Source organism: Schistocerca gregaria, chromosome 4 (assembly GCF_023897955.1).
Source record: "Schistocerca gregaria isolate iqSchGreg1 chromosome 4, iqSchGreg1.2, whole genome shotgun sequence".
Taxonomy (NCBI): Eukaryota; Metazoa; Arthropoda; class Insecta; order Orthoptera; family Acrididae; genus Schistocerca; species Schistocerca gregaria.
This window is the reverse complement of record NC_064923.1, coordinates 545,985,547-546,514,497: the sequence shown is the minus strand read 5'-3', so window position 1 is coordinate 546,514,497 and position 528,951 is coordinate 545,985,547. Positions and strand designations below refer to the sequence as shown.

General features: G+C 41.1%; 2 protein-coding genes and 14 non-coding genes across 32 annotated transcripts; 15 read left to right on the top strand and 1 right to left on the bottom strand.

The window, feature by feature from the left end:
* Positions 1–73,258: 73,258 nt before the first annotated feature.
* Positions 73,259–209,058, bottom strand: LOC126365755 (zinc finger protein 345-like). 11 transcript variants are annotated; one of them, XM_050008247.1, is made up of 5 exons: positions 208,966–209,051; positions 181,984–182,152; positions 137,932–138,128; positions 95,831–95,967; positions 73,259–76,481 (listed from the first exon to the last, which is right to left on the bottom strand). In XM_050008247.1, the coding sequence occupies exons 2-5, from the start codon at positions 181,991–181,993 to the stop codon at positions 74,054–74,056; spliced, it is 2,772 nt and encodes a 923-aa protein (XP_049864204.1). In that variant the 5' UTR covers positions 181,994–182,152; positions 208,966–209,051; the 3' UTR covers positions 73,259–74,053. The 11 variants fall into 11 exon arrangements, with proteins under 11 accessions (XP_049864204.1, XP_049864200.1, XP_049864198.1 ...); XM_050008243.1 differs by lacking the exon at positions 181,984–182,152 and adding an exon at positions 207,750–207,984 and having other exon boundaries at positions 208,966–209,047; XM_050008241.1 differs by lacking the exon at positions 181,984–182,152 and adding an exon at positions 207,750–208,784 and having other exon boundaries at positions 208,966–209,037.
* Positions 209,059–209,097: 39 nt separating this feature from the next.
* LOC126365754 (uncharacterized) lies at positions 209,098–476,235 on the top strand. 7 transcript variants are annotated; one of them, XM_050008233.1, is made up of 16 exons: positions 209,098–209,269; positions 229,415–229,565; positions 263,152–263,237; positions 284,087–284,220; positions 296,866–296,967; positions 315,143–315,262; positions 333,634–333,710; positions 348,600–349,520; positions 373,807–373,864; positions 408,880–408,937; positions 435,367–435,566; positions 436,228–436,285; positions 440,887–441,338; positions 445,301–445,470; positions 471,420–471,589; positions 475,576–476,235. In XM_050008233.1, the coding sequence occupies exons 2-16, from the start codon at positions 229,467–229,469 to the stop codon at positions 475,823–475,825; spliced, it is 2,955 nt and encodes a 984-aa protein (XP_049864190.1). In that variant the 5' UTR covers positions 209,098–209,269; positions 229,415–229,466; the 3' UTR covers positions 475,826–476,235. The 7 variants fall into 7 exon arrangements, with proteins under 7 accessions (XP_049864190.1, XP_049864192.1, XP_049864197.1 ...); XM_050008235.1 differs by having other exon boundaries at positions 209,105–209,269; positions 373,807–373,855; XM_050008234.1 differs by lacking the exon at positions 209,098–209,269 and adding an exon at positions 209,506–209,761.
* A 29,736-nt stretch (positions 476,236–505,971) lies between these two features.
* Trnas-cga (transfer RNA serine (anticodon CGA)) lies at positions 505,972–506,046 on the top strand. The gene has a single exon. It is a non-coding gene; the product is annotated as a tRNA-Ser (tRNA).
* Positions 506,047–506,571: 525 nt separating this feature from the next.
* On the top strand, positions 506,572–506,646 carry Trnas-uga (transfer RNA serine (anticodon UGA)). The gene has a single exon. It is a non-coding gene; the product is annotated as a tRNA-Ser (tRNA).
* A 1,725-nt stretch (positions 506,647–508,371) lies between these two features.
* Trnas-cga (transfer RNA serine (anticodon CGA)) lies at positions 508,372–508,446 on the top strand. Its single transcript has one exon. It is a non-coding gene; the product is annotated as a tRNA-Ser (tRNA).
* Positions 508,447–511,971: 3,525 nt separating this feature from the next.
* Positions 511,972–512,046, top strand: Trnas-cga (transfer RNA serine (anticodon CGA)). Its single transcript has one exon. It is a non-coding gene; the product is annotated as a tRNA-Ser (tRNA).
* An 825-nt stretch (positions 512,047–512,871) lies between these two features.
* Trnas-uga (transfer RNA serine (anticodon UGA)) lies at positions 512,872–512,946 on the top strand. Its single transcript has one exon. It is a non-coding gene; the product is annotated as a tRNA-Ser (tRNA).
* Positions 512,947–514,671: 1,725 nt separating this feature from the next.
* On the top strand, positions 514,672–514,746 carry Trnas-cga (transfer RNA serine (anticodon CGA)). Its single transcript has one exon. It is a non-coding gene; the product is annotated as a tRNA-Ser (tRNA).
* Positions 514,747–515,871: 1,125 nt separating this feature from the next.
* Trnas-cga (transfer RNA serine (anticodon CGA)) lies at positions 515,872–515,946 on the top strand. The gene has a single exon. It is a non-coding gene; the product is annotated as a tRNA-Ser (tRNA).
* A 225-nt stretch (positions 515,947–516,171) lies between these two features.
* Positions 516,172–516,246, top strand: Trnas-cga (transfer RNA serine (anticodon CGA)). The gene has a single exon. It is a non-coding gene; the product is annotated as a tRNA-Ser (tRNA).
* Positions 516,247–520,371: 4,125 nt separating this feature from the next.
* On the top strand, positions 520,372–520,446 carry Trnas-cga (transfer RNA serine (anticodon CGA)). The gene has a single exon. It is a non-coding gene; the product is annotated as a tRNA-Ser (tRNA).
* Positions 520,447–521,271: 825 nt separating this feature from the next.
* Positions 521,272–521,346, top strand: Trnas-uga (transfer RNA serine (anticodon UGA)). The gene has a single exon. It is a non-coding gene; the product is annotated as a tRNA-Ser (tRNA).
* A 1,425-nt stretch (positions 521,347–522,771) lies between these two features.
* On the top strand, positions 522,772–522,846 carry Trnas-cga (transfer RNA serine (anticodon CGA)). The gene has a single exon. It is a non-coding gene; the product is annotated as a tRNA-Ser (tRNA).
* A 1,125-nt stretch (positions 522,847–523,971) lies between these two features.
* Positions 523,972–524,046, top strand: Trnas-cga (transfer RNA serine (anticodon CGA)). The gene has a single exon. It is a non-coding gene; the product is annotated as a tRNA-Ser (tRNA).
* A 225-nt stretch (positions 524,047–524,271) lies between these two features.
* Positions 524,272–524,346, top strand: Trnas-cga (transfer RNA serine (anticodon CGA)). The gene has a single exon. It is a non-coding gene; the product is annotated as a tRNA-Ser (tRNA).
* A 1,425-nt stretch (positions 524,347–525,771) lies between these two features.
* Positions 525,772–525,846, top strand: Trnas-cga (transfer RNA serine (anticodon CGA)). Its single transcript has one exon. It is a non-coding gene; the product is annotated as a tRNA-Ser (tRNA).
* The last annotated feature ends 3,105 nt before the right edge of the window (positions 525,847–528,951 follow it).

Genomic DNA, 528,951 nt, shown 5'->3' with positions numbered 1-528,951 from the left:
TTTTTCACTATTGTGAAATCTTGTAAAAACGGAAGAGACAAATAAACTGAATAACCACCAACTTAAAATAGTAATTATGTAAAATGAAATTTATTGTACATTGCAGAATGAAGTAACTGTTGAGGAGTTGATTAGTATTACAGAACAAGAAACTGATTCGTTCTGAAACGATACACAATTTCCTTATAAACAGACAAATCTTTATGTGGACTATCCATGACCGCTTTTACATGAAAAATATTTTAATAATGATGTAACACCTTGAACCATATTTTTTAAATTCAAACTCAACTCATTTCGGAGCTACAAATCCCCTTTCAACAACTACACCAATGTATGTGACGATTGCAGTTGCTTCCGTTTTCCGGTTAGTGGTAAAAGAGTTATTAATTTTATGAAAACTGCTTTTCGCATGAAATTTAAATCATTGTGCCCTGAAGTGACAAATGTGTCGTCCCTTTATTGCTGAGTGGGAAATCGAAGCAGATGTAAATCTCGACAACATCAATGTAGTCCTTGAAAATGGAGTACATCTACATCTACGTGATTTCTCTGTTGTTCACAATAAAGTGCCTGGCAGAGGGTTCGATGAACCACCTTCAAGCTGTCTCTCTGCCATTCCACTCTCGAACGGCACACGGGAAAAACGAGCACTTAAATTTCTTTGTGCGAGCCCTGATTTCTCTTATTTTATCGTGATGATCATTTCTCCCTATGTACTTGGGTGCCAACAGAATGTTTTCGCAATCGGAGGAAAATCTGGTGATTGAAATTTCATGAGAAGATCCCGTCGCAACGAAAAACGCCTTTGTTTTAATGAGTGCCACTCCAATTCACGTATCATGTCTGTGGCACTATCTCTCCTGTTTCACGCTAATACAAAACGAGCCGCCCTTCTTTATACTCTTTTCGATGTCATCCGTCAGTCCCACTTGATGCGGATTCCACACCGCACTGCAATACTCCAAATAGGGCGGACAAGCTTGATGTAAGGAGTCTCTTTAGTAGACCCGTTGCACCTTCTAAGTGCTCTGCCAATGAATCACAGTCTTTGGTTTACTCTACCCACAACATTCAGAAACGCGTTAGACTTGGATAAGAAAACACACTACCGGAAAGAAAATTAGTACATCCTTTTAGAGGTCTATAATTCACTTAATATTTATTCTTGCAACATTGCGTGTGGAGTCCATGAGATGATTTCACTTACAGAACAAGCGGTTCTGAGGTAGGAGGTACCGACCCATGGTAAAACACTTGTTAGTACATGGTGTAGCCTCTACGGGCCGGAATGCAGGCGCTGACCCTGGCATCCAGTCGATAGTACAGATGGCGAATACTGTCCTGAGATAGGTTGTGACACGCCTGCTAGACCTGTTCACGTAGTTCTGTCAGAGTTGTTGGCTGGCGAGTGGCACGAGTCACTTTTCGTCCCATCATATCCAAGCACGTTCTCGACTGGAGACTAGTCCGGAAATCGTGCTGGCACGTTAAGTTTCATGGGGAGTTTGTGGACGAGCACTGCCCTTTGAGACAACACACCACCTTCCTGTTGCAAGAACGGCAAGAGAAGGGATGTGACAACGTTCTGCATGTACCGAGCGCAGGCTACCGTCTCCTCCAAAAACACCTAAGGTGATCAAGAGTCGTAGTTTATCAAACGCCAGAACGTAAGGCCATTGTATCTTAGGCGAATGGACTCTAAGAGATGAACTCAACAAGTGTATGCTGTTTGCACAAAACATCATCACTTGTGTGCAGACAGAATCTGCTTTCATCGTTGAAGACTATAGCGTGCTATTCCATCTTTCAAGTGATTCTCTGACTGCATCTGTCGAGCCGAGGACGTCGATGCTGTGGCGTGAGTTGTAGATGGGCTAGAGGTGTGCGTGCCCGTAGTCCCACAGCTAATAACCAGTTCGCAACATTTCCTGTCGACATGTCTGGGCTCAGAAGCCATCTTTTCTGTGCTGTGGCAGCTGTACAATCTGCCACTGTTGACCTTACGATTCAACGATCCTGGCGGGCGTCTGTGCTGCGTGGACGACCACAACCTCATCTACCCGTATGAGGATGTTCACGTGACCACTGATTCCAGCATCGCTGTACAACTGATGTAGCATGTTCTAACAACCCTACCACAACAAAGGTCAAAATTTAATTATGATTGTAGTGTTGCTCACGCTGCTAAATAATGCATTTTCGGGCAACAACAAAGTTATATTATGTGGCAGATGTTATTAGAGCACAGTTGAGCTGCTCGGGGGAACACAATGGTAAGCGCCATCGCCGTGTGTTTTGCGGTAGATGGCTAATGACACCACCTGTGGGATGCACAATGCAGTAAACTTACTAGTAGTTCCAAATTCACTCAACAGATGTCAGGGAGGAGCTGAATGGTAAGCGCCACTGTCCGTCTGTTGCGGAAACATAATGGTAAGTGACAGAGAGAATGGCAACAAGTAAAAACATCTCTGAGATGATGGCAACAGTCAACATGGCAGAAGACGAGGAATATACTGCCAATGATACTAATATCTTCGAGAGGCATCCAGAATACATTCCTAACGATTCAGATGACTCAGAGGTATGTTATTTTGTAAATATACTGTCTTTAGTACGTTTCACGAACATAATAGTAAGTGCATGTACATACCATTATGTTCCTGAAGTACAATTGAAAATTACGTTCGCCGACAAGTACAAGATGTGTACAGTCTAGATCAGTGGTGTGAGATCATCCAGAAGTCGCCTTTTATATGATATGAAAAGAGAGGATTTCTATCAAATACGACACTCTAAAGAAGCGATTGTCTTCAGAAAGAAGACATTTGATGATCGAGATGTCAACCTAAGGAAGTATGTAGGTGGAAGGTGACCTCCGAATATCCATCATCTTTATTTATCAGCGAGACTTTTTGTCATGACATTTGGCATGAAATAAACTTCAGGAAATGTAGAAGGCAAGGACCAGTTCCTACGCTTCGACTTAAATACAATGGACCAGGCTTATTGAAAAGGAGAAAGTTGCTGACGTCTTGTCGCTCCTAAATTACATGCCTCCTGTCCACAATGGATTTTTCCTGTCACTAAAGCCAACGGTTTTACATGCAAAAGACATTAGTAATGATAGTGATGAGTGATTTTGCAGTTTCAGTAAAGTATTGAAGACTTACTGTAAAATTTAATATGCAATGTTCTATCACTATGTGTTGTTAATGGTGTTTGGTAATGTAATAATTTTTGTATATTTCATTTGTTTTAGTCAGTTCTGAGTTTCATTTATGTCTGCATAGTAGAAGATAGATGCTAGAATCACCACAGAATAAAAGAACTGTTCAAAAAAATTATTCAGATTTGCAGATTAATTGAAACTTTAGATGTGCTGTATCCCGAAACTGTGATTTTGGCGCTTACCATTTTGTTCCCCCGAACAGCTCTTATTAAAGTCATTTCTTGAAATAATGAATAAACTAGGTACTCATTTCTTCGTGTTTCCCACGCTGGTCTCGTTGTGAACTCATGGCTCAATCGTCGAAAATCTAGGTAGTGATGATACCAACCTCGGATGCAAAGAGGCCTAGGTGTTATTCTGCGATATTCAAAAGTTTTATAGATGTGTTTCATAAACCATTCGTGAAGATTAAACTTTTGCAAGTTAAGACAATGGTGATGTAAAAAAGTAATCAGTACTCCGAATTTAAGTTACACTTCTTTTTTATTACTTTTGTTGGAACATCACTTCACAATATAAAACATACTTGAAAATATCTTCCTCACTGTTAAAGTTAACATTTCATAAACTCACTACAATTTGTGTCTTTTCAACATGACGACCAAGACTTGACTCTCTAATAACCGCTTACGCACCCAAAATTCAGAGTTACAAGTACGTCAAAGATCATAGTGTCAAAAGAAATTATACACATAAGAATAATATCATTGTAATACAAACATATCGATGTATCAAAGTAACTCTACATTAATGAAATCAAATCTGAATGTTGTCACATAAATATCTAAACTATTTTACAGAAACACAGTAGAATATTTGCTGGTATCGAGAGATTGAGGTGAGCTGCCGCAATGTTTACGTAATTCAAGTACCATTACAATGTCAAGTTGCGTAGCAATTCTCCGAAAGGACCATCCCGCCACTCGGAAGACCACAATTTGACCCCTTCCAAACCTGTAGGAAGCACGAGTGCGTCTCCGTGGCATGTTTGCCTGCTTCTTTCAGACGTCTGCACCACAAAGAGCCTTATGGCCGACAGTATTCCCTACTAAATGGCAGGTACAGAAGGCTCTCTAGTAGCTATGCTACGGCGCTACCTATTGGCGAAAGCATTATGAGTTAATATCACCTGCAGGTGGCGTATGCCGTCATCGGATCAAAATCGACGTCGTATTTCCTGGTGTACCATTTTTTCCGGCAATAAATTATTACTGTCTCAGAAAACATCATAGTGAATATTTGAGTATTTCTGATCTGGAAATTGGAAATTTGTAGTAAGGTCTTATGGGACCAAACTGCAGAGATCATCGGTCCCTAAGCCTACACACTACGTAATCTAACTTAAACTAACTTACACTATGGACAACACACACACACACACATGCCCGAGGGAGGACTCGAACCTTCGACGGGGGAAGCCGCACGTAAATTCTGATCTCTTACAAAATTCTACCGGAACACGATGCGAATGGTACACTTAGCTCACATTTAAATAGTAAGTTTTAAATACTGGCGCTGTGTTTGAGAAAGAGTAAAGCGCGATAAAAATAACGAAACAGAAGTTTTTGTGGAGCTACCGTGTTGGGTGCTATTCAGTAATGGTTTCTTGTTTGTGCACTACTCGTAAGTACTTGAACGGCCAACAGCTGCTGATAAACAGATTGTTTTCCATCATCTTTACGTATCACAGAACTATTTACAACAGCCTGTATGCTAACAATCTTACCATGGTGTCACATAAAACAAAAAGCGACATTTTTTCTTGATTTAATGGTATGCATGTGTTACGTCTAAACACAGGAATTGCTTATTAAATATTCACACTTTTGATGCATCATACTAATTTTTATTTCGTCGCCGGCCGCGGTGGCCTTGCGGTTCTAGGCGCTCAGTCTGGAACCGCGCGACTGCTACGGTCGCAGGTTCGAATCCTGCCTCGGGCATGGACGTGTGTGATGTCCTTAGGTTAGTTCGGTTTAAGTAGTTCTAAGTTCTAGGGGACTGATGACCACAGATGTTAAGTCCCATAGTGCTCAGAGCTATTTGAACCATTTTTTCTAATTTCGCCCTTTGATATGCTTGTATGCCATGCAAATCTGAATTTATAGGGTGTCCGGAGAGTCCCGCTATCACCTGTAAAAATTGTAATTTCGGCACTATTAGGGATGGAGCATCGTGATTTGTTGGAAAACATTTAGTAGCTCTGAAAATTTGTTTCCTTTGTCCTTTGTTGCATATTTCATTTGGAGTGCATCAAAATAGCGACAGACCATCCTCGATGCGGGCACCTCCCTGTGTCTCAAGCATTTTCTGACAGAGTGCAAGCATTTCATCGCTGTCCCCAGAATTCAACTCGTCCTGCCTTGCAAGAAGCAGAATCAGCTGTCCACAATGTGCAACTTACGCGATTAAATCTTTTGCGTGTCATTTAGGCAGTCCAATCTATGTAGATGGACCCAAGAAGATGTGTAACGGAATCCAAGGGGTAAGGACAGACCGAGACGACCTAGTGTGGAGTATTAGGTGAGATGACAAAACGTGGAACAACGTGGACGCGTGTGGCTGTAAACCTAATACATGGAAAACTGAAGCTCAGGCGTTAATCGAGCAGTGGCGTGAAATGGCTAATGGTGATGATGATGATGATAGGTTGAGATCCAAAGGTACTAGCTCTAGTCGACGACATAGGGCACAGTCATATTTTCAAGAACTACGCACCATCACGACTCTTCCCATTAGCCGATTACGTATGTTGGAACACGTGAGGCAATACTGACCCTACGACTTGTCCTAGAAGCTAGATTAAGGAAAGGCAAACCTACGTTTCTAGCATTTGTTGACTTAGAGAAAGCTTTTGGCAATATTGACTGGAATACGCTCTTTCACATTCTGAAGGTGGCAGGGGTAAAATACAGAGAGCGAAAGGCTATTTACGATTTGTACAGAAACCAGATGGCAGTTATAAGAGTCGAGGGACATGAAAGGGAAGCAGTGGTTGGGAAGGGAGTGAGACAGGGTTGTAGCCTGTCCCCGATGTTATTCAATCTGTATATTGAGCAAGCAGTGAAGGAGACAAAAGAAAAATTCGGAGTAGGTATTAAAATCCATGGAGAAGAAATAAAAACTTTGAGGTTCGCCGATGACATTGTAATTCTGTCAGAGACAGCAAAGGACTTGGAAGAGCAGTTGAACGAAATGGATAATGTCTTGAAAGGAGGGTATAAGATGAACATCAACAAAAGCAAAACGAGGATAATGGAATGTAGTCGAATTAAGTCGGGTGATGCTGAGGGAATTAGATGGTTAAAATGGCTCTGACCACTATGGGACTCAACTGCTGTGGTCATTAGTCCCCTAGAACTTAGAACTACTTAAACCTAACTAACCTAAGCACATCACACACATCCATGCCCGATGAGGGAATTAGATTAGGAAATGAGACACTTAAAGTAGTAAAGGAATTTTGCTATTTGGGGAGCAAAATAACTGATGATGGTCGAAGTAGAGATGATATAAAGTGCAGACTGGCAATGGCAAGGAAAGCGTTTCTGAAGAAGAGAAATTTGTTAACATTGAGTATAGATTTAGGTGTCAGGAAGTCATTTCTGAAAGTATTTGTATGGGGTGTAGTGTAGTATGGAAGCGAAACATGGACGATAAATAGTTTGGACAAGAAGAGAATAGAAGCTTTTGAAATGTGGTGCTATAGAAGAATGCTGAAGATTAGATGGGTACATCACATAACTAATGAGGAAGTATTGAATAGGATTGGGGAGAAGTTTGTGGCACAACTTGACTAGAAGAAGGGATCGATTGGTAGGACATGTTCTGAGGCATCAATGGATCATCAATTTAGCATTGGAGGGCAACGTGGAGGGTAAAAATCGTAGAGGGAGACCAAGAGATGAATATACTAAGCAGATACAGAAGGATGTAAGTTGTAGTAGGTACCGGGAGATGAAGAAGCTTGCATAGGATAGAGTAGCATGGAGAGCTGCATCAAACTAGTCTCAGGACTAAAGACCACAACAACAACATGGTGAAAATTTATTTCACGGGCGGGATTCGAGTGAGGTACCTTTGTGTGGATGGCACCACAGTTGAGAGAAGTCAGCCACGGAGGCGGCTGTTTTAAGTCGTGCAAACAACATTCCAAGCAAAGTCACTAAGCTGCGTCGCAGCGTAGACGCTAATGCAATTTTTGCAGCGTTAAAATTAGTTACTGCGCTCTCGTACGCGAGTGAGGCTGCGTGGGAGGACGGTGTCAATGAGGCAGATTCATTGTGCGCGGGGCTCCATTGCTTTTTACAGCGAGCGCGGGTCATTGCGTTTAGCGCTGCGAGTTTAGACGGGCACACAGTTTCTATGCGGCGGCGGCGGAGCTGAATGGTGTGTACAGTACACGCAGACGCTTTTTAATGAATGCGGCGCGGTGGCCTGCCGGTGCTTCTGCAGTACGGGGCGCTGCCTGCCGCGGGACCTGTGCACAGCCGAGGGCCGGCCACGGCGACGCCGCATTCGCCTTTAATTATTACCGCCGCTGGGCGCTAATTGCAACTCAGAAATGCCTGTGAGGCCGAACGCGCTGCTCTGCAATTGGCGACCGGGATTTCCTGTAGCTCAGAAAACGTTCACTTCTTTTCAAACACTCGCGTTGTACGTCAAACAGTTTCCGCTAGGGCACCGCTAGAATTCCAGTAATGAGGTCGACTGTTGCACCGGATTAAGAAGCAACTACACAACGAAAATGTTGTAACATACGTAATAAACACAAATGAGTCTTGTTATTAATTATCCCAAGTGGACATCGCGCTTTTATAAGATAAACTTCATTGTATTTCACTACATTCCCGGCATGTGTGCAGCATCTAGTCACACTAATATGTAATCCTCATAGAAGTAGCATCTACAGCACAAAGTTCACAAGCACTTTACCTGGTATACACTGATGAAGACTGCCGGAAGAAAATGCAACACCATCAATAACAAGAGCATATTATTGAAAACTGAGGTGACAGGTAGTTCATCATTGTAGCAGTATACTGTACAGGGTGTATCAAAACGAATCATCCGAGCTGGCCGGAGTGGCCGAGAGGTTCTAGGCGTTAAATTCTGGAACCACGCGACCGCTACGGTCGCAGGTTCGAATCCTGCCTCGGGCATGGATGTGTGTGATGTTCTTAGGTTAGTTAGGTTTAAGTAGTTCTAAGTTCTAGGGGACTGATGACCTCAGAAGTTATGTCCCATAGTGCTCAGAGCCACTTGAACCATTTTTTGAATCATCCGATTTAAAAAAAAATCATAACTATTATATTATCTGAAATATGTGCGTGAACAACGTACTGTTGGAAACAGCAAACTCTCGAGTTTTACATGGTTCCCGCTAGGTAGCAGCAGTGTGCGCCCACTTCAGTTCCAGTAAAAATGCTGTCGGGACAACAGAAACCGTTTTGTGTTTTACTTTATCCTCAGTGCGGGTCAGTAATAACCGTTCAGCGTGACTATCGTACTGGGTATGGTGTGGATCCTCCTACAGCAAAGAGCATTAGATGATGGTATGAACAATTCCGAGAAACAGGTTGTTTGTGTAAAGCTAAATCGCCTGGCCGTCCACGAGTGTCTGATGCCGACGTCGAACGCATCCGGCATAGTTTCACAAGGAGTCTGCAGAAATCAGCTCGACAACTCATCATGCCCCCGATGTCCGTCTGGCGTGTGTTGCGTCGACGTTTAAACATGAAACCATACAAAATTCAGCTACTACAAGCTCTTCGTGAAGGTGAGTGGAATCCTGTAATTTCGTTCTTGACAAGATGGAGGATGTTTAGTGATGAGGCAACATTCCATTTAAATAGAAAGGTGAACTGTCACAATATGAGAATATGGGGTACGGAACAAGCACATGAAGATGTACAATATGAGGGACTCTCCAAAATTTAATATTTTTTGTCCAGTTTCAGGGGAAAAGGTGTATCGTCCATTATTCTTTGCCGAGAACACCGTTACAGGAAGCACATATTTCGATAATATTCAGAACTTTCCTTTCCCACAATTGGGGACTGATTCGAACGATTTCATTTACCAACAGGATGGGGCATCGCCACACAGGCATCTGGAAGTGCGGGAATTTTTAAATCGAAGGATTACTGAACGATGCACCATCAGTCGCACTGGACCAAATGATTTAGCCTTACATTATTGGTTTCCAAGGTCACCGGACTTGACTGTATGTGATTATTTCTTCTTGTGGGGGCTTATAAAAACGCTGTTTACGTGCCTCCGTTACCAGCAACAATGAATGAACTGAGGCATCGCATAACAGCAGCTGTGGAAGTTAAAACTCAACCGCATTGACATATGCTGTGCATCTCAAGGGGGGCATAATGAGATTTTCACTCTACAGCGGAGTATGCGCTGATATGAAACTTCCTGGCAGATTAAAACTGTGTGCCGAAACGGGAGTCGAACTCAGGACCTTTGCCTTTCGCGGGCTAGTGCTCTATCCTCTGAGCGACCCAAGCACGACCCACGTCCCGTCCTCACAGCTCCACCCGAGTTCGCCAGCACCGCCATGACCTCCGCTGACTGTTGCAGCCACGCATGCAACTGTGCTGGTTGGCCGTTTATTCTTAGGTTTTTAGTGTTCCTGCTAATACACATCAATAAAACAAATATCGGAGTAGGCTAATTTGGCAGCGTCCTATCGAAGGGATATGTAAAAATTCCGATTTAAAAATAATTTTGTTTGTATTGGGAAACAAACAGACGCTTTCTATTGACTCTGGGCGTTGCATGAAAGACGTGACGAGCAGAAATTGTTTGGGCTGACTCCGGCTACACGCTGCAAAAACTAAATTACTCATATCTGCGGAAACACCACAGAAAATGCGCCTGACGGCTCTTGGGACAGACCCCCTGTAAGAAGACAAATCAATTACCAAGAGAATAACCGGAGCGTCTTACAAGGCAGCACGAAATAAGTTAATAAGTGAGGTAGTTTGATCTACATGGGATGCAACTAACCGGCAATTAATGATTTAAGCACATAAATAAATCAGGAAAAGATACTGCAAGATCAGACCTAATAATTTCCAAAAAAAACTCTTTCTTGCTCAACAGCTCTAGTTAAAAATTGTTTCAAAAGAAGAGGTCTTAAAAACTGTGAAAATTATAGCGGATTTAGCCTCATGAATATGGGATATAATATCTATATTGAAATTATAAGTACCAGATTAAAAACTATTGCAAGCTCCGAAAATATTCTTCTTCAGATGACGACGATAAGCATTCGACATTACAGGAAAAGAAGCGCCTGAGACGGCTAGCGCTCGAGCTGGTAGGCAGTCGATGATGAAGTAGGCGAGATTTCCTGTCACATTGCTATATCCACGGAGGATTTTCACATGTGGCGGCCTCGTCTCCATACAAGGTCGCCTCGCTAGGTTTTCAGTAATTTCCGCGACTAGGCGAGCGGGTCGTGTCCATGTACGGCGACTGGGAACAGCTACAGGGTGTTGTGGATCGACTTCATCCATTATAGGGCTGTGAGTTCCATCCCACAGGTTGACAATAATCGTCTGCTTTTCACCAGCAGGAAAGGACAGTGTAATGGTTGACTTCATGAGACGTAATAGTCGTCGAACACTCGTCTTTTTTCTCTGCAGTAGCACACAAGGTGTCAACAGTGACAATCGACCGGATTGTTGTCCTCTGACCTCCAAACATTTGTTCTTCGGTGGGGCGTTTTACTTGGTGGAGGAGTTGGCTGTACCTGCATTCGTCGGATGCTGGGTTGTCGTTTGATGGCGGAGGCATAGGCTCGAATTGGCCAAGTCCATTCTTCACAGTGCGTTCGACTGGTGGTGAAGATTGACAGCAGAGATCGGTGAATCTCTTCTTTAATGTTATCTATTTCCTCCTGAGGTATAGGTCGACATCCATGAATGCCATCTCTTGTGTACTCAGTCCGATACTTATGGCTGCCATACACTGCTGACGTCTTCTCTTAGTCTCTTGCGCATCAGAGAAAATGGTTCAAATGGCTCTGAGCACTATGGGACTTAACATCTGAGGTCATCAGTCCCCTAGACCTTAGAACTACTTAAACCTAATTAACCTAAGGACATCACACACATCCGTACCCGAGGCAGGATTCGAACCTGCGACCGTAGCAATCGCGCGGCTCCAGACTGAAGCGCCTAGAACTGCTCGTCCACAGCGGCCGGCCGCATGACAGAAGCGAGGTCATTCTGGTATTCCGCAACTGCCATAGGTACCACAGTTGAGAGTCGATCATACCTCTTATTTGCGACTCTTTTTCAGTTGCATTTCCTTGATGTGCTGGCACCCATTTGACGAATACTTCCATACTGGTCATATCTTTTACCAGACGTGTATATGTCTTCTGCTACTCCTTTCATCAAATGAGAATTTCGTCGGCTTCTGTCACATTCGGATACACAATGTTTCAAATAGCCAAAACATTCTGTATATATGACTGTGTCACTTCACCGTGACTTTGGGTCCTGTTCTTCAGTTCTCCTTTTGGCAAGCAGATTTGTCGTTGATTGTCACCAAATGTTTTCTTCAGTTCGGCCTGGAATTTGTCCCAGATATTGAGCTTCTCTTCGTTGTTCTCGAACCATTGCTGGCTTGTGTCGTCCAAGTAAAAGTATACATTTGCCAAACACGTCGTGTCATCCCAACTGTTGTATTTGGCGACTCGGTCGAATCCTTTCAGACATATCGTCGGGTCCTGATCAGCATCTCCGGTAAATAGTGATGGATACCTGATGTGCAGCTGACTTACTGCTGTCTTGGAATACATCTATTTCCTGGCTAAATGGATCTTAGGAACAATGTGCTGCTTCTGTTCAGGTTCCTGTCCGTGTAGGCCAGTGATCGTCAAACCCTCTTGCTCAAGAGCAAATTGTGAGTCGAAACTTCAAGCCGCATATGAACCAATCTTATTATCAACCAATAACCTATATAAATCAGTATGTCACGAGTCCCCAGTAGACTAGTTATAGCAAGGGCACGATGAACTGGCCACGGGCACCAAGTACTGATTATTAAAACACGGAACATTATGTCGACTGTTCTCTATTTGACTGCTGCCAGCTTAGCGACCTCGAAGTTGTGACTCCTTAACTACTGACGAAGTTATGTTGTTTTGTACGTGTGAGAGGATGATTAACTGATTAATAAGAGTAATTGCCCTTACGTTTAACTACATTACGCTATATGAGACATGATCACAAATCTCTGTAAATCCATGTTCATACAGATGGTTGTGGGACCTCACCCGCGCAGTATAAAATGTCGAATCAAAACACCTTCTAAATTTCCAGTTCTTATTTTATTGAGCAACATTACACCACTTTCAGGCCCCGTGACCGACATGTAGGAAGGGTTCCACCTCTGGTCCTGTCAAAATAAGGGTCATCATTTATTGACTGGTATCCGTAGATTTCTTCTTAACACACCGATACTTTCGATCATAACTTGCCAACTGTTAAAGAAAGACGAGAGGTGACGATCCGATGTTACACTCAGATACGACTAAGTGTAGCACCCCATGATCCAGACAGCCCGTACGAGGGGTAATCATAAAGTTTTGATTATCATCTCGAACAAATCGGGCTGTGCCCCGTGAACTACGTGCTGGTGTTAGCCTTCTCTACATACTCACCCCTCAATACGACCCATTTTACCCAACGTTTGATTACTTGACAGGGGGTTCGTACAAGTCTACCTTGTGACTGTTCAGGAAACGTTGCAATTTTAAATCACTTTCTCATTCTGAAATGCCTGCCGTTGAACCCTTTATTTATCCGAAGAAACAGGAAGAAGTTAGGGGTAGCCATGTCAGAGGAATACAAGAAAGTGGGATGAGGGTTAAGGGAAAAATTCGTAGCCCAAAGATGTGGCACGCATGGACGTGTCTTGTGCAGAATAAACCGCGGTTGGTCCAGTAAGCGCCAACCTTTGTCCTTTCCAAAATGTCGGGCAAGACGTTGTAAACCGACCCATGACTGATATACACTGTCGCCTGGATTGTGATAAGCCGGCCTTTGAGCACAAGAGAGTAAAAAAAAAAAAAAAAAAAGTTTCAAATGGCTCTGAGCACTATGGGACTCAACTGCTGTGGTCATTAGTCCCCTAGAACTTAGAACTACTTAAACCTAACTAACCTAAAGACATTACACACATCCATGCCCGAGGCAGGATTCGAACCTGCGACCGTAGCAGTCGCACGGTTCCGGACTGCGCGCCTAGAACCGCGAGACCACCGGGGGCGGCACAAGAGAGTCAACTGCTCTTGTGATTCCAGGCTCTCCACAGAGAGAGATGGTCTGCCACTTAGTCCTTCGTCATTCAGACTTGTTTGACCTCTTTGAAAGCATCTGCACCACATAAGCACAGTGTCGTACGATTGTGCGTTGTTACCGTGCACTTTCACTAACTTAGCGTGGAGTGTTGTAGCGTTGTTCTCCTTCAAATGCAGAAGATGAATCATCGCACGGTGCTCCACTTTATCAATGGCCTGCACCATCGTCTTTTGAATCATGTAGCGGGGTGCTGCGGTTCTGTGGCACGGGTATTATATTGTGTACCGAAACTGTAGACATTCACCTGCAAACAAACAAAACATTAATTACCGGTACGTAATTTTATTTTTTCCCGGCGACAGTTAAAATCTTATGACTACCCTCGTACTATCTGTATCGAATACCTAACGCTGACCCTTACATTTACGTCAATAATTACGCTGAGTGCTGCATGCCGTTGGGAGTGCCAACATTGAATACAAGCAAAGTGGCAAAATACCAGCACTTCGGTTTATTACAGAATTACTGCGGTATTATTTGTTCGTTCTTGTGTGACATTTCTGAGTAGACTGAACAGAGAGATACCGAAGAAGAGGGGAGGTATGTTAGAAACTAACGTCCCATCGACGTCGCGCTTTTACTGTTGCTTACATCGCCTAACCACTAACGATTTTCATGTTAACGAGTAGCAAAAAGGTATTTACTATTTTGTTTTCATATTATTACGTGTTCCTCAGAGGTCTACACAGATCCAGACTTTTCCAGAAAAAGAGTTGAGTCAACGACCACACTTGATGCTGTTTCATAAACCATTGGTGCGGTTTGCAAAAAGATGTGACGTACATTTCGAGGCTGTGGCGGTTTTCATGAGATATACTGGAAAATGATTCGAAACAGGGGTTCAGAGGAGAATTTTTTTTCCATACAGGGTAGCAGTCGTACGTAATTCGGGGTGTAGTGTAAGAGTAGACGAGTGGAACAGAAGTAAGTACACAAATAAAAAAAAAGTTTTGTATCACCTCGGTTCCGGAACCTGCACAGAAAATTGGAATAGAGATCAACATAAACATCATTCAGCCCTTTTTATTGCTCATGAAAACCGCACATTACATGTCGTACCACCATACAGCGAGACCTTCAGAGGTGGTGACCCAGATTGTTGTACACACCGGTACCTCTAACACCCAGCAGCATGTCCTCTTGCATTGATGCATGCCCGTATTCGTCGTGGCATACTGTCCACAGGTTCATCAAGGGTGGTCGAGATTGTCCTCAACGGCGATTCGGTTTAGATCCCTCAGAGTGGTTGGTGGGTCACGTCGTCCATAAACATCCCTTTTTAATCTATCCCAGGCATGTTCGATAGGATTCATGTCTGGAGAACATGCTGGCCACTCTAGTCGAGCGATGTCGTTATCCTGAAGGAAGTCATTCACAAGATGTGCACCATGGGGCCGCGAATTGTCATCCATGAAGACGAATTCCTCGCCAATATGCAGCCGATATGGTTGCACTATCGGTCGGAGGATGTTATTCACGTATCGTACAGCCGTTACGGCGCCTTCAAATGGTTCAAATAGCTCTGAGCACTATGGGACTTAACTTCTGAGATCATCAGTCCCCTAGAACTTAGAACTACTTAAACCTAACTAACCTAAGGACATCACACACATCCACGCCCGAGGCAGGATTCGAACCTGCGAGCGTAGCGGTCGCGCGGTTCCAGACTTTTGCTCCTAGAACCGCACGGCCACCCCGGCTGGCACGGCGCCTTTCATGACCACCAGCGGCGTACGTCTGCACAACATAATGCCATCCCAAAACATCAGGGAACCTCCATCTTGTTGCACTCGCTGGACAGTGTGTCTAAGGCGTTCAGCCTGACCCAGTTGCCTCCAAACACGTATCCGACGATTCTCTGGTTAAAAGCACATGCGACGCTCATCAGATGCCAGTCCTCAGCGGTCCATTCGGCATGTTGTTGGGCCCATCTGTACCGCGCTGCATGGTGTCTTGGTTGCAAAGCTTAACCTCGCCATGGACGTCGGAAGTGAAGTTGCGCATCATGCAGTCTATTGCGCACAGATTGAGTCATAACACGACGTCCTGTGGCTGCACGAAAAGCATTATTCAACATGGTGGCGTTGCTGCCTGGGTTTCTCCGAACCATAATCCGTAGATAGCTGTCATCCACTGCAGTAGCAGCCCTTGGACGGCCTGAGCGAGGCATGTCGTCGATAGTTCCTGTCTCTCTGTATCTCCTCCATGTCGGAACCACATCTCTTTGGTTCACTCATTGCTTACAGAGTAAATTTAACAGTGAACTAATTCAAATATTGGACAAATAAAAGTACTTGACAAGGTTTGTTAAAATGGAAATAAAATAGTACGAGGGACCCTGTTTTTTGTTTCCAATCCCCGATCGGTCGCGTAATGAAAGCGGCAATAAAAATCGGAAAGAAATATTTTGTTTTCAAAATTTAGCTACCTCTTCCATCTACTTCTCTACTAGTCCCCACTCCGACTTACGCATTTGTCGTAGCGTTGTAGCATTTTTCCAATACCATCGTCATACAAGAGCTAGGTTAATAGTTGGCTCCTTTTACTGACCTCCCGACTTAGCAGCATTAGGAGCAGAACAACTGAGAGAAAATTTGGAATACATTTCACATAAATTTTCTCAGCATGTTATAGTCTTAGGTGGAGATTTCAATTTAACAGATATAGACTGGGACACTCAGATGTATAGGACGGGTGGTAGGGACAGAGCATCGAGTGGCATTATACTGAGTGCACTATCCGAGAATTACCTCGAGCAATTAAACACAGAACCGACTCGTGGAGATAACATCTTGGATCTACTGATAGCAAACAGACCCGAACTTTTCGACTCTGTAAGTGCAGAACAGGGAATCAGTGATCATAAGGTCGTTGTAGCATCCCTGAATATGGAAGTTAATAGGAATATAAAAAAAGAGTAATAGAAGGCAGATTTCAGACTACCTAACAGATCAAAACGAAAATTTCGTTCCGACACTGACAATGTTGAGTGTTTATGAAAAAAGTTCAAGACAATCGTAAAATGCGCTTTAGACAGGTACGTACCAAGTAAAACTGTGAGGGACGGGAAAAACCCACCGTGGTTCAACAACAAGGTTAGGAAACTACTGCGGAAGCAAAGAGAGCTTCACTCCAAGTTTAAACGCAGCCATAACCTCTCAAACAACCTGAAGCTAAACGATGTCAAAGTTAGCGTAAGGAAGGCTATGCGTGAAGCGTTCAGTGAATTCGAAAGTAAAATTCTATGTACCGGCTTGACAGAAAATCCTAGGAAGTTCTGGTCTTACGTTAAATCAGTAAGTGGCTCGAAACAGCATATCCAGACACTCCGGGATGGTGATGGCATTGAAACAGAGGATGACACGCGTAAAGCTGAAATACTAAACACCTTTTTCCAAAGCTGTTTCACAGAGGAACACCGCACTGCAGTTCCTTCTCTAAATCCTCGCACAAACGAAAAAATGGCTGACATCGAAATAAGTGTCCAGGGAATAGAAAAGCAACTGGAATCACTCAACAGAGGAAAGTCCACTGGACCTGACGGGATACTAATTCGATTCTGCACAGAGTACGCGAAAGAACTTGCCCCCCTTCTAACAGCCGTGTACCGCAAGTCTCTAGAGGAATGGAAGGTTCCAAATGATTGGAAAAGAGCACAGGTAGTACCAGTCTTCAAGAAGGGTCATCGAGCAGATGCGCAAAACTATAGACCTATATCTCTGACGTCGCTCTGTTGTAGAATTTTAGAACATGTTTTTTGCTCGCGTATCATGTCGTTTTTGGAAACCCAGAATCTACTCTGTAGGAATCAACATGGATTCCGGAAACAGCGATCGTGTGAGACCCAACTCGCTTTATTTGTTCATGAGACCCAGAAAATATTAGATACAGGCTCCCAGGTAGATGCTATTTTCCTTGACTTCCGGAAGGCGTTCGATACAGTTCCGTACTGTCGCCTGATAAACAAAGTAAGAGCCTGCGGAATATCAGACCAGCTGTGTGGCTGGATTGAAGATTTTTTAGCAAACAGAACACAGCATGTTGTTCTCAATGGAGAGACGTCTACAGACGTTAAGGTAACCTCTGGTGTGCCACAGGGGAGTGTTATTGGACCATTGCTTTTCACAATATATATAAATGACCTAGTATATAGTGTCGGAAGTTCCATGCGGCTTTTCGCGGATGATGCTGTAGTATACAGAGACGTTGCAGCATTTGAAATTTGTAGCGAAATGCAGGAAGATCTGCAGCGGATAGGCACTTGGTGCAGGGAGTGGCAACTGACCCTTAACATAGATAAATGTAATGTATTGCGAATACATAGAAAGAAGGATCCTCTATTGTATGATTATATGATAGCGGAATAAACACTGGTAGCAGTTACTTCTGGAAAATATCTGGGAGTATGCGTGCTGAACGATCTGAAGTGGAGTGATCACATAAAATTAATTGTTGGTAAGGCGGGTACCAGGTTGAGATTCATTGGGAGAGTCCTTAGGAAATGTAGTCCATCAACAAAGGAGGTGGCTTACAAAACACTCGTTCGACCTATACTTGAGTATTGCTCATCAGTGTGGGATCCGTACCAGATCGGGTTGACGGAGGAGATAGAGAAGGGTTATTTAGTAACCGTTATAGCGTTACGGAGATGTTTAGCAAACTCAAGTGGCAGACTCTTCAAGAGAGGCGCTCTGCATCACAGTGTAGCTTGCTGTCCAGGTTTCGAGAGGGTGCGTTTTTGGATGAGGTATCGAATATATTGCTTCTCCCTACTTATAACTCCCGAGGAAATCACGAATGTAAAATTAGAGAGATTCGAGCGCGCACTGAGGCTTTCAGCGAACCATACGCGACTGGAACAGAAAAGGGAGGTAATGACAGTGGCACGTAAAGTGCCCTCCGCCACACACCGTTGGGTGGTTTGCGGAGTATAAATGTAGATGTAGATGTAGATAAAAGGCCTGTACTTTCATCTTTTCTCTACGCTGTTCTGCAGCTCGTTGTCTGTGCCAAAATGCTGTTCTCATAGCCAGCAATTCATGTGAGCGAAGTAATGAAAACCATAGAGGACTAAGTCCGGGCTGTGTGGTGGTTCAAATGGCTCTGAGCACTGTGGGACTTAACTTCTAAGGTCATCAGTCCCCTAGAACTTAGAACTACTTAAACCTAATTAACCAAGGACATCACACACATCCATGCCCGAGGCAGTATTCCAACCTGCGAACGTAGCGGTCGCGCCGTTCCAGACTGTAGCGCCTAGAACCGCTCGGCCTCCCCGGCCGGCCTATATGGTGGGTGATCAAACTTTGGTACACTCTTCGACAAATATCTAAGCCAAAGTGGCGAGCATGTAGAGAAGTAACTGGGATGTGTTGCTAAATGTTGCAAATAAAACATTTTATATCTTCTCTGCGATTTCAGTTTTGCTACCGATCAGACGTCGAAAAAAAATAGCCCTCATAAAAGTCTTGCAGGTAACTACACTCTTTCAGGAAAGACTACGAGGCCCGTTAACTCGACTGGAATATTTCCAAAGCTGACCGTTGATTCACTTCATCCGACTAGCTCCTAGAAACTCCGTCGACAATCACGACAATAAGACAGGAATATGGTTCAAAGTCAGTAGGGAAAGAGCCACACAAAGATATCATTATCAAATTTGCATGTAAACAGATGAAATTTTTTGGCATGGCATTATGTCTAACGAAGTCCGTCCTTTCTATTCGACACCCCTTCCAACTAAATAATGTCTCCATACCGTTTTTATCGAACAAGTCCACGCTCACTAACCCTAAACATTCTCCGAAAAAAAAAAAACAGGAAAGTGCTCAACTAGAATTCGATACCTGCGCGCAGGAACGCACTTTGAATGCTCTGGAAGCTCGTTGATCATGAAAGATCACGAAGTCGAAACTTACAAATTAATATTCAACATTCAAACTGCGGTCCAGATGGCCCACGATTTGACACCTCAACCCCATGAGGGCTGAAGCCCTGATTACTGAGTTCCTGACCGACCCTCGAAACATGCAATTCGGCCAAAATGAATCAGGCACGGGAATATATGTATTCTCATTGTCCATTTCCTACTCCTGCTTATCGAGCTCCTATAAGGCGCTGCCTCCTGGCAGGACATAAAGAATTTTTCTTGCAACGGATGTTGCCCTTAAAATCCGTCTTCAAGACTCCATTCACAATCCATTCAGGAGGACTAACGGAAAAAGCGGCCCATCAGCTCAGGGATGAAGCAAACATACTTCTCTGTCGTAGACAATGGCCAAATGGAGGACACACAAGCATGGCCAGAAGGTGAGACGTTACAGATGCATCGGTCACAGCGTATAGGAGTTTGCGGAAATATTAGGGTTTCCGATCAATTATTGTTTACACGAATAAACTGCTGCACGCGACGACCACAAGTGTCTGAGGATAGGCCGTCGCATCGCCTCCGTAGAGCCGCGTGGGGCAGTTGACGGTGCACTGTCAGTCGGATCGTCGATGATTTCAATGCTGGTCGTTAGGGATCCATTTCTGCCAGCACTGTTCGGAAATAAATGCACCACAAAGACTTCAGCAGCCGACAAGCCACTCGTGTCCAAGAGCCTTCCCTTGACTTTTGGCAACTCAGTGTGATACCTACTGAACAAAATTTAAGAAAGGAAGTATCTTTCGTATGGTGTATCACTGCCAACTAACGGAGCTCGATGAAACTTGGTCCATACACAGAAAGAACTGCTACAGTTTATTACAAAAGGTAATTGGCAGAAATACGTCATGAGACGAACAGAAATGATACTTCTATTCAAAGACAGTAATTGCACTGTAGTCACCGAGATACTCGATGGTCTCATAGACTTTTAAAAATGCGGAACATGGATATTAATAGGTCGTGTGATCAGCACGGACAGTAATAAATACTCAGTAACGAGCTACCGCACTCGCCAAAAGATTGTTGAGGAATTCTCGTTACTGCACCAGCGTGGTTGACAACTGCGGAATGGTTACTGGTTCATGTGGACGTGGTGTAATATGCCCCATGCTCGAGGCAGGATTCGAACCTGCGACCGTAGCGGTCGCTCGGTTCGATACTGTAGCGCCTAGGACCTCTCGGTCACGCCGGCCGGCCCTGCGGCCAGTCTTGAAGCACGTTCCGGAGCATGCACTGTCGTCCGTGACGATAGACACCCTATTAAGGACTATATCCCGCCTTTTGCAATGACCAGGGGACCAGCATGTGTCGCAGTGGTTCAAAATGGTTCAAATGGCTCTGAGCACTATGGGACTTAACATCTATGGTCATCAGTCCCCTAGAACTTAGAACTACTTAAACCTAACTAACCTAAGGACATCACATAACACCCAGCCATCACGAGGCAGAGAAAATCCCTGACCCCGCCGGGAATCGAACCCGGGAACCTAGGCGTGGGAAGCGAGAACGCTACCGCACACCACGAGATGCGGGCGAGTCGCAGTGACATCACTGTAAACTATTGTCTTTGAATATAAGTGCAATTTCTGTTCGTCTCATTATGCGTTCCTCATCATACAGTAGCAGTTCTTTCTATGTGTGGTGCATGTCCCATCGATCTACGTCAGTGACACATAATGTGAAAGTTACTCTCTTCCTTAAGTTTTGTACACGATAGGAAAATTCGGTTTTCGAGAGAGTGTAGTACATACTGATCTCGGTTCTAATCAGACGAAACTGCCGAAGCAGTAAGCGGACAAAGTGTAGAGAGAAGACAAGAGAGATACAAGATACGGTCTAGTGTTACGAGCGGCTACCTCTGTGGCTGCTATGGGTGTGCCAGACGGCTGACTGCAGCGCCTGGTTGCGGGCACAGCTGGCGCAGAGCGCGGGTCGCCCCCCTGCCGCAGCACAGCCAGCGTGTGTTGAGACGGCCGGCCTACTTACGGAGAGGCAGCTACGCCGCCGCAAACAGTGTTCTCACCTGCCGGCTGGCCAAACAGCGGACGCCGCTGTTGCAAGTCGCAACCAGCCAACTGTAGCCACCCTAGCGAACAGACGCGAAGTCTGCAACCGCGAAGACTTAGAGGAAGGGTCCACTAGTCCTCCCTACTCCGCAACTTGCTCTTTAGAGGAGCGCGTGAGTGGCATTTTTCGCTAAACAGATGCGTCTGGCAACGTAATCGTAGGTAGCTCGTACCTGACGGCAGGCAATAGTAATTCTGAATTCAGTGCCATCGATTCCAAAGACGGTAAGGGCAGATAAGCGCGAAAATTATCGCACCATCAGCTTAACGGTTCATGCATCTAAGCTGCTGACAAACGTAATACATACAATGGAAAAGAAAACTAGGTCTTGGCAAAGATAAGGGCACCAGAGAGGCAGTTCTCACGTCGCGCTTGATGATGAAAACGTCATTCAAGAAAAATCATGACAGGCTCAAAGCGTTCATCACCCTGACAAAAGCGTTCGACAGTGTAAAATGGGGCAAAAAATTAGAAATTCTGATAAGAGTGGGAGCAAGTTATAGGGAAAGACGGGTAACATACTGTACGTACGCCAACCATGAGGGAACAATATGACGCGAAGACAAAGAATGAAGAGTTACTATTAAAAAGGATTTAAGGCAGGGATACTGTCTTTCGCCAGTACTGTCCAATCTATACATAGGAGAAACAATGATGGAAATAAAAGTAAGGTTCATGAGTGGGACTGCAACTCAGAGTGGAAGGACATAAATGATAACTTTTGTTGGTGACATTGCTATCCTTAATAAGTGTGGAGAAGAATTACAGAATCTGCTGAATGGAATGAACAGTGTAGTGAGTACAAATTATGGGTTAAGAGTAAATCGAAGAAAGACGAAAGCAATGAGAAGTAGCAGAAATGACGACAGCAAGAATCTTAACATCAAAACTGGGGATCACAAAGTAGACGGAGGTAAGGAAGTCTTCTACCTTTAGGGATGACGGGCGAAATAAGGACACAAAGAGGAGACTAGCATCGGCAAAGAGGGCATTCTTGGCCAAGAGAAGTCTACTGGTATCAAACATATCCTAGTATCCATATTCCTTCACTTTGCACCCTTCCTGTAAGCACACAGCTGCTTGGGTATATGTTTTGGTTTAGACCTCGACGAACGCAAGAAGTCGGTGATTTTATTACTAAAGAAAGTGAATCAACAGGAAAAGTGGAGATATCGAGTAGTCTGCAGCATTTAATGTGTAAATAGGAAGACGCCTGGTCCTGGAATGATGGCAAATGGCGGGGGACAACAATAGTGAAAAAAGAAGAGTGCCAGACTTCTTGGCAGCTTTGCAGAAAAGGCAAAATATGATCAGATGAACTCAACGAGAGCCATGAAACATTTTCTGCCCTAACATGTCCATTCTCCTCTTAACTTCAAAGAATAAGAGGATAGTCAAAATATTTTTGGACTGCGGAGAAATGTAATCATCAAAACATTAAATACGGAAAGTCTATCAGACAGCAGAAGGAAAAGCTAAAAAACCAAGCTAAAACATTATTACACCCACCAACATAGCGTCAAACGATTGTAAGAAGAAGATGATAATTGCCATTTATTGGCCGATTGTCTACCGAAATAGTGACCTACTACGTAATAAAGACACTGAGAAAAATTTGTTCAACGATAAAGACAAACTGTCCCCAATAAACAAGAGTAGAGCCCACTTTTTCTTTCTCAATTTCTTCTTTCTTACTTTTGGACAAATAATTTCACAAAAATTTTGACCATATTTTTCTTTTCAATTTAATTTTTATTTTCAATGTTTGTACAGAGTGATGTTCTTAGAATGTTTTAAATTTAGTACTTAATTAGGAAGAAGCTCTTTTGAAAATCAAATATCAGGCCAATACAACATTTTTGTACGTAAAATAGATGCTCCGGTGTATTTGAAACGGCAATACAAACTAATCGAGCAGCGATAGAAATACACCGTTTGTTGCAATATGCTTGGGACAACAGTACATTTTCAGGTAGACAAACTTTCTAAATTACAGTAGTTACAATTGTTAACAACAGATGGCGCTGCGGTCTGGGAAACTCTATAGTACGATATTTTCCACATATCCATCATGCGTAGCAATAATATGGCGTAGTCTCTGAATGAAATTACCCGAAACCTTTGACAACGTGTCTGGCGGAATGGCTTCACATGCAGATGAGATGTACTGCTTCAGCTGTTCAATTGTTTCTGTATTCTGGCGGTACACCTGGTCTTTCAAGTGTCCCCACAGAAAGAAGTCACAGGGGTTCATGTCTGGCGAATAGGGAGGCCAATCCACGCCGCCTTCTGTATGTTTCGTATAGCCCAAAGCAGTCACACGATCATCGAAATATTCATTCAGGAAATTAAAGACGTCGGCCGTGCGATGTGGCCGGGCACCATCTTGCATAAACCACGAGGTGTTCGCAGTGTCGTCTAAGGCAGTTTGTACCGCCACAAATTCACGAAGAATGTCCAGATAGCGTGATGCAGTAATCGTTTCGGATCTGAAAAATGGGCCAATGATTCCTTTGGAAGAAATGGCGGCCCAGACCAGTACTTTTTGAGGATGCAGGGACGATGGGACTGCAACATGGGGCTTTTCGGTTCCCCATATGCGCCAGTTCTGTTTATTGACGAAGCCGTCCAGGTAAAAATAAGCTTCGTCAGTAAACCAAATGCTGCCCACATGCATATCGCCGTCATCAATCCTGTGCACTATATCGTTAGCGAATGTCTGTCGCGCAGCAATGGTAGCTGGCGCATGAGACGATACGTGGACGTTGGCGTTATTTGGACCACAGCTGCAACATGGCGAACGGAGACCCGAGGCCGCTGTTGGATCACCTGCTGCACTAGCTGCGCGTTGCCCTCTGTGATTACCGTACGCGGTCGCTCTACCTTTCCAGCACGTTCATCCGTCACGTTCCCAGTCAGTTGAAATTTTTCAAACAGATCCTTTATTGTATCGCTTTTCGGTCCTTTGGTTACATTAAACCTCCGTTGAAAACGTCGTCTTGTTGCAACAACACTGTGTTCTAGGCGGTGGAATTCCAACACCAGAAAAATCCTCTGTTCTAAGGAATAAACCATGTTGTCCACAGCACACTTGCACGTTGTGAACAGCACACGCTTACAGCAGAAAGACGACGTACAGAATGGCGCACCCACAGACTGCGTTGTCTTCTATATCTTTCACATCACTTGCAGCGCCATCTGTTGTTGAAAATTGTAACTACTGTAATTTCGAAAGTTTGTCCGCCTGAAAATGTACTGTTGTCCCAAGCATATTGCAACAAACGGTGTATTTCTACCGCTGCTCGTTTAGTTTTTATTGCCGTTTCAAATATACCGGTCATTTTTGAAACACCCTGTACATATATTGTACTTACTTTTCAATCAGTTCAATAAAAAAAGCAGTGCTCCGTAAGTTTATCGAAATATTTCTTACAACACAATAATTATAGTCTGTAACTTGGCATAATTTGTCTTTTCTACTCGTAGTTTTGTAGGTCTTGTTTTCACTCTTTCGCCGTTCCCTTACATTTCGTATAAATTTAATAAATTTTAAATCTTTCTGCTTTTGGCAGATGGAAAATCGATTGCTGTTTACACCTTCTTCGCTCGAAGTAATTTCTTCCCCGTCAGCAGGTTCATATAAATCGCTAGACCCAGAATCAAATAGTTCTTCGTCTTACGAATCTATTATTACCCTTCCAACTATATACACGATTATGTTTATTAGAACGATTGAAAAATACTACGCCCTGTTAATAACGCTGCTGAGTAATAGTCCTGTTAACAGCCAAATAGTTTGACACAATAAAAATGTAACCCAGGAGCCACTTGGCTCTTGCAACAAGCAGGAAGCTCCAACTCTTGAGTAATAGGACGGGCGGTAGTTTAATATTGTGAAGGCAAACCAAAGTTTGAATAGCAGCAGGTTCAGATGCATGAAGGATGCGATAAATTATGGAAAGATGAAGAGACTTGCACAGGATAGACAACCATGGAGAGTTGCCTCAAATCACTCTTCGGACTGAAGACCACAAGTACGACAGAGTAAGTCAAAATAAATGATGGCAGTGTTTAATCTAGAGGGCTGTGGGAGGCGAGGCCGTTGCCACTGTAAGTTGCAAGACAGAAGCGCGACGCCCGCGGCAGGTGATTCTGGCCGTGGTGGCTGGAATCGCCAACGTTAGCCCCTCAGTTAATGAGTGCGGCCGCGCGGGCACAAACAAACAGAACGGCGAGCGAAGCGGGCGCGCTGCCGTGCGTGGATCGCCTCATTCGGGATCCGGGCATAATTTCTGGCGCCGCTCTCATTGGCTGCGCCCTAAGAGTACAGAGGAGGAACATGGTCATATCGATTTTTAAATTATAATAATCGCGCTTGCGCAGAGCGCGCCGGGCGCAGCGGCGCGGCGCGGCAGCGCAACCCCGCCACCGACGCGGCCTCTGCAGGCGCGACAAAGGAACTCGCTGCGCGCTGCTTGCGGGCGTTTCCCTGACTCTCAAAGTGTGAAAAAAGACCCGATTGTTGTTCAGTGCACAGTGCGAATAGCCGCCACATACGAGACACAATCGTAACGTTTTACATTATAAATGAAAACACGCACAACACTGGCTTATTTCACAAAGTGGTTTTCGGCCGTTACTCTACCATCAAGTACAAAGATTGTTATGTTTTGCAGTTAAATTTCTCGCATCAAAGATTTTAAACTAGTGTATTGACAGAGTATCTCCATTTCCAGAGATGAAAAATGTTAACGTTGGGTGCAGGATTAAAGCAAGAGGGATTATTTCAGTGTAAATGCTATGTAAGATTATTTTCTACTACGATAAAATATATGGTGCATAATAATGAGCTACATAACAATTTCAACAGTTTTCATAGGAGAAGATAAATTGAACAATAAACTTCTGTCACATGTCGCAAAGGTGTGGTAGAACAAATTCATCTTGTCTTTAATATGTCCTAAATTGCAAACAGATAAAAACGATTGAGAGTAAGCAGGTAAGTAAAGCAGTAGTGATTATACAAAGCAAATTTATAACATAACAAGAGAATTACAATGAAATAAAGGAAAGTGGAAGATGCGCGTAAGAAAGGTAATTTACAACATGACCTAGATGGGATTATGGCATCTCCAGTTAGAAACGACGGGCAAGGGAACTGTGTCTGCTCATTCAGTACTAAGCTTGTGCTGATAGACATATGTTTCTTAATTTCAAGGTAGTTTATCTTCCTTCCTTTATGAACGTGGGGTAATACTTCCTGTTTCACGTTGTAACTATGGCCTTCTGTAGGCAGGTGGTCTGTAAAAGTAGTCTCCTAAGGTTCCAACTTCTGTGGTGTACCTCCAAGCGGATGCATATTGCCCTACCAGACTGACCAATGTGGAATATGCACCATTACTTGTAATTGTGGCAAATTCTACTTAGGTCAGTCTGGCAGGGTAATATGCACCCTCTTGAAGGGACACCACAGAAGTAGGAAACTTCGAAAAGGGGAATCTGATTTTGCAGACCATATGCTTAAGAAGGCTGTAGTGACTAGGTGAAACACGAAGCGTAACATCACAGCCACGAAGGAAGGCAATAACTATATTGAAATAATGGAAAATGATAAACATATGTCTGTCAGCCCAGGCTTAGTACTGAATGACCAGACACAGTTCCCTCACTCGCCACTTCTAACTGCAGGTACTACTCATGATTACATCCAAGCACTATTGTAAATTACCACTCTTTCTCAAATGCACCATTTCCCTTTATTTCAGTTACTGCAATGCTCTTGTTGTGTTAAAAAGTTTAGTTTCTATGACGACTCCTGTTTCATCTACCTGTTTAATCTCACTAGTACATCTTATCTGTTTCTAATTTAGGACCCATTAAAGACAAGATTATTTTGTTCAAGCACACCTTTGGAACATGTCACGAAAGTTTATTGTTCCACTTATTTTCGTCTATCAACAAGTGTTGTGATTTGTGTATAGCTCATTAGTCAATGTATCATATTTTTTAGCTTAATTACAAAAATTTTCACTGCATTTAGACTGAAATAAACTTAATGTTAACATTTTTCATTCCTGGAAATCGAGATATTCTGTAGATGCTCTGGTCCAACAAAATTTCTCTACACAAAAACATACTTATCTTTATACCTCAGGGTGGCATAACAGCCAAAAAACAATTTGTGAAATAAATAATAAATGTTGTAGAATATTACACCAGTGTTGTGTGTGTTTTCATTTACGATGTATAAAATATTCTACCAAGAGCCGACAGAACAGTAAATCAATGAATAACGTTTTAATTATCAACTCGAAAAAGTCAAGCCGCGATCATGAAACTTGCTGATGGCTCTTCTCTATATATCCACTGTATACTGTGACACGTTTTTACCAACAGTGGACGACTTGGTGGAGACCTTGCTCGTAGAAGTTTGTATCTTTGCTGTACAGGAAAGGTTCCACTTTGAAAATCACCTCGTTGTCATTCAAGAACTGCCTGTCCACAGTGACCGCCGTTAACTCCGTATTTGCAGTCACAGAGTATGTATGCCTCTCTGACTCTACATCTATACACTGAAAGCCACCGGGAAGTGCGTGGCACAGGGTATGTCCCATTGTACCAGTTGTTAGGGTTTCTTCCTCTTCCAGTCACGTGTGGAGCACGGGAAGTATGATTGTTTGAATGCCTCTGTGTGCGTTGCAATTACTCTAATCTTATCTCTACGATCCCTGTGAGAGCGATAAGTAGGGGGTTGTAGTATATTCCCATAGTCATCATTTAAAGCCGCTTCTTGGAACTTTGCTCGCAGACTTTTTCGGGACAGATTACGTCAGTCTTCAAGATTCTACCAGTTTAGTTCCTTCAGTACTCTATGACACTTCCCAACGGATCTAACAAACCTGTGACCATTCGTGCTGTCCTTCTGTGTATATGTTCAACATCCCCATTTAGTCCTATTTGGTATGGAACACACAAACTTGAGCAATATTCTAGGACCGGTCGCACGAGTGATTTGCAATCAGTCTCCTTTGTAGACTGATTGTACCTCCCCAGTATTCTTCTAATAAACCAGAGTCTATCACATGCCTTACCCACGACTGACCATATGTGATCATTTCTTTTCATATCTCTACAAACTTTTGCACCCAGGAATTTTCATGAGTTAATCGTTCCAAACAGTAACTCATTGATATTATAGTCACAGCATACTGTGATTTTTTGTTTTGTGAAGAGCACAATTTTACGTTTTTGAAGATTTAAAGCAAGTCGTTAATCTTCGCACCACTTTGAAATCTTATCAAGATCTGACTTAATATTTATACAGCTTCTTTCAGATAGTACTTCATTATAGGTAACTGCATCATTTGCAGAAAACCTCTGGTTACTATTAATAGTGTCTGGGAGGGCACTGATATACAACATGAACAGCGAGTTTCCAACACACTTCCCTGGGGCACACCAGAAATTACTTTTGCGTCTGACGATGACTCTTTGTCTAACATAACGTGATGCATCCTCAGTACCAAAAAGTCCACAGATTTCACTTTATAATCTTTATGATCTTACTTTTGAGAATGAGCATACGTGTGGTACTGAGTCAAACACTTTTCGGAAATCAAGAAATACTGCATCTACCTAACTGCCTTGATCCAAAGCTTTCAGTATACCATGTGAGAAAACTGCGAGCTGAGTTTCACATGATCGATGTTCTAGGAATCCACGCTGGTTGGTATGGGGGAGGTCATTCTGCTCGAGATACGTCATTATGTTTGAGCTCAGAATATGTTCTAAGATTCTACAATAAATCGACGTCAAGGATACTGGGCGGTAGTTTTGTGGAACATTTCTGCTACCCTTCTCGTAGACGGGTGTGACCTGAGCTTTTTTTCCAATAACTGGAGACGGTTTTTTGTTCGAGAGATCTAGGGTAGATTATAGTGAGATTATAGTTAGAAGAGGGGCTAACTCAGTCGCAAATTCGGTATAGAATCTAATAGGGATTCCATCGGGCCCTGGACCTTTGTTCAGTTTTAACGATTTGAGCTGTTTCTCAACATCACTGACACTAATACTCATTTCAGTCGGCTTTTCAATGGTACGAGTATTCTCCTAGGTTTTTATTTGTAAGAGAACATTTGAAAACGGAGTTCAGCATTTGAGCTTTTTTTTGCTACTCTCAATTTCATTTCCTGTCTCATTCCCTAGGGACTGGACACTTATTTTTGTGCCTTTACACATGAGTAGAATTTCTTTGGGTTTTGTGAAAGCTCATTTGATACGGTAGTCATTGAAGGCTTCATGCATTACTCTCTTGACAGCCAAATGCTTTTTATTCAGCAGCCCTCTATGTGTGGCGCTATGCTTTATTTTATTCCTATTAAGCAGTAACCTCTGTTTCTTTAGAAATTTCTTTATAATGACCGTATATCTTTGGGGGAGCATGGTCTACTTCGCATGTTCTCAACATCAAACCGGGCTACTCACGAGATTTTGGGACGATACTGCTTGTCTACGATTTCTTTGGGAGAGGTCTTTTTGTGTTTTGAATTAAACATACCATAAATATAAAGAATGACAAAAATTCTGATTGACGTGCGGTTCCATTGTCAGAGAAAAACAGGCAATTTGGAGGCACAATTGAGTTCTACTCCTGGTAAGTTTGAGTCATGAATTAATAAGGTTTCTGCGTTCATAGTACGTATAGGTTACGGTATACGATGTCTTGAGAGTCTCAGAGCTGCGCTCTTCCAAAACTACGGTTCGGTAGCTTTGGTACACTATAAAAATGACGTAGTGAATGGTAGGATTAACGATAGTACTGGGAGAAATGGAAGGGAAAGAAACTTAAATGAATGTATAAGAGAAAAACTAGGAGCGGACGACTATTCATTGTTTTTTGTTTGTTTTGCACATAATTAGAACCGAACATCTTTCAGTGTTAGTCCATTATGTATTTCATATCCATACAGAATAGGAATTGCATTTTAAACTAATAAAAATTATTTGATCACGTGATTTCTGTGCTTTTATGTACCAAAGGAACCACTTTGATGCAAGTACAGTTTACATGCATAAACATAAAAAAATCTATATAATTGTTGTTTTTCTTTTGTATTCAATGGAACGTTCTTCATCATGATACAAGGCAAGAATTTCCTGTTATTGATGATAAATATGAAAGCTGTTTACAAATAACAGAAATCTGTTTACGTATGTTCAATGAAGTACTGAAGCGATATTATATTTTTATTTTGCAGTTTTTTCTGTCGCTTTTTTGCTGACGAAATTACGTTTTCTAGCGCGCTATGATAAATCTGTACTTTTCCCTTCATTTCTACGACACCATCCCTCTGTTTCACGTTGCAAATCAACGATTTTCGAATAAAACCTGGGTAAACATTGACAATTTCAGTTTTGCTCTAAGTACTGTTTACTTTTAAGTAACAGGCAGAACGGTAACTATACAGAACAAAAATATTTCATGGCTTACGTGGCTCTTCATACAGGCTCACTCAGTTTCTAGACGATTATACATTTCTGGTTTTAAGGGGAATCTGATGACACTGATCGCATACGTAAAGAAAGCGATCGTTACGAGGTACGCCTGATAGGTCTGCAACACGCATAACGTACAGTTAACGTGGGTATGATCGTAACTGACCAACGCTGCCAGGAACTGCCGTAGTCTACGCTTAGTTATGAAAGTCTACGGCAGCCTACAGTAGTTTTACAACTCTAGTCTTAGTATGTCAAAGCGCGCTGCCATCTTACTACCGTACACTTACAAAACTCGGGTCATCTAAAGAAAACCTGGCGTGAGTTAAGGGCAAATTTAAACGTATAAGTTCGATCGAGGTCGGTGCACCAGAATTTCGCATTGAACAGATTTCAATGCCTACTTTACCGCTGTTGACTTTTAATCGAGGCTGGTGGGCTCGGCCGACTTATTAAGTCTGGAGTATACGATGAAGATGGGGAGGGGATAGCACAAAGAAGCAGCATGCGTCGCTGTGTGTTCTGCGTAGAACGTCGCTCAGCAGAAATATCCCTTTGGAAGGCGTCCCGCGACGCTTCTTCTTAACAGCCTCTCGTATTGTCGTCTGGAGGCTTCGGTAGTACGCTCCTTTGACAGTTTGCATCACACCACGGCAGTCCAAAAAACTGTCAGCAGCGTCTTGCGCGATAAAGGTTAGGTCTTCGATTTTTTTGGCGGTAGAGACTCGAAGTGTTTCTGTTGTTTGCTTTACTCCTTTATCTCAGTATCATAGTGATACATCCAGCGCTCGACATTGTGACCAGTCAGCTGAAGAAGTCCTCTGGATTGATCTGACACATCTGTAACATATTCACTGCTGTCTTGGTCCGGAGGGGGGGAGGGGCTTTTTGAGAGTGTGTGAGCAGTAGCGGAACCCAGCGCTCGGTGACATTTAACATGCTCAAAATGTCGTGCAAGATTTTGAAAACTGAGTTTCACTTTGTGCGCTATCGCTTCGATTGTGATACACTCGTCTTCGAGCACCAGGGCAAGCACGTCTCTTGCGGTTCCCTGTTCTCCACAGAGAGATGGTCTGCCACTTCGTCATTCGGACTTGTTTGATCACACTGGAAGAGTTTGCGCCATCTAACCACTTCCGTCATCCCAGCGCCACTCGACACTCTTCCACTCCTACGAAACATTTTTTTTTCCGTCTGTCATCAAACATGGTGGCAGATTATTATCCCTCTTTGGTAAGTTTATTAAATTATTAAAATTCTCTGAGAACTGTTAACAACCGAAACCCGGAGCCACCTGAACGAGGTTTAATCCATATTTCCTCATCTCAGATATCAGCACACGAAGAGACTAAGTCGATCTACATAAGGATATTTCAGAAGGAATAGCAAATATTTTAGGTAGTAGTGTAGAGTAATATGAATAAAACATTCCATGTAACTTGAGTCGTGGTTTTCTTGGTTATTAGTTTTCATTTCACATGTTGGTACTTATGTTGCTGTCCTGTTATTTGTCGACTTTCATTTTTGTTTTCAATTTGCACTTGAGTTTACATAACCGAATTTCTCAAGCGTGCCGTATGTGTTTACAAATGCTGATTACCATTTCCTAAAATATTTACTGTTCCTCTTGAAACACATTGTATACAGGGCGGTCAGAAGCGATATGAAAAGCTGGTAAGGGTTTTGCAGGATACGTTGTGCTGAGACATAAATGTTAAGAAAAAATTCCACACGTTGCACTGTTTCTGATTTAATTTGAATTGAAGGCAGCCAGTCAGGTCGTTGCGTGCGCAAATTCAAGCGGCCTGCCAGAGACGGTACTGCCAAACGTACTTTTCCTTTGATTTCCCTAAACCGAACAAGAGAGTGATACACAATTCTGACATGAGCCAACGGGTGAGCAGTGAGGTGCGGTATCATAGACGTTAATATTGTACCTAAGAGGCTGCTTCAATTTGTGCGTGCAACCATTTGGCTGACAACGGCCTTGCTGCAGTGGATACGCCGGTTCCCGTCAGATCACCGAAGTTAAGCGGTGTCGGGAGTGGCCGGAACTTGGATGGGTCACCATCCGGTCCGCCATGCGCTGTTGCCATTTTTCGGGATGCACTCAGCCTCGTGATGCCAATTGAGGAGCTATTCGACCGAATAGTAGCGGCTCCGGTCACAGAAAACCATCATAACGACCGGGAGAGTGGTGTGCTGACCACACGCCCCTCCTATCCACATCCTCAGCTGAGGATGACTCGGCGGTCGGATGGTCCCCATGGGCCACTTGTGGCCTAAAGACGCACTGCTAACCATTTGGCTGGCTAACTTTAATGCTAATTAAATCGGATAAGGCGTAAGACATCCAATTTTATTTCTTAACAATTACTTCCTACCACAATTTAGTCTGCAACACCCTCACAAGCTTTCCAGGCCGTCTCTGACACCCCCCCCCCCCTCCCCCCCGTATGCTCTTCAAGTCACTACACTGTGCCTGGCGCTGGATAAATCTTACTAATATGGCTTTTTTTTACTATTCCATGAGCGAGGGGGAAAAACTGTCTTTGTGTCTCTGTACACGTCCTAATTTCTGTTATGGCATGTACAGAGACAGATTTTTCCCTCTCTTATGGGCATCATCCGTACCTGAGAGACACTCGTACACCGTCTGAACAAATTGTCTGGGCGCCTGTTAGTAGACATTAATATGGGGTGTGTCCTCCCATCGGCTTTATGACATCTTCAGCTCTACTGGGCACAATTCCTATGAGGTGTCTGAATGTCAGTGGAGGAAGAGCAGCCCATTCTTTTTCGGGGTCCATAACCAGGTCATGTAGTGTTGTTGGATGCTGGGGTCTGAAGCGAAGTCGACGTTCTAACTCACCCCAACGGTGTTCTACTGGGTTCAGGTCGGGACTGTGGGCTGGCCAGTCCATTTCAGCAGTCTTGTTATCCACAAACCATTGCTTCAAACGTGCTCCTTTATGACAGGGTGTAGTGTCATGCTGACAATCAATCATCGTCTTCAAACTGTTCCTCTACCGTACCCAGTACACTACATTACAAAATGTGTTCGTGCCTACCGCATTTAGCGTTTCATTAAGCACAATAGGGCGACCACACCCTAATCACGAACAGCTTCCCCGTACCATAACACCTCTTCCTCCGTACTTTGTTGGCACTACACTTGATGGCAGGTAGCGTTTCCTCTGACGTTCGCCAAACCGAAATCCTTCCATCAAGCTCCCATAGAGTATAACGTGATTAATCACTACAAATCACTTTTTCCAGTCATCCATTATCCAGTGGCGTCGCTCTTTACAACACCTCAAGCTTCGCGTAGCACTGAGTACAGAAATCTGTGGCTTATGAGGAGCTGCTCTTTAAACTCCTGAAGCACAGTTATTGTGCTAACACGACTGTTGGTAGCACGTTTGACCTCACATGTGGTACTTGCCTTTGATTTCACACTATTTTTACAACCGTCCTCCGCAACGCTCGACGGTGCCTCTGCTTCAGTACGTGAGGTCTGCCTGTTCTTCGTTTGGCTGTGGTTTGCTCCTTCGCGTTTCCACTTCACAATCACATCATCAGCAGTCGACTTGTGTAGCTTTATAGAGCTTGGAACATCCTTGACGGATTTGTTACTCAGGTGACATACAGTTCGACTTTATACGCCACTCAGCTCTCCTGACAGACTCATTTTGCTGTTACTGCTTCTTTACTGACAACACAATACTCCCCGGCTCCTTCTGCACTGGCAGATCCACCCCACGTGACATCTAATGGTCAATTCCGCATTAGAAAGAGATGTTCCGATACTTGTGATCAGATAGTGTACGGTGGTGGCATCGTTATGGTCGAACAATCTTCTTCAAACACGAGTTCTCTAAATTTGCCGAACAGGGTTCCGTACGAACTTCCGAAGATTCCCATTTAATTTCTCAAAGCCTTTTTTCCCCAACTTTCACACACTGAAGAGTCAAAGAAATTGGTAAACTGACTAATATCGTGTAGGCTCCCCGCGAGCACGCAGAAGTGCCTAAACACGACGTAGCATGGACTCGACTAATGTCTGAGGAAACTGACACCACGAATCCTGCAGGGCTATTCATAAACTCGTAAGAGTACCACGGGATGGAGATCTCTTCTGAAGAGCGGGCTACAAGATATCCCAGATATGCACAATAATGTTCATGTCTGCTGACATCGGTGGCCAGCGGAACTGTTTAAACTCAGAAGAGTGTTCCTGGAGCCTCTCTGTAGCAATTCTGGAGTGTGAGGTGTCGCATTGTCCTGCTGGAATTGTCCAAGTTCATTGGAATGCACAACGGACATGAATGAATGCAAGTGAGACAGGAAACTTACCTACGTATCACCTGTCAGAATCGTAGCTAGACATATCAGGTGTCCCATATCACTCCAACTGCACACGCCCCACACCATTACAGAGCCTCCACCAGCTTGAACAGTACCCTGCTTAAATACAGAGTGCATGGATTCATCAGGATGTCTCCATACCCGTATGCGTCCACCCGCTCAGTACAATTTGAAACGAGACTCATCCGTTTATCTGCGTTCTGGAACGTAGTTTCCCTACAATTTCAGTCACTTTCACCTGCACTTGCTTCTTTTGATACTTTTACTGATGCTTTAATTCCTCAACACAAGCTTTTATTTTTACTTTTAGGCATTTTTCACTAAATTTCAGGTTTTTTACAGGTAGTTATCAGTCTACAGAATCTGTATTCATGTTCTTCTATGCATTTACGTGGTGTGCGACATAAACGAAAGTTGGATAGGCGTCTTTCTACACCTGAAGGATGACGTCTATTCAGATATCGCGCCAATGACGTAAGAGTGGCGCTAGTGAAGATGCAAATCAGATATGCTTTAAATACACGTTGTAACGTTTAGTTGCCTTTGAGACTGGATGTTGTGAATTGATGTTAGTCAAGAGTGCCTTTCAGGCGGCAAAAACGCCATTATCAACACCTCACCTCACTGAGTTTGATCGTGTAATAGGACTACGAGAAGCTGGATGTTTCTTCTGTGAAATTGCAGAAAGATTTGGCAGGAATGTAGCCACTGTACATGATTGCTGGAAGTGGTGGTCAGGAAAATGTGTAATCGAAAGAAGACCAGGCTCTGGACGGCCACGTGGCATTAGTTAGAGGGAAAACCATCGTGTTCGACGTATGGCTCTGGTGCATCGTACTGTATCTGCAGCAGCAATCTGAGCGGCAGTTGGTACCATAGTGACACGACGAACTGTTACAAATCGGATACTTCAAACACAGCTCCGAGTCAGACGCCCTCTCGTGTAAATTCCACTGACCCCAAGACACCTCCATTTACGACTTCAGTGATGTCAAGTGAGAGCTGTTTGGAGGACAAAGTGGAGGTCTATTGTATTCTCCGATGAAAGCTGGTTCTGTCTCGGTGTCAATTATGGCCGTCTGTTGGTTAGAAGGCGGCCAGATGAGGACCTGCAACCAACCTGTCTGTGTGCAACACATACTGGACCTACACCTGAGTTATGGTCTGAGGTGCGATCTCGTATGACAGCAGAAGCACTCTCGTTATTATCCCACGCATCCTGACTGCGAAACTGAATCTCAATCTGGTGATACGACCTGTTGTGATGCCGTTCACGAATAGCATTCCAGCGGACTTTTTCCAACAGGATAACGTTCGCCCAAATACCGCTGTTAGAACACAACATGTCAGACAGAGTATCGACGTGTTGCCTTGGCCTCCTCGGTCCCCAGATCTGTCTCCAATTCAGCACATATGGGGCATCATCGGATGACAACTCCAGTTTCACCCATAGGCAACATTAACCGTCCGTGTATTGGTCTACCAAGTGCAACAGGCATGGAACTCCGCCCCACAAAGTGATTTACGGCACCTGTACAACAGCATGCAAGCACGTTTGCTTGCTTGTGTTGAAAATTCTGGTGGTTGCACTGGTTATTTATGTATCAGCATTTCACATTTGCAATGGCTTACCTCGCGCTTACATTAACCTTTGATCTTGCAGTGTTGATCACTAAAATACGTTACCTGAACAAATTTATTCCAGAAATTTCATTATTCTACATTAATTATTTTTAGGTGTTGCGATTTTTTGCCGTCAGTAAATGTTATCTGGTTCCTCCAAGAGAGTAGGCTCACTGAATTTTAACAGCAAATATGTCCGTGATGCACAACGCTTCTATTATAGCATCTGCCACTAGAGTCTGTTGGATGCCTCCGACAGGCTCTCGCGCTTGCTAAACGAGCCCTTCACGAAGCGCACAGCACTTTCTTGGCTCTTTTTTATGTCTCCTGTTAACCTTCCCTGGTAAGAATCCCAGACGAACGATCAGTACTCAAGACGGTTTTCTAAAGTGCTTATTTCATGAATGTACTACATTACCTTAGGATTCTTCCAACGGATCTCAATCTGACACCTGCTTTTCCTACTACTGCTACTACTTTCACGTTGTCACTCCACTTTGTGTTGCTCCGTACGAATTCTTCTAGATAGGTTGTTTACTGTTTCCATTGCTTGATTGCCAATAGTGTAATAGATCAGTAATGGTCCTTTCCATTTACTTCTGTGCTATGCCCTAGACTTGTTCATTCTAACGGTCAACTGTCTGTCCCTGTGCCAATATTCCATCGTTTGCAGACTAACCATTGCAGTATTCTGATGTTGGGACTTTCTCATACACAACATTACCAACCGCGAGCCATCTAACAGAGCTTCCAACGTCATTCACCAGATTATTTATACATAAATCGTGAACATACTTGTATCACATTAACTACTATGAATGGCATACTGACGGGCACTATAGCTAAAATCTATAAATCAAACTTATACAGCTGATAAACACACAAACTCTTCAGTTAAATTTCTTGTGCGTATCTCTTTGCGTTGCGTTGCCTGTTCTGTGTCCAACTACTTGCTGCCGACGTCTGGCTAAGTGAGACAAGTGGGAGAGCTACACCCACAGATAACCTCTAGTTAAAATGTACCACAAATGTTGATTAATGCATGTCGACGCGTAAGAAAGATCTTATGTCTCTTAATCTCAACCACCTAGAACTACCCTCGTCAGTATCACGGCTCTGAAAATCCATTACTGTTCTGAGCGAAGGCTACTGCGATCTCTGCAGCACTATACTTCGCCGTAAAAGATATGTAAATTCATCTTCCATTGCCATTGAGTTAACTGATTTTGATGAAACCTGTTTCAGCGTAAGGAGACAGTTGGAAGGCGAGAAAACAGTCACGCATTAGGATTAATGCAATAGTTTCTTAGTAGTGCGAGCATACTTATTCCTTTTGTTTCGACCAAATTAAGCGTTAAGCGAAGAATAAGTATATGTACTGATGTCGTCATTCGATCAAACATTTTCGTTATGGAAACGGTACATACCTTGTCGTGTATACTTCAAGACCTCGTCATCCGTTTCTGTGTCTTTGCGCAGAAAAAGATACTTATGTTAATTCCTGTCTTCGTGGGTTTGGTTTTGAAACTCTGAGACTACTTAATACAATTTGGAAAGTAAGCATCAGTCATTGTAACATAAAACTTGCTACAAATTATATGTAAGAAATATATTCTAATACTTGTTCATAAATTATATGCTATAATTCACTTGTGACATTTCGCCTTGAGATGCGTGGCACTACCATTATTTCATCCAATAATACTTGCACTTAGGTTAGTTTACGATTGGCAGTAGGTAAAGTTTGAAAGGGACACACAGTCCCTTACTCAGAGATAATTATAATTCGCTCACACAGGACGCGAGCACGTATAAGATCGATTGCCGAGTGCCGTCAGTGAGACTGTTGTCTCTTAGGCAATTCTTTGGGATGACGTAGCGGGTGGTGGTGTGCTGGAAATATTATCGGCTGAGTGTCCCCCTCATCATCGTCGTTTGGCCCTCAATAAATCGTTATAATTTTATTAATTAGGGACAAAAATTATATGTTTTTCCCAAAAGTGGATATAAAATCACAGAGTGCCGATTGTACGTACAGTGGATTGCAGAGTGGATCACCTGTCCACATTACTATAATAGCATATGACGAACTTTCGATGTATTGGATGTGTGGAGATTAGACGTGAGTAAATGTGGAAGACAAAATCGTGACTGTCTCTCACTGTGTTTAACAAGATTATATTACATTAAGTAGAGTAAACTTACAATGACCTTGATTATTACAAAACCGGTTTTTCCTGAGTATAATGTTATTATGTAGTCAAAACTCGTTGTAGCATATCCCGTGCCAAAACCGATCCTCCTTAACCGTTAGGTCACCGTCAAACGGATCAAAGGTTAGGCTGCTAGATTATTCCGAACTTTAACAGTAAAAAAATTAAACGAGAATGTTACAAGTTGAAAACAAGAAGTATTCATCCAACTATCTCTCTCTCTCTCTCTCTCTCTCTCTCTCTCTCTCTCTCTCTCTCTCTCTCTCTCCCTCCCCCCTCCCTCTTTCTCCTTCACAAGTTGTTAGAAATCGATTTCGATTTCTGGTGTACATCTCAAATTTTTAAGAACTGCGAAAGTCTGAGAACATCTATATCTACATGACTACTCTGCAAATCACACTTAAGTACCCGACAGAGGGTTTATCGAACCAACTCGCCAATAATTCTCCGTTATCCCACTCTCGAACAGCGCACGGAGAAATCGAACACCTATATATATCCGTGCGAGCTCTGATTTCCCTTATTTTATTATGATGATCGTTCCTCCCTACGTAGGTCTCTTTGTCAACAAAGTTCTTTCTCATTCGGAGGAGAAAGTTGGTAATTGAAATTTCGTGAGAAGATCCCGCCGCAACGAGAAACGTGTTTGTTTTAATGATGTCCACCCTAAATCCTATATCGTCTCCGTGACACTGTCTCCCCTATTTCTCGATAATACAAAACGTGCTGCCCTTCTTCGAACTTTCTCGATATACACCTATCTACTAAGTATCCCATAACACCAGCAGTACTCCAAAAGAGGACGGAAAAGCGTAGTGTGCTGTGTGTTCATTCCCATTTAATTTGTTCGTAATTGTGATTCCTAGGGATGTAGTTGAATGTACGGTCTATAGATATGATTGATTTATTGCGTAACCGACATTTAACGCATTCCTTTTAGTGCTCATGTATGTGACCTCACACTTTTCGTTATTTAGGGTCACTTGCCAATTTTCGCAGCTTACAGATGTATTTTCTAAATCGTTTTGCAATTGCATTTGATCTTCTGGTGACTTTACTGGTCGATAAACGACAGCATCATCTGCAAACAACCTAAGACGGCTATTCAGATGGTCTCCTAAATCATTTATGCAGATAAGGAACAACAGAGGGCCAATAACGCTATCATTGGGAACGCTAGAAATCACTTCTGTTTTACTCGATGTCTTTCCTTCAATAACTACGAACTGTAACTTCTCTGACAGGAAATCACGAATGCAGTCGCGTAACTGAGACGATATTTCACAAGCACGCAATCTGATTACAAGCCGCCTGTGAGATACGGCGTCAAAAGCGTTCTGGAAGTCTAAAAATTCGGAATCTGTTTGAAATTCTTTGTCGACAGCTCTCAACACTTCACCTGAGTAACGAGCTAGTTGTGTTTCACAAGAACTGTGTTTTTTATGCATCACTAGACCGTTCTCTTCGAGGTAATTCATAACGTTCGAACACAGTATATATTCCAAGATCATACTGCATTTCGAAATTAATGATATGGTTCTATAATTTAGTGGGTTACACCTGTTGCGTTTCACGAGTACTGGTGACCTCTGGAACTTTCCAGTCTTTGGGTACGGATCTTTCGCCGAACGACAGGTTGTATATGAGTGTTATGTATGGGCTATTGTATCAGTATACTCTGTAAGGAACCTAGTTGATGCACAGTCTGACCCGGAAGACTTGATTTTATTAAGTGATTCAAGCTGCTTCACTGCTCCGACGATATCTACTTCTAGGTTACTCATGTTTGTAGCTGTTTTTGATACGAATTCTGGATTATTTACTTCCTCTTCTTTAGTGAAGGAATTTAGGAATACTGTGTTTAGATACGCTACTTTAGCAGCATTGTCATCGAAAGTATTTCCATTGCTACCGTGCAGAGATGGCATTGATTGTGTCTTGCCGCTAGCATACTTTAGGTACGGCCAGAATCTCGTTGGATTTTCTGTCAGGTTTCGAGACAAAGTTTCGTCGTGAAAACTATTATAAGCATCTCGCATTGAATTCCGCGCTAAATTTCGAGCTCCTGTAAAAGAAAGCCATTCAGCATGGTGGAGCCAAATGAGTAGCAGTTTGAAATAAGTAACCAAATTGACACGTAAAGCGACGAAGGGGCATCAGATGTTTGTATCCGACTGGAAACCACACGACATTAATTCGTTTGCTACTCAATTTATATTCATATCTGAAGGCAAATCTTATTCATGGCAACCTTTAAATCAAGACTAAATCCGGAAGGACGATGTGTGGCGCTAGTACTCTTCTGATCACTTCTTCTTGGTGATTAGTCAAACAATGGGAAAATAAAAGCGTAGAAGCTCACCCAGAGTTCTGTATGTATGAACTGTTCAACAAACGGCGGCCGCGCGAGGTAGCCGTGGGGAGGTTCGAGTCCTCCCTCGGGCATATATATATATATATATATATATATATATATATATATATATATATATATATATATATATATATATATGTGTGTGTGTGTGTGTGTGTGTGTGTTTGTGTTGTCCATAGCGTAATTAAGTTATATTAAGTAGTTTGTAGGCATAGGGACCCATGACCTCAGCAGTTTGGTCCCAAAAGACCTTACCAAAAATTTCCAACAAAAGATGTTTATTCCTGCCACTGAAAGGTACACTTTGGTTAGTCACCTTGTTGAATTTCGGAGCTCAGTCGGGGAATTTCGGTGCTCTGTCGGGGAACAGTTTTTCCTGTCATCCTGTAGGATTTTTTCGGTGTAAGTTAATTTTCCGGTGAATTTTGTCACTAGTAGGAATAAGTTACGTAGTCCCGAGTTTTGAATATCTCTGCAACCGAGTCGCTAAGTTCGGTAAACGCTCTTTTCCGTTGAGTGTGACGATCGCTTTCACTTGGTAACAGCAATAACTGTTACATCTACATCACAATAAAATAAACGTGGTAGCGCCTGCTGCCTTTTTTTCGTGTTTGCCAAATAAATAATGTTTCTAGACTGTTCACTGCAAAACACCAAATATTTTTCTTTGCTGTTTTAGCCATACCGTTTCAAGACCTATGTTCAAAATGGTTCAAATGGCTCTGAGCACTATGGGACTTAACATCTGAGGTCATCAGTCGCCTAGAACTCAGAACTACTTAAACCTAACTAACCTAAGGACATCACACACATCCATGCCCGAGGCAGGATTCGAACCTGCGACCGTAGCAGTCGCGCGGTTCCGGACTAAGCGCCTAGAACCGCTAGACCACCGCCGCCGGCCAATACCTATGTAGCACCATTAGTGTCTACCATATGTTCATAATTACATGATTCTTGTAAAGCCTGGCCATACCGAGTCTTCTGCGCCTTTGAAATTTTCCCAGAGAAAGACAACACGTATTTCCAGGGGAGATCAGCCATCGATACTAGAGTGCTATTGTACTCTGAAACGGTTTCCGTGATGGTTTTACTTCTCATATTGTAGACATTACAGCGTATGACAGTTTTAGTGAGAAGTGGGAGGAAATTTAAACAATGTAGTGCCATCTGCATTTCAGCAGTGGCGGCTAGTGCAAAATTTTACCAGTGTGCTGCAGTATTACAAAAATAGACAGAAAACACATTCACGAAACGAACATTAAAACAGAAAATGTTACTCACTCAGTGCCGAAGAATGAAGTCAATGCGTAGATTTTTCTGCTGCAGAATTTATCTATAACTTTGGAGTTGAAACTGTCAACATTAATTACCAAATTATTCTCAACAGACAGCAGTGAAATGGCAGTAAGCCGTTTCTCTTATGTGACATCCCACAGAAAGGTCTTGGTCCTCTTCAGAGAAGAAAAATATCTTTCAGGTCCAGTGTTTCTCACCGGTGTTATAACTACTACACACATCAAAAAAGTTTTGCGTCACCCCGGTTCCCAGAATTCCTGAAGACAGACGTTGACTGTGGATATTGTATCACACACACAGTCACTTTGACTGTTCAGAGATGTTACTAAACCTGCCCAAAGATGTAAACAACCATACATGAGCAGCGCCTATTAGACGGAGGGGGTCCGACAGCCGATCAGTTCCAGTTATTCCACCATGAAGGAGGTTCACGGCTCGTGTTGTCTGTAGTTCAACCGTGCCTAGACGGTCAATACCCCGGTTCGATCGCGTCCGCATTGTTACTTTGTGCCAGGAAGGGACAGCAGCATTCCTTCCCTGAAATGATTTTATTACTTGACAATTTGGTTTCTCGTTATCTCGGAGATAGCGATACAAAATATGTTTTCATCTGTTTTGTTTGCATACCAACATGCATTCGAATAGAATTTTAGTGCGATTTCCAGTTCGTAGTCGAAGAGAAAGGGGAAGTTTTTGTGGGATATTTACAGTGCTCTGTAGCACGTTAGGACGTGATTATCAGCTGCCACTGTATTTTACTTCGATCAATTCGTAGGAATGCAACTGCTCCTGCACTTTTTAAGAACTGAAACATGCCTTGTCTACACGTCACAATATAATACAAAAACCAGGTGAAGTACAGTACGAAATTTTGATGGACCTAATACGTCTAACGGACATTTCCATACATTTCTTAATCGATTTTGGTCAGGACAGTATCTCAGCCAATGAAACGAAGCATCAGAAACCAAAGAAAGATTGCACAACGGTGGTGATACTGAAGCGAAAATGTTATAAAAGTCTATAGTCAACAATTTCTAGGAAAGATGTTGATGTGCATTTGTTAGTATGTGGAGAGTCAAGTTTTACATGTGGCCATGCCGTGGCAGGTTGCAGTCTGGGGAATATGTACAGATTCATAATATGACGAATTTTTACACAGGCCGAGTATGTCAATATTGTTTCTTTTATAGCTCAAGATTTCAAAGCATAAACATTATATGGGCTGTATTTATGTCATTCACTATGATACTGGAAAAGTGTTTCAGATCTACTGCTCCACCATACTTTTTTTTACTACTTTCTGGCTGCTGAGCTTAAAAAATAGACAGCATTTAAAGGAGTATTCTTGAAATAATGCATGCAACACCAATTTTGTGCAAACACAGCATACGAAGGCTTGTATAGAACGAATACGAAATGCTCCTTTCTAGCAAAAGAAGACGAACGATCTCAACTTTTAATTTATAGGGAAGCAACTGAGATTTAATCATTCATCTCAAGTGAGTGCCTAATCGGTAACAAAAGAAAACGAGCGAAAAAAAAAGTAGGAACTAGATGGACTGTGTTATGTAGCAGGCGGGGAAGGCGGCATGTTTTAGAACACTTTGCTCAGTTTTCGTCTTTGAAGCGAATTCTTATTGATACGAGACGTAATTCTCCGCAGGACGCTCAGATATGCTTCACATACACTGTCACACATAAATACAAGTGTAGAGGAGATTTAGATCACTGCCGTTTGTCGCTGTCTCCTGATGGTTTTGATTTAGACGGAAGCAAATCTTAGGTACTAATCTGTCAAAAATTCATGCGTGTTATAGCGAAATTTTTATGGTGAACATTAACGCACGGTGTCGAAGGTGGCAAAACCAAGAAGGAGGATGTTCAGAAACATCGTTTGCCCACATCATCGAACTTCTAGACACCATAGTTGACGCCTGTCACTTGGAACTACAGGGTTGTCGCATAGGCTGCCAGCTACCGTTCGGTTAAGGTGACACACAAACAAGGCGTGTTACTGTTCAAATGCTTTTCATCTGAAACGCAATGTTGGAAGTCGCCGCCGCGATATACGACAGACAAGCGAGATGCTCTGTCGACTGCTGATTTTAAGTGACCAAAGACTGAACATGGGCAGACGACCTGTTTTGTAGCCCCGAATTTAAATTCATGTCCTAAGCGAACCACCATTTCGTAAAGTGCAACACACGCTTTGTTCACGGCGATTAAAAGTAAAATTTACGAGCAATATCAAGACAGAAAAAAAATCAATTTAAACGCTACAAGCAAACTGTAATTACTCGCACACACTGGTTACCAGAAACTAACCTCACACCGGCTACACGGGACGCCGCTGTACCAACCGACGAGCAGTCCTGCTTGGCCATTGGTTGCAGATTATAGGCGGCACAGACGAAAAGTTAATGATAGGAACAAAAATAAGACCGAATAAAAAGTCAATGCGGTGATGAAAAATGACGCTGCAAATCATTAGAAATAAAAATATTACATTTAAACCATTTAATTGAGTAAAATAATAATCAAACTCTTTTGGTCAGATTTAGAAATAAAAAATTTCGCTATATTTGACGAGATTCGAACCTATGTGTGATTAAATACGAAATAAAATTGCCGGATCCGTCATTCAGCATCCAAACACTTCAAGATTCGAACCTATGACTTCCTACACATCGGGTATATACGCTAACCATTGTGCTACGTCACATCACTGCAGAAAAGCAAGTATATCTACGACTCTGGTCGCCCAGTCCATCGATGAACTGCAGCCTAAAGAAATTCGGCTTCACGCAGTGTCGTGAAAAGTTTATCTAATGTAAGCGGATCACTATGATTGTAATAACTGTATACGTGACACCGAATCGAGTACTGTGAGGAAGTGTTCAGTAATGTTTGTGTATGAAACGTGTGTATTTCATTAGTGTGGTTTTTGTGTGGTTATCATGTGTGATGAAATACTAAATAAAATTGCTGGATCCATCATTCAGGATCCAAACACTTCAAGAAAGAACGCCGGACAGGGAATTGGAATAGAACTGACGAATAGTTGCGGCCCACTTGTCGGGATCCAAACACATCGAGTAAGAACGCCGGACAAGGAACTGGAAGTGAACTGACGAATTGTTGCGACGGTTTGGCAACGGCGAACGGTTCGGGCGTGACGCTGACCGCTCTGATTGGAGGAAAGCAGCTCCTATGTGTGAAGTGTCAACTATCAAGTAATTTTAATCAGACAATAGAGTCGTTAAATAGTAGGGAAGAACTGTCGATCACATGAGATGGGCCTAGCAGGACAGTGTCCCTTAGGAGAACTTGGCGGTTGTTCGCTCGCTTCCCAGGACGCGCGGAGCGCTGCACACGTGTCTGGCGACAGAACGAGCGACTAGGGTGGATGCGTCATAGCGCTGGCCTGCTCCCCCAGCCGGGCCACCCGTGCAGGGGAGGAAAGCGAGGCAAGGCCGGGCCGGGCTGGCGGCAGATGGCACGCGGGAAGCAGCAGGCGCCAGCCAGCTCTGCCTCTGCTGCTGGCCGCACGTCCACAACGAGCAACGCGGCCCGGCACGCACTACCGGCGTGCACCTTTTATTCCCAAGTTTTTGGGACAAGGCACCAAATATTTATCGGAAATCTGCTTAGCCATGGCGATAGTCGAAGAAAGACAACACTCCTCGAACGATATCCATTCTCTGTTCATTATTACGTCTATGTTAATGTTCCACTCAGGTAGAAGTAAAATTATTGACACTCTGCTTTCATTTCATGGTTTGTCTTCATCGATGGTTTTAGCTAACTCATCAACTGACCGCACCAAATTGGTTTCGGTTTCCCTCTCTCTATGTCATTGGTCCAGACGTGGTTTACCATGTGCTAAGGGCGCCGCTGCGAATGGTGCCATACTTGTAACGATTATATTCGCGACACCACGGGGACCAAGACGCGCCAAAATAAAAACTGGGTGTCATACTTGTGACCAAATTCTGCCTCTTTTGTAGCTATGCAGCAACCAACCAACGAGCCATACCTTGCAAGATGAGAGTTCACTCGTCGTCGTGAAAGTAATCACCTCCAATGGACACGGTGGGTTATCCAATTATCATGGCTTTTGGGAATTTTCCGGAGATTAAGAGACGCGCGGTTAGAGGCGCCATGTCACGGATTGCGCGGCTCCTCCTGTCGAAGGTTCGAGTCCTCCTTCGGGCATATATATATATGTGTGTGTTGTTCTGAGCATAACTTCAAGTTAGTTTAAGTAGTGTGTAAGTCTAGGGCCCGATGACCTTAGCAGTTTGGTCCTTTAGGAACACACACACACACACACACACACACACACACACACACACACACACACACAAAAGGGAACCAAGTTATGTCATGGTTTTGGTGGTGAAGAACACCGCCCAATTATTGGATTGGTGCATAGGTTCGTAGGATTTTTCAATATGTTTAAGAAACACAACTGGTACGCATAACAGAGACCTTAGTCATATGATGATGGTGATGATGTTTGGTTTGTCGGGCGCTCAACTGCGGTGTTATCAGCGCCCGTACAAATTCCCAACCTTTGCTCAGCCCAGTCTCGCCACTTTCATGAATTATGATTAAATGATGAGAACAACACAAATACTCAGTCATCTCGAGGCAGGTGAAAATCCCTGACCCCGCCGGGATAATCATCAATAATACATTCTCCTTCATTATTTACAACAGTCTGCAACCGCTGGAGTAGCTTTTCGAGTCCGCGACAGTAGAAATAACGTGTTTTTGAGGCGAACAACTCGTTGAGCCATGTTCGGAACGCATTTTCATCCGAGAAGGAAGTTCCTTGTTCGATAGAGAGCGGAAAAGTTGAAAATCTGAGGATGCAAGAACAGGTGATTAAAGCGGGTGGGCAATGACTTCGCAAACCAACTCCGGCATAGTGTTTTTTGTCAATCTAGCGGAATGCGGGTGGTTGTTTTCGTGGAGTAGCATCACTTCACGCAGTCTTCCTGGTCGTTGTTCTTGGACTTTGTCTGCAAGACATTTCAATTGTTGGCAATAAATGTCACCTCGGGGAACCAATTCGTAGTACACTGCACCGTCGCTGTTCCATCAGATGCATAACATTATCTTTTGTGGATGCACACAAATCTTTGTACGGGTAGTTGCTGCTTTGCTTGAGCTCAACCATTTCTTACTTTCCCTTATGTTAGCACACAAATAACCATTTCTCCTCACCAGTAACGATACGGCGTAGGTATTGTTCACGAGCCAGTTGATGGGGAGCAAGCAGAGGAGCACAAAACGACCATCTTTAAAACGTGAAAACCATTTTCTTGCCGTGCTCTGTCTAATGGCATTATCCTCACCCACGGTACAGATGTTTCCGACTGTCTCCGCTGCTGTTAACCCTATACTGAAGTCAAACCAACCAATATGTCGCAAATTTTCCGATTTCTCCACTTGACACTCCATTTTCTAGCGTCCACAACTACACTCTCTGTTTCCAAATGACAAAATGTAAAGTGAAATAGCAACAGTGAATTACAGATAAAAAAGACAATCGATAAATAAACCCATAGCAACTGTAATACCAACAAGCAAAACAAAAATGCTACGACCTTACGCAACAACTTAATATTATTAGTTCATTGTCCAAATGATCTCTTTGGACAACATTTAGTACACAGTTTTCAGACAGTTGCACAGACTTACAAAACAAAATATAAAGCAAACTTCATGACTGCTGTGCGACTGCCAATAAAAACAGCCTAGTGCAGCAGGAATGCCAACGAGAAACGCTGCGAAAAAAGTTGGCCCTGATCCATTCCATATCGATAGTGCGGACGGAAACTTTACGGAGCGACAAGTACAGTCCAATATCCTACGTTTTGATCAGTTAGTTCTGTTTCTAACGCGACAAAAATGTTTAACTTCATCGGAGAAAATCGCCCAGTGTGCCATTAGCCTCAGTGACGCCGCAGCCGCAAGGCAAAAGTACTCGGGAGAAAAATGGTTCAAATGGCTCTGAGCACTATGGGACTTGACATCTGAGGTCATCAGTCCCCTAGAACTTACAACTACTTAAACCTAACTAACCTAAAGACATCACACACATCCATGCCCGAAGCAGGTTCGAACCTGTGACCGTAGCGGTCGCGCGGTTCCAGACTGAAGCGCCTAGAACCGCTCGGCTACATTGGCCGGCACTCGGGAGAAAAATTAACAGCAAGTTACAATTGAAAATAGTAATGTAGTTCACGGTTATGTCCGCATGATTGCGCAGTGCTTTCAGATTACTATGAACATAGATCTTACACATTACAATTTGAACGTTTGAAGACTACAGTCATTGTGGCTCTAATTTATTAAATCACACTTGACGTATTACGAACCGGCACAAGAGTTTTGTTATCTAACCTTGACTGAAAACAATTTGTTGATCTACGCTCGCACGAAACGATGTCGGCCGCTGATCGAAACAGTCGAACAACCGGAATACTACCAAGTCAGACAGCTAAGCGCTTAAATTAAGGTTACCAATAATCTATTACAGGTCATTTGATGCTGTATTTGCGATCCCATTTTACCGTCCTTTCGCTGACTTCAGCCTCAGCGTAACTTTACATTCAGTTTGTCTAACATGTATAAGCGCATTCCTGCAAAGTTTTCATGTATACTTTAATGTGTAACGCATTCAGATACGCCACTGTGATAGACGTGATAGGTTTCCAGCTCCCGCTGCATAGCATTACATATATCAGACTTTTCTGAGCGATGTATCGCTATTTTTTACTGTGTAATATACTTCTTTGAAGTGTACCATGGAATTTTGTTTCAACTAGATCCAAACTTTATACAGGATGGGCTAACTCCTTATGAGAGCCCTGACAAACACGACACAGATTGCAGAGATGCATAATCCAATGGATTTCGCTCTTTTTCTGTATGAGTGCCTTCCGGTGCGTGACAGAATGACTAACGGATAAATCTGTAAGTATATCTATGACCGTTGAAATGTATTTTCTTATTACCGGTCTAATGTAGATGTGGATTTTTCATATGGTCTTCCTGCTTTGTTCGTATACAGAGCAGTCCAGACGTAAAGCTTATTTAGTTCACCACTGCCCAGATGAGCATTGCTAGCCGTCTGAAATCCACAGGAAGGCGGAAAAAAAAGTTCAAATGGCTCTGAGCACTATGGGACTTAACATCTGGGGTCATCAGTCCCCTAGAACTACTTAAACCTAACTAACCTAAGGACATCACGCACATCCATGCCCGAGGTAGGATTCGAACCTGCGACCGTAGCAGTCGCACGGTTCCGGACTGCAGCGCCTAGAACCGCGTGGCCACCGTGGCGGGCGCGGGGCAACAGAAGAGACTCAGAATGACCTGGGTTTGAATCGATGCAGTACTTACCTCCAGGATCTGATAACCATGGCACACCACTGAATAGCCCTCGGCGGGTTAACAATTTTCCTATGGCAAAGGTGCAGGAAACAAAGGCTGACATCTACTTACTTGTCTAAACAGTGATTTCTTCATACTAAGTGACTGACGCTTATAAAAGTTAACAGTGGTCTCCCGCCTCTTTCTTGACTAATGTTTATGGTCAGATAAGGATTCAAAAATTAAAGTGCATAGCATCTGTTAGTTCTTCGATTAGTGAAATAAAATTTTGTTAGATTAATTTCACAGACATGGGAATCAAATTAAACGTTTGAAAATATGAGTACATATTGCTAAATAGGAGCCCTCAGTTCATCAGTTACGAACCCTGCGCAATCTTAAACCTGCCCTGCACTAGCAGATTTCTTCATCTATAAAAGGCGATGCCTTTCGTACCACATATCATGACTTGTCATCATTGACGGGAGGTCGAACCGACCCTCGTCTAAGGAAATGAAGAATAGAGGCGCCAAGCACTTCAATTTGAAACCACAGACAGAGCTCAACAGGTGCACGTTTGTCGGGAATCTTTAGGTCTAAGTCAAGCACAACGGAATATCTTTTAATAAATACGCAGGCCCTTCTCAAAAATTTTCGCTACGACGATCTTTCCAATTCTTACTTCCGCAGGTACCTGCCATTGAAATTTTGTCTGCATTTTCTGTAAACTATCTTTCGCTTTAGCAACGTTTTTGTAGTTAGGAGTTGCTTCTTTACCTTTTGTTGGTTGGTTTATGTTATTACAAAATACCAAAGGGGTTTTCCGTAATTTGCCTACCTCGCATTATCATTCCGAGTTTTCTAATCAGTTTCACGCGAGATGTACGGAGTCTTTCTTCTACAAGCTAAAATTTCTCAATATTTTTGTTATACTCTCTCGACATTTAAAGAATCAGTGACCATTTGCAACACTCTTCTTTGTATACGATGGCTTCCCTTATATACGTCCTAGATACTTAAGCACTATTTGCGTGTTCTGTATGCAATCTCTTTTGTAGGTAATAAACTGCATTTTCGCAGTATCCTCCGAATGAATCGAAGCCTGCCATTTGATTTACCTGTAACAGAGCCTGCTGCGGTAATTCTACTTCGTATCAGGTAACGGTACGAAAAGGAACTTGCCTCCAGCCCCCCATCCTCCCCCCCCCCCCCCTCCACCCATCGGCTGGAATAGTATTTTTTTTTTTTTTCATTACTCAGTTCTCATGCGCTGGATGACATTTTGTTGAGATCTAACCGAATATAGCGATAATTTTTACCGGACAGAATTGCCTTACAAATAACTGCATCCTCTGCAAAAAGCCTGACGTTATAACTAATGCTATACGCTAAGTCATTAAAAAATAGCAGTAGTTGTTACGTCAGGGTTTTCGCAGAGGATGCAGTTATTTGTGAGGCAATTCTATCTAGTAAAAATTGTCGCTATCCAGCCATCCCGATTTAGGTGTTCCGTGATTTCCCTAAGTCGCCTCAGGAAAATGCTGAGATAGTTCCTATGAAAGGGCACGGCCGACTTCCTTCCCATTCCGATGGGACCGATGACCTCGCTGTTTGGCCCCCTCTCCCAAATAAACCAACCAACCACCCATTAACATATAACATAGACAATAACGGTACTATTACATTTCATTTCCTTAAGGCAAATAACACATTATTTTGGTGTCAGAAGAAGATGTTTTTCTATACTGGATAAAGCGCCTGGTTAGGCCACTTAGGAAATTTTTGAAAGAATCGAAAGAACTAGGTTTTTACAGAATTTAGAAACGCGAGGAAACAATCGAACAAACACGTTGTGTTCATGTTGATAGGATGACATTTATTATGGAGTAGAAAACGTTAGCCTAATATTTTTGAGTCATCGTTTGTTACTCTACTCGTTTCCAAGGATTTAAGATCCTGTTATGAGAGAGGTAATCGGTAACTGAGGCCCTTCTCGCGTTTAAATCCTCGTCCACACATGTAACTATGGAGACTGCAGTTGCACAAGTGAATGTCCAGTTTTCGGTGGCGTCACTGCGGCGCTGCCATACCACTAAAAGTTAAAAGTCCGTTATATTTTAGTGATGTCACTAACCTTCACCCCCCCCCCCCCCCCCCCCTCCGTCCCTCACTAAGTAGTACCATTCGACTGCTGCCTGACGATTGAACTTGAAAACACAAACATTCTGTCCGTTTGTGTTGAATAATTTCTTTTGCGGCCCGTTCTACTTCAGTTTGACCCTATTTATGGAACCAAAATAGGTAGATGTATGAAGAACAAGGTTCGAGTGACCAAGCATTGACAGAAGCTGTGAATTATATGCAGGATTTCCCCATCTAATGTGATGTGACAGTAGCGAACGCGAAATTGAGCTTTCGAAATGCCTACATTAATAAATACAATAAAATTCTTAAATATCGGAAGAGTGGTTCGTCTGCAGATGGTATCTGCAAGCCAACTATTGGCCTTAGCAAAAGGTTCCTGAAACATGTAGTTGGAACACTAGCAGCTTTACTTGAGCCACGAGTATCTGATTTTTGATTGGAGTTCAATACATGATTCGAAGTATTTACTCGAAAATTTGTTTTCGCCATTCGAAATGGTTTATGAATGAATCTTAATCTTCGGGTGTATGTGTGACTCTCTTCTTATTTTTGAGCGAAATCCATTTTCAGATCCGATAATTGAGTTTTCCTTTCCTTGTGTTTAATTCTTGGCTCAGTTCTAGTGCCATAACATTAATACTAGCCCATATGACTTTTGCTGACGCAACATGTAAAAACTTTCTTTTTTCCTTAAAGAATAGTATTCGCCGTTAATTTGAGAAGTTATTTATTTTGCAATTTCGGCCTTTGAGCCATTTTCAAGTGGTACTGCAAAATATTTAGAGTTTGACTTGCGCTAAAGCAAAAATCTTCAGACTTGTATAAATGTCAAAGTAAAATCAGATAAGTATTTCTACAGTGAAAATGCTTATTTTTTACGATGACGTATATACATGTTGGAGGATTTTAAAGTCTGACATGTGCAGAAGCAAAAACATTTGCAGTATCACTTGAGAAAGACCCAAAAGCCGAAACTGCAACTGTGAAATAAATGACTTCTACGATCAGCCGCGAATGTGATATTCTGAATCCTGAGCGTGAGAAGGTATTCATATTAAAAACTGTGCGACTACGTACAATTTAATTTGTGCGCCCTGTGTGAACGGTACTTCACGGTTATACTGAAGTTTTCCACGAGCTATGGTGGCACTCTAAAAATAGTTCTTGTGTGACTTTGGCATAACAGCAACCGAGAGTCGTGAGCTTCTTTAGGGAATTAATCAGATATCCGTCTGCGGTATTTCAGGAATTCCAAAGTTAAACGGGGTTGGCAGACGGAGATCCGAATAACTGCTCTTCTCAAGAGGAATATTTTTTTTTTATCTTGGGTCATATAACTTCGCGCAGAAAACGTTGTGCAAATAATAGTAGTGGGAACCTGAGGAGAGGGGAGGGAGGCCGTAGTATATGGTGGCAGAAAAAACACAGGCAACGCGAGAAATACACCTGGAGGAGTGCGAGGCGCGCGCTGGAGGGATCTCGGCGCGCGGTGCGCATTGCCGCCGTCAGCCGTGCCTGTAGTATGCAAGGTGAACCACTACCCACGCGGGAACCGGTTCCCAGCCACTGCCGGACGCACGGCCGGCCGGCCGCCTTCCTCGCGCTAGCCGACAACTCCTGCCGCGGGGCAACTATAATACGAAACTCAGACGTCTGTTTCCATATGTCGTCTCATATCGATTCTCTACAAAAACTGGTCCTAAACATGCCGAGGATCCTTGTATTTTATCTAACACACAAGTAACTAAAATTAAATGTAGTATACGCACTCTTCGGCAGCTCCTCTATCTTTAATGTAAACTGTTTGGCGACGCCAGTTGTATGAATGAAATTCATATTAACATGATTCATGCCACGATTAATTCGAGGGTGTCTTTCCTTCTCTCAAGTCGCAGATATTGACGAAACATTACTCAACAGTCACTCGATAAGCTGACTCATGCCAACAGCAGAACTAAACAAACGCTACCTCTAATTCAGGCTGGATGTCGAGTGTCCTGTCGACATCAAGAGCATTAGAGATGGCGCGATACATCCGACTGAGCAATGTTGAGGGAAGAAATCAGCTATGGCCTTGCTCGAGGGAGCTTACTGAGTTGGGGTGGTCAACCATGGAACTAAACTCCGCTCCTTTTAAATATGAGCCCAGTGTCTTAAAAAGCCTACACCAACTTCTCCATCTTCGATACAACAACAGGTCTGGAAGCGATATAATGTTGTCTTTATTTTTATACCAGATCATCTACGCTAATAGCCATCTCAAATGACGTAAAATAAATCCCATCCTCAAATTTGTCAATAAACAAGACAATAAAGGCTCATTTCTGTAAAAGTGTCCGAACAGCACTGAAATTCATAGTCAGTAGGTCACCTTCATGGAATGGCAAAGAACGTATCTGTATGGGACTTCTGGCAACACATGTAAGAGAAGCACTGCTCTTTGCTGGTAAAAAGGCATTTGGTACCTGTGATTACTAGTCAACTACTACTAAGTGAGAATAAATGGACATCACAGACTGCCAGGTTCGGATGTGTAGAAACCTTTGATTACAGTAAGCATATCCTAGAACAGTTCCTGTCGTTCTGACATTGCTTAATGTGGTGGTACCTTTTTATGTGATCCTACATCCTGGGGTGCAAAATTGCACAGATGCTGTGCTGTATAATCTCTTCACATTTTATGTACCACAGACTAACCAGATCATCATTTGTTGCTCACAATGGTTATTAAATATCATCCTGTCGATTCGACTGAATTCTATATGTACCAAATACAGAAAATGGTCCAAAATACTTAGCAATTTTCTGGCTAAAGTACACTACTGGCCATTAAAATTGCTACACCAAGAAGCTATGCAGATGATAAATGGGTATTCGTTGGAGAAATATATTATACTAGAACTGACATGTGATTACATTTTCACGCAGTTTGGGGGCATAGGTCCTGAGAAATCAGCATCCAGGACAACCACCTCTGGCCGTAATAACGGCCTTGATACACCTGGGCATTGAGTCAAACAGAGCTTGGATGGCGTGTACAGGTATAGTTGCCCATGCAGCTTCAACACGATACCACAGTTCGTCAAGAATAGTGACTGGCGTATTGTAACGAGCCAGTTGCTCGGCCACCATTGATTACAAGCTTTCAGTTGGTGAGAGATCTGGAGAATGTGCTGGCCAGGGCAGCAGTCGAACATTTTCTGTATCCAGAAAGGCCCGTACAGGAACTGCAACATGTGGTCGTGCATTATCCTGCTGAAATGTAGGGTTTTGCAGGGATCTAATTAAGGGTAGAGCCACGGGTCGTAAAACATTTGGAATGTAACGTGCACTGTTCAAAGTGACATAAGTGCGAAGAAGAGGTGACCGAGACGTGTAACCAATGGCACCCTATACCACCACGCTGGGTGATACGCCAGTATGGCGATGATGAATACATGTTTCCAATGTGCGTTCAACGCGATGTCACCAGGCACGGATGTGCCCATCTTGATGCTGTAAACAGAATCTGGACTCATCCGAAAAAATGACATATTACCATTCGTACACCCAGGTTTGTTGTTGAGTACACCATCGCAGGCACCCCTGTCTGTGATGCACTGTCAAGGGTAACTGTAGCCACGGTCTCTGAGCTGATAGTCAATGCTGCTGCAAACATCGTTGAACTGTTCATGCAATTGGTTGTTGTGTTGCAACCATCCCCATCTGTTGACTCAGGGATCGAGACATGGCTGCACGATCCGTTACAGCCATACGGATAAGATGCCTCTCATCTCGACTGCTATTGATACGAGGTCATTGGGATCCAGCACGGTGTTCCGTATTACCCTCCTGAACCCACCGATTCCATATTCTGCTAACAGTCATTGGATCTCAACCAACGCGAGTAGCAATGTCACGATACGATAAACCGCAATCGCGATAGGCTACAATCCGACCTTTATCAAAGTTGGAAACGTGATGGTACACATCACACGAGGCATCACAACATTTTACCAGGCAATGCCGGTCAACTGCTGTCTCTGTATGAGAAATCGGTTGGAAACTTTCTCTTGTCAGCATGTTGTAGGTGTCGCCACCGGCGCCAACCTTGTGTGAATGCTCTGAAAAGCTAATCATTTGCATATCACAGCATCTTCTTCCTGTCGGTTAAATTTCGTGTCTGTAGCACGTCATCTGCATGGTGTAGCAATTTTAATGGCCAGTAGTGTAATATGGAAGAAGGGAAAAATTTTTTTTGCTGTCTTGAGATGTCTAACTTATTGTTCATGCTCATAATGGTATAAAGGATAGGGATGAGGGAGACAGGGAGTGAGAAGGCCAACACTTATTCCTATTTGAATATTTGATAAAACCAAGTTTGAAGAATTCACTAAGTAAATGGATTCAGGAGGTAAAAACTAGAGCTACATCAAAGAAGGAGATGTTTTGAGTGCCACATCAACCTGTCTTTGCTCAAACCTGTCTTAACTAGGTGTAACTTTGAAACTTCTTGTGTTGCAAATACTAGTTTGCAAGGAACTGCCCCAATTTCCAATAATGTGTCTGTAGGCACATCATCGAAAGTAAAAAAAATCAAGTACTGTACAACATGAGAAATAAAAATCTATAAATCGGATGTATTTAGTTAATCCATTGGAATTTTCTGTGATATCCCTTCATTTGCAAGTGATACAATTGTTAAAGGCATAGTCACATAGATAGTAGGCATGTAGCTAAAAGCTGCAACCAGTAATTTGGACTTGTTTAGAAAATGCAAACTATTATTAAGTCTAAAATATTACATGTAGGGCATTAAAATTAATTGTTAAAAATTCTGAAAATACAATGTTACTGTAATTGTTACTTTTTTAGGTCTGTATGAGATGCATCTGTAGGTCATCATTTGTTATCCATTCTGATAGTATACAGTTTTTCACGGAATGGACATGATGTGCTGGAAGCTGTGACATTAACGACAGTGTCAGGATATGAAGTTATCTCCCCTATATTTATTGTGGATAGGAAACATATTATCAGAATATTCCACCATGTTCTTGCAAAGTAGTTATCTCTTCATTTCTGAATATAAAAATGGGAGAACATGAAAAGCAGATTCACTTTGTTGACTTCTAACCCTAGTCCAATGTTCCGAAAGTGTCACTAATTGTCTGAACTATTAAACCTAATGAATAAACTCTTCATTGTGATTTGAAATGCAGTGTCTCAAATGTTCTGACATGGAGTAATTCCCAAATGGAACAGAGTTCCCAGGATTCACCATCACTTCCATTAATGAGAACCTTTCGTTCTCCTTTCAATGCTCTCTAATTTACAAGTATATAGTACACTACACTTTTTTGCTCTACTCCTTATGATAGCTATTCCCACAGATGGAATACTTTCATGTCTCTTTGCTATTAACCACCTTAAGGCACTTTCAAATCCCTTTGCCTTGCAAAATGTAGCCTGTACTCTGTGATGGATATTGTAGGACTTGCTCAAAGAGGTTGTAACTGTCGTGATACATCATGTTTGCAACTGGGGTTTGCAGCTATTATAAAATAAAGAATTTTTGCATAGGTTGCACTCCTGAGTGCAATAACAATAAGAGAACAAAGCTAGTTAGTTAACTAATGGCTGTTATTTAGTAGCTGTTAATTCCTCGACAACAAAGTAAATGGTTTTCTGCAGAAAAAAGGTAACTTCATTCTGGGGGAGTTGGAGTTACACATACTATACGATATGCATGTGTGTTTTCTCCAAGAAAGAAGCAAATTCAATTATTAGTTCTCTTGTTACTTGAGAGATGGAGTTGATAGTCTCTTAGTTCGTTGTAAGATGATGTTTTTGACAGGAATGTTAAACAACAGCCTCGCCAACTGCTTTTTAGTCAAGTCTTATGTTTTGGCAAAATAAATATAATTGTGTATATTCTTAAAGGAATAAAAATTGATTTGAAAGAGGAAAGTGAACTCTGGGTTAGCAATTTATATGAGCCCACTGGTGGGAAATAAAACACTTATGGCAAAGGTGCTTTAACTGTGATCAAATTCCCACTCATAAATAATGGAAAGTTTTGAAAGCTAGTTGATGAAAATGAAATATAAGGCAATAGAGAATGACTGAAGGCACGATGTATGAAACTGTAACTGGAAAAGATAAATTATGCCCGTTTACTCACTGGGATTGTATATGTTAGTTACTACTGTGATGTTCGATCAGCAACATTTTTTCTATTTGTAATATAAACTTGGGAGTATCACTGTAGCCAGTTACTGAAGGCAATCTTACTGAAGATACTAAAGGCATTCATGGTCATATGTCATTCAGTTAGGCCCTATGGCTTCTGTCTCAACAACTAACATATGAGAACATATCTAATATTCACTATACCCCAAATGTGTCATTCACAAATATGCAGCATATAAGAAAACCTACAGAATAACAAATAAAAAACTGATGTGTTTGTATGTAAACAACAGTGAGTGCAGACATCTATGTAGTGCCATAAGCAGATGAACTTCAAAATAATGCTGCAGTGGATAGTAACTGCTGAGAGAAATTAGGCATACTATTCTGTGGAAATGTCTACAGGCTTGCTTGCTTTACTGAACTTCTGCATTACCATTTCATTTGACCACTATTCACTCAATATAGTCTGTACTATTCCAGGAGTTACCTCTGCATAAGAGAGAGAGAGAGAGAGAGAGAGAGAGAGAGAGAGAGAGAGAGAGAGAGAGAGAGAGGGGGGGGGGGGGGGGGGGGTGAAGGAGGGGTAAGAAAGTGTGGAGGGGATAAGGCTTGTTTACATGTGTCAGCATCAAGGTGCTGAACACCTTCCATGCTGCCAGGCCTAACAACACAAAAATGATGAATCTGTTGAATGGTTTTAAGGTGAGGGGCTATTGAACATGAAGTTGCCAAACTGACATTAAATCTCACACTTTCTTAAAGATAATTTCTTGTATTCCTTGTACATTAAAGGTGAAGGGCTATTGAACACAAAGTTGCCAAACTGACATTTAATCTCATACTATCTTAAAGATAATTTCTTGTATTCCACATACACAGGGAAAGAGCAGAATATAAATTATCCAGGATCATGGGGTGGTAGAAACACTAAGAGAAGAAAAATGAAGTTCAAAACCCTTGCCGCAAACAGCATTAGCTCTGTCTGTAAACCTGGAAGTGGTGGGTTTGATTTGCCCTAATATGGGCATATGTGTTGTAGAGGAGATACACAGTATATGCTGACTGTTGTTGGTGGTGCTACTAAGCTCACGTATGAATCTGAAACTTTCCGATGATGATGGTTATTTTTCCAGTGCTACTTCAGCTGGAAATAAACTCGTAAGAAGTCATGGCAGGAAGCAGCATGCATCAGAGGAGTAGGAGAAGGGATGAACAATAAGAATGTCTGCATTCTGCTCTCAATGTTGATTGGCTGAAAGACCTCAATTTTATGATAGTTACTGGTAGTGTTTGAAACTGAGAAGTTGGCCAGAAGCCTCCCTAACATAGGAGGCAAGTCACAGAGCTCCTGGGGCATTGTTCCTGGATTTTGTCTTCTGAAGTTAGTGGTACATTGTACTCAATAAAACTTTTAAAAAAATCCTTTGGAAAATTTACTAATGTGTTTTTGTCTGCAGGTTTGCTGTGCTAGTAAGTCACTCCCAATTTTGAAGGTGAAAAATTAATGACGTGCATGAGTTAGTGAGGAATAAGTTTTGTATTAAACAGTGGAGCTATTAGCTAGCTGGAGGTGGCGTTTGCTCACGAAGAAAGATTTGGTGAGGGTTCATTAAAGCTAATAAACTGTACAGAGTTCTGTAGAAACTTAGATTTTCTTATGGCTTTCAACCTGCATAGCTTTGAACTATTACACTGTTTTGCCTTGGTACAGATTTCTGCAGAGTTGCAAGGAACCTGCGAGGGCAGTATATGTTGTCCATTTCAGTGGTTGGGTTTTGGAATCTTTCTGAATATAGTTAAACTCCTTCAGGGCACTCACAATTGATGTTAAAGAAGTGACAATTTTAATTCTGTTCTGTAGGTCAAAGCCAGGATGGCGACCCTTATTCAGACAGTTTTGTAAGTGCAGCAGTGCTGAGGTTGATTTGCATCTGACGATAAACGGTTCCTGGTTAACTGGTGTCACAACAAATCACATAATTTAGCTTTGCGTACCACACATTACTTTCTCTCTCTCTCTCTCTCTCTCTGTATGTGTTTCAATTGAAGCTACAGCATCTCATATTAATGATGAATCTCTTGCCCCTTAATTTAAATGCAGTTCCTCAGAGCATAAGCAATTTTTGCTAGAGGACTGTGAAGAATAAGTTATTGACCAGTCACATCCAGATAGATTCAAAGGATGCTGCATCAGGTGCAAGTTGTGGTATATGTTCAGCTTTAAAGTATCGTAGCAACCTGTGGTGTGTGGGGCTGCTATGATGTAAAGGTGGTGGAGTGACAAGGTAGTTGATTGGTGGTACCATCCAGCGGTGCCTAGGAAAACTCAGCTGCATGGTAAAACATCTTTATTTAGCCTTACACTATAATGATTGAAGTGCTGCTCTGATGACACAGACATACCTCCTGCAGGTGTGTAGTCTGCCGGCTGTGCTATCAGTTGCTGAAGACCGTGGCAGCCTGCTGATGTGTGATGTCCACATCCTGTTTTGGTGGCACAGTTTGCTTCACTCAACAGCACATCGCCCTGTTAGCACTGTGCGGCCATGAGTGAGAAATGCTGGTGAAATGAATACCTACCTGGATTCTCATAGAGGAGACTACTACCAGAAACTTGCTCTGGTGCTAGTGGATGGCAGTGGTACTGCCATGGCCACCAAATGTTGCCCTGCAAGGCAGAAATTCAGCTGCAGCCTGGAGATGGCTCATCCGTTGAACTGCTCCAAGTCCATGGGTGTGGATTTAACCCTGTCAGGTGGTCTGGGGGAGATAGCTGCCCAGACTGGCATTAGCTGCTTGTTGGTCCATAAAATGGTGGAGACTTGCGTGGCACTAGTGTTGTGGAGAGTGCTGTCAGACTGTCCATAATTATGCTTGAATTAGAGAGTATTTATACTTGTCAATGGCAAATTTGTTGTGTTGATAAATTGCTTACAAGCACACACAGAACAGCACCTTCATGTCCCAGTGGTGTGGAAACTCCTCTCGGGCCAGTTTGTAATTGCACTGCTTTTCTACGTCGTCACCAAGATTGCACATCTTGGCCGGGCTCTCTGGTGGTAGGTAAACAGCCCCATTTATGAAATTGCATACTAATGCCTCTGTGCCTGCCTGCTTGCCTCACCTACTGCTGCAATGGAGTTGCTTTCCTCACAGTAACGTATGAAATTAGCGATAGTGTTTAAGTTTACTTTCAAATTCCTTGCCAAATTTTTCTGAGAACTGTCCTCCTGAAATATGCCCAGTCAAATTACATGAAGAATCGATAGTAAATTAGGTTCTAAAACTTCCTGTTGTAGCAGTTGCTGCACAGAAATCCATCAATACAATCAATATCACACATTGAATCCAATAGTGCCCCAAACCCATTGTGTTTGGAATTTGTCATGGCACCTCTCAGTTGTGTAGACTGCAGTCTGGGTCACTACAGTAGTGTCCAACATGTATGAAACCCCCACTGTTGAAGTGAAACTTTTTGAAAGAAACTATATTTTTGCCACTCAGCACATCAGTGATGGTGTTCACTTTCCTACTGTGATCCAGACAATGGAAACTGACACAATTGAATAGACACAAGCAAATAAACCCGCAACAGACAAGTTTGTACTCATTACATTGACTTAACGTTGAACCAACACTGTGGATGTGATCTCACTGCATGGCACAGCACCACTCATTATTGTGCATGGTCATTTTTTAAATATTGATTTCACATAGATGCTACAGTCTTAGCAGGACACCCGGTGTAGGTCTAAAGTTGGTTGAATATTTTCATATTCCATGGCTCATTCACACCATGAATTTATGCCTACTCTAAACTCGCCATTCCTATAATACATTCGAGCTCCTGTACATGCCTCTGCCGCCAGTGCTGCTGTGGTCAGTGCAACTGTGGTGCCTCCTAAACGAAGCAGCCTGCTGCAGAGTGACACCACCTGTACTCTTCTGCCATGAGCTTGGAATGGAACATGAAGACACCATAGACAAAATCTGCTCAACTGGAGTCATGGCCATACATATTTGTGTTGTTAGAGCTGTACCATCAATGGCAGTGTCTATCTTTGGTTGATCCAGTGTGCTAAAAGTCACCTGTTTGGTGTTGTGAACCCTGTTTTAACTAGCTGCATGCACAGGAGTGATGGGTGGCTTATTTTCTACCCAGAAAGTCTCTGATCATGATTCAAAAAACAACTGGTGTGGCTAGACTAAGGCAAGTTGGCTGTCTTAAGTTTATGACTGCTGTGGCTTCAGTCTTGTTGGTTGCCGTATTTAATCAGAGCTCAGTTTTGAAGCAAGTTATATTAAGTGTTATTAACCGTTTTCATAAATGTTGACAGTTGTTATACCTTACTGTGGTTTAATATCATTCATAAATTATTGTAGTTATATGTTGTAACTGCTCAGAAAGTTCTGGAGGTATATCCATTTCACTGTTTAAAATTGTTTTGAATATTGTACTTTTTTTAATGGGAGTTTTTGAAATAAACCTGTAATGAGTTTTGAAGAAAGTATCAATCTGACCTCAATCTAGCATCATTTATTTATTTTGAATCATGATCATAATGATGTGGAACGAGCCATTTGCCATTCTACAAAACCTTTTTTTTACCGAGCTTCGATCAGTCAAGAAATTAAAACAACAATGAAAAGTCTGCGAAGCTCTGTGCAGATGTGCTGTGCAGTGTCTCTAGTATGTCCATTTATCATGTCATGTTGCACTTTTCAGTTCTGAGAGCACAGTGAGTACATATGGATGCCTGCAACAATAATGTCTTCCTCCCAGTTGAAGAGCCTGCTGAGGGGTTTCTCCTGATTTCATGTAGCCTACATAACATAAATGCCATGCGTTTCCTTTTTCATGGCAATTTTTCAGTCCCACACTGTAGGAGCAACAAAGATGCTTCTGCAACGTTTTTGCTGGGGAGCATTTGATCACCCACCATAAGGCCTGGATTTGAGTCTCTCCAGTTTTCATCTCTTCACTCACATGAACTGCTAGCTATGAGGACAGGATTTTGGCACAGACAATAAGCTGCAGAGCAATGTAGTGAACTGGCAGAAATCACAGGAGGATATTGCTAAGTTGGTACCATGCTACGAAAAATGTTAAGTCTCAGTAGTAAATAAGTAAAGAAGTAGCTGGAAGGTGCAGCTAAATGTTGCAAATAAAACATTTTTGATTTTCACTAGGGTTTCCATTTTGCGGCCGACTGGAAGTTAAAAAAAAAAAAAAATGCCCTCGTACATACAAATTACACATTCATATGTAAATATGGCTACATGCTAACAAATTAAAAGCTTCCTTTTAATTTTTTACTTTTTTAAATACACTAGTGAGTTAGTAATTCCCACCAACCACCTCTTACACACTATAAAAATAGAAATTCTTCAACACAGCAGAAAGCACTGCAAGAAAGAACTTTTTCAGTTTGTTTCCAAATTTAGCTTTGCTGGGTCTGACATTTTACATCATTGGGTAGGCGAACAAAAATTTTGGTGGCGGCATTGAGCACCCCTATTTGTGAACTGCAAACAACACATTTCATGAGGGAATAAATAAACTGTGAAGCATTAGTCAAAATGCTAAACTCCTTAAATAGGTGTCTACAAAACAATTGTGGATGAACACCAAACATGTTTTCGTGAAATGAAGACTTTCTTTCTTAAAGTTAGTTACCACAGAACATTATTTCATATGACATTACTGAATGCAAATAAACAAAATATGACAATTTACTGATTTGTTTCTCTCCAAGATTTACAATGTTCAAAGTGCAAATGTGGCTGAACTAAAGTGTGGCATTATAAATTCATATTCCACAAACTGATAATTCTGCCCTCTTTCACATACTGATAATGTGTCCTTTGACAATGAGAAGGGACACTATCACTTGGTTTCACATTAACATTTCATCTGACCAATGTTCACTCAGTACATCACGAGGCACCTCAGTGTGTAGAGACAAAGACAGAGAAAGAAAAAGAGAGAGAGAGAGAGAGAGAGAGAGAGAGAGAGAGAGAGAGAGAGAGAGAGAGAGAGAGGTGGGGGGGGGAGATAAGGTGGGGAGGCAAGAGGGTAGGGGGCGGGGGGCAGCAGAGGGGTGTCAAAGACTTTTTTTTGCCATATTATGCTAGGCATGGTGAGGAGTCTTGATGCAGACTAAACCTTACTGGTTTCTGAATGATTCAAAACTTGGCTTCCTTCCAACAGGACATGTATTTATTGCTGAGTCTCTTCTCACATTTTTCAAGTTTGAGTTTGTTTGGGACATTCTTTTTGTATGTTAAAATTTTTCATGCTATTCCATGCAGCATCTACATCAAGTAATGCCACAACAGTTATTCAGACACATTAAACTCTTGACAAGAATTACTAGCAATGTTATTTAGAATGTAGAAAAAGCCAGATTGCTACTTACCATAAATAAGACGTGTCAAGTTGCAGACAGGCACAATTAAAAGGCACTTACATAAAGCTTTCAGCCACAAACTTCATGAGTAAAAGACAGACACACACCATTCACACACACAAGCAAGCACACCTCATGCACACGACTGCCAACACCAGCATCTCGGGCCGAGATGCTGGAGTTGACGGTCTTTTATGCGTAATGTGTGCTTGCTTAAGTGTGTGAAGTCTTTTATTGATGAAGGTTGTGGCTGAAAGCTTTATGTAACTGTCTTAATTGTGCCTGTCTGCAACTTAATGTGTCTCCTTTAGAGTATGTAGCAATCTGTTTTTTCCTGCATTATTGACATTCTTACCTCGAGCTTCTATTGCTTGATCTAGTAATGTTATTCAATGTAGTACTTGCATCAGTGACACTAAAAATGGCTGATAATGATGTAGTTAAGTCAAAACTAATAATGAATAATGAAGGGATGTGATATGAATATCTTTTAATAAATTGTTTTGTTTACAGCTCTCATTCTTCCAGCAAATGTGATACATATTTTTTTCAAAATAAAATCAGTTGTCACCTACACTATTGAAATACTTCAATAGTGCAGCTGATAACTGATCTAATTTTTAAAACATTAATAAATGGTTTTTTAGGAACATTTCATGCTTGTTTCAACAGGCACTGTTTAAAACTCCAAAAATGTATCAGGTTTGGCTCCAATATGTTTGCAGTACAGGGCACAAAACTACATTACACATGCTATTTTTGATTTTCCTCAAGTTTCTCCAGAGACAGTCCACCTATAAACACAGTCCTACCAATCCTATCTGATAAGTAATTTGGAGAGATGATGGATTTTGGTGTTCTAATTACGTCTCTCTGTGAAAAAAAATATTTTTAAAAATGAAGATTCACTATCTAAAAGGACTTACCCGGTTCTGACAACCAAAGAATCTTTGGTCAAGCATGAATCCTAGAGGATATTGCTTATGATAATACCACCACAGTAAATATGCAGTGAAGGAACAGACTAATTTTTAGAAAATTAAAGAATGGGTTGGTTGGTTGGTTGGTTTGGGAAAGGAGACCAGACAGCGAGGTCATCGGTCTCATCGGATTAGGGAAGGACGGGGAAGGAAGACGGCCGTGCCCTTTGAAAGGAACCATCCCGGCATTTGCCTGGAGCGATTTAGGGAAATCGCGGAAAACCTAAATCAGGATGGCTGGACATGGGATTGAACTGTCGTCCTCCCGAATGCGAGTCCAGTGTCTAACCACTGCGCCACCTCGCTTGGTTTTAAAGAACAGCAAGTTATCTGTGCACATAACACAACACATGTATGATTTTCTTGAATATTTCATGTGACTGAGATTTCAACATATGATTCACATTTCACAGACCAATTTTACTTCTCAAGAAGATAATTCTATAGTGTAGTCAATATTCAGATACATATTATACTGTAAGGTAATAGTACTTTATTGCTTCCCAAATATGCATATTTTTTGTCAACAATTTTAGCTGCTTCTCAGTACATTCTGTGCTAATTTGTTTTTGGCTCTGTTCTGTTTATGTGGCATCTTAGTTATGGATGTATATTACAAGTATTACATTAGTCTTGACTCCTTGTTGCCTCATTCTTACTGTTGTGGGAATTCAAGTACGAAGGGAACTCCAAAAGAAATGCACACTATTTTTTTAATATCCATCTTTTATTCTACATGTTTGAAAGCTTTACAGTGTGTAGATACATCCTTTAGGAACAATTTTTCATTTCTCCACATAATTTCCATCCCTCTCAACTGCCTTACACCATCTTGGAACGAGGCCTGTATACCCGCATGGTAAAATTCTGGACCAACCTGTTGGAGCCACTGTTTGGCAGCATGCACAAGGGAGTCATCATCTTCAAACTTTGTTCCATGAAGAGAGTCTTTCAGTTTCCTAAAGAGATGATAGTTACATGGAGCCAGGTCAGGACTGTAAGGCGGGTGCGTTAATGTTGTCCATCCGTGTTTTGTGATAATTTCCAGGGTTTTTTGACTGACATGTGGCCATGCAGTGTCGTGCAACAGCAAAACATCCTGCTTTTGCCAATGTGGTTGAACACGATTCAGTCGAGCTTGAAGTTTCTTCAGTGGCGTCACATATGCATCAGAATTTATGGTGGTTCCACTTGGCACGGTTCCACAACCAAGAGACCTACGGAATCGAAAAACACTGTAGCCATAACTTTTCCACCAGGTGTGGTTTTGAAATTTTTTTCCATGGGTGAATTTGTATGATGCCACTCCATTGATTGCCTCTTCTTCTTGGGTGAAAAATGATGGAGCCATGTTTCATCACCTGTCACAATTCTTCCAAGAAATCCATCTCCACCATTCTCGCACTGTTCCAAAAGTTCGCTGCATACTGTTTTTCTTGTTTCTTTGTGAGCCATTGCCAACATCCTGGGAACCTACCTGGGGCATACCTTTTTTAATGCCAACTCTTTCAGTATTCTGCAAACACTTCCTTCCCCTATCACAACGTAGCATGACAATTCGTTCACTGTGCTGCATTTGTCAGCAGTCAACAATTCGTTATCTCTCTGCACTTTGTCTGGAGTGTGTGCAGTACGAGGCCTGCTGCTGCGAGGACAATCCTCAATATTGCTGTGCCCGCTTTCATCATGTAACCTGCTTGCCTATCGACTAACTGTACTGCAATCAACAGCAGCATCTCCATACACCTTTTTCAACCTCTTGTGGATGTTTCCCACTGTCTCGTTTTCACAGCACAGGAATTCTATGACAGCACATTGCTTCTGACAAACGTCAAGTGTAGAAGCCATCTTGAAGACATGCTGTGATGGCGCCGCTCATGGGAACAGGTTGAACTAAGTTTGAAAACAAGCGGGAAGGATGTATCTACACACTGTAAAACTTTCACACATGCAGAATGAAAACTGTGTTTTTACAAAAATAGTGTGCATTTCTTTTGGAGTGACCCTCGAAATTTTGCAAGCATTTGGTTATGGATTTATTTGACAATTATAGAAAGACATAGACAGTGCTACATATGGAAGTTTGGGTTGATCCTGGAAAATGCATGGATAGCCAAAGTGGTTAAGGTGACTGCTTGCGGTAAGTGGAAAACCTGCGTTGCAGTCCTTGTCTGCACAAATCATCATAGGCCACCACATAACATAGATCTATGCATAACACAACTGATGTCAATGAACTCACAGTCAGCGAATTTATTTTGAAAGTATTTCGTGGATCATTACCTGTGTCTGTTCTTCGGATATGCATGGAAGTGCAGCATAAGAGGTTGTAAGTATGTATTTCTGTGGTTATATATTGGAAACTGTATGTATGATCCATTAGACTGTAGAAATCGTTAGTGTCTCTGATACAATTAACAGCTACTATATCTACTGTTACAAAGCCCAACTGAAAAACGGCAAGTCACTGTTAAAGGGACAAAATTCTCAATTTATACAAAAACTTCTGTGCTAATTTGTGCATCCATTATGATCATGCAGAAGAGTACAGATTATTTAGACACAAAACTTTCCAAGCTAGGCTTATTTCTAAATGAGAAAACTTGTGATAGAATGTTAATATATATATATATATATATATATATATATATATATATATATATATATATATATATATATATATAATGTTAGTATGTATATTATTCTGATGTGGGGAAATTCATTATTTCAATATCTGAGATAATGTCCACTTGCTGCTGGGTGTGAATAGCTCATTGATTAATGAGTTCATGTTACTTAGGACAAAAGGTATTGTGACATCATTCCAGGGTTGTAATATTTTAAATTGGGACTGGGGTCATAGATGTTGATAGCATATCATTTGTGGAAGAGAGTAGGCTTTTTATGATATAGTCATTGATATGACTGCCCTTTAAAAAACTAGTCACCCGCCATCCTCATATCTGGTGGGTCTCTCTCATTCTGCGGTCTGAGTGACCTGCTATTCCTTTTTAACAACTATCCCTCTCTGGTTCCCAAAGATAGAAATATTATTTCAGAAAGAGATGAAACTACTTGTACTTTTGTATGAACTGAAATTTTATCTCTTGACAGTAAGAAGCCATCAATTCTGTTGCAAAATGTAATTTTTTAAACTGGTGGTAGTTCCAGCGATAGGATGTGGTATGGACTCAGTCAGATTGGATAGTGTACCAACATATATCTGTAAACTGGGTTGAGCTACATGCTAAATCTAGCAATCAGGTACTCACAACTAGGTTCCTAGATAAATAACAAAAGTTGTTCGCCTCCTACAAGAGAAATACTACATAATAATTCTAGTGCATTTAGAATAACTTAGTGAACATATCACATATAGAAGAAAGCCATTCAGAGAATTAGTTATTAGAAATGTGCACTCTTTTTGTGACACTTGTGTTGCATTGGATATAAAACAATAGCAGCGGAGAGGATATAAAAACTGTAGCAATAAGCCACAGTGGGGCAATTCACATGGTGAACACACTCCTCATAACACAATGAAAGCACTGTTTAATCAGCTGTTTAATACAGGTAAGTTACATCAAAAACATGAATATCAGCAGCAGCACATTTGATAATAGCAGGCATTGGTTATTATGGCATTCCAAAGTGATGTCACGGAAAAATTAGTCATTGCAAAATTGTATTATTGTTATTTGTAGCCACTGACAAAAAGAATTCATTTTTATTTAATTCTATTTTAGGAACAACAACTTAAGTTTCTACATTCAGTTAAAATATTAGGCGAATATGTCCAAAGACTAGTTTGATACAGTACTCAAGCTTTGAGTTTTGGTCTCCACTTACAATTCCCCCCCCCCCCCCCCCCCCCAAAAAAACTACATTCCATTAGCAAACTGCCGATTTCTTAAAGCCCAGGACGAATCCTATCAACCAATCCCTTTTTTTTTTAGTCAGATTGTGCCGCCAATTTATATTTTCCCAGTTAGATTCAGTATCTCTCCATTGCTTATTCAATCAATGCATACAAGCTTCACAATTCTTCTATAGCGCCAAATTTCAAAAGAGCCTATTTTCTTCTTGTCTGGACAGTTTATTGTCTATACTTCACTTGCTTACAAGGCTGCACTCCAGACAAATATTTCAGATTGTCTTTATAACATTGAAGTATATATTCAGTTTTAACACATTTCTCTTCATCAGAAAGGCTTTTCTTGCTATTGCCAGTGTGTATTTTACATCTTCACCATTTTAGCTATTCTGCTGCTTGAACAGCAAAACTCATTGAATACTTTTTGTTTCTCATCTCCCCCGTTCAACTTATCATCAAAATCCTTTGACGTCTATGACAGAATTACATTACAAAGTATAACCAATTCTCAGAGTTGCTATTTTTCTTCCTGAACTAAATTTCTTGTTGATTTTCTTAGCTGCCTGCACAATGCACAGATTGAAGAACACTGGGGATAGGCTACTGCCCTTTCCCATTCCCCTCTCAACTTCTGATATACTTTCATGTCCTTCAACTCTTATAATTGTAATCTGATTTCTATACAATTTTAGGATAACCTTTCACTCCCTGCATGTATCCCTGCAACCTCCATAATTTCAGTGTGTGTTCCAACCAACATTGTCAAAACATTTATGTAGCCTAATCTACAAATGCTATAAACAGTGGTTTACCTTTCTTCAGCCTAACTTCTAATATATTTTGCAGGTGCAATATTACTGTGTGTGTGTGACTATATTTGAAACAAAAACTGATCCTGCCAACAGAATGACTTCCACCAGTTTTTCCATTCTTCTGTAAATAACTCATGTCAGTATTTGCAACAAGACTTTTAAAATGTTGTTTCTGTCATATTCACACCTGTCAGCACCTGTCTTCTTTGGAATAGGAACTATTATACTCATCAAGAAATTTTCTTTCAAATAGCACACTCAATTTGAGAAAAAACAGTCAGCTCAAAAAAAATGTAATTACGATTTTTAGTTTATTGGTATGCTATCATATGCAGTCCAGTCATTTTTGCTGATACATATTTTTTGCCTCCGTATTACATTCTGCTCTATGGAACTAATTCAGAAGTCTTATTACTTTTGGGATAATCTTGTCAATTCAAGAAAACAATTAATAATAATTTATGACTAAGGAAAAAGAAAAATGTCTGCATGGTATCATGGAACTCGTGCGGTCAACATCTTTGGCCAGGATGGCAGGTGCAACAAGGGCCACTTTATATTACGTAGTGGAGAAAACCCAGTTGTCTGTGGTGCTCCTTTACCTCACATGAGAAGAATCCTTGTGAAAGGAAATATTAAATATATTACATAGTTGTACATTAAACGAAGTGTAGTCAAATTAGACATTACCTGTAATTGCACCAGTAGTAGGAGTTCCATTACTAGTATCAAAAATGTTGTGACATTACTTTAGCTACAATAATTGGTCCACAATGGTGTTCATAGTAGTTTACCCTCATTCCTGTTTCTTGTTCATTATTAGACCCATTTCTTTGTTACCTCTATATGATTTTGTGTTGATACCCTGTACTCAGCTGTCAGAAACCTGTTCTTCCTGTCACTGCACTTCATAAATTATCATTATATGTAACTTCAATCGACCCATCTATCTTTTTAAATTCTCCAAACTATCTCTCCAGTTAAGGTATCTAACAATCCACACTCTGACTTGTAAAGCACCAGTTTTATTTCTCCTGATATCACACCCTCCTGAGTTGTCTGAGGTCCCAATTTGGGGACTATTTTACCTCTGAAATGTTTTACCCGAGGGGTTACCATTATCATTAAACCACACAGTAGAGCTACATGTCTCAGGAAATAAAACATCTGAAGTTTCCTCTCACTTTCAGCCATTTGCTGTACCAATATAGCTGCACAGAGTGGCCATGTGGTTTGAGGCGCCATGTCACGGATTGCGGGGACCCTCTCGCCAAAGGTTCGAGTCCTCCCTCAGACACGGGTGTGTGTGTGTTGTTCTTAGCATAAGATAGTTTAAAAGTTTAAGTAGTGTGTAAGTCTAGGAAATGATGACCTCAGCAGTTTGGTCCCTTAGGAATTCACACACATTTGAACGTTTGTAACAATATAGTACGGCCATGTTGGCTAACATTACCTAGCCAAAACAGTCTACCATCCAGACTGTTGCCCCTGCAACTACTTTCAGGTATCACGTTTTTATGGTATCTCCACTGACACCCCTCTGATATGGTTGCGCCTATGGTACAGTTATCTGTATCTCAGAGGCAAAAAAGCCACTCAAGATCCATGGTTCTTACAATAATCATTGTTCAGTGTTGAAAACAAAACTATCTGTGAGGAAGATGTTTTAAATTGCCGGTAACAGCAGCCAAACTTCCACATTTTGAAAGAAATACTCTACATTGGCCATAGAATACATTTTTTTTTTAAATTAAAAGTCATTACACGCCACTAGGGTATCCATCCTCAGGTTATAAAGATTCTTTTTAATAGGTCATTGCCGAAAGGTAACTGCCTCAGAGCTCCTCCCCATCATTTGCATAATAGTGTAAACAAACAGCATGCTAAAAGCAACTGATGCGGAGTGGCTCTAAGATGGTTACTTTTCGCCCATGATCTACTAAAAAGAACCTTCATCATCTGAGGATGTATCTTCCAATGCTGGGAAACCAATTGTGACTTTTGATAAGAAAGTATTCTGTGGCCAATGTGGAGTATTTCTTAAAAAAAAATCTGTGCCTGGAACTTCCTTTATTTCTGGTTATTCAAAACAATGTGAAGCAGAAACAGGATACAGCCCCTGTGTGCAAGTAATTGCTTAAAATCTTCAGACATACTGGTCAGTGTATCCATACAATCTCTAAGCTGAGTTCAGCCTATCTACCAAATCTAACAACTAAGTCCAAAACTCTTGGACACTCAGAAAACTCAACAAAAGTCCTGCAAAAGAAATACTGTGTAATTCCTGCTGCATATGTGATAGCAGAACTGCAACTAGTTTCTTATTCAGCTATGGATTACATGAAAGCATACAAAAACTATGAAATGAATAATCACTTTTATGGATTTATTTATTTTTTACTGTTACCAGCCCTCATGTTATCCTGAAAAGTATTCTTTATATTTTCCTTACAAGTGCACCTTCAGCTCCACCACCATTATCTCTCTCTCTCTCTCTCTCTCTCTCTCTCTCTCTCTCTCTCTCTCCCCCTCCCCCTCCCTATGTGTGTGCATGTTTTATACACCCAGCCTCTTCATGATTGTAACACTTGTCTTTACAACCTGATAATTGTTAGGATTTAATAATCTTATCAAACAAATATTTGGAATTCCATTTCTTCTTGATTACTGCATTATAATTTATTGTTTTATTCATTTTGTATTTCCATCAGTATTCTCAGCTACTCAAACATTTCAAAAGAAAGGAGTGTTGTTATTTTCCATAAAAATGACCACACCATTTCTTTAATGGTTCCAAGCTGTAATTACAGATGTGACATTTTTATTTTAAAAATCACAAAATCTTGTTGCAATTATTTATGCAGTACAATATTAAGTAGTAAAAAACCTCACTTGGATAACAGAGTAGAGTGCAGTACTATGAAAAAAATGCATAAATCGCTTTGTAAACATACTGCAAATATGGTTTCAATAATTTAGATATTATAAAATGTCAGTGCTGTCATACATAGAAGCAAGGCTCAGGAATGATAGCTTCTAAATCAACATTTACTATGATACAGACAAACATAAATACTAAATCCAATTGTTGTAGTTTATCACAAAATACTGTCTAAAGTTTTTACACTTCACACAAACACTTAAAGCGCGATGAGAGTTGTGGGAGTTGACTTTTCAGGTATTTGTGAATGCTGCAACAAATTCAGTGATTCAGAAAATCAAAAACTATTCTGCATAAGAATTCCACATCTTAACTTGAAAGACACTAACAATCATCATGATGGTTCAGCTGGAGTATGTATTGATCTATGTTTTCTCATGTCACTACGCTGTCGGAAACCTTTTCCACATATATCACATATATTAGGTTTTTCACCAGTGTGTATCCTTTTATGAACAACGAGGGTATGGGAACGTTTAAAGGCTTTTCCGCAGATATCACAAGGAAATCGACGTTCTCCTGTGTGAATCATGCGATGCTGATAGTACACTTGTCCAGTCCGAAACTGTTTGTTGCAGAATTCACATTTGTATGGTTTTTCTCCCGTGTGGGTACGACGGTGATTATCACGATCTGCTTTTATACGAAAAGCTTTACCACATAAGTCACACTGATGTGGTTTCTCACCTGTGTGGAGCAGAGCATGTGTGTATAGGGCAGATGTCTGTGTAAACCTCTTGTTGCACACAGTACATGCATAGGGTTTTTCTCCTGTGTGAAGTCTCATGTGAACTGTGAGTCTCTGATTATCTGCAAATTGCTTTCCACAAACTTTGCAATTATAAGATGCATGGGGCTTGTGTTCCCTGAGATGTTTTGTAAAAGTTCGTTTGTCAACAAAAATATTGCCACAGGCTTCACATACAAACATAACAGAATTATCTGAAGTTTCCTTGGTTTTCAGTTTCAATTCACTATCTGTATGTATTTTTCTATGAACTCGAGCTTCATAAAGTGTATGAGATGCTTCCTTGCAGACACTGCATACATAAGGTTTTTCATCTGGATGTTCTCGTTTTCGATGCCTTCCTAATGCACGAAGTACTGAAAAAGACTTTCCACAGTATTCACAAGCATGCTCCTGTGCACTTTCAGAAGTAGATTTTGTACCCCAGTGAGATGAACGATGATTCAGGACATCAGATGAACTAGTGAAAGTTTTGTTACAAGTCTTACAATGATAATGTATAAGAGAGGGTAAACGTTTGGATGTGCTACAGTCAGAATGATGTGCCTGAATGTGCTGTTTTAATATACTTAAGCGTCCACAACACATACCACAGTAGTCACACTGATACGGTTTTACAGACATGTGTGTCACATAGTGGCCTTTTAGAGTTTCCCTGTCATAAAATTTACGCCCACAAAATTCACATGCAAAAGGTCTTTCACCAGTGTGAACTCTCATATGTGCTGCTAATCTTGAGTTGGAGTACAATCTTTTATGACAAATTGGACATGCAAATGGTCTCTCACCATTATGAACCATACGAGTGTGATAGTATAAAGCACATTCATTATCAAATTCCCTTGCACACTTTTCACAAAAGTTAGCTCTGGCACCCTCATGGAATTTCATATGAAATGCTAGCCTTTCCTCTGAATTATACGACTTTGTACATTGCTTGCAATGAAACTGTTTTGTTTCAGGAGTAATACATGAATGTTGGAGGTATGTTTTTTCCCCATTAAATCTCCTATTGCAAGTAGGGCACACCAAACGCTTACCTCTTGATTTCAGTTTAACTTCCTCTATCTGGTGATCCTTAAAATGGTTGACAAGGTCAGCTTCAGTTTTAAAAAATGTACTGCACAAGCTACATGGATGCTTGTCAGTCTCACTGTGCTCCTTTGCATGGTTCAAGCAAAGATCAACACTTGGAAATGTATTATTGCAGATTATACAAGTGTAGTTAACCTCTGTGTCTACATCCTTTACATTATCAAAGTTTTTTATAAGAGTTTCTTGGTTGTCATGAGATTCGAAGCTATGATACACTTCACCTGCTTGTGGGTTTAACGTATCCACAATAATATCAGCATCCTCTAAAGCATTTTCCATATTCCACCAATCAGAATAATTTTCATCTGTTGTGTTACTATCATCATCAATTTTAGATAAAGCAAAGTTATCAAGTGAAGGATATACAAGATTTGATTCATCACTTATGTCATCTATTATATGTACATCTATATAATCAACATCATCATCTTCTTCTTCTTCATCATCGTCGTCTTCATCTTCCATATCAGAATAGGTTGAACTTTCCATAGGAGTACAGGTTTCAAGGTCTTTGACAATATTCTGAGCACTGACACTTCCTTGACAACAAAGAGGACAGCAATAAGAAATTTCTGTTGCATCTAAATCTTTTACAAAATCAGTTTCCAACTCAACTTGAGGATTGGCTTCCTGTGTATTATTTTTCTCCAACTGATTTTTGTGTTCATTAGCTTCTATTTTTACCAGTACATCATTCACTGCTTGTGGTGCACAATTTTTGTTTGAGTCATCTATGAGATCACCATTGACTTTAACACTCACATGAGATGCACTTGCAGCATATAAATTAAATTCATTTTCATCTGTTCTCTTGTCGTCCACATTCTTAGTTACTGATGAACATGAAGAATTTCTCTCTGTATTGTCTGCCACCATATGTTTATTCTTTAGTCCACACTTCTGTGTTCTTGAATGTGACCTAAAACAAAATTGTTTACTGGAATCACCTGGTTTTTAAACTGATAGGTGTACAACGTGCAGAAGATAACCACCACTTACAACAGTAGCTTGAAAGTTGATAACTATATTTGTGAGGTTGTTACTATCTGTGTATCAATTAGCTTTTCGGCAACTGGTGGCTTCCTTCTATATGACACCAATTACTTTCAGTACAACAAATAAGTGTTAATGTGTAAATTACAAGCTATCACATATTTTTAGAGAGATACAAAAGGTTAAAGTTAGCAATTGTGAAATATGTAGCTGTTTGAGGATTGTAAGGTGATACAATTCTAGGTCTTTTACCTCTTAACTTAAGAAGAAAGGAAACAGCAAAAGTAAAAATCTGTACAACAATAGCAGAGGCAGAAATTGAAAAGAGGAGAGTAAACCACTCACATCTTTGGCTAAAGGGAGATTTATTATGCATTGCAGCACGCGCGCACCCACACACACACACACACACACACACACACACACACACACACACACACACACACAAATGTAACAGCTGAGATTCACTCTCCTTAATTAACCTTGTGCTGGGAGCCACTGCTCAGAGATTAGTATTGATAAATTTATCCATGAAATAAGCAAACCACAGTGATATGTAAATACAAACACCACACATAACTAAAAATTAAAATATGAAACACATTTTTAAAAAGTTTTGGGAGAGGTCAGGAAGATAGGATGGATGCTGAGGGAAATCTTAAGGGTATCTCATCAATATTTACAATCTGACAACTGTGAATTGACTCAGTTTTAGTACTTTCTTGTTTAAAATATAAACACCAAGTAATCACTGCATTAAAGTGAATTGCATTTTTGAATCATGGCACCAATTTTGTTGATTCATTCATATACAGTTAGCATACAAACTAAAATCTGGCAGGATTGATTCCAACCATAAGGCCTGCAAACAAGACAAAAATACTTTCAAACCATTTAATACTGTAGTACAATTACATTAAGTGGTATTTCACTAAAGGCAAAAAGTTTCCTATACTGGGGATATCATATAGCTCTGTAATTTATTTGGTTCATCTATAATGAAAACTGACACATTACCCGGAAACCTACTATCTCTCTTGTTTAATGCAGTGTGTTCTTCAGCAGGAGGTAAAAAAAACCATGCTGCCATAAAATGTCTAATATTACCGTCCAAGGTAGTGACAGAAAAATTCATTTGTAAACTGCTTTCTTGAAAACAAAGTCAACATGTGTACATGTTGCGTAGTAACTGAGAAGTGGAATGTTTAATATGGACACTGTTACTTTCTTTGCCTCATAATTCTTGTTAGTAGTTGGGCAAATGTTGAAATCAACATGACGTGAGATCTAGTAGAAAGCATTTCTGCAGAACCTCTTTCTTAAATCACTGGAATCTATATTCCTTTCATTGCAGCCATTTCTTTACTATCCTGTAATGTTTTATTGCCATTCTTGGGAACTAAGTCATATGTATATCAGCAGATTATCTTCTCCACAGAATTTGCCAAATGATGTACCCCTTCCTGTACCTTTATCTCTGAGTTTCTGTACATTTCTTTGTATTACATTTTTAAGAAGGAACTATTATTTTCTAAGAAAGAAAAAAGAAAATAATTCTATTTCCTGAAAATCTTACAACTATTATCGCCATTTCTAAGCACCACAAAAAAAGAGAGTTCTCAAATATTTTTATGAGCAGAAGGGCTTACTTCTTACATTATTTAGACTGTAACATGTTGTAGTTATGTTGCAAAAAGCTCTGCATAACTGGTTTTAGCGAAGTATGAATGTCAGACGCAGGCAGTGCAAATCACTATGAGATAGGGAATTTGTAATTGTGTTATACGACTATTACTGGTATTTGACGACTTGAAAAACATGTCAAATACATCTGCAACAGCTACAAACCTTAATGATTATACAATAATGTGTCATGGGCTTTGAAAGCCCATTTAAAATTGAAGGATAAGAAAATACAAAGACCTATGTTTTCAAAGATCATAAAGAGAATGCAAACTGTGTAGATATCTTAACAGCCTGAAAATGGTGAGACAAAAGATAGAAACCCATATTTACTGCAAGCAAGAAGCATAACCTAAACTAGGTAATGTCATGAAGCATGTGGTGGCTTAATCACCATTCTTCACCAGATGCTTCTGCATAAAAGCACTTTACACAATATTATGAGCATTTCATACACAGCAAATAATTAATCACTACCTGGATATATTATTTCACACAAATTCTGTACTGGTCATTTTCCCTCTGCTACCAACTCTTCCAATGCTCTTCACACTGTGACTGTTCTGGAAATCATTAACAACATTTCAACATTTTACATGTCTTTATCAGAGGATTCACTCAATTAAAAAACAATGCTGAAATAGATTAACATTGTTTTTTGCATGTTAATAGTATTCACCTTTCTCTCTTGTAAACAAATATACACGAGCCAGGAACATATTCTTTGAAAGCGGAAACTTAATGGCAGCATCAACCAACAAGATCGAAGGACAGCTTGCGGTAATATTATCATCTTCATTCGTGTCAAAGATAGATAAAATGAAAAGACATGATTTGTTAGCATACTTTACATGTTTAAAAAAATCTCATATTATTCAACAAAGCAAACTACAGACCCGGCAGCCATTAGAACTAACTTTGATTATGTGGCTAGATACCGCCATGCTCCAGTTAAAGTGCAAGCTTGCCGTTACAAAACTGAATTTATTGGCAAGGAGAAGGAGAAAGCAATGACAATACAGGTGGAAAAGGAGACAGAACACACTAGCAAAACATTACAGTTGAGCAATTCAATGATGTGCAAATTACGAAGGAAGGGATTCGATGTTGGGATCAGTGGAACTGAATTATTTGCTCCAAAGCAAAAGCAGCAAAATGAAGACAATAAATACCACTATGCCATGACATGGATAAATGCATAATTTGGCAGCAATTTCTGCAATATTATGAACAAAAGAAAGAAACACCAACTTGGCGAGAAATTCTTGGTTAAGTCATTTAGAACTGAGCTTCAAAGCTAACAACAAAGTTCTAACTAGGAGAGGCTTTGGAGTTAGCAATGGGGTTGGAGAATGGACTGAATGCTGGTGTGGTTTAAAGTGCACAGTATTTCACCTTAAAACCAATCATACTGGTGATTCTTCATTCAAGAGATGTTGGCGACATGAATTTACTTACCAATCATTAAAACGGTCACAGTCTCTATAACAATGGGATAGTGTAGTGTGTAACATCACAAGCTAATATACTTAGCAACATGAATTCACTATAAAATGAATTTTGTTACTCTTCTCTCTTTCTTTACTCTTGCTTTTCTTTTACTTTTGATAACAGCTGATAATTTCCTTCATTATGTTAGTTGCAAAATAAACAGTAAACAGATAAAATGTAATTAATTTACATTTAATATGCAGCAAGTGCACACAAAAAATTTATATAGGGTGGTCCATTGATAGTGACCGGGCCAAATATCTCATGAAATAAGCATCAAATGAAAAAACTACAAAGAATGAAACTCATCTACCTTGAAGGGGGAAACCAGATGGTGCTAAGGTTAGCCCGCTAGATGGCACTGCCATAGGTCAAACGGATATAAACTGCATTTTTTAAAATAGGAACCCCCATTTTTTATTACTTATTCATGTAGTACATAAAGAAATATGAATGTTGAAGTTGGACCACTTTTTTCACTTTGTGGTAGATGGTGCTGTAATAGTCACAAACGTATAAGTATGTGGTATCACGTAACATTCTGCCAGTCTGCTTGGTATTTGCTTTGTGATATATTACCCACGTTAAAATGGACCGTTTACCAACTGTGGAAAAGGTCAATATCCTGTTGATGTATGGCTATTGTGATCAAAATGCCCAACAGGTGTGTTCTATGTATGCTGCTTGGTATCCTGGACGACATCATTCAAGGAAACATGAAGTGTTCAGCCACATGTGAAATGTCAACCACGACCTGCAACAAATGATGATGCCCAAGTAGGTGTTTTAGCTGCTGTCGCGGCTAATCCACACAACAGTAGCAGACAAATTGCGCGAGAATTGGGAATCTCAAAAACGTCAGTGTTGAGAATGCTACATCAACATCGATTGCACTCGTACCATATTTCTACGCACCAGGAATTGCATGGTGACGACTTTGAATGTCATGCACAGTTCTGCCACTGGGCACAAGAGAAATTACAGGACGATGACAAATTTTTTGCATGTGTTCTATTTAGCGACAAAGCATCATTCACCAACATCGGTAACATAAACCAGCATAATATGCACTACTGAACAACAAAAAATCCATGATGGCTGCGAGAAGTGGAACATCAGCAACCTTGGTGGGTTAATGTATGGTGCGGCATTATGGGAGGAAGGATAACTGGCCCCCATTTTATCAATGGCAATCTAAATGGTGCAATGTATGCTGATTTCCTACGTAATGTTCTACCAATGTTATTACAAGATGTTTCACTGCATGACAGAATGGTGAAGTACTTCCAATATGATGGATGTCCAGCACATAGCTCACGTGCGGTTGAAGCGGTACTGAATAGCATATTTCATGACAGGTGGATTGGTCGTCAAAGCACCATACCATGGCCCGCACGTTCACCAGATCTAACGCCCCAGATTTCTTTCTGTGGGAAAAGCTGAAGGATATCTGCTATCGTGATCCACTGACAATGCCTGACAACATGCGTTAGCACATTGTCAATGCATGTGCAAATATAACAGAAGGCGAACTACTCGCTGTTGAGAGAAATATCGTTTCATATATTGTCAAATATATGGTATTTACAGGTAACAGCATGCGTTCTCAGAAATTATAAGTTCATAAAGGTACATGTATCACATTGGAACAACCAAAATAAAATGTTCAAATGTACCTACACCCTGTCTTTTAATTTAAAAAAACCACCTGTTACCAACTGTTTGTCTAAAACTGTGAGCCATATGTTTGTGACTATTACAGCGCCATCTATCACAAAGCGAAAAAGTGGTCTAACTAAAAAATTCATATTTCTTTACGTATTACATGAATATGTTACAAAAAATGGGGGTTCCTATTTAAAAAAACGACTTTGATATCGGTTTGACCTAAGGCAGCGCCATCTAGCGGGCCAACCATAGCGCCATTTGGTTTCCCCCTTCAAGCTAGACAAGTTTCGTTCTTTGTAGTTTTTTCATTTGACGTTTATTTCGTGAGATATTTGGCCTGGTCATGATCAATGGACCACCCTGTATATCACATTATGATTTATAATTTTCAGACTAACTGTTTTCATAACAACACTGGTAACATAAATTGTTCTCATGCCACAAATGTTATATGAAGGACACCTTGACGTCACGGTATATGATTGTCAATAAACTTAATTGGAATTTATGTCATTAATGTTCTGTAATATAGTGTTTAAATTCAGTGGCCTTCTTCCTTACTTTAGATCACCAACAAATTTTTACTCTGATGACAATATCATATGACTGGCATCGAACCTGAAATCTACAGTGTGTCAATAAGGCACTATATACACCATTTATTACGCAGACACTGTTTTAATGGATCGGAGGTAAATTGATCTCAGCCAGTTATTGAGTATGATATCTCCAGTTGAAGACCCATAAGTGTAAACAGCTTTACTGTGACCTACGTGGCACCTTAAGCTTTAGTATCATTCAGTTTGTTTTCTGTTCTAAAATACTCATTCTCAACCTCATCCTATACAGGGGAGAAAAATTGTTCTCTCTACAACATTTTTTTTAATTGCCATAATAAATCATGAATGAACAGGATGTTATGCACACTAATGTATAAAGAGGAGATGCTGTGGAAACGTTGTTTCCAAAAATCTCATTAAATTCTTCACCGATTTATTTCAGATTTTCAAATGATAGAGGTACTCCGCAGAAATGATTACCATTTGAATAATGTCGGCCTACGGCTTCAAGGTCAACACCACCTGCCGATAAAATCTGCCTAAGGCTCTCATTGTTGCTATAAATCAAAGGTAATGGATCAGTGTGACTTGAGCAGACATGCAGGGGCTTAGCAGACATGCAGGGTGCTTTGCAGACGTATGCGCGCACCATGCCCTCAAATCAGTGAGTTATTGGCATTAACAGCATGAAAAAATGTGATGCATTAACCCAGGAAATTGCTGCTCATGTGAGACAAAGTGTTTCGGCAGTGCAACAAGTGTGTGCAGAATCATTCACAGAAGACTGTAGAACATGATGAGATGGGTCAGGTTGCACCACCCAGACCACTGCCTGAGAAGATCAACACCTCATCCAAATGGCATTGCAGGAGAGATCTGCATCCTCCTCAGCTCCGGCACAACAGTGGAACAGTATTACACATTGTACACTATCAGGGGTGACAGTCTGTCACCGTTTATTATGGCATAGAGTATGAGCACATTGTCCACTTTTCCTCCTACCTCCGATGAATGTTAAAAAGCATTCTAGATGGCAATGGTGTACGGAACAATGTCACTGGGGACAGGAATGGCATCAGATGGTGTTTTTGGACAAATCCAGGTTCTGTTTGTTTGAATTTGTTAGAAAATAATGGCCACATTTTGGTTCACTGCAGACGGGGAGTGACATCACAATGACTGCATTCGCATAAGATATACAGCACCAACTCAAGGCCTTATGGTGCAGGATGCTATTGGGTAGAATCACAAACTAGTTAGCAACATCTATGTATCTGTGTATTACACTAGTAATATACAAGAACAATTTTCTAATATTTTTTTCATTATTACTGTACTTACAAGCAGTGACTGGTAGGCTTCTCATAAAGAGAGACATTACTCATGTATATTATGGGTGAGGACTTTCTATTATGACAGTGATTATCAATGATGACACGGATACTGAAACAATGGAGATTGCCCAGCAGAAGATGGCATTGCTGCACTGTACATGTCATGTGGCAATGCCCCTGATGGTGACCTGCCCATAAAACATGCAACACAAACTGTATTCTACTCTATGGTGTGCTTCCTGCAAATCCCATGTTGTGTTACAATGGCCCCAGCCCAAATTTACTACAATTGTAAGCACTTTTAGAAGCACATATATCAGTGCCTTTAACAACCATCTGCCTTACCACAGGAATGAAATGGATTTTGCATTGATAGATTCATTTCACTGCACTACCACCATTATTTATATCTTACAATACTAGTTGCACACTACTAATAAACAACTCTTATAAACTTACAAAATGGCAGACAAGAATCAGAATCTTGTATGGAATGCAAAGTGATAGCAATTAGGAGCTGCAAAAGCAGCAGTTATTAGAACACCAGCAGCTGTTGAAACAACTGATAAAAACAGCAGAAAATGTTAGTGTTGAAATCAATGGCTCCACAACCTGTCTGAAATTTGGATCCCATTATAAACCACAGTACAGTATAATAACTTTTTTATTTTTGTCATACAATGGTATAATAAAAACTGAACTGTCACAGTTACTTCTGGAAACCTTTATTTTTGAACATGCTGATCTCTTAATGTAAAAGCAGCAAAACAATGTAGAACATAGGACTTTCAGTTTTCAGTAGAGTCATTTCTGAAAACTTTTATTCGTCACTGATGGTGTTCCACATCCATTATAGACTGTTGTTTGTTGTGGTCTTTCAGAAAAGACTTCCTAACACTTAAATCTGTATTCGATGTTAACAAATTTCTTTTTTTCAGAAATGCTTTTCTTGCCATTACCAGTCTACATTTTATATCCTCTCCACTTCAGCCATCATCAGTTATTTTGCTGCCCAAAAGCAAAACTCTTTTTCTATTTTAAGTGTCTCATTTCCTAATCTATTTCCCGAAGCATCACATGATTTAATTCAACTACAATCCATTATCCTTGCTTTCCTTTTGTTGTCTTCAAGAGACTGTTCATTCTGTTCAACTTTTCTTGCAAGTCCTTTGTTCCTTTCAAGCCCCTTAACTCTTGTAACAGCTATCTGGTTTCCATACAAGTTGTAAATAGCCTTCCACTCACTGTATTTTACTCGTGTTACTTTCAAGCTACAAAGAGGATATTCCAGTCAACATTGTCAAAAGCTTTCTCTAAGTCTACAAATGCTATAAACATACCAACAGATTTGCTTTTCCTTAACCCATCTTTTTCTACCTTGAGCATAGCCACATTGTTCCCTTATAATAGTTAAGATTATTTTTCAGTTTCAATATTGAGGTCCCCATTCTCGCTTCTAAGACGTTTCTATCAGCACAGAAAGCAACATGATGAACCAAATTTATATGTACAGCAAAGGAAAGAGAAAAGATTACTTGTAACTCAGAATTAGTTAGAAATCAGATAGAGGTATAGTAATGCACATCATATTTTTCACTGGGGCAGGGGATAGGGGAACCATGAAATGGGTCTACAAATGTAAACTTCACGAATGACGAAAATGGAGTACAACATTAAAATATATATATATATACAGTAGAAAATGTTAGTGTTGAAATCAATGGCTCCACAACCTGTCTGAAATTTGGATCCCATTATAAACCACAGTACAGTATAATAACTTTTTTATTTTTGTCATACAATGGTATAATAAAAACTGAACTGTCACAGTTACTTCTGGAAACCTTGACTCTTTGCCTTTAAATATGTCTGCTTGTGTCTGTGTATGTGCGGATGGATATGTGTGTGGGTGTGTGTGTGTGAGTGTACACCTGTCCCTTTTTTTCCCCTAAGGGAAGTCTTTCCGCTCCCGGGATTGGAATGACTCCTTACCCTCTCCCTTAAAACCCACATCCTTTCATTTTTCCCTCTCCTTCCCTCTTTCCTGACGAAGCAACTGCCAGTTGCGAAAGCTCGTAATTCTGTGTGTGTGTTTGTGTGTTTTGTTCATGTGCCTGTCTGCCGGCGCTTTCCCGCTTGGTAAGTCTTTGTTTTTAGTACACCTGTCCCTCCCCTCCCCCAAGGGAAGTCCCTCCGCCCCCGGGACCGGAACGACTCCCCACCCTCTCCCCCAAAACCCACATCCCTTCATTCCTCCCCCCCCCCCCCCCCGACGAAGCAAACGCCAGCCGCGAAAGCTCGCAATTCCGCGCGCGCGCCTGCGTGCCCCGCCCATGCGCCCGTCCGCCGGCGCCCCCCCGCCTGGCAAGTCCTGGAATCTTTGTTTTTAATATATATATATATATATATATATATATATATATATATATATATATATATATATATATATATATATATATATATATATATAAAAAGATTCCTAGACCCACCAAGCGGGAAAGCGCCGGCAGACAGGCACACGAACAAAACACACAAACACACACACAGAGTTACTAGCTTTCTTCAGGAAGGAGAGGGAAAGACGAAAGGATGTGGGCCCCAAGGGAGAGGGTAAGGAGCCACCCCAATCCCGGGAGCGGAAAGACCCCCCCTAGGAAAAAAAAGGACAGGGGCACACCCGCACACACACACACACACACACACACACACACACACACACACACACACACATCCACCCGCACACACACAGACACAAGCTTGTGTCCGTGCATGTGCGGATGGACACATGTGTGTGTGTATGCGAGTGTACACAGACACAAGCTTGTGTCTGTGTATGTGCGGATGGATATATGTGTGTGTGCGTGCGCGCGTATGCGAGTGCACACCCGTCCTCCCCTTCCCCAAGGGTCTGGTCTGCATTAAAGAAATCAGATAATTTGGCTTGTTTTACTTTTCACGCACTATGTATATACACTTCATTTTTCAAACTTATTAATGAATTCAGAGCTTTTTCACTACAACTTTTCACACTGATGTCATGCCTGCACACATCGACTGCACTTAACACTTCACTCAATTTAGGTACTTCAAGATTCAATTTGCCGTCTCTGTCCCCATCACAGTCACTTGCAACTGGTCCACTTTCTTGGTCATCAGCACCAATAATCTCTATCCTGTAGTTCTACACACATAGCAAGATTATCATCCAAAAGTACAAAATCGTCAAAATCTGCACTCTCCAGTAGAGATAGGTCATCACCACCACCACCACCACCATCATCATCATCATCATCAGTGGCAGTCTCTTCCAGTGAGGCACCAGCTTAACAGAAACATTTGTTCATTGTGGAGGATGCTACCAGCTGCCAGGCAGCTGAAATAAATTCAATCGCATGTAATAAGTTAATGGAGCGATTTTAATTTCCTGCATCAGTCAGTGCTATCAAATGTTGAATCAATTTTTTTTCTATAATGCACTTTTAAATTTGCAATGCTGCCAAATTAAGCAGCTGTAGAACACTAGTGCAATTTGGAGGAAAAAATTCCATTCGAACATTTTCCACAACTACTTGACGTGGATGTGCTGCACGTCGATTGATAAGAAGCAGGATATTCTTTTTTCTTTTTCATTATAATGTCCAGTTTTTTAATCACTCTTCTATTAAAATAATACTCATCCAATAATTTTGATTGGATTCATATTCTGCAGGTTTTGTTTTTTACACCTTTGAAACATTTTGGTTCCTTATATTTTCCTATCACAATTGAGGGAAGTTTGTCAGATTCATTTGCATTCGTGACAACAAGGACTGTCATGCTAATTTTACTTTTATTCCCTTGATAATATTTTACTGGGAAAAAAAAACTATAGACTGGTCTAATCAAAGTTGTACATGTTCTGAGGATGATAATCTCTTAAGATATCTGGCAGAATCGCATCAATTCAGTGTTGCACTGTGACACCATCCACAGCTATCAGTTCACTGGAAACTGTTCTCCCTGTGATTCTGTGTTGATCTGTAAACCCATGTAATCATCCTGATGAAGCCTTGAAATCAGCAACGTTGTTCACACTGCTAGCTAAATCTATTACCTATGCTTTCAGCATGTTGCTACTGATTGGTAGATCTACAGCCTATTTTTACTGGAACCATGTAAAAAGTGCCTTTTCCTAATCTACATACTGTACCTCCATTTTCATTGATGGTTGCATTTTGTTGATTTTTGCACCTAATTTTAAAAACATGTTCAAAATACTGTTTCTTTTGCTGATAACTGTACATTGAGTGATATATGCAATTCATAAGTCTGAAGCAATTTCAGATTTTGTTTTGTGTGGATCAGCATCCACATCTTGTATGGATTTTACTTTCTGATCTAGTGTGTAACATTGCCATTTTCTGCTCTTCATGACTGATCAAAAGTGGCAGCTTTTAACTTCTCAATTGTTACCACAAAAGAAATTCTCATATTGAAAACAACAGTGACAGGAGTGTCTTTGTTCCCATTCCACCCACTCTGGTTAATTGTGTCTTTGTTCCTTGTCTTTGTGGCACTGTCCACTTGCTGTTCTTGCAAATGTCAACCAAGTTAAGTGAAAAGGCTTCTTTTCAAACAACAATGCTCATGTAATTATGCAAAATTCAATTTACTTCATTGGAAGTTTTTATGAGTAACAGTGAATTACATAAAAAAAGCATTACATATATATATAAAGTTTAATTAACACTTTTTAAATTATATTTTGCTGGGACCAACAAAACTTTAAATGTAAGTAAGAATTACACAGAACAGAATTATGTATAAAACAGGTTAAACTGTATCACTAATTTTACTGAAACTTGATACAAGATCTCTGACAATTAAGCAAATTTGTCTGTTGTAAGTATGAAGAATTGTATACACATGAATTAATCTGCAATTGAGTACTCCACCTTCCTATATTTAAGGAGATAAAAAAGAGGAATTATAATTATATGAATAATCCTTAAGATGTATCAAATTTCTATCTAAATACACCTGCAAAAACAAATGAAACATTGAGTCTGTTTTGGCAAGCTACTTGTAACAAACATGGTGGTAAAATATGTGTGTCAAAGCAAAACCCAAGTTCAAGTTCCAACTCCTGACTCCTTACATGCGAACAGGGGTACAGTGACAATAAAATATTTCCAGGCTCTCAAGCCAGGGATGTAAAATATTTATCCATTTACACATTTTGGAATAGAAATCACATTTCACAATGATACAAACTTTAGCAATAAACAGAGGCATATTCAATTATAAGCTACAGATTCATTCAGCATCCAAAAGATTCTAATCATGAGTTAACTCATAACTGACACACAGTCAAAAGCATATGTCAGGATTATGGCACATTATTTGCACTGGAGTTTGGTTCTGCATCAAAGTTTAAAGCTATCACCACCCAATCTATTTCTACTACAAATTTCTTTTAACATGATTCATAATGTTTGTGATCAGAGAAAACTGCAAGAAAGAACTTGATTAGCTAAATAGCATGGGGGCCACCAAAGCCAGTGAATGGGCCATACTTACTGACAGATATAGCCAAACCAACAGTTCCTTGTGCAGCTATAATGATGTCAAAAAAGTAAAAGAAATGTGTACTCCACTAGTGATACATATTCCAAACTCCACCAATGCCGGTCCCAAGCCCAGGACCCCATCTCACAAGTCATGGGGAAGGAGGAGGGGGAGGAGTAACAACCTGGTAAAAAAACCTGGGTCCAACTGGCACCGGATGGTAGCACCCAGTAAGGGCCCCTACATAGGGTTACAGGTGAAACCTGGCCAACTGTCTCAAAGGCTGAAGAGGAATGTCACTTCCCAAGAGCAGAGAGATTGGAAGAGCCACTGAAACATATCAGGTAGCGGCTGTACTCCATGTTAGGGGCAGCTACCAAAGGCATCTGTCCCCCCATGTCAGGGGCGGCCTGAACTCATCTTCTGGGGCTAACAACTTCAGTCGTATAACTGGACAGACACGAGCTATCGCAACAAAAAATATTTTAAGCTCATGTAATGGATTGCACTATGGAACCAAGATTACCCCAAGGGGGACAATCCACCATTGACCAAGGTTGACGCATTCGAATTCTGGAGGACCTGCCACAAAATGCATAAGGGAAGAGTCGGAGCTCACAAAAACCTCAAAGAAGATTAAAACTAAAAAGACTTTCAGAATTGGAACCATAAATGTACAGATAATGATTAAGACTGGTAAACTTAAACAGGTAACAGATGAGATGAGACAGCGAAGCATTGGAATATCAGCGATGTAAGAAACAAGATACACTGACGAAGGTACAGTGGAGTCAGAAGGCTTCATAATACTGAAAGGGAAACCAGGTGTTAGAGTGGGAAAGGAAAGACATGCACCTAGATGCCTTGGTACAGGGTTCATAGTAGAGAAGAGATATGAGGCTGGCGTGACTGAAATGAAGAGCAGGTCAGAAAGGATATCAACACTGACATTTCAAGCAGTGAACAAAAATTATACAGTAGTAACTGGACATGCACCTACATATGACAAGAACAGGAAAGACAAGAAAGTTGCACACCGTTTCTGGGAGGAGCTAGATCATACACTGAAAAACATTCCATATAGACATGTAAAGATACTCGTAGGAGATTATAATGCACAGATTAGAAGAGAGAAGCAACATAAAGGAGTAGTGGGCGAGTACCCTGCACACCAGTGGACAAACAAAAATGGAGAAAGACTAATTGAACTGTGTCGAGAACACAAAATGTAATTGATGACAACACACTTCAGGGCCAATCTGAGTAAGAAAAAAGACATGGGGAAACCCATGCATGCACCTTGGGGAATTCCAAATTGGCTACATAGCAATCAGCTGGACAAACATTAAAGATATCACAAACACAAAAGTCAGGAAGAACACAAGAACAGAATCGGATCATTATCTTACAGAATATAAATGTCTCTGGATTCCAAACAGGGACAGACTGCCACAGATGAACAGAAGAACTGAAAACATAAAGGCAAACAAAGATAAATTAAGACAGAATAGATTCAGATATGAGGAAGGAATTGAATCATTCAATGAATGGGATGACATGAAGCAAAATATGGCAAAACAGGCTGAACTATGGGAAAAGGAAAAAAAAGAGATGGAAGCACTGGTGGTGGAACAAGGAATGTGAGGAAACAGTAGAGACTCACAGGAAAGCTTGGACAGACTGGAGCAGCAAGAAGGTCCCGAAAAAATGGTAAGTTTTCTTAGGAGCATGAAAGGAGGCAACCCGAACAATAAGATGGAACAGAAGGCAGAAGATGAAGCAGGAACTGGACGAGATTGAGACCAACTTCAGGAAAAACAACAGCAGACACTTTTTCGGGAAATTAAAAGAGCATCTGATTGGATACAAGGGTAGAGAACTGTTTATTTCTGCAGAGTACTTTCACAACCTGCTGAACTGTGAACCAACTGAAGACGAGCTAGAAATGAGGACTGACAAGGAAGAGAGAGAGCCATGCCATCCAACCACGGATGAAGTCACACATGCCATAAGCGACCTACAGAATAATAAGGCAACTGGAGAAGATGGTATAGCAGCCGAGATGAGAATTTGGGGAGTCAACAATAGACAACATGACCAACATACTCCACCAGATCTGGAGAACAAAGAAGTTACCAGAAGGATGGAAGAATGCAATTGTAGTACCAATACATAAAAAGGGGGCCAAGAGAGATGCAAACGACAGAAGAATATTGCTACTAGAGGTCGGATACAAGGTGCTGTTAAAACTATTGGTCTAGAGAGTTGAACAGGTAGAAAGTACAGATGGCGACTGGCAAGCAGGAAGGAAAGAGGATGTATAGAACAGTTATTTCTCCTGAAGCAACTGATAGAACATACGGCCTTAAAAGACAAAAAAGACAATAGTAACCTTCATGAACTTCATGAAGGCATATGACTCCACTGACAGACAGACTCTTGCTTGGATCCTGAACAACACAGGACTTGATGCAACTACACAAGAACTCATAAAAGAAATTCTGACAGACACAAAAGCAAGGGTGAGATTCAGAGGAGCTCTGTCAGAAGAATTTGAGATCAAGATTGGTGTTAAACAAGGAGATGGATTGTCACCATTGTTGTTCAGTATAGTACTGGACAAAGCGATCAGGCAGTGGAGAGCGATAAACGAGGAAACAGGAATACCAAAGACCCATGTGGGAGACAAAAAGGACAACAGGGCTCAAGTGGACTGCCTAGCCCTTGCAGACGACATAGCAATAGTAAGTGAGATGGAAGAAGATGCAAAGACACAACTCGATAACTTAAGTAAGGTAGCCAGGAAGGTGGGACTGAGGATCGCCTATAACAAGACAAAGACATTAAATACCAATGCAGACTGGGAAACACCGGAAGGCACTGTGCAAATGGTGGACAAATTTAAATACCTGGGAGAATTTATAACAGGAAGGAACAGGAGCAAGGAGGGAATAACAGAGAGGATAAAGAAGATGAGGTCAGCCTTCTGTATGACAAGAGAGATATACAATAAAAAGAATATATCCACAGAGACAAAGATAAACCACTACAAGGCAATGGTAAGGAATGCAGTATTATACGCTGCTGAGACGATTACACTAGGAAGAAATGTGGCAGAACAACTAGAGAAAGAAGAGAGAAAAATACTGAGAAAAATACTATGTCCCAAAAGAGGTGGAGACAGATGGATGCGAAGACCAAGGGAAGAACTGTACCGGAACACGAGAACAATATCCAGGGAAAAGACTCAAGGTTTGCTGGGCATGTAATTAGGATGAGTATGGACAGAATGATCAGAGTGTGGGACACAATTGAAGAAATGTTTGATGAAATAAAAGAAATTATCCAGATAGTGAAGGGAGACGAAAATTTAATAGTCATGGGTGACTGGAATTCGGTAGTAGGAAAAGGGAGAGAAGGAAACGTATTGGTGAATATGGATTGGGGATAAGAAATGAAAGAGGAAGCCACCTGGTAGAATTTTGCACACAGCACAACTTAATCATAGCTAACACTTGGTTCAAGAATCATAAAAGAAGGTTGTATACATGGAAGAACCCTGGAGATACTGATAGATTTCAGATAGATTATATAATGGTAAGACAGAGATTTAGGAATAAGGTTTTAAACTGCAAGACATTTCCAGGGTCAGATGTGGACTCTGACCACAATCTATTGGTTATGAACTGTGAATTAAAACTGAAGAAACTGCAAAAAGGTGGGAATTTAAGGAGATGAGACCTGGATAAACTGAAAGAACCAAAGGTTGTACAGGGTTTCAGGGACAGCGTAAGAGAAAAAATGGCAGGAATGGGGGAAAGAAATACAGTAGAAGAAGAATGGGTAGCTTTGACGGATAAAGTAGTGAAGGCAGCAGAGGATCAAGTAGGTAAAAAGACGAGGGCTAGTAGAAATCTTTGGGTAACAGAAAAAATATTGAATTTAATTGATGAAAGGAGAAAATATAAAAATGCAGTAAATGAAGCAGGCAAAAAGGAATACCAACGTCTCAAAAATGAGATTGACAAGAAGTGCAAAATGGCTAAGCAGGGATGGCTAGAGGATAAACGTAAGGATGTAGAGGCTTATCTCACTAGGGGGAAGATAGATACAGCCTACAGGAAAATTAGAGACCTTTGGAGAAAGGAGAGCCACTTGTATGAATATCAAGAGCTCAGATGGAAACCCAGATCTAAGCAAAGAAGGGAAGGCAGAAAGATGGAAGGAGCATATAGAGGGTCTATACAGGGGCAATGTACTTGAGGACAATATTATGGAAATGGAAGAGGACGTAGATGAAGATGAAATGGGAGATATGATACTGCGTGAAGAGTTCGACAGAGCACTGAAAGACCTAACTCAAAACAAAGCCCCGGGAGTAGACAACATTCCATTGGAACTACGGACAGCCTTGGGAAAGCAAGTCCTAACAAAACTCTACCATCTGGTGAGCAAGATGTATGAGACAGGTGAAATACCCTCAGACTTCAAGAAGAATATAATAATTCCAATGCCAAAGAAAGCAGGTGTTGACAGATGTGAAAATTACCAAACGAATGGAAAGACTAGTAGAAGCCGACCTTGGGGAAGATCAGTTTGGATTCCATAGAAATATTGGAACACGTGAGGCAATACTGACCCTACGACTTATCTTGGAAGCTAAACTAAGGAAAGGCAAACCTACGTTTCTAGCATTTGTAGACTTAGAGAAAGCTTTTGACAATGTTGACTGGAATACTCTCTTTCAGATTCTGAAGGTGGCAGGGGTAAAATATAGGGAGCGAAAGGCTATTTACAATTTGTATAGAAACCAAATGGCAGTTATAAGAGTTGAGGGGCATGAAAGGGAAGCAGTGGTTGGGAAGGGAGTGAGACAGAGTTGTAGCCTCTCCCCGATGTTATTCGATCTGTATATTGAGCGCAGTTTTGTCAGGGGCTGGCTCTTCCAAGGCCATCAGTAGTTCTAATGGAATGTTGTCTACCACTGGGGCCTTGTTTTGAGTTAGGTCTTTCAGTGCTCTGTCAAACTCTTCACGCAGTATCATATCTCCCATTTCATCTTCATCTACATCCTCTTCCATTTCCATAATATTGTCCCCAAGAACCTCGCCCTTGTATAGACCATCTATATACTTCTTCCACCTTTCTGCTTTCCCTTCTTTACTTAGAACTGGGTTTCCATATGAGCTCTTGATATTAATGCAAGTCTTTCTCTGTTCTCCAAAGGTCTCTTTAATTTTCCTGTAGGCAGTATCTATCTTACCCCTAGTGATATGCACCTCTACATCCTTACATTTGTCCACCAGCCATCCCTGTTTAGCCATTTTGCACTTCCTGTCAATCTCATTTTTGAAACATTTGAATTCCTTTTTGTCTGCTTCATTTACTGCATTTTTCTATTTTCTCCTTTCATCAATTAAATTCAGTTTCTCTTCTGTTACCCAAGAATTTCTATTAGTCCTAATCTTTTTACCTACTTGATCCTCTGTTGCCTTCACTATTTCATCTCTCAAAGCTACCCATTCAGCTTCTACTGTATTCCTTTCCCCCATTCTTGTCAATCATTCCCTAATGGGAACCTCTGGTTCTGTGAGTTTATCCACGTCCCAGCTCCTTAAATTCCCACCTTTTTTCAGTGTCTTCAGTTTTAATCTACATTTCATAACCAATAGATTGTGGTCAGAGTCCACATCTGCCCCTGGAAATGTCTTAAAATTTAAAACCTGGGTTCCTAAATCTCTCTCTTACCATTATATAATCTATCTGAAACCTTCCAGTATCTCCAGGCTTCTTCCATGTATACAATCTTTGTTCATGATTCTTGAACCAAGTGTTAGCTATGATTAAGTTATGCTCTGTGCAAAATTCTACCAGGCAGCTTCCTCTTTCATTCCTTACCACCACTCCATATTCAGCTCCTATTCACCTACTATGTTTCCTTCTCTTCCTTTTCCTACTATCAAATTCCAGTCACCCATGACGATTAAATTTTCATCTCCCTTCACTCTATGGATAATTTCTTTTATCTCACCATACTTTTCATCAATCTCTTCATCATCTGCAGAGCTAGTTGGCATATAAACTTGTACTACAGTGGTAGGTGTGGGCTTCGTATCTATCTTGGCCACAATAATGCATTCACTATGCTGTTTGTAGTAACTTACCTGCATTCCTATTTTAGTATTCATTATTAAACCTGCTCCTGCATTACCCCTATTTCATTTTGTATTTATAACCCTGTATTCACCTGACCAGAAGTCTTGTTGCTCCTGCCACCGTACTTCACTAATTCGCACTATATCTAACCTTAACCTATCCATATCTCTTTTTAACCTACCTGCCTGATTAAGGGATCTGACAATTCCACACTCCGACCTGTAGAATGCCAGTTTTCTTTCTCCTGATAACAACGTCCTCCTGAGTAGTCCCCGTCCAGAGATCAGAATGGGGGACTATTTTACCTCAGGAATATTATACCCACGAGGATGCCATCATAATTTAACCATACAGTAAAGCTGCATGCCCTCAGGAAAAATTACGGCTGTAGTTTCCCCTTGCTTTCAGCCATTTGCAGTTCCAGTACAGCAAGGCCATTTTGGTTAGTGTAAGAAGGCCAGATCATTCGTCCAGACTGTTGCCCCTGCAACTACTGATAAGGCTGCTGCCCCTCTTCAGGAGCCGCACGTTTGTCTGGTCTCTCAACAGATACCCCTCCCTTGTGGTTGCACCTATGCTACAGCTATCTGTATCACTGAGGCATACAAGCCTCCCCACCAAAGGCTGGATCCATGGTTCATGGGGCAGGGGGATATTAATTAACAATGACAAAAAAGGTTATGTGGACATTAAAAAATAAGGCCATAAAACAAACATTTAAAATAACAGATTCAACTAACCACAATAAAATGCATGCACCTTATGTATACAATTACAATTAAGAGCTTTGGATATATGCTATTCACAAGTTGCTAAAGTGAAACAATTAATTTTACCTGAAATGCATTAGTTTCATCATTGTTATTAACTTCCCTTCTGCTTCCACACATGTTTCAGCAAAATCATCAAACATGTTGACTTTATTGACACAATCCATGCACAGTTGTTTTGGAAGTGGATCTGTGATCTTAACCTGAAACAGTTTTCTATGAGAACAGTTTTAGTAATTCCATCAAAATAATTTTTTATTTTCTCTCATATTTGTTTACGAATCTTATAATATTCCTTTTTTACTGGTTAATGAAATACAAATTATATGGTACACTAATTAGGGCCAAGGCATCAAATAACCTGTCTGAGAAGCACATGCATTTTAGCTGTCATACAATTAAGAATGTCCTCATTCCTGCTGAAGAAACAATTATCTATGAGTACTCTTGTTGCTGGTACAGCAAAAGCACATGCGTTCAGTGTAATACTTATGGAATAACAATAAAAATATGAGGTATTGTACACTTCTCCAGAAGTACCACAAACTTAGTCTAAATGACTGCTAATATGATAATTTAGTGATCCTGTCACAATGAAATCACAACATGTGATTTTCAGGTATCAACCATTAAGGTACTACATTATGAAAAGATAATCATGTGAAACAACAAAAAATGAAATAATTTCCATAACCATTTGAAGATGAATACAAACACCACAAGATATATTACAAATACACATCATTACTACAACAAATAATTTAAAAAAGAAAACTCTATAAAATGTGTACCGGCACAGGATTCAACTACAAACGTTAGATTACGTCATCCTAACAGCTAGCTGAAGGCCAGAGGATATCCAGTCTAGCATGCTACACACACTTCTAAACATAAAATATGCTTAAAAATGTATCTGCTTCATCAATATTCATCTTCATACATATTTAGTGTGCAACAGCAGTGAAGGTATACACAGCTAATGTTTCGTTTATATCTTGCAGTGGTCTTTTTAAGATTGTTAATGGTGGACAAATACTTGGGCTAAAGAAAATCACTGTGTTGAGTAATTATTTATAAGACATACAGCTTCAAGATAAAATATTTAGTGGTGGTTAGGCAAAAGAAAAGTAATTATGAAGTCTAGGCATATAATTCTGAGTAACACTGATTACTGAAACCTCACCATATACAATATAGCCTCCCTGTCATCTCCTCATAGATTTTAGGAGATAAGTTTTCAACTCATTAACTGAAGATACCCAACACTACCTTCAATTAGCACTTAAGAAATGACTCCTACAAAAATTTCAGTTCTTTCTATGAATCACACATTCCGTTCCACGAGAGAGAGAGAGAGAGAGAGACCATTTCATACAGCCCACAGAGTCATCACTGTTTTGATCACAATAAATGGAACTAAACTACCATGGAGCACAGATGCATTGGTGGCCCTGCAGTCAGTTTTCTGAACAGACTGGAGTTAGTGTAAGGAGCATAGCAGCACCTTCATGGTCCACAAATCATCAGTGGCCTTTGTGTGTGTGCGGTGATGAAGAGCAAGACTATCTTTTAGAACGTAAGTTATCAGTAGCAAATTGTGTGTAAATCAAAGAATATTGTATAATAGGGACCAATCAAATAAGGCAGTGCTGCTCTTAAGAAACCAACCTAATATTCAAGAGGTGGGTACGGTCTGTCCAGCCATCTTAATCTGGGTTTTCTGTGGCTTTCGTAAATCACTTCAGGCAAATTCCAGGGTGGTTCCTTCATGAAAATCATGGTTAACCATCTATCCTACGTATCTATTCTATGTATCTCTTATATTTTGAGCTATTGATTTTTATTGTATTACCATGACAATTCCTGTATCACTATGAGATAATTATTATATGAATAAAAATATATATTATATGTGGTGTCTGTTCTGTCAGACATATCCAAAAGAACAGACACATTTTGAACCTGCAGTCACTATGAATGAAGACACAAAGGAATTAAAGATATTAGCTGCCAATGGACACTGACTGATAACAATAAGGCAAGCTGAAAATTTGTGACTGATCAGGATTCCAAGCCAGGTTGCCTGTTTACTAGTGAGACACACTGACCACTACACCATCCGGGCACAGTAAAATAATAAATAATTTTTTTGTGTTATTTGTACAACAAAATGGATCTCAAAACTCTCAGTCTGAAACCTGAACTTATAATATCAACTAGTACATCCCTGATGCTGTAAAGAATCAAACTCCCATCTATAAAACAGGTTCAAACATCTGATTACCTTACAAATGAGTTTATACATTAATTATTTGACATTAAGTGGGAAAAAAGTTTAAAAAAGGTTTGAAATTATGTGCAAAGTTTTTTGGAAGCTGCTGGTGCTCTCATTATAAAACATTGTGTGAATGTAGTCTGGGTACTTTGTGGCCCATTTTAAGCAACAGCCAGTATTTTGCACATCTCAATGTTTATGACGTCTTATCTCCTGAACTATGTGTCATCAAATAATATAAGTTTGCACGAACATTCAGTGATATATGTAGGTACTATCTGCAAAGAGTGTTGTGAATAAAACCAGTTTTAAAGAAATAATGAATCAAAACACACATCTGAGGCTGCAATTTTACTGGATGCCATTCTTAGCAGAAGCTAGTTTTACATGCATCTAAATGTCTACGACATATATCTCCTGAATTATGTGTCAGACAATGATAAAGTTTTGCAAGTACATTCAGCGGTATATGTGGATCATCATCATCAGTTTTCTGCAAGTCCTTTGCCTCTCCATTTTATGAGATCCATTGCTTTCTTCATAAGGCTGCTGTATGTTGTGCTGTCCATCACGTCATCCAGTATCTGAAATCTCTTCCTTCACCACCTCCTTTTCCCTTCTACATAACCTTCTCAAACTGTTTTTATCAGTCTGTCATTCATTCTTAATATATGCCCAATCCAATTTCTTTTTCTTCTTTTTATTGCATCTAGTAACTGTCTTTTCTCTCCCACTCTTCTCAGTACCTCTTAATTTGTTACTCTGCCCATCCAACTTATTCTTTCCATCCTCCGCCATGTCCACACCTCAAAAGCCTCTAGCCTTTCTCAGTCTTTCTTTCTCAAAGTCCATGTTTCAGCGCCATACAGAAGAACACTCCATAAAAGACATTTTAGGAGTCTCTTCCTGAGTTCTCTGTCCAGCCTGCTACAGAAAATTCTCCTTTTTTTATAAAATGGCTCTTTTGCCATTGCTAGCCTTGTTTTAATTTCTGTGGTGCACTTCTAATTGATGTCTAGCCTGCTTCCAAGATACTTAAAATTTTGCACCTGTTATAATATTTCTCCATTTACTACAATTTTTAGTTCTTTATTTCCTAGTGCCAATACTTTTGTTTTCTTCCTGGTAATTTTCATTCTATAATTTTTTCCGTTAGCTTCAATGGTGTCCACTAAATCCTGTAATTCTTTTTCCCCTGTGGCTAGAAGGACCATGTCATCAGCAAACCTCAAACACCCTATTCTTCTTCCTTCGATTTCTACTCCTTTGTCATCTAATGAGCATTGGTCAATCTTATTTTCCAAGTAGAGGTTGAAAAGGTTAGGTGATAGACAGCATCCTTGTCTTACTCCTTTTCCTACTCTGATCCAGTTTGTACTTTCTCCTCTCAGTTTAACTGAGGCTTTTTGATTAAGATATAATGAGTTTACGAGTCTTCTGGTTTTCCAGTCCACTCTCTTTTTCCCTCATTATAGTCGCCAGCTTGTCCCGAACCACATTGTCAAATGTGATGAAACACATATATAGGTCTCTTCCTTTTTTAATAAACCTTTCTCCCAAGATTTGTAGGAGCCCTATTGCACCTCTGGCGCCCGTATTCCGTCTAAAGCCAAACCGCTCCTCACCAAGATTCTCTTCCATTACTTTTTCAAGTCTCTTATTATTCTTAACATCACTTTGGCTGCATGTGAAATGAGGCTGATTGTCCTGTGCCCACTGTATTTCTTGATTCCTTTCTTTTTTTTTTTTTTTTTTTTTTTTTTTTTATAATGGTATCATTCCTATTCTCAGAAAGTCCTCAGGCCATTCATCACTGTCATATGTTTTATTATATAACCTCAATATTTCTCTTATTCCATCTTGGTTCAAGCATTTTAATATTTCTCCTGGTATCGTATCTGTACCTACCGCTTTGCCATTTTTCATTGCAGCTATGGCAGACTTTACTTCTTCCATTACGATGGTTGGTCCCTTCTCGTTATCATTTACACTCTTGAGTGATTTAAGTTCCAGAGTTTCTGGTTTGCGATCTGTGTCATATAGCTCTTTTACATATTCTTCCCCTCTCTGGAGGACACCATCATGATCTTTGTACACTACTTCTTTGTCTTTAATCAAAATTTCCATAGTAGCACTTCCTGCTCTGTTTTGATTCTATGTCATAGTCTTTACTCTGTTGTATAGTAAGTCATATCTTCCCTTCCTGTCCAGTTCTTCAATTGCATCACACTCCTCTTTTAGCCATTTTTTCCTAGCCTGCTCTGTTTCTCTTCGCAGTTCATTATTTAATCTTCGGTACATCTTTCTTGCATTTTCAGTGTTCCTGTTTTTAAATTTTCTTCTTTCCTCCACCTTGGAAATCCTTTCTTATGTGGATACTGTCTGTGAACTTAGAGTTGGTAGTAAGGAGTAATAAACTAGAACATCATGTCTAATGCTGAAATTTTACTGCATGGGCAGTGAAAATGTAGTAAGTATTAAATCTTTTTCCTTTTATCGCATTATGGTGGGTGTCAGAGAGAGAAAGTTTTTTAAAAATTTGAAATTATGTGTAAAGTTCGCTGGACATCACTAAGTGCTCTCATTCTCATATACAAGATGAATATAGGTCAGGTATTTGTGTGCTGTCTCTTATGCTACCTCAAGGCAAACACACAATTCCTAATTCCTGACTGAAATACTTGACATACTGTGTTAAACTGTTACCATAAGGTTATAACCCCCTAACAAGTAGATTATTATGGCATTGTAAATATTTATATTCAGCCAATAATTATGCAAATATTCAAAATCAAATTTCTGTCATCCCTGGAAGCTGTTAATAGGCAACCTGCGACTGATACTGGGTTTCACATTTTGTTCCAGGTTTCGGGTTAGTCACTTAGTATTATAGATGTGGTAAACATTTTTCAGTGTCAAGTACACATTTACACTCCATGAAGTTTCAGGATGATGTTGACATCTTGCCATGATATTTTGGCTAACAGCTATTCACATATCTTCACATGAAGTGGAGTTGCTGATGCACGTCACTAAGTTTATACCAAAAATAGGTGTGGGGGTGCGTGCGCTGAAGTTTCTGTGTTATAAGTGCCCTTATTGGATTTAGCACATTCTTCAAATATTGCTCCATTTGTGATTCGCATCTGCATGCGTAATGGTAATATTGCATACACTTTCCCTGTCAGAATGTGGGCTCATGGAGCTAAAATTCAGATGTCAAATTAATGCAATTAATTGTCACTAGACATTCATTAGGTGCACTGATATTAAAGAAATCACTGGGTCTCCATGCTTTATCCAGTTGGAAACAGCAATCATGATTAGTACGAGCTTCTGCCAAAGGTATTTCCACAGTGTCCTTATTAACTGAATCCCGCAAGGATCTCATTGCAGCCATTTCTTTTCCATGGTACAATACTCCATACAATGTCCAGTGGAGATACAATTCTTGGCTGTGTATGACTTACTGGGCTGCGAACGTGAGTATGGAGATGGTTTTCAACATATGCTTCATGTTCTGTGTCTATGGTCGGACCGATGTAGTCTTTGCATAGAGGCATGACATTCTGTAGACTCAAGCCTCTGGCAATCCCAGATACCCTTAAATGAACCAAGAACAGCACAGGTCCTTGTAAGTGCCTGGAAGATTACTGTAACATAATATCTTTTCCTCTAGCAATACACTGGTGATACATTTTGGATTGTGGCTCCATAGTACAGAAGAGTTGTCATGATTTTTGCAGCATCTGAATTCAGCCCACAAGAATACACAACTTATGATGGAAGTGGAGAAGGGCAGCTGTCTGCTGTGTCTATGTCTCATCTACATCTAAATGACTGATCTGCAACTCACAATTAAGAGCCTGGCAGAGGGTTCATCAAACCACCTTCAAACAATTTTTCAACATTCTATTCTTGAACAGACCACAGGAAAACTGAACACTTAAATCTTTCTGTGTGAGCTCTGCCTTCTCTTATTTTATTATCCTGATAATTTCTTCCTATGCAGATGGGAACCAACAGAATATTTATGAATTGAGAAGAAAGCTAGCGATTAAAATTTCATGAGGAGATCCTGTTGCAATGAAAAATGCCCTGGTTTTAATGATTGCCACCCCAATTCATGTATCATATCTGTGTCACTCCCCCCCCCCCCCTCCATTTCATAAGAATACAAAACAAGCTGCCCTTCTTTGAACTTTTTCGATGTCCTCCGTAATCACCCTTCTTTGAACTTTTTCGATGTCCTCTGTCAATCCCATCTGATGCACATCGCACATTGCACAGCAATACTGCAGAAGAGGATGGATAAGTGAAGCACAGGCAGCCAATAAATCACAGTCTTTGTTCCCTTTCTCACAACATTATCTATGTGATTGTTCCAATTTAATTTACTTGTAAGTACTTAACTGAATTCACAGCCTTTAGATTTGTTCCTTTTAGTACTCATATGGATTGCTTTACACTTTTCATTATTTGGAGTCAATTGCTACTTTCACACACACACACACACACACACACACACAGGTATCTTGCCTAAATCATTTAGCTATTGTTTTTAATCATCTGACGACTTTACTAGATGGCAGATGACAGCATCACCTAGAAACAATCTAAGAAGGCTGTTCAGATTGTCTCCTAAACAGTTTATGTTGATTAGGAACAGCAGAGAGCCTGTAACACTTTCCTGAGGAACAACATCAGATATTACTTCTGTTTTACATGATGACTTTCTGTGAATTACTATGACTTGTGACCTTTCCAGCACGAAATCATGAATCAGGTCACACAACTGAGATGATGCTCTGTAGGCACCCAATCATCTGGAAATCTAAAAATATGGAATCAATTCGACATCCCCTGTCAATAGCACTCATTACTTCATGACAATAAAGATCTACTTGTGTTCCACAAGAACATTATTTTCTGAATGTGTGTTATTTGTCAATAAACTGTTTTCTTTGATGTAATTCATAATCTTTGGAACACATTACAATCTTTGTAACACTCATTGGGGTCTGTAATTGTAGGGATTGCTATTTCCTTTCTTGAGTACCGATGTGACTTATCTAACTTTCCAGTCTTTATGTATGAATTTTTCAATTAGCAAGCTATTGTATATGACTGATAAGTATGGAGCTACGGGACATCTTGATCAGCTGGAAAGCAGACCAATCACTTTAGCTTTCTGTAAATCCACTCAACTCATACAGACCTTTTTTTGAAAGCATCTGGCTTCCACCACCCTCCATAACCCAATGGGGACTCCTTGAACATTGGTGCACCAAGTACATGTTGTCTGATGGAGGCAGCCTTGCAAAGCAGCTGGAACACTCACAATCTGGGTTTGAAAATAATGGATTTTCTCCACATCACATCAGTGGAACTTTAAAGTGGAAACGTGACCACTAGAAAGATCAAGAGGGGAAATAGCTGTTCAAGTCCAGAACGTTCCTTTCACATGCTGGCAATACTTTGTTGAAATTAGACAGAACCATAAAGAAACTTCATGTTAAAGTAATTTCCTGGCCACTTGCAAAGACCTGTGTTATTCTTAGTTCAGTGAGGTATGACTAGGACTGTGGAAGGCCAGAGTCTACAGAATACCATGCCAGTGTGGCAAAGCCTATTTTGTCAGACCACATGCATCATACATGAAAGATGCCGTGAACTTGATCATCACATCCACCTTTCACAGCCCAATAAGTCAGCCAAAGTCGAGCACTGTATCTACACAGGAACATTGTATGGATTATTGTGCCACAGAAATCTGGGCCCAGACAAGATCCTTCTGGAATACAATTATTAAAGAATCTGTGGAAATATGTGAGGCACAATATTTTATGATGGCTTTCAAATTGATGAGGTGTGGCACCCAGTGATTTCTTTAATATCTTCAGAAAGAAAACATATTTTGCCTAATGGCAGGTCTAGTGATAATTAATTACATTAATTTGACATATGAATTTCAGCTTTTCAAGCCTGTACTTATATGCACTATCACTGCTATGCATGTCTCTGCACACTACAGATGGAGTGATATTTAAAGAGTGTGCTAAACGTGACAGAGGGAATTCATCCAGTTCAATTCAATCAAATTCAATTCAATTTATTGCTCATAACATGTAATTTTACATGCATGTGCATTTTCAACTAAGAATAATTTTTTTTGTTTACACTATTTCTTATTACATTTTAATTCATGATAAATTCAAGTTATAAGGGCATTTTTGGATAAGCCATTGCTTGACTCGCTTTTTAAAAGTATCTCCTGTCACTATCTTAACTTCATCTGGTAACAAGTTATTAAAAACAGCTCCTTTGACATAGGTGCTAACCATATGAAAACCTTTTCTATTCCTTGTTTCAGGGTTGTGAATATCCATGTTTCTTTTTGTGATCTTAGTGTCTTCTTTCACTAACATTATAGTTTCTAGTATATACATGGCATAAACTGTGAGAGTATTGTGTCTAATGAATAGGGGTTTCCAAGAAGTTCCTGGTTTTACTTTTGCTATGATTCTCAAGGCTCACTTCTGCAGTATGAAAACTCTTTTCCTATTAGTTTGGCATGTCACACCCTACAGCACTATTCCATAAGACAAGAAAGGATGCACTACTCCATAATATACAGTCCTTAGGGTTTCAGAATTAAGATATGGTGATAATATTCTTAATACATATAGACTGGTTTTCATTTATTTATTTGTTTTTCTCCAGCCATAATCAGCTTGCTGCTTCCATGAAAGTCGATCATAATTGCATAAACTCAAGAACTTACAATCTGTACAGGTTTTGGTAGAATTTCATCAATCACAATACTTTGTTTATTGGGACCACTTAGTATGAAATGAGTAATATTAGTTTTTTCTATGTTTACTTTTCGGTTCTCTCTTTTAAAGTGAGCTCTTGCCCTTTCAATAAAGTTATGTATCTCTTCAAATAGTCTGGGCTCATTGTCTGCATAGCAGACACCAGATGCATCATCTGCATACATAGTGATCAACTGCTTATTGTCAAGAGAACTTGGAAAATCATAGCATATGAATAGGACTGGACCCATAATAGAGCCCTGAGGAACACCAAAATGTATATTTCTTATACTTGACCTTCTCCTCTCCAGTATTTCACCATTAGAGTACATAATCTCTGTGTACATAATCACATCAAGATGTACTCTATCAAAAGCCCTTGAGAGGTTCACGAATACTCCTGCTGTTTGGGATTTTTCATTTTTTTTCTCAAGTACATTATGGACAAATAGTACTGCTGCTGACATGGTACTTTGACCTCTTCCGAAACCATGCTGGAAATCACTTAATATGCTAGCATTGTTGTATGTTCCAAGATTTTTTTAAAATACATTATTTTCTCTATATGTCTGCTGAAAGTTAAGATTAGGGCAATGGGTCTGTAGTTCTGTACATGCTTTATTTACACCTTTTTGTGTATTGGTTTCACTACAGATGGTTTCAACTTGTCAGCGAACACACTGTCTTCGAGAACACCATTTATTAGATGAACTAGTGATTTCATTAGTTCATGTTTACATTTCTTCAGCAGATATAGATCAATTTCATCTAATACTGCTGATTTTTTGTTTCCGAGGTTATAAGTGAGCTGCAGAATGTCACATGCGCTTACTGTGGGTAGTGTACTGCAGTTCTGTTTGTTACAGGTCTCAAATGAGTGCTGTATATCCTGATTCATAGAAACATCATCTTTGACAGTATCTATGAAGTAATTATAAAAATATTGCTGACTAGAAGAGGATCAGAGATATCTTCATTATTCACAGTTAATTGTACATTATTAATTTTAGTTTCTGTTTCATTGTATCTGATTTTATTTACAATTGACCAGCAAATCTTTGAAATGTTATCTGAACCTTGTATCTGTTGACTGATTCTTTCTGCTATTAATCTCATGACTTCTTTGTGGTACTTATATCTGTACTGCTTGTAGAGATCTTTATGTAACTCTGAGTTAGTCAGTTTGTGTAAAATATACATGATTTCCATTTTTTCTTTCAGATCTTTTTTCGTTTTAAAGTCTAATGACACAGGTTTTGATTTTGACGGATGATTTTTCTGGATACTCAGTTTTTTTAATGGCATGGCTCTCTTTAATTTCTCAGTCATAATTTCTGTGAACATGTTCCATTTATTGTTGATCCCAATGGTAGTCATAACTGATTCCCATGATTCCTGGCTTAAAATGTGTCTTAGTGTAGCAATGTTGTTTGCAGATAATATTAGCCTGTGCTCATATATTTTTCTTGGTCTGAATTTGTTATTACATTTTAACATGAGTACCTGGCCTAAATAATCTGAGAAGTGACCATTTATTATTTCTGTTGAGATGAGGGGGTTATAATTTGTGATAACATGATCAATTGAACTACTATGTGTTAGCTAGTCTGGTGGGTACTAGTCCAAGAAGATCTTTAGCCCCCATAAGACAGGATATAATCTGTGAAACATTTGCTTTCCTGACCATAATATAAAGTGCTGATGTTCAGATCTCCCTGTATGACAAGACTTACACTTCTATAGCCTGGCATTAATTTACTTAAAACTCCATCAAGTGCTTCCAGAAAAACATCAAAGTTTACACAGGGGGATCTATACACACCTATGACATAGAAAGGAACAGTGGAAAATGTGATTTTAAGAATTGCAATTTCAATATCTTTGTCAACACAGAAATTGTTCCCCCATAGCACTTTTTCCATGATGGTTATGAACTTACATTTTCTTTAGTAGATGGCAACATCACCACCTTTATTGTGTGTTCTGCAGTAAAACGTAGCTAGGTTGTAGCCTTCTAATTTTCAATATTGAATGTCGTTCACTGTTTTCTGGTGTTCTGTAACTACATCTACATCTACATGACTACTCTGCAATTCACATTTAAGTGCTTGGTAGAGGGTTCATCGAACCACAATCATACTATCTCTCTATCATTCCACTCCCTAACAGCGCTCGGGAAAAACGAACACCTAAACCTTTCTGTTCGAGCTCTGATTTCTCGTATTTTATTTTGATGATCATTCCTACCTATGTAGGTTGGGCTCAAGAAAATATTTTCGCATTTGGAATAGAAAGTTGGTGACTGAAATTTTGTAAAAAGATCTCGCCGCGACGAAAAATGTCTTTGCTGTAATGACGTCAATCCCAATTCGCGTATCATATCTGCCACACTCTCTCCCCTATTACGTGATAATACAAAACGAGCTGCAATTTTTTGCACCCTTTCGATGTCCTCCGTCAATCCCACCTGGTAAGTATCCCACACCGCGCAGCAATATTCTAACAGAGAACGAATGAGTGTAGTGTAAGCTGTCTCTTTAGTGGACTTGTTGCACCTTCTAAGTGTCCTGCCAATGAAATGCACCACGTTTCCCACAATATTATCTATGTGGTCTTTCCAACTGAAGTTTTTTGTAACTTTAACACCCAGGTACTTAGTTGAATTGACAGCCTTGATAATTGTACTATTTATCGAGTAATCGAATTTCAACGGATTTCTTTTGGAACTCATGTGGGTCACCTCACACTTTTCGTTACTTACTGTCAACTGCCACCTGCCACACCATACAGCAATCTTTTCTAAATCACTTTGCAACTGATACTGGTCTTCGGATGACCGTACTAGACGGTACATTACAGTATCATCTGCGAACAACCTAAGAGAACTGCTCAGATAGTCACCCAGGTCATTTATATAGACCAGGAACAGCAGAGGTCCCAGGACGCTTCCCTGGGGAACACCTGATATCACTTCAGTTTTACTTGATGATTTACCGTCTATTACTACGAACTGCGACCTTCCCAACAGGAAATCACGAATCCAGTCGCACAACTGAGACGATACCCCATAGCTCCGCAGCTTGATTAGAAGTCGCTTGTGAGGAACGGTGTCAAAAGCTTTACGGAAATCTAGAAATACGGAATCAACTTGAGATCCCCTGTCGATAGTGGCCATTACTTCCTGCGAATAAAGAGCTAGCTGCGTTGCACAAGAGCGATGTTTTCTGAAACCATGCTGATTACTTATCAATAGATTGTTTCCTTAGAGGTGATTCATAATGTTTGAATACAGCATGTGCTCCAAAACCCTACTGCAAACCGACATCAATGATATAGGTCTGTAGTTAGATGGATTACTCCTACTACCCTTCTTAAACACTGGCGCGACCTGCGCAATTTTACAATCTGTAGGTACAGATCTATCGGTGAGTGAGAGGTTGTATATGAATGCTAAGTAGGGAGCTATTGTATCAGCGTAATCTCAAACGAACCTAATCGGTATACAATCTGGACCTGAAGACTTCCTCGTATCAAGTGATTTGAGTTGCTTCGCAACACCTAAGGTGTATACTTCTAAGAAACTCATGCTAGCAGCTGTTTATGTTTCAAATTCTGGAATATTCCATTTGTCTTCCTTGGTGAAGAAATTTCGGAAAACTGCGTTCAATAACTCCGCTTAAGCAGCACAGTCGTCGGTAACAGTACTATTGGCACTGCGCAGCGAAGGTATTGACTGCGTCTTGCCGCTTGTGTACTTTACATTTGACCAGAATTCCTTTGGATTTTCTACCAAATTTCGAGACAATGTTATGTTGTGGAACCTATTAAAGGCATCTCGCATTGAAGTCCGTGCCAAATTTCGCGCGTCTGCAAATTTTACCCAATCTTTGGGATTTCGCATTCTTCTGAACTTCGCATGCTTTTTCCGTTGCTTCTGCAACAGCGTTCGGACCTGTTTTGTGTACCACGGGGGATCCATGCCATCTCTTACCAATTTATGAGGTATGTATCTCTCAATTGCTGTTGCTACTATATCTTTGAATTTGAGCCACATCTCGTCTACATTTGCATAGTCAGTTCGGAAGGAATGGAGATTGTCTCTTAGGAAGGCTTCTAGTGACACTATCCGCTTTTTTAAATAAATTTATTTTGCGTTTGTTTCTGGTGGATTTGGAAGAAACGATATTGAGCCTAACTACAATGACCTTGTGATCACTAATCCCTGTATCAGTCATGATGCTCTCTATCAGCTCTGGATTGTTTGTGGCCATGAGGTCAAGTATGTTTTCGCAACCATTTACAATTCACGTGGGTTCGTGGACTAACTGCTCGGAATAATTTTCGGAGAAAGCATTTAGGACAATCTCGGAAGATGTTTTCTGCCTACCACCGGTTATGAACAAGGTTGAAGTCCCCACCAACTAAAACCGTATGAGTGGGGTATTTATTTGTTGCGAGACTCAAATTTTCTCTGAACTGTTCCGCAACTATATCATCGGAGTTTGGGGGTCAGTAGAAGGACCCAATTATTAACTTAGTTCGGCTGTTAAGTATAACCTCCTCCCATACCAATTCGCACGGAGTATCTACTTCTACTTCACTACAAGATAAACCACTACTGACAGACACAAACACTCCACCACCAATTCTGCCTAATCTATCTTTCCTGAACACCGTCTGAGACTTCGTAAAAATTTCTGCAGAACTTATTTCAGGCTTTAGCCAGCTTTCTGTACCAATAACGATTTCAGCTTCTGTGCTTTCTATTAGCGCTTGAAGCTCAGGGACTTTCCCAGCACAACTACAGCAATTTACAACTACAATTCTGACTGTTCCTTGATCCAAGCACGTCCTGTATTTACCATGCACCCTTTGAGATTGCAGCCCACCCCGTACTTTCCCGAGGCCTTCTAACCTAAAAAACTGCCCAGTCCACGCCACACAGCCTCCGCTACCCGTGTAGCCGCCAGCTGAGTGTAGTGAACTGTTACTACATGTGGAGATAGACCTGTGATAAATGATTCAAAAGCATCTATTTTGTATCATAAACCCTGTACATTATAATGCAAAAGTGATAAATCATTCTCATGTGGACTGATGTCTGCTTGGGACACATATGAAACACATGCACTTGCATCCGGTGCTGCGCTGGTTTTATTGTCTTAAAAAAACATTGCTCTTGTCCTGTCAATGTATTGTTTTACTAACCTGGCATTTCAGGGTTGATTCTCACAAGTATTCATTATTTTTGTCTTTGAGAGGGATGGTCTCTGTAGCTCAACACTGCATTTTCAATTTGCTGGTCACTATTTCTTGGATTCATTTTATAACTAAGTCCTTCCCTAGTCTGTTGAGATGTAAGCGACGGGATGTGTGGAATATTCTGCCTACACAGCTTATGTCCACAAGTGGAACATTTTTTAATCTCGTGCATACATTTAGGATTTGTTTATTTGCGCTTCGCACTTCTTTATTAAAACATGACCAGATTGGCAAGTCATGTCGATGTGGAACAGAGAAGACGATCACGTTTGAACTTCTCAGCTCATGTAGCCTTCTTTTAAGTGAGATCACTAGCTATTTCATTTCATTTTTTGCTACGTCATTTGTTCCCACTAAGAACATGAAACAGTCATTGTTTGTTGTTGCTGTTTTAATGTCATGGTTCATGGAAGTCACTGCCTGAAATTTTGCACCTGGTTTCACTATGCTAGTTCTTTTGTAGCTGCTTCTAGACTGAAACTCAGCTGCTATGTTCCGTCCTTGACTATCTGCAAATAGGTTTATTTTACACTTTTTTGCTGGTTGATGATAACTGTTTTTAGGCCTACTGGTACTTGGATGTTGTGTGGTGGCACTATTTGTTTTGTCTTTTTGTTCATATTAGTCGATAATCCAAATTGAGGGACACTTGATTTTGATTGTGGTTGAAAGTGACTCTGTCGTTCTTGACTTTGTTTCTGATGTCCTTTCTCTTTCCATGTGGTTCAATGTAGCTTGTTGAGATATCACAGTCTACAGTTGAGAGCACTTCAAAAAGGTTCTCATACACAAAGATTGTGTCACCGGTACTTTCACCGTTTACATGATTTTGCAGTTTTTGCATGCTGTTTTTGTAAGTGACTTTAATCCACTTTTTGCTAGCAGGCATGATACTTTGCAGAACTTGTCGAGAACTTGGCTCACTTTTTCCAAGCTGAAAATTTGAGATATCCACTTTCAGAGCACTTATTATAAATTGTAAGCTGGACACACATTCATTTAACTTCGTGATTTCGTCTTTACAATTTGCATAAGCCTCCTTTTTAATGGCAAAATTAACTCTTTTCCACAGAGAAACATGTTGCACTTTGACACTGGCATCCATATTGAATACATTAGTAATATAAGTGCATGGGCCTCCATTCCAATACCTGTTATGACCTTAGCAACATGCACCAGCAATCTCCAGTATAAAACACTCACCGAAGATGGGAAGGTGCAAACCCAAAACTTCATGGAATATTCATTGTTCCTGGAAAACTTCATGAGTCACAAACATTTACATTGTTAGTCAGCATGCAATACAGGAGCAAATGTTTTGTCATGGACTACATAGTAATATGACTACAAACATTAGCCCTGCTCTAATTTTGTTTGGCACTTGTCATGTAACACATGGTGTTCAACAAACGAAAATGCATAGAAGCACCAGTTTTTGGGTACCAATATCTTTCTACCAATTGGACTGCAGTTGTAAAAAACAGTAGGACGGTTTTAATTAACACTGTCATTATTATATATGAAATGTTACAATTAACTGTCAAATGAAGTTTAAATTTACATTTCAGATTGTGTGCATGTCCAAAAGACAAATATGTAAGCCTTAGAATATCAGGTGGGAGATACAACATTTGGAATGCGTTATGAGGAGGAATGGATACTCTATCAATTGCGTAAGAAGTGTCATGAACCCAACACAGGGTGAAGTGACAAATTGGAAGATGAAACGTCAGGTATAGCTTCAGTACCATACATTCCCATATCAGCCATATATTGCACAAACATGCCATGAAAGCTAATTACAAACTGACCAAGAAGCTCAAATGTCTCAGATTGGCAAAGGACGAGTGAGATACTCTAGCAATGTTGGCAATGTCCCACACACGATGTACATGTGGTAAAGTCTATGTTAGAATGACTGGATGACCCATCAATACCAGGATTAATGAACATATATGATATTGCAAGTTGGTACATGTGGAGAAATTCGCATGGAGGAGCTTGTGCTGAGAGAGGCCAACCACATAATAAAATTCACTGACACGGAGGTTCTCAGCAGGTTTTTTAGGTTAAAGCCAAATTCCAGACAGGCAACAACCAAGGAAAATAGAAGAAAAGAAACTTCATACACAGCAAATAGGGATAAAGCTAAGGGTGGTATCAACTTACTTCACCAAAATATCAGAGGAATAAAAAATAAAGTAGATGAGCTGATAATGTGTTTAGATGATCTCAAAAATAACAATGAGATTGATATACTTTGTCCGCCTGACCACCAGGTAATTGTGGGGATGGAAAATGTCAGTATAAATGGGTATAATTTAGCATCTTATACTTGTAGATCTAGTATGGATAAAGGAGGAGTTGCCATTTTCATAAAACAAAGATATAAATACAGAACTGTTGAAGTAAGCAAATTTTGTGTTGATCAGCACTTTGAGGTTTGTGCATGTGCATTTCAGCTAGATAATGTTGTGTTGATATTAGCAACAGTGTACAGGTCTTCACTAGGAGATTGGGAGCTATTCATAAAAAAAGTTTGTCTCCCTATTATGCTGTCTGTCAGACAAAAAGAAGAAGTTATTAATCCGTGGTGATTTCAGTGTCAACTTTCTAAGCAATTCTGATAGGAAAAGTGAACAAGAAGTGTTATTAACAACATATAACTTAGAAATAGTGGTCAATTTCCCTACACGTATCGCTCAGGACAGTAGTACTCTAATAGATCATGTATTTGTACAGCAAGAGGATGTAGAACAAACACATGCTATCCCTGTGCAAATGGATTATCTGACAATGATGCACAAATGATTAACTCACAAAACCTAGCAGGGTGTACACTTCAGAAAACATTAAGTAAAAGTGTGAGTGTGCTCAACCCGATATCTATAGATCACTTCAGAGAAAGTTTAGGAAATGTAAACTGGGAAGATGTATATAACAAGTCAAATGCTAATGATAAATACAGCATATTTCTTGATAACTTTATATCTATTTTTGAACATTGTTTTCCAAAGAAAATTACTAAATGTAACACCACAAACTTTTCAAAGAAACCTTGGATTACTACAGGTATTAAAGTGTCTTCAGAAAGAAAAAGAATATTGTATGAGACAGCAAGAACTAGTAAAGATCCAGAAGTAGCTTTACACTATACAAATTATTGTAACACACTGAGAAAAGTTTTAAGGAAATCAAGAATCATGTATGTTAGAGAAGAAATTAACAACTCCAGCAATAAAATCAAATCAATATGGAATGTTGTTAGAAGGGAGACAGGAAACGTAACCATTGGGGTAGGTAGTATTACTGTTAAAGAGAATGAGACCATCTTAACCAACAGGACACAGTTAGCCAACGTATTTAACAATCACTTCGTAAGTGTAGGAGAAAAACTGGTGAGAATAGGACAAAAGAAAAAGCCAGGCAGCACATGGAAGAGTCAGTTTTGAAAGTTTTTAGTAAGATTAAATTTCATCTAACAACCTCTTGTGAAATAAGGAAAATAATTTAATTTTTGAAAAATAAATGTTCTGTTGGAGTAGATGACATATCTAACAAGTTATTAAAACAATGTGGAGCAATTACAGCTGATGTTTTGAGTCACATATGTAATGCATCACTGACTCAGGGTATTTTTCCAGACAGGTTAAAATATGCCATTGTCAGGCCTCTCTACAAAAAGGGGGAAACAACAGATGTCAATAATTACTGCCCAGTATCCTTGATTACAGCATTTTCAAAAATATTTGAGAAAGTAGTGTACTCAAGAGTGGTTAGGGATTTCTCAACAGTAATGGGATATTTAGTAAATCACAGTTCCGATTTCAGAAATGCTATTCCACTGAGACAGCAATATACAATTTCACTGTCTACATAATAGAGTCTTTAAATAGTAAAACGTCACCAGTAGGAATATTCTGTGACTTATCCAAAGCATTCGATTGTGTGAACCATGACATTATGTTAGAGAAATTACAATTCTATGGTATAATTGGAACAGCATATGAGTGGTTTAACTCATATCTACAGAACAGGAAGCAAAAAGTCTCTTTATATGCTTCAAGTGCTTCAAAGGAGTTTGCCACTTCATCGAACTGGGGTGAAATTACATTAGGTGTTCCGCAAGGTTCGATCATGGATCCCCTCCTGTTCTTGATACATGTGAATGACCTCCTTTCTTATGTGAAACAAGATGCTGAACTGACACTGTTTCCAGATGATACAAGCATAACAGTAAAAGAAAGTCTGATAGAAAATGATACAAATAAGGTCTTTGGAAAAGTTATTAATTGGTTTTCTGCTAATGCACTTGCTCTGAACTTTGAAAAAATACAGTATATCCAATTTTCTGCTGCAAAAAGTATAATTCCTTCAATAAACGTAACACATCAAAAGAAGTAGCCAGGGTAGAGCATACTAAGCTTTTGGGTGTACATATAGTTGAAAATCTTAATTGGAAAAGTCATATTTTGGATCCCCTAAAGTGACTAGGTTCAGCAACTTTTGCAATCAGAATAATTGCCAATTTTGAGGATGTAGAAATTAGTAAGCTAACATACTTTGAATACTTCCACTCTCTGATGTCGTACAGATTAATATTCTGGGGCAACTCAACACTTAGGCAAAAGGTATTTACTGCTCAAAAGAAAGTAGTTAGAATAAAGTGTGGGGTTCACAGTTGCTCATCTTGTAGGCATCTGTTTCAAAGGTTAGGAATTCTTACAACTGCTTCACAGTTCATTTACTCAGTAATGAAATTTTTTCTCAACAACATGGACCAATTTAAAATCAACAGCAACATTCATGATTACAATACCAGAAAAAAGAAAGACCCACACTATCACTTACTTAACCTATCTGTGGCACAGAAAGGGGTAAAATACGCTGTTATAAAACATTTTGATAAATTACCAGATGAAATAAAATGTCTGACAGACAGCAGTAATAGTTTTAAAAACAAACTGAAATCATACCTCCTTGACAACTCCTTCTATAACATTGATGAATTCTTGAATATGAGTACATAAATCTGGAGATATAATATATGTATTTTGTGCCATTTAAGGGAATGAGGTAGATAATAGAAATATTTAGGTATAACACTACAATGGAAAAAAAGAAAGAAAAAAAAATACCACCACCTTGTTTCCTGCGTGCATTTCTTGTGCATTTGACATGTTCCACATCATAACGGTTTTTCCGTGCTATCAATCAATGGAATACATAGCTAACTAACTGTCCAGACAAGTCATAGCAATTCACAACTATGGTAATAGCTTCAACAAGAAGTAAGAAAGCTTCAAGGTGAATGGATCTTGGATTCCTGCATTGCAGTGGATGACCACTGCAGGTAGCAAGAAGTCAACTACAGCAGTAACGAGCAACAAAAAGCCCTCAAATGTTGGTGCACATATACTCTCCATCAGCAGGCTTCCTCCAGTTTATCTCCAGCAATGCAGGGTGAACCTCCGACAATGCCTACCATTCATGCTGGTGAAATGTCAAGAAAAATCTCTGAATAAATGTCGGCCAAAGATCTCTAGACAGAAGTCAATAGACAATAAACCACTTGCTAATGAGATTTAGGGTTTTATACTGTTAAGATAATACTCCATTCATGTGAAGGGAAAACCTTTAATGCCGTACTGTTTTAGTTTCTCTAATAGGAGGTTATGATACACCCAATAAAGATCTTGTCAGGATCACAGAATATGCCAACAAGGTGACTGTCCCTGTTTAATTCTACTAGGATTGAGTTTGTGAGATCATACACTGTTTTTCAGTAGAGAAAGCAATACAGAAGCTGAACTGAGTCATTGTTAAAATGTAATTTCCAGAAAGGCAATTCAATGTTGCATTGTATGCTATCTTCCCTCGCACCTCTGCTCCCCCCCACCCACCCCCCAAAAGGGGGGGGGGGGGAGTGGCTGCAGATAAGTAAGTGCGTAATTAAAGGTTAGTCACTGATTACTGCATTTATAAATTTATGTCGTTGTTGCACATTTTTGTCTTTCAGGAAATATCCTTGATTTATTTACTTATTACAAAGGCAATTCAAGCATTGGCACTATCACATTAACACAAGGTTTCTTCGCCTTCTCTAACAGATGATACAACAGAACTAATGTCTGCTGATGGGGTAAGACTTGCCATCTAAGGAAGTCTAATGTATCTGCATCTATGAGACCTTTTCGTCCATGAGTTTCAACAACTGTTGCAAAGGATGAAATGAATTTAGAAGCCAATGATTTTCATATCAAATCATTCATCTATTTTTCTGCAATTTGTGTGTGTGTGTGTGTGTGTGTGTGTGTGTGTGTGTGTGTGTGTTTTATAATGATAAATTAAGGACAACATAATAACAAAGTTGTATGACACAATAGCAAATAAACACTGATTAAACTGACACAGTTTGCAAAATGCGCTCATTCACAACAAAAGTCAGCAAGTGTGTTTGTATGTCTACAGCACTTGTTAAAAATTAGCAACAATTTATTACAATGTTTTTGTATCCAACAGTTACAGCTATTTGAATCGGGAAGCACTTACAACAGAGCATATTAGTTTATCTTTTTCATTGAGAATACACCATATTATTACATCTTAACATATGTATGTTACCTCCAGATATTGTACAAAATGGCTGGCATCACATGTTGGAATAAAAAGTGATTATCACAAAATTTGTTCACAAATGTTTCTGTAAGGGTTAAGAGAAAAGGTCATCTTCACAGGTGTGTAATGAATAGAACAACAGTAGGGAGTGAGAATCATGTAAGGATGGGCCTGGATAAAGGAATATCAGGTATCAATACCACCACATGGGCATCAAAGTTGACAATGGAATTACAAGTTTCTGTCAGATGCTGATAATGTTCGTGAGGGACCTGGCGCACCCAACAGTGCATGTCTACTGAGCCACACCTCTAGTGGTACTGGACTATGAGTGCCCTCTGCTGACACAATGTAGGATGGCCAGCAGCAGCCATGCAGTCCACTCACACTTTGAGTCTCTTCACTATGTGATGTTACGCTGACACCATCTAGTCACGCCTCTGATGTCACTGTTCTTGATTAGTTCAAAGAACCCCTCATCCTTGTTGACACTGACAGTTGGATTCTACTTTTTGCTGTATTCTTTGTAATGATTCTTCATACACTTGGAAAAATGCAAGTTAAGTAAATCAATTAAATTCAATATTTCTTCTGTTACCCAAAGATTTCTACTAGCCCTTGTCTTTTTACCTACTTGATCCTCTGCTGCCTTCACTACTTCATCCCTCAGAGCTACCCATTCTTATTCTACTGTATTTCTTTCCCTCATTCCTGTCAATTGTTTCTTATGCTCTCCCTGAAACTGCGTACAACATCTGGTTTAGTCAGTTTATCCAGATCACATCTCCTTAAATTCCCACCTTTTTTATTTAATTGCACTAAGTTGTGCACAAAGTGCCATACTCTGATAGTGTATAACTCAAGATTTTAAACATAGCTGAAACAGCGACTGTTGAAATTCTTCACGGTAAATGATAACAGCCAAACAGTTGCAGGATAAAGATTTATTAAAATCCTTGACCATGGCTTCTAGCGAGAAGAGGGTGTGAAAGCCCTGTCCCTTTGACACAATTGTTTTATGTATCTCCACTGCAGGATGTGATTTTAGTGTATTTTACTTCTGATGAAGGTATATTTAGATATACCGAAACCGTGGTCAAGGATTTTAATAAATCTTTATCCCGCAACTGCTTGGCTGTTATCATTTACCGTGTAGTGTATAACTGCCAAGACATTCCTGCCTTAGGCTCTTGTAGCTTTCCTGCAACTTTCTAAAATTTTGTCACCAGCAGTGACATTTGCAGTGCTTTCCTTCCAAGACAGACTCTTCTGATTTGTTTGGGTTAAGCATTCAGGACAATGTAGTTTCTGTTTCTTCTTTTGATCCTTGGGAGGGTGTTGCTAAATTATGTACAGAATTTCAGGATTTGTTTTTGGAGGGTTTAGACAAAGCCAATAATTTTGTTACCCATGTGACAATGAAGAACACTGCACTGCCATGTATTGTTAGAGCTCATTATGCCCCTCAAGCTCTTCGAGAACAGGTGGTTCAGGAACTTACAGATTTGCATGAAAGTGGAACTGGAGCACCCATTACTGAAAGTCAATGGGTGTTCCCTCTTGTTATTCTAAATAAGCCATCCAGCAGACTCCTGTTGCACACTGATTTTAAATAAACTCTGAATCCTCGAACAGTCACTGACAGTTATCCCTTGACACACCAGGATGAATTGGCGAATAAACTGGGAGCCAGTCATTACTTTTCCACAACTGATTTGTGCAACACTTACTTACAAATATTTTCAGATGAGCAGTTGCAACAGGCCTTTGTCATTGACACTCATCTGGGACTGCCATTTGGCAGTGCTTCCACACCTGCCATTCTTCAGCATTTTTGGAGCAGATGACTGGAAAAGTTCCTTTATGCTTGAATTATTTATTGTCATCTCAGGTTGCCCTCCTAATGAACACATTAGCAATATTCTCACTCTGTTTCAGTTGTTGCCCACAACTGGGTCTTAAATGTAGAAGAGAGAGATGTGTGTTTTTTTTTCAGACTGAACTTGAGTACTTCGGACATGTCATTAATAGCTAGGGTGTTCACCCATTGCAATCACATTTGCTTGCTATCCGTGACCTTCTATCCCCACACAATGTGCAAGAATTATAGTCTGTGTTATGGAAGCTCACATATTACATCTGTTTTATTCCTAACTCCACTCAAATCGTGTTTTTATTGCATCTTTTCCACAGGAAGAATGTTCCTTTTGTTTGGTCACAAGAGTGTCTGCCTGCTTTCGAGAAGTTGAAAGATGCTTTGCTTAGTGATCAATGCCTTGTTCCTTTTATCCAGCCAAAACTGAGTCCATGGCTGTGGGTGCTTCCTCTCAGGGCATCGGTGCAGTTTTGTCACATAAATTTGGTGCTGCTGACATGCCAATTGGCTTTTTTTCCCAAAGTTGTTGAATAAACAAAAAAATACATCTATATCAAAAAAAAGAAGGCAGATTAAAGTTTGTGCAAGGCCTTCCTAAGAGACAGTCTCCACACCTTCCAATCTAAATATGTCAGCATAAACCAGATGTGGTTTCACTTCAAACAATTATGTAAAGTACACTGGTGGAAAGTGACGATCGATACCTTCACTGCACGATAACAATGGTTATATTACTGATGAGAGTCCCACTAATGCAGAGATTCAGAGTTTTCTGAAATTCCAAAGAAGACAAAGTAAATATTTCAGAATTTGATGCAGACATAACTGCCAACATGAGTAACTTAGAAATAAATATCCTTGGCGTAACAAAGCAGCTTAAATTGGCTAATAAAGGCAGGGCCTCTGGTCCTAACTGTATACCTGCCAGGTTCCTCTCAGACTGTGCTGGTACAATAGCTCCATACTTAGCAGTCATATACAACTGATTGGTTTTTGAATAATCCATACCCTACGATTGGAAAGTTGAACGAGTCGCACTAGTACACAAGAATGGAAATAGGACTAATCCACTGAATTACAGATCCATGATGTGAATGTCAATTTCTAGTAGGATTGTGGAACATGTACTGTGCTTGAACAGTTATCTCCATAGAAAACAATTTATTGAGAAACAGCCAACATGGATTCAGAAAATATGGTTCTTGTGGAACACAACTACCTCTTTGTTCTCGCAAAGTAAAAAGTACTATTGACAGGAGATGCCAAATTGATTCCACATTTTTAGATTTCCAGAAAGCTTTTGACATCGTACCTCATAAGCAGCTCCTAATCAAACTGCATGCCTCTGGGTGTCTCAGTCGTGAGACTAGATTTGTGATTTTCTGTCAGAAAGGTCACAGTTCATAGTAACCTGCGAAAAGTCATCGAGGAAAACATAATTAATGTCTGGTGTTCCCCAAGGAGGTTTTACAGGCCCTCTGCCAAACCTGATCTTCATAGACAATTTAGGAGACAATCTGAGCAGCCCTCTTAGATAATTTGAAGATGATTCTGTCATTTACTGACTTAGGAGATCATAAGATGATCAAAACAAATTGCAAAATGATTCAGACAAGATATCTATTTGGCACAAAAAGTGGCTATCAACTCCAAATAATGAAATGTGTGAAGTCATCCACACGAGTACCAAAAGGAATCTGATAAATTGCTGGTACAGTATTAAACATACAGGTCTACTAAAGAAAATGTTTACACTACGCTTTTTCATCCTCTTCTGGAGTACTGCAGTGTGTGATGATGATGATGATGATGATGATGATGATGATGGTGATGGTGATGGTGATGGTGATGGTGATGATGATGATGAGGAGGAGGAGGTTGGGGGGAGGGGGGGGGGGGGCAGATGTGGTATCACATATGAATACCACCCACAGGGATCAATGTTGACAATGGAATTGCACATTTCTTCACTACTGAGTCCATCGACTTCATTTTTCTGGGACTCAGTCGTGAAGGAAGCAATTTAAATTTGGTAGGCAATGAATTTAATTAATAGAGATGGCAGCTTCAGCTTGGACAAATCATGGAATCTGGCAATTTCTGTAACAAAATCACAAAGACATCATATTGATGCTGCACACAGTGATACATCAATATCACTGTGTGGATCAACTGAGCAGCCATAGATCTATTTCCATGCAAATGCCATACAGCTTTGCCACCGATTAACGTCTCTGGCGCCTTGTGTAACTGCGGCCGCATGCACCGTGGTGTGGTCCACGGGTTTAAAAGGACGGAGCAAGTACTGGAGCATCAGTCACCTCGGCTCATTCTGAAGATGGTTGGATGGCATTCAGCCAAAATATTATAAGAAGTTGAATTTACATGGCTGCATACATGAAATTTTATGGATCATTTCTGCTCCTGTCCAGCTTTCCTACGGCGACAGCTGCTGCACCACTCTGCAGCCCACCTCTCCTTACTACTGTGAGTGAAGTCATACATGGTGGATGTCACACAGGTTTTGAAGCAATGAAATATTATGTTTTTGAATTTGGATTGGATTTACAGACTCAAAACAGTGAAGAAAAGCCTTATACAGTTTTACAGCAAGCTAGAATCTTCCAACTAACTCCATTTTGCTCAAAAAGATATCAATAAATGAACACCTCAACAACCAACCAACATCGAAACTATAGTGGTGTGCACATAAGAATTCAGGTGGTGGTGCTATATGCAATGGCAAGATACAATGTACCACATGGTGTGTTAGCCAATAACGCCATTCTGCAGCTCCTGCCTGTAGCAAGTGCATCAGGGTGTGCAGAACATTTAGCATTGATTTTGATGTTAGTTTGATCTGGTGTGCCCACTTGGCATTCTAGCATGACACAACTAGTATTACTTAGTGCCGTGCACACTAAAAATCTGAGGATGGAAGTTAATAAGTGGGCTGATAACTGGCAGCTAAATAAGTGATGTTTCTGATAAGACGACGTCAGTCATCGAGCAACCGCAAGTGTAGCAGCATTGATACAGACCAGTTATGCCACATTATTTTAGGAGGAGAAGGTGTTCGCATCTTACAGTGTATAAAGCTATTGATAATATAGGTATGATTACAAAAGGCGGAGTAGGTGCGCAAGTTATTCTGAATGGTCCTTCAATGTTTTGTGGATGTGTACTGAATTTTACACTTACTAATGCTGATGCTAGTGCACATGGTAATGGTTGAGTTACTGTTGCTCTAGTTCATGGTGGTAAAGTGGAGACTGTATCAGGGTTGGAGACTTTTAACAGCTGAGAAGTTATTGCTTATTGTACATTTCAGATATGTTAGGTGTCTAACAGGGATCATGGTACATCTTACTATATGTCTACAATGCCATTGGTTTTTAGGAAAAGAAATCGTCGTAAAGTAAATGAATCAGAGTTTGTGTCTGTATGGGTTAAAGGTGCACTGAACTGTGCAGAGATTGAAATTGTTGGTCATGTCATGCATTATTATAGAACTAGTACTAGGTTACTATAAACTCTGCTAGGCAGAGGCAAGCAGGGTGTAGGCTGTGTCCCTACATTACCAGTTGCCAGTGTAGGCAACGGCTGGGTTGTGAGGCATGGGGGTAGGGACAGCACACAATCTGGCGATTCCACAAAATGTTCTCTGTCCCTCTCTGGGCAGAACACATCATGCTTCCACCTTCTTACATGCACCCCACTATAAAAGGCATTATGGAAGAGTACACTACTGATACTAAAATTGATACTGCACAACCCGCAAATGGAAGGGATCTGGTTTCCAATTATGGCCTGGCATGCAATTCTAACTTGCACACACACTCAACATTACTGATGTTAAATCATTCAAATGAACAGATGAGACAAAGCATATCCTGGGTTTCAGAAGATGCAACTGTAGTTGTGTTGTGGAAGAGTGAAAAACTCTTGTCATAAAAGGATTAAATAGAGAAAGAATGTGTGATCCAGAGAGAAGCTGGCAGTTCTGTGTCAGGGTCAGAAATAGGTTTGAATTCCTTATAAAAGGGAAAGAGAAAGGAAACAGGAACATAATTGGCAAATTGGTAGAAATATGGACAACCACAATAGTGATAACTGAATAAAAGATGAAACCCATGAATAAATGGTTCAATGAGTAATATGAAGAAGACATGAAAGCTAGAAGGTAAGCAATGGAACTTTAAGACAGTTAACTGGAGAGTAGAATTGAAGCATTCAACAATTAAAAAAAAAAGACATATACCACTAGAATTTTATGCACTGACAAGTGGAATTGAAATACAGACAACAAATGAGAAGAATGACAGTATGTTCCAAAACACAGGGCTGATAAATGAGTAAACCATAAATTATTATAAACTGTCAATATTTACAGTATTTTACACACATGGAGAAGAATCAGGCACATGGTGTGAATATATTGAGAAAATGCTGCACACAACCACAAAAAAGTTTCCCATATTAGGAGCATGGAAATAAGTTGAAGTATGAGGTTGAAGTCACAAAAGTATGTGAGGGTAGCTGTTGGAAAGCCAAAAATTTGAAAGGTCCCAGGTGAAGATGCAGTAAGTCCAGAGAGGGATGCTGAAGGTTGAACAACAAAGATTTCACAGACCTGAGTAATCTTTTTATACAATTCCAGAAGAATGGAAATATATAATTCACCTTATACACAAGAAGAAACAATGTTTGCATATGCAGATGACATCCCAGCCCAAGAACAATTAGAAGTTGAAGTGGTGGACACGGCAAATGACCTAGTCTATAATGCAAGCAAAACTGGTCTTAAAATCATTACTGAGAAGGCAGAGGTGGTGATGTTTCCCACAGGAGTGTGCAATGAGTGACCTATTTCAAGAACTTTAGATACCTGGACTCCTAGTTTAATAATTACAACAGCTTAATACATGGATCTTGTGTCCACCACTGGATCACACGTCCTACAACATTTCCTTGAGGCAACTACTTGATATTGTTAAGTAATGCTGCTTGTTATTGGTGACAAGTAGAAACTGCTAGTGTATGCACTTCTTATGGATGCTTCACCTGAAATCACGCATACACTATCAACTTTCTTGCAGATGAGATGGATGATATTAGTGTGTTAAGATGCTCCTACTAAAGCTGGTTGTGGCCTTCTGCACAGGTGCCAGGTAATCAGTGCTGCTGCTGGGGCTGAGAGCCACGCCAAAATTGATACATGGACCCTTCACTATAATTTGGTATAAATGTAATCAAAATTTCTTGTTGCTACCAAGCAACCATCAACTATTGAGGTCAAGAAGTTTCCTTAAGGAAATAAAGTGGTGAATTGTTACATGCTGTTTAATCAAATGACATTTCACACTCCTTGTGCAGTACAAGGAAAGATGATCATGACAGAATAATATTAAATAGGGAGCATGTCACAGAATAAATACTGTGCATGGTTGCTTGTTTGGGTATGTGCAGACATTAAACAGGAGGTGTGGAGTACAAGAAAACAACAAGATATGATGACAAATGAACAGGTTCACCTGATGTGGACAGGGCCTTTCACATTTTGGTGTCATAGCTTGGTGGTGACCTGACTGTCAAAGAACAACCATAGTTTCCACAAATGAAAACAAAAGACAAGATTTTGTGACAAATGAGATATATTGTAATTAGGTCTGTCATGTTGAGCCTTCAAGCCGAATGTAGCCTAGTATGAAAAGTTGTGTTCTACTCAAATTCATGAGATATACTAATGATCTGTACATCCACTCAAGGAAATACATCTTTGTAAAAGCAAGTGTTTCCTTGGCTACACACAGTATTTCAGAGGCACTCATTAGCAGGACATCTACATCATGAAAATCAATTTCAGTGACCAGGGAAAAAGGTAAACACATCAGATATTACAGCAGGTAACAGATTTCATAAAGCGTTCTGACTCATCTTCAACTACAAGGAGAGAGCCAGCAGCTACACAAAACGTTACATCAACAAGAAAAACACTTTATTTGGCTCCAATTGTACAGGACGTGGAGGATTGGAGCTAAAAGGAGAAAATTAAGAATTATAAATTTGCAAAATCTTGAAATTCAATGAGTGATAAGTTACAGCATTGCTAAGAGCAAAAATGATCAAAGAAAAGAAGAAACTAGCAGTGAACAGATGTAACTATATTGTCTAAACTCAGAAGGAATCAGTTAACAAAAAAGTAAAAGGAAATACTGGAGCAATTCATGAAATCTGAAGACAAATCATACTTATAAAAATTGTGGTACTAGTATGGGGGAAGTTTCAATTAAATTTGTGTGTAAAAACAATGTCGAGACACGAATAAAAGAATATTTTAACTTCCATCATCACATACATGTGGTTGCGATGGTTATATGACGAGAGAGTACAGTTCATGGAAAAGGGAATTCAGAAAATACAGAAATCAACTTTGAAAACTTTTTGCTTTTGTTCAGAGAGTGACACAGGGTGCCAATTTTATCATGTTTAAGAAAATGGTGCAGTAATAGAATGTACATAATAGGGAATATTTGTGTTGTCAGCCAGTCATTACTAGCAGAGTGGCTGCAGAGGCCCCAGAGTGATTTAAAGATTTATGGCAACAAATGTCTGATGAAATGAATTGTAATTTTAACCAAATTATCTGACAACGTAGATTCAACAAATAAGAAACTGCCTGACACTAGGAATGAATTATCTGATACTAGGAAGGAATTATCTGACAACACAAATACTAATATTACAGAACTATCTTACACAATAGTTTCTAACAGTACAGAACTAAAAGACACAACAGTTTCTAATATTAAGGAATTATCTGACAAAGATTCTAATATTACAGAATTACCTGACAAAGTAGATTCTAATATTAAGAAATTATCTGACAAAGTAGATTCTAATATTAAGGAACTATCAAACAAAATAGAGTCCAAAACAGTAATAACTGTCGGTCAAGGTAGAAAATATGAAAGAACAACAACAATTACAGATAATATAAGACTATACAGCCTACAGATGCATGTTAACTTTATTAAACAAGCTGTAGCAAGTTCATTTTAAGCCCGTTGTATGGGCCTCGTCGTGTGACTAGAGACTGTGGACCGCGAGGGCTTCGTGGTCTGCCTCACAGAGGGCGGCGCGCATGCACGAGACGCATAGAATCAAACTCTTATTACGCACGCGTCAGATAACGTTTTTGCTATGAATTAATTTTATACTTTACTATTGTAAGTTAATTACAGTATCCAGCATGACTACATTTTACATTCCACTACAGAGCCTTATAAACTGACCAACAAATCTCGTATGAACATCTGTAGGAAAGGTTCTATTATTACAGAAACTGTAATGGTCACATGCATTATGAATTATTGTAAGCCTAATTTAGGCTCGAAGCCTTCGAAGTATGCCCTATTTTTTAGATACAGTTGATCGTTCAGTAAATTGCCTCTATCGGTAATTAGGTGAGCATAAACTTGTAGTTCCTCAAGCATGTCAAGTCTATAGCCTTTAACTTCATGATGTAGTAGCTCTATGTCACGTAAAGGTTTAGGTGTATGAGCCATTTGCACCAGATGTTCCGCAAAGGCTGACCTCCGTGTTCCTATGCCCTTTATTGGGAGATGTTCTTTAAACCTTACTGCTATAGCTCTGCCTGTTCGACTTATGTAATAACATGGGCAATCATCACACATAATCTTATATATGCCTGATTTCGCTGACTTATCACAGTCCTTCTCAAGGGTATGAACCAAATTTCGCTTTACACTACTACTCATCGAGAAGGAAATTTTAAAACCCGAATTTTTCAACAGGTGCCCTACCTTGTAGGATACATTACCTATGTAAGGACCCCACAACCATTTCTTGGTCTGATCTTGGGTTTGAGTATTTGTGTTTACTAAAGTCGTTGTCCTTTTTCACATTTTCTTATGATATAATTGCCTCACTATCTTTGGATCATAGCCATTATTCTGTGCAATACTCTTGAGAACTTGTAATTCTTTTGAGTTGACATCTGACAACGGGATAGAAATCACCCGATGAATACTAGAATAGAAAAACGCCATTTTATGCACTTGGGGGTGGGTTGAATCGGCCGGGATGATGATGTCTGAATAAGTTGTCTTCTGGAATATGTTGAACTCTATTCTAGCATCTTTAATAGTCAATGTTAAATCAATCCAGAAGGAATAAAGCAAATTTTTGCAACATTTAACAGTCTACATGAAAAAAAAATTCACACAAGAATTGGAATCAGCTTATGATCACTAAATTATCTTGATTTAACAACGACTATTCTATTAAACAATATCAGTTGCTGTTACTGCATAAAAATGTTAAAAATTAATTACAGATAACAGAACACATCAAACAGGAAACAGGAGCCAAATTAACTAACACTAAGTACTTTGACCCAGCTGCCTCAGGAGTAGAAGAATGAGATAAATAGCCTATGTCATTTAGTTCGCCAGAGCCAGATGAAATTTGTCCCACCTAGGGAAGGGGGGCCTTTACAGGCGTGGTGAAGACAACCCTCCTACAGGAGTAAACCCTGATATCAAATACTGATCCTCCAAGTTTGGGGTTGTGTCAGTGGGCCATCACCCCATTATCCACAAAAAACTTCTACAAGCTTGATAATATAAAGTGGAGCCTCGGAAATCAGATAGAAACTCTTTACGACAATTATTGGCAAGAAAAAGGACACCGAGAGTTGGTACATGGAACATTCAAAGCCTGACAAATAAACACACTGAAACAGAGAATGAAATTAGTCAATTGAAGGTGCACATAATGATTCTGTCAGAAACAAGAAAGAAGGGACAAGGGAATGAGAAATTTGGAAATTGCATTCATTTTTGGTATGGAGTTGTTAAACACAAACAAGCAAAGGCAGGCGTTTCCATTCTAATTAACAAAGCTAAGTGCACTTACATCAAGGACTATGCATTTATATGTGAAAGAATTGTTACTGTGACCATCACGTTATATGGCATTGAAACAGTTATAATGGGGGTGTATGCACTAAACGACGATGCAGCACAGAAAACCAAAGGCCATTCCTACTAGAAATTAGACCATCTACTCAACCAAACCAAAAAGCATCAAGAAGTAATAATAGCAGGAGATTGTAATGCGAGAGTTGGCTCAGTAGGAAGTAGGAAGATATGGAGAAAAAGTCATTAATAGTTCTGGAAAAAATCTCGTAGAATTCTGTAACCAATATGTCTTGGAAATTCTGAACATACACAATTCACATACAGATCATCGATGACCTAAGAAGGTTTAAGAATGGAAACCACCTGGCAGACATAAGCACAGAAGACATGACGTTCTTGGACAAACCACATAAATGGAGGAATGGAACATTGCAGAACCGACAAGGAAGCTGCACTGGATAAAGAGGCTTGGCGGAGGATAACAGGAATACAACAAGATGATGTTATTAATTAATCTTTGTATTGATTAACCGTAAAATAATAATAATATTGGAGTAACAGATACCATACCTGAATTGCTATCTATACTGGAGGAACGATTAAATGAATTTGTAAATTCTACTTTACAAGAGAAAGCAAAATTACTTAATACTAACACTCTTTCTAAGTTTAAACTTTATTCCATTAAACACACAAATACCAATAGCGAAATGGATTGTCCACATGAGTATTTTCAAACCCAAGTAAACCTGACGTCTATTAACTGATAATGGCCCACAATTTATTAGCCATAATTTTACAGAATTCTTGGCTTGGGAAGGGCTAACATACGTAACTATATCCACGTAAAGTCTACAAAAACTATATCCACGTAAAGTCTACAAACTAAGCCAATTTATGTGTAATGAAGAAATTGGGACAACTGTGTAAAACGTATGGTTCTACAAGACACACTACCTGGGCACAACTAGTATTGGAATTTCAAGTAATCTTTAATGAATTATTACATATGTCAACAGGATTTGCTTCTGTAGAAATTATGACTAAAACATTTATAGGAGAGCCCTTCTTAATATTGTTTACATGGCCAAATTCACAGGTGACTGACTTGGAAAATTTGCAATAGAAGATACAAGAAAACATGATAACACAGGCACAAAAAAAAGTCAGAACTTTTAATGATAAGGTTATTGTACCAAACTTTCAAATAAATGATTTGGTATTAGTACGAAATTTTCATAATAGCTAGAGTTTAAAAAGAAGGAAATGAGCAAATTATTTTCAGCATTACAGTGGTCCTTTCAAAGTTCAGAACCTATGACATCCGAAAGCAGTACATCTAATACACCCTGATACAGGGCAAGATAAAGGGTTATACAATGTAAACGTGCATAAAATATTTACGGCCCGAGGAGAGTTCACACCATTTGTGAATTTAGTGGACTGACAACCATCAGCTATCCGAGTTAAATTGTTTCCGTATTTCTAGCTTAGTTTTCTCGGGGACAAATTCTAATGTGACCCTAACACTTGTACACTTAGAATCTAGAATTTATTCAATAATATTTGCATTGGTGTATTTATGACAACATCCATGAATTTAGTTAATAAACTTAACCATAAATTAGCATTTCAAGGAAATGACACTGTAGTCGTGCCACATGTTGTAGGGGAGAAGTGTCCAGGTAGGAGATGGAAGGCAAGACAAAGTGATGGCGTGCTAACATACGAAGCCAAATAAGAAGAAAGTTTGTATGAGTTAATAAGAGAACGAGAAGGTCTGATTACTAGAAACCTTTTTTATTGTCTGAATCTAGTAATTATAAGAAAGTAAAGGATTAGCTATATGTATCAATAAGTAGAAGCAAGATACATATGTGTGTGAGATGTTTATAGATAGTGAGATTTTATATGTTATAAACAAGAGTAAAAAAAAGGTTAGATCAGTGGATTTAAGATATTTAGATAGAGAGCAATTTGGTAATGTCAGCAGAAAACAATTGTGGGAGAAACTTATTGTTTGGAGTGAGAAAAGATAGAAAAGGGGGGCTTGTAACTGTGTTTACTGATGAAGTTAAAATGGGGCATAGCCAAACAGTGGATGAGGTGTAGGAGAGGAAGAGGATAGGTGGACCCATAAGAGGAATGGCCTATATCTTGGGTCAGGTGAATCCATAGGAGGAATAACCAGTACCATTTAATGTAGGCAGGAGAGATATAAGGTTAGATGGACCCACAGAAGGTATGGTCTATTGGTCTATACCTCGTTCAGGTGAATCCACTGAAATATTCGACCTCCCCCCCCCCCACCACACACACACCCTTTTTTTAAAGGAAAATAAGGATACACCCACATCTCCAATGGTAAAGAGGTTTGGCACAGTAACTGCCATAACAAGGAATGTAAGTGCAGTGAATACCGAAGTATAAAGCTGTATAATGACTGATGGTCATGATATGAAAGTTTTCTCCAAACTAGTTCTGTAATCTAACAGACTTATTGATTCTACAGACAAAACAGTAGGCATACATCCAACAAGCAAATCCTCAGATAACAAAAATGTGAGAAAGAGTAAAAGGTATCTATGTGCATAAACAAGAAGGAAACAAGAAACTCTTGAATATACTGACTTGAAGGTAATGCACTGTTGAATAAATACATAAATATAAAAACCATAAGTAAGTTGACACGGTACACATATATGTCTTGCTATATGGAAAGATTAAAACTGAAGAAACTGTAAAAAGATGGGAATTTAAGGAGATGGGACCTGGATAAACTGACTAAACCAGAGGTTGTACAGAGTTTCAGGGAGAGCATAAGGCAACAATTGACAGGAATGGGGGAAAGAAATACAGTAGAAGAAGAATGGGTAGCTTTGAGGGGTGTAGTAGTGAAGGCATCAGAGGATCAAGTTGGTAAAAAGACGAGGGCTAGTAGAAATCCTTGGGTAACAGAAGAAATATTGAATTTAATTGATGAAAGGAGAAAATTTAGAAATGCAATAAATGAAGCAGGCAAAAAGGAATACAAACATCTCAAAAATGAGTAAGTGCTAAATGGATAAGCAGGGATGGCTAGAGGACAAATGTAAGGATGTAGAGGCTTATCTCACGAGGGGTAAGATAGATACTGCCTACAGGAAAATTAAAAAGACCTTTGGAGAAAAGAGGACCACTTGTATAAATATCAAGAGCTCAGATGGAAACCCAGTTCTAAGCAAAGAAGGGAAAGCAGAAAGGTGAAAGGAGTATATAGAGGGTCTATACAAGGACGATGTATTTGAGGACAATATTATGGAAATGGAAGAGGATGTAGATGAAGATGAAATGGGAGATACGATACTATGTGAAGAGTTTGACAGAGCACTGAAAGACCTAAGTCGAAACAAGGCCCCGGAAGTAGACAACATTCCATCTGAACTACTGATGGCCTTGGGAGAGCCAGTCCTGACAAAACACTAGCATCTGGTGAGCAAGATGTATGAGACAGGCGAAATACTCTCAGACTTCAAGAAGAATATAATAATTCCAATCCCAAAGAAAGCAGGTGTTGACAGAAGTGAAAATTACCAAACTATCAGTTTAATAAGTCACGGCTGCAAAATACTAATGCGAATTCTTTACAGACGAATGGAAAAACTAGTAGAAGCCGACCTCGGGAAAGGTCAGTTTGGAGTTCATAGAAATATTGGAACACGTGAGGCAATACTGACCCTACGACTTATCTTGGAAGCTAGACTAAGGAAAGGCAAACCTACGTTTCTAGCATTTGTAGACTTAGAGAAAGATTTGACAATGTTGACTGGAATAATCTCTTTCAGATTCTGAAGGTGGCAGGGGTAAAATACAGGGAACGAAAGGCTGCTTACAATTTCTACAGAAACCAAATAGCAGTTATAAGAGTTGAGGGGCATGAAAGGGAAGCAGTGGTTGGGAAGGGAGTGAGACAGTGTTGCAGCCTCTCCCCAATGTTATTCAATATGTATATTGAGCAAGCAATAAAGGAAACAAAAGAAAAATTCGGAGTAGGTATTAAAATCCATGGAGAAAAAATAAAAACTCTGAGGTTCGCCGATGACATTGTAATTCTGTCAGAGATAGCAAAGGACTTGGAAGAGCAATTGAACGGAATGGACAGTGTCTTGAAAGCAGGATATAAGATGAACATCAACAAAAGCAAAATGAGGATAATGGAGTGTAGTCGAGTTGGGTCGGGTGATGCTGAGGGAATTAGATTAGGAAATGAGACACTTAAAGTAGTAAAGGAGTTTTACTATTTGGGGAGCAAAATAATTGATGATGGTCGAAGTAGAGAGGATATAAAATTTAGACTGGCAATGGCAAGGAAAGTGTTTATGAAGAAGAGATATTTGTTAACATCGAGTATAGATTTTAAGTCTCAGGAAGTCGTTTCTGAAAGTATTTGTATGGAGTGTAGCCATGTATGGAAGTGAAACATGGACGATAAATAGTTTGGACAAGAAGAGAATAGAAGCTTTCGAAATGTGGTGCTATAGAAGAATGCTGAAGATAAGTTGGGTAGATCACATAACTAATAAGAAGGTATTGAATAGGGTTGGGGAGAAGAGAAGTTTGTGGCACAACTTGACTAGAAGAAGGGATCGATTGGTAGCACATGTTCTGAGGCATCAAGGGATCACCAATTTAGGATTGGAGGGCAGCATGGAGGGTAATAATCATAGAGGGAGACCAAGAGATGAATACACCCAGCAGATTCAGAAGGATGTAAGTTGCAGTAGGTACTGGGAGATGAAGAAGCTTGCCCAGGATAGAGTAGCATGGAGAGCTGCATCAAACCAGTCTCAGGACTGAAGACCACAACAACAACTTATGGAAAGACTGGTCATTACACGACAATTTCTTGCATCAGACAGGAATAACACTGTTTGGCACAATTTATAGGAAAAAACATAAATAAAAAAAATTGAAATAACTTTTTTACTGAAAATAAGTCGTATTTCTGTTTGAAGAAGGAAATAATATCAACTGTTTTTAAGTTTATAGTTGTATGTTAATGAGAAACCAAACTTTTTTTTGAGATTGTGTGAGGTCCCAACATCTTTTCTGTAAGTGGGAGAGTATGAAGAGTTACATGCCATTCAGACAAATGACATTTCACACTCCTTGTGAGTACAAGGAAAGATGATCATGACAGAATAATATTAAGTAGGGAGTAATTTGCAGAACATAGACTGTACACTGATGTTTGTTTTTGTATGTATAGACATTGAATGGGAGGTGTGGAATATGAGAGAAGGACAAGATGTGATGACGAATAAATGGCTTCGCCTGCTGTGGGCAGAGCCTTTGATGTTTTGGCACTGCGGCTTGGTGGTGGCAAAGAGCAACCACACTCTCCAAGAATGAAAACAAAAGATAAGATGGTTTTGTGAGAGATGAAATATATTGTAATTGGGACTGTCATGTTCAGCCTTCAAGGTGTATGTAGTATAAAAAGTTGTGTTCTACTCAAATTCAGAGACACACTAATGATCTGTACATCCATTCAAGGAAACATATGTTTATAAAAGGAAAGTAGTGTACATGCTTTTCTTGTGATATGAGTACAAGTTATCTTCTTTTGCTCCGATAACTCATAGTGAAGGAGACAAGCCTTTCCTTAGCTTTATAAGGGATTCCACAGACACTGTTTAGCATGATCTCTACTTCAAGAGAGTCAGTTACAGTGACCAGATTAAAAGAAAAGGGTAAATACATCAGATATTACATCAGGTGACAGATCTCATGAAATGTTCTGATTCAGCTTACACTAAAATGAGCGATTCAGCAGCTACAAGAAGGAAAACACTTTGGTGGGATACACAAAATATGATCTGGTAGCATGACCGAGAGTCATATATTGAAGATATACACCAGAAAAGTCTAAAGGGTCAATACAACAGCTTAATATGGAGATACAACAACAGCATGAAACTAATGATGATTTCACACACCGTTCCAAAATTAATTACAATAGTGCTAGTGGAACTAAGACCTACAGTGTCTTGAAGGCAGATGACTAAAACTATTAATTTTTGAGAGGAAAATCTTAAGAAAGATGTTTGGCCACAAGCAAGATGGCTGGAGAAGATTAGAACGGCAAGAAGTATTGGGAATGATACAACAATTTAACATGGTCCTGAAAATGAAAGCCCAGAGACATGAATAAGTTGGACGTGTACTTGCACACCTGAAGACCTTTGAGCCAAGGCTGTGATGGTGGAAGGGTTCAAGATAAGATGTTCACTTAGCACGTATTGGAAATGGTGGATAGGTCAAACTTTAAAAGACCTATGGCACCTTGAGCTTGGAGATAAATAGCTGGAAAGATTGTGAAGCTGATGCAAGATCTTCATGGTCAATAAATGCTTTTAAGAATTAATAGTGGAGTTCGAAAAGAATAGCACTCATTTTAACATCAAGACAAAAATTTGTGAAAAACCTGGGGAAGGATGTTGTTGAACAGTAATGAACAGAGTTGTATTGCACTTCTTGCTAATTCTTCAGCAGTGGTACTGTTCTTGGTGGCATAGTAATTAAGAGACTACCTTATATAGATTTTCCATGGTTTCCCCCAAAAGTGATGAAGGTGAAGATTTGGGTGGTTCCTCTGAAAAAGGATATAGCACTTTTTCCTTCATCTATTTGTCCTTTATGAGATAGTGCTATGTTTATAATGATCTTAAAACTAATGAGATATTTCTCTTTTTAAGCAACACTATAGGAAGTTTGTTGAGAGCAAAAGGATATGAAAAGGGAGATTTGTTCATGAATTAGTTAAGGGCGATACTTTCAGTACATGTCTTGACAACTTGTTTGTGTGAGGCCTGCTTTTAATTGCATGTGCTACATCGGTAGGTATCCTGTCTGTAATAGTTGAGAGTGACCACTGCGAAGCTAAGGTATAAATTTTTATAAGCAACAACTTACTAGCTGAAAACATCCTGTGCATCACTAGCAGTCAAAAACTGCTGTGAAGGCACACTAAAAATGCGTGTTGTAGAGTGCTGCACGCAAGTGTATCATCAGTACCAGCGCTGAACAATCTTCTAACTGTACAGGTAAACAGGTAGCTGCATTCATCTTCTGTACATCATGACTACCAGACTTTTGTGATAGCTTCTCAACTACCAAGAAAACAGGCATGTTCTGCTTCATTTACCCTGCCATCTTTATAGGAGAGGTGTTTCGGAAGATTGTAGTGTTGAGTAGTTTTACAGATGTTTGATTAATTTGTCTTAAAGTGGGTAGAAGAATATTTTGTGAATGTGGCCTGCAGAACAGGTCTGTACAGCATGGTCTGGAAGCTATGAAGGATTGACAGGAAGCTGTGGATGCCTTGTCAATCAATCATATTCTGAAATGGTTTTTCTCTTTCCTACAAATCTTCCCCAACTTTACTGTATAAAACTGCCCCTCCTTTTGTCCCTTTGTCCATTTCTGATAGCTGTTCCTTTATCTTGCTCACATCCCTCTCCTTGTTCTGTGCAATCTCCTGCAGTTACCTCTCTTCAAACACTCCTCCTCAAACTCCCCATGTGTAGATCTACACCTATGTAACTTAAGACAGTTCTGTCAGAAGTGTGAGTACATCTAATATTCACGCTCTGTATAAGAATAAAAGTAGAAAAGCTCTATGTGGCCAGCCACTTTCTGAATCGGTCACATACTCAAATGCACATACATAGAACACAATGCAATTCAGACCATTCTAAGAAACAACTTACCATTCACTAAGACTGAACTTGGGACACAGCAGTTATTTGCTGTGTAAAGAGTAAAATTTACTGCATATTTCAGGAATTCAGTTTAAAAATTGTTATCTGTTTACTATGATGCAGTTTTCTGTGTTTATTGTACTCATGGACATGGAAGTTACACTTATTGTTAAAGTACTTTATAAAATTACAATCAGTAGACTGAGTAGGGGGCAGTAGTAAAAAAGGCAAAGCCAGAACACAGTTTTACACCATTTGCACAATAGCACACAGCTTTGTTTTACACAGAAAAATCTTTGATAAAAGTCTTATTGTTATAAGGTCAATGAAAGCTCAAATCATGAAATAAAATTAGTAATAAACACAGGGAAGAGGAGGCAGGGGGGATGAAAATCAATCAAGAGGTGAGACAAAGGTATTCTCTCTCTCTCACTCACTCTTCTTAATACCCATTGTGAAGATACCACCAAAAATTGGAAACCAGAGAATTGATGAAGAATTAAATCAGATAAATGCACTAATCCAAATTCATTACTAATTTAGATGATACACTAATAATACAAGAAATTGAAAATGTTCTCCAGCTAGAAATACGTTGGATAAACCACACATATATAGAACACAATCTTAAAATTTCATTATAAATGTTGAAATTTATGGTCTTCCAGGGTAAACACTCAAAATAGTCAACTATAGAAATTGACACTGAAATAATTAAACATGTGTTCCAGTTTAAATACCTTAACTACAACATGAATTATAATAATGATATATACAAAAAGCTGAACAAATTTTGATTAATATGAATAATAAACAGAACACTGAACTATAAAACCAGAAAATTTATAAAAATTTAATTTATAAAACAATGATTATATATTACCACTACCACAGAAGCAAGAGCAAGATAAATAAACTGAAATGTGACAGCAAAAAACAGATAGCAAAGATGAGAGTATTGAGATGACTGAATGATTTTACAATATGAGATATAATTAAAACTGAAAACATTTGCAATGAGATGAAAGTACATATGATTCATGAGGAAATAACTGAATAAAGATATAGTAGGAAACAATATGAGAGACTATTGAAGAAAATACTTAACTGTAATCTGAAAGGAAGGAAACACACAGGTCAACAAAGGAAGTGGTGGTGTATACATAAACTTTGTGACTACAGAACAGACAGATGCCTAATCCCTATAAGAAAGATGATGATGATGATGACAATGATGATAGCATAATAATATACACAGAGGTGACAAAAGTCATGGGATAGCGAATATGCACATATGCAGTAGTATCGCTTACACAAGGCATAAACAGGGCAGTGCTTTGGCGGAGCTGTCATTTGTACTGAGGTGATTCATATGAAAAGGTTTCCAATGTGAATACGGCCACATGATGGGAATTAACAGACCTTGCATGTGGAATAGTAGTTGGTGCTAGACACAAGATATTCTATTTTGGAAAATGTTAGAGATTCAATATTCTGAGATCTGCAGTGTCAAGAGGGTGCCGAGAATACTAAATTTCAGGCATTGCCTCCCTCCACAAACAGAGCAGAGGCCAACTGCATTCACTTAGTGACCAAGATCAGTGAAGGTTGCATAGAGTTACTGGTGCTAACACACAAGCAACACTGCATAAATAACAGCCGAAATCAATGTGGAATGTACAACGAATGTATCTGTTATGACAGTGCAGTGAAATCTGGCGTTAATGGGCTATAACAGCAGACAACTAAAGTGAGTGTCTTTGCTAATAACATGGCATTGCCTGAAGCACCTCACTTGGGCTTATGACCTTATCGGTTGGATCCTACGTGACTGGAAAACCATGGCCTGGTCAGATGAGTCCGGATTTCAGGTGGTAAGAGCTGGTGGTAGGGTTTGAAAGATCCCACAGAGCAATGGCCCCGAGTTGTCAACAAGGCACTGTGCAAGCTGGTAGTTGCTTCATAAATGTGTGGGCTATGTTTACATGAATGGACTGGGTCCTCTGGTCCAAGTGAACTGATCGCTGATTGCAAATGGCTACATTCGGCTACTTGAAGACCATTTGCAATCATTCAGGGGACTTCATGCTCCTATACAATAATGGAATTTTTATGGATTACAGTGTGCCATGTCACTGAACCACAATTGTTTGTGATTGGTTTGAAGAACATTCTGGACAATTTGAGTGAATGATATGACCACCCAGATCACCAGATATGAATCGCATCGAACTGTTGTAGGACATAACTGAGAGGTCAAGTCATGCACACAATGTTCCACCGGAACACTTTTGCAATTATGGGCAGCTAAGAGGCAGCATGGCTCAATATTTCTGCAGGGGATTCCAATGACTTGTTGAGTCCATGACACATTGAGTTGCTACAGAATTCTAGGTAAAAGGTGGTCTGACACAATATTAGGATGCATTCCATGACTTTTGTTACCTCACTGTAGTCATAATAATAATAATAATAATAATAATAATAATATAGTTATAGTTATGTTCCTATGCATCCCATTAGTCATCTCGTAAATGTGGAACTTCCCATGCAATCTGCAATATCCAGTTTATTGAAGGGAAAAAAAATGTGTTAGATCTAGCAAAGCACATTAAAATAAATAGTATAACTCACCTTGACAGGTAAATTCCTGTTGATTTTTTCAGGGAGATTTAAACTGTGACCATCTGAGCTGAATATATATACAACATCATCATCCACACTAGCAGCACACAACCTACAGAGCTGGACTGGATGGATTTTGTCTGCGACACAGGCAGTGTTATCTGCTTCAAGCTCAAAGCTCATTTCATTCATTTCACTGTTCTCTGCTAAGGAAGTTAGAAAGAGACAAAAATTAATCCAATGTGGAATTTGGTTTAAGTTTGAAAATAATAATAATCATCATAACAGAGTTACTTGGGTGATGTGTGTAGTAGAGTAAGTACTGAGCAGTGCCATATTCACAGCAGGGGATAAAAGCTGAGTTGCTGTTCAGCCCTGAGATGACAAGTTAAATAAGAGCATAAACTGCCAAGTTCATTCATAATTTCAACTTATTGTTTGTGCTAATTTGTACTTTTAAATTGTTCACAAGCAGTCTGTTTATTTATTAAAAATTCTACATGTCATGAAATATGAAAATATAACCAAAGCTGAACATATTTCATTTATGGACATTTTTGCCTCTCCTTCGGTTTTGTTTTGCATATTTGTAGTGAGTTACCCATAGGTGTCGAACCACTTTTCTAAAACAGAGACAGGTACATACACAGGAATTTGAAGTCAAGTAGTACGAGGTGACAGAGGGCAAAACATGTGGACTATGTGACCAACATATTGGCCACTTAGGACAGTGCCATCTTGGATGCAACTCATAATTTCCTACCTTACCGGTGGCGCAAAAGCTAATGGTGTCCACACAATCCAAAAACACTGAGATAATCCTTATTTCAACAGAGAGAAATACTAACGATATCGCACATAACTGCCACTCCAGCCACAAACTACCCACAGTTTGGTGGTGAAATTTCTTGCATAGTTCCATGAATGCGGCTCTGTTGCAGACAAATTGAGAGATGGGCGATCAAAAACATCTATGGATGAAGCAACATCAGCTGCATCTCTCACATCATTCAGTAAGAGCCCACAGCACAGTATCTGTCGCATATTGCTGGAAAGTGGAGTCAACACTACACCAACAATAAGAATTTTGATCACACCTTCAAAATGCAAATGTTACCTGGTTGAAGCTGGTACAGATTATTGGGTTCAGTTTGCAGAATGAGTGACACACAAGCTGGATGAGTACTGTTTATGGGTGTAGCTAATTTCTATGTGAATGGAGATGCAAATAAACAGAATCACAGATACTAATCAGATGTCACACTGGTACATTGAAAGTGATGGTCGGGCATGGAATGTGGGATTATACAAACAGCTGCCCATCATCTGCAGCTGTTAGATGGTGGTGTTCTGTCATTGCTGCTGTCCGAAGACAGTTTTCTTGCAGAAAGGTGTACCTGGACATTCAATTTTCTGCGACATGGATAGGTCACACAGATCCTGTGATGTAGCTGCCACGTTCCCTGGATTTAAGTCTATTAGATTTTTATCTGTGGGGACACATGAGAGCAACTGCATTTGTGGTGAAGATCAGAAACCTTGCACCCCTCAGGTAGTGGATTGTTGTGCTTATGCCTGCATCCCAGAATGTGTTGATTAAAGCCAATGAAAATGGGTGAAACATATAACAATCACCTTACAAAGTGCTAGACAATCATGTCAAGCACATCTTGTAATCTTTATGTGTTATCACCAGCTATTGCCTTGTGCTGCACAAACTCAAGAATGAATAAAGCAGGCACAACAAAAAGACTATTACACACTAAGCGTTCAGCCAAAGCCTTTTTCAGAAATGAAAACACACAGAAGAAAGTACAGCTCACACACATATGACTCTTATCTCTGGCAATGTTCAAATGAAAAACGCCATTTTCATTCTCGCTTACTTATCTATCTGTTTAATATGTCACATGATCCTGTTTCCTTGTGAAAATTATGATTTGCATTAAATATGATAGCTTCTAAAATGGCCACCATGTTTGTAACATTTCCTTATCAGTTTTCCCCCCTCACCTCTAAAACTAATGAACTTTACATATATATTTATCCACCTGTTTTTGTCTTAGAATAATGGTTCCACACCAATGGACCACCTTGTACATTTAGTTTATTGTTCACTGAAATTATCAGTTTCTCACCTCAGAAGTGAGGTAGTGAATGCTTACTGCAGTTTTGGAGTATCCATTTTGATATTGTAAGCTTAGAATTTCAGCATTTTTTGTATGTTTTGGAATACATATTGTTCAATCACTAAAATAGACACAGATCTGTTATTTTCCATTCAAATAGCACAAAAACATGGACAAGAATATTTTTTTAATAACAGAAACAGATTCAGTTTTCCGGTGAAAGACAGAATTCCTCTTACTTCAAGGGGTGGAGAATCATGCATTTATATCAGAAAAGGAACACACTTCAAATCAAGAAATGACCTCAGTGCAGTAAGTAAGGACAAACACTCTGAAATATCAGCTATTGAATTAACAGGGCTTGATATCACCAAGAAATTAATCATTTTGTGTGTGTATAGATCTTACAGTGGTAGTGTGGACACATTTTTCAATAAATTAGCAGAAGTCCTAGATAAAGTCTCAAGTACAAGGGTCAACATAATTCAGTGTCGGGACATTAACATCAACACTAATATCATAAATGAATCCAGCAGCACCTTTATAAACATCCTTCAAAGTTTTGGCATATCCCTATTGGTCAATAGTGCAACAAGGGTTACTACAATGACTGCATCAGTAATTGACCATGTGGCCACATATATGGACAGGGGAAAATGTGATGTAGCTGTAAAAGATCTCGGACTACCAGACCACCACTGCCAAATAACAAAATTAAAATCAGGCATTGAATCATGCCCTAAACTACAAGCCTACAAATGGCATCTATCAGAAATCAAAATAAAAGATTTTTCAAAAGAACTAGAAAAACAAAGCTGGGATGAAGTGTATAAGGAAACCAGTGATAATACGAAATTCTCTAAATTCTCCACATTGTTTAAACTGAACTTTGAAAAGGGATTTCCAAAAGTATGCATGCCTGTATCAACATCTCACAAAAACAGATGGCTAACAGCAGGTATTAAGAAATCCTCCCAAACACTTTCACAATTCTGGATCATTGTGCAATCTCAGTTCCATGAAAAAGATTCACAATGATCTATAATTCTTAAATTTCTATCACAGATACAAAAATATCTACAGGAGGGTGCTGATTGCTGCAAAAAAGTCATTTAATGACAAAATAACATATAACGCAGAGAATAAAAGCAAAGCAGTCTGGGATGTTATAAAAAAGGAAACGGGGAGAGGCAAACAATAGCAGATTAACGTACTGTTAAGGGAGGGGAATAAGGTAATAAATGATCCACAACACTTAGCAAACCATGTCAATGAGCATTTTTCAAGTATTGCAGAGAAGTTACAGCAAAAATTCGCCAAAATAAATATAACACCAGTAAATAATGTTGCACTAAATACAATGATGTTACTTTCAACCACAGAGAATGAAGTCAACAAAACTGTTCAAAAACTAAGAAACAAAAAAAGTCAGTAGGCTTAGATGAAGTACCAATATGTGTACTGAAACAATGCATAAGGTTATACAAGGCCCCTTAGCAAATATAATAAATGAATCCTTCACATCAGGGACATTTCCAGAGCAGTTAAAACAGGCAAGAGTTGTACCTTTGCTTAAGAAAGGTACTGCAGAAGACACAGAAAATTGCTGGTCCATTTCCCTGTTGTCAGCATTCTCAAAAATAATAGAAGCAATTATGAAAGGCAGGCTAATGAATTACCAGAATAAATACAATTTTTTAAGCGAATCACAGTTTGGTATCCGAAATGGCAAAAATACGGAGTCAGCCATAGTAGAATTCACAAAAGTTGTACTTGATGCTCTTGATAAAGATGAGTGTGTCACAGGCATATTTTTGGATCGTTCTAAGGCATTTGATACAGTCGACCACAAGATTCTATTAAATAAATTAGAAGCATTAGGAACAAGAGGGGTAGCTAATGACGTTTCGATCATACATAGCAGATAGGGTACAAAGAGTAGAGATAAGACATACTTCAAATAGATCTAAACATTTAGTAAAACACTTGTCAGAACCAAAATACATTAATATAGAGGTTTCACAAGGTAGCATATTAGGACCAATACTATTCCTGATATACATCAATGACTTTCCCAGTAGTGTTACTCATGGTGAAAAAATTCCCTTCATTGATGACACCAATATTATAGTCACTGAGAAAACAAGAGAACTCCTTGCCAAGAAAGCAAATGAAACTCTCAAGGAAGAACATAAAGGAAACTAATGCCATGACTTTCAGTTTGAAGAAGAAAAATGTCAATGTTAAATTAAATGTGGATGGCACCTCTGTAGACTGTGTAACAAATGCAAAATTTCTAGGAATGAATATTGATTCTCAGTTGAAGTCGTGTGAACACACAAAGGTACTTGCAAACAGAATGTCATCAGCATGTTATGCCCTTGGAATCCTATCATCAGCGTGTAACATGCAGTGACTTTTTGTTACATGTTATTCATATGTACACTCAATTCTTAGCCTTGGCATTCTTTCTTGGGGAACAACCGCACAAAACATGAACACAATTTTCAAACTCCAGAAAAGAGCCATAAGAATGATAACCAAAAATACTAGTCAAGCTCATTGTAAAGATCTGTTCAAACCAGTGTGCAGTGACTGATAGTGAGATATGAGTGAATGGTATGGCATTACATTATTTCAATAAGCTATTTATAAAAAAAAAAAGTACTGTATACCAGGAGTAAATCTAATGATTATGTGTAACTAAAAGTCTGTAAATATATGTGTGTATGAATTAGTATATTAAAAACAAAGATTCCAAGACTTACCAAGCGGGAAAGCGCCGGCAGACAGGCACATGAACAAAACACACAAACACACACACAGAATTACGAGCTTTCGCAACTGGCAGTTGCTTTGTCAGGAAAGAGGGAAGGAGAGGGAAAAATGAAAGGATGTGGGTTTTAAGGGAGAGGGTAAGGAGTCATCCCAATCCCGGGAGCGGAAAGACTTCCCTCAGGGGAAAAAAAGGACAGGTGTACACTCGCACACACACAGACACAAGCAGACATAATATGCCTGCTTGTGTCTGTGTGTGTGCGGATGGATGTGTGTGTGTGTGTGTGCGAGTGTACACCTGTCCTTTTTTTCCCCTAAGGGAAGTCTTTCCGCTCCCGGGATTGGGATGACTCCTTACCCTCTCCCTTAAAACCCACATCCTTTCATTTTTCCCTCTCCTTCCCTATTTCCTGACGAAGCAACTGCCAGTTGCGAAAGCTCGTAATTCTGTGTGTGTGTTTGTGTGTTTTGTTCATGTGCCTTTCTGCCGGCGCTTTCCCGCTTGGTAAGTCTTGGAATCTTTGTTTTTAATATATTTTTCCCATGGGGAAGTTTCTTTCTATTTTATTTACATCATCATTAATTTGAACCCAACAATTGTGTATGAATTAGCTTATTTTAAATTGATCTACACTAGTAAATACTTTAACATGTCCTATATCCTTGTAAAAAGAGATCTACAGATGAATAAAACTACTACTACTACTCATCTATATCACTAAATGGCTAAAATGTTGCAGTGTTCCAGTTCAGGCTGCCTATCTAATAGCTTTCAGGGGAAAAAAATTTAATTTTCAATATTTCACATAATTACTAACAGAATTTAAAACACTGTCATAACATACTCATTAAGAGGTACAGTCTTAAGTTAAAAGTGTAATATAATAAGTCACATTTTAGAACCTAAAACTACATAAGTGTCTAGAACTAGCATAATTCACAGTGTGCAAACTATCCAGACTATAGTCACCCAGTATGTGAGAATGATAGTACTTAACAACTTGCAACAAACTTTAAATATAATTTCAAACCCTTTTCAAAATTCTTCTTGCTGACGCCCCACCCCCCACCCCAACCCCCAAAATCACCAACAAAAAAAGGGACACTGCCCACAGAAAAACTTCATCAGGCACGATGTTTTATTACCTCTTTACTATGAATTATGTTTGCACCACACAGTTAGGATACTGATATTTTATACATGGGAGTTAGATTCCTTCAGGAACTGGGGATTAAAGGAACTGGGGGTTGGGGGTGGGAGGGGAAGTTACTTGTATCTATCCAACATGAACATCTGAAAAAGTGCCTGTAAAGGAAGCCCTGTGTGAAGACAGAAACTCTCATTTGTGGAGAATGTTTTCGCAGAAGAAACTGAGTAGCACTGTGGTGTAGTGGTTATAATACTAAACTATTGCATGGAGAGTTGCGAGTTCAAAACTCACCTGGACTGTACAATTTTAATTTCTATATTCGGTTTGAGTACATTCTAGAAGTATCCACAAATGTCAAGAGTTATTCTACTGGAATGTTCTGTAGCTGTGTATATACTTTATGTGTTGTGGCCGGAGGTAGTTTGCTTCATTCTCTTGTATGTGCAAGTGCTGAATAAACCTTCATTACGTGAAGTTAGAGTTCATTATTCATCTAATTACACCTTCTTCTATGTGACACTATTGTGGTGGAGACACTGGGCATTGGAACTTGTGATAGCAAACATTATCAACGACACAGTAGCTCCCATCAGGCCATGACAAAGCTGCCATTTACGTATCGAGAAACCTGAGTTCAAGCCATCTTCAACAGATCACAATCTATCAGAGACAGAAGAAGAAGAGGACGTTACGATGACAGCAACTGTGTGCCACCACATGAGACATCCTTCCAGGTTCTCTGGTGACAATGGCCAAGATCCAAACAAGTAGCTGAAGGTATATGAGTGTATAGCCAAATTTAACAAATGGGATGACACCGTGTGTCTGGCTAACGTATTTTTCTACTTGCAGGGCACTGCCAAGCAATGGTATGAGAAAAAACAAGGAGAAGTTCACAAGCTGGGAAGTATTCCAGGTGGAACTGCACAAGTATTTTGGTGACACACAACAACGGAAGTGCAAGGCTGAAGATAAATTAAAGTGCTGGGCATAGCATCCAGGAGAAACTACAGCATGCTACATTCAAGATGCCTTGGAGCTGTGTAAAATTGTGGATCCTAGAATGAAGGAGGAAGATAAGGTTGCACATCTCATAAAGGGCGTTGCTGAGGACATGTATCAAGCCCTACTCCTGGACAGGAGACGACTTCATAAAATGGTGCCATTATATTGAGATAAAAGGCTTAAGTTTGAAGAGCTTCCAAACATTGTATCGATGTCTGTGACGGAGGTAGCAACTGATTTCACAAGTGTTATTGGTCAGATAGTGAGAGAGGACGTTCAGAAGGCACTTGGATTGCACAGCAAGCAAAAAACCGAGACGCTTCAAGAGGTCGTAAGGGAAGAAGTAGAACAGACACTGAACTCATCTATCGCCCTTCACTTCCCGTTAAAACGGTTGAAAAGTTGAGACCCAGGCAGAGTTACGTTCCTACAATGTCGCATAAGGAACCTGTTTGGGCACCAAGGAAGACTGACGTCTGGAGGTCCCAGAATAACCAACCAGTGTTTCCACTGTGGACACCGGGACGTGTGGTGTGCTATTGTCGAGAAAGGCGGTAGATATTTCATGAAACCCGTGCCAGAAGACAGCAGACCGATCTTAGCTGACACCACCTTCGAGACAACAAAGATGAACAAGAAGATGTGGGTGTAGGACGATGTAGGTCACCATCGCTGCAAGCTAGCTGCTGGAGAGGACGCTTCCCAACATGCTGATCAAGGTCTCCATCACTGTTTAGAAGCACCAGCCGATAACCTAGCTGCCGCAACCTGGAAAACTACAGGATGCGACTTTCCTTGGAAGTGAGGCTGCTGAAGAGAAAAATCCTCGCCAGCTGATCACTAAAAAAATGATAGGAAACTATGTTGATAACCTCATGGATGGACGACCAGCCCAAGCTCTTGTGGACTCTGGAGCATTATATTCAGTCATTTCGGATAAGTACCATCACCAGTTGTAGAAAACCATATTCTTCGACAGCAAAATATCTCTGCTGAAGGTGGCTAATGGGAAATATGTCAAACCTACAGGAAGATGTACCATTCGGGTGGGTAAGAACTGCAGATCCTTCCAAGATGCATGTGTGTAGAAGCCGTTAATTGAAGAACAGCTAAGCATCACAGAAACCTCCCATGCCGAGTCTGTGGGCGATATTAGCACTACCACTACGAGACAAGATCTTCTAGCTCGACTATCACCAGATCTCACTAAGGGACAACAGAAGAAGCTAGTTGCCTTTCTTCAAGTGTCCTCTGAATGCTTCAATCCACAGGTGAAGAGCAAATTAGACAAATCAACAATGAAGCACCAGATTAGCACTGGAGACCATCAACGAATAAACCAGAGAGGGTACCGTGTGTCAGAAATGGAACGTTGAATAATTTATGGCGAGGTAGAGAAAATGCTGAAGAATTACATCATTCAGCCTTCTCAGAGCCCATGGTCGTCACCAGTGGTGCTCGTCAGGAAGAAGGATGGCAGTTGGCACTTTTGTGTTAATTACAGGAAGCTTAATAAGGTAACTAAAAAAGACATTTACCCTCTTCCACGAATTGAAAATTCACTAGATTTTCTGAAGGGGGCTAATTTTTTCTCAACCATGGACATGTACTCGGGATAGTGGCAAATCGAAGTACATGAGGCTGAATGAGAGAAAACTGCATTCCTCACTCCTGAGGGCCTGTATGAGTTTAAGGTAATGCCGTTTGGTTTGTGTAATGCACCAGCAACTTTTGGTTTGTGTAATGCACCAGCAACTTTTGAACGGATGATGGATGAACTTCTAAGGCACCTGAAGAGGACGATGTGTCTTTGTTATTTAGATAACATTATAGAGTTCTCAGAGACATTTGATGAACATATAAAAAGACAGAGGGCCGTTCTTAAGTGTCTCCAACAAGGCAGACTGAAACTTAATCCAAGAAAATGTCTCTTTGGAGTAAAAGGAATTAAAATACTTGGACACCTTGTGTCAAATGAAGGTGAGTGGCCAGACCCAGAAAAGGTAAGATATATAAGGGAATTTCCTATTTCTCAAAATATTAGAGATGTGAGAAGCTTCCTCGGATTATGTTCTTATTACCGTCGTTTTATCAAAGACTTTTGTATCAAACCCAGGCCACTCCAAGAGTTGTTAAAAGCTGATGCTAAATTTATTTGGGGTGGTGCTCAACAAAAGATTCTTTTGATGTGCTGCGAAAAGCTCTGACGACTGACCCTGTACTTGGTCTGCGTGATGAGAGAGCACCTGCAGAACTACACACAGATGCCAGCAGGTATGGGATCGGTGCTGTTCTGGTGCACATTTTGGATGGAAAAGAGAAGGTTATGGCCTATGCTTCTAGGATACTTACAAAAGCTGAGAGAAACTACTCAACTACAGAAAGAGAATGTCATGCTGTGATTTGGGCCACGTGCAAATTTCGACAGGATCTCTATGGAAGGCCATTCACAGTTGTTACAGACCATCATTCACTTTGTTGGTTGACATGTCTTAAGGATCCAACAGGGCGACTCGCCAGGTGGGCACGTGGTCTTCAAGAGTATGACATTACCATAGTGTACAAAAGTGGAAGAAAACACCAAGACGCCGAGTGTCTCTCAAGAAACCCTGTGCAAGACCATCAAGACTTTGATGAAGATAGTGACTGTCTTGCTGCACACCATGATCTCTCTGCTAAGCAGAAGAAGGACGCCAAGATATCTCAAATTTTGCTTGCCTTAAATTGGTCAGAGGATGTGAAAGGACAATTTAAGGTAGTTAATGGATTACTTTGCAAGAAAAACTTTGATCCATTTGGAAAGAGGTAGCTACCAGTGATTCCTAAACACATGCACTTAGAGGTTCTACAGAAATTCCGTGACACACCTGACACCAGACATTTACGATTAAGACATGTGGTAGAAACTGCAAAAGAGTTTTTTGGCCAGGTTCATTTAAGAGCGTCAGCCACTATGTGCTGCACTGTCAAGAGTGCCAGAGGAGAAAGGCAGTTCCTCAGAAAGCACCTGGCTGACTCATACCAATTCCACCAGCCGAAACGACTTTCCAGTGTGTTGGGATTGACCTCAGACGATTTCCAATATCTGCCAGTGGCAACAGATAGATTATTGTTTGCACCGATTATCTGTCATGCTATGCCATTACAAAAGCTGGGAAAACAGCCGCAGCATCCGAGGTAGCCAAATTCATCGTGGAAGACATTGTATTAAAACACGGTGCCCCAAGGACATTAATTACAGATCAAGGGAAAGTTTTGCAATCACATCTTGTGACAGAGATAAACTGTCAGTGAAACATTACTCATCACATGACGACTGCCTACCATACGCAAACTAACGGGCTTACGGAATGCCTTAATAAGACCTTGGCTGACATGCATGACGACTGCCTACCATTCGCAAACTAACGGACTTACAGAATGCCTTAATAAGACCTTGGCTGACATGCTATCAATGTTGAGCAGACCAACTGGGATGAGGTGCTCCCTTTCGTGATGTTTGCCTACAACACTACCAAACAAGACATCACACAATTTATGCCATTTTTACTGGCGCATGGGCATGAGGCGGCTAAAACGATGGACACTGTGTTTCCGTTACATCCTGATGACGTGGACGATGACTACATCGGCCAGAAGTTAACCAGAGCTGAGGAAGCTTCGCAGTTAGCTCAACTCTGCACCGCTGCAGGCTCAAGAAAACGATTGCCAAAGGTATGACGCGAGCTACTGCCCTGTTGTCTACCAGCCTGGTAACCTCGTCTGGGTCTTCACCCCTGTTCAGAAGGTTGGCCTCTCTGAGAAGCTCCTCAGGTGCTACTTTGGACCTTATAACATTGTAAGACATTTGTCTGATGTTATTTATGAAGTTGAAGATTTTGAGCCCGACGCAAGACAACGAAAGATCAGAGATACGGTCCACGTCCTTCAAATGAAGCCCTATAAGGATCCTGCAACCCACAGTAAATTCGAAGCTCCAACGACAGGCAACAAGCGGAAAGGTGATGTAGAGCGTAGCGGCAAAAGAAGTTCTAAGATGATCACCGCCAGGGCGAGAATCAATCATCGGGAGTTGGAGTATGCAGGACTGATGATGTGCTCCTGGACTAGGATGTAACATCGCGATGCTGTTTTCTTAAGAAGGGAGCAATGTCGCAGAAGAAACTAAATAGCACTATGGTGTAGTGGTTATAGCACTAAACTGCGCTCCGCGCTCTTGTATGTGCAAGTGCTGAATAAACATTCGTAAAGTGAAGTTAGTGTTCCTCATTCATCTAATTACACTTTCTTCTACGTAAGAATATTATGCCTCTGAATAGTATCACAGATAATGTTATGAGTGAAGAAAATCTATAGAACATGATTCCTGTGTTAGAGAGAGAGAGAGAGAGAGAGAGAGAGAGAGAGAGAGAGAGAGAGAGAGAGAGAGAGAGACAGCGGGTTAAACATTGATTCTGCAGTCACAGTAGAAGATTGCAAATAATTTCCGGATAGTTCATTTGGCTGTGTCCAGAAGTAATTCAAAAAGTATTAGAGAACACAGAGTTCAGCTGGCATATGGAGAAGGGAATGTTATAATTACATTTGTCTACTGACTTTCATGTATGGAAGATAGATAGCCTGTATAAATTCAATAACTGACTGACTTCTGCAGATAAAATGTCTTTGGCTCATTACTTAAATTTACATAGTATTTCACTTAAATTCTGTTTGTGTTGTATATGTAGTTCAATACTGTACGATCTAAATACACTCATTCATCTGGATTCTCAAAAGTTAATCCAGTTTCTTGTGTTGTGCGCCTACCAAATTATACTAACATTTATTGAAAAAGGAATATGCAATGTTCATGATGGCTTCAAGGAAGACCATTAGGCTGATTTGTTTTAACCCTTTGAGCCCAACAATAAGCAAAAAAATATATAATTCTAAATTTTTTCACAAAACTGCACCAAGCAATGAATAGAAGAATAAATTGGCAAAGAAGGAAACAATCAATTGTTTTAAGGAGGTAGTTTCAGTTTGGAACTACTAGGACGTATTGTTTTCAACCACTCACATTTCATGTGATACACTTAAAAGTAAATTTACATTTTTCCTAAACACCGACCCACATCTTGAAACTTCCATGAACTCACAATGCCTGAAACAAATTATAGTTCTAAATAACAAGCAAAAATGGGTCTAAAATTTAATAAACTTTGTATCAAAACTACATAGTGCACCACTGGTTTCATTTTGCAACTGCTCACAAAAGCAAAACTCTATAAGTAACTATTTCAATGCACCACATTCACAGATTATTTCAATATACCGCTAGATGTCTCTGTCTTGCAAAAGCATTTGCCGTTTCATGCTAAAGGCACTGGTAGAAACAAAATTATTTGTTGGTTCAGGCAAATATCACTGATACTCAAAAGCTTAAAATGAACTGCATCTGATTTAATCATATGTCATATGATTTGCAGATGGAGCAGTCTTTGCAGTGTAAGACCATACATTTTGTGACAGTTATTGGCATATGAGAAATTTTCTTAGACATCACAAAGTTACAGGGCAGACAGCACATTGTTCCCCACTAAAGCTGTCTCTGAAGTAATCAACCCCACATACATAAGTAGATGTACAGGGTGATTATAATTAAAGTTAAAATTTCAAACCGCTGTAGAAATAACACCAGTGGTCAGAATTATGTCAAATTGCAATGGAATATTATTGGAGAAGGGGGATAATGTATGGCAAAAGAAAAATAAATAATTACTAAATGTAGCAATAGCTGGCACTGTAAGCATCATAATTTAACATTGATCGACGACAAATGACAAACGAATGATACAAAAAGTGACTAATATGTATGTTTGACGTTAAACAAACTATACTACTCGGTGTGCTTGGATGTGCAGGTGTGATACAGTTAGTTATGTAAGCCCATCCACCATGTCAAGGTCATATCACATCAGATGTGAAAAATCAGTTTTTAACTGTCCTGAGGCCAAAAACCGCATAGAGAGCATCAATCACATCGCTTTTCAATTGTCCTCAGGCCAAAAACCATATAAAAAAAGCATCAATCAAATTAAAATTGGATTATTAATTTCCATGTGACTGGCACAAAACATGTTCAATATGCTGTCCATCATTTTCTGCAGCAAGTTGAAATCGAGAAACACCATGTTCCACAACTGATTGAAGACTTTCCAGGGTCATGTTCAGAATGTGTTGTGCAATACAGTCAGAACACTGAACACAAAATCTTTCATTTAGCCTCACAGCCACACAGTCACACCGATTAGGATCAGGTGATCGGCATGGCCAGGCTGTAGGGAAATGGCGGCTGATAATTCTAGCATTTCTGAAATGGCGCCTCATCGGCTGCTTAACTGGATTTGCAATGTGTGGAGGTGTGTCATCTTGCATAAAAATGATCCCATCCACACATCTAAGTTATTGGAGAGCGGGAATGACAAGGTTGCGCAAAAGGCACTCATAGCGCTTACCAATGATGATACAGGTAACAGGATCGGGAAACACCTGTCTCTTTGAAAAAGTATGACCCTTTGATAAATGATGCTGTAAACCCGCACCACACAGTGACCTTTTCAGAATGAAATGGTACTGGTTGATTTGCGTGCGGATTTTCCATTGCCCACATTCAACAACTCTGTATATTGACATATCCTGTCAGGTGGAAATGGGCTTCATCTGTCCACGAAATCTTCCATGTCCAATCTTTGTCCGCTTACATGCAAGCAAGAAATTCTAATGCAAAGATCTCTCTTGTTGGCAGGTCAACAGGAAGCAACTCATGCACATGGGTAATTTTGAATGGATAGCAAAGAAGAACGTTTCATAGGATTCTGTGCACCAATGCTCACGAGAATGTTCAACGTTCGGGCAGTTCTCTGTCCACTACACATTTGCACACCATCACCTGTCTCCTCCTGCATTGTTGTGGTCACTGCTTCCACTGACGTTGAATCAATTCGTTTCCTCCCGCTGCCAGGTTGCACACCAAAAGAACCCATCTTTTCGAATTTCTGAATATTTTCTCCAGACCCAAGGCAGTCATCAGACCAATGCCCTTGTTCAAACCCTTAAGTGTCCGGAACTTCTGCAGAGCGATGTGTGCAGTCATTATTCTTGTAACAAAGCTTTACAAGCAGGTGGGATCCTGCATTGAGACAGTCATGGTGAACGTCGCAGACGCGAAAAGAGGAAAAGTCATGTACCCAGCGTGTTTATACCAAATTCAATGGGTTGTGCGCATAACAGGTGTTTTCATTTACATATTCTGACACCTACAGCCAACATCTACTGATAAATTTTCACACAACTTTTTTTTCCTTCTGCCATACGTTTTCCCTTTCTCCCATAATTTTCCGTTGCAATTTGACGTCATTCTAACCAATGATGTTATTTCTACACTGTTTTGAAAGTTTACCTTTAATTATAATCACCCTGTTTGTACTGACATGAAGGATGAAGTATAAATGCCTTTGCTAGCAGCACAAATGTGCAGTGAGTAAATACTGGAGGCAATCACCTGCAGCCCAGTCTTTTGTTAGTATCCAGGGTTCCCTTCAGGTCATGATTTGGCTGCTGGGCAGACTGGATGGCCTTTATCCACAAAGTAATTAACTCTGACTCATACAGTCTCTCTTAAAAGAAGAAAGAGAAACGAGACCCATCTCCAGCAGTAACTCCTCCTTCCACAATGTTCTCCATCTGTTCATATTCCGCTGGTCCTTAGCCCTCACCAACATACTCCTGCAAAACCATGTCAGTCAGGCCCAAACCTCCTTACAGTACTACCTCTCCACCCATAAAATTCTCCTACTGTGCAATCCCAAATTCCTGGATCCCATCTCACACACAGAAATTCTCACCCTCCGGCAACTAAGCAGCACGCACCTTGAAAAATTCTCAATCCTGTTCACTTCCTACTCCCACCTTGGACTACCATTATCCGCCACCTCTACAACAGTCTCCAAATCACATCCCCTCATAGCTGACAAACCCTGCCTCACAGACCTACTACATTTACCCCAACCTCAAAAACTTTTTCCCACAACCATATAGAATCCTGAACCTAAACAAACCCAAAACACAGTCACAAACTTTTCCTCCAAAAGCATTAGGCCCACAGAAGTATCAGTCCTTTCTAAAGGCCTTACTCTTAGCCCCACTCCCAAACTCAAACCTTCCTGTACTTATTAGTGTCCTTCTCTCCTTCTCCTGGTCCCTAAAGCAGAAACACTTTTTTGCCACTAACCCTACCAATCACACTCAACCTAAGAGCAATGTTGAACCCTGCCTGACTCAGTTTCTTCTTCCACCCCCACTGCCTCCAAATCGCCACCTGTTAATTTTACATAATTTTTTAATGCCAAACCTTGCCTCACCATCATTCTTGAAAACCCTCAACATGCAGGCTAGTCTAACGTCCACCGAAAGAACCACAATGCACCACCTAAAATCTGATCCCAAACTTATTATCCTACTTGCTGACAGACACTTCTCCACAGTTTTGAACTGCAAGGACTACTTGGTAGAAGGACTCCACCAGCTGTGAGATTTGTCCACCTACAAACCCTGCCATAGTGACCCCATTTAAGAAGTCCACCAGGATATCCAGTTTCTCATCAAATCCTTAGGCTCATGCAGGAACCTCTCCCCAAGCCTCCCTACCACTCCCTGCACTCCTACCTTCTATGTGCTTCCTAAAACACACAAACCCAACCATCCAGGGCACCCCATTGTGGCCAGTTACTGTGCCCCCACTGAGAGAACCTCTGCTCTCGTAGACCAACACCTACAGCCTATAACGCACAACCTACCCTCCTACATAAAAGATATAAAACATTTCCTCCACCAACACTCCATAGTTCCTGTCCCTTTACCACACGTTGCCCTGCTTATCACTATTGATGTCACCTCACTTTACATTAATATCCCTAACTGCCCATGCCCTAGCTGCTATTGAACACTAACTTTCCGAACACCCTATGGATTCCAAACCTACAGCCTTCTTCCTTGTCACGATGACCAATTACGTCCTCATCCACAATTACTTCTCCTTAGAAGGCATAATCTACAAACAAATCTACAGTATGGCAATGGGAGACCACGAGATGAATACACTAAACAGATTCAGAAGGATGTAGGTTGCAGTAGTTACTAGGAGATGAAGAAGCTTTCACAGGATAGAGTAACATGGAGAGCTGCATCAAACCAGTCTCTGGACTGAAGACCACAACAACACATACTCCTTCCACCTTTCTGCTTTCCCCTCTTTGCTTAGAACTGGGTTTCCATCTGAGCTCTTGATATTCATACAAGTGCTTCTCTTTTCTACAAAGGTCTCTTTAATTTTCGTGTAGGCAGTATCTATCTTAGCCCTAGTGATATGTGCCTCTACATCCTTACATTAGTCCTCTAGCCATTCTTGCTTAGCCATTTTGCACTTCCTGTTGATCTCATTTTTGAGACGTTTGTATTCCTTTTTGCCTGCTTCATTTACTGCATTTTTTTTTATAATTTTCTCCTTTCATCAATTAAATTCAATATTTCATCTGTTACCCAAGGATTTCTACTAGACCTTGTCTTTTGACCTACTTGATCCTCAGCTGCCTTCACTACTTCATCCCTCAAAGCTACCCATTCTTCTTCTACTGTATTTCTTTCCCCCATTCCTGTCAATCGTTCCCTTATGCTCTCCCTGAAACACTGTACAACATCTGGTTTAGTCAGTTTATCCAGGTCCCATCTCCTTAAATTCCCACATTTTCACAGTTTCTTCAGTTTTAATTCACAGTTCATAATCAATAGATTGTGGTCAGAATCCACATCTGCCCCTGGAAATGTCTTACAATTTAAAACCTGGTTCCTAAATCTCTGTTTTATCGTTATATAATGAATCCGAAACCTTCCAGTACCTCCAGGCTTCTTCCAAGTATACGACCTTCTTTTATGATTCTTGAACAAAGTGTTAGCTATGATTAAGTTATGCTCTGTGCAAAATTCTACCATGTGGCTTCCTCTTTCATTCCTCATCACCATTCCATATTCACCTACTATGTTTCTTCCTCTTTCTTTTCCTATTATCGAATTCCAGTCACCCATGACTGTTAAATTTTCATCTCTCTTACTTTCTGAATAATTTCTTCTATCTCATCACACATTTCATCAATCTCTTCGTCATCTGCAGAGATAGATGGCATATAAACTTGTACTACTATAGTAGGCATGGGCTTCGTATCTATCTTGGCCACAATAATGCATTCACTATGCTGTTTGTACAGAAAACAGATGGCAGTTATAAGAGTCGAGGGGTATAAAAGGGAAGCAGTGGTTGGGAAGGGAGTGAGACAGGGTTGTAGCCTATCCCCAATGTTATTTAATCTGTATATTGAGCAAGCAATAAAAGAAACAAAAGAAAAGTTTGGAGTATGTATTAAAATCCATGGAGAAGAAATAAAAACTTTGAGGTTTCCCGATGACATTGTAATTCTGTCAGTAACAGCAAAGGACTCGGAAGAGCAGTTAAATGGAATGGACTGTGTCTTGAAAGGAGGGTATAAGATGAACATCAACAAAAGCAAAATGAGGATAATGGAATGTAGTCAAATTAAGTCGGGTGATGCTGAGGGAATTAGATTAGGAAATGAGACACTTAAAGTAGTAAAGGAGTTTTGCTATTTGGGGAGCAAAATAACTGATGGGTCAAAGTAGAGAGGATATAAAATGTAGGCTTGCCATTGCCAAGGAAAGCGTTTGTGAAGAAGAAAAAGTTTTTAACATTGAGTATAAATTTAAATGTCAGGAAGTCATTTCTGAAAGTATTTGTATGGAGTGTAGCCATGTATGGAAGAGAAACGTGGATGATAAATAGCTTAGACAAGAAGAGAATAGAAGCTTTCGAAATGTAGTGCTACAGAAGAATGCTGAAAATTTGATGGGTAGATCACATAACTAATGAGAAGGTATTGAATAGAATTGGGGAGAAGAGGAGCTTTTGGCACAACTTGACTAGAAGAAGGGATCTTTTGGTAGGACATGTTCTGAGACATCGAGGAATCACTAATTTAGTACTGGAGGGCAGCGTGGAGGGTAAAAATCATAGAGGGAGACCAAGAGATGAATACACTAAGCAGATTCAGAAGGCTGTAGGCTGCAGTATGTACTGGGAGATGAAGAAGCTTGCACACGATAGAATAGCATGGAGAGCTGCATCAAACCAGTCTCAGGACTGAAGACCACAACAACAACAACAACAACAACAACAACATGCTGTTTGTAGTAGCTGACCCATACCTATTTTTTATTCATTATGAAACCTACTCTGACATCACTGCAGCTGATAAAAGAACCTGCACGAACAGGACCAATGACAACTGAAGACAATCGTTCAACATGACAGAAATGCAACCCTTCTACAAATTGCTGCAAATTTCAATGCTGGACCATTAACAAGTGCTGGTGTACGAACCATTCAATAAAGCGTCATTGACAAGGGCTTTCGGAGCTGAAGGCCCACTCGTTCACCCTTGACGACTGCACAACACAAAACTTTCACCTTGCCTTGGCCCGTCAATACCGACATTGGACAGTTGATGATTGGAAACATGTTGCCTGGTCATGCAAATCTCGTTTCAAATTGTACTGAGCAGATGGATGTACAACTGTAATGGTGTGGGGTGTGTGCTGTTGGTGTGATACGGGATCCATGATATATCTAGATATGACTCTGACAGGTCATCCTGTCTGATCATCTGCACCCATTCATGCCCATTGTGCATTCCAATGGACACAGGTAATTCCAGCACGACAATGCGACACCTCACACATCCAGAATTGTTACAGAGTGACTCCAGGAACACTCTTCTGAGTTTAAACACTTCCACTGGCCACCAAACTCCCCAGACACAAAAATTATTGAGCATATCTGGGATGCTTTGAAATGTGCCATTCAGAAGAGATCTCCACCCCCTCGTACTCTTACGTCTTTATGGACAGCCCTGCAGGATTCATGGTGTCAATTCCCTCCAGCACTACTTCAGACATCAGTTGGGTCTGTTCCACATCACACTGTGGCACTAGCTATAAGTAATTTGCAATCTGAATGTAGCTAGGAAAAATTATTTTATATTTTTTAGCCCAACTTAAAGCTTTGGAATGTTAAAAATTCATTTTTATTTACATTATTGTTTTCTGCTTTTTAGTCTTGTGTGTGTGAAATTTTGCAATTGATTTCAAACATTTTGATGAGATTGCAACATAGATATGGTAAATTTCAGTTTTATTGCAGTTTCTCTTCACCTGACTCAACCAACATAGTGCTTCTTCCTATGTATATGTATCTTACAAGAAGATTCTGTAGGTAAAAATTAGAGAGATTCAAGCTCACACAGAAGCTTACCAGCAATCTTCTGCGAACCATTCATGACTGGAACAGGAAAAGGAGGAAATGGCAATGGTACATAAATTACCCTCTCCCACACACTGGACCAAGAAGGGAATTAATATTTCATTGTCAGCCAGTTCTGAGCTATGCTGAAAATTTCAAGTCCCTAGTTAATCAGGGAATGACAGAGGTAAATAAAGTACCCTTTGCCACACACCAGACAAGAAGGTGAGGTAATATTGCAATGTCATTAAGTTCTGAGCTATGTTTAAAATTTCAGGTCTCTCACTCATCAGGAAGTTAGTTAAAATCAATTGCAAAATACGTACTGAACAGAGAGACAGACAAGATATCAATTTAATAAAAATATAGTGAAAAAGCTAAGGATAATGCCTGGAACCCATATGCAATGAAATTAATGAAAATAACAAAAAAGGAAACATAGAAGAGTCACACAACCATACAAAAAACCACTGAGTGCAAGGAGTTTGCCATCAATCAAAACAACACAGCAATTCATTCCGCTCAAACATTAGATTAGATTAGTTGTATTTTTCATTCCAATAGATACATAGTGAAGAGATATTCCAGGATAACAAGAATAGACAATAAATATTTACAAAGAAAAACAAATATTCTAATGTATTTTCCCCATATCCCAAATGAAACGGCCATTAAAAATAAAAAAAGTCTTAAAACACATTTTCATTTAAAAGGTAACAAATAACTTGTCAGAAAACATGTAACTGTTCGCTACACTCCGGTACATATCATAATTCTTAGGTTATTGGAACCATGCACCCTCAAATAGAAAAATCATTTTACAAAGCTTATCTACAATGATTGCATTACTGCAATGAATTTGTACAGAAGTCAGATAGCACTAGTACTCGTATGACAGGTGATATTAGTAACACACATAAATTAGCAGATTCTACAAAGAAGTTCATCAACGGAGTGAAGGTGACCACCAATAAACTGTTTAGGCCCCCTCTTAACTCAAAATTTATTACCAGTTAAACTTTCTATAGATGCTAGCAAGTTATTAAAATGTTGAAAAAGTTATTGAAAAATGTGCGTTCCTGATAATGGACATCTTTTTGGACCAAAGTTACGTTAATTTAAATTTTTGTGGAAATTTTTCTTATTTATAGTTCTGATTTAATGAACTGAGCTGTTGGTCTGAAAAAGAGATATTTTTAATGACAAATTTCATTAAGGATATACATGCAGGTGTAGATGAAGATGAAATGGGAGATATGATACTACGTGAAGAGTTTGACAGAGCACTGAAAAACCTGAGTCAAAACAAGGCCCTGGGAGTAGACAACATTCCATTAGAACTACTGATGGCCTTGGGAGAGCGAGGCCTGACAAAACTCTACCATCTGGTGAGCAAGATGTATGAGACAGGCGAAATACCCTCAGACTTCAAGAAGAATATAATAATTCCAATCCCAAAGAAAGCAGGTGTTGACAGATGTGAGAATTACCGAAATATCAGTTTAATAAGTCACGGCTGCAAAATACTAACGTGAATTCTTTACAGACGAATGGAAAAACTGGTAGAAGCCGACCTCGGGGACGATCAGTTTGGATTCCGTAGAAATATTGGAACACTTGAGGCAATACTGTCCCTACGACTTATCTTAGAAGCTAGATTAAGGAAAGGCAAACCTACGTTTTTAGCATTTGTAGACTTAGAGAAAGCTTTTGACAATGTTGACTGGAATACTCTCTTTCAAATTCTGAAGGTGACAGGGGTAAAATACAGGGAGCGAAAGGCTATTTACAATTTGTACAGAAACCAGATGGCAGTTATAAGAGTCGAGGGACACGAAAGGGAAGCAGTGGTTGGGAAGGAAGTGAGACAGGGTTGTAGCCTCTCCCCAATGCTATTCAATCTGTATATTGAGCAAGCATTGTAATTCTGTCAGAGACAGCAAAGGACTTGGAAGAGCAGTTGAACGGAATGGATAGTGTCTTGAAAGGAGGGTTGGTTGTTTTGGGGAAGGAGACCAGACAGCGAGGTCATCGGTCTCATCACATTAGGGAAGGACGGGGAAGGAAGTCAGCCGTGCCCTTTGAAAGGAACCATCTCGGCATTTGCCTGGAGCGATTTAGGGAAATCATGGAAAACCTAAATCAGGATGGCCGGACGCGGGACTGAACCGTTGTCCTTCCGAATGCGAGTCCAGTGTCTAATCACTGCGCTGAAAGAGGGTATAAGATGAACATCAACAAAAGCAAAACGGGGATAATGGAATGTAGTCGAATTAAGTCGGTTGATGCCGATGGAATTAGATTAGGAAATGAGACACTTAAAGTAGTAAAGGAGTTTTGCTATTTAGGGAGCAAAATAACTGATGATGGTCAAAGTAGAGAGGATATAAAATGTAGACTGGCAATAGTAAGGAAAGTGTTTCTGAAGAAGAGAAATTTGTTAACACCGAGTATTGATTTAAGTGTCAGGAAGTCATTTCTGAAAGTATTTGTATGGAGTGTAGCCATGTATGGAAGTGAAACGTGGACGATAAATAGTTTAGACAAGAAGAGAATAGAAGCTTTCGAAATGTGGTGCTACAGAAAAATGCTGAACATTAGATGGGTAGATCACGTAACTAATGAGCAGGTATTGAATAGAATTGGGGAGAAGAGGAGCTTTTGGCAGAACTTGACTAGAAGAAGGGATCGGTTGGTAGGACATGTTCTGAGGCATCAAGGGATCACCAATTTAGTACTGGAGGGCAGTGAGGAGGGTAAAAATCGTAGAGGGAGACCAAGAGATGAACACACTAAGAAGATTCAGGAGGATGTAGGCTGCAGTAGGTACTGGGAGATGAAGAAGCTTGCACGGGATAGAGTAGCATGGAGAGCTGCATCAAACCAGTCTCAGAACTGAAGACCACAACAACAACAATCTGAAAACTTGGCATAAATCAACACCAACTTTTCAGTGGCATTAGAACCCATCACACAACTAGAAGCTGCTGCAATTCAACTGTCTGACATCCTGGATATTGTGTAACACGGGCAGAGTAGTTGGGTAGAGATCTCATGGTCCTGTGGCTGACAAAGTGAACAAGTTGCAAAGTATTTTCCAGCAGAATCCTGGATATTCCATTATGCGCAAAATTAGTGACAGTCTCTCTGTGATCCAACACGCTGAGGTTGAACAAGTCTGCAACTTTTCTATGATTACAATAACTGTTAAATTAACTGTCTTAAGTTGTGTAGGAAGTTTTATGTACTCACTTATGACTCCGTTATTTTCTGACATACAACAAAACAAGGTCATTGTAGCTAGGCTCAATACCATGTCTTCCAAATCCACCAGAAACAAATGCAAAATAATTTTATTTAAAAAAGCGGATAAAGTGTCACTAGAAGCCTTCCTAAGAGACAATCTCCATTCCTTCTGAACTGACTATGCAAATGTAGACAAGATGTGGATCAAATTCAAAGACATAGTAGCAATAGCAATTGAGAGATTCATACCTCATAAACTGGTAAGAGATGGAACTGATCCCCCATGGTACACAAAACAGGTCCGAACGCTGTTGCAGAGGCAACGGAAAAAGCATGCAAAGTTCAGAAGAACACGAAATCCTGAAGATCGGCTAAAATTTACAAACGTGCGAAATATGGCACGGACTTCAATGCGAGATGCCTTTAATAGATTCCACAACGAAACATTGTCTCGAAATTTGATAGAAAATCCGAAGGAATTCTGGTCATATGTAAAGTACACAAGTGGCAAGACGGAGTCAATACCTTCGCTGCGCAGTGCCGATGGTACTGTTACCGACGACTGTGCCGCTAAAGCGGAGTTATTGAACGCAGTTTTCCGAAATTCCTTCACCAGGGAAGATGAATGGAATATTCCAGAATTTGAAACATAAACAGCTGCTAGCATGAGTTTCTTAGAAGTAGATAGCTTAGGGGTTGCGAAGCAACTCAAATCGCTTGGTATACCGATTAGGTTCCTGTCAGATTATGCTGATGCAATAGCTTCCTACTTAGCAATCATATACAACCGCTCGCTCACCGATAGATCTGTACCTACAGATTGGAAAATTGTGCAGGTCGCACCAGTGTTTAAGAAGGGTAGTAGGAGTAATCCATTGAACTACAGACCTATATCATTGACGTCGGTTTGTAGTAGAGTTTTGGAGCACATACTGTATTCAAACATTATAAATCACCTCGAAGGGAACGATCTATTGACACGTAATCAGCATGGCTTCAGAAAACATCGTTCTTGTGCAACGCAGCTAGCTCTTTATTCGCACACAGTAATGGCCGCTATCGACAGGGGATCTCAAGTTGATTCCGTATTTCTAGATTTCCGGAAAGCTTTTGACACCATTCCTCACAAGCGACTTCTAATCAAGCTGCAGGCCTATGAGGTATTGTCCCAGTTGTGCAACTGGATTCATGATTTCCTGTCAGGATGGTCGCAGTTCATAGTAACAGACGGCAAATCATCGAGTAAAACTGAAGTGATATCAGGTGTTCCCCAGGGAAGCTTCCTGGGACCTCTGCTGTTCCTGATCTATATTTAATGACCTGGATGACAATCTGAGCAGTTCTCTTAGGTTGTTTGCACATGATGCTGTAATTTACCGTCTAGTAAGGTCATCCGAAGACCAGTATCAGTTGCAAAGTGATTTACAAAAGATTGCTGTATGATGTGGCAGGTGGCAGTTGACGCTAAATAACGAAACATTTGAGGTGATTCACATGAGTTCCAAAATAAATCTGTTGGAATTCGATTACTCGATAAATAGTACAATTCTCAAGGCTGTCAATTCAACTAAATACCTGGGTGTTAAAATTACGAACAACTTCAGTTGGAAGGACCACATAGATAATATTGTCGGGAAGGCGAGCCAAAGGTTGCGTTTCATTGGCAGGACACTTAGAAGATGCAACAAGTCCACTAAAGAGACAGCTTACACTACACTCGTTCGTCCTCTGTTAGAATATTGCTGGGCGGTGTGGGATCCTTACCAGGTGGGATTGACAGAGGACATCGAAAGGGTGCAAAAAAGGGCAGCTCGTTTTGTATTATCACGTTATAGGGGAGAGAGTGTGGCAGATATGATACACGAGTTGGGATGGAAGTCATTACAGCATAGACGTTTTTTGTCGCAGTGAGATCTTTTCACAAAATTTCAGTCACCAACTTTCTCTTCCGAATGCGAAAATATTTTGTTGAGCCCAACTTACATATGTAGGAATGATCATCAAAATAAATTAAGATAAATCAGAGCTCGAACAGAAAGGTTTAGGTGTTCGTTTTTCCCGCGCGCTGTTCAGGAGTGGAATGGTAGAGAGAGAGTATGATTGTGGATCGATGAACCCTCTGCCAAGCATTTAAATGTGAATTGCAGAGTAGTCATGTAGATGTAGATGTAGAAGTGTCGACGATACGTTGTATAGTGCCATGTTTAAATGTTTTGTGGCTTGTAACGCAAGACTTATTTAAATGAATGATTTGATACATTTTCATCTACTTACATACTCTGCAATCCACCATATGGTGCATGGTAGATGGTACCTGTACCACAACTACAGTTCCTTTCCTGTTCCACTTACAAACAGAGCCTCAGAAAGATAACTGTTTACATGCTTCTACATAAGGCCCAATTTTTTGTACCTTACTTTCATGGATCTTACACAAAATGTATGTTGGTGATAGCAGAATTGTTCTGCAGTCAGTTTCAACTGCCACTTCACTAAATTTTCTCAATAGTGTTCATCGAAAAGAATGTCATCTTCTCTTCTGGAATTCCCATTTGAGTTGCCGAAGCATCTCTCTAAGACGTGATGTTGTTCGAACCTACCAGTAACAAATCTAGCAGCACATCTTTGAACCTGATAATACACACGAGTCATCCAAAACTAATCATGAGTGAATAAATAAAACTTACTATGGTTCATTTAACAGTTATTGTAATTTGGAATACCTTAAAGAAGTAGTGTTCAGTAGGAAAAACATGGTTCTATTGTTCGGATGGGTGCTATTGTTTTCCCTGCACTTCGTGTATTTTTCATGCACATGCAGACATTTCAAAAATAAATGTTAGTGAGTTTGAAACACTGCAAAATATAAATATACTCACAATTTGTTCAGAAGTAAAATTTTTAGAATATTTTATTACATCCTATATTAAAGATCAAGATGAATGTTTTTAAATAAACTTACATAAAACCAAATTTTTTTAGTCATATTTATGTAAGTTTTAGGTCATAAATTCTTGCACATTTAGCTGTTTTTGGGTGATTAAAAGCTGGGCCCTACTGATGAGGGGGTAGTTAAAGGGTACAGATAAGGGCCTTATGTAGCAGTTATACTGCGACAGCAACTGCCTCCTGTTGGTGATAAAGATAAGAGTGATATGTACCATCTCAAAAGATGGCCACCACACCTTTAGCTCTATCCCCACTGGGACTATCCTTTCTATGGAGGCCATATCCACTTAGCACAGAGGTGTCAGAAGCCTTAACATGTGTCTCTTGTAGACACAAATACAAATGTCTTCACTGTACCAAAAGTTTTCCGTTCTTTTGCGTGATCCTTGAACCTATTAATGTTCCACTGTAATATGGGAGACATTTTATTAGTGAGGTTTTTCTTTCCCTCTCTCTTTCCACTAGGGTGGGGATACTGTTCCAACTGAAGTCATTAGACCCGTAACACAGAATTAGAATTTCATGGCCTGACAGTTTATAATCTGTTTTCTTATATGTTGGACATTTTGTTCTGGGTTTTACTTTTGGAGGAGACTTCGGAAGAATATGTGCGGCATTGGCAGTACTCGCCTCTGGTTTACTGGAGTCTGCTTGTTGCAGTGCACGAAACTCTACAATGATGACAACTGTGGCAATTTCTGTATGTACGGAGCTGTGGCTTTGGAGATAATAGCAGATGTTCAAACACAATTACGAATTGCAAGTGGTTGTGCTGGCCACGTTTACCTGTGTTTGCATAGTGGGGTCAGAGTTCTTGATTGGCTTTTTGAGAGCCAAAGCAGACAAAGTAGTTGAACTAGGGGCGATTGCATAGCTTTATAAATATTTTTGGTTTGGAATTTGATCTATCATTCTGACCTCCTGTATCTTCTTTTCTTGCTGATACTCAGTTAAGTCTCACCTCCATATAGGGTGGTCTTCATTCTTCAGAGCAACTAATACAACTCAGAGGAGATGAACAAATAACTCCATCATGAGCAACCTTACCACATTTGCAGCAGGTGGCTTCTTCTTTGCATACTAAAGTGTTGTGTAAAGTGCTGGCATTTAAAACAGTGCAACAGACAGGGCTTAAAAGAAAGCACTTTAAATTATTCAAATGCTGTCTTGATGTTTTCTGGGAGTGTTGCATTGTGTAAGAATAAAATTATCCATTTTTACTAGTTCATTGTCTAATCTTTTCATCACATTCTGCACATCAAACACACTTTATTAGGCCCACCACCACCAGCAGTATGTGCATCCTTCTTATTTTCAATGGTTCCATCTCAGTCCCACAAGAAGCTACAGAACTAAGGGTCCAACCAAAAGGAGTGCCTTGCTTACTTTCTTAAATTTACACCACAATGCCCTGCGACACACAATGTTCCACAACCACACAGTATGGTGATGGCTAAAGTGTACCCAGAGATTATGGTAACAGAGAACTGGTGACACTCACTATTCCCCAGCTCAGGAAACTTGGATTCGCCAAGCCTTTACCCATTTACCCATTCACTGGAAACTAAACTCACCATTTGGCATGAGCCAAGAGGGATGTGTGCCCCCCACCCCCAAAGAAGAGTTAAATTCTGATGCAGTGCGAAGTGTTGGTACATATCTTCAGACCAGACAAGTGGCCGACTGATTGACTGCTGGTACACAAAAGATGCAGTCCGACTACAGTACGTTTAGTTGCTAGTAACAGTCTGGAATGAAACAAAGTTCACAGGAAATGTAAATCAACTAATACTGTGATATTGTAGATAATGCAGGGTATCAAACTACATCCTTATAGGCAATTAAAAGCGAGGCAAAACACAATGTTTCAATTAATGATAAACTGATTGATATATTCAAATTAAAATGCTAATTTCTTTGTGAAAACTGATTCACTACAGTAAAATTTTAATGTCAGAAACAACCTTTAACAATGAGTGCAAGTACCATAGACGTAATTCAACAATTATTTTGACAACTTTCAATTTTTGAGAAATTTACTTGTTTTTATTTTTTAGTGTGGCCCATCTGTCCTCATATTGCAATTCCTATTCAAGTAACTAATTATGAATAGTCATTCTCTAGCAAAGTACCTCTGTGAGGGACACTATTAAAAATTTTGGTGTAACTCTTCAGGCTTTCCCAGCGATCTAATGACATCTTGGGTTGTCAGGTGTTCTGCTGGATATCAGCGTCGTACTTGCACAATATTTCGGTCACGTAGCTCGTTACCTTCATCAGGTGCGACCTGGGACTTCTCAGATCGCACCTGATATCGTGCAAGTACGATGCTGATATCCGGCAGAACACTCGACAACTCAAAATGTCAATTTTGGTGTAGTTATTAATGTCTGATTTTGGGCTTCAGGCAGAAAAAAATTTCACTGAAAATATCTTTTGATTTGTGATTATGATGAAGTTAGTGGTATTTTCAAGAAGAGCTCCTTCAGACAAATGGGAGTTGGCAGATATGAAACAGGTATGGATCTGTTAACATCTTCTGTTATAAAACTGTTTAGCAGTTTTAGGCAGGTAACACATGTTGGTTCAGCTGCAATGTAAGCAGAAGTGAGGTGTATATGTTTGTTTATAAAAGAAACATAGTATTTAACTGTATTTCTTTTAATCAAAGAGTTGTCAGTCATCAGGTTGAACCAGTATTTCCAAACAGGGCATCAGTGGATCAGAAATCCTGGAGTACACAAACAAGTATATACAAAGATAAATACTTACAACTAATGTTGCAGCTGAGCACATTTATGCTGACACGTATTCCAAAATTGTCAGAACTGCTCAAGAATGTAATAATAGCCAGTTAACCTATTTGATGTTGTTGGTACAAAAGCTCTGATTGTAATGTCTTACAGAAATGATGAAAAACTGGAACCTGTCTTACAGAGAAGATGATTGAAGACAAGTCGTATAACCCTAGCTTACTTATTTGTTAGATAGTTTAATTAATTTCTTTGCGTGTTTTTGGGTACTTGCATTGTTTAATTCATATATTTCGGGCGTATTATAGTATTTGACAGTTGTAGCATCGCGCTTTAGTGTTTACTTCGTAGATTCTTATTTAAATTGCGTGTGAGTTTCATATAGGAGGTGCAATTTCGAGTTTTAGTTACTGTAATCGTAAATTCAGCAGATTGTAGCGCAGTCGTTAGGCATTTGTACAGGTTAGTTGATACATTCTTTGCGTGTTTCGCTTGCGTTATCTAGGCACGGACTCGTGTTTCAGTAACTGTTGTTTAACACCGATTAGAATGGACAGGGACTGCGATTGCTGTGTTCGGATGAGGGCTGACTTGGCATCCCTTCGCTCACAGCTGCAGTTGGCGCTGACTTTGGTCGCGCAGCTTGAGGCTGTTGCCAATGGGCACCACTGTGGGGAGCCGGATTTGGGTATTACGGGGATGTCAACCTCGTCCCGTCTGTCCCCAGATCGGTCTGCCGCTGTGGTTGCCCCGGTTGCTGCCCGCAGTGGCGCTGAGCCCTCGCCTGTGGTTGATTGGGAGGTCGTTCCAAGGCGTGGCAGGCAGCGAAAGGCGTCCCCGGAGGCTGATCAGAAAGCCTCCCCGGTGCGTCTGACAAAGCGGTTTCAGGCACTGTCTCTGGCTGAGCCAGATGCAGCTGCCTGCCCTGTTTCAGAGGATCATTCTCAGCCTTCAAGGTCCGGGCAATCGCAGAGGGTGGGCTTACTGGTAGTTGGGAGCTCCAATGTTAGGCGCATAATGGGGCCCCTTAGGGATACGGTGGCTAAGGAGGGGAAGAAATCCAGTGTGCACTCCGTGTGCATTCCAGGAGGAGTCATTCCTGATGTGGAAAGGGTCCTTCCGGATGCCATGAAGAGCACAGGGTGCAGACAGCTGCAGGTGGTGGCACGTCGGCACTAATGACGTGTGTCACTTTGGATCTGAGGAAATTCTCTCTGGATTCCAGCGGCTATCTGATTTGGTGAAGGCTGCTGGTCTTGCTTACGAGATGAAGGCAGAGCTCACCATCTGCAGCATCGTTGACAGAACCGACTGCGGACCTTTGGTGCAGAGCCGGGTGGAGGGTCTGAATCAGAGGCTCAGACGGTTTTGGGACCGTATTGGCTGCAGATTCCTTGACTTGCGCCATAGGGTGGTGGGGTTTCGGGTTCCGCTGAATAGGTCAGGAGTTCACTACACTCAGCTGGCGGCTACATGGGTAGCGGAGGCAGTGTGGCGTGGACTGGGCGGTTTTTTAGGTTAGAAGGCCTCGGGAAAGTGCAGGATGGGCTGCAATGTCAAAGGGTGCTTGGCAATTACAGGACGTGCTTGGATCAAGGAACAGTCGGAATTATAGTTGTAAATTGTTGTAGTTGCGCTGGAAAAGTCCCTGAGCTTCAAGCGCTAATAGAAAGCACAGAAGCTGATATCGTTATAGGTACAGAAAGCTGGCTAAAGCCTGAAAGAAGTTCTGCAGAAATTTTTACGAAGTCTCAGACGGTGTTCAGGAAAGATAGATTAGGCAGAACTGGCGGTGGGGTGTTTGTGTCTGTCAGTAGTGGTTTATCTTGTAGTGAAGTCGAAGTAGATACTCCGTGCGAATTGGCTCCTTCTACCGACCCCCAGACTCCGATGATACAGTTGCGGAACAGTTCAGAGAAAGTTTGAGTCTCGTAACAAATAAATACCCCACTGATACGGTTATAGTTGGTGGGGACTTCAACCTACCCTTGGTATGTTGGCAAAAATACTTGTTCAAAACCGGTGGTAGGCAGAAAACGTCTTCCGAGATTGTCCCAAATGCTTTCTCCGAAAATTATTTCGAGCATTTAGTCCACGAACCCACGCGAATTGTAAATGGTGCGAAAACACACTTGACCTCTTAGCCACAAACAATCCAGAGCTGATAGAGAGCATCATGACTGATACAGGGATTAGTGATCACAAGGTCATTGTAGTTAGGCTCAATACCATTTCTTCCAAATCCATCAGAAACAAACGCAAAATAATTTTATTTAAAAAAGTGGATAAAGTGCCACTAGAAGCCTTCCTAAAAGACAATTTCCATTCCTTCCGAACTGACTATGCGAATGTAGACGAGATGTGGCTCAAATTCAAAGATATAGTAGCAACAGCAACTGAGATATTCATACCTCATAAATTGGTAAGAGATGGAAGGGATCCCCCGTGGTACACAAAAAAGGTCCGAATGCTGTTGCAGAGGCAACGGAAAAAGCATGCGAAGTTCAGAAGAACACGAAATCCCGAAGATGGGCTAAAATTTACAGATGCGCGAAATTTGGCACGTACTTCGATGCGAGATGCCTTTAATAGGTTCCACAACGAAACATTGTCTCGAAATTTGGAAATCTGAAGAAATTCTGGTCGTATGTAAAGTAAACAAGCGGCAAGACGCAGTCAATACCTTCGCTGCGCAGTGCCGATGGTACTGTTATCGACGACTGTGCCGCTAAAGCGGAGTTATTGAACGCAGTTTTCCGAAATTCCTTCACCAGGGAAGACGAATGGAATATTCCAGAATTTGAAACACGAACATCTGCTAGCATGAGTCTCATAGAAGTAGATACCTTAGGGGTTGCGAAGCAACTCAAATCGCTTGATACGGGCAAGTCTTCAGGTCCAGATTGTATACCGATTAGGTTCCTTTCAGATTACGCTGATACTATAGCTCCCTACTTAGCACTCATATACAACCGCTCGCTCACCGATAGATCTGTACCTACAGATTGGAAAATTGCGCACGTCGCACCAGTGTTCAAGAAGGGTAGTAGGAGTAATCCATTTAACTACAGACCTATATCATTGACGTCGGTTTGCAGTAGGGTTTTGGAGCATATACTGTATTCAAACATTATGAATCACCTCGAAGGGAACGATCTATTGACACGTAATCAGCATGGCTTCAGAAAACATCGTTCTTGTGCAACGCAGCTAGCTCTTTATTCGCACACAGTAATGGCCGCTATCGACAGGGGATCTCAAGTTGATTCCGTATTTCTAGATTTCCAGAAAGCTTTTGACACCGTTCCTCACAAGCGACTTCTAATCAAGCTGCGGAGCTATGGGGTATCGTCTCAGTTGTGCGACTGGATTCGTGATTTCCTGTCGGGAAGGTCGCAGTTCGTAGTAATAGACGGTAAATCATCAAGTAAAACTGAAGTGATATCAGGTGTTCCCCAGGGAAGCGTCCTGGGACCTCTACTGTTCCCGATCTATATAAATGACCTGGGTGACAATCTGAGCAGTTCTCTTAGACTGTTTGCAGATGATGCTGTAATTTACCGTCTAGTAAGGTCATCCGAAGACCAGTATCAGTTGCAAAGCGATTTAGAAAAGATTGCTGTATGGTGTGTCAGGTGGCAGTTGACGCTAAATAACGAAAAGTGTGAGATGATCCACATGAGTTCCAAAAGAAATCCGTTGGAATTCGATTACTCGATAAATAGTACAATTCTCAAGGCTGTCAATTCAACTAAGTACCTAGGTGTTAAAATTACGAACAACTTCAGTTGGAAGGACCACATAGATAATATTGTCGGGAAGGCGAGCCAAAGGTTGCGTTTCATTGGCAGGACACTTAGAAGATGCAACAAGTCCACTAAAGAGACAGCTTACACTACACTCGTTCGTCCTCTGTTAGAATATTGCTGGGCGGTGTGGGATCCTTACCAGGTGGGATTGACAGAGGACATCGAAAGGGTGCAAAAAAGGGCAGCTCGTTTTGTATTATCACGTTATAGGGGAGAGAGTGTGGCAGATATGATACACAAGTTGGGATGGAAGTCATTACAGCATAGACGTTTTTCGTCGCGGCGAGACCTTTTTACGAAATTTCAGTCACCAACTTTCCCTTCCGAATGCGAAAATATTTTGTTGAGCCCAACCTACATAGGTAGGAATGATCATCAAAATAAAATAAGAGAAATCAGAGCTCGAACAAAAATGTTTAGGTGTTCGTTTTTCCCGCTCGCTGTTCGGGAGTGGAATAGTAGAGAGATAGTATGATTGTGGTTCGATGAACCCTCTGCCAAGCACTTAAATGTGAATTGCAGAGTAGTCATGTAGATGTAGATGTAGAAATACTTGAACACTAATTGTAGAGAATTTATTATGTTTTTGTGCTGTCTAAAGGTACCCTGCTTCAGTGCAATAGCTAACGGTCACACATGAAAGAAATTCTCCTTGCATCTTTCCATAAATTTATGCACTTGATGGAAAATTAAGCAACTTCAGAAATGCTTGTAATGAGCACCTCTCACACACCCTCTTCTTAATTGTATTTCACACATTTTCTTGTGACACAAAACTGTGAGGTTTTCCGTAGAGAGTCAGAATTATAATCTTCACAAAGATGCAGAGTGGCATTCAGTCCATTATAGGAATGCCTGTCTTTAACACTAATTTGAGAACTTCGGGATAGATACTTAAGTGTTACAGTATCATGCTTCTTATATGAATTGCCAAGTTCTAGATGATGTTCCAGAGATGAAAACAGCCCTTTAGTTAAATAAGTGTCCAGTTTATTCTGCTGAGTATTTATGTCAATAGCTTTCTTTCAGAAACTGCCCTGTCTCAAAGATGGCTGCTGATAAGGAAGTAGTCACTAGACAGCAAGTCATCAACCACATGCTTCTAAGCAGTGTCACTGGCAGTATGAGAACAGATACAGAACTCAATGTTGAAAATTAATTTCATTGTAGTATGTTGAAGTGTGTATTATCATCTACATTTTGAAGATACAGACACTTGGACTTTGTGAGACTGGGGGCATTGTGAAAAGAGCATAGCGAGAGCCTCTTTGTCATGGGGAAAGGGAATGTCAACAGTTATGTACTAATCCAGAACGGTCAGACAGTTCTGGTCCACCTTTTCTAGAACTATAATTTTTTCTTAGGATGTTTCTCTTTTGTGGATACAAGTACAAAACATTTCAGCACAGTATTTACTTTTACTGCGTTTCTGTCTGCAAGCTTCAAAATAACATTATTTCCTTCATTTTCTGGTGGCCTGGAAGAGATGACAGATTTTACAAAAGTGTTTCTACAACTGTTTCTTCACTCTAGCAAGTGCAGGGTGCATGTTGAGCGATTTTTGAATGCACTACTTTTTTATCGTGTCTGAAAATGACTATGTGAATCCTGTCTGCTTGGTACAGCTTGGTAGTAAGCTTTTCTGGCTTCAGTATCATTCATATAATTTATGACCTGGAGGTCTTCAGGCTTCTTCCACTCCTCAATGAATACTCGACAGTTACAAAACAACACTGTATGTTTCCCTCAGAATAGTTTAGCGCCTACCTGTTATTGTCGATGATGATAGGATTATGGGTGTTTGACACTGTGGTCTTTAGAGCCCACACTAAAATAATTGGAGATGAGTGTTGTTAAAAACTGGTAAAACACTAAAAATTTCCACAAACACAGTAATAAAATATGTTCATCAGTTTTTAAAACTTATGATACATTAAAACAGTGGACTTAAAAATAAGCAAGCTGGTTACTCTACACAAGACTAAGATCTCCAATCTTAAGTTTACGCTGGGGTTCAAACAAAACACAATATTGTATCAACTGAAAGGAGGAAAAGCCTTCACTTAGTTTTACTGCTGCCCTTTCAACATAACACAAAAATCAATTTGTTAAAAAATGGCACACTAATATGATGCACGCATCAAATGCCACTGACTATTAAGGGCTGCTTTCAGAGTAAAGACGGAAGATAAGACTGGGAAAAGAAATGTTAAGGCTATATTGTTGCTTTCAGAATTTGCAGTTAATGGAGCCATGCAGCCATCACCTTCAAGCACAGCCAGTTTATTGTTATACACAATGTTAGCCTAACTGATGTATAGTCACCTGGGAAATCTTCTTTGGGCACTGTCCTTTTTGGTACATAGCTATCTGATCACCTGGATGCATAATGAAAGATCAACTGCAGAGAGAGATCCCACACACATGGTGAAGTGGCTGTCCTATCCCATGTTCAGATACAGATCATCTTATAATAAGGGGCTCAAATAACTCGATTCCTTGGGTAAGTTGCGGCTGAGCCTTACACTACATTGTGTACACTAACGTATGATTGACATAGGTTCAGGCTTTTGGCCTTTAGTTTGCAGGAGGTACATTACGCTACTGTTCCAGTACCTCTAATGGCAAGCCGACTTCCTCTTCTACGCCTCCCTTACCACTAAAAGGTCTTACATAGTTAACCATACTATAAAATCCCCAAGCAGCATGAATAGTTGGGGAAGTTGTACGCCACCCTAAGTGAGAGCCTTGTGGTACATAAAAATCTCATTAGGAGGTAGACACAGGTTACATGCAGTAATCCTGTGGTGCAGTACACTGTACAGCAACAATCTGTAACCAGCAGTGAGCTAAAAAGGAGTAGTGTGAATAATTTACAAAGATTACCACTCTGCCTTTAGCCCTTTCCCTACTGAGGCCATCATTTCTTCCTCCACATACGTCCTGAATCCATTTACTCCACAGGAGTACTCGAACCACCTTAGTGAAACACGTTGGCTTGGATATTTGTCTTTGGGTGGTCAGTTACCGAGTCACTGGTTAGCATTGTTGGTCGGATAACTTTGCTGATACATTTTCTTTTATTAGAGAGGTTTGTAAGATGGCCTACATTTAAAAAATTTTCTCCGTTTGACTGTTTGGACAGCTTCACGAACTCTAATGTGCTATCGTATATTAATTTATCCATGGAAGAAATAACCGGTTTTACTGGAAGTCCCTCATTGCATGTACATTACAGGCAGAGGAGTTTGCATAGAGTTCAGCTGAATGAGACTGGACTGAGGAACCTCTTTCCTGCATGTTTGTTTAGGCCACAGAAATGAATGGAAATATGTATACTGTCAGTTTTGAACCCAAACGGGATATTTCCTTCACAAATGTAATACATTATCTGATCAGTAGTATCCGGACACACCTACTTATTGCCCTGACCACTAGACAGCATGAGGTGGACATGTCAGTATAAAATGAGGCTGGCAGTATGTGCTGTCAGTAGAAAAACAGTAACAGCAGAATAGATCATCAAGAGAGTTCAGTGAGTTCGAACATGGACTAGTTACTGGATGTCACTGAGTAACAAATCCAAGATGAACATTTCAGTTCTTCTAAATCTGCTCAAGTCAATGGTTGGTGATGCGATTGTGAAGTGGTAAAGCAAAGTAATGTCTATACTAAACCAAGACCAGTCAGACCTCATGTGTTGACAGTCTGCTATTGCTGAGAATTGTGGCAGGTGAATGTAAAAAATCACATGAAATCAATGGAAGTAATCACTCATGAGTTCCAAAGCACTATAAGCAGTTCAGATAGCAAAATGATTGTGCTTGGGTAGATAAAAAGAATGGGTACAATGGTCAATCAGCTACTCATAAGTCACATTTCTGTTGTCAATACTAAGTGATGCTTGAGATGGTCTAAAGAGTGATGTCATTGGATGGTGATGACTGGAAATGAGTGGTATAGTGTGAGGAATTATGCTGTACCCTATACTAATCCAATGGAAGGGTTTGAATTTCGTGAGTACCTGGAGAATTCCCACCATCATGTTTAATATCAACAGGTATGTAGGAGGTGATCTCACGGTAGGAGGGTGTGTTTCGGGTTATGGTGTGGTCTCCTTTTTGCGTTTAAGAAAAACAAAATGCAGAAGGATACGAACACATTTCACAGCATTGTATACTGTACACAGCAGAGAAATATTTGGAGGTGGTGATTGGTTTATCAACATGACAATGGATCCTGTCATACAGCAGCGTCTGTAAGGCAATCGTTTGTGGATAGTAACATTCCTGAGTGAACTGATCTGCTCATAGCCTCAACCTGAACCTAACAGAACATCTCTGGGATGCACCACAATGTCTACTTCATTGTAGACCTCAGAGTCCAATTTTGCTACCTTCACTGGTTTTTGCTCTTGAGGAAGAATGGGCTGCCATTCCTCCACAGATTTTCAGACATCTCACTGAAAGTGTCACTAGCAGAGTTCAAGCCATGATAAAGGTGAAGGGTGGACACACCCCATATTAATGTCCACTTATAGGTGTGTAGATACTTTTGATCAGGTTGTGTACATGCTTCATGGTCTTTATTTCCTCTCCTCAAAAAACTATAAAATCTAGATTCCTTAGCAGTACATTTACAATGTTGAACAATATGCATACTTCTTCATCATATTTACCTAAACGTTGCTTGAAATGGCAGCATGTCCACAATGCTGACACTTAAAGCAACTCATTGGTTTAAAAATCCAGCCATAGTGAGAAACATGATGATGATGGAGATGGAAGGATTCATGTTACAAGTTCAACTCATTGCTCCTCTTTGCTATGCATAGGTTTAGGTTGAAATCCACACAACAAACACAGTTTGTAAATACGTACCACATTTGTCTCATAAGGTAAAATAGGGGGGGGGGGGGGGGTGTCTTTAATATACTGGTGCCCACTTGTCAGAATATAAATATACTACATTAAAATGTGTTGTACTGAAAAGTATAAATCACAAGCTCCACAAACAGGTAGGTCTTGTCACCAGAGTAGATAACAACAGGTCAGAGGACAATGCTCTATGTGTAGACAGACCCCTCTGCCTTCGTCTCATTTCTGTAACCTAGGGAAGGAACATAATAGCCAGATGATTTTGTCAATCACTGTTTACCTTCCATTACTTCCAGCAACATAGCCACACACTGCTCAGGGAAGCAACTTGTCATAGAAGCGCAGCACAATTTTTCACAGTGTTATGTGTGCTTGCTCATTACCCTTGATACTAATATGCCTTGCTTGGAGAAGATAAGGGAATTGTGACCAATTCAAAATTATTTCCTGGTCACATCATCTCTGCTACAATGCCTTCAAGATCAAATAAAAGTCTACACAGTAAACTGCAAATTTGTCTGGAAGGCAAATCTTGAAGATGTGCCCAGAGAAAATGATTGAGCAACCCTAAAATTACTCCTGCTTAAACCCATTACCATATGTTATGATAACATTTTTGTTTGTCTTAACAATTATAAAATAAAAAAAATCTTAAAAATTAGGAGATAACACATTAACACACACCACATCAGTTTCTAAGGTGTATCTCTTTCCACAAATCCTGAAACGTCATAATAGTATCAATTAATGTGACCTTTTAGGCTTTAACTTCACAGCTATTAAAATGTTGTTCCATGGATAACAGGAATCCTAATGGAAAGAGGTGACACTCCAGCCTCAGAACAGAGACTGGGAGCGATGTGACGCAGTGGTTAGCACACTGGACTTGCATTCGGGAGGACGACTATTCAATCCCACAGGCGAGTTTGCACACGCACACTTTCGACAGAATCAGAGGTTCCTTTACACACCATGGCCAGCCCACCAAATGTGTGTGAGCAGCAGTGGTGCTGCTCTCAAGTGCAAGTGAATTAGTAAAGCACCAGAGAAAGAAATAAGCAAAATGATATATTGTTATCAAAACACTAATTAAAAGAATCCATTGGTCACATGAAGAACATTGTTCCATGTCTCACTTAAAGGGAAATCCTTGAAGAAATAAGCAAAATGGTATGCTGCTACAAAAACATTAATTAAAAGACTCCACTGGTTGAAACGAAAACCTTTGTTCCGTGTCTCACTTAAAGGGAAACCAAACAATGGAAAATCCAGGATGGAATGTAACAATATTATGAGAAGGAAAGTTGCTACTCACCAGATAGCAGTGTGTGCCTATCTGCACCTCAGCATCTCCACTATATGGTGAGTAGCAACTTTCCTTCTCATAATATTGTTTAAGGGGAACCCTTATTCCTATTAATAATATTATCAGATAATCAAATTTCAACTGATTCCTTTAGAACACATTCCCAGTTGCAGAAAGCAGCAGTGATCATTTGTGTCCCATTATACAACATCTTATGTCCCTCTTTAAGACAGTGTTCTGCCACTGCAAATTTCTCCGACTGGAGCAAACGAGAGTGATGATGGTGTTCTACACATTGGTTCTGAATAGTACAGATAGTTTGGCCAGTATAAGCCATCCAACAATGACAAGGAATTTTACATGCCTCAAGTTTCCTCAGTCCCAAGTCACCTTTCACTAATCCAAGAAGGGCATAATCTTAGATGGTGGCATAAATACATCTTTGGTGTCACATCTCCTTAAAATTCTTGAAATTTTCAAGGGTATACTCCCAGCAAAAAGAAAAAAAGCATCAGATTTACCAGTTTTCTCTGAAGGTGTACTATTGTGTCCAAATGACTACATTATTTGGCTGCATACACAAGAAGAGCATCATTGTTCGTTACACAGGCAACATCATTGTTCGTTACACAGGCAAAGGAAACTCCCCACCACGCCCCCCTCAGATTTAGTGGTAAGATGGCCCATTGGATAGCTCATCAAAAACTGAACACAGATCAAGCATGAACACAGGAAGAAGGTGTACTGAACTATGAAAAAAAAAGCAAAATAGTAACAGTGAATGGTCCAAGAACAGAAGTGTAATAAAGAACAAGATGGAACAGCAATGGCATCATGGGGAAGTGCTCATGGTGTTGGAGTGCGATGCGGGGAAGTTGCATTCAAAACTCACACCATTGACTTTTTTTTTTCAAGACATTATGAACTTGCCATTTGGTCATTGAAATGTTTATTCTCTTTCTGTAGTCTTGGAAGTTGCCATACTATACATTGGTTATAGAATATGGGTCATGTGGTAAGAACACATTACCGTCACAAATAAATGTGATGAATAGTGAAAGCAGATGAGATAGCAGATACACATCTCACAGATACATAAACAACAAACAGGTGTGAACTACATTATAACAAAGAACTTCAAGAGTCAAGACTTCCAAAACAGAACACAATTTCAAAAACGTTAAAAATGTAGGTTTTGACAGAGCACAGAGAAACTGTGTGATAGTGAAACTGTTGTGTTCATTTGTTGCAGCTTATGTGACAAACTATTATGTTTTCATCATTTCCTAGGTAGTGATCACATTCACGTTCATATGAATACCTATATACACCTATATCAGGCAGAGGCATATCTCATTCACTTACCAGTCATACAAATTAAGTGCACTGAGAAAAGATTCCTATCATATGATACACATACTGCCACTAATGCTGTGTATGATAAACCATACGTGTTTTCCAGTAGAGGAGTCAGCTGACTTGTTGCCTTGTCATCAAACATTTGTGGTTCTATTCGAAAGCCACTTTCTTTCGGCTGCTAATAGAGTAGTTGTGCAGAATTGACAGTGATTATAGGCCCCTACCTTACACCTTGCTGTTGCATACAGATGTTATTCCAGGACACAGACACAAATTAGAATAAAGCAAACAGCAGAGAAAAAAAAAAAATTAGCACGGAGGAGGTTTGAGTACGACTCACTCGCCTGGCAGTCCAACACTGTAACCACTTAACCATGAAGCCATTTGTCCCTATGGCTGCTCTATACTGCACTTGTTCTTGGCTTTTTTCATGTTTGATCCATGTTCAGTTTCTGATGGGCTTTCCACTGGGCCCTCTTACCACTAAATCTTACATCTGAGAGAGCGGAGGGGGGGGGGGGGGGGGGGGTTTCCCTTGTGAGCAAGTATACACAGCCACAGTAACAAATGTATTTCATATATTTTGCCTTCTCTTAAAGTTTTAAAATAGTTGTTTTGAAAGGCTGTGGTTTCGTATCCTCCAGCTGTAACTACCAGATAAGCTTGCAACCAAAAGTGAGACCCAGAGTTAAAATAGTATCTTTTGTTCAAAAATTGTGAAGATTAAAAATGCAAAAAATTAAAATTACCACGACATTAATTATTCAGTTACAAATTTATGGCAAGTGTTTTCCTCTTACTCCTCCAGCCTCTACATTGCAAGGCTCAAATTATCATAATTATCATGAGATTGCATTACTTTAAGATGAAAAATTCTGCTGTTATATGTATGGGCATTGATCGAGAACTGACTGTCAAAATGAAAGCTGTCATTTTCTTGAACTTGCCATTCACTCTTGTCATAATATTGTTTATAGCTGTTACTCCTTCAGTTCCCACTCATCTTTTAGCTCTTGCTACTTTATTCTCACTTAATCTCTTCAAGAGACTGTATCCTTGCCCAAATTGAGTTTGTTTTGAAATTCTGTTAATACTAGGAATTCTCCAATTAGTTTAGTGTTACAGACCTGTCTAGCTCAACTGGGTGTAGCTATTTTCACCAAGAAGCAACACATTTCTCAACCACTTAACATACAGGATGCTTATAAATAAACTTTGGCTACTTCAGCCACTGTAGGCAGAAAACTAATTAGTGAATGGGTGCCCAACTTTATATGAATTATGTAAAGACTGTGAGCTGCAGGATTTGCATTGATAGTGGCTATAGTGTCATGACTCATGGGGACAATGTCATGACTTGCACTTGTACGCTGACATAGTGACGAAACATACGCATCAGTGTGCATAACAGTTTCAGACAGTCAACATGAATCTGAACAAGGTGAGCAGATCTTAACTCATAAAGCTGTTTAGTCAAAATAACAGCAATAGTTCTGCTGCTCTTCGCTACCATCAATGCATTAAAGGAATACGGAGAGTTCTTCTTTCTGCACTAGAGTTGAAGAACATGACTTGAAAGTTTGAATTAACTGACAAAATGGGAATTACTCCAGTTGGCCAATGGGCAATTGCATCACAAACTGGTGAAGCAGTCACTGTTACTGTGGCTGAGAATGCTGGACACAATGTGCGATCTAAAAGCAGCGGATGAGCTATGTCATGGCACCTGGACATTTTCCAATGGTGGATTCCATGGTCCACCGTTGGAAAAGTGCTGTGAACAATTGTGAAACTGTATTTATATAAATTTCGCATTACTCACCAGCTTTTGCCATATGTTGCAGACATTGAAGTAGACTTTGCTCTTACATTTCTTCCAAGGGTTGAAGTTAACATAATGTGGCCTAGAAACATTTTGGTGAGTGACAAAGCACACTTTATTTGTTATTTCTCTGCCATATTCCTTACAAATGTTTCCATAAAGTTTCATTGTCATGGGAGCACTTGTTTTTCATGGGGGGCCTCTCAAGTAGCAAACGTTTAATTGTAGCCATCCTGTATTTCAATGTCATTTTATTTATGCTGGATCCTGTGGAATTCTGTGGATGTTATTCATTTACAGACTGTTGAGAGAGAGAACACAGCCAGCAACGGTGGCTTCTTGTGTTCTCTATCGACAATCTGTAGCATATTTCAGTGATCTGGGAATGCCCTGCAGCCCTCTTTGTTGAGTAGGTACTATTGTTTCTCGACACTTCACCCTTCCTACTGGGAGGATATGTGAATTAACTACCTTGTTTTTCCAATTAACAGCTTGGGAAATGCAAATGGTCACTGACAGAGCCCCATTAATCTAAACAAACCCAATACATTTTAAGTGTGGCAAAAGTGCGAGTGGTTTCCCATTAATGACTGTTTTGCTGCAACAGCCATACACCCCACTGACACATAGCACATCAGGTTAGATATTCTTGTTTAAAGTTTTGTACCATTCTCATGCTGTACATGGTTAATCTCAGATCAACCCTCTCTTGGACATACAACATTTAACTATCATTCTGAATAGTTGTTGCCAAAACAGATCAAGAGATTACAGGAATTGGGGCTTGCCACCTCTGACAAGTTCCCAGGTTTAAAACACCAGGATTACCATACCAATAGCAAACCAAGAATGTCTTGCAACCTGAGGAGCATTATTATGTCATTTGACATAACAAGATACACATGCAGTTTATAGAATTTCATGAATGGAGTCAGCATTAACATCTCCTCCCTCAGAAGAAACTGTATTTTTGGTAAAATGTAGGATATTGTGAGGCTCCATTTCTATGACGTCACCGCTAAACATATATTGATGGTTAGCAGACAAGTAACTATTTCTACAAGTAGGAAATCTGAGCTGCTTAACAGATTTAAAGTTTCTATCCACACATTGCCAAGTATCACAAATAAAAAGTGATGACACCTTTTGAAAGTAAAAATAATCTTTTTTCAACATATCATATACTTTCTGTGACACGGTTAACATGTTTTTATTGTTCATTGATTTTTAAAGTGTTTCTGTTCCTGGGGGCTTATTCATAAAAGAACTTTTCATTCAATGGGTTTTACTGCTCGTAGGAGAAGTACCCATTCCATTACCTGTATTTTTGTTTGTAAAACTGTTCCCTTCTCCCATCAACAGCCCTATAAAACAATCAACTTCAATAGCTGATTGTGAAAGTCTGTACTGGCGTCTGGATATGCCCCCCTCCCCCTGCCCCCAAACACACACATATACATGCACATGCTAGCACATACATACATGCATACATACATACAAACACACACACACACTAGGAACTGGTCCCCTCCCACATCCTTCAACTCTAATGGCCTTAATCTACACTAGGCTCGCATTCTGAGTACTTCTGTCCCCTAGCTTCATCATTTTCTTAATTATATTTTACATTTATTCTACTGTTCTCCCTCCCATTGTTTTCATACATTTCTTTACTTCTCACATTACTTACACCAGTATGATCACGTAGCCTACAACCACATTGTTCTCTCAGTGTTTCTCGCCTATCCAACAGCCCCCCCACCCCCCACAAACATCTGTATCACCTGACAGAAATATAGCTACACCTCAGTGAGCAATTACATATTTTAGTAATCAACCTTGATACCCTGTAATTCTTTAGTTATTAGCTGTCAATTCTACAGATAATTACTATTAACTTTTACTGTTTTATCAGTTTATCTCTGTCAACAGACAATGACAAGAAGACTGAAAGAAAAAAGTTTATAATAACCATCTTTAAATTTAAGGGGTAGCTAAAGACTTGATCTCTCAAATGTGGTTCTAAAGTAGCCAACTGCTGATGTGAAAACATAGCATCTCCTGGAGGGGATTGCTTCTTTCTTCACTGAGTTCTGAACATCGAGCCTCTCCTTCACACAACCATACTCCATGTTCATTCTTATTATTTTACCATTATTTCTCAAGCAGAAAAGCTTCAATTCTCAAACTGACACTCAGTGTTTACCGTTATACACTCAGTGTTTACCGTTATTTCCTTCTTAAGTCATTTTCCTCTACTTTTTTTTTAAATTTATCAGTGTTTTGCTATCTCTTTGATTCACTGTTAAGGCTCTGATATGATCTTTTCATTTACAACACTGAATGATGTTCGCTCTATCACAATGACTAACAAAAACATCCCCCTTTCTGTTTTGTTAATTTTAAAATATATGAGAAAATTTACAAACAGTAATAAAAAATGTATGGTTATAAATATAATGATTACGTACATAACTGCATGTTTGATTTGTCACATCAAAGTCTGGGCAAAAGTTCTTCAAAGACTAAACAAAAGTCTTCTCAGTTCATTCTGAAATGAAGCTGCACTTTCTATTGTATCACTACTTCTTCAATTATTTTAACACACAGTGCAGTCATGTTGCTAGTGACAGCATAAACCTGAAAGAAAAAAAAAAGAAAAAGAAAAAAAAAAGATGACACAAAAAAATTGGTTTTTCCTTCTTTCTTTGAAATACAAGGAAAGTTCTGACACAGTGTAAATAATTTAGGAGTAAAGGAGACCACTTCTGTATAGTAGATGCATCAACAATGCAACACTTCTTTGATATAGTGTTAGTCACCATATCTGTGAACAATGGTGCACTTTCATTTTAAAACATATTTTTGAAAGTCTAATACTGTAGCATAAATGCACAGAACTTCTCAAAATCTATAACTCCATACATTACCTGTCTTCACTGAAACACCACAATCTGATGAAAGAGAAAGCAAAGAAAATAAAATTCTTATTGAATACCGATAAAAAACCAACAGTGTGCATCTAAAACAAGAGCACTCTTATGCATACTTGAGCAACACTGATATACTTACTTAGAATCTAGAAACAATCAGAGTCTATACACGTAAGTGTGCATGTAAACATAGGCAGTATTACATGACAAAATGTGACCATACAGGAATGAACAATTGACAGTAGTGGAACATTTCAGAGAAGAGTATTTCTTATCATACACTAAAGATGAAAGGAAATAAATATAAAAAGTTGCAGAAAATGATTTATGCAATGCGACCAGTAAATACAAAGGTACGGTATACCTACAAGAATTTAAGTTGAAGATAAAACCAAAGTTTTTATGCTGTCAGTAAATAATGCTGAGTGATGGCAGCCAAGCATGTGTCAAAGACATTTCCCTTTGCTGAATTTAGAAGCAATGAAACAGAGAAAAAGATTTGTCAAATACCAAAGTGATGAACTAAACTTCAAATTCCTACACACCACATTTTACACAATGAAACAGTTTTTTTAAAGGTCACCAATCTGAATTCTTTTTTGGGGAAATTTGGGATGTACAAGACAAGACTGAATAAGAAATGGGATACCATAGGAGAAACCTACGATATTAGCTGTGACTCTTAGAACTGAATATTAAAACAACAAGCTCTCAAATACCAACCATGTTTATGGAAGAAGCAATTCAGAACAGTCATGACAAATGTGAATGTCAGGATAAATTGATTGTGTCTAATCCATGAGGAGAATTATGATCTTGAAATTGTGCTGGAAACAATATATTTCACCCTTTGAAAGAACGTTGTCATTGACCTCTGTACAAGAACAAAACAATGTGACAACCCACAGGCTGACGTTACACTAATACTATCATTTTAGAATTTTCTCTGTTTTCATACAAGTACATTTCTAAAATTTTGTGCATGTTTTTTCTGTTCGATAGGTTTAATCTAGCATTTTTAATTGTAAGTGTAAATTCAGGTAATCTGTTTTCATTTCTCCTGAACAGCCAGCTACACAGCTCATTGAGGCACCAGCATTCAATGGTGAGACATGAGGAGTGTAGCATATCTAGGTTTTTGTCTGCTTTTACAGTTTACTTTTTCAGTGAGTCTTGTTAGGACGAATAGGGTGTGTGCAAGCCATGTGGGAACGCAGCAGGTGCTGGCCGCAGTTCACAAACAGCGGAATGTGTGTTTGGCTTCTATCCACCACTTTCAGGCTGTTGCCTAAGGTGCAGGAGTGGCAGTGAATCTTTCATGTCACATAGGACATCTCAGGTGTCACTTATTTTGCCTACAGGCTCTGCTGCCAAGGCACCTCGTAGTGTACCCAACACAATGGATCTGCCCTTACAGCAAGGTGAGTGGTGGATGGTAAAACTCTTGTATCACTCAAGGTGGGGCCACTATCTGTCGGTCTGGCCGTGGCTATTCACCCAGGGAGTGAGCAGATGGCTGTTCCTACAGCAGGGTCCGAGCAGGCAGACGTGGGTGGGAGTTTGCTAGTTATAGGGGGTTTGCTAGTTATAGGAGCTCTCATGTTAAGACACGTTACAGAGCTCCGTAGGAAGACAGTGTTTAGAGCTGGAAAGAGAGCCAAAGTGCACTCTATATGTCAGCTGGGAGGTGGGCAGGGGAGTCTCATCCGAAATGTGGATGTGGTCTTACCTGCGGCTTTTGAGCCTGCATGGTGCAGTCATCTCCAAGTTGTGACTCACATCAGACCAACAACACCTCACTCATAGGTGTAGGGCCCATACAGGGGGCTGGTGGACGTGGTGAAGGCTGCTGGCCAAGTGTGCTGGATGCAAGCACACCTCACAATTTACAGCATTGTTTTTAGAGCAGATCAGCGCTCTTTTGTTTAGAGCCACGAATACTTGACAGTCAATACACAGATAGTAAAATCAGAGGACATTCAGAGGGTAAAGAAAATTTGACTGTCAAAATTTCATCAGTAAATTGTTGAAGTATTTGTAACAAGTTCCTGAATTTACTGCCCTCTTATGCTCAAATTAGTCTTGGGATTGAGATCCAGCTGAAACCCAAAGTAAGAAGCTCTGAGATATTTAACAAGTTATGGAATTATATTGGAAAGACAGATTAGATGCCATGCGATAAGGTGTTTTAGCTGCAGTTGACAAAAATATTGTTTCTATTCAAGTCAAAATTGACTGTGACAGTGAAGTTTTCTGCCGCATACAACAGGTCTAGGTGAAACCAATTTAACTGTTGGATATTTTTACTGGTCATCCAATTCTGCTGAGACAGTTCTAGAGTCATTCAAAGACAGTCTACTGGCTGTGGTGCATAAATACCCAGAGCTTGAAATACTAGCTGGATGCAACTTCAACCTACCAAGTCTAGTTTGGGAAGTCTGTCGATTCATTGCAAGGCATACTGTCAGACACTCCAAAAAGTGTCTTGAGCAGCTAGTTTGGAAGCCCACCTGCAATTGAGTACACCTAGTAGCCACAAACAAGCTAGATCTTATTGGTGGCATCAGTATAGATACTGGGATTTGTGATCATGATGTCATCACAGTGGCTATTGTTACCAGTTAGTGAATCAATCAAGAAGGCTAGGAGAGTGTTTCTGCTAGAAAGAGCAGATAAGCAGTTGTTAGCATCACACTTAGACAATGAATTGACATCGTTTAGTTCTGGAATGATGGACGGGTAGAGTAATTATGGATGAAGTTAAAACAGGTTGTAAATTGTGCTATGGAGAAGTATGTGCCAAGCAAGTGGGTTAAGGATGGAGAGGGCCCACTGTGTATAATGACGAAATTTGGAAAATGCTGAGGAAACGCAGGCTAGTATACTCTCGGTTCAATAGAGAACACACAAATGAGAACAGGCAAAGGCTAGTAGAGATTTGTGGTCTGTGAGAAGATCTATGCACGGAGCATACAACAACTACCAGCATCATACCTTAACAAAAGATCTAACTGAAAACCCAAGAAATTCTGGTCCTATGCAAAATCTCTAAACTGGTCTAAGGCTTCCATCTAGTCACTTGATGACAAGTGTGGAGGGCAGTAGAAAATAGCTAAATGAAAAACAAAGTTTTAAATTTCACATTTAAGAAATCGTTCATGCAGAAGAATCATACAAACACACCACCATTTGACCATCCCACTGAGTCTCATATGGATGACATAGTAATAAGCATCCCTGCAATAAAGAAAAAACTGAAAGAATTGAAAATAAATTAGTCACCACGTCTGTATGGAATCCCTGGCCCTTTACTTAGTTTGCCTTTACCACACTTTATCACAAATTCTTAAGCAATAGAATCCAGCACATTGTCCTCAACAGCAAGTGTTTATCAGATATGAGAGTATCGTAAGGAATGCTCTACAGAAGTGCGATAAAACTGTTATTATTTTCCGTATAGATCATTGATCTGACAGATAGGGTGGGCAGCAATCTACAGTTATTTGCTCGTGATGCTGTGGTATATGGTAAGGTGTCTACATCTAAATCTACATTTATACTCCGCAAGCCACCCAACGGTGTGTGGCGGAGGGCACTTTACGTGCCACTGTCATTACCTCTCTTTCCTGTTCCAGTCTTGTATGGTTCGCGGGAAGAACGACTGTCTGAAAGCCTCCGTGCGCGCTCGAATCTCTGTAATTTTACATTCGTGATCTCCTCGGGAGGTATAAGTAGGGGGGAAGCAATATATTCGATACCTCATCCAGAAACGCACCTCTCGAAACCTGGAGAGCAAGCTACACCGCGATGCAGAGTGCCTCTCTTGCAGAGTTTGCCACTTGAGTTTGTTAAACATCTCCGTAACGCTATCACGGTTACCAAATAACCCTGTGACGAAACGCACTGCTCTTCTTTGGATCTTCTCTATCTCTTCCGTCAACCCGATCTGGTACAGATCCCACACTGATGAGCAATACTCAAGTATAGGTCGAACGAGTGCTTTGTAAGCCACCTCCTTTGTTGATGGACTACATTTTCTAAGGACTCTCCCAATGAATCTCAACCTGGTACCCGCCTTACCAACAATTAATTTTATATGATCAGTCCACTTCAAATCGTTCCGCACGCATACTCCCAGATATTTTACAGAAGTAGCTGCTACCAGTGTTTGTTCTGCTATCATATAATCATACAATAAAGGATCATTCTTTCTATGTATTCGCAATACATTACATTTGTCTATGTTAAGGGTCAGTTGCCACTCCCTGCACAAAGTGCCTATCCGCTGAAGATCTTCCTGCATTTCGCTACAATTTTCTAATACTGCAACTTCTCTGTATGCTACAGCATCATCCGCGAAAAGCCGTATGGAACTTCCGACACTATCTACTAGGTCATTTATATATATTGTGAAAAGCAATGGTCCCATAACACTCCTCTGTGGCACACCAGTGGTTACTTTAACGTCTGTAGACGTCTCTCCGTTGATAACAACATGCTGTGTTCTGTTTGCTAAAAGCTCTTCAATCCAGCCACACAGCTGGTCTGATATTCCGTAAGCTCTTACTTTGTTTATCAGGCGACAGTGCGGAACTGTATCGAACGCCATCCAGAAGTCAAGAAAAATAGCATCTACCTGGGAGCCTGTATCTAATATTTTCTGGGTCTCATGAACAAATAAAGCGAGTTGGGTCTCACACGATCGCTGTTTCCGGAATCCATGTTGATTCCTACAGAGTAGATTCTTGGTTTCCAAAAACGACATGATACTCGAGCAAAAAACATGTTCTAAAATTCTACAACAGATCGACGTCAGAGATATAGGTCTATAGTTTTGCGCATCTGCTCGACGACCCTTCTTGAAGACTGGGACTACCTGTGCTCTTTTCCAATAATTTGGAACCTTCCGTTCCTCTAGAGACTCGCAATACATGGCTGTTAGAAGGGGGGCAAGTTCTTTCGCGTACTCTGTGTAGAATCGAATTGGTATCCCGTCAGGTCCAGTGGACTTTCCTCTGTTGAGTGATTCCAGTTGCTTTTCTCTTCCTTGGACACTTATTTCGATGTCAGCCATTTTTTCGTTTGTGCGAAGATTTAGAGAAGGAACTGCAGTGCGGTCTTCCTCTGTGAAACAGCTTTGGAAAAAGGAATTTAGTCATCATCATCCCGGAGTGTCAGGATATGCTGTTTCAAGCCACTTACTGATTTAACGTAAGACCAGAACTTCCTAGGATGTTGGTTGACTCTAGGGAGATACAAGATGACTTAAGACAAAATTTCTAGTTGGTGTGATGAAAGGCAGCCAGCTATAAATACAGAAGAATGTAAGTTAATTTGGATGAGTAGGAAAAACAAACCCATAACATTTGAATACAGCATTAGTTGCATACTGCCTGACACAGTCAAATCGTTTAAATGTCTGAGTGTTATGTTGCAAGCAATATGAAAAGGAACAAGCGTGTGAGGATTGTGGTTGGGAATGCGACAGGTCAGATTAAAAGTAGACATCAAAGCAATTCAGTGCCTGGCTATTAGATTTGTTACCAGTAGGTTAGAACAACAAGCAAGTATTATGGATACTTTAGGAACTCAAATGAGAATCACTGGAGGGAAGGCTACATTCTTTTCGAGGAACATTTAGACAACGGACTTTTGAAGCTGACTGCAGAACAATTCTATTGTCACCAACATACATTTCATGTAGAGACCGTGGTGGTACGATACGAGAAATCTGGGTTTTTACGGAGGCATATATGAGGGTGAGTCAAATGAAAACCTCAAATATTTGTTTAAATATTATTTATTGTGCAGAAGTGGTACAAAGCTCTATAACTTTTCAACATAATCTCTCCCACACTCAATGCAAGTCCTCCAGCACTTACCAAGTGCATAAATTCCGTTAGAAAAAATCCTTTTGGTAGTCCGTGCATTGACTCATGCACCACGGGGCGTGCCTCTTCATCAGAACGGAACTTCTTTCCTCCCATTGCGTCTTTGAGTGGTCCAAACATATGGAAATCACTTGGTGATGAGGAATGGCGCCATTACTTGCTCGCTCTCTTCGTTTCTGGTTGGTGGAAATGAACCCAGGTTTCGTCTCCAGTAACAATTCTTGCAAGGAAGCCATCGACTTCTCGTTCAATGTGGCGAAGCAGTTCTTCACAAGCAACAACATGTTGTTCTCTCATTTCAGGAGTCAGCTGCCATGGCACCCATCTTGCAGACACTTTGTGAAACTGGAGCACATCATGCACAGTGTGGTGTGCTGACCCATGATTAATCTGTAAACATGCTGCAATGTCATTCAGTGTCACTCAGTGGTGTTCCTTCACTTTGGCTTCAACTGCTGCAATGTTCTGTGGAGTCACAACTTGTTGTGCATGACCTGGGCGAGGAGCATCTTCCACTGAAGTCACACCATTTGCGAACTTCCTACTCTATTCGTAGACTTGCTGCTGTGACAAACATGCATCATCGTACTTAACCGTCATTCATCGATGAATTTCAATAGGTTTCACACCTTCACCATGCAAAAACCAAATAACAGAACGATGTTCTTCCCTGTAGCAAGTTGCAAGTGGGGTGGCCATCTTTATACTGATACTGCGACGGTATGTGTGATTCTGCACTATGCTGCCACCTACAGGCCATTCTACATGCTGTTTGTAGCACGCTTACCAACTTACAGGATAACGGCTCGAATTTTCGATTTGTTATTACAAATTACTTCTGCCAGTATCTCGTCTCCTACCTTCCAAACTTTACAGAAGCTCTTCTGTGATCCATGCAGAACTAGCACTCCTGAAAGAAAGGATACTGCGGAGACATGGCTTAGACGAGATACTGGCAGAAGTAAAGCTGTGAGTACCAGGCGTCAGTTGTGCTTCAGTAGCTCAGATGGTAGAGCACTTGCCCGCAAAAGGCGAAGGTCCCGAGTTCGAGTCTCGGTAGGGCACACAGTTTTAATCTGTCAGGAAGTTTCATATCAGCGCACACTCCGCTGCAGAGTGAAAATCTCATTCTGGAAATACTATCCTTATCAGTAGTTTTTCAAAATTTGCTATATGAGCCCTTCTACTATCACCCACTCTAGTATCACTACTGGCAACACGTAATGTCAATACAATAGCCACTTGCATTTACACTTGTAACATCAATTCATCCACGTAGTCTATTATTAAGATGGTGAGGTTTTTCCAGATCTTTCCTTCATCGAAATTTTATTCTTGAAATATGTTGTCAAAACAATGCATTTCACTGTAGAATAATGTTATTTTTCCCAGTATGATTACTTTTTTTTTGGCTAGAATATCTCTGCTTTCTAATTATCCTCTAAAGCCACAATGAGATGGTTTCCACTGAATTGCAATTGGCTTGTAGGTCTGTTGTAGCCATTTCATTAGTTCTTGAACTTCTTTAACTTGAAAGTTTTTTGGCTCACTTGTGATGATAATTCCAATATTGTTGCCCTGAACCACAAAATATAACTGCTTTGTTGAATGCGTGTAAATAGTTGTTTAGCTAACTTATTGCAATTATGGTGGTTTCAGTTTCACCTCCAAAATTTGAGTTGTGTGGCTGAGTTTCATAGAAAGAGAAAATTTTGCAGTACATTCCTATGCCAACATTTCCTTCTTTTTCCACTAATGAACTATCTGTGTAGATGTGGAGCCATTGATCTTTAGGGCATCTCAGATTTTTTGTTTCTAATGCTGTAGCTCTCATTATATATTTTTTTTATAATCATCCACTATGTTTAGTTGGTATTTCAATTGAGGAATCAGAATTGGAGTGGGCAGGAAAATGAATTTTGGCAGTTGATACTTTGATCTCATGCCTTCTACTTTTTAGATGAAGCTAATTTATGTTTTAGGCATTTAATATGATTGGGTAGTTTTTCATACTGCAGCAGTGCTAACCTCTGAATACTTATTTTGATCAATTCTAATCCAGTTAGAATTCTCATGAAAACTAAAGGTGCCAATGTTACTCCACCAGTTGCAGTTCTTAATGCTTGGTTCTGGACTTCTGTAACCTGTTGATATTTCTGGTAGTAGCCGTAACAAGTGCTTCGATACCATATGTTAATTCTGGTCTTATGTAGGTTTTGTAGGTGTTACTATTACCTAGTCTCTGCAGTATGCTGGGTCTGTTTTTTTGATTTCTCAGCAGTTTCATTTGTGTGGATCTGCCAATATAATTTTTGATCTATATATACTCCTAAATATTTGGTGTGTTCATTCTGCTGTATAACACCCCCTCCAATTTTTAGTTACTTCTGTATGAGAGTGACATAAGGAAAATGTTTGATTGTAGGTTTTCAGAGTGTTTTTTCCACAATGTTTATGTGTGACTACTCCACACTGTGATTTATCACCTCACTCATTTTATTTGATAACTGAATCCTTTTGGTGTTTGACAATGAAAGAAAATTCTAATGTAGAATTCCCCCCACCCACTTAAAGTAATTATATACCCATCTTTGATGAACAATTGCACATATACACTTCCCTCTTGACTACAGCACACGAAAATTTGTTTATCGTGAGTAGATTGATTATTCAGGGCACTAGCATCATATCCAGATTTGTATAATCAATGATCTGAACTTTCACTAAAAGATAATGACCCAATATCAAATCCATAATTGTGACCTGTGCTTTAATCATTTACCCCTAGTTATGATTTAACATGATAGTGACATACATCATTTCCTCTCTAAATATGGATAGGTCGATACTGCTTGAAAATTTCACATGCTGTGTTAATCCATGTGCAATTGACAGTGTGCCTGACAGTGTAACTGAGTGTTATCAGAATTTGTATAATATACTGCCACACACAATTTACATGGAATTTCTTAGACCCTTCATCTACACAATTATGTCAATAATTTCAACTGTGTTATTAAGTCATTACTGATGAGTTCTGGTGGGTTCCTAGGTCACACAGAAGATTAATTCACTTCTATTCTACAACACAACATTCCTTCCTTTTGTTTAAGAAATCTCACTGAAACATGACAATTCTGTGATATACTCTAACATAATGAATTCAAAACCTACACCTTTTAATCAATTCAAAACCAACTCCTTTTTGCAATCTTTTCAGCACAACATAAAAGTTCAAGCTACACGCCACAGCCCTCTCTTTTTTTAAATGTAATGATTTCTTTTCATTGCTGTATTCTTCTGTAATGTGCAGAAATATCAGTGTGTAACAAACCACTAGTATTTTTGGTGCATATATTTAAATGTGGCAACTTACTGATAAATAATTGTAAGTGTAAAATAGCTTCTACAATAATACTAACTTAGGGTTAAAACATGTCCAACCTATTGGTGGCAGCCTACCTTTCTTCATAAAAGACTGCAGCAACTTCTTCTAGTCCCACTACAGTTTCTACCCCTATACCACTGAGCTCACTGCTCAGCATTTTATTTTCAGCTCCTTGTCACAACATTAATGTGTTTGTAACATTGCTGCCACCTCTTCCTATATCTTTCTGCCTCCAAGCTTACAGTCTCATTCCTTATATATGTGTGGTTCCATACCAAGTGGCCTAGCTTTAAAGATAGACACCACTAAACTGTCTCGTATACTTTTTAAATTTTATGTGCACATCTCCTAGTTCTGCAAAGCAAGTATGGAAATTTCTAGTCCACAAATTTCAATACTTTGTGGGTAGGATCCTCAAAAGTAAAGAGTAAAAAAATGTTGCGATGACATTTTAAAAATTTTGGGTAATTTTGAAGTGCCATATTTCAGAGCTCAACTGTGATAAAAGCTGCAAAACTTGACACAATGTTTGGACAGTTTGCATTGTGGTTATTGTGTATGTTTGGTTTATTATGCTTAGGCCGGTATTACACAATCAAATTTCTCTGTCAAAAATGTGACCAAATATTCCGTCAAATCTATTTGACAAAGATCTTTGACGTAGCGCTAGAAGCGTTATTACACTGTCATCATATTTTTCGTCAAAGTTCAAGATGGCTGACAACAACAACTTGCTATTAACCACAATTGCACTGGGTGCAGATGCGGAAGAGAAGTGGGGGAAAAAAAAGGAAACATACCTGGGTGAAGCCATGGGTTTTATGATGACACGGTAAAAGCATTCAACAAAACTTGTTACGTGACCTTTTAGTGGCGGACGTCAAGTCGTACATCAATTACTTAAGAATGGATGAACATACATTTCTCTATGTGCTCAATGAAGTGTATCCTCATATCACAAAAAACAATAAACACTTAAGAACTGCTACACCTTCAGAAGACAGGCTCAGCGTAACACGTTACAGGAGAGGGTTGGGTTAGGTTAGGTCAGGTCAGGTCTCCAATCTTCGTAATCTATTTTTGTACTCAGCTTACCTCACGTTGTAAAGCACCTCATCAGCTTCATACATCTCTACTAATTTTGTAGTTGTCGGCACACACCAATTGTATTTACCGGCAATGTTTATAAAAACACTACAGATGATAGAATGCAGCAATACTAGCGCTCCATATGGCAACATGTCACATTGCAGTGAACAGAAGACAAGCGACTTCTTTGATCAAATCTACAGCGTGGCCCTAGATTTGATCAAATATTGGACGACATTTGACAAAGTTCCCTATTACACCATCAAATATATTTGACAAAGAAATATGATAGTGTAATACCGGACTTACTCTAAGTGGCATTCCTAAGTTATCAATAAATTTTGTTCAAATGGCTCTGAGCACTATGGGACTTAATTTGTCATGATAAAATTGCTTCCAACTTTAGCAGCTTGACCTTTACATCTATATTTACATGAGGGCTCTGCAATTCACATTCAGGTGCTTCGTAGGAATTTCACTGAACTGCTTTCAAGTTATTTCTCTACAATTTTACTCTCAAATAGCACATAGGAAAAATGATTGCTTAAATGCTTGTGAGCTCTGATTATGGTCACTTCTATCTATGTAGATGAGAGTCAGCAGAATATTTTTGCATTTGGAGATTTTGCACAATGAGAAATGCTTTTGTTTTAGTGACTGCCACCTCAAATCATGTAATATATCTGCGACACTCTCTTCCCTTTTTTTTCCAAAATACAAAACAAGCTCCTCTTCTTTGAACTTTCTGTATGTCCTCCTGAATTCTATCTGCTGTCCTCTAGAAGAGGACAGACATGAATAATGTAGATAGTCTCTTTCATAGATCCGTGGCATCTTGTATATATTCTGCCAATAAAACACAGTATTTGGTTCGCATTTGCCATAACATTTTCTACATGACTGTAACAGTTAAAAGTTGTTCATAGCTGTAATTCTTAGGTTATTTAGCTGAATTAATCGCCTTTTAATTTAAGTGGTTTACAGTGTAAACAAAAATTTAACCAACTCCTTTTAGTATTCATGTGAATGACCTCACACTTTTTATCATTTAGGGTCAACAGCCACTTTTCAAACCATACATTTCACATCATTTTGCAAATTGGTTTTGATCTTCTGATTACTTCACTGGCTGATAAATGACAGCATCATCTGCAAACAATCTGAGAGGGCTACTCAGATTGTCTCCCATATCTTTTCTGTAGATGAAAAACAGCAGAGGTCTTATAACACTTAGTTGGGGAAGGCCAGATACCACTTGATGGCTTTCCATCAGTTACGATGAACTTTGACCTTTCTGACAACTGCAACAGTACTTCATAGGCATGCAATGTGGTTACAAGCCACTTGTGAGAAACAGTGTCAAAAGCCGTTTTGAAATCTAGTAATATCGAATCAATTTGAGATCCCCTATGGATAGCACTCATTATTTTGTACTTGGTTTCTGAGCTTTCTTTTTGTGGTCTTATCTAATGTGTACTATGTTTAAGACACCTGAAAGTTTGATTCTCTTGGGGTTTATGTATAGAAATCTGTGGAGTCAAAGAGGACTGGTTCCACTTAGAACCAGATAGAGAGATGGAACCATGGAGGAACTGCAGAACATGGGCTGTAGGAGATGGAAAGTTCAAGCATTGAACTGATGGAGAATTGCTGATGAGCCCAAGATTCACAATAGAGCCACTGAAGAAGAAATATTGATTATGTTTATTATTTACTATGGGTTTCCAACAAATTGTTTGATCTCCAAAACTGTGATTTGTATGCAAACTTTTTCTGAATAACTGAGAAAGTTCAAGAAAAAGCAATCATTGAAATTTGGTATTTTCTGAAGAAAAAGAATGCTCTTTCAAATAGTGATTGAAGCAAGTATGGGTCAGGTATCCATTTCGATTTACAGGGGCTTAAATGTCATTTGTTTTTGTAGCAAATGTTTTGATGGCCAATTTCATCCCAGTTTACCTCACACACTTTAAACTAAAGAGTAATTAAACTTGCAGGTGTTATAAATACACTCCATAACAACCTCACAAAACCAACTACGCAAAGAAATGAAGCTACTTAACTTTAGAAGAAATTTTGACAGGACAAATTTTCCAAAAAACTTTTGAGTACTATTTGGAGCAAAACTAGTGAATCAAATGACATAAACATACGGAATATATGCAAAGCAAACTGGGCCAATACCATGCCAAGTGTTTGCAGCTTTACCGCAATTACTCTTTTGCATAAAGCACTTCAAAATTAGTGGAAAAAAAAAAATAGTTTGGAGATGGTTAAGTGGGGATTACTAGACCACCTGAGATGGGTTAGCCCAATAACAACATCTATAGCACACCAATGGGGTCTATCATTTACATGAATGAATACAATAATCTTTAAACGTAATACAATCCTTCCTAACTTCACACAATAATGATGCAGCTGTTTTAGAGTAATTGCTGATTTCTCCAACTCATAACAAGGTGAATCCTTTGTTCATAATGCTCCACAACATCAGCATCATCTCTTCTGTCTATTTGTTCTCATTTAATTTAGCTCAAAAAGTCATTTCCCTTCTTTTCAATGACTATATGGATTTCTGAATGTACGAGGGTGAGTCAAATGAAAACGTTAAATATTTTTTAAAATAGTATTTATTGTGCAGAAGTGGTATTAAGCTGTATCATTTTTCAACATAATCTCCCCCACGTTCAATGTAAGTCCTCCAGTGCTTACAAAGTGCATAAATTCCTTTAGGAAAAAAATTCTTTTGGTAGTCCGCACAACCACTCATGCAACACGTGGCGTACCTCTTCATCAAAATAGAACTTCTTTCCTCCCATAGTGTCTTTGAGTGGTCCAAACATATGGAAATCACTTGGGGCAAGGTCTGGTGAGTATGATGGATGAGGAAGACACTCAAAATACAGGTCTGTGATTGTTGCAACTGTTGTACGGGCAGTGGCAGTGTGGGGCCTTGCATTGTCATGTTGCAAAGGACACCTGTTGACAGCAATCCACATCACTTTGATTTGATTGCAGGCCACAGACATTTTTTTAGGAGATCTGTGTATGATGCACTGGTGACAGGATGACAGTGGTCCCTCTAGGCATGTAATGCTCAAAAATGATGCCTTTTTCATCCCAAAAGAGAGTCAGCATACCCTGACTGATGGTTCTGTTAGAAACTTCTTTGGTTTTGGTGATGAGGAATGGCGCCATTGCTTACTCGCTCTATTCATTTCTGGTTGGTGGAGTGAACCCAGGTTTCGTCTCCAGTAACAATTCTTGCAAGGAAGCCATCAACTTCTCGTTCAATGTGCCGAAGCAGTTCTTCACAAGCATCAACACATTGTTCTCTCATTTCAGGAGTCAGCTGCCATGGCACCCATCTTGCAGACACTTTGTAAAACTGGAGCACATTATGCACAATGTGGTGTGCTGACCCATGACTAACCTGTAAACATGCTGCAATGTCATTCAGTCACCTGGCAGTTTTCCTTCACTATGGCTTCAACTGCTGCAATGTTCTGTGGAGTCACAACTCGGTGTGCCTGACCTAGACGAGGAGCATCTTCCACTGAAGTCACACCATTTGAGAACTTCCTACTCCATTTGTAGACTTGCTGCTTTGACAGACATGCATCACCGTACTGAACCTTCATTCGTCGACGAATTTCAATAGGTTTCACACCTTCGCTACGCAAAAACCGAATAACAGAATGCTGTTCTTCCCTGGTGCAAGTCGCTAGTGGGGCGGCCATCTTTATACTGATACTGCAACAGTATGTGTGCATCTGCACTATGCTGCCACCTACAGGCCATTCTGCACGCTGTTTGTAGCATGCTTTCAAACTTACAAGAAAACGGTATGAAATTTCGATTTGTTATTACAAATTTAAGGTTTTCATTTGACTCCAAGTTTGGTGAAGACCTCGGCAGATACCGGTCTCTAAAAAGATCCCTCATGTCATATCAACCTATAATTCCAATACTTCAATCACATCCAAAAAGAAACTACAAACCATCAGTGACCCCCTTGCTCTATCTACTTGACTCCCTTAGGATTTTTTCAATAACTCTCGGCTGCCATAATTCCCCCAACAGCAAGATTTATACAGGCATTCAATCTCAATTTGCTCCAGGCAGATAATACTAAATAATTGACAGCTGTGACTGATACAAGCGATTGATTCCGATTGTGTAATGAAATCATATTGGGTTTCTCATCTATTCAGGCTAATTTAATTACATTGTGCCTAATTTATGTTGAGGATCAACTGTCAGTCTTTGCAGGAAGTACTGATTATCTGCCACTCTTTCTTCATTTCATAAACATTTTCCAACACTGTCACAAGTGCGAAAGCTGTGTACAGCTTGAGAAAGCTATAAACATTATGTGCAAGATAGTTTAAAGATAACTATCTACCAATACCACACTGAGGTACAATGGACACTACTTCCACCTCATTAGTCCTTGGATGCCTATGTTCAACCCTATTATTACATAATTTCCTTCAATCTCCTATACTCTATCAGCTTTTCATCTCTCTCAGTTCCTACATCTACACGTACATGGGTGAATTGGTAAGTCCAGTAAATTTCCATGAAAGAATGGAACATTTTTGTTGACCCCCATGATTGATTAGCTGATTATTTCACAGATCATATAAAGAATTTCAACAACATACAGTGTAAAGTCCATTGCTGACAGCAGCCTGAATCTGTTAAATGTGTTTACTGCAACTGAAAATGGAGAAAATAGGGCATTGTGTTTTTATTAAACATTCCCATTTGAAGATTTGGACTGCCATAGAAATCAAAACAAAACTGGATGAAGTTGATGTGGACTCTGCACCGTCACTGAAGATCATCTACTTTTGGATTAATGAATTTAAATGTGGGCAGAAAAGCAATGAAGACGAAGTGTGCTCTTGCCATCCAACTGAGATCACAACAAAGGAAACCAGTGATAAGATCCATGATATGGTAGTGAAAGAACGGCGAATAGAAATTCGTGAGACTGCTGTGACTACAGGCAGCTCAACTCAGCCCAAGTGCAATATCCTGCAAGGAGAATTGGCTATGAGAAAGCTGTGTGTGAGGTGGGTGCCATGACTGCTCACAGTCAACCAAAAGCATATGTGGCACAACAATTCAGCACAATGTCTAGTGACTGACGGAGTACATCGAAAAAGTTCAAAGAAAGGCAGCATGTTATTTATTATCGCGAAATATGGAGGAGACTGTCACAGAAATGATACAGGATTTGGACTGGAAATCATTAAAAGAAAGGCGTTTTTCGTTGCGACGGAATCTTCCCACGAAATTCCAATCACCAATTTTCTTCTCCAAATGCGAAAATATTTTGTTCACACCGACCAACATAGGGAAGAACGATCACCATGATAAAATAAGGGAAATCAGAGCTTGTATGGAAAGATATAGGTGTTCATTCTTTCCGCATGCTATAAGAGATTTGAATAATAGAGAATTGTGAAGGTGGTTCGATGAACCCTCTGCCAGGCATTTAAATGTGATTTGCAGAGTATTCATGTAGATGTAGATGTAGACGTAGATGTTCAGTCACAATCCACAAGCCTTTTTGCACTGATCTGTGACTGTTGGTGAATCCTGAACCGATCATTACACACCACAATCAAAACTGCAGTCACAACAATGGACAAAGGCTGGTGAAAATGCAATCAAAAAAGGCAAAGACTATTTTGTCAGCTGATAATGTGATGACCACTGTTTTTGGGATTCCCAAGTAACAATCCTCATAGATTACTTGGAAAAAGGCAGAACAATGACTGGACCCTATTATGCTTCATTGTTGGATCATTTGGAACTTAGTTTGGCTGAAGAAAGACCAAGGTTGGTATGCAAGAAAGTACTTTTTCACCGAGATAAAGCATTATCCCACACATCATCGATAACAATGGCGAAAGGGCAATGAATTGGGCACTAAATTAATTCTTTATCCACCCTAGACACCCTAACTTGAAACTTTAGTTTGCTACGAAGAAATTTTCATGAAATGAATAAAAATGTACATTACAGCTGTTCAATGTAAGAGCCATAAATTAATATTTCTGATCATTTACAGCAAGTTGCCAACCTTTGCACCAATTTGAAATCTTATCAAGGTATGATTGAATATTTATGCAGCTTCTTTCAGACAGAACTTCATTACGGATAACTACATCAACTGCGAAAAGTTTGAGGTTACTATTAATATTGTCTGCAAGGTTACTGATATACAACACAAATAGCAAGGGTCCCAACACACTTCCCCGGGGGACACCTGAAGTTACTTCTACATCTGACAATGACTCTCCAACCAATATAACATGCTGCATCCTCCTTACCAAAAAAAATTCTCCATATAGCCACAAATTTCACTTGGAACCCCATATAATTGTACTTTTGATAATAAGCATAAATGTGGTACTGTGTCAGATGCTTTTTGGAATTCACGAAATACTGCATCTTCCTGATAGCCTTGATCCAAAGCTTCCAGTATGTCAAGTGAGTGTGTGCGAGTTGGGTTTCACATTATCAGTTTTCAGAATCCATATTAGGTGGCACAGAGGATGTCATTCTGTCTCAGATATTTCATTATGTTTGAGCTCAGAATATATTCTAAGATTCTACAACAAATCAATGTCAAGAACATTGGACAGTTGTTTTGTGGATCACTTCTACCACCCTTCCTGTAAACAAGTGTGACATCTACATTTTCCCAACTAATGGGCACGGTTTTTTGTTTGAGGGATTTATGATTGTAGTTAAAAGAGGTGATAGCTCAGCCATATATAGAATCCGACAGCTATTACAATGGGCCCTGGGACATTGTTGTATTTCAACAATTTCAGCACGGACACTAATATATATTTCACTAATCTTTTCAGTGGTATAAAAATAAATAAGGATAGGTTTCCTGAGTTTTCCTTTGTAAAGGAAAATTTGAAAATGGAATTAAGTATTTCTGCTTTTGTTGTTCTACCCTCAATTTCAATTCTTATATCATCCATGAGTGACTGGACAGTACTTTAGCGCGACTAACAGCCTTTACGTATGGCCAGAATTTCTTTGCTTTTGTAAAAGATTGTTAGACAAAATTCAAATACCATGATAGTCACTGAATGTTTCACACCTTGTTCCCTTGATAGTCAAATGCATTACATTTGGCGTCTCTCTAGCTACACTCCTATGCTTTGTTTTGCACATGTTATCCATCTGTCTCAATTTCTTTACAGTGACTGTATAGCATGGAGAGTCCCTCTCATGACGAACTGTTATACTGGGTACATATCTAACCAGTGCATGGTCAACTATTCTTTTAAACTTGAGCCATAGCTCCTCTACATGCACCTGGCCTGTGCTAAAAGTTTCAAATTCCTCACTAAGATAGGGCATTACTGCTTTTTTTATCCACATTATAGAATGTGTGTATGTATATATATATATATATATATATATATATATATATATATATACCAAGCGGGAAAGCGCCGGCAGACAGACACATGAACAAAACACACAAACACACACACAGAATTACGAGCTTTCGCAACTGGCAGTTGCTTCGTCAGGAAAGAGGGAAGGAGAGGGAAAAATGAAAGGATGTGGGTTTTTGGGTAAGGAGTCATTCCAATCCCGGGAGCGGAAAGACTTCCCTTAGGGGAAAAAAAGGACAGGTGTACACTCGCACACACACACACATATCCATCCGCACATACACAGACACAAGCAGACATATTTAAAGGCAAAGAGTTAAGGGCAGAGATGTCAGTCGAGGCGGAAGTACAGAGGCAAAGAAGTTGTTGAAAGACAGGTGAGGTATGAGCGGCGGCAACTTGAAATTAGCGGAGGTTGAGGCCTGGCGGATATCGAGAAGAGAGGATATACTGAAGGGCGAGTTCCCATCTCCGGAGTTCGGATAGGTTGGTGTTGGTGGGAAGTATCCAGATAACTCGGACGGTGTAACACTGTGCCAAGATGTGCTGGCCGTGCATCAAGGCATGTTTAGCCACAGGGTGATCCTCATTACCAACAAACACTGTCTGCCTGTGTCCATTCATGCGAATGGACAGTTTGTTGCTGGTCATTCCCACATAGAAAGCATCACAGTGCAGGCAGGTCAGTTGGTAAATCACGTGGGTGCTTTCACATGTGGCTCTCCCTTTGATCGTGTACACCTTCCGGGTTACAGGACTGGAGTAGGTGGTGGTGGGAGGGTGCATAGGACAGGTTTTACACCGGGGGCGGTTGCAAGGGTAGGAGCCAGAGGGTAGGGGAGGTGGTTTGGGGATTTCATAGGGATGAACCAAGAGGTTATGAAGGTTAGGTGGACGGCGGAAAGACACTCTTGGTGGAGTGGGGAGGATTTCATGAAGGATGGATCTCATTTCGGGGCAGGATTTTAGGAAGTCATATCCCTGCTGGAGAGCCACATTCAAGGTCTGATCCAGTCCCGGGAAGTATTCTGTTACAAGTGGGGCACTTTTGGGATTCTTCTGTGAGAGGTTCTGGGTTTGAGGGGATGAGGAAGTGGCTCTGGTTATCTGCTTCTGTACCAGGTTGGGAGGGTAGTTGCGGGATGCGAAAGCTGTTTTCAGGTTGTTGGTGTAATGGTCGAGGGATTCAGGACTGGAGCAGATTCATTTGCCACGAAGGCCTAGGCTGTAGGGAAGGGACCGTTTGATATGGAATGGGTGGCAGCTGTCATAATGGAGGTACTGTTGCTTGTTGGTGGGTTTGATGTGGACGGATGTGTGCAGCTGGCCATTGGACAGATGGAGGTCAACATCTAGGAAAGTGGCATGGGATTTGGAGTAGGACCAGGTGAATCTGATGGAACCAAAGGAGTTGAGGTTGGAGAGGAAATTCTGGAGTTGTTCTTCACTGTGAGTCCAGATCATGAAGATGTCATCAATAAATCTGTACCAAACTTTGGGTTGGCAGGCTTGGGTAACCAAAAAGGCTTCCTCTAAGCGACCCATAAATAGGTTGGCATACGAGGGGGCCATCCTGGTACCCATGGCTGTTCCCTTTAATTGTTGGTATGTCTGGCCTTCAAAAGTGAAGAAGTTGTGGGTCAGGATGAAGCTGGCTAAGGTGACGAGGAAAGAGGTTTTAGGTAGGGTGGCAGGTGATCGGCGTGAAAGGAAGTGCTCCATTGCAGCGAGGCCCTGGACGTGCGGGATATTTGTGTATAGGGAAGTGGCATCAATGGTTACCAGGATGGTTTCTGGGGGTAACAGACTGGGTATGGATTCCAGGCGTTCGAGAAAGTGGTTGGTGTCTTTGATGAAGGATGGGAGACTGCATGTAATGGGTTGAAGGTGTTGATCTACGTAGGCAGAGATACGTTCTGTGGGGGCTTGGTAACCAGCTACAATGGGGCGGCCAGGATGTTTGGGTTTGTGAATTTTAGGAAGTAGGTAGAAGGTAGGAGTGCGAGGTGACGGTGGGGTGAGGAGTTTGATGGAGTCAGGTGAAAGGTTTTGTAGGGGGCCTAAGGTTCTGAGGATTCCTTGAAGCTCCGCCTGGACATCAGGAATGGGATTACTTCGGCAAACTTTGTATGTAGAGTTGTCTGAAAGCTGACGCAGTCCCTCAGCCACATACTCCCGACGATCAAGTACCACAGTCGTGGAACCCTTGTCAGCCGGAAGAATGATGATGGATCGGTCAGCTTTCAGATCACGGATAGCCTGGGATTCGGCTGTGGTGATGTTGGGAGTAGGATTAAGGTTTTTCAAGAAAGATTGAGAGGCAAGGCTGGAAGTGAGAAATTCCTGGAAGGTTTGGAGAGGGTGATTTTGAGGAAGAGGAGGTGGGTCCCGCTGTGATGGAGGACGGAACTGTTGCAGGCAGGGTTCAATTTGGATAGTGTCTTGGGGAGTTGGATCATTAGGAGTGGGATCAGGATTGTTTTTCTTCGTGGCAAAGTGATATTTCCAGCAGAGACTACGAGTGTAGGACAGTAAATCCTTGACAAGGGCAGTTTGGTTGAACCTGGGAGTGGGGCTGAAGGTGAGGCCTTTGGATAGGACAGAGGTTTCGGATTGGGAGAGGGGTTTGGAGGAAAGGTTAACTACTGAATTGGGGTGTTGTGGTTCCAGATTGTGTTGACTAGAATTTTGAGGTGTTGGGGGGAGTGGAGCTGGAAGTGGGAGATTGAGTAGATGGGAGAGACTGGGTCTGTGTGCAATGAGAGGAGGTTGAGGTTTGTTGGAAAGGTTTCATTTTTCCCTCTCCTTCCCTCTTTCCTGACGAAGCAACTGCCAGTTGCGAAAGCACGTAATTCTGTGTGTGTGTTTGTGTGTTTTGTTCATGTGTCTGTCTGCCGGCGCTTTCCCGCTTGGTAAGTCTTGGAATCTTTGTTTTTAATATATTTTTCCCATGTGGAAGTTTCTTTCTGTTTTATTTATTTATATATATATATTTTTCTACTCGTCTTAGTTGCCCTATGTATTTTGGTAATCATTGTTGCCACAATCGTAGCATGGTCACTGATACTAATTTCAATGTTTACACCCTCGAGGAAGTAAGGTATATTTGTTTCCTTTAGATCTACAACCTTTCCGTCATGAGTGGAGGGGTTCCAAAGCATATGTTCTAGTTAGTTTTCAATGTAGAGACTTAGTAATTTGAATAAATTATTAGTGTTTCACAGGATGTCTTGTCACATCCCTCACTTGGATAGAGTGAGTATTTATATACATGCTAGGGAAAATGGTTCCACCAACAAACATTTTATTCATCAATATCCACTATTTTCTCAGATTTTTCCCCTTTGGGTTCCCTTTATAACATTTGTCTGAGTAACAAACAAATACTCCTGCCTCTCAGATGGCATATGCCAATGCTTCTGCAAGGCTCTCATTTAGTCAGGCCGCAGTGTTAGGAAAATAATAAAATGAATGTGTGTGTGTTTTTGTGTCTTTCTGTCAAAACCATTACAATTTCATTTCAAAATCGAATGGAAACACACCACACAGATGCATTACCAGTTATATTGCAATTGCTTCAAGGGGGCACACCAAATATCAATTCAGAAAACATATTCCTACCTCGGAATAGAACACACTGATTGCTGGTATTTTATAAGCAATAATAGAACACAACATGTACACAGCATGTTCCATTAATCTTCACCACCTTAAATAACTGTTTGTCCAGACAGAAATTACAAAATGTTTCAAGCAAATGTTCTTTAGCTGTCAGGGGGACATGAATCACCATGATTGCCTTCATTGTAGCTTTAACTAATTAATGGAAAATCTCATATAAAGATGTGAAACAATTACTAACAAAGAGATAGAGGGGCTGGCCAGTACTTACCTCAGCTCAGTACAGCCGATAGAAACACAAAAAACAACCGAAAATTTAAGCTCCTAGCTTTCAGAATAAATGTTCCTTCATCAGGGAGGAGAGAGGGGAAAGAAGGGAAAGTGGATTTAGTTACTCACAACCCAGGTTATGAAGCAACAGGGAAAGGGAAAACAGGGAAGGTAGCAAGGATGGAGGCATGGTTGTCAGAGGGAAGCCAAAGATCTTTGGCTTCCCTCTGACAACCATGCCTCCATCCTTGCTACCTTCCCTGTTTTCCTTTCCCTGTTGCTTCATAACCTGGGTTGTGAGTAACTAAATCCACTTTCCCTTCTTTCCCCTCTCTCCTCCCTGATGAAGGAACATTTATTCTGAAAGCTAGGAGCTTAAATTTTCGGTTGTTTTTTGTGTTTCTATCGGCTGTACTGAGCTGAGGTAAGTACTGGCCAGCCCCTCTATCTCTTTGTTAGTAATTGTTTCATTGTAGCTTTGTTTTTTACAAAGATGTGAACAGTGGTATGACTTTCTTAAATGGCACCCTGAATTTTTTATTTGGTGATTCATTTCCTTTCCCAAAGACATATTCAAAAATGTATCACAGTGTACCATCCACCGAAACACTAAGTTATTAATTATATAACACAACATTGACTTCGAGGTTGGGATCACAAACTGGTACACTTGCTGGATTTGTCAGAAAACAAATGAAAACCAAATAAAAACATAACACAAAATTCAAAGGTGTTCAAAGTGGTGACCCTGGACACTGATACACTGGTGCACTCGTTGAATGAAAGAAGTGTTGCCTGCTGAAGAGAATTACAAGCAAGCATGATACATTTCTCCATGACCTCTGGAGTTGTTGGAATACCGCGATAGACAACGTCTTTAATGCATCCCCAAAGAAAAAAGTCCAGAGGATTTAAATCAGCAGACCTAGCAGGCCAAGTAACTGTTCCTCCTTGACTAATACATCTGACAGGATACCTTCAGTTCAGAAAATGACGTGCACACAAGGCATTATGTGTTGGACATCCATCATGTTGATACCACATAAGCATTTTGGTTCTTAGCAGCACTTCATTCAGAAGATAAGGAAGATTTCATCTCTGGAAGTTGGTAAACGCTGTGCCGTTTGGACTACCATTGATAAAATAAGGGCCAATAATTGTAGTATCAAGCATCCCACACCAGATGTTAACTCTCCATTGACACTGATGTTCCACCTGTCTCAGCCATTGTGAGTTGTCATTGGACCAATAATGCATGTTCCTTGTATTTACCCATCCTCTGTTTAAGAAGGAACATTCATCAGTAAATAGAACATTGGAGTAGTAGTTCAGGTTGGCGAGGATTTGCTGCTGTGCCCAATGACAGGACTGTATACGATTCTGGAAACAATTCCCATGCAATTCTTGATGTAGGTGTACATGGTAAGGATGGAGCCAGTGAAGTGTAAGAATATGATGTACACTGGTTTTAGGAATGCCTATCTCATGTTCATGCTGTCGTTTACTCACATGTGGATTCATAGCAACAGAAACGAGAACAGTAACTTTGGCAGCTTCGTCTGCGCGAGTGCTATGACGAATGTGTTGTGGTGGGTTGAATCTTCCCGTTTCCTGAAGCCTCGCAACAAGATGAGAAAACATCTGTCGGTAAGATGGGTTCTTGCCAGGATATCGCTCTCTCTTCAGTTCTGCTGCCTCTGTAGCATTTCGCCTACCTTCAACAACAGCAACAACAATAAAAGAAACGTTATGTCGATGCAGTTTGTAGGATGGACAGCCTACTCCACACAACAGTATTTGAAAGGACTAAACTAGTGTACTAAATGTACCCGTACATAAGAAAACTGTATTGCAATTACTGTTCTGCTAACTTACATTCCCCATAGATGAGTAGCATTTCTACCTTCTCTTTGTTGGTGATCACTGTACTCACACAACTATTCAACTGACTATGGTTGACGGAATAATGGGTGTGCATTCTAATTATGTTTACATTTGTCCTCTGTCAACGTCAGCACATGGATGTGTTCCATTACCCCAAGTAGCTGCACTAAGTGCTGGGAGCGTCAACGTCAATGTTGTATGTAATTAGTAACATTGTGTTTCAGTGAATGGTACACTGTGATACATTTTTGAATAGGTCTTTAGGAGAAGAATAGAATTACCGAATAAAAAATACAGGGTGCCATTTAAAAAAAGTCATACCGCTGTTCATATCTTTATAAAAAACAAAGCTACAACGAAGGCAATCATGCTGATTGATGTTCTCCTGATGGCTCATGAACATTTGCTTGAAACATTTTGTAATTTGCATCTGGACAAGTAGTTGTTTAGGGTGGTCAAGATAAATGGGACACCCTGTATATGGTACATGAATTTAAGGAACAATGTTATTTACAATACCCAACAATGATGCATGTCAACTGTTTTAGAATTGTGTAAAGTAACAAAATTGTATTCAGTATTTGAGAAATGAATACTTACGGCCTACCTCCACTTGTTATAGTCAAACATATGTGTGCTTAAGTTGACTAAAGTTACATAGCCTATTGGACTTACCCCCCATCCCCCTGAAATCTTGGTTGTGATGACAGACTGAACAGCCCTAAATCTAGGTTAAGTTGGAAAGTGACAATTTGGTTGCAAGTTGACTAAGCCAACGAATGTGTAAGCAGAAAATCTGATCGTAGTAACAAGTTGACCAATAGCAAAGCCTAACATTTATGTCTGCACCATATTGAAAAACACAATGGAGGGGGGGAGGGGGGTGATACAGACAACTTTTATTGCTTAAGTTTGTCACTCAAACATAAATATATACAAACAACAAATTATATACAGATCTTTTGGAACTGAAATTGTAGATTCAAAATGCCAGCAAACTGATGCAAACACTGCCTGATAAGCACAACATCCATACATGTAGTATAACACTAATATCACTTACACTAAAAGTTCAAAGAAGATACATTTAACACAGACTGAGCTATCTATATAGCCTAATACAAATTATAAATATTTTGCAAAAAATGGAATTATCTGAGCAAGTTATGTAAAAACCTGATCTAATGACCAGCAAATTTATTAACTGAACTCCCCATGTGCATACAACCTGTGATAGCTCTCCCCTATGTGGTCAGCTATTAGTAAGACAATATTGAATTTTTAAAATTGTTTACAATTGACATGCTGCACGAAAGCATTAAATTAAAAATTTAGAGCTTTGCAATCCCATGTTTCACACACCATTTTCGTATTTTGCTTTAAAAGGATGTGGAGGGAGATGATTTACGGGTTATGCATAAGCTACATGATTTGGTACATGCTGTCCACATGTAGTGCACTAGACACAAAAAATAACTTAAATTTCATTAAAAAAATACATACAGGGTCTTGCCATTGTTCACAATATTAGTAATGCACAAAAATTAACAATAAAGCTAGAGGGGAACACATATTTATCTTTGGTACCAGACAGTTATTGGTTTCCTTTCATCTCTAGATTGAGAATAATTGTCCAGTATAATGGCTTCCAGATTAGATATACAGTTTGTTTTTTATCTGTTATACATTATATGGTATTGGGGAAAAGATAAAACACACCTGTGGCTTCATTTTTTACAGCTTTCTGGCCCAGTATCAGCTGTATGATTCTTTCATCCAGTGTTGTAGCTGACTGCATTACTATTCTTTCCAAATTGTGATGGATTAGTTATAACTTGCAATCCGAATGCCCACTTCTTGGATGAGTGCTTACAAGATGACTGAAGGTGATCATCATATACTGTTTCCAATGCTCTTATTTGTCCAATAAATACTGTCTAAGAGATGTTTTTTGCTAGAATATTAGGCGATAATACTTAAATGAGCGAAGGTTTGCAAGGTATTTTATGATGGAGATTTGTTTATTTTCAGTATTTGTAATTATTTGAAATACAAATGTGTACCCAAGTTCGCTGTTTGAGAAGTGGAGAAAACCTTTCACCTGAATATTTTCTGTTTATTACTGAAGCATGTGGAATTCCTCACTTTTTTTCCACAGCAGTGAATAAAGTACAGAAAAATAAGCCATAGTGGCAATATATGGGTGCATTGAGACTTTCAGGTCGCTGGTGAACACAACCTACAGTACTTTGTGCGTTTATTTTCTAGAAAGAAAATGTGCAGGAAATTAGTGACTAACAGTCCAACAGTACGCACATAACACTGGTTCTACCGTGAGTATTGACCAATATGTTAAATTCACTGTGCGTATACTTTAGGATCCCAGTAAGTGCGCTACTGTGAGGCTTTCGTGTAAATGACATCGCAACTGCGCACATCTAACAGGAAGGCCGATGTAAACACCAAATACAATGACATTGGTTGTCGCAAGAATCATTTGAGGCCGAACAAATGCGAGTATGATTTGCTGTTAAGACGCACCTTGCAGGAAAAGTATCCCTAGGTTCAAATCGGACGTTTTCCTTTTCTTCTGAATTCAACAGGGCCACTGGTCTTGGATTTGTAAATATTATGCGTAAGAAATGAAACAAGTAATCAGGATTCTCACTGCTGTTCATTCTTACGATTCTGTAGTGTATTAAAAACTCTCTTGGTTTGTTGAAGTTGCCATTCACCAAAACGGAAACTGGCTACCTGGAAATACGGATTTCTCAAAAAATTAAAAGAAAGTAACATATTTCCGATTAATTTGGTCCTTGACACTGCACAAAGGCATTATGATACAACCAAATACATTACGTAGAGCTTTAACGAGCTTTTAAACACTATTGTAATACAATTTCGCTATTTAAGTCTACAGTTTGGAGCTAACTACCTGTCATTGTTCATACAAACACCATCCACTCAAAATTTTTGTATTATACTATGGTCTGTCACAAATTTCAGTTCAAAGAAAGATCGCAAATCGACACTATGGTAGCATTAATGTAGGATGTCTTTACAACTTTTATTCTTTGATTTAGGAAAGTTGATGTTTATCTGTTTGTAAATGTTTTGGTGCCGATGACCGTCAGTTTATATCAACGGAGGAAGCTTATGATTACACGAATGTTAATAACGTGACTTGTTATTCAATGTTTTGCGTGGTCGAGTAGTTACTTACGGGCACTTGCTATATTGTAAGTATAAAATTTCGCTTTAGCTACGTAATTGCTGTTAACTTCCTTAGCTCATTGTTTTTTTCTTTTACTTCGCAGAAAGCATTGTAGATTGTCAGGAAATGTCAGGAAAACGTTGTTCTCTGTGTCTCTGAAATGTGTTGTAATCGCTGCATTTATAATGTCGGGTTAATGTCCATGGGCACGGTGTTTCACAACAATTCTTTCTTAGGGGGCGGGCGGGAATATTCATATGATCGCATGAAGCAATAGCCAGAAAAACACTTCTTTGGAATAATTCAGCAGAATTTCGTGTACGTCACAAAATCCGACGTTTACATGAGCAGTAAGAACAACTCCATCATGAGCTTAGAGTTCCTATTATAGGATCCAAAGTAGGATTCCCGTATGTAAATGACGCCAAGAATAAAAGTAATTTCATTTCAGTCTAAATATCATATATCTGCTGTAGCATCAAAATACTATTTGAACTTGCCGTGTAATTGTAAGCAAGTAAGTCTGAAATAGCAATGCAATCTAGCTTTTAAGTTTTTGTTTTGGTCAGGTATTGATTGAAAAGACCAAGTTTAATAGAATTTACCGAGGAATCTGCAATAATAGGAATATTTAGTTTTAGGTAATTGATCTTCAGTTACTGTATTCACTATAAAAGAATAACGGATTTTGCTGCCTAAATTTGAGTAGAATTTGCCTCAGTTTTCTCCAAACTCTAAAGTATAATTACCAGTTATTGAAAAGGAGGAATGTATCCGAGTTCTTACATCTCTTTCCATTTGTCACATGACAAGTGAAACTAGCAAGTGTATATCTCATGTCATTAGCTGAAAAATGGATGAAAATGTTACTACGAAAATATTCGATCATTTATTTAATGGCAAAGTACGTGACAAGCAAAACTCTAATAATATCTTCTTTGTTTTGTATGGAAAAAGAAAGATTATGGTCGGAAATAATTGTGAATTACTGCTGTGTTTGTAGAGTTTTATTGCAAACATATAAAAGCTGTTCCATTACAGGTCACAAAAAATAAATTGTCTACAACTTTTGAAGACTTAATAGGGCACAAAAATTGTGTAGTTTTATTTTAAGTGCATTTTTGCAATTCTGGATTTAACAATATTTGCTAACTGTTCCAATTGATTGATCATTTGTCACTAGTTATTTGTGTGTTTGCCATTGTCTGACAATGGTAGTGATCAATGTGATCAGTCTTTGACTTAATTTCTCCAGTAGCTGGTTACTGTTTGCTGGATTTCTCAACACTACATTGATTCATTTGTGATAGTTTCTATGTAACACACACTTCATGTTCTCTGCAAGGTGATACTTGCTTTATATGAACATCTGTGTCGTGCATGCTACCAGTTTGTCATAACTTTCCTATTCATCCCATTGGAAGTTAGTGTGGTTGACCCCCACCCCCCCCCCCCCCCCCCTGTGCATACTCCTCACTTCTTTGGTAGTTTTTTGTGTTCAACATTTGTGTTATTTCTGTTGTAATATTATTGGCAAATATGAGGTAGCAATAGCCTGTTAAAGAACAAGATGAGTGTTATGGGCTGGCCTGTCATTGGGCTTGCTGTTATTGGGGGGGGGGGGGGGTAATAAAGCACGTGATGAGACTCTCTCATGGAACTGTAGATTATATTTGCAAAGAATTTAGGGAGACGAAAGAAAGAATTGTTCACTTTGTGTGGAATTAGAAGTGGTGGTTATTTCATTAAATTTAGGTAGATTAGAACAGGGAGGTGGTGGAGAGATGTTGGTAACTGAGAAACAGTAACATGTAAAAACCTAAGAAGGAAAATACAGAAAAGATATTTGAAATTCCAGTTAGCAACAAGTTTGACTTGGTACCAGAAGTAGAAGGAGGTGGAGGAGGAGACCCTTAGCAAGATTTAAGGCAATGTGGAGATGCTGCTAAGATCAGTCCATGTGAAATCAATCAATAAAAAAATAAGTTTGAACTTTGATGATTTTTGAATTTTGTAATTTGCTGTCTTTTATTTGGTATGTCAAGTACTATTATGGTCACATTTTGAAACCATAATTAATGATGTAGAAAAAAACCATTTGATCAAGAGAACCTGAAAATTATACAGTTTTATTCAGTATCACATGAGCATTAAACTATATAGTATTTGAACATATTCATTAAAATGCTAAATTTTGCCATACCAAACTTTTTTAAATTGTTAAAATTTCATAATTGAAACTTTTCTCGTATGTAATTCATACACTATTTGTTGATTGTATGCCAAATTTTGTGATCGTATATCAATGGGAACATATTGAAATAAATTTTGTTTCACTGCAATTTGCATTAAAGAATTATTCGATTCCACCTGCCGGCTTTGACCTATGATGTCATTAAGATGACAGACACCTTTACATCCAGAATATATAATGTTGTGTTGTTGTGGTCTTCAGTCCTGAGACTGGTTTGATTCAGCCCTCCATGATACTCTATCCTGTGCAAGCTTCTTCATCTCCCAGTACCTACTGCAACCTACATCCTTCTGAATCTGCTGTGTGTATTCATCTCTTGGTCTCCCTCTACGATTTTTACCCTCCACGCTGCCCTCCAATGCTAAATTGGTGATCCCTTGATGCCTCAGAACATGTCCCACCAATCGATCCCCTCTTCTAGTCAAGTTGTGCCACAAATTCCTCTTCTCCCCAATTCTATTCAATACCTTCTCATTAGTTACATGATCTACCCATCTAATTTTCAGCATTCTTCTGTAGCACCACATTTCGAAAGCTTCTATTCTCTTCTTGTCCACACTATTTATCGTCCATGTTTCACTTCCATACATGGCTACACTCCATACAAATAATTTCAGAAACTGCTTCCTGACAATTAAATCTATACTCGATATTTACAAATTTCTCTTCTTCAGAAATGCTTTCCTTTACTACTTTAAGTGTCTCATTTCCTGAATATATAATATGGTAACATCACCACATATGCATGTGAACAAAAATAAAAGTAACACAAGTATATCTCCCTCCACTAATAAAATGCAATTAATGTAAAAGAACAACTGTGAGAATTAGGGGGGGGGGGGGGTTCAAGGTAGGGCAAGCTAAATATGCAGCATGAAAAACATCACCATTTGAAAACAAATGTGATCCACAAAATCAAACATAAAAAATTTTCTACTTGTGGTATTCCCACAGGAATTGTACATTGCATCTGACTTATAAAATATAATTCAAACGATGATGGGTTCCAGTCAGATATGTGTATATCCAAAAGCCAACACATGAAAATCCTAAATGCAGTACAGCAAATTTCAGTTGATCTGTACAGCTCAAATGAAGCCATTGATGCTTAAAACCTGAACATAAGTTTAATTTTTTTTTTTTTTTTTTTTTTTTTTTTTTTTTTTTTTTTTTTTCAAATTCAACTTAAGCTACATAGCTCAAACAAAGCCAACAATACAAAAATCCTACACACAAATCCAAAACCCGAGACCCTTAGTTTTCCTTCTTCTTCTTCGCCACTTCAGTCCTTGATAGGTCTTGACCACCTCACCAATCTTCCTCCATTCGCCTCTCATCTCTGCTTTTCACTTCCGTCCTCGACTCTCCATCTCGGTATGGTCAGCCAACACATTATATAGCTGCTGGCCCTTCCTTCTGGTGTAATACAATCTGTCTCATTATTTCTTTGTACATCTTGTTATCTTTCATTCTCTCAGTGTGTCCTAACAAGTGTATTCTTTGAGATTTAGCAAAGCTGTTGTATTTCATGGCTGTACCTTATTCAAAAACCCTCTGCTTCTCTCAAAGACCCATACATTTTTTGCTGGATTTTCTGTTCAAAAGCCCTTAGGTTGTTCGTATCTGCCTTTGTTGTCGTCTACATTTCTGACCCATAGGTAGCAACTGGCTGCACAAAGGGATAGTATACTCTTAACTTGATTGATTGTGTAATTAGAGACTTCTTGAATACCTGTAAGTATGCATAATAGACTGTGTTTCCTGCAAGTATCCTTTCTCCAATACACTGTCTCATATTTTTGTATCTGGTTAAGAAAGCACCTAAATAATGGAAGCAGTTGACAGCTTTAAAACTTTTATTAGAGGCTTTGAGGTCTCGTGCTGTTCTTGCCTTAGAATTGGATGTTACCATGTAATGTTTGCATTTTTGTTTACTGCCAGATCAATTTTTGCTCCTTCTACTTCCATTATTTCTTATATTTATTTAATATCAGACTGTGTAGTGCTAAGTTGAACAGGATGCAGAGAGACCATCACCCTGTTTCACTTCATCTGTTATGTTAAAGCTCTTGGTCATTTTCTTGTTTGCTTTTACTTTTACTTTTGCCTTTGTGTCCTTTATTGTTAACTCCCTAGGTTGTTACAGATGCCCAATTCTTTTTGTACATTATGCAGTGATGGCCTCTTAACACTATCAAAAACTTGTTCAAAATCAGCAAACAGGAAATGGAGATTATGTCTTATTCATAATATTTCTCCATTATTTGTCTAATAACAAACAACTGGCCAGATGTACTGCCTCTATTTAGCCAGAAGCCACATTATTTTTCTCAATAGATAGTTTTCTCGCATTTACGTTATTCTTTCATTCTGCACCACAGGAAGTATCTAGTAGGTTGTATTCTATAAAGTTATTCCTCTGTAATTTTTGCAAGCTAACATTTTTCATTTCTTGTATATAGAGCATGTTGTTCCTGTTTTCCTGTTCTCAGGTATCTTTTCATTTTTCGGTATGTTGTTCATTAGTGCATGTGTTTCACTTAGGCCGGTATTACACTATCAAATTTCCTTGTCCAATATATTTGTCAAATACCTTAGTCAAAGAAATTTGATGGTGTAATAGGGAACTTTGTCAACTCTTAGATCAAATCTAGGGCATTGCTGTAGATCTGATCAAAGAAATTGCTTATCTTCTATGCACTGCAATGTGACATGTTACCAAGTGGAGCGCTAGCATCGCTGCAGTGTTCTGTCATCTGTAGTGTTTTTATAAACATTGCTGGTAAATACAATTGGTGTGTACTGACAACTACAAAATTTCTAGAGATGTATGAAGCTGATGAGGCGCATTACAACATGAGGCACCCTGAATACAACCCTCTTCTGTAGCAAGGAATCGGAGTGTTACAGTGAGCCTGTCTTCTGCAGATATAGCAGCTCTTGAGATAGTATTGAGCTTTGTGATATGAGGATACACTTCACTGAGCACATACAGAAATGTATGCTCATCCATTCTTAAGTAATTGGTGTACGACTTGATGTCCTTCACTATAAGCTCACGTAACATGTTTTGTTGAATGCTTTTATCATGTTGTCGTAAAACCCACTGCTTCACCCAGGTACGTGCCCCCTCCCCCCCCCCCCCCCCTCCACACACACACACACTTCTGCATGTGCACACAGTACAAGTGTGGTACAAACAACTGCTGTTGACACCAAGTTGTTGTCAGCCATCTTGAACTTTGACGAAAAATATGATGACAGTGTAATACCCCGTTTTAGCGCCTTGTCAAATATATTTGATGAATATTTGATCACATCTTTGATCAAATCTTTGACAAAGAAATTTGATAGCTTAATACCAGCCTTATTAGAGAATGACCACCAAATTTTATAAGTTCTGATGCTATCACATCTTCGCCAGGTGCATGATTATTTTTCAGCTTATGTATCACTGACACCACCTCCTGCATTGTTGGTCATTTTTGCTTCTTCCCTTTCATTTTCTCTTGCCTCTATATTCTCCTTCTATTTTTTGTGGATCTCTTGATACCTGGTCTGAGGTGGTATTGAGCATATCTTCAAAGTATTGTGTCCATCTCTGCATATTTTTTTTCCTGATTACCTTGCAATTTCTATTTTTACATCCATTTTGCATTAGTTGAAAATTGTTTCTCATCTTTTCTATTGTATGATAGAACTTTCTTGTTTCATTCTCTTCCTTCAGTTTTTCTGTATAGGGTAATTTTGCTTTTAGCCATTACTTTTTATTTTTCGTACATATCCTATGATCATTAGACCGTAGCTCTTTATACACCTCCACATTTCTTCTTCTTCTTCTTCTTCTCTCTCTCTCTCTCTCTCTCTCTCTCTCTCTCTCTCTCTCTAGGATTCTCAGTCTTGCTGCATTTTTATGTTCTATTGCTAGTCTACATTGACCATCAAACCATTTGGTTTTTTTTCCCTTTCTTCTTATCTCAACTGTTTCTTCTGCTGCTTCTTTCACCACTTTGTGGGTCCTGTTCTATCTGTCCAGATTTCCCTTTGCTTCATTGCTGGCTGTCTTTAATTTTTATTTGGTATGCTATTACGGTTTCGAGATTATTCAGTTTTGGTTTATACTAATTTACTTTTTGCCCATTCTGCTTTTATGATTTACCACTAACTTCTCTCTCACTATACCTTTATAGAGTGGTCTGAATCACAGTTTGGACCCCTGCAGCTAAATACATTTCTGACTAATGTAGCATTTTGTGCTGTTTCTAACTTGATTTCCATGTTCCAAGATGCGCCTTTTGTTTGGAAAACATGATACTCATGATGAGCAAATTATATCAGAGCAAACGGACATAACATATCCTCATTCTCATTACTTTCTTCTTGGTTTGTGTATCACCCTGATACCCTTCCACATTCATTTCATCCATCGTGTGTCTGAAAGACTCCTACAATTAGCAGTAGGTCATAGTTTTGTATATTACTACACATACTTTCGAGGCGATAGGCTTCCTCGATTGTTGTGTATGCAGTTGTTATTGCTATTGTGAGATCCTGCTAACTCATTTCTCATAGGGTGCCTAGGAAGCTGTTTTCTCGGATAGCTAGACAACATACAAGCAAATCATATCAACAGTGTTTATTACAGTAATTGAATTGACAATACTTAACTTTCATTTCTATGTGATGGGTTGCAAGCAACTGGCGACATTCAAATAATCAATATTCTTTGCTATATACAATTCCCATGCAAGCTAATCACACAAGTTTATAAGTCACTGCTATCATCATCTAGTGTGGCCCTTCTAGTGCCCAGTTTCTAGTGCGGCTGATGCTAGGTGGCACGTAGCTTTCATTCTCTTCGTGTGGTGGCTGCTCCTGTTGCGGTGACATCTTAGTCAGCATGATATTGGCTGACGTCTCACAGCCCTCTCTGCTTTGTCGTTTTTGATCTTCGTGCGTTCTTGATCTTCGTGCCGGCGCTTGTTGTTACGTTGGAACAGTTATACTCCTGAATTTCCCTGTTATTCTCATTTATAAGTTCAAATTCGAAAAGACTTTTCCTAATTCCTTTTGTTGTTATAAATTCTGTTCCAGATTACCATGCACTTTTTCTTGTCCACCGTAAATCAGAGAACACACAGGCATACCTGTCTGCCCTTGTCCTTACCACCTCACTTCTTGTAATACCACAGTATTATACTTTAACTTCATGATCTCTTTGGCTATTTCTTCCATTTTTCCAGAATTCAATATTGTTTGTATGTTCTAAGTTACCATTGTCAAAGGTTGTGTCCCTTTTTCTTTTCCGCACACATGTTTTATATGTCAAAATTGAACAATAATAAGAAGGCACTAGGATATTTGACTCCAGCAATAAAATGAAAATAATGAGACAACGAAGAACCAATACATGCAAATCCAAAGTGCGGTTTCACAAATTTCACTCAACCTATGCAGATCAAATGAAACTGTCAATACCTTCAGCTCAAACACAAGTAATAAAATCCTTGTATTGCAAATTTCACATAACCTGCATACTCAAATGAAGCAGCAATACCACAACTGCACACACAAATTGAAAACCCATAACCCCCAGATGTGTTTTACCAGTTAGAATACAAACCAAAAAGCACATAGTTGACAATTGAGCCAAGCCTCTGCAAACCTTAGGATTGTCATTACATGATCATCCAGTACAACCCGGAGTGAATAACTATTAAATTTTTCCATCATACCCATCACTAACACAAAACAAGAAAAACTGTATTGTATTTTGGTCCTTAATAGAAACCATGACATTAATCATATGTAACACAAACAAGAACACACAAACCCTTGAAACAATAAATCTAAGTAACTCACTGGTGACAAGCACATTCTTCCCACAACTACTTCACAGAATGATTACACAAAGTCAGATGATCAAATATCCCATGTGACACAAACAACTTGAAACAGTGCAGTTATTACTGGTTTTCCATCTTGAGATTACTTTAGTTTAATTAAGGAGAATTGCACCAGATGTTTCATTTCCGTGGTTGTTGTGCAAATTGGATACCCACGTTTGTACATTTGTGGTTGTATTAGCTTAAAAACAGCATTTTGTTTATAAAGTTGGTATGCAATTTACTTATGCTGTTTCCTTACGCATTCTCCAAACCACTGTTTCTTCCCTCCTCTGTAGCAGCGGTTGACATCCAAAGACTTCGATCCACATATGCACTTGGCAGTTTTTGCCATTCTGCAATATTTTTTGTGCTGGATTATTTACACTTTACCTTTTTTAAATTACACTGAAGTATGTGCATTTATCACTGTGCACAGTAATAGTGTTTATATCTGTTCATTTGTTTCCATCCACGTTATGAGTGTTGCCAACCTGTGACACAAGTTTCTTTGGGGGGGGGGGGGGGGGATGGTGATTATAGGACAGAGTCTAGCAGGGGATGAGGAAATGGTCGTGGCAAATGGAGCTTGTAGTTATATGTGTATATTTCATGTTATATTAAGTAGTCAATCAGTTTAAAGTGTGCGGTTTACCAAATTGGTCTGATCATTTATGAGTTGTTTGTTTTCTGTTATGGTTTTTTTAATGTGGTAGTTTCTTGCAAGATGAGGTGTTGTTTTTTGTTGTTGTGTATCCATATGATTTACATGTCTGTGTGTTGGTGTTGGTGTAAGTGTTCTGCAAAAGATGAATTATTTGTCCTATACTTGCGTGCTCTAAGACGTTCTTTGTATCTGTATCAGATGTCCTCCTGGTTTGACCTATGTACCTTCCATCACATGTATTGTGTTTCAGTTGGTATATTCCTGATTTGCTATATAGGTCAGTTCTTCCTATTGTTTTTGGCAAGTATTTCTGAATTGAGTTGTGGGTTTGTTGTGCTATTTTTATATTTTGCTTTTTGGAAGTATTCAGTATTCTGTGTGTTTGTTTGTGGTTGTATGTTGTATACAGTCTTTTGTTTTCTGCTTCTTTCACACATTGTGTTGTTCTTGTTCTTGTATTTTGTGGTTTGTTTATGTATGATTCCGTCCTTGTGTTAATGACAGCTGGGTTGTTTGTTCTTTTCTGGATCTTGATTTTATTGTTCAGCTTTGTTACTAAGTTCTCTTTTTTAGTCTGCGGAGCATGCATCAAACCAAAGTGCTGCCTGCTTTTGACAACTGGGATGTTGTGATGTGTGCCTGTTGTTGTCTGACCAGCTTGGCAAACCACACACTCTTTAAACTGATTGACCACTTAGTATAACATTAAATGTACATTTATGACCATAGGCTTCATTTACCATTACCATCTTCCACTCTCCTACCACATTATATCCTATAATCACGGTCCATCCACCCATGCCCCCCCCCCCCCCCCACCACACACCCCCCCCCCCCCCCAATAAAAAGGGGAAAAAATGGTAGTATCACTGGTTGACAACACACACAACGTGAATGGAAACAGGTGAACAGACATAAACACTGTTACTGTGCAGGCTGAAAAACTCGCACAACTTCCGTTCAATTTAAAAAAATGAAGTGTAAACAATTCTGTGCAAGAAATACTTCAGAGCGGCAAAAACTGCCAAGTGCATATGTGAATTGGTCTTTCGACATTAACAGCTGCTAGCAGGACGGAGAAGCAATGGTTTGGAGAATATGTAAAGAAACACTGTAAGCAAATTGCACACAACTTTACAATCAAAACATTTTTAATCTAAAACAACCAAAATGTACAAACATATGTATCCAGTTTGCAGAATAACCATGGAAGATGCTTTATGAATAAAAGCAAAATGCATCTGTGTAGTTCTCCTTAGTTAAATTGGAGTAATCTCAAGACAGAAAACCAATAACTGAATTGAACAGCTGCTGTGGAAGATGGCCAGTCCAACAAACGTTACTGGAAACATGAATGTGCCCCCTACGAGCACGCCATCTACTACGGTCCACCTCTAAAATGCTGCACCACAGTGATGTTACACAACACAACAAACTTATGTCATGGGTAAAAGCAGACAGGATTGTTTGCAGGCTGGCTCATAAAACAATAGTTGAAATAAAATTATTGAGTAGTTAGTATGCACACTTAACATTATCATTTTAAAAATGTATTAAAGCATCCTATGTAATAATTAAGGTAAATATTTATGGGATATTATGTCTATTTTATTTATTTTAACCTTTAAATTTGTTGTAGTTCATGTTTATATAACAAGAGGAAAATATGTATTGCCAGTACATAAATAATAATAATAATCATTATTACTGACAGGAATTCACTTCAGTGGAGATGAATTTTTGATATAAAATTAGGAAAGCATAAGAGTGGGAAAGAGGATCAGGTTTCTTCATGCATTTACACCTCATTGAGCACACACACACAGAAGTCATAAAGTGGCAGAAAAGTGCTGTTGTGATAATTTAAAATGTTTAATCGCCCAATAAAATGTTGAAAAGTTCATGTTGGAATACAACAATTACCGAGCACATATCACAAAGTAAAGTATTGTGACACTGAACCATTTTTTCCACTTTCTCATCTAAGGATTATCATCTAAAATGAAACCAGAGCCTAATAAATCCATTTAAAGTAACAGTTGATGTGGTTTCTTAGCATTCATATTAATCAGCTTTTGAAATATGACATGATCAAATATAACTCCCTGCCAAATGCTTGAGAGGGGTAAAGCAAATATCCTATCGGTCACTTTTTTACTAAGTTATTTAATGAGCATGCAGCAAGGAGCTTGGCAAAAATATTTTATGGAGCTATTAGTGGTTGCCGGGGGACTGGAATATCATGCATTTATTCCTATAAGCAAAGCCAAAATGAAAAGAAAAATTTAGGAATTTTGATGTTAATAAAACTCAGGTGGGTCCAGGTGGAGATGGTATGCTTATGGAAAGAATGCAGGAGTTGTTGTGCCTATGGCAACAAATTGTTGTTGGTTAGTGTACTATCAAGAGATGAAAAAGGAGAAGTAGACATGTTATTTTTGCATCCACTTTATCAATGGACAGTGCTACCTTGTTTTGGTCCCTCTAGCAGCATATACAGTACTGTGGATTGAGAATTCCAGTGTATACCATGAGTGCAGACATGTTCCTGCAAATAAACAAAAAAGTTATTAAAAAAGTTTTTTTTAAAAGATGATAATTAAAAATTTGACTATCTCTCATTAATATTACAACTGCTTTCACGAATTTAATGTATTGTGACAGATTGTTATAGTTCTGTGCCTTGGTAGAAAGGACTGTTCAAGCTTTTGCTCATGTTTATTTTTGGAACGCAGACATTGTCCCTAATTCTAGTTCTGAGATTATGAGTAGAAATGTTTGTAGCATGTGCTTTAATATTTTCTAATATGCATGATCCTTTGAAGGATATAATCACAAGAAACAGATTTGCCAACTGTTTTAGCTAGCTCAGTACAGCAGGTATGATAATGACATATAAATAATTTCAGGAGTAGTTGAGGCACTGAGTTCTGATATGCACATAAACAATACTGATGTTCCACACACACATACATACATACATATGCACTTGTACAACTACATTTTCCTGGGTATCTACATTTTGCTGGCGTTGTAGCTGTTCTGCTCAACAAGGGTGAGGGTTTATGTCAGATGGAGTGCATGATGGGACAAAGAAGAGTAGCCGTTGCGAGGGAGATTTGGAAAACAATGGCAGATGCCTGGCAGGGAGAAGTAGCAGACATGTAAGATAGGAATGTGGCACCAGAAAGCTCATTCTGGTTGCAACACAGGGAGTTGGCATTGTGCGGAATGTTGTGGAGTAGATTTGAGAGGAGGAGATAGAGCTTAGGAGGAGAGGGACTACTGAGTAGAGGGTGTGATTACAAGATGAGTACAAATGTAGAAAATAACTGTTTTGTGTTACCAAGATAAACATGTATGAGTGGAAACACAGTTTAATCATAGTTCACTATTTAATTAAACAGCAATAAAATAAACTTTCATTATGTAACTCTGTTGCTGTGTACAAGTGTTATCCCACAGTAATGACCCCTCAAAGCATTAAATGGAGCAGTTGCAACAGACCCCAGCCTAATGCTTATTAAATTATTATCTAGTAATCAACTACCTCATTGTGGGATTGTGCTGTTAGCTCAGAATGTGGGGCATTTTCTTTAATAGATCGTAAATTTTTTCTCACCTAGCTCACTGTTTATGTTACTACTGCTCACTTATGTGCATGTCAAAACAACTTATCGTTATGTTACATGAAGCAGTAATAAAGGAGCAGGTACAGCCTCACATTTGTAAAACAACAGTGGAGCTGTACAAAGACAGTGTTATTTGTGGCTGGTGCATTTTATACTCGGACACAGCCACTCGAGGGTTAAGGTCGTGGGGGTGGGTGTGGGACAGATGGTAGTGAACACTAAATACACAATGATTATGAGACCAAGAAATATGTTACAAGAACAACTCCTGACTTCCAGATTCAGAGAAGCAGTATTGGGAGGGGAGAGGGATTGATATGGCATGGGTTTCTGAAACAGCTGTTGAATTTGAGCTGTTATCCTAAGTAATTAAGAGGTCAACTCTGCTCTTGGCCACAGTTTGGTAGAAACCATTCATTTGTTGCTGGTCATGCCCACATAAAATGCTGCACAGAAATTACAGCAGAGGTGATACATGGTGTGACAACTTTTGTAGGTGAATCAGCCTTTGAAAGGACTGGAGGTGAACAAAGAGTTTGGCACATCTGCAGACATGGCACATGGACTGATCATGTATGATGTTTGGGGGAAGGGGGGGGGGGGGGGAAGAAGTGCCTGTCTGTGAAAGTTTCAGTAAGACTTTCAGCATACGGGGCATGGTATTGTCTGTGACTGTAGATGGCCAGACACTATGGGAGTGATTAGTGTGTGCCAGTGTGTGTGTGTGTGTGTGTGTGTGTGTGTGTGTGTGTGTGTGTGTGAGAGAGAGAGAGAGAGAGAGAGAGAGAGAGAGAGAGAGAGAGAGAGATTCAGCAAAGTGCAGGTACTGGTGATAATTAATGGGCTTGATATGGACAGAGAATGAGTTGAGGAGGACCGTATGAAGTGGATGGGGAAAAAAGTGCTTAGGCTGTGGAGGAATGAAGATAGAGTGTCTTGCCTCTCGGCGCAGATGATGAAGATATCATCAGTGGACCTGAAACAGAGAAGGGACGAGCATTTTGGGTCTTTCGCTGCCTGGAAGGTTTTCTCTGGATAACCCATGAACAGTTTTCCATAGGAGTGTACAATATGGGTGCCCATAGCCATACTGTGTGTTCATTTGTGTATTCTCTTATCAAAGGGGAAGTAGTTTTGTGTTAGTATGTAGTTTGTCATGTGTACAAGGAATAAGGTAGTTGGTTTGTAGTTGGTAGGATATTTGGAGGGTTAGTGTTAGATAGCAGTAAGCTTATTAAAGCAGAGTCTGGGTTGATGAGGGTTTCAGTAGGGGGTGGGATAGGTATTGATGGGCAGTGGTGCTCTAGTGGGGGAGTAGACTGCCAATAAATTGAAAAACTTTTGGAGCTGAGGCCTGGAGTACTCTTTCTGTTGTTGGAATGTAAGAATTTCAATTTGGGATATAAGGTGGAGGTAGTTGAGCCACAGTACATTTTTCTTTTAGATATTTTAATGAGTAGTACTGATTGTTTTTGGAATTTGAATATAGCTGAAATATTTTGAGAACTTTTTCCCCATACAGCTGTATCTGAACATCCAGCTGATTGATAATGTGTAGGATACGAAGTTCAGTTGCACATTGATCTTGCTTCAAATTACAATCTTAGTCAAACAAAGAAATTCTATTTTTGATACACATTTAGTATTTTTCCTTCTCTGTGTGTAATGTAGTCTCACTCTGGTTTTTAGATAAGGTAGGCCTAGAGTTGCCACTGTATGTTTTTTTTTAAATATTAAGTGATAATTTATTAGAATTTGTCCACCTTTGAACACCAGCAAGTATTAAGATAGCTTTTGTCAGTAGATCTCCTAACATGTTGGCTGTGATTATGATGTTACTGTTATCGGCAAACGATATTTCTTTGACCATAACAATCAGTATCTTGGAAATCGTTGATCTACATATATAAGAGATAGACTAGGTCCTAAAATACTTCCTTGTGGTACAGCTGTTTTAAATTTTTAGTGTCAGATAAATATTTGTTATTAATTTTTAGATCTTTCAAACATTCAGAGATATTGGAAATAACATTTGAACTACAAGTAGGCATTGACCCATGACATCATCACAATAGCGGCCATAAGCAATTCATCTCAATGAAGTAACAGTATGACTGCCGTAATTTGGCCCATGCAAAAATAATAAACACACAAAAGAAATTATATAATAAAATAATATATTCAAAAAGATCTAAGCATTAATATGTAACTAATGAGATATCCTTGGGAATTTTGGGATTTTGCATGGGAAATGTAATGGCATTGATAGTTGTTGGTGAGTGATTCTTTGGAGGAGGGGAAGAAGATTTAGACAGCCAGTGGTTAACAAAACTTTATTGATTCTCTAATAAACTGGCTGAGATACAGTGTGCTCATGGGTGGCGAACATCAGACAGCAGGTAATGAACCTCAGACCAGGATGAGCTGGCATAGTTGCACCACTATCAACGCTTTCCATGCATGGAGTTCTGCTGTGGCCATGCAGTGTTGAGTCAGGCAGTGGCGTCTCAGCTCCCATGACTGTGGGCAGATGGAGCCCACCTTAACACCAGTTGTAGTCAGCGATGTCGCTGAGCCTCAAACTCTGGATTGATGGATGAAAAATGTTGGCTGGTGTCAGTGGAGGCCCTCAGTTTGTATCCCATACCATGATGTGGCTAGACCTCTGATAAGTAACCATGTGAAGATGGTGTCAGAGCTTAGGTGGCCAGATAGCAAAGGCTGTCCTGCAGCAGTCTTTGATTCATAACCCCACTGTGTCGATAGCTGCTTCAGGAAACTCGATGATGTCATTTTGGAAACTGACACGCGACAGGTGCCGATCCGTGGCCTGGCTGTATACAGTGAAAAAGGGTAGAAGCCATGTACTCCTGAGTAACACAGTACCTTTGAAACTTCCTGAAGACTATTCATTGCTAGGAGAACTGGGCTACTGTTACGGAAGCTGTCTTTATGCCCAAAATGCTGTCTTGTGCCATGAATACACCACCTGGCTCCTCTATTGGCCCGTACCATTACAGGACACAGTAGACAGACAGCTCCTCTCTCACTCAAATATGAAACAGACCCAGAAAATAAAAAATAATATATTAACCTCTTGTTACAAATATCCTACGAGAAAACAGTGCATAATTGGTATCATTATATTCAGGTAATCTACACTGCTGGAAATTGAAATAAGAACACCATGAATTCATTGTCCCAGGAAGGGGAAACTTTATTGACACATCCTTGGGGTCAGATACATCACATGATCACACTGACAGAACCACAGGCACATAGACACAGGCAACAGAGCATGCACAATGGCGGCACTAGTACAGTGTATATCCACCTTTCGCAGCAATGCAGGCTGCTATTCTCCCATGGAGACAATCGTAGAGATGCTGGATGTAGTCCTGTGGAACGGCGTGCCATGCCATTTCCAACTGGCGCCTCAGTTGGACCAGCGTTCGTGCTGGACGTGCAGACCGCGTGAGACGACGCTTCATCCAGTCCCAAACATGCTCAATGGGGGACAGATCCGGAGATCTTGCTGGCCAGGGTAGTTGACTTACACCTTCTAGAGCACGTTGGGTGGCACGGGATACATGCGGACGTGCATTGTCCTGTTGGAACTGCAAGTTCCCTTGCCGGTCTAGGAATGGTAGAACGATGGGTTCGATGACGGTTTGGATGTACCGTGCACTATTCAGTGTCCCCTTGATGATCACCAGAGGTGTACGGCTAGTGTAGGAGATCGCTCCCCACACCATGATGCCTGGTGTTGGCCCTGTGTGACTCGGTCGTATGCAGTCCTGATTGTGGCGCTCACCTGCACGGCGCCGAACACGCATACGGCCATCATTGGCACCAAGGCAGAAGCGACTCTCATCGCTGAAGACAACACGTCTCCATTCGTCCCTCCATTCACGCCTGTCGCGACACCACTGGATGCGGGCTGCACGATGTTGGGGCGTGAGCGGAAGACGGCCTAACGGTGTGCGGGACCGTAGCCCAGCTTCATGGAGACGGTTGTGAATGGTCCTCGCCGATACCCCAGGAGCAACAGTGTCCCTAATTTGCTGGGAAGTGGCGGTGCGGTCCCCTACGGCACTGCGTAGGATCCTGCGGTCTTGGCGTGCATCTGTGCGTCACTGCGCTCCGGTCCCAGGTCGACGGGCACGTGCACCTTCCGCCGACCACTGGCGACAATGTCGATGTACTGTGGAGACATCACGCCCCACGTGTTGAGCAATTTGGTGGTACGTCCACCCGGCCTCCCGCATGCCCACTATACGCCCTCGCTCAAAGTCCGTCAACTGCACATACGGTTCACGTCCACGCTGTCGCGGCATGCTACCAGTGTTAAAGACTGCAATGGAGCTCCGTATGCCACGACAAACTAGCTGACACTGACGGTGGCGGTGCACAAATGCTGCGCAGCTAGCGCCATTCGACGGCCAACACCGCGGTTCCTGGTGTGTCCGCTGTGCTGTGCGTGTGATCATTGCTTGTACAGCCCTTTCGCAGTGTCCGGAGCAAGTATGGTGGGTCTGACACACCGGTGTCAATGTGTTCTTTTTTCCATTTCCAGGAGTGTATATAGTTAAACTGAACTCCACAATATCAAATCACAGAAAAATAGCAATATTTATAAAGAAGGGAGGAAGGGACAAATGCTGTTATCAATAAATTCACTCAACCTCTTTGCCAAAATGAACTCCACTGTATCATCTAACTATGAAGCAGTGTCACTCTCAGCATTTCTCAGTGAGACTGATTTATGATTTGCTTTTGGATCAACAGCCAAGTTGTTGATTGCATTTTATGTAGAATACTTTGATGACTGACTCAGCCATGAACTTCAGGTACTATGAACTGAATTGTTCTACGTACTTTCTGCTTTGGCTGCAACCAGACAGTGGAGTATTGTAGGGACTGTGCTGCTGTTTATAGCAGAGTTTGACTCTCAGCACCAACTATGCCCTTTAATACTCATATGCTTTTCAGAACTTGCACTATTATTCCAAGAAACACACAGTGTCTCAGAACTCTCCGTCTCCTGTGATGAAATTCCTAATGAGATCTTAATAAATGAGTGCTGGTTCTGAAACTGTGTTTAAATTGAAACCTCCATTTTGGTTTATTAGGCTTTCCAAAATCTTTATTACCTAGCTTCAAGTGTACCCTTCTATTATATTTTTTTCCCCTCTGTCTTTCCATTGGATCATGGTCTTGGTGCCAGCCGTGGTTGGATTTGGTGTATGATTTTAGAACTCAGTTTTTTTCTCTTCTGGCACTTTACACAACTTTTCATCCTTAATGACATGCTTTCCATTCTTGAGTTTGACCTGCCATTCGTCTTACAAATTTTGCAGAAGTGTGGATCATGCATGGAAGGTTTCTGTACACTGTGTACATTCCGCCTTTAGTGCCTTTCTCTCTTTGCACCCTTCCTTTCTGGAAAAAGTAATAAACCCAAAACCCAATATGGCAGGCATCCCTTTTAGGCACAAGGAGGGGAGAAGCAGCTCAAACTTTCTTCCACTGGTGGCTGCAGGTTCCCAGCAATTACTTATGAAGGAAAGGATTACTACAGTGTGAAGAGATATGACTCCACAATGTTTCCTTCCTTGGCTACACCGTGTGTGGAACTCAGGGCTAACAGACAAGTGGAGAAATATTCATCACAACACATAATTTTCTGTACGAATGATGGGGATTCCATTATGGCCACCAGCACCTAAAGGATTGGTTTGGGAAAGTAGCAGTGATTTCAGAAATGAAAAATGGTTCATCCCCTGCTCTGTCTTGTGTGCTGCTCACCTGTGACAAGATGTGTGACATTAATGTAACCATTATCCCCATAACATTCTTAATTTGTTACAGGATATCATCTTCCACCGCAACCTCCTTTTACAGACTGATGACGAATTGTGTGACAGGGTATGCATTTTGTTTGCTGTGTCCAGTGAGGACCAAAGGACACTAGGGCTGATACTGAGGACTTCAACTTGGCTGTAGAAGGCAGCTTACTGTCTGAAAAGGTCTAGTTAATTGTGGATCAATGTGATGTGAAACTGTGTTTCCCCTCCCATTTGGTACCTCAAATACATGAGGTTCGGGCACATGTCATTGCATTGTACTGCCAGCCCCGCCTGTAGGGATTGTAGACATCACTTGCTCTTGAGCACTCTTTGAACTTCTTTGTATCAGCTGTGGGTATCACCATTCCCCATGTTCACCAGACTGCATCATCTTCCAAAGAGAAAAGAAAATTTAAAAAATACAGGAACCTTTGCTGACTCATGTATAAGGAGACCAAGAAGAAATATGATTGTTTGCATGCTGTACGTATGACGATGTTTGCTATAGCTACAATGGTGTCATCCATTCTAGCAGTACCCTAGCCCTTCATGCCTCTGTGCTCGACTTCCAAGATAGGAGATTCCAGTGGTCCCCACACCACTGGTTCCCACACATTCCAACTCTGTGACTGAGGCGGAGTTTCTGGAGGCCCCTATGGCACCAGGATCTCCACACGACCTGCTTCAGAACCAATGTGTGATGATGCTGTATCCTCACAATCACTGACAACAGGTGACCCTGAGGCATGACCTGCCTCCTTGATCCCTTCAAGCCCCCACAGGATACCAATACCATGATCCTCTATTGGAACTGGAGTGGGTTTTTTCCACTATCTGCATTTATCATGCTTTCTGCATTGTCCTCCAGAAAACTTGGTTACCATCATTGCTAATGCCTACCCGCTGCTGCTGTCTGGTCTATTTTAAGAATTGAACTTACTGCGACAATGTCTGATGGAATTTGCATGCACGACCTGGACTCTGTCTACAGCGAAAACGCGCAGCTCAATATGACTTCGTAGGCTGTGGCTGATCGTGTGAGGTCATCCTTAACTACATTGTTTGCATTGGTTACATCAATGCACAGGAGGCTTTATGGGGTGGAATTATAGCCATTGCCCACAGTAGGTCTGATGAAAGTTTGCTTGCAGAGTTCGCTCTTTGTCTCTTGAATACCTGTGCCCCCACACATTTAATTGTGGCCGATGGTATGAAGGTTATCCTATCCAAGATCCTTCACACTCCTCCTAAAGTTATGCTTGGTCAGCCACTCAACCTACACAACATTCTATTCCATCCCTGTGCCAGTCTCATTCCCAACCCCTTGCCACAGGGCTCACAAGACCTGCCCAATTTACCCGCCATACACCAGACCTGTCACAGGCTTATCCTACCACATCAGAGTCCGGGCCACCTGTGAAAGCAGCCGTGTCATATACCAACTCTGCTGCAGATGGTGCACAACGTTTTACGTTGGTGTGACTACCAACCTGTTGTCCCACAGGATGAATAGCCATCACCAAACATGTCAGGAACAAAGTTGACCATCCAGTATCATAACATGCATCTGAGTACAATACTACTTCAAACCTGAGCCATCTGGATCATTCCCTCTACCTCCAGCTTCTCTGAACTATCAAAGGATACCTCCAAAAGCCAGCAGGTTTTGTTTCTTTTGTGTGTACCTGTTGACAACTCAGTGCTTCTGCTTTTTGGTGAGTGTGAGTTAGAAATATAACGTTGGTAAACTGCAGTACACCTCTCCTCAAGACATGTAGACACTGTCATGTAATCCTTATGTATTGTGGAACTGTTGCCCACACATGTGATTAAGACTTTGTTTTTCTCCTTTTGTTAGTTAATTGTTATTTATGTTATTCCAGAACTAAGAGATGAAGATACCAACTATTGCAGATAGATGTCTTCAGCTTACTGATGTTTAAAGATTCAATGACCACAACTGCCAAACAGAGAAAGAAAAAGGACCCTACAACACATGTGTTGACAAAGGAACTAGTTATTTCAGTAACCAAGGTATGTAATAATGTTTCATGATTTTAATGAATTATACATTTATTTTTAATGTAAAAGCTGTGCTTTAAGAATAACACCTTAAGTTAATCGAAAATTTAACACGTGTGAAGGTGACCTACATCAAGATAGGTATTCACCAAACAAAAGAATCATTAAACACTTTTGTGTATATATATTCATTTTACCCCCCTGCAAAATACAGGGTGTTTATAAATAAATATTGGCATTTTAACACTTTATAATATTTATTATATTAAACTTAAAGTTATAAATGATATGTCGAGCAACTCAGACAGTTTTACCAAGAACCTTACAAATGTTCAATGTGAGCACCATTTGTCACACGGAAAACATCAAGTCTATAGCCGAATTCTTCCTGAACGTTGATAAGTATGTCTTCAGTGATTGTAGCAACAGCTGCATCAATCTGGTTTCTTAATTCAGGGAGGTCTGCTGGTAGCGGAGTCACGTACACATGATCCTTGATGAAGACTCAAAGGAAAAAATCACATGGCGTTAGGTTGGGTGAATGTAGAGGCTGTACAAAGCAAGCCCTGTCATTGGGCCCCTTGAGGCCTGTCCAGCACTTGTGTACAGTGAAGTTCAACCAGTCACGTACTTCGCTATGCCAGTGAGGTGGCACACCACCTTGTTGGAAAATGAAGTTCTCCGGCTCATGTTCTTCCAACTGAGGAAAGAGCCATTGCTCTAGTGTATTAAGGTAAAAAGTGAAAGTTACAGTAGGTTCACCAAAAAAGAAAAGCCCATAAACTTTCCGATGGGATACGGCACAAAAAACAGTCACTTTAGGGGAATCTCGTTGCATTTGTACTGCCTCATGAGGATTTTCTGACCACCAGTTGCACACATTGTGAGTGTTAACATGTCCATTGAGGTGAAAGCTCGATTCATCACTGAAGACAACATGATCCAGAAAATCTTCATCGTCATGAAACAACATTTCGTTTGCGAAGTTGGCACATAATCCATGGTTTGCCGGCTTTAGAGCAGGTAATAACTGTAAACAGTAAGGACATAGTTTTTCACGTTTTCTTAAAACTTTCCGAACAGACCACATGGGAACTTGTAATTCATGACTAGCCTTCTGGACTGATTATGAGTGAACGACTCTCTCACTTGCTCAACAGTCTCTTCATTAACTCTTGGTCGTCCTGTGCTCTTCCCTTTACAAATGCAGCCGGTATCTTCAAATTGACGATACCATCTACGAATGTTGTTATCACTTGGAGGGTCACAACCAAACTTCAGCCGGACCACACATTGCACAGCAACTACAGATTCGGTCTTTGACAGCTGCAAAACACAAAACACTTTCTGTTCACTAGTTGCCATATTCGGTACCACCACTGTCTAGCAGATTGCAGCGGAAACATTGAGTGTTGCGCATGTGCACTGGTGCCAAACACAACTGTTTGAGACATGTCATTTATGACTGTGAGTTTCATGTAATAAATATTATAAAGCTTTAAAATCCTGATATTCATTTATAAATGCCCTGTACTAAAATGAGTTCTTTACAGATGAATGGAAAAACTGGTAGAAGCCGACCTCGGGGAAGATCAGTTAGGATTCTGTAGAAATGTTACAACACATGAGGCAATACTGACTATAGGACTTATCTTAGAAGATAGATTAAGGAAAGGCAAACCTAGGTTTCTAGCTTTTGTAGACTTGAGAAAGCTTCTGACAGTGTTGACTGGAATACTCTCTTCCAAATTCTGAAGGTGGCAAGGGTCAATTACAGGGAGTGAAAGGCTATTTACAATTTGTACCGATACCAGATGGCAGTTATAAGAGTCGAGGGGCATGAAAGGGAAGCAGTGGCTGGGGAGCGAGCAAGACAGGGCTGTAGCCTATCCCCGATGTTATTCAATCTGTATATCGAGCAAGCAGAAAATGAAACAAAAGAAAAATTCAGAGCAGGTATTAAAATCCATGGAGAAGAAATAAAAACTTTGAGGTTTGCTGATGACATTGTAATTCTGTCAGACACAGCAAAGGACCTGGAAGAGCAGTTGAATGGAATGGACAGTGTCTTGAAAGGGGGGTATAATGTGAACATCAACAAAAGCAAAACGAGGATAATGGAATGTAGTCGAATTAAATCGGGCGATGCTGAGGGAATTAGATTAGGATATGAGACACTTGCAGATGAGTTTTGCTGTTTGGGAGCAAAATAACTGATGATGGTCAAAGTAGAGAGGATATAAAATGTAGACTGGCAATGGCAAGGAAAATGTTTCTAATGAAGAGAAATTTTGTTAACATCAAGTATAAATTTAAGTGTCAGGAAGTCGTTTCTGAAAGTATTTGTATGGAGTGTAGCCATAAATGGAAGTGAAACATGGACAATAAATAGTTTAGACAAGAATTTTTCAAAATTTGGTGGTACAGAAAAATGCTGAAGATGAAATGGGTAGATCAGGTAACTAATGAAGAGGCACTAAATAGAATTGAGGAGAAGAGAAATTTGTGGCACAACTTGACTAGTAGAAGGGATCGGTTGGTAGGACAATTTCTGAGGCATCAAGGGATCACCAATTTAGTAATGGAGGGCAGCATGGAGGATAAAAATTGTAGAGGGAGACCAAGAGATGAACACATTAAGCAGAATCAGAAAGATGTAGGTTGCAGTAGGTACTGGGAGATGCAGAATTTTGCACAGGATAGAGTAGCATGGAGAATTGCATCAAACCAGTCTCTGGACTGAAGACTATACAGCAACAACATTCATTTTACAATATCCATGGTATGGTCTTTTAGAAATCAACAATCTAAGGGATGTTAAGTACAGACGCAAAATTCTTGGAGAAATGCGCATTTAAACTCCAGTACAATAACATCTTATCAGTTTCATGACAAATCATTTTAGCTTGTGTAATGTCTGATATACTGGGAAGCCATATTTGACATTGCTTATCGGCAGAAGCAAACAAACATTACCCTGCCAACATTTTGTGTTATCATTGTAAGTCCTTTTATTGTGCTGTTTATAAGGTTTTGAAGGAAAGTGGAGCAATTAAAATACTACTTCACAGAATGAAATTGATGCACAGCCTCCACAACTGATAGAAAATTTTCACATTCATAGTTGTACTTATTCATAGTCATCCTTAAGGGATATAACACAGAATGGGAAAGTATCACTTATTGTTTCCCTCAAAAGTTGGTAAGCCTACTTGATGCATTGCTATTCTACATCCAAGTAACGTAAAAAGACTTATCAGAAAGTATACTTACCACTGGCATAAGCTCAAGACTTAACGGTATTAGAATGGGCTTGTAACTGTCCACTGTGACAACTCAGATCTGAGTTGTAGAAGGAAAAGGAAATTGACCCCCCCCCCCCCCCCCCGTTATAGTTTACCAGCTATGGTATGACTGATGTAAAACTAATGTAAAAATAGAAAGGATGTAGTAAGGAAAAATTGTATTGTCAATCATATGACTTACAGTCATTGACCAGAACATCGATACATTGTAAAGGAGAATCTTCCAACATAAAATAAAAAACTGAATGCTGGTCAGTATATATGATGTGTTGTAAAGTACAAGGTGAATTATAATTGTAGGCAACAACTTCAGAGAGTAAGGTGTACATATTACATTTTATTTTTGTTTATGCATTTCTTAAGACAGTGCAGTATTAACAAATACAACTGATGTGCGGTGTTTGAGTCTTCTATCTCATAAAACACAATTTTAAAATCTTGTCTTTATTTAAAAAAAATAAAAGATACTGAGGACTGTAAAAAAAAAATGGGGAATGGAATTTTGTTACAAAACAACTATAGCTTTTAGCAAAACAATATTACTACATATTAACTAAGATATTCCATGACAGTGGTGTGGGACAATAGAGTGCTATCCAGAGTGCACCAGCTACCATAGCAGGTTGGGTGATGTGCTACTGTGTTTGTATATGTAACTGGCCAAGTCTGTGTTGCCCACCTTCCATCTACAACCAACTAACAGTATAAACACATCTGTGTTAGCAGACTGAAGGAAAACATCAGGCGTTGTACATTTATTGGAGAACATTATTGTAAATATTAAAAGAAGCTTTATGGAAAACCCATTCTGATCCTTAAGATTCTTGTCAGGTTCTATTCTTTTGGCAGTATAAATTTGAAGTCCTTGAAATATTCTGTGCAAAATTTCCATGTTATTGGAGATGCCATTGATTTTATAGTTATGTGTTGATAAATATTTACCTACTGCAGTTTCACTTTGTGAAAGGGATTGCTCAATGAAACAAGTTTTAAATATTCGAGCTTCTTGCCCAGTATAGTTCATTTGACATTCATCTTATGTTATATTATAAACACTAGAATGTAAATACTTATTCTTTCCCTGTGAGATGTTATGATGAACCATGCGCCCAAACATATTTTCTGTTGTAAAGGCAACTTTTAAGCTACATTTACGTAAGGTCCTTCAATTTTTATTAGAAACTGTACCACGGTGTGTCAAACCAACAAAATTACATTTCTTCCTTAATTTAGGTTCATGTTATCTAAGTATTACTTTATTGTATGTACAAAAAACTTAGAGCTGTCATATCCAATTACTCCCACAATCTGCATCACAATCTCAATTTTTTATTGGTCTCCTCTTTTATTACTAAAGCCAGTTGCAAAATCCTATAAAACATGTAATGAAAATACTCTTCTTGTCTCATTTAAGATGGTGTCATTTCACATGGGTTATAGTATTGTCCACATGGAGTGTAGTATAGTGCATGTGGGTTTGTTAAAGGTGCTGAATTTGTGTTTACCATTAACTTTTGAATTGACTGAGTCAAGATAATTGAGAATGTTATATTATTGTATATCCATACCTGTTATACTGAAGCACTTGATTTTTAATTAAGGGATTTTTTGAGAAAAAGTTGTTTTTCAAGACATTGAGAAAATGTCTAAAATAGAGCTAACTAGACTGTTACCCATAGCCAGCCCTTCAACTTGCTGGTTTATCTCCTCAGTAAACATTGAAGTGGCTGTAGATGGAATTATGGGTTCCAGAATGAGATTTTCACTCTGCAGCAGAGTGTGCGCTGGTATGAAACTTCCTGGCAGATTAAAACTGTGTGCCCAACCGAGACTCGAACTCGGGACCTTTGCCTTTCACAGGCAAATGCTCTACCATCTGAGCTACCGAAGCACAACTCACGCCCGGTCTTCACAGCTTGACTTCTGCCAGTATCTCGTCTCCTACCTTCCAAACTTTACAGAAGCTCTCCTGCGAACCTTGCAGAACTAGCACTCCTGAAAGAAATGTTTTGTTGGAAGACTCACTAGGAGGTGATTTCATCTCAAATGGTACGGGTCATTCCAACTCGTGGTCATCAATTTCTGTGGAAAAAGTAGATGTTATAAGAAATAAAGTATTTTCGTTTTATCTTAATTTTTGTAAATAGTATGGCGTTTTGAAAAATGTGTATTTTGCAAATAACTCTTGAATCTGTAGAGAGCAAAAATATGTAACTAATGAACCAAAAGTACTCGAGACCTGGCTGATGTTATGCGTTAAAGCTCCCTCTTAGTGTGTTGAAATTTAGTTGACACCCACACACTTATGGGCTTCCTTTAACTTACATATATAAGACGAAAATACAAAATTTAAGTTAATTTTTCCACTTATTTTTTTTTTTCAAGTCACCGAACACTATTTTCTCTGTCATACTACCAGATGCTACTGATGTAATTATAAACAGTATCTTCTCTGCTTCAGCTGTCTGTATTATGTAAGTACTTGTTACTGAATATGTAAAAAATTGCATTTTTATGAGCTTTTATGAATGATTTACTCAAAAATCCCCATCTGAAAACTTTTGAGAATTGCACAAAATATTGTTTAATATAACAACAAAAATGGTCAGTTTTTGACAAAATAATTTAATTGGATAAATAAAAAGTCTTCTCACCAAGCGGCAACAGTACACACCCATAAAACAAAGTTATAATTAGATAAGGTTTTGGGACCTGCGCCTCCTTATTCAGGCAGAAGGGTTGCAGGGGAAGGAAGAGAGGTGAAGGAAAATGACTGGAGAGGTCTAGGGAAAGGAGTCACCCAGAACTGCGGGTCGAGGAGACTTACACTTTTCCTAGACCTCTTCAGTCATTTTTCTTCACCCCTCTTCCTTCCCCTTCAATCCTTCTGTCTGAAGAAGGAGCTATTGGTTCAGAAATCTTGCCTAATTACAACCTTCTATCCAATTGAATTATTTTGACAAAATAACAGTGGCAACAATAGCAAGTGCAAACACAGTGGGCAATATCTTTCTCTGTAAAGTGTAAACATTTTTCAACATTTTGCATATTTCGCATTGCTGAATTTCTGGTTAAAATATGCATTACCAGCGCTCTTCTGTTCATAACAAACGAGTGAGAACTTCCACATAAACCGTGCTGCATTGGGCTTTGTCTTTGGTTTGAACTTGTTGTTAGATACATTGTCAGTGATCAGATACAGTAGTGAAAGAATGAGGTTTGTAGACTGTGAAAAATGGTACAGGAAAGTAGTTTTTAAGAAAAGTAAAAAACACTTAACAGTTATCGTAAATCTGTGAGAATTGTTGCAGAAATATCTTGGTCCTCAAGGAATGGTATTAGCATCACATCCATTGTGCAGGAATTGCTACACTCACTACAAGAAGAAATTTAGTGACAACCCACCTAAACAATCACCATAACCCAGATGTGACACTGAAGAAAACAGTTCAGATGTTTATATTCCTGGATGTGAAGTTGTTGATGCATTGAATGTTAGCATTTCTGTTGTAGCCCCTACTATACACCCTGTTAAATGTCCAGGAAAGTTAGGAAGCAAAGCAGAAAACAGTATGTAAAAAGAAAAGTGGAAGAAATTGAAACAAGTTTTATGCAAGCAACATCTTCAAAATTTTGTGAAGTGTATATTGTAGATGCACTTGGTGCAGAACCTGAAGATATGTGCATGAAATGTGGTGTGTGGTTTCAAAACCTAAATGCTGCTATCTCAGCAGCCACCTTTACTGAGAAGGTACACTTACTGACACTGATATCAGGTAGCTACTCTAAGCAGCAGATACAGAAATACATACCCACTTCCTCACATTATTTGATTTCAGAAGCACTTAAAGAACGAGAAGGGTATTTGGGTATTTTGACATGTCCAGATTCTAACTGTGGGTATCTGTTGCAAGGTGATATGCTTACTTTTGCTCTGGAACATTACTTAAGTGATGACAAAGATTGCAACAGGCAGAGTCCTGTTAGTTAAAATGATAAAAAGATATATGACAAGATCAGTAAGGGAAGCATATCTCCTAATGAAAAAGGAGAACCCAAATTTAAAAATTGGTTTCATAAAATTCTACTCCTTATGACTGAAATGGGTAAAATGCCAGCCAGTGAAGGGAGTGTGCACATGCAATTACTTCATTAATTTGAAATGTGCTTGATTTGCTGTAAGTTGTGTCACAGGAAAGAATTGTGCAGAGAAGGACCTGATGCTTTTGTGTATATGTCAAGAGCTGCAAGATAAATGTTGGTTGCAAGAGTGTGCAATGTGTCCTGTTGCTGAAGAGATGACTGTTGAAGCTTTACACCTTCAGGATAATGACTCTGACATAACCTATGCATTGTGGGAGGATCCCCTGCGGGTTTGGGGGTTAGAATAGTCCTGCGGTATTCCTGCCTGTTGTAAAAGGCGACTAAAAGGAGTCTCAAATGTTTTGGCCTATAAGTGATGGCCCCCTCTCAGTTTTGACCTCCATATTTCCAAATTCTTCTGAAGAGCGAGCCAATTGGGGAAGGGCGCCTTACATGGTGGATAGTGTCCACCGTGCATTGAGACCTTTAGCCAGCTTTCTCGTCGTCGCATTGCCGTCATGCTCGTTCTCCATCTCTTGGTCGAGGATACATTCCTGAGTGCAATTTCCACCATGCACTGTGCAGTGTTGCTTTTTGCGGAGATGACGACCTTGAACTTCCTTGCAAGGAATATCCAGCATGGTAACCAGTCCGTTGTGGTGGGGCTGCCACAGCTCTGTCAGATGCAGCCCCCTGACAACACAGAGATCACTCTGCTGATGCCTGCACTGTTAATTCCCCACATATGCCAAGGAGTAGATGCCTCTCTCCCTGGGGCATCGGAACTCCCGGCAATGGCCATCCTGTCTGGTGTCCTTGCTGAGGCTGGGTGGCGCCCATGGGGAGGGCACTTGGTCAGAGTAGGTGGCATCAGGGTGGATGACCTGCAATGAAGTGTGGTACATTATCTCTTGCTGGTGACCAGCCTCCAGCAGTCTCTAAGTGTTCTCGGGCTCAATTCAGTGCTCAGAAATACGATCCCAAATCGTTCCCCTCCCTGGCCACACCATGGGAGGAGCCTAAGGCTCAGGATGGCAGTGAAACTTATTCGCCCCGGTTCCTAGTTTGTACAAGAGCTGATGGGGAGTCTTTCATCTCAACGAAGCCTCAGTTTTTCATAGAGCATTTAGAGGATAAGTTTGGGGGAGGTGGAGGGCTTGTCCAAAATGCACTCTTGGTTGGTATTGATAAAAACGGCATCCTCTGCCCAGTCACGAAGGTTACGTGCTTGAGACAAGTTGGGGGATATTTCAGTTACCATCACACGCCATAAGAGTTTAAGTATGGTCCAGGGTATTATTTTCCATAGGGACCTTCTTTTGCAGTCTGATGACGAGCTGCGGGCCAATTTAGTGTGTCGAGGTGTTCATTTCGTCCGGCTTGTTCATAGGGGTCCGAAGGATAATCAGATTCCTACTGTTGCCTTCATCTTGCCCTTGAGGGCGATACATTACTGGAGAAGGTCTAGGTGATGGTCTTCCGCTGTAATGTCAAGCCCTATATCCCTCCCTCAATGCAGTGCTTTAAGTGCTGAAAGTTCGGCCATATGTCTTCCCACTGTACTTCCAGCCTCACATGTCGAGACGGCGGGCCCCATCACATCCCAATACTCCACTTTCCCCGTCTCCCATCTGTGTCAACTGCAGAGAGAATCATTCACCTTGCTCACCAGATTGCAGGATCTTACAGATAGAGCAGAAAATTATGGAATATAAAATCCTGGATCGACTGACCTATACTGAGGCTAAAAGGAAATATGAAGACTCCATGCTGTGTGAATGATTTCCTCATATGCCACTGCTACAACAATCGTGATAGCCCCATCAGTTCAGCGAATTCCAGTTGGCTCACCAAGCCATACTACTCCACATGCCCCCATGCCCACGGGGGGCACTACCCACCCTGTTGCTCCTGTACCACCTACCTTGGAAGCAACACTCCCCCACCCATCGGGGATGTCTGTCCCCGCTTCTAAGCCAATGAAGCATCCTATTTCTTCGGCTCCTCTCGCTCGCAAGGGGTCCCTCCCTTCCTAGGTTTCCACAGGGGGGAGGGTTGACACCTGGCAGTGCCATAAGTGCCCACATGCAGTTGGTCGTAGGGTTTCGCGATCCTCCCCCATACCGGAGACTGAATCAGTGAAGCCCTCCCAGCCAGTGAAATCGAAGGAGGAGCGAGAAGTCCAAGAAGAAGACCTCTAAGATGAAGGAACTTGTGGGGGTACTCGCTCCATTGCAACCTACAAGCTCTGTGTCTGAGGGCGAGGTAGAGATTCTGTCATCCATTGAGGACCTAGATCTCGCTGGACTCTCAGACACAGTGGATGTCACTCGCACAGGTACTCGATCGGTGTTAGCAGGTGACCCAGCGGCATAATCTGCCTCCTCGGTCCCTTCACACCTTTCTCGGCCATGGACAATGTCATCCTCCAGTGGAACTGCAGCGGGTTTTTTTCCATCTTGCTGAGCTCCGACAACTTCTCAGCCTTCACCCTTTCCTCTGCATTGCTCTTCAGGAAACTTGGTTTCTGGCGATGCGAAACCCTGCCCTCCGTGGCTATAAGAACCAGGCAGCATATGAGAGGGTATCTGGTGGTGTCTACATCTATGTCCTTTACTCCCTTTACAGCGAGTCTGCCCCTCTACAAACATCTTTACAGGCTGTCTCTGTTCGAGTGTGGATGCCTCAGGCTGTTACTGTCTGCAGAGTCTATCTTCCACCGGATGGTGATGTCCTGCAGCATGTCCTCACTACACTGATAGCCCAATTGCCGCCACCTTTTCTGTTACTGAGCGACTTCAACACCCGTAACCCTCTGTGGGGTGGATCAGTGGCAACAGGCCAAGGCAGCTTCGTTGAGCAAGTATTGTCACAGCTCAACCTTTCTCTTTTAAATAACGGTGTCTTCACATATTTCAGTGTGGCACATGGTACGTACGCAGCCATTGACCTTTTGATCTGCAGCCCTAGCCTATTACCATCTGTCCAATGAAGTGTGCATGACGACTTGTGTGGTAGTGACCACTTTCCGATCTTTCTGTCACTGCCACAGTGTCACTCGTCTGGGCGCCCCTGCAGATGGGCTGATGCCATTGATTTGGTGGTTCATTCAGTCACCACTGGCATCATTATTGCCGCAGAATCTGCCAATCCCTGTTCTTCTGGGTTCCCTCTACGGAGGACTGTGCCTAGGTGGTTGCCCGAGATCGCCAAGGCGATTAAAGATCACAGGCGGGCACTCTAGCGTCATAAGCGGCATCCCTCACTGGAACACCTCATTGCCTTTAAACAGCTCCGTGCGCGAGCCTTCTGCCTCATTTGCCAACGCAAGCAGGAGTGCTGGGAAAGGTATGTCTCCACCATTGGCCTCTGTACCTTACCATTGCAGGTTTGGGCCAAGGTTAGGCGATTCTGTGGCTATCAGATCCCCATCAACGTACCTGTGCTTTCACTGAATGGAGCAGTCTGTACTGACTCCAACACAGTTGCAAACCGCTTAGCGGAGCATTTTGCTCAGAGTTCTGCTTCGGCAAATTACCCACTGGCCTTCCACTCCCTGAAAGAGCTGTTGGAACGTCGTAGCCTTTCATTTCTCATGGGCCACCCTGAATCATACAATGCTCCATTCAGTGAGTGGGAATTCCAGTGCCCTAGCTGCTTGCCCTGATACGGCTCCCGGGCCAGATCGCATCCACTGTCAGATGCTCAAACACCTCTCAGTGGACTTCCAGCGACGCCTCCTAGACCTTTTCAACCGTAGCTGGGTTGAGGGTGAGTTTCTGTTGCAATGGCGGGAAAGCCTCGTAATTCCCGTGTTGAAACCTGGCAAGAACTCACTGGAGGTGGACAGCTACCACCCCATTAGCCTCTCCAATGTTCTTTGCAAGTTGCTCGAATGCATGGTGAGCCAGAGGTTGAGCTGGCTACTTGAGTCTCAGGGCCTTCTGGCTCCCTCTCAGGGTGGGTTCCGTAAAGGCCACTGCTGCCGATAATCTGGTGTGCCTGGAGTCTGCCATCCATATAGCCTTTGCCCGCCGTCAGCATCTGGTCGCCTTTTTTTTTTTTTTTTTTTTTTTTTTTTTTTTTTTTTTTTTTTTTTTTTTTTTGACATGCGGAAGGCATACAATACGACATGGCGACATCACCTCTTCTCTACACTTCATGGTTGGGGTCTTCGGGGTCTGCTACCGATTTTCATACAAAATTTTCTGTCGCTTCGTTCCTTCCGTGTGCAAGTTGTGGCCTCCCCTAGTTCCTCCTGAGTTCAGGAGAATGGGGTACTGCAAAGATCTGTCTTAAGTGTCTGCCTCTTTTTGATTGCAATTAATGGGCTCGCTGTGGTGGTGGGAACGTCTGTCTCAGCTTCCTTGTATGCTGACGACTTCTGCCTATATTATAGCTCCACTGGCACTGCAGCTGCTGAACGGCAGCTGCAGGGTGCTATCCGAAAGGCGCAGTCTTGGGCTGTAGTGCATGGCTTCCAGTTTTCGGCTGCCAAGACCTGCGATATGCATTTCTGCCGGTGACGCACTGTTCAGCCTGAGCCACTGCTTTATCTTGACAGTAAACTTCTTGCTGTGGTGGAGACGCATCAGTTTTTGGGATTGGTTTTTGATACCCAGTTGACTTGGCTGCCTCATATTCGGCAGCTGAAACAAATGTGCTAGCAGCATCTTAACACTCTTCATTGCTTGAGTCACACCAGCTGGGGTGCTGATCGGTCTACCCTTCTAGAGATGTATCAGGCATTAATTCAGTCTCATCTAGATTATGGGAGCCTGGTGTACACTTCGGCATCCCCTTCCGCATTGCGGTTGCTGGACCCCATCCTTCACAGTAGGGTTTGACTCGCCACTGGAGCTTTCCGGACAAGTCCTGTCAACAGCATACTTGTGGAGCCAGGTGTCCCTCCATTGCAGTTCTAGCACCAATGATTACTGGCTGCTTATGCTACAAATGTTTGTAGATTGCCCGGGCAGCCCAATTATCATCTCCTGTTCCCTCAGTCGGTCGTCCATCTTCCGGAACAGCAGTGCCGGTCAGGGTGTATGATCGCAGTTCGCGTCAGAGCTATTCTCTCTGGGCTTGAGGTTTTCCCTCTTCCACCTCTTTTCCGGGCCCCTGTGCGTATACCCCCTTAGTGTGTGCCCCGCCCATGCCTTTGGCTCGATTTGGCACAGGGCCCGAAGGACTCAGTCCCTCCTGAGGCCCTCCACCGCCACTTTCTTTCAATCCTTGCTGACATTGTCTATACTGATGGTTCGATGGTTGCTGGTTGTGTCGGTTATGCTTTTACTGTAGGGGATCATTATGAACAACACTCATTGCTGGCTGGCCACAGTGTTTTCATTGCCGAGCTGGTCGCCATCTCTCGCGCCCTAGAGTGTATCCGCTCCTGCTCAGGTGAGTCCTTTGTTATCTGTAGTGACTCCCTGAGAAATTTACGAGCTTTCGACCAGTGTTTCTCTCGCTCTAGTCTGGTGTTGGCTACCCAGGGGTCCCTCCATACTCTTGCCCATTGCGACCGCTCCGTGGTCTTTGTGTGGACCCCGGGTCTTGTAGGCATCCCGGGAAATGAACATGTTGACACGCTGGCCAAAAAGGCTGTTGGTGCACCAGCCTTGGAGATTGGCCTTTCAGAGAGTGACCTCAGGTCAGTTTTGTGGCAGAAGATACTTTGCACCTGGGGTGAAGAATGGCGCGCCCTTCCTTCACCCAATGAACTTTGGGCCATCAAGGAGGCTCCTCCTTGTGGGCCTCTCGCAAGGAATCTGTTGTCCTCTGCCGGCTGTGCGTTGCCCACACCTGGATGAGGCACAGCTATTTATTGCACCGCGAGGACCCACCTTTATGTTGCTGCAGGTCAGCTTTGACTGTGGTCCACATCTCGTTGGACTGCCCGCTTTTAACTCCCCTCAGGCATACATTTGCGCTGCCTGATACGCTTCCTGCACTTTTATTAGATGACGTTGCGATGGCAGATTTAGTTTTGAGTTTTATTCATGCAGGGGGTTTTTATCGTTTGATCTAAGTGTTTGCCTTTTTTTTGTGTTGAGTCTGATCTTTCGCCTATGATTTTAGACTGGGCCTTTTAGTGCATTTCTTTGTGGTTGGCTTTTCCTTTTTTTTTTGTTTCTATGGTCAGCCAACCGCTGTCACACTCGGTGTGATTTTAATTCCTTTTGTCCGGTCTCTGTCTTGTGTCTTTCTTGTCCTGTGTCGTTTCTTGTCATCTCCATTGTTTGTTTTTATTCCTTGTGGGTGTTCAAGTTAATGGAAAAAATGGACCAATGGCCCTAGTAGTGTGGTCCCTTCAGTCCCACAAACCAAACCAAACCATTGTGGGAGGGAGGAGAGTTGGTGAAGAAGACAGTAGAGCCAGAGAAGTTTGTTACAGAGGTTAGGCATTGGGTCATGAAAGGAATAGCTCACTATTACAGCTGGGGGATTCTGAGAGACAGGCCATAACAGAGGTAAAATCAGCCATATCTCAGAATTCTGACACATTAATTCTTTATTTTGACTTTGCAGAGAACTGGTCTGTTGCTTTGCAGAATGAGATTCAAAGTTACCACTGGCACACATCAGTCATCAATATTCACACGTTTTGCTCACATCCTTGGAATATCACATTGTTTTGTTATTGTCAGTGATCTCATTATGACAGTGCACATACATGCAATGCTGTCAGCATGATAATTGGTGAAATAGCATACAGAGACCATGCATTCCCAAAACGTGTATATGACTGATGGTGTAGCATCTCATTCAAAAAACAACTTTCAGCTTTATGCGTTTGGTCAACATGGTAGTACAGGAATTACAACAAAAAAGGGATATTTTCAGCCACAGGTCATGGAAAAAATGCTTGTAAGAGATGCTTCTGGATTTGTGCACACCATATCATCATTAGTAACAAACATTAAACTCTTAATTCTAAATGAAAGTAGATTAAGGGAATTCCGTTTACAGAAGAGAAAAGAGTGGTCTGCTATGAAGCCTGTGGTATTCAATCAAGTCACTACTGGTTTGCTTCCCACAGTGACACATACATTGCAAGAATGGTTCTCCATGAAATGCAGCCTGTTACTGCATGTAAAGTTCAGAGGTCATAGTATACAGTAGAAGACTTTGTAGTGAGCGACTTCATTTCTTGTATGTATGGCAATCAGTGGTGGGAGGGACAGATAATAAGTGTCTTTTATGAGCTGCAAGATATAACCATCTCCTTTATGACACCCCATAGTCCTGCTGAGCTTTCAAATGGCCATCATTAAAAGATCAGTGTGCAGTTCCAGTTCCCATCCATTTTCCAAGTACTGCACCTGTTGGATCAACCTTGTTTGCAAATTCAGCTCAGGTATATAAGTTCAATGAGAAACAGATGAAAAAAAAAAAAAAACTCTTTTCAAAAGTCCACTGATGACTGTTACATTGTAGACAAATTTGTCTCATGGAAAGCCATGAAGAAGTAAAATCATGACAGAAGACACTAATAATTTGTGAATAATATCATAAAAAGAAAAATGTGTATAAACATTTTATATTTAATTTTTGTTATAAAAGGCTTTTGAAGAAAATTATGAATTGTTTTCCCACTCATTCATAATGTTGTAAAGTAATTATCTTGATTCAGAAATACCAGTTTTGCATGACATTTACTTAAAATCAGCGATCAGTTTAAATATTTAAGTGTCTATGATTTTTTGACCTTCAGAGTAGAGCTAGGTCTACCTAAAAAATTTCTCGCATTTTGTACAGATAAGTATTGCCCACTCAGACGCTACATTCCCTGAGTACCAACAAACATACCATGAAATTGTTAGAACATTTAGGATTGGGGTTTTGGAGAAAATAATTTCTAAATAACTAAAAAATTTCAGATTCATTCATCATTAAGTACAAATCTTTTGACAGTTTGAGAATTTCATACATTAATGTCGTAGCTGACAGCAAACCTTCCACTTTATGATTTGTCAAGACAGTTAACACCCTGTGACTATTCATATTTTGAAAATATAATTTTTAAATTCACAAAAAGTTACAAATTTTCATAGTTTATTTTTCCAAAAAAAAGAAGAAAAGCTATGAAGGGTGTGTGTGTGTGTGTGTGTGTGTGTGTGTGTGTGTGTGTGTGTGTGTGTGTGTGTGTGTGTGTTAATTATGTCTCATAGTGTTGGGGACAATGTATTTATTAAAAAGAAATTCAGCTCTCTGTCACTTTTGGTTTCTGTATTACAATTTCTCAATTTACCCTTTCATTACGGCAGTTTTGCAAATACTTTCAGAGAGATCTGTAGAATTTTAATAAATCATCAGAAAATCAAAATATTGTAGTTTTGGAGAGGTATCATGTAGAACTTCAGCATATATTTTTTTCAGCAAACTTTGAAATAGTGATGTGACACATTCACTCTTGACCTGTATGATTTGAGATGAAATCACGCTAAGGCATTAAGAGAAGTCCACCTGTGTGGACCCCTGGTCTCACTTATTATGAAAGTATAGTATCCTTTGCTTTGTATTTTCTCTTCCTATGACAGTAAAATATTTATTTTATTTAAAACAGAAACTGATGTACAAAAAAATAGGTTTCTTTATCTTAAAATTTTCGAGATATATCTGGAGCAATGTGGGTTCCCTTTGTTCAGTGTGCACAGAAGAGTCACAAAGACAATTGCACTGATACCAGTGCCTATATTCTGCCTTTCAAGGGGGTTACCCTCCCGGAGAATATCAAAGTCATGTGTCACCGATGCGACTTGTAGTCGTACATGCCACCACCCATTAGGTGCTTTTGGTGCTTGCGTTTTGGGCATATGTCTTCCTGCTGTATGGCGGCCCCTCTGTGTGGTGACTGTGGACACCCACTCTATAAGGCAAGCCCCTGTGTTGCAGCACCTATGTGTGTAAATTGTCATGACCGAAACGCTCTACTCTCGCCAGATTGTCCATCTTACAAGAGAGAAAAGAAGATCCAGGAGTACAAGTCCGTGGATCGCTTATCTTATGCTGAAGCTCCTCAAAAATATGACTGACTCATCCAATATCACTTTCGTCAACTTTTGCCTCTTTTGCATCCTTTCTCCTCCTTCCTCTTCCTTAGCCCAGCTCCCCCTATCCGGCCAAATAAGTGCCCCCCCCCCCCCCCCCCCCCCCCACACACACACACACGCAAACCCCCGGTGTGTCTCAGTCTGGAAGCCTGCTACCACAACTCAGACACGAGACACACTGTTGGTATGCCCCCATGTCACACACTCCCTTTTGGTCCTAGATCTTGCAGAAGCCTGCTCTTGCTCCGCCGTGGTCTTCTTTGACCTATACAAGGCTTACAACATGGCTTGGTGCCCTCACATTTTAATTACCTACAATGACTAGAGTCTTTGCACCCCCCTTTCCAATTTTTATCTGCGGATTTTTAACCCACCGGCTCTTCCAGGCTTGAGTTGTCACCTCACTCAGCACCCTTCAGACCCAGGAGAATGGTATCCCGTAGGGTTCTGTGTTAAGTGTCACACTCTTCCTCATCACCTTCAATGGGCTTGTACCTTCTGTTGGGCCTCTGATTACCCTGGCAATGTATGTCGATGGATTTTTGCATCTGGTGCAGCTCCCATTCGGTAGCATCTTCTGAACGGCAGCTCCAAGCACCATCCGATCGTCCACTTTGTGGGCTTTTTCCTGTGGTTTCCAGTTTTCTCCCTCTAAAATTCAGGTTATGCATTTTTGCTGTAGACCTACAGACACCCCAATCCAGCACTTCATCTAGGTGACCAGCGCCTAGATGTTGTAGCTAAGTTCCGTTTCTAGGGCCTTCTTTTTGATAAAAAGCTTATGTGGCTGTCCCTTCACCTGAAGACTCATGCATGCTGAAGATTAATGCTCTCTGCCTCCTGGCCCACACATCTTGGGGTGCAGATCGTGCTACTCTTCTCCATCTTTAGTGTGCTCTGGTGTTATCCAGACAATATTATTGCTGTCAAGTTTATGGCTAGGCAGCTCCTTCTACTCTGAAACTACTTGACCCTGTTCATCATTGTGGGCTGCATCTGGCTGTTGGTTCTTTTCTCACTAGTCCTGTAGACAGCCTTCTCGCAGAAGTGAGGATTCCCCCTCTACAAATAAGACAGAGCCAACGCCTGTTGCCTCCCACAACCACCATTTGACGATTCCCTGACCATCCCGTGTACCCCACCCTCTTTACAAATGAGGGATGTCTCCCTCCTGAAACCCGCCCTTCTGCTGGGATCTCCAGTCATGTGCCCTGTGTATATCCTCATCCTGCAAGCCCCCCTCTGCAACCATCCTATCTAAAACGATAGATAAGGTGGGATACGCGTTTACATCTCCTACTGCTGGGATCATGTAGTGTGTTCACAGCAGAGCTGCTACTCATTAACAGGGCTCTCCACTTTGTTACTCAGGCCTTCCTCCACAGTGTTTTAATTATACTGACTCAGTGTGCAGTCTGCAGGCTACAGACTCATGCTACTCTCATCACCCTTCGGTCACTGCTATCCACCACCTTCTCTCTGTCCTTGGCCATGTCGCCTGCTCAGTTGTCTTTCTCTTCGTCCCAAGTCATGTGGGCATCCCAGGGAATAATGGAATAAATGGCTGACCACTTGGCTAAAGAGGCAGAGATGTATCCCCCATTCCCTTTCATGATTCCAGGTGCAGATATGCGGATCCGCATCAAATCTCTTTTTCACCCAAAAGCAGTAGGACATCTGGTGTGCTACTGCTCTCACTAGTAAACTCTACACAATCAAGGAGACTACTGCAGTTTTGTGATCTTCTTTCCGATCCTGTTGGAAGGAGTCCACTGTCTTATGCTGTCTACACATCAGTCATACTAGGCTCATGCATTGTTTTCTCTTGCCCCATTCCCACAGTGTGGTTGTGGAGCCAGACTGATGGTATCCCACATATTGGAGGAATGTCCCCTTCTTTTGGCCCTTCGTACTAAGTATGGTGTTCTGAATTTGTTGTCTTTGATATTAGTGTAATATTAGCAGACAATTCATAAATGGCTGAACAGATCCTCAGTTTCCTTAATAAAAGTGGTTTTCCTTTGCAGCTTTAAGATTTTGCTTTCCTCCGTGACTAGGGGCAGGGTGGTTGTGGCAGGAGCCTCTCTTCATGTTTTCTGTGTTTGGGACCCATGACCACTCCCCCGTGCAAAGACTGCCGTTTTTAATCTCTCTGTTTTTCCAGTTTTTAGACTTAACTTACCCTTTTATACCTTCTACTGTGTATGTTTTTAGATTCCATGCTTTATAGTTTGACTCCTCTGACTTGAATCTGCTCACTTTTCACGGTCGCCTCTTAAGCATGTCCCTTTTGAATTGAGGGATTGACAACCTCACTGTTTAGTCCCATAACCCCCTCAATCAATCAGTCAGGGTGGCAATTTTTTAGAGGCAGCATAATCTTAAATTTTAATTTGATTCCAAAAAGGATGTGTTAAACAAGACAATGAAACATCTGTATGAAAGTAGTTGTGTAAGAATAAGTTTGAAATACAAATAATTCATAAAAGCTAGTGTCTTGGAAATAATCTACGGTATTGTGAAACATATGATAATGAAGCACTGGAGATATTCACTTTGGGTGCATCTTTCAAAGTAACAAAACTTATGAAAGTGAGTTTCTACCTTGCACCTACTCATCAGTTGTATACTACTTATGTGAGCTTGAAAGCCCTATAGAAGTGAAAACATGTTTTATAAAGAAATAAAGATAAATGTCAGCATATGATGGCCTAGCTGTTCCTCCACACTGACCTCAAAACACCTACATCAGCATCACTGAGAAAAACACTTTGTAATAAATAAGTAAAGATTAAATGAAATAAGCACTGCCCATTACATACCACAGGCTTTTGAATCTAGACATTTTGATTACGTGGCATTTACACATGAAAAAACACATGGCATCCTTCCCTCATAACTCCCTTTCCTTTGGATCTACCATTAATACCATTTACATTCCCCTTCTTTATGGCATGCTCCTCTAAATTAATTTTTCTGCTGTTTGTGACTTTGTGTAAGTTTTCCTCATTCCATTTTCTTTTTCAATGTTGAAGCTACAAATAATAGATATCAATATTACAACATCAAAAATAATCAATTATTGATAATATAATTGATATAATGTAAATGGATGGATACAAAAATCTATTCACGGAGCAGTGGCAGGGGAACACAGACAGAAACAAAAGGATTTAAGTTTTACAAGCTTTTGGAGCCAGTGGCTCCTTCTTCTAGTAAGAGTTGAAGGGGAAGGAAGAGGGGTGAAGGAAAAGGACTGGATTGGTTCAGGGAAAGAGATACAATTCGGGAAAGTCACCCAGAACCCTGGGTCAGGGGAGACTTACCAGATGGGATGAGAAGGAAAGACAGACTGTTGGGGATTGAAATTTGAAAACCTGAGATCTTAAAGGTAAGATGCAAGATAGAGATTACTACTAAGACATCGTGCATGAGTTAATAAGAGTGAAAAGCTAAATGAATTGTATGTAACATAGGAGGGAGGGAGGATGGTGAAAAATAGACAGGTCAGAAAATAGAAGTTGTAGAAAACTGAAATGGAGTGAAGAAATGAGTAGTTACTGTGAAGAAATGATGCTGGGACAGAAGGAATTAACATAAATTAAGGCCAGCTGGGTGGCAAGAATAAAGGACATTTTGTAGTGCTAGTTCCCACCTGCGGAGTTCTGAGAAACTGGTGTCTGGAGGAAGAATCTGGATGGCATTTGTGGTGAAATAGTCACCGAGATAATGACTGTCATGTTGTACAGCATGCTCTGCAACAACATATTGTGTGTTGCCTGTATACACCCTCTGCCTATGCCCATTCATCGTGACTAATAACTGGGTGGCAGCCATGGCAATGTGAAAGGCTGAACAGTGTTTTTACATAACAGCTGATAAATGACATGTGTTGTTTCACAGTTTGCTATCCCTTTGATAGTATATGTTTTGCCAATTACAGGGCTGGAGTCGGATGCATAGAATATCTTTATGTCATCCTTCCAATCTCCACAGTATCCTTGTCAGACCCTATCTTTCTTCTGCACCCATCTCCCTACCCTATGGCTCCTACCTTGTCATCACCCCCACTGCTAGACTTGTCCTATGCACCCTTCTAACACCACCTATTCCAGCCCTGTAACTGGCAAAACATATACTATCAAAGGGAGAGCTACGTGAAACAACACACATGATACATCAGCAGTTATGTAAACACTGTTCAGCCTTTTACATCAGCATGGCTACCACCAAGTTATCAGTCAGGATGGAATGGGCATAGGCAGAGGGTGTGTACTGGCAACACACAATATCCTGTTGCCGAGCATGCTGTACAACATTACGATCTTGGTGCCTGTTTCACCACATGTGCCATCTGGATTCTTCCCCCAGACACCAGTTTCTCAGAACTCCCTAGGTGGGATCTAGCACGTCCTTGGTTCTTATCACCCATCTGGTCTTAATTTACATGAATTCCTTCCATCTCAGCATTTCTTCACTCCATTTTAACTTTACCGCCATGCCCGCACCCTCATGTGTTACATACAATGCATTTAGCTTTTCACTCTGATGAGCTCATGCACGATGTCTTAGTAGTAATCTTTGTCTTGTGTATTGCCCTGTCTTCCACCTTTAAGCTCTCAGGGTTTCAAATCTCGTCTGGTGCAGTTCCCAACAATCAGTCTTCCCTTCTCATTCTTTCCTGAACTGTACCCCTTTCCCTAAACTGATTCAGTCCTTTTCCTTCAGCCATCTTTCTTCACCTTCAACTCTTCTCTACCAGAAGGTGCCACAGGCTCCGAAAGTTTGTAAAAGATAAGTTCTTATGTGTGTGTGTTCCCCTGCCACACTTGGTGACTAGATTTTTATCTGTCCATTTACAAGATATTAATATTAAGTAGTTTTGCTATTTGGGGAGCAAAAAATTGATGATGGTCGAAGTAGAGAAGGTATAAAATGTAGACTGGCAATGGCAAGGAAAGCGTTTCTGAAGAAGAGAAATTTGTTAACATCAAGTATGGATTTAAGTGTCAGTAAATCATTTCTGAAAGTATTTGTATGGAAGTGAAACTTGGACGATAAATAGTTTGGACAAGAAGAGAATAGAAGCTTTTGAAATGTGGTGCTACAGAAGAATGCTGAAGATTAGATGGGTAGATCACATAACTAATGAGGAAGTATTGAATAGAATTGGGGAGAAGAGGCATTTGTGGCATAACTTGACTAAAAGAAGGGATCGGTTGGTAGGACATGTTCTGAGGCATAAAGGGATCACCAATGTAGTATTAGAGGGCAGCGTGGAGGGTAAAAATCGTAGAGGGAGACCAAGAGATGAATACACTAAACAGATTCAGAAGGATATAGGCTGCAGTATGTACTGGGGGATGAAGAAGCTTGCACAGGATAGAGTAGCATGGAGAGTTGCATCAAACCAGTCTCAGGACTGAAGACCACAACAACAACAATATTAAGATCACACGGGGGGGGGGGGGGGGGGGGGGGAAACTGTTCGAACTTTGTTTTGGAGCTGAAGCATATAACTCCAATGCATGAACTGTTTCTGCAGTTTCATTGTATTTTACTTTGCCTGCATTTCAACAACATTATTAAGGATTTAACAATTACTTTTCAGTGTAATAAATGAATAGCTTGAACAGTCCTTGTTTCGAGCCATAAATCATGATCGTGGCATTGCGAAAAGTGTGCCTCTTCGATATCCGACCATAGCCATTTTTCTGGTGAGTACTATGTACATGTTAAACAGGCACTGGCGATCTGTAGATTTTTTTTTTTTTTTTCAAAAAATAAAGCATTTATATGTGACTCACTCGCTGTTCTCCGACTTGCGACATTGTGCAGCTGAGTCTCCGAGGCTACGGGACTCACGCCACATGCTCCACTCAGTGAATGAGAAAAAGTGAACAGATTTTAGTTATGTACTCTGCGAGTGACATAACTTTGGTTGACACTCGTAATTAATTTTGGAACTCTTAATTCAAAATGTATTACACTGTAAACAATACCTGGCTCTGAGCTTAAAGACGTGTACACATCAAAAACACATATGAATAAGTGAAATTTATGAAAAAGTGTATCATGGATGAATAACAGTGTGAAAAAGGTTGAATGTGTCTGAAAAATGCTGGATGGAGGCATTTGAAATTTCCACACAAAGCAGCAAAATCTCAGGAACCAGTCCTGATCTGTAATATAATAAAAAATTGTCACAAAGATCAATATCTCCCATGCTTTGGTATAGAGTTTCACATCATCTAACTTCTTTTCCTTGTACCTCATTAAGTGTATGGGGACGCTCAAAAAGTGCGTTATTTCTTAGTAACGAAACAAATTTATTCAAATTGGACTAATGTTCGCCATCTAGAGTATTTAGTGGACTTATGATAAAAACTGCAGATTCCCAGTCTAATATTTAGACATAACTGTTATTTATAAGTTTCTCTGGTTAGTAGAAGCAGCCATTTTTGGCACACTACCCGCTTTAAACTAACACATGACTCATTCTTTGCTGGATTCTGCATTCTAGTGTTAAAACTAAGAATTAGAAGGTGCACACTTGTGGACCATCATTCTATAAGTGGAAAAATCTGCATATTTGTAGAGGAAAAATATAATGAACTAAGGTCCTCATTTGTAGACCGAGAGAATGAAGAGATTAAAGAAATCTCTTGTATGTGGTTCTTCTTGTATTTATGACTTACAGTTGTTACTAAGAACAACATATCAGAAGTGAATCTCAGAACAGAACATAAGAGAATGACATTTCTCCTCAGATTCTTTCAATGATTTTTCCAATTTTTACATTGTCAGCTGAGATAGATGCTCTGTGCCTTCCAGAACACAGCCAAGTCATGATACCAAAGTATAAATGCCACTTCCATAGCAGGTGGAGACTTGACAGCATCACACTTTGCCAATGTCCTTTGCTCCCTCTTCTCCCGTTGTCTCTGCACAAACCAGAATTGAAGCACGCACAGTGGAAATTCTCTTTATGATAACTACCTAAACAATGTTTTGACACAAATATCTTTCATCTGATTGAGAGGAAAATGAAATATGTCTTGTAAAATAATTTGCTTGACTGATCATAGTTTTTTTATAACTTTCAACTATGATAAATTATTAATGTTTCATGAGACTGAACTCGGTTTGATTTCTTCACACAGTGGAGAATGTATGATCTTATGTCATAAGTCAATGACTTTGCATTTTGGCTTTTTAAGCATAACAACAATTTCATCTCCCTGTTGTTTGTGTCTTTAGCATTTATTTATGCTTACTTACTTAAAGGATAAAGTGACTTTTCTCTAAGCGTGTTTCCCTACCTTCTCTCACTTTTTTTATAAACTACTGTAGCCATACAACTACTGTGTACTTATATAGTCAGCTTTTTATAATAGAAAGTAAAGGCAGAGGAGATTTGTTCTATTTGATCAGACCCAATCATTAGTTCATTAATTTTGCTCAAAGACAGCTTGACACTGTTTCTCAATCGATACATACCACATCACCAGGTCCTCTAGTTTATTAAGATGGACAAGGTTTAATTCTTTATTTCCCATAAGGAGATACATACTGACATTTCACTCTGCACTACTTTCCTCAATTCCAAATCTTACATTTTTCATAAGTCAGCAAGTAAGGAAATGAAAATTCAAAGACTCACTCATTGTCAAGGTAAATCTATCTGCTTTTGACTAATTTGGAGAATACTTCATCAGCACGACTAACAGCATGTTAAAGCTTCTTATAGTCGAGACAGTCAAAGAAGATCCCTCACAACTTGTAGCGCTGTTGCCAGCTTTCAGCTGCGAAGCACTAACAGCTGCTGGTGAAAACAGTAGTTGTCTGTAGAGCTCTGACCACACAGACATTGCTGTAGAGACATTTATAAAATTGTGTTACATTATTAGTTGAAGTAGCCCTGCTGTGAAGCTGCCACACCCAGTCCATTGCAACTGCCAGGGAGCAACTTAGTAACTTCACACACACCATATCATTCTACATAAACAAAACAGTACAGGTCATTCCTTCCATGTATTCCCCTGACCAAGAATTAGACCATCCCTTCTCGGTGTTCATCGATCCCTTTTCTTTCCAATACGTACATAAAATTGAGTCAACATATCTTAAAAAAAATTTGGAATGTTATCCTCAGTTTATAACCCTTACTCCTATAACTTGCAATGATGAAGTTTCCCCATATCCTAATGATTTTACCCCATTATTTTAAATTGTTGTTTCTTGATTATTTCATAATATTCATATGTATGTTGTCAAAGGCTATTTACCCCTAGTTTATTTATTGTTATTAAACTGTTATGTTTATATTTTTGAATCATTGAATTAGTCACCTTCCGCCAACACTAAAAATCTTTACCAAAAGACATGTCTCTGTGAGTGACAACATCCTCTATTCTATATGTAATAAGGTGGCTTCTCACTGTCTGTTGAGAATATTTCTACATTTGCTGGTGAACTCTGCTTTACATTTTGTATTATTATTGTATATTAAACCTCTAGTTAATAGTTCAGTTTTTCCTTCTTACATTAAAAGATGTAATAAATCCATAATTGCTGTTTTTTATACTCACATTAATGCTTCATACCCCAGTGCACTCTGTGTGCCAGGAGATCATTAGAATTAACAAATCACTGACACTCCCCTTGACACCCAATGTGAATCCTACCTACCGCAGACTTGCAGAACAGTTTGTGTTCCATGCTGTTTTATTTCCGTTTCTGTTACCATGTCACCTTCTACTGTAAGGACTAGTGTTAGCGCCCTGTTTTATCCCTGATTCAGTTGACATTACTAACATACATACATAACCCAAATACAAGTGGTTTTCTCATTTTCTCTCTGCCACAAAGAAATATTGTCTTTGTCAATATGTCTTGTTTATATTACCTTGTATCTGTTGACTCCACAAGTGAAAGTGGGTTGTGATTAACACTACCTGGCCCGTATAAAAGAAGCCAGTACTTGCTCGCAATATTTCATCACTATGAAATGTGCGTACACTTGGTGCCTTCAAATACTTCTGTTCTTAATATTTATTGTATATACGCAACATATTATGTTACTTAACCTCCCTATGAAACAGCTATAAGAAAAAAGAAAAGGTAGAAAATCACTTGTACAAAACATGCATTTCTTTTCATGTAATCAAGTAAGAGTTTATAATCATTAGTGAATAATATATATTCTTTATGTTCAAATAACTAGTTTTTAAAATTTAAGATAGGGTATTAAGAGAGAGTTGTAAGTGATAGACAATAGGATAGTGGAAGAGGAAGAAGTTGCTCCATAGAAAACTAAATGTGAAGTAATGAAGCAGTATAACTTGGAACCTGTCTTGTGTAAATCCGTCCAATCTGCGAAGGTGGCAGATTCTTCTGAGGGTTTAAATTTCTTTGCTGTATCGATGTTATAAGGTCCTTTTTCTTGACCAAACAAAAAGTAAATGATTATATGATGTACTTTTCCATCTGTTTATTTAAATAAAAGTAGTATTTGTATTCCACTATCTGCTAACATCATTCAGTTCAATGTAAAACCTCTTAAAATTTCTATTTCTAATAATGCTGCAGACCCATGTGAAGGATGCCTTGAAAATATCTAAATAAATTGTCTAATATTAATTTAATATTAAACTCTAATAAAGTGAATAGTCTGCAGCACCTTAGTGCTTGAAAAAATTATTGCCCCCCCCCCCCCCTTTCCAACTCCTACTCCACCACCACCACCACCACAAGAGTTTTAGCTCTGTCACTGTACACCTAATAACGTTCTTGAAATTATGTAAACATGTAAACTTTTGTTGACTAAATTCTTTTCATTTACAAATCAATAAATTTATGGCTCAGCTCACCTCCAGGAAGTAATTAAAACAACTGTCATTGTATAAGTTTTGTAAACAATTCTGAAGTAAATAAATGTCCATTTGCCAACTCTGTGACTGGTAACATGAGGTTTACTATATCCATAATGATTCATAATGTCCTCTAAATTAACTGTTGTAACCTCCTCTCAAAGTGAGAGAGTAAATGCATTGTAAATTATTCCCATCTATCTTCCCATTAACTAGTACGATTCTTCCTAGAATGTGCCATGCATCTACATAACTTAGGATGACTGATTCACAATACATGGTTCACTGCTAATAAACTCTCCTTCAATCAGTGATAAAAAAATATGACAGTGTGCTTAACTATGTAATTATAACACAGTGCTTCTTTCAAGCAATCTCTAATGTACACACAATTATTATTGTCAAAATCAAAACACAGACACAAATTATTGTTACTGTATGGACTTGCACAATTTTCAGATACACTGCTTTCATAGCTCAGATTGTCAGTATCATAAATATTTTTCAAAGATAGTTCTCCTTTCATCACAAACTTTAGTAGCATCACTAGGACACAAAAATTCTCTTTTAAACAATTTTCCAATTGACACAAAGCCTTCAATGTATACTGGTATTTAGAACTCCAATCTACTGCTTCCTTTTGTAAATGTTTAACATTAAAGTTAATTTTATTGGTATCAGCCCAGCCTAGGGTAACATTTCCTTAAACCACATCAAAAAGACTGTGGGATGCAGCACCATCTGGTTTGAACTGTAAAAATTCCTTCTGGTGTGCTACAATACCACACAAAGAATTGGTGAAAGCAGCAGTAGATCCACATTCTTTTGTACTTTTGGTTGAACAAATTTTTGTAGTTGCTCCACCAAACTAGTCAAGGTGTTTGGGGCACTGCTTTTTTTCGTCATTATCTCTCATTTGTTCTAATGCCTCTATTTGATTGTGCGTCTCTCAGTTTTGGTTATTTACCCTTTCAAATTTACTACATGAAGATTTATGTAGCTCAGTATGTAACAGCTTAGGCAAATTTGATATTAATGTTTCTACGTTAGAAAATTTACCATTTAAAGGCTCTACTTTTCTTAGATATCTCCTCCATTTGTGTTATTAACTCTCTTATACTATTTGGTAATTCCTATTGGATTGCGCCCCTTTGAGTTTGAAGTGTAGTAATACTACTTTTTAATGCCTACATCTGAGTTTTATAACTATTTTTTAATTATTCCATTTGGGTCTTAATACTGTTTGACTCTTCATCTACTTTAGCAAATAAGGCCTTTACATTTCCTTCCAATTTACGTATACAGTAATAACAACAGAATGCCCACTAAATAGCACTGAAATATTGTTGCACAGTTTTTAACACACTGCACAACATTAGAAAAAAGGTATATCTACACTTCCACACAAGATATCACGAAAAAAAATCTCTGTTTGAGGCTTTTTACAGATAACATAATTGGTGCACAGCAAGCAGCAGTGCTCTGCTGATGTGTCACACATGGGCGAAGTGATGTCTCGATGACGTGTTGCTTAGCAGTTGCCCTAGACAGCTGATTGGCTGTCACCCTGCTAAGTGAAAGGGCATTGCTGTTTTGTTGCTCAGTTGCCGCAGAGTTGCTCTTAGAGATTGCTGCTTCCCTCATAGCCTCGCAACCAGCATGTCAAAATCTTCCATTTCCTTGATGTAATGTTTCTTGACTAATGTGTCTACATTTACACTGACAGAAAAAAATTCCAACAACAAAAAATAATTAATGTAGAGTAATGGAATTTTGAAAATAAATGTGTCTAGGTGACATATTTGACTGTTTAATGTTGCAAGGCCACAGGTTAATGTAAACATGAGATAAATTAACCATTACAAATGTGAAATGCAGGTACATTAATAACTGTTGTAACAAACAGAATGTTGAATACAAGCATGCAAAATTGCATGTATTGTGCTTTATGGGTGTTGGATGTCAGTTGTGGGATGGAGATGAATGCCTGTTGCACTCGGTTGGTCAGTACAGGCCAGTTAATGGTGGTTGTGTGTGATGCCGAAGTTGTCGTCCGATGGTGACCCATATGTCCTTGATCGGATACAGATCTGGTGATCAAGCAGGCCAAGACTTCATGTCGACACACTGTAGAGCGTGTTGGGTTACAAAAGTGGTATGTGGGTGAGTGTTACTGTATTGTAAAACATCCTCTGTACTGCTGTTCATGAATGGCAGCACAACAAGTTTGATCACCAGATTGATGTACAAAATTTTCTGCCTGGGTTTATGGCATAACCAAGAGTGTGCTCCTGCTGTCCAGAGTCTGATCTTCTTGTCATCGTACATTGTCATAACCACTGCAGCCAGCATTCATGTACATAGGCTACATTCCTGCCAAGTATTTCTGCAAAATCACAGAAGAAACATCCAGCATCTTGTATATGACCTCGTTCAAACTCAATGAAGTGTCGATAATGGCGTCTTTGTCACCTAAATGACATTCTTGACTGCCATCGACTTACCACATCCAATCTCAAAGGTACCTGATGCTCCTGAACGTTACAGCATAGCAATCATGATTTTCTTCCTTATAGTGGTACTACTGGTGCCACTGTTATGCAACTGGCATGAAATTTGAATAGACATCATCTTTGATGCAAGAAACGTGCCTACCAACATTCATTTATCTTGCACAACTCCTCCTTGGTGTTGCAGTTTTTCTTTTTTTCCTTCAGTCTATTGAAACACACAAACATTTCTTGTTGTTGACCTGGTTACCGTGGTCAACTAATTTTGTTTGACACTTATTTGGTTTTTGCAAAATCACGGAATTACTTCTTCTTAAATAGTGTAACTACACTGTGCAGCACTACAGCGTGTGCTCGCCTCTGTCTACCTAACTTTTACCATAATTAGTTTCTTATGGTTGCCTTGTCTTAGTCCCTGGAAACTGTTTACTGCTATGAAGTGCCACTCCGTGTACCTTGTGACTTTATTTGCATATGCACAGAATTGAGAGCTGTAAAAGGGCTCACATCTACAACAACTCACTATGAAATGACATAATTGCCTTCTAAAGAACTGTTCTGTATTTGGTTGTTGTTTTATTTAACCTTGTAACATCATGTGACAAATCTTTTGTTACTCAGAACAATGTGTCAGAAGTGAATTTCAGAATAGAACATTTTCTCCGCAGTTTCATTCAACCCTTTTTTTCCCCCTCCAGTGTTTACATTGTCAGCAGAGGTGCTTGCTCTGCACTTTGTGAAACACCACCAAGCCGCAACACCAAAGTTGAGACGCCACCTTCATGTCAAGTGGAGAATCTTGACATCATTGTGCCTTGCCAATGTCCTGTGCTCACACTTCTCCCATCGTCTCTGCACAAACCAAAACAGAAGTGTGCACTGTGAAAATTTCTTTATTTATTGTATTTTATTTTGTAGATGCTAACTATCTTTACGAAGCTTTTATGTGAACAACTTTCATCTGATAGCGAGGAAAAGACGGAAAAAAACTTGTTACACAACAATTTAAAAAAATGAAAGAAAGTGTCAGCTCCAGAAACTCAGCTAGGTCTATAATTTCTCTTAAACCAGTTTTTTTAATATTTGAATAAGTTATTTTTAATTATCACAAAGGTTTCTGTAATTGGTATTCCAAACAGAAAACTTCAAATGAATATGTGCCCTTTTCTTAACCTAATCTGACATAGAGCTGTTTGAAAATCATGGACGTCATTGGCATTTCCTTCTTCACCAGCACTCATATCCAAATGCAACGAAAGCAACATTAGGCTGTGTAGTGTTGTCTTTACTGACCATTTCAGTGCACCAGTGATGCAATACCTCATTGAAATGTATCCTGAGTTTTGGATCGGTCACTGTGGAGTCATTTCTTGGCCAATAGAGTCATCTACTCTTACTCCATTAGATTACTGAAGTCTACAAGGAAAAAGTAGACATAAAGAAGGAACTTCTCGCTCATATTTTACATGAATGTGCTCAAGTAAAGGACTGTAGAAATGAGCTCGGATCAGCAGTACAGCAGCTGTCTACAAGAGCTGCAAAATGCAGTGTGGTCATCAGTGAACTTCTTGAATATCTTTTGTGAGGAAATGTATTCAATTAAATACAACATTAGATCACAGTGTTTCATTTGTCCTGTTCCCCATTGTTATCCTTAGTTTCCTCGGAAACTGTTAATAACAGGTCTTATGTTAGTGTGACATTTTCTTTTTATTCAGAATCAGTAATATCGAAGTATGTACCTTTTCTCCTGATTCACCCTGTTTACAAATTTTTAACATGTTGTAAAGCTAATGTCATGTCATGAGGTACTTCAAGTCCTTTAATTTGATACAGCTGATATTATTCATGATAGTTTGAATACTGTTATCTTTTTTATGCAACTAAATTTGAGCTCATAATTTTGGGATAGGTGGATTCATAATTTTAAATAGTTTTTTGCTACATCTGAGAAGAGAAACACTGAGTCATCTATGTTAAAAAATGATGACATTCCTCCAGCTGTATTAAGGTGTTGGTTTTATTGGCGACTAGTTTCGATGTTGTTACATGTGCAACTGTCACACCATCCATATTGGACAGACGGTTTGAACATTTAAAACTTGCTTCAGTTAACATACTCCTACACAAAGTAAAACTGTAGTAACAGCACAATTGCCAATGTATAACAATAAAATCACTAGCATTGACAATAACTATGAAATATTGCACAGAGCAAATATGGGGCAGCGTCTTGATGTACTCGAAAAGCCAGAAATTTATACCACCAAAAGAAAAGAAGCAGACAATCCTAAGTTACAGAATTGATTTTGTTGTAATGCTTATTTTAATATTTATGATGTGATTCTCCAGTAAATGTATCATGGCTGATGTTCTCTGTCAATCAGCCAACATTACATTTGTTGGCCCTAGATAAAAGATGGTTTGGCACAGACTGTAGCCTGTGGCATGTGTGAACACAGCAGTTCATTTCTCGTCACTGAACCTTCTATGGTAGATGTCACATTCTCATAACTATTCTATTTCTCCACACAAATCTCATGCAATGCCTTTGTTAATATGTAGTAATATTGTGATTCTTCAGGTTTTCTGGGCAATATGTTGAAATGTTTAATATTTGTATCTTCTGCTGGTTGTTTGCATCAACAGCGTATCTCACTGTCTTATTTAGCTGCTCCTTGAGACTGGTGCTTGGGTGGATCGAGACCAGTATTTAAGCATGGGTGGTGCTAGGTGCTGTGTTTTGATTTGCCCATGTCCAGCACTCTATCTGCACTCAGTGCCATCTGTGTTCCATTTGCTTCATGGGAAGTGTCAAGTGTTCAGTTGTGTGTCTGCTGGTATTGGGCCTGTGTGGTGATGTGTCAAATCTGGTCTGTAGTGTTGATGTGTCACATCAGGTCTGTAGTGCTGGGGTGCTCTGTCTGAGGACTATTTTTATGGCTTCCACTTGCACTTCAATGGTCTCAACAATCATAAAATAATGCTACGGACGAAGTTCAACATCTGGCCCACCTAAAGGAGACTGGCTTTGCCTCTAATCTGACAGTGCATAATGTCATCCACAGTTCTTGTCTCTACCATCCTGCTTCCCAAAAAATTGAATACTGTGTGCTAAACACACAAACAACACACAGTATGAACCACTAAACTTTAGGCCAGTGCTACGTATCACTCTTGTTGGAATTCTGAGGACAAGATTAGATTAAATACAGCTCTAATAGAGGCATTTAAACAATCATTCTTACCACACTTCGTACATGAATGGGGAAAAACACAGTAATAACTGGTGCATTCCCTCTATACGTGAATGGAACGGGGGGAAAACCCCTAATAAATGGTGCAGTGGGACATGCATTTTTTCATGTACTTCTCAGTGGTCTGCAGAATATATTAGGTCTACAACTTTGTTTCCGCCTTTTTGCAATAGATGGCAGTAGTGGCAAGTGGGGTTCTGGTGGTTGATCATAGGTGTAATACAATAAGCTTAGGCATCTGTAAACATAATGCCACAAAAATATTAGGTGATTTGTGATTGCATCATAAGGTTATTCTCAATTAAGTACATCAACTTACATACTCGTTTCTCGCCATTTGCGGGAAGTTTTAATTTTCTGCTTTAACATGAAGAAATCTATGGCTGTGGCTCTTAAAATGCTGGGTGAGACCAATGGTGAGGGAACTGTTAGTGGAAGAACGTGCAGAGAATGTTTTCAATGTCTTAAGAACGGTGATTTTGATGTCGAAGACCGGCATGGCGGGGGAAGACTGAACATTTTTGTAGCTACTGAAACAGACGAAGACAACCACAGGACATCATTATCAAAAGCAATTGATGCGTTCGAGCCCAGCACTGAAACACAAATGATCACAATACAGCAATAGATATGTAAAGATAATTTTGCAGCAGGTCAGTGTTCGACCCCATGTCACAAAACCTGTCAAAATATACGTGGAAACGTTGAAATGAGAAGTCCTATCCCTCCCGCCATATTCTCCATACATTGCTCCCTCTGACTACTACCTTTTTTGATCAATGGCATACAGTCTTGCTGACCAGCCCTTCCGATCATATGAATAAAAGCAAAATTGAATTGATTCATGGATCCCCACAAAAGACGCCCAGTTCTTCTGCCCTGGGATTCGTATGATTTCTGAAAGATGGGAGAATGTAGTGGCCAGCGATGGGCAATACTATGAATCATAATTTTTTTTGTAAGTTTTTCACAATAAAGCCCCGAACTTTGTCACATACAGCAACATGTTGCTTGATAATTTTTAAAGTGTGTACATCCAGAATTTAATCCTTTATGTGAAGCACTTTGTTTGTCTTGTAACATTTTCCATTGAAATGGAAAAAGCACCTCCAAGTGACTGTTTGACTCACTGACTAAGTGAATCTCTGTTTACAAATTGCAGCACTTCTGTTAATCTGTTCTGTGTTGTGTTTAAATAGCTGCAGTGTTACAGAGCACTGTTATTATTGCTTGGGACACTTTAAACTGTACAAACAGAAGTTTTCAGGTAAATATATTCCTTTTGGCTTACTATTTTTATTCTACACAAGATTGTTCACTAAAGTGACCACTGTGCCATATTTTTATTTTATATTCTATTGCATTCATTTCAAGATCAAGTTGATTTGACATATACAGTCCAAAGGAACCTGCTGAATTAAATTAAAGCAGATTGCAAAATTCAGATTATTGCAGTATATAATTTTGAGGGTTATATGACTGGAAAAGAAGAATGATAGACTGCTTCCTTTCCAGATGAAGGTAACAGAACTGAACAAATGGACTCCGGTGTTACGATCTGAACAAACGCCAACACTCTGTTTTGAAGGCTATGTGAGCAGGTGAGTTTGAATCTTCACTTTAGATGGGTGTTTCGCATGATCATAACAAATACTGCTGCTATTACTAGTACTACAACTATGTCTCTGATATTTTTATATAATTTATTACTATATTGTTTCAGAATAAAAACAGTCTTGACTGGGAAATTATTTAATGTCAATGACATGTTTCTCCCTTTTGGGGCATCATCAGATTGTCTATAAAAACAAGAAACCAATCAGTTAGTAACAAAGGAAGGGGTGTGGTACTATCTTGGACAAATACACTGGTAAAATGAACTGAAAATGACATAAACTTTTGTAAAAGTAGCTGGATATGAAACCCATTCATCGTGTAGCCATATAAAATGAAAAATGGATGCAACAGTACCTGGATATGTAATCCATCTGTCGTAAAAGCATATAAAATGCAATGTGGGCTTAGTTAAAAGAAAAGAAAAAAGCCTGTATACCACCAATAAGGTGCAGGTTTCATCAACTATCGCAGGTTACCTTGCACACACTAGCTGACACTACCATAGTAGTACAAAATAGGGTCACACTTGCAAAACTAAATACGTTATGAGCCACATGGAGCACATAGTCCTGTTGGCGCGCACACAAATGTGGCGCAGTGGTCAACACACTGGTCTCGCATTTGAGAAGATGATTCAAACCCACATTCGGTCATCCTGATTTAGGGTTTCCACGATTTCAATGAATTGCTGTAGGCAAATGCCAGGATGGTTTCTTTGAAAGAGCACAGACGACTTCCTTCCCCTTTCTTACCTAATCCAAAGGGATCGATGACCTCGCCATTTGGGTCCCCTCCCCCAAATCAGCCAACCAAACACCACATTTAGTGTGGCAAGACTTGACCAGGTGGTGAGCATGATCAGTGTAAGTCCTATTTTTGAAATATGAAAACTATATTAACCTAATAACTTAAGATACATATAAGCAAACCAATTCAACTACATTAAACTGAAAGCACATTAAAGTATAAAGAATAATTAGATAAAATGATGATTTAAAATAGTAAATCCAAATATCTGATTAAATCTGTCTTGCAGAGCTAATCTTAGAGTGTTTGCACAGCGTATGCTTACAATGAAATTTTCCCACCACCTTTCTGTACCTTTTTCGTGATGTATTGGCATTTTCTTTTAACTGGGTCCACCTTGCAATTTTTTATTTATTTATTTATTTTTTGACTGATTACATATCCAGTTACTGTTGCACCCATTTCCAATTTTATATGGCTATATGAAGGATGGGTTTCATGTCCAGCTACTTTTACTTAAGTTTCTATTACTTTCAGTTCATTTTGCCCTCATAGCCATGCAAGATAGAACCATGCCCATTCCTCTGTTACTAATTGCTTGGTTTCTTGTTTTTATAGACAATATGATGCTGCTTAAAAAGGGTGAAACATATCATTGACATTGGATAATTTTGCAACCAAGACTCTTCTTATTCTCAAATAATTCAAAACTGGTTGCTGTAGCACCCTGCCACAATGGAATAGGAATAATTTTTAAAGTTTTATGTCCTTCATGGTGCAGGCACAATAAAAAGAATGCATGAGGATGAGTCAATAAATGAAACAGAATATTATGATAAAAGTTATTGAATAAAAACATTCTAGATTCACATAGAAGTTTTTAAAATTTTAAGTTTATTAATTGGGTAACTGGTTTCAATTATAGTACGATCATCACCAGAATGTTAAAACTCCAAGGTGACAGGTGGAGAGAGTGGTGAGGAGCAGCTCGCCATCTAGTATTGATAACAACTGCTCTAGAGTACTGCTGGTGATCGTACTATAATTGATACGAATCACCTGATCAAGTTGTAAATTTTAACAGCTTACATATGATCCTACACTGATACTTTTATTCTAATTTATATCAGTTTCCCAGGAACAATGTTTTAGAAAATACAGACTATTCTAAATTTTTAGTTGTTAATATTGATAAGAACCTGAACTGGAAATTACATTGCAGATCTTCTTAAATGTCTTAGCTTTGCAACTTTTGTTTATGCATAGTATTAGATTTTGAAGATTAAAATTTTAAAAAAGAATTCACCGACTTTCTCTATTTTAATTCAGTAATGTCTTATGGCATCATGTTTTGGGTAACTTGTCGAGGAAAAAAGTTTGTTGCACGGAAGCATGTAAGGGTAATGGCTCTTTAAACAGTTGAACATACTGACAAAAACCCCATAGTACATTTATACCCTTCTGAAGTTTTTGTCCAAAATAAAAACTGTTTGAAACCAACAGTAACAGTCAGACTTATAATACTAGAAGCTGATAAAATTTACACTATCAGTCATTGAGTCTTAGTGTGGCGCAGAAAGGAGGGAGATATTCAGCAATAAAAACTGTAGCCACCGATCCAGTAATATAAAGATTTTAGTGACTAATGAAATTGACTGCAAACACAAACTGAAATCTGTCTGTTTGACAACTCCTTATACTCCATAAAATAATTTCAGAATATTTGTGTACACGTGTTGCCGCAGCACAGTTCCTTTCGTCCCTTTTACAAGCACCTACCTGTAAACTCATTGCAGCAGATCACAAGTAGGAATGCTGAGCAGAAACAGACCGTACTGGAACTCACACCAGGCTGCATACAACATAACTATTCTAGAAATCAGGAAAAGGCCTTAATTTTTAATGAAAGGTGGAAATACTGCAAGTTGAGAAATAAAAGTTCACTGCCAATCCCGTGCTAATCCTAACACAGTTATGCATAACTCATTTCATTCACATTAGCAAGTTTATAGTAACGTATTTCCTGAAATGTGAACAGCTACTAAACACAGATTGTTCCTAAATGAAAATACTCACCACACTATTAAGTTTATTGGTGTCTAATGCACTCAAGTTTTTGGTCACTGATCTGCACAATACGCCATGTAGAATTACTGTCTTTTCTCATACATAAAAAAAAACCACCGGAATAAATCTGCCTTCACTTTAAAGCGCTTTTGAGGCCCTTAGCACAACTAAAGCTGGCAAATTATAGCTTCCTTCGGAGCTCACGTTACACATGACTGTACTGTTGAAAGGCTAAGCTCCAATAACTTAGACTGCTTTAATATTCTCTATCTCCAAGAGAAAAGATGTACAAAGAATACTCCATTCTGATTGCTCAGTTTTTGTTAAGGCCAATAGAAAAACAGTGTTCTCCCTTGTTAGTCCATGCTTTTCATCACTAACCAATCAACAAAAAACATGCCTTCGTATTAGCTTTCCTTTTACTACAAACGTACTTAACATATTATGATACAAAATTCCCCATCATCTGCATTCACACTGTCCTAAAACTTTCTCAAAGTACAGCATTCATTAGTAGAAGAATGATTTACATATTTATTTTAGACCACATTCACGCATCATTCACACTACTAAAAGCATATACAAAACTGTACTAACGTAAATAAACAAAAAAACCTTCAAGAAATAAACAGAGCAATTCACAAAAATGTTCTCTTGACTTGTTTCTTGAATGTCTCTCTCCGCTACTTTACTTTGGTGGATGAAACTTAGAACTACGTACTCGACTGAACCCACTTCAGACAATCAGTCACTGTGCGTACATGACTCATTCTTCCGATGTACGTGCTCTAACCAGGAGTGATGTAAGGCTCAGTGTGTGAACATAAATTACTGCAGGCAAGTTTATATATTTATATGTTTTAAAAAGTGTATAATAAATAATGTTAATTGTCAGCATATTGCCATATTTATTGCTGACCGGACATATTGTAATTGTATAACTAACTCATCCCATATCATACCAACAGGTTGCAATTATGATCCATGAAACATGCAGATAACTAACTAAATAACATTTAGTTCCAAGCTTTTCATCTGTGCTCAAGATTATGATTCTGTCCCCACATTTGTGATGTTCTTACTAATTGCTCAGTGTCATTCAAAGAGAAAGTAAGCATTAGCTGTTGAATCTGAAATGTACATAAAACTTAGTTAATACGGTACATGTTGGAACTGTTCAGAACTATAATTAAACATTTTGTTTTTCGCTTTACGAAGCCAATGTCAAGGTTGTCTAATTGTTGAGAACATACAGAGCCACACTCAAAAATTGAGTGCGCTGTTATACAATAAAATCTTTATTCCTTTCAAAATACTACTTGCACCTGCTGATACTAAATGTGATGGTGGTGACCATTTCTGTTTATCATTTTTCAACCATCAAGCTTATTTTGTATGCAATGAGGAGGAGTGGTGGGTAGGGAAGTATACCCATGGCTCATCTTGCAGTGTGCCAACTTATAGTGCAATGGCCACAAGTTGTAAAGGACTGGCATACTGGGGGGCGGAGGTGCAGTGGTTAGCAGACTATACTCGCATTCAGGAGGAGGATGGTTCAGATCCCATCTGGCCATCCAGATTTAGGTTTTCCATGATTTCCCTAAATTGCTCCAGGCAAATGCTGAAATGGTTCCTTTGAAAATGGCATGGCCAGTTTCCTTCACCATCTTTCCGTACTCTGATCTTCTGATCTCTCTCTAATGACCTAGCTGTTGACAAGACATTAAACTCTACTCTCCTCCTCCTCCTCCTCCTCCTCCTCATATAAGGGACTTCTAGCCAGCAGCCATAATGTATACCAAATACTGTAATGTTTTGTCAAATGGAAATTTCCACTATGATACACAAGCTTAACAGTGGTGTTGTGCAGTGTAGTTACTGCCAACAATAGGATGTAGGAAGTAACAGGTCATGTAATAATTTTATGTCAGCTGAAATGCCAAAATATGTACCTAGAGCTGAAATGCCAAAATATGTACCTAGACTCCATGGAATCTTCAGCAGCCCAGATTGTTGATACACCTATGATGATTAAGAGGTGTACTCATACCAATTACCCAAAACCATGTGACATTAATTTTTATACTGTTGGAAATATTAGCACTATTTAGTCTCTAGTTGAGGATTTTAGTGACTTTATGCACGGAGAGCTTGTGAACAAGGACATAAAAAGTTAGAAAAGATCCTTTGTCAGTTTATTACTTCAGTTCCAAGATGATGATCACAACAGCAGACATATCACATTTGAGATCTGTAGCTGACAAATTACTTAATAGCTTTCTTCTATGAGAACGTAGAAGGTACCCAAATACTTTCTCACACTCGTATAACAGTACATCAACACAATGTTTACCTTTGCGCCTAATACAATGCTGAACTCCAGAATTTTACACGTGAAACTAATTCAGTCCTTTTCTAAACATTATGTCAGTTTCAATAGTATATCAACTCTTGACAGTTTAATACTTCAATGTAAAGAATTTTCCCTCCACAGGCTTGGGATTAGTGACAAAATGATCTGTTATGATGTTGACCTGCTACATGGATGCAGACCTAATTTTTAAATTTTTACCCCCTTAGCGTGGTCCACAATACATTTCCAAGGCTCCTTCAGCCAGCTGCAGACTTTGTAATGCAACTGTAATGCCACCCCCTCAGCCAAGAGCCAAATGCTGTACTCAGGGCGTGAGCCGCAACCAGCCAACACAGCATTTCCATACTGTCAGCTTCCTTAATAGCAACCCCAGTTCTCCAGGCAATGACCAACTTTCAGGAAGTTTCAATAACAATGAATCACACAGTAGTGCTTGCACATTAACAAGTCTCATTTTGACCATATACACTGAAGCACCAAAGAAACTAGTATAGGCATGTGTATTCAAATACAGAGATATGTAAACAGGCCAAATATGGCACTGTTGTTGGCAATGCCTCTATAAGACAACAAATGTCTGGAGCAGTTGTTAGATCAGCTACTGCTGCTTTAATGGCAGGTTATCAAGGTTTAAGTGTGTTTGAATGTGATGTTATAGTTGATGCACGAGTGATAGGACACAGCATCTCCGAGGTAACGATGAAGTGGTGATTTTCATGTACAACCATTTCACGAGTGTACCATGAATATCAGGAATCTGATAAAGCATCAGATCTCCAACGTCGCCGTGGCCAGAAAAAGATACTGCAAGAATGGGACCAACAACAACTGAAGAGAATCAGTATCATTCAGTATGACAGAAGTGCAGCCTTTCCGCAAATTCCTGCAGATGTCAATGCTGGGCCATCAACAAGTGTCAGCATGTGAACCATTCAATGAACTACCATCAATATGGGCTTTCAGAGCTGAAGGCTTACTTGTATATCTTTGACGACTGCACAACACAAAGCTTTACACCTCACCTGGGCCTGTCAACTCGGACATCAAACTCTTGATGACTGGAAATATGTTGCCTGATCAGATGAGTCTCTCTTCAAATTGTATCGAGCAAATGGACATGTATGGGTATGGAGACAAGCTCACGAATCCATGGACCCTGAATGTCAACAGGGGACTGTTCAAGCTGTTGGAGGCTCTGTTGCGGTGTGTGGCAGGTGCAGTTGGAGTGATTTGGGCCTCTGATATGTATAGATACGACTCTTGACAGGTGACACATATGTAAGCAGCCTGTCTGATCAACAGCATCCATTCGTGTCCATTGTGAATGCCGATGGACTTGGGCAATTCAAGCAGGACAATGCAACAGGCTTGTGGCTCCAGGAACACTCTTTTGAGTTCAAATACTCCATTGTCCACCAAACTCCCCAGAAACTAACATTATTGAGCATATTTGGGATGCCTTGCAACATACTGTTCAGAACCGCCCTCTCATACTCTTATGAATTTACAGACAGCCCTGCAGGATTGATGGCGCCAATACTGTCCAATAGGACTTCAGAAATTAGTTGAATCCATACCAAGTCATGTTGTGGCACTTCTGCATGCTAGTGGGTGCCCTACACGATATTATGCAGGTGTACTAGTTTCTTTGGGTCTTCAGCGCATATACCCAGGCCAGCCGAGTAGGTCATTGGCACTGTTGGGCTACGCATTGACGCCTGTTGCGTCGGCCTCTGCCATGGGATTGCTGACACTCTTCGAACCCAGCTATCATCACGGCATCCAGATTGCGAACCAATAACTGCTGCCAGCCGCCCTGCTTAACTTCTCTCTGTCCCACCTCCACAAAACACCTGCCAGGGGTTTCTACCACCACCTCAAGGTACAGGTATGAACTGAGATCCTCCCATCTCTGTAACACTGAGGCCTAGCACCACCAGATGCAGTGCCCCAGCCACTGGGCCATGGTACACTGGTCATTGGCCTGCCTGGCTGTGGCCACCTTAGACAGGATACTGTCTTGCCATCTTGACACTGCAACTAAAGACTGTTGGGGTGTCCTGAATCAGGGCTGCTTGCTGCTGGACTGCCTCTTCGAGAAGCATTTATAGTAGTGCAACCACACTAATGCCTATGTCCACATTTCAACGATAGTCACCTCTCATTTGCTTATTGTAGGCACTCTGCACTATGCTTGTTTATGGTTAACAATAAAGTACATCGACAACATATGAATGCCTTCATTGTCTACACCTCCAGCAGAGAATCACTCATCTGTCCATTCTCCCCAACATAATTACACAATATTATCTTGACCTGAAGAGTCAACTAACTTCCTAGCAAGAATTAGTCGCACTCTGAAGTGAGTGTTCTTAATTTGTGCTACATCATACATCATCCCCCCCCTCCCCCCCCCCCAGACACCCTGTTTCTGTAAGTGAAATATACCTCCTGATATATGTTTGAAAAAATTAGGAGGATTAGGTAGAATAACTGCTATAGATTCAGGTGTGGGTCCTGGGTAGAGGCCAGAGGTTTCTAGAAGCTCTTGCAAGTCTGTATAAATTGTTATGGTATACCAAGAGAACAAATTTAATAAGTGCAAGCATCAGAGCGCCATCATACACATTTCCCCATAATCCCCGTCTATCTATTAGCCTAGGTGTGGATGCACAGTCTAGTGGCAGAATAATGAGGAAGTTGTAAGTAAACTTTGAGTGAACAAGAAACCTATGATTCACCAGTGGATAAAATCAGACCACCCAAGAGAGATTCATGGTTCTCTACTGCTGGTGTCTTCTACAGCTGTTTACAGTTTCATATCCCACTGTGGTCCCGATGGTTAGAATAGGCCTGAGGTATTCGTGTCTGTCATGAGAGGTGACTAAAAGGAGTCTCATACCTTTCGCCCTTTATGTGATGATCCTCTGTAGGGTTTGATCTCCATTTTTCAAAATTTTCCCGAAGAGTGAGCCAATTGGGGAAGGGTGCCTTACATGATGCGTTGTGTCCATCGTGCATTCAGATCTTTAGCCCACTTTCTCGTCAAGGCATTGCAGTACCGCTCATCCTGCACCTCGTGGATGAGGACACCTTCCTGGGTGCATTTTCCTCCACCCACTATGCAGTGTCGTTTTCTCCGCCGTCGATGACCATGGAATTCTTTGGACCTTATATCCAGCATCCAGTACAGTAGCCAATTCGTTGTGGTGGGGCCACCATGTACCCTGTTGGTTGTAGCCCCCTGTCTACACACGGATCACTCTGCTGATGCCTGCACCATTAACTCCTCAGTTTTTTGCAAGGGCTAGGTCAGTGTCAGTCTTGATAAAAATGGCATCCTCTGCTCAGTCACAGGCATCACTCGCTTGTGACAAGCTGGGGGATGTTTCCATTGCCATAACGTCTCTTAAGAGCTTAAATATGATCCAGAAATTATATTCTACAGGGACCTTCTTTTTCAGTCCGACGACAAGCTGCGTGTCAACTTAGATCAACGAGAAGTTCATTTCGTCCGGCATGTCCATTGGGGATCTGAGGGATAATCAAGTTGCCACCGGTGCCTTCATCTTCGAGGGTGACACATTACCCGAGAAGGTCAAGGTGATGGTCTGCTGCTGTGATGTTAAACCATATATCCCTCCCCCAATGTGGTGCTTTAAGTGCTGTAAGTTCAGCCATATGTCTTCCTGCTGTACTTACAGAATCACATTTCGAGATTGTAAACATCCATCCCATCCCCATACTCCATGTGCCCCTCCTCCCACCTGTGTCAACTGCAGAGAGCATCATTCCCCTTGCTCACCAGATTGTAGGATTTTACAGTGAGAAAGGAAATAATGGAATACAATACCCTGGACCAACTGACCCACACTGAGGCTAAGAATAAATTTGAACACCCACATCCTGTGGCTATGACCACCTCTTACGCTGCTGCTACGAGAACAGTTATAGCCCCCTCAGGTCCGTGAGTTCCAGTCAGCTCTCAGAGCCGGAAGACTACACCTGCCCCCTTGATGGTGGGGGGACGGACACTTCCCTCCCTGTTGCTCCCGCACCACCTACCTCGGGAGCACTGTCTCCTCAACCATTGAGGACACCAGTCCCCACTTCTCAGCCAGAGAAGTGTAAGTCTTCTTCGGCTCCTCTCACTAGGAAGGGGTTGCTTGGGTAACTCCCTTCCCAGGTATCTGCTAGTGGGAAAGATGACACCCGCCAGTTGCTGAAGTGCTCAAAAGTAGATGGTCGTAGGGCTTCACGGCATCCCAGAGATGGAATCAGTGATGCCCTCCCAGCCAGAGAAACCCAAAGATCAGCGAACGAAATCCAGAAAGAAGACCCCAAAAATCAAGGGAATTCGGTGGCACCCACACCACTGCTGCAAACAAGCTCTGCGTCTGAGGATGAGGTGAAGATTCTGGCATCTGCTGAGGACCTAGATCTTGCCAGACCCTCAGACACAATGGATATAGCCTGTTCAGGAAATAAGTCGGTGGCAGCAGGTGACCCTGAGGCATAGGCTGCGTCATTGAGTGTTTTATGCTTCCCAGTCTCACACTCACATCTCACACTCACATCATCGTCCAGTGGAATTGCTACGGTTTTTTCCATCACCTGGCTGAACTATGGCAACTGTTAAGTTTTACACCTGCTTTCTGCATAGCCCTCCAGGAAATCTCTCTCCCAGCAATTCAGACCCCTGCCCTTCACGGCTACAGGGTATATTACAAGAACCGCAGTGAATATAATAGTGTGTCAGTCGGAATTTGCATTTATGCCCTGAACTTGATATGTAGTGAACCTGTGCCCCTTCAAACTCCTCTTTGAAGCTCTGGCTGTCAGGATACGGAAAACACAGGAAATAACTGCCTAAATGTATATCTCCCTCCAGATGGTGCGGTACCCATAAAGCTATTGGGTGCACTGATTGATTATCTCCCTAAACCCTTCCTAGTTTTGGGAGATTTTAACACCCATAACCCTGTGTGGGGTAGTATCATGCTTACTGGCTGTGGCAGATATTTTGAAAATTTACTGTCCCATCTTGACCTATGCCTCTTAAATACTGGGGCCACCACACATTTCCATGTGGCTCATGGTAGTTACTCGGCCATTGACTTATCAATTTGCAGCCCACGACTTCTCCCATCTATCCACTGGAGAGCACATGACTACTTGTGTGGTAGTGACCACTTCCCCATCTTCCTGTCATTCCCCGGGTTTCGTGCGCATGTTTGGGTAGCCTTCAACTCTACTGTCACTGTTGATCTCCCCCACATGGTGCCATCGATGTTGTGATTGAGCAGGTCACTACAACAGTGGCTTTACAACAATCACTTCTGCAGCAAAAAACACGATTCCTCATTCTCTAGAGTGCCCCTGGCAAAAGACAGTACCTTCGTAGTCACCGGAAGTCATTGAGGCAATTTAGGACTGTGGAGGAAGGAAACTGGTGTTCTACGGATCGGAGAATGGAATGTCAGATCCCTTAATCAGACAGGTAGGTTAGAAAATTTAAAAAGGGAAATGGATAGGTTAAAGTTAGATATAGTGGGAATTAGTGAAGTTCGGTGGCAGGAGGAACAAGACTTTTGGTCAGGTGACTACAGGGTTATAAACACGAAATCAAATAGGGGTAATGCAGGAGTAGGTTTAATAATGAATAGGAAAATAGGAATGCAGATAAGCTACTACAAACAGCATAGTGAACACATAATTGTGGCCAAGATAGATACGAAGCCCACACCTACTACAGTAGTACAAGTTTATATGCCAACTAGTTCTGCAGATGACGAAGAATTTGAAGAAATGTATGATGAAATAAAAGAAAATATTCAGATAGTGAAGGGAGATGAAAATTTAATAGTCATGGGTGACTGGAATTCGAGTGTAGGAAAAGGGAGAGAAGGAAACGTAGTAGGTGGATATGGATTGGGGCTACGATATGAAAGAGGAAGCCGCCTGGTAGAATTTTGCACAGAGCACAACTTGGGAATCGTAGCTAACACTTGCTTCAAGAACCATAAAAGAAGGTTGTATACATGGAAGAAGCCTGGAGATACTAAAAGGTATCAGATAGGTTATATAATGATAAGACAGCGATTTAGGAACCAGGTTTTAAATTGTAAGACATTTCCAGGAGCAGATGTGGACTCTGACCACAATCTATTGGTTATGACCTGTAGATTAAAACTGGAGAAACTGCAAAAAGGTGGGAATTTAAGGAGATGGGACCTGGATAAACTGAAAGAACCAGAGGTTGGACAGAGTTTCAGGGAGAGCATAAGGGAACAATTGACAGAAATGGGGGAAAGAAATACAGTAGAAGAAGAATGGGTAGCTTTGAGGGATGAAATAGTGAAGGCAGCGGATGATCAAGTAGATAAAAAAATGAGGGCTAGTAGAAATCCTTGGGTAACAGAAGAAATATTAAATTTAATTGATGAAAGTAAAAAATATAAAAATGCAGTAAATGAAGCAGGCTAAAAGGAATACAAACGTCTCAAAAATGAGATCGACAGGAAGTGCAAAATGGCTAAGCAGGGATGGCTAGAGGACAAAGTATGGATGTAGAGGCTTATCTCACTAGGGGTAAGATAGATACTGCCTACAGGAAAATTAAAGAGACCTTTGGAGATAAGAGAACCACTTGTATGAATATCAAGAGCTCAGATGGAAACCCAGTTCTAAGCAAAGAAGGGAAAGCAGAAAGGTGGAAGGAGTATATAGTGGGTCTATACAAGGGCGATGTACTTGAGGATAATATTATGGAAATGGAAGAGGATGTAGATGAAGATGAAATGGGAGATAAGATACTGCGTGAAGAGTTTGACAGAGCACTGAAACACCTGAGTCGAAACAAGGCCCCCGGAGTAGACAACATTCCATTGGAACTACTGACGGCCTTGGGAGAGCCAGTCCTGACAAAACTCTACCATCTGGTGAGCAAGATGTATAAGACAAGCAAAATACCCTCAGACTTCAAGAAGAATATAATAATTCCAATCCCAAAGAAAGCAGGTGTTGACAGATGTGAAAATTACCAAACTATCAGTTTAATAAGTCACAGCTGCCAAATACTAACGCGAATTCTTTACAGACGAATGGAAAAACTAGTAGAATCTGACCTCGGGGAAGATCAGTTTGGAATGTTGGAACACGTGAGGCAATACTGTCCCTACGACTTATCTTAGAAGCTAGATTAATGAAGTGCAAACCTACATTTCTAGCATTTGTAGACTTAGAGAAAGCTTTTGACAATGTTGATTGGAATACTCTCTTTCAAATTCTGAAGGTAGCAGGGGTAAAATACAGGGAGTGAAAGGCTATTTACAATTTGCACAGAAACCAGATGGCGGTTATAAGAGTTGAGGGACATGAAAGGGAAGCTGTGGTTGGGAAGGGAGTGAGACAGGGTTGCAGTCTCTCCCCGATGTTATTCAATCTGTGTATTGAGCAAGCAGTGAAGGAAACAAAAGAAAAATTCGGAGTAGGTATTAAAATCCATGGAGAAGAAATAAAAATGTTGAGGTTCGCCGATGACATCGTAATTCTGTCAGAGACAGCAAAGGACTTGGAAGAGCAGTTGAACAGAATGGATAATGTCTTGAAAGGAGGATATAAGATGAACATCAACAAAAGCAAAACGAGGATAATGGAATGTAGTCAAATAAAGTCGGGTGATGCTGAGGGAATTAGATTAGGAAATGAGACAATTAAAGTAGTAAAAGAGTTTTGCTATTTGGGGAGCAAAATAACTGATGATGGTCGAAGTAGAGAGGATATAAAATGTAGACTGGCAATGGCAAGGAAAGCATTTCTGAAGAAGAGAAATTTGTTAACATCGAGTATAGATTTAAGTGTCAGGAAGTCATTTCTGAAAGTATTTGTATGGAGTGTAGCCATGTATGGAAGTGAAACATGGACGATAAATAGTTTGGACAAGAAGAGAATAGAAGCTTTCGAAATGTGGTGCTAAAGAAGAATGCTGAAGATTAGATGGGTAGATCACATAATTAACGAGGAGGTATTGAATAGGATTGGGGAGAAGTTTGTGGCACAACTTGACCAGAAGAAGGGATCGGTTGGTAGGACATGTTCTGAGGCATCAAGGCATCCCCCTGCAGGCCCCTCGGACCTGCAGGGGGATCATAGAGGGAGACCAAGAGATGAATACACTAAGGAGATTCAGAAGGATGTAGGTTGCAGTAGGTACTGGGAGATGAAGATGCTTGCACAAGATAGAGTAGCATGTAGAGGTGCATCAAACCAATCTCAGGACTGAAGACCACAACAACAACAACGGGAGCTCTACAATGACATAAACGGCCCCCACCTGTAGAGCACCTAGTAGCCTTTAAGCAGCTCTGTCCTCTCATTTACCTGCTTATAAGACGACGGAAACAGGAGTGTTGGGAGAGGTAAGTGTTGATCTGCAATTCAAACAAGATACAGGGTCACTCACATCATTGCGACGAGTGGCAAGCCATTTTTGGTGGGACCACTCGTAATATCGTGCATGGTAGCAGTTGCAGAATGTTTGTTTCCAATGGAGGTGCAGGCAATTGAAGGGATTTGCCTGTCGAAGCAAACAATGTCTCATAGAATCCTGGACATAGCAGCGGATTTAGAGACACAGCTCAGGAAAAAGGCGAAGAGCTTTATTGCATTTTCGCTAGCACTTGACGAAAGCACCGACATATCGGACTGTGCTCAGCTTGTAGTCTTCGTGCGTGGTGTCGACGTGGAGCTGCAAGTAACTGAAGAACTCTTGGATGTGGTACTACTCGATTACACCACGAAAGGACGTGACATTTTTGAAGCTGTTTGTGAATCAGAGGACAATATGAATTTGCCGTGGGATAAGCTCCATTCTGTAGCGACAGACTGTGCACCACAAACGATCGGGCGTCACCAAGGTTTTGCTTCTCGTTTGAAAAATAAACTCAGGGTCGAATTCAGGAAAGACATTTTGACTCTTCATTGTTTTATTCACCAAGAGGCACTCTGTGCTAAAACAGTAGAGCTATGTGGCGTAATGAAAGATGTCATGAAGTGTGTGAATTTTGTGCGGCGTCACAGTATGAATCATTGCCAATTCAAAGGATTCCTGAAACATATGGGAGCAGAGTATGGGGATACACCTTACCACAGTACAGTTCGTTAGCTGAGTCGGGGAAAAGTTCTTGATGTTTTCTTTGCCATTCGTGAGGAAATATCCCTTTTGCTCTAAATGAAAGGGGAAGAAATACGTTGTCTGAAAGATAAAAGACGTAACTATGCATCTGAATAATTTAAATCTGTCATTGCAGGGCAAAGGGCAGCTAATCGTTGACATGCACAACCAGATCAAAGCGTTTATGGAAAAGTTACGTTTATTTGAGAGGCAGATGAGTAATGGACATTTAACGTTCTTCAGTCGTCTTGCTTCTTTAAAACTACCTGAAGGTACTACTTTCGGCAATTACCAAGCAAAGTTAAAGCAGCTCATCACATCGTTGGAAACGCGATTCCGAGACCTAACTAGTTTGGAAATGGAACTTAAGGTGTTCAGCACTCCTTTTTCAGTTTCCCCCGGACGACTTATCATCGTCACTTCAATTGATTTGCAAAATTCAACTTTGTTGAAAGAGAGGTACTACAGCACGTTGGATTTGTCACGATGGTATCTTTCATTACAGCAAAAAAACATTTCCCAAGCTTCACAACAATGCCGCTCAGATCATGTGCATGTTTGGATCTACGTATTATTGAGAGCAGCTTTTCTCAGCAATGAAAAGAGTAAAAAGTAAGGAACGATCATTTCATCAGGATGCAACAGTGAAGGCCATCCTCTGCATTAAAGCTGCAAACACTATGACACCTGATATTTCCGATCTTGTAATGAAAAGAAAATGTCAAGCTACAGAGGCACAATAAATTTAGTATGCAATTTCTTGTAAAACGTTTCTTATTTATTTCCTGAACGTCGTATTTCATGTTGTAGCAATTCACCACAACTTAGCAGCTAAGAATATGAGGTTGTCGTCTCGTAAGACACAGTTGAAACATCAAAATGCTTACCTAGCCGCCTGCCTGCGCCAGCCGTGCCACGTGCCGGCGTGCCGGCCTACTTGAATGGCCACAGTGAGCAACACGGTGCCCTGGAGCAGCGAGCGCTCCGCGGCTCACAACGGAGCTGACGAGCTGGAACAGCCTGGCATTGGCCATACGTGACTCACACATGGTTACCCCCTCTGTCGCGAGGACCCTCCTCAGTGTCATTCTGGCTCCCAAATGGCAGTCGTCCACCTCTTGCTGGGCCGCCCACTTTTAGCCACTTTGCAGTGGACTTTTAACTTTCCCAGCACCATACCTTTGATTTTGGGCAACAGTGCCTCAACAACAGCTTTAGTTTTACGTTTTATTCGTGAGGGTGGGTTTTATCGTTGATCTGAGTTTTAGCATGTGTCCTTTGTCCCTCTGTATCTGCCACCCTAGGACTTAAAGGGTGGAGGTCTTAATGAGTCGCAGAGTGTCTGGCTTCTCCTTTTTTATTCTCATGGTCAGCCAGCCATGGTAATCTGCTTTCTTCTTTCTAATCTCTTCTCCCTGTTTCTTGAGTCTCTCTGTGGTTTTCTTGCCACGTTTTGTCCATTGTAGTGTTTGATGTCCTCTTGTTGTTCTTCTGGTTTTTCCTTTCTCCTGTTATTGTGCCATACATCTTCGGTGTTTTCTTCTTTCCCTTGGGTAATTATTCTGCTGCAAACAAGGGACTGATGATCTCGCAGTTTGGTCCCTTCCCCCTCCCCTTTAAACCAACCAACAGTTTCATACCTGGGAGACAGGGACTGTAAATATACATATGAAATAGATTTATGGCAGAAAGGGGCTATCATGTTTGGGCATGCTCGTAACCACACTGTGACTGGAGTCGCCCAAATTGTTGATGTATGCACATAGGTTGTCCTACATACCTACAAGAAATGTTGTACTAGTTGCAGCCATGTAACATGGTGCAAGAATAGTGCCCATAAAAAAATCTTGACCAACATGTCTGGGAGATAAGTATCAGACCTTGCTAATGGCAGTTTTAAACGTGACAGGTATTGCTGCTTTCAGTGAATGCAGGTCCATCTCAACCTGTTTCCAAATAAACATTGTGAAGAGAAATGTATGTGATCGACATTTCGGATAGTGTTATCTTTCAAAAGGCCATTGACCACAGCAGTGCATATAGCTGCAAGTCTTCGAGTAGCTGATTGTAGGCATGCAGTGTATTCTGATGAGCTGCTTCTTTTCAAATGATGCAAGTCACCTAGTGTATCATCGGCTGAAAGAGGCAAATATTGCTCAGTGTTTAAAGCCATGCATGTGGACTAACATGTAACAATCAACATTCCTGTAATTTGCTAGCTCCTTTTGCTATAATAATCAATTAGAGACTTTAGCTGGACATATTATTGTTGAAGAAACTTGCGGACTCTCTTCCTTGCTGAACTGAAGCCATTTTCAAGGTTAGAGATGGTGTTACACAGTGTTAGAATTACTAATATCTTGCCTGTTGTTCTTACATTAGAGTCAAAGATGAGTTAGCTGATGGCAAGAGATAGTCGTGTTTGGAAATAAAGTTTTTAGGCACTCTGGTTCATTTTTGTCTGAAGCCGTTCATTTTTGTCTGAAGCCTATCACCCTCATCTGAAGGATGATCTTAGTGGTAATAGTATGAAGGATGAAGTAACCATACTTCATAGTGTACATGAACACACTACATCTTCTGCCTTCTGGATTTATCTGAATTCAGGGTGTCCATGTAAGACTGAATTATGTATGATATACATGTTCTGATATGATAGCATTGGAAACACAGATATTGCACAGTCCTGACATTACCTCTTTTTAGTTGATTCCAGCATGTACATTCTACTTTGGATATTTATTGCCCCCCCCCCTTTCCGAATCATCAGTTCGTTGTATCAGAATACCGCATGTATATTTTCTTCTCATAAATTTCACTTCTTTCTTCCCAACCAATACGTTATCATCCACTGTTGGATTCTGTGCATCTTTAATCATGGCCTTACTAGAGCTGTGATTGTGGCCAATGAGGCATATTCTTACTATTAACCACAGGCTATACTTCATTTGACGTTACTACATTGAGTATCAAGTGTGATGGCTTGTTGATCTTGTTCCTTACATATTATGCAAATTGATCTTGTATACTTCCTGAAACAACGTGGCTTTGTGTGTCTACATCTATGTGATTACTCTGCAATTCACATTTAAGTGCTTGGCAGAGGGTTCATCGAACCACAATCATATTATTCCACTCTCGAACAGCGCGCGGGAAAAACGAACACCTAAACCTTTCTTTTCGAGCTCTGATTTCTCTTATTTTATTTTGATGTTCATTCCTACCTATGTAGGTTGGGCTCAACAAAATATTTTTGCATTCGGAAGAGAAAGTTGGTGACTGAAATTTCGTAAATAGATCTCGCCGCGACGAAAAAGTCTTTGCTTTAATGACTTCCATCCCAACTCGTGTATCATATCTGCCACACTCTCTCCCCTATTACGTGATAATACAAAACGAGCTGCCCTTTTTTGCACCCTTTCGATGTTCTGCATCAATCCTACCTGGTAAGGATCCCACACCGCGCAGCAATATTCTAACAGAGGACAAACGAGTGTAGTGTAAGCTGTCTCTTTAGTGGATTTGTTGCATCTTCTAAGTGTCCTGCCAGTGAAACGCAACCTTTGGCTCACCTTCCCCACAATATTATCTATATGGTCTTTCCAACTGAAGTTGTTCGTAATTTTAACACCCAGGTACGTAGTTGAATTGACAGCCTTGAGAATTGTACTATTTATTGAGTAATCGAATTCCAACGGATTTCTTTTGGAACTCATGTGTCCCCTTAATCATCTTGTTATTCTAGTACTAAGAGAGGGTTGTATAGTACACCCCTCACAATGTGTGTGTGTGTGTGTGTGTGTGTGTGTGTGTGTGTGTGTGTGTGTGTGTGTGTGTGTGGGTAGGTAGGTAGGTACCTAGGAACATACAGTTTTTTACATGGTATATTCCTTAGTAACCAGGTTAAAGTTGGCCAATAGCAACACATTTTTTTTAAGAAAGTAGATCTTTAAGCTGAATTTAACAGTCTCAGAACTACTGGTAATTTGATTTAATTTAGCACTGCGCAGAGGGTGCACAGACTTTTCAAATTACTGTCTAACAGTTTTGAGCTCATCTGGTATAATGCCATGATATCTTGTTGTGAGTTCTATGTATCTAACTTCAGTAATATTTAAAGCACTGGAATATGGTAAATAAAATTAACAACATTTACTTTAGCAAATATTAACATTGATGGATGACGGGGTTGCACAAACTATAAGGTGCTCCGCATTGATATATGAAATTCATAAAGAGTCTGCATGTTATTTTACAGTGTCAACAGAAGCAACTATTGCTATATCGCATGCTATTGATGCAAGCACGGTATGTTCTAACTTCATCCTTAAGCAGGCTATCTGGTGGTTCCATTCATTTGATTGTCTCTTATATCATTTTATAAAAATCATGGATTAATGATATGTATATATAATTAAATGGCAGTTTTACCTAACTAAACTAAAGAGCCAAAACTATACGACCATTGCCCACCATGAGGCTGAACGCTGCTTGGTTACTGTGCTCACAAGTGATATGGTAAGGAAAGTCAAGTGCATCAAGGGAATTATTCTAAGATGATATGGGTTACAAATGAGGAGCTCCACTTGCTTATTAAATTTGACAAAGGGTAGATTGTTATGGACTAGTGTCTGGAAACATGCATCTCAGAAATGGCAATGTTGGTTGGTTGGCTGTTCGCATGCTACTGTCATGAACATCTATGCAAAGTGGTTGAAGGACAGTGAAACCATAAGTAGGTGACGAGGTGTTATATGTCCTTGCCACATTGAACATGTAGAGTGGAGGATTGTGCGCTCTGTTAAGCAGGATAGGGAACAATCTGTGGTTGGTCCGATGACGGAATACAATGCTGGTGTAGGCACAAGTGTTTCAGAACACATAATTGAACATGGGATTCCACAGCACAAGACCCCTACGTATTCTCATGTTGACCCAATGACATCGTCAGTTGTGATTGCAGTGAGCATAGAATCATTGACACTGGAGTGCAGATTAATGGAAGCACATCACCTGGTCGGATGAATAACATTTTTTTACACCACCTTAATGGTTGTGTCCAGATATGTCGTCCTCCAGGCCAATGACGGCTCAGAACATCATGGAAACAGGCTGCTACAGGCAACATAATGCTATGGTAGAAAATTCACTTGGGCTCTCCATGAGGCTTGTGGTAGCTTTCAAAGGCACCATAACAGCTGTGGGCTGTGTGCGTGTTATTACAGACCACCTGCAACCCTTCAAACTTTGTTTTCACCAACTGCGATGGCATCACAATGATGTGTTGGCCACCAAATTCAACCGTTCAGAACCTTATGGAACACATCTGAAATGCTATCATGTGTCAGCTTGGCACCCATAAAGCATCAGCCTGTAACATATGAGAAGTGCACAACCTGTGTTAAGTAATCTAGTGTCACATACCTCCAGAAATATTCCAAGGACTTGTTAAATCCATGCCATGAATAATAGCTGCTGTATTGCATTCCAGAGGTAGAACAACATGGGTTTGAGCAGGTGGTCATATTGTTCTGGCTTACAAGTGCATACTACGTGTACCTTACAATTTGCTGATTCTATGGACTGAGTAGTACTGGTTACCTTGCTGACTGTTGGTAACCTATTACTGTGGGAGGAAAACCCACAAGTAACACAGTTCCTTACTATTTTCTGAAATTTTATAACTGCTTCTCTATCAACTAGGTGTGACGTCACTTGCCCACTTGGAGGAGCATGGCTTTCAAACCTAACCTTACCAGCTGTGCTTTTTGTACCAACATTTCTGAATGCAGCACTTCTGGGACTTTGGGTAACATTGCAGTGACTGCATTCACTTGCTTTTGTGAACATTTCAAGAAAAGTCATCAAGCTAGGTGCACAAACACACTCAACTGAGCTCTACAACATATACTCTGTTAATTATATCTTGACATCAGTGTTAACCTGGAGCTGGTGGATCACTTCCGTAGAATAAGTAACTGAGTCTGTATCACTCATTACAAAGTTTTTTTGAACTTTATAAGAGCATAAGAGGCTGTACAAATGCTATCAGATTGTTTATGTACTGTCAGCTGTCAAGAGTTTCGCACATTCACTTGCAAATAATTAGACATTATCATTTGTCTTTAAGTACTACTTTCGTTAAGAAAATGATTTTTGCTTTTCCTTCTCTCAGCAAATTTTCTATCATTGGTTCATTTGACATGATTTTGTTTTTAACTGAGATTTTCTCATGATCTTGTACATTAGAGTTTCTTACTAAAAGTGAAGCAGAAGCCAGTTGAATTTGTACACATCTAATAACTGATGCCATACACCTTTAAAAGCTTGAAATTGTAAGTTAGTTGTTGTAATGTGTAATGAGTGAAGAAACATTTAAATGGTCATAGTTATCGCTTCATTTGAATAATCCTTGGTTTTGCATGTTGGTAGGTAATAGATTTATTTAACTCGTTGTCCTCTGCCTTTAGGATTAATGGACAGAAGAGAAGGTACACAGCCTATAAGACGCAACCTTTGGACGTTCGACTGGGGAGCTATTTGTTTCGTCAAACGAATGGTGAAACCTGTTCTTTAGTAGGAGAGCTGTATGATCCATCAAATAGTATGTAATTTTTAAATGTACTCTATATTGTTTATTTTATGTGCGGTGTGAAGTTTACTCAATTTGCTCACATACTTTAAAGAATATGTGAAAAGGTTATGGATGTTATCTGGTATGTAGAATGGTTAAGGAAAATGAGGCTGGCTTTGATTCTCCTCTAGATTCGTTGATAGTTACTTATCTGTATTTAGCAACTGTAAAAATAGTAGGCATTGTGTATATTATCCAAAGACAATAAGCTGCTATGCATTTGGTTGCCAGTCATGCTGTATGTTGTGCATGTTCCTTTCATTGGAATAAAAAAATATGGAAGCAGGACAAGTGAATAACTGTAGGGTGATAAAATTCTGTTTTATTTGAAGCATATTATGTCAGAAATATACGAAAGCTGTGGCAAGTGTTCATTTAAGATTTACTACATTGTGTGGCAGTATTTACATTCTCAGCTCTTTTAAAGAAGGGTAGGTTTTGTGGTTATCGTGAAAGCTAACTTTAACACTGTTGCTGTTACAATCCCCAGTGCTAAGCAAGTGACATCGCCCAGAATCAGTAAGTTGTCACTTGTACATGACATCCGTATGGCCCATGTCAAAATTTGATACAATGCTTGTGACACATATATTCCTCCTGTCAGAGGTGAGATTCACAGGGTTCATACACTCTGGGACAACAGGGAAATCCGGGAAAAACCTGGGAATTTTGTAGAATTCCAGGAATTTTTCATTGTTTTAATCTTCAGTTAAATTTTTGTAATTTTGACTGGGAAGAACTGACAAACAGCAAAATGTGTCAAATGCTTAAGGATGAAAATGATGGAATACTTCATGAAAATAAACTGCTGCAGACGAGCGTGACATCACAACGGTTTAACTGTTTACATTAAGTTTGTTTGAATAAGTGCCTGGGCTCACGTGCATGTACAGTTGAGTTGCATCCAGTCAGTACCTTGTCCCACATCGGCTAACTGAAGTGTGACTGTTAGCTGTATCAGCAGTAGCAACAAGCAGCCAGATGTTATCCTGAAGAATTTTTCTGGTGTGCTGAAGCTGCTAGATGGTGCGTGCGCATAGCAGTCTGGGTTGTAGTGGTGAGGGGGCTGGTCTCCACGTAAGCCGTATTTACATTTAGTGATTTTGCTGTTTCCTCTTCCTTCACACTACTCACGTCAAATGAAAACAAAAAGGATTTCTGTGGTTGAAAACTAACAAGTGAATTAAAATACATTCACATGATCACAGAAGGCTAACATATGTTATTAGTTTCAGTTTTTTGATTTTATTTTATTTCAATGTTTTTGGCAATCAATCAACTTGCAGAACAGTGAAGTTTTTTTTTGTCGGTGTGCTCAATAAATGTAGCTTTTAATCATCTTTTTCCCCAGAGGCAGTCAGTTTATTAGAAACCAAGTGTTTCATTCCACACTATTGGCTAGTTTCAACTTGTCACTGTATGTTTATCTTCTGGCATGTATGGCATTATGCCATAATAAAGAACCAAACATGAGGCAAGAGGTAATGCAGTACTGATACGCCAAGAAAATTTGCATCCTGAAAACCACACTAAAACACTTAATATCAGTTTGGGGTCTACTTCAGTGTAAATCTGGAACTGTGAATGTGCACTTTAAGCCGAATTTTAATATGGTGTACGAAATTTCATTGCTCTCGGAGTATCTTATTTCTTTTATGACCTCATGTAAGATCTCTTAATACTATATAAGTATGAACATATGGGCTTCCTGCGCCATCATAGCTGCCCACGCACAGTAACATCTGTTTTCTGGCGGTCTCTGGCAACTGCTGAAACGAAACTATTTCTAACAGGTCACAGGAATATTGCGAATGGTGCTTTGAAAAGTTGAATTATGTTATGTGTGTGAGTGTGCAATGAATTCCTTAAATCACAGAGTGTTTGACACTGATTTAAAACTCAACACATCGAAGACTAACCACTTAAAAGAATTTCGAGCTGAGAAGACCAGACATTGTCATTATTTTAAATTTTACTGACACACTTGTGTGATGTACCTGAAAGAGTAACACTCGCAAAAAAGACCAGTATTGTTTGTGAAAGCTTAACCTTTCTTGTAGCTACACTATGTACATTAATTTAAACTATTAACTTTTCCTATTTGTGTGTTCGTACTACTTAAAAGTGATGTTGCTATTGGCTGACTACGTCACGTGTCCTATGCCCTAAATATCTCCTGTCATTGCCTGTTGAGATCACGTGATAAGAGCTAAGATTGGCTTACAAAAGCACATTTCAAGCTCGATTTCAATGCTTCAGAAACTAATGTGCTGTTTGAAATCTATGCTTTGGTAATACGAATACAAAAATATGCAGTGTATTGTAATATGAAAATATACAAATAAATGGTGGTGCAATCACATATCTTACCAAAACTTTTTTTTTTGGACAAGTTTTTTTCATTCTCTGAAGTTCCACGCTGGTGTCTAAACTTCTACCATTCAAAGAATTGATATTTTTACAGCTCCAATGGAAAGTATATTGTCACTTATCAGGGAAAAAGTGTGTTTTTCACCTTAGAAGAAATGTATTTTCACGTGGGAAAAAGTTGCGTTTTTAACTGGGAAATCTGGGAATTTTCTTGTCCGCATATACACCCTGGATTTAGATGCACTTTGTTTAAGAGCTTAAAAGTCAAATTCAATAAAAGGATGGTGATTGTAAATAAATGTGATAAAGATAATTTGTTTGATGACTGGTGCAAACATTGTAACTCCAACAGAGGAGAGCTCTTGTGAGGAAGATCGTGCAAACATTGAAGCACAGTAATAAAAGCTGTAAAAATAAAATAATAATGTCTGTTTCAGTATTTGTGGATAAGCTGTATATAAATTGTGTGTACCCTATTAGATGACGCAGGAGAGAATTGTATACCAACTCTTTGTTGTCAAAAGTAAACATAATGTGTCAAAAGACAAATCTGTCCAATATGCCACCAAGCACTTCCGCCTGCCCTGTCTGTATGGAAACCATACTCCTTTGAAAATTATTTAAATAATGAAATTTTTTTTGTAAAATTTGTTTTTTATATGGCATCGGACAAAATTCAAAATGTAGTACTGATTATTTTCATGTTGAGTCACCACAAGTCCTACCCTGCCAAAATCTTGTACAAGTTACTGTCAAGTGTTGTGATATCTGTTGCAGGACATATTTTGTGTTCAGCTTTTGCACAGCACGGCTTCTAGTGTGAAATGAAGGCCACAGCACAACAGCATTAGCATTAGCAGATTCAAATATAAATGCATTAGTAAAGTGGGTACTTAATCATAATGGTCAAATATTGACAATAAAAGATATCAACTAGCCAGAATGAAATAATTAAAGTAAAGTACCGTGTAAGAGAATTGTAATAAATGGCTCAGTCACTGTGTTTAGAGAGAACTTATAGGAGGAACACACTGCGCCGACTTTTACAAAGCAAGAATGGAGGGATTCTGGGTATAAAATATCATGTGCCAGAAGAGTGAAATCTACCCAATTCCATGTAGTAAGCAAGAGTGAAAACTCCATTAACATAATCATTGCTTGGTACTTTAATTATAACTAAAACACTTGAACACTATAGTAAGTCAGTAAGAAATAAATTTACTCAGATAATACGCCAAAAACATTATGAAATATTATTAAACAAGAGATACAAATAAAAATAGCATGAGTTGTGAATCTGCTTTACCAGACAACAGCTGTATCAAAATACATAACACATTGAACTCATTGGTTATCAAATTCTTTGAGCAGTACCGTACCATGGCAGCAAACATTGTGCCTGCTAACAGCAACTGTTACCAAATGTAACATCTTGAAGTGTTGGGTATTCTGCTAGATATTAGCATTGTTCTTCCATGTTTTGACAGCATGACTTGTTATCTTCATTAGGTGGTACCTGAGACTGCTAATCGAGTGGAATGGGTCCAGTATTTATACCCAAGCTCTTCCCTTCTCCATCAACAGTTTCAGGCATTCCGTCTGTAGTCTGCTCCCCCTAGCAGCGTTTTTGGGTGTTCCCTCTTGAGCCCGATGTGCCAGGTCGAGTACTGGTGTTTTTTCTTTGGTTCGGTGCACCTGTCTGCACGCAGGCATTCCAATTTTTGGTCCTTTACAGTTCTCGGTGTTTGCTTTTTCAATCTACTCCCGCTGGAAGTACCCTGTGGTATTCTATCTTCAGTCCAGTGCACCTTGTGCTGTACCTGGATCTGATTTTACATATCCATCCCTCACTTCCTCATTTGAGGAGTTCTGCTGCCACCCCTATTGCGTTTTCAGCAACTCCAGTGCAGGATCCCAAGCTCTCCTGAGTTGGTTTCTAGCATCCCTATTCATGAGGTTTTCTGTCATCCCTGTCTCTGTAGACTCTCTTAGAACACTACCGCAATATGTGGGAGTCTGTGCTAAGACCCTTGTTTCATTATAGTTTGTGGAGTGATTGAGTTCCAGAAAGTGTTCAGCAATGGCTGATTTAGTTGCCTGTCTTAGTCGGGTGTGCCTCTGATATTCTTTGCTTCTGATGTCCACTGTTTGGCCAGTGTACAAAATGTCACATTGGCAATCTATGTTATAAATTCCTGGTTTTGTAGCCCCAAGTCATCTTTCACATTTCCCAGTAGCCCTCTTATGTTGGTAGGTGGACTGAACATACATTAATGTCATGCTTCCTTAGAATCCTGCTGATTTTGGCAGAAATAGATCCCACATAGGGCAATTACACCACAGTGTTTGCCTCACCTTGCCCTTCTTCTAGATCATGTGGCAGAGTGGCTGACTGAAGGGCCTTCTGAATCTGTTTGACTGTGTACCCATTCTCGCTGAACACGATGGTAGATGTTCTATTTCTACTACCAGACTATCTGGATCTGACAAGTTGTATGCCCTGTGGACTATTGACTTGAGAATTCCGTTCTTCTGAACTAGGTGGTGACAGCTGCTGGTTTGCAGGTAGAAATTGTTTCCGTAAGTTTGCAATATGCTCTTGCCAAACAATCCACATGCTCTTGTTTTGAGCAGTATAAGTACATCCAGAAATAGCAGATGGCCATCGTTTTCCAGTTCCATGGTGAATTTAATATTTGAGTGGCGTGATTTAAAATGCTCTAGAAACTCACTGAGCCTATCACTCCTTAGGAGGTCAGATCACAATGGTAACATCCACATACTTGAAGAATCACGTCAGCACATCTTCTCCCTGTAGAGCTGCTTGATGGTGGCTAAAACACTATCAGGAGCAGACTGCAGACAGAGCACCTGGAACCTGACAGAGGAGAGGGAAGAGTGTAGATGTAAATACTGTTTCACTTGACAAGAAGTCTCAGGTAGCTCCTGACGAACATAACAGTCCACATTGCCAAAATATTGTACAAGAACTGTGCTGACATCTGGCAGAATACCTGACACCTCAAGATGTCAACAGATTGGCTGGGTAGTCTGTTCAGGATTGTTGTTTGTTTCTATATTAACATTGTTATTAAAAAAGCCTTCAGCCTTTTATCATACATCGTTACCTGTTTGTTAAATCTTTTTTACTGCTTTGAGCTCTTTGTTGCTGAAATGACACTAATATCCAGTAGTCAGGAAAAGTGAACAGTGGACTGGGAGAGGTGAACAATATTCCTTAGTGAAGTAGTATATTGCCACCTATTTAGAGATCAAAGAGTAGCTGCTTCAAGACTTTGGTGGTGGTTCTAAGACACAGAAACTGTTCATCAAAGTGCAATACAAGGTTGATAAAAGAATACTTCATCCCAGCATCGTGAATGTCTTACCTTAAATGCTTCTCAACATCTAGTGATGACTACAGTACAGTTTTCTGCAGAGCTTTAGCTACACACTGAAGTTTGTGAGATTACAGTATGATTTTTTTGTGACCATGTGTTGGGTGCTGCAAGACATCAGCTCTTCTTCATATTCAGAAGGCAGTTAAACTTTTGAGGAAGCCAGTTACTGTCCATATTCTTTGCATAAATTAACTTCAAGGTTCTATCAAAATGTTTTGCTATTTTCATATAGTATCACACCATAGCGTATGACGGCTTTTGGTACACAAGTTACAGTGACAGTGTGAGATTACAAAATGTATACCAGTGTGTAGTTTGTAACAAGAAAAATTGTGCAAAAGTACAAATCCTGAATTTAAACAAGGGCTCAGTTGTTCTTATCTCACATTGTGACCATATGTTCTTGTTGGGAATTACCCTAACATAGGCCACATGTGATTATGATAGTATTAAAATCAGTTTTAACATCTCATCTAATGATGATTCACTTCTTTGTTCCACAAAATCAACAAAATACATCCTCCAGTTGATCAATAAAATTTCAAATAATTGCTATTGTTGACTTTTACACTTTCAGAACTACCAACTTTTGTATTTTCCAGTTTCATTAGTGTAGTCTAGTGTTCCAAGAGATTTCATTGTAATAATTCTTTTGTGCATATAATTATTCTATATTTTTATTATTACTTCTAATATATATTCTATTCAACAGAGATTACAAAATAAAGTTGTTGACTGTAAGTTCACAACAAAGATTTAGTATGCATCCCACTAAAATAATTGTTCAGTGCTGCTGTATCTTGTTAGTGTGCAGTTCTTTTTATATTGGGCTCTTGCATTTTGCAGCCTTTTTCTTTAATTTTGTAATTTCTCACAAAACTATGGAATGAAACCAATGAGAAAATATTACAATAATGTTTTTCCAATCTACATAAACTCTTATTTTGATCTTGCAGTCCACATCTTTGAAAAACTTTTATTCCAGTTGTTTCTATTCCCAGTGATACCTGCAAATACTAATATCTGTCCTGCACAGCTGACATTTCAAAAATGGATTCATCTGTACAGTTGGGTATCTGTGTACCACCTACTTTACTGTTATCACATTTGTTTCTAGTACAGCTGTCACAAGTGGTTGACAGAGAGTGCAGCCATGACATTTAGTGCTATTGTTCAGCAGCTAGTTTGCTCATAGGTGTTTTTTTGTACTAGAGTCTCATTTTATCTTACACTGATCGGCCAGAACATTATGACCACCTACCAATGACCAGTATGTCCACCTTTGGCACAGATAACAGTGGCAATGCATCATGGCATGGAAGCAGTGAGGCCTTGGTAGGTCACTGTGGGGAGTTAGCACCACATCTGCACACACGTTTCACCTAATTCCTGTAAATTTCAGGGAGGAAGCTTGATGAGCTCTTAAGCCATGTTCAGTCGTATCACAGATGTGCAGATCTGGCAAGTTGGGGGACCAGCACATGATTTGGAACTTGCCACTGTGTTCCTCGAATTACTCCATCACACTCCTGGCCTTGTGACACGGTGCATTATCTTGTTGAAAAATGGCGTTGCGGTCAGGAAACATGATCGCCTCGAAGTGGTGTACATGGTCTGAAACTAGTGTACAATACTCCTTGGATATCGTGGTGCCTGGCACGGGCTTCACTGGACCTATGGCTGCCCACATGAATGTTCCCTAGAGCATAATGGAGCCGCTGTCACATTGCGTCTTCCCCAAGCACAGATGTCAAGCAGCTGTTTCCCTGGAAGACAACAAATTCCCACCCTTCCTTTGTCATGATGAAGAAGATATCAGGATTTGTCAGACCGTGCAACACTGTGCCACTGCACCAATGTCCAGAGCCAATGGTCACATATCCATTTCAGTCGTAGTTACTGATGTCGTGGTGTTAACATTGGCAAGGGTCGTCGGCTGCGGACACCCATTGTTAAGAGTGTTAGGTGGGCTGTGTGTTCAAACACACATGCACTCTCCCCAGCATTAAAGTCTGATGGTAGTTCTGCCACACTTCACTCACTGCCTATCATACCAGTCTACCCAGTCTACAAAGTCAGACATCTGTAATGGGGGGGGGGGGGGGGGGGGAATGAGAAAACCACTCAATTCACACAAGCAAATGCACCTCACACACACGACCCCATAATGCTTGGCCATGGTTTCGTTACATGTTGAAGACACTCACCACGGCACTCCTTGAACACCCAGCAAATCATGCTGTTTCTGAAATGCTTGTGCAGAGCTTCCGGGCCATCAGAATCTGCCCTTGGTCAAACTCGGATAGATGGCACACCTTCCCCATTCTACACATGGACTGCACACTTACTGATACTACATGCACCATGAGTGTGTCTAACTAGCAGTCATTTATTGCCAGGTGATGCTATTGCCTGGATGGGTTTATATCATAAGGTCGGTGATCTTAATGTTCTGGCTGATCACTGTACATATTGCAAACAGGGTTTATGCTAATGCTTGTGTACTCATTCTGTATGTTCTGCTGCACAATTTACCTTTTTTTTCTCTTGTTATCAAAATTATCATCCTTTTGCAGATGGAAATATTTCCTCATACTCCGGTCGTTAAAAACCTTCTTTGTGAGATTGTTCCCTCCCACCTGCTAGTTCACTCCAGTTTAATTCAGTATCATTCATATAACCAGATTTTTGTTGTTTGACTAAACTTTGTCTCCTTAACTCTCGTCTTGTTGTGGACGACTTCCAATTTGTGTTCTTTTTCCTGCAGGGTTACCGCTAACAGTATAGCAAGAGAGGTAATTCTTACTTCTGCCTCTCATATTGCCATGTTGAGAATACATAAGCTACTTCAGTGGGTAATGTTCTAATGATGCAAAGAATGGTGGTATGGTTTCAAATTTTAAATGTCGTTATTGGGGGTTACAGTGTAAAATGCCCAAGGGGATGGTCTTGTCAAAACTTGCTCTAGTGTTTTCACTTGTACTTTACATCATGTTAAAGGAGGTCACTTCTTAAATGTAGGAAAATATAAGTACCAGTCTATCTTAATGATAACACACTAAATTGCAGACAGGTATAATTAAGACACTTGCACATAAACTTTTGGTCTCAGCCTTCTTCATAAAAAGAGAAAACCACTCATTCACACAAGCAAATGCACCTCACACACACACATGACCAACAACTCCAGTACCTCAGGCCAGAGCTGGCACGAGCTACTTATGTGCAAGTGTGTTTTAATTGTGCCTGTCTGCAGCTCAGCATTTTTTTTTTTACTGTAAGTACCAATCTATCTTTTCCTACACGATTGATATTTCTACCTGGAATTTCCAGTGTTTGAAAGTCACTTCTTGGATTGAGCTGTGCAACAAAGCAATGGACATCTTAGGATATCACTAGGTGTTGTTATTTTGTCAGATATGTTGTTGATTAGCAGCAATGTTGTTGTCAGCAAAGGGCTGTTTGAAGACGAATATCACTTCAAGGCTTAATTTTACATCATACCTGACCATAACTTGTTTACCTTTATTTGTGTTTTGTGGTGGGGGAAAACATAACTGACTTTGCAAATGTTGGAGTCAAATATAAATACAATTGAAGGGTACAGTGGAATAATGAGGTGTCTTTCAGTTTAGTGAAAATTGAACTAGTTATATATTACATGAGCTGGGACCATGTGACATCAGTTTTTTGAACTATCAGAGTGTAGGATAGTTCCATATCAATGCTAAATTGGTGGGATAACAGTCTCAAACTTCTCTCTGATACCTGCGTTCTGATGGCTAATTGATTACCTAATCAACCAATGGATGAGCAGCCTTATACTTTGGTTTTATAATCAACATGACTGATAAAGAAAGACATAGTTACTAACAAAGAGATAGAGGGGCTGGCCAGTACTTACCTCAGCTCAGTACAGCCGATAGAAACACAAAAAACAACCGAAAATTTAAGTTCCTAGCTTTCGGAATAAATGTTCCTTCATCAGGGAGGAGAGAGGGGGAAGAAAGGGAAGAAGGGAAAGTGGATTTAGTTACTCACAACCCAGGTTATGAAGCAACAGGGAAAGGAAAACAGGGAAGGTAGCAAGGATGGAGGCATGGTTGTCAGAGGGAAGCCAAAACTGTGAAAATGTAGTGATTCCTTAGTTGAGTGAACAGATTGAAAATCACCTGTGTGTTGTTAAACCCATCCAAATGTGATTAGTATTCTATGTGGTTTTTTTTAAAAAGACTTATAAAATGGCAGCATAAAGCAGAATGTAGGAGGACTTAGCAGAGATGCAGGGTAGACAAAGTGGAGCAGGTCTCTGCCACTGTCACACCTATTGTCTGTATTATGAGTGTGTGTCAGCTGTTTGGTCAGGAGAGTGCTTTGCCAGTACTGAAGCTAGAATTCAGTTTCATTGTTATACATACGCATTTAATGATGGTTTTCTTGGTTCTTTCACTCCAGGACAACCCAGTACTTTAAGATACCAGTCATCTTGACTATTTTAGGATAAGTTAAAGGAAGAAATATGGGAATAGATAGCAGGGGAATTGCACTGTTCAAATTTTATTAGCAATTAGTGTATTTATTTATTTAATGTGGATCTTCATGATAAACTTTGAATATATGGACATGATTTGTTAATCACTTTTAGCATTGGCTTCTTTATAAAGCTACTAGCTGCTGCTGAACAGAACATGAACACTTCTCGATTTTTCCCTGGTAAGAAAATCTTTAGTTGTGTCTCTACAGCTGCATTGAGCAGTCAAGGGAAACTGGCTAGTAAAATGTGGTCACACATCCTCCTTATTGAGATTGCTTGATGTAATGTTTTGAACCTCAAATAATAATGCAATACACATCCCATATTTAGTCCTCAACTTAACACTCAAAGCCTGTGACTCACTATACCAAATACATGTTCCCCTGCTAGACAAACAGAGGAAAGCCTCTACTTAAAACAGTACTTTTCTTGTTACCAGTGACTTCATATTTAGCATAGCGTACTGCAAAAGGTTTTTAACAATATAAACACCAATCACATATGAAACATTAGGAGCTCCTTTCTATTGTGCAGGAAATCATTAACCTTGTGGGGTATTTAGAGACCCATCAATTGGATTTTTTCTCGGTTTTGAATTGGAAAAAAGGTTTGAATCAGTTAATCTCCATATTGAGCCCACATATACAGAAGTGAATGTATAATGAGTATTGACTCTAGCCGTTAAGATGAAAATCAGTTCTGTTTATAACTGATACGAGGGGTATCAGATAACAGAAGTTTTCTCACTGTAATATATTTCCCGTCAACAGTTCCAAGACAATTGTAAAATTACCATTTCCTTTCAAATTCTTGAGTGTTGTGCTGCACAAGTGTGATGTGTGGAACTGTGTGGCTGTGCTGCTCTGCCTTATCTCTACTCTGCCTTTGTTGTGTGCTGTGTGCACTGCCCTGCAGAGGCCCTATTGCTCTGTTGTATCTCTGCTGTGTACAGTGTGCATTGAGCCTAAATTAAGTGCAGTTACCACTCAGTAAGCAACTTGCACTTGTTGCCACTTAGTGAGCAATTGCCACTGCCACTTACAGTCTAACCGGTGTAATATGATCCCTGAGAACTTGCTGTGCTGTTGCCTTCTTTCAGCTGCAAAGCACAAACGTCTGCAAGCAGGAACAATAACCATTTGCAGAGTGCAAACACCTTTAGGAAAACAATAGCCATCTGCAGAGCTCTGGCAGCACTAAGGTGTTGTCATAGACATCTTCACAAAATCGTGCCAATGTGTTTGGTTGATGTAGGTGCATGAAACAGCCATGTCATGCCCACTGCAAGTGCTGGATATCTTCTTACACTGACTAAACTATAGTAAAGAAAGTGCTCAGTTGACATCTGCAGAACATCCACTCATAGAAATTCAACCAGTGCAGAGGAAGCAACAGTAACATGAAAGTAAAAGTCCTCTGTATGAGCATAAAATAAGTACACTTATTTTGTAACAACTATTATATATCCAGAAACTAAGAAAAAATAAAATATTAATTGTGGCATATTTTAATTATTCAGCTGTCCACAGTAAAAGAAATTAACACCCCACAATGCAAGAAAACCAAAAAATGCAGAACTAGATAAGTGGATGAACTAATGTTACCAGGCTGTTGTACGTGCTGTACTTGCTTATTTCATCAACAAATATGCACTTCATTTGTCTGAGTAATTTCCACCATGAAGTGACTTATAAATTATACATCTTATATTGTAGAACATAGACTAATACCAGTAAACATGATTAAATACACTGTTGACGATATACTGAATCAGTTCAAAAAATTCTGGAACATTTGTAATGTCTTGCCAGTGGTGTTTTGGAGTTAATTTACGAAGGCTGCTTCCAGAAGTGGAAACAGCATTAGGAGCAGTGTATCAATTGTGGAGGAGAGTATTTTGAAGGAGACCATGCACAACAAGTAAAAGATAAGTGTAGAAAAATTTTGTGGGCGATGTTCCAGAATTTTTCGAACAGGCCTCATATACTATAGAGGCATTCTAATGTGACTCTGTGCACTGGTTTTTTCTCTGCTCCATAGCTCTCCGTATCTCCCACAGAATGTCAAATTATGCTGTGCATGTGATACTGTAACCAAACAGAAAACATCAGGGAGAACCAAATCAAAAATGGCTATTTTGTAATGTCTCCACAAAAATATTTGAAGCACAAATGTGAAAGAATGCGTACCCTAAAATATTATTCAAAATGTTTATCGTAGAATTAAGTAATGCTTTTTGTATGTGAATACAAAATCTAATAACTGTTTGTCATTTATTTCATAATCTGTAATTTTCAAACTACATTTCAGATCTCCCACTCTCAGTGAAATCAAAGTTCAAGAATGGTATTCCTAAAAAGTGGCAAACCATTGCAAAATTTTGGGATAATATGCAGAAACACTCCTTTTATAGTAAGTACTGAATCTATATGTTAGTGTGGTCATGTAACTCTGCTGGTCTCTGTAATCTTAAGTTGGGTATTGCTCCACCAGATTTAATAATTGTTTACTAACTGTCTGGACAGTAGTTTTAGACGAAACTATGAATTTTTAACAAGCAATATACTGTTAAATATGCTGTATATAAACTTGATGTCCAAATACCAGCTTTTGAATGTTCAGGACTTGAGTGCTCCACATTCTCATTCCATCAATCACGTTATTTGCAAAATATGCCCATAATTGCCTTAACATGAAAGTTTACTGTTCAAATATGAGCCTCACATGTCTGAAGTAGACATTCTAAATTGCTACTCTCAATGCAATTGCTGTACACGAATAATTTCTAACTATTAGTCGAAAGCAATAGTATAATATCTATGCAATATATGCACCAATATTTACAGAAGGCACAGTTATAAATGATGCAGTAGTTTTGAAAATGGGAAAGTATAAAGTCAGATTTTAAGAAATAATTTCGAATGATAGAGAACAGAATTAATGCCCTGATGATGTACATATTGCTTAAAGGAAAACTGAAATAACTTAAGTACCTTAAGACATCAGTATATGGTTGTAAAGTATGAGTACAATTATTTGTGTTGTAAAAGTATGGGTGCTGCTGAAATCTTATTGTCAGTGCGAACAAAAACTATAAATATTAACATAATAGCTGTAGGTGAAAACAAAGTTTAGTAGCTAAATTTTGTGATAGTTAGAGCTAAATTTTGTGATAGTTAGCTTCATGTTGCACAGATCAGGTGCATGATTTTCATCAGAATGATGTGGAACAAGTCAGTATACATATACATTATTTGTTTCCGAATATGCTGACAATTTATAGGTTATTAAGTTGTACCCTTAAGAGATATCTACAACAGAATTCTTGGTAAACGCTACATATTTTTCCCATTCCTCACAATTCTGCAATCATAATTTTTGTGTAAATGATTACTTACCCCCAGAAAATTACGCCAAAATACCTTAATGACTGAAAAATGTTCATCTGTTACTTGATTTGTTTCCAAAACCGGCAATTATACACAGAACAAAAGAATTCAAACTAGTTGTTTGAACAGATCAGGAATATGTTTCTTCCAGTTCAAATTTTCATCAATATGTATACATATAAATTTGGACTATACCTCCCCTATTTACTAACTCCTGTTCATGTTGTTCCTGTTATGGTCTACAATGAAGAATTGTTTGATGCAGCTCTCCATGCAAGTCCATATTGCAGTATGTGTCATCTCAGCTGATCCATTTTTTTAGTCATGTTTTACCTGACAATTTTTTTTCTTTTACCAATTCAGACAAGAAGACAATAGAATATACTGAATAACTAATGAGGAGGTACCTCCTCATTAGTTATTCAGTGTATTCTATTTTCTTCTTGTCTGAATTGCTTATTATCCATTCTAAGCCACACTCTCTACAAATACCTTCTTAAGAATGGTCCCTAGTGCATAAATTTATTGTCAATGTCAGGAAATTTCTCTTTTTCGGAAACATTTTTCTTGCGATCGCTAGTCAGCATTTTATGTACTCTGTACTTCACTCATCATCAGTTAGGTTGCTGCCCAAATAGCAGTACACATAGACTAGTTTTAGCATCTCATTTCCTAATCTGTTTCCCTCAGCATCATCTGATTTAGTTTGACTAAATTTCATTACCTTTATTTTACTTTTGTAACATGTTTGAAGAAACTATTCCTTTCAGCTGCTCTGCCAGGTCTACTGTCGTCTCTGACACCGTTACAATGTCATCAACAAACAAAAAGTTTTTATATTTTGATGAGTTGTGTGTTGGATTCTGTGTCTGGACCTTTGGCAGACATTTGTTTAATGATTTTGCTGACATTTTGCCAGCCTAAGTGGCTGGTGTTGTAAATGGTTCACCATTCACAGCTGGTAGTGGAGGGTGAGCATTTGACAGTGACAGCCACTTGTGCTGCCCTTACATCAGGAAAATTATTGAACAAATGTCAGTTGAAGTTCTTGGGACAGAAGCCAACAGACCGAACATCAACAAACACCCACAAAAATTTTTCATGTCTTCTCCCAGAACTACAACTCCTTTTCAGAATTTCTCCTTTGTTTGCTTTACTGCTTACTGAATGTGCATTGGAAGAGGTTACAACCCTTTCTCACTCCCTTCTGAATTACTGCTTCTCTTTCATGCCCTTTGACTCCTATAACTGATGTGTTTTCTGTCAAGCTGTAGGTAATGTTTTACTCTCTGATTTTATGCCTGCTCCAGTCAACATTGTTAAAAGCTTTCTGTAAATGTACAGATGCCATAAATGTCCTCTAAGATAAGTTGTGGTCAGTGCTACATTAATTGCTGGTGTTATTTTATTTATTGAAATGCTGCATATACTCTGCTTTTTGTTTTTCAAAATTAGGAGAGAGTACATTATTGGAAAAAAATTAAAAAATTCTTCTGCATCTCTGTCAGTTGTAATCCTCGTGTCAGCTCTAAAAGGTAGTTATGTGGAAAATCATTCACATGTTTAAGGAATTGGAATGGACCCAAAATCGAACAATGTGGGACTACTTTAGTGATTTATTCCCAGCCGCTAATATTATCTGACCTCCCATCATTATTTGAATTTACCAGGACTATTCTCACTGTTCTTTGTTAATTATAAAACAAATAATTTTATAAAAGTTGTGCTCTTCTGAGATATTAGTATGATCTTTAAAATCAAACATAATCACAAAAATACTAAGTGACAATATTTTGATATGTAAGACTTACAATACTTTTATGTCAATGTATAAATAACATTCTTAGTCAAAAACCCTTGAATCCAAACTGATGTGCTAAGTAAGTGGTGCCTACTAGACTCTGTTCATCTGTGTGTTACTTTCTTTTAATATTTTGGGAGAAGATATCAGTAAGGAAATTTGGTGATAACTGTTTAGACCTTTGTGGCACCTTTCTATAAAAAGATTTAAAATGATATATTGTACACTGCCAGAGAAAATATTCCGGTGCTAGTGATGAATTACAAATATCAGGGGGGGGGGGGGGGGGGGAGAGGAAAACACCTCTTCATAATTCTGTTAGAAAAACTGTCAACGCCTTGTGAGCTCTTATTTTTCTTTCCCTTTATAATTTGTAGCAAGGGATCATCTATTTACCAGGCAGTGTAAAAATAAATATACTGTTGTTGTTGTTGTGGTCTTCAGTCCTGAGACTGGTTTGATGCAGCTCTCCATGCTACCCTATCCTGTGCAAGTTTCATCATCTCCCAGTACCTACTGCAACCTACATCCTTCTGAATCTCCTTAGTGTATTCATCTCTTGGTCTCCCTCTACGATCCCCCTGCAGGTCCGAGGGGCCTGCAGGGGGATGCCTTGATGCCTCAGAACATGTCCTACCAACCGATCCCTTCTTCTGGTCAAGTTGTGCCACAAACTTTTCTTCTCCCCAATCCTATTCAATACCTCCTCGTTAATTATGTGATTTACCTATCTACTCTTCAGCATTCTTCTGTAGCACCGCATTTCGAAAGCTTCTATTCTCTTCTTGTCCAAACTATTTATCGCCCATGTTTCACTTCCATACATGGCTACACTCCATACAAATACTTTCAGAAATGACTTCCTGACACTTAAATCTATACTCGATGTTAACAAATTTCTCTTCTTCAGAAACGCTTTCCTTGCCATTGCCAGTCTACATTTTATATCCTCTCTACTTCGACCATCATCAGTTATTTTGCTCCCCAAATAGCAAAACTCATTTGCTACTTTATGTGTCTCATTTCCTAATCAAATTCCCTCAGCAACACCCGACTTATTTAGACTACATTCCATTATCCTCGTTTTGCTTTTGTTGATGTTCATCTTACACCCTCCTTTCAAGACACTGTCCATTCCATTCAACTGCTCTTCCAAGTCCTTTGCTGTCTCTGACAGAATTACAATGTCATCGGCGAACCTCAAAGTTTTTATTTCTTCTCCATGGATTTTAATACCTACTCCGAATTTTTCTTTTGTTTCCTTCACTGCTTGCTCAATATAGAGATTGAATAACATCGGGGAGAGGCTACAACCCTGTCTCACTTCCTTCCCAACCACTGCTTCCCTTTCATGTTTCCCCCAGGGGCTCAGCATTCACTTGCTGAGTACGGGCTTGGCGACCCCGGTGTCCTGAGCTGGGGACTGGTCTGCGCCGCCAGTGGCCTGTCACCGTAACCCCCGAACATGCTTCAGTGACCACCGTACGGCGCGGCGGTGAAATGTTGTGTGCTGCGGGGAATGGTAATCTTGGCTTGACCGCCTGGATTGCGAGGAAGGCCAACCTCTATAAAAACCCCTCAATCTTTCGGTGTGCTCCGCGCCTAGAAAATGCATGGCTGTTGGGGTGGAACAGTCGCAAGCGGGCAACCTCTGGGGCACCTGGCGCACCCCTGTTGTATAAGGCTTACTCAGGCACGCGGGGCTCTGTCTGAGCGGACTTTTAGTTCCCTAGCTGCTCGTGGGACCTCAATGGACCCTTCGACCTCTACATTTCCCCCTACCAGTGGCTTGGGTGGGCCGCTGGTAGGAAAACACACCCCATCGAAAAAGCGGCTACGCGCTGCAAGTCCTCCAGCGCTTGGTGTTGCTAGAGATTTAACAGAATGTAGTAACGGAGCACATGCTGATAATCAGAATGTGTTTTTGATTATTAAAAGGAAGGAGGGTAGCTTTGAGAAGGTTTCTCCCTTTTACATCCACAAGGGTCTTGAGGGAATTGCAGGAACACTGAAATCTGTAAAGTGACTGCGCAATGGGACTCTGTTAGTTGAAACTTCCAGTTCCCGTCAAGTCGCTGCCCTTCGGAAAGCAAATTGTCTAGGAGAGTACGCTGTCGAGACCGAGCTCCACTCCACTTTGAATTATAGTAAGGGTGTTGTGACGTGTAGGGACTTGGTGGATATCCCCATAGACGTGCTAAAATCTGAGTGGGCTGACGAAGGAATTGTTGACGTGCAGCACATTATGAAACGAGTCAATGGGGACCTCGTCAAATCTGACTCGTTTATTCTCACATTCAGTTGCCCGAGACTCCCAGAGCATGTTAAAGCGGGGTTCTTACGTTTGCCCGTACGGCCATATTTCCCCAACCCAATGCGCTGTTTTAAATGTCAGCGCTTTGGGCATACTACGTTGGGGTGCAATGGGATAGCCACTTGTGGTAAATGTGGTCAGCCTGCCCATGACGGAGCCGATTGTTCATCGCCTGTGAAGTGCGTGAATTGCTCTGGGAGTCACCCTGTCTGGAGCCGGATCTGCCCCATCTATCTCGAAGAACAGAAGGTACAGGAGATTAAAACATCTAAGCGCATCCCCTATGGTGAGGCCAAGAAGCTCTTTAAGGCCATGCAACCTCCTGTGTTTTCAACATCTTTCGCTTCCGCTCTCAAGAAACCGGCACAACTGGCCACTGTTGCTACACAAACGGAGGTTGCTAGTGTTAGCACTAAAACCTGCGCTTGCCAGTGCACTTGTGCTGCTGCGGTTGTTTTGCAATCTGCGGCTCTCCCCGCTACATCGGACAAGGCCGTGGTTGCTGACATTGAGGTACTTCCAGCCTCCCCCCATATGGCGCCTTCTGCCCAGGCGAGTCAACCTCCAACTGTTGACAAGGCTCTGCATTCCAAGCCCCCCAAGACAAAGCCTCAGAAGATGAAGGTTCTGCCACCTGAGGAGACTAGTCAGCGTCGGTCCGATGATGATGCCATCGTACTGTCTGACATCTCCCGTGGGTCGTCATCGGATCTTATGGACATTGATGTCGACCGGGGGCGATCTTCTCCCCCCAGGAATAAATCTCCGGCCAGTACGGTCTCTCCTCCAAAGCACAGAGGCAGGGTGAAAGTTCAGCCACCCTGATCACTGGCTCCCATATTACAGTGGAACCTGAATGGTTTCAGGACGCATGTGGCCGAATTACAACTCCTTATACGAGAGTGCCCCTTGTGCTTATGTCTCCAAGAGACACATTTTCGGGCCACTGATTCTCCTTCTTTACGCGGCTGTCCGTGACGTGCACCCCTCATCTGAGCTCCCTCTCGGCACCGACTTGCAAGCAGTTGCAGTTGACATTCTTGTGGGTCGGAGGCTCACAGTCTGTTCTGTTTATTTACCACCTCCGGATGCGATAGACTCTGAGGCTCTCACGGACCTTATTAGCCAACTCCCCCGCCCATTTCTTCTTCTGGGGGACTTCAACGCTCATAATGTCTTATGGGGCTCTCCGACTACTTGCCCCAGGGGTCGCATTCTGGAAAGCGTCATGATGTCTGAAGAACTGTGCCTCCTCAACTCTGGTGCTCCCACTCATTTCTGTACTGCTTCCGGATCGTCATCGGCTATTGACCTTTCCTTTTGCTCTCCAGCACTCGCGGATTCTGCTCTGTGGGAGGCTGCAGCTGACCTCCATTCTAGTGACCACTTCCCCCTCTGGATTCGCCTCCTGGATGAGGCTGTGGCATTACCAGTGCCGCCCCGGTGGCATCTTTGCAGAGCTGACTGGACACTTTTCAGCCAACTGGCTGTTTTGGAACACCGTGCCAGCGTCCACGAATGGGTAGACCATGTTGCAGCCGTGATCTCACATGCTGCTGAATTGTCAATCCCACGGTCATCCGGTCATCCCAAGAGGCGTCCTGTCCCTTGGTGGACCACTGAGTGCCACTCAGCCATCCGCGCCCACCGTGCAGCACTGCGCCGCTTCAAGTGCCGTCCCTCAGCTGACAATCTTGCGGCCTTTCGGGTGGCAAGGGCCAGAGCGCGGCGAGTGATTAAAGAGAGCAAACGACGGTCATGGCAATCGTTCTTGAATTCCATCTCTCGCTCCACTAGTTCTACGAAAGTATGGGAAGCCATCAGGAGGATTTCCGGGAAACTCAGCCAGCTACCTGTCACGGCATTGCTGCATCAGGGATGTCTCCTCACGGCGCCGAGAGACATTGCCCAGACACTGGCCATGCATTTTGCGGAATCTACCGCCACTATTAACTGTGATCCAGATTTCTGCCGCTACCGCACTGCCATCGAAAGGGGTCATTTGGACTTCCGGTCTCTAAATTCTGAACCCTATAACTGCCCCTTCACAATGTGGGAACTGGATTCTGCGCTGTCTGTGGCTCATGATACTGCGCCTGGTCATGATCAAATCCGGTACAGCATGCTGCGGCACCTGTTGCTGCCATCCAAGGAAGTTCTCCTGAACTGTTTCAATATGATATGGTTATCTGGCACGTACCCTGACGCGTGGAGGGAGGCAATTTTGATTCCCCTCCTCAAACCAGGGAAGGACCGGACGCATCCCAGTAGTTATCGGAGTATTGCCTTGACGAGCTGTGTTGGGAAGACGTTGGAACGCATGGTCAACCGCCGCCTGGTTTGGCTGCTCGAGACCAGGCAGCTCCTTAGCCCCTCTCAGTGTGGCTTTCGGAGATGTCGTTCCACTATAGACAACTTGACCCTGCTTGAGGCCGCCATCCAGCAGGCCTTTCTACGTAACCAGCATTGTCTGGGGGTCTTCTTTGACATTAATAAGGCGTATGACACTACTTGGCACCGCGTTATCCTCAATCAACTCCATGAGTGGGGCTTTCGTGGCCGTCTCCCCATCTTCATTCGGTCCTTTCTTTCTCACCGCCTCTTTCGGTATCGGGTTGGTAATGTGCTATAGGATTTGTACGTGCAGGAGAATGGTGTTCCTCAGGGCAGCGTGTTAAGTGTCACCCTCTTTGCCGTTGCTATTAACAGTATCATGTCCACTATCCGGAGTCCTGCCCAATGCTCCTTGTTTGTGGACGATTTTGCTGTTTTCTGTTCTTCCTCCAGTCTTGTCAGTGCTAGTCGGCAGTTACAGCTTACGATAAAGCGCTTAGAGGCATGGACTGCAAAGACGGGTTTTACCTTTTCTGCAGACAAATCTGTGTGTGTTCATTTTAATCGTTCTCGGCGTCTTTTTACCTCCCCTGAATTGCGTCTGAGGGACACCGTTCTTCCTTTTAGAGACACTGTGAGGTTCCTGGGCCTCACTTTTGATTCCAAGTTGTCGTGGTTGCCTCACCTTAAAGACCTCAAGGTGCGGGCCCTGAAGGCACTGAATATTTTGAAGTGTCTGAGCCATCGGTCTTGGGGAGCAGATCGGGCGCGTCTGCTGCAGTTTTATAGGGCTTTCGTCCGATCGCGTCTTGACTATGCTTGCATCATGTATGGGTCAGCAAGGCCTTCGTATCTGAAGATCCTTGACGCAGTACACCATGAGGGTATCAGGCTGGCCACTGGTGCCTTGCGTACCAGTCCCATCCCCAGCCTGTGTGCTGAGGCAGGGGAACCGCCGCTCGCCATCCGGCGGAAACTCCTCATGGTGCGACGGGTGTGTCATTTCCTTGCCTGTCCTACCTCCCCTGCGTACCCTACCGTTGCCCGACCGCCTATGGAACGTCTCTTTTTCCAGTCGTCCCAGGGCAACAAAACCATTTGGGATTCGTGCCAAGCATTTGCTTGAGTCCCTTGGTGTGGAGCGTGTGGCCCCCCAACGACAAGGTTTTACTCGCCTGCCTCCCTGGTTGCTCCAGAGGCCCAGCATCCTTCTAGACATGTCGGAGAACCGGAGGAACTGCACTCCGGCGTTTGTTTTTACCTCCTTATTTTACGATATTTTAAACCAACATCCGGACCATGTACCTGTATTCACAGATGGCTCTAAACAGGGGGACTCTGTTGGTTGTGCTGTTGTTTTCCCTGATCAAGTCGTCAAGTTACGGCTTCCTGCGGCGTTTACCATCCTCGATGCCGAATTGTTTGCAATCTTGCGGGCATTGGAGCAGATGAGATGTGTTACCAGTCTTAAGTTCCTCATCTTTTATGACTCCCTGAGTGCCCTTCAGACCATGCAACACTTGTACCCAGCGGATACGGTCGTCCAGAACATCCATGATGCCCTACTCCACCTGCAATGGCAGGGGAAGGAGGTTTCTTTCTGCTGGGTGCCGGGGCACGTGGGTATTAGGGGAAACGAACTGGCGGATGTGGCTGCCAAAGATGCATGTTCCCTCCCTCACATTGTTGAATGTTCCGTCCCCCTCCATGCTGTAACCTCCCTTTTGCGTTTTCGTGTTATGCATCAATGGGAAGAGGAGTGGTTGGCAGTTTCTGACAATAAGCTGCGTCTGGTAAAGGCCACTACGCGACCATGGCGTACGTCCTACCAGTCATACAGGCGGGATGAGGTTCTCCTCACTCGCCTCCGCATTGGACACAGTCCCTTCACACATGGGTTTTTACTCCGGCGGGAGGACCCCCCAATCTGCAGTGCTTGTGGCGTCCAGATTACTGTCCGCCACATTTTACTTGACTGTCTTTTATTCTCTGACCAGAGGGCGGTGGTTTCTTTGCCACCGGATTTGCCCTCTATTTTGCAAGACAACGCAGCGACTGTGGTTAAGGTCTTACTGTTTTGTGTCCTGTCCAATCTGTTGCCTCGGATTTTAGGGAGAAGGTTTTAATGTGCTGCTGGGTGACTGGCTCACCCAGGTTTTAGGTAAGAGGTCCGCCAGTCACGATTACCTCCTTGTTTCCCTTCAGTATCTGTTCTCTTTTCCTTGTGTTTCCTTTCCTTTTTTAGTGTGTTTCTTCTCCTCTTGTTTTGCCTCTGTATGTGCGCATTTGGAACTACGTCAGGCCTGTGTCTTTTAGCCGTTCTCCTTGATCGGCGTCCGTCTTCGTCCCTTCGCCGCTTGTGTTCCTGTTTCTATGCGTTTGGGCGCTGATGACCACGCTGTTTAGCGCCCGTAAACCTCAAACACACACACACACACACACACACACACACACACACACACACACACACACCTTTCATCTCCCTCGACTCTTATAACTGCCATCTGGTTTCTGGACAAATTGTAAATACCCTTTCGCTCCCTGTGTTTTACCCCTGCCATCTTTAGAATTTGAAAGAGAGTATTCCAGTCAACATTGTCAAAAGCTTTCTCTAAGTCTACAAACACTAGAAACGTGTTGCCCTTGCATCTACTGAAAAGGCTGCTGCCCCTCTTCAGGAACCACACGTTTGTCTGGCCTCTCAACAGATACCCCTCCGTTGTGGTTGTACCTACAGTACGGCTATCTGTATCGCTGAGGCACGCAAGCCTCCCCACCAACGGCAAGGTCCATGGTTCACTATGTGATCAGAAGTATCCGGACACCTGGCTGAAAATTACTCAAGAGTTCGTGGCACCCTCCATCAGTAATGCTGGAATCCAATATGATGTTGGCTCTTCCTCAACCTTGATGACAGCTTCCAGTCTCACAGGCATATGTTCAATCAGGTGCTGGAAGGTTTCTTGGGGAATGGCATCCCATTCTTCATGGAGTGCTGCACTGAGGAGAGGTATCGATGTCAGTCGGTGAGGCCTGACATAAAGTCGGCATTCCAAAACATCCCAAAGGTATTCTGGGGGGTTCATGTCAGGACTGTGCGCAGGCCAGTCCGTTACAGGGATTTTATTGTCGTGTAACCACTCCGCTGCAGGTCGTGCATTATGAACAGGTGCTTGATCTTGTTGAAAGATGGAATCGCCATACCCGAATTGCTTTTCAACAGTGGGATGCAAGAAGGTGCTTAAAACATCAAAGTAGGCCTGTGCTGTGATAGTGCCATGCAAAACAACAAATGGTGCAAGCCCCCTCCATGAAAAACATGACCACACCGTAACATCACCGCCTCCGAATTTTACTTTTGGCGCTATACACGCTGGCAGATGACGTTCACTAGGCAGTTGCCACACCCACACCCTGCCATCGGATCACCACATCATGTACCGTGCTTTGTCACTCCACACAACGTTTTTCCACTGTTCAATCGTCCAATATTTACGCTCCTTACACCAAGTGAGGTGTCATTTGGCATTTACTGGTGTGATGTGTTGCTTACGAGCAGCCACTGAACCATGAAATCCAAGTTTTCTCGCCTCCCGCCTGTCATAGTATGTGCAGTGGATCCTGATGCAATTTGGAATTTCTGTGTGATCGTCTGGATAGATGTCTGCCTATTACACATTACGACTCTCTTCAACTGTCGCCAGTCTGTGTCAGCCAGCAGACGAGGTCGGCCTGTATGCTTTTGTGCTGTATGTGTCCCTTCACATTTATACTTCACTATCACATTGGAAACAGTAGACCTATGAATGTTTAGGAGTGTGGAAATTTCAGGTACAGACATGTGACAGCCAATCACCTGACCATGTTCGAAGTCCACGAGTTCCGTGGAGCGTCCCATTCTGCTCTCTCACAATGTCTAATGACTACTGAGGTCGCTGATGGAGTACCTGGCAGCACAATGCACCTAATATAAAAAACATATGTTTTTGGGGGTGTCCAGATACTTTTGATCACATAGTGTGGCTCATACTTTACACGGATAAACGAGAGACCAAAAACACCCAAGTCTGCATGCTTTCGTAACCATTGCCATTGAAGGTAAAATCTTTTCGATTTTTAGGACACATCATGTTCCTCTTCAAGTCTTCCCATGATCAATGCTTTGACTACTGTGCTGGTGTCTTCTTCAAGGTCTTCTGCTGCTCAGTTAGCTCAAGACTATCAAAGATCAGCGTCACCTTTGACATATAAAAGGGAGTTTTCTTGTATTTATTTGGAAGAAGTTTAGTTGCTAGATGAAGTTCTTCTGGCTGCTAATAGTGGGACATCAAAGGAAGAGATGGGGAATGTTTATCAAAATATTATTGTTGTTCCACAGAGGTGGCTTCCTGTTCATGAATTGATGCACCATGGCTGCATATTTACTTCCTTAATGGCAGGAAACTGAGGCCATATTATCTATTGAATTTGCATTAATTCTTTAAAATCTCAGCCACTTCTAGGAAAATGTCAATTCCCTTGGCCAGCACATATACGTTGTTGAAATTAATATCTTGGCCACAGTTCTGCTCCTGAAGATTTCAGACATTGGTGTAACAGTGTGTAATGTTTGTGCTCCTTAATATATTCTTTTACTGTCCTTCCCATTTCTTCTATAAATTTTTCTGCAGCCATGTGTCACTTCATAGACTCCCACAGTGTTTGAAGATAGTCAATGTTGGGAAAAGTGTTTTATTTTGCTTTGACTGAAAAATTGGTATTTATACCATTTTTTCATAGAATTCCACTGATATGGTCAGTAGTTGTAGAAACGAATGGTAACCTGTCGGAGGGAGAAGGCAATTAATTGGCCTTTTTTATTAGCGTACTTAATAATATTTTGTTTTGAAAGACCTCTTTATGGGCAAAGCAATGTAGCCATTGACTTTCATTGCCTTCTTTAAGAAACTTGACACCAGTTCCACACTAGTATTGTCTGGATGCAGAAGGCACATGAAGACAGTGGGTTGAGCACTGCTTGCTTCTGGGGTGGGTGGTGTAGCGAAGTGGTATCTAAATACCTACTTGTGGTTGTGGGATTTCTGTACATTCATTGTCCTACAGTGTCGTTAGATCTTCTACAGACCGACATATCAAGGAACCAATGATTGATAATTATGTGTATGACTGAGCTAATTGTGAAGTGAGAAGATCCTGAAGAAGACCGCAGCAGAGGAGATGAAACATTGAGTGCATGGCAGAAATTGAAAAGGAATGTGACGCGGCCTAACACCCTGGATTATTTCATCTTCTTAGACACAGTAGAATGTCATCTCGTTTTAGTAGAATGTTGTCGCGTTTTATTTGTCACAAATGCTACAAAGGAAGAGTTCATCTCCACCACCACCACCACCACCACCACCACCACCACCACCACCTCCACATCAATTTAGGTTTCGGCTTATCCTCTGGTTACACATTTGTGCATTGTGTAGTTTCTTTTGCTTTGTGAGGCCTTATGCTATTGGTCATTTGGGCTAGTACATCTTTAGTGAAAATTTCCATCCCAAGAGAAAGATTACTCTGAATCTCCTACCTGTTTGTTATAACCATTAATCACAATAATTGCGTGGATATTCAACACAATAGCTGATCACATGATTACAACTCAGTCTCTCGTATTCGACTGCCGTGCCGTGACATGCGGCCGGCGCTGTTCGTAGCTAGGTGGCGCTCCCGAGCTCAGCCGATTTGCGGAGCGCCTCTATCGCCGTTTGCGCGTACTGTCGTGGCGGCACTGTTAAATGTCGTGGCACTATCACAACACTTTTCTCCCCCTTGAAAAAAAAAAAAACCTTCTTTGGAGGCATGGACAGCACGGAGACATCCATGGCCTCTTGTGAGGCCCCGAGGAGATCCCGCGGAGAGACACGAGAGTATGGTCGAAAATATCCAGAACGGAAGCTCTTGCGTGGAACGTGCCTCCTGGATGAGATGATGGGTGAAAACTCCGGAGCAGCATCCATAGGTGTCATGGACCTGGGAGTGTGCTCCAGCGATATGGGTCCCGGAAAAGGCGGCGTCGCGACTGGGGCTGGTTCCGGCATACTCGGAAGCGGCAGCGACGTCGGCTGCATCAATACGGACGGTAGATCGGCAGCAGCGACAGGACTGGCTTCTCGGGCTGGTGGAGGTGAAGGATGGGGCGGTGGCACCGGCGTAGCCACCACTCGTGGGCGCATCTGGTCGTAATGGCGAACAACTGTGCCGTCGCCCGTACAGATTCCACAAAGCTGGTGGCCGCGAAGAGCCTTGACCACCCCTGGAATCCATTTAGGGCGAGGTCCATACCCTCGTGCCCACACGTCGGCGCCCACCAAGTATTTTCCCGCACTAGGGGACACAGCACAAGACCTGACAGGGTGAAGCAGGTGCAGTAGAGTGCGTGGTTGGTGGCCATGCAAGAGTTCAGCAGGGCTGCGATCACCCAGAGGCGTGAAGTGATAAGAACTCAGAAATTGCAGCAGAGCGTCATCTGTGGAAAAATCACTAAGGAATTTTTTCATCTGGCATTTGAAAGTGCGGACAAGGCGCTCGACCTCCCCATTCAATTGCGGATGGAAGGGAGGTGCTGTAACATGATGAATCCCTTGTACAGTACAAAAATCACGGAAGGCCTGCGAAGAGAACTGTGGGCCATTGTCCATGACGATCGTGGATGGAAGACCTTCTAGCGCAAAGATTTTGGACAAAGCCAGCGTCGTGGTGGGTGACGGACATCTAACAACAAACGGAAACTTCGAGAAGGCGTCAATCAACAGTAGCCAATAAGTACCGACGAAGGGGCCTGCAAAGTCAGCATGCACCTGTTCCCATGGCTCAGCTGGATCAGGCCACGGAGAGGGCATTGTACGAGGTGCCGCCAGTTGTTGAGCACACTGGCCACATGCAGCAACCATATGTGTGATGTCCGAATCAATACCGGGCCAATAAACGTGCCTGCGGGCCAGGGACTTAGTCCGAGAAATACCCCAATGGCCTTTGTGCAACAGTTTGAGAACATCTTTGCGAAGAGAGGCTGGCACCACGACCCGTGGAGATGCGCCATTCGTGGCCAGAAGAACAACACCTTCACGAACATACAGACGAAGGCACAAGGCATGGTAGTTGCGAAGGGGATCCGATGCCCGGCCCTTGGTCCTGTCCGGCCAACCCCGTTGAACAAAACCGACCACCCGACGCAGGACCGGGTCCCGCCCAGTACCCGACGCGACCTGCGAACCTGTAAGTGAAAAGCCCTCGACCGCACGACGTTCTTCCTCGTCAATGTGGAAGCAGAGGAGTTCATCACGATCGAAAACAGGGTCAGGGCCCATCGGCAATCGCGACAATGCGTCAGCGTTGGCGTGATGGCCCGTGGGGCGATAGTGAATCTCATAATGAAAACGAGACAAGTATAAGGCCCAACGTTACAGGCGGTGAGCCGCCTTATCCGGAAGCGATGCCGATGGGCTGAACAGGGAGACCAGCGGTTTGTGGTCGGTGATGAGGTGAAACTTAGAACCATACAAAAAAATGCTGAATTTTTTTAGACCATAAATGATAGCGAGCGCCTCCTTTTCGATTTGAGAGTAACGCCGTTGCGCCTCGTTGAGGGTCTTGGAAGCATAGGCGATGGGTCGTTCTGACCCATCCTCATACCGATGGGCGAGAACAGCCCCTAGGCCATACTGTGACACGTCAGTCACCAGAACTAAGTGCTGACCTGAACGGAATGTGGCAAGACAAGGCGCCGACTGCAAATGAGCCTTCAGGCGGACAAAAGCCTGCTCACACCCGTCGGACCAACAGAAGGGGACGTTTTTGCGTAACAGTTGATGCAGAGGATAAGCTACCGCCGCTGCGGATGGAATGAATTTGTGGTAATAAGCAATCTTGCCTAGAAACACCTGAAGTTCTTTGACCGTAGATGGCTGGGGTAGTGCGTTAATGGCCACAACGTGCTGACGTAGAGGACGTATACCCTCACGGGACAAGTGGAAACCCAGATACTCAATGGAGGGTTGGAAGAACTGTGACTTGTCCAGATTGCACCTCAACCCAGCTGAATGCAAAACCCGAAACAGTGAACGCAAATTACGAAGGTGCTCCTCAGTGAAGGCCCCTGTGACAACAATGTCATCCAGATAGTTTATGCAGCCGGGAACGGAAGCCGTGAGCTGTTCCAAAAACCACTGATAAATGGCCGGTGCGCTAGCGATGCCAAATGGTAACCGTTGGTACTGATACAACCCACAAGGAGTGTTTATAACGAGAAATTCCTTGGAAGTAGCGTCCAACGGCAACTGATGGTACGCCTCCGATAAGTCAAGTTTGGAAAAGAACTGGCCCCCAGCGAGCTTGGTAAACAACTCCTCAGGACGGGGAAGAGGATAAGTGTCAATGAGGCTCTGAGCATTGACAGTGGCTTTTAAGTCACCACACAATCGCAGACTCCCGTTTGGTTTAGAAACCACCACGATCGGCGATGCCCATTCGCTGGAGGTAATCAGAAGGAGAATCCCTGAAGCTGTTAACCTGTCTAGCTCGGCATTGACAGGTGCACGCAACGCCACCGGAATAGGGCGTGCCCGGAAAAACAAAGGGCAAGCCATAGGTTTAAGAGTAATGTGGGCTTCAAAATATTTGGCACAACCCAGACCAGCAGAGAACACGGACGAAAATTCAGAACACAATCCATCCAGCTGTTGATACGGAATATCCTCAGATATGAGGTGCACATCATCATCAATGGAGAACCCGAACAACTGGAAAGCATCATAACTGAACAGGTTTTCAGTGCCCGCATGATCCACCACATAAAACGTGAGGGGCCGAACAACAGACTTGTAGGCAGTGGAAGCATCAAACTGGCCCATGATAGGAATTTTCTGTTTATTATAAGTCCTCAGATTTCGCGTAACTGGAGACAAAGGAGGGGAGCCCAACGCCAAATACGTGCGAGAATTAATGAGAGTTACTGCAGAGCCAGTGTCCACTTGCATGTGGATGTCTTTATCCAGAACACAAACAGTAACAAACAACTTATTTGTTTGAGAAAGCACACAGTGAACATCCATGTCCGATGCCTCGTCCTCGTCGACAGGAACTTTAGGGGACTGACACACAGAAGCAATGTGGCCTTGTTTCCTACATGAATTACACGTGGCCCAACGTTTTGGACACGCTGCCCTGTTGTGCTGTACGAAACAACGGGGGCAAGAAGGAAGTGCGGAACGAACCGGCTTCTGTGGTTGCTGGTTTCACTGCAAGTGTTGTGGCCCAACGCGACGTTGCTGATGCGAGTGAATCACCGCCACATCGTCGTTCTCATGTGAAACAGGCAAATTGCCCGTGTCGAGAGTTGACTGTACAGCGCCTACATCACACCATGCGTCTATTTGTGCGCCAGCAGCATGAGACACTTCAGAGGACTGAGCGATGCTTAGAACTTCCGACAACGACGGGTTTGGCAGTTGTAGGGCACGTTGCCGAACTTCTTTATCAGGAGCAAACCGTAGAATAGCATCGCTAACCATTGAATCAGCATAAGACTCGTGGTGCGTGCCCATGACAAACTGACATTTTGTACTCAGACCGTGTAGTTCCGCCGCCCAAGCCCGGTAAGATTGATGGGGCTGTTTACAACACCAGTAGAACCCCACGTGGGCGGCAACGACGTGGGTGTTTTTCCGATAATAGTCAGACAATAAGTCACACATTTCTTGGAAGGACAGGGAGGCAGGTTCCCGCAGAGGGGCTAACTGAGATAGCAGCTGATAGACTCAAGGGGAAATCCAAGATAGAAATAACGACTTACACATAGGAGCGTCGACGACGCCGAAAGCCAAGAAGTGTTGCCGCAAACGCTTCTCATAATCCTCCCAGTCTTCAGCGGCCTCGTCGTAAGGAGGGAATGGAGGCGGAGAAGAGGAAGACAGACAATGAGTAAGCGACGTCGACAACGCCTGAATCGCTGCCGTCAGCTGTGTTTGTTGAGCCTGAATAGTAGCCGTCAGCTGTGTTTGTTGTTCAGTGAGCGCTTGCATAAGCTGTTCCATGTCTGCCCCGTCACGAACACGCAAATCCACAACGCAGTGCAAATATCCCGACCTCGTCGCCAAAAAGTGTTATAACCTTCAATCACAATAATTGCGTGGATATTCAACTCTCTCTCTTAGAAACAATAGCTGATCACATGATTACAACTCAGTCTCTCGTATTCGACTGCCGTGCCGTGACATGCGGCCGGCGCCGTTCGTAGCTAGGTGGCGCTCCCGCGCTCAGCCGATTTGCGGAGCGCCTCTATCGCCGTTTTCGCGTACTGTTGTGGTGGCACTGTTAAATGTCGTGGCACTATCACAACACTGTTTCATTGCTATCCTTCAATACAGAACAATGCCGCTAATGCATGATTTTGCTGTTTTTCATTGGTAATGAATGAAGTAATTCTGTGTAAGGCACTGAAGTGAAGTGTTTGTTGTCATATGTCATTTGATGAGTTAGGCACAAAACATTCATATTACAATTATTCATTATTTCTCTCAGATGTGTTGTGAACCATATGTGAATAATCACCTGAAGAATATACATAATATGGTTATATGGTGAATGCAAAATGGTATTTTAACATCTGTTGCTCTTAATTTTTTTTCAGGCTTCAATACTTGGTGTGTCATCAGCAACTACACAATTTTATTATTGTAATATTACATACACTTATATTTTTAGGGAAGCAGCTGAGGAGTTTCAGTTCCAGGTTTGCATGGGTAGAATCACTGAAATCCTCAGGACTGTTAAGAGTGAGTTCCAGAGGCCGTATTATAATACCTTCTCCGAAATATCTCAAAGGTGGGTGTGTGCTTACATAAAAAACATATTTTCTAATTAAAAAGTGATAATTTTGTATGGATGAGTTTCATGCTGTTTCTGATCTTAGCTAACGTTTTTGAAACTAAAATATTTTTATGTAACATGATAAGAAGGATAATACATTCTTGGTATGTGTGGAATTTAAAGTCCAAGAGCTTAACATCTGTATTATTATCTTTCACACATCAGAACATTATGTTGGCCTCGTCTGTTTTCAGTGTTCTTTACCAAATTCATTACACAATCACCTGCTGCTTTTTTTTTTAGGTGCACATGGGGGAGGGGGTCAGTACTTTACTATGTGTTATGTCCATTGGCTCTGTAGAAAAACTTACGTGGTTCGACTCTTCAATAGAAATGCCACTGTAGGTCATTTTTAACCCTTTGACTGCTGGAGGCGCACCACCTGCTTGGCGCGCTAAGGTGCTGAGGCCTGCGGCATAATTCGACTACCTGTTCTGTGAGCCTGCCCCTCGGAGCCGCTGCCAGGAACGGATCATCCCGCGCTGCTCAACCAGCCCCGTGCTGAATATTTCTCGGCTGATTACTGCTGTGGTTGGCAGGAGAGCCAACACCGTGTTACTAGGGGAGGCCGAAACACACGCGTTTTAGCTCACGCAGGCGGGCGTGAGGTCTGGAACAGGACAAGGAAATTAGAATTTGAAAACAACGGACGTAGTTGGTGGAATACTTAACTTAAATCCATTAATGATGAACGTCGCTCTTGACATTACGTGATTCACAATATCAATCGTAACTGATAATGGCGCCTTTGCTAGGTCGTAGCAAATAACGTAGCTGAAGGCTATGCTGACTACCGTCTCAGCAAATGAGAGCGTGAACAATCGCTAGCAAAGTCGGCTGTACAACTGGGCGAGTGCTAGGAAGACTCTCTAGACCTGCCGTGTGGCGGCGCTCGGTCTGCAATCACTGATAGTGGCGACACGCGGGTCTGACATATACTACCGGACCGCGGCCAATTTAAAGGCTACCACCTAGCAAGTGTGGTGTCTGGCAGTGACACCACAATTACGAGTCGCACAGAGCCAGCATGACACCACATTCCTTCCCCGCAAATCGGAGTACGGTTGTGGCATAATGCTCCTGTCCGCTGTGGGGAGGACCCCATGTTGACGTATGCGACGAGGTCGGGAGCCTAACAACAGGTGAGGCTGTGCCACCCGCACCCTGCCATTCGGACCGCGGGGAGCTAGGAAACGCCTGAAAACCTGCTCCAGGGTGCACGCCAACATGCGGTGTGTGCGCCCGAAGGGTCGACATCCATTTGGCCGGGGCACCCGATGGGCGAAGACAACATTTGGTTCGGAGTTGGCAAGAGTTCCATGTAGGAGGACAACTGGTCACGGGAAGCAATTGCCGGCGTGTGACCGAGGGAGGCGCCCGGCGGTTGCAGCGACGCGTCCACTGCAGGCGTTGCTGGCGGGAGAACAGGCGGCGGCGGCGTGTCGCCATGGGGCAAAGTGGAAGGCAGCATCGGTAACACCTGGGGCTGAGGCGAGCCAGTAGATGGGTCCTCGGGAGGCTGACCTGACAGCACCGTCGCTGAAAGCAGACGGCGAGCAGCAGATCCCGTGCGACAACAGAGGCGCAGCTGATTGAGATGCTAACGCACCTCACCAGAGGCCCAAAAAACCAGATACATAGTGCGCCCGAGGCAGCGAAGAATGCGCCCTTCGAGCCAACGCCGTGAACCTCGGTTGTGGTGATAGTAGACAACGTCACCTGGAGCAAAAGCAGGTGTCTGCCGCTGCACAGGAACCTGATGCAGCGGATGTAGCAAAGACATCAAGGTTCGATGAGGGCGAGCGTGAAGCAACTCAGCCGGCGAGCGACCATCTCTGGGCTGAGAGCGATACGAGGACAAAAAGAGCAATAACGCGTCCTCCCGAGAATGCGGACTCTTTCAACTTCAACATCTGTGACTTGAAAGTCCTGACCAATCGTTCAGCGGCACCGAAAACGGTGCAGACGTCAGATGTTGAATACCGTTGGCCTTGCAGAGTGATTGAAATTCTGCAGACATGAATTGTGGGCCATTGTCAGAAACAATAGTCTGTGGAAGACCTTCAATGCAAAAGATAGCGGATGGTGGCGGATGACGTCGTGGAAGACATCTGGACAACAAAAGGAAAATTACTGAATGAATCTACCATAACCAACCATCGAGCATTCCAGAACGGACCAGCGAAATCGATGTGTAAGCGTTGCCAAGGGGAAGTGCCATGCAAAGAATTTCCACGGTGGTGCTGATTGTTGTTCAGCACACACCATCCAAGAAGAGCACATATTCGTAATCGCGGCATCGATTCCGAACCAAGTACTGTGCTGACGAGCAAGTTGTTTTGTTCTCACTATACCCCTTGTCCTTGGTGGAGACGTTGCAAGTCGACTGTAACGAACATGGTACCACGACCCTGGACTGATCATTATCAGAATGCAACAGCAAAACACCACATCATACAAAAAGTCTCCCCTTGTGAGCAAAAAATCGGGGTACCAACGGGTCCCCGATCCGTGACTTTGACAAGGGCCATTGCATAGCAACAAAATGTAGAACGAGAGCAAGGACAGAGTCGGCAGCTGTGGCTGTAGCTACACGACGAAAATCAATCGGAAACGATTCGACTACGTCATCGGTTTCCGCATCAATGAACATGCAAGCAAGTTCGTAGGAATCGAATGCCCTATCCTCAGCAACAGGCATGCGGGACAATGCATCAGCGTTTCCGTGCTTAGCAGTGGACCGATACAGGATATCGTAGCGGTACTGCGAGAGGAAAACAGACCAGCGAAAGAATTTCTGCGCTGTACGTGGAGGTACAGGCTTGGTCGGATGAAAAACCAATGTCAAAGTTTTGTAGTCAGTGATTATGCTAAAGTGACGATCATACAAGAAATCATGAAACTTTGTAACACCAAATACGAGAGCCAATGCTTCTTTCTCAATCTGTGAATAATTTCTTTGCGCAGATGAGAGCAATTTGGACGCAAAGGCAATAGGGCGATCGTGCGATCCATCTTCGTGCGCAAGCACAGTACCGATCCCGAAATCCGATGCATCCACCATCAACAAGAGGGGCTTCTGGGGATCGTATGGCATAAGGCAAGTATTGGAAAGCAACGCCGATTTCAACTGGCGAAAGACGCATTCGCATTCCATCGTCCAGACGAACGGAACACCTTTACGGCGTAAGCGATGAAGCGGAGCTGAAATGGAAGAGGCATGCGGAATATGTTTATGATAATAGTTGATTTTCCCCAGCACACTCTGTAGCTGCTTCAAATTCTGTGGCGACGGCAAGTCTTGTATGGCATGGAGGTGCGTTGGACTGGGATGTATGCCTTGGGCATTGAGTACATGTGCCAGGTACGGCAAATCCCGAGCAAAAAACACACATTTGTCCTTCCGCAAGCGAAGACCATTTTGTCGCAAGACCTGAAATAATGTTCTGAGATCGGCCAAATGTTCTGCTTCCGTCTTTCCAGAGATCACAATATCGTTTAGATATTGCTGAAACAATGCAGGGGCAGATGCACACCCGAATGGCAGTCGTTTGAATTGATACAAACCAAGATGCGTGTTAACCACCAAAACGCGCTGGGAGTCCTCATCCACCGGTATTTGCAAGTTCGCATCTGCTAGGTCCAACTTCGAAAAATATTTACCCAGGCGCAGTTTGTCAAAAAGATCTTCCGGGCGGGGTAAAGGAAAAGTTGCAGTCACTAGTTGTGGATTCACTGTTGCCTTGAAGTCCACACAAAGTCTCAACTTTCCGGAAGGTTTTGACAAAATGACTAAGGGTGATGCCCAGAGAGAAGCCTGCACACGTTCAATTACACCTTGTGATTCCAAATCGTGTAATGTTTTTGCGACCTCATTCACGCAATGTGTGGGGAACATTGCGCGCTCTGAAAAATTTCGGTTGCACGTTTACTTTCAGTTCCAAATGTGCTTTATAGTTCGTAGCGCAACCGAGGCCCGGTGCAAAAATGTCTGCAAATTTTTCACATAGACGAGAAACACTGTCTGAAGGCACCGTCTGGTTCACTGATAGGACCTGATTTACTATAGACAATTTAAACAACTGAAATGAATCGAAACCAAACAAGTTCACTGCAGAACAACGAAGGACGTAAAATGACACAATTTTTATTTGTCCTTTGTATATTGCAAGAAGGCTGCACTGTCCTAACACAGGGATATCTTGACCAGAATAGCTAGTTAACTGAACATTTGCGGCACGCAACGGAGGTGTACCCAGCAGTTTGTAAGTGTCTTGATTGATCAGTGAAACTGCAGTTCCGGTATCGAGCTGGAATGGTATCACTTTGCCATTAATGTCCAAGTCTACAAAAAGTTTATTGTCCTGCTGATGAGAAGAGCGACTGTGTCGTGCAACGTGAACTGACACTGGTACATAATCACTTGCAACTTGACGGGAGTTCCGGCGATGTCGATGCCCACTATTTTTGGGACGAACACAGTCACTGTTAGAGAGAGTGGCACTGGGCGGAGTGGAATGAACTACATGAGTTTCCATGAGCGAAGTTTCTCGAGCCTGAGTATCCTTGGTTCGATTCCAATTCCGGCGCGAAGCAAAGGGCCTGGAATGGTTTTGAACTTCCGATCTGAGCTTTTTCTGGCAAACACTCTGAACATGTCCTTTTTTATAACAATAAAAGCAATTAGCTTGGCGTGACGGTCAATTCTCACTCGAATGTTTAGTAGCACACTGCGGGCATGATTTGATCACTGCCTTTGCCTGCCGGCGGGGCACACGTGGCTGAGAGCCTGGCGGCAGCGGCGTGGCCGGGCGCGAGGGCTGTTTACTGCTCCCTGCAGCTCGCCCGGCGGGCTGGTTAACCGGACACACTGCTGGCGAAGTTTCAAATGATTCCTGAGCAAAGTGAAGTGTGGCCTGCCGATCCAATATGTCCATCACTTGTTGAAGGGAGGGATTTACTAGTCTCAAAATCTGTTCCCTTATACGAACAACAGAAATGTTCTGTGCAGTTGCGTCACATACTATAGTATCTCAATAAGGGAGTCCACATTGACACACAAAAGCACAATCCCTAGTAAGGCCTTGCAAGGTTGCAACCCACTCCCGATTAGTCTGACCTGGCGTACATTTTGTACGAAAGAAGGTATACCTTTTTGCAACTACATTGACTGATTCTTTGAAATATGCGTCTAATGCAGACAAAATTTCGTCGTAGGACACAGTTGCTACATCGTGGCGGGGAAATAATTTGACTATCACACGGTACGTGGTCACCCCTACTGAAGGAAGGAGAAAAGGCTGCTAATCGTTACCTTGAATTCTGTAGGCGGCGAGATGGAATCCAAATTGGCGTGACCACTCTGTCCAGCTTTCCAGTGCAGCATCAAAAGGTCGAAAAGTTGGTGCAACAGCGTGCTGTGGCTGTAGTGGCAGTGGAGCGGCGGCTGCCGCATCGTTTTGCATCACACGTTGACCTTGGATGAGCTGTCCAAGGGCATCCAGTAAGGCCTGTGTCTGCTGATTCTGTAAGTGATAAAATTCGGACGGTACGTCTGGAGATTGTGGCGAAGCCATTACACAAATAAATCAGGGCAATATTGATAAGAACGCGGTGATGCCTCGTCGCCAATGTTGTGGTTGGCAGGAGCGCCAACACCGTGTTACTAGGGGAGGCCGAAACGCACGCGTTTTATCTCACGCAGGCGGGCGTGAGGTCTGGAACAGGACAAGGAAATTAGAATTTGGAAACAACGGACGTAGTTGGTGGAATACTTAACTTAAATCCATTAATGACGAACGTCACTCTTGACATTACGTGATTCACAATATCAATCGTAACTGATAATGGCGGCTTGCTAGGTTGTAGCAAGTAACGTAGCTGAACGCTAAACTACCGTCTCAGCAAATGAGAGTGTAGAAGTCAGTGAACAATAGCTAACAAAAGTCGGCTGTACAACTGGGCGAGTGCTGGAAGACTCTCTAGACCTGCCGTGTGGCGGCGCTCGGTCTGCAGTCACTGATAGTGGCGACACGCGGGTCTGACGTATACTACCGGACCGCATCCAATTTAAAGGCTACCACCTAGCAAGTGTGGTGTCTGGCGGTGTCACCACAATTACGACTCGCACAGAGCCAGCATGATTATTTGGCGACTTAGAGCTATAATATCTGGGCAATATTTTCTGTATTTAAATAAAATTTGTCCATTTTGTACAACTATATGCGTTCTCTTAAGAATTATAATGAAAAGAATTTTATGAGTCATATTGAGTCAGAAAATTGTAGGTAAATCGGCCAAAAAAATAGGCGGCCAAAAATATTTCAAAGTTTAGCTTCTTGTCTCTCCTGAACTAATGCTATGATGAATGTGAAACTTGGCATGAAGATTCATCTCCATAGCACTTTTCAGTGCTGAATGAAGTAAGCGCAAAATGAAAATTTTGTGAAAACGTCAAAAATGCGGTATTTTTAATCTGAATTTGCTAAAAAGCTATGCTCTGTAAAACATACCAAGCTGTATAACTGGAATGAAAGTTGGGCATGCAGATCATTCCCTAAAACAATCTAAACTTCGGATTCGCATTCCTAGTAGAGCGAACGCATGATGAAAATGAAATTTAGAGTGCAACAGATTGACAGTGCAATGATAAGGAATAAAAATTTTTATTCACCTACTATTTTCCAATAATCTACAAATTCCATGAACCATGGACCTTGCCTTTGGTGGGGAGGCTTGCGTGCCTCAGCATTACAGATAGCCATACCGTAGGTGCAACCACAATGGAGGGGTATCTGTTGAGAGGCCAGACAAATGTGTGGTTCCTGAAGAGGGGCAGCCTTTTCAGTAGCTGCAGGGACAACAGTCTGGATGGTTGACTGATCTGGCCTTGTAATGTTGCAATTCCGAACACGGCGACAGCAACCGATCGCGGCTGCAGAAGACAGATGGCAACACTGTCGCCTGCAGTCGGTACGTTACGGAATGCAGCGACAGACAAGCTATGCAGTTGCCGCGAACAACTGCGCGAGGCGAGATGTCTGTTAACACCACCGCTGTTATTGCGCTGTTGTTGGAAGAGGAAGATGACATTTTATTGTTGCATTCCACGAAAAGACGAAAGCTGGTAATGCCTTTATATAAAAGTAGAACTGCAGAAGGTAGTTACACAGCACTGATAAAAAGACATTTGTGAGGTGATAAAAATACCTTCAGGAGCCACTGTCATTTAAATTGTGCTGCAGTTCCAAGCCTTTTTGAGGTTGAAGAGCTGCTGTTATAACTTGGCTGATGTGTGTTGCACTGTGCAGCCATTATACTATACTAATTTTTATTTTGGCTTCTGCCATATAAACTGGAGGTAAACTCCTTACAACTGTGCTGATGTGACAGAAAAATATGTCAGTATCATCGTCTTTGTGTTCCATAAACTTTTTTAGTAAATTTTGCCTAATTTCGTCCCTTTCTTTCCACATTTTTAATATTGTATCATCCACAAACTTGACTGCGTTTTCTTTTCCGTGCAGGCAGATAACGTTCATGATTTGTTACCACAGATGTTTCACCACTATTTCGTATTGTATGTGTTTCTGCTGTATCTTCTTCCTGTGATGCCAAAAGGTCCAGTTGACGAGTTGGATCTCCACTGTCTTCTTGGCTTTCTTGTATTGTTGCCTGCGATGGTGTCAATGTAATATTTGTTCCTCCAGATCTGTGTTGTGCAACACTGTCAAGGAACGATAGCTGTTCGTGTCTTTTTGTTTTGGAATTTTTTGAGGCAGCAAAGCCCGTTCCTAATTTGCTTTTCTTTTTGAACCTCTGGTAACCGTCCCTTAAAAATTTCCACTTCTTCTTACAGTCATCACCTGTAAATGGAAATTTTATTAGCTGTATGCTTGCATTTGTTTCAGATTATTGGCCACTGGCGAAAGTTACCGGTCTTTATTATTTGCGTGTTGTACATCACCATCTTACATATCAAGAGTTGTTAAAAATGTTTTGAAGATATTAAGAATAAGGCTGCTGCCCATGTTGATGCCATGTTGTTCTGCTGGCTATTGTGGACGCAAATTGTAAATTCATTAACGTTGATGATGCCGCTTGCGGAAAAGAGTCTGATAACGGTATTTTCAGAAATCGCCTCTGGGCAAGAAAATAGCCACAAAGGAGTTTAATATGCCTCCAACAAAATGTTTGCCAGGCACAAATGCGATATTACCACATTTCTTGATAGGAGACAATGCGTTTGCTCTCAGTGATTGTATGATGAAACCTTATTCCAGAAGAGTTGCTGCATCACATCGAGACAATAATTATAGATTATGCTCCTCGAGTGTCAGAAAACTCGTTTGGGCTATTAAGCCAAGTATTTAGGGTATTTTATAGTCCTATTGCTGTGGCGCCTGAAGTGGCTGACGACCTCATTTTGTTGGCATGTTGTTTACACAATTTGCTACGAGACACTTATCTTGAAGAAAATGGTATTCCATTTTATAGCTGTAGTTTTGAAGAAAATGGTATTCCATTTTATAGCTGTAGTTTTAGCGAAGCAACCAGCCAAAACAAAATGCATAGTTTTTCTCATTTTGGAGAATTTCTAAGCAGCAGTGGTTTTGAAATTAGAGACAAACTTTTAAGATTTTTTTCTCCGGTGAATGCGGTTCTGTGGCATGGCAAAAGGCAGCCGTTAACAGTGGGTTGTGAATAACAATGGATTGTAGATAATGATTTATGTAAGACAAAACATATATACTGTTGCCTTTTTAACGTCTTCATATAATAATTGTTGGTGCACATACGGATCTGTTTGTTAGTAAATAATTGGTTGAATATATGTGCTTGCTTTATTTAACTCTTGTGCTATAGCTTTCCAGACGTTATCTTTCACTAGAACATTTCTGTATTCTTCATGCCCTGCGTCATAAATTACAGAATATTTCGCCACACTGTTAATTAACTTTTCTACATCGGAGTCCAGGAAACTCATTTTCACTGAATTCAGTATGTTCGGCCAGTAAAAGCAGTCTCCGGTTGCTATGCGGTTCGGCAGCAGCGGTACTACTGGTTCCTGACCGGATGTGTGGTACGCCGCCAAAGCACGTATACGGCGGCAGACGACGCTGCCTCCGTGTTCAGTATGCCTCACATTGCAAACAATGACAACCAGTGGTGCCGCCTGCATCCGATTGGTGCAGTCTGCGGTCGTGTTCAGAATCACACCTTTACACTAACCAAAACGGACTTGCTGTGCTGGTACTACGAATGTCTGAAAACAAGGGGGAACTACAGCCGTAATTTTTCCTGAGGGCATGCAGCTTTAGTGTATGGTTAAATGATGATTGTGTCGTCTTGGGTAAAATATTCCAGAGGTAAAGTAGTCCCCACATTTGGTTCTCCGGGTGGGGAATACTCAAGAGGACGTCGTTATCAGGAGAAAGAAAACTGGCGTTGTACGGATCGGAGCGTGGAATGTCAGATCCCTTAACCAGATAGGTAGGATAGAAAATTTAACTGTTGGCTAATCCAATCTGTAATGTCTAATTATGTGAATGATAAGAGTTCATGTACCAGTAAAAAGGAGTTCAGCATTAGCAAACAGCAGAAAGTACTGCAACCACTGTCTTTACACATTCCGAGATTTGCTAAGTAATAAATGACATGTCACAAAACTGGCAAATTTTACCAAATATGTGGAATACGGTGGATGGGGCTTTATAACTAATTGTAAATGCTTTTGGTCCTGTTTACTCAGCTCACTTTCAAAATTGTTCAACTAAAATTTTTGATAAGAGCCAGTCTCCATTTCCTCTTTTTCTAAATAATAATTGTTGTAAACTCTTGTGATTGTTATATTGCTGGCAGAACAATTTTTTCTTCTTTGATACACTTTCGCTATACAGCTGTTGTGACTGCCCTTTTCCCTCTGAAGTGCAATGATGGAATGACGTTTTGTCTGCAGTAACATAACATTGCCAACAGTCCTTTGATTATTTCCAAAACCAAACCATACACAAGACAGAAGCTACTGACAACATACGGAAAGTTCTGGTTGAGAATTATGAATTATTTCCGAATAAAGCTGATGACTCTCCAAAAGCAGAAGCACTGCATCATTGATAGATACACAAACAAAAGGTAGATAGCTTGGATAGCTTTTGGAATGTGCTTTCTTTCCACACACACACACACACACACACACACACACACACACACACACACACACACATAGTGCTCAGTCGACTGCCAGCTCTTTCCTGGCCCATAATTAATGAACTGGGATGGGGCAGGTTGAGGGATGGAAAAAGATAGTAAGCAGGCGGGCGGGGGGGGGGGGGGGGGGGGGCGTATAGTGGCTCGTGGCTTGTGGGAGGGTGGGGAGCTGTCTGTAGGCTAGCTAGGGGTGCTGGTAGAGGGAACAACTGTAAGATTGCCTGGCACACGATTTCATAGACTAGGGCATAAGATAATTGTACACAACTAGCTGATGTGGGGGCACAAATTTGTGCAGCTCAGAAAAGCTGCTGGTTGTGGGGGGAGGATCCTGATGGCACCGGTTGTGAAGCAGCCATTGAAATCTCGCATGTTGTGCTGTGCTGGACGTTGTGCCACTGTGTGATTCACCTTGCTTTTGACAAAATTTCAACAGTGGCCATTCAGTGTAACTGACAGCTGGTTGGTTGTCATACCAACATAAAACACTGTGAAATGGTTGCAACAGAACTGGTACATAACATGGTTGCTTTCACATCCTTTGTGAGTAGGCCCTATGGTTCATCGCCGTATACATCTTCATGTATACTATCACTAAATATTATCCAGTAAAATTAAAAATCTACTGCAATCTCCAATATTGCTCCTTAATACTTCATTTCAAATCCTAGAGTCCTTCTTTACTTTTCAACCACTCTACCATACCTCTATATACCATTCATTGCTTATCATATATATTTAGGTTATCAAGAGTGTATTATCTTTACGTAGGTTATCAGAGAGTTCCACTATTCAACAAGTTGTCAAGTCATTCTTATTTATATACAAAAATATTTTTAGAATTAGCCAATGTAGAACCATCACCTATAATACCATGTGCTCATGCTTTACAATGTGCACGTACTTTCCCCTACAACCCTTGATGGTTCTTACAAGCTCTCAAACTGTACTTTTCCTGTTTGTGTCTTTGTGTTTCTTTGTGTGTATGCATATGGGTAGTTATGTAGCCTGATTCTTCAGCCTACTTACGTAAAATAAGTTGAAGGTTATAGAAAACCATGGAAATTGAGAAGGACTTCAGCGTTAGAAGTGCATGCATATGGAAAGAGGGAAAGATAGATAGGTACTCCAATGAGATGTAAGAAAGGAAAAACTAGAGACAATTGCTAAGATTGAAGAAGTGAAAGGAGATAGCCTCAAAGACGGGAAAACCCTTCCCACCCCCCTTCCCCAGGATCCCTACTTCACCTGCCCTTGAGTGAGAAGCTAGAGGAGGCAGGATGTTAAACGTCTTCTGCAGAATGGACATTATCACTTTTACCTTGAAGCTCCCAAAGAAAATCTTAGCAACACTTATGGCACGGCAAATTGTGAAGAATCAGTTACACTTGTCTGCAAGGGTTGTCTGAAAGGTGGGGTGTGTGATTAGTGTTAGTTATGCTTGTACTTACAGTACCCACTCCTTCCAAAATCAATATAAACTCTCCCCATCTACATCACATCTTATCAAAAGGTATAAAAGATTTTATAAAATTAGAAAATTATACACTATTGTATAAAATAGTCATCTAGTTAGTCACTTCATATTACCTTTATACCCATATAAAATACTATGTTCGGTCCATGTCGTCTCGATATCATTCTGCTTACCAAGTACCATCATACTGGTATTCCACCAAATTATTATTCTGTTTGTTCCATTTTATGATTAGAGATCACTGTTTATTCGTGATTCTCGTAAATTATTCACAATCTTGTAGTCATATTTGGTCATTTAAATACTAACATGATAGGATAGTTTAAGAATTCAAGAATAAACCACATAGTAGTTGAAGAATTGAAAGGAATTCGGTGTATGAAAGCTAATGTGGAAGTAACACTGAAAACATCTCGGGAACCGATGGTCGTTACTCCACCCATCAACATAGAATGTCAACTTACCTGTGGAATATACCACTTTGTATCCTTAACATTATATCTCTCTTTTTCTTCTCCTGTTGTAGGATCCACTAAGAATAAGGTTTTAGGGCAGATTACCGATTGTACTCGGTAAGGCCCCATATACTTTTCAAAAAAAAATGTGTGTTTCTTTCTTCAGGGCAGAGCTCTAAAGATGCTGTTTTACTAGAACTAGGTCATCAACCTTATACTGAGGTTCAACAGGTTTCCCGGTATGTTTACTTACTCATTTTTTTGTCCTCTTAACTAAGTTCTTAGCAACTATCATTTGATTCAGTTGGTAATCAATAGTAGGTTGTTCTGGCCAAGTAAAGCATTTAATAAGACGTTCACCTACAAAGGGTTTACCTATTACTTCCAAAGTTGTTAGTCCAGTTGTTAATGTGGTAATTCATTTAAAATAAGCTCAAAGTCTCTAATTTTCATTGCCCATGACATATGTTCTTTATGGCAGTATGTGCAGCATAATTTCCCAATTTCTTTCATAACCCTTTCACACGGGTTAGAAGATGGATTATAGTTGGAGATGAGTATTTGACGAATATTTTCCCAAGCTGGAAATTCTTTAAACTCATTACTAGTGAACTATGGTCCATTGTCGGAAAGGAACTGCTTCAGTTTTCCTGCCTCAAGGAAGTATTGTTACAGTCAGTGTATTACCATTGGTGTGTTTGCTTTCTTAATAGGGTACAACTTAACATACTTCGACCAGCATTCTATGAGGACAAAAATGTAAGACACTCCTCCCTTCCCTTTTGGAATTGATCCAAAGAAATCTGCAGCAGTTAGGAATAAATAGATATATTTTATATTTAACGTGAGTGTTATCCTCTTTTACCTTCTGTCAAATTTCACAAATTTTAATGACCGATGCTATTTTATGTCCTAGTTTTTAAAGTAATAGAACTTATTCATATGTGCAATGCATTTCTTTATACCGAAATGTCCATATCCCTTATGAATGTACCACACTAACTCGTCTTCTACTAAATTCGGTATACATTAACGCCAATGTTGCGTTATTGTACTGTCTCTCCAGAACAAATTATGTCCTATAATCTTCCACCTTCCATCTTGATTAGGCGGTAACGTCTTCCTAACACACATAGCAAGTACATCTGTAAAATAGGGATCATGTTGGATGGTATCTGCTATTTTCTGAGCCACTTCTTGCACCTTGTTAAGTGGATATTCTAGTGTTAAAAAATTAATCGCAAAAATTATGCCAGGTCCTTCTGTATGTTTTAGTTCTTTTATGGCTACTGGTAGCCGAGACAAAGCATCGGGTACAACATTCTTTGAAACGTTTATATACTGGATTTTAATGTCATATTCTTGAAGAAACAACATCCACCACATCAGTCTACTATGTAGTAATTGACTATTCATTAAAAATGACAGAGCTTGGTTATCCGTATAGCATGTATTTCAGAACCCATATCAGTGTTTGGAATTTTTGTATACCCCATACTATGGTGAATAATTCTTTTTCTGTTGCTGTATAATTCAATTCATGTTTGTTGCGACCCCGGCTAGCAAAAGCCATTGACCTATGGTCTATACTTTCTAAACCCCATTCGCCTTGGAAAAGTTCTGAGGCTATACAATAGTCTGATGCATCGGTTGAAATCTTAAATAGTTCACCCATCACCAGATGGTGCAATATCGGTGATTCTGATAGTGCCCGCTTTACACTTTCAAATGGGTTATGTGCCTCTTGGCCCCAATTCCAAGGTACTCCCTTCTGTAAAAGACACACAAGTCGAGTGCTGTTTAACTCTAGACTTTGTATGTAGTGCCTGTAATACCCTGCCATTCCAAGAAATCCCTTCAATTGTCTGATGCTTCTATTTCTAGGTGGTGGACACTACTTAATTGCCTTTATATTTTCTGGATCAGACTTAATTCTTTGTACACCTACGATATGTCCCAAGAATTTTAGTTCTTGCCTTGCAGAGTGCGATTTCGACAATTTTGTTGTTATACCTTTTTTTTAAAAATCTTTTTATGGTTTTCCTCACTACCAGAATCAATAAATATCTCGACTTCCAAATCTTCTAGTTTTCCAATTATGATCAGTTGTGGATTAACTGTAGTTATGCCAGATTCTTCTAGTGGCAACCATTCTTTTTTTGGTACTTTATGTGTAAGCAAGCATATTTATTATGAGGTAGGCCTTCTAATGTATTTCGACGACCTGGGCCCCGGCCCTGGATCCAGATCCAGATCCAGATCGCATGACGTTTTCCTCATTATTGGTAATTACTGTCTGGTTACCAAATTGAGATATTATGTCTCCATTTTGAGCTCTGTTATTACTAGGTACAAATTCCTGTGTGGTTACTGGGCCTATATTTGAGGGTGGATGTCTTTTTTGATAATTTCCGTTACCACTGTCCAAGTTAAACAGCTGTACTCTAGTCATATTAGTTTCACATCTTTTAAAATTACTACTATTGCTATTATTATTATTATTCCTCCTGTAGTTCTGCTTCTCATTTTGATGCATGTCCTCACCAACACGTGCTTCAAATCCTGAAATTCAGACATTAGATGCTCACCTTCTGAGACAGTCTTTGCTGTATATACACTCCTGGAAATGGAAAAAAGAACACATTGACACCGGTGTGTCAGACCCACCATACTTGCTCTGGACACTGCGAGAGGGCTGTACAAGCAATGATCACACGCACGGCACAGCGGACACACCAGGAACCGCGGTGTTGCACGTGGAATGGCGCTAGCTGCGCAGCATTTGTGCACCGCCGCCGTCAGTGTCAGCCAGTTTGCCGTGGCATACGGAGCTCCATCGCAGTCTTTAACACTGGTAGCATGCCACGACAGCGTGGACGTGAACCGTATGTGCAGTTGACGGACTTTGAGCGAGGGCGTATAGTGAGCATGCGGGAGGCCGGGTGGAAGTACCGCCGAATTGCTCAACACGTAGGGCGTGAGGTCTCCACAGTACATCGATGTTGTTGCCAGTGGTCGGCGGAAGGTGCACGTGCCCGTCGACCTGGGACCGGACCACAGCGACGCACGGATGCACGCCAAGACCGTAGGATCCTACGCAGTGCCGTAGGGGACCGCACCGCCACTTCCCAGCAAATTAGGGACACTGTTGCTCCTGGGATATCGGCGAGGACCATTCGCAACCGTCTCCATGAAGCTGGACTACGGTCCCGCACACCGTTAGGCCGTCTTCCGCTCACGCCCCAACGTCGTGCAGCCCGCCTCCAGTGGTGTCGCGACAGGTGTGAATGGAGGGATGAATGGAGACGTGTTGTCTTCACTGATGAGAGTCGCTTCTGCCTTGGTGCCAATGATGGTCATATGCGTGTTTGGCGCTGTGCAGGTGAGCGCCACAATCAGGACTGCATATGACCGAGGCACACAGGGCCAACACCCAGCATCATGGTGTGGGGAGCGATCTCCTACACTAGCCGTACACCTCTGGTGATCGTCGAGGGGACACTGAATAGTGCACGGTACATCCAAACCGTCATCGAACCCATCGTTCTACCATTCCTAGACTGGCAAGGGAACTTGCTGTTCCAACAGGACAATGCACGTCCGCATGTATCCCGTGCCACCCAACGTGCTCTAGAAGGTGTAAGTCAACTACCCTGGCCAGCAAGATCTCCGGATCTGTCCCCCATTGAGCATGTTTGGGACTGGATGAAGTGTCGTCTCACGCGGTCTGCATGTCCAGCACGAACGCTGGTCCAACTGAGGCGCCAGGTGGAAATGGCATGGCAAGCCGTTCCACAGGACTACATCCAGCATCTCTACGATTGTCTCCATGGGAGAATAGCAGCCTGCATTGCTGCGAAAGGTGGAAATACACTGTACTAGTGCCAACATTGTGCATGCTCTGTTGCCTGTGTCTATGTGCCTGTGGTTCTGTCAGTGTGATCATGTGATGTATCTGACCCCAGGAATGTGTCAATCAAGTTTCCCCTTCCTGGGACAATGAATTCACGGTGTTCTTATTTCTATTTCCAGGAGTGTAATAAAGTGTTCAGGACCACATTCTTTTATACAGGGTGGTGAAAATTGTTGATGTTTAAGTACCAGTCAGTATGCATAGACGAATGAAGAAGCCGCCCCCCTGCCTTCCACTCCACTATAATGGAGGCTTGCCATACCTCCTCATCTCGGCAGTAAATTTAATTTTAGAATGGACACCAATCATCTGTTTGATGAACTGCTGCAGTGCATTTTCTTCATGAGTTCATATTAAGCAAGTGTCTTCAGCATACAGCAGGAACCAAGACGGAAGCAACTTCGCAGATTTCGGAGCTTGCTCTTCAAACTGCTTGATGAAGAAGTTTGCGATGGTTGGAGGCAGTGGGGATCCCATGGCTGTGCCATCCGTAATGATGCTCAATGTAGTGATCAGCATCCATATAAACTGGCCCACATAACTTTTGCCACAGTCACAATTTACAATATTCCATGTGATTGTGGCAAACGTTATGTGGGCCATTCTTTATGGATGTTGATCGCTACATTGAGCATCATTGTCCAATTTCAATATATATACTTAGAAACATTGGTGGCTAAGGAAAACCTCTTAAAGAAACACAAGATATTGTTGGAACAAATGAAAATACTCACTCACACTTCGAGCTATTGGAACTCAGTTATTAGGGAAGCAGTTGAAATTGGACTATGTGAAAACAGCTTCAATAGAGACACCAGCTATGCACTTCACAATGCGTGGAAGCATGGACTTGATAATGAAAGATTGCAGAGGAAGACTTCTCATAGGTTACTGGCCTGGTGTAAGGAATGGCGATCCAAGCAACCATAAAAGTGGAAGCCCATCAATTTTGTGGCAGTCAGACTTTGCCTCCGTCATCATCACTCGGGGGGATAATTGAAAGCAGGGGATTTTATCTGCATTTGACAGAACAAGTAAACTGAGAACTTTTTATGCTTGGCTATAATATAACTCCCCATCCACATTGTTCCACATTTTTGGGCCCATTTGACATTTTGGTTACATGTAATCTATTACCTGGCAAATCTCACTTAAGTTTTGTGAAGACAGTGGTCACAGCGCTTTATTGTTTGATACTGGGGTGAACTATCTGCCACTGATAAGTGAACTCTTATCATTGACATAAGAAATTATGCTTTGGATTAGCCACTAGTTATGGCTCATAATAACTTTCAATCCTCTGGACTGCTCCAGATAATAATTAAGCTTCGAGCATAATATGACTGAATGACTGTTCATTTACAGATGAGCAATATATCTTATAAAGAGGAATAGGAAGCAGCTAGCTGGTAGACGATGTTGCTCATCTTATTTAGACATCTTCCACAAAGTCAACATAACACTCATATTGAGTGACTCAAGTTGTAACATAATAGCCCCAGTACAACACGTTTGTCATGTTCTTTCGTGTACATAGTAACAGCCAGTCTCCTGTTGCTCTTTTTCAGTAATAAGGCTTTAGAAAGTGGAATTCAGGTTGAGTTGACTTTTACTAACATTTAAAGTAACTCATGGCTCTATGGACCCATTTAAACACAATCACTGTTCGAAGGTAAGACAAGAGCATTGATTTGCAACAGCAACAAGGGCCACCCCATCAAAGAGATTGTGATGGTACTTCTTTGCTTTATATTTCAGTGAAAATTACAACTTTCATAAGTAATTCTTGACTCAAATATAATTCATAATTTACCATTGCATTTACCACATCAATCAGTATATTATTAATTTATTGAATATTAAAAGAATCAAATCTTATTTTCTGTGGAAGTTGCATCTTCAGACTTTCAGCCTGTCAGAGGCCAGTACTGCTTTCTCTTAAAGTGGATGAACTTAATCCATGCCAGCAGATTCTTTTAAGATAATTAAGCTTTTTCACACAGCCAGTTAAAAACAATATTTGCTTTGTTCTGATTGGAATTCCACATTACACAATGATCAACTCAGTTCCATGTGGCTGACATCACTGGTATAGTAACTGAAATTAGCTACCCATATTTGCTGATCAGTTTTTAGAGAAACTTAATTTAACTATTGCTATGTAGTAATTACATGTTCCATCAGTTCCTTGGTGGCTGTTGCTGCCATGCCTTGCCAATAAATTTTCTGAAATTTTGTAATATTGTGATTATTAGTTTTCTTCTTGTTACAGGCAAAAATGTGGAGCGAAAAGAAGTAGAGGCAGCACATTTGATAAACAGTCAATTACAATTGATCAGCAAAAATTTGGTATGTATAAAAACAATAGTTATAAAAATTAAAATAATAATAATAATAATAATAATAATAATAATAATAATAATAATAATAATCATGGTGGTGGTGCTGTTGGTAGTGATAGTGAAACTGAAACTGTTGAGGTATCACTGCATCAACAACAACAATGTTAAAGCAGCTGTACCATTGGGAATTTATATTTTACGTGTAGCTCTTGAAATGTCAATGATAAAAGAAAACAGCCATTACTACACAGAGCAAACATTTTATGGAAGGAATTAAAAAAAGTATGCTCTAATAAACATACCAGTGATTAGGAGGTATCTACTGAATTACGTCACATCAAATTTAAGGTGAAACATGGCCTAGTTCTCATATAATTTCTAGTCCTATTCCACCAGTCACAAAGTGTACAGAGAATTATAACAATAAATAGAAAATTATGAAAGAATTTTGAGAAAGAATAAGATGAAGTGGGTCACGAACTTGTTATAAATATAAAGAAAGAGTAATGGGTAAATGAATGTGAATTACTTGAATTGGGCTTATCACACAACAGAATCTACAGTTTGGAATATCAATATAAGGAAAAAACAGATTGCTACTATCCATAAAGATGACCCATTGAGTTGCAGATGGGTACAACAAAAAGACATTTACACATTAGCTTTCAGCCGAAACCTTCTTTAGAAAAAGAAACCCACAAACACAAGCAAGCACACCTCATGTATACTTGACCACCATATCCAGCAGCTTGGATTGGAAAGCTGGTCTTGGCTGCCAGAGATGGCAGTGTCTTTTGTAAGTAGATGTGAGTGTCTTTTTGTTGTGTCTGTCTGCAACTCAGCGTCCTATCGTTATGGTGAGTAGCAATCTACCTTTTTCTTATGTTGTTGAAGAGGATTTAATAATGCAAGAGGCCATACAACTGTACCACATGTTTTATATAATGCTCCAAAATAAGACTGACTAAAGTGAAAATTAGTTGAATTCAAATAAAAAAATTGCTTTCAAAGGCAGTATATTGTTGAATATGTTCTTGGGTTACACTTAAGTCAGGGTAAAATATCCGTCAAAACTTATCTTTTTCTGTAATTCTCCAGGTATGTTAAAGGGAAGCTTTTCTTAAGTTGTCCATGGTTTACTGAAATTCAGTTTATGAATACTCATCTTCAGTAAAGCAGTCATCAATTCCTTTCCAATTGACAGTAATAAGTGCCTTATATTTTGTAGTTTGCAGATGCTGAAGTGTGAAAGGGAAACAAAACTAGGGCCACCCATAGGGTTGGTATCTTTGGTTTTATAAAGTTTGTGAGAGCTGGTGTATTTAAGCTGCGGCCTGGTTCATAGGTGCGGACCACCCTTTTGAAACAAAGATAGGGGGATAAATAGCAATTTAAACTCGGATAACTACCCAAGAACGACTCGTGACCTGTCCCCACAGCTTCAGTTCTGCCAGTACCTCGCATCCCACCTTCCAAACTTCAGAAGCTCTTCTACTACAGTTAAGAGAATGCTGAATTCTTCTAAGTGGAAATACTAACTTTTTATGTTACAGCATACACCTGAAACACTAATTTGTAGGCCTAATTTTTGTGGCTCATAAATAACGATAAATCTTGTAGTGTCAAATGTGTTAAGTGATTTAATTCTATTTGAAGCATGTAATCTGTGTTGCAATGAATGCCTAACGTGGATATTGTCAGGATAGTCGAAGAGGGAGTGGCATGTGTAGATTGTGGGTTGGATTTTCAGTTAGGTGACTGTAGTGGAGAATCAAATGGGGAACTCAGCCAGACTATCCCATGGAACTGTAGGCTCTGCAAGATAGACAAGAGGATCACTGAATAGGAGACAAAGGTTTGTGCCCTTCAGGCTCTATTAGAACATGCAAAAGTTGAGCTAGGTATGTTGACAGAGCAAAAAGACTGTGGAAACTGAGTAAAGGTAACAAGTAGTGGGTGAAGGGGCAATAGCTTCTCAACTTCATCTACATTGGAGCTTACAGGGTCAAGTAAACTTAATGTTGTTACCTGAAGTAGAAGGGGAAGAACCTTATCCAGCTGTAGGTGACAGTAGTGTGCAGGAGACTTCTAGCAAAGAAACTCAGTTTAGGGCCATAACAAAAGAGAATAGGAAGAAAAGCGTCTTGCTGCTAGGTAATAGCCATGGGAATGGTGGAGGCCAAATGGTGCAGAACACATTAGGAATGGTTGATGTTGTTGTTGTGGTCTTCAGTCCTGAGACTGGTTTGATGCAGCTCTCCATGCCACTCTATCCTGTGCAAGCATCTTCATCTCCCAGTACCTACTGCAACCTACATCCTTCTGAATCTGCTTAGTGTATTCATCTCTTGGTCTCCCTCTACGATTTTTACCCTCCACGCTGCCCTCCAGTACTAAATTGGTGATGCCTTGATGCCTCAGAACATGTCCTACCAATCGATCCCTTCTTCTGGTCAAGTTGTGCCACAAACTTCTCTTCTCCGCAATCCTATTCAATACCTCCTCGTTAGTTATGATCTACCCATTTAATCTTCAGCATTCTTCTGTAGCACCACATTTCGAAAGCTTCTATTCTCTTCTTGTCCAAACTATTTATTGTCCATGTTTCACTTCCATACATGGCTACACTCCATACAAATACTTTCAGAAAAGACTTCCTGACACTTAAATCTATACTCGATGTTAACAAATTTCTCTTCTTCAGAAACGCTTTCCTTGCCATTGCCAGTCTACATTTTATATTCTCTCTACTTCGACCACCATCAGTTATTTTGCTCCCCAAATAACAAAACTCCTTTACTACTTTAATTGTCTCATTTCCTAATCTAATTCTCTCAGCATCACCCGACTTAATTTGACTACATTCCATTATCCTCGTTTTGCTTTTGTTGATGTTCATCTTATACTCTCCTTTCAAGACACTGTCCATTCCGTTCAACTGCTCTTCCAAGTCCTTTGCTGTCTCTGACAGAATTACAATGTCATCGGCGAACCTCAACATTTTTATTTCTTCTCCCTGGATTTTAATACCTACTCCGAATTTTTCTTTCGTTTCCATTACTGCTTGCTCAATATACAGATTTAATAACATTGGGGAGAGGCTACAACCCTGTCTTACTCCCTTCCCAACAACTGCTTCCCTTTCGTGTCCCTCGACTCTTATAACTGCCATCTGGTTTTTGTACAAATTGTAAATAGCCTTTCGCTCCCTGTATTTTACCCCTGCCACCTTTAGAATTTGAAAGAGAGTATTCCAGTCAACATTGTCAAAAGCTTTCTCTAAGTCTACAAATGCTATAAACGTAGGTTTGCCTTTCCTTATTCTTTCTTCTAAGATAAGTCGTAAGGTCAGTATTGCCTCATGCGTTCCAGTATTTCTACGGAATCCAAACTGATCCTCCCCGAGGTCGGCTTCTACTAGTTTTTCCATGCGTCTGTAAAGAATTCGTGTTAGTATTTTGCAGCTGTGGCTTATTAGACTGATTGTTCGGTAATTTTCACATTTGTTAACACCTGCTTTCTTTGGGATTGGAATTATTATATTCTTCTTGAAGTCTGAGGGTATTTCGCCTGTTTCATACACCTTGCTCACCACACGGTAGAGTTTTGTCATGACTGCCTCTCCCAAGGCCGTCAGTAGTTCCAATGGAATGTTGTCTACTCCGGGTGCCTTGTTTCGACTCAGGTCTTTCAATGCTCTGTCAAACTCTTCACGCAGTATCGTATCTCCCATCTCATCCTCATCCACATCCTCCTCCATTTCCATAATATTGTCCTCAAGTACATCGCCCTTGTATAGACCCTCTGTATACTCCTTCCACCTTTCTGCTTTCCCTTCTTTGCTTAGAACTGGGTTTCCATCTGAGCTCTTGATATTCATGCAAGTGGTTCTCTTTTCTCCAAAGGTCTCTTTAATTTTCCTGTAGGCAGTATCTATCTTCCCTCTAGTGATATAAGCCTCTACATCCTTACATTTGTCCTCTAGCCATCCCTGCTTAGCCATTTTGCACTTCCTGTCGATCTCATTTTTGAGACGTTTGCATTCCTTTTTGCCTGCTTCATTTACTGCATTTTTATATTTTCTCCATTCATCAATTAAATTTAATATTTCTTCTGTTACCCAAGGATTTCTACTAGCCCTCGTCTTTTTACCTACTTGATACTCTGCTGCCTTCACTAGTTCATCTCTCAAAGCTCCCCATTCTTCTTCTGCTGTATTTCTTTCCCCCATTCCTGTCAATTGTTCCCTTATGCTCTCCCTGAAACTCTGTACAACCTCTGGTTCTTTCAGTTTATCCAGGTCCCATCTCTAATTTCCCACCTTTTTGTAGTTTCTTCAGTTTTAATCTACAGGTCATAACCAATAGATTGTGGTCAGAGTCCACATCTGCCCCTGGAAATGTCTTACAATTTAAAACCTGGTTCCTAAATCTCTGTCTTACCGTTATAAAATCTCTCTGATACCTTTTAGTATCTCCAGGGTTCTTCCATGTATACAACCTTTTTTCATGATTCTTAAACCAAGTGTTAGCCATGAATAAGTTATGCTCTGTGCAAAATTCTACCAGGCGGCTTCCTCTTTCATTTCTCTCCCCCAATCCATATTCACCTACTACGTTTCCTTCTCTCCCTTTTCCTACAACCGAATTCCAGTCACCCATGACTATTAAATTTTCGTCACCCTTCACTATCTGAATAATTTCTTTTATTTCATCATACATTTCTTCAATTTCTTCGTCATCTGCAGAGCTAGTTGGCATATAAACTTGTGTTACTGTAGTAGGTGTGGGCTTCGTATCTATCTTGGCCACAATAATGCGTTCACTATGCTGTTTGTAGTAGCTTACCCGCATTCCTATTTTCCTATTCATCATTAAACCTACTCCTGCATTACCCCTATTTGATTTTGTGTTTATAACCCTGTAGTCACCTGACCAGAAGTCTTGTTCCTCCTTCCACCGAACTTCACTAATTCCCACTATATCTAACTTTAACCTATCCATTTCACTTTTTAAATTTTCTAACCTACCTGCCTGATTGAGGGATCTGACATTCCACGCTCCTATCTGTAGAACGCCAGTTTTCTTTCTCCTGATAACGACACCCTCGTGAGTAGTCTCCGCCCATAGATCCGAATGGGGGACTATTTTACCTCCGGAATATTTTACCCAAGAGGACGCCATCATCATTTAATCATACAGTAAAGCTGCATGCCCTCGGTAAAAATTACGGCCGTAGTTTTCCCCTTGCTTTCAGCCGTTCGCAGTACCAGCACAGCAAGGCCGTTTTGGTTATTGTTACAAGGCCAGGTCAGTCAATCATCCAGACTGTTGCCCTTGCAACTACTGAAAAGGCTGCTGCCTCTCTTCAGGAACCACACATTTGTCTGGCCTCTCAACAGATACCCCTGCGTTGTGGTTGCACCTACGGTACGGCTATCTGTATCGCTGAGGCATGCAAGCCTCCCCACCAGCAGCAAGGTCCGTGGTTCATGGGGGGGAGGTTAGGAATGGTGGCCTGGATGAAATGGGAATAGCAGCTACATGTACAAATGTGAATTTTGTGGAGATACTGCAACCCCATGATCAGCTTTACTTTAACATTTCTGTGAGTCATGTGGACACCGAGTTGAGTGGGCTGCTGTTGACTGAAATGAAATCTCATGTGTGTCTTGTGTTTGCAGTGCCTGTTGTTACAATTGTGAGGTGGGATTATACTAGACAAGGCCTACACCTGAATGAGAGAGGGAATGATGGGTTGTTTGAGTTTATTGCATATAATATATGAGAGGCCACCACCACACAAAGTAAGATCCCCGTGGTTATTGGTGACAGAGAGGCACATTTTTTAGGTTAGCATCGGGATTGAGGCACACTGTTTTGAAAGAAGTCAAAATAACAGAAGATGCCCACAGAATCCTGAGTCCTCGAGTGGACATACTGCTTTTCATAAACTTAAATTATATGAGGTAAATCACACTTTAATTAAACAGTAATAAAATAAACTGTCGTTATACCACTCTGTTCCCATGTACAAGTGTTACCCAACTGTAATCAGCCACTCGAAACAAAAAACAGCTCACTTGCATCGGTTGCCAGATAACCACTTACTTGTTTACTAATTATCTCGTAAACAACTGTCTTATTGTGGAATTGTGCTGCTCACATGTAATCTGAGACATTTTCTTGCATGAATCATACATTTTTTATCACCTAGCTTGCTGTTTATTTTTATCTCACAACTGCTGCCTTGGGCGTATGACAACACAACTTATAGCTGTGTTAGCTGAAACAGTAATGAAGGAATAGAATGGGCTCACAATTGTAAAACAGTGGAATGATGCAAGACAAATGTTATTTGTGGTTGGTGCATTTTGTACATAGGCACATCCACTTGAGGGTTAAGAATGCACAGAAAAGTGAGGTTAGCTTATTTCACCAAAATATTAGAGGATTGAATTATAAGGTAGGAGAGTGTCTTGTTTGTTTGGAAAATTTAGATATCTCTGAAGAGATAGACAGTCTGTGCCTATATGAGCATCACATAGCCGCAGAGCTAGATAAGTTAAGTATAAAATATTACACTCTAGCACCTTAGTCATGCAGCACTACTACAGGAAAAGAATGAGTTGTTACATCTATTGAGATAGAACACAAGTTTAGGTACATGAAGTCAAGTAGATCTTGTAGTGATTAGCACATAAAAGGGTGTGCTTATGAATTAATACTGAAAAAAGGTCACTGGAAATTTTTGGACTGTCTTTTGGGGAATCAAGATTCCTTACTGTGCTTTCTGTCAGGCTGCAGGCTAGCAGTTAATTGTGTGTGGTGACTTCAACGTAGGTTTTCTCGAGGATTCTGATGGAAAAAAGTGGTCTGGAAACCTTATTTTGATGGTACAATTTGATCTTGGTAACTAACTTTCTGACAAGGGTGGATAAAGACAGTAGGATCCTAATTGGTAATGTTTTCTTTGGTAAAACTCGAAGCCAAAACATAACTGTTTACCTAGTAGCAAATGCTCTCTCTGGTCATGATGGACAACTGTTGAGAGTAAATAAGACAGTGCTGTATTGTATGGATACTCATCAGTGGAAATAAATCAGGGTAACTAATGATTCCAGGACAGATGTTTTTAAGAATAGTTGACAGGAGATGGGCTGGGTGAAATTTGTAATGAAGCAAATGCTAACATAAAATTCAATCTCTTCCATGATAAATACATATCATTATTTGAAAATAGGTTTCTGCATTAGCTAATCAGAAAGGACATTAAACAGCCATGTGGGAGGGGGGCAAAAAAAAAAAAAAAAAAAAAAAAAAAAAAAAAAAAAAAAAAACATGGATCACTGTTGTTGTTGTTGTTGTGGTCTTCAGTCCTGAGACTGGTTTGATGCACCTCTCCATGCTACTCTATCCTGTGCAAGCTTCTTCATCTCCCAGAACCCACTGCAACCCACATCCTTGGGATTAAATTATCGTGTGAAGGAAAAGGGAAATGTATCTGTCAACATGAACAAGTAGAGATCCTTTAGTAGTTGTACACTACAAAAACTACTCATAATTACTAAGAAAGATTTTTAAAAAATCAAGGAACATGCACATAAATTCAGAAATCAGTAATTCCGACAACAGACTTAAGGCTATATGGAATGTAGTGGAAGGGCAATAAATAATGACTCACATATAGCATATATGTTTTATAATCATATTTTAAGGGTACATGGACATCGTGGTGTATTTTTTGTTTGTATTTTGAAATATAATAACACGAAAACTCAAAAAGATGTAGAATTGAAACTGTAAGCAAATAATAGGGTATTTGATAGTTTTCTGGAAATTGTGTTAAATTATTAATAATGTCATCTTATGCTCCTAACAAGATTTTTTCGTCTTGAATTTCAGTATTCCTTTATAAAAATGGAAATGAAATTCAAATAATTTGAAAGCCCACTAAAATGCTCCATTTGAGTCATATGATGCCTGTGACATTCCTGGCTAGCTATCTAGCTGCTCCTGTCTTAATGCTAATTCACAGTAATGTTTTGTTTTGGAATTTACTTTTTGGAACATGGGTTACAAATTATTTATAGTACCTTACTATGCACATACATCTATAAAAACTTATTAAAAGTTGTTTTTTTAAGTGTTCCTGAAACTGAGAAAATGCCTGAAATGTAGTTACATTGTCTGACAATTTACCACCACATTCAAGCACAAGCTCACTAACTTAATAAAAGATGTGTTGCACTGTAAAGTTAACATTAATTTGCCTCCAAGTTGTGCTCTTTGTATTGTTACAATGAAGGATAACATCATTTAGTGTCATTTTACCCAACTTCACATAAATTATTCAATAGCTCATTTGTTAGAGCAGTAGTGTGTTGAATTTTATAAGGCTATGTCCATACATTGTTTGTTCAGATCCAACCCAGAAGAATATTTTAACTTATTTGTAAAACAACAGTTCTCTTGTATGAAAATCAAATCACAGTTGCGAAACTTCATCACACCAATCAACAACCAAATATTATTTTTTTCCTTGCTGTTTTCACATTAGTTGTTGTTCACACACATTACATTCAAAGAGATATTTTCTGGTTAATATGACCACATACTTTTTACTTTATTAGAAACAATGTTTATCTTTGCACTGTCAGCTCAACTCCTTGTTTAAATTTTTGAAGTTTCATCGTCTAACATATAGATGAAGTAAGTCTGCTTCAGACGTTGGCAATAGTTTACACTCATAATTGTCACAGCCCTCAAATTTGTGTTACCTGCATGTTGTACATGCTTTATATCTTTCCATACAGAGAACCTCATCGCCCTACACTTCATTTTCTGTGGGATTATGGTGATACCTTCAATGGTAGCAACGTTTTCCAAAAAAGTGAATTGTCTGTTGTCCATTTCTCAGACTGAGATCAATGTGAAGTTATATGTAACACATCCCACAATTGAAAGAACTGCTACAATCAGTTCTTGCGAATACTATTTTCGTATTTTGTGTAAAACTTTCAAAAATATATGACCCTTCCAGGATTTGAATGTGTGACTTCTGTATCTGCAGTCAGATGTGCTATTGTTGCACCACTGGGTGTCTGCTGGGAGCATATCTCTGCTGAGTGTTTCCTGCAGAGGACATCAGCACTAAGATTTGCCAAGAATAATTTTAGTTGCTTTGGGTCATAGCTCATGACTGATCAGAGGAAGGCAGTGGCAAACTACCTCCGCTAGGACCCTGCCTAGTCGATGGTGCGGGTCTCCCGCATTGTCCCCTATGCTCCTCAGAGTGTGGGACATCATCATCATCATCATTATCATAATCATCATCATAATGACTGATAGTCACAATCTAGTTGTAATATATGGACCCATTTGCAATAGTTCTGTAGTTCCATAGTTTTAAGCTAGTGTAATGGTGTTGCAGAGAACAGGGGAAAGAATGTTCTTCATTGCACATATTGTTGCTCTAAATGAGTGGAGCATAAATGCATCAACTTTCACAGGGCTTCCACTGTCATTGTTCACAAAATTCCTTTCTGTTGTTACCTAAAAGTTGTAATTGCATGTTCCATCACTAAATAGCTAAGCTGTTTGCAGAAAAAGTACATAAAAACCTTGTCACCTCAACTAATTGTCCTTTTACAAAACACGTGTAGCTTCATGTTACTCCTAGTCTTTGTCACCACAGTGTCACCCAGTAACAGAGTGTTCTTGATCATACAACCAAATTTTTATATTTAATTATACAAAAATAACAGATATTTTTTGAGAATATTGACCATAAATGCTATTTAACTGTTATATTAAAAACAATGATTCCAAGACTTACCAAGCGGGAAAGCGCCGGTAGACAGGCACAATTAATAAAACACACAAACACACACACAGAATTTCTAGGTTTCGCAACCGACGGTTGCTTCTTCAGGAAAGAGGGAAGGAGAGGGAAAGACGAAAGGATGTGGGTTTCGTCTTTCCCTCTCCTTCCCTCTTTCCTGGAGAAGCAACCGTCGGTTGCGAAAGCTAGAAATTCTGTGTGTGTGTTTGTGTGTTTTATTTTTTGTGCCTGTCTACCGGCGCTTTCCTGCTTGGTAAGTCTTGGAATCTTTGTTTTTAATATATTTTTCCCATGTGGAAGTTTCTTTCTATTTTATTTACATCACTATTTAACTGTTATAATCAATCAGAATAACATCAATATGAACCATATTTTTAACATAGGAAAATAGCCTATTAGTATATTGTGACCTGTATGTGAGAACAATTAACATATTGTGGAAATCATAATAGAGAAAAAATTAATTTTTAGCTTACATAATGAATTACGTGTAATTTTTCCTTATATACACTGTACTTCCACACTGTTCAAAATAAGAGATAAAAACAAATTTTATTCTTTTAATTATTAACATATTAAAAGAATAAATCAGGAATATATATCAATTTATTGTTTTGCTTATTTAAATTATTGTAAGTCAGTTTTTTTCCTCATAATAATTTAAGAACATAAGATATGCTCCAGCTTAAAGTGTTTAGTACATTGTTGAATAATCTGGTTCACTATGTAGGTAAACACTGTATTAGTATTCATACAAAATTTTGTTTTTGTAGCTTTAGTATTGGAAGAGGTAGCAAAACCTAAGCAAAAATGCTGATTACTGGAAATTGGGACTAAAGATTTGCATGTGATTTTTTCCTCAATGACAACATGTCAAAACATCCCAACTCCATATTCTTGTTGATTCTGAGAGTCTGTTTCAAATTGTTAAGTTTTCTTTCTTTTCGTTGTTATTCTGGCCTTGTTTGTAATGCATTTGGCAGTTTTTTCTTCTTCAGTGGCACATTGCCTGTCCATTCTTAGATGACCATTTTTCATGTTGTTTCCAGTCTTGATACCTAGTCTGCTCATGGTTTTTTAACTGCTTGTTACTCTTCCGTTAAAGCATATTATGACATTCATCACATCAATCAGAAAAGCTGACATTCCAACAAGTTTTTGACTTCCAGTCCCAAATTCAGCTATTGAAACTTTCATTTGGGTCCTGTGTTTTGCCATGTACACATTTTTAAGGAGTTTAGAATCTGAAAGACCTTTATATAAGGCTTCAGTTCTGCCATAACATTTTTTGGCGAGGGGTGTGCATATGAAGTATTCCCTTTTGGGCAGAGACCATGTTGTGGATGTTGATCACTTAATATTCTGTGAAACAGAGTTACCCATATATCTTTTCTCGTCTCTTTTGGTATTGAAAAATCATTAAAATATGCCTAAAACAGTCACAACACAAATGCAAGGAAAAAAAGGTCCCACAGAAGTAAACTACTTCTATTGACAGGTTCATCAGTTGCAATAAATTCATGCTCACAGTACACTCACAGTACAGTAAATACCTTCTTCAAAGATATTACACGAGCAAATTGCTGTTGAAATATAAGCACCCTAGTTAAATAATGGCATATTTTAGCAAGATTTTGTGTGACAGCTAAGCATTTTAAAACCAGTTTCCACAAATGCTTTATGGAGGCACGTAAACAGGAAAATTATGAGGTAATATAAAACATATATCTTTAGTATCAGGAAGAATCACAGAATTTTATTAAATAAGAAGCAGAGTTTCCATTTTTTCCCCGTATGATGTACAGGTCTCTTTAAATGTATCAGAAAGCATAGGGATAAACATTAAAACTGAGAAATCACAACAGTATGTGGCAAAAGTAACTGTCATAAAAATCTATCATATGAATATATCACAAACTTCTACTTCTAAAATTAAGAAAATTATACATTCTCTCAAAAACAGGAGCTCATCTGGTTTTGATGGTGTTTCAAATAGAGTACTAAAGATTTGTTCACATATAATAAGCCCAGTCTTATCTGATATATGTAATGCCTCACTAACTCAAGACATTTTTCCGAGTGACTGATGTCCTGTGAAGGCACCTACAGCAGGGAAGCCACTGATCTCACAGGCCAGTCACATGAAATATTAGAGAGAGCCAATATAAGACCATCTGGCAGCTGTCTCACTCTTAGTTCTTCCATCACTACGTGCTATTATCTTTCAGTGCCTCTACAAGGAGAGCTACAGGCACTCTGCGGTTTGCTAGACTGGACTACAGTTGTGTTTGGATAGTGATGGTTGTACTTTCTGATTTACTGTGTGACAGGAGTGATGGCCTATTATCAGCACTCCATAAGCTTGTATAACATTTCAGTGCAGTGCATGTATTTGATGATTGTGTGGTTTCCACCACTGTAAGACTATACTTAATGCTATAATTTCCGTATGTGTACCCAAAAAAGTATTTGTACTTGTGCATGTATTAATTTCAATGAGGTACTGCCATTGTTTGGTTTTTTGGACTAACAGACAATTCAGTGTGTTGTTACAGAATTCTAATTTTGTGTTTAACACTTGTTTGTTGGCCATAAAATGAGGGTTACAAAAGTCACAAACTCTACAATATCCTGAATAGACTTTTCCCTTTCTTAGAAATTTTCCCTGGTGTATAATTCGTAATGATGCGAATACCATCGCTAAACAACTGCCACCTCCTTCTATCAACTACTATAGCTTTGTCAGTGGTGATATCTGCTTCATCAAAGGAGAAACATTTCTGTATGATCAAATGTTATCTGCTCACTGACATGTGACTTCCAGTATTCAGCTTTTTGTGACGTAGAAATGGCTGACAGCTCCTCCCTCTTTTTTTCTTGAATTCTTCAGTGTTGTCAAACTAGTGTCCTTTCATGTCCCTTTTCATGCATGGAAACAAGAAAAAGTTACGTGGAGCCAGGTCAGGCGAGTAAGGAGCATGGGAGAGCAGAACCATGCCATTTTTAGCCAAAAACTATCTAATAGATATGGCTTTGTGCGCAGGCGCACTTTGGCAGAAGAACCAGTCTCCTGTCTGCCACAAATCCAGTCTTTTTTGATGAACACTGCTGTGCAATCTTCTTAAAACTTCCTAATAAAAGGTTTGATCAATGGTCCGATCTGGGAGTAACAAACTCTGAATGAACTACACCCTTGGTATCAAAGAAGCAAATCAGCATTGTTTTGATGTTTGATTGGACTTCATGACATTTTTCCGGCAATCATAGCACCTTAAATCATCACCAGTAATGACCTCTGCCAGAAAATGTGGATGAGTTTCAAGCTATTGTTGCAAATAAGGACATGTTTCAACTCAGCATTCCTTTTTATTGTCACTCAGAACTCGAGGAACAAACTTGGCAGCAATCTTTTTCTTTCCCAAATCTTCTGTTAAAATATGCTGAACTGAGCTCCAAGATAACCCAATAATTTCTGACAGTTGATCAGTTGTCTGTAGACAGTCTGTGAGCACAATATCTCAAATTTTTTCAATATTTTCATTGTTTCATGCATTTGGTGGACGTACACAGAACGAGGTTCGTCGACATGTCACCATTTTTAAATCGAGCAAACCACTTGTACACATGAGTTTTTCCCATATTGTCATCTATGTAAGCTGTTTACAGCATTAAAACAGTAGAAAACAAAATTTCACAGCTGTACAACAACTTGCAATCATAGAAAACAAAACTAGAACAAAACAGCACTAGCAAAAACAATCACTGTAGATGAACAGAACAAGCCAAGTCGACAACACAGGTGGCACTGAACTGGCAATGAGTTGCACTATACATGCCCTATCAGTAGAAATGCGTACTACACAAGCTTCACCCATGGAAATGTTATTCAGGTTTTGTTTGTTTTCTGTTTTTTTTTTTGGGGGGGGGGGGGGATAAATTGGCACTGTCTCTGTGGCTTTACTAGTAACTAACAAAATACTGTCATCAGCATGTTTAAAAAAATAATAATTCTGACCTTGGTATCTGTTTTGCCAGGTATGTTAATTGGTTTATTCCTCAGAGCAGAAATATGCAGGAGGGAACTTCCTCTACAGAATGTTTTTGTCATTAAGCAGCCATTTTGCCTGATGCAGTCATCCTTCTTCTCCTACTTGTTCTTCACTACCTTATTTTCACATACATCTCTCCCCAAACTTACTTCTTCATTTCTGTGATAGTGCTTCCACTCTTTTCCTACATTTATATACTTACGTATTTTCAAATTTCATCTATCACTTTCATGTTTCTGTATCTTATTGTGGCATTTCCTTCCTCTGGGCATTTCTCCTCTATTACATTCATTTCTGTTTTACATCGTCTTTGTCTCAATTGTCTGTTGATCTTACACCCTCATTCTGTTATCTCTGGCATATCAGTTACCCTCCGTATCTCACCCAATTTCCCAGGTCTACAACTATAATTTGTTGATGACATTTTAGTGTTGGTTTCTCCATTATTTTGTTCTAATGTTTTGCATTGACAAAATATTCTGGGTAACTTTTCTGGTTATTCTTTCATAATACTGTTTCCTCTAACCCTATTCACTACTCTGGCACATGAAAGAAGCTCTCTATCTCAAAGCTACTACTTTTGTCATTTTTTTCCTTGTATTTATTTATTTTCTCCCATTGTGTCACAGCTGCAGTAGAATGTGTAGGATTGTTTTTTTTCTTTTCTTTTAATGCTACACCCAGGCTTTCAGCTCAGTATTAGGAATATCTCTTTGGCTGTCTTGCATGTATAGACTGTTCTGTGAGCAGATTGAGTGAATCAACATTGCAAAAAATTTAGTCAACCAACAGGAAACATAAGCTTCCCAACACGTAGCATATATTTTATAAATATCTTTTGCTAATAGTTAGTGAAATTGTGACACACAAATTCATTCAAGATTGCAGTTTTTTATCTTTTTGCTAAAATTAAAATAATGTAAATTGGCTACCTTTATTCATCCTCTAACTTCAGTGTGATGCTGTAACTGTATGTCTGAATAATTTTTTTGTTGTTCTTTCAGGATTTTACACCTGTTCATAAAACTGATGATATAATATGCACTCCCAGGCAGCCTGTAGAAAACAACTGTAATACAGTAAATGGAAACAAGTCATACCATTGTACAAACTGTGAGGATTCCACAGAAAATCCACTGAGTAAAAGTAATTTTTCCCACAAAATAAGTGAACGTGGTCACATGCAAACTGTACAAAATTTGGAAAATTGCATGAAGGACACACGCAGATCTAGCATTAATCAAAGAAAACTTCTTACATGTAAGCGTAAATTAATAGTTGCTGAAGTACAAAATAAGATGTGTAGGTCTGGTAAAATATCAAAGAAAACATATGAAAAAATAACAAACAAATATCACTACAGATGCCTGCCACATGGAAGAAAATACCTCCTCCGTAGCACATCAGATGCACGATTATTACGAAAGAATAATCAATGCAAGAAAGAACCAAGGGTGACTTCAGTTAATATTAGAGACAATGATAGAATAATGATACATCAGAGAAAGCAGCGTTTACAAACCAAAAGGAAACAAAATGTTTTGAATAAGAAAAATAACCTCCTTCATTGTCAGGGCAAAAAGAATTCATCCAATTGCAGCAAACAGAATCAAGAAGGAAAGGGTAGTAAAGAGGTTGGCTTATGTACGGAATATGCTGTACAGAATATTGTATTAGAACCTGAACCTTGTTTCAAGGAAAGCAGAAATGAAAGTGCAGTGGATGTGGAAAAGAACAAACAATGTGACACACTACTAAAATTGCCTTACAAGGAACCATGTCCAGTTGTTAGAGATATAAGATCAGGCAATGTCTTAAAGAACTGTGCAAACAGATTACGAAAGTCAAAGCAGCGAATATGTTGTCAAGATATTAGTGATACAGAAAGACCAAAGAAAAAATCAGAAAATCCTCCTCCACCAAAGGTGAGTAGTATATCAAATACATATCATTTAGTTAAATTATGACATGCTCATATGCCTTGCTATAAAACTAAATGATCATTCAGTTTTTAAATGTCCTAGCACTGAGCTTCTCAAATTCGTCAATTTATGCTTGACTTGGTGTGAATGTTGACTGTTTCTTGTACATCTGGGGAAATTTTATTTGTGATGTAATTAAGAATTCAGCTTTTGTGTAAAATTAAAGGCGTGTACTGACCTGCAAATTTACCACCACTTCTTTCTTATGCCAGCAATACTTGCACAAATAAACCATTAATTTATTCATTTTTTTCCTCTCTCTGAAACTCTGTCTTCATAATTACCATTTTATAATGTTGTTGTTGTCATCGTCATCATCTTTGGAACTGGTCTGATGAAACTCTGCATGCTGTTCTACCCTTTGTGAGTCACTTCATCTCTGTTTAACCACTGCACTCTATATCTATTTGGACGATGTTGCTGTACTCAAGTCTTAGTAACTTTTACCTCACACATTTCCAGCCATTACTAAATGAAATATTCCATGATGCCTTAGTGTGTTTTTTATCAGCCTAGCCCCTCTTTTACTCAAGTTGTGCCATAAATTTCTTTTTCCCCAATTCAATTAAGTACCTCTTCATTAGTTATTCTTAGGTGGTACTATATTTCAGAAGCTTTTATCCTCTTCTTATCTGAATTGTGTATCGTCCACAGTGCTCTTTGGACAAAGCTACAATTCATACAACTACCTTCACAAAAGATATCCTAACACTTAAATTTATATCCAGTTTTAACAAAATTCACTTTCTCAGAAACTTGTTTGTTGTTAGTGCCAGTCTGCATTTTTTACCCCTCTACATTGGCCATCATCTGTTACTTTGATGTCTAGATAATAATCTATTACTTTTAGGTACTCATTTCCTAAGCTTATCCCCTCAGCATCACCAGGTGTAATTCAGTTGCACTCCATTATCTTTGTTTTACTTTTGTTGTTATTCATTCCAGTTAACATTGTCAAAATCTTTCCCAAAATCTGCAAATGCTATATCATCAGTCTATCTTCTAAGATAATTATTGCTTCACATTGCAACCACCCCCTGTTGTTTATTGAATAATTCACTTGGCTGTTGGACTAATGAAAGAAAATAGATGAGAATTACTTCCAGGTGTGTAGACGGTTATTGAATTATACTGTGTGCCTGAACTGACCAACACACTGCTACTTATGTTTATAGGAAGCAACATGTTACGCTATTTCTGTAATGATAAAAAAATTGCTTAATGGAAACACAGTTTATTAAGTCTTGAGACAAGTAAATGGTTCCTATTGTTTCTCACACAGTCTCACAGCACTCATTCCATCTGGCAACAATGAGAAGTTTAACTTGAAAATTATGTTAAGAAGAATTAAACTGACTCACTAGCTCACAATATAGCTTATTCCAATATCCGATACTACTGACAGTCAGTCACCTTTATAATATTAAAACTTCCAAAGGGCATTAATGTGCCACACATATAATAATCTGTGATCTCTTTTTCACTTATAATTTTTGATTCTTTGCAAATATATTGACATAACTTCTTCCTCCCTTCACTTTACTTTTCAAAATCTTAACACTGCAGATACTTCTTCAACAAGTTAAACTTTCCTTGTCACTGACTGCACCCTGGCCTTAATCATCGGCTGAACTGCCTCTCCTGCGTCGGCCCAAGCATTAATGCCCACTTGTTAATGCAAATTGTTACCTCTGGAACCTTCTGAAGGCCAGTGATAAGGGTATCCCCTGGAAGTTTGTGTTCATGATAGATTATTTGGTCTTCCCCAATTGGATTACCTAAGTGCTAGTTATTATCGATTTCCTTCTCCAAAAATTATGTTAATGTACATAGGCCTCTGTGGAATATCCTTTATTACAAACACATCTACAATGCAGTCCTGCGTGTGTTTTGCTTTCTCGAAAATGGTGCCTCAAATTCAGCATATGTCATTCTTTCTTGTCTTTTTGCACTCCTCAGTTATAAGCATCTTTGTTCAAATGATTAGCAACAAAGAGATTCTTTCAACATCAGCCTGTAGTAATGGTAGTATACCACTAAAACTCCTAATGAAATCATCAGCATGGACATCCCATTTAAGTTTGGATGTATTTAACTGCATACTCTGTAGAGTGTTACTGTCTTTGCTCCACATTACTTATTGCCCGCACATGGCAAACTGACCTTTGATCAGCTCTGGAGCAACACTTTGCACTATTTCAGGTTGCATTTGAGTCAGTGTATTTGGGACTGACATATAGATTCCTTTCAGTGTCATGCAGTGACTGCAAGTAATTACTAACTCCATAATCTGAGTCATCTGTGCCATTAGCTGTCCACCTTTAGCAACCACTTTCTGCACCTTCAGATCCAGACTCATGACATAAGAACAACGTGTTCATACCTTTCTTTCTTGAGGTCAACTTCTGAAGGTGTTTGTGTCAGTACAGGATTATTCAAAAAAATGTTTACAAACTGACACTGCACATTGGGCGTACAACAAGGATTAGTTATCGCATAGGAACCGGCAGTCGCAATGGCCATCCGGGTCTAATAAATGACATTGCAGTTATTTACTCTCAGGCTACAAATGGATGCCCACTACAAGAGGTGTTCAAAGTTTTGTCCAGATGCATCAAGACACGCCTCACATCGACGATGTGTTGAAGAGCACACTCTGTTGAAGATACCTGGTGTATTTCAAAGACAATCTGCTGCCGCAGCAATCCTACCCACTAAGCCCTCCAGTGATGTAACAGTTGTTTCATACACAAGACCATTCAGATACAGTCACAGGGGGCAGATTGGGTGAGCGTGATGGATCAATCCAGCAGCCAGGAAAGATTACCTGCTGATGGTGTCCTCAGTTGTCTGCTGAAACGAGCCGGGGCTCCTTCGTGCTGAAATTGAACGCAGTGATGAATAGGCATGGGAACATTATTCATCAGGTCCTGGAGGACATCCCACAGCAATACAAGATACATGTGACCATCAAGTCGGTTCCAGATAGAGTACAGCTCAATTAAATAGTCTCTGACCTATACATTAAGAGTAAATTTGCGATGTGAGGCATGTGCACGATACAGTGGCATGGCTTCTCGTCCATTGCAAATGGTGATGCCATAAATCAAATCCATCTCAGTCATTAATTGGTATGTATAGATACCCATGTCTCAATGCCCTCCACCCGTGTTTGTATGGCAATGCCCTGTTGTGACACTAGTGCCCTCTTGTGATGTTTGACACCCAGTTCCTGTGTGATTAGTGTTCCTTCTTTGCATGCCCAACGTGCGCTGTCAAATTGTAAATATTTTTTTGAATTGCCTGGTATTTTGCAACACTGACTTATTAAAATGTTGGTTCTGTAATATTCACATCTGTCAGTACCTCCTTTCTTTGGAATTGATATTATTACAGTCTTCTTGACTTCTGAGCATATTTTGCCTGTCATTATGCATTTTCCCAAGGAACTCAGTGATTCTGAGTCATCTACTCCAGGTAGCTTGTTTCAGTTCTTTCACTGTTCTGTCAAATTATTCTTGTAGTTCCATACCTCCCATCTCATTTTCGTATAATCCATCTTCTCTTTCTATAATATTGTCTTCTATTTGGTTATCTTTGTATAGCTGTTCTATATATTCTTTCCACCTCCATGCATTCCTTTCTTTGCTTAGTACTGAATTTGTGTTTGAATTTTTGATGTTCAGGAGAAATTTTCCTTCTGTACAAAGGTTTATTTAATTTCCTGTAGGCAGCCTGTATCTTTCTGTCATGCATGCTTTACAGCTTTGCATTCCTCGTCTGGCCACTCCTGCTTAGCAATTTTGCACTGTCAGTCTCATTTTTTAGACATCAGTTTTCCCTTTTGCCTGCTTTATATTTATATTGTCTCCTTTTGTCGATTACATTCAACATCTCGTGTGTTACTCAAGGATTTCTGCCTGGCCTTGTGTTTTTGCTTATTTGTTTCCCAGCTGCCTTCACTATTTTATCTCTGGAAGCTACTCACTGCCTTGTATTGTATTCCATTCCCCCGTTTCTGCAAATGTTGTCCAATACTCCCTTCATAGTTCTCAACAACCAGTGGTTCTTTCAGTTTATTGAGGTCCAGTCTCCTCAATTTTCTACCCGTCTGGAATTTTTTTAGTTTCAATCAAGTTGGTAACCATTAAATTATTGTCAGAGTCAACATCTGTTACTGGAATTTTTTTGCAGTGTTTTGAAATCTGTCCTACCGTTATATAATCTGTTTGAAACCTTTCTTTGCCTGCAAGTGTTTTTCAAATATGTTTCATTCATGATAATTAAATCAAGTGTATGGAATTATTAAATTGTACTCGGTGCATAATACTACCAGGTGGCTTCTTTTTTTTTTTTTTTTTCATTTCTTTCCCCTGATCCATGTTTTCGTGCTATTTTTCCCCCCTATTCATTTTTTTTTAGTGTCAATTTCCAGTCTTCATGTGCAATAAAATGTTTGTCTCCATTGATGTATTCAGTAATTTCTCGTAGCAGATCATTTTTTTCATGTCACTTTGTAACAATACATGTTGAATGTTACTTAACTTAAGTTTCTTCTGCTTGGTCCATTGATGAATGAATGCGAAATTTTCATGCTTCACAAAATTTATTCACATTAATTGACATCCAAACTGCACACTCATCATATAAACAAAACAAGGACAGACTTCACTGATCTCTTTGACTTCCAAGAGTAACTTCAAAACTGATTTGTCACAGCATCACTGCATCGCTTTATATAGAATTTTAGCAATAGCTTCCCAAATAGCATTATTAATTTTGTAATTAAAATTTACAAAACATAAAGAAATAGCTGAATAAGGTATAAAATACAGTATTGAATGGCAATCTTTTATAGTAATATCTTTACTTTTCCGTAAGAAAATCATTCTGAACTTTAATTACAATAATGTCTCTTGTATTATTTTAGTTAACGTAATCAATTACAGTTTGGATTTGGTTACTAATATTCAGTGGTAGTACAGAGGTCATACTTTATCCTATTACATACATAAAATGCACAAATAAGGCCTCAAATTCTGGAAATTGGAGAACTGTGGGATGTAAACAATTGGAGAGTTAATTAGATATGTAATTACAAAGAATATTAATTGCAGAGGATGACATAAAACTAAATAACAACTTAAAATACATTGCTGGGTAATAACTTTTAAGCTGTTACTCAAGATAGTGAGGTCTTTTGTTACTGGATTTTTAGATTACCACTTTGCTAATTAGAAGTGTTAATTTTTCATGCTAACATCCATGCAGCCTTTAGTTATTTATTGCTAAGGACTTATTACTTCAATTTCCCGATTAGTTGCTTAATATAGTGTATGTACTTAACTTTGCCAGAGACAACAATCCACCAATAACTATGACAACACACGTCCTTCCAGAACATTCCGTATACTTTCACAATGAATATCAAGTTCTTTTTTTATCAAATAGGACAGAATTATATATGTAAAGACACACATACAAGGCCTAAGGAAGCACTGATTGTCCAATAACTATCCAGATGCATATATATATAAACACACACACAAAATTCAAGCTTTCGCAACCCACGGTTGCTTCATCAGGAAAGAGGGAAGGAGAGGGAAAGACGAAAGGATGTGGATTTTAAGGGAGAGGGTAAGGAGTCATTCCAATCCCGCGAGAGACTTACCTTAGGGGGAAGAAAGAACAGGTATACACTCGTGTGCACACACACACATATCAATCTGCACATATATAGACACAAGCAGACATTTGTAAAGGCAAAGAGTTTGGGCAGAGATGTCAGTCGAGGCGGAAGTACAGAGGCAAAGATGTTGTTGAATGACAGGTGAGGTATGAGCGTCGGAAACTTGAAATTAGCAGAGGTTGAGGCCTGGTGGGTAACGGGAAGAGAGGATATACTGAAGGGCAAGTTCCCATCTCTGGAGTTCTGATAGGTTGGTGTTAGTGGGAAGTATCCAGATAACCCTGACAGTGTAACACTGTGCCAAGATGTGCTGGCCGTGCACCAAGGCATGTTTAGCCACAGGGTGAGCCTCATTACCAACTAACACTGTCTACCTGTGTCCATTCATGCGAATGGACAGTTTGTTGCTGGTCATTCCCACATAGAAAGCTTCACAGTGTAGGCAGGTCAGTTGGTAAATCACGTGGGTGCTTTCACACGTGGCTCTGCCTTTGATTGTGTACACCTTCCGGGTTACAGGACTGGAGTAGGTGGTGGTGGGAGGGTGCATGGTACCGGTTTTACACTGGGTGCGGTAACAAGGGTAGGAGCCACAGGGTAGGGAAGGTGGTTTGGGGATTTCATAGGAATGAACCAAGAGGTTACGAAGGTTAGGTGGACGGCGGAAAGACACTCTTGGTGGAGTGGGGAGGATTTCATGAAGGATGGATCTCATTTCAGGGCAGGATTTGAGGAAATTGTATCTCTACTGGAGAGCCACATTCAGAGTCTGATCCAGTCCCGGAAAGTATCCTGTCACAAGTGGGGCACTTTTGGGGTTCTTCTGTGGGAGGTTCTGGGTTTGAGGGGATGAGGAAGTGGCTCTGGTTATTTGCTTCTGTACCAGGTCGGGAGGGTAGTTGCAGGATGCGAAAGCTGTTTTCAGGTTGTTGGTGAAATGGTTCAGGGATTCGGGACTGGAGCAGATTTGTTTGCCACGAAGACCTAGGCCTTAGGGAAGGGACCGTTTGATATGGAATGGGTGGCAGCTGTCATAATGGAGGTACTGTTGCTCGTTGGTGGGTTTGATGTGGGCGGACGTGTGAAGCTGGCCATTGGACAGATGGAGGTCAATGTCAAGGAAAGTGGCATGGGATTTGGAGTAGGACCAGGTGAATCTGATGGAACCAAAGGAGTTGAGGTTGGAGAGGAAATTTTGGAGTTCTTCTTCACTGTGAGTCCAGATCATGAAGATGTCATCAATAAATCTGTACCAAACTTTGGGTTGGCAGGCCTGGGTAACCAAGAAGGCTTCCTCTAAGCGACCCATAAATAGGTTGGCATACGAGGGGGCCAGCCTGGTACCCATGGCTGTTCCCTTTAGTTGTTGGTATGTCTGGCCTTCGAAAATGAAGAAGTTGTGAGTCAGGATGAAGCTGGCTAAGCTGATGAGGAAAGAGGTATTAGGTAGGGTGGCAGGTGATTGGCGTGAGAGGAAGTGCTCCATTGCAGTGAGGCCCTGGACGTGCAGAATATTTGTGTATAAGGAAGTGGCATCAATGGTTACAAGGATGGTTTCTGGGGGGTAAGAGATTGGGTAAGGAATCCAGGCGTTAGAGAGAGTGGTTGGTGTCTTTGATGAAGAATGGGAGACTGCATGTAATGGTTTGAAGGTGTTGATCTATGTAGGCAGAGATACGTTCTATGGGGGCTTGGTAACCAGCTACAATGGGGCGGCTGGGATGATTGAGTTTGTGAATTTTAGGAAGTAGGTAGAAGGTAGGGGTGCAGGGTGTCTGTGGCGTCAGGAGGTTGATGGAGTCAGGTGAAAGGTTTTGTAGGAGGCCTAAGGTTCTGAGGATTCCTTGAAGCTCTGCCTGGACATCGGGAATGGGATTACCGTGGCAAAATTTGTATGTAGTGTTGTCTGAAAGCTGACGCAGTCCCTCAGCCACATACTCCCGACGATCAAGTACCACAGTTAAGGAACCCTTGTCTGCCGGAAGAATGACGGTGGATCGGTCAGCCTTCAGTTCACGGATAGCCTTGGCTTCAGCAGTGGTGATGTTGGGAGTAGGATTAAGGTTTTTCAAGAAGGATTGAGAGGCAAGGCTAGAAGTGAGAAATTCCTGGAAGGTTTGGAGAGGGTGATTTTGAGGAAGAGGAGGTGGGTCCCGCTGTGACAGAGGACAGAACTGTTCCAAGCAGGGTTCAATTTGGAGTGTGTGTTGGGGAGTTGGATCATTAGGAGTAGGAGTAGGATTAGGATTCTTTTTCTTTGTGGCAAAGTGATATTTCCAGTGGAGAGTATGAGTGTAGGACAGTAAATCTTTGACGAGGGCTGTTTGGTTGAATCTGGGAGTAGGGCTGAAGGTGAGGCATTTGGATAGGACAGAGGTTTCAGATTGGGAGAGAGGTTTGGAGCAAAGGTTAACTACTGAATTAGGATGTTGTGTTTGCAGATTGTATTGATTAGAATGTTGAGGTTTTGGGGGGAGTGGAGCTGGAAATAGGAGATTGAGTAGATGGGAGAGACTGGGGGTGTGTGCAATGAGAGGAGGTTGAGGTTTGCTGGAAAGGTTGTGGAGGGTGAGTGAGTAGCCTTTCCAGAGATGGGAAACCAGGAGATTGGATAGTTTTTTGAGGTGGAGTGTGGCATGCTGTTCTAATTTGCAGTTGGCCTGTAGGAGGATGCTCTGAACAACTGGTGTGGATGTGGGAGAGGAAAGATTGAGGACTTTTATTAAGGATGGAGTTGACGGGTGAGTTCTTTGGCTGAGTTGATGTGTAGGTGAAGGATTAGGTGGGTGACTGCTATGGATTGTTCAGTTTGGAAGTGGTATAGGGACTGATGGAAAGAAGGGTTACAGCCAGAGATGGGAACTTTAAGTGAGGCCTTTGGGGGTAATGTCAGATAAGCCTGAGTAAATAAAATATGGGAGTGTAACCTGGCTAGGGAGAAGGCGTGTTTTTGGAGGGAATGTAAGTAAAACTTAATGGGGTTGTTGTGGGGATGTTGTGAAGGTGACATGGTATTAGAAGGTGGAAAGTGTAACATGAGGCTGAAATCAAAGTGAAAATAAAAATAAAAATATATGGGGAGAGATAAAGGTAAACTAGAAAGCAACTGGAGATCTGGTGTGATAAAAGTCGAAAACGTGTTGGTTAAAAATGAGCTATGTTGATCCTGTGGTGAATTTGGGTTGGTAACCAATGATGTGCACAAAGGTTAGGTGGTTGTGTTGTCGCCAAAACATGTTCAAGGTTGGAGAAATTTGGGAAAATTTCGAAAAAACTGTGTGTAAATGTATTAAAAGGCGTGGTTTCGTGGTGGCAGATTATGAAAATTAGGCTAACAATTGTCTGACGAAGAAATAATGATGTAAAAACCTGTGGGAAGTGGCTAAAAATGATCAGTGATGTGGGAAAAACGGAAAAACGAAAGTTGTTAGAACGAGCTGAAATGGTTGGTTAGTAGGTGAAAGGAACTGTTTGTGAACTGGGAATGGTGGGTTTTATAGCAGCGGTAGTGCTGAAAGCAGTTTTTTTGGGAAGTGGGTTACGTGTTGTTGAGGATATATAGGCAGGATAAATTTGTATGGTAGATTACGGTAAAATGGAGAAGGTGAATAGAAAGTGAAACTACGTGCAAAAAAAGAAAGAGAAAGTTAGGTGACAGATAAGATTTTGAAATGCAACAGTGACAATAACAAACGTAATTGTTGGGTTCAAATTGATAATATGAATATAAAAGAGGGAAACATTCCACGTGGGAAAAATATATCTAAAAACAAAGATGATGTAACTTACCAAACGAAAGTGTTGGTATGTTGATAACACACACACACACACACACACACACACACACACACACACACACACACACACAATTCAAGCTTTCGCAACCCACGGTTGCTCCATCAGGAAAGAGGGAAGGAGAGGGAAAGACGAAAGGATGTGGGTTTTAAGGGAGAGGGTAAGGAGTCATTCCAATCCCAGGAGTGGAAAGACTTACATTAGGGGGGGGATTAAGTCCTCAATTGTTCCTCTCCCACATCCACACCAGCTGTTCAGAGCAACCTCCTACAGGCCAACCGCAAATTAGAACAGCATGCCACCCTCCACCTCAAAACACTATCCAATCTCCTGGTTTCCCACCTCCGGAAAGGCAACTCACTCACCCTCCACAACCTTTCCAGCAAACTTCAACCTCCTCTCATTGCACACAGACCCAGTCTCTCCCATCTACTCAATCTCCCACTTCCAGCTCCACTCCCCCCCAAAACCTCAATATTCTAATCAATACAATCTGGAACCACAACACCCTAATTCAGTAGTTAACGTTTCCTCCAAACCTCTCTCCCAATCTGAAACCTCTGTCCCTTTTCCTCTGTGCTTCCACCCCCTCCTTCCACCTCCTTGTTTTGTCCACCACACATAATTCCACTTACCTTCACCAGATTGAGCTTATCTGAGCCACATTCCTATTCTTTGCTCTTGCTGCCTTCCTCTTCCAGTAAACAGCCACACTTCCCTCCAATCCTCCTTTTCACTCCCTACCGCCCATTCTCCTCTCATTCATGCCATCGACATAAACCATCACTTCAGTGAAGTAAAAGTGCTGCTGCTCTGGAACCGTCTGGGATGGTGTTCCCATTCAGGTGTGTGTGTGTGTGTGTGTGTGTGTGTGTGTGTGTGTGTGTGTGTGTGTGTTCTGTTCACTCTGAAGTATGACTCATCGAGAATTGTAGCAACCATTTCTTTCTTGTTTATGTACATGTTGACAACTCAATGCCACAACAATGTAGTGAATTGTTACCTTCACTCCTTCCAGTTTTTATATTTTCCTAAGGGTTCACCTTACTATATTTTGTGTTTACTAAATTATAATTGTTGTTCTGCTTATACAGGTAACTGTTCCAAACATATTGATAATAAATTGATTTCAGCTAGCTTGCAACTCTATCTACTCCATATAAATTCACTTTTTATACAATATCTGCTATGGGCTATATTCGAAAGTTTAGTCTGATGGGTGTATTTCTGGTTGTATTTCTGGTAACTGCAACTAAACTGAGCTAAAAGCTCCTAAACCTGTCCTGTTTTGTTCTCTTGTAAAGTAAACACATATTTTAAAACACTATTTTGTATTTGGAATATGACAGAAGTTTTGGTAACATTACTTGCTTACTTGAAACATCAATTTCTTTTTTACTGCTCTCATATTGCTAAAGCAATGAAAAAAGCTTAGCCCATAAAGCTGACAATGCTAATTAATTTTGTCATTGAAGCCTGGTCTAATGCATTTAGTTTTGTTTCAGAGTACACTTGTTACAGTGATGCACATTTCTCAAAACTTTTGCACAGCTGTTAGTTGTGATGAGGTTTCAGTGCAGTAATTTTTTTGCATATTAGGTACTGTCTCATTTACTCTGGCAGTAAATGGAGTACCTCCTATACCAACTTGAAAACCTATGCTTTCAAAACATGACGTGGTTTTAAACTTTTGTATTTACATACAGGAACATGTCTCACAATGCCCTGTTCTCCCACTAACTGTCCTTGATCCTTTTGTTTTTAAGAAAAGGGGATATAAAACTCAACAGCTGCAGAGAAGGAACTCATGTAGGGAAAGGTTACCCCAAAATTAAAAACCTTGGTCCTCGTGGTTGGGAGTTGGGGATGAGTTACCACAGCATCACAAAAAACTTGTTAATGGTACACAGATATCAAGGAAGTCTTGGAAATTCGTAATATGAAATAGACGAAAAATGGGGGAACGAGCTATACAATTTGGAAGTGGTCTATTCATAGTTTATATAAAACAAGTGCCCCAGTCATTCTATACTTTCATTAAAATTACTTTGTGATTGACATTTCACTGAGTCTTATGGTAGAAGCTGGCTGTGAGCCAATTGGAGCATGTTTCTCAGCCTCCACATGCTCAGTTTGTTGCCCGTTCTGCGGTGATAGGTCTTGCTAGTTGACTCAACCTGCAATTCGTTGGTGGCCAGGTGCAGTAAGTTGCAGAAGCAGGAGGGAATGGAAGGGACCACCAAATATGCAAGTTCCATTGTGCCACCATAAAAATAATTTTATGCAAATAGGCAAATCTATATCTATTGCTGAAGTTATTACTTTGGAAAACATTTTAGTTTCTGCTCAAAAATATTGAAAAGAACAATATCAGATTCATAATCATTATCAAGCAGTCATGAAAAAACTATTTGCTTTTGTCCTACAGCACTATTTTTATTGTGTTAACCGGTTTTTGGCTCCCAAGGCCATGAGATATTTCCTGACTATTGTTGCCAAAAAAGTTTTGATATTTGTAAATGACATAGGAAAAGTTACCCATCTAGATCTAGATGTGTAACTTCTTTTCCAATGTTGTTTACAAGCATTGTAACTTCTTTGGGGACAATAGTCAGTAAATGTCTGAAGATGTCCTTGAAAGCTGAAAACCGGTTAACACAATAAAAGTGATACTGTAGAACAAAAGCAGACTAGCACTTTTCATTTATTACAATGTTGCTCTACCAAGAACCATTGGAAGATTCTTATTTATTCTGATATTTTGAAATTAAGAAATCTACAACAGTTAATTTGTATAGCTTGCAGTGAAAAATGTTGTTGCTCGATAGTTTATGTTAAGTGAACTTATTTAATGTATACATTGTGGAGCCACCTTAATGAATTTGTTATTAAGACAATATCAAAAGGAAACTTAGATTATGTTATATGGTTTGATAAAATGTGGGTAAATTGAATCCATTCAGTGAGAACAGGCTGGACAGACAATTCAGTAACTGGCACCATGCCACAACCTGTTGGAAAAGGTAGTATATTGACTCTTCTCCATGCAGATACACCACACCAGCAGGGCTCGTGAAAAACTGTATGTTGTTTAAATAAAAAAAAAACTACTCATACACAAAGAAATTAATGGAGATACATTTCCGGTAGCATGGGTCTAGTTTCCTTACAGGAAGTTCATTGGGGGGGATACTTGTGCCCTTGATGTTGAAATGTAAAATCTTTTATGGTACCTGAGAGACAGGACACAAATTGGGTATGGTATTTTTTTGAGTAAGGCTCTAGCTACCGATGTGCATGTGTTTACGTCAGAGACCCTTAGAATAGTGATATTGATACTTGACATAAAGATATGTAGAATGTCATTTGTGAACTGCCATACACCCACAGAAGAAAGCACGTCCCAAATGAAGAGTGAGTTCTATGCACAATTGGTAGTTAGTCTTGGATACCATAGAAAATGTGAAGTCCTACTGGGCAATGTGAGTGTTGAAGTGGGAGGAGAAGATGTGTTCCATTCAGTAACTGGAAGAGACAGTTTACATGAACTCAGCAACAATGGCATCAGGGCCATAACCTTTGCAACATCAAAGTTGTGTTTTTCAACAGCACAAATCTCCAATTGAAGGATTACACAGAAGCACCTTGGTGTCACCAGACGCTAAAACAATTAATCAGAGCATATTGCAAATTACTGGATGATGGATTTAGAAACAACACAGGGCTCAGAGTGTGGGAGCAATGACTTCCTAGCAAAAAAGCTGTCTAGCTACCATGTCGAAACACTCAAGACATACTGCAAAGAAAGATGAAGTTCATCTCCAGCTTAGCAACCGATTTGAAATCCTGAAGAAATAGGATTCACAAAAGAACCCATAATAAGTGTGGAAAGAAGTCAAGAATGCAGTAAATGATGTGGCAAATGCAGTTATTAAGAAGCAGAAAAGGGGTAAGATGATTTGGTTTGGGAACAAATGGATTAAGACATTAGCCAAGAGAAGAGAAGAGAAGCGAAGGAGAACTGGCGGTGAGGTGTAGATTTTGTATAAGGCTAACCACAATTCAAAGAGTTATGGAGAATTATACAACCAGCCTTGAGGAAAGGAAAGAGAATGTATGTCAAAGGAATGACAGAGAAGGCTTAACCAGATTTCATGGGAAAAGAGGTGCAAAAGATCTACTGTGAAGTTAACTTCTTGAAGAAGGGATACTGGTGCTGTCAAAAATTCATCAACAACAATAAGGGGACCATACGCACCAATGAATTCGATATTGCTGAGAGGTGGAAACAATACTTCAGTAAGCTCCTCAACGGTGACGGACCTGAAGATATGTTTAAATTTCAGTCACCTGTCTTTGTAGATTTAGATTCTCCACCACCCACACTGGAGGGAATAAAGAATCACGTAATGAAGCTGAAGGAGAATGACAGTCTAGAAGAAGATGTAATCCAGGCAGTAGTAATTCAAACTGGATGGGAGAGACTCCAAAAGTAAAATTAATCAAGACTATCTAGAGTTTGGAGGACTGCAGTTACAAGCCCTATACACATGGAAGGTGATAAAATAGGCTGCACGAACTACTGAGGAATTGCCCTCCTGAATGTCTCTATCATTCATGTCCAACTGTGTACTGGACAGACTCTGGCTATTTGCAGAAGAAGTTATTGGTGAATATTAGGAGGGTTTCAGAAAGGGACATTTTAGTGTCAAGAACATCTGTGTGCTGTGACAGGTCACTGAAAAGATGTTGGAATATGATGTTGACCTGCTTGTGTTTTTCTTAGATTTTAATAAACTGTGTGATTGCAGCTGCCTGGAGAGCCTGATGAATTGCCTAACTGAGTCTAAATACTCAAGAAAGTCATCGGCCCAGTTTGAGTTTGTTTCAGTTATTCAGAAGGTAAAGTGAAGTTCTAGAACAAAGTCATGGAGAGCTTTTACTAAACACAGGGTTGAGACAAGGAGATTATGTGTCACTGATATTGTTCAGCCCGACACTCCAAAGACAATGAGGGAAACTTTCCAGAAGATCATTGATGGGATAGAGGCCGAGGTTGAGAAAACTACACATCTTACATTTGCTGGTCATGTGGTGCTGTGGTTAAGATCTAAGCAAGAATTGATGCTGATGAGTGATGGCATGGAGGTGGCAGCGAATCAAATACAGAGTGCCTGGTGATGAGTAGTACTCATCCTGTTCAAGAGACCCGTTCCAGCCTCTGGTAGTCAGAAACCAATCACTTGAAAAGGTTCACAATTTTAAATATTTCGAGGGAATCTTTAAAAAGGATGTATTGTGTGAGACATATATCAAAGAGAGGGGTCCAAGCTGCAGACTAATCATACTTCAGTCTGAGTGAGCTTTTTAAATTGTACAATCTCTCAAGGAATTTCAAACTCCAGCTGTACAGAACTGTGATCCACCTTGTAGGGCTCTTTGGTCATGAATCTATAAGTGTCTGGAAAAATGACTTAAATAATCATCTCATTTTTGAGCAAAAAGTCCTAAGGAAGACCTATAGTCTGGTACAAGATGAGATCACTAGAGTATGAAGGATCTGGCTTAAATGTGAACTGGTTGAAATCTACAATAGACCAAACATTTTAGGCCAGTGTCGTGCATGGTCAGGACATGTTGTTAGGATGTATGAACACTGGTGGCCTTTGAAATGCATGGAGTTTACTCCCTGTGGAAGAAGAGCAGTAGGAAGACCAGAGAAAAGGTGAAGCAATGGAATCCATGAGGACTTGCTGCAGGTCAGTATGGAGGGTGTTTGGCAAGGAAAGGCACAAAACAAAATCCAGTGGAAGCCTTGTAGCTGCACACAGTCCTCTGGTCCTGACTGTTTAAAGTAAAGTATACACTGTATAGCTATTGAGAAACCACTAGGTAACAAGAGAATGAGGAGAAGGCAAGCTACTGCTTTCATGCTTTTAACTGGGTAACATTTGAGCATGTATCCCATCTTTCAACTTGCTAAGAGTACTTCTTGTATAATGTCTTTGATATAAAATACAAGATGTATTCCAACTGACTTTTGAAGGTTTTTAAACAAGCTAATGCAACCTATTAACCAGTTGTTATCTTTTTATTGTGTACTAATTGCATTATTCAGGTGTTACTTTATACATCTACATCTGTGTTTGACATTCTGATATCCATTTTACTATTTCAGTGTGGAAGAGACATCATCAATCTTAAAGAATTTGTTGTCTGCATTTTTAAGCCCACAATGAAGCGGCTTAATTAATTATGCTGTCTGTAGTAGTAGTACACCAGTGTAGTGTCTTACAGAGTCTTTTCACTGTGTGTGTGTGTGTGTGTGTGTGTGTGTGTGTGTGTGTGTGTGTGTGTGTGTGTGTGCGCGTGCGCGTGCGCGGGCACGTGTGCGTGCACGTGCGCGTGCGCGTGGGGGGGGGGGGAGCTGTTTAGTTATGACGGAGGACTTCCTTTAAAAACTAATTAATTTTGTTGGTGCCCGTTGACTGTTAGGTGCCCTATATATTTTGTGAGCAATGATGTATTCTCCATGTACATATTACCTAAATTTTATTTGTTTTGTATACGGCTGACACTCTTCAGTATAACTACCATTGGGCTTGTAATCAACAGATCAGCAAATATCATATTTATGTACTACATTAATGTGCCTTAACAAAATTATTATTAATAAAAAGAGCCATTCCATGTACAGGGTTGAAGAATAAATAGTGAAAAAGAACTGATGATGCACTGAATTCAGTCAATATGTTCACATGCTGTCACACGCAAAGAGTTTGCACATCTGTGTATTCTTATTTTAGTACTCTTTTCCTTTGAAATATCAAGAAAATTAAAAGTGATAGAAAGGGAGAGATACTTGCCACCAACTCCTTGGCTAAATCATCTCTTATGACTGTCCTTCATATTAGTTGAACACATTACAGCTGCTGTACTTATTTCTAATTTGGGCCATTGTTTTACATAGCCATGACATTAATATAATCTACGAGAGTTGACATCATGTGGTTTTCCTGTTAAAAGTGAACAATGCATTCCAAATTTGATGAGGTTCTGGGAAAAGTGAAGAATTTGTTAGTAAACAACACTATTATGAAATTAAATTTCACATTCATTATTTATTCTAGGAGAGAGAAGTTTGTCTTTTTCAGAGGAGTAACTTTAAAATAAATAGGAAACTACATTACTGACAATACCAATGTTGTTTTGTTGTTGTTGTGGTCTTCAGTCCAGAGACTGATTTGATGCAGCTCTCCATGCTATTCTATCCTGTACAAGCTTCTTCATCTCCCAGTACCTACTGTAACCTACATCCTTCTGAATCTGCTTAGTGTATTCATCTCTTGGTCCCCCTCTACGATTTTTACCCTCTGTGCTGCTCTCCAATACTAAATTTGTGATCCCTTTATGCCTCAGAATATGTCCTACCAACCGATCCCGTCTTCTAGTCAAGTTGTGCCACAAATGTCTCTTCTCCCCAATTCTATTCAATACCTGCTCATTAGCTATGTGATCTTCAGCATTCTTCTGTAGCACCACATTTCGAAAGCTTCTATTCTCTTTTTGTCTAAACTATTTATCGTCTACTTTTCACTTCCATACATGTCTACATTCAATAGAAATGCTTTCAGAAAAGGCTTCCTGACTCTTAAATCTATACTCGATGTTAACAAATTTCTCTTCTTCAGAAACACTTTCCTTGCCACTACTAGTCTACATTTTATATCCTATTTCGACCATCATCAGTTATTTTGCTCCCCAAATAGCAAAACTCATTTACTACTTTAAGCGTCTCATTTCCTAACCTAATTCCCACAGCATCACCCGATTTAATTCGACTACATTCCATTATCCTCGTTTTACTTTTGTTGATGTTCATGTTATATCCTCCTTTTAAGACACGAACTCTCTCATTGGGTAATCAAGGGGCATTGTCGTGTTAAAAATTAAATGCCTAAAAATAAGAAAAAACAGCCAGGGAATTACTTTACAGGAAATAAGAATGTTGACAAAAATTAGATTCACCTAACATCTTTGTCACAGAAATGGGCAATTGAGAACCAATATAGCGCATTGTTTCCCATCTAACTTTCCCTGCTTCAGCAGAACCTTCCTTGATTTTGTAACCCCTTCCTCCAGCCTATCTTGCCAATCCTTCAGTTGTTCTGTAATTTGTAAATGGCAGAATGTACGTTTTTGAAACATTGTTGTATGGAATAGTATACATAGCTTTAAATGACTTGCAATTATGTTTGTAATGGTACTTGTTCATTGTTTTCCAGACTTTTAAAAACAAAACTTGTGGTGTTCACATGCATAGTTTTCAACTAATATTTTAACACCCCATTTGGTTACTATCACGACTAACCTATAAGTAGAGTCATACTTTCTCTCAATAATTAAGTTACGGCAGAACAAAACAAGGAACTTATTCCTTTGCAGTTTCCTTCTATCTTACCAAAGTCTTTGGTAATTGATACAATAAAATGTTTCTAGGCAAATTAATGTTAAGTTATTAATGATACAGCCTTCACTGACATCCTGTTTACATGATATTTACCTCTACTACGTAAAATAGACTTCCGTGTTAAAAGATCCCATCAACAGAAGAAAATAAAAACTAAGATAAGGTATTGCTCAAGGTTCAATCTCTCACCCCTCTGCACCCCCCTACACACGCGCACACACACGCACAGGCGCACGCGCTCCTGCACACACACACACACACACACACACACACACACACACACACACACACACACACACACAACATTCACCTCAGTGATTGGCATTTAGTGCATTGGCCCATCCCAACTTTGAATGGCTATTCAGGAATTGGCCCCATGTGATGAAGCTATTCAGTATACATGTTACTGACCGTCTCAAGGATTTGGGTCTATCAGACCTCCAAATACACAACCAAGAATAGAAAGCATTGCCTTGTTAGTGTCAGACGCCCAAAGTTATTTTAAGCATGACACGTTACAAGAAAACTTGTACTCCAGCCTACATTTTTAAAACTTCTTTTTCTTCCATTTTAAGTACATATCACAGTTTTATTATTGTTTATACAGATGGATCCCAGCGAGAGAGTGTCCTCCGTCGTTCTGGTGTTTTCTTTGATAGGGTTTTTGAAGTGCATCGTCCGAAACAATTTACAAATTATGATGTGGAGTTATATGGCATTATGTTGGTAGTGTAGATGATTCACAAACATCACCGAACAAGGTTTCTTGTCTGTTCCGACTTGGTTAGTGTACTACAAGCACTTCACCAAATGCATCCAGTAGACCAGTTGATTCAGCTCATCCATGAGTCTTTACAGTGGCTCCAACAACATGACAATGATGTGATTTTTTACTGGGTACCTGGTTGCATTGGAACACAGGGAAATGACATTGTCAACAAAGCAGCCAAGGAAGCATGTTGGGATGGTGTTGTCCGTCAGTGTCCCATTCCATTGCACACCATCATTTCATTTTCTGATAGGCGCATCATGCATCAGTTGGAGACTGAATGGTTGCAGATGACAGAAAACTAACTGTGGTGGCTCAAATCGAACACACAGGCATTGCGGACTTCATGTCAATCTCACCACTGGAAAGACATTCTGCTTACCAGACTGCACATTGGACATAGCCCTTTAACACATGGCTTCCTCCCCTGGCAGGAGGATCTGCCCACCATCCTCATCGGTATTGCTTCCAGTGTTACAAGAGTGTTGAAATTTTTTGAGCTGTCAGGCCTCATCCTCAAATTGCTTGGGAAGTGAGGCAGACTTTAATGCATTATCAACTGCTCCGCATTTGGGGACAAAAGCTGTCCTCACATGCAGGGGCAGCTTTCGTCCCCACCCATAAGATTGTCATGCTGACTTTCTGTCAAGGCATTGATGACCATGATGTTGAGTGCCACTCACTTTAAATCATCACATCATCCTATCTTATTGATTTCCCTGGTACTCAAAGTATATGAAGAATTGTTTTCACTAAATGTAGCAGACATGGAATGAAAACAACACTTCATGTGACAAGAGACTAGGTACCAGAAATGTAACAACTGGTTGTAGCAGATATGAGCAGAGGTAGATAAGGGTGATACCATTAATTACCTCACAGTCAGCAATATCCTCTTGATAATGACGTGAGCACTTAAAAACTGCAAAGGGTTTTAGAGCTTGAGAAAAATCTGTTTACTTGTTCTGTTGTGAGCTATACATTTGTAAACTGCTAAATACTTATTTGGGAATAAATAAGATGACTCAGCTGAAGGCAGAAGCGCTACATCATCAATAAATACACAAACTAAAGGCAGAAAGCTTGGGTACCTTTTGGAATGCACTTCCTTTTTCAAGCTTGTAGGGAAAACATGCACGCCCCCTCCACACACACACACACACACACACACACACACACACACACACATAGGCACACTCCTGCCTCCCTGCATTGTGCTCAGTTGACAGCCATCTCTTTCCTGGCCAATGGCGAGGGTGCTGGGCTGGGGTGAGGGTGTGGGTTGGTGTGGGGTGAGGGATGGAGAGAGGCAGGAGGTAGGGAGGGGTTTAGGGAAGTGTCTAGCGACTTGTGGGACAGTGGGAAGCTGTCTGTAGGCTAGCTAGGAGTGTAGGTGGCAGACACCTGAGCTCACAATTTCTTACACTAGGGCATGAGATAATACTACACCACTAGCCGATGTGGAGAGACAAATTGGGCAGGTGTGTTGAGACAGGGGACGGTGTACGCACACACACTATTGCGTGGGGTTGGGGGGCTTAGGCCTGGATGGCTATGAGAGTGAAGCTTGTGCTGTAAGCTAGCTACCATCTGCACAGCTAAGAAAAGTTGTTGTTAGTGGTGGTGGTGATGGTGGTTAGGAAGATCCACATAGCATGAGTTGTGAAGCAGCCACTGAAATCTTGCATGTTCTCTGCTGCATGTTGTGCCACTGGCTGGGGGATGAGAATGGCATAGGGGTGAACTAGGATGTGGAGGTTGGGTGGACAGTGGAACACCACTTGAGAAGGGGTTGGAAGTATCTATGGTAGGATGTTCCTCATAACAGGGCATCATAGATAACCAAAGCCTTGATGAATGACACAGTTCAGTTGTTCCAGTCTGGGGCAGTATTGAGTGACAAGGGGGGGCTCTTCTTTGTGGTTGGTTCTTGGGAGTATAAGGTTCCTGTCCTAGGGTCCAGTTTATAAAGATGCCATCAATAAACATGAACCAGACCATGAGTTTAGGGTTTTAGCAAACTAGAAATGTTTCCTCTAGGTAGCTCATTAGGAGTTTGGCATAGGATGGTGCCATGCAAGTGCCCACGACTGTGTCATGAATTTGCTTCCATACCTTTCCTTCAAAGGTGAATTAGTTTTGTGTTAAGTTACAGTTAGTTAGGTGTACAAGGAATGAAGTGGTGGGTTTGGAATCTGCAGGGCATTGGGAGAGGTAGTGTTCAATCGCTGTATGACCATAGGCATTGGAATGAGGGATGTTGGTGTACAGGAAGGTTGCATCAACAGTGGTGAGTAAAGATCTGGGAGGAAAGGGTTTAGGGATGTTGGAGAGCAGCTGCAGGTAGTGGTTGAAATCTTTGTGGGATGCTAGGTTCTGTGTCATTGGTTGGAGACGTTGATCAGCAAGGGCCAAGATTCTTTCAGTGGGGCTCTGTAACCAGCCAAAATTTGGCGCCCAGGATTGTTAGGTTTGTGGATTTAGGAGAGCATGCAGGAGTGGGGTGTATGGGCTGTTGTTGGGGTGAATAGGAAAGTGGATTCAGGGGAGGGCCTGAGGGTTTCAGCAGGGATTGGATGTTATGTTAGACTTGTGGGGTGGGGTCACTTCTGCTGAGCTTGTAAGTGGAGGTGTCGGACAACTGGTGGAGTCCCTCCACCAGGTTGTCAGTCTGCTTCATCACAACAGCAGTAGAACCTCTGTCTGCTGGGATTATGATCAGGTGAGAATCTGCTTTTATGTTGTGTAGGACTGTCCTTTCTTCTGTTGAGAGGTTGTTGTTCTTGGGGGGGTCCTGGGAAGGACGGTGAGGCCAGGTTAGAAGTTAGGAATTTCTGGAAGGTGACCAGAGGATGGTTAGGTGGGAGTGTGGGAAGGTCATGGTCAGATGGTGGTATGAACTGCGACAGGCAGGGTGTTGGAGGGGTTGATGGCAAAGAAGTGTTTTCACTGTAGAGAGCAGGAGAAGGAGATCTGTCATCACGCGTAAGAGATACAAATGAAAAAGGCACAGCCAGAGCAGGAGTGATACGTGCAGGAGGGTTGATTTTGAGTTATTTGAAGTTTGTTAAACTGTCATTGGGAGTAGCAGTGCATGTGGAGCTGTTTGTGTGTCTTTCATAATGGACATTGCAAGTACTACAGGGTGTAACAAAAGTAGCGTGTGACCGCATGTGTTGTGGTAGTTGCAGAGTTTGTTATAAAGGCGAGAGGAAAGAAACATAAGGACCTTTCTAGATCCTCTTCCCGGAATCCATCTCCCTTCTCACCTCAACAACAGCCCGCACACCCACCTTCTACATGCTCCTCAAAATCCACGAACCTAACAATCCTAGGTGCTCTATTGTGGCTGATTACAGTGCCACCACTGAAAGAATCTCGGCTCTCGTTGATCAACATCTCCAACCAAATGCCCAGAACCTAGCATCCCATATTAAAGATTCCAACCACTACCTGTACCGGCTCTCAACCATCCTTAAACACTTACCTCCCGGATCGCTACTCATCACTGATGATGCAACCTTCCTATACAACAACATCCCTCACGCCCATGGCCTCACCGCGATTGAACACCACCTCTCCCAACAACCTGCAGATTCCAAACCCATCACTTCATTCCTCATACACCTAAGCAACTACGCCCTAACCCATAACTACTTCATCTTTGAAGGGAAGGTGTACAAACAAATTCGTGGCACAGCCATGGGCACCCACACGGCACCCTCTTACACTACCCTCTTCATGGGCCACCTAGAGGAAACATTCCTAGCTTCCTAGAACCCCAAACCTCTGGTCTGGTTGTGGTTTACTGATGACATCTTTATAATCTGGATCCAAGGCCAGGAACCGTATTCTCATTCCTCCACAACCTCAACACCTTCTCTTCCATTCACATCACCTGCTCCTACACCTATCTTGCCACCTTCATAGATATCAATGTCCTCCTCTCACCACACCTCGGACCACAATAAACCGACCAATCACCAACGGAATCTACAATTCAATGGCTGCCACCCCTTCCACACCAAAAATGCCCTCCCTTACAGTGTGGCCACCCATTGTACATACATCTTCACTGATGAGGACTCCCTTGTGCTGTCAGCTGAAGGCCTCACAAAGGCATTTGCAGACAGGCAATACACTTTATACCTAATTCACAAACAGATCTTCTGTGCCATGTTCCACACTTTCCTGATCCTCACATCTATCCCATGAATAAATTGCAAAGAAGCATCCCCCTTGTCACCCAGAATCACCCTGGACTGAAACAACTGAACCATGTCTTTCACCAGAGCTTTGATTATCTATTATTATGCCGTGAAATGAGGGACATCCTACCCAAGATTCTATCAACCCAACCTGCTCAACATTCTAGTCCACCCCTATGCCATTCCCACTCCCAATCCCCTGCCACAGGGACCATACCACAGTGAAAGACCCAGATGCAAGACCTGCCCAATCCACCAACACCTACTCCAGTCCCATGACAGACTTATCCTATCCCATCAGAGGCCAGGCCACTTGTGAAAGCAGCCTTGTTATGTACCAGCTCTGCTGCACCCACAGCACAGCATTTTACATTGGTATGAAAACTGACCAGCTATCAACTAGAATTAATGGCCACCACCAAATTGTTGCCAAAAACATGGTGGACCATCCAGTTCACAACATAAAACACAGCACAACATGTGAGATTTCAGTGGCTGCTTCACAAATCGTGCCATCTTGATCCTCCCCACCATTAGTAGCTTATCTAAGCTGTGCATCTGGTAGCTCCAATCTCATAACCTTCCTGGCCTAAATCAAAGCTAACTCACTGCGACCCCCCTCCCTCCATTCCCCCCTCCCACTCATGTCACACCATTCCCTGTCCCAGTATCCTGCCCAATTTGTGGTCCCACATCAGCTAGTTGTGTACTGTTATCTCACAATGTAGTCTATGAAATGGTGTGTCCAGCTATCTGCCATGCGTCCCCTCTACCTGCGCCCCTAGCTAGCTTACAGACAGCTTCCCAATCTCTTACGAGCCACCAGACACTTCCCCCAACCTCCTGCCTGCATCGCACCTTTCTCCATCCCTCACCCCTCCCATTACACACCCTGTGAGCCAGGAAAGTGCTAGCAGTCGACTGAGCAAAATGTAGGGAGGCAGGTTTATGTCTCTGTGTGTTGTGTGCATCTGTGGGGGGTGTTCACGATTGTCCGACAAACCTGAGAAACACATTCCGAAAGCTAGACAAGCTTTCTACCTTTTGTTTGTGTGCCTATTGCAGCATTTCTGCCTTTCAATGAGTCATCTTCTTTATTCAAAAATAATTTGTAAATCTCAGCCAGAACATTCCAAATTTTTCATAAATACTTATTTTGTCATATAATTGATTCCTTTTAGTTATATAGGATCTTTTAGTGTTGTAATTGTTTTCTCATTGTTATATAAGATTTCTCCTCTTTACTTTGTACAGCTTCAATTTTTTTACATTTATGTATGATTTTTCTCATCTTTCAGGCAAACAGTAAAGTTGTTAAAACACTCCTGGATACATCTGAAGGCTCAGGTAATAGCAGTAAGTAAAGCTTATTCCTATAGTAAAGATAATAAAATAAAATGAAATAAAAATAAGGCAGCAATAATTATTTATGTAGTAGTATGTAGTCCTGCGTTGAAATGCAGAGAATGTCATAGTGACTGTTCTGCTTAAGGGTGTAAGTCGGTAGTCAGAAAAATCTACAGAATATAAGTAAATCGTGCTTTTTTTTTTTATCACATTATAATGACTGTGACTGTCTGCACATTTGAACTTACTTCTTAAATGCTTTGGAATATTATCTACCTTTTTCTGTTATTTAGAATACATAACTTTCATAGGGGTTAAAATACTATAAATTTACTTTAAAACTGCTGTTGTACAGAAAATACTTGTTTGATATTGTCTTGTCATCCATCAGAGGGTATGTCCTTCCTACAAAAATGACAGATAAGATATTCTTATCTTCGCAATGTTAGTACTGCTGATATACATATATGAAAGACCTGCACCATCCTAGCTATTGCAATTAATAGTGCTTGCTTTGGAATGGAGAGAGAGGAAGCGAGAGATGTTGAAAAGGAGGCTGTGTCACTCAAACTCGAGGAATGAATTATTAGTTGCAAAAGATTGGAGTGTATGTACTTTAATATGTACTTTTGACAGTACTGACATTTCTCCTGAAGGTAAGTGGCGACAAGTAATTCAGTCTCGAGAGAATGTAGCTACTCTTGTTACTTTTATTCATGTACCTATCTATACATAGGTAAGACTGATTTCATATCATAAGAATACTGTGACATCTTAAGAATAGTGGCAAAAAAATCAAAGGACCCCTGTATAATGTCTGAAACCAACAATTCAGATAATAAACTTAAATCTATAAGGGTAATAGTTAAAATGCAAAACTAAATAACTCATTAAGAAATTTAAGGTTATAGATATTAAAAAACAGCCAAATAATAAGTGAAGTCAGTCAGGAAACCAACACATTTAGAAATCACTTCCTGGAAGTATCTCAGAAAATTGCAGTTGACACTTTAATAAAAAACAATGCAACAACAGTGCCAACACCACATACATATGAACAAAGTGTAATTACTCTGCTCAACTAGAGAAATGAAGAATGTAGTTAACTCTCTCAAAAACCAACAATTTCCACATGATTTAAAATTTAATATGTGAAATATTAAAATCTAGTTCTTCGTATGTAAGTAACTAGTCTTTTCCTGCATTTTCAGATGCATACACATTTCACACATATATTGCTCATATCTCATCCTCAAACTTCTGTGTCCTACTAATACTCCTATCTGTTCTTCTCATCATCCCATAACCTATCTGTCCACCTCCTCCTCCCCTTCTTTCTGTCCATTTATTCCTCCCACTCTATCTGTCCATCTCCTTCTCCCCCCCCCCAACCCACCTATCTCTCTGTCTCTCACTGTGACCGTCTCCTCTTCCCCCCTCCTTCTCCTCCCTCCCTTCCTTCCCCTTTCTTTTTCCCTCTCCTGCTCCTAATCTGTGTCATTCGCCTGACTAACCCTCTCTTTGTCGATCTTCTCTGCCCACCCTCTCGTTATTCATCTCCTCCCGTCCCATCTCCTTATCCACCTCTTCCTGCCCCCATTTCCTAAACCACCTCCACCTCAACCTATTTCCTTATCCACCTCCACCTCCCCCACCTGGCTTATCCACCTCCTCCTTGTCCTCATTCTCTTATCCACCTCCTCCTTGCCCTCATTTGCTTATCCACCTCCTCCTTGCCCTCATTTGCTTATCCACCTCCTCCTTGCCCTCATTTGCTTATCCACCCTATCCTGCCCCTGTCTGCTTATCCACCTTCTCTGGCCCCCATCTGCTTATCCACCTTGTCCTGCCCCTATCTCTGTCCACACCCTCTGCCTGTCTCATGCTTCTCCCCATATTCTTCCCTCTCTCTGTCCATTTTCCCTTTCCTCCCCTCTCTGTCCATTCAGACCACCTCCACCACATATCACTGTCAGTCTCCATCTTGCACCTCTCTTGCTGTCCATTTCCTCCTGCCTCCCACTTGCTGTGTTATCTTTTCCTTCCCATCTCGACACACTCATCTCCTTCTATTCCTCTCTTCCAACAGATCCCTTCCTGCCCCATGCGCTCTGTACATCTCCTCCCCCACACCCTGCACATCTTCTCCTGCACACTGTACATCTCCTCCTACATTTATTTCTTTTGAGTCCCCAGTCCACTCTTCCCCCTCTCTGCGTGTCTCTTCTTCCCCTCTCTCAGCATGCCTCCTCTTCCCCTCTCTCAGCATGCCTCCTCTTCCCCTCTCTCTGCATGTCTCCTCTTCCCCTCTCTCTGCATGTCTTTTCTTCCCCTCTCTCTGCATGTCTTTTCTTCCCCTCTCTCTGCATGTCTTTTCTTCCCCTCTCTCTGCATGTCTCCTCTTCCCCTCTCTCTGCATGTCTCCTCTTCCCCTCTCTCTGCATGTCTCCTCTTCCCCTCTCTCAGCATGTCTCCTCTTCCCCTCTCTCAGCATGTCTCCTCTTCCCCTCTCTCTGCATGTCTCCTCTTCCCCTCTCTCTGCATGTCTCCTCTTCCCCTCTCTCTGCATGTCTCCTCTTCCCCTCTCTCAGCATGTCTCCTCTTCCCCTCTCTCTGCATGTCTCCTCTTCCCCTCTCTCTGCATGTCTCCTCTTCCCCTCTCTCTGCATGTCTCCTCTTCCCCTCTCTCTGCATGTCTCCTCTTCCCCTCTCTCTGCATGTCTCCTCTTCCCCTCTCTCTGCATGTCTCCTCTTCCCCTCTCTCTGCATGTCTCCTCTTCCCCTCTCTCTGCATGTCTCCTCTTCCCCTCTCTCTGCATGTCTCCTCTTCCCCTCTCGCTGCATGTCTCCTCTTCCCCTCTCGCTGCATGTCTCCTCTTCCCCTCTCGCTGCATGTCTCCTCTTCCCCTCTCGCTGCATGTCTCCTCTTCCCCTCTCGCTGCATGTCTCCTCTTCCCCTCTCTCTGCATGTCTCCTCTTCCCCTCTCTCCGCATGTCTCCTCTTCCCCTCTCTCTGCATGTCTCCTCTTCCCCTCTCTCTGCATGTCTCCTCTTCCCCTCTCTCTGCATGTCTCCTCTTCCCCTCTCTCTGCATGTCTCCTCTTCCCCTCTCACTGCATGTCTCCTCTTCCCCTCTCTCTGCATGTCTCCTCTTCCCCTCTCACTGCATGTCTCCTCTTCCCCTCTCTCTGCATGTCCCCTCTTCCCCTCTCTCTGCATGTCTCCTCTTCCCCTCTCTCTGCATGTCTCCTCTTCCCCTCTCTCTGCATGTCTCCTCTTCCCCTCTCTCTGCATGTCTCCTTTTCCCCTCTCTCTGCATGTCTCCTCTTCCCCTCTCTCTGCATGTCTCCTCTTCCCCTCTCTCTGCATGTCTCCTCTTCCCCTCTCACTGCATGTCCCCTATTCCCCTCTCTCTGCATGTCTCCTCTTCCCCCCTCTCTGCTTGTCTCCCCTTCCCCTCTTTCAGCATGTCTCCCCTTCCCCTCTCTGCATCTCTCTCCCTTCCCCTCTCTCTGCATCTCTCTCCCTTCCCCTCTCTCTGCATGTCTCTCCCTTCCCCCCTCTCTGCATGTCTCTCCCTTCCCCCCTCTCTGCATGTCTCTCCCTTCCCCCCTCTCTGCATGTCTCTCCCTTCCCCCCTCTCTGCATGTCTCTCCCTCCCCCTCTCTGCATGTCTCTCCCTCCCCCTCTCTGCATGTCTCCTCTTCCCCTCTCTCTGCATGTCTTCTCGTCCCCTGTCTGCCCCTGGTAGCTGAGTGGTCGGTACGACAGTGTCATACCTACGGCCCAGGTTCGATTCCTGGCTGGGTCGGAGATTTTCTCCGCTCAGTGACTGGGTGTTGCGTTGCCCTTATCATCATCATTCCATCCCCATCGACACTCAAGTCGCTGAAGTAGCGTCAACTAGAAAGACTTGCACCAGGCGAACAGTCTACTTGATGCGAGGCTCTAGCCACATGGCATTTCCATTTTCCTCTTCCCCTCTCTTTGCATATCTCCTCTTCCCCTCTCTACACACCCCTCCATGCCCTGTGCCTGCACTCCTTCTCCTCGCTCTGTGTTTCACACCTCCTCCTCGCCCTGTCTCTGCACATGCCCTCCTTCCCTCTGTTTACATGTGTCCCCCCCTTATCTGTCCCCTCATACCTCTCTCTGTGCCCATCCTGTTCGGCACCCATATGCTTCCACCCACTCCTGCCCTTCTCTGTACCTGTCTGTTTCCATGTCTCTCGGCACATCTCCTTCTCCACCTCTGTCTGTTCACACACTCCTCCTCCTCCTCCTCCTCCTCGCTCTCACTGCCTGTCTCCTTCTCGCCTCTGTCTCTGCTCATCCCAGTCTCTCTCTTCTACCTGTATCTTTTCCTGTATCCATCTCCCTATTCTTCTTCTCTTTCTCCCCTCTCTGTATCCATCTCCTCATGTTGCCCTCTCCTTGCCCACCCCCACTTGCTCCTCTCCTCTCCTCTTCTCCCTCTCCCTCTCCCTCTCCCTCTCCCTCTCCCTCTCCCTCTCTCCCCCTTCTTCTCTCTTCCCCTCTCTGTCCCTCCCCCTCCCCCTCTCTCCCCCTCCCCCATACCCACTTCCCCCTTCACTTGTCCCTCGTCCCTCTCTCCTCTCCCTTCCCCATACCCCCTTCCCCCCTCTCTTGTCCCTCGTCCCTATCTCCTCTCCCTTCCCCATACCCCCTTCCCCCTCTCTTGTCCCTCGTCCCTCTCTCCTCTCCCTTCCCCCCTCTCCCGTCCCTCTCCCCTCTCCCTTTCCCCCCTCTCACGTCCCTGTCTCCTCTCCCTTTCCCCCCTCTCTCCTCTCCCTTCCCCCCTCTCTCCTCTCCCTTTCCCCCTCTCACATCCCTCTCTCCTCTCCCTTTCCCCCCTCTCACATCCCTGTCTCCTCTCCCTTTCCCCCCTCTCACATCCCTCTCTCCTCTCCCTTTCCCCCCTCTCACATCCCTCTCTCCTCTCCCTTTCCCCCCTCTCACATCCCTCTCTCCTCTCCCTTTCCCCCCTCTCACATCCCTCTCTCCTCTCCCTTTCCCCCCTCTCACATCCCTCTCTCCTCTCCCTTTCCCCCCTCTCACATCCCTCTCTCCTCTCCCTTTCCCCCCTCTCACATCCCTCTCTCCTCTCCCTTTCCCCCCTCTCACATCCCTCTCTCCTCTCCCTTTCCCCCCTGTCACATCCCCCTCTCCTCTCCCTTTCCCCCGTCACATCCCCCTCTCCTCTCCCTTTCCCCCCTGTCACATCCCCCTCTCCTCTCCCTTTCCCCCCTGTCACATCCCCCTCTCCTCTCCCTTTCCCCCCTGTCACATCCCCCTCTCCTCTCCCTTTCCCCCCTGTCACATCCCCCTCTCCTCTCCCTTTCCCCCCTCTCACATCCCTCTCTGCTCTCCCTTTCCCCCTCTCACATCCCTCTCTGCTCTCCCTTTCCCCCTCTCACATCCCTCTCTGCTCTCCCTTTCCCCCTCTCACATCCCTCTCTGCTCTCCCTTTCCCCCTCTCACATCCCTCTCTGCTCTCCCTTTCCCCCTCTCACATCCCTCTCTCCTCTCCCTTTCCCCCCTCTCACATCAGTCTCTCCTCCTCCCTTCCCCCCTCTGCCCTCCCCCCTCTGCCCTCCCCCCTCTGCCCTCCCCCCTCTGCCCTCCCCCCTCTGCCCTTCCTCCCTCTGCCCTTCCTCCCTCTGCCCTCCCCCCCTCTGCCCTTCCTCCCTCTGCCCTCCCCCCCTCTGCCCTTCCCCCCTCTGCCCTTCCCCCCTCTGCCCTTCCCCCCTCTGCCCTTCCCCCCTCTGCCCTTCCCCCCTCTGCCCTTCCCCCCTCTGCCCTTCCCCCCCTCTGCCCTTACCCCCTCTGCCCTTACCCCCTCTGCCCTTACCCCCTCAGCCCTTACCCCCTCAGCCCTTACCCCCTCAGCCCTTACCCCCTCTGCCCTTACCCCCTCTGCCCTTACCCCCTCTGCCCTTACCCCCTCTGCCCTTACCCCCTCTGCCCTTACCCCCTCTGCCCTTACCCCCTCTGCCCGTACCCCCTCTGCCCTTACCCCCTCTGCCCGTACCCCCTCTGCCCTTACCCCCTCTGCCCTTACCCCCTCTGCCCTTACCCCTCTGCCCGTACCCCCTCTGCCCGTACCCCCTCTGCCCGTACCCCCTCTGCCCGTACCCCCTCTGCCCTTACCCCCTCTGCCCTTCCCCCCCTCTGCCCTTCCCCCCCTCTGCCCTTTCCCCCCCTCTGCCCTTTCCCCCCCTCTGCCCTTCCCCCCCTCTGCCCTTCCCCCCTCTCCCCGTACCCCCTCTCCCCGTACCCCCTCTGCCCGTACCCCCTCTGCCCGTACCCCCTCTGCCCGTACCCCCTCTGCCCGTACCCCCTCTGCCCGTACCCCCTCTGCCCGTACCCCCTCTGCCCGTACCCCCTCTGCCCGTACCCCCTCTGCCCTTACCCCCTCTGCCCTTACCCCCTCTGCCCTTACCCCCTCTGCCCGTACCCCCTCTGCCCTTACCCCCTCTGCCCTTACCCCCTCTGCCCGTACCCCCTCTGCCCGTACCCCCTCTGCCCGTACCCCCCTCTGCCCTTACCCCCTCTGCCCTTTCCCCTTCGCCCCTTTCCCCTTCGCCCCTTTCCCCTTCTGCCCGTACCCCCTCTGCCCGTACCCCCTCTGCCCTTACCCCCTCTGCCCTTACCCCCCTCTGCCCTTTCCCCTTCCCCCCTTTCCCCTTCTGCCCCTCCCCCCCTCCCCTCTCGCCCTCCCACTGTCCTCTCCCACTCCCACTCTCCTCCTTCCACTGTCCTGCCCCCTCTCCTCCTCTCTCCCTCTTCCCCTCCCCCTTGCCTGCTCCCCCTCCACTCCCCCTCCCCCTTCTCTCCCCCTCCCCATTCTCTCCCCCCTCTTCTCCCACTCTTTTTGTCTATCCCCTCCTGGGGCCTTGAGGTGTAGGCTGCCATACAAAACAAGTCGACAGGGTAGCCCCTTTCCATAACAAATTGTTATGCAGCGCAGTCTATATGCCAGGGGCAGAGAAAAACATTTTTGCTCAAATCGTGCTTCTGTGGGAGTTAGGAACTTGCATCCCCACTCCATAGTACCGATAATCATTTTTTACGCTGTGTGTTGAAATCATTTTTGTTGTTTAGGAGGTGATGCCTGAAATACACACACACACACACACACACACACACACCACACACACACAGTATGCATTATACCTATAAGTTCCAAAAAGCTGTGCACGAAAATGCTGTTTTCCAATGTGTCATATCTTGAGTTCTATTCATTAATGGGGAGTGTACTTACTATCTTTGGCGCAAAAAAAAACATCTTCCTCGATAATTTTTTCTTGGGCTATGTTGACATATCAATGTCAAATTTGGTGTCAAAACTTTTATTGATGTTTCCTTTACAAACTCGAATTTTTTCGACTGCAAATGCTGAAGAGCAAAGATAGAAGTGCCATCAGAACGAAACAAAATTTCAACGTAGAACTCCACGTGCTGTATGTCACAGGTCAGCTGGCTTGCCTGAAACCAAAATTGAGTTGATGTTAGTGAAGTACATAAGATTCTTTAGAATTTGTACCACCCTTAAGTTATTTGTACTGTAGGCAACAAAATGGCGGCCATTTAAAGAAATTTCCATTTTTTCCCCCCCATCGATTTTTCGACTTCGTCGGCCAAGTACAAATATTTATAGTTGATGGATCAGAATAATAATTTTGTTAGCTTTGTCAGAAACAAAGAATCATGCCAATTGGTTCAGTAGATTTGAAGTTACCATACCGCATGATAAAGTCATTTATAGAATAACGCATTTGAAGTTTTGACTACATATTAATACAATATTAAGCAACTTACGTTCAATCTGCTATTCTGGGTCCATAAACTAGTTGTTCCTCATCCTCATAGAGGGCGTTCTGCTCGATCTGGGCTATCCTGTGCTGCTCCAGAGCCGCTCAAACGGCCAGTGACAAGCGGTTTTCGTCCACTTGAATCCGGGGGTCCGAATAGAGTCCCAGGGTGACGTCCATCGTTGTTATGGTCTTCAGAATTGCTGAATACCCTTCGTTGGAGCTGCCCACTGCCAGGAAAGTCGCAATCTCCACAGTCTTCGCATCAGAATGCAAATGCTTGGGGGCAAACTTCCAAACACACACATTCAAACTTTCATTTGAATTTTTTGTGTTTCCTCCCAAACACCGGTATAATAATTGGTGCATGAAAAAGACCAATTTCAGGTAGGTACATTTTTTTGTTCAACCACGAATAACAAACATTTTCGTTCCAAAACTGGAAAAAAGATTTCAGGGGTGGATTCTAAACAATTTTTTGAACCGAAAGATAGTAAACCTCCCCTTAAAGAAATACGGGGTCAAATGCAGTGGATAGCCCAGGGCCTAGCGACCATTTGTATACCTATCAGAAGGACGACATACTGTAGCTATGCTACAATACAAGGTCAAAATTTAAACATTGTACACTTCCAACAGTACAGGAAAATTATGCAAATCAGTTGATTGTTTTGCATTAGGTTAGGTGTAGGGTGGGTCATAGTTGGTTTATGAAAGCACCATTTCTTCATGTGTCAGTTTTTGTGAAAACCCAGAAAAACCATGACTTTTTTAATACCAAAAGTGCCAATATTGGAGATTGTCAAAATTTTTACCATATGTTCTCTGCAAAAAGTGGTTTTTAGCATTTATCTACATAACTAACCATAGCACATGTCTGAAATTTTAACTGCAGATGTTTAGAAATTTATCTAGAAACACTATTTTCCTATTTTTGGAAATATTTATCCATTATCAAAATAGGTGAGATAACATATGATTTTGGGTATCAAAAGAACCAGTTGTGGGGATGACCATGTCTTGTAATTTTTATTCATGGCAGATCATCAAAATTTTTACCTAATGTACTTAAGTTGATGAACTTGGGGAACCTTGAAACTTTTTATAATATTATCCATTAATGATATCGAGAGGTTCTAATTTACCATACTGTGGCACATAAAAAGATGCATGTAATATCTGGTCGGAGGTTTTATGATGTGTTGTCTGTGTATAACGGGCATGTCAGGCTACACAGGCTATCTTGACTGGGAAATTATTTGGTGATGCAGCCTAAGCACCATGCAAAATGTACTTTATCTTACAAAATTCTTCGTGTTGCAAGTCAAACACCAATTATCGATAGAATGTAGCTGTAGCCTAAAAATATTGTGCTTTTTTATGTGAAATAGTGTGAAGTGAACTTTCTGTGGATGGGGGACAATTTTATGTTAACCTTATACACTATGTGATCAAAAGTATCTGGACGTCCCCAAAACATACATTTTCGTGCATTGTGCTGCCACATACTGCCAAGTACTCCATATCAGCGACCTCAATAGTCATTAGACATAGTGAGGGAGCAGAATGGGGTACTCCGCAGAACTCACAGACTTCAAACATGGCCAGGTGATTGGGTGTCACTGGTGTTATACGTCTTTACGCATCATTTCCACACTCCTAAACATCCCTAGGTCCACTACTTCCTATGTTGTAGTGAAGTGGAAATGTTAAGGGACACATACAGCACAGAAGTGTATAGGCGGACCTCGTCTGTTGACTGACAGAGACCGACAACAGTTGAAAAGAGAGTCATAGTGTGTAATAGGCAGACATCTATCCAGACAATCACACAGGAATTCCAGAATGCATCAGGATCCACTGCAAATACTATGACAGTTAGGCGGGAGGTGAGTAAACTTGGATTTCACGCTCGAGTGGCTGCTCATAAGCTACACAATACACCGGTAAATGCCAAATGACACCTCGCTTGGTGTAAGACGCATAAAAATTGGACAATTGAATAGTGGAAAAACGTGGTGATCTGATGGCAGGATGTGGGTATGGCGAATGCCTGGTGAACGTCCTTTGCCACCATGTGTAGCGCCAACAGTAAATTCGGAGGCGGTGATGTTGTGGTTTGGTCATGATTTTCTTGGAGGGGGCCTTGCGCCCCTTGTTTTGCATGGCACTATCACAGCACAAGCCTACATTGATGTTTTAAGCACGAACTTGTAAGTCATTTTCAGCCAGGTGTCGTCCAGATACTTTTGATCTTTTTTGACTTTACTGACTTACAAAATTAGTTTTGTATGAGCAACTCCCCCTGCTGTAGATGGGGAAAGAAGGGAATCAGTTGAAAAGTGTTCCTGTTGAAACTTAAAAAATGCAAATATGCTCCTCTTGAAAAGAATCTGACAGAAAAGTGGGGAATCAGCTGCCTCAATTGTCATTCTGCCATCTTCACAAAAACTTCTGCTTATTTGTGCTTCTTAGCTTAAAGGGAACCTCAGGTATGGTGGAAGAGAGGAGACTTGCTGATGGAGTGGTATAGTGGTATGGGGGGGGGGGGGGGGGGTTGCCAATGGTGGAGGCAGTGGGAGAGACATATAGGCAGTGGCAGTGAGAGGAAGACTGGGTAAATGGATTTTAAATGTTCTAAGTAAAAAATGCGTGAATACGTTTGCATGCCAAAATTAGTGGTGAGGAAAGTACAGTGATGATTGAGACTGCCGGTTCGCGATTGTTCTGACAGAGTCTTTTCACATATCATCCTCACCCTCTCTCTGTTAAAAACCTGCCCCCCCCCCCCTCCCAACCATATCCTCCCCTCCCTCTTCCATTTCCAATTACCTGCTCCTGCTTTACAAACTACACCAGCCTCCTTCATTCCATCCTCTCTGTCTCTCTCTTCCCCCCCTCCTTCTACACCTCTTCCATCTCTCCCTGTACCTCTTCTCACTCTACTCCTGTACATGTCTTCTCTCTCCTCCTGTACATCTCTTTCATCCATCTCTTAAACATCCCTTCCACACCCTTCTTTCTGTCCATCTCATCTTCCTTCACACTATCACTGTCCATATCCTCATCCCTTCTCTGATCATTTTCTCCTCCCTTCTCTGCCCAATTTCTCCTCCACTGTCAATTTCTTCATCTCCCATTACCCTGTCCACATCCTCCCGCCGCTGTCACACATCTTCCTCCCCCTCTCTGTGGCCACATCCTCCTCCCCCTCTCTGTGGCCACATCCTCCTCCCCCTCTCTGTGGCCACATCCTCCTCTCCCTCTCTCTGGCCACATCCTCCTCTCCCTCTCTCTGGCCACATCCTCCTCTCCCTCTCTCTGGCCACATCCTCCTCCCCCTCTCTCTGGCCACATCCTCCTCCCCCTCTCTCTGGCCACATCCTCCTCCCCCTCTCTCTGGCCACATCCTCCTCCCCCTCTCTCTGGCCACATCCTCCTCCCCCTCTCTCTGGCCACATCCTCCTCCCCCCCTCTCTGGCCACATCCTCCTCCCCCCTCTCTGGCCACATCCTCCCCCCCCTCTCTGGCCACATCCTCCTCCCCCCCTCTCTGGCCACATCCTCCTCCCCCCCTCTCTGGCCACATCCTCCTCCCCCCCTCTCTGGCCACATCCTCCTCCCCCCTCTCTGGCCACATCCTCCTCCCCCCCTCTCTGGCCACATCCTCCTCCCCCCCTCTCTGGCCACACCCTCCTCCCCCCTCTCTGGCCACACCCTCCTCCCCCCCTCTCAGGCCACACCCTCCCCCCCCTCTCTGGCCACACCCTCCTCCCCCCTCTCTGGCCACATCCTCCTCCCCCCCTCTCTGGCCACATCCTCCTCCCCCCCTCTCTGGCCACATCCTCCTCCCCCCCTCTCTGGCCACATCCTCCTCCCCCCCTCTCTGGCCACATCCTCCTCCCCCCTCTCTGGCCACATCCTCCTCCCCCCCTCTCTGGCCACATCCTCCTCCCCCCCTCTCTGGCCACATCCTCCTCCCCCCCTCTCTGGCCACATCCTCCTCCCCCCCTCTCTGGCCACATCCTCCTCCCCCCTCTCTGGCCACATCCTCCTCCCCCCCTCTCTGGCCACATCCTCCTCCCCCCCTCTCTGGCCACATCCTCCTCCCCCCCTCTCTGGCCACATCCTCCTCCCCCCCTCTCTGGCCACATCCTCCTCCCCCCCTCTCTGGCCACATCCTCCTCCCCCCCTCTCTGGCCACATCCTCCTCCCCCCCTCTCTGGCCACATCCTCCTCCCCCCCTCTCTGGCCACATCCTCCTCCCCCCCTCTGTGGCCACATCCTCCTCCCCCCCTCTCTTGCCACATCCTCCTCCCCCCCCTCTCTGGCCACATCCTCCTCCCCCCTCTCTGGCCACATCCTCCTCCCCCCCTCTCTGGCCACATCCTCCTCCCCCCCTCTCTGGCCACATCCTCCTCCCCCCTCTCTGGCCACATCCTCCTCCCCCCCTCTCTGGCCACATCCTCCTCCCCCACTCTCTGGCCACATCCTCCTCCCCCACTCTCTGGCCACATCCTCCTCCCCCACTCTCTGGCCACATCCTCCTCCCCCACTCTCTGGCCACATCCTCCTCCCCCACTCTCTGGCCACATCCTCCTCCCCCACTCTCTGGCCACATCCTCCTCCCCCACTCTCTGGCCACATCCTCCTCCCCCCCTCTCTGGCCACATCCTCCTCCCCCCTCTCTGGCCACATCCTCCTCCCCCCTCTCTGGCCACATCCTCCTCCCCCCCTCTCTGGCCACATCCTCCTCCCCCCCTCTCTGGCCACATCCTCCTCCCCCCTCTCTGGCCACATCCTCCTCCCCCCCTCTCTGGCCACATCCTCCTCCCCCCCTCTCAGGCCACATCCTCCTCCCCCCCTCTCTGGCCACATCCTCCTCCCCCCCTCTCTGGCCACATCCTCCTCCCCCCCTCTCTGGCCACATCCTCCTCCCCCCCTCTCTGGCCACATCCTCCTCCCCCCCTCTCTGGCCACATCCTCCTCCCCCCTCTCTGGCCACATCCTCCTCCCCCCCTCTCTGGCCACATCCTCCTCCCCCCCTCTCTGGCCACATCCTCCTCCCCCCCTCTCTGGCTACATCCTCCTCCCCCCCTCTCTGGCCACATCCTCCTCCCCCTCTCTCTGGCCACATCCTCCTCCCCCTCTCTCTGGCCACATCCTCCTCCCCCTCTCTCTGGCCACATCCTCCTCCCCCTCTCTCTGGCCACATCCTCCTCCCCCTCTCTCTGGCCACATCCTCCTCCCCCTCTCTCAGGCCACATCCTCCTCCCCCTCTCTCTGGCCACATCCTCCTCCCCCTCTCTCTGGCCACATCCCCCTCCCCCTCTCTCTGGCCACATCCCCCTCCCCCTCTCTCTGGCCACATCCCCCTCCCCCTCTCTCTGGCCACATACTCCTCCCCCTCTCTCTGTCCACATCCTCCTCCTCCTCTCCCTGTCCACATCCTCCTCTCCCCTCTATTTGTCTACATCCTCGTCCCCTCTCACTATGTCCACATCCTCCCCCCCTCATTATGTCCACATCCTCCTCCCCGTCACTATGTCCACTTCATCCTTCCCCTCACTATGTCCACTTCCTCCTTCCCCCTCACTATGTCCACTTCCTCCTCCCCCCTCACTATATCTGCAATCTCCTGCCCCTTCTCCCTGTCCACAATCTCCTCCCCCGTCTCTCTGTTCGCATCCTCTTCCCCCGTCTCTGTCAATACCCTCTCTCCCCACCTCCTCCTCCAACCTGTGTCTGTCAACATCCTCTCTCCCCTCTATCTGTCCACTTCCTCTTCCCCTCTCTCTGTCCACTTCCTCTTCCCCTCTCTCTGTCCACTTCCTCTTCCCCTCTCACTGTATCCACTTGCTCCTCCTCCCTTCTCTCTATCCACATCCTCCTCCCCTCTTTCTTTATCCATCTCCTGCTCCATGCTGTCCACATACTCCACTAACTGTCCATCTCATCTTCCTCCTCTGGGCTCATCTCATCCTTCCGTCTCCCTCCGTCCATACCCTCCTTCCACCTCTCCCTTAACCCCCCCCTTCTCTCTCTCTCTCTCTCTCTCTCTCTCTCTCTCTCTCTCTCTCTCTCTGTCTGTCTGTCTCTCTCTCTCTCTCTCTCTCTCTGCGCCCATCTCATCCTCTCTCTCTCTCTCTCTCTCTCTCTCTCTCTCTCTCTCTCTCTCTCTCTCTCTCTCTCTCTCTCTGTCTCAACTGTCTGCCTGTCCCTGTCTGCTTGTCCCCACCTCCCCCCCCCGTCTGGCTGTCTTCGCCTTCCCCCCCCCCCGTCTGCCTGCCTTTGCCCCCCCGTCTGCCTGCCTTTGCCTCCCCCCCCCCCCGTCTGCCTGTCTTCGCCTTCCCCCCCCCCCCCCCCGTCTGCCTGTCTCTGCCTTCCCCCTCTGACTGCCAGTTCCTCCCTGTCCCCTCTGACTGCCAGTTCCTCCCTGTCCCCTCTGACTGCCAGTTCCCCCCTGTCCCCTCTGACTGCCAGTTCCCCCCTGTCCCCTCCCTCTGCCTGGCCCTACCTTCCCCTCTCACCGCCTTTCTTCACCTCTCCCTCTCTATGTCTACATCATACTCCGGAAGCCTCCTAATGGTGTGTGGAGGAGGGTACTTTCGGTATCACTATATGATCCCTCCAACTGTGTTCCACTCGCAAATAGTGCATGGGAAGAATGATTGTTGGTAAGTCTCTGTATTGGCTCTAATTTCTCGAATTTTATCCTCATGGTCAATATGTGAGATGTATGTGGGGGGAAGTAATAGGTTGTCTGACTCCTCCAGAAAAGTACTGTCCCGAAATTTCAATAGTAAATCTCTCTGTGATGCACAATGTCTCGCTTGTAACGTCTGCTAGTGGAGTTTGTGTAGCATCTTAGTAATGCTTTCTTGCCAGCCAAATGATTCTGTGATGAAATGCACCGCTTTTCCTTGCATCTTCTCCATCTTCTCTATCAGTCCTATCTGATTGGGTTCCCAGACAGATGAACAGTACTCGAGCATCAGGTGAACAAGTGCCTTATAAACCACTTCTTTTGTTGATGAGTTACATTTCCTTAAGATTCTTCCGATGAATCTAAGTTTGTGTCTACTTTTCCCACTATCTGTTTTATATGATCACTTACGGTCACTCTGGATAGTTACATATAGATATTTTACGGCAGACGCTGTCTCCAGCTGTTGGTCATCGATAGTGTAGCTGTACAGTAGTGGATTTCTTTTCCTATGTATGCACAATATGTTACATTTATTTACATTGAGGGTTAACTGCCCGGGTCTCACCATTCATCAATTCTCCACAGGTCGTGTTGCAGATACTTACTATCTTCTGGCGTTGCTACTTTGGTATAAACAACTGCATCATCTGCAAATAGCCGTAAGGAGCATCTGATGCTTTCTACTAGATCATTTATGTATATTGTGAACAGCAATGGTCCTGTCACACTTCCCTGTGGTACTCTGGATATTACCTATACGACTGTTGATTTAGTTCCATTAAGAGCGATGTATTGAGTTCCATGTGCAAGAAAATCTCGATCAAGTCGCATGTCTGCTCCGATACTCAGTAAGCTTGTAATTTTTTCATTAAATGACAATGAGGGACACTGTCAAATGCCTTACTGAACTCAAGGAACACGGCATTAGCCTGAGTGCAGTTGTCCACTGCGCTGTGGATCTCATGGAGGAACAGAGCAAGCTGAGTTTCGCAAGATATCTGTTTGCAGAATCCACGTTGATTTTTATAAAGGAGCTGTTTATTTTCCAAAAATCTCATAATTCTTGAGCATAAAACATTTTCCATAATTCTACAACAGATCGACGTCAACAATATAGGTCTGTAATTGTGAGGATCTGTCTTACAGTCTTTCTTAAAAACGGGAATGATCTGCGCTTTTTTCTACTCGTTAAGTACCTTTCATTGTCCAAGTGATCTATGGCTATTGTAGCTGCTTTTCAATTGCGTGATCGGTCATGTCAATATCTCCCATTTCAACATTCGCATCACGATTGAAAGGAGGGACAGTGTTATGATCTTCTATGGTGAAACAACTTCGGAAATCCGAATTCAGTATTTCAGCCTTCTCCCTGTTATCTTCCCTTTCGGTGCTGGTGTGGTCGCTGAGAGAATGAATAGATGATTTTGACCCACATGCTGATTTTACATATGACCAAAATCTCGTAAGGTTTTTACTCAGATCAGTTGACAACGCCTTACTTTCGAAATCATTGAACACTTCTCTCATTGCTCTCCTTAGGCTCATTTTTGCTTTGTTCAGCTTTTGTTTGTCAGCTAGGTTTTTACTTCTCTTGAATCTGAGATGAAGCACTCTTTTTTTTTTTTTAAGTAACACATTTCTAATACGGCTATTAAACTGTGGTGGATCTTCCCTATCCCTTAAAACCTCACTTGGAGCATACTAATCTAGGGCATATTGAACGATGCCTTTGAATTTTTTCCATTTGTTCTCCACATATTTGTCCTCACCATAGAATATTTGATGCTGACTGCTTAACATTCCTTTTAGAACCCATCATCATAGATGCTGTCACAGCCTTATGATCACTGATACCTTTCTCTATATTAACTGATTCAATAAGTTCTTGTCTGTTTGTTGCCAGGAAGTCTAAGACCTTATCTTGACGAGTTGGTTCTCTAACTATCTGCTCAAGGTAATTTTCGGATAAGACATCCAGAACAATGCCACACGATTCCCTGTGTCTCTGGCACCAGTTTTGATGGCATAACATCCAAATATATACCTGGCAAGGTGATTTTACCTCTATTACAACGGCATGATCAGGAAAATTACTAATGGTATTCTGCAAGCTCTGCCTGAAGCGTGCTACAACTACATATCCTGACCCAAGTGTTGTACAAAAACATCCGTTCACCATTTTTGACCATTCTTTGATACCCAATTTCACCCAGATTAATTCACATTCAGAATCCGTGATAAACTAGCTGAATTTTATCGAACTTTTTGCTGCAATAAACAAAACCGCCACCATTGGCAAATTGTGTTTGCGCCCAAGAGAGTGGTCCTCTAACCTAAAAAAACCCCATGTGCACACCACATGTACCTACCCTAGTAGCCGCTTCCTGCGTGTAGTGCACACCTGACCTACTAAGGAGAACCCTACAACTCTACACCCAATAGGTTGAGAAATTCGCATCCGATACCATCGCAGAGCCATCCGAGCCTCTGGTTTACCTTCCACTCTGCTCCAAACCAGAGGATAGCGGTCAAGCCTGGCTACAATGCTACAAATAGACAGCTTAGCAGTGCGCCCCCTGTGCATTACTAGTTGCCTTCACCAAATCAGCCAGCCTCCGAAAGGAGCTGAGGATGGCCTCAGAACCCATGTGGCAGGTGTCATTCATGCCAAAACATGTGCCACTACATGTTGCTGGTTGCAATCAGTGCACTCAATAGCTGCTGGCAGGCAGCACATCACAGATGAGACCTCCAGTCAAACATACTGAAAGCACACTGGAATTCTTTCTCGCCTTGCCTGCTATCTCCCTGAGGGCCTCCATCAGCCACCTAACATTGGAGCTCCAAATGACAAGGATACCCTTCCTCTGTGCTTCTCCAGATCTGAACAGGTAAATCCACCGCTGCCCCAACAGTAGAGGCATCCCATGCTGGCTCAAAGTTACCATAAACACTGGGAAGCACCACATACCTGTTGCTAAGACAAAGGGAGCCAGCTGCACGGCCTGCTCCCTCTTTCGCCTTTCAGCTGACGCAACACTGTACCTGTCCCCACCATCCCCTCTCTCTGCCTGACCCACCTTCCCCTCTCTCTGCCTGACCCACCTTCCCCTCTCTCTGCCTGACCCACCTTCCCCTCTCTCTGCCTGACTCACTATCTCCTGTCTCTGCCTGTCCACACCTTCCCCTCCCTCAGCTGTCCCAACCATCCTGTCCATCTGGCAGTCCCAACCTTCCACTTCCTCCGTCATTCTCGGCTCACTGCATGTCCCCACCTTCCCCCCTCTGTGCCTCTTGCCAACTTCCCCCTCTCCCTGCCTGTTGCCAACTTCCCCTCTCCCTGCCTGTTGCCAACTTCCCCTGCCTGTCTGTGACTACCCTTCTCCCCTCTCCCTTCGTTCCCCTCTCCCTTCGTCCCCCTCTCCCTTCGTCCCCCTCTCCCTTCGTCCCCCTCTCCCTTCGTCCCCCTCTCCCTTCGTCCCCCTCTCCCTTCGTCCCCCTCTCCCTTCGTCCCCCTCTCCCTTCGTCCCCCTCTCCCTTCGTCCCCCTCTCCCTTCGTCCCCCTCTCCCTTCGTCCCCCTCTCCCTTCGCCCCCCTCTCCCTTCGTTCCCCTCGCTCAGCCTTCCCCCCCTCTCGCCGGCCTTCCCCCCCTCTCGCCGGCCTTCCCCCCCTCTCGCCGGCCTTCCCCCCCTCTCGCCGGCCTTCCCCCCCCTCTCGCCGGCCTTCCCCCCCTCTCGCCGGCCTTCCCCCCCTCTCGCCGGCCTTCCCCCCCTCTCGCCGGCCTTCCCCCCTCTCGCCGGCCTTCCCCCCTCTCACCGGCTCTCCCTGAGAGATGGGTAGGTTGGGGGAGAGGAAGGTGGGGAGAGGGGAAGAAGGGAAGAAGAGTTGCAGCAGGCAGGGAGAGGGGAAGGCGAGGACAGGCAGACGGGGGAAGGTGGGGACAGTCAGAGAGGGGGAAAGATGGGGATAGGCTGAGAGCAGGGAATGGCAGAGGGAGTGGAAGGTGGGGCAGGCAGAAAGCACAGAATGGCAGAGGGAGTGGAAGGTGGGGACAGGCAGAGAGCACAGAATGGCAGAGAGAGGGGAAGGTGGGTCAGGCAGAGAGAGGGGAAGGTGGGGTCATGTGGAGAGAGGGGAATGTGGGGCAGGCAGAGAGAGGGAAGGTGGAGACTGGTGGAGTGTTGCGTCAGCCGAAAGGCGAAAGTGGGAGCAGGCCGTGCAGCTGGCTAAACCGTGTTGGTTCCTCTTATTTCATTGGATCGGAAAGAGTTGCATACTAGCTGTATTATGTCTCTGGGATTTATAATTGGGAGGACCATGCACCAAACATTAGTGCCACCATCTTAAGTTTTCAGCGAGTTCATAAAATCCTGTAAGGCAAATGGGGAGATAGTTACATTGAAACAACCTGGTCTGTTTGCCTCCTCGTCTTTCTCCAGTTTGAGATTTATTATTTGTCTATAATGGCCTTGAAACCCATGGGACATTAAAATCTTAATCTTCCTTCCTTCATTATATTTGCTAGACAAAAGATAACAGCATTCCAGAGAGAGAGAGAGAGAGAGGGGGGGGGGGGGGGGTTATCACGGATGATGTTAAATATTGTTGCTACTTTAAAAATGAAATTATTCCGACAAGTAAAGTCAAATAATGAAAGGAAGAAGATAGAGAACCTTGATAAAAATCCTTACAATTTAAGAAAACATTCATTGTCAACTACTCATTTCAGCTTGACGAAAATAGTTTTTGAGCATTGTTCTTGAAGCTCCATAATTTATATCCAAATAAAACACAGTAGTCTGGTTTGGAAAATATGAAGTAAGATGCATAGAGAGATGTAAACAATTGTGTAGATCCTTAGACGCCAGAAAGGCATCTGGCCCAGACGGTATCCCCGTAAGATTTTATGTTGACTATGCTACAAAAATAGCACCTTTCTTATCCGTCATCTATCAGAGATCATTGGAACAGCGGAAAGTTCTACGGGAATGGAAGAAGGCCCAGGTCATAGCAATCTATAAAAAGGGTAGAAAATCAGATGCACATAATTACCGGCCAATTTCACTGACATTGATTTGTTGTAGAATCATGGAACATATCACATTTCTATACTCTGAGAAGCTCATCTGCAGAAACCAGCATGGTTTTAGGAAACAGCAGTCATGCGAGACACAGCTGGCCCTCTTTGTGCATGATATACAACAGGCTCTAGATACCGGCTTCCCGGTTGATGCCATATTTCTCAACTTTTGAAAGGCGTTCGACTCAGTTCCACAGTCTCGCTTGCTACAAAAAGTGCGCGCTTACGGTCTGTCCAATGACATATGCGGTTGGATAGAAAGTTTTCTAACAGACAGGGAGCAGTATGTCGTCCTGAACATGGTAACTTCAACAGAAACAAGAGTAACTTCAGGTGCGCCCCATTGCAGCGTAATAGTTCCTCTGCTTTTTACGATTTACATAAACGATCTGGTTGATGGTATTGACAGCAGCCTTACACTGTTTGCCGATGATGCTGTAGTCTACAGGAAAGTAGTATCACATGAAAGTTGTGAACAAATCAATGAGGATTTGCAGAAAATAAATGCGTGGTATAATGACTGGCATTTCTCTCAAGATAAGTAAGTGTAACCTACTGCGTATAACAAGGCGTAAATCCCCATTAATGTATAAGTACAAAATAAATGCCCAGTCTTTGGAAGCGGTAATGTCCGTCAAGTATCTGGGCGTGACTATTCAAAATGATCTCAAATGGAATGATCAGATTACACAAGTAATGGGTAAGGCAAACTCTAGATTGTGGTTTATTGGTAGAATCCTGAAGCGATGCAGTCCTTCAACAAAGGAAATAGTTACAATACGTTAGTTCGTCCAGTCTTGGAGTATTGTTTGTCTGTATGGGACCCTTACCAGTTGGATCTGATTCAAGAGGTTGAGAAGGTCCAAAAAAGAGTGGCAAGATTTGTGACGGGTACAATTAGCCATCGCGAGAGTGTTATGAATCTCATAGAAAGTTTGAAGTGGGACACACTTGCAGATAGACGATGTGCTAAACAGAAGGGGCTGCTCACTAAATTCCAAAATCCAGTCTTCACCGAGGATTTCAAGCATATATTATTACCACCAACTTTCAAATCGCGCAATGATCATCATTCAATGATAAGGGAAATACGAGCTCTTACTGATGCATTCAGACAGTCGTTTTCCCTCGTGCGATCCGCGATGGAGGGGAGGGGAGGGGGGGGGGGGGGAATATGACTGTGGTGCGAATAGTGTCCTATGCCACACACCGCTTGGTGGCTAGCGAAGTATATATGCAGATGTAGATATAATAGTGTTAGTTCGTTATTCATAAAATAGACAAGGGAAACACACAACTTAACATTTAAAGATAATTCATGTAAGTAAAAGGTGAGTAGGTGGAGTGGGGGGGAGTCTTAAATGGTTAGATGACGGCACTAGAAAGAACATTGCAGTTTCATTGAAGGATTTGATGCTAGCAGGTAAGCTCATACAAGGGGATTAGTGCAGTGGAAGGTTTACAGCTTTTAAATTTATTTATATCATTAATTCCGCCCCCCCTCAACGCCCTCCCCCCCCCCCCCCCAACCCCATCCCCCTCCCATGAACCATGGACCTTGCCGTTGGTGAGGAGGCTTGCGTGCCTCAATGATACAGATAGCCGTACCATAGGTGCAACCACAATGAAGAGGTATCTGTTGAGAGGCCAGACAAACATGTGGTTCCTGAAGAGGGGCAGCAGCCTTTTCAGTAGTTGCAGGGGCAACATTCTGGATGATTGACTGATCTGGCCTTGTAACACTAACCAAAATGGCCTTGCTGTTGTGGTACTGCGAACGGCTGAAAGCAAGGGGAAACTACAACCGTAATTTTTCCCGAGGGCATGCAGCCTTACTGTATGATTAAATGATGATGGTGTCCTCTTGGGTAAAATATTCCGGAGGTAAAATAGTCCCCCATTCGGATCTCCGGGCGGGGTCTACTCAGGAGGACGTCGTTATCAGGAGAAAGAAAACTGGCATTCTATGGATCAGAGCGTGGAATGTCAGATCCTTTAATCGGGCAGGTAGGTTAGAAAATTTAAAAAAGGGAAATGGATAGGTTCAAGTTAGATATAGTGGGAATTAGTGAAGTTCGGTGGCAGGAGGAACAAGACTTCTGGTCAGGTGAATACAGGGTTATAAATACAAAATCTAGTAGGGGTTATGCAGGAGTAGGTTTAATAATGAATGAAAAAATAGTGTGGGTAAGCTACTACAAACAGCATAGTGAACGCATTATTGTGGCCAAGATAAACACGAAGTCCACGCCTACTACAGTAGTACAAGTTTATATGCCAACCAGCTCTGCAGATGACGAAGAAATTGATGAAATGTATGATGAGATAAAAGAAATTATTCAGGTAGTGAAGGGAGACGAAAATTTATTAGTCATGGGTGACTGGAATTCGTCAGTAGGAAAAGGGAGAGAAGGAAACATAGTAGGTGAATATGGGTTGGGGCTAAGAAATGAAAGAGGAAGCCGTCTGGTAGAATTTTGCACAGAGCATAACTTAATCATAGCTAATACTTGGTTTAAGAATCATGAAAGAAGGTTGTATACGTGGAAGAACCCTGGAGACACTAAAAGGTATCAGATAGATTATATAATGGTAAGACAGAGATTTAGGAACCAGGTTTTAAATTGTAAGACATTTCCAGGGGCAGATGTGGACTCTGACCACAATCTATTGGGTATGACCTGTAGATTAAAACTGAAGAAACTGCAAAAAGTTTGGAATTTAAGGAGATGGGACCTGGATAAACTGAAAGAACCAGAGGTTGTACAGATTTTCAGGGAGACCATAAGGGAACAATTGACAGGAATAGGGGAAAGAAATACAGTAGAAGAAGAATGGGTAGCTTTCAGGGATGAAATAGTGAAGGCAGCAGAGGATCAAATAGGTAAAATGACGAGGGCTAGTAGAAACACTTGGGTAACAGAAGAAATATTGAATTTAATTGATGAAAGGAGAAAATATAAAAATGCAGTAAATGAAGCAGGCAAAAATGAATACAAACGTCTCAAAAATGATATCGACAGGATGTGCAAAATGGATAAGCAGGAATGACTAGAGGACAAATGTAAGGATGTGGAGGCTCATCTCACTAGGGGTAAGATAGATACTACCTACAGGAAAATTAAAGAGACCTTTGAAGAAAGGAGGACCACTTGCATGAATATCAAGAGCTTTGATGGAAACCCAGTTCTAAGCAAAGAAGGGAAAGCAGAAAGGTGGAAGGAGAGTATAGAGGGCCTATACAAGGGCGCTGTACTTGAGGACAATATTATGGAAATGGAAGAGGTTGTAGATGAAGATGAAATGGGAAATATGATATTGCGTGAAGAGTTTGACAGAGCACTGAAAGACCTGAGTCGAAACAAGGCTCCTGGAGTAGACAACATTCCATTAGAACTACTGACAACCTTGGGAGAGCCGGTCCTGACAAAACTCTACCATCTGGTGAGCAAGATGTACGAGACTTCAAAAAGAATATAATAATCCCAATCCCAAAGAAAGCAGTTGTTGACAGATGTGAAAATTACCGAACTATCAGTTTAATAAGTCACAGCTGCAAAATACTAACGCGAATTCTTTACAGACGAATGGAAAAACTGATAGAAGCCAACCTCGGAGAAGATCAGTTTGGATACCGTAGAAATGTTGGAACGTGTGAGGCAATACTGACCCTACGACTTATCTTAGAAGAAATATTATGGAAATGCAAACCTACGTTTCTAGCATTTCTAGACTTAGAGAAAGCTTTTGACAATGTTGATTGGAATATCCTCTTCCAAATTCTGAAGGTGGCAGGGGTAAAATACAGAGAGCGAAAGGCTATTTACATTTGTACAGAAATCAGATGGCAGTTATAAGAGTCGAGGGGTATGAAAGGGAAGGGAGTAAGACAGGGTTGTAGCCTATTCCCGATGTTATTCAATCTGTATATTGAGCAAGCAATAAAGGAAACAAAAGAAAAGTTCGGAGTAGGTATTAAAATCAATGGAGAAGAAAGAGAAACTTTGAGGTTCACCGATGACATTGTAATTCTGTCAGAGACAGCAAAGGACTTGGAAGAGCAGTTGAACGGAATGGATAGTGTCTTGAAAGGAGAGTATAAGATGAACATCAACAAAAGCAAAACGAGGATAATGTAATGTAGTCAAGTCGGGTGATACTGAGGGAATTAGAGTAGGAAATGAGACAATTAAAGTAGCAAATGAGTTTTGCTATTTGGGGAGCAAAATAACTGATGATGGTCGAAGTAGAGAGGATATAAAATGTTGACTGGCAACGGCAAGGAATGCGTTTCTGAAGAAGAGAAATTTGTTAACATCGAGCATAGATTTAAATGTCAGGAAGCCGTTTCTGAAAGTATTTGTATGGAGTGTAGCCATGCATGGTAGTGAAACGGGGACGATAAATAGCTTAGACAAGAAGAGAATAGAAGCTTTTGAAATGTGGTTCTACAGAAGAATGCTGAAGATTAGATGGGTTGATCACATAACTAATGAGGAGGTATTGAATAGAATTGGGGAGAAGAGGATCTTGTGGCACAACATGACTAGAAAAGGGGATCGGTTGGTAGGACATATTCTGAGGCATCAAGGGATCACCAATTTAGTATTGGTGGGCAGCGTGGAGGGTAAAAATCGCAGAGGGAAACCAAGAGATGAATACACTAAGCAGATTCAGAAAGATGTAGGCTGCAGTAGGTACTGGGAGATGAAGAAGCTTACACAGGATGGAGTAGCATGGAGAGCTGCATCAAACCAGTCTCAGGACTGAAGACCACAACAACAACATCATTAATTCACTAATTGAACAATCAGGGATGATGATAAACTTCATTTACCGCTGGTAATATTAGATTTTACAATTTCTTTTGATCAGCTTCCCGTGTTCAGAACTTCATCCACCTGTTCATTTTACATCATACTGAAAGTCCAGAAAGTCTCAGTGGCTGTACTAAAGCAGTGTCAGTTTCTGGTTGCATGCCCATTTTTGTTAGATCTTTGCCGGCTTTTGCAGATCAGGGAATAATTATCTTGACCTTACACAAACCCCATTTTTGTACATGAGCCAAGTATGTATTCTCACTTTCAGTTCTAATTCAATAAGTCAACATTTTCATAATAAATTTAGGTGTTTGGATAAGCACAAACATACCAGCCAGGTGGTTGTGCTGTTGTGCTCTATTGGATAGTTTTAACAATTCTTCTTCTTCTTCTTCTTCTTCTTCTTGTGCCTTCGATCCACTTTGGTACATATTTGTCATGGTTATCAATGGATATGGTGTGGTTATTTTAAGGAGTGGCTGGTTGCCCTTCCTGTCGCCACCCTGTTACCCTGGGGATGAAATACACTCCTGGAAATTGAAATACACTCCTGGAAATTGAAATAAGAACACCGTGAATTCATTGTCCCAGGAAGGGGAAACTTTATTGACACATTCCTGGGGTCAGATACATCACATGATCACACTGACAGAACCACAGGCACATAGACACAGGCAACAGAGCATGCACAATGTCGGCACTAGTACAGTGTATATCCACCTTTCGCAGCAATGCAGGCTGCTATTCTCCCATGGAGACGATCGTAGAGATGCTGGATGTAGTCCTGTGGAACAGCTTGCCATGCCATTTCCACCTGGCGCCTCAGTTGGACCAGCGTTCGTGCTGGACGTGCATACCGCGTGAGACGACGCTTCATCCAGTCCCAAACATGCTCAATGGGGGACAGGTCCGGAGATCTTGCTGGCCAGGGTAGTTGACTTACACCTTCTAGAGCACGTTGGGTGGCACGGGATACATGCGGACGTGCATTGTCCTGTTGGAACAGCAAGTTCCCTTGCCGGTCTAGGAATGGTAGAACGATGGGTTCGATGACGGTTTGGATGTACCGTGCACTATTCAGTGTCCCCTCGACGATCACCAGAGGTGTACGGCCAGTGTAGGAGATCGCTCCCCACACCATGATGCCGGGTGTTGGCCCTGTGTGCCTCGGACGTATGCAGTCCTGATTGTGGCGCACACCTGCACGACGCCAAACACGCATACGACCATCATTGGCACCAAGGCATAAGCGACTCTCATCGCTGAAGACGACACGTCTCCATTCGTCCCTCCATTCACGCCTGTCGCGACACCAATGGAGGCGGGCTGCACGATGTTGGGGCGTGAGCGGAAGACGGCCTAACGGTGTGCGGGACCGTAGCCCAGCTTCATGGAGACGGTTGCGAATGGTCCTCACCGATACCCCAGGAGCAACAGTGTCCCTAATTTGCTGGGAAGTGGCGGTGCGGTCCCCTACGGCACTGCGTAGGATCCTACAGTCTTGGCGTGCATCCGTGCATCGCTGCGGTCCGGTCCCAGGTCGACGGGCACGTGCACCTTCCGCCGACCACTGGCGACAACATCGATGTACTGTGGAGACCTCACGCCCCACTTGTTGAGCAATTCGGCGGTACGTCCACCCGGCCTCCTGCATGCCCACTATACGCCCTCGCTCAAAGTCCGTCAACTGCACATACGGTTCACGTCCACGCTGTCACGGCATGCTACCAGTGTTAAAGACTGCGATGGAGCTCCGTATGCCACGTCAAACTTTCTGACACTGACGGCGGCGGTGCACAAATGCTGCGCAGCTAGCGCCATTTGACGGCCAACACCGCGGTTCCTGGTGTGTCCGCTGTGCCGTGCGTGTGATCATTGCTTGTACAGCCCTCTCGCAGTGTCCGGAGCAAGTATGGTGGGTCTGACACACCGGTGTCAATGTGTTCTTTTTTCCATTTCCAGGAGTGTATGTGTACTCCACCTGTTTGCGTGAAGTGTTATCCATGTTAAAATGTATGAAAGTTTTGTCATTATTCAAAAATTGTGTGACAGGTGGGATTTGGGTACCAGCCTGGTATCCACCTAGTGGGTGTGGGGAATTGCCTAAAACCGACATTCAGGCTGTCCGGCATACTGATTTTCATTTTAGATCCAGTGGGTGTATTTAATTCTGGGCCAGTGCTCCTCCCTGTCCCAGAAGGGACACCTTAACATGCGTGGTCATTCTGGTGTGTGAAGAGTTTTGGCAGTTATTGAAAAAAAAAGATAAAAGTTTATATTCCTGAAGTAGTCTGAAATACTATTTACATTTTTCCTTTCACTATGGTATTTTACTTCTCAATTTATTGATTCACGTGTTTATTACAGTTTTGTTGCCCATAGTACTTGACATTAGTTAATTTACATCTACATGGTTACTCTACAGCTCACACTTATAAAGTGTTTGGCAGAGGTTTCATATGGGGTGTCCAGCAAGTGAGTCCCTCATTTCAAAATTAAACATCCCTAAAACTGAGATCAATAGATGAGTGCAACATATGGTATGTTTAGTTTGGAAACTGTAATAATTTAATACTGAAAGTATACATAAGTTTTGGAATAGTTCGAGAAACAATCACTAAACTGGTGTTTCACTTTCTTGGTGAATACATCAGGAATGTAACCAATACATTGGATTATTACAAATTTGTGACTAGATTTTGCGGGGCACATAAAATGTTTTTGACTCTCTTTGTATGTTGTGGAGCCGAGCCAAAATAACACATTTTATCTGACACATGACATGTCAAATGTTAATTTACCTTTAATGGAGCTCGGTTGTCATTAATTGTCTTCTTTATGTGGAGGTCCTGCAAAGCAGTATCTCCGTAGAACTGTAGATAGCTCTGGAAAGACTTGAACTCATCTCCTTTCCAGACATTATTAGTTGAAGGAAAAATAATATACACTCTAATTACAATACAATATCAGCATTTCATCATTCACTGTCCTGTATTTGTTTCAGTGGGTGTACAAATCGCAGTTACTTCATAACTTGGAGCAGATACAATTTAATTGAAACATATCATCCTCCTCAAAGGCTTGACAAGTGGTAGTTTGTAAGTAAGTGACATTTCATCTTATAGCCTCCTTTGTTCATTGCTGTTTACATTCTTGGAAAGGGTGTCTGCTCTTTGGCAGTTGAGACACTGCCAAACTGTGATGTCAGAACATAAAAGGCCCACCTGCAGCAGGTGAAGACATTTACCCGCCATTGCACTATCGCCATTACTCAAATGGCACATCTTTCCATTCTACATTTTTCGAACGTGAAACAAAACAACTGCACACAGAATTTTTTGCTACATATTCACCACCTAGTACTACTACACTATTCTATAACAATCTTCATTCCTTGTCATTAATAAGGAGTGGGAAATGTCATTTGCCTAGATGGCATATAACACTACACATATTGAAAAACACTGTCTACCTGAACTGTCCCACCACACAGGATAACCTTGAATTGGCGATCTGTGTGACATCTGAATCCATTTCCGTGAGGTGCTGCAGGGTGTGATGGCAAATTTCATTGTCTTTTGTGCCATTTGTGTCCTGTGAATGGTGGACACGTCAAAAAGATTGTGATGTGATTACAAAGACTACTTGAAGAGGATGAGCTTAATTAGGCAAGCAGGTACTGTATGAGCTGCACAGAGTACAGTGCCATCTGTTAGATTTTTGAACTATTTTGAAACTTCTGTATAAAATCCTCATAGCTACAACAATAAATATATCTTTTGTTGCACTCGTCTATCAATCATAGTTAGTCCAATGTAATTTCAGCTTTCCATTAATTATTTTTGCTACTCACACTGTGGAGGGAGTGATCTATACATCATAGTCTTGGCCTGTGTAGCACTGGTCTCTGTCACCTCAACGTTAAACTAATTGAGCATGGAATGGTGTTTGTTCATCATGGAACCATACTTTAGATGACATTAACATGCACATTTTTCATTCTTATTCTGCGCCAAGTTCAATTATTGAGTATGGTGACCAATTCTTCACTACAAAATGTTAGTACCCATATCTGTGTCAGAACCCACACAGTCCTTGTCAGCCACTGCCCAGTGGTGAAGTTGAAAGTTCTACTGTAGCACAAGAACTATGTTCAGCTCTGCAGGGTGTTCGGAAATTCCCATTACAAACCTCTAGGACTTGTAGAGCAATTCAGCTATGTAACACATCCACGTCTTCTAAGAGAAAGAGAAAAACCTTGGAGGTCCTTATCCTGGTATGCAGTAGGGTAGACAGGAGGATGTGTTATATGCTAGATGGTCACCTGATGCCTTGCTGCGAGAAGTATTCAATGCCTGTGTGTCTCCGATAAAGTTAACATGGTTCATTACACATTTTCAGAATACACAGACATGTTCCTTATGTATGGTGAAGCTTGAGGGAATGGAAGAGCTGCTAATCGGCTGCATCAAGAACATTTTCCGCAACATGACTAAGCTATCACATGAATGTTTTGCCCTAGTTTTGCCGTAGAAACAGGTTCTTTCACCTTGAGGAGGGACTACTGTGGTACTCCACGGCAATGCTGCAGCCCAAATTTGGAGAAGATCACTACAATATGTAGAAGAGGATGTGTGAACACATACTCGAACTGCTGCTTGTGTGATGGGTGTTAGTCACAGTGTTGCCTGGGACATTCTGCATGAGCAACAATTACATCTGTAACACTTAAAAAGCATACGCGTTATGGGTCCAGCCGATTTTTTACAAAGCATTCCCTACTCTGTGTTTCTTGCACTGCTGCATTGACATACTCGTGCTTCCATGTCAAGTTCTGTTTGTAGAGAAGTGTAAGTTCACCAAGGACTTTGTTCTGAATTGCAAAACTGCCATGTCTGTATAGACGAAAACTGTCATGCCAGGCACATTCAGGAATTTCAGCACCAATTTGGTGTTAACATGTGGGCAGGGATTCTGGATGGTCATGTGATTAGGTTGTACCTTCTTCCACACAAGCCAGCTGGTCCTGCATACTTGATCTTCCTACAAAATGTATTGGGCCTGTTATTGGAAGTTTTGCCACTGAATGTCAGTCAGGAAATATGGTTTCAGTTTGATGGTACACCACCTCACTTCTCACTTGTGGTTTGGAGATACCTCAGTAGACAATATGGTGAAAGATGGATAGGCCGAAGTGGTCCACCTGCTTGGGCACCTCAGTCGCCAGATTTAACTCCTGTGGATCACTTCTTGTGAGATCGTTACCCGCATCTGGAAGGTCTCTCAGCCAATGTCTCCTCAATGTTGGCAGCTGATACAGGTGGTGTTGCTCAGACTCCTTATCTTTTGGCTTCCATGTGATCTGTCTACTAGAAAGGTGCTTTCAGTTGTTATGGAGCTATAAAAACAGTTGTGGGCGACACAAGAGTGATGTTTGTGGCAAGTAGAAATATGAATTGTGTTGCAAATAAAATGTATTGTTTCCTTTGTACAGTTCCCTGTCAATAAGGAAACACTATCTGTTGGTAGTGACAAAGCAAACTGTGCATTGTTTTCAATGCTTGTCATTGAGTAATGGTTTGCCCCCTATCATGGCCATGATACCACTCACAGTTTCAGAAAGTTCTGCTAGGTGAGACACTGTCCTCACATTTGCCACACCGTATAATCGGCTACATTATCAGCTTATAGTTTGTTGATCGTTCTCCACAGTTTACACTCTTTAACCAGTTCACGAAAGTTCATTGCTCAAATTTTCAAGAATTACAACACTTTGATTAGTTCTCATAAAAAATGAAGAAGTTCTGTAATATTTGATATTATGTACATATGAAAGTGCTCTTTCTCAGGAATGAGATTATTTGATTTTGTGAACATGCGAACAGCGAATTGCAATATTGCTTCTGTGTCACTCCCTGATTTGATATCCCAATGTATTGTTATTCAGCACATGTACGCAAGTGCGCACGTACACCATACACCCTCGCCCCCTCCCCCCTTCTCCCCCCCCCCCCACACACACTTTTATATGAAATATAGAAGGTTTAACACTAGTATTGCAATATATAAATGATTTTTATGGATTTGTCTGCAAGAGAGCTTTGCACTACCTGTAGTAGGATAATTTGTATGGACTTGCTTAAAGTCGCCTATGTCACATTTTGTAAAAATTCTACTACTTGAATAGAAGCAGTGATTTAATAAGAATGTCTGTAGAGTTTTACTAAAAGGTGACAATGATGAAATAATTTTGACCTTGTATGTAAGACTGTTGGCAGTTTATATCGTTCTACTTCTAATGGAATTTTTAGATGTTGATGTCCCTTTTTACTGGATATGGATCTGTACTTTTTGCCTTAAGATACTGAAGTTTTTACCTATGTATACTACAGATGAAACAGCATGGCTAGGCTAAAGGGAAGGGAGGAAAGGGGAATTTTATTAGAGCTAACTTAGTAATTGTATGTGCATCCATTTTTGTAAACAAACTGCGCAGTTTGTGAGCCAGATAAAGTCAACAGTTGCCACTGGAGCACATTGCAGTCGCAAATCAAGATGAAAAATATGCTCCATGTGATCCACCAGCTTGTGTCTAGCAAGGGAAACTCCCCCCTCTCACAGATCTAGTGCTAAGATGGCCCAGTGGATAGCCTTCAAAAGCGGAACACAGATTAGTCATGAAAATAGGAAGATGATGTACTGAACTGTGAAAAAAGAAGCTAAATAGAAAGAGAGAATGGTGCAAGCTTAAGTTGTGCAACATTTGCAATCTCTTGAGTAGCCATGACATTGTGGTTATGTGGTCACAGTGTTGGACTGCGAAGGGGGAGATCCATGTTCGAATCTCCCGCCTGCCACCCCCTTCTCTTCCCCTAGCAGATAGCTAACTAACTACTGTCAGACTATTTTTTTCCCATTCCACTTTCAAGTAGCACATGGAGGAAAAATGAACAACTAAATCTCTCCATGCAAGCTGTGCTTTCTCTTACTTTGTTATAAAGGTCATTTCTCTCTGTGTACGTGGGTGTCAACAAAATATTTTGACATTCAGAGGAGAAAGTTGGTGATAGAAATTTATCAAAACGATTTCTCTGCAGTCAAAAATGCCTTTGCTTTAATAACTGCCATCCTAGCTCACTTACTATATGTGTGACACCCTCTCTTGTATTTCTTGATAATAAAACACAAGCTGCCTTTCTGTGAATCTTCTTGATGTCCTTTGTTGATGAGGGTAACATATTACACAGAAATACCCCTAAAGAGGATGACAAACATAGTATATGCAGTGTTTTGAGTTGGATATGCTAAGTTTTCTGCCATTAAAAAGCGGTCTTTGGTTTGCCTTCCCACAATATTTTCTTTCTTGATGGTTCCAATGTAAATTGTTTGTAATGGTAATCTGTAGATAATTAATTAATTAATTGAATCTACAGCTTTTAAATTTATGTGATTTAACATGCAACTGAAACTTAATGGAATATTTTTAGTGTTGATGTGGAGGACTTTATAGTTTCTATTGTTAAGAATCAGTTGCCACTTTCGGCACCAAGCAGGTATCTTGCCTAAACCTTTTGCAATTGCTTTTGACCTTGCGATGGCTTTACTAGATTTCAAACGACAGTATCAACTGCAAATAATCTTAGAGAGCTGCTCAGATTTTCTCCCAAGTCATCTATGTTTCTAACCGGCTAACCTGGCTCATGGTCCATGATTCACAGTTTCTATTGGTCGTTGCCTATCTAATGGCTCCCAGGGCTAACAAAAATTTGATTTTCAATATTTCATATAATTATCGACCAAATTTAAAATTTGTTGTCATCTGCTCATCAAGAGGTATAATCTTGTGTTAAAGGTTTAACCAGTAAGACTAGAATTGCAGTTAGAAACTATGCTTATATCTTGAGGTGATGTAGCTCACAATGCACAACTTAACTGGACTATATTAATCCAGTATTTGAAAATGAGAGCACATAGTGACTTCCAGCAATCTTCAGTCTATAAAGGATGATTAAAAAGTTTCTATTCGAGAGTGTTGCTGCAATGTATATGCGATGTAGCGAAACACTTATGCTGGTATATAAGCACTGAATATAGGCAAAGGATGAATGAAGTATGGCAAAGTTATTAAAGACCAAACAGTACCAATGTGTTGTTCTTTTATTAACTGCTCCACCATCAGTAGATATCCATTGGAGACTGAAGAATGTGTATGGGGCAACAAATCTGTTGGAAACCACCATTGCGGAATGATGGGCCAATGAGTGCTTTAACTTCATAATACTGTATGTTCCCATATTATGAAGGTTGGAACACAGAAGTTACGCCAAACCAAGTGGGAGACGCTCGAGTTCCTGTCCAGTAGTCCTGATTTCTCCCCATGCAATTACCACGCCTTCAGTCCCGTAAAAAAGTCCTTGAAATGTTGATGATTCCTGTCAGATGAGGATGTGCAGCAGGCAGTCAAGGACGTCTTCATGCGGTGGGAACAATGTTTTACCAAACAGGAATTTTCTACCTGTTGGGTTGGTGGGATGATTTTCTCAATACTCGTGGCAATTTTGCCAGCTCGGCCTACCAGTTCTGGACTGTACTGCTTTCAAACAGAAACTTTTTGATCACCCTTTATACTTTGAAACCTTTTCTAGAGTTTTTTTTCTGTTCATGTCCGGAATGTCAAATATTTAACACATTAACTGACTGGTAAAGTAATCAAAACATTGAAGCTGTTTTATTCATGGGAGTTTGATTGTCTAAAGAGTTGGGGGTTTAGTGGTGTATATGGCTTAAGAACAGAAGGGACCCCAGATATCACTTCTGTTTCAGCAGATAATTTCCCATCAGTTGCTATTGCTACAAACTATAACCTTACTGACAGGAAATCACAAATCCAGTTGCACGACTGAAACAATACTATGTATACACAAAATTTGATTAGAGGATGCTTGTGAGGAACAGTGACAAAAGTGATCTGAAAATCACGTTATAAGGAATCAGTTTGAGATCTGCATTGATTGCATTCATTACTTCAAGTCAATAAAGAGCCATTTGTGTTTCACAAGAACAGTATCTTCTGAATCCTCGCTTTTTGTTGTCAGTAGAGAATTTTCTCCAAGGTACTTAATGATGTTGGAACACAGTGTAAGTTCAAGAACCCTTCTACAAATTGATGTCAATGATATGGACATATAATTGAGCAGATTCGTGTATTTACTTTCTTGTGTATTGGTGTAGCCTTTGCAGCTTTCCAGTCTACGTGCAGATCTTACTTCTAGTGGGCAGTTGTATATGGTTGCAAAAAATTATGCTGTTTCATCAGCATACTCCAAAAGAAATGTAATTGATATGCAATTTACATAGAAAGTTTTGACTTTATTATGTGACTTAAGTTGCTTTTGTTACACCAGAGGTATATGCATCCAAATTACTCATGTTGGCATCAGTTCTTGATTTGAATTCTGGAATATTAATGCATTTTCTTTGCTGATAGAACTTTGGATAACTTTTGTTTAGTAGCTCTGCTTTAGTGGCACTCTTTTAAAAACCATTAGAATAAACAACTGAAAAATATATGGCAGTTTTTGAGTTACTTCATAACTCCATCTCATGGAATTAGTTTACTAGGGATTTAATTCCTTATCCTCTTAATAATGGGACCAGTGTTCTCTTACTTGTCGTTGTTTGAATTACTACAATTGCCTCAATGGAACCCGTATATCTGGGAGTAAATAATCTTTATTGTTGCTATACATTGTCCTGAACTTCAGCTAACAATTTATTTAATAAACACATTTAATTGTTGTATAAACTAGTTGTGTTTTAAAATTTAAATATAATTAATTCAGAATGCTGTCAAATATTAGTATTTTTCATATTTGCCTGCTGCTATTCACAGGTTACTTAAGAAGCAGTACTTGCCAACCACACAGTGAATACTATATCAACACATAATAACGAAGACTGCTTACATGACAAAGGAACTATTAGTTGTGGTATATTATTGGGTGGTGATAGGTTTCTTCAAAATTGATCAACCCAGTTGCAATAGACAAACAGTTTTGCAATGAAATTGATAAGTTTTATATATTTTTTAAAGAAGTCACCTACTCATCATTTTGCTTTGTTACATTAGGCTCCACATGGGTAGGTTATTGGTATGTTAAGTACTTTGGTATATTATGAGACATATATAGTCACAAATTAAAATTAAGACAGATTTCATTGTGGCAAAACGTGTTGTTACTTCTATTTTTTACACACAAATAGCAGACACATATTAGTTATCCTCAGGTGCTGTGTGTGATTGTCTTTGCTATTCTCTCTTTATAAATCAGTACAGCTATGAAAAAATGATTGAACCAATAACTTGGCAGGGCACATAGAAACTTGACTTGTCTTAATTTTACCCTGTCTGCTGCCCCACCAAAACAGTGAAAAACTTATAAAGTTTTTATTTCCAATGTCCTATCTGCTGTAATTACATATTCCTTTCCATAAAGTTCTATTACTTCATCTGACTACACATTGTTTAGGCCACAGTTTTTATCATATGTTCTGATTTTGTATCTATAAATGTATTTCCAGGACCCGGTATTGATGGCAGACAGTCTACTGGAGATGCGGAAGAATTACCTTCTAAAAGGTGGGGATACCTCAGTCTTTTGTATACGCTAGAAATTTTATAACAACATATCTTTAGCTTCTGTAATTTACATAGATACGCAGCCATTACTTATTTTTGTGTTTTGATATGTTTTGATGTATGTTGGTATTGGAAATAATTTAGAAATCAATTTCAAGCAATGACTGTTTATTATTGCCGTCTCTGCCGTTGAGCTATGCTTCACTTCAGTCAGCATTATTTTGTATTGTTGAATATTGTGAAATTCTGTGCAATCTTTAAAATACTATTTTATTTTTATGAAAGAATCTTTCAGACACTTTAATTGTGTACTGGACTTTATATGAAAAGGCAAAATAAGTTAATATTGTTTAGTGCCTATGAACCAGTGTTATTTTGTGAGTAATAACAAAACGAGGTTAGTGTTGAATGCTGACTGCTTAGTCAATAATGTCATGGGGAATTTCAAAATAAGCAAAATCCATTTCTATTACAGTGCATCTCAAGAAGTGTAAACATTGTAGGGGTCATCACCTTGTTTCCAACACTGTTCATGTCATGTTTGCCACAGCGTCTGATGTTTGTTCATGTCCACAGTGGTGGCAAACTTATCACATTTTGCAATTGTATAATTACAAGTAGGTGTCTTGTGAAGAGGATAGTTGTTCAGTAATACAATGTAAAATTCAAAGATTTATACAAAGTCACATTTGGTGGATGACGATACACTGTAAAATATATGGTGGGAATAATGTGGGTGTAAGTTGAATATGTGTAACATTACTGCTTCTTGGAACTTCACTTGTATGTCATTGATCAAGTTTGAAATCCTGGTGTATTTGATAATACCTTTTATATCAAAGGAAGAAAGAAGTATAAGAGAAAGCAATTCAGTGAACTAGAGACTTACAATTACTATTTGCTTTTGGCAGTGGAGAGTCATTTCAAAACTTGGCACAGTTGTTCATTACAAAGCAGGCTGAATCTGTGATAGAATCTGAAGTTTATGTTGTAATGGTTGAAGGCCGTGTAAATGTAAATCAACTGCCTACACTATTTGATCCAAAGTCTTGGAACACTCCTATGTAATGCAGAATTGCCCACTAGATGTCAGTGAGAGGTGGACTCATCAGTGTATAAGAAGAAGGGGAGTATTGAATTCTTAATAGAGAAGCAGTAACAACAGAATGAGTCCATCAGGAAGCTCAGTGTCTTCAAACGTGGATTGGTGGTTATATTTGACCTAAGTAGCAGATCCATCACGGTGGCTTTAGCCCTTCTAAAGGTGTCTGAGTTGACTGTTGTTGATGTGATTGTGGAATGGAAATGCAAGGGAACATCAACTAAATAAGGACCAGGCATATCTGTCATACTGGTGGACACAGACTGTCGAGCATCATGGGAAGGAGCTTGTAAAAAATCATATGAAATTAATGGAAGGAATCACTTATGGGTTCCAGAGTGCTACCAGCTAGTACAGTGAATATGAGTAGGGAGTTAAAAAGAACGGGTTACAACAATCAAGCAGCTCCTCATGAGCCACACATTTGTTTAGTTAAAGGTAAGCGATACTTGAAGTGGTGTGAAGAAAGAGATCACTGGACATTGGATGATTGGAAACTAGTGATTTGGAATGATACCTTAAGGAAACACTTAGGTGGAAGGATGTGAATGCATTTCACAGCTTTGTATGCTGTTTGCAGTAGAGGACCAGTTTGGAGACAACGATTGTATTGGCACACTGTCATAAAGCGACATCTGTCAGGCAATCTTTTGTGGACAATAACATTCCTGAGACAGACTGGCATGCCTATAGTCCTGACCTAAACCCAATGGAACACGTTTAGGATAAGTTACGACATGGATTTTGCTCCAGATCCCAGTGCATTCTCCTGACAGGTTGGCAGTTGAAGTACCCATCTGTGGATGTGACATTGCAGAATTGGAGGCATCGTCTGATGTGTAGTTTGTAATCTCTCTCCTCCTTTCTAATCTTGTCTAATGTCCACATTAGTATTTTATGAATATTTGAGAGGAGCGTAGGTTACAATAAACTTTATAGTTTACTTAGCTTTTCATATAGAGTTGGCTCCAGTTCTTTTTGTCTAGGAGTCTGATTCTTGAAGCTGAAAATGTCACAGTTGAATTGAGCTAAATAAATTTGAAGATAGTTGTTTTTATGTTAATATATTTCCTTACATTTTAGTGTATCATACGGTTTTTTGATTTTTCACATTAACAAAACGGAAATTACATTGTTCACAAAAAATATAAAAATATGTCCAATCACGTCAGAGGCACGCTTATGACTGCTGCACTCTGGGGAAATAACCATATTCCAAAAGGTTTACAATTTTTTTAACAAATGAATTTCTGCTAGTTTGTGTTGAATTATTGTTTTCAGTTATTATTTTATAAATGAATCCAGAAATAAAAATAGTACGCAGTACAGTATTGCGTAATTAAAAATAGAAATTTTAAGTGTGCCATTAATTCGTAATTTCAAATGTTTCTAAAGAAAAACAATTTTAACTGTACATTCAGAGTAGTATTTTTTGATTATAACACCAAGACTGAAACATTTTATAAAGTAATTCATTTTCATAAATTTTAACTTGAAATATAACATACTACATATAAAATTATATGAAAGTTTTCAGAAAAGTAACTGAGATAATAATGACCTGTCCAAAATTTGAAAAATAATACTGGTATTGACAACTACTGTTGAGGAAAAGTAATGCTAGAAGAGGATGTCCCTTTACAAGTCGTACCATCTCCGAATGTCCTCCCACGAGTTCGTTTGTGCCCCAACAGACCTGTTTCTTTGTATTTTCTCTTCAATGATGAGTTATAATAAGTGGTGTCTTTTGACTATTATAGTACACTGAAGCATCAAAGAAACTGGTATGGACATACATATTCAAATACTGGCAGAATATGGCACTGTGGTCAGCAGCACCTACATAAGACAACGAATGTCTGGTGTAGTTGTTAGATTGGTTACTGCTGCTACAGTGGCAGTTTATCAAGATTTAAGTGGATTTGAACGCGTTGCTACAGTCGGCACATGAGCGGTGGGACAAAGCATCTCCAAGGTAGCGATGAAGTGGGGATTTCCCAATATGATCATGTCACGAGTGTACCATGAATATCAGGAACCCGGTAAAACATCAAACCTCCAACATTGCTAAGGCCGCAAAAAGATTCTCCAAGAATGTGATCAACAACAACTGAAGAGAATCAGTCAACTTGACAGAAGTGCAACCCTTCTGCAAATTGCCACAGATTTCATTTCTGGGCCATCAACAAGTGTCAGTGTGCAAACCATTCAATGAAACATCATACGTATGGGCTTAGAGAGCCGGAGGTTCACTTGTGTACCCTTGATGACTGCATGACACAAAGCTTTACGCCTTGCGAGGGCTCATCAACACTGACATTGGGCTGTTGATGATTGGAAACTTGTATTGAGCAGTTGGATGTGTATGGGTACGGAAACAACCTCATGAATCCAAGGACCCTCCACGTCAGCAGGGACTGTTCATGCAGGTGAAGGCTCTGTAATGGTATGTGATGTGTATTGTTGGAATGGTATGTGATGTGTACTGTTGGAGTGGTATGGGACCCCTGACACTTGTATAAGTAGATACAACTCTGACAGGTGACATATAGATAAGCATCCTGTCTGATCATCTGCATCCATTCATGCCCATTGTGCATTCTGGCGGACTTGGGCAATTCCAACAAGACAACATGATACCCAACACGTCCAGAATTGCTACAGAGAGGCTCCAGGAAAACTCTTCTGAGTTTAAACACTTCCGCTGGCCATCAAGCTCCCCAGATGTGACCATTGTTGAGAATATCTGGAATGCCTCATAATGTGCTGTTCAGAAGAGATTTCCACTCCCTTGTACTATTACGGATTTATGGACAGCTCTGCAGGGTCCATGGTGTCAATTCTCTGCAGTGCTACTTCAGATGTTAGCCGAGTCCAGGCAGTGTCCTGTTGCTGAACTTGTGTTTACTTGTGGTGGCCATACATATTAGGCAGGTGTACCAATTTCTTTAGGCCTTCAGTGAATATTCTAGGTATTGAGTTTTCCTTTATTTTGTAGTGAGCAGTAGCTGTTTTTGCTTTTTCATCCAGTGAAGGTATACAAAAGAGACAATGATACAGATACATTTCAGAAGCATCAGTTATTTTCTCTAGATATTGCTCAAGGGTCTAAGTTTCACATCCATAGAGAGCAATAAGACTCATTTCCATTCTCAGTTGTGGGCTAAGATCTGATCTTATGAAAAGTTTTTTCTAGCTAATAAATTGTCTTCTGGCCTGTTCTATTCTAGATCTGTTCTTTTTTTTGCAGTCACACTGCTCTTCCATCACAGTGCCAAAGCACTTCAAGGAAGATACATGTTCAATCCAATTTCTTTTTACTGACAAGATTTACTTCATTTCATCTTTTATAGAAGACCATAACATTGGCGTTGGAAGTGCTGACAAACAGCCCAAACTCTTCACTGTGCTGGTTTAAATTGTCTGTCATGCGTTGGAGCACAGGTAGATCATTTGCTATGACAATGGCATCATCTGTGTACCTGTTCCTGTTGATTATTTTTCTGTTTATAATAATCCTATTGCTTTCTTCTGCCAACACTTTCCTGAAAATTGCCTTTGAGTAAATGTTAAACAAGAGATGTGATAGTATACAGTGCTGACAAATGCTTTTACTAATTGTAGTTGCTTCTGATGTTCTTTGATCCGTTTTTACACCTGTGGTCTGATTCCACTATAGCACACTGATGATGCACTAATAGTTTTGGTTAATACTGTTGACCTCAAAATCTCCACTATCTCTTTGTGTCTTATGCTGTCAAAGGCTTTTTTATAGTCGTTGAAACAAGTGTACACATTGACATTCATACTCTGAATTTTTGTAGATGACTGGTCAACAAGGTGGTAAGTTTTCAGTGAGGGTTAAATGCTCCATGATTTAAAAAGTTCATCACACATTCTGACACATAACACAATTCATCATACACAAAAGGAAATTTAATTTTAAAGTAACACTCCTCACACTAATATTCACAATATTTTTCCATGAGCCATTTGAAATGCAAACAGCAGACGCTTGTGTGTGCACTGTGTTTTGTTGTTGTAAATCATGCATTTTCTTTGCAACTATTGTTTTACTTTGGTGTTGTTATCTTGTCTATGTTATTGCTGCAGTATTATTCTGCAGTAGTGGGCTAATGAGTTTGATATATCACAAAGAGTAACACATGCTAAAAAAGACCAAGTTTCAAGGTCAGTTTTTCATATTTGTTTTAGTACTTTCATAGATTACAATTTGCTGCACATCAAAGATCGTTCTAAAACCCATTGTTTTTGCTGAGTGTAGTTTTCTAGGCTGATGTATAAAATCTTTACCATCATAAGGAAGTTTTAGAGCTCTGAAGGACAGTATGTTGTCACTTAACACAGAAAAAATGTTCCTTCACAAGAAAGAGTATATTTTTAATCAGGAAATTTGGAAAAATCCAATTTTTTTCCATATCCACATATACATTCCATAATTAAAGTGCAGCTATGCACGGAGGTCCAATGTGGGCTGTAATTACTGTATGGAAGTGATAGATATGCTAATGTGTTACTGTGAAACTGATTTACTCTGCAAGAAAATTATTTCCAGTTTTGTCCACCATGTGCAAGTCTGTTGCTATATAGCATCTCACTGCAATATCTGGTGCCCATATTGAACGAATTGTGGAAGCGGTGGTTAATAACAAAATCAACAGAATATCTTTCTTACCTGTCTGATCTTTTCTGTTCATGTCCCATTCTTAACCCACTACGTGTGGAAACATTTCTGTACATCTTTCTTGCATTCACTGCGCCAGCTCTGCACTTGACAGTCAAAATTGGAACTAATTTTTTTTCCAGCGTAAGTCTCTTCCACCTTAGAATATCTACCAAGTTTCACTGCCAAGTGATAATTAGAGCCCAGAGCCCACACTGGACCTCTATGGGTAGCTGCACTTTAATAGCTACTAGGTACACTTAAGGAGAAGAGAGCTTCACGAGTTCCAACTCTATTTTGTAAGCCAACGTGGCTTATGATTACAGTAACCTGAATGGGTGGAGCCAGTTCATGGTATACGCAACACCACCCCCCTCCCAAATTCACATTGAGCCTGAATTACATCTTTCCATACAGTGTAAGTTAAATGACACATTCGGCCATCGCTGCACTCAATGCATTGCATCATTAGAAAAGAGGCAAAATTGCAACTCTTTGGAATAGATTACAGGCTCGATTCGGCTACTGTCCAGTTTTTGTCTTGTTTGGGCCATTGTAGATACACAGTTCATCTACTGCTGTGAGCAGGGACCTTTTGTGTTATCTGACTCCAGATGCCCATTGTATGCAGTTCCCTTAACAATGTTTACTCATAAACTGGATGAGATGGACCTGCACAGGACTCAACAACAGCACAGGGTGTATTGACCCAGGACAACCGGGAGATCCGGGATAACCCAGAAATTTTTTCATCCAGGAGCAAACCGGGAAAAACCCGGGAATTTTTTAGAATTCCGGCAATTTTTCATTGTTTTAGTTTTCAGTTAAATTTTTGTACCGAGCGAGGTGGCCCAGTGGCTAGCACACTGGACTCGCATTTGGGAGGACGATGGTTCAATCCCACGTCCGGCCATCCACATTTAAACTTTCCGTGATTTACCTAAATCGCTCCAGACAAATGCTGGGATGGTTCCTTTGAAAGGGCACGGCCGACTTCCTTCCCCGTTCTTCCCTAATCCGATGAGACCGATGACCTCGCTGTCTGGTCTCCTTCCTCAAACAACGCAACCCCTAAATTTTTGTAATTTTGTCTGGGAAGAACCAATACTCTAACAAAGTATATTACTGTATCCTGCTACTGCAGAATAATACTTCAACAATAAAACGTAAACAAGAGAAAAAAAAATAGCAAAGGAAATGCGCCATATACGACGACACACAGTGCTCATGCAAGCGTCTGCCAACAGCAAAATGTGTCAAGGGCTTTAGATAGACTATGCAACGCTTCATAACAACAAATTGCCTCCGATGAGTGTGAAGTCACAACTTTTTACATTAGATTCATTTTAGAGTTACGTGTGGGCTCATGCGCATGCGCAGTTGAGACGCGTTTGAGTTGTAGATTCTCCTGGTTCTGGCTACAGGATTGTGGCTGTTAGTGTGCAAGCAGTTGCAGCAAGCAGCTAGATGCTACCAGGAAAAGGGGGCGCCAAATTCATATTCTTGAGGAAAACAACTTGTTTCACAAAACGCCTAGCATCCAGTGCACATTTGTCTATCTATTATTCATTTAATTTCCAAATGCTTCCCTGTTGGTTTTTGAACACATTTTAAGTTCATTTATGAATTAATCACATGTTGATTTCTGAACGCATGATGTGTGTGTCAGGAGAATCCTCGTCACATCTAGAAATAAACTATCCGCAGCCAAAAGGGAACGGGGCTGTACGAGCAGAGTGGAGTAAAGTCAAACGGATGAATGCCAATCGCTGCCTGATAATGTGGTTGACGGGGTTTGCGTATGATCAGTGTTGTTATAATTACTAGCGAAATCTATAGATTCAGACTACCAGAATGGAAATGAACGACTGACAGGAATAACAGGTGAAAAAGATTACGTATTATCTTCTCGGTGTATCCAAGAAAATGAAATTTTGACAGAAAATTTTTGGCCAGATCACTATACTAGTAAGGACCAATTGTACAGTGCCCAACTAGCAGCCGCTTAAGTTCTATTTTGGAACTAACACAGAAAACGTGTTGTACAAACACATAATAGTGCCTAAAATAATCGCGAAATAACTAAACCTGTGATTCTGGCAGGGTTAGTGAAGTTAATTGGCGAACAGATTTTGACAACGGCAGGAATAGCTACAGAATTGGTGATGAGAAGATTGTTTATTAGAATGAGGAAGGAGTAGAAACAGGGACTTCACACAAATTATGGAAGAATAAGATGATTAAGAATTTATATAAAAATTTCATAGTATTCCTTTTCGATCTCATGCTTGACAAACTGTTGCGTATGAATGAAATGTGAAACTATTTCCTAACATAAAGCTTTTTACTTGTAATGGGCCTAAAAGGCATTTAATATTTGTACTTCATGAATTATATTCTGTCTTGTTATAAAAATGGCCATTTGTGCCAAAACAGTCTTGTTTATTTAGTGTGTGGTACAAAATTGCTGCAGTATTAGAAAGGCCTATTTTGTTTTATCTATATAAAAATAGACGTAATCATATCGAGAAACTACACCAGTCTTGGGTATTATTTGTGTTAACAGCTTTTTCAGTATTAGATAATGACATTTTGATTTTTCATGTAGCAAAACGTTTGATGAACTTTGATGAGGTAATAGATTCCTTCGCAGAAAGGAAAGCACGCCATGTAAAGCTGTAGCAAGATTAGCATGAGAGAGAGAGAGAGAGAGAGAGAGAGAGAGAGAGAGAGAGAGAGAGAGAGGAAAAAGAAAACTGGGAGCTAAGGATTGAAGAAATGTGTAATTTTTTGCTTATGTCTTGTTTTTGTTGGTTTTGTGTATCCTATATGTAATTTTATAGCACACATTGATTTAAGTGTCAGGAAGTTGATTCTGAAAGTATTTGTATGGAGTGTAGCCATGTATGGAAGTGAAACATGGACAGGAAGAGAATAGAAGCTTTCGAAATGTGGTGCTACAGAAGAATGTTGAAGATTAAGTGGGTAGATCACGTAATTAATGAGGAAGTATTGAATAGGATTGGGGAGAAGAGAAATTTGTGGCACAACTTGACTAGAAGAAGGGATGGGTTGGTAGGGCATGTTCTGAGGCATCAAGGGATCGCACATTTAGCATTGGAGGGCAGCGTGGAGGGTAAAAATCATAGAGGGAGACCAAAAGATGACTACACTAAGCAGATTCAGAAGGATGTAGGTTGCAGTAGGTACTGGGAGATGAAGAAGCTTGCACAGGATAGAGTAGCATGTAGAGCGGCATCAAACCAGTCTCAGGACTGAAGACCACAACAACAGGAACAACAACAACAACAACGAGAGCTCTACAGTGACATAAACGGCCCCCATCTTAAAGCACGTAGTAGTCTTTAAGCAGCTCTGTGCTCTCATTTGCCTGCTTATAAGACGACAGAAACAGGAGTGTTGGGAGAAGTAAGTGTTGACCCTTTGGTGCCATACGTCCAAAACCAAGAGATGAATACACTAAGCAGATCCAGAAGGATGTAAGTTGCAGTAGGTACTGGGAGATGAAGGAGCTTGCACAGGGTAGAGTAGCGTGGAGAGCTGCATCAAACCAGTCTCAGGACTGAATAACACAACAACAACAACAACAACAACAACACACAAAACAGCAAGTTATTAGCTAATAGACAGTAAAGAATGCAAATTTTCTGAATAGCTCTTCTTCTCCCGATTACAAATAATCTCATCTGCTATTAACTGCGAGGGTGTTTTTTTTTTTGGGGGGGGGGGGGGGGGGAGGCAGACTGTCAAACCAGCCGACTGGGAGGAGGAGAGGCACCACAGGACATATCAATTTACACTGTCCTGAATATAGTTTGATGGCCTCGATTAAAAAATATACATGTTTCAATTCCACAGAGCGAAATACAGTGATGTACAGTAGAAGAATGCTTTATGAAGAGGTGTGGCACTGCACTTTGGCACACTAAGACCAAATAATATGTCGTAATATATGTTTTATGTTTCAGACTTTTCAGAAAGATATGTACTACAAGATGAACATATTTTTGAAAATTCGATTTTTTTAAGTATTGACCCAGTTTGCAAATATCGTAGATCCAGAGCTGATGCACAGAGCTGTCTTGAGTTATAATGGGTAGTCTCCATGTGACCCACATTTACATTTAGTGATTTTGCTGTTTCCCCCTTGTTTACTTTCACGTCAAATGAAAACAAAATGGATATCTGTGGCCGGGTAGCTATTAAGTGAATAAAAATGCATTCACATTATTACGGAAGGCTAAAATGTCATTAGTTTCAGATTTTAATTTTTTCCACTATCTGACAGTCAAGCATTAATCGCCTTGTGAAACAATGAAGTTATTTTTGTCTGTTTGCTAAAGAAATTTGACTTTTGTAAACTTTTCCTTTTACGTAAGTTGAACTATGTGTGAGAATGTACCATGAATTTATTAAATCACAGAGCGTTTGACTCTCATTTAAAAATCAACTCTTTTATGACGAGCCATTTTGAACCCTGAAGATCAGACATTTATGTCATTATTCAAAATTTTACTGGCACATTTGTGTGATATATCTTAAGTGTAACACGTTCCAAAAAGATCAACAGTGTATGCGACAGCTTAGCTTCTCTTGCAGCTTATTAACCTTAGAGACCAATATTATGTGTAAAAACTTTGCTTTTATTGTAGCAACACTATGTATATTAATTTAAACTATTAACTTTCCCTGTTTGTGTGTTTGTGCTACTTAACAGTGATGTTGCTGTTGACTGACTACATCACGTGTCGTACGTTCTGAATATCCGCTGCCATCGGCTGGCGAGATCACGTGACATGAGCTGTGAATGGCTTACAAACACGCATCGCAATCTCGATTTCAATGATTTGGAAAGTGACATGCAGTGTTTTGTGGAATTCCAATGTTGTTGTTGTTGTTGTTATTGTGGTGGTGGTGGTCTTCAGCCCTGAGACTGGTTTGATGCAGCTCTCCATGCTACCCTATCCTGTGCAAGTTTTTTCATCTCCCAGTACCTACTGCAACCTACATCCTCCTGAATCCCCTTAGTGTATTCATCTCTTGGTCTCCCTCTACGATCCCCCTGCAGGTCCGGGGTAAGAATAGGCCCGAGGTACTCCTGCCTGTCGTAAGAGGCGACCAAAAGGAGTATCAACCATTTCGGCCTTCCATGTGATGGTCCCCCTTGGGGTTTGACCTCCATTTTTCAAAATTCTACAGAAGTACGAGCCTTTTGGGGAAGGACGCCTTACGTCGTGTATCACTGGTCCTCAGTGCAGTCAGACCTTGGCACTCAGCATTGTAACGGCGTTGTAACCGCACCCACTATTCCTCAAATTACGCCTAAACATCTGATGGGTTGCACAAGTTACGCACATAGTGCATCCCCATCTGCACCTACGATCATGATGGAATTTCCATGGCACCCGAAATCCAGCATGGTAGCCAGCCCGTTGTGGTGGGGTCGTCATGTACCCTCTAGGTTGTAGCCCCCTGACAACACAGGGATCGTACTGCCGATACCTGAGCTGCACCCTCCCCATGTCGGCCAAGGAATAGATGCCCGTCTCCTTGGGGCATCAGGACTCCCGGCAACGGTCATCCTGCCAGGTGGCCCTTGCTGAGGCTGGGTGGCGCCCGTGGGGAGAGCCCCTGGTCGGAGTGGGTGGTATTGGGGCAGACGTTTCGCAGATGAAACGTCAACATGTATCAGGTCGATCTGCGGCCGAGTCTTTTAAAAAGAAAAGTGCTGTCTCTGGTTCTGGTTCTCCTGCCCTTTCCCCCTCGGCCACTCCCTGGGAGGAAGGACAGGCCCGCCGGCTTGGGCCGAAGTACTTCCCCCGCTATTTAGTTAGTTCTTGGACCGATGGGGGGATGTTCGCCACCTCCAAGCCCATATTCTTTGTCCAGCACATCGAGAACATCTTCGTGGAAATCGAGGCTCTCAGTAAAATGGGTTCGGGGTCCGTTCTTATAAAGACCACCTCCGCCACACAGTCGGCGGCACTCCAGGCGTGCGACCAACTAGGGGACATCCCACTGTCCATTGTCCCGCATCTGGCACTGAATAGGACACAGGGCGTTATTTTTCATCGGGACCTCCTGCTGCAATCTGATGAGGAGCTCAGGGCCAACCTGGAGCTCTGAGGCGTGCATTTTGTCCGGCGAGTCCAGTGCGTCCCCAAAGACCGTCGCATCGACACCGGGGCCTTTATCCTCGCCTTCGAGGGGGACATTCTCCCAGAGAAGGTAAAGGTGATGTGCTACCGCCTCCTATGCGCTGCTTTCGGTGTTTGCGCTTCGGGCACGTGTCGTCACGGTGTGAGGCTGAGTCCCTTTGTGGCAATTGTGGACGTCCTCTTCGTGAGGAACATACATGCACCCCACCACCTCAGTGTGTCAATTGTCCTGGCCTCCACTCGCATAGATCTTTAGACTGCCCCGCGTATCAGAAGGAGAAGAAGATTCAAGAATTAAAAACTTTGGACCGTCTCTCTTATTCTGAGGCCTGGAAGAAGTATGACCGCCTCCATCCCGTGACGTTGACAACTTCGTTTGCCTCAGTCGTGTCCACTCCTTCCACAGTATCCTCACCCCTATCCTGTCCCCCCTCCACCTCCTCACCCCATCCGGGGTCTATGCCTCCGCCTCCCAAATCCCTTCCTTCCAAATCCTCCTCCCTCGTGGCCCCTAACCCCTCTGCCCCTTCCTCCTTCTCCCCCTCTGCTGCCTGAGAAGCGATCGTCTTCTCAGGCGTCCATAGGGGAAACGTTCCAGACCCCGGCTTCCGAGGTCCGGTGTTCCAAAATGGACCCCGCGCGCAAGGACCCTCTTCGGCTCCAGCCCACCATCCCCGTGCCTCATCGGACTTCCAAGAAGAAGTCTTTATCCCCCTCTCCACCCCGGCGCGTTTCGTCTGACGCTCCATCCGTGAGTCACTGCTCACAGCCATCCTCAGTTTCGCCGGGACGCTCTGCTGCCAGGCACTCAGCTGGCCTGTCGTCAGCGAATGATGCTGCCCCTCCTACGCAACCCAGGAATGCAGCCGCAGCTGGCAACGACTCGATGGAACAGGATCCGCCTCCCGCCGGTTGTAGTGTAGTTCCCTCGAAACCTGGCCCTCCGCTGCCATTGAGGTGACCAGCTCTTCACCCGTTTCGTTCCCCCTTTTTTCTGACTAGGGATGGCTTTGTTACATTGGAACATAAGAGGTATTCGTTCTAATCGGGAGGAATTACAACTGCACTGTCCACTCGTCCTTGGTCTCCAGGAAACCAAGTTGCGCCCAACTGATCGTATTGCTTTTACCCACTATACCTCGGAGCGGTCTGACCTCACCCCTGTGGACGGTATTCCAGCTCATGGTGGGGTCATGTTGCTCATTCGGGACGATGTCTATTACCATCCCATACCATTGACTACCCCACTCCAAGCAATAACTGACCGTATTACTATTTCTGCCTTTACTTTTTCTGTTTGTACTGTCTACACTCCATCGTCATCCGCAGTTAGTCGGGCTGACATGATGCACCTTATTGTTCAGCTTCCTCCACCGTTTTTATTGTTTGGCGACTTTAGTGCCCATCATCCCCTTTGGGGGTCTCCTGCATCCTGTCAGAGAGGCTCCCTCTTGGCGGATGTCTTCAACCATCTCAATCTTCTCTGCCTCAATACTGGCGCCCCGACTTTCCTCTCAGACTCTACTCATACCTACTCCCACTTGGACCTCTCGATCTGTTCTACCACTCTTGCCCGTCGGTTCAGTGGTATGTCCTTTCTGACACCTATTCGAGCGACCATTTCCCCTATGTCGTTCGTCTCCTGCACCACACCCCATACCCACGTCCTTCGAGCTGGAACATACCGAAAGCTGACTGGGGACTTTACTCCTCCCTGGCGACCTTTCCGGACCATGATTTTCTCAGTTGTGACAGTCAGGTCAAATACCTCACGGCTGTTATCATCAGTGCTGCTGAACGTTCCATTCCTCGTACTACCTCTTCTTCACGTCGCGTGGAATGAGGCTTGTAGAGACGCTATCCGTGCTCGACGACGTGCTTTACGCACCTTTCGCCGCCATCCTACATTGGCAAATTGTAGTGGATACAAACGACTCCCAGCGCTGTACCTCTTGTTCACGCCGCGTGGAATGAGGCTTGTAGAGACGCTATCCGTGCTCGACGACGTGCTTTACGCACCTTTCGCCGCCATCCTACATTGGCGAATTGTATTGGATACAAATGAATCCCAACGCAATGCCGTAAAGTCATCAAAGGCAGCAAAAAAGCTTGTTGGGCCTCTTTCACCAGCTCCTTTAACAGTTTTACTCCCTCTTCTGTCATCTGGGGTGGCCTGCGCCGGCTGTTGGGCATTAAGTCCCACTCCTCGGAACCTGGCCTGACTTCGGGTAATGAGGTACTTGTTGATCCTGTGGATGTCTCCAGCACCTTCGGCCGCTTCTTCGCGGAGGTTTCACCCTGCCTCCCTTCCCAGGAAAGAGGCACAAGAGGCTCGGCGACCTTCCTTCCACTCGCTGAATCTGGAAAATTATAATGCCCCCTTTACTATGCGGGAACTCAAACGCGCACTTGCACTGTCCCGGTCCTCTGCTCCGGGGTCAGATGCCATTCACGTTCAGATGCTGACACACCTTTCTCCAGCAGGCAAACGCTTTCTTCTTCGTACCTACAATCGCGTCTGGACCGAAGGTCAAGTCCCCATGCGTTGGCGTGACGCCGTCGTTCTTCTTATACCCAAACCCGGGAAGGATAGATACCTTCCTTCTAGTTACCACTTCATTCTCTTACAAGCTGTGTCTGTAAGGTGATGGAGCGCATGGTTAACACTCGGTTAGTTTACTTACCAATATTCAATGCGGCTTTCGTCGCCGCTGCTCCGCTGTTGACCACCTTGTGACCTTGTCGACATTCATCATGACCAACTTTTTGCAAAAGCGCCAAACGGTAGCCGTGTTCTTTGATTTGGAGAAGGCTTATGATACCTGTCAGAGAGGAGGTATCCTCCGCACTATGCACAGGTGGGGTCTACGCGGTCGCCTGCCCCTTTTTATTGATTCCTTTTTAACAGATCGAAAGTTTAGGGTACCTGTGGGTTCCGTATTGTCCAACGTCTTCCTCCAGGAGAACGGAGTGCCTCAGGGCTCAGGCTTTTTGCCATAGCGATCAATCCAATTATGGATTGCATTCCACCTAATGTCTCAGGCTCTCTTTTTGTCGATGGCTTCGCAATCTACTGCAGTGCCCAGAGAACATGCCTCCTGGAGCGCTGCCTTCAGCGTTGTCTTGACAGCCTATACTCATGGAGTGTGGCTAATGGCTTCCGGTTCTCTGGAGAGAAGACGGTTTGCATCAACTTTTGGCGATATAAAGTGTTCCTTCCGCCATCCTTACATCTCGGTCCCGTTGTTCTCCCATTCGTGGAAACAACTAAGTTTCTAGGGCTCACACTGCACAGGAAACTTTGTTGGTCTCCGCACGTCTCTTATTTGGCTGCCCGTTGTACACATTCCCTTAATGTCCCCAGAGTTCTTAGTGGTTCATCTTGGGGAGCGGATCGCACTGTCCTGCTTCACTTGTATTGGTCCATAGTCCGATCAAAGCTGGATTATGGGAGCCTCGTCTGCTTGGCCATCCCTCTTACGCCGTCTCAACTCCATCCACCATCAGGGGTTATGTCTTGCGACCGAAGCATTCTACTCTAGTCCCATCGAGAGTCTTTATGCTGAAGCTGCCGAATTACCATTGACCTACCGGTGAGGCGTAGTGCTTTGTCGATATGCCTGTCGGCTGTTGTCAATGCCTGACCACCCCTGTTATCAGTCCTTCTTTGCCGATTCTCTCGACCGTCAGTATGGGTTGTACGTGTCTGCCCTGCTACCCCCTGGAGTCCGCTTTCGTCGCCTGCTTCGACAATTGGATTTTGCCCTCCCTACCACCTTCAGAGAGGGTGAGAGCCCGACAGCACCTTGGTTCCAGGCTCCGGCTCATATTCATCTCGACCTCAGCTCGCTCCCGAAGAAGGGTACACCGGCTGCAGTGTATTGCTCACGGTTTGTCGAACTTCGTGCGCGACTTGCCAGTCAGACCTCTATTTACACTGATGGCTCCAAAACTGACAATGGTGTCGGCTGTGCCTTTGTCGTCGGGGCCGTCACCTTTAAATACCGGCTCCTCGACCAGTTTTCCAGCTTTACGGCCAAGCATTTTGCTCTCCATCAGGCCATTCAGTATGCCCGCTGCCACCGCCATTCATCGTATGTACTCCACTCTGATTCACTCATTGCTCTTCAGAGCCTTGGAGCTCCATATCCTGTCCATCCCTTGGTGCAACAGATCCAGCAGTCCCTCCATTCTTTTGCTGATGATGGCTCTCCTGTCAGATTTCTGTGGGTTCCCGGCCATGTAGGAGTGCCAGGGAATGAGGCTGCTGATGCTGCAGCCAAGGCTGCAGTCCTCCTGCCTCGGCCAGCCTCCCATTGTGTCCCGTCATGTGACATTAGTGGGGTTGTTTGTAAGAGGATTGTGTCACTGTGGTGGGATACTTGGTCATCACTTAAAGGAAACAAGCTCTGGGCCGTAAAACTGTTCCCAACTCCTTGGACAACCTCCTCCCGACCATCTCGGCGAGAAGAGGTCCTTCTGACCAGGTTGTGGATTGGGCATTGCCGGTTTAGCCACCACTACCTGCTCTCCGGTGACCCAGCCCCGCAGTGCCCTTGTGGTGTCGCCCTAACCGCCGTCTGCCTCACGTCTGCTGTGCAGCGAGCTACCTTAATTTAAGTATTAACTGTATTTTTCTAACTTGTCACTTCTTCTTCTGCGTGTTTTTGCTTTTAGGAAGCTTTAATAGTCGAGTGCTATTAAGTGTTCCATAGATTTCGTGTTTGTTTTGAATACAGTCAGAGAGAGTCCCTTTAGTCAACCATAGTGCCAGTAGTGTCAGTGTCGCCCTAACCGCCGTCTGCTTCACGTCTGCTGTGCAGCGAGCTACCTTAATTTAAGTATTAACTGTATTTTTCTAACTTGTCACTTCTTCTGCGTGTTTTTGCTTTTAGGAAGCTTTAATAGTCGAGTGCTATTAAGTGTTCCATAGATTTCGTGTTTGTTTTGAATACAGTCAGAGAGAGTCCCTTTAGTCAGCCATAGTGCTAGTAGTGCTAGTGTTTGTTTTGAATACAGTCCAGAGACAGGTAGTGCTATTCTCCTTGTTTTCTACAAGGAGTGGTTAGCAATCACACTTTAGTCAATAATCAACTGCCTTTAGTGAATTAGCAGTCTATTTAAAAGTTTATTCACTCTCTATAGTAAATTGACTTCTTAGGATGGATAGGATGTGTGGCTGCTGTGTACGGACGCAGGAGGAGCTGGCCACTCTTCGCGAACAGCTGAGCGTGTTGATGGCCGCGGTCAGCCGTCTTCAGGCTGCTGCCTCGGAGTGTAGCGGCAGTGGGGAGTCTGGTGCGTCGCAAGGTACACCCCAGGTGTTACATGCTTCACCCACTGTCCCTGCTGTCGAGACATCTTCGCGGGTACCGGGCGCGGTTGGGCCACCCTCTCCCCAAGGGGAGTGGCGGGTTCAGCGGCGTTCGCGGCGCACGAGGCGGAGGGTCAATGTGGAGGCTGGCCGTGTGGCATCGCCCGCTCTGCCTGTGAGTGGACATGTGGCAGCTCCTTCAGCAAGGTCCGAGCAGGCACATGGGGGGAGGGGTTTATTAGTTATTGGGAGCTCCAACGTTAGGCGGGTGATGGAGCCCCTTAGGGAAATAGCGGAAAGGTCGGGGAAGAAGGCCAGTGTTCACTCTGTCTGCTTGCCGGGGGGTCTCATCCGAGATGTGGAGGAGGCCCTACCGGCGGCGATAGAGAGCACTGGGTGCACACGACTGCAAATTGTTGCTCATGTCGGCACCAATGACTCCTGCCGTCTGGGTTCAGAGGTCATCCTCAGTTCGTACAGGCGGCTGGCGGAGTTGGTGAAGGCGGAAAGCCTCGCTCGCGGGGTGGAATCAGAGCTAACTATTTGTAGTATCGTTCCCAGAACCGATCGCGGTCCTCTGGTTTGGAGCCGAGTGGAAGGCTTAAACCAGAGGCTCAGACGATTCTGCGGAGAGCTGGGGTGCAAATTTCTCGACCTCCGCTATCGGGTGGAGAAATGTAGGGTCCCCCTGAATAGGTCAGGCGTGCACTACACGCCGGAAGCGGCTACGAGGGTAGCGGAGTACGTGTGGAGTGCACATGGGTTTTTTTTAGGTTAGAGAATTCCCTCCCTAGGCCCGACAAGACGCCTCCTGAGACGCGGCAAGGCAGTAGGCAAAATGCAACAAGGAATAACAATATTAATGTGCTTATAGTAAACTGCAGGAGCGTCTATAGAAAGGTCCCAGAACTGCTCTCATTAATAAACGGTCACAACGCCCATATAGTACTAGGAACAGAAAGTTGGCTGAAACCAGACGTAAACAGTAATGAAATGCTAAACTCGGATTGGAATGTATACCGCAGAGATAGGCTGGACAGTGAAGGGGGAGGCGTGTTTATAGCGATAAGAAGTGCAATAGTATCGAAGGAAATTGACGGAGATTCGAATTGTGAAATGATTTGGGTGAAGGTCACGGTTAAAGCAGGCTCAGACATGGTAATTGGATGTCTCTATAGGCCCCCGGGCTCAGCAGCTGTTGTGGCTCAGCACCTGAAGAATAATTTGGAAAATATTTCGAGTAGATTTCCCCACCATGTTATAGTTCTGGGTGGAGATTTTAATTTGCCGGATATAGACTGGGAGACTCAGACGTTCATAACGGGTGGCAGGGACAAAGAATCTAGTGAAATATTTTTAAGTGCTTTATCTGAAAACTACCTTGAGCAGTTAAATAGAAAACCGACTCGTGGCGATAACATATTAGACCTTCTGGTGACAAACAGACCCGAACTATTTGAATCAGTTAATGCAGAACAGGGAATCAGCGATCATAAAGCGGTTACTGCATCGATGATTTCAGCCGTAAATAGAAATATTAAAAAAGGTAGGAAGATTTTTCTGTTTAGCAAAAGTGACAAAAAGCAGATTTCAGAGTACTTGGTGGCTCAACACAAAAGTTTTGTCTCAAGTACAGACAGTGTTGAGGATCAGTGGACAAAGTTCAAAACCATGGTACAATATGCGTTAGATGAGTATGTGCCAAGCAGGATCGTAAGAGATGGGAAAGAGCCACCGTGGTACAACAACCGAGTTAGAAAACTGCTGCGGAAGCAAAGGGAACTTCACAGCAAACATAAACATAGCCAAAGCCTTGCAGACAAACAAAAATTACGCGAAGCGAAATGCAGTGTGAGGAGGGCTATGCGAGAGGCTTTCAATGAATTCGAAAGTAAAGTTCTATGTACTGACTTGGCAGAAAATCCTAAGAAATTTTGGTCCTATGTCAAAGCGGTAGGTGGATCAAAACAAAATGTCCAGACACTCTGTGACCAAAATGGTACTGAAACAGAGGATGACAGACTAAAGGCCGAATTACTAAATGTCTTCTTCCAAAGCTGTTTCACAGAGGAAGACTGCACTGTAGTTCCTTCTCTAGATTGTCGCACAGTTGACAAAATGGTAGATATCGAAATAGACGACAGAGGGATAGAGAAACAATTAAAATCGCTCAAAAGAGGAAAGGCCGCTGGACCTGATGGAATACCAGTTCGATTTTACACAGAGTACGCGAAGGAACTTGCCCCCCTTCTTGCAGCGGTGTACCGTAGGTCTCTAGAAGAGCGAAGCGTTCCAAAGGATTGGAAAAGGGCACAGGTCATCCCCGTTTTCAAGAAGGGACGTCAAACAGATGTGCAGAACTATAGACCTATATCTCTAACGTCGATCAGTTGTAGAATTTTGGAACACGTATTATGTTCGAGTATAATGTCTTTTCTGGAGACTAGAAATCTACTCTGTAGGAATCAGCATGGGTTTCGAAAAAGACGGTCGTGTGAAACCCAGCTCTCGCTATTCGTCCACGAGACTCAGAGGGCCTTAGACACGGGTTCACAGGTAGATGCCGTGTTTCTTGACTTCCGCAAGGCGTTTGACACAGTTCCCCACAGTCGTTTAATGAACAAAGTAAGAGCATACGGACTATCAGATCAATTGTGTGATTGGATTGAGGAGTTCCTAGATAACAGAACGCAGCATGTCATTCTCAATGGAGAGAAGTCTTCCGAAGTAAGAGTGATTTCAGGTGTGCCCCAGGGGAGTGTCATAGGACCGTTGCTATTCACAATATACATAAATGACCTGGTGGATGACATCGGAAGTTCACTGAGGCTTTTTGCAGATGATGCTGTGGTGTATCGAGAGGTTGCAACAATGGAAAATTGTACTGAAATGCAGGAGGATCTGCAGCGAATTGACGCATGGTGCACGGAATGGCAATTGAATCTCAATGTAGACAAGTGTAATGTGATGCGAATACATAGAAAGATAGGTCCCTTATCATTTAGCTACAAAATAGCAGGTCAGCAACTGGAAGTAGTTAATTCCATAAATTATCTGGGAGTACTCATTAGGAGTGATTTAAAATGGAATGATCATATAAAGTTGATCGTCGGTAAAGCAGATGCCAGACTGAGATTCATTGGAAGAATCTTAAGGAAATGCAATCCGACAACAAAGGAAGTAGGTTACAGTACGCTTGTTCGCCCAATGCTTGAATACTGCTCAGCAGTGTGGGATCCGCACCAGGTAGGGTTGATAGAAGAGATAGAGAAGATCCAACGGAGAGCAGCGCGCTTCGTTACAGGATCATTTAGTAATTGCGAAAGCGTTACGGAGATGATAGATAAACTCCAGTGGAAGACTCTGCAGGAGAGACGCTCAGTAGCTCGGTACGGGCTTTTGTTAAAGTTTCGAGAACATACCTTCACCGAAGAGTCAAGCAGTATATTGCTCCCTCCTACGTATATCTCGCGAAGAGACCATGAGGATAAAATCAGAGAGATTAGAGCCCACACAGAAGCATACCGACAATCCTTCTTTCCACGTACAATACGAGACTGGAATAGAAGGGAGAACCGATAGAGGTACTCAGGGTACCCTCCGACACACACCGTCAGGTGGCTTGCGGAGTATGGATGTAGATGTAGATGTAGATGGTCATGCATTGACAGTGCGCCATGTTTTATTGTTGTGTCCCCGTTTTAGTCAATCTCGTGTTGTCCTGTCCTTGCCATCTACTTTACAGGATATTTTAGCTGATGACGCTTGAACAGCTGCTCGTGTTCTTCGTTTTATTACTTTGAGTGACTTGTCCAAAGACATCTAACTCTTTCACTTATTTTATCTGCCTCTTTGTAAGAACTTTCTGGTGTCCCCCCACCCCCTGAGTTTTACTAGATTCTATGTGCTCTTACAATTGTGACTTGGCGCTAATGACCTCAGTAGTTGAGTGCCCTTAAACCCCAAACAAAAAAAAAACAAATCAAAACAAAACAAAATCCCTCAACGATTTTTACCCTCTACGCTGCCCTCCAGTGCTAAATTTGTGATCCCTTGAGGCCTCAGAACATGTCCTACCAACCGGTCCCTTCTTCTCGTCAAGTTGTGCCACAAATTCCTCTTCTCCCCAATTCTGTTCAATACCTCCTCATTAGCTATGTGATCTACCCATCTAATCTTCAACATTCTTCTGTAGCACCACATTTCGAAAGCTTCTATTCATTCTCTTCTTGTCCAAACTATTTATTGTCAATGTTTCACTTCCATACATGGCTACACTCCATACAAATACTTTCAGAAACGACTTCCTGACACTTAAATCTATGCTTGATGTTAACAAATTTCTCTTCTTCAGAAACGCTTTCCTTACCATTGCCAGTCTACATTTTATATCATCTCTACTTCGACCATCATCAGTTATTTTGCTCCCCAAATAGCAAAACTCATTTACTACTTTAAGTGTCTCATGTCCTATTCTAATTCCCTCAGCATCACCCAATTTAATTCAACTAAATTCCATTATCCTCATTTTGCTTTTGTTGATGTTTATCTTATATCCTCCTTTCAAGACACTGTCCATTCCATTCAGCTGCTCTTCCAGGTCCTTTGCTGTCTCTGACAGAATTACAATGTCATCGGCAAACCTCAAAGTTTTTATTTCTTCTCCATGGATTTTAATACCTACTCCAAATTTTTCTTTTGTTTCCTTTACTGCTTGCTCAATATACAGATTGAATAACATCGGGGACAGGATACAACCCTGTCTTACTCCCTTCCCGACCACTGCTTCCCTTTCATGCCCCTCGACTCTTATAACTGCCATCTGGTTTCTGTACAAATTGTAAATAGTCTTTCACTCCCTGTATTGTACTCCTACCACCTTTATAATTTGGAAGAGAGTATACCAGTCAACATTGTCAAAAGCTTTCTCTAAGTCTACAAATGCTAGAAACATAGGTTTGCTTTTCCTTAATCCAGCTTCTAAGATAAGTCATAGGGTCAGTATTACCTCATGTGTTCCAGCAATTCTACGGAATCCAAACTGATGTTCTACCAGTTTTTATCTTCATCTGTAAAGAATTCGCCTTAGTATTTTGCAGCTATGACTTATTAAACTGATAGTTCGGTAATTTTCACATCTGTCATCACCTGCTTTCTTTGGGATTGGAATTATTATATTCTTCTTGAAGTCTGAGAGTACTTCGCCTGTCTCATACATCTTGCTCATCAGATGGTAGAGTTTTGTCAGCACTGGCTCTCCCAAGGCTGTCAGTAGTTCTAATGGAATGTTGTCTACTCCCGGCGCCTTGTTTCGGCTCATGTCTTTCAGTGCTCTGTCAAACTCTTCACGCAGTATCGTGTCTCCCATTTCATCTTCATCTACATTCTCTTCCATTTCTATAATATTGTTGTCAAGTACATCTTTCTGCTTTCCCTTCTTTGCTTAGAACTGGGTTTCCATCTGAGCTCTTGATAATCATACAAGTGGTTCTCTTTTCATCAAAGGTCTCTTTAATTTTTCTGTAGGCAGTATCTATCTTACCCCTAGTGAGATAAACCTCTACATCCTTACATTTGTTATCTAGCCATCCCTGCTTATCCATTTTGCACTTCCTGTCAATCTCATTTTTGAGACATTTGTATTCCTTTTTGCCTGCTTCATTTACTGCATTTTTATATTTTCTCCTTTCATCAATCAAATTCAATATATCTTCTGTTACCCAAGGATTTCTACTAGCCCTCATCTTTTTACCTACTTGATCCTCTGCTGCCTTCAGTACTTCATCCCTCAGAGGTGCCTATTCTTCTTCTGCTGTACTTCTTTCCCCCACTGCTGTCAATTGTTCCCTTATACCCTTCCTGAAACTCTGTACAACCTCTGGTTTAGTTAGTTTATCCACGTCCCATTTCCTCAAATTCCCACCTTTTTGCAGTTTCTTCAATTTTAATCTACAGTTCATAACCAATAGATTGTGGTTAGAGTCCACATCTGCCCCTGGAAAAAATGTCTTACAATTTAAAACCTGCTTCCTAAATCTCTGTCTTACCATTATATAATCTATCTGATACCTTTTAGTATCTCCGGGATTCTTCCATGTATACAACCTTCTCTTATGGTTCTTGAACCAAGTGTTAGCTATGATTAAGTTATGCTCTGTGCAAAATTCTACCAGATGGCTTCCTCTTTCATTTCTTCCCCCCAATTCATATTCACCTACTATGTTTCCTTCTCTCCCTTTTCCTACACTCGAATTCCAGTCACCCATGACTATTAAATTTTCGTCACCCTTCACTATCTGAATAATTTCTTTTATTTCATCATACATTTCTTCAATTTCTTCGTCATCTGCAGAGCTAGTTGGCATATAAACTTGTATTACTGTAGTAGGTGTGGGCTTCGTATCTATCTTGGCCACAATAATGCGTTCACTATGCTGTTTGTAGTAGCTTACACACACTCCTACTTTTTATTCATTCTTAAACCTACTCCTGTATTACCCCTATTTGATTTTGTATTTATAACCCTGTATTCACCTGACGAAAAGTCTTGTTCCTCCTGCCACTGAACTTCACTAATTCCCACTATATCTAACTTCAACCTATCCATTTCCCTTTTTAATTTTTTTAACCTACCTGCTCGATTAAGGGATCTGACATTCCACGCTCCAATCCATAGAACGCTCGTTTTCTTTCTCCTGATAACAATGTCCTCTTGAGTAGTACCCACTTGGAGATCCGAATGGGGGACTACTTTACCTCCGGAATATTGTACCCATTAGGACGCCATCATCATTTAACCATACAGTAAAGCTGCATGCCCTCGGGAAAAATTACGGCTGTAGTTTCCCCCTTGCTTTCAGCCGTTCGCAGTACCAGCACAGCAAGGCCATTTTGGTTATTGTTACAAGGCCATATCAGTCAATCATCCAGACTGTTGCCCTTGCAACTACTGAAAAGGCTGCTGCCCCTCTTCAGGAACCATATGTTTGTCTGGCCTCTCAACAGATACCCCTCCGTTGTGGTTGCACCTACGGTACAGCCATCTGTATCGCTGAGGCACGCAAGCCTCCCCACCAACGGCAAGGTCCATGGTTCATGGGGGGAAGAATTCCAATGTATACTTTCGTAGTATGAAAATACGCAGCGTACATGTAGCTGCACATCAAAGATATTCCCAAAACATGTCTTTTTCCCTGAGTTTCATTTTCTAAAGTGCCGTGAAATTCTGCGCTCGTGTATAAAACCATAAACATTCAAAAAATTGATAAGGGAAAATATACTGTCACTTAACATGGAAAACGCGTGTTTTCACCTGAAGAAAGTGTATTTTTAAATCTGGGAATATTTTTTTTCCTTGTTCCCATATACACCCTGCAGCAGTTCTTGTGGATTTTGATGTGAGTTATTGAAAAGATGGGACACTTATCTTCTGTCTCTATCTTTTTATGACCATCATTCATACACTCGCATAGCTGCAAGTGGCGTACCATTCCCTGGGGCACACTGGATATTCCAAGTTGATGTACCAACAAGTTGGGCAGCTTCATTCGCTATGTGGTTATGGGCATGTTCCATCATGGTCAACTTTTCTCTGCAATTCTGTTATGCCTGTGTGTCAACCCATCTTATTTTGCTGCTTCCATACAGCTAACTGGTCTGCACAAATCACTTCCCTGCCATAACTTACATCAAAGGTTTGAGTGCCACATGTCAACCTGTTACCAGATGTGCACTATTTGCAGCACAACACAGCAGTCGCTGTGCTTCAGTACAGAGTGTGGTGAGCTGATAAATAAGAAGTTTTCTTGGCTGGAACTCTCAGTTTAAAGAAACTAGTGATGGCACAGTGGGAGAAAGACAATATAGAAGAAACGTCATCCCTCAGAGCCTTTTTATACAGTGTGATGCTGTATGAATGATCTTGGTGGAGGTAGAGTGACAAAATTGCCATGAATAGTGATTTAAATTTATTGGCAGTATGCCTCTGGATGTTTTGCCAAATTGTTCAGAATTGAAATCAGCTATAAAAAGTACACTAGACTCTTGCTAAATCAGCGATTTCTTGCTCATACAGGTGCCAGGTTAGCGGAAGTGCCGGATTGTTGAGAGTGTCTAAAATTTAGTTTAAACACTTAAGGATTGTAATTTATCAAATCAAAGTATATAACCATGTTTACAGAAAACTTAGTCCTTGAGTGTGTACATGCATAATAGTATCACTCAACATTTATTGTGAGAAATGTCCCAAAGTTTTAGTTGTCACAATGTTTCTGTTTGTTGCATAATGCACTGCAGGAAGATGTCTCCAGCTTCAGCACCAACAGTTTGAGATATCCTCATGTTCTCTCCTCTTCCAGTTTCATCGTAACTTTCCTGTGAGCTTATGATTACCTCGTTTCTGCTGAAATTTCATCATAAATAGTTGCTCGTCCAACACTGTTGCCAGCAACAATGGCTTTTTTGCGAAGAACCTCAGTTCAATTTATATCTAATTTCGAGTTTCTGCTGAAGGTCTAGCATAACGTGTTTCCCTTTAGAAGTCACGATAATGATCCGTAAGAAAGCCACAGTATCAAGGTGTACCGGAAGGTTGAACATTGTAATTAACTAACAATATTGTTGTAGATGAAATTTCATTATTGTAGGCGTCATTTCAGGTTGAACGACTAGAAGCTGGAAGTATGCCGGATTACTGAGTGGCTGGACTACTGATTGCCGTATTAATTAGAGTTTAGTGGAGCATGAAACCAACAATAGCTCACAGTGTGGTTGGATTCCAGGCAGCAAGTAAACATAACAGGAAATCCTGCAGCACTTGAAAAAGACTGCAGGGTTGCTCATCGAAATATTGTACATAAAATGGAAATGACAACTTGACAGAAACCCAGAAACACACTATCAATCAGTCATACCAACAAAACCTGAGAGATCACATTTAAATTTATGATTAATTAAATTGCTTGCATGTGTGCTGATTTCATATGTACTTGGAAGAACACTTCAACAGACCCAAATTTTGCAGCTTATCTCTTAAGTTTTGTACTTTCTTTTTAAAGCACTTACCTTGTTTCTACATTTTTAGGAGATATATATTGTTAAGTAAAAGAATTTTTTTCCTCCTTTGTTGTCTTAATGTTTCACTTGTTTTAGACAAGAAGAAAGAAATTTGGGACCTGTACCTGCTGCAGACCAAAATTTGTTCGAGAGAAAGGGGTCTCTAAGAAAGGCCTCTGAAGATATATCCAGGAAAGACAGGTTTAGTGGAAAATGTGTGTCTTCACCATTGAACAATAGTAAAAGCAGCCACTTGAGGCTGGTATCAAATGAAAGGCAGTCAGAAAATAGAAGAAGTAAGTAATTACTTCTGTGGTCATAAATTACCTAATGTTTGGCTGTGTAAATGGTTAGCACTCTCAACATCTAATGACTTCCCATTACATTACGATAGAAAGTAGACCCTGTTGTCATTGACAATTAATATTAATGCCAGTTGTGATTTTTAAATGTTTACGCTTACCTAACACCTCTCTGTGGTAATGACATACAGGGTAGCTGTTTGCTTAAACCAGAGAACGTGTGTCGTTGGAATGAATTTTCAGATACTCTGTCTTCTAAAGTATGTCATAGTTTATATCCGAGAATTGCTGTTGCCAGTAAATTACTCTACATGCATGTCTGCTGATTTCATGTGTGCTTGGAACTACATTTCAACAGACCCAAAATTTGCAGCTTTGCTTGTAAGTTTTGTACTTTCTTTGTAAAACACTTACCTCATTTCCTACAGACTCTGAGGAGGTATATATTGTTAAGCAAAAGAATTTTTTCCGATTATCTTAAAGCTTGCTCTAAATGTGAAACATTTGACTTGTAATTGTAATAATGTCCCTGTATACTAATAAGTTGTATCTGCTTTAATTGTAAGAATGTCCCAATTTGTTGATAAATTGTATCTGCTAAACTTCACTTGAGTGTATCTGCTAAAGTTCACTTCTAAATGGGTATTTGTTGCAGGTGCTGTTAGAAGTCAGCTGAATGAAAAGCAGCTACGCAAAGTGCCAGTCAAATCAAGGTAAGTTACATGATAGTGTTAAACTTCAGTTGGGTTCAATGACTTTTGTCTAAACCTCTTACCAAGTGACTGCAACACTTATTTACAAAAAATTACACAGCAGTCAAACGAATAATATAGGCATTGTAGTGTGTTTGTTATTGCACAAACATCCACATAGTAGAATACAGTAGCTGGATATTTAACTTTGTGATTTTTGGAAATTTTGAAAATGATTACAATTGGTTATATATGCACACAAATTACCATTTTACCAAGAAGTTGAGAATATATTATAGAAGCCGAGCTGATAAAGCCTGAACACAACAAACTTTTTCATTGAACAGTACTGTCAGTAAAGCTGTCTGGCACACATATGAGTTGCCACACTCCAATTTAGGCAAGAAACTTGCTTTTCCACTTTTTCTCCAACAACCTGATTATTTCATTATTTCTCCCAATTTTTAGCTATCATCAGACCTAATACGTTTGCTTTGGAAACGAACCATTCAAGTTTTTTTGGCCAGTGGTTGGAAGTACTTCACTCATTAGTCGTTTTTAATCAGTATACATATTGAAGTTTATAGAAGTCAGAAAGTCGGACACAACCTATACATCAATTGTTTTTCCTCACTCTCGTACATTTTGTAGAATATGTACTCGTATTGCTCAGTGTTGTGCTTTTGTTTGGACTTGTGTTTGTGTGTTGTCATTCTGCTTAACTGAAGTCGCATATTATTCAGTGTTTTTATAATATATATAAATTGTTAGAGTGGATAATTAAGAAGGCTGTTTTATTACCTGAAACACAGAAAGGTTTTATTTTTGAGTAAGCAGTTATTTCACACGTATCTGATTTGTTATTTTCATGATATTTTGATGCGGTGTTTTATTTCTTGTTATGGTAAAAAAAATAATAATGAACTTCTGCCTTGAAGCAATATTTGGAACAGTTTCTGTGCAATTTTGAGTCTAGGAAATGTCCTTCATTTGCATTTTGTACTTTTTGCCAATGTGACATTTGCATAGCACTGTGTGGAAAAAACGATGTTTCAAAGTGTGTGGAAACAAAAAGTCAGCAAGAAAAGTTTGTAAATAATAGTAGAAAAATGGAATTCAGTGTCAAAAGTGGAGTGGCGGTGACTTTTTAGTGTGATGGGCCGTTACAAGAAGTTAAAGCCGAAAATAAGATGATAAAAACTTATGGTCAAACTGTTAGAACAGAAATAGTTGGAAGACTAACTGTTTTCTATTGTGTGTTTCTGTGCATCACACTCCAGTCCACGATAGGTAAGGAATTGCCTTTCCCTTATTATATGAGTCAATGTTTAGGATAGTTCTACTGTTTATATTTGCATTTTTATCCTTTTTATATATCTTTGTGACATCTTAGGGAAAGATACCAGTTGTTCCGAAATTATCTGGAAAATGAGCTGTGGTTTTTGGTCATATGTACCTCCTCATATTTAAAATTGAATCTCAATTTTTTGTTTTTGAAAGTTGGCATGTATGTCTTTTAAACAATTTTATGTGACTGCAGAATAATATGCCAAGAAAATACTTCGAAATAATGTAGGGAAATAGCAGTCACAGCTCCTTCCCAATTAAATATATTCTCAGGTGTGGTTTCAGTTGCCTGAGACTGCAGTTGTGTGTGTGTGTGTGTGTGTGTGTGTGAGAGAGAGAGAGAGAGAGAGAGAGAGAGAGAGAGAGAGAGAGTGTGTATTGTTGACGATGGCCATCATGCCCAAAAGCTTTAATTGTGAGAGTCTCTTTGTTGTGCCTATCTGCGACTCATCGTCTCTGCTGTATGTATCGTTACAATATTTTCAATGAAATTTTGTTGTCTGTCTTCCTTCAAGACATTGCTTTCTTGCAAATTTTTGGTGTGGTGTATATGATTAATTTAGACTTCCACAGTAACACCATCAAAAACTTTCTCGAGTAAATTCTGCATATCCTTAATTCTGAAAATGCAGTTCCTTTCACTAGTACAAATGCACTTTTTTGGGTTGTATTGGCTATGGTAAGGATAAAGCCCCAGAACCTTTTGACTCATTTCTCCAGCTTGGCAGTCAAGTTCCGTGTAATGTGTGGCACTTGTGACTTCCTCCAAGATTTTGTGTAGCAGTCCAAAATGTAAACAGTTTTACATGCTAGCCACTGCACACTTTCTTTCTTCTTTGTTTACATCTCCGCTCAGGGACTGGGTGTTGTGTTGCCCTAATCATCATCATCATTTCATCCCCATCGACACGCAGGTTGCCTAAGTGGCGTCAATTCGAAATACCTGCACCAGGCGAATGGTCTACCCGACGAGAGGTCCTAGCCACACGACATTTAATTTCATTTTCATCTACAGGACTTATCTGCAGTTCATACTTCAGTACATGGCAGAGAGTTCATCAAACCACATTCAGACATTTTCTCTACCCTTCCACTCTGACAGCATGCAGGAAAAGTGAACTCTTAAATATTTCCATGCAAGCTCTGATTTCTCTTATAAAATTCCAATACAATCCATCTACGAACTGCAAATTTCCTTCGAGTGTAGGTGGTCATCAACAAAGTATTTTCTCATTTGGAGGAGAATGTTTGGTACTGAAATTTCATGAATAGATCTGCCCGCAATGAAAAATGCCGTTGTTTCAATGATTTCCACTCCAACTTGTGTCTTATATCCATGCTAATCTTGCTCTATTTGCAATATTACAAAATGAGCTGCCCTTCTTTGAACTTTTCAGTACATTTTATCTATCCTATCTGGTAAGAGTTTACTCCTTTTGAACAAATAACCATCCTCTTAACCACATAATAAACTAAACACGAATGTTTAGTTACAATCATCTTTCCATGATAACTGCTAGATTTGCTAGAAGTAAATGTTAGCTTTTAATTTTTGATGAAGCCTTATAGTGATGATCCTTCATGACAAGCATTAAGAGAGTTTTCTTTTCCAGTTGGCACTCTCAAGTCACCATTGCACATTGAAACCTATTAGATGTACTTGCTGGTTGTATCTTGATTGAGCCAAGTCTAGTAAAGATAAATAATAGGGCAATAATATCTTCTCATAAAAATTGCCCTAACTGTTACAATATCAGATGTCTCCATCAGAATGCATCTTCCATCTTTGCAGTTTACATACCTGAATCCAAACCTTTTAGAATACTTCCAACCAAATGGTAGCCCCCTCTGAAATCAGTCTTCTTGTGTAAGACATCTACTGAAATACGCCATGTGGAATACTAATCACAGTCATAAAATTCCAATACAATCCATCTACAAACTGCAAATTTCCTCTCTACATGGATTATCTTAAAGGTCAGAAGGAAAGTAATGCACCATGTATACATCTCTCTTTATTTGGCTCCTCTGTCGTCCAGATAGTGACGTATGTGAAAACTACAATGAAAATTCTTTTTAAGTTGGTTTGTATGTTGATGATTGCCATTCTCTAATCTAGCTTTACTAATTTCTGTGCTGGCACAAGCTGTAAACACTACAAACATATAGTTTCAGGAACAATAAATCCGTTTCAAACTTAAGTGCATTGCAGCAACATATCAGTGTGTACTCACATTCTGTCCAAGTACAGCATCAAACGGAATTATGCTCATTATTCCCTACACAATTTCCCTCTTCTCTCTTGCCCTCCTTAAAACATTGCACAGAAACTGACTATCAGCTGTGTCACTGGCACAAAAGAAATTTACTCGCTTTGTGTGCAGCAGAGGAGAGTGGAGTTACGTTTATATAGTGTGTAACAGGAAACAGTCCATGAGTCAAAAGGGAGTCCTCAGTGTGTGTGTGTGTGTGTGTGTGTGTGTGTGTGTGTGTGTGTGTGTGTGTGTGTGTGTGTGTGGCAATGAAGAACAAAACTACGTTTTATTTGCAAGTTACCTGAAACACAATGTATGTAAATCAAGGAACATTATACAATAGGATTTACAGAATAAGACAGTGCAGCTGTTGAGATAATGACCTTATATTTGGGAGAATAGAGTTGCTCTGTCTGGCCACCCTGATTTGGTTTTCCATGTTTTTCCTGGATTGCTATGGTAAACGCTGTGATGGTTCCTTAATCAAGGCAGTGGCTGACCAGCTGTCTTGTCTTCATAGGTTACCTCTCCTATCTTCATAAAGCATTTTATGTACATGCTGTGAGTTGTATATTTTGGCCTATTGATCTGCACTGTATTACATTGACAAATCCTGTATCATTGTTTGGGGATCCTAGGATGATATTAGCTGTTCAGTTGATTGCTGGTGTAGCTTGTGTAAGACTATGAAGGCAAAATAAAATATATAAATGCTTATTTCAGTTCTCAGTTTTACCATCAAAATTATGTTATATTTGTCAGGAAGAAATTCAGTTGGAGGCAACAGTTCACTTTACTTTATACTTCCATATTCAGCCAGCAGCATCAGCCTTGCATGCATTAGTAACATACAATATATTACGAGATAGCTAGTGGATACATACATAAAAAATCCAAGTACATTGGATAAATTGCTACTATCAACACCTCCTGTGTGTTACCTGTCTCCATACGCTGACTAGTTCATTTCTTTATATTCCAACCAGACTTTCCCATTACATATAAACATCTATGTTTCAGAAAGAAAAGTATATCAACAAGTAAATCTTCTCCTGCTGTTGCGTCACCCATGAAAATGGCAGCAGAAGCATTAGAGGAAACCAAAGAAGCGGCAGCAACTCAAGGAAAAATGCTAAACAATACCTCTAAAAGGAAAATTTGTAAGAATGAGAACAAGCAGCCAAGAATATCAGACCTACAGTCTTCTGATAAAACTGAGCCAGGTGTTGCGTCACCCATGAAAATGGCAGCAGAAGCATTAGAGGAAACCAAAGAAGCAGCAGCAACTCAAGGAAAACTGCTAAACAATACCTCTAAAAGGAAAATTTGTAAGAATGACAACAAACAGCCAAGAATATCAGGCCTGCCATCTTCTGATAAAACTGAGCCAGATGTTCCCTCCAAAGATGCTTTAGAAACTTCATCAAGGAAAACTGAAAAAAGTGAAAAAAATAAGCCTAATTTATCATTAGGTAAGTAACAAAAACACCCCGTGCCAAGTAAATTGACAACATAAGTAACTTAGGTTTATTTAGACACCAACTCATTTTCCTCCACCATCTCCATTTACGTGTCTCTTTGTGTACACCTAACTACATTCACCTGAAAACCTCTCAATGCCATTTTGGTATATGAGATTATTTAGTGAGCAGAATTTTTATATCTTGCTTAACAGATCTGGGGCAGAGCTATGTGTGGCTGTGAAAGAAACCTCAACTATGAAAACATTGGGAAAAGAGGAAACTGGATGCATTATATACATGGTACTGTATACCAGATCAGAATAACAAAGTGATGGACAATTAGGCACAGAGCAAAGCAATGTAGATAGTCTTCCATTATCAGCACACTCAATATAGGCGCAGCAGCAACAGCTCTGCAGTTCCGTACTGATACTTTCTTATGTTTTCCATTGGCCTGTAGTACCAAGTTCACCTCAAAAGATAGTAACTGTGATACTCGCTATCAGTAGCAGCCTGCAGACATTATTTTTGTAGTACAAAGTAAATTGGCTCAAAGAAGCAAAACATTTGCTGAAACTGAATCTCAGCAGTTACGTTAGTGCGCATAATTGCCGTTTGCAGAGTGATATGGCAATGGTGAACAAACAGGCAAAATAGAAAACATCACCAAGCTCATTCTCTGATCAGTTGCTGCTACAGTAGCTCTCATGTGAACAACTAGGTGTCAGTCACTTCATTATTCTGATTCAGGTATATAAGTATATCAAAAATTTGAGTAGGCAGGTGAATCATCAAATGAAGAGGAAGGAGACAGAATAGGCAAGGAAAAGGAAGTCTGCGGGAAGTCCCTAACACAAGAAAGGCCAGGTTATGGGTAATTTGCTATGGCCTCTGGGAATAGTTAACTTAATGTTGAAAGGAGCAGTAGAATCAGTAGTTCTTGGCTCTGACAGAAGTTATCAAGAATTTTTGATCTAGTAGGTGCATGGAGCTGAAAAGACTAGCATAGGTTTTTAACAGTTGGAGGATTGTATCAAGCAAGTCAAAAGAGTAGTAATAGTAATAATAATAATAATAATATTAACAACAACAATAATAATAATGTCAATACCTATGAAATTAACTGGTTTATTAACACTTTGGAGACAAAGCTCGAGCATAGCTCGGGCCCCAAGTTTGTGTTAAAAAGACCACGCTCGAGTATAGGTCGGGATGCAATTTTCTCAGTGTGCGAGTCACCTATTGCTTCAAAAATGAATTCATTCCATATGAGGACAATATACAGATGTCTCGTGATATGCCCCTTGACTGGTGCTGCCTTCTGTTGTTGATTTGTAGAATTATTTTGAAAGTAACTTAGCGGATGCAACAGCTACTACCAGGAATAGCTTACCCAATATGATTGCATTGATGTAGTTTCGTGTGTCCTCATTACATTTTGCTGTAATTCTGCTACAAATTTTATTGAGTGACCAAGGAACTTTGGAAGCTCAATAGGAAGAAATTGCTTAACTCACCTCACATTTTTTTCTTTGGAGGATAGTTATACTTTCTGTCATCATTAGTTTCATATTTGAAATCTTTCAAAGAACTAAAGAAAATATGAAAAATAAATCTTAAAAGCATGATTCTCTTTTTAGTATGTGTTACTCTTGCTGAAATGGCTCACGAACCCGGGCTCTTGCATTTTAGGTACAGTTTTCTTAGAACCTGAGTTATCCAGGCTCAATTCACGGCCTACCATTCATTTTTGCCAATAGATTCACTCTGGAAATATTATTCATTACTGTAACAATGGACACTGTACTTCTGGTTTTATAGTCTGGTAGTACACTCAAAAAATATTGTGTAATTTCCAAAAGCCATATACATGCAGTAGAGCATCAGTTATCCCAACTAGTTGGGGGACATGAATTTTCAGAAAAAAAGTCCATTTGTATAATCGAACTGTATAGTTTTATTTACTAATTTAACAATATAAACTACTTATATTTATAACAATACAAATCTCTCTTGTTAGTACAAAGGTAAGTACAGTAAGAACGGTTGTAGTGTAGGCTAGTAACCAAAAAATATGTAATAAATATCTATTTTGAATCTGTAGTGCATATGTTTAGAATTAACACTTTAAAAGATCCTTAATTTTGGTCTCTCTGAGCAAGCCTATCCGCTTACAAGCAGCTAAGTCATGCAGTTTCTTCAGCACAGATATCTGATGGTGGTCATCATGTTCATCTTGAACTTCAAACCATCACAAAACAGTATTTAAAGATGTAAATGCCTCAGAAGCAGCTGGTATATTTTCATCTTTATTTTTTGGGGTACTAGTCGATGAGATGCTGGCAGTGTCAGCTTCACCGGTGATGAGGTTTACAATTTCACTATCATGTATGATTTGGTGCCCTGGATCTGCATTATTGTCACCCATCCACTCTTGAACATTGTGATCATCACATTCATGGCAAATGAGTTCTTTTAAAGTATTGAGTATTTTGGACTTACCATTCTGTTTGTCATTTTAAATTAGACTGAGAACTACTGGTCATACCAAAAACTTTATTCTAGATTTTTTTCAAATCAGTATTTTTATGATTTTGTAACAGACTTCCTTCTCCCCCCTCTTCTCTTTCAAACAGTTATGTATGTAACATTTCTTTTCTGTAAGTACCACAAACTAATCTATTATAATGTGTCAAAATTGATGTGCTGGTATATGTGCTGTTGTGAGCTCCAAAGCAGCATTCCATGTTCAAACTATTTCTTCCTGAAGTTTTTGGTTTTGTCAGTAATGTCTCCTTTGGTCACTTAGTATAAAATTTCTCTTTGTGCTATTCTGCTTCTGGTAATCTTTCTTTAAAAGTAAATTCTTATCACAAATTCAAAAGTCATCCAATCACATGTCATTACTTCTCTGCAAGCAAAATAGCTCTTGGAAAAAAATCACTCTAAACATTGTAGAATAACAATAAAAAACTATGTTATCAGTCCTTCTGTTGGCCGCAGCAGAGCTCCCAAAACCAGTTGGAGAAATATTCCATCTTTCACAGGAACTATTTATTACTACCACAGTTACAAACTCTAATTTCAGTGAAAAAAATGAACAGCAAAATGTAACTCACATCTTCTCCATGAACATATAAAAACTATTCCATGTTATTCAGATTCCCTGGTGCATCACTTGCCTTGTCAGTGGGAAAATCTTTCAAACCCTTATCCAACTTTCACACTAGTCTTCAGCATTGTTAATCCCTTCCTTCGGAAAGAAAGAAATGCAGGTCACTTCAACCCCAGTATGAGAGAAACTGGTCTGTTTTGAGGATGAGAAACAAAGATCGGTTTTCCTTTTAATACAAATACACTATACAAATATGCACTCAAAAATATTCCTGAGTGATTACTTAACTGCAAGTCAGTTTGCAGTTCTTCTTTTGTGTTTACAAACATATTTATTTTCTCTTTACTCTTGAAGACTAATTTTTCCTTACATTTTTCACCTCTCTCTCTCTCTCTCTCTCTCTCTCTCTCTCTCTCTTTCTCTTTCTCTTTCTCTTTCTCCCTTTCAGAAGTCACATTGTACCAGTCTGTCATTTTAACTCCCTTCTTTGATTCCTTCTCCCAGATCCCATTTCTCTCCTAAATGTTGCAGTATGTCAGAACAACAATCACAAGATTAATTAATATGTATTTTTTTCCATTTTCTTGGTTTTTGATGAGGATGATGGAAAAATCAAACCATAAACAAATAAAATCTTAAACTAAAATGAATTTCTATCCTTCCAAGAATTTAATTTGTCTGTCCCTAGAATTCCATTGCTATATTGTAATACACTGTAGTAGTAGTAGTAGTAGTAGTAGTAGTAGTGTGAGGAACTGGAGCAACGGCGGCAGCAGCAGCAGCAGCAACAGCACTTTTTCATGTTGTTCTAACAAGGTGTACTATCTTGCTGAACCAGGAAATTTATTTGTTTTAGATGACATAGATGATATATTGACTACTGGTGCCCCAAGAACATTAAAACAGCGAAAGAAGCTTCGCAAGACAATAGACTCCTATGCAAAAAGCCAGACTACATGTACAGATCTTTTTGCTGATCCTGATTATAACCACCTCATCGGAGAAAATGATGCATGCTCTAGTCAGGTAAGAGTAAATAATTTAGAAAGTTAATTGTTTGGTTAACAACATCATGTTCCAATCCAGAACATGTTCTGAATAAAGACTGTACCATACCATGCAATATGCCATTTATACAACAGCTTTTTGACAGACAAGCATGCCCCTCACCCCCCGCCCCCCCCCCCCCCCCACACACACACACACACACCTGTGGATATTACTATTACAGAATTCATTTATGAGCTGCCACAAAGAAACACATCTAATCTTGGACTAGAAAACACCACTGTTGACTGCCAAGTAGTATTCCCATCACAAGATTATTGGAGAGATTCATTGAAAAGTTGTTTATACCTTTCTTGGTTGCAGTTAACTTCACTACTGACTAATGTGGAAGTTATTCACAAATATAATACTAGAAGGAAAGATCACTTTTGTTTTAAACTGTAATGAATAATTGACTAGGGAGGCAACAAGTTTCCCAGAAAATAAAACTTGTGTGGTTTATTGCCAGTATTTCTACCTACTTTAATAGATGCTTCTGAGATGTAGATTTTGACTCTCTCACATAATTTTAGTTACTTTTTCAATAATATAGCAAAAGATTATCCCAGAATATTATTTTACAGGACATTTAATAAAGGAAAACGTGTCTCTGAAGCTTGTGGTTATTTATTCAGAAAAAAGAAAAAATGAAATGCTTCCAGCTTGATGTTTTTATTATCATGCAGCTATGAAAACTGCTTACCTTGACTGTCATTTTCTATTGATGAACTACATTTACATTTGATTTTATACAGCACTCTTTGTAATTGCTCTCCCTGCACATTTATGCGACATCCTACTTTGAAGTACTTGAGCAATGTAATGTAACACTCCATACCATTTTTCTTTAATAAGAAATAAACCATTCACATGATGACATGTATTCTATATAAATATTACTCCTACAAAGCATGAGGAGAGAAGTAGAGAAGAGGAAAGGGTTATGTAGGTGCGTTAACAGGATGAAGGCATATGTGTACTGGACTGGGAGCAGGAAAAGGGATAGGCAGTTGGAGGACACAGAGTGGCAAAGGGTGAGGCCAGGAGGGTTAGGGGACCAAAGGATATGTGGTTGGGAGAGAGCCCATATGTGCAGTACAGAAAAACTGCTGCTTGTGGGAAGAATCCGCATAGTGCAGGCTGTGAAAAAGTCATTAAAGTGAAACACATAAGTGTTGTGTGGCATGTTCAGCAACTGGCTGGTGCAGCTGTCTCTTGGCCACAGTTTGGCAGTGGCCACTCATGTGGACAGAGCACTTGTTAGTTTTCATGCCCACATAGAATGTGTTACAGTTGTTGCAGCTAAGATTGTAGATTACCTGGCTGCTTTCACCGGTGGCCCTGCCATTGATGGGGTAGAAGATGCCAGTGATAGGACTGTAGTAGATGCTAGTGGGAGGATGTATGGTTCCTCCAGAGTCCCAGTTGTTGTGGCTTACTACCCAATAATTACACAGTTATTTTACTACCCATGGTAGCTAATATTGAACACATCAACTCTTTGCAGAGAACTCTAGGTAGTACAGAAGAATACCAACAAAGGTAAAGGTGTGGAGCAGGATTAAACTCCTTCCACTGACTCACTTCCATCCGACTCCTGTCTATGGTCTGTTACTAGTTGCCAGAAAAATATTGTCTTAGTTCTTCTCTTCGTTGTCAGCTTAACATGCTGTCTTCTATTTTTTTGCTGTTGTTTCTTTTTATTGATATGTAATATTTCCTACTTATGTTTTGTTTTGTTGCTGTGTTTCCCATTCATGAAGGTCAATGTTACATTCAGTGACTTGCCGTATTTGTTATCTAGTGCCTGCATTCTATCTTCAGATCAAAAGAAAGGACAGAGGGTTCATACTAAGAGTAGAGAAATAAAGAAATACTGTAAAATCATGTGATAGGAAGCCAGGGAAATTTTCAATATACAGTGAACAGAATGAACTGTGTAAGATGAATTATCTGTATTAACTCAAACAATGAAAACTCCAAGTAAGAATATCAACAATGTAGGAAAAGATAGACTGCTATGTACTGTAAAAAAAGACATGTCAAGTTGCAGACAGGCACAATTAAAAGATGTTCACATGTAGCTTTTGCCCACAGCCTTCGCCAGTAAACACACACATGCACACACATCTCACACACACACACACACACACACACACACACACACACACACACACACAAAGCAAACACACCTCACTTGAATGTTGTGTGTGTGTGTGTGTGTGTGTGTGTGTGTGTGTGTGTGTCTTTAGTGATGAAGGCTGTGGCTGAAAGCTGCATGTGAGTGTCTTTTAATCATGCCTGTCTGCAACTTGACATGTCTTCTTTACAGTAAGTAGCATTCTATCTTTTCCTACATTATCTGTATGGATTATTATAAAAATCTGAAAAAGCTGTATGTGTGCTGGTGGATCTTCTCTTTGCAATCCTGCTAAGGAATGGTGAAGATCTGATGAATAGAAGTTTTACTATGACAATTCTAACAGGAATGTGAGAAGGTACACTCCAATACATTGCCACTTACTGGAGAAGGGAGTGCCTGTTATACCAAAACAATAAGGAAAATAACTGAAATTCTGCAGACTGTTCGTACATTAAATAGACTGTTTCAGATGAGATTTATGCGGAAAATACATGCAAGGAACAGGAAAATTTTGATTGAATGCCCAAAGATTGTTGCTTAGTGTGCAGAATAGTTGAGGAGTGTCAGAACTTCCAGCTCCCAGAGTAGAAATATTGTTTATATAGTAATGGAAAGTCCTGGATGCAATATAAATAATAGGGGTAGTAAAGTAACAACTCATTGTGCAGTTGAGTCATTGAGTTGTCAATAGGCACATAAAAAGAGAGAAAACATTCTCAAATATTAAGATACATTACCACAGTACTCAAGAAAACAAAGTGACATCACAATAAGCTGTCAACGTGGATATAATTAATTTGTAGCAAAATAATGTGAAAATCTAAAATAGTTCAGAATTCAGCTGATTCTGAACTTCAGAACCCCAGAAAGTCAGATGTCTTTGGTTACCTCTATACAAATACAAATTGAATGCTCCAGTGATGGCCAGGGTGACAGTTTAAAGAAATATTTAGCAATGCAGTGTAACAGAAGATTTTCACTGAAAAAGCTGCAAGAGGTGACATTCTTTGTGACTGCATATGTGACCAGAACTGACGGGAAGAAGTCAGATAAACCCTTCATCAAAACTGATGGGATAAGGGAAGATTTATGAAAGAAAATGTATACAAAATTGTAAGAAAATTTAGTTGGCATTGGTCTCTGATAATGATAAAGATGAGTGTGGTGAGAATAGGAGCTTTCCAGATTCCATCATAGGTCAACTTTTGGGTGATCATTACAGCAGCTGAAGAAAGTGCTAGTATTAGTTATGTTTTAGAATTTATCTGTGTGCACTCTGACTACCTTGTTATAGTAACATAATGTCTAAAACATGCTCTTATGTAATGTGATTGACACACATTGGTACCAGTTTGCCAGGGGTCGTTCAGGCATTAGCATTTTCTCCTGTGGGATACATAATGTCTGATAGTTGGAAAGCAACCTTTCTAAATCAAACCCCCTTCTGAGCCTACAAAGTGTCTTCATAAATAAAACACCTTATTCATTGTCTAAAGAACTGTAATCCACTCTTTATCAGCAGTAGAATTGTACTTCTTAGGCCTGGAGAGAACTCTTCAGGTATCAGCAAACACCTATTCAAACTCTTCCTGGATTTGCTCTGTAACTGTGTTTATCTCATACAGTTGCTACTGTTGGTATGTGACCCCATCTGGTATCCTTGCAATACTGGAGACAGTACCAGCACCTATCTACTAACACAAACATCTGAAGATTGATGGTAACACCTTCAGCCAAGCATTTAAATTTCTGTAATTGGATGTGACCAGTTTCAGTGATACACTGTGCTGCCATCAGCCCATGTTTACATGAGTGTATCAATATTAGTCATCCAAGAAACACACAAAACAATATTAAAATAAATACTACAAAATACTCTTTGCTTAATAAACAATATGATACTTCAAATCACAAGCATATTATCATTTAGATATAGAAAATCACACACAAATTGTGATTTATTCTGTCCAGTAATAAAGTTAATTGTAAGTCTCAAATGGCTACAAAACAGCTCTGTTGCTTAGTAAGAGAAGCCAGTCATTGAGTAAATTAGTTTTGGGAGTACATACTACAGTAACTGTGAATTCTTAATGGCTACAGAACAGAACTGTTGCTCATTGAGACTAGCAAATTTTATGTACATAAGTCAAGCTGCACATATACGTACAAAGTATCACCATCGATATATGAACTGTAGCAGTCATAAGTTAATCCAAAAATGCACTGTTCATGAAGTTCTGCTATCTGTGGTAAAATGTGAGAAAGAAGGAGATCTGAAGATGCCACTTTTAATTTGTATCCTCATTATAAAAGTATGTAAATTAGGTTTAGATCCAATTTTGCCAACTGAAGTGAGTTTCTCTGCACTTTTCGTCATGATTCAGGTTAGTACAGTAGTACGATGTAGGCACTGAGCTCTCTATTGCCCTTTGCAGGCTATTGCCATTGTCATAAATGGCACACATGATATGTATTATTTGATATATTATGCAGGCTGTTAAGGCTTGTTCTTTTGCCTAACATATAATGCAGGTTATTGCTAGTTATAAACATGAATTGCTAGTTACACACATGAATTACATTATATTTTGTTGCTGGCTAAGTCATGTTTGTTGATTACCTTAAATTTCTGACACAATATTGCAAGATTAGCTGTGTTACTGTCCTGGAAACTTGTTTCGTTTTTAGTAGTATAGGAGTGATTTAGGGTACAGCTGCAGTTGTTACGTTACTGCATGTGGAATTTGAAATGCCACAGACATCTGTAATATTGTCGCTGTGACTTGTCTGTCTGGTAGTATCTTACTTTACATAACATGTTGATCTCCTGCCCCTAGGTGTTTTCATTTTGGTGCATGTGAAGGGTTGCAGGAGTAGTGGTTGTCTAATCCAGTTATCAGTTATGACATTTTCTGGATTATGATGTGTTCATTTTATGTCTCATGTGAGATTGATTTTATTACATGTGGCCTATGAGCACTATGAAGATAGTTTCTTCTTCTTTGATTTTCCACCCTAATAATACAAGTGTGTTACTGCCTTCAAGTCAGACGGTAGTGTCTTGCTCTGTGCAACACATGGATGATCTTGCGCCCACGGAGGTTTCATTCAGTTTAGCCCACATGAAATTTTATAGGAATACATATGAGTTCCTTTTCTGTGTCTTTCTTATATATTGACCAATACAGGTATCATTTCCAACTTGGACTATGTGATGTTGTCTTCCATCTAATGCCAGATTTGTTTTATTATATGTGACCTAAAGGCACTCTGAGGGTTTTCTTTTCTTTTAACCACTAATACTAGTCTATTATTGCCTAGGAGTCACTCAGCTGCAAATTTCAAGATGTGCTTAGATTTTCATAGGTTCTTTCAATATTTGTTTTTATCTGAGATGTTTACGTGTTTTATGTACGAGGGTTACTCCAAAAGAAATGCCCACTATTTTTGTAAAAATACAGTTTTAATTCGGCATGTGTGAAAGTTTTACAGTGTGTAGATACATCCTTCCCACTTTGTTTTTTCAAACTGAGTTCAACCTGTTCCCGTGAGTGACGTTCGTCAGAAGCAACGTGCTGTCATAGAATTCCTGTGCTGTGAAAACGAGACAGTGGGAAACATCCAAAAGAGGCTGAAAAAGGTGTCAATTGCAGTACAGTTAGTCAGTGAGCAAGCAGGTTACGTGATGAAAGCGGGCACAGCAATATTGAGGATTGTCCTCACAGCGGCAGGCCTCGTACTGCACACACTCCAGACAATGTGCAGAGAGTTAATGATTTGGTGACTGCTGACAGACGCATCACAGTGAACAAATTGTCACACTACATTGGGAAAGGGGAAGGAAGTGTTTACAGAATACTGAAAGTGTTGGCGTTAAAAAAGGTTTGTGCCAGGTGGGTTCCCAGGATGTTGACAGTGGCTCACAAAGAAACAAGAGAAATGGTATGAAGTGAACTTTTGGAACAGTACGAGAATGGTGACGATGAATTTCTTGAAAGAATTGTGACAGGTGGTGAAATATGGCTCCATCATTTTTCACCAGAGACGAAGAGGCAATCAATGGAGTGGCATCACGCAAATTCACCCAAGGGGGGGGGGGGGGGGGGGCACACCTTCTGCTGAAAAAGTTATGGCTACGGTGTTTTTCGATTCCGAAGGACTCTTGCTTGTGAACATCATGCCAAGTGGAACCACCATAAATTCTGATGCGTATGTGATGACACTGAAGCAACTTGAAGCTCAACTGATTCGTGTTCGACCACATCGGCAAAAGCAGGATGTTTTGCTGTTGCACGACAATGTGCGGCCACAAAGCCATCAGAAAATCATGGAAGCAATCACAAAACTCGGATGGACAACACTGAAACACCCGCCTTACAGCCCTGACCTGGCTCCATGTGACTATCATCTCTTTGGGAAACTGAAAGACTATTTTCATTTTGAAGATGATGACTCCCTTGTGCACGTTGCCAAACAGTGGCTCCAACAGGTTGGTCCAGAATTTTACCAAGCAGGTATACAGGTGCAGGTTCCAGGATGGCGTAAGGTAGTTGAGAGGGATGGAAATTATGTGGAGAAATGAAAATATTGTTCCTAAAGGATGTATCTACACACTGTAAAACTTTCAAACAAGTAGAATAAAAGATGGATCTAAAAAAAAAAAAATAGTGCATTTCTTTTGGTGTATTATCTTGCATGTGCCACATAACTATTATTAGGCTTTGGCATTGTACATTATATGAATGTCAGTAGTATCTTGTTTAGCGAGGCAACACACAGCTTCATGTAGGATTTGTATTTATCTTTTTTATGCATTATCCGTATAATGTAAGGGTTCTTATACAGGGATTTTCTTTCGTCATCCTGTTTTTCCATGACTGCACACCTCACTTATTTTTCGGTGACTGCAAACATCATTTCAGTATTGAGCAAGAGAATGAGTGCAGCTTGTTATGAACTATAGGGCAGCAAGAGCTTTTTATACTGTTTTCTTGAAGGGGTTATATTTTTACACTTGTTGTTACTTAAGAACAGTGGTGAGATAGTTTGTTCACGTTCGCGTTGGTTGACTAATATACTCAGTGTATACAATTTGCTACTCTGAGCGACAGTCCTCTTATGTAGCCATTTTGAATTCACAATTACTGTAGTACATACTCTTGAAGGTTAATTTACTCAATCACAGGCTACTCTAATTAAGCAACAGACCTGTTTTGTAAGTGTTTGAGATTTATAGTTAACTTTATTACTGGACAGAACAAATTAAAATTTGTGTGCCAACAATGTAGGGAAATATAGATTGTTACTCACCATAAAGATGATACGCGAAGTTGCAGACAAGCACAATTAAAAGACACCTACGAGCTTTCGGCTACAGCCTTCGTCAGAAAAAGAGAAACACACACAATTTATTCACACAAGCAAGTACCCCTCACACACAAATGACTGCCAATTCCGGCAGTCATTTACCAATTTACCAGTTCTCCTGCAATCATTGCACAACTTGTTACATTAGTATGGCTGCCAATCAACTGTCCACCAGGATGAACAGCCGTCGCCAAACTGTGGCCAAGAGCGGAAGAGACCAACCTCTGGCACAACATGCAGCTGAACATAACGTGCGTAATTTCAATGGCTGCTTCATTACCCGAGCCATCTGGATCCTCCCTTCCACCAACAGCTTTTCTGAACTGTGCAGATGAGAATTATCTTCACAACACATTCTCTGCTCTCATAATTATTCCATCCTCAACCTAGGGTAACAAACTGTCCCCACACCCTCCACCCAGCAGTTTCCAACCCCCTCTATCCAATCACCTCCTTTTCAGTCTCATCTCTCAGGCAAATGCTGGGATATTTCCTTTGAAAGGGAGCGGCTTCCTAATCCAAGCTTGTGCCTTGTCTCTAATGACCTCATTGTCGACGGGACGTCAAACTCTAATCTCCTCCTCCTCCTCCTCCTCCTCTAGTATCTTCTCCCACCCTCATTGTTTGCTATCCCCTGCCAAAACTACCTGTCCATCTTTCCCTGCTCCTCACCTTTTTCGCAGTGTTTTCCCCACCTCATTGCCCTGCAACCTTCTGACTCTGTGCATGTTGGCAGTCTAATCCATGTACACTCCACCAGACAGTGCTCCTCTCTTTTCCCGCCTGTACACTGCTATCCCTTCCCATTCCCATTCCCCCTCCACTTCCCATTCCCACCCCCTTCCAGATTGCCGTTTCCATCCCACAAGATAGTAGCATTCTGGCCTGAGCTGCTGGAGTTGTCAGTCGTGTGTGCGTGAGGTGAGCTTGTTTGTGTGAATGAATGGTGTATGTTTCTCTTTTTCTAATGAAGGCTGTAGCCAAAAGCTAATGTGTGAGTGTCTCTTAATTGTGCTTATCTATAATTTAGCATATCACCTTTACGGTAAGTAACACTCTTATCTATTCCTAACTGGAGTTTCCATTATTTAAAATTTGTGTGCTATTTTCTTCATCTAATTGATAATGTGCTTAAGTGATTTGAGGTATCATATTGTTTATTAAGGAAAGGCTATTTGGTAGCATGTATTTTAACGTTGTTTTTTTGTATTTCTTTGATGACTAATATGTTGTCACATTGATGTGCATAAGGCCTGATGACGTTGCAGTATATTGCCAAAATTGGTCACATTTGAATAAAAAGCTAAGGCTATTGCCATCAATCTTCATATACTTTACGAAGTTCCTGTAGTTAGAGCTCATTTTTCAGTAACTTTCATCATGGGTTTGTTGAAGGCATTGGAAAACTGGAACTGTTCTTATTTTTTCTGAATCAAGGTGTACTACATCGCCTTTAAGTAAATGCCCAAATATTTGTGTGTCATTTGTGATGGAAGATTTCCCATTTTTCATGCAAAGGCCTTTACCTAGACAAACTTCTGTATAGATGCTCATCAAACAAATCTGAAAAAATGATAATGTTGCTTATGTAGCAAGGACATATCTATTGGTAATGTTGAAACAGCTTGTTCTCCACGAGTATGAAGCTGACAAGAGTATCAGAATCCATCAGTATATGAACATATATACTGAGTATCCATACTAAAAGTTGCAGTTTCAAAATGCTATAGAAAGAGAACTGCTCAGAATGACATCAAATTGAACAATTTATTATTGACATAGAGGGAAACATTGTGAGGAAAACAGTTAATAAAAATGCTGCCAGTACATGGTATTGTAAACAGGGTTGGCTCAAATGACAAATGAATCACAATATAACCGCTATGGTTTGACTTGCCCATTACCACATCAGTTGGGAAAAATTCTCTCTTAATTGTCCTGAGGTCAAAAGCCACATAAACAGCAAAAGACATCTTTTTTAGTACTCCTGGGGCCAAAAACTGCATAAAAATCAAAATGATGTTGGTTTCTAATTGTCATGAGACTGATGCAAGACAGGTTTAATGTGCTATCCACAAATTGAAATCAAGAAACAGCATGTTCACAACAGATAGGAATATTTCGGTGTTCATGCGTAGAATGTGTTGCACAATGCATCTACACTTGTACTTGGAACACTGAACACAACAAATAACCACAGTCAGAAGTCACATGGATTACGATCAGCTGATCTGGACCACTAGGCTGTAGAGAAATGAGGACTAAAAATTCTAGCATTTCCAACTTGCCTCTGCAGCAGCTGCTTCACTGTCTTGCATAAATATGATCGTACCCACACATCCACTATTGAAGGGTTAGAATGACATTGGTGTGCAAAAAGACTCTCATAGCATTAGCTTGTGATGGTGCATGTAATGAGACCTGCAGGACTCATCCCATTGAAAAAGTATGGCCCTAAGAGAAACGGTGCCATCAACCTGCAGGATCAAGTGGTACCAGATGAAGTGCCTACAGATTTTGTGTTGCCCATATTCTGAAATTCAGCATATTGACTGACCCCTCCTGCAGTACTGTGGCCACATCTTCAACAGACTTAGGATCAACTGCTTTCCTCCCTCTGCCACATCGTACTTCAAAAGTGCTGTGTCATTTGAACAAGACACAGCCAGGGCAAAAGCACCACAGGCGCAAAGATGTGAACCAGTGCCAGTGAGACTCACGACTTGCGTGAGTTCGTGAGTTCCACCATCGCCACAGACAGCACTGAGAATTGAATATATCAACTCTGCCAATTGCCAGTTAAGTCCCATAGTGCTCAGAGCCATTTGAACCATTTATCTGCCAATTGCCAACCGAGTACTACCACTAGAGACCAGACGACAACGGACAGAAACCTACATGGAAGATAAAAGAGCAGCTGTCGCTCACTCGGTTATAGATCATTGTCCAAGTTTACATATGATTATTTGCGTTTAACCGTTGAGGGCCTTTTTTGAGTTATATTACATGCAGTGTTGTCGACTTCATTATTCAATAAGTAACAGATATAAGTAAACATTTTAACTCACTTGTGTGACATAGACCCTGGGGCATAGCTGTGTAATAGTGGCAGGGAGCAATTGTCTTAGCAGTGTACTGCACCAAAAGCCGTTTCGCAAACTCACAAACTTGGCATACTGTAACAACAGTGGCAACTCGCTCTCCACAGCAGTAGCAACGAGGCCTTCACAAAATTGATGACGAGGGTTTACAAAACTGATGACAAGGGATTGTTCCCTTTTTTTTTTTTTTTTTTTTTTTTTTTTTTTTTTTTTTTTTTTTTTTTTTTTTTTTTTTTTCCCAACTGACTTTTCAAATTTTTTCCAGACCTTTAGCAGACATTGGACCAGTGCCTTCTTTCATACCCTTGAGTGTTTGGAATTTCTGCAGGATTACTGGCACACAGTCACCGTTATAAAAGAGCTTTATCAGCAGCGCATGATCCTTGGTCAAACTTTTGTTCCATGACGTTTCCCCCTGCATCAATAATATGCCCTTCAAATTTGATATCATTTTGAGCAGTTGTTCTCTTCCTACAGCATTTTGAAACTGGAACTTCAATTATGGATAAACCCGGTACGTGTAGTATTTGGAATAAGTCACCTGTAATTAACGCAGACATCACCTTCCTTTTCCATAGGATCTAGAGCTTTCTGATTGTTGAATAGTGTCATCTGGCAGTAGCCTTTCCAGTTCCTCGACTGAGAGCACCCTATGTGATCATTGACTAATTAATGATCAATGAATACTGTTGATATGATCAACCTTAAGCACAGTGTCTGTTAAAGCTTGGAGTGTACCCTTCGCCAGCTGGCATTTGTAGGAATCCAGTATCAAGGAAGGGGAAGGGGAAACCCCCTGAGTTAATTAGTACCAGAGCAAGTGTATAATTGGTTATGTTGATGTTGATTACGAGCATCTTATCAGTTCTTGTTCTGAAGGATTTCGGTGTGTTGTGGCCTCACATCCTTGCATGGTAGACTAGTTTGACTTACCTGATTTGGTAACTAGATGTACACCACGTAGATCCAGATGCATAAAGGAAATGGTTGGAATATGTTTGTGAGTAAAGGCCATAAAATCAACTAAATACCTAGAATTGGAAGGAAGATGTAGAAAATATTGTTGGGAAGACTAACCGAAGACTGCACTTTATTTCAGGAGTCTAAGAACATGCAACAGATCTACTAAGGAGACAGCTTACACTACACTTGTCCATCCTCTTTTAGAATACTGCTGTGCAATGTGCAATCCTTACCAGATATGATTGATGGAGTACATTGAAAAAGTTCAAAGAAGGGCACCACATTTTGTATTATCACAAAATATGGGGGGAGAGTGTCACTGAAACTATATAGGATTTTGGGTGGGCATCATTAAAGGAAAGGTGTTTTTTGTTGCGATGGAATCATCTCACAAAATGCCAATCACAAACTTTCTTATTTGAATGCGAAAATATTTTGTTGATGCCGACCTACATAGGGAGAAACAATCACCATGAAAAAATAAGGGAAATCAGAGTTCGTAATAAAGGTGTTTGTTCTTTCCACGCGCTATACGAGATTAGAATAGTAGAGAATTGTGACGGTGGTTTGATGAACCATCTGCCAGACACTTAAACATGATTTGCAGAGTATCCATGTAGATGTAGATTCTGACAGGGTATGGTAATGAGCTTCAGCTTGCCAGTAAGCTGTTTTACTCTGCAGTTAGTTGCTGTAGATAACCTTTCTTTGGTAGTTAATATTTGTCATTCAGTACTTGTTGACCAATCTTCTCCTTTCTAAACAGTAGCATGTGATGATATTCTGTGGGCATCTGTATTGTAAATGCACAGCATATTGTCATCTTCCCCTAAGTATTGGTACTCTTCTTAAGTTTTCAAGTAGGTAATAGAGTAGGTTGCACATCTGTTTTTGGGAAGTCTGACTTTTACTCTGAATTATTAAAAAAATTGACCCATTGTAGCGATGCAAGGGCTACCGAATTTATTACAAAAGTCAGTAAATTATTCAACGGACAGTATTTTTCAGTACAGGTATTTCGTTTATTCCAAGCAATTGTTGATTCGTGATGTCATTATTTAGACACGAGTTGACTGTAATCTGAATCCGTTTTAGCAGACTAATAATATCTCTCAGGCGATAAAATTTTATTGATTATGAAATAAAAGTTCTTGAAGTTTATTTAGAATCAGAAACTTTTAATTAGTAATTACATGCCATAATTTATTTGTTTAATATAAAGCTGTTTTGAATTTTGTATGCCTAAAATAAAAAGTGTGAATTTATGTGTGGCTTTTACTCTGAGACGAGTTATCACTTAGAGTGCTAAATTGTGTGTGTACATTTCACTGACCTATGTGCAGAATTTTATTTTTGATCTTGACCCAAATGGAGAGTAAATCCAGTTTAATTTAAACTTTACCTGAGATAGACACATCATGTTATTACAAAAGAGTTGTTTAGCCCATTAGGGAAATCGAAAACCTGCCACTCGATTTGAAATATGTTACATGCCAGTGCATGATTGAGCTGCCCAGTAAATCGCGTACAATAGTTGCAAATGCGTTTGGACTTAATGCACGAAGTTGGAAGTTAATTGTGAGACAAGCGCTGATTTTGACAAAAAATGAACTGAAAGTTTATTCAAAATATCAAGGTCCAGTTTTAATTGAGATACGCATCACCTTGTTGATTACATTGGCTAGCAACACTGTAAAGCAGCTTAATTAATTTATTAGAACAATTTGTGATGTAGGAAGGCCCATTACACACACAAAATGTTACACAAAGTTTGCTAACCACACGAGAGTATGAGAGTGGTTTTCTTTCCATAAATGCCAATAAACCGGCAGTTTCAAAAGTTAAATTATTAACTGTTGTGTAACTTCATTGATTGTCCTACACCACTACGAAACATGTTGTAACATGTCTCTTCAAAAGAGATCTCAAGAAGCCAGGATGAACAAGAAGAAGGAAAAGACTAAAGAAGAGGCATCGGTATACCATCTTCATTAATATTTCTGTTGATGCAGATACTCAATATACATAGAGAAACAGGAAGCTTTAATGTTTACAGAAACAAGTTATAAATGAACCTGAACTATGCACAAAAATTGCTTCAATTTGTCTCATGTTCTTATCTGACTCATACTGTCAGCTCATGCTTCGTCCTTAGCAGAGATATCCACTTTGTTGAAATTGCATAAACCAGTTGCTTATACTTACTTAATTGGTGGTTCTATACTGAATCAGAGACAAATGCCCTTGGCACTGAAGCTGCTGACTTTATTTTAAACTGAAGAACGCAAAAATCCTTTTGTTGCAAGGCAGCCATTTTACAAAAAACTGATATAAACTGTCTGTTTGTTGGCTTGAGCACTTTAGTACTCTATCAGTGGTAATCAAAACTTAGGTCCTCTTATTTCAACAATGTAATTGTTTGTCATACCCAATTTATATTTCGTAGAAAAATGAAGTTAGGTCCATTTTTTGAATATTCCTATGTCGTGCCTGTGGAATATGTCAGATGTAACTCATCCTTTCTTCTTTACCTGAAAGTATGCCTATATGAAAGAGATCAGTGTCTCTCTTCCCAAAAATCTACTACAGTCTTTTAGATATGGAAATTATAGTTGATCAAATTTTCATATTTACTTGAAACCACTTTCTCTCTCCTATTTTTGTTACTGATATAATTGTCTGATGGCTTTCCACCGTTAGCACAGGCATAACATTTGAAAGTTGGTCAAATTTATTTCAACCTGCTGGTTTTTTGTACATTGTCTCAATTTGGTGACATCACTTTGTACAGCTTCATACTTCACAAGGAGTTCTTGATACTTGCCTGTTATTCACTTTTCCCTAGATATTAAATTTTTGTCAGGTGCTATTGATTTGGTTTCATCACGTGGCACTTCACCATAACGTTCTGGATATACAAGGGCTGTCAAGAAAGTAAGTTCCAATGCTGTCTGGTGCACAGAGTGGTGGGGACAGTGGAGTGATTTTAGTAAAGCTTTGTTTCCAGGACCTTTGTAGTCTGGCAGAGTCACAAATGAATTATTGAACTGCCGTTTGTGCTGTAACTGTAAATCAAAATGACAGCTATCCTGTTTGAAAAGCATTGGGAATGTGATAAAGATATCTACAGTCTGTTCATCGATTTTCAACGTTCGTGTGACAGCATCCACAGGAATAGCCTATAAAATGCCATGCAGGACTTCAGAATCCCTGAGAAGCTAGTGAGAATGGTGCAAGCTTGTATGGAAGGGTCAAAGGCAGCAGTACGTTTCCGAGGAGCCACATCACAAACATTCGAGATTAAGACAGGGCTCAGACAAGAGGATGCTCTCTCATGTGTTCTGTTCAATGTCATCTTAGAGAAAGTAATAAAAGAGTTTAGGCAAGAGGAGTGGGCTGCAGCAGAGATACACAGTAACTTCAATTGTCTCGCATATGCAGATGCTAGCCTTAGCCAGGTGACAGAAAACTTAGGTCAGTTATGCAAGGACTTTGAGAAGGAAGATCAAGTAATTATAGTTGGGGCAGCAAGAAACAGCCTGGCTATGAATCCAAGATATAGTATTAGGAGTGACCTGGATAAAATAGGAGCAGAAACTGGGCACGCGAATGTGGGGTTTGTGGAGGTCTTACAGCACCATGATCAGCCCTGGGTAAACACTGCTGTAAGGCATGTTAACACTGAGCTGAACGGGATGATCCAGACACTGGCAAAGTCTTACACTTGTAGATCTAGTATGGATAAAGTAAAAGTTGCCATTTTCATAAAACAAGGGTATAAATACAGAACTGTTGAAGTAAGCAAATTTTGTGTTGATCAGCACTTTGAGGTTTGTGCATGTGAACTTCAGCTAGATAATGTTGTGTTGATGTTAGCAAAAGTGTACAGGTCTCCACTAGGAGATTGGGAGCTATTCGTAAAAAAGTTTGACTCCCTATTATGATGTCTGTTCGACAAAAGAAGAAGTTATTAATCTGTGGTGATTTCAATGTTAACTTTCTAAGCACTTCTGATAGGAAAAGTGAACTAGAAGTGTTATTAACAACATATAACTTAGAAATAGTGATCAATTTCCCTACACGTATAGCTCAGGACAGTAGTACTCTAATAGATAATGTATTTGTACAGTAAGAGGATGTGGAACAAACACATGCTTTTTCTGTGGTAAATGGATTATCTGACCATGATGCAAAACTGATTAACTTACAAAACGTAACAGGGCAGAAACCATTAAGTAAAAGTGTGAGGGTGTTCAACCTGGTATCTATAGATCACGTCAGAGAAAGTTTAGGAAATGTAAACTGGGAAGATGTATATAATAAGTCAAATGCTAATGATAAATGCAGCATATTTCTTGATAAATTTATATCCATTTTTGAACATTGTTTCCCAAAGAAAACTACTAAATGTAACACCACAAACTTTTCAAAGAAACCTTGGATTACTACAGGTATTAAAGTGTCTCCAGAAAGAAAAAGAATACTGTATCAGCAAGAACTAGTAAAGATCCAGAAGTAGTTTTACACTATAAAAATTATTGTAACATACTGAGAAAAGTTGTAAAGAAATCAAGAAATATGTATGTTAGAGAAGAAATTAACGACTCCAGCAATAAAATCAAATCAGTGTGGAATGTTGTTAGAAGGGAGACAGGAAAAGTAACCACCAAGGTAGGTAGTATTACTGTTAAAGACAATGAGACCATCTTAACCAACAGTACACAAGTAGCCAATGTATTTAACAATCACTTCCTAAGTTTAGGAGAAAAAATTGGTGAGGATAGTTCAAAAGAAAAAGCCAGGCAGTACATGGAAGAGTCAGTTTTGAAAGTTTTTAGTAAGATTAAGTTTCATCTAACAACCTCTTGTGAAATAAGGAAAATTGTTTAATCTTTGAAAAATAAATGTTCTGTTGAAGTAAATGACATCTCTAACTAGTTATTAAAACAATCTGGAGCAATTATAGCTGATGTTTTGAGTCACATATGTAATGCATCACTGACTCTGGGTGTTTTTTCCAGACACGTTAAAATATGCCATTGTCAGGCCTCTCTACAAAAAGGGGGAAACCACAGATATAAATAATTACCGGTCAGTATCCTTGCTTACAGCATTTTAAAAAATCTTTGAGAAAGTAATGTACTCAAGAGCGGTTAGCCATCTCAACAGTAATGGGATACTTAGTAAATCACAGTTCGGATTTCAGAAATTATGTTCCACTGGGACAGCAATATACAATTTCACTGTCCACGTAATAGAGTCTTTAAATAGTAAAATGTTATCAGTAGGAATATTCTGTGACTTAGCCAAAGCATTTGATTGTGTGAACCATGACATTATGTTAGAGAAATTACAATTCTATGGTGTAAATGGAACAGCATATGAGTGGTTTGAGTCATAACTACAGAACAGGAAGCAAAAAGTCTCTTTATATGCTTCAAGTGATTCAAAGGAGTTTGCCACTTCATCTAACTGGGGTGAAATTTCATTAGGTGTTCCACAAGGCTCGATCATGGGTCCCCTCCTGTTCTTGATATATGTGAATGACATCCCTTCGTACGTGAAACAAGATGCTGAATTGACACTGTTTGCTGATGATACAAGCATAATTATTAATCCAGTAAAAGAAAGTCTGATAGAAAATGATACAAATAAGGTCTTTGGAAAAGTTATTAATTGGTTTTCTGCGAATGGGCTTGCTCTGAACTTTGAAAAAATACAGTACATCCAATTTTCTGCTGAAAAAAGTATAATTCCTTCAATAAACGTAACACATCAAAAGAAGTCAGTAGCCAGGGTAGAGCATACTAAGTTTTTGGTTGTGCATATAGATGAGAATCTTAATTGGAAAATTCATATTTTGGATCTCCTAAAGTTACTAGGTTCAGCAATTTTTTGCAAAATAATTGCCAATTTTTGAGGATGTAGAAATTAGTAAGCTAACATACTTTGCATACTTCCACACTCTGATGTCATACGGAATAATATTCTGGTGCAAATAAACACTTAGGCAAAAGGTATTCACTGCTCAAAAGAAAGTAGTTAGAATAATGTGTGGGGTTAATAGTCACACATCCTGTAGGCATCTGTTTAAAAGGCTAGGAATTCTTAAAACTGCTTCACAGTACTTTTACTCAGTAATGAAATTTTTTCTCAACAACATGGACCAGTTTAAAATCAACAGCATTATTCTTGATTACAATACCAGAAAAAAGAAAGACCTACACTATCCTTTACTTAACTGATCTGTGGGACAGAAAGGGGTCAAATATGCTGCTGTAAAACTTTTTTATAAATTAGCAGATGAAATGAAATGTCAGACAGACAGCAGTAATAGCTTCAAAAACAAATTGAAATCATACCTCCTTGACAACTTCTTCTATACCATAGATGAATTCCTGAATATGAGTAAATAAATCTGGAGATATAACATATGCGTTTTGTGCCATTTAAGGGAATGGGATAGATAATAGAAATATTTGAGTATAACACTATAATGTAAAAAAGGAAAAGGAAAAAAAAACCTTGTTTCCTCTGCACATTTCTTGTACATTTGACACGTTCTGCATCATAACGGTTTCCCGTGCTATTGATAAATGGAACACGTAACTAACTAACTAACTAACTGACATAGTACTATTAAGTGAATCAAAGCATGAGTTGAAGGAAAGGTACCAGAAAATGGACAATTATACACAGAAGGCAGGGCTCAAAGTGAATTGAGACAAAACAGAGTTCATGCAATTACGAAGAAGACAAGAGTAGATAGAATTTCTTGAGACAGATGGCAAGAGGTTCAAGAGAGTAGACCAGTTAAAATACTTGGGATCGTGGTTTACCATGGACAACAACATAAAAATGGACATCAAGGAAAGAATAGCAGTGGGAACGAGAGACGTTTGGCTCTAAATCAATCTCTGTGAACACGAAGATGAAAATCTACAACACAGTGAGATTCCCAGTAGTAATGTACGGTTCAGAAACATGGAGCATTACTAAGCGAGAAAGGGAAGAACTATTAATATTTGAAAGAAGAGTAATGAGGAAGCTATGAGGACCAGTTTTAGATATCTTTTAGATAATGGAGGAGGAAATCTACCTTCTGATGCCACAACCTACAGAAGATAAAGAGCAAAAGAATACAATGGGTGGGCCATGTAGCCCATGTCAGATGGAAGACATGCAAAGATGGCACTAGCGGGGAAACCAAAAACCACTACACCCCATTGGACGGCCAAGGCAGCACTGGATGGATGAACTGGCGAAGGACCTAGCAGCCCTGGCAATTTAAGACACCTTGTGGAACCGGGCACAAAACAGGAAGGAATGGAGGCAGTTCGTGGAAGCAGCGCATAGTCTGCAGGGCCTCTGATCGCTGAATATCTATCTATCCTCAAAAATCCTGCTGTGTGTGAACTATATGCTGTAATTCATTTTCCACGTGCAAAAATAATAGCAGCTGTATATATTCATTGTGAACTTTGTACTATATATGGAGAGGATGTAATAAGTGAGCAATAGTGTTGTAAGAAAATGGTGTCATTTGTTTCAGAAAGGTGGGACTAATGTCCGTGATGAAGAAAGAAGTAGGTGACCATTTGTTGTGACAAATGAACTTGTTGTATAGATGGACAGTATCAGAGAAAGTTCTCTGTTCATTGCTATAGAACTATCACTCATTTTCCAACAACTATCAGTCAGTGTTAAATGAACTTGTGACTGATAAACTTGGCTATCACAAATTTTGTTCATGATGAGTCAAAAAGCAACTAACTGATGTCCACAAAACCAATAGGTTTGGAGCCATTTTAACATTTCTGATGTGGTGCGATGCTGGAGGAGACGAAGTCCTCAGTTGCACTGTAATTGGGGATTACACATGGGCTGCATTCTTCAGCATGAAGTAACAAAACCAGTCAGTGGAGTATGATCATACTGGCTTGCCACACAATCCTTAAAAGTGCAACCAACATTTTCTCCATAAAAACTGATGGCAACTGATTTTGTTATACATAAACAAAATACTTCTTGTTGATTTTATGGAAAGAGTCCCTACAGTAAACTCCAAAATTCACGGTGGCCCCTAAATAATGTCAAGAGCTATCCAGAACACAAGATGTGGGATGTTGAGCCCTGGCATTGTTTCTGTGCCCTTTAGCTCATAGGTGGCAGAATTCTTCAAGGGCATTTAAAAACTTGTTCCTTGATATGAAAAATGTCTTAATTTAGGAGATAATTAATTATAAAAGTAGCTGACAGTTGTAACTTTAACCTATCCATATAATGACATTTTCAATAAATAACTGGAACTTAATTTCCACATAAATGTAATGTCACTCTACAAGACAAACCTTAGACAGCCACCCCAGGAACTAACTTGATCACATAACTGGGTACAACCATGTTCCATTTCAAAGTAGTGCATGTTGTTACCCTGCAAGCATGGATAGTGCCCACAGAAAATTCTCCCTATTAGTGTCATTAACTTAATTGAAAATGAGAAGGAAAAAGGAATGATAGTGCTGCCATAAAGGCTGTAGGTGTAGAGATTACATTAGAAAATAATGATGTTGCATGGAGTGGGAGTCAAGTAACTAGCAGGAAAGTGCACAGGTTAGAAATAGCATGGACAATAGGGACAAATTTGTTTCTAGACAGAAATTTGTGGTGTATTATAAGCAATACAAATAAATGCCAACTCTGTGAGAACCTAATAACTTTTGTAGCAAACAGCCGGATTTCAAGACTAGCAAGGAAGCTCCAAGAAAAATCATCCTGTTTAAGGGATTTTATTTTAAAAGGTGCAAGGAAAAAAGTCATCATGTGTGCTAATGAGATGCATAGTTTCAAAAATGCCATAGTAAATCATCATTAAAAACATGGATGAATAAATGTGGCCAAAGTGTGCGAGAAGTATTTTCATGATACTGAAGAATCACTCACTGTTTCATTGTTGTGCTATGCAGGGCATTGTTGTATTGTCAGGTTGACAGGTACCAAGTTCAGAGTGGCAACTTGTTCAGAAAATATGGAAAATCAAGGATCCTAGGGAAATTGGAAATCTGCTTGAAAAGTCAGGGAATTTTGAAAGACTGAAGGGGAAAAAAATACTGGACTGTGTTGCTACAAATCACTCTGAAATTGCGAGTTTCATAAGAGAAGGTGCTACAGTAATAGTGGAATTTCCAAGAGTGGCAAGAGTTTGCAACTTTATACTTATCTGTTGAATATAATCTCAAGTAAATGTCCCATCATTATGAGCCTCACAAATAGTGGTCCTTTCTAGCACGACTCACGACAGGGGTCAGTACGTCTCTTTTGAGTACCTTGATTCTGCACGGATACTGTCCTTGAGCTCCTGTATTGTTTGTGGTTTGTTTGCATACACTTTGTTCTTCAGGTAGCCCCAAAGAAAATAATCAAGTGGAATGAAGTCAGGAAAACAGGTGGGCCAGTTTACGTCAGCGTTTCTCCTATAATGCGATGGCCCACAGTGGTTCTCAGAAGCCCAGTTGAGGCCCTTGTTGTGTGTGCTATTGCACCATCATGTTGAAACCATATCTCACATATTCTTTAGTGCAGGATGCACAGTAGTAGTAATTGTGTTACAATATCAGTCACTGTCACTGCATTATCTTTACCATTCATCAATGAAGTGTGGTCCTGTGATTGTTTCTGATGTTATGCTACACCACACAGTGCACTTCACAGGATGCAGTTTGTACTAGTGCATGGCGCGGGTTTTTACCACCACAGAATCAACAATTTTGCCTGCTAACAAAGTCATTAAGTGAAAAATGCACTTCATCACTCAACAACAACTTGTGGATGAAATTGTTTTTTTGGCCATCATCTACAATTGAACTGCTTATGCAAGTGTGTGACAATAATCAGTGTTTATTAACTATTGCACCAGTTGAATTTTGTAAGGAGAAGCAAATCAACTTTCAGAATTCACCAAAGTGACATCCTTGCCAACCCCAAAAGGCTAGAATGCCGTAGTATTGAAGTTCCTACATCTCATCATCATTGTCTTGCACCTGTTGGATTTTCGAATGAGCTGATCTGGGTCTCCCATATTGTGATAAGTCACTCATTGAACCCTGATGTCTGAACTGTTGAATCAAGTGATGGATCATGGATTCCAATGGTACGGCCATGACGTTGAAAACGTGGCAATATTCTCGTTGCGTGAGAGTAGTTGACATCTGGTTTTCCAAGTAAAGCTCCACAATTTTGGTACGTTGAATGGTGCTGGATTTTTCCATGGTGAATCTTATATCCTCTCTCTTTCAGAATCTGAAACAAAGGAAAGAGGAAAAGAATAAATAAAAAGTTATTCACAGGTAAGTATAACCATTTTGTGACTTTTGGCCCATCCTGTGGTAGTTTTCATGACTTCATGGGCAATGTGTTTTTCTATATTGCTAATGATTCAGTGTTCTCAATATTGTCATCAGACTTCAGTATCAAAATCAAGAGTAGGGTTATCAATGAAAACCAAGCACATTATATTGAAAGGATATTTATTACAAGACAGAAATGGCAAACTGATTTGAAATGCCTCCTGAATTTGAAACATACTACTATTTATAAATAACTTGAACCTTTGAAGGCCTGAAGAACCATAGCTTTATCAAAGTCCACAATAATTTGAAACTAGATTATTAAATTAAAAATACTGGTAGGATGTGTGAATCAAAGCTGGAAAATGGTCATTGTGAAGCAGGGACCCCAATTGCTTCACTGTACTGGATAACACATGGGCAATGATAAAATAATATTATGTTTGTTGCATCTCTGCAGAGTATTCACAGAACAGAAACTTATTTTTCACAATTGTTAAGTGTAAAGGGGGATATGTAGTAGTTAGGTTTGAAGGGTTTTAGCATATACCTGGTATTATTCAGTCTGCAAATTAAGTAAGCAGTAAAGTGAACCAATGAGTTATTTTGAAAAAAAAATTAAAATTGATGTTCAAGGTGAAGGAAATAGAAACTTTGAGGTTTGGAAGATCAGCTTAACAGAATGGATAATGTCTTGAAAAAAGGTTATAATATAAAAGCCAACAAAAATAAAACAAGGGTAATAGAATGTAATTTAATTATGTGATGTTGGAGGAATTAGATTGGAAAATGAAACAGTAAAAGTAGTAGATTAGTTTTACTATTTGGGCAATAAAATAACTCACAATGGCCAAAGTAGAGGGAATATAAAATGCAGACTTTCAATAGCAAGAAAAGTGTATCTGAAAAAGAGAAATTTGTTAATATCAGTTATAAATTTTAGTGTTAGGAAGTCTTTGCTGAAAGTATTTGTATGGATTGTAGCCTCTTCTGGAAGTGAAAGTGGGCAACAGAAGAATGCTGAAGATTAAATGAATCATTCAAATAACAAAAGAGAAGATACTGAGCCAAACTGGGGGAAAAGGGTTTGGTTGATTGGACAAATTCAAAGGCATCAAGCAGTTGTCAATTTGGTAACAGAATGTTGTGTGAGTAAAAGTTGTAAATGACAACCAAGGCTTGAATGACTACATTAAGCAGCTCCAGATAATTGTAAGATGTGGTAGATACGTAAAGATAAAGAGGATTGCACAGGATAGGTTAACAAAAGAGCTGCACCAAACTTGTTTTTGGGCTGAAGATCACAGCAACAACACATACCTTAAGAAGAATGATTAATTGTAAGAAAATCGGAGATTCTCGCAGATCAACTAAATATCTGCTCAGAGCTTGCCATCTTGTTATAAGATGTACACCTTTTTAAAAAATGTAAATTTAAAGTATTAATTGTCAGTAAATTAATCCATTGACACAAAGAGAAGTATAGAGAACTTCACTACATCTGGAATGTGATGATCGTCTCAGACCACAAATTAATATCTAGACTGTATATGTAGCAGTAATCCCCAAGAACTCTGCTGGATTGCCAGGGAAAGCTCTCGGAGAACGTTCATGTATAAAATGGTGAACAGTCTGTTATCCAGCACACAGTCACAGCCTGGAGAAGTTACTTTCTTCGTAAGTTTTTTTGTCATAGAATTAGTCCACCGGATGTTGCCTTCAGCTGTCATTCGTGTTAAAGCTGTTGTCAGCTAACATCCTTGCAGTTTCCAGGGGTATATGAGAAAGGTAATATCTTTGCAGTTTCCAGGGTTGGATGACAAGAGCAAAGCCTTCCTTTGGAAAGCCTTCCTTGGAATGTTTGCATGGACAGGAAGGCGAGGATTTTCCTGTAGTTTTTCGTACTTTCATATAAGTGCACTTTATGCCACAGAGTTGGAGATGTAGGTGGCTAAGCATGGGTGCCAGAAAAATGATTTAGATCTGACCATACCAGGTGTAAGACACGTGATATGGTTGAGCCATGTGTCAACAAATCTTATACAAGTACTATTCATCCAAGCTGGGGATTAATATTCTGCAGTTGGATAGACCAAACTCAGAGCTGAAGTATGGAGTGTTAATGGAAAGGATCCCCATGATGTGCCACAGAGTGTCTAGAGAATAGTATTTCAAGTTCTGATTTTTGCAGCTATTCTTAGTAGATGTTGTTTTTAACTGAGTGTTCTGTTAAGCATAATCCCTGGATACTTTGGATGGTTGTTATGTCTGAATAGCCTTATTTCAAAGTAAATGTAAAAATGTAAGAAAATAGTAAATTGTTAGTCATTAACATTCTCAACTGAGAGTAGTACTTGAAGTAGGTGCAAAGACAGAAACTCACTAGGTGACACAAAGTGGAAATGAATGAAAGAATATGAAAATGCAAAAGCAAATGTGAACACTAAAACAAGACAGAAGTTTTTAGGAAAATGGAGTACTTTGCAGAAGGGAAGAAGTGGTAAATGATAGAAGGTGGTTGCGGGGAGGCAGAGGTGAATTTTAGAGGAGGGTAAAGGAGCAGCCCAGGGGTTGTGTAGCTCAGGTTCTGGTTTATCGTTGTTAGTACTGTAACCATTATCTTCATCATAGGATTTATCATTCCAAAGATCTGCTTGAGAGAGAACTTTTATTTATTTCTATACTCTACTCTGCCTGGGTCACTTATCAAGTGACTCAATACTGCTCTTTATCCAGTAAACATTCATGTACAGTAATAAGACAGATAATTTACCATGAAGCTCTGATGTATTGAACAAATTATATATTGTTAGCATTGCATGCCTCAGTTACAAACATAGTAGCGCACCTGATGTACACAGGTGGTGTAAAAAATTACTTTGGAAATTTTTGAGCCTAGATTTTGCAGGTGTTTGGATATAATGTGAAATAGAGGGCCATAATGGTCACATACAATTTGAGAGTTGAAATTCATATGGCAGTTTTATTTAAACATGGCATTGACTCAAATTTTGTAAATGTGGGTTCCATTCTTGAAAGGAGGCATAGGCTGTAAAATGAAGAACCATATGCCAAAATTGGGAAGAAGTGTGTTTTATAAAGTGTGAAATTTGAAAGTAAGGGAATGTTCTGTTACACAATAATTGATGAACATAGTGCTAGAATTTGATAACTGTGCATATTCTGATCCTGGAAGGCTTCTCTGCAAAATTGTTGTTTTACAGGTTCTGTGGTTTGCAGGTGCATTGTCGATTTCTCTTTATGTAGTTTTCTTTTGTCGAGTTTTGAGTGCAAATTTTATTGCTCATTTTTCTGACTCTACCCAGACTGTGAATGATGCACATTGAGTGGTGCCCTAGTGATTGTTTCGTGACACCATTATATAATAAATTCAAATCCAAGAGATAGGCCGTTCCAAGATGTAAAACAGTGAAGTAATGAAAATGCCACAGTACAATACAATTCTGTAAAAAGCCTCATAATAGCTTGCAGTCTTTTGATGAACTCCCAATTTAATGTCTGAAGACAACTCACTTCCAGTCAGGTTATGCTGTTAATATTCATGCATCCAGAAATTTAATCATCATCATCATGATGTGAATATTCACTTCCTTTATCTTCCAACATAAAATCAAAGTATAAACTGAATTTCTGCTGTGTTTGTTCCTTATTTGTTGTCTCCCACCCATTTGAAAGTTCTGCCTTGGTGCATGTTGCAAGTGGGGCAGCCAATTTGAGTTGGTATTGTGGCTGCATTTTGTTTGTTTGTAGCTTGCTGCTGCCTGTAGAGCATTCCTTACATTATTGGTAACAGTACTGCCAACTTACAGAACAATAATGCAAAATGTCAATTTTTAATTACATTTCATTTTCATGTGACTACTCCTTGTATGTGAAACTGCGGTTAAGATATTTGTGGATCCTGAGTTTTCAGTTTTGTGAATGCTTGCTGTAATTTTGTTACATATTTGATAACTTGTTCATATGTATACGCTATATATGTTTCAGGAATGGGACAAAGATTATGCAGAAGCTATTGAGAGACTTGTCAATGGTAAACTTTCTGACCAGATATCCTTGGGTTCAACATCACCTGCCCAGTACCTCCAAGATTTCGTTTGTGATGATAACCAGAGTGTCCGATCAACTAGTCCATTTGAAAGGACACCTTGTGATGAGTATGCACCAAAAAATTATCATCTTAAGTTTTTTTTAATCTTGGTTTTTCTCACATTGTGCCATAAAATTTGAAAAATCACTAAATTCATTAATAGACTAAATTACTCTCTGAATGTCTATGCGAAACAATTGTGTAAGTGTGTCTGTTTGAATCTTCCTCACAGATTAAAACTGTGTGTCAGGCTGAGACTCATTATAATCCATCAGAATGTCTCTCAATAATGCATGTCCTGCTGCAAAGAGACATGTTCTCTGTGAGGGAAAAGACTGCCAGCCGTGAGTAAGGCAATTCCCCACACTATACATTCATTCTGAAGTATTAAGTCATTTAGTTCTTTGGAGACATTTTGTGGAGTTTGAAAAGTAGGAGAGAGTTTAATACAAAATTGAAGTTGGGAATGTGTGTGTGTGTGGGGGTGGGGGGGGGGGGGGGGGGGGGGGGGCAGTCATGCTTCGATATCCCAGTTGGTGAAAGCATTACCCACAAAAGGAGGTGGTCCATATTCAAGTCTTATTCCACTACACATTTTTAATCTGCCAGTAAGTTTCACAGCAGAGACACTTAGCTGCCCAGTGAAAGATCTATTCTGTAGTATAACATTCATTGCAAAACTATGTTTTAGTATGACCATATGCAACCCTTTAGTACAAAAGCATATGTATTAGGACAAAAACCTATCTTTTCTGTGAGGTAACATTTGTGCTCCTCACTTACTCAAAGAAACTGTTTGTTGTTGTAATACATTCATATGTAGTTACCCAGATACGATGTACATGAATTTTTTTCTTAAGATTTAATGAACAATTGGAAGTGCAACCAAATAGGTATAGAAAACAACTACTACTTACTAGCCTGCAGCAGGTAGGGAATTACAAAAAAGTTACAAATAACAGCTTTCAAACCTGGGGGTTCCATCAAATGTCAAAAATGAAGAAAAATCTTTTTGTGAATGGAATTATTAAAGGACAACCAAAGATTCCAGTTTAAACAGAAGAAAGCAAGGAAGAGGAGGCTAAACATAATGGCTGACCATTCTTCAGGAGGCTAAATTCACAGTCTTTCTCATCATCCCCCCCCCCCCCCCCCCCCCCCAGTAAGTCTCTTCTTTTCCTTCATTCCTCTTCTCTCCCTTTCAACTTCTCAGATAGGAGGAGGAACCACTGCCTCTGAAAGCTGACACATTTCTTTCACCTTTATATTTTTCTCCTGCGGCCACTAAGTGAGTAAATTTTATTATTTTCATTGATACACATCAGTAAACAGATATAATGACCCAACAAGAGTGAGTGGGTAAAGATTGCCCATTTGAAGGTACAGTCTGTGCCAGGAGGACTAAAGTTTGACCAAAGGCTAAAGTTTTGATGAACGTTCTTCCGATATGAAGCACAAGCTTGGACAAGGGAGAATGTGGGAGAAAGTTGACCATGTCCTTCTTGAGGACACTATCTTTGCAATCAGCAACACCACAGTGAAGTCCAGAATACAGTGAATGTTGTCATAAAGCGTGATAAAATTTATTCAGTGAGTAGTCCCAATGAAGAAATGTAAACAGGCAATGTCAAGCTCAGAATAGTTCTACGACACAGAGAGAAAGATATCATAGACTAAATAAGAGACCTGGATGTGTTATTTAACCTGGTAACATATCAGTAATTGTGCGCCAATGTCATATGCCATCTGCACACTACACAAGACTGCGCGTCAGCTTGATGGTTACATGACATGAGTGTGTCTGACCGCACATCTGTATCACTACTCCGGCTAGATGTGGAATCTGAACAGCTGTCAGATAAAAAAATCTTGCTTTTCCATGGAAATCACAGGTGGAAATATCCGTGATAATGAAAGCTTGAGTTCAGCCTGGAGGGTAGCTCAGCTGTTGATGACAACTACTTGCAATAAACAGGACATACCAGGTTGAAATCTCAAATTGGCATGTATTTTTATTTATCATGTCATGTAAGTCCTTAGCATGAGAGAAACATGATTTGTAATTTTTTTATTTTTCTGAGCTCTTACAAAGTGAACTATTATATGTAGCTGTAACAAATGGTTTAACGTTGTACGTAAATGGAAGTAGCTCCTGTGCTACAGTTTAACTTGACCAAGGATTGACAAATGCTGTATATTTATTTACAAATAGTATTAGTCATGTAGTATGGTCAGCAATATCAGATAGTCACATCTGTGAACACCCTTAGAGAACCAAAAGAGCAAGACAGTGTTTAAATCTGGTGAGTGGGTAGAGGGGTGCAGTAAAGGTGATGCAACTTCAGTTGGTGTTTTTTGTTTAGCAAAGCAGTACCATGACCCCCTTATGGGGTTATTTTATTAAAAGGTATTTTTGCATTCTCCTAGGGATGGCAGAAGTCCACCACTTTGCCGTGTAGACAATTCTCATACAATATAATTGCCATTACCAGAGTACAGAGTGAACACCGTATGTATGGTTACATGTGCCCAACTGCCTGATCCTCAAAATATATAAATTCATTCACAGAATAGAATAAATGGCCATGATTTGTCAAAGCACTACATGCAGACTTTTGGAAATGCCTTTTCAAAGTTCAATTTAAATACTATGGAGAATTTGGACAATTTCATATTCACATTGGTTTCCTTATACACTTCATCCCAGCTTTGTTTTGCTAGTTCTTTTGAAAAATCTTTTATTTTGATTTCTGATAGATGATATTTGTTGGCTTCTAGTTTAGAGAATGATTCGAAGCCTGATTTTACTGTTGTTATTTGACCGAAATGGTCTGATATTCCGAGAACTTTTACAGTTACATCACATTTTTCCCTGTCCATATTTGTGGCCACACGTTCAATTATTTATGCAGTCATTGTAGTAACCCTTGTTGCACTAGTGACCAATAGAGACATGCCAAAACTTTGAAGGATATTTATGAGGGTGCTTCTGGATTCATTTATGAGTTTAGTTTTGATGTTAATGTTCCTACCCAGAATTATGTTTACCTTTGTGCTTGAGACTTTACCTAGAACTCCTGTTAATTTATTGAAAAAAGTGTCTGCTCTACCACTGGGAGATCTGTACAAATATAAAATGATTAATTTCTTGGTGGTACCAAGCCCTGTTAATTCAGTAGCTGATATTGCAAAGTGTTTGTCTTCACTTGGTGTACTGAGATCATGTCTTGATTTGAACGGTTTTCCTTTTCTGATACAAATGCGTGATTCTTTACCCCTTGAAGCAGTTCTGCAGTAAGAGTTTGCCCTTTCATTCAATGATAACACTGCATGTTGGATATCTGTCTCTCTACACCAGTGTTCAGTAACACAAACTACTGTGCAGTTCAAAGAGTGGGGCTCAATTTCCTATAGTTGTATTTTATTTTTTATTGATTGCATGTTTTGATGGAGGATTGTTAAGTCTGTAAAATGCCCCATTTTACCCTTTCCGATTGTTTTTTTATATCTGGTATGTGTGATATTTGGAGCGTTAAAAATCCTTCTCGTGAGTGATTGTTGACTTGCTTTTCCTACCCATGACAACAGGTATTTGACAGTGTGTGGCCCGGGATCCACCCCCTATATGTTCATGAATCAACTGTACCAATCTTCCCTTCCCAGTCCATTTGAATGGCAAATGCTGTGCTGCAGAGAAATAAGCAGTGACTTGCTTATGGAGTGTAGAAAGGCATTTTTGTCAAGAAGAGTTGTAAAACAATCCTATGTTTGGATTATGAGTTTAATTTGAACCTTCCTGGCAGATTAAAACTATGTTCCCATGCCTGCAAAATGCAAGGCTCAGTGTTTGAATCACAGTTTTGCACACAGTTATAATCTTCCATGAAGTTTCAAAATAGTCACCCTCTGGTACCAAGTGAAAGATTTTCTTGTTTTAGTTGCTGCATAAATATGTGAATTTAATTAAATATTTACTGCACAAATGTTGCAGAATTTTATTTGTAATCAAGAATGGTGTTGTTGTTACATGTACTGCTTGTATTATGTTTTCAGGGAATTTAAACTACGTTATGAGCATCGTGTACTGAAAGAGAGGAATGAATGTTCCCGAAGAAAATCACTGAACATGGATTTTCTGTCTTCATTTTCTCATCGGGAAACAGATGCTTCAACTGAAGCAGATGCAGCATACAATGCATTAATTCAGGGGAAGCCAGTGCCACAGAAACTGTTCGATTTAAAGTCCAACAAAAACAATACTTCTTCAGACGATAGCTCTTCTGAGTGTTCAGATGAAATTTAGTGAACATTTATTTTAGTGCTTATTTATTTTGTTTTATATATTTAAAAGCTAGAGAAATTTTGATGAACTTCTACATGAAAGCATTTGTAATACATTGTACTTCATCTTTGTGAAAGTGATTTTAATTTATTGTCTTAAAATATTTTTAACTTATTTTTATACAGGGGTAGATATTTTTTAGTCGAACACTCTAGCTATATTTGTTCATTCACTCCTTACAGTATTTTACTTATAATTTTATGCTACAGTTTTATTCTAAAATGTCATCTGCATGCATGTTTTAGGTGTTCACCGTGAAGGAAGTAGTGGCTGTATTGATAAGTTTTAATGAATCATAAAATGCAATCAACTGCTGTAAACATTTGTCATCAGATGATATATTAAAGTTGTTGTACTTATTTGTAAATATATTTATGTGATTATTTTTTTGACCCACAGCCTTTACTGGCAGTTATATAAAGAACCATTTACATTCTGGAAACTGTTGACTATTTTAACTGTAGTTTGATGACTTTTATCCCATGTGGATGTTACTGCTTGTTAAGCCTGTGCTATTGTACCATGGTAGGCATCTCATGAAACTATTTAATTGTTGACTTAATTTTACATTACTGTGAGGCATGCTCTTTTTTAGAACTTAAAAATCTAATAAAAGATCAAAATATTACATTTTCTGTCGAGGCCAGTTTTGTAAATATGCTGTCATATCATTATGTCAGTTTCATGTGGAGTTGGAAAATCATAAATGTGATACAGCGAACTGAATGGACTCATTGTATAATTGGTACACTGAGCAGTAGATAGGGACTTATAAAAGTGACCGGAACATGGTGAGTTAGTGTACAGACTTGTGTACCGCTTCAGAGTAAACATGAATACATTTACATTGTCCTGCACTCCATGCTGCCAAGGGTGGGTGGTAGTGTTGTTTGGAGCTGGTGAGATGGACAAGAAAGAGGTGAGAAGAAGAGAGAGGCAAAGTTTGGCAGACAGTTGTTAGTCAGATGAGAGAGATAATTGTATGGCACCAAACAGAGCTGGCATTTCTGGTGGCTGCAGATGAAGATGATGATGACTGTTCTCCCAGGTGAAATCACTGTGACAGTTCCTCGGGAATGCATATTCACAGTTTTCTTCAAATTGTGTTGCCCTTATGTTACCATATGAAACACACACAGTTAAAATATGTTGTATTGGAAATGTTATTCCACAAGCTTCACTGGAGAATGAAACTGTGTGTCAATGGATGATGTCCTGTTCGTACTGTGGTCAGTATCACTTCCATCAGTGTGTCTGGCACTAGAGCCACCACACGTGAGGGGTCAAAATGATTTACCATAGATTTTGTTTATCACCTTCAACCATTCATTTTTCCATTGATGCATGATACTTCTGTCTGACAGTGAGATAGTAGTACACAAGGGAATGGCACTTGGAATCCAGTGTCTCGTCTACACACTTCTTTGACTACTTTGTTAGCTGCATCATTTCTCCATATGCCAGTGTGTCTCATTTGGATCTTCTGTAAGGCATCTTGGACAGTCTGAATCATTTTTCCACTGGATTCAATTTAAAAACTTTGTACCATGATAGCATTGTACCTCCTCCAGTTCTTTCACGACACAGTATTCTTCACCATCAGGACACTGCATACTTCATCACTGAGTCGTAAACTCCTGCTTATATATACCTGTGAGCAAACTTCTAAAATGTAATCTATCTTAAAATATGCCATGGCAGCAGTTTGTTGTATCCCTGTCTCCTTATCCTGAAATCTGATACATCCAGATCCACAAAAGCAGTCTTTAACATGGATGCCGAATAGGTTGGTTGCATGTGACCAATTTCTGAACATCTGCTCAAAGTTTGGGATTGTCCACCACACTAAATACCAGTGACTAACACAATTCTAATATTTTCTGCACGTGTCGTACCGTGAGGAGGCATTGCCAAGAGGCCCTTTTTGAGAGCCAAATATCCTGATGCTAGAGAGTGTCTTGTGATTGGAATATTGTGCTGACCTATAAACAACACTGACATAATCTGTAATCTAATCAGTATGTTACAAATAGTATTCTATAAAACTGCAGAAGACAGGTTTGTTTGCACCCTACATCTTTCCAATGATTAAACAATGCATTTTCAGTGATTGTATGCCCATTGTTTTTAGATAGCAGGGTTAATTTCCTTTGAGTATTAGGCCCAGAAATTGTACTCATTCCGTGAAATTTAAAACTTAAAAAAATAATAGTAATTTAGAAAATGCATAACCCAAATCCATATTAAATGCTTAACCCTTGAGTGGGCTTGAGTGTGTATGAAGTGTGGCAGCTGCAAATAACTTTGTCTTGTAGTTATACAATTGTGAGCCCATATGTATTCCTTCAGTGTTGCTTCAGCTAACACTGTGATAAGTTGTGTTGTCATATGCCCAAGAAAACAGCAAAATCAAACAATGGAAAATCCAGGATGGAATGTAATAATATTGTGCAAAGGATAGTTGGCGCTTTCCAAACAGCAGAGGTGCTGCGGTTGCAGATAGCCAAACCAAAAAGATTGTCAGAAAGTGAGGTTTCAGTTAACAAGGCCTTCATTGAAAATATACAACATATGCACACACACACTGATGCAAATGCAACTCATACATACATGACCAGTCTCTGGCAGCTGAAACCAGACTACGAGAAGCATTGCATGATGGTGGAGGCAACCAGGTGATGGGGATACGGAGGAGGCTGAGGCTGGGATGGGGAGGGGGAGGGATAGCAGGGTTGATGTGAAGGACAGTGCTAAAGTGCTGCTTATGGGAGCATACAGGGATGTGGTGGATAGAGGGTAAGGCAGCTAGGTGCAGTTGAAGGGTTAGACGGGGGCCAGGGGGAGGAGAGGGGAAGCAGAAGAGGAGAGAAGTAAAAAGACTGAATTGGTGGAATAGAGGGCTCTCTAGTGCTGGAATGGGAACAGGGAACGGGTTGATGGGTAATAACAATAACTACTGAAAGTTGAGGCCAGGAGGGTTCGCAAACATAAGATATATTGCAGGGAGAGTGCCCACTAGTGCAGTTCAGAAAAGCTGGTGTTGGTGGGAAGGAGCCCTATGGTGCAGACTTGAAGCAGTCATTGAAATGAAGAACATCGTGTAGGGTGGCCTGCTCAGGAGTTGAGTGATCCAGCTGTTATGTCCACGTAGAAGACAGCAGAGCGGTTGCAACTTAGCATGTAGATCACATGTCTGGTTTCACACATAGCCCTCCCTTTGATGAGACAGGTGACACTTGTGACTGGACTGGAGTAGGTGGTTGTGAGAGGATGTAGGGGTCAGGTATTGCATCTAGGTCTATTACAGGGATTTGAGGCAAGGGGTTGGGATCAGGGGTTGTGAAGGGATGGATGAGCATATTGTGTAGGTTTGGTTGACAGTGGAATACCACCGTTGGAAGGGTGGGAAGGATAGTGGGTAGGACACACTTCATTTCAGGGTATGATTAGAGGTAGTTGAAACCCTGGTGGAGAATGTGATTCAGTTGCTCCAAGGGCAGTGGACTTTTGGAGGTGATGAGTGACTGGAGACTTAGGCGTGGAAGAACTTTTTTTTTCCATATTGCGAGGGCAATTATAGTCTGTAAAGGCCTCAGTGAGACCCTTGGTGTATTTCAAGAGGGACTGCTCGTCACTGTAGATACAACGGCCATGGGTGGCTAGGCTGTATGGAAGGGTCTTCTTGGTATGGAATGGGTGGCAGCTGTCGATGTGGAGGTATTACTGGTGATTCGTAGGTTAGATATGGACAGAGGTATTGATATAGCCATCTTTGAGGTAGAAGTCAACATCGAGGAGTGTGGCTTGTTGGGTTGAGTAATACCAGGTGAAACGAGTGGGGGAGAAGGTGTTGAGGTTCTGGAATAATGTGGATAGGGTATCCTCATCCTTGATCCAGATCATGAGGATATCACCAGTGAATCTGAACCAGGTGAAGGGCTTGGGATTCTTGATGTTTACGGAGATTCCTCTATATGGCCCATGAATAGGTGTGGGATGGTGTCACACAGGTGCCCATAGCCATACCCCAGATTTGTTTCTAGGTAATGCCTTCAAAGGAGAAATAATAATGTGTGAGAACATAGTTGGTCATGGTGACTAGGAAGGAGATTGTTTGGAATCCATAAGTTGTTGCAAAAGGTAGTGTTCAATAGTGGTACTGTGTGGTAAAGGAACAGGAGGTGTGGAGAGTAGGTGGAGGAAATGGTTTGTATATTTTATATAGGATTGTAGCTTGCAGGTAATAGGCTGAAGGTGTTAAGGCTATGGGAGCAGAGATTCTCTCAGTAAGGGCACAGTAACTCGGCACAATGGGGTGTCCTGGGTGGTTGGGTGTATGGACTTCAGGAAGCATGTGGAAAATACAAGTGCGGGGAGTGGTAGGGGTGGGGAGAGAAACGAACTCTGGGAAGAGGCTTTGGGATGGGCCTAAAGGATTTGAGGAGAGACTGGAGATCCTGCTAGATTTCTAGAATGGGGTCACTGTTGCAGGGTTTGTAGATGGATGAATCTGACAGCTGGCAGAGTCCTTCTGCAATGTGATCTTTGTGGCTCAAAATAACAATGGTGGAGCCTTTTTCAGCAGCTAGGATTATAAGGTCAAGACCAGTTTGTAGGTAGTCGATTGCGGTTCTTTCTGGGATGTAAGATTAGTTTGTATGTTGAGGCATCTGGAGAATGATGGTGAGGCAAGGTTCAAGATGAAGAAATTCTGGAAAGTTAAGAGGGGGGTGATTTGGGGATAGTAGGGGCGGATCACTGTTGGATGGAGGAATGAATTGAGACAGACAGGTTGCAACATTGGTCTTAGGTTTAGTCTGATTGGTGGGGTTGTTGAAAAAAAGTATTTCTATTGTTAGGGACCGGATAAAGGAGAGAAGGTTTTTAACATGTCCTGCATGATTGAATTTGGGAGTGGGAGTGGGGCAAAAGATGAGGCCCTTGGAAAAGACTTATACTTCCAGAGGGAAAGATTCATGATTGTGTTGTGGATTTTTTAGGTTCTGGATTCTGTATGGTGGTGGGAGGGAGTTTTTGAGGATGGAGCAAATGTAGTTGAACCAAGGATATGTAGTGTCAGAACTGTGAAGTTCTGAGAAACTGGTGTCTGAGAGAAGAATCAAAATGGCACGTTTGGTGAGACAGACACCGAGGTCATGACTGCCATGTTGTAGAGAATGCTATACAATAGGATATTGTTTGTTGCTTGGATACACCCTCTACCAATGACCATTCATCCTAATTGATAATTTGGTGGTGGTCATGCCAATATAAAAAGGCCGACATTTCAAATCTCATCTGATGCAGTCTCCAACAATCAGTCTTCCCTTCTCATCCCAGCTGGTAAGTCTTCCCTGTCCTGGGGTTCTGGGTGACTTTCTTGAACTCTAACCCTGTATCTAAACCCCACTAGTCCTTTTCTTCGCCCCTCTTTCTTCCCCTTCAAGTCTTCTGCCAGAAGAAGGAGCCACTGGCTCCGAATACTTGCAGAATTTAATATTTTTCATATGTGTGTTCTGGTACCGCTTGGTGAGTACTTGCACGCAGTCTGCTTGTTGTATTTTACACGGAAGGACATTTACATGTATGGGAACAATAGTGGACCTAAGATCTTGCATTATGGAATGCCACAAGTGATTTCTCGTGTGTCGCAAGATTATTTCTTGCTTACTTCAATTAAATTGTTATCTACAGTTGTTTTTTTTTTTTTAGTTTTTTTTTTTATTGGTCCTGCGTCCATTGGTTGGCTATGAAACCTCAAGCAAATGCCTTAGATAGTTCACAGAAAATACCAGCCAATATTTTTTTTTATTATTTAATGCTTATAAATTTGGTCAGTGAATGCAAAAATAGCAGTCTCTTTTAAGCAACACTTCTGAAACTGTCATTCTATCTGTAGATCTATATGTTCCAGAAACACTTATTTTAAGGAAAACAGATGACCAAAACGGCTAGTCTGCTAGAGAAATATATTAATGAAAATATCGGATGCCAGGAGGGACACCCAACCACAGGAATAGAGGATGTTAAGGAAACCAATAACTGGCATACCTGTACTTACAAGCTGATATTGGCAAAAGGATGAAGAAGAGAAGACTGATGTGGGTAGGTTAATTAGGACAGAAGAAGGAAGGCTTCTGCGAGTAGCATTATTTTCTGATTACTCATTCCATCATTATAACTCCAAACCGAAGACATTGTGATTAAGCTTACAATTGTAGCTATTGCGACAGAGAAGGCACTGGGCCTGAGCTTGAAATTTTATTGGTTACATCATGTGTCTTTCCTAATGAACACCCCTTATGTTTGTCAATTACGAGTTTAATTGTGTTAGTAGCTGCAATATATACGAGACTGTGGGGGAGCATAGTTGTCACACCGCTGTTGTATTGTGCCATAAACACCTGTTCACCATTGAAGAATGGCAACTTCATAGTCACATTCCAGTGCATTGTGCGTTCAGTCTTTGTTATGAATAGAGGGAAATAATATCAGAACTGTAACTAAATGCCCAATATGCAAGCAGCATACAATGCACGAACATTTGGATAGCACATTTCAACAGTCAACAAAAAAGTCAATTAGCTCGAATAATTATTGCAGGAAAGAATAAGGACTGGAATAAAACCTACCTTAATTGCGTTTACTGGTGGATGAGGTTTCGCTGCTACTATTGCAGTCGTCTACTTGGACCAGCAATGGTTCTACTGCTATGTCAAGCCTGACGGCTCTTTGTGCACAACTGTTTTCAAGTTTGTGTACACGACTCACTGAACTCCTCCAGACACTATGGGGAACAACTTCCAGAGTGGAGCAACACAACTGAAAAATATGATTTATTTTAAATTCTTGTTCTCCTTTGCTACCTTGTTCTTGATAAATGTCCAAATAAGTTAAATGGTGGTTCAATTCACAGTGCGCTACAGACAATCACAGAAGTTTAATTTCCTCGTCTGCTGATTTGATATACTTTCCAAAAGGTATTCCAGCTGCCTGGAGTGTGGTCGCCTGTGTTCTGGCAGGCCAGATTTAGTAAATTCCTCATATGATGTGGCATTAGATGGAAGATGTGCAGTATTGCTTTACATCCATTCAATAATAGAATCCTTTCTCCATTTCCTACATGGATTTCATTAAACTGGATTTATCATCATGTGATTCGGAACCTGATCCAAAACAACCACAGATCTGTTTGGCAATTTTTAGAAACCACTACTGAACCACTTCTTGTAGTGTCTGGATTTCACTTCAGAATGACAATCTGCACCTCCTTTTTGCCCAGTAAAACATAAGCTAGCATTTTGCATGAACTCATCTTCATTCCAAATATGGCATATTGTAATCATTTTTTCCAAAACCAGATGGGTGTTTGAATTCCTTCTTTCCTTCCTCTCTTGAATAATTTCTATACAATAATCGGATAATCATATGCATTTTCTGATCTTTTTTGTTCCTCCCAACCAGACTTTCATCGGTGTAATGAATAGTCCATCTAGTGTTGCACAAGTGTCTTATTTCCTGCAAGAACTCATCTCTCTTTCCCGCTACTTGGTTACTTTCCATCAGCACAGGTTTTGTTGTTGAACTTCTTGTATCTGAAGCCCAAGTTTCAAATAGCATGCCAAAGGGTTGTTTCACTCATAGTAGGAAAATCTTCCACTTCAGTCTTCAACTTTTCCAACATTGCTGCCACTGTTGAAAACTGCTTTTCCACACAGAAGTAGTGGGTTTTTCTTCTTATGACTCCCTGTGTAAACTCACCCAATACAAACTTCTGTAGCCTCCTAGAACTCGTTTTTGGTGATACAAGATGTGTGATGTGACTTACCAAACGAAAGTGTTTGTTGGTCGATAGGCACACAAACATACACACAAAATTCAAGCTTTCGCAACCAACGTTGCTTCATCAGGAAAGAGGGAAGGATGTGGGTTGTAAGGAAGAGGGTAAGGAGTCATTCCAGTCCCGGGAGCGGAAAGACTTGCCTTAGGGGGAGAAAACGACAGGTATACACACACACACACACACACACACACACACACACACACACACACACACACATACACACACAGACACAAGCAGACATTTGTAAAGGCCTTTCCCCCTAAGGCTAGTCTTTCCGCTGCCGGGATTGGAATGACTCCTTACCCTCTTCCTTAAAACCCACATCCTTTCGTCTTTCCCTCTCCTTTCCTCTTTCCTGACAAAGCAACCATTGGTTGCGAAAGCTTGAATTTTGTGTGTATGTTTGTGTTTGTTTGTGTGTCTATCTACATGCCAGCGCTTTCGTTTAGTAAGTCACATCATCTTTGTTTTTAGATATATTTTTCCCACGTGGAATGTTTACCTATATTATATTCACAATATTTTAAGTAGTTATAATTATTATGTAAAAGTAAAGTTTCTTCTAGATTTAGGAGTATCAGACCATAAAGTGGTATATGTATCACTACCGAAGCAAAATTCAAAGATGTAGGAATTTCAGTAAAGAAAATGTGGAAGTATTTTGTAAAAAACTAAGCCAAACCAAGTGGACAGTCAGCAAACACACTTCCACAAGTAACAATTACAATAACTTTATAGCTGAATTCTTGGGTATATTCAGTGAATGCTTCCCTTTTGTAACAGTGAGGACCAGGTCCCATAAAAGTAGATCATGGGTAACAAAAGGAATTAGTGTGTCTAGTGCTACTAAGATGTTACTGCATATGGAGGCAAAAGTAAATCAAAGCCCTGAATTTCAGAAGTATGTAAGCGCACACAGAAAAAACATTGGACGAACTAATTAAACTAGCAAAAAGTACTGTGAATAATAACTTCATTTCAAATGCAAAAAATAAATCAAAAGTTGTTTGGTCTGTTATAAGAAGCGAAGTTGGCAGTGAGGCAAAGAGAAAATGTCCTTCTAAAATAGTGATAAATGGTAGAGCTGTTACAGAACCAGTGTCATTTGTGAATCATTCAACAACTTTTGCATAAACTGTAATAAATTTGGTGGCTGTTCACCACCAAAAACAAAGCCCAATATGACAGGCAGTAATTGCCCATGTTTTAAATTTTTCTCGTGCTTCCATCTCACATGTCATCAAAATCGTAATGTCCTTAAAAAATTCAAAATCTGTGGGGTGGGATAAGGTCCCCATTGAAATAATAAAAATAGTCCGCAACAGTATTGCATATCCACTCTCTTTCATAATCAACCAGTCTTTTGATGGGGGATGTTTCCCAGAGTGATTAAAACATGCAGAAGTTCAGCCAGTACATACAGAAAGACAAACAAGATGTATTGGCCAACTATAGGCCATCACACTGTTACCAATCTTCTCAAAAATATTTGAAAGAGCTGCATTTGATCAGATCGAAAATCACAATTCTTCTCACAGCAGTATCTTATGCAATCAATATGGTTTCAGAAAAGGCCGCACCACAATCCATGCTATAAATGAATTAGTCACAAAAATCATCTGATGTCTTGATGATAGAATGTGTGTTTCAGGCATCTTTTGTGACCTGTTCAAAGCCTTGGAAACAGTAAATCATGACCTGCTTCTCCAAAAATTGGCACGCTATGGTTTTCAAGGCAAATCTCTTAGCTGGATGTCATCATACTTGGGAAACAAAACACAAAGAGTACTTATTAACATCAATGGCAAGAAATTTCTTTCTGGCTGGAAACACAATCGATTAGATGTTCCACAAGGTTCAATATTAGGGCCACTATTTTTTCTGTATTATATTGTATACCATGCCAGGTACAGTTTGAATCTATCCTCTATGCAGATGACTCAACAGCTGTAGTCAGTTGTAAAAACGAAGTCGTCCTAATTCATCATACTGAACAAACACTTGGGGAAGTGTGGGCATGGGTCAAAAACAATAGCTTGACATTAAATTTTACAAAAACAGAAATTGTTTGTTTCACCACAAAACAATCTGCACAGTCTATAAGTGAATTAAGGTATATGGACAAAAAAATTAGAGACTGCAGACTGTGTCAAATTCCTTGGCGTATTAGTCAAGAAAAACATGTTATGGAGTCACCATTTGGACAATATACTGGGTCTACTGAATAGCCTTATAAATTATGAATATCTTGTATAATATTACTGATTTAGCTCTTAGAAAAGCTGTATATAATGCATATTTTGTTTCAGTCATTAGGTAGAGTATAATTTTCTGGGGGTCTGAAAAAAAACAAATTTACTTAGAGCTTTTAGACTACAAAAAAGAATCATCCAAGCAATGGTGGGAGCAAAACCAAAGCAACATTGTAAACCTTTAGGCCTATTTGTGAAACTAAATCTAATGAGCATTCCAAGCATACATATCTACGAAACTCTCACTTTCACAAAAAGAAACCTAAAACTTTTTGAGGGCAACTGCTTCTTACATCAATATGATACTAGATATAGAACGAGCTACATGTTACCTACTCACTGATTAAAATCATATGAAAAACCACCATACTATATGGGCATGAAATTTGTAAATAAAATATGGAAGGGTATGGATGATCCAAATGTAAAAGGTACCAAAAGAGGCCTGGAAAAATATCTGAAAGGTAAATGTTACTATAATACAAAAGATTTCTTGAATGGCAAAATGCATTATAATTGTAATTAAAATATCTTTTTGAAGATGTTACACCATATGTATTATTAGTTTATTGTCTATTTTTAGTATTATATATATATACAGGGTGTTTCAAAAATGACCGGTATGTTTGAAACGGCAATACAAACTAAACGAGCAGCGATATAAATACACCGTTTGTTGCAATATGCTTGGGACAACAGTACATTTTCAGACAGACAAACTTTCGAAATTACAGTAGTTACAATTGTCAACAACAGATGACGCTGCGGTCTGGGAAACACTATAGTACGATATTTTCCACATATCCAATGTGTAGCAATAATGTGGCGAAATCTCTGAATGAAATTACCCGAAAACATTGACAACGTGTCTGGCGGAATGGCTTCACATGCAGATGAGATGTACTGCTTCAGCTGTTCAGTTGCTTCTGGATTCTGGCGGTACACCTGGTCTTTCAAATGTCCCCACAGAAAGAAGTCACAGGGGTTCATGTCTGACAAATAGAGAGGCCAATCCACGCCGCCTCCTGTATGTTTCGGATAGCCCAAAGCAATCACACGATCATCGAAATATTCATTCAGGAAATTAAAGACGTCGGCCGTGCGATGTGGCCGGGCACCATCTTGCATAAACCACGAGGTGTTCGCAGTGTCGTCTAAGGCAGTTTGTACCACCACAAATTCACGAAGAATGTCCAGATAGCGTGATGCAGTAATCGTTTCGGATCTGAAAAATGGGCCAATGATTCCTTTGGAAGAAATGGCGGCCCAGACCAGTACTTTTTGAGGATGCAGGGACGATGGGATTGCAACATGGGGCTTTTCGGTTCCCCATATGCGCCAGTTCTGTTTACTGACGAAGCCGTCCAGGTAAAAATAAGCTTCGTCAGTAAACCAAATGCTGCCCACATGCATATCGCCGTCATCAATCCTGTGCACTATATCGTTAGCGAATGTCTCTCGTGCAGCAATGGTAGCGGCGCTGAGGGGTTGCCGCGTTTAAATTTTGTATGGATAGAGGTGTAAACTCTGGCGCATGAGACGATACGTGGACGTTGGCGTCATTTGGACCGCAGGTGCAACACGGCGAACGGAAGCCCGAGGCCGCTGTTGGATCACCTGCTGCACTAGCTGTGCGTTGCCCTCTGTGGTTGCCGTACGCGGTCGCCCTACCTTTCCAGCACGTTCATCCGTCACTTTGCCAATCCGTTGAAATTTTTCAAACAGATCCTTTATTGTATCGCTTTTCGGTCCTTTGGTTACATTAAACCTCTGTTGAAAACTTCGTCTTGTTGCGACAACACTGTGTTCTAGGCGGTGGAATTCCAACACCAGAAAAATCCTCTGTTCTAAGGAATAAACCATGTTGTCCACAGCACACTTGCACGTTGTGAACAGCACACACTTACAGCAGAAAGACGACGTACAGAATGGCGCACCCACAGACTGCGTTGTCTTTTATATCTTTCACATCACTTGCAGCGCCATCTGTTGTTGAAAATTGTAACAACTGTAATTTCGAAAGTTTGTCCGCCTGAAAATGTACTGTTGTCCCAAGCATATTGCAACAAACGGTGTATTTATATCGCTGCTCGTTTAGTTTTTATTGCCGTTTCAAATATACCGGTCATTTCTGAAACACCCTGTGTGTGTGTCTGCTTGTGGCTGTGTATGTATGGATGGATATGTGTGTGTGCGCGAGTATATACCTATCCCTTTTTTCCCCCTAAGGTAAGTCTTTCCGCTCCCGGGATTGGAATGACTCCTTACCCTCTCCCTTAAAACTCACATCCTTTCATCTTTCCTTTTCCTTCCCTCTTTCCTGACGAAGCAGCCACCGGTTGCGAAAGCTCGAAATTTTGTGTGTGTGTGCCTGTTTGTGTGTTATTTTATTGTGCCTGTCTACCGGTGCTTTCCCCCTTGGTAAGTCTTGGAATCTTTGTTTGGCCGCCGGTTGCAAAGGCTCGAAATTTTGTGTGTGTGTGTTTGTGTGTTATTTTATTGTGCCTGTCTACCGGCACTTTCCCGCTTGGTAAGTCTTGGAATCATTGTTTTTAATATATTTTTCCCATGTGGAAGTTTCTTTCTATTTTATATATATAGTGTAAAACTGACAAGTCACCTATGTCACAATCTTTGATTGTATAAGGCATGTTATGTGATAATAAAAATGTATATGTAAATGGAAAAGACAGGATAAGCTGATCCCTATCGCATGGAGAGCTGCATCAAACCTGTCTCAGGACTGAAGACCACACAACAACAACAACAACAACAACAACAACAACATTGTCCAATCACAAATTGCAGGCGTCAACACTCGAGTTGAGAGTGTGGAAAGAAATTTTAAGGAAGCACTAGCAACTTCAGACACTATAAATATAAGTGGTCTGGAGAAATACGTAGAGGAGATGATAGACAGAAAAGTTGCCACGAAAATAACCTCCGACTCCATGTCTGGAACTCTCTCTTATTAAGTCAATGACAGTAAGTGGAATGTCAATGAATTAATCAGGATAGAGTAGATAAAAAAGCAACTTCTTTTAACGTCGTATTGACTAGTGAAGTCATGACAGATTTACAATGGGGAACAAATTCAGGATTGTCTAGGCAGTTTCCAAAATTTAAGCCAGATGGGGATGTACACCCAACTCATTTTTTAAAACGATTTAACCAAGCCTTGCTTAAAAACTGGAAAGACTCGGAAAAAATAGAATTCGTGGTAAGGTACCTTTTGGGAGAAGCTTCAGAATGGAGCACTGTGAACAGTGAGAAGTTTTCGTCTTGGGCTGACCTCCATAAAAAGTTTGAGGAGGAGTACAGGTCAGTCAGTGCTCAAGAAAAGTTATTATCTGATTTGTGGGGCCCAAAGTATTATAACAGTATGTGGGGAACTATGAGAAGATATTTTGACTGGTATCTGACATGAGAAAATTACTTGGATAAACCCATGGAGAAAGAGGGATTAGTTAGAATCTTAATAAGGAAGACTGTAGACTGTAGAAAAATGGTTATCCTTTGTAGACACACTGGATGCCTTGAATAAAGACTGAAATGAGAACTTACATCAAAATGAAGGTCAGAATTCCTGTTGAAGAAATAATAATAGTAGTAGTAATAATTTTAAGACACATGAGACTAATTTGGCCACAGTACACCAGTGCAATCGGAATGGTGGTGACGAAAATTATCAAGAGAGACATCCACTTTCGAATATAGGCCCAGTAACATCACAGGAATTTACACCTAGTAGTAATAGAGTACAAACTGGTAATGCAATATGCCGGTTTGGTAACCAGCCTGTGATTGCAAATAACGAGGAAAACGTTGTGCGATCTGGATCCAGGGTGTTGGAATACATTAGATGGCCTAGCTTATGATAAATATGTTAGCTTTATGCATAAAGTACCTACCAAAGAATGGTTGTTACTAGAAGAACCTAGCTTAACTACAGTTAATCTACAACCAATTATAGCTGAAAAGGTAAAAGTTTTAGACGTCAACATATTTATTGTTTCTAGTAGTGAAGTGTCAATTATTTCTAGTGGTTTCTTTAATACATTGAAAAATAAACATAACTTACTGCTATTACTGATAACAAGAGTGTATACAGTATACATTTCTGGAACCAAAAGTAAAGTTGTGAAATACGACACTCAGGTGAACTGCAGCACTGGGATTGTCCCATCTCATCAGACACTTTTAGTAGTGGAAAACATCAATAGAGATGTGTTATTGGGTCTAGACTGGCGATCAGAATTTAATGTCATATTGAATTTTGAGGACAGTTGTCTTTATTTTGGACTAGAAGGCGATAAACACTGGGTAAAGTTTGTGACAGACCCCTAAAAAAGTAAACAAATAACTGAGAATCACCGTTTACGACTAACAGTGACAGCACAATTGTTACCAGAAATTGAAGGCTTAAATCATCCATCACACCCAGCTGACATACAAAATAAAGTAAGTGAATTCTTAATATTTAACAACAACCAAAAATTGAATTCTAAAATTCTATTGTAATACGAAATGGTATTTTCTGATAGTCCAGGTACTATTAGTGACTACGTATGTAAATTTAAGATCAAAAATAATACTCCATTTTTCTGTAAACCTTATCCAATACCAGTGAGCTTGAAAGAAGCAGTTAAAGAAGAAATAGATAAGATGACTAACAGCAAAATAATAGAATGTAGTACGAGTGTTATGAATAACCCTTTACTAGTGGTAAAAAAGGCTACAGGATGTGTTTGGTTACACAAGAGTGTAGCGAAGCGAAACATGGGAAGTGACGTAGTTCACAGAAGTTATCACATACAGTCGAAGGCGTTGTGAGTGTGATCTTTGAAGACGAAATTTTTGGCGGGCAGAAATTACTGTGTTAGTGTGTTGTGTTGTGTTTGTTAAGTTTTCTGTCGAGGTGGTAGGTGCTGCGTGGAACTGTTGTAGTAACTCAGCAATAGACTTTGAGCTATTGTGATTTCTAAGAGGTGAAAAGCGGAATGCAAAATTGTTGGATAGAAAACAGGAAAAGTGATATACATTCGCATTCTGGGTGGCAAATAAGCTGAATGGTTAAAATGATTGTGGTTAGAATATCGTATGTTCCCATAGCATATAAATGTATAGGTTTTATTTAATACTGTGACATGTAGTGTTGTACTCATAAACATTATAAATGGCAGATCTATCATAGCTGTGTTTTATGCAATTTAGTACTGTTGTAGTGGCTGTTGGAAGGATTCTTCAAAGGTAATCATCATATAAACATGTTGAAATGTTAAGTAATGGAGTTGTTGAACTTAGGTTGTCAGTATTAGAATTTCAGTGTTAGAATGGATAATTTTTAGATCTTAGCTGTGCTGCATAGCAAGAAAATGCTGTAGGACAGATTGAATAAAAGTATGCTGTCAATGCTGTTTGTGGGTGAGTACAGTGAGAAAGATCTCCTAAATGCAAAGTAGGCAGTACTGGCCTTTTTGGGTTGTACCAAAAAGATGCAAACTCGGAACAAATGTTCCAACACTAATTAAGTTTCATTCTTGATAATTTTGTTCTGTTTTCTTGCCAATTGGCAGTCATTGCCTCATCACTATTTCCTACCTGTGGCTAACATGAGGTTATTCACACAAGGTCAGTTGCTGATGCTATGCCCATCTGCTTTAACCTGTGATGTCATGGTGAGACTCAAATGTTTTTGAGCATTTGTGTTTGTAGATTGTGTGTTATATTTGGTGGCACTCTCTTGTGCTGGATGTTTGTTAGTGAGTTGTTTGACATGAATTGAATGTTTCAGATTGTTATTGAAAGAATTTGTGCTGGATTTATGGTGAGGTACTTTGAATTTGCATATTTTGGCTGATGGATCCATTTTTATGTTTGGAAATATTAGTGCCATGTGTTTCTTGTGGTCTGAGATTTAATGTTTTTCTCTTTTCTTCAGTTGTGAAGAAGATACAGACATTTATGAGTAGGTCATTGCTTGTTACAATGGGCAATGTTGTTTGTGTGTATTAAAATAGGTGGTGATGAGAGTTTTCATGAAATTTCGGAATTTCCTTGTTAGTGTTTGGTAACTGCTGGATTGTTATTGGTAGGTATCATGGGTATTGAGGTACCATCGTTGGTTAGGATACATTTCTGAGATTAGTCATGTGAGCATGGTTTGGTTTGTTCCACTGAGAACTTTGGTTTAGATAGAGTAAGTGAAAGTGTGGTATCTAGGACTTTGCTTGAGCTATGAGGGTGAAGTTGCAACACCCTGTTTTAGAATGGTTGGTTCATGGTATCCAGGGCTTTGTTGGAGGCATGTAGGTCAAGTGAAAATTGTGTTGAGTTTTTGAGGTCTGTATGGGTTACTAGTATTGAGGTCTTCATTTGAGCTATATAGGTCATACGAAATATACAACACCAATAGTTTTCATTTTTGTAATGCTTTTTGTTAAATTTTTAGGATTTTGTGTGCTTGATTTTTGGCAGTGATGTCATTTTTGCAGTGATGTCATTATTGTTACTGTCATTTATTTAGTTTGCCCTATTCATTTGGTTGTCCTGTTAGTTTCAGTCTATTGCTCGAGTTAAATACCTCACATTATTTATGTTTGTTTGCAGGTATAATGAGTGACGTCGTGGTCCCCATATTACATGGGCTTGAAATAGTGTACACCATGTTGGTGGCATTACTGATCAAAACAGGCAGGTGGAATCATGACTTTACGCCAATCTACCGTTTATAATAGAGAAGTGGATCACTTTTAAGTAAACTGATTTTGTTCTTTGGATATAGTTTGTGTGTATTTTGATTAATTAAAAATAATGCTATGTTCCAAGGATCTTTGGTCTGTTTCTATCAAAATGGTATAGATTACATTGGTTATACACTCTGTGTCTTTTTTGTGTTTATGGCTCCATACTGGCTATTTACAAATTACCAGCCAGCTTATTGGCTGAAAAGTAAAAATAATGAACATATTGGTCTCTGTCACTGCTCATGTTACTGTTATGGAATATTTAGATCTACTTCTAAATAGCACAAGCAATCATTGTACTCTTTTATACCACAAGGTTTTTGTTAAATATCCATCTTTAGAGCAGAAGTACATCAGTGGGGATGGTGAATGGGGCAACAGTTGGCTCTCCCCTTGACTCTCAAATTTAGCATTTGAGAAATCTTTCATGCAGGAGGATTGTACAAACATACCACTGTTTGAGTCTCATACAGATTCCCGTATGGAGGACATAGTGATATACATCCCTGGGGTCGTGAAGCAGCTGAATGGGTTGAAAATAAATAAATCGCCAGGTCCTGATGGGATTCCAATTTGGTTTTACGAGGAGTACTCCACTGCATTGGCTCCTTACTTAGCTTGCATTTATCGCGAATCTCTTGCCCAGTGTAAAGTCCCGAGTAACTGGAATAAAGCACAGGTGATGCCTGCATATAAGAAGCGTAGAAGGATGAATCCTCAAAATTACAGACCAATATCCTTAACATCGGTTTGTTGCAGGATTCTTGAACATATTCTCAGTTCGAATATAATGATTTTCCTTGATACAGAGAAGTTGCTTTAGAAAGCATCACTACTGTGAAACGCAACTTGCCCTTTTTTCACCTGATACTTTGCGAACCATGGATGAAGGGTATCATATGGATGCCATATTCCTTGACTTCAGAAAAGCTTTTGACTCAGTGCCCCACTGCAGACTCCTAACTAAGGGATGAGCATATGGGATTGGTTCCCAAGTATGTGAGTGGTACGAAGACTTCTTAAGTAATAGAACCCTGTACATTGCCCTCAATGGTGAGTGTTCATTGGAGGTGAGGGTATCATCTGGAGTGCACCAGGGAAGTGTGGTAGGTCCGCTGTTGTTTTCTATCCACATAAATGATCTTTTGAATAGGGTGGATAGCAATGTGCGACTGTTTGCTGCTGATGCTGTGGTGTACGGGAAGGTGTCATCGTTGAGTGACTGTAGGAAGATACAAGATGACTTGGACAGGATTCGTGATTGGTGTAAAGAATGGCAGCTAACTCTAAATATAGATATATGTAAATTAATGCAAATGAATAGGAAAAGGAATCCCGTAATGTTTGAATACTCCATTAGTAGTGTAACGCTTGACACAGTCACGTTGATTAAACATTTGGGCGTAGCATTGCAGGGCGATATGAAGTGGGACAAGCATGTAATAGCAGTTGTGGGGAAGGTGGATAGTCATCTTTGGTTCATTGGTAGAATTTTGGGAAGATGTGGTTCATCTGCAAAGGAGACTACTTATAAAACACTAATACGACCTATAGATTTGTTATTGGTAGGTTTGATCATCACGCAAGTGTTACAGAAATGTTTCAGGAACTCAGGTGGGAATCTCTGGAGGAAAGGAGACATTCTTTTCATGAATTGCTACTGAGGAAATTTAGAGAACCAGCATTTTAGGCTGACTGCAGTACAATTTTACTGCCACCAACTTATATTTTGTGGAAAGACCACAAAGATGAGAGGGATTAGGGCTCGTACAGAGGCATATAGGCAGTCATTTTTCCCTCGTTCTGTTTGGGTGTGGAACAGGTACCCTCCGCCGTGCACCTTATTGTGGATTGCGGAGTACGTATGTAGATGTAGATGCATCATACTGTACCTGAGAAAGCTGTGTGGTGCCTAAAAATCAATCATTATAGTGGTCACATAGGTGTCAAGAAAGAACTGCAGTTGGCTGACTCCTAGACACTTCCACAAGCACAGAGATATTTTAGTCAAAGTGTAGTGTGGTTGTGAAAAATCAGTTCAAGTTGAACTGTGATCTGCCCTATTAATACAAGGCACAAATATAACTTTTGTGCAAACTTTGCATCCTTACCTAGGATTTCACAATGTTATGTACTATGGTATGAAGATATTTGAGAAGCTTCCATCTAACATACTGCAAGGAATTAGTTATCTCAGCCAATTCAAAGGAAAATTTAAAACATACCTCATTAGTGACTCCTTCCACTGATTATCTTAGTGCAAGGATTTGATTCCTTCTTTAGATGGATGCCAAATAGTGTTTTGTAAACTGTCCTGTGTAATTACATATTTAGGTTACTTTTTTTCTTTGAAAAAACTTGATTAATGAAGTAAATATTAAGTTTCTGTTAAGACAGCCTGCAGCTACCTAATGTAACTGAAGTAGCAGCAGCTTTCTTTCTAATTCACAAGAACACATTTAACTGGCATAAACAGAACTAGTATTAAGCAGTATTGTGATAGTTTCTTATTAATATTGTATACAGCTTAGCAATGTTTGGTTGTCTTTTGTTAATATGCATCTTTGCTTGTTCCTTAGCCCTGTAGGTTCACCTTCTTGGTGGGATGTACAGAATATGATGAATGAGTAGAAGAAATCTCTATTATTTTGAAATTGTGGTGGTTTATGTCATTAGTAAATGTATATAATGTGAAGGTGCTGTTAGAATGCTAAATGCCTTGAACATGCACCTACATAAAGACTGTCGGTAACTCCATAGCAGTCCACAGCTCATGGTCTCGTGGTCGCGTTCTCACTTCCTGAGCTTGGCGTCCCGGGTTCGATTCACTGCGGGGTCAGAGATTTTTCGCCTGCCTCGAGATGACTGGGTGTTTGTGTTGTCTTCATCATTTTATCATCATTCATGAAAGTGGCGAGATTGGACTGAGCATAGGTTGGGAATTTGTACTGACGCTGATAACGACACAGTTGAGTGCCAACAAAGCACACATCACCATCATCATCATCAAATCTGTAGCATCACTGTCTTCAGCTGCCCACTTGCAATGTGAATGTAATACATAATCAGATTAGCTGATTATATGTTTCACCATTTGACAACTTAATATGTGCTCAGATGTAGGAGTTTTTACTCCTAGGTACTTCATTTGAGATTGATTTACAGAGTGATGTATCCTACATAGAAAATTCATGTTATTGATGAATACATACTTAATTCTTTTGTATTTTGACATGTAGTGATGTTATTCTAATTTGACATGTAGTAATGTTATTCTAATTTGACATCTAGTTATGCTATTCTACTTATGTTTGTTCTTTCCATTACTGCCAAGTTCCGTCAAAAAAATTGAATAATTAATTCAATATACCTTTGATTTATTTTCAGAAACACATTGCACATCCAGTATCACAACAGCATGACTACAGACTTGCACAACCAAACATTCTCTGCTACCAACCTACATTTTCTGGGGTGGTTACTACGGTTTGGCCACAGCCAATACCCAAGATCATTATTTTTATTTTACCATATGTGCCAAATTAATATGTCCGGTAACATATTAATACACTTTAAGAAAATGAAATGGTTTACACTGCACTGTGAAAACCCACTGTCATAAATTGTTTATTGAAGTGAATAACACTTGTATCTCTTGTGTTGGAGTTACTGTTGCAATGAATGTGATTTTTTAGTATATGTTAAAAACAACTATAGTAAAATAAATTTATTTATTGAAAAATGAGTTGTGTGTCTTACATGTGTTATAAGGTCCCATTTTATATGTGTGTTGTTCGCAATCCCTGCTCCCATCCCCACCCAGAGAAAGTAATTGCAGAATCATTGCATACTGTCACATTGAGCATCTCCATTATGGATTGGTTATAATGTCCAGTTTTATATGTCTCTTGTCAGCTATGTCCTTCTCCCCTCTGCCACCCAAAGAAACCGATACACAAAATTGGTCTTATGAATTTTTGTGTGGTGTGTGTGTTTGTGGTGTGTGTGTGTGGGGGGGGGGGGGGGGGGGGGGGGTTTACAGGCAGAGTATGTGTTAATTAAGAAATCCCAACCTAATCATGAATTTGCCATTATAGATTTATCATTGAGTCAACATAGCAGAATTGAAAAATATTTGTGATTGCCTCTGCATGGGATCCGAACCTAGGAAAAAAAGTAAGTAAACTATTTAGTATTTCAAAAGTAATCACCATAGCTGTGAGACAAGATGGTCAATTGGTTCATGGAAAACTGTTTGTGGTTGTCTATGAAAACTATGATTGCATCCATGTGTGCACCTCTTGGTGTGAACCAAACGAATGGCCAAGAATGTTTCTTTGGGGTTCCAAAAATATGGAAATCATATTAGGAGAGATGGGAGCTGCATGGAGGTTGTGTGGAAGCTTCCCAGACAAAACTCTGTAGCATAGTATAAGCAACCTGTGTATAAAATGCCTGCCAAGGTTGTAGAGTATGCTGTAGAAGTTTTCCTGGGAAACACTTACACGTTCCCCATAAAGTCGCAATCTCTCCCCATTTGATTCCCATATTTTTAGAGCCCTGAAGAAAAACATTTATGGCTGTCCCTTTGCTTCAGATAAAGATGTGTGTGCCTGGTAACTGCAAATATTTTTTCACAAAGGCTTTGACCCCTTTGTAAGGCAGTTACAGTGGAATAAAAATATGTTAACAACTGTGGCAAGTACTTCTGTGTTAATGAATAGTTTACTTACTTTTTTCCCACCTTTTTTGTATTAATCTGACTGCCCTTGTATGTCACTCTCTCTTAAGTTTGCTTTTGTAGATCTGTGTACTATGTACACAAATGCTCTATTATTATTTTATAGCATTCCATTTTTTTTATTTATTTATTCCCCCCCCCTCCCCCCCCCCCCCCCCCCCCCCCCCCCCCCCCCCTCAGGAACTTGCAGCTGTGTGTTGCGTTAAAGATATCCCAAATTAGGTAGGTTTTCATAATCCAGCCAGATTATCTGCAGTGCTAAAGCAATCAACAGTAGCTTCCTAAACACTGACTGACATGCACCATTTTGGATTTGAGAACTGCAGATTAACTTTTTTGAGGTGGGGGCAGCAGAATACATACTTCTATTGTACAGATGAGGAACTTGAAACTTAGCAAGTTGAAGTAACTCCATTTCCTATAAATCTACTCCTTAGATTAATTTCTTACTTCTTCCTTATATTTTGCTGGTAGTAGATGTACCACATTTAAGTAAAGCACCAAAATTCGTATTTAGGTGATCTTTCATCAGTTGGATGGGCTGAGCCAGTCATATGACTAGAATAGTAGGTGCTGGGTGGGTGAATTAGGCAGATCTTGTACTTTGGTCTGCCACATGTATATGATCTCTGTGATAAGTGGATGAGAGTGGGAGTGGCACAGAGATACACTAGGATGATGTGTAGGTTGGGTGGGCAAAGAAACACCACTTTAGGAGGGGTGCGTAGGATCTTGGGTAGGATGTCACTCTTTCAGGGCAAGATGAGAGATAAAGCCCTGGTGAATAATATGGTTACTTGTTCCACTCCAGAGAGATATTGGCTGATAAGGGGATGCTTCTTTTAGCTGATTGTTGGGGGTGGTGGGAGAGAGATGTGTGAGGATATGGCACAGGAAATTTTTTGTGGACTAGATTGGGGGAAAGTTGCTGTCTGCAAAGGGCTTTGTTAGCCCTTCAGCATACAGGGCAAGGGAGTTTTCATCAGAGCAGGTATGTCTTCCACAAGTGGCTAAGCTGTATGTGGAGAGGGGGGGGGGGGATTTTTTGTGTAGAGGGGATGGCAGCTGTCAAAATGCGTACTGCTGGTAGTGAGTGAGTTTGATGTTGACTGAGGTGTGGATGGAGCCATCACAAAGGTGGAGGTCAACTTCCAGGAAGGTGGCACATTGTGTAGAGGAGGATCAGGTGAAGCAGATAGGAGAAATGCTGTTGAGGTTCTGAAAGAATGTAGATAGGTTGCCTTGGCCCTGAATCCAGATCATGAAGATATATCATCAATGGACCTCAACCAGACTGGAGATTTGGAGATGGATCATTGAATATTTGTGGAATGACTCCATAAATGTAATGTTTGGTGAATTTGTATTCTAAGCATTTTTATAATAATCTGAGTCTGGGAGTCATTCATTGACTTTCTGCAATAAATCCTACAGTGAAAATTGGGATTTTTCTGAAGAATTTAGAAAATTGCACATTTCTTACAAAGCGGCATGAAACTTGGTACCTAGAGTGTGGCCCCCATTTCAAACAGAGGGGGGGGGGGGGGGGGGTTGACAATAATTTAGCATAGCAGTCTTGATAACAGTCTTCTGCAGCTACTGAACACAAAACATTGTTGATATGTTCAGCAAGTTTTCTGCAAAAATCACAATCACATTTCTCTGCTTTCTCAGACAGTGTGAATTTCAGAGTTAATTGTATTGTTGCCATCAATATGTTAATGAAACTCTTGTGAGTGGGCTTCAGTGATCCAGAAAAGTGCCTAACACCAGCCAGATGCATGTCAATAGACGTTGCTGAGGTCTCCTGTCACAGCACTGCATAGCAGGAGAGACATCAGGCAGACATTGAAACCCTGTGGTAGCATCATGTTTACTACAACAAATAAACTACAAATATGCTATCTTTTTGTTTGGTGATCAGCTTACTCAGTTACCGATATGAGATGACAGTGTAAACTTTCACAAAAGCAGCCCCCCCTCCACGCAAATCCCCTCACAAAAGTCTAGACATGGCACTCACCATCCATACACCATGAAGTGAACTGCCATAACCATCTCTCAACCACATCATTTACATTTACAATAGCTATGGCTTAAGTTACACAATTAAGCCAGTGCCCCCAACTAGACATTTGCTTTTCAGTCACAGAAATTGTGTCATTAGTATTAGTTTGTTAAATAGACAGAAGCAGAGTCTGTATTAAGAAGTTCTTTTTCCCAGACAAGATTGCAGAAATAAGTAAATTATTGCCCAGATTATTTCCCACATTATTTTAAACTGTTTTCATCCAGACAAGAGAAGTGACTTCATTCTTGTAGGTGTATGTCCAAATCAGTTGATGGCTTCTGATAAAGAATTTACATCATCATACTATGCACCTGATAAACAAACAAATTCACAGTCTTAGCCACAACCCATTTCGTCTTCTTTCTCTCTCTCACTGTATTGTTACTGGAAACTTATTACCTATAGACATACTATCACTGAAAAAAAAACAAATATAATGTAACTGACTTTGCTTTTCCATAAATGCAAAAATGTGCACAGGCACAGGTCATTGTTGTGTGAAGAGCAGTTCTTGTACCAAGACTTCAGCTGATGGAAACTGGAATGACCTCTTCGATGACAAAGTGTTGCTCACTAGAAAGCAGTGCATAAACACGGATATCTGTCTCGACAGTTATTCACAGTGCCAGCAGCTCCTCCAAATGTTGATTCTCCGCAAGCCTTTCTGAAGTCTTCCAGCTTCTCAGCCTCTGCCGGCCGGTGTGGTAGAGCGGTTCTAGGCGCTTCAGTCTGGCACTGCGCGACCTCTACGGTCGCAGGTTCGAATCCTGCCTCGGGCATGGATGTGTGTGATGTCCTTAGGTTACTTAGGTTTACATAGTTCTAAGTCCTCAGATGTTAAGTCCCATAGTGCCCAGAGCCATTTGAACCATTTTTCTCAACCTCCATTCAGACAAATAGCCTCATGTAACTACTGAAGCTCCAGTTATGCAGTATTTCATTCTTTTGCAGTTATGTGGAATTTCCATATTTTTTACCTTGTTTGACTTAAGCAGAATTTTTTCCATCTTCATTTGCATTGTAAGGAAATGAAAATCCATCTGGCAGAAACAGCTGTGCCACGCACATCAGCTGAAGAAAATCAGGAAAGGAAAGCAGATAAAATGTGAAAACACTTTGTGTAGTGTAAGCCAGCCTTTGGTCAAAGAATCCGTCTATTTAATATCTGTTTCAAGCTTATGCCCTGAATAAATTTCCTCTCATTTTATTTTCTTTACTTATCACTGATTCGGTATGAGGCAACAATCAGTTGCCTGCTACTCAGTCACAGATCTGATGTGAAAAGCCTTGAGGAAGATCGTGACCATTTAGATGGAGACCACATAGTAAGAGATAAGCTCCACTCTTGGCAAGGTATCCATTGCATGTGCTGTCTGTTGGTAGAAACCTGAGTCTGTCCTTACTACTGTGGTCAATGGGACATTACACACTAATCTTCACACAGTGGAAAATCCATTATGTAATAATGACAATGTTATGAAAACGGTACTTGCTACTCACCATATAGTGGAGATACTGAATATATGTTATGTAATTGTGACGAATGCCTGTTTGACTGAAAGCTTTGTTTGATAATATTTTTATTGTGCCTAACTGTGAATCAGCACCTCCACTATATGGTGAGTAGCAACTATCCTTTTTATAATATTGTCAAACATTAATCTTCCTTTTTTATTCCTGTAAGATGACAAAGGAACCCAGGTACAGTTATTGGTGCCACTATTTTAAACCAGACAACTACTTTTGTTGTTATAACCAGTGCTTGATATGTGATAGTATTCTGTACCAATACCTCTGATAAAAAAAAGAATTTAAATAATGTTTTAAGACATCAATTAAAAAAACAGTCCCTGGTAGATCACAGTACAGGTACTGTTTTTTTTACAAATCAAGCACTGGCCGCAATTGCTGCTATCTCTACTTGTGCTATTTATTCAAGATCATGTTGCAGCTAAAAGGCCAAACGAAACTGTATATATCTAGAAGAAACTGTTGTAAATTCATGTTCATTTTCATAGCCCATTACGTACTCTCACAGACTGATCAATCCGAAGTTACAAGCAGAGGAGAGGTGATGTGTGGAAAGAATCAAAGAAAAAGAACTCCATACATGACAAATAAGAAGCTGTGTATCATCGTCTGAATTTGTTACAATGGTCTCATTATACCTTATTCTAAACATATACAGGCTTCTAGGACAGATGAATATTCAGTATTTCTTCATCCCACTCACATTCAGATTGCTGGAAGTTATGCAATCAAGAGACTGATTCAGTAGCATCTGACTGCAAACTCATGGAATGTTTTCTCACAATGAGAGAGAAATGTGGATTGAAGTTGTAGTCTGGCAGAAATTTTCACATGTCACTAATAGGTATTAGATTTATACCTAATACTGCTGATGTCGAACAGTTCACACTAAGCGAATAAATTTTGAGTAATTGAATATATTATAACAAAACATTCAACATTCCATGCAGAGCCAATGACAAAATATTGTAATTTCATGCTTTCTCAGCTTTACTTTTGAAGAAATCTAACCAACTCGGTCGAAAAATATTATCCTTGGACCTATAATCATCAGTGAATGGACCTATACCCTCTTCTCAAGAGTGCATGCACTCTCCTCTCCCCACCCCTACCCCCCACTTTCCAACACACACACACACACACACACACACACACACACACACACACACACACACACGATGTAACATTATGCAATGATTCTGTAATAACTTTCTTGGGGCAGGAGTGGAAGCAGGGATTGTGAACAACACACATATAAAATAAGATGATATATGTAAGAGACATAACTCCTTTTGCAATAAACAAATTTATTATACTGCAGTTGTTTTTAACATATCATACTAAAAACTCACATTCACTGCAACAGTAACTCCAACACAAGAGATACAAGAATCATCAACTTCAATAAACATTTTATGAGAATGGGTTTTCACAGTGGAAGTAAACCATTTTATTTTCTTAAAGTGTATCTATGATACTAATATTGACAGTGCCATAACATTAATACATTACTAGATACATTAATTTGGCAAAGATGGTAAAATATAAAACAATGATCTTGGGAATCCTTAGTAACCATCCCAGAAAATATAGGGTGGTGGCAGAGAGCGTTTGGTTCTACATTCCTGAAGTTCTGGTGTGGTACTGGATCTTTGATGTGTTTCTGGGGAAAAAACAAACCCAAAGGATAATGAATGAATTATTGAATACTTTTTGATAGAACTGAGCAGTAATGAAATGAAATGAACAAACATACATAGAATATCGTCACTAGATGTCAAATTAGAATAACATCACTACATGTCAAATTACAAAAGAATTAAGTATGTACTGATTGGTAACATGTATTTTATATGTAGAATACACCACTCCGCTGCCAAAGACATACAAATCAACTTCAAAAGAAGTACCTATGAGTATGCATTTGAACAAATATTAAGATTTCAAACACTGACGCACGTATCCACCTATTCTGATCACATATTGCATCACACTATAAGTGGGATACTGGGGATAGTGATGCTAGTGTTTAACAACAGTCATTTTGTCGATGGGTCTTCAAGGCATTGGGCATTCTCACAGCACCTTCACATTATATACATTTACTAATGTGGCATGACATGAATAAACAATCACAACTTCAAAAGAATAGTGATCTATTCCACTCACTGGCAATAATGACATCACTGCAAAACAAATATTTGCCCAAATATCAAACACACAAAATCCTCAAAATTTAACAAAAAAAATTACAAAAATGGAAACTATTGACCTATATATCTCAAATGAAGGCCCATACAGAACTCAAAAACTCAACACAACTTTCACTTGACCTACATACCTCCAAAAGAGCCCTCGATACCAGGAACCAAACACTCTAAAACATGGTGATGCAAATTTCACTTCAACCTCATAGCTCAAGCAAAGCCCTAGATACCACACTTTCACTTACTCTATCTAAACCAAAGTTCTCAGTGGAACAAACCAAACCATGCTCCCATGACTAATCTCAGAAATGAATCCTAACGAACGATTGTACATCAATACCCATGATACCTACCAATAACAATCCAGCAGTTACCAAACAGTAACAAGGAAATTCCAAAATTTCATGAAAACTCATCACCACCAATTTTAATACATACAAACAACTTTGCCCATTGCAACAAACAATGACCTACTCATAAATGTCTGTATCTTCTTCACAACTGAAGAAAAGAGAAAAACATTAAATCTCAGACCACAAGAAACACATGGCTTAATATTTCCAAACATAAAAATGGATCCATCAGCCAAAATATGCAAATTCAAAGTAACTCACCATAAATCCAGCACAAATTCTTTCAATAACAATCTGAAACATTCAATTCATGTCAAACAACTCACTAACAAACATCCAGCACAAGAGAGTGCCACCAAATACAACACACAATCTACAAACACAAATACTCAAAAACATTGAGTCTCAGCATGACATCACAAGTCAAAGCAGATGGGTATAGTATCAGCAACAGACCATTTGCAAATAGCCTCAAGTTAGCCTCAGGTAGAAAATAGTGATGAGGAAAATGACTGCCAATTGGCAAGAAAACAGAACAAAATTATCAAGAATGAAACTTAATTACTGTTGGAGCATTTGTTCAGAGTTTGCATCTTTTTGGTGCAATCCAAAAAGACCAGTACTGCCTACATTGCATTTAGAAGATCTTTCTCACTGTACTCACCCACAAACAGGATCGGCAGCATACTTTTATTCAATCTGTCCTACATCATTTTCTTTCTAAGCAGCGCAGCTCCTATCTAAAAATTGTCCATTTTAACATTGAAATTGTAATGCTCACATCCTAAACCATTTACTCCCTAATGATTAAGAATGTTGTTGTTGTTGTTGTTGTCTTCAGTCCTGAGACTGGTTTGATGCAGCTCTCCATGCTACTCTAACTTGTGCAAGCTTCTTCATCTCCCAGTACCTACTGCAACCTACATCCTTCTGAATCTGCTGGGTGTATTCAGCTCTTGGCCTCCCTCTACGATTTTTACCCTCCACACTGCCCTCCAATGCTAAATTGGTGATCCCTTGATACCTCAGAAGGTGTCCCACCAATCGATCCCTTCTTGTAGTCAAGTTGTGCCACAAACTTCTGTTCTCCCCAATCCTATTCAATACCTCCTCATTAGTTATGTGATCTACCCATCTAATCTTCAGCATTCTTCTATAGCATCACATTTTGAAAGCTTCTATTCTCTTCTTGTCCAAACTATTTATCGTCCATGTTTCACTTCCATACATGGCTACACTCCATACAAATACTTTCAGAAATGACTTCGTGACACAAAAATCTATACTCGATGTTAACAAATTTCTCTTCTTCAGAAACGCTACACAAATAGCAAAACTCCTTTACTACTTTAAGTGTCTCATTTCCTAATCTAATACCCTCAACATCACACGACTTAATTCGACTACATTCCACTACTCTCCTTTTGCTTTTGTTGATGATCATATTATATCCTCCCTTCAAGGCACTATCCATTCTGTTCAATTGCTCTTCCAAGTCCTTTGCTGTCTCTGACAGAATTTCCATGTCATCGGCGAACCTCAAAGTTTTTATTTCTTCTCCATGGATTTTAATACCTATTCTGAATTTTTCTTTTGTTTCCTTCACTGCTTGTTCAATATACAGACCAAATAACATCGGGGATAGGCTACAGCCCTGTCTACTCCCTTCCAACCACTGTTTCCCTTTCATGCCCCTCGACTCTTATAACTGCCATCTGGTTTCTGTGCAATTTGTAAATAGCCTTTCGCTCCCTGTATTTTACCCCTGCCACCTTTAGAATTAGAAAGATACTATTCCAGTCAACATTGTCAAAAGCTTTCTCTAAGTCTACAAATGCTAGAAATGTAGGTTTGCCTTTCCTTAATCTAGCTTCTAAGATAAGCCGTAGGGTCAGTATTGGCTCACGTGTTCCAATATTTCTACGGAATCCAAACTGATCTTCCCCAAGATTGGCTTCTATCAGTTTTTCCATTCGGTAAAGAATTCGCATTAGTATTTTGCAGCCATGACTTATTAAACTGATTGTTTCGACTCTTTCAGTGCTCTGTCAAACTCTTCACACAGTAGCATATCTTCCATTTCATCTTCATCTACATCCTCTTCCATTTCCATAATATTGTCCTCAAGTACATCGCCCTTGTATAGAAACTCTATATACTCCTTCCACCTTTCTGCTTTCCCTTCTTTGCTTAGAACTGGGTTTCCATCTGAGCTCTTGATATTCATGCAAGTGGTACTCTTTTCTCCAAAGGTCTCTTTAATTTTCATGTAGGCAGTATCTATCTCACCCCTAGTGAGATAAGCCTCTACATCCTTACATTTGTCCTCTAGCCATACCTGCTGTGAGTACCGGACGTGAGTCGTGCTTCGGTAGCTCAGTTGGTAGAGCACTTGCCCGCGAAAGGCAAAGGTCCCGAGTTCGAGTCTCGGTCGGGCACACAGTTTTAATCTGCCAGGAAGTTTCATATCAGCGCACACTCCGCTGTAGAGTGAAAATCTCATTCTGGAAACATCCCCCAGGCTGTGGCTAAGCCATGTCTCCACAATATCCTTTCTTTCAGGAGTGCTAGTTCTGCAAGGTTCGCAGAAGAGCTTCTGTAAAGTTTGGAAGGTAGGAGACGGATACTGGCAGAAGTAAAGCTGTGAGTACTGGACGTGAGTCGTGCTTCAGTAGCTCAGTTGGTAGAGCACTTGCCCGCGAAATGCAAAGGTCCCGAGTTCGAGTCTCGGTCGGGCACACAGTTTTAATCTGCCAGGAAGTTTCATATCAGCGCACACTCCGCTGCAGAGTGAAAATCTCATTCTGGAAACATCCCCCAGGCTGTGGCTAAGCCATGTCTCCGCAATATCCTTTCTTTCAGGAGTGCTAGTTCTGCAAGGTTCGCAGAAGAGCTTCTGTAAAGTTTGGAAGGTAGGAGACGGATACTGGCAGAAGTAAAGCTGTGAGTACCGGACGTGAGTCGTGCTTCGGTAGCTCAGTTGGTAGAGCACTTGCCCGTGAAAGGCAAAGGTCCCGAGTTCGAGTCTCGGTCGGGCACACAGTTTTAATCTGCCAGGAAGTTTCATACCAGCGCACACTCCGCTGCAGAGTGAAAATCTCATTCTGGAAACATCCCCCAGGCTGTGGCTAAGCCATGTCTCCGCAATATCCTTTCTTTCAGGAGTGCTAGTTCTGCAAGGTTCGCAGAAGAGCTTCTGTAAAGTTTGGAAGGTAGGAGACGGATACTGGCAGAATTAAAGCTGTGAGTACCGGACGTGAGTCGTGCTTCGGTAGCTCAGTTGGTAGAGCACTTGCCCGCGAAATGCAAAGGTCCCGAGTTCGAGTCTCGGTCGGGCACACAGTTTTAATCTGCCAGGAAGTTTCATATCAGCGCACACTCCGCTGCAGAGTGAAAATCTCATTCTGGAAACATCCCCCAGGCTGTGGCTAAGCCATGTCTCCGCAATATCCTTTCTTTCAGGAGTGCTAGTTCTGCAAGGTTCGCAGAAGAGCTTCTGTAAAGTTTGGAAGGTAGGAGACGGATACTGGCAGAAGTAAAGCTGTGAGTACCGGACGTGAGTCGTGCTTCGGTAGCTCAGCTGGTAGAGCACTTGCCCGCGAAAGGCAAAGGTCCCGAGTTCGAGTCTCGGTCGGGCACATAGTTTTAATCTGCCAGGAAGTTTCATATCAGCGAACACTCCGCTGCAGAGTGAAAATCTCATTCTGGAAACATCCCCCAGGCTGTGGCTAAGCCATGTCTCCGCAATATCCTTTCTTTCAGGAGTGCTAGTTCTGCAAGGTTCGCAGAAGAGCTTCTGTAAAGTTTGGAAGGTAGGAGACGGATACTGGCAGAAGTAAAGCTGTGAGTACCGGACGTGAGTCGTGCTTCGGTAGCTCAGTTGGTAGAGCACTTGCCCGCGAAACGCAAAGGTCCCGAGTTCGAGTCTCGGTCGGGCACACAGTTTTAATCTGCCAGGAAGTTTCATATCAGCGCACACTCCGCTGCAGAGTGAAAATCTCATTCTGGAAACATCCCCCAGGCTGTGGCTAAGCCATGTCTCCGCAATATCCTTTCTTTCAGGAGTGCTAGTTCTGCAAGGTTCGCAGAAGAGCTTCTGTAAAGTTTGGAAGGTAGGAGACGGATACTGGCAGAAGTAAAGCTGTGAGTACCGGACGTGAGTCGTGCTTCGGTAGCTCAGCTGATAGAGCACTTGCCCGCAAAAGACAAAGGTACCGAGTTCGAGTCTCGGTCGGGCACACAGTTTTAATCTGCCAGGAAGATTCATATCAGCGCACACTCCGCTGCAGAGTGAAAATCTCATTCTGGAAACATCCCCCAGGCTGTGGCTAAGCCATGTCTCCGCAATATCCTTCCTTTAAGGAGTGCTAGTTCTGCAAGGTTCGCAGAAGAGATTCTGTAAAGTTTGGAAGGTAGGAGACGGATACTGGCAGAAGTAAAGCTGTGAGTACCGGACGTGAGTCGTGCTTTGGTAGCTCAGCTGATAGAGCACATGCCCACGAAAGGCAAAGGTCCCGAGTTCGAGTCTCGCACGTGCACACAGTTTTAATCTGCCAGGAAGTTTCATATCAGCGCACACTCCGCTGCAGAGTGAAAATCTCATTCTGGAAACATCCCCCAGGCTGTGGCTAAGCCATGTCTCCGCAATATCCTTTCTTTCAGGAGTGCTAGTTCTGCAAGGTTCGCAGAAGAGCTTCTGTAAAGTTTGGAAGGTAGGAGACGGATACTGGCAGAAGTAAAGCTGTGAGTACCGGACATGAGTCGTGCTTCGGTAGCTCAGTTGGTAGAGCACTTGCCCGCGAAAGGCAAAGGTCCCGAGTTCGAGTCTCGGTCGGGCACACAGTTTTAATCTGCCAGGAAGTTTCATATCAGCGCACACTCCGCTGTAGAGTGAAAATCTCATTCTGGAAACATCCCCCAGGCTGTGGCTAAGCCATGTCTCCACAATATCCTTTCTTTCAGGAGTGCTAGTTCTGCAAGGTTCGCAGAAGAGCTTCTGTAAAGTTTGGAAGGTAGGAGACGGATACTGGCAGAAGTAAAGCTGTGAGTACTGGACGTGAGTCGTGCTTCAGTAGCTCAGTTGGTAGAGCACTTGCCCGCGAAATGCAAAGGTCCCGAGTTCGAGTCTCGGTCGGGCACACAGTTTTAATCTGCCAGGAAGTTTCATATCAGCGCACACTCCGCTGCAGAGTGAAAATCTCATTCTGGAAACATCCCCCAGGCTGTGGCTAAGCCATGTCTCCGCAATATCCTTTCTTTCAGGAGTGCTAGTTCTGCAAGGTTCGCAGAAGAGCTTCTGTAAAGTTTGGAAGGTAGGAGACGGATACTGGCAGAAGTAAAGCTGTGAGTACCGGACGTGAGTCGTGCTTCGGTAGCTCAGTTGGTAGAGCACTTGCCCGTGAAAGGCAAAGGTCCTGAGTTCGAGTCTCGGTCGGGCACACAGTTTTAATCTGCCAAGAAGTTTCATACCAGCGCACACTCCGCTGCAGAGTGAAAATCTCATTCTGGAAACATCCCCCAGGCTGTGGCTAAGCCATGTCTCCGCAATATCCTTTCTTTCAGGAGTGCTAGTTCTGCAAGGTTCGCAGAAGAGCTTCTGTAAAGTTTGGAAGGTAGGAGACGGATACTGGCAGAATTAAAGCTGTGAGTACCGGACGTGAGTCGTGCTTCGGTAGCTCAGTTGGTAGAGCACTTGCCCGCGAAATGCAAAGGTCCCGAGTTCGAGTCTCGGTCGGGCACACAGTTTTAATCTGCCAGGAAGTTTCATATCAGCGCACACTCCGCTGCAGAGTGAAAATCTCATTCTGGAAATATCCCCCAGGCTGTGGCTAAGCCATGTCTAAGCAATATCCTTTCTTTCAGGAGTGCTAGTTCTGCAAGGTTCGCAGAAGAGCTTCTGTAAAGTTTGGAAGGTAGGACACGGAAACTGGCAGAAGTAAAGCTGTGAGTACCGGACGTGAGTCGTGCTTCGGTAGATCAGTTGGTAGAGCACTTGCCCGCGAAAGGCAAAGGTCCCGAGTTCGAGTCTCGGTCGGGCACACAGTTTTAATCTGCCAGGAACTTTCATATCAGCGCACACTCCGCTGCAGAGTGAAAATCTCATTCTGGAAACATCCCCCAGGCTGTGGCTAAGCCATGTCTCCGCAATATCCTTTCTTTCAGGAGTGCTAGTTCTGCAAGGTTCGCAGAAGAGCTTCTGTAAAGTTTGGAAGGTAGGAGACGGATACTGGCAGAAGTAAAGCTGTGAGTACCGGACGTGAGTCGTGCTTCGGTAGCTCAGTTGGTAGAACACTTGCCCGCGAAAGGCAAAGGTCCCGAGTTCGAGTCTCGGTCGGGCACACAGTTTTAATCTGCCAGGAAGTTTCATATCAGCGCACACTCCGCTGCAGAGTGAAAATCTCATTCTGGAAACATCCCCCAGGCTGTGGCTAAGCCATGTCTCCGCAATATCCTTTCTTTCAGGAGTGCTAGTTCTGCAAGGTTCGCAGAAGAGCTTCTGTAAAGTTTGGAAGGTAGGAGACGGATACTGGCAGAAGTAAAGCTGTGAGTACCGGACGTGAGTCGTGCTTCAGAGGCTCAGTTGGTAGAGCACTTGCCCGCGAAACGCAAAGGTCCCGAGTTCGAGTCTCGGTCGGGCACACAGTTTTAATCTGCCAGGAAGTTTCATATCAGCGCACACTCCGCTGCAGAGTAAAAATCTCATTCTGGAAACATCCCCCAGGCTGTGGCTAAGCCATGTCTCCGCAATATCCTTTCTTTCAGGAGTGCTAGTTCTGCAAGGTTCGCAGAAGAGCTTCTGTAAAGTTTGGAAGGTAGGAGACGGATACTGGCAGAAGTAAAGCTGTGAGTACCGGACGTGAGTCGTGCTTCGGAGGCTCAGTTGGTAGAGCACTTGCCCGCGAAACGCAAAGGTCCCGAGTTCGAGTCTCGGTCGGGCACACAGTTTTAATCTGCCAGGAAGTTTCATATCAGCGCACACTCCGCTGCAGAGTAAAAATCTCATTCTGGAAACATCCCCCAGGCTGTGGCTAAGCCATGTCTCCGCAATATCCTTTCTTTCAGGAGTGCTAGTTCTGCAAGGTTCGCAGAAGAGCTTCTGTAAAGTTTGGAAGGTAGGAGACGGATACTGGCAGAAGTAAAGCTGTGAGTACCGGACGTGAGTCGTGCTTCGGTAGCTCAGTTGGTAGAGCACTTGCCCGCGAAACGCAAAGGTCCCGAGTTCGAGTCTCGGTCGGGCACACAGTTTTAATCTGCCAGGAAGTTTCATATCAGCGCACACTCCGCTGCAGAGTGAAAATCTCATTCTGGAAACATCCCCCAGGCTGTGGCTAAGCCATGTCTCCGCAATATCCTTTCTTTCAGGAGTGCTAGTTCTGCAAGGTTCGCAGAAGAGCTTCTGTAAAGTTTGGAAGGTAGGAGACGGATACTGGCAGAAGTAAAGCTGTGAGTACCGGACGTGAGTCGTGCTTCGGTAGCTCAGCTGATAGAGCACTTGCCCGCAAAAGACAAAGGTACCGAGTTCGAGTCTCGGTCGGGCACACAGTTTTAATCTGCCAGGAAGATTCATATCAGCGCACACTCCGCTGCAGAGTGAAAATCTCATTCTGGAAACATCCCCCAGGCTGTGGCTAAGCCATGTCTCCGCAATATCCTTCCTTTAAGGAGTGCTAGTTCTGCAAGGTTCGCAGAAGAGATTCTGTAAAGTTTGGATGGTAGGAGACGGATACTGGCAGAAGTAAAGCTGTGAGTACCGGACGTGAGTCGTGCTTTGGTAGCTCAGCTGATAGAGCACATGCCCACGAAAGGCAAAGGTCCCGAGTTCGAGTCTCGGACGTGCACACAGTTTTAATCTGCCAGGAAGTTTCATATCAGCGCACACTCCGCTGCAGAGTGAAAATCTCATTCTGGAAACATCCCCCAGGCTGTGGCTAAGCCATGTCTCCGCAATATCCTTTCTTTCAGGAGTGCTAGTTCTGCAAGGTTCGCAGAAGAGCTTCTGTAAAGTTTGGAAGGTAGGAGACGGATAATGGCAGAAGTAAAGCTGTGAGTACCGGACATGAGTCGTGCTTCGGTAGCTCAGTTGGTAGAGCACTTGCCCGCGAAAGGCAAAGGTCCCGAGTTTGAGTCTCGGTCGGGCACACAGTTTTAATCTGCCAGGAAGTTTCATATCAGCGCACACTCCGCTGCAGAGTGAAAATCTCATTCTGGAAACATCCCCCAGGCTGTGGCTAAGCCATGTCTCCGCAATATCCTTTCTTTCAGGAGTGCTAGTTCTGCAAGGTTCGCAGAAGAGCTTCTGTAAAGTTTGGAAGATAGGAGACGGATACTGGCAGAAGTAAAGCTGTGAGTACCGGACGTGAGTCGTGCTTCGGTAGCTCAGTTGGTAGAGCACTTGCCCGCGAAAGGCAAAGGTCCCGAGTTCGAGTCTCGGTCGGGCACACAGTTTTAATCTGCCAGGAAGTTTCATATCAGCGCACACTCCGCTGCAGAGTGAAAATCTCATTCTCGAAACATCCCCCAGGCTGTGGCTAAGCCATGTCTCCGCAATATCCTTTCTTTCAGGAGTGCTAGTTCTGCAAGGTTCGCAGAAGAGCTTCTGTAAAGTTTGGAAGGTAGGAGACGGATACTGGCAGAAGTAAAGCTGTGAGTACCGGACATGAGTCGTGCTTCGGAGGCTCAGTTGGTAGAGCACTTGCCCGCGAAACGCAAAGGTCCCGAGTTCGAGTCTCGGTCGGGCGCACAGTTTTAATCTGCCAGGAAGTTTCATATCAGCGCACACTCCGCTGCAGAGTGAAAATCTCATTCTGGAAACATCCCCCAGGCTGTGGCTAAGCCATGTCTCCGCAATATCCTTTCTTTCAGAAGTGCTAGTTCTGCAAGGTTCGCAGAAGAGCTTCTGTAAAGTTTGGAAGGTAGGAGACGGATACTGGCAGAAGTAAAGCTGTGAGTACCGGACGTGAGTCGTGCTTCGGTAGCTCTGCTGGTTGAGCACTTGCCCGCGAAAGGCAAAGGTCCCGAGTTCGAGTCTCGGTCGGGCACACAGTTTTAATCTGCCAGGAAGTTTCATATCAGCGAACACTCCGCTGCAGAGTGAAAATCTCATTCTGGAAACATCCCCCAGGCTGTGGCTAAGCCATGTCTCCGCAATATCCTTTCTTTCAGGAGTGCTAGTTCTGCAAGGTTCGCTGAAGAGCTTCTGTAAAGTTTGGAAGGTAGGAGACGGATACTGGCAGAAGTAAAGCTGTGAGTACCGGACGTGAGTCGTGCTTCGGTAGCTCAGTTGGTAGAGCACTTGCCCGTGAAAGGCAAAGGTCCCGAGTTCGAGTCTCGGTCGGGCACACAGTTTTAATCTGCCAGGAAGTTTCATATCAGCGAACACTCCGCTGCAGAGTGAAAATCTCATTCTGGAAACATCCCCCAGGCTGTGGCTAAGCCATGTCTCCGCAATATCCTTTCTTTCAGGAGTGCTAGTTCTGCAAGGTTCGCAGAAGAGCTTCTGTAAAGTTTGGAAGGTAGGAGACGGATACTGCCAGAAGTAAAGCTGTGAGTACCGGACGTGAGTCGTGCTTCGGTAGCTCAGCTGATAGAGCACTTGCCCGCGAAAGACAAAGGTACCGAGTTCGAGTCTCGGTCGGGCACACAGTTTTAATCTGCCAGGAAGTTTCATATCAGCGCACACTCCGCTGCAGAGTGAAAATCTCATTCTGGAAACATCCCCCAGGCTGTGGCTAAGCCATGTCTCCGCAATATCCTTCCTTTCAGGAGTGCTAGTTCTGCAAGGTTCGCAGAAGAGCTTCTGTAAAGTTTGGAAGGTAGGAGACGGATACTGGCAGAAGTAAAGCTGTGAGTACCGGACGTGAGTCGTGCTTCGGTAGCTCAGTTGGTAGAGCACTTGCCCGCAAAAGGCAAAGGTCCTGTGTTCGAGTCTCGGTCGGGCACACAGTTTTAATCTGCCAGGAAGTTTCATACCAGCGCACACTCCGCTGCAGAGTGAAAATCTCATTCTGGAAACATCCCCCAGGCTGTGGCTAAGCCATGTCTCCGCAATATCCTTTCTTTCAGGAGTGCTAGTTCTGCAAGGTTCGCAGAAGAGCTTCTGTAAAGTTTGGAAGGTAGGAGACGGATACTGGCAGAATTAATCCTGTGAGTACCGGACGTGAGTCGTGCTTCGGTAGCTCAGTTGGTAGAGCACTTGCCCGCGAAATGCAAAGGTCCCGAGTTCGAGTCTCGGTCGGGCACACAGTTTTAATCTGCCAGGAAGTTTCATATCAGCGCACACTCCGCTGCAGAGTGAAAATCTCATTCTCGAAACATCCCCCAGGCTGTGGCTAAGCCATGTCTCCGCAATATCCTTTCTTTCAGGAGTGCTAGTTCTGCAAGGTTCGCAGAAGAGCTTCTGTAAAGTTTGGAAGGTAGGAGACGGATACTGGCAGAAGTAAAGCTGTGAGTACCGGACGTGAGTCGTGCTTCGGTAGCTCAGCTGGTAGAGCACTTGCCCGCGAAATGCAAAGGTCCCGAGTTCGAGTCTCGGTCGGGCACACAGTTTTAATCTGCCAGGAAGTTTCATATCAGCGCACACTCCGCTGCAGAATGAAAATCTCATTCTGGAAACATCCCCCAGGCTGTGGCTAAGCCATGTCTCCGCAATATCCTTTCTTTCAGGAGTGCTAGTTCTGCAAGTTTCGCAGAAGAGCTTCTGTAAAGTTTGGAAGGTAGGAGACGGATACTGGCAGAAGTAAAGCTGTGAGTACCGGACGTGAGTCGTGCTTCGGTAGCTCAGTTGGTAGAGCACTTGCCCGCGAAAGGTAAAGGTCCCGAGTTCGAGTCTCGGTCGGGCACACAGTTTTAATCTGCCAGGAAGTTTCATATCAGCGCACACTCCGCTGCAGAGTGAAAATCTCATTCTGGAAACATCCCCCAGGCTGTGGCTAAGCCATGTCTCCGCAATATCCTTTCTTTCAGGAGTGCTAGTTCTGCAAGGTTCGCAGAAGAGCTTCTGTAAAGTTTGGAAGGTAGGAGACGGATACTGGCGGAAGTAAAGCTGTGAGTACCGGACGTGAGTCGTGCTTCGGTAGCTCAGTTGGTAGAGCACTTGCCCGCGAAAGGCAAAGGTCCCGAGTTCGAGTCTCGGTCGGGCACACAGTTTTAATCTGCCAGGAAGTTTCATATCAGCGCACACTCCGCTGCAGAGTGAAAATCTCATTCTGGAAACATCCCCCAGGCTGTGGCTAAGCCATGTCTCCGCAATATCCTTTCTTTCAGGAGTGCTAGTTCCTCAAGGTTCGCAGAAGAGCTTCTGTAAAGTTTGGAAGGTAGGAGACAGATACTGGCAGAAGTAAAGCTGTGAGTACCGGACGTGAGTCGTGCTTTGGTAGCTCAGTTGGTAGAGCACTTGCCCGTGAAAGGCAAAGGTCCCGAGTTCGAGTCTCGGTCGGGCACACAGTTTTAATCTGCCAGGAAGTTTCATATCAGCGCACACTCCGCTGCAGAGTGAAAATCTCATTCTGGAAACATCCCCCAGGCTGTGGCTAAGCCATGTCTCCGCAATATCCTTTCTTTCAGGAGTGCTAGTTCTGCAAGGTTCGCAGAAGAGCTTCTGTAAAGTTTGGAAGGTAGGAGACGGATACTGGCAGAAGTAAAGCTGTGAGTACCGGACGTGAGTCGTGCTTCGGTAGCTCAGCTGATAGAGCACTTGCCCGCGAAAGACAAAGGTACCGAGTTCGAGTCTCGGTCGTACACACAGTTTTAATCTGCCAGGAAGTTTCATATCAGCGCACACTCCGCTGCAGAGTGAAAATCTCATTCTCGAAACATCCCCCAGGCTGTGGCTAAGCCATGTCTCCGCAATATCCTTTCTTTCAGGAGTGCTAGTTCTGCAAGGTTCGCAGAAGAGCTTCTGTAAAGTTTGGAAGGTAGGAGACGGATACTGGCAGAAGTAAAGCTGTGAGTACCGGACGTGAGTCGTGCTTCGGTAGCTCAGCTGGTAGAGCACTTGCCCGCGAAAGGCAAAGGTCCCGAGTTCGAGTCTCGGTCGGGCACACAGTTTTAATCTGCCAGGAAGTTTCATATCAGCGCACACTCCGCTGCAGAATGAAAATCTCATTCTGGAAACATCCCCCAGGCTGTGGCTAAGCCATGTCTCCGCAATATCCTTTCTTTCAGGAGTGCTAGTTCTGCAAGGTTCGCAGAAGAGCTTCTGTAAAGTTTGGAAGGTAGGAGACGGATACTGGCAGAAGTAAAGCTGTGAGTACCGGACGTGAGTCGTGCTTCGGTAGCTCAGTTGGTAGAGCACTTGCCCGCGAAAGGCAAAGGTCCCGAGTTCGAGTCTCGGTCGGGCACACAGTTTTAATCTGCCAGGAAGTTTCATATCAGCGCACACTCCGCTGCAGAGTGAAAATCTCATTCTGGAAACATCCCCCAGGCTGTGGCTAAGCCATGTCTCCGCAATATCCTTTCTTTCAGGAGTGCTAGTTCTGCAAGGTTCGCAGAAGAGCTTCTGTAAAGTTTGGAAGGTAGGAGACGGATACTGGCGGAAGTAAAGCTGTGAGTACCGGACGTGAGTCGTGCTTCGGTAGCTCAGTTGGTAGAGCACTTGCCCGCGAAAGGCAAAGGTCCCGAGTTCGAGTCTCGGTCGGGCACACAGTTTTAATCTGCCAGGAAGTTTCATATCAGCGCACACTCCGCTGCAGAGTGAAAATCTCATTCTGGAAACATCCCCCAGGCTGTGGCTAAGCCATGTCTCCGCAATATCCTTTCTTTCAGGAGTGCTAGTTCTGCAAGGTTCGCAGAAGAGCTTCTGTAAAGTTTGGAAGGTAGGAGACAGATACTGGCAGAAGTAAAGCTGTGAGTACCGGACGTGAGTCGTGCTTTGGTAGCTCAGCTGATAGAGCACATGCCCACGAAAGGCAAAGGTCCCGAGTTCGAGTCTCGGTCGGGCACACAGTTTTAATCTGCCAGGAAGTTTCATATCAGCGCACACTCCGCTGCAGAGTGAAAATCTCATTCTGGAAACATCCCCCAGGCTGTGGCTAAGCCATGTCTCCGCAATATCCTTTCTTTCAGGAGTGCTAGTTCTGCAAGGTTCGCAGAAGAGCTTCTGTAAAGTTTGGAAGGTAGGAGACAGATACTGGCAGAAGTAAAGCTGTGAGTACCGGACGTGAGTCGTGCTTTGGTAGCTCAGCTGATAGAGCACATGCCCACGAAAGGCAAAGGTCCCGAGTTCGAGTCTCGGTCGGGCACACAGTTTTAATCTGCCAGGAAGTTTCATATCAGCGCACACTCCGCTGCAGAGTGAAAATCTCATTCTGGAAACATCCCCCAGGCTGTGGCTAAGCCATGTCTCCGCAATATCCTTTCTTTCAGGAGTGCTAGTTCTGCAAGGTTCGCAGAAGAGCTTCTGTAAAGTTTGGAAGGTAGGAGACGGATACTGGCAGAAGTAAAGCTGTGAGTACCGGACGTGAGTCGTGCTTCGGTAGCTCAGTTGGTAGAGCACTTGCCCGTGAAAGGCAAAGGTCCTGAGTTCGAGTCTCGGTCGGGCACACAGTTTTAATCTGCCAAGAAGTTTCATACCAGCGCACACTCCGCTGCAGAGTGAAAATCTCATTCTGGAAACATCCCCCAGGCTGTGGCTAAGCCATGTCTCCGCAATATCCTTTCTTTCAGGAGTGCTAGTTCTGCAAGGTTCGCAGAAGAGCTTCTGTAAAGTTTGGAAGGTAGGAGACGGATACTGGCAGAATTAAAGCTGTGAGTACCGGACGTGAGTCGTGCTTCGGTAGCTCAGTTGGTAGAGCACTTGCCCGCGAAATGCAAAGGTCCCGAGTTCGAGTCTCGGTCGGGCACACAGTTTTAATCTGCCAGGAAGTTTCATATCAGCGCACACTCCGCTGCAGAGTGAAAATCTCATTCTGGAAATATCCCCCAGGCTGTGGCTAAGCCATGTCTAAGCAATATCCTTTCTTTCAGGAGTGCTAGTTCTGCAAGGTTCGCAGAAGAGCTTCTGTAAAGTTTGGAAGGTAGGACACGGAAACTGGCAGAAGTAAAGCTGTGAGTACCGGACGTGAGTCGTGCTTCGGTAGATCAGTTGGTAGAGCACTTGCCCGCGAAAGGCAAAGGTCCCGAGTTCGAGTCTCGGTCGGGCACACAGTTTTAATCTGCCAGGAACTTTCATATCAGCGCACACTCCGCTGCAGAGTGAAAATCTCATTCTGGAAACATCCCCCAGGCTGTGGCTAAGCCATGTCTCCGCAATATCCTTTCTTTCAGGAGTGCTAGTTCTGCAAGGTTCGCAGAAGAGCTTCTGTAAAGTTTGGAAGGTAGGAGACGGATACTGGCAGAAGTAAAGCTGTGAGTACCGGACGTGAGTCGTGCTTCGGTAGCTCAGTTGGTAGAACACTTGCCCGCGAAAGGCAAAGGTCCCGAGTTCGAGTCTCGGTCGGGCACACAGTTTTAATCTGCCAGGAAGTTTCATATCAGCGCACACTCCGCTGCAGAGTGAAAATCTCATTCTGGAAACATCCCCCAGGCTGTGGCTAAGCCATGTCTCCGCAATATCCTTTCTTTCAGGAGTGCTAGTTCTGCAAGGTTCGCAGAAGAGCTTCTGTAAAGTTTGGAAGGTAGGAGACGGATACTGGCAGAAGTAAAGCTGTGAGTACCGGACGTGAGTCGTGCTTCAGAGGCTCAGTTGGTAGAGCACTTGCCCGCGAAACGCAAAGGTCCCGAGTTCGAGTCTCGGTCGGGCACACAGTTTTAATCTGCCAGGAAGTTTCATATCAGCGCACACTCCGCTGCAGAGTAAAAATCTCATTCTGGAAACATCCCCCAGGCTGTGGCTAAGCCATGTCTCCGCAATATCCTTTCTTTCAGGAGTGCTAGTTCTGCAAGGTTCGCAGAAGAGCTTCTGTAAAGTTTGGAAGGTAGGAGACGGATACTGGCAGAAGTAAAGCTGTGAGTACCGGACGTGAGTCGTGCTTCGGAGGCTCAGTTGGTAGAGCACTTGCCCGCGAAACGCAAAGGTCCCGAGTTCGAGTCTCGGTCGGGCACACAGTTTTAATCTGCCAGGAAGTTTCATATCAGCGCACACTCCGCTGCAGAGTAAAAATCTCATTCTGGAAACATCCCCCAGGCTGTGGCTAAGCCATGTCTCCGCAATATCCTTTCTTTCAGGAGTGCTAGTTCTGCAAGGTTCGCAGAAGAGCTTCTGTAAAGTTTGGAAGGTAGGAGACGGATACTGGCAGAAGTAAAGCTGTGAGTACCGGACGTGAGTCGTGCTTCGGTAGCTCAGCTGGTAGAGCACTTGCCCGCGAAAGGCAAAGGTCCCGAGTTCGAGTCTCGGTCGGGCACATAGTTTTAATCTGCCAGGAAGTTTCATATCAGCGAACACTCCGCTGCAGAGTGAAAATCTCATTCTGGAAACATCCCCCAGGCTGTGGCTAAGCCATGTCTCCGCAATATCCTTTCTTTCAGGAGTGCTAGTTCTGCAAGGTTCGCAGAAGAGCTTCTGTAAAGTTTGGAAGGTAGGAGACGGATACTGGCAGAAGTAAAGCTGTGAGTACCGGACGTGAGTCGTGCTTCGGTAGCTCAGTTGGTAGAGCACTTGCCCGCGAAACGCAAAGGTCCCGAGTTCGAGTCTCGGTCGGGCACACAGTTTTAATCTGCCAGGAAGTTTCATATCAGCGCACACTCCGCTGCAGAGTGAAAATCTCATTCTGGAAACATCCCCCAGGCTGTGGCTAAGCCATGTCTCCGCAATATCCTTTCTTTCAGGAGTGCTAGTTCTGCAAGGTTCGCAGAAGAGCTTCTGTAAAGTTTGGAAGGTAGGAGACGGATACTGGCAGAAGTAAAGCTGTGAGTACCGGACGTGAGTCGTGCTTCGGTAGCTCAGCTGATAGAGCACTTGCCCGCAAAAGACAAAGGTACCGAGTTCGAGTCTCGGTCGGGCACACAGTTTTAATCTGCCAGGAAGATTCATATCAGCGCACACTCCGCTGCAGAGTGAAAATCTCATTCTGGAAACATCCCCCAGGCTGTGGCTAAGCCATGTCTCCGCAATATCCTTCCTTTAAGGAGTGCTAGTTCTGCAAGGTTCGCAGAAGAGATTCTGTAAAGTTTGGATGGTAGGAGACGGATACTGGCAGAAGTAAAGCTGTGAGTACCGGACGTGAGTCGTGCTTTGGTAGCTCAGCTGATAGAGCACATGCCCACGAAAGGCAAAGGTCCCGAGTTCGAGTCTCGGACGTGCACACAGTTTTAATCTGCCAGGAAGTTTCATATCAGCGCACACTCCGCTGCAGAGTGAAAATCTCATTCTGGAAACATCCCCCAGGCTGTGGCTAAGCCATGTCTCCGCAATATCCTTTCTTTCAGGAGTGCTAGTTCTGCAAGGTTCGCAGAAGAGCTTCTGTAAAGTTTGGAAGGTAGGAGACGGATACTGGCAGAAGTAAAGCTGTGAGTACCGGACATGAGTCGTGCTTCGGTAGCTCAGTTGGTAGAGCACTTGCCCGCGAAAGGCAAAGGTCCCGAGTTTGAGTCTCGGTCGGGCACACAGTTTTAATCTGCCAGGAAGTTTCATATCAGCGCACACTCCGCTGCAGAGTGAAAATCTCATTCTGGAAACATCCCCCAGGCTGTGGCTAAGCCATGTCTCCGCAATATCCTTTCTTTCAGGAGTGCTAGTTCTGCAAGGTTCGCAGAAGAGCTTCTGTAAAGTTTGGAAGGTAGGAGACGGATACTGGCAGAAGTAAAGCTGTGAGTACCGGACGTGAGTCGTGCTTCGGTAGCTCAGTTGGTAGAGCACTTGCCCGCGAAAGGCAAAGGTCCCGAGTTCGAGTCTCGGTCGGGCACACAGTTTTAATCTGCCAGGAAGTTTCATATCAGCGCACACTCCGCTGCAGAGTGAAAATCTCATTCTCGAAACATCCCCCAGGCTGTGGCTAAGCCATGTCTCCGCAATATCCTTTCTTTCAGGAGTGCTAGTTCTGCAAGGTTCGCAGAAGAGCTTCTGTAAAGTTTGGAAGGTAGGAGACGGATACTGGCAGAAGTAAAGCTGTGAGTACCGGACATGAGTCGTGCTTCGGAGGCTCAGTTGGTAGAGCACTTGCCCGCGAAACGCAAAGGTCCCGAGTTCGAGTCTCGGTCGGGCGCACAGTTTTAATCTGCCAGGAAGTTTCATATCAGCGCACACTCCGCTGCAGAGTGAAAATCTCATTCTGGAAACATCCCCCAGGCTGTGGCTAAGCCATGTCTCCGCAATATCCTTTCTTTCAGAAGTGCTAGTTCTGCAAGGTTCGCAGAAGAGCTTCTGTAAAGTTTGGAAGGTAGGAGACGGATACTGGCAGAAGTAAAGCTGTGAGTACCGGACGTGAGTCGTGCTTCGGTAGCTCTGCTGGTTGAGCACTTGCCCGCGAAAGGCAAAGGTCCCGAGTTCGAGTCTCGGTCGGGCACACAGTTTTAATCTGCCAGGAAGTTTCATATCAGCGAACACTCCGCTGCAGAGTGAAAATCTCATTCTGGAAACATCCCCCAGGCTGTGGCTAAGCCATGTCTCCGCAATATCCTTTCTTTCAGGAGTGCTAGTTCTGCAAGGTTCGCTGAAGAGCTTCTGTAAAGTTTGGAAGGTAGGAGACGGATACTGGCAGAAGTAAAGCTGTGAGTACCGGACGTGAGTCGTGCTTCGGTAGCTCAGTTGGTAGAGCACTTGCCCGTGAAAGGCAAAGGTCCCGAGTTCGAGTCTCGGTCGGGCACACAGTTTTAATCTGCCAGGAAGTTTCATATCAGCGAACACTCCGCTGCAGAGTGAAAATCTCATTCTGGAAACATCCCCCAGGCTGTGGCTAAGCCATGTCTCCGCAATATCCTTTCTTTCAGGAGTGCTAGTTCTGCAAGGTTCGCAGAAGAGCTTCTGTAAAGTTTGGAAGGTAGGAGACGGATACTGCCAGAAGTAAAGCTGTGAGTACCGGACGTGAGTCGTGCTTCGGTAGCTCAGCTGATAGAGCACTTGCCCGCGAAAGACAAAGGTACCGAGTTCGAGTCTCGGTCGGGCACACAGTTTTAATCTGCCAGGAAGTTTCATATCAGCGCACACTCCGCTGCAGAGTGAAAATCTCATTCTGGAAACATCCCCCAGGCTGTGGCTAAGCCATGTCTCCGCAATATCCTTCCTTTCAGGAGTGCTAGTTCTGCAAGGTTCGCAGAAGAGCTTCTGTAAAGTTTGGAAGGTAGGAGACGGATACTGGCAGAAGTAAAGCTGTGAGTACCGGACGTGAGTCGTGCTTCGGTAGCTCAGTTGGTAGAGCACTTGCCCGCAAAAGGCAAAGGTCCTGTGTTCGAGTCTCGGTCGGGCACACAGTTTTAATCTGCCAGGAAGTTTCATACCAGCGCACACTCCGCTGCAGAGTGAAAATCTCATTCTGGAAACATCCCCCAGGCTGTGGCTAAGCCATGTCTCCGCAATATCCTTTCTTTCAGGAGTGCTAGTTCTGCAAGGTTCGCAGAAGAGCTTCTGTAAAGTTTGGAAGGTAGGAGACGGATACTGGCAGAATTAATCCTGTGAGTACCGGACGTGAGTCGTGCTTCGGTAGCTCAGTTGGTAGAGCACTTGCCCGCGAAATGCAAAGGTCCCGAGTTCGAGTCTCGGTCGGGCACACAGTTTTAATCTGCCAGGAAGTTTCATATCAGCGCACACTCCGCTGCAGAGTGAAAATCTCATTCTCGAAACATCCCCCAGGCTGTGGCTAAGCCATGTCTCCGCAATATCCTTTCTTTCAGGAGTGCTAGTTCTGCAAGGTTCGCAGAAGAGCTTCTGTAAAGTTTGGAAGGTAGGAGACGGATACTGGCAGAAGTAAAGCTGTGAGTACCGGACGTGAGTCGTGCTTCGGTAGCTCAGCTGGTAGAGCACTTGCCCGCGAAATGCAAAGGTCCCGAGTTCGAGTCTCGGTCGGGCACACAGTTTTAATCTGCCAGGAAGTTTCATATCAGCGCACACTCCGCTGCAGAATGAAAATCTCATTCTGGAAACATCCCCCAGGCTGTGGCTAAGCCATGTCTCCGCAATATCCTTTCTTTCAGGAGTGCTAGTTCTGCAAGGTTCGCAGAAGAGCTTCTGTAAAGTTTGGAAGGTAGGAGACGGATACTGGCGGAAGTAAAGCTGTGAGTACCGGACGTGAGTCGTGCTTCGGTAGCTCAGTTGGTAGAGCACTTGCCCGCGAAAGGCAAAGGTCCCGAGTTCGAGTCTCGGTCGGGCACACAGTTTTAATCTGCCAGGAAGTTTCATATCAGCGCACACTCCGCTGCAGAGTGAAAATCTCATTCTGGAAACATCCCCCAGGCTGTGGCTAAGCCATGTCTCCGCAATATCCTTTCTTTCAGGAGTGCTAGTTCCTCAAGGTTCGCAGAAGAGCTTCTGTAAAGTTTGGAAGGTAGGAGACAGATACTGGCAGAAGTAAAGCTGTGAGTACCGGACGTGAGTCGTGCTTTGGTAGCTCAGTTGGTAGAGCACTTGCCCGTGAAAGGCAAAGGTCCCGAGTTCGAGTCTCGGTCGGGCACACAGTTTTAATCTGCCAGGAAGTTTCATATCAGCGCACACTCCGCTGCAGAGTGAAAATCTCATTCTGGAAACATCCCCCAGGCTGTGGCTAAGCCATGTCTCCGCAATATCCTTTCTTTCAGGAGTGCTAGTTCTGCAAGGTTCGCAGAAGAGCTTCTGTAAAGTTTGGAAGGTAGGAGACGGATACTGGCAGAAGTAAAGCTGTGAGTACCGGACGTGAGTCGTGCTTCGGTAGCTCAGCTGATAGAGCACTTGCCCGCGAAAGACAAAGGTACCGAGTTCGAGTCTCGGTCGGGCACACAGTTTTAATCTGCCAGGAAGTTTCATATCAGCGCACACTCCGCTGCAGAGTGAAAATCTCATTCTCGAAACATCCCCCAGGCTGTGGCTAAGCCATGTCTCCGCAATATCCTTTCTTTCAGGAGTGCTAGTTCTGCAAGGTTCGCAGAAGAGCTTCTGTAAAGTTTGGAAGGTAGGAGACGGATACTGGCAGAAGTAAAGCTGTGAGTACCGGACGTGAGTCGTGCTTCGGTAGCTCAGCTGGTAGAGCACTTGCCCGCGAAAGGCAAAGGTCCCGAGTTCGAGTCTCGGTCGGGCACACAGTTTTAATCTGCCAGGAAGTTTCATATCAGCGCACACTCCGCTGCAGAATGAAAATCTCATTCTGGAAACATCCCCCAGGCTGTGGCTAAGCCATGTCTCCGCAATATCCTTTCTTTCAGGAGTGCTAGTTCTGCAAGGTTCGCAGAAGAGCTTCTGTAAAGTTTGGAAGGTAGGAGACGGATACTGGCAGAAGTAAAGCTGTGAGTACCGGACGTGAGTCGTGCTTCGGTAGCTCAGTTGGTAGAGCACTTGCCCGCGAAAGGCAAAGGTCCCGAGTTCGAGTCTCGGTCGGGCACACAGTTTTAATCTGCCAGGAAGTTTCATATCAGCGCACACTCCGCTGCAGAGTGAAAATCTCATTCTGGAAACATCCCCCAGGCTGTGGCTAAGCCATGTCTCCGCAATATCCTTTCTTTCAGGAGTGCTAGTTCTGCAAGGTTCGCAGAAGAGCTTCTGTAAAGTTTGGAAGGTAGGAGACGGATACTGGCGGAAGTAAAGCTGTGAGTACCGGACGTGAGTCGTGCTTCGGTAGCTCAGTTGGTAGAGCACTTGCCCGCGAAAGGCAAAGGTCCCGAGTTCGAGTCTCGGTCGGGCACACAGTTTTAATCTGCCAGGAAGTTTCATATCAGCGCACACTCCGCTGCAGAGTGAAAATCTCATTCTGGAAACATCCCCCAGGCTGTGGCTAAGCCATGTCTCCGCAATATCCTTTCTTTCAGGAGTGCTAGTTCTGCAAGGTTCGCAGAAGAGCTTCTGTAAAGTTTGGAAGGTAGGAGACAGATACTGGCAGAAGTAAAGCTGTGAGTACCGGACGTGAGTCGTGCTTTGGTAGCTCAGCTGATAGAGCACATGCCCACGAAAGGCAAAGGTCCCGAGTTCGAGTCTCGGTCGGGCACACAGTTTTAATCTGCCAGGAAGTTTCATATCAGCGCACACTCCGCTGCAGAGTGAAAATCTCATTCTGGAAACATCCCCCAGGCTGTGGCTAAGCCATGTCTCCGCAATATCCTTTCTTTCAGGAGTGCTAGTTCTGCAAGGTTCGCAGAAGAGCTTCTGTAAAGTTTGGAAGGTAGGAGATGGATACTGGCAGAAGTAAAGCTGTGAGTACCGGACGCGAGTCGTGCTTCGGTAGCTCAGCTGGTAGAGCACTTGCCCGCGAAAGGCAAAGGTCCCGAGTTCGAGTCTCGGTCGGGCACACAGTTTTAATCTGCCAGGAAGTTTCATATCAGCGCACACTCCGCTGCAGAGTGAAAATCTCATTCTGGAAACATCCCCCAGGCTGTGGCTAAGCCATGTCTCCGCAATATCCTTTCTTTCAGGAGTGCTAGTTCTGCAAGTTTCGCAGAAGAGCTTCTGTAAAGTTTGGAAGGTAGGAGATGGATACTGGCAGAAGTAAAGCTGTGAGTACCGGACGTGAGTCGTGCTTCGGTAGCTCAGTTGGTAGAGCACTTGCCCGCGAAATGCAAAGGTCCCGAGTTCGAGTCTCGGTCGGGCACACAGTTTTAATCTGCCAGGAAGTTTCATATCAGCGCACACTCCGCTGCAGAGTGAAAATCTCATTCTGGAAACATCCCCCAGGCTGTGGCTAAGCCATGTCTCCGCAATATCCTTTCTTTCAGGAGTGCTAGTTCTGCAAGGTTCGCAGAAGAGCTTCTGTAAAGTTTGGAAGGTAGGAGACGGATACTGGCAGAAGTAAAGCTGTGAGTACCGGACGTGAGTCGTGCTTCGGTAGCTCAGCTGGTAGAGCACTTGCCCGCGAAAGGCAAAGGTCCCGAGTTCGAGTCTCGGTCGGGCACACAGTTTTAATCTGCCAGGAAGTTTCATATCAGCGCACACTTCGCTGCAGAGTGAAAATCTCATTCTGGAAACATCCCCCAGGCTGTGGCTAAGCCATGTCTCCGCAATATCCTTTCTTTCAGGAGTGCTAGTTCTGCAAGGTTCGCAGAAGAGCTTCTGTAAAGTTTGGAAGGTAGGAGACGGATACTGGCAGAAGTAAAGCTGTGAGTACCGGACGTGAGTCGTGCTTCGGTAGCTCAGTTGGTAGAGCACTTGCCCGCGAAAGGCAAAGGTCCCGAGTTCGAGTCTCGGTCGGGCACACAGTTTTAATCTGCCAGGAAGTTTCATATCAGCGCACACTCCGCTGCAGAGTGAAAATCTCATTCTGGAAACATCCCCCAGGCTGTGGCTAAGCCATGTCTCCGCAATATCCTTTCTTTCAGGAGTGCTAGTTCTGCAAGGTTCGCAGAAGAGCTTCTGTAAAGTTTGGAAGGTAGGAGACGGATACTGGCAGAAGTAAAGCTGTGAGTACCGGACGTGAGTCGTTCTTCGGTAGCTCAGTTGGTAGAGCATTTGCCCGCGAAATGCAAAGGTCCTGAGTTGGAGTCTCGGTCGGGCACACAGTTTTAATCTGCCAGGAAGTTTCATATCAGCGCACACTCCGCTGCAGAGTGAAAATCTCATTCTGGAAACATCCCCCAGGCTGTGGCTAAGCCATGTCTCCGCAATATCCTTTCTTTCAGGAGTGCTAGTTCTGCAAGGTTCGCAGAAGAGCTTCTGTAAAGTTTGGAAGGTAGGAGACGGATACTGGCGGAAGTAAAGCTGTGAGTACCGGACGTGAGTCGTTCTTCGGTAGCTCAGTTGGTAGAGCACTTGCCCGCGAAAGGCAAAGGTCCCGATTTCGAGTCTCGGTCGGGCACACAGTTTTAATCTGCCAGGAAGTTTCATATCAGCGCACACTCCGCTGCAGAGTGAAAATCTCATTCTGGAAACATCCCCCAGGCTGTGGCTAAGCCATGTCTCCGCAATATCCTTTCTTTCAGGAGTGCTAGTTCTGCAAGGTTCGCAGAAGAGCTTCTGTAAAGTTTGGAAGGTAGGAGACGGATACTGGCGGAAGTAAAGCTGTGAGTACCGGACGTCAGTCGTGCTTCGGTAGCTCAGTTGGTAGAACACTTGCCCGCGAAAGGCAAAGGTCCCGAGTTCGAGTCTCGGTCGGGCACACAGTTTTAATCTGCCAGGAAGTTTCATATCAGCGCACACTCCGCTGCAGAGTGAAAATCTCATTCTGGAAACATCCCCCAGGCTGTGGCTAAGCCATGTCTCCACAATATCCTTTCTTTCAGGAGTGCTAGTTCTGCAAGGTTCGCAGAAGAGCTTCTGTAAAGTTTGGAAGGTAGGAGACGGATACTGGCAGAAGTAAAGCTGTGAGTACCGGACGTGAGTCGTGCTTCGGTAGCTCAGTTGGTAGAGCACATGTCCGCGAAAGGCAAAAGTCCCGAGTTCGAGTCTCGGTCGGGCACACAGTTTTAATCTGCCAGGAAGTTTCATATCAGCGCACACTCCGCTGCAGAGTAAAAATCTCATTCTGGAAACATCCCCCAGGCTGTGGCTAAGCCAAGTCTCCGCAATATCCTTTCTTTCAGGAGTGCTAGTTCTGCAAGGTTCGCAGAAGAGCTTCTGTAAAGTTTGGAAGGTAGGAGACGGATACTGGCAGAAGTAAAGCTGTGAGTACCGGACGTGAGTCGTGCTTTGGTAGCTCAGCTGATAGAGCACATGCCCGCGAAAGGCAAAGGTCCCGTGTTCGAGTCTCGGTCGGGCACACAGTTTTAATCTGCCAGGAAGTTTCATATCAGCGCACACTCCGCTGCAGAGTGAAAATCTCATTCTGGAAACATCCCCCAGGCTGTGGCTAAGCCATGTCTCCGCAATATCCTTTCTTTCAGGAGTGCTAGTTCTGCAAGGTTCGCAGAAGAGCTTCTGTAAAGTTTGGAAGGTAGGAGACAGATACTGGCAGAAGTAAAGCTGTGAGTACCGGACGTGAGTCGTGCTTCGGTAGCTCAGTTGGAAGAGCACTTGCCCGCGAAAGGCAAAGGTCCCGATTTCGAGTCTGGGTCGGGCACACAGTTTTAATCTGCCAGGAAGTTTCATATCAGCGCACACTCCGCTGCAGAGTGAAAATCTCATTCTGGAAACATCCCCCAGGCTGTGGCTAAGCCATGTCTACATCTACATCTACATCTACATGACTACTCTGCAATTCACATTTAATTGCTTGGCAGATTGTTCATCGAACCACAATCATACTATCTCTCTACTATTCCACTCCCGAACAGCGAGCGGGAAAAACGAACACCTAAACCTTTCTGTTCGAGCTCTGATTTCTCTTACTTTATTTTGATGATCATTCCTACCTATGTAGGTTGGGCTCAACAAAATATTTTCGCATTCGGAAGAGAAAGTTGGTGACTGAAATTTCGTAAAAAGCTCTCGCCGCGACGAAAAACGTCTATGCTGTAATGACTTCCATCCCAACTCGTGTATCATATCTGCCACACTCTCTCCTCTATAACGCGATAATACAAAACGAGCTGCCCTTCTTTGCACCCTCTCGATGTCCTCCGTCAATCCCACCTGGTAAGGATCCCACACCGCGCAGCAATATTCTAACAGAGGACGAACGAGTGTAGTGTAAGCTGTCTCTTTAGTGGACTTGTTGCATCTTCTAAGTGTCCTGCCAATGAAACGCAAAATTTGGCTCGCCTTCCCGACAATATTATCTATGTGGTCCTTGCAACTGAAGTTGTTCGTAATTTTAACACCCAGATACTTAGTTGATTTGACAGCCTTGAGAATTGTATTATTTACCGAGTAATCGAATTCCAACGGATTTCTTTTGGAACTCATGTGGATCATCTCACACTTTTCGTTATTTAGCGTCAACTGCCACCTGACACACCATACAGCAATCTTTTCTAAATCGCTTTGCAGCTGATACTGGTCTTCGGATGACCTTACTAGACGGTAAATTACAGCATCATCTGCGAACAACCTAAGAGAACTGCTCATATTGTCACCCAGATCATTTATATAGATCAGGAACAGTAGAGGTCCCAGAACGCTTCCCTGGGGAACACCTGATATCACTTCAGTTTTACTCGATGATTTGCCGTCTATTACTACGAACTGCGACCTTCCTGACAGGAAATCACGAATCCAGTCGCACAACTGAGACGATACCCCATAGCTCCGCAGCTTGATTAGAAGTCACTTGTGAGGAACGGTGTCAAAAGCTTTCCGGAAATCTAGAAATCCGGAATCAACTTGAGATCCCCTGTCGATAGCGGCCATTACTTCGTGCGAATAAAGAGCTAGCTGTGTTGCACAAGAGCGATGTTTTCTGAAGCCATGCTGTCTCCGCAATATCC

Excerpts from the sequence above, each read along its gene's own strand:
- LOC126365755 (XM_050008243.1), bottom strand. The coding sequence starts at position 207,828 with ATGCAGTCAGCTACAACACTGGATGAAAGAATCATACAGCTGATACTG. Across the intron at positions 138,129-207,749 it reads TGTAAAAAATGAAGCCACAG|CAGAGAACAGTGAAATGAAT; the intron begins GTGTGTTTTATC and ends TAACTTCCTTAG. Across the intron at positions 76,482-95,830 it reads ATGAAACTAATGCATTTCAG|GTCACATTCAAGAACACAGA; the intron begins GTAAAATTAATT and ends ATTTTGTTTTAG.
- LOC126365754 (XM_050008233.1), top strand. The coding sequence starts at position 229,467 with ATGTTTAAAGATTCAATGACCACAACTGCCAAACAGAGAAAGAAAAAG. Across the intron at positions 315,263-333,633 it reads TTCTCCGAAATATCTCAAAG|GCAAAAATGTGGAGCGAAAA; the intron begins GTGGGTGTGTGC and ends TTCTTGTTACAG. Across the intron at positions 333,711-348,599 it reads AATTGATCAGCAAAAATTTG|GATTTTACACCTGTTCATAA; the intron begins GTATGTATAAAA and ends TTGTTCTTTCAG.